The following is a 576,716-nucleotide window of genomic DNA, read 5'->3' as shown; positions in this document are numbered from 1 at the left end:
TGTCTTTGTGTTCACATTGTTAAGTTTCAATTGAAAAACGCAGTAATTTTAAGCCAAACCATTGTGTTTTTTCCTAAACCTAAGTAAGTGGTTTTGTTGCCTAAACCTAAGCGTTTATGTTTGAATTCACAACGTTGATCACATGTTTACTGTGACTGTAGTGAAGCATAGTGTCATAGTTTGACGCGTTGCGCTGACAAAGTGTGAACACAGCATTAGATGAGAAGATGGATACTACTGTCATATCTGTGTGTAAATATAAGGCTACAGATAAGCAGCCACTTAGCTTACTGTAGCTTAGTGCAAACTGGAAACCGTAACTTCCGGAAGACAACCACAACAAGCCGTCAGGAATAGTCCAGCACATAAACCCCATAAAACTGCAACTACTTATTTTACACTTCTGTTTTTGTAGAATTTAAACAAACGAATTAACCAACATGTAAATCAGTGAGCTTTACAGGTGCTGGTAGGTGGATTTTGCTTCCTTTGGACCAGCTTGGTCTCCTAAAAATGACGTTCCCGTACAACAAAACTGTACGGTGAATTAGTTTTCAAGGGAAACGTATGTACGTATTACGTTTGTTTCTGACGTATTACAAATCCGTTTGTAATGATGTTTGCAAAGAACTAGGGAGGAGGTCGGGGTTGAGGACAGGTTTGTTGCATGGAGAGTGTTTATTTTCAGAATAATGGGCATTTGCTTTTAAGATAACCGGCCGTCAGACAAATGGGCTTTCGGTCCAATGGGACATTTTTCGGACGGTCGGGCTGTCCCCAATAGGGAGCCAAATCCCGCCCCTTCCGATGGACCCCACGGGACCTTATTTCTTAAAAAAACATGTACGGTAGTCAACAGCGAAAGACAAATATTTTTTTTTACCCTGTTTGAAATGCACCATGAATCACACATACAATGTTTGTCAATTTAAAACATAATTTTGCAAGTCAAGAAAGTCTCAGTTTTTCATAGTATCATTTAGTTTTGCGTGAAACAGCTCAGCGAACTACCTCTATTGTCTCACACAATAAACGTCACCAATTTACCACAAACTTAGCGACCCCTGGTCTTTTTATCAGCCGGGAAGAGAAAGAACGATCGGACCCGTTGCTCATGTGAGGACATCTCAGTACGAAACACACAGGCATCGTAGCCTCGGAGAGAAGATACGTCACTTGCACAAATTTTGGGTCTATAGTCTTTCTAATTACGTATGATACTTCAACAGTTTCACAACAAACTGCGACTTTCTTGACTTGCAAAATTATGTTTTAAATTGACAAACATCATATGTGTCATTCATGGCGCAAATCAAATGGGATCAAGAACATTTAATTGTCTCATGTGTTGACTTCGTATTTTTCCCGAAATAAGGTCCCATAGTCCAACGGAAGGGGAGGGACTTTTCCCCTCATGGCTGGTCTCTCTGCCCCCCCATGATATCTCCCGAGTCTACCTGGATTACCTTCACCTCACCCGTCATGCGTTGTCCTGATTACTCACCAGCTGCTCCTAATTGCTCCGGCCTATTTAAAGCAGAATCTCCTGACACCTCTTGTCAGTTTGTCAAGTCCTACTGTCGCTGTTACTGCTCTGTTTCTGATAACCAGTCTGCAGCCTCACCTCTACTGGCAGCTGCCTGCTGTTGCCCCGGTATTCAGCCAGCTCCCTCCCGTCCCCAGTCAAGGGTCATCTGTTCCCCTCAGCTCTCATCAGCAGATAACCAGCACCTCCAATCTCTTTAGTCCACCCTCCACTGCTGCCTGCCCATCTTCCAATTTTCCAGCATGCTTATCTGCCTTAAAGCCTGCATGTGTAGGACTTGGAACATTTGGTGACTCTTATTGGTACAGTAGTATCAAAAAACATTGTGGTACACAGCAATACAATCCTTCTTATCTGACCTAGAGACCTTGAGAATGAATTGGCAACAGATATACTGCAACTATTTTAACCAGAATTATTTGTTTTTTATTACAAATAAAGAGCCGTAACGCAAGCAATTCTACACATTGGGGCTTTAAAGGAGACGTATCATGAAAAACTCACATTTCCAGTGCTTGTGCACATACAGTACATTTGTGTATCTGGAGTGCCTCCCAACCGACAAACTGTGAAATAAGACAACCCAGTCAGTTTTTTGTGGGATGCCTAGATCAGAAAACGTGATTCAACAAGCCATTCAGATTTCCTCTTTTATATGTTACAAGCAGGCTCATTACAATCATAGACTCTATGGATGTTTAGCCAAGTTTCACGGACATCACAGTTCCCGATATCCCGTTGGAAACTGATGTGGGCACGGAGGACTTCCAGCGGCAGCCAATCATCCAACGCCCGCACATTGGCCAGCAGGATGCCCGGCGTACAATTAACAGCACGGGAAGCCATATTATTTGTCCAATATGTGCATGAAAATACCTCCAAAACATCACAAACATGGCAGAGAGGTTAAATTCAGTGACTCAAATTAGCCAAATTAGCTGAGGTGACATCTAGCAGACAACTAATGGCACCCACCTGTCACTCATAGCAGCCATGCACTTAATTATGCCTAACTTTAAGCCTTAATATAATTTAAATGGGAGAGTTATATAAAAATTCACCCCCCGTACAGTTGTCGTGAACCGGAATATTAGCTATAGAGACCCAACTTGTTTTTTGTACCAGGCTGTAAACATATTTAACATGGGGGTCTATGGGGATTGACTCTCTTTTGGAGCCGGCCTCAAGTGGCCATTTGAAGAACTGCAGTTTTTGGCACTTCCACGTTGGCTTCATTTTTCATCCTCGGAGGTTGCCGCTTGATTAGAATATATCACCCACAGCTTGAAAACTACCTTTTGTAAAGGTGCACCATATTTTCCTTGCAAGCCAATCAGAGCAGACTGGGCTTTTTCGGGATGGGGTCTTAAAGAGACAGGCGCCAAAACGGAGCATTTCAGACAGAGGGTGAATACAGGTATATTCAGACAGACAGTATGAGAAAAATAATGTTTTTTTAATAAATAAAGCATGTGAACATGTTCTAGTAGAAACCTAAAATACAAGTATGAACCTAAAAACGACCATGATACGTGCCCTTTAAAGTAATTACCAGTAGTTACACTAATCACATCAGCAGCCTCTGTCTCTTACTTGTATTTGGGTCTGCCAATTTAAAATAATGTCAGTATTATATTTTGGTCTGATTGGGTCTGCAAATGACAGAAGTGTGGTCCTAACATAACTAGAGATGGCAGAGACAAATGGCTATTGGCTCAAACTTTTATTCTGAAGAGAATGAAAGCTGGGTCATTTGCAATCAGGTGTGCTGTAACAGATTTTCTACACATTAAATAAGGTGTCGTGCTGCGTAGAACTAAATTGAGTGGCAGACTTATTTTTCCAATTTGATTACTGAATAAACTGAATAATTCAGTCTACTTATCCTAACTTATTAAAAATGTAAAAATGCTGCTATTTAAAAGGCATAAATTATACATTTTGGGTGCAACAGCATGTATGCATATAGATATGTGCTGCATATATATGATAAAAGTGTACAGCAATAATAAATAAGTAAAAATGTAGTAAGATAACAGTGGTTAAAGTAACCGTTATGAAGGAATAAATCCTTTTAAAGTGTTACATTATTATTGCAGGAGGCCATTATCACATTAAATGCACTTTTGAATGAGGTTTTGCTGGAGAAAATGATCCTGCGGTGACGACCAGATTTCCAAGCACTTTTAGAAATGCATGGACTCAGCTGAAAGTGTGTTGTATTTTATTTTTTATGTGGCCGGGTGGTCGATTACACTCGTGTTGCTAAAAGTAGGTTCGACAAAGGTCTAGAGGGGTCTTTAGAGGGATCATGTCCTCCTCACTAGAGTACGTGGATCTTGTAAAAGAAAAAGTGAGTGCAAGAACATGTTCCTGCCACCTTTTAGCATGCTGGAGTGGTCTGTGTTACGCCGAGCCGAGCCTAAGAAAGCGGAGGAGGAAAATCATGTAGAAAAATGGCTCAATAAATATTGAACTGTCTCCATTCTTATTACTGTAGATCAGCAGGAGGGGGAGAATAAGCTTGATGAGCACTTTTCAACTCCCTTTATGAGCTCTATGAGTGTATGTCAACATTATAACCCTTCGTGCTCGCTCATCAAGTATTTGTGAAAGAATTTCATCAGATGAGCCTCTCACTTAATCCCCATAAGAGGGATAGATATGACAGATGTTGCTCCTTTTAAAACAGTTGGTTAAGAAGAATGATAGGGTGATTTATTAAAAACTCATTTAATACACCGATTCACTTTATTCAAATTGAGGATTTTGTTCGAAGATTTGTTATGTTTTTTAGGGTGGTGACGTCAAGGAAAATAGGTTGGAATCCACTGATCTTCATGTATGACGCAGAATAAATTGCAGTTTGTCAGCAGGGGAAATTACATCCAATTTATTTAACAAAGTCCTCAAACGCCCTCCTTGGATTCACCAGGAGCCACGCAGTACTTGGACATGCAAATGGAGTGTGACCCCCATAAAAGGAAGACAAGAAATCAGGATGTTCATGCCAGCTGGATATGTTTCCTTCATAAATAAAGCAAGAGCTAAACCCGGACCCTGTAGCGCGAACTACCTGAGCTCTTCTCTTTTTTTTACCAGACTTACAAAGCCACTGCCACGGCAAATCAATCAGTCCTTGGAAGGGAACAGAGGACGCCACTGTGCATGAACCGAGGGCAATCAGATATAACCCAGATGGGCACAATGAAATACAAGCTGCAGCATTGTCTCCCATGGAGTCCCCCACCTTTACTGTGGGAGGAGGCGCACACCCAGCGACACGGGGGCACAAGTCACGCCACTTTGTATGGTTGATAATATGACACGCCGAACCCCTCTGCAACCCCAGCCAAACAGCTAGCAGTTCCATTATCCAGCTGAGCTTGAACATTTTAGTTTGATTTATAGTTTCAAGGACACTCGAAAAAATCCATCGCACCCTTAATACAGTTGTTTTCTAGATAAAAGACACCGGGTCTTATTTCCTCATGTAAAATGACATTTATATATATATATACATTTTACAGTATAATACAAACATTTAATTATTTTATTTTATGGGAGTGGTAGAGATCATGTCCTCAAGAGCTACACTGTGCCTTTCAGCTACACTTTTAATTAAATTACTTAAGGGGCGTCTATGAGAAAATGAGCCTACTTCTCACTTGATTTATTACCTCAGTAAACATTGTAAACATGAGGTTATGGTCTCAATTGCTAGTTTCAAGTCTTCTTCAATACAGCATGATGTTCATTTAGTAAATGATGGTCCCTTTTAGAGTCAAATGGACCATAAAGCAGGGTATGCTTTAAGGCGTGGCTACCTTGTGATTGGCAGGTCGCTACCACGGCGTTGTCCAGTCTGGGAGTTGTCTGAACTTTAACCCAAAATGCCGAACTCGAGGCTTCAAAACGGCAGTCCACAAACCAATGGGTGACGTCACGGCGACCACGTCCACTTCTTATATACAGGGTCATACCTGGTGGAGCGGGAGAAGCTGATCTGTTGGAGCATGAAGGACAGAGAGCAGTTGAATGGAGACTTGGTCCAAAAAGGCCTTTATGATCCCAACAGCCATTTCTCTGAGCTGCTGGGAGGGCTTGTTTAAGCAGTCGCTTGGGAGGAGGCACCCAGAAGCCCTGCAGGACTTCGGGAACCACCTCCATCACCACCTCCCAAGGGCCAAGCATCTGGGCGCCTCCTGCTGCTACCATCAGGCTCCTGGCTTATTTATGAGCCCCATTAATGATCTGTCGACGTTAAAAACAATTAAGAAGGGTTGGCCTCTAGTGAGTTGAGCAACCTCTTGAATCCCAGTATCTCTCATCTTCATGCTGGTGTTCACCTCCCACACTAGCAGGAGAAGACGCTCGGCATCAGCATCATCAAAGTCCTGGAGTTGAAACTCCCAGAGCTGCACTCTCACAGTGTGTTTGCTCTGCTCCACCAGCATGTCTGTCATCTCCTCAGCAGTCAGATGGGATCCTGTCTTTCTGCTGAAGCCTCATAAATTCTGCCGCCAGTACAATCTAAGCCTCATAAGAGCTGCACCGACCGATCATATACAGTATGTGCCGAACAACAACAGCCCTGATGGGTCTGTAGATGCCTCTGCTCCCTTCAGTGAACTTTTTTTTGCTGTATATATCAATGCACAACAAGCTAAAGTGCCAAAGCGATCACAATGTTGAGTACTTGAGTGTTTCCTTTTTTGGCTGGCCCTCTGTGGTCCAGCCATACAAACCCAAAAGTCTGTCACTGAGTGACTGAGTGAGTGACTAAGTTACATGATTGGCTGAGTGTTGGCGTCTCCTCATACAGAGAAAATATCTACAATACACCTCGATAGTAACAGAAACAAATCGAGAAATAAAGGAAATTGAAAAATAATAAATAGGATTGAAAAATCAAAATATAAAAATAATTAAAAATCAAAATAGCAACTCAGATATTACTGTAGTGGGTTTCTCTAAATGTCAAGAAAGGGGTACCAGTGCCACATGTAAAATTTGCTCTCTGTTCCCTGGTAGTATAACAGATTTTCTCTATTGATACAAGACTTAAGTAAGATAGCTCGTCGAGCTAGTAGTAAAAAAGTAAAAGCCAACTATTTCAGTTTTGCTTTCGGCAAGTCCAACTCGAGAGCAATGCCAAAAGTGGCAGCCAAAGGATTTGGCTCGATTTGGTGGTGAAGGAAAATCGTAGTTTGAAAGACTGATGTCCAAAACTTAAAAAAAGGACATGACCAGTACATGTGAAGGATCTCCTTGATCTTTCTAAGCCTAGCCATGACTCCTATAACTTTGAATACTGCAGCCAAAGATTTCCATCTTTCTTGACAAACCCAAAACTGATTGATTCTCACTTATACCCTGATCACATGTGACATCAGATTACAGAAGAAAGCTTCTCCCTTCCCTGCCAGCTTTTTCCTAATACCAGACATACTGAACCAAATGAAGATTATTCATATCAGTCAGTAATTAGAAACAGCACCGTGTGTTTTATTCTGACTAAACTGATGACGCAGCACTAAATGCACCCTTGTAGATTAACATTTTATGCTCTGGATAAAGTGAATTCACAAGAGACCTTCTGCTGTCTTTGAAGTAGTCTGGCTACTGGCTCAGACTTTGAAATAAATAAATAGATAACACTGGGGGGAAAAACTGTTAAAGATATTCCCTCAGAATCAATTCCTGGTTTACAGTCAGAACTGCAGCTTTAAAGCCTGTTTAGTCAGTTCGGAGACATGTGACATGAGAAACTTGCCCATTAAATTCTCCTTTAGTAGAAAAACACTAGAGGGGAAGTTTAATCTCTGGATATAGCCACAAGTTTTTAAGGCTGTGAAACTAACCCGAAGGTTTAAATGTCAAAAGTATCTTCATTTTTTGTCAAGCTTATGGAAAAAGCTTGTCTGTCCATTTGCTTAAGTGTAGGCTGTGAGTGTAATAACTTGGGGGCATGTCAAGCGTAGCTGCAAACTCAGTGGGTAGAAAAAAGGTGGCAGTAACACGTCTGATTCTGATCTAAATTTATGTAACTTTTGAGACAGAAGAAGTTATTGATCACATTTAGGATCTTTAGTATTCAAGTGTTCTGCCCGGACGCCGGCAGTATCCTGCCATTGCAATATCCGTAGGGGTTGTTGACAAACATGAAAGCGAGCAGCGTGTGTCTATTTTCCAGAGGAAACTCAATTCCTGTCCTGCAGTGATACAGATGAGAAAGGGCATCAAAGCATGTGTGGTATGCAAAATAACTGCCAGTGCTATATTTCACTTAGGTAGCATGGTTAATCAGGAGAGCCAAACAGATACTGACTGAGCTTCAGAACATAGCCGCTGATACCACGAATTGAATACAAATTGCACGTGCCTTGCAACCGCTATCAGCCCCGTTTCAAGGTCCGATTCAAAGAGGATATTGCGCTGATGGTATTGCAGCGTAAACATAAAGTTTTGCAGCCCTTAATTTGCAGAGGGACAGGCAAGAAATAATGTGTTTGTTTGTATAATAACCTTTTTTTTATTCATTTGTTTTTCATGACGCAACTTGTGTCGTTGCATCCCAAAATAAATGAGTTTTGAGGCTGCAATCACTGCCGCCATGATCACTGGAAAGTCTGTGGGTGTGACACAACACGCTTCAGTGACCACCAATTCTCTGAAGACACTAATAATTTCACTGTAACTGCTTGTGACTATTAGCACTGATCTTTGTGATTTGGACTGTTTTTACAATGAGGCTCATTTGCATAGAAAGGAACCAATTTTGCAACAAATGTGTGCATATTACCTCATTTAAATATGTTAATAGACCAGGAGCACCAATACGCTAGTTAGGGGCGCATTTCGCCCATTGTGGGTACTTTAAGAATTATACTGTTTCTTTGTGCAGTTTTAGCGGCCGAAAAAGCAGCACAATCCTTTTGTGAATTTGCCCCTAAGTCGTGCTAAGCTGTGCAACGTATTCTCATACAACGGTTTGTATGATATCTTAAGAAAAGTTATTCCTCATTTGTCATGCATTTTCCTACGAATGTCCAGCAACATGTCACGCGAGTGTCAATTTCCGCGCGTTACATGCATACAGTCTTTTCAAAATAAACGTACGTCTTCACAGGAAACAACTTCGTTAAGCAACAGAACTACTTAGTTATATTTAGGAAAGGATCTTCTTGGTTGGTTTAAGGCATCAAAACTACTTATGTTTAGGAAAAGATCGACTTGGTTAGGTTTAGGCAAAAAAACTTTAGGTTTAGGAAAAGATCGGTTTGGTTGGTTTTAGGTAACAGAACTACTTAGTTAGGTTTAAGAAATGATCAACTTGGTTACGTTTAGGCAGCAAAATTACTTAGGTTTAGGAAAAGACCGTGGTTTGGGTTAAAATAACTGCGGAAGTGGCATAACTTAAGTACGGAAGTTACGAGACGAATAAATCAATGTTGACTTCTTGAAGTATGAACACCTGTGCGAAAGTCTCATCTCACATCTCATTGCATTGATTTTGTTCAATTAAAAAAACCTTCATGCTCGCATTTTGAGCGCTGTTCTTGCTGCTGCTGGATACAGTGCATCAACATGCACATTGCATCCATTGAGACATTGCTTATCAGAGGAATGGCCACAAATAGATTTCACTTGATAGCATGTTGGTGCTCTTAATGGGCACTGGGGAATGGCCACATAGAAAATTCTGTGTGATGTTAGAGTGACCTTGCTTTATCCTCCATGTATGGCTTGCATTTGGGATATCAGCAAGGCCACATGGTGGGATGCTCCTAGAAAATAGAGAAGCTGGAGCAGCTTCCAGTTGGTTATCATCAATACTCGCTCAGATTGCGGGAAGAGTCGACCAAGATAAAATCCCATTATATTTGTATGTAAATTACAGTAGGACCTTTAAAGGTAGCCTATATAATCACTGGGAGTTTCAAGTTCAGAGCTTGTATAATAAATGTAAACCACTCTACATAACGGCATTAACTCTCAGTGAATTTGCTCACATGTGGTACTCTAATCAGATCTGGTTTAATATTGGCGTGCCTCGAGAGCCAAGCTTTAAATTGGATGTTTGCACAGATGTTCAGATCCTAAATACCAAGAGTCAACATACATGCTGTCATTAATTCTGAATAAATATTTTCATGTGAGCGGTCTGACTGCAACGCCTTTTAGATGTAATGGTTCTGCCATACAGATCACCATAGCAATAAGTGGATGGTATGAGGATATAACATCCAACAAGAGGTGTAAAGTACACATACTCAGTGCCGGCTTAAGCTCTTTTGGTGCCCTAGGCGAAAGTTGGATTTAGAGCCCCCCCTATGGCCACACCACTCTAGGGTTAGGGTTAGGGTTAGGGTTCAACCCCCCCAGAATGATGGGGGGCCATCAGACAACACAATGGTTTTAAGACAAAAATTAAGATTTTTATTTTCATTAATAACTGTATTTATTATAATATAAATAAACAATTGGTCCCTGATATTGTTGGCTTAAAAGTCTTTAGTCAGTTTCACTACAGCAAGAGTTACAGGGGTGAAAAGTTAATTTCTTTATTTCTGTATTTATTTGTTCATTTGTTGCTTCAGTGCAGAAAAAGAGGAAGGACGCCCACCGGCATTAGGCGACTGCCTATATGGCCTATGCCTTAAGCCGGCCCTGCACATACTCGAGCAACATACTGTACCTAAGTATGGGAAGACTAAGAAGCTAGGGAAGACTGACTGACTCGCAAATAAAGAGTCATGGTAGTCAAGACGTGAATTTATAAAAGCATGCAAGTCCGACACCCTGTCACGCAACAAAACCACTTAGTTAGGTTTAGGAAAATACTACATGGTTGGGCTTAAAATTAGCCTATACGTTTGTAAATTGAAAATGAAACTGAACATTGTGAACACGGGACACGAACGAACAGCTGATTGTAAAGTGGAACTAAACGCACGGGATAAGCACAGCGGTCTCCTGGATGAAAGCCTCGTGTTTGTTGGACCTATCCACCTCCCCTCCACGCCCGCCCTTAGTGTGTCTATTGGCTCTTTAAACTACGTCACCACACTCCCGGCGCACTTTCTCGGAGCATTTACAATTGCCGCAGATGGGTTTACATTACATTTAATGGAACGCTTGTGTCATTCCGGCATTAAAAGGCGACAAAGTGTCGGTATTTGACGCCATGGGAATGAGAACGGGCTGGTAAGACGGTCTCCAGATCTCCAAAAGAAAGAGTTTTATTTTCTCTATCGACCTAATATGGAAAAAGCTGCTGCTAATAACAGAATGTATTTTTGTCACATTTTAACGCATGAGTCAAAAATGACACCCATATTACTGGCATATGGAAAATAGAAGCCCAAGAGAATTTGCTATAGACCCCTAGAGTAATTTCCAAGTGACAGGGAAGCTTAGCAGCAGTGACAATGAAGTTTGGTGCTCTTATTCCAGGATATTATTTATATAATTTATATAGGCCATGATTTTTGACTCTTCGCTGCTAAAACTCCTACGCTGGCTTTATGCCTAATGAACGGCTCCGAGGTTATTTAATAAGGTGGTTTAAACTCATCTGCCTGAGTACAAAAGGTGTTAGGAAAAAAAATTAAAAGACAATTGAAGAGCATTTAGAGGTAAAGCTCACAGCGTGGCCCCCAGTACAACATCTCTATTTAGGCTGAAGTCCCTTTTCTGTGTCAGGTGTTGAAATGCCCTTGTCACATTTAGTGGCAGATCTCAGGACACTTAACATTCCTCCCCACCCCCTCGGCAGATGCAGCGTTTTTAATGACATTGTCTGCTTCCTGTCAAGTCAGCTGGGGGCTGATATGGGGAAAGTCACCTGTGGAAGGACGATGGGAAAGGAAATGTCTTGAAGGGCGGCGCAGGAACTCTGCTGCGTTTAGTGGTGCCACACTTACTGTGCAGGGGAATCGGAGCTGACACGGCACTGCACTGCACAGACACTTAACCAAAAACACTTTTCCGCCGGTGTGTGTTCTGCCGTGTGTTAGCTCAGAGTTCTTTTAACTGGACTCGTAGGAATTACTCCATCGCATGATTGAATGGTTTATGAAAAACGTCCAAAGGGAAATATAAAAATCTTTTCATCTTAGATATAAAATGGGAAAATGTTCAGATAGGAAGGTACTTAACAAGAAAATTGGAAAGAAAGACAGAGAGGGCTGCGGTTGGACAGCACGTGTGTGCGGATGGATGCTTGCACACGGCGCCTACTTCAAAATTCAGGTGTGCTTTGCTTGCTTAAACTCTGGTCAGCCTAATCTTCAATTCAAATGAATCTGCTCCCCTCAGGCACTTGTCTCACCCCTTTCTGTCATTTCTTTTTCTCTTTAATTTCCTCTTGCTGGTCATTTTTCACAGAGAATTTTCTACAAGGCTATGAATATGCCTGCCAAGGTAGGGCAGCTGAAATCTGGGCAGCAGAGATGACAAGATGAGAGAGGAGCTGGTGGAGAGAAATCCCCTATATAAAAGAGCTGACACGTCCGCCTCTATTTAGGGTTCTCTGCAGGTGAACGTATGGTTTCCCGCGAGTCAGTGACCGCATGTGGGTGCTAATGATTAAAGGCGGCACTGAGGGTAGTGCCTCTTGGTGGTAAAATGGTAGAACTGTGCTCTTAGATAAAGCTGTCGAGAAAATTGAAGATGACGTGACGTGTTCATTATTCATCATCGTGGAGCCATTGCCCTGCTTGTTAATTTGACACAACTAAACAGAGCTTTAGGTGCTGAAATGATGGCCCCATTTTAACATTCTTCAGGACTGTTTCACTTTGATAACATTTACAAAACGCAGCCATCTTTCACATTCTTGCAGGATTTTTTTATTCCTTTGGTCTCGTCCTTAGCAAGTAAAACAACTCCTCAGTTTAAAAAAAGGTCAGGTGACCTATTTGGCCAATCATTAATATTCTACAGTTACATTGACTGTATGTTGTACATAGTGGGCTGAAAAGTGAAGCCAATGCCTTAAACTTGCATTCTTTCTAATAGCCAGCAGGGGGCGACTCCTTTGGTTGCAAAATTGTATAGAAGTCTATGAGAAAATGACCCTACTTCTCACTTGATTTATTACCTCAGTAAACATTGTAAACATGAGTTTATGGTCTCAATTGTTAGTTTCAAGTCTTCTTCAATACAGCATGATGTTCATTTAGTAAATTATGATCCTAATTTAGAGTCAAATAGACCATAAAGCAGGGTATGCTTTAGGGCGTGGCTATCTTGTGATTGACCGGTCGTTACAACAGCGTTGTCCGGTCTGGGAGTTGTCCGTGTTTTCGTTTTACAACTTTAACCCTTTCAAAGTGTGTTTTCAGTTCATGGAAGTTAATTGTAACATTTTGGTCGCCTAAAATGTCTTATTATCACTTCTGGTTGCAAAAAAACAAGATGGCGAACTCGAGGCTTCAAAACGGCAGTCCACAAACCAATGGGTGACGTCACGGTGACTATGTCCACTTCTTATTCATTTTTTTACAGTCTATGGTCGTACACAGTAAATTTGCCGTGCACTTAAAGGTCTACGATTCCTACACTGTTTCCCCATTATGAATGTGAACACCCTCAAACATCCTTAAACCTGAAATGATGATTGGGGACAGCAGAAACGAGCTGTAAACCCAACCCTCATATCACCTTTTAAGGTGATGTTGTGATCTTTTTAGCTACACATGCAGCAGACGTGGAGGAACATTAGCATTCACTTGGAGTCGTGTTTGTGTCCCTGGGGAATGCAAGTCCAATATTCACTCTTTTTTTAGCACTGTTTTGCTCTGCACTGACTCCTGAGGGAAATATCTGGCTCTTTAGCTGCTAAATGCGCCACTATGTTCACCAGCTAGTCTGTACTTTTGTCTGTCTGTCGTTTGGTATCGAGCAGGTTAGCATGCAGTGGGTTTTTTGGGCATTTTTCACTGCCTGCTGTGGCTGAAAATGATGCTAATGAGAGTGGTGAGAGTGAACCAAAACAATAAGTTTCAGGCTGGAAAACATTGATCTGAAAGACGTTGAAATGCTGTGTAGAGCTGAAGGGAACTGCAGGGTCGGATGATGATTCTCTGTGGGTTCATCACTATGGGCGACCTCTTTCACATACAATATTCAAGTATTGATTTATGCTCCTTTTAAAGCTTAAATAGCCTGAGTGTGAAAATTAGCTCCTTAATCTCATAGTCATTGCCCTATTTCAAGTGGAATGTGCTTGTCTCCAGCAAAAAACAATGTATAATGTGTCACTGCCCTCTTATAATGGGGTTTCCATCTCAAAAATAGGTAAGTAGGTCAAAGGCAAAGCAATCCACTGAAAGATGACAGACGAGGAAGACATTACAATTGATTTTGTCCATGGTGAGGAAAAGACCAAACCAGTAAATCAAGTTGACTTAATTTTAGATATATCTCTTGGCTGGTAGAAATTTGTTCTGTGTCAGACTTGATGGCCTAAATGCATAAAACACAACAAGATAATAAGATTGTTTCCGATGCATTATTATTTTTGTTATTATTTAGTAACGCCACTTCTGTACTTATTTCAATCCAAACATTGACTTGTTTCTCACGTACCTTCCGTATTTAAATAACGCCACTTCTGTACTTATTTCAATCCAATCGTTGACTTGTTTCTCACGTAACTTCCGTACTTGAGTAACGCCACTTCTGTCCTTATTTCAATCCAATCTTTGATTTGTTTCTCACGTAACTTCCGTACTTGAGCAACGCCATTTCTGTAATTATTTTAATCCAAACCACAATCTTTTCCTAAACCTAACCAAGTAGTTTTGTTTCCTAAACACCACAGGGGTTTGCACAGATGCACTGATCGCTCCTGTTCCTGGACATTTGTAGGAAAACACACGAAAAATAACAAAATAACTATAATTATTTTTAGAAGAATCTTAAAAAGCCGCTGTTTGTTTTGTGTGCTGATAATTACACTGAGTTGTTCTTACACTTAAATGACCGTTAAGTCTTAAAAGTCGATTAGCATAGTGTGATGAAACGTTTGAAACCCCTTTGACTTTGTGTTGTTGACTTTTTGTTGTTGTTGCATTTCATTTGTCATTGAATGAGATCAGTAAACCTGACTGTCAGGTTAGTATCTCTATATTACATTTCAAACAAAAACTTTTGAATTAATATCCAGGACATCCTTTGTTGTATCACCACAAGTCACATTTCTTCCTGCTGCTGTGGAAACCTATAATGTCCTCTGGAACAGGGACCACAGGGGATCTTATTACTGAGCTCGAAAAAAGCAATCATTACAAACTATTTTCAGTATTTAAGACAAGCAATAAGATTCTTACGATCCTCCACGGCTTCAACTCGGTAATTATGATGGAAATCCGCCTCCTTTCTTTCTCTCTCTGCTGGTTTGAATGAGGCTCCCAATACAGGACAAGAAATATTAACAAATTTGCAAGATGAAATCAAGTCCATCAATCTCAACAAATGTATCCACAACAGAATTGCTCTCAGCAACTCAGCGGCATTAATCTTTGTGATGATCTTTTCCATCCTGACAAGCTTCAGCGTCAACAAATAAGAATTTAAATTTGACGCTGAAGGAATGGAAAAAGTCCCTCTGATGAAGAATATGCCATTGGCGACGTGAGGTGGGGGTAAGACTCCGCCAGAAGGAGTGTTAATGATGAAAATACCTTACCTGACTCAGGATTTAATACTGCTTTTTACTGGATCATCAGAGATATCTCTGGCACGCTGTTTAGTTCGGCTGGCGCGATTTAAAAGCATGCTCTGTGTGAGAATGTAAAACTCTCAAGTGCTGTTCTGCCAAGTAACGACTCCTTAACCAGTCTGTTCACCTTTTCAGTGTTTCAAAGTGTTTCGCTTGTTCTGCAAAATGTGTCAGGCATTTCTCATAAAGGGGGATGTGTGTGTTGTTGCAGAGTATAATTAGACATTTAACTCACAGGAGACTTTTAAAGCTTTCTCCATATAACCCGCTTAGAGCAACCCAGGAAGATGATTGTGCACAGAACGATTGAAGAGCGTCAAAATGTACCAAAACTGAACTATAGCAATTTAGCAGGAGATTACATATTACTACTTTGGAGCTGTGATGGTGCTCCCCGACAACTCCTCTTTCTACTCATCGTCCAATCAGGTGTGTAATCAATGAAATCTCTGTAAATATTTGGTTTCGGGATTAAGCTGGAGGAAAATGTTTGAGCTTGAATACTTGGAATATCCACTGATGTCAAGAAGTTGATGAGTACACAGAGACAGAAACAACACAACACAGGTGCATAAAGTTTCATAATTATTTAAGGAATTGAGCAAACAAAAAACATTTGTGGGTTCCAGCTTTTCAAATGTGAGCATTTGCTGCTTTTCTCTATTTTATATCAACAGTAAATTGAATAACTTTGGGTTTTAGAGTCAAACAAATCAAAATCAAAGCCATTATCTTTGGCTCTGCGAGCTTGTAATAGGTATTTTTCACTCTTTTGTGACTTTTTACAGACAAATAAATTGCTGTAATTGATTAATAAGCTTAGCTGCAGGCCTGTGGTTTAATACAAATTACATAGCAAATATACAAGTAATAAACATATCTGGCTTGTTTTGGTTCACATCATTCTAATGCATTAATTATACAGTATACAACATAAGATTTTTTCGTCAGCAATAAAACCAGAAAGTTGTGTACTTATTTTCATTATGTTCAAATCAGGGCTGTCAATCGATTCAAATATTTAATCGCAATTAATGGCATGATTGTCTGTAATGAATCATTATTAAAGTGTTCTACGGTTTGTAATTTCTTTATAGCAGACCGTTGCTATGTATAACAGACCGTTGCTATGGACACAGCTCTGATGATGTCATGTTCACTACCTGTAGTCTAGGAGTTCCTTTTGTTTCCTATGTTTCCCTGTCCTTGTGTCTCTTGTGTGTTTTCCCCTGGTTTGTCTAGTTTGTCAGTGTGTCGGGAGGTGTGGCCTTCCTCCTCCTCCTCCTCCTCTGGGCGGGCTCGGCTGGAGCAGCTGCCACCAATCATCACACCTGCAGTATATATACCCCGGTTTTCCTGCTACTCTTCGCCAGATCGTTCCGTCGCCCTCAGTGGTATTGAACTTAATCAGGCTCCCGAGTATTTTTGCTCTTGTTTTTGGATGTTGCTCTCGTTTTGGAATTGTTTGGACTTACCTCGTGTTTTTCTTGCTCTGTGCTCAGGTCTGTCACCTGCCAGCTGTGGCTGCTCCCCACCTGCCTGCTCACTCCTGCACTCTGCTCATGGATTAATTTGGAACCTTTTTGGAATAAATATTCTTTTGTTCACTCTTTAAAAATCCTCGTTGTGTGCTGCTTTTGGGTCCACGTTTTTGCAAACTAAATTATAACAGATGATAGACTCTAAAGGGCCATTTTTGTGTCAAATTATTGATTTCTTAAGTAAGTAGCCGTGTAATAAGCAGGATAATGTATATTACATATTGGACTTTTTTAGGATTTGTTCTTTATTTGTGCAATAAAAACTCTGAAGCTCCGAGACAATATGTCCCAAAGCCGCCCAAATTTAATGGATGAGTTTAAATTCACAGCCACCACTCTGCCTCAGAAAGATTAAACATCCAGATGGAAGGGCTATAACGAGATTTTTTTTGTTTCAGGCAGTAACACCTGAACAACACAATTTTAATGCTCAAAGCTCAAGCTACACATACCTGCTTGTATGGACCTTACCTCACACCTAATTGTCCTCTTTTGTGCCAATCTCAGGCTGACTAACCTTTTTCTAAATTCGTATTTCTTGCTTGACCTCACACGTTCATGTAACCATTTTGGTGAGGCATGTAAATTAAGTTGATGAAGTTGAAGAAAGATGGAGTATAACATGTTTTTGCTATCCCTTTCATGCATAATCAGAGAGGCTGTCAGTCTATACTGAAGCACTTTAGCTGCAGGGCTGAAAAACTAGTTATGTGCGATATATTACAAAAGCAGCATTAAGCAGCTGCCCTCCCAGTTTCATCAATGAATGAGCAATAAGTTGCAGAGAAATCACATTCAATCGACTTTATAACCCATGTTTGATTCAGTATTCATATTTGGTCTTTAAGCCTTATAGCCTAAAGAAATCCCAGCACATATTCATGTTGATGTAGTCAAGGCTCTCTGCATCTGCATAGTCTTGGCAGCTGCCCAATTAGTAATGGTAAGTTAGCGCACACACACCGCCTCAAATGAAACTACAATTCAAAGACATCACAAATTCAGCTGGTCATAGAGAGGTAAACATAAAACTTACTACAAACTTTTTTCCACGAAAGTGTGTCTGTAGGAGCCATTTATGTTTATGTCAATTTATTTTGACTAGATATATTGGAGTATTATTTTGGCCACTGGGTGGCGGTCATTAGATGCACGGTGTTATATATGAAGGGTCATAGGTGACAGGAAGAGCACAGTTCTCACCAGACCACACCAGAGGAACGGAGCAACACGCTACAACCTACAGAATTGGAAAACCTGGTACGTTCATTATCTCTTTGTTCAAACAACAACCCAAACAGCAAATAAAGACCGGAAATCTGTTGTATTGGGTCTGCAAGATCATTCCTACTTACCTGTGTATAATGACAACTGGAGAAAAAGGACGTTGGAAAAAAAATATAAAAAGCAATTATTGTGTCGATGAAACATCAGGTAATTTACTTCCTGCCCCTCAGATGTAGTAAATATTACAGTGGTTACAACGAATCCAGTTTCTTTATTTGGTGTAACCTGCATATAATGCTTTAGTTTCAGAACTGGCAGCTGGTAAAGTTAAATTTTAGTTTATGATGATTTTAATGTCATCAAACACCTTAGTATCACTTCTAATGTTAGTCTTAGCTAACAAAAAATACCAACAGGTTTTCATACCAATGTGTCACATACTGACGCTTTGTCAGACCCCTCGGTGTCAATTTTTCGCTCGCAGTAAACACGTGCTTAATATTGTGAATTCAACAAAAACACTTGCTTAGTAATAGGCAACAAAAACACTTAGTTAGCTTTAGGAAAAAACAACATGGTTGGGTTTAAAACTATACGTTTGTACAGTAAAAATGGGACGTTGTGAACACGGCCTCCTGAATGAAAGCCCTGTGTTTGTTGGACCCATCCACCTCAACCCCCCGCTCTCACAGTGTCTCTTTCGCTCTTTAAACTACGTCACCACAGCACTTTCCCTGAGCGTTTACTGTTGCTGTGGATGGGTTTACATTGTAGTTAATGGAAAGCCCGGTGCTTCGCATACCGGCGCTAAAGAGTGCCTTGTGCGGCGGTATCGAACGCCGACGTCTGTGACAAAGCGTCGGTATTTGACGCCCCAGGAATGAGAAGGGGCTGAAAATACATAGGAATGTATTACGATAAGTAAACAATAGATTTGATGATGTAGTCAAACGTTTATGAAAAATACATCCCCATGAACAATTGATGCTTACTTTCAGGTGCATACTTGTATTTTGGGTTTCTACTAGAACATGTTTACATGCTTTAATGTCCAAAAAACACTTTATTTTTTTCATACCAGCTGTGCTGCAGCACCAATTTTGGTCATCTGGCGCACTCTGTTGTGATTGGTCAACCGAACCAAACTCTTCGGACTCCGCTCCAGCTCTGCTCTAACTAGCTTTGTTTGAGGGCGTGCCAAACTAGCCGCTAGGCAAAGTGTGTTACTTGGTGACATCACCACGTTACGGAAGAAAAGGCAGGACTTCAATCAAGGGGTTTTATGGCTGTTCAGGAGCAGTGTTTCTTTGGAGGAGGGTAACTCCCTTTTTAAATGCACAAAAAACTACATAACACACTAAAGGAAAGGGAAAAAGCACAAAAGCATAATAGATCCCCTTTAACATTAAGTTGACCAGCATGATGCACTAAACATTTCTTTGTTTGTTTTTGTGCCTTTTGTGATGATTTGTTCTTCCATTTAATGAGTTGTTTTGAGCACAGTCCAGCCTCCGAGAGAATCAAAGTGCAACAACCGCATTCGCATTTCAGGTGTTGGTAATTGGGTGCAATGTTGCATAGTGGGTTTGTGCCTTTCTCAGTACATGCAACCGAGGAGTTAAGTTTCTTCTCTGTCATTAGGATTATGGTCAAATGGGATGACCAATGTTTTTTGCTGCACTGTGTGGCAGAAGAAAAGGGCTTTAGTGATTGTGAAAAGGAGGCAAAGACTCACCAGACATGAAATTCTGATATAGATGATGTTCATTCTTTACACTTAGGATGTCGGCTGCCTAAGCTCTCTCCTGACTATGGCAAGAATCTTACAATAATCTTTCATCCTCTTAAGACAGGAAGAACTTTGCCTCAGTGAGCTCCAGATAGATCACAATTCATAGGACGTCAGATTATCCACCACAACTTTGAAACGGAGAAAAACCGGAAGATTTTGAAGCAAGTCGTTAAAAAAGAAGGAAAAGGGAAATGAAGACGCTACAGGGGTCCTTAGTTCACCTTTCATATGATGTAAGGTGGCTCACATCAGACAAAGAGCAAAAGAAAGCATTGAATAAAATGTGGAAGTGATGGAAAACCGTATGAGTATAATCTCTGTGGCAAAATGCTTTTCCTTAACATTTGATCTCTGGTCCTTTGTCATATTCCAAGGTATTTAACTCCAATTTGTGTCAGTGAAGAGTGTGATTGTTTCTGCAAGGCTACAGCAGTGAGGGCATATTTCTCAGTAGTAAGGGCAAGCCAATTGTGCCAATGTAAACCCCTCTTTTCTGAATGCTGACAGGACTGTTGATCACAGATGCCATTCACTTGATTCTAGTGTTTTGCGTTTGCTGCTCATTAGGTGCTCTGGAGAACTAGAGGAGAAGTAGAAATCAAAGAGTAACCAAGTCCTGATGAATCTATGGGTATTTTGATCCAGAATACACATCAGAATTTTTTTTGTCCTACTTTACTCAGGTAGGCTACCATTGACGATGCCATAAATCAGTGGTTCACAATATTTTTTGTCTGATATACCCCAACAAGAGTGAACTATGTGTTATTTAACACTATTAATTGTCAGGGCTGTCAAAGTTAATGGAATAATAATGCGTAATTTCTTTAATGCAACTTGTGATTTTTAGGTTGTACCTAAAACGTTACAAAGCTACTACAAAGCTTTAAAGCTAGAGTGAAGATACTGGCATCATATGAAACTAGAAAACCTAAGGAATCCATTAGTACCAACCATGTCATACTAGCTTGTCACGAAGGAGGATAAATAACGCTCCAAACTTACGTTAAACTTTGGCGAGGAAAAACTGGCATGGCAATTTTCAAAGGGGTCCCTTGACCTCTGACCTCAAGATATGTGAATGAATATAGGTTCTATGGGTACCCACGAGTCTCCCCTTTACAGACATGCCCACTTTATGATAATCACATGCAGTTTTGGGGCAAGTCATAGTCATATCAGCACACTGACAGACTGAAAGCTGTTGTCACCTGTTGGGCTTGAGTTTGCCATGTTATGATTTGAGTATATCTTTTGATGATAAATGCAGTACCTGTGAGGGTTTCTGGACAATATTTGTCATTGTTTTGTGTTGTTAAATGATTTTTTAGCATTTATCCATTACTTTTAGATAACATTTTTCATCATTTACCCAATATTTTAGCTTTTAGCTATTTCAGCTGTTTTTTGTTTTTTTACTTTTAGCCATTTTTTATCTGTTAATCCCTTAGGGCCCACTTTTAGCTATCTACTACTTCAGTCAGCCTTTTATCAGATCTGTGACCAAAAAAATATTGACCATCAACTTTTATCTACTCCCCAAATTTGAACAATATCTGCTGCTAATACAACATTCTAAATGATACTCTGCTGTTGGGCCAACTATTATGTGTTTTACTCTTGTGGACTCTATTATCTATCTAATAGGGAAGTAAAGTTTATATCTGTCACTGATGCACCGACGTTCACGCATTTTCACATACTTCAAGGTCAGGCTCCTTATCTTCAGCCTTTCAGATGTGAGTTTGGTTCGCTGCGTATCTACATGCATGGTGAGGACAAAAGAAAGCTACTGAAAGCATTTCAAATTAACATGAATGTCCATACATGTTCATATCTCATAAATACAATTCTGTTCATCACCTGAGTGCATTCAAATAAATTGCATGCCAGTAATTCAAGACGAATCACCACATACCAATAAGGCAATACCTACAATTCCCTGATGAATAACCGAAGCATGTTTCAAGGCTGTTCAAGTAAATTTTCACAGTGGTGTTCATTAATATAAAACAGTATGGTATGCTTTGAAAAATGTATATTTTCATGCTTTGTTCATGCTTTTAATGCTTTTGCTCATTAATATAAAACAGTATGGTATTCTTTGATCAATGATGCACCAGTAATGTTAAGAATGTGTTCTGTAAGGTCATAACATGCTTAATCATTGATTATTATAGAAAAGCAAGGCAAAAGTTATTAGTGAATACGATTTGATGTTTTCCTAATAGGCAAAAATTCCAAAGCAAAAAAAATTGTTGTATAAAATGTGTCATTCATGTTTTCCAAAATATTGTACTTAAATTTAGGAACATCCCTGTTTGATGACTCGTGTCCCAACACGGACTTGTTGATATTCAGAGCATATTGCGCATGCTTCTAGTGCATGTTAATGCATGTGAGCGTGCGCCACTGGCTAGCTCACAACCGCTGCCGCCGCCGCTCTGCACTGCGCTCTGCACTGCGCTCTGCACTGCGCTCTGCACTGCGCTCTTACTGCGCTCTGCACTGTGCTTTGCACTGCACTCTTACAGCAGTTATGGTTACATGTCCACAGCCTCCGTCCTTTCCACGCTTCCCATTCTTTGTCTATGTAAACAGCCGTGCAATGCAGCGTGGAGGTGCGATTCGAGAGATGGGGCGTCCTCAATGCTCCTCATTTGCATTATAAAGTTGAGGTCTGGGCTACTTAATGCAAATCACACATCTGACGCGACTTGTCGCCTCTGGAAACTCCCAAAAAACGTTTAAACTAACCCTTGTCGATCCAAAATAAAGACCGTTTCAGCAACGGCATGGCTTATTTCTCGCATAAAATGTTTTCTGAAACACATTTCGGTGAACTATTTCTGTGTGAGAGCTGGGAACAGCAGCCCACGAGGGAAAGTATTCGTCCAATCAGGTACCGAGTGTCTAGTGGAAGCTCATCAAGCGTCTAATCCCGGGAAGCGAGGTGATCCCCGCGCTATAAAAATGCCCCTGTGGACATATACAGTATCATTACAGCTGATAACACCGTCCCGACTGACGTGTTGTCGCCAAAGATATCTTGAACACTGGTTAATCAAATTTGGACTTGAATATTTGAGTCTTAGTTGAGACTTGTTGGTAATTCAGACTTGGACTTGCCTCGACTACAGCAGGACACACACACACACACACACACACTCACACACAGAGACATAATATAACTTACTTTAATTCATTCTCCCGCTGTCGAAAATGTAATAAACTCTCAAGCAGTGTGTGCTTGGTTTTTTCTGTGGCAGAAAGCAGAGCAGTTCATTAGCCTTATCTCTGTTAAATTTGCCCACCATGGAACAGCGTGGGGAAATCAACCCTGGAATCCATCGAAGTTGGTCTTGGCAGGATTTGGTTGTTCATTAATTACATTTTGTAATGAGTATTTTTTTGTTGTACATGATTATTACACTGGTGGGATAATGGTTGTTTATTTCATGGCATCACAAAAATACCCATCCTAATGTCATCGGGAGGAACATTTAATCAAGCTTTCAGGAATTTGAAAATACGTTTTCTTTCTCCTTGAAACATATAGGCCCGGGGAATATCTATTAGGCCCTTAATTGATTGCAAACTCACGGTCTGAGTCACATCTCAATCTCTCCAGTTTTCTCTCGCCCTGCTCTCTTCCACTCTGGCTCGTTGGTGTGTACAGTGGGTCATAACATGCATGGCTGTGGCTGGTTTTCTGGAGGGTGAAGAGCAATAATTTAATCATTAGACCAAGAAGGTTTGAAATAAGACCAGTGAGTTCACAAGTGCACATACAGAACGAGGAGGTGTGGACGCAAGTGTTTTCCATGGAGGATAAACAAATGTCATACAGGTATTCAAGAGGGTAAAAAAAATAACAGATATTTAATAGCGCTGATATAATGGTGTGTATTCGTGTCAGTGGCTGAAAAAGGCCTTAGAATATCTATATAGTGTGAAAACTGTTTCCATCCTAGTTGCATTTTTCTAGATGTTGCCCATTGAGCAATTTTGTGATGTGCCGGTGAAAAGTCATTCATGGGAGAGAGAGTGACGATGGGAAGGGAAAGATGTGAGAGCAGAAGCGATGAAAGGGAGAGAAAGAAAGAAAAGGGGGACAGCGTGTGAAGTGATGGGAGAAAGTGAGATGAAGGAGAGAAAGCTGGACTGAGATAAGAGATGAAGAGGGAGAAAAGGGAGAGAAAGTGATAAGAATTATTTATTATATTAGTCACAAGTCTCCGTCACACCCAACTCCAGTCCACACATATACTGTGTGTCCACTAAAACTCTGAGACAGGACGCCTGTAAGCCTTTTCCCCTCCAAACTGACAAATAACAACGAAGAAACGTTTCACTTTTATAAGCATATTGTTTGAGTATTTAAGTTTTCTATTGCATTTGCAGTAGATCTTATGTTTAGTAAGGCCAGAAGATGCACTAGACATAGACTTGATTTGCTTGACACATATTGAAAACATCATCTAGGGGCGCATTGGTAGCCTAGTGGTTAGAGTGCATGCCATATGATCGTAACGTCCTGGGTTCGATTCTCGCTTTGGGACCTTTGTTGCATGTCATACTTCATAGAATCAGAATCTATAGGTCACCAAGTAGGTTTCACGTATAAGGAATTTGCTTTGGTGTATTGGTGCATAACGTAAGGGAAAATTTAATTAAAAATAAAAGTAAGAACAACAATCAAGAAACATAAATAAAGAGTAAAAGAACATTACAATAATAAAAAAAAAAAAAAATACTATAAAAAATAAGTATAATATATCTGAATTACAATGAAAGCTGTATGGAATGAAAATATGAAAAATTACTGTACAAAATCTGTACAATATACCTGAATTAAAAAGCTGTATAGAATGAAAATGACAATTAAAATATGAAAAAGATACTATAAAACGTGTACAATATATCTTAATTTAAATGAAATCTATATAGAAGAAAAATTACAGTGAAAATATGAAAAAATACTATAAAATATGTACAATATATCTGAATTGAAATGAAAGAGCTGTGCAGTTTTTAGAAGTGTCTCTCTCTCTTCCCCATTCCTACACTGTCCTCTGTCAAATAAAGGCAAAAATGTCCAAAAACAAAATCGTAAAAAAGAAAAAGGAAACCTCATCCATTGATTACAAATTTTTAAAATGTTTGAGATCCCTGTGTTTAAATGTGCTCCTCAGTCCAGATGTTCCTTGAGCCAATGCCACTATCATCATTGTAGTCTTTTTTAATTCTTATTAATGACCCTAAAATAATGATACCAGTACCTTACAGACTGTAAAAAATGAAATAAATGAATAAAACATGTTGTAATCCAAAGTTCAACCAATTAGACATGGCAGATGGAGAATTGTGTAAAACAAACAAAAAGCAGACATTATAATATTATGATATTTATTTGTCAGGGTGTTTATGCTTGGCTTCAGATCTGACTTAATGAGGTTATGTGTTGCAGCTGCAGATTAGGCTGCAGCTGAGCTAATTGTCATTTTTACGCTATATACTTTGACAGTATTCAATTTTACATTCAGGTTTATTGAAACATGTTGCAAATAACAAAACCAGTGAGAAGAACACAACGTCCCAAACAGAAATCTCTCATATGACATAATGAAAACTGTGTGTGTGGAATCTCACTTTACTGATAGAAAGAAGCTGTTCAAGAAAATAGGTTTTCAGGATTTTAAAGGTTTGCAGCTACAGATAAAATAGTGTCAAACTTACCATCTAGGCGTCTCTCATGAAGTGATAATCAGCCAGTGTGTCAGGTGCCTGGGCAAGCTAGGAAACAAACAAATATTTTAAATAATTAATAAACGAAAGATTGAGAGATGTTGAGGATGCGCAGTCATGCAGACGGGACAAGTCAGCGACGTAATGGAATTGTGCAGCTGCAAAATTTAACAAGTTCTTTTCATTTTCAGCCTGGGGAGGCCGACTGATCTGGAGGTGGATCTCAGTGGCAAAATTAACTTTTGTCATCGTCTTTCCACAATTGTGTCGATGTCACAGTCAATAGAGTCGGTGAAAGCTTTATTTCCAGAACACCGGCCCGGTGCCTGCCATCTCATTCTTTTATGCGTTTGAGCGTAAAAAAACATGATTCCGTTTTTTGTTCACACACACCCGTGCTTGTTGCGTTGTCGGTGTGTGTTTGTGGTGAGCGTTAGCTGATGTGCCCTTTCAAAGTGTTTGTAAACACCAAGAAATTGTAATGAATCGTGATGAAATATGAAAGGATCGTGAATCTCACTTTGTTTTAGGATGTTTTGCTGCTGTAATTGCTGTAGTGCTGCTGCAGGTCTGCCCATGCTGAAATCTCTGTTTAAAGCAGCAGTGGGTAGAAATGAAGCAAAAAACGGTCACTATATCCTGACAGTAGTGCATGAGACCGGTAATCTGACAAAAAAAAGCATGTGCCTCTGTGTCCTCCAGTGTCCTCAGATGCTCCTAATGACATCTGCAATATTTCACAGACCGGAGGAAAACAACCAATCAGAGCCGAGCTGGAGCTTGCCGTCTCTGAGCAGCTGTCAATCACTCGCTAACGCCGATCAAACGGTCAAACTAGGCAGCAGAAATAGGCATTACAGAAACAGAATATTGATTCATATTTGATCAGCGCTGCCTAGTTTGACCGTTTGATTGTAGTTTGCGAGTGATTGAAGGAAAAGCCAATAGGAACGCTCTCCCTCTGAAATGACCTGTGATAGGCCAAAGTCTACAGGGCTAGATCTTTTTAAATCCTGAAAACAGAGCCATGAGGAGGTGCAGGGTCTAGTTATCTCTCAGAACACTTGAATTATAATATGCTTAAAGGTGATTATGTAATTTTTGCCAAATGATGCCAAAAATATTCTGCCGACTGAAGGTTTAATACTTCCAAGTTGTTGGTCTGTTTATTTTGCTTACTTAACTTAATCCTTTTCAGGGCCATGGGGGGCATCAACCTATCCTAGAGGCTGGGAGACATCGTGCACAGACTATCTGTTTAGACTGACACTCACGTTAATACCTACAAACACCTATCCCAGCTGACCTCTATATATTTGTGAATGTAGGAGGAAAATATAGCACAGGAACACGGGAACATGCAAAACACCACTGTTTACCCTCTCCAGCCCAATTTCATTAAAGCTGCATCTGATCTGATCTAATCAAGGTGATTTGGATTACACATTATGGCTCTCTACAGGGCACAAACATCTCTTGTACCAATACATTGTGTGTTACAGTGCAGTGCTGGTGTAAGCCATAATAGAAGTGTGCCTCTCACAGGTCATTCAGTGATCCAGCTCCAGGCGATAAGAGCAGGGCCAGTCCTGTAATGCGTGGCAGCATGAGGTCTGCTGCAGAGCGGTCGAGCTGTTTGTGCTCTGCTGATGATGCGGACATGGCTCACCGGGAGACTGATCCATGAGCCCGGCTCCTCCCTGAGAGTCTGGCAGCTCTGTGAATCACCAAATGGTGAAAAAGGAAGAAACATCTTCAACGGTTGTACCGTCCGGTTAAATTATACAGGTTTTCAAGCCTAATTTAATTTGGTGACATGTCACTTGTCATGCTGTTATCTGCAGTCTTTAATTAGCGAGCAGGACAAACCCTGGTGGGCAGAGTTTCCCAGCTTTAGTTGGCTCTGGAGCTTTTGTGTTCCATATCAAGGAGTATGTCTCCATCTGTCTGCTTCTCTCCAGGGAGCAGAGGTATAGAAGCCTATAGCTTTGGTGATACAAGAACAAAATGGATCCATGGGATGCCCTTTGACCAGGCAGACCATTACTGGCTCAGCCATGAGGAGGCTTCATACTGATCCTTGTTGTTGTTCCTCAGCTGGGAGTTACTGCTGGATAGACAAGTGAACACAGCCAGCCAGAATAACGATAGTTAAATAATAGTTTGGTATGATTTTTATAAATGAAAATTGTGTTTACCTTCATGAATAGTTAGCTATTGGAGGTTTACAGCTGCAATAGAGTGCTCCAGGGATGACGTATTTTTGTAGGCCAACCAGGAAGTTATAGCATCGACCCGGTTCCCTCGACAAAAATCCATTGGGATTTTTCAATTGCGCTTTGGAATAAGCTTTGCGGCAAACGCACGTTTATGATACTTACATGTTTTGTTCATCTTCACAAATGAACAGCACTTTTATGAGTTTTGAAGTGTCAATGCAATCGCCAGAAGTAAAAAGCTAACGTTAGGCTGTAAACGAACTACACCACGATCGCATGAGCGCGAGTATACACAACAACGAGGCTGTAAAGGCAGACGAGCTTGCGTGATGACATTTAGCAGTCTCATTTAGACGCCTTTTTTAAAGACACATTAAGACTTCAAAAGTGGAGTAATTATTACGAGTGCAGTATTTATTGATGTATATGTCGTAGAACAAAACGTTAAAATCTCTTCAGCTCGTGTTAACCACAGACATTTGTGGCAGCTGCCAATTCTCTGGTGCTTGCTGTTGTTTCCCTTTTCCCTGGTGTTTTTTTGGTTGAGTTGCTGAGTGATTAGAGGGTTATTCAGTTCACCTGTTGCGCAGGTTGTGGGGACTGGCTCTTAAATGATAGTTGAGAGCAGCTTGGTGCATTCCCCTCTTGGCCAATCAGGGTGTAACGACGCCCTTTCTGTAGGGCTTAAAAGAGGAGGGAAACTGCACACCCAGTGTCATTCTGATCTCTCCTTCACTCAATGCAACATGTGTTATCAGCTTGACCAGAAACTCTGGTCTGTTTTGGGTCCTTTTGGGATTCTGTGATCTTTGTGTTTTGTTTGTTGAGAGTGTTGACTCTCCTAGTTGGGGAAACAAGTTAAGTGCCAACCAATTGGGTTACCTGCACTGGGACGTTTAGGTACTATTTGTGCAACGATCTGGCTTGCCTTACAATAGCCTAATGCCTGCAGGCTGTATTTTTGTATTCTATTCATTTGTTGATTTTCAATGAAACCCTTTATACCCATTTCTTTTAGTGTATTTTATTTGGGAAAACTTTAAAGGAGGGTAAAAGGAAAAACACAAACCAATATTTCAGTTTCCTTAATTGTTTGTTAATATAGAGGCATTTGTTCATTATTATTATTAAGAAGGCATTTTATTTTATATTATTATGTGGATGGGAACAGTTTTTCAGTCTTCTGACTGAACAACTAAAGTCTGGGGAACTCAGTACCGCTACACGTTATTTCAGGCATCTAACTAAAAACCCATTGACTTCCAGACGAGGGAACCGGAAGTGCTAAAATGCTAACTCATTTTCAGGTTTTAGGACTCATTCCTGTAGCACTCTATTATGGGACATACTAACACGTTGGACATCAATAAAATCAGAGGAAGTACAAAGCAGCTTAACATTATATTCTCTGCAGCCTGTAGATTTTGCCATTCAGCTAAACAAAATTGTATTGACCAGACATTTTTGTGAAAAAAAATTCCCATAAATATACTGTGGAAACTTCCAATTTATTGCAATTATGCCAATTAAATTTTTCAGTTTTGAAAAGTATTGTGTGTATTTACAGCATTGACCTCTAGGATACAATTTAAAAAAATGAAATAATTGAAAGTGAATTTGAGCAACGTAAAGCCAACGTTCACTTTTAATATGAATCACAGACAGTTATGAATATGCTAATACCACTGACAGGAACACTCTATTGACTGCAAGCACTTTTCATCTGAGGCATATCAAATAAAGTCTGCCTCTTTGTCAGTTTCACAGATTGAAAGGAGCGTGTTCCTCTGCTTTTTGAGGCTCGAAGAACTTAAAAGCAGGTTTCCAACACAGGGTTACCTTGGTACAATGGATTGGTGCTTACAGCAAAAGCCTGAAAGAGGACTAGAGAATATCTAATGCAGCCAGTGAGTATGTATGAATAATATGTAAATAAATTTGTAGTTTTCACCTTTGTCAGATCAAATCAAATCCATAATATGGAAAGACTGGCATATTTTGCCCTCTAATGAAAGCGAGGATGATTTCAACACCAAACCCTTTCTTTGCATACAAATAAAACCGTAAATGTTTATTTTAGATTCATTAGATTTGCAAAGATCCTCCACAGTCCTTGAAATTCAAATGATATTTTCAGCATAAAGCAATAGAAGTATTGTCGCATTTGGTTGGAAATGCATTACTTGTGCCAATAGTGGAGTTATTTATATGCTTAAATGCCCCTGTGGCTGAATGTAGTGTTAGTGTGGAAAAAACAAGGCGACAACTACACATTTTGATCCCAGAACAGAAAGTGCAATAAAGCAGAAAAGTCACACTTCACCTGTAGTGAAAGATTTTCTGGAAAAGAAACACAGTTTCCAGGTGGAAAGTAAATTCCCTAAAGTAAAGTGCCAATCTGGGTTGACTGCTTTTCAAACGAGAAGTATTTTTGGATCAGTTAAATCATTTTCCACTCTAATAAAAATGACTTTTTTATTGTGATTTGTGTGCATGTATCGGTTTGGTACCATATGTTAAAGGAATTAAACAGAGACAGTTAAGAGATACTATTGATTTATTTGAGAAGTTTTCTTGGCTTCTGCTCTAAACTTACATGAAATGTAAGACTCAATAATAATGTGGGTGTGAAACATACATATGTGGATATTCAATTATGGGGAAAAGTGTAAAGAAATACTGTGAAAACCTTTTACAAATATGAGTGACAAGTCTGATTGTTTAATGTTGTAATAATTATTGTGCACTGGCTTTGACTCATTGCTTCCCCTTACCCGAATGAAGTTTATTCAAGTGTGCTAGTATACTTCCTTTGAACTTAAAATAAAACAATACAGTCTACTTAACTCATGCTGCTGTTGGTATATGGAAAGTCTATAACCTAACTGAGTTGAGGTGCTACTTCACCTTTAAACACTTCACTCTGTGCCACTTAAAACTGTAGTGTAAACATGTCATCTGGCATGCTATTAGAGGATGACATATTATATACAAGAATCTGCAAAGTAGAGCACCTGACCTCCTAAACACACAACATGTAATCACTATGCTGTGATAAAACATTAACATCAAGGTCATGCTGTCTCTGCATTACTCTGAAATACACTTTGCATTGAAGCTGTTTCCTGGCAGCGCAGTTTCTATAGAACTAGTATTTCAATAGGATGTGTCACTCTGTAAAGGTTGCATAGTGCAGAAATGCAGACACTAGTGATGTGTTGGTCGCGAACGAGCCGGTTCATTGAGCCGGCTCTTTTAAGTGAACGATAAGAGCCGGCTCCAGTCCGAGAGACATTTTTTTTTTTTGTCTTTACTTAATGCAAGGCAGAATGATAGGACGATCTTCTCCGCGCCACGGGTATTCCATGCACTGAGTGTGACTGAATGATGTGTTAATGACAATCAGGTGATGACAGACAAGGATCATACCATCAAGTAGGGAGGGACGGGGGTGCACGGCGTGCTGACGGTCTACAGGTACAGAGCAGGAGGGAGAGGAAGAGAGAAAGAGAGAAAGAGAGAGAGGAGTGCAGTGCGCGAATAGCAGACAAGATGAGTGACAGTCGGAAACGAAGCAGCATGTCAAATTACGACGTATGTGGCAGCTGCCAATTCTCTGGTGCTTGCTGTTGTTTCCCTTTTCCCTGGTGTTTTTTTGGTTGAGTTGCTGAGTGATTAGAGGGTTATTCAGTTCACCTGTTGCGCAGGGTGTGGGGACTGGCTCTTAAATGATAGTTGAGAGCAGCTTGGTGCATTCCCCTCTTGGCCAATCAGGGTGTAACGACGCCCTTTCTGTAGGGCTTAAAAGAGGAGGGAAACTGCACCCCCAGTGTCATTCTGATCTCTCCTTCACTCAATGTAACATGTGTTATCAGCTTTACCAGAAACTCTGGTCTGTTTCGGGCCCTTTTGGGATTCTGTGATCTTTGTGTTTTGTTTGTTGAGAGTGTTGACACTCCTAGTTGGGGAAACAAGTTAAGTGCCAACCAATTGGGTTACCTGCACTGGGACGTTTAGGTACTATTTGTGCAACAGCTGGCTTGCCTTACAATAGCCTAACGCCTGCAGGCTGTATTTTTGTATTCTATTCATTTGTTGATTTTCAATGAAACCATTTATACCCATTTCTTTTAGTGTATTTTATTTGGGAAAACTTTAAAGGAGGGTAAAAGGAAAAACACAAACCAATATTTCAGTTTCCTTAATTGTTTGTTAATATAGAGGCATTTGTTCATTATTGAAGAGGCATTTGTTCATTATTATTATTAAGAAGGCATTTTATTTTATATTATTATGTGGATGGGAACTGTTTTTCAGTCTTCTGACTGAACAACTAAAGTCTGGGGAACTCAGTACCGCCACACGTATAATTAAATTGAATAATTTAAGTGATAAATGTGCACACATACTAATCATAGGTCAAAACTGCGCTAAATTTGGCTGAATTATAAAAGGCAGAAGTGGTAAAATGAAGAGCCGTTTGGGAGCGGAAAGAGCCGGCTCTTCTTGGTGAGCTGAGCCAAATGATCTGGCTCACTAAAAAGAGCCGGAATTCCCATCACTAGACAGATACCCGACAAACCAGTTTGAGTGGGCAATCCAGCTCTCCTTCGTGTGTTTGCTTCATTCAGTACACCGGTGCAGTCCGGTGTAACAGATTTTTCAGTCGTTGAAGACCAGAAAAAGCCGACTTCCTTTACTGATTTGATTGTAAAAGCTATAGCACGTAAAGATAAATAGCATCGAATGATAGCACAACATAACGTAACGCAAACATCATAAATCGCTTTATTTTCCACACTAACACCGCCCAACGTGTTATATATTTTCGACACTCCGGATTGTGAAAACAAACGCCCCTTAGCACATCCGGGATATTACGTCAAACGCGCTGTAATTCAAACTTCAGGAAACGAAAGCGTTTGGTTAGAAAACGGTCTTGTTGTCACAAACAGACTTCAGTTTCAGCGGATTATCTTCAGTTCTCTTTATTTGTAAGTGTACAATACTTTGTGTTTATCTCTGTCGGTAATCTCTGTGTTCATTGTTTTGTTGAAAAATAGAAAGCGAGCAATTACAACGACGTAACGTTAGTTTAAAGACAGGTGCTAGCATAGAAGATTCGCTATACTACTACAATGGATACAACTGAAGTTGAAGTTTTAAACTGCTGACCCCATATTACATAATTCACAACTTATACTCAGTTTTTTTTATTGTTTATTTATTATTATTATTTTTAATTTACTTATTTTTCTGGGGTTTTTTTTTAGTCCTTTCCTTTTTTTTAATTCTTTTGTTAATTCATTTATTAATATTATTTTTAATTTACTTATTTTTCTGGGTTTTTTTTTTGGTCCTTTCCTTTTTTTTATTTATTTATTATTATTTTTAATTTACTTATTTTTCTGTTTTTTTTTTGGTCCTTTCCTTTTTTTATTTATTTATTATTATTTTTAATTTACTTATTTTTCTGTTTTTTTTTGGTCCTTTCCTTTTTTTTATTTATTTATTATTATTTTTAATTTACTTATTTTTCTGTTTTTTTTTGGTCCTTTCCTTTTTTTTATTTATTTATTATTATTTTTAATTTACTTATTTTTCTGTTTTTTTTTGGTCCTTTCCTTTTTTTATTTATTTATTATTATTTTTAATTTACTTATTTTTCTGTTTTTTTTTGGTCCTTTCCTTTTTTTTATTTATTTATTATTATTTTTAATTTACTTATTTTTCTGTTTTTTTTTGGTCCTTTCCTTTTTTTATTTATTTATTATTATTTTTAATTTATTTATTTTTCTGGGTTTTTTTTGGTCCTTTCCTTTTTTTATTCTTTTTTTTGTTTGGTATATGTTTAATTTATGTTGCTATCGGATTTAATTCATTTATATGTATAAATGTAATTGTTTATGAAATTGTTTCTGCTTATTTAATGGTGCAGTAATATTGTTATAACAAATATAATTTGTTTATACAATTATTTATTGGATTTTGTACAGAATACCAATAAAAAGACTTTGAGCAAAACTGACACTCAATGACTTAGAGAAATTAGGATAAATGACAGTGAAATACGCGATTAAATGAATGTAAATAGCGTTAAATGTTAAAAGTTAGTTTATTGGAAAGATTGACATTATGTAGGGACAAATATGTTTATTTTTTGATTAATTTACACCAGTAATCTGTGAAAGCTAATGCATAATTTCCTATTAATGTTGATAATATTTAAATAAATGTATTTATCTTTTATTTTTTTTAAATATTTAATATTTTTTTATAAATATTTTTATTTATAATTAAATATTTTTTAAATTGTAAAATAAATAATTAATAGTAAAGCTTATTGCACAATTTCCTGTTAATGTTGATAATATTTAAATAAATTAAAATACTTTTTATTTTTAAAAATATTTAATAATTTCTATAAATATTTTTATTTATAATTAAATATTGTTTTAAATTGGAAAATAAATAATTAATAGTAAAGCCTATTGCACAATTTCCTATTAATGTTGATAATATTTAAAAAATATATATATATATTTTTTATTTTTAAAAATATTTAATAATTTCTATAAATATTTTTATTTATAATTAAATATTTTTTTAATAAATTGTAAAATAAATAATATGTCTGTATGCCAGCATTTTTATAGGATGTTTCATAAGGTTTTAATGTTCTGAACTTTACATTCAGTTTTTTTACTGTCCAAATGATTTCAAGTCAATATAACTCAATACATCTGTTGAATTTTACATTTAAAAAAAAGAAACCTCAGTGAAATATCTTATTTTCCCTTTTAGAAGTAGAGGTTCCTTTCTCAACACCCAACACCCAACAAAGCAGTCATGACATCTAAAGGTGCCAAAGAGACCATCGTCACCAGGTTGGGTTTCAAATCCAGCAGCTCTGCCTCCAAGGCTGAGGCAGAGCTGGAGAAAGTCAGAAAGGAGAACGCTCACCTCAAGAAGAAGATTGATGAACTGGCCAAACGACACATCAAACCACCCGACTCAGACAAAACCAAGCTGCTGGAGGTAAAAGTATATTTTGAGGGTGTATTTCATGATACCTTCCCTGCATGTCTGTCTGTCTTTTGCCTGTTTTTTTTGTATTTTAATGTGTATATCTTCTGTTGATTATTTCAGAGGATCCTTTCCCTTGAGACGCTGCGAGAGAGAAACAATCAGCAGTTGCTCGTTAAAGAGCAGGAGCTTGAAACAGTGAGACAGCAGCTGTCAGCTAGAGGAGGAGAGGTATGTACACATGACACATCTCTGCAGAAATACAAAAATCAGTAGACCTTCTACTCTAGATGTCTACTGTAGATGTCCCTCCGTCAACATGGACACACAGAAAGACAGACAGATTTGGACATGATGAGGCAGCAGTTTTCTGCCCAGGTTGAGGAGCTGTGTCTTTTTGAGAGGATTCCTTCAACTTGTGAAGATTTGTTGCACTTTTGGCGTTGTATTGGTGGCATATGTATTGCTGGCAGCAGACAACTGTCAGGAAGGGGGGAAAAAATCATACTAGGATCCCACTGAGCTGCCATAAAAAACAGTTGGGGGGGAAATAGCTTCTATCCCATTTTTGACAGCAGCAGCTCAGCTGAGGGACGTTTAGACAGCCAGCAAAAAAACTGCATACTAACACATGGTGTGTATGCTGTTCATTTGATATTTATAAACCAACTATCTTTCACTGTTGTGGGGGCGTGTTTGTGACACTGCTGGAGAAATTGACGCCGTCAATTCGAGCTTGTTGCTTAAGGGAACTATTGCGGGGGGGATCTGTTAGTTTCAAGTGTATAATCACCTGAAACTAAGAATCGCTGTGTTTTCGTTAGCTTAGAATGAGCCCTTCATAGAGCGGGTCCTCTTCATGTCCTCTTCATGCCATGTTGCTCAGCAATGTTACTACAGTAGGCCAGAACGGACAAACCAAACACTGGCTCTACGAGAGCCTTTTGCGTTTTTAGTAGGGCTGTCAATCGATTAAAATAGTTAATCGCAATTTAATCACACATTTTTTACACATTGTATGTATATATTTATTATTGAAAATCAATTAACAACACAAAACAATGACACATATTGTCCAGAAACCCTCACAGGTACTGCACTTAGCATAAAAAATATACTCAAATCATAACATGGCAAACTCAAGCCCAACAGGCAACAACAGCTGTCAGTGTGCTGACTTGACTATGACTTGCCCCAAACTGCATGTGATTATCATAAAGTGGGCATGTCTGTAAAGGGGAGACTCGTGGGTACCCATAGAACCCATTTTCATTCACATATCTTGAGGTCAGAGGTCAAGGGACCCCTTTGAAAATGGTCGTGCCAGTTTATCCTTGCCAAAATTTTGTGTTACCTGAAGGCCACCGTAGTTCTCAAACACACTATGGTTACGTGAGCTGCAGAGTGTAAAACCGTGGTACCGCCAGCCGTCGTCTGACTTAGTTTTTTTTTTTTTTTTTTAGGCTAGCCACAATGCCATCAGGCTAAAACTTGGAAATGGCTTGCTGGTAAATGCAATATCAGCCATTTGTTTTCCCAGACATCGTGTGAATGTGTAATGTGATTTAATCACACTTGCCTCTCTAAAACTGCTCCGTGAGCACTGCCAGCAGACTACCAGCCATGTGATGTCATTTGTGTGAGGCAGATAATTGCTTAGAGAAGAGCAAATATCCCCAGCAAACTGCCTCTGCGTAAACAAAGGTTAAAAAAAAATCCAGGTTGTTGTGGAGGCTAGTCAAGGTGTTGTTTATTCAAACTGATGTGTATTTCAGGTGGTAGCATCACTGCAGGCCCAGCTGGAGCAGCGGAGGAAGGAGGCCGAGCAGAGAGACACGTTGTTCCAGAACTTGACGCAGGAGACAGGAAACCTGAAAAACCAGCTGGCCACCGTCTCTGCCCGGTGCCAGTCCCTGGAAACACAGGCGCTGGTAGGTTGACAAATTTATTACCCCCTATACCTGTCTGGATGTTCTCATTAGTTAGAAAAGCTGGCACCGCCATTAAATTTGTCTCCTCTTCCACATAACCAGTTATCTTACTAGGAATGTGCACCCCTTGGCTTTTAAAATGTGTCTGACTAACGACTTTTGCTGGCACAGGTCATGAAAAGTGTTAACGGTATCATGACGTCGATGATTAAAGTGCTTATTCAGTATCTTTATTTATTGATGACTAGCCCTAGGATATTATAAATCAGAGGTTTTTCAAAGGGGGAGGCAGACCTCCCCTGGGGTGCGCCAAACGGTTTCAGGCGAGGCTCAGAGAATGGTAGTGAAAAAAATATTACAGTAGTTTTCAAGAGAAGATCACATAGAATAGCCTGAATGTGTGTGATTTGGTTAAAGAGCGAGTTCAGAGATACAGTAGCTTTGGGGAATCTTAGGGTTTTTCCCACTTTCCCAGAGTCAGAAACTGATAAATGCCTTAGGACAGACCTTTTTTATATATTTGGTGTAGTCTAAAGTGATGTCAAACAGCATTATTAGACTATCTTGGCTCAATTGCTGAGTGTCTATGGGATAAAATAACATAATCATGATCCCATAGGCATCCAGGAATTGAGTGAAATGAAGCAAGTAAACTGAGGAGGGGTGAGGGGTTGGCTTTTTCCAAGCTTGTCTGAGGGGAGGCCCCTTAAAATGTTAAGAAATAATTGTATTTCAGGCCGTTGGTGACAAAAATACGGTATGAAGAAATTGGAAAAAAAAACGTATTCTATCTGAGATTTCTTTTTTATTTCTTTTTTTGCTTATCTATAGTGCTGATGCAGTAGACATATTTTGTTGAATTATAATTTTTTGGCGATTCAAATTCCATTTGTCATGAGTCTGACTAACAGAAATTCCTTTAAAGGAACAAGTAAATGTAGACCTTGATCAAAATTGGTGTGACATTTATTATTTATTTGCCTCTGATCAGGTTTTTGAATGATCATGGCATCTGTTTTCATCAGTAGCTAGTGCACCTAAGAGATATGTCATGTTAATTTCAACAGATTTATTGTACGTTTCAACAGAAACAGTTTTTTCAGTGACTACTGCATGAAAGGAGGTGTTTTGAAATGCAGATGCAGTTATTTCTGTGTCCACTAGGTGACACTGTGTGACCTCTGATTGTTTCCCTCAGCTGCTTGACATTATCTTCTCTCTGGAGAATTTGATGTAATGAGAACTGAGGGTGCAAGTAATACATGACTAAAGTAAATACACGTTATTCCTTGGTCCTCTTTCTTCAGCAATCACTACCTGTACAATAACACATCACTTGCGAAAGATAAAAGTGACACTTTGTCTATAGGGTTGTATAATTAATATACCCGTGGTTGGCTCTCCTTCCATATCAAAAAGCAGCACCGATTCCCGGTGAGCCCTTTGATGCTTTGAGCACAGCAGGCCCTCACTACACTCTCACAGAGCGGTCGACAGGATTTTTCTCAGCTTCTGGAGAGGTGATTCAGGAATTCAAATGACTGAAGACTCCTAGATCACAAACCTCTGGGCTTTTGAGGCTCAATTCAAATTAATTCAAACTTAATTTCAAGAAGTAAAAAAATCCAACAAATTTTCTTTGATTTTCACTCAGTTTTTCCAGGAGTTATCCCCCCAGTATAATGTTTTTATTGTTTATTAGGGCTGTCATGATATCAGATTTTCACTACACGATTATCGTGGCTAAAATAATTCATGATAACCAGATCTATAGAAAATTTAAACAAAAAAATAATAGTGCTATCAGTCAAATTTATCTTTAACTTTGTATAATGTACATTATGTCTCTTTTTTGGCAAATTAAATACACTCAAAATATGAGTGTGGGGAGGTGGAGAGAGAGTCTGTAACCATAACTGTATTAATGAAATTATTTAAAAAGCACTGGATTCTTTACACAGTATTATCATGTGTGTATTATTAACATGAAATCAATATTTCATTATTATATATCGCGATTTTCGTCAACACCGGTATATCGCGACACCCTTAGTCTCTATCTTAATCAAACAAAATCAATTAAAAGCTCTTGTTATAACCATCTTTCCAGATCATTCAAAATCAGTTAATTAATTCTGTTCTTGAAGTTAACACCAAAAACTGCTAAGGCCTGTTCATCATTTATGTTTCCAAATAATCAAAATGATGTTAAGAAAAAAATGTAGTCCCTGTGGAAGAAAAGAAAAGGAGAATTTTTTACAAGAAAGATACAGATGCAGTTTTTTAAAGTTCCCTTGTTTTCATTCCACATAAAGGTCACCTGAACGCTGGAAATACTGTCTTTGAATCTAAATGTTCTCAGATTGTTTGTTTGCATAACTCCTGCTTTGGTTTTCAAGTCACTACTTATAGACTCAAGGCTGGAAAGCATCAAAATGCAGAGTATTTATACAAAATGGCTAGGAATACTTGTGGACACACTATAGTCCCTTTTGATATCGTCGTCTTTCACGTCCTTATCTCTATGTCTTTTTCGGTAATTCCAGCCAGGAACTTTCCTAGCCCTTGACTTAGCTCCTTTTCGCATTACTAGAAAATAATCTGACCGACCTGACCCAACCTTCCCCTCGTTCTTGGATTCACAAAAGCTATTAGGAGGGCTTAGCTCATGGGACGCGCGTTTAAATCCATCTGGAAAAAGTTGACGAGCTCATGATGCTTGTCTGGAGGTGTGAGAGCAGCTCATAGAGATGATCGTTGCGATGCCTACCGTTGTGAAGGGTTTGAGCTTGAGCTTAGGTGTTATGGTGGGATCAGACATGTAGACCTCAGGGGTCAGTGTGGCAGAATTATGACTCTTCTAGGAATGGATGTCGAGGAGTTGACTCTAGTGTTGGTGGCCAAGTCTCTGAAAAAGTAGTGTATGGATTGATCACTTGCTCCAGTGGGTTTTTTTTGTTTTTCCTTGTGTTATTAAAAATTAAGAAGATGAATCATTTAAACCAGCAATCCTACGGGTGATTTTCAGCCTGTGGCGAACCTACTGTTTTTAGTGTCTGTTGAGCACAGACAACTGATGGAAATCAATACACATGATAACAACATGAAATACATCAAAAGGAGGGGCTCCAGCATTTTCTTTTGGAATAACTTCATTTGTCTTAGATTGATGTCCAACATGTCCCAAATTGTGTTGTGATATTGGATCCAATCTGTTTGATTTAGAAACCAGTGTAACCCGAGTTTATTTTGTGACAGCTAAAACAGATATCAGCGTTGAAGCCATGTCTATATCAGACAAAAATGTGTTTTTCTCTCTCTACAGAACGGACATGTACCTCCTGCAGACTTGGCATTATTGCAAGATCAACTGAGAGACGTGAGTCCAGCAGTCAATGATTTACTATGTGTGTTTGTACGTGCCTGTTTGCAATGCTTTCTCACTATTGAAAAATGCTTTTGTACCATAGCATTGTGACTGAAATATCTCGCCCATCTGCCATATATTTGAAGTATTTCATCCCATCACTCGGTTCAGCGCCGGGGGAATGAAACGATTCTCTGATTCTCATCATTCAACGTCTAGGACCCGCTTTTATTTCAATATCAATAGACGCCATCAACAGAGGACACGCTGGGTATTACGTTTTTTGGATAGAACAAAACATTTTGATTATTTTTTTGCCACGTTTTGATGGAAAACCTCTTGTCACAAAACCACAAATTCCCATCTCTGTCATCTACAAAAAAAAACAGGAGAGTCCTTGAATTGAACCGTTCTAGTGTGTTCAAATACACAGAAAATAGTATGTCAGAGTTGTGCATCTGTCTTCACCAGGCTCTTGAGAAGAACCAGCAGTGGATGACGTACGACCAGCAGAGAGAGGCCTACGTGCAGTCGGTCCTCGCCCGCACGCTGGAGCTGGAGCAGCAGCTGACCCAGGCAAAACAGCAGCAAACCAAACAAGAGGCCACTTCAGATGGTGAGGAATGTGGGGAGGAATTGAAATGACTACTTCTCACTTCCTCAGCTTATTTAAAAAAGTGATTAAAGTGAACTTAACAAACAGTTAATTTTATGCTTTGATACAAACAGTATGGGACGTTAAAAGGGAAAATTATGCAGTTTGATTCAGATATTAGTTTTTTAGCCACAACATTAAACAGGCTTTGTGGGATAAGGAGATGAGAAAAGAAATCAAATCCTACACACTGCACCTTTAATACCAAGAATTTTACATGTTGATTGCAATAAGTATCTTTGGCTAGCTTCTTAGTTTGCTTACGGAAACTTCTTATCTCAGCTCCTGCCAACTCAGCAGGTCCAGAAAAGGACGCCCAGCTGAAGAGCCACTATGACCAGCTGCTGCTGGGGGTACAGAAAGACCTGGAGAGGCAAAAAGATGAAGTTACCAGAGGCCAACAGGAGCTCAATGTGCAGAGGGAACAGGTAAACGCTGTAGGATTTCATTTGATTACTATTTACTCATTTCATTTCCAGGTCCAAGGATATCTATTTCTGTCTAATTATGAATTATTGTATTCTATTTTTTTGTGTGCTGCTCACATTCCTGAGAAACTATGCATCTAACATCTATCAAATTATGTACAAATTGATTGACATTCACTCCCTTCAAAGGTTTGGGTGAATCTGCATGCAACTACACTAACCCCATTGAATTTCTACATTCCCTGCATTCAGGCATCTTCATAATTAATTTGTAGAACTCTATTGGAGAAATGAATAGACAAACACAAGTATACACCTTTCTGAAATTTGTGTTTTCTTTACGGCTCTGCAGACCTTGAAAGCTCATGCCGAGCTGCAGTCTCAGAAGGAGCAGGTCACCTGGCTCCAGGAGGAGATGTCGGCGCTGCAGAGGAGGTACGAGGACAAGAGCAGCGATCTGTCGTCCTTCCTGAGGAAGTACGAAGAGAAGAGCAAAGAGTCGGAGGACGCGAAGATGCAGCTGCACGCAGAGCGACACGGCAACAGGTAAAGCAAGTCTGATCTTGTTGTAGAAATCAGCATCTGACTGGCGCAAAGAAACTGCATGATTTAGGAAAAAGCCGAACTGCAGATTAATTTGGAAATGTTCCTTAAAATACCACTCCTTGGCGCCTGGGTTAGCTCAGTTGGTAGAGCGGGCGTCCATGTATTAAGGCTTGGTCCTGACCGCGGCGGCCCGGGTTCGAATCCGGCCTGTGGCCCTTTCCGCATCCACTCTCTCTCTCCCCCCTTTCAAGACTCTATCCACTGTCCTGTCATAAAAATGGAAAATGCCCCCAAAAAAATAACTTTAAAAAAAAAAAAAAAAATACCACTCCTTTTATAAATCTTGCATCCAGACATGCAGTGAGTGAGGAGCGAAAGGTGTCGTCTGAGCGGTCAGACAGGATGCGAATGGAACTGGAGAATATGGACATCAGATTGGAGGAGGAGAGGAAGAGATCAGCTGAACTTCTACAGCAGGTAACACTCACATTCAATATGAGAATATTTAAATAAAATCAGTTTTATTTGAATGGAAAAAGGATTTAAATGTAACATTGAATTTTATTTGGCTTTCACAGGTGAATATGCTGCAGAAGTCTCTTCTGAGCCAAAACGAAGAACAGAGGAGAATCGCAGCACTGGAGCAACAGGTAACACTGTAGATGTGTCTCTCACAGTTCAAACAAGCAGAAATCTGTATCAGATGATGTAGCACGTAGAGTTGTAACTATATTTGAGTGACTATCATTTCCTAGTAGTGAAATCCATACTGATCCCACTGGTGCAACTCTAGTACAATAAGTTCTTGGCTCTCTCCTCCTCAGATCCAACTCTCTGCCAAGGACTTTGAGGATGAAAAGATTGATCGTCAGAGCATGCAGCACCAGTTACATAAGGTGCTGAAGGAGCTCCGCAAGGCCCGGGATCAGATTGCTAAACTGGAGACTGCTGTAAGTGTTAATGGTTGTCATAACCACATGTTCATTGTTAGATTTTTTTCAGAAATACAACTTCAGTCTGTGAAGTTGTTCAGTAAAAAAAAAAATAGAAAAGCATTTTAATTGCAAATGAAATATAAAATGCTTAGAGTATTATTATGCCCATATGAAAGTTGATTATACTTTTTATACATCACTTGGCACTAAAGCTTCTGCTAAATGAATGTAATGTTTTGTGTTTCAGAAACAGCCAAACGCCCGTTTTTCAGAGCCCAGCTCCTACAACAACTTTGAGCGTCTTACCATCAACGACCCTCCTGGTCTGACATCTCCCTCTAAAGTCACCAGCCTCCTGGATGAGAGTTTCCTGGAGTGCCCAAAGTGTCGGGCCTCCTACCCCACCAGCCGCCACCGGGAGCTCCTGGCACATATTGACTACTGCTTAGCCTGAGCTAGAAGAGAGTTTAGATCAGTGGTTCCCAGCCTGGGCGTCAGGACCCCGTCCTTCACCGTGTTATTTTTTTTTCCCCAAGAGTGTTCCGCCTAGTCCCACCCTACTCTCCTGGGATTGGCCAGTAATACTGTGCTGTGTTTGGCCTCACTGTTCGGCTCATTTTGAACATTGGAAAAGTTTGCCTTCAGGGCTTTCTGCCAGAAAGAGTTTATTTTAACCCAAACCATGGTCTTTTCCTAAACGTTACCAAGTGGATTTGTTGCCTAAACCTAATGAGATGTCTGCCAGAGGCAAACTTCTCCCGTGTGGGCTCAATTTCTGTAACCAGTATTGCATCCATCCATTATCTGTAACCTCTTATTCTATTCGGAGTTGCGGGGGTGCTGGAGCCGATACCAGCTGACATTGGGCGCTTCATCCACACACTCTTGTCTGTCTTTGTAATACAGTATACACTCTTGTCACAGTGTAGGAAAGCATGCTCCAATTGCCAGAAAATACGCCAATCACAGCACAGTAGGGCGGGACTAGGCGGAACACAAGGGGGCAGCAAGATAGCAAAGCTACTATGCATACAACAAAATCAATTTTTTTTTTTTTTTGGCTAACCTGGTCATATAGACTTGCCGTCTGTGACAGTGGGTATCAAGTACATATTGCGTCTTTTAAAAGGTCACAAGCCCAAAAGGTTTGGAACCACTAGACTAGATCATAAGATCCATTCAGGAAGCTTAAACTGCAGCATTTAAACATGTCATAAAACTGATTCCACCAACACAGCACTCCTGTGAGCAACAAAGGTGAGTAAAATATATTTTAAAACTCATCTGGAAGGCTGCTTACATGGCTGCCAAGCTATTCTTTGTTTTAATTTCCAAAAGTTGATCAAACTGCAAAGTGGCTGAGACCTCATGCATAAAATACTGCTCCTGCTGCCATAATGATCACTGGATACAACTTAATTCATTGATAAATTCAATAATAGAACATAGACGCGTTCCAAGCATGATAGTGTGTGCAGTTTATTTCATCACTGCAGTAAGCTTTTTGACAGATATTCAAATGTCTCCGAGTGAGTTGAGATCCAAACAGCTGGAATACTTTAGTTATTAGTAAATATACCAGTCAAATTTGAACTTTTTAATATATAAATGGGAATCAAGGGACATTCTTAAAATGCTGTATATTTCATCACCTTAAAACTATTTAAAAGTCTTTCATTTTAAACGAGTATGACCATTTTAAAACATGTACTCCAGTTTTTGCCAGTAAAATATTATCAGGCCAAAAATTGATCTGATCATATTCCTTCCATATGTTTATTTCTGGGGTCATCCTGCTTCATTTTTTTAAATGTCTTTTTTGTTTTTTGTTCTTGTGAAGCTCTTAGTGAATTTTATTTTTGTGTGTATTTGATGAAATTATTTATTGTTGGGTTGTTGTTGTTTTTATTATGTGAGCTACTGACTCATGAAAGCTTTTATTTTCCTCCAGTAAATGTAAGCAATTATAATTATGTATTACTGTATTCTGTGTTTATGATGGTCTTTTTTTGTATCATCATGGGATGTACCTTCATTGTATTGTATAAAAGTTTACAAACCTGCCTAATACAGTATGTTCCATTGATAAACCAGCTGTAAACACACCGTTCCTCCACTCCTAGTTTCAGTAATCAATAATATATTTTTACCTTTTTAATACAGTTTCTGCAGCAATAATGTAATATTGAAGGCATATTTGCATTGTTTCGAACAAAGAGAAATTACCCCGAAGCAGCAATGGTCATTTGCCATTTTGACAGTATTGAAGTGAAGGACAAAATAATAGGGGAAATATGATAATTATGGACAATTAAGTCCCATTATAAAGTGTTGTGGTGTTTCTCTGTCTAGTGTGTTGCAGACAGTTGGACAAACCTCTCTGAACCATGTGATTCTGCCTAAACGTAACCAGAACATGAACCTACTGCATCCGGGGGGTTAAACGGTTGTCCTTGTATTCTTCCCTGTCCGAGTGAAGCTCACTTCCACCTTCGCTCTTCAAGCCTGCAGCCCAGTGAGGCTGGAATGAGATTGCAGGAGTTAATTCCTTGTACTAAACTATTTAAGGCCGGGGATTAGTAAAGGTCCTCTCAGGAGGTGAAAGGGGGTTAAGTTGCCTTTATTCCTGCCATCTTGGCAATGTGACTCCATAGACTTCAGACAGACAGACAGACACTGCTACACTGTCATCTTTTAGATCATTATTTTGTTTTTATATCGCATTGTTTTGGCCAAATTTTCTCCATTTTGCTGTTGTTGTTTTTACAAGTCATTGTTTTATTCTTATCATGTGCTCCAAAGTTGTTCTGCCATGCACTGCACTGTACAAAAGTGTGCAATAAAGATGCAAATCTCCTTCCAACGCAACAGTCCTTTGTGTCACATCAGAATGCATTTCAGGGTCAATAGTGTTATGAACTTTTGCTCAATTACTGAATACAATAAAAGTGAAATCACTTTGATATTTAGGGCCGCAACTAACGATTATTTTCTCGATTAATCGATGAGTTGTTTGGTCTAGAAAATGTCGATCAGTGTTTCCCAAAGCCCAAGATGACGTCCTCAAATGTCTTATTTTGTCCACAACTCGAAGATATTCAGTTTACTGTCATAGAGTAAAGAAACCAGAAAATATTCACATTTAAAAAGCTGGAATCAGAAAATTTTGACTTTTTCTTTTCTTAAAAAATTAATCAAAATAGTTAGCGATCAATTTAATAGTTGACAACTAATCGATTACACCATTTAGACATTATCGCCAACGTTCTATGATCGTAGACATTACCACTTTATTACCTACACCCGAGAGTGGGGGGGACAAAAAGGTCTCGTTGTCCCCGCCTATGCCAACAACATGAATTCATTATTTGCGATCCCATAATGCAGATAAATATTTCAAGGCAATCAAAAATTGAACGAGCCAACATAGTATGAATGTTTTATTTGAAAAATTGGATCAAGAAGTATACATCATACAACCAAATAACAACCAAACTGCTATGCCTATATAGCACGCAACTTAACATGGATGTATTAAGGTTAATTAACAAACTTTTGTGCTACAAGATACTGTACGTCCTTCAGTGTAAAAGCAAAGTCAGTGACTTGTGAACCTGGTTTTGTGGTAAACATGGTGTTAATGCTCCAGAGCTGCAGCAACACTGAGAACTAGGAGATTTTCCCAACTGAGTATTTGTCACATTGGCCTGAAAAGCTCCAAAAGTTGTCAGTCAGTGACCGGATATGTCTAGTTTTCTCAGTGAGCAACTTCCACTGGTTTCCAAGAGGAAGGTTGTTTCACACTACTGCTACTAACTCATGACAGATGGTGAGGACTATAATGTTAAGAGGCCCAGAATCTCCTTTACTAATGGGGACATTTTGGGAAAGTGACAACAAACCAGCATTATCTTTCCTTTCTATTTACAGCATTAGTCATGTGAATGTGACGGAGTATAGTTTGCCATTTTTTGTTTATTTTTAAAGAAGTACGGGCTACTTTCTCTGTGAGGATAGAAAAGGACGGCAAAGAGCACTCTGGTGGGATTCAGTCCAGGACGAGTAGAGGAAGAGAGAGGGGGTGCTTCAAAAAACAAAGTGTCAACAGATCAGCTGCTGACGCAGAAACCTGCAGTGGAAAGAAGACACAAATATTTTGCTTAGTACAAAATACCAAATGAAAACACAAAACATGCAAAAAACAGTATTTTCATGTCTAAAAAAAATATTCAAACAGCTGTAATAATATTGGTGATATGACGGCTTTTTGAATATTTGCATCTCATCATAAACAAATGAGGACTCACCAGTGTGTGGGACGCGTCTGTATTTGCCCAGCAGGCAGATTTCTTGCTTCTTCTGGGTTACAATGTGCTGATCCTCCGCCCTCAGACCTTCCGGATAACGAGAGAATATGAAGGAGTAGCTGTCCAGGCATGTGCCGTCTTCGTCTACCATTCTGCAGGAGTAGTGGATGGCGTAGTTGACATAGTCGGTGTCAATAACCCAGTGTTCATCGTCTGATAGCAGAGAAGGGAGGGAGACGGAGTTGAGATGTTTACCAAACCATCCTTTTGCAATTTGGGGAACCATTTTTTAAGTACATGTAAAGCCAATAAAAACTCATGAGGTAATTTGATGTTTTGTATATGGCAACTTTTTTGTTCACAAGTGTTTTTAGCTAACTCGCACATTATCCCATCGCCATCAACTGGTGTTGTTTGAAACTCCAGACTTTGTGCTTAGAAAATATGTGATTATCTCTTTTCCACATTGATTATTTTTAAGTGGGCTTGAGCACTCTGTCAACCATTTATACAAACACGCAGTGCTGGGAGACGTAAAAGAGTCCCTTGACAGCGTAATCAAGTCAACAGCTGATGCAATTATATAGATGGGAGTTGTAGATGCAGAAATTGTACTTAAAAACACAACAGTTTGGGTCAGCGCTGGGATCATGGTACATGTCAAAGTTACACTCTGTGACTTTTGGACCCCTTCCTAGTAAGCATTTGATTTGATTTATTCTCCGGGGGGTCAGGGTCACCGAGATCCATGTGCTGCAGTTAATGATTAAATTAAATCAACAGTTGATGATCTGAAGGTCAACAATCCCTTTTGCAGTGTAATATCAGTGACACCCTGCTGACAATGCCAAATGCTTATGCTAATATGGTGCCTAGTCATACATCAATCATTAGTTGCCTTGAATTTGTTGTTCCAGAAATCCAAGTCAGAAATTCAAGTTAGTCTGTCCCACAACTTACTTCCAGTCTGCAGGTAAGCGGCAGCTCCCCAGTACCTCATCCTGAACTTGGCAGGGTCAGCAGTTTCCTCAAAGGTAGCCAACATGTCGGCGCACATTTCCCAATTGCTAGAGGTCAAAAAGAGAGGAGGACGTTACGAAAGATGGGGAGACGAAATGGAGGAGATAAAGAGGAGAGCGTAGAACCTGTAGGGAGTTGCACAAATTCACAATGAGAGAACAGAACTCACTTGAGGATGATAACTCTGCCCTTAGCTGTTGCCGTCATTTTGCTGTCCTCTTCGATAGTAAACTTGGCCACGACGTTGTCAATTAAGAACAAACCTTCTGGGTCCTTCTTTGCTACGGCGTACCATACCCCGGCATACTATGAGAAAGGAAATCCAAGTGTGAGTCCACTTCGCTCCTCAGTGTTTTTCAATTAACAGTAAAAGAACAAAGATATTCAGTTTAATTAGTCCTTTAAACAGAACTAATATTCCTATGTATCTAACCAAAAAAACTCTGAAGATGATACTACAAAAGCAGATGTATATATGATCAAAGAACTAAACCTCCGACTCACCTTTGTCTTGTCAAAGTTCTGCATGACCTGGATGTTGGCCACCTGGCAGTCCTGCGCCCAGGCCAAAGCCAGGAGACAGAGGGCCACAACGTACCGCAGCATTCTACCTCAGAGGAAAGGAAAAGAAGGACATTCATCAGCCACATTGCCAGTTCATTAAAGTCCTCGAGTAAAGTGGAGTGCAATAAAATGCCACAAAATGTTTGCCTATGTGCTACAAACAAAAATCGGAATAATATAAAAAACAAACTTTTACAAATCATTCATTTAAAGTCTTTAGTTCAAAATGTAAAAGCGAAAAAAAACAAAGTCCATTGTCAATGCATACCTGAAAACAAAGTGGGAGAGCTCACAGAGATTCCTCTGGTTCTCTGTCATATAGTCGTGGCCTTATATACAGCTGGCTAGTCTTGCATAATGACTTGTGGAGATCTGAACCTCCCCTGCTCTCCCCACTAGCTAGCTTGCCTTCCATTGGACAAACATTTTTACGTAACTGCAGCCCCCAGTCCTATTGATTTGTGTGTTCTGCACATTCGGCCCACCACCCCTTCTGTAGCCCCTCAAAAAAAATGTGTTCTCCTGTCAGGACTGAGGCTTTCTTATTTATGAAAGTCTTATGAAAGCAGCCGCTAGCAAAGCCAAGAGGACCATCTGGAACAAGCTGCAGACACGTGTAGATACAAACATTGGTCACACTCCATAAACATAGGCGTAAAACGACTATATAACGTCGTAAATCTAAATGTGTTTGCATGCATGAACTTACTGTACCCCTTTTTTTGTGTGGAAAAAAACTGGATTGCAGTAAATGAATGTTTCGACCCTTTCTTATTTACCAATACAACGTGTCAGTAGGCGTGCACGCTTCCCGGCACATCCAAATGAGCGCGTCAGCTGTTGACTTGATTATGCTATCTTTTAGGACTGTGTTTGTATAAATGGTACAATCAATGTGAAAGAGAGATAATCACATATTTTCTAAGTTCAAAGTCTGAAGTTTCAAACACCAGTCATTGACAATGGGATAATGTGTGAGTTAGCTAAAAATGCATGTTTTTGTGTACTTTTGTACATGTGTCTACAAAAGACGAGTCCAAGAGAGATAATGATGTAATCTCATTTAAACAAGAACCTCTTCATTTCATGCTGTTTTCCCAAGAACAGGGTCAAACAGCTTGTGCCATTTTTCTGACCTATCTTATTGTGCTGTTCCAGGTTTGTGCAGTTAAAGAGTACATCATTCAAAGTACAAGCAAGTTAAGAGAAACACGGTCAACACAGGTCTGTATTTCATCTGACTTAAATCTACTGTGGCAGCAGACTTTTATAAATTGATGCTGTTATTTTGCACTGAGGCTCATGTAACCAGTCCTCTGAGGGCTCGGTTGAATAAAAAGAGCACACAGCACAGCCAAACATCTGCAGCTTGCATAACCAAAGCCCCAGCCAGCAGAAAACAGCACAATCACTCATTTTCAGCAGAAATAATAGCAGCTGGAATTTGGCCAGAGGCAACATTTCATAATCGTGGAGATTGGCCAAGAAACTCTGTACGTTACACTACCAAGCTGGTCCATGCATTTCACATTTTGTGCGGTATAGAGGTAAATGTCATGCTTAAAGCAGGAGTCAGTTTCTTGTTTTGATGGAGTCTGAAACTTAAGTAACTCAAAATTAGGGATTAGGCAAACGACCTCATTGCTACGCTGCTTGTGCTGCCACTGCTAGGGAAGTAGTGTTTTTAGCGGAGTGTTTTGTCCACCTATCAAAATATGATTTAGCAATTGAAATAGATCCTTTACAAGTAAAAAGTTGCATTAATAAGCAATAAAACAAAGTTCAATGCACTTAAGTGTTTTGGTGATACGGCCTTGTGTGTTCTGGTATGACCAGTATCCGGCGGTGTCTAATGTTAGCTAATTTTAGCAAACTTTAGAAACATTATATTTTGCGTCTGACATTACTGAGTTAGTTGGCTGACTGTTTTCTACATGTGGTCCCATTCCACTTGCTCTCAGTCAGGTCACCTATTGGTGTCTTTAAGGATTTGGCGGCATCTAGTAGTGTGGTTGCAGATTGCAACCGACCGAGTTTCCCTCCGCACCTTTCCAAGACTACGGTAACATGAGCTGCCAAGTGCAAAACCGTGGTAACGATGTTTGTGTCGCTCAGAGGCCATCCTTATCATAATAACACAACTTAAGGAGCAACGGAAGTTAGACGGCGGCTCATGTTACCGCAGTTTCACAAGCGTGTCGGAGAACTAAGATGGCCTTCAGGTAACGTAAAAACATGAAAGGGTCTCTCTAGAGCCAATGTTTAATTTGTCCGTTCTGGGCTACTGTAGAAACATGGCAGACTCCATGAAGAGGACCCGCTCCTTATGTTGATATGAAGGGCTTGTTCTAAGCTAACGAAAACACAATGATTCTTAGTTTCAGGTGATTAAACACTAATGAAAACATAGTTATGAATATTATATTCTATTTCTGCTAATAGATCCCTCGAAATGTTACATACTGTTCCTTTAAAGCAACTGGCTTAACTGAATATTGGCAAATGTAAAGAAATCCAATGTGCCGTCATTCTGTAATTGCTACCTGTGGCCACAGTGGCCATTTTTCTACCTTTCACTTGATCCGGATCTGTTTGTTATTGTGTCCAAGTCCCGCTCAAGGAGAAGTCTAGTTGTGAAATCTGAATATCCGTATACTCTGGCTCAAATAAATACAGGCGGCCATCGAATTCAAAGACCTCCACATTGTCAAAGTCATCTAAATATTCAGCTATGACAGTGAAAATCTTTTCTATAACATGAAACTATGCTTTCTGTACTCAAACACTCACTTCTCCTTGAGCGAGACTCTTTCCATGATGGCAGATAGTTAATAACAATCAGTGCCTGTCATGGCAAAAACAAGCACTTTTAGTGGGTGTAAATGACGCTGCCAGCTTGCCCCAATAGCAACATATTGCAGCCTGAGAGCAGCTGCCATCTGCAGCGTTCTCCCTCAATCATGGACCAATTCCAGAAATGATTGTCCCTATTAGTCAGTTAGACACAAAAACATGGGAAAATACAGGTTGAAAAAATACCAAAGTTCAGAAATATGACATTATTCATCTTATTCATCATTACATTTGTCTCACCTGCCTCTCTCACACACTACTCTGCCAACCGGTATCTCCTACTGATAAATGGGCTGCTCTGATTTGTTTCCACAATGCCTCACATCCACACACCCACACAGACACACACCTTTTGTAGTTCTCCCTTGATGAGCTTTCCCTTAATCCCCACAGGCAAAAAATAGTGGGGATCTCCTTGTCTTGCCAGCCTGCCAGCAGCTAACCAGACAGTGCAGTTAATAATAGCCAGCCATCTTTGTTTAGGGCCTTGTTCCCAGACGTCCAAGTCCCACTAATTGGCCAATTTCCAGTTCTAGGACTGATACCTCCAAGATGATGGAGCTTAAATTAGAGCACACAGGTCCATGTAGCCTGCTCACGCATTTACCATTACCACTATTTAGGTACTTCCTCCTCTGTAGCAACAACAACAAGGATAGAACAGTGGTAATACCCAATGCAGGGTTGGCTTGCGCTAGGAGGTTAGGCCATCCAAGGCAAGGAAACCTGATATAATATCTCCTGCTTGCTCAAAATCTGTTGGGACTACACATTAAATATTATACTGGAACTAAAGCGGCCCTGTTTTAGTCGATCAGTCGACTAACTTGTCGTTTTGGTCCTATTCGACTAAGATTCCATCATCATTTATCCATTTTTTCCCTCATCTGGAAGTCAATGTTTTTTTTAAATGGGTTTAAGTTAGATGCCTGAAATAAGGTCGCTGGTTAACACAAGCTGAAGAGATTTAAATGTTTTGTTCTACAACATCAAATACATCAATAAATACCCCACTCGTGAATTTTGAAGCTTTTACGTGTCTTAAAAAAGGCGGTTGCGAACAAGTGGCTAAATGAGACTACTAAACGTCATCACGCCGACTCGTCTGCCTTTACAGCCTCGTTACGTATACTCACGTTCATGCGACCGTGGTGTAGTTTGTTTAAAGACTAACGTTAGCTTTTTATTTCTGGCGATTGCACGCACGCTTCAAAAATCATAAAGTGGTGTTCATTTGTGAAAATTTTCTTGCTGAACAAAACGTGTAAGTATCTCTAACGTATGTTTGCCACAGAGCTTATTTTCTGCAATAATCCAAAACCCAATGGAACAATCTCATTGGCTTTTTGTCGAGGTAACCAGGGCGATGCTAACTTCCTGGTTGGCCTACAATACGTCATCCCTGGGGTACTCTATATAAAAGTAAACTCTGGAAAAAAAGCTTGGAACTCTGTGTTTGGTCAATTATTTCTCTGTTGTTACAATGCTAATGGTCATTGTATTTTACATCGTTGGAAAGCCTGTTTATTTACCTTCACAATGATGTCCAACTTGTAAGGATCATGCATTTGTGGGATGAGCAGCACAGCTGATTATGTGGGTAGCGCCCAAGAAAAATTTGCCAAAAGGCAACGTGTGACCAGGTTGGTGACCAGCATGAGGAGGAGGTGCCAGGCGGTTGTGGCTGCGTATGGATCTTCCACCGCTACTGAAGCTCCTGCCGGTGTATTAAATGAATAAAGTGTAAAATAGCCAATATGTCTTGTTTGTTCCTTGTTACTGATAGAGAGTTCAATCATCCAATCCACCAAACAACTCACAACAAGTGTCAATTCCAACAGGAGAATACACTGTTTACCATTGACGGAGCATTTTGGCAAATTTTTCTTGGGCGCTACCCACATAATCAGCTGTGCTGCTCATCCCACAAATGCATGATCCTTACAAGTTGGACATCATTGTGAAGGTAAATAAACAGGCTTTCCAACGATGTAAAATACAATGCCAAGTAGCATTGCAACAACAGAGATATAATCGACCAAACGCAGATTTCCAAACTTTTTTTTCCGAGTTCATTTGGTCAAAAATATTGTGATATTTGATATTTTCTCCATATCGCCCAGCCCTAGTATGTAGTTTCATGTCTGGGGATCTGTGAAAACCACCTGAACCAATGAGGTGTTGTTGCCACATGTTTCTTCAGTGTTGTTTCCTCTCGTTTGGGGGGGATTTGAGGACCCCAGACAGCTGTTAGTCTTTGGTCTTTACCTCTCCAGGTGCAGTCAACCTGGTGTTTCACCATAGAGCATAGGCTCACTCTCTCCCGTGTTGCCCGATATAAAATGATCAGCGTTGGGATTTGCGGGTTAAGGACGCTTAGAGCAGGGGTTTTAATGTCATGACGTCACATTAATTAGCGGCCACTCTGATCCTTTCAAGCCTCTAAGCCGCACTCTGTCTTCCTCTGTCTGTCGGCAGACACGGGGATGAGTTAGTGGACCGCGAAGGAGAATGCTGCTGATGCACACAGCCCTGTAGGCCACAGCAAAAGCTCCCCTCTCCAGTTTTAACACATCCCTGCAGGTGATGCTTTTGTGAAAAAAAGAGGACGGGAACACAACACTTCTCAAGTTCAACATGGCAGACAAGGACAGCGTGGAGAAATACCTGGAGAACAACCCGCAGTTCGCCAAAGAGTACTTTGATAAGAAGCTGCGCGCCGAAGCCCTGACTGCCGCCTTTTCTGCGACCGTCGACATCAAAGACACCGCTTCCTTCAAGGATGTTAACTCCGTGCAAGAGGCCGCCATCATCTTCGAGCTGGTCGTGGAGCTGCAGAAGCAGGGGAGCATGGAGGAGTCCATTCACAAAGTGTTGCAAAGAGTCGCCCTGATCTTACAGGCCGACAGGGTCGGGTTTTACTTGAACCGGGCACGAAACGGAATACCTGAGCTCGCCAGCTGCCTCTTCGACGTGACTCCGACGTCCAAATACGAGGCCAACATGGTCCATCCGCAGGGAGAGATTGTGTTTCCTCTCGACATGGGCATCGTGGGTTACACCGCGAATTTCAAAAAGCCACAAAATATTCCTGATGTCTCAAAGGTGAGAAGTCGTGACTGCCATGTTATTAGTGAAATTTGCCTCTATAGCCTTGGTGGGTCTTTAAATTATTATTATTTGTATTTAATATTTTTTGACAGGACAACAGACAAAATAGATGTTATCACACCTCATAACATAACATTATAGAAAACAACTTTTTTCTTATAGTAATCTTGAATTTGTTGGAGTGTAGCCTACACAGATCATTGTCCCTACATTTAAATTACCACCACACTTGTTTCTATTCGATCTGAAAAAATGGACATAATGTATCATTTTGGTCCACCTATATTTATTTATAGCTATAACATACACATGATCAGGTCCTTGCTTCTCTAATAAATTGCTTCAAATATTGATATTGAACTATATTAGTGGTGCACATTTCAGATTTTCAATCAAAAACAGTGATAAAACGCATGGAGGGAAAGGGTTTTATTTAGCATTGTATGATTTCCTGTATTTATATGACTTATTTTATTATAAGTAATTTTTTTTGCATGCAACAAGATTTAGAAAAGCTCAGCAGATATCAGAATAATGTTTTCAGATTATTGCCATGTGTCTATGCCTATATCAGCCCTTTTAGGCAACAGTTGTATTATCAGAATAGTCCGAATATTGTGATATACTGACCCATCTTGTCCATTGACAAATGCGAATGCAGCATCTTCTGCTGTAGAATATTGAACACTGAATAAAAAAAAAAAAATCATAGTTTATTTATTTAAAAGTAAGATCAGAGAGCATGCTGCCCTCTATTTGAACAAAAGTCAATGTTAGATACATTCAGGAGCATATGAAAGCAACATTGAACAGCATAGAATGAAATGAACAGTGTAATTGTCTATGTGTTTTTGTACGTTAGTGTTTTAAATCCACCCGATATGAAGTCCTTCTTGTTTTCTCCCCAATACAGAATCCAAAGTTTTGTGACTTTGTGGACAAACAGACTGGATACAAGACTAAATGCATGCTCACCTTCCCTCTGATGGCTGACAAAGAGTGCCTTGGAGTCGTCATGGCACTAAACAAAATAGGAGCTGACTCGTTCACTGCAGAGGATGAGAAGGTGAGAATACACACTTAAACATGTACATTCACCTCTTATCTAACCAAGTGAGCTGGAACAGGCTTTTTTCAAACTCTTTCATTCATAAATTGAGCTTGAATTTGACCATTATAGTATCATCATTAGGTCGTCTTTGTTTTAAGAAGTAGCAGTTAAATACACCCTATTTTGCAGGAATGCCTGCCTGCGCTCTGTCATTAACATTTGCAACTAAATAAAGATTATTGCTGTAATTACATCTCACCAGTAGGTCGTAAAACACTCCAATTATGTCAGTGTGAGCCAATCAGACCTGACTGTCTTGATTTGGCTGCTTTTTGAACATTCGACTTGAATAATGATTTAACTGGGAATATGTTGTCTCTGTAGCCGGTATATCAAAGAACATTCACTGCTGTGTCTTATTATTCAGAAGCAGTAAACTCACAAAGAGGCACAATTCCTTAAAGAATCAACTGGGTCAGATGGAAATGATGTTTTTTTAAAGAGGAACTGAAAAAAGAGAGTGAGGAGATCTAAGAAGAGGACTAAGATGCATTATAATATCTGATATCTCTGTATTCTTTGTGTGCAGGTTTATACTTTCTCTTTATATTTCATCTCTGTTGGGGAAAAAATCATGCATCTCCAAAATATAAAGTCCAATATTTAAGAAAAAGCCTCTCATGTTTATTTGATCAGTCATCAAAGGGTTGTTAATCAAAAGTGTAATGGACCTAAGAAATGTATTTTTACGTAAATCCATGTACAAAATATGTGTTTTTTTGTGTAAAGATTAGCCAAACGTGGACTTGAAGAACTTCATGAAGTTTGACTCGTCCTGTTAAAGTCGATTTTTACTGATCTGTCAAATCGATGCACACCATACACACCCATATTCCTATTCAGTTCACTTTATATAACTTTGCAGGGGGAAATGTAACCCAATGGAACCGTTCTTAAAACAAAAAGTTCAGTCTTAAATCTGCTGTTGATGAAACCTCTAATCTCATTTGGTCCTTAGCTCTTCCACAAGTACATGAACTTTGCCCAAGTCATCGCCCTGCAGCATTTCACCGCCTACATGTTCAACGTGGAGTCCAGAAGGAGTCAGGTAAACTGAACCTCCCCTCATTAAGCACTGATGGTATTTCTAATGCACTGAACAGAGCTAATACTATATGCCATAGCTAAACATTTAATCACTTGCTGTTCTTAAAGGTGCTGCTCTGGTCGGCCAGTAAAGTGTTTGAGGAGTTGACAGACATCGAGAGACAGTTCCACAAAGCGCTCTACACTGTAAGGACCTATATACAATGCGAACGATACTCAGTGGGCCTGTTGGACATGACCAAAGAGAAGGTTGGTCTTGCAGAATAGATTCAGTTTTACACATAGGATTGAATAGATGGCATTCATAAATAACTTCTTTTTTTTTTCTGCAGGAATTCTATGACGAATGGCCGGTAAAACTGGGAGATGTGGAACCCTACAAAGGACCAAAAACGCCAGACGGCAGGGTAACAAAGTTGTTTTTCTCCGTGTTGATTCTGTTTCTGTGATGTGTAATACTTTCAATCCGACTCGTTTCAACTTTTCTATTGTAGTTTGAAGCTGAATCAATTCATTCCTAACAGGCTTTTTTCTTTTTATGCAGGAAGTCATTTTTTACAAGATCATCGACTACCTCCTGGAAGCCAAAGAAGAAATCAAAGTCATACCGTGAGCATACAATACATTTCAAAATACAGCATAAAAACCAATAACAAATTCAGTGACTTAGGATCCTAAAAATTGAAGAGCATTGTTCATCTTTTTAAATGTGTTATTTCAAAATAAAAATCCTAACTCAGTTTTAGTAAGAATCCGACTTCACACTCAAATTAAAGGGGACCTATTTTGCTTTTGTGCTTTTCCCCTTTAGTGTGTTATATAGTTTTTTGTGCATTTAAAAGGTCTGCAAAATTACAAAGTCCATGCCAAAGGGAGTTACTCTCCCCCCACAGAAACACTGCTCCTGAAACGCCTCGCTTGAAGTTCCGCCTTTTCTTCTGTATCATGATGATGTCACCAAGTAACACATTTGCATAACGGCTAGTTTGGCACGCCCTCAAACAAAGCTAGTTAGAGCCGAGCTGGAGCGGAGTTTGAAGAGTTTGGTTGACCAATCACAATAGAGTGGGCCAGCTGACCAGTCAGAGCAGACTGTGGGTGAAGGTGTGGGGGGGGGATTGGCCAGGAGCACAAACAGAGCGTTTCAGACAGAGGGTGAAAGGAGGTGCTGCAGCACAGCCAGTATGAGAAAAATAAAGCGGTTTTTTTAAAGCATGTAAACATGTTCTAGTAGAAACCCCAAATACTGGTATGCACCTGAAAATAAGCATAATAGGTCCTCTTTAACAACATTTAAGCCCAAATTTAAATGTAATGCGAAGATACATGAAGCATTCATGCTTGTTCACAGACAATTCTGAGTGTTATGGTTGGTATGGCTTCTGTAGAAGGCATCATAATGCATATTAAGAGTCAACACTGTTGCTTCTCAGTGAATAACTTGCTCACACAACTCTCTCTTTTTCAGTGGTCCGCCTGTAGATCACTGGGCTCTAGTTAGCGGCTTACCGACCTACGTTGCAGAGAATGGCTTTGTAAGTCTCTCACCGTTATTGCAAAAAACATGAAAACATATCAACATCTACCGTAGTAACATAAGAATGTAGTGAAACAAAGGGCGCAGGAATACATTTAGTACAATAGGCAAAAGACACTTATCGGTTGGAAGACTGTACATAATGTGACTTGGAGCAGCTATGTGTCAATTTATGGCACTAAATAGCAGTTTTTAGTAGAAATTGTACTGTTGTAAAAAGTTGAACATATTGCCACTATCGTACTAAAATAGCATAAAATCAATTAAACATGACTTATAATGATTAAACATAGACAAATATTATTATTTAGATAAAGGTTGTTGCAAAGATGAATTAGAAACAGAAGATATGTGTGATATTGACAAAGTCAATGGAGTCTCATCATAGCAAAGTGCCAGACTTTAACATTTTTACTGTGTCCGCCTGCAGATTTGCAACATGATGAATGTGGCTGCAGACGATTTCTTCAAATTCCAGGTGAGGAGACTTTTACTGTCCATCCACATAAAGGACACACAACACAATACACACCAGTATCAGTTTGAAGGCCCTTCCTGTACAATATGCAGATTTGTATATCATCCTGTTGCGATGCCCCTTTTCAGGAAGAATGGAAACTGATTGAATGTTTTTTCTTTCAGAAAGAGGCTGTGGACGACACAGGTTTTGTCATCAAGAACGTTTTGTCGCTGCCCATTGTCAACAAGAAGGAAGAAATTGTCGGCATCGCCACTTTCTTCAACAGGAAAGACGGCAAGCCATTTGATGAATACGATGAGCAGATCACTGAGGTCAGCACCGTGCATCCTCTCTCTCTTTTTATTATATGCAGTAACTTCATAATGCTTGTAGCTATGGAGTTTGCTCCACCCACGTGTCAATTGAAGAAACGTATCTAGAAATATTTGCCTCTCTCTCACTCCTACTCCCTCTCGTTGTTTGTGCCAGGCCCTGACACAGTTCTTGGGTTGGTCGGTTCTGGTTTGCGACACCTACGACAAGCTGAACCGCATGGAGTACAGGAAAGACATCGCCCAGGAGATGCTCTTGTGCCAGACGATGGCAACCAAAGACGAGCAGCAGTCCATACTGGTCAGTATGAGCTTGAATTTCCTGCACATTCTCTCTCTCTCTCTCTCCAGAAGCCTACCTTTGACCTCTCAGCATTTGATCAAGAGAGGCTTCTCGAGCCAGGGATTAAACGTAGTCAAAGGTTAATGTGCCATGAATAGAAGTCCTCCAATAGGAGCCATTTAGAGGATTAACAAAAGGTCTGGCGGAGTTACTGCTTGGAGCACTCGTCTGAAGTGTTTGAAAACATGATTACTTTCTGCTTTTCTTCGAATTCAAGCTGTAAATTTGTGTGGGTGATGGCAGCATGTTCATGGGCTCAATGGAAATGCCATTAGAATATAATTGTTTTCTCTTTTCTAACCAGAACACCAATGAGAAGCTTGGCGGAGAGCCTGAAGACTGCGACCAGAAAGAGATGTACAAACTGTTGGTATGTGTTGTCGAAACCCTCATCACAAAAAAAAACCTTCAATGAAATGAAACAGTGTGACACATCCGATTATGACACTCATTTATCAAACCATAAATGTATGAATAAGATTATGAATTTGCATATTCATTCACTTAATTCATTTAATATCAGCTTTGTTTAGGAATCTTGGGAATGGATTTTAGAAAGAGCTTCATTTCTTTTCAGTCAAAATCCAATTAAATTTCATTGGAAAATGTACCTTGACATTGTCATCATCTGTACCTTTTGAGTATTGAATGACTCACGGATGTCCTCTGAGTGAATCGCATTGTGTTCTTGTTCAGAGAGCGACCTGCCCGACAGCCGACAACGTCAACGGAGAAAATCTGTACCTCTTCTCCTTCAGCGACTTCCCCGTTACCGAGCACGGACTCATCAAGGCCGGCATTCGCATGTTCTTTGAGCTCGGAGTTGTTGAAAAGTTTAAAGTTCCCGCAGAGGTGAGTCATGTAGTCATAAACACTTACTTTTGATTTGTCTGCTGCCCTTAACAGGATGCTCTTAATGGTTTCTGGTGGTGCATACAGTCCTTAGGCTCATTGTTTTCTTTTGTACCCCCACTAGGAGTCTGTGATTTTAATAGTATTTATTTAAAAAACACATTAAAAAAAGTGAGAATTTGATTAAATTAGATGAGATTAAAGAACTTTTAGATGCAAACATGTAGTCCATGTGAATCATTTGGGGTCTATTTTGCTGGGAAGAGAGAATTAATGTGATGTAACTACAAATCAGAGTGATGTTCGAGTCGTGGCTCGTCTGAAAGCTCCTCTAAAAGTGATCAAACTTTCCATCTTTCTTTTCTCTCACCTCGTTCTCTGAATCACACCCACCCTCTGTCCCTCCGTCCCTCTCAGACGCTGACCAAGTGGATGTACACGGTGAGGAAGGGTTACCGTAGCATCACCTACCACAACTGGAGGCACGGCTTCAACGTGGGCCACACCATGTTCTGCCTGCTGCAGGTACAGTAACGCCTGCACAACATCTGCTGCATCTTACAGTAAACTCTAAACACTCCAAAGCTTACAGGAGTATCCTCGCAGTTGTTGTACTTTCAAGTCTTCGCTTCCTCCGCTGTTTCTTGTAAGACAGCAGGTGATGCTAATAACTTTCGCTGCTCAATATTTAACACAATACATGTGGGGGCAGTTTAACAGGCCGCTAGGTTTTACAAGAATGTGGGAACCACCTATATAGGCTCATAACGTGTTTTATTTCATCATAAATCTAATTTGAGATGTGCACCAATGCAGGTAAAACATAGTCCACATTTAGTACTTTATATGACATGAGAGCATCACAGAGAATATTTTACAGTTTCTAGATTTAAATCGATGATTTGTCTGTTCATCCTTACAGACAGGGAGGCTGAGGAAGTACTACTCTGATCTAGATGCCTTCGCCATGGTGGCTGCCGCTTTCTGCCACGATATCGACCACAGAGGAACCAACAACCTCTACCAGACAAAGCAAGTCAAAATATATATATTTGTTCTGTTATGGGTGGCTTTGGAAGCATGTGTGTAACCTGCGTCCTTTGTCTTTTTCCTTTTTTATTAGGAGTGGATCTCCTCTGGCTAAACTTCACGGCTCTTCCATCATGGAGAGGCACCACTTGGAGTACAGCAAGACGCTGATGGCTGAGGATGTACGACAACATGACTGGACAATAAATTAAGGAAATATCAAACTTCAAATGTAATGTAAATTTTGACCGTTCTTCATCGTCTTTCTCGCAGAGCCTGAACATCTTCTGCAACCTCCAGAAGCAGCAGTTTAAGAACGTGCAGCACTTGTTTGACGTCTGCATCATCGCCACCGATCTGGCCCTTTACTTCAAGTAGGTTCTCTGAAATACTCCGGCTGCTCCCATCATGCCACAGCCTGATGTTGCTCAAATGTTTAGCTGGCCGCCGATCAATGTTTGTCTGTCTACCCGCCGATCAATGTTTTGTCTGTCTACCCGCGTGTAGTTCTTTTTGACTGTCTCAGTAGGTTTTTAAGGAATCAATTTGTTTATTTGTTTTGCTCAGTTGGTCTGACTGACTGTCCGCTATTTCCTCACGCAGAAAGAGAACCATGTTCCAAAACATTGTGAACGCCACAGAGCCGATGCCAGATGAAAAGGAGGCCATCGCCTTTATTTCCAACAACCCCACCAGGAAGGAAATCGTGATGTATGTACCTGATTCGGATAATACAGCTAGTTACTTTGAAATGTATTTGTGAGAACATTTCTGAAACAGCATCATCATCAGGTTGTCATCTTGTCCTCCCTCCCTGACTGACTGTGTCTCTCACCTCCAGGGCCATGATGATGACAGGTTGCGACTTGTCAGCTATCACCAAACCCTGGGAGGTACAGAGCAAGGTGGGTGGCCTTCACAGCCTCCACATGGGCTGATTGAAACATATATATAGGGACGTTTTTAATGTCACTTTGCATTATGTTATCCTGCCTGTCCTCAGTCAGGTCTGATCAGGTTATTCACCTTGAAATATGTCTGGTTCTAGCTCAATAATTTCAGATTTATTACATACAAAAAAAATATATAGTGCTGCGGTTATTTTCCTTTTGAATAGGAAAGTATAAAGCCGTTGTCATGGCTTTATGCTTTCCTATTCAAAAGGAAAATAAAAGCAAACTGGGTTCAAGAGGCCACAGTGTTTGCTGTTCCTTTCAGATCAAATTCTACAAGCTTTTGTCCATTAAATTGATTGAAAATAACCCTCACAAGATAAAAGAATGTCCTGAGAGTGAACATTTTTTGCTACTCATTCGCAATCATTTCCTCCCCGTGCTTGTCTTTTATTACCCCGCATCATTCTTTGTTCCTCTTTGTCTGTTTCCTCTCCAGGTGGCTCTGATGGTCGCTGCTGAATTCTGGGAGCAGGGAGATTTGGAGAGATCTGTTTTGGACCAACAACCAATTGTAAGGGTCATACCCCTCTTGTGCCTCCTCTTCTTGTCTTCTCTTCCTTTCACATTTTTTTTTTTTTTTAGGTTTCTCAGGATTGTTTTTTTGTTATCTGAAACTCTCCTCTCTATGTCTCTCTCAGCCCATGATGGACAGAAACTGCGCCGAGCAACTACCCAAGATGCAGTGTGGTTTCATCGACTTCGTGTGCTCATTTGTGTACAAGGTAATGACCAGCTTTTACACTGTTTTAACAGCAGAAAAATGAGGAGTATTATAAACAATGAAGGGGAGGATGGATCTCGAGGCGTGAGAAAAGACAGATGTGGATTTTGTAAGAAGGGAGTCCGTCTGTGTTGCAATGATTCATCTGTAACAGCTGGAATTTAAACACAACCGCAGTCTGAGAGGGGTGAAACGATTTAATCCAGCTTCTATTTGATTTTGATTTCCAGCAAAGCACCATAAAAAAAAACACATTCTGCCCATGAGTTGTTTTGATTCACTTCAGTTGAATCGATTTGGATACTTTCAAAGAGTATGAGCTCTATAAATGTACAACTGTACAAGTAACTAAGCTGAGTCATTAACCTCCTTACCCCGAAGCACTAGTTTAAAGTGTGACTTCTATTTTTAAGGCAACAGCATTTATTTTCAAGCTCACCTCCGACTGTGCAATAACTACTAATCTGTAAATCCTGCTGTGTGTTGATAAGACTGTGTCAGAAAGGTGTAGATACAACTCTGTGGTAATGGAGCACTTTGTAGATGGGAACATAAAACAGCATGTCCACTGGATCTATCATGCAGTCGAATAAAACAGAACACCAATACAAAGCTACCACTGAGTTAAATCATTATTAGCTTTACAGAGCTGTTGTTGTAGCTTCAACCACCTTAGTTTGGATAACAGGATGTAAAGAGATGAACTAGTTGAACCCAACTGGACCCAAGAGGAATGTCAGCGAGCTGTTTGTCAGTTTGTCAGGATGGTATTTGGACAAGAACATACACATCCATATAAATGAACATACATCAGTCGTCCCTGCGGACTTCTGGTCTAAGAGGCGTATCGTGTATTTGCAACACTAACATTTTCCCTCCTGTAAGTTATTCTCCCTCTTTGAACAACATATACTTAACATCCAGTGTGTTTTCTTTCATTCATCAGGAGTTCTCCAGGTTCCATAAAGAGATCACGCCCATGTTTGACGGTCTGAACAACAACAGGGCGCAATGGTTCAAGCAGGCCGAGGTGTACAACGCAAAGATGAAGGCCATTGAGGATGAGAAGAAGAAAGCGGAGGATGAAGAAGCCAAGAAAGGTATAAACAAAAACAAAAAAAACAACTAAGGGCGCTTTCACAAGCCAACATTTAGTCCGTTTTAATCGACCTCTGGTGCGGTTCATTTGGGGCAATTGTGAACGCAGTAATCGTACTCTGGTGCGGACCAAAACAACAGGTCCGAGACTGCTTGCGAGAGGTGGTCCGTTTCCAAAAGAACCAAAACCAAGCGGCAACCTCCGGTGCTGAGAAATGAAACCAATGCGGAAGTGCCAAAAACCGCAGTTCATCAAGTGGCCTCTTGAGGCTGGCTCCAAAAGGGAGTTAATCCTCATAGAACCGCATGTTAAAATGCCCAACTCACCGTTCATGACAACTGTATGGGGAGTGAATTTTTATATAACTCACCCATTTAAATAATATTAATGCTTAAAATTAAATAGAAAACGAACCTAAAGTATCAATTCACTCTGATTTGGACCAGCCAAACGGACTATGGCTAAGCGCCCTAAATCTGTGTATATTGATGGCGTGATAGAAGATCAAGAGAATCATCCTGTATCAACACATCTTTTTTTTTTATTTCTTTGTGTTTTATCTAGCTGGTGGAGACGGGAAGTCAAAGACCTGCACCATCTGCTAAGTTCCTCCGGTGTTTGGATCTGGACTGACGTGGTCTGGTTAGGACTAATCCAGCCTATTGTGGTCTGACAGCTAGTCTAGTTGGAGCTCGACTTGGCCAGCTCGGTCTGGTCTGATCTACACCAGCGTAGTTCTCTCTGGTTAGGTGCTGTCCACTCTAGTGCAGTCCGGTCCAGCCCTGTTTGGTCTGGTCTGGCTCAGTCTAGCCTACTTTAGTCTAGCGTAGTCCAGTCTGCCGTCGGCCTAACTGTTCTCCGAGGAGCGAAGAGTCAGCGACATCAACCAAGAAGCAATGTTGGGACTCTGACTGCGAGAGAGAAGCCTGTTTGACTCGGAAGATGTGATGCATTTGAAACTTTCTCCTTCCTCTGCTTCGTGCAACACACAGACATGAACTTTTGGAAAAATATCTACATGGACTAACCGATATATATCCCTTTTAAACATAGCAATAATAGAAACATTCCTGACATGTATGGTTTGAAAACCATGGTTGGATGAGCTCAGAAGCTGTAAGCAAGTCAAACTCTTCAGTATAAATAGCTCAGCTAGGGGACGGCATGTGCCGCATGTGGTGTGTATGCATGCCAAAGCAATAGTTTTTCACACAGTGTTCCTATTGGCAGCCAGTTACCACACAGTATAGTAGTACTGGAGGTTGCACAATGCACTTAGCTGCTGCTGTTTTGGCAGCGGCAGGCCATGAGTGGAGGGCGGGTGGGCAGGCAGGGTCGATAACTTTACACTCACTGGGATCAGAGGAACGGGGTTAAAATTCAGTTGTTGGTTAACAGTTAGAGTAGCGCGAGTTGTGGAATTAATTCCTCGAGGAATCTGCAATGTGAAGGATCTCTTAATGCTGAAGCTCAGATACAGGAAGCGACGACGTGCAATCGACAAGGGCTGATGTTCTCTTACCTCAAAGTCGCTGACGAGTTGTGTGAGAGGGTGTATTTATTTGAATATGCAATTTATCTATATACATAATATATTTTTTTTTTGTCTGACAATTTTGTACTTGAACTGTTGGAGAGTTTGAGACGAGCTTTGAGAGAGGGCGTTCTGAATGTGTGAACAAATGCACGCTTAAATCACATTCTAGAACATGTATTTGTGCAACTGTATTGTCAGCTTTGACAAAACACCTGTAAAGCTGTTTATCCTTTATGTCCAACAACCTGGAAGAAAACAAACAAAAAAATGTTTTTTTTTAATTGTCACATCAGTGTTTAGAGCAAAATTATAATTCCATATTTGGGTGTGGGTATCCCCAGAGGCCCCGTGATACAATATTAGCACGACACTTAAGTCACGATACGATCTTATTGCAATTTTAAACATTTTTGATAGTATTGCGATAAGATATATTACAATTTATTACCTTTTTTCAAATGCAAATTATGCAGTTTGTCAATATATCTGTTTTATCTAATAAGATACAGTTTCAACTCTGTTCATCTCAGAGTCTTCATTCAGATATCTTGCGGTGTGAAATGACCATGCCAGTTCTCCTCGACAAAATGTTGCATATATTGGAGCTTTATTTAGTGTTCTTCCTGACAAGCCAACATTACACGGGTGGTATCAATCACCCGCTGCAACCTCTAAAAGGCCGAATAGAATCCGGATGTGATGAGGTTAATAGTTTATATAAAAAAATATCGATACTTGACATCCGTGTATTGATTAAATGTTGCCACACAAAATATCGCAATACTCTGCTGTATCGATTACTTTTCCTTATCGATTCAAAAAAAGATAACTTCTTTTAAACGTGCATGATTTCACATGTATATAGCTAATTACATAGAAATTGTAAATTGTGTAAACTTAAGAATAACTGAATTGTAAAACTGATTTGAAGGATGTACAGTAAAAGCAACCAGCCAGTCAAACAGGATACAGTAGATATCTGCCTCTCCCTGTAAGAAGATTGGATGGGATTTGATTTGATTGCCAGCCAGCGTTTGGGATCCACACAGCTTTAGACTTTAAATACCCTTCTTACAGAGGAGGAGGTAAAGCAGGCTACCAAAGCCTTGTATGTATGTGTTGGACTACTTGGTGTTTAAAGTGTGGCAGATGCAGCTATAGCATCATCGATTGTACGGTGGCACAGGCCAAAGTCCTCCGTTTTCTGATGCAACAGCGTGACGAATCGCGCAATAACTGCTGTTTGATGTCTAGTCAGCGTGAATCTCCATGTGAACCTGAATTGAACTTGATCTGAATTGACAGTGCACCTTCTGAAACACTTTTAGCAACGTCCCTCCCGTGGCGAAGGCAAGCTGCGGCTCTCAACTTCCTGTTACACAACATCTTCTCCTCTAATCAACGGGGCATCAATCAAAGGCACTTAATCCAATCAGAATGGCTCTGGGACAACCTTTTCTGCTGCTTGAGGCGAGGCGAGGAGCCGTCGTGGTCACTGGAGCCCGAACTGTGCAAAAAACATTTAGCGATACATTATTTAGCCATGAATTTACCTCATTGTTCCTGCTGCACACATCCGTCTCCAGTGATAAAAATGGCCCCTCGCTTCTCCTTTCAAGGATCCTTTTGTGAGATACCAAATAAATGCACTGTATGCTTTCTACTTAACCCATCAACTGTCTTTCAGACATTAGAAATTTGACGTACGAGATGACCTCTACTGTATGTATGTGTCATGAGATGTAATATGTGTAAGCAAATAAAAGGAATTTATGGAAGTGTAAGAACAGAGAGAATCCCTTTTTCTCAACATTATCTCACGTTCACACTTATCGAAGGTTAGACAGAGGCGGAGAGTGAACTTAAGAAACCCGGGGCTAAGCTGCGACAGCGCTCGTTCTTAGTCATATATATCGTGCGGGGATCTTAGAGGCTCCAAAGCTGGATGAGCCTCTGGGTAAAAGAGGATCAGTGGATTGGTTCTGATCCCCCCCTCGATACAGCGTTGTCTGGCGTTCTGAGTTACATCCTGTGTTGTGCCGTCTGCAGGTTCTGCATGCAGAAAACTGGACGTTGTGTGGTCTTAATGTCATAATTTTAATAAGTATGCAATAATTTAGAAGACTTTGCCCTTTGAAAGGAGTAAAAAAAAGACATATAGTCTCTTCACAGGGCCCCGCCTCAAAATTTGAATGCTAAATTTAAAGTGGGTTAACTTATTTACATACCTACATATTCATAGATTCTGGATTTTTCAATGAAGGAGAAAGAGTAGATGTCATTTTAATAATTTTAAACTAGCTAATTATGCTTTTTTTTTTGCAAAACCATTTTTTTGTCTTAAAACATGTCAGGAATGGGAGCTTTAAATAATAAAAAAAAATGTTATTTGGGATTTATAAATTCCTCCCAGGACATACGGGCCATAAATGTGAAGGCAACAATTTTTTAACCAAGAAAAACAGATGTCGACAACACAATTGATCAACTGTAAATGCATCCAGGTGTACAAGTAGAGCCAGGGGCCAAATTACATCCCACCGCCACTCAAAAACAACCGTCTGTCTGTACTCAATGTACCATTTACTACACTTACTTACCCACCTGTTAGCTCAACACTGCCATGAATCACTTCTCCTGAGAAAGTAATTGTCTTTATTTAAGCCAAGGTCTCTAATCTCCCAGCAACCTTACGCAGTTTCTTTCTCTGCGAGTTGAAGTCGAGGCGGCGCTTCAATCTGCTGCCCTTGGCCACAGGGACATCTTGAGCTAATCCTTGTAACAGCAGAGTGCTTCACTACTATTTCACTACAGTTTTTACCCACACAGGAAAGAGTACTACTCTAGAAAATGTACCAAATATAGTGCAGATTCAAATAGTGGGAGATAACGTAAAGTTTAGGTAGTTCTGATATTAAAACAAGACTTAAGCCATGTGTATACGCCCCTCCATCTGTGTTGGAGGCGGTCCTGGCCGACCACATGGGAGGGTTGTCAGCTTGATTGAGATCACCTGGGCCTCAGGCTATAAAAGCTGGCCCATGCGTTCACTCTGTTTCTCCCTTCCTACATCTGACACACACACACACTGTGTTACTTTATTTTGCTTTGCCCCTCCATGCACTGCTTTCATGGCTGATCCACTCCATTGTTCATTTGTGTCAACTTTAGTTTGAAGCATAAGCTTGCATGGACTCCCTTCCTTGGCACATTCCCTGAGCCAGGTTGTGACAAACTGCTCCGTGAGGCTGTGGTTAGACACAGCGGCGCTTTGAGCTAAATCCTAACGTCAGCATGCCAACAATGACATTGCTAACAAGCTCATGTAAAACAGGCATCAGCATGAGGGTATCTAAAATTTGTAGGACTGTCCAAGACCAAAGAAATTCTTAGTCGACACACTCGTACGATTTTGTCGACGAATCGATTAGTTGATTTAATCGACAGATTTGTAAAACTCCTCCATAAAGAATCACACAAAAGCACCACTTTAAATGCGGTGTTTATTTTCCGCCGTGATAGCGGAGGTAGGTTTGAAACGGAGATGGTGACAGACACGTATATCAAAGACTACAACACGTGCAGGATAAACATCATGTTTTATTTCTGCAGCAGCACTGAAATACATAATCAAATGAAACCTACGTGCACACAAGACTCCAAAAACAGAACATGCTTAATGTCATGCGGCGCGCAGAAGGAAGTGTAGTCGCAGCGGGGTTCCCGCCGATACCAGCCGAGTCAAAGAAACATGTCTTCAAAGTACTCGTCAAACTCCTCCTCCCTAGATAGATACAACAAACAAAAATCAGAGGATTGTTGGTTGCTTTCATGCACACGGTGCTGACACCCACTGTTAAATGCTTGTATGGGTGGCCTTTGACTAACTGGAAGTGTTGGCGCTATGCTTTTTTATTTCATTTACATTTTATAATAATTTACAAACTAGTTGGCTTAACTGAAATGTAACAAAAGAGTATGTATGAATGTGATGCTATTATATCTTTCTGAGAGCAATTTGAATGCCAGGAGTAGCGTGACAGTAGCAGGATAAAAGTTCAGCTTCTTTCCTGACAGTTCAGAGCAGCTTTGTGCGGGGTATCTAAGTGGTCTACCTGCTGTGCTATATAGAGATCAGTAACCTATGTCGGCTAAGTGGTAAAGACTTGTCTGCGGTTTTACAGCAGCTTACTAGGTGAGATTTAATATGTACATTCGCTGGTAACCTCACCTTGACTTTTCCTCCACTGCAGGAGCGGGTCCTCGCCAGTGGTCGCCTTCTGATTGGCCCTCCGGCTCATCCCCGGCTTCAGAGTCTAGTAGACGAGATTCAGAGAACTGTCAGTTACACTTTGAGGAAGGGAAAACCAGGTCGAGCAATTGCCCTTGTTCATTAGGGTCGTCCTCACACGGCAGGAATTCATCTGACCGGCTCAGTTTTTGCTTTGATGACGATGGTTATTTGAATCCCCTTTGTCAGATATGTGTCTGACCATTCAGCTAATGTTTAGGTAGCAAATTAAACCTTTTAATCAAATATGAAAACTAGGAGTTGTAGATTAAAGAGGACCTATTATGCTTTGTGCTTTTTCCTTTTCCTTTAGTGTGTTATATAGTTTTTTGTGAATATAAAAAGTCTGCAAAGTTACGAAGCCTAAAGTCCAGGCCAAAGCAGAAACACTGCTCCTCAAACTGCCTGAAACGCCTAACTTGTAGTCCCACCTTTTCTTTTGTAACGTGGTGATGTCACCAAGTAACACATTTGCATAATGCCTGCCTAACGGCTAGTTTGACCCGCCCTCAAACAAAGCTAGTTAGAGGGGAGCTGGAGCGGAGTCCGAAGAGTTTGGTTCGGTTGACCAATCACTATAGGCCCACTCGGCCAGCTGACCAATCAGAGCAGACTGGGCTTTACGGGGAGGGCGGGGCAGGAGGGCGGGGCAGGAGGGCGGGGCAGGAGCTCAAACAGAGCATTACAGACAAGCCCCCAGAAAGAACGCCGTGTTGTGAAGCAAATTTTTGTAGTGGCCAAACGGTGGTACTTCAACTTCCGTGTCCATCGCGTGATGCCATTTGGCCCAAAAAGACTTTTTCCCATAGACTTACATTGGGAAAGAGACGTCCGTAACTTGGCAGTTAAAATCAACTTCCCAGTACGAACACTTGAATAGCCCTTATTTAAATCATTAGGTCCTAGAAGTTGTAAGATACACTAGCAGCCAAATCCAGAGTTATTTTTCTTCCTCCGTTTATGTGAATGAGCCCTAGACCGAGGCTGGACCGCGGGCTGGTAGGCGGGGTTAAAGGAAACGCTAGTGCGCCTGCTCTATGGGCCCAATGGATGCGGAAGATCGCCGAATGACACGGGTACTTTATGACTCGGTAGTCGAGCCATTTTGCAGCCGGAATGAGAAAAATAAAGCGTTTTTTGAACATTAGAGCATGTAAACATGTTCTAGTAGAAACCAAAAATACAAGTATGCACCTGAAAATAAGCATAACAGGTCCTCTTTAAAAACCAGATCATATTGTGCGAAACAAAAACGATAGGTTAGCTTCGTCAGCTCCCCCTAGATGTGACCCTAATATAAAGTTCCCCTCATTTTCCAGGATAAAGTGCTACAATAATCCTTAAAGTCCCTAACCCTCCCTGAATGCATCACTCACAAATTATATGATATTCCAGGATTCCTACATTTAATCAAGTTCAGCCATAAACAACTGCTTCAAATATGTGCGACTGAGACAAAGAAAGAAAGAAAGAAAGAAAGAAATAGTGTTTGTGTGAATGAATTGCAAAACATGTTGAACTCAATGACATAACCCTGGACAGTTTGTTTTTGTGTACACCACCACCACCCGCCCACCCATCCATCCATCCAGATCCTGGAATAAACAGAACAGGGACACGGGGGCAAAGACATACTTCATCTACCGCTGCTCACAGTGAAGGGCGAAATGACAAGTAAAAAGCAAAAACAAAAAAAAAAAAAGTCCAGAGGAATGGGGAGGAAAAAAAGCAGACCTGCTGTCTGTCTATTACTATAGGCTACAGGGCTTTTCAGAAAGGGTTGTTTTCACTCCGGTTTGAAGGAGTGTCCCGGCCAAGAGGCATGGGGGAGTAGATCAGAAACTGTCCAATGTGTGTGTTTTTAAAAATGGAGGAGGTACTTGTATGTGTGTGTGTGTGTGAGGGAGTTATGAACGCTACCTTTGTCCGAGTCCTGCGACTCCCCTGAGCTGCTGGAAGAGGCGGAGCCGTCTGTAGAGAAACAGAGAGGGTTACAAAATAATGTTTTTCTCAAAAGGGAGTTGTTACAAAATAATAACGTCAAACACAAGAGAAATATGATATCATTTCCGAGAACAAAACATGGGCCACTCCCACAAGGCTTGTTCCCATCTGATGAGATTGCTGCTGTAATTAATGGGACTGTTTATTTGGCTGGAAGAGGAGAGGAGAGGAGAGGAGTCTTACCTCTGTGTCTCCTGTGTTTGTGCTTCTTGGAGTGTGAAGACGATCTCTTCCTCTTCTTCTTCTTCTTTTTCTTCTTCTGTGGCGGCTCCTGGTTCTCCTGCGATACCTTTTTAGTCTTCGCTTTTACCTCTTTCCTCCTACAAACAGAATCACGCTTTTGAACAAACCCGTATTCAGAATATAAAGCAGCCAATTATTGCACTGTTTGTAAGGCAACCTGAAAACCTTCAGGACCAAAAGCACTTTCAGAAGTAGCATGAATGAATCTTGAAGCGTGAAACAGACAAAGGCTTTCCCTCACATTTTGTTACAAAGTCTGCTGGAACACTCAAAGGGACTTTTTTTGAATGCTAACTAACTGGTGAAAAGCCTTTGCATTCACATATCTAATGCCAGACTTTTGCAGATTAAAGTTCTTCAGATTTCCATCCATAACCACCTCGAGTTACATTATCACATTCAGATGTGTCGAGATTCCACTTTAAATAATGTGATATATAATCATGACGCTGGTAAGAAGGTAAGGAAAGGAGAAATACAGTACATCGTAGTTTGAATCCTAAAACCCTGCATGCTACAAAATAATGTTCGCTGACTGTCTGTGGCGACCTGCCCTACTTCTAGCAGACCAGTGCACACTCTCAACAATATTTAATCACTCATCACAGACAAAAAAATCGACATTTTTAATGTAAATAATGTCTCAAAGGTGAGAAGTACTTACTTGTGGTGGTAATTGAGTTTGAAAGAGCATTCGGGACATAGTCCTAGAATAGAAACAACATGGCATAGTCAATACAAACTCAAATATGATAATGGTTGCGGAAATGTTTCATTGTTTTTAATGTCATTATTATTATTATAACAACAATTATAAGGGTGTTGTGAGATTGATTAGTGCACATTGTATACCTCGTATTCTTCCTCTACTATTAAGTTGAATTTGGAAAGAAAAACAAGAGCGTGATTAGGTCAAAATTGAACAAGAGAAATAATTTTGTCGTGTTTTTATTTTATTTTTTTCAAACTTTGTTTATTGAGTTTTGCATGATCATTCAATTGCACCAGAGCATTTATAAAAAATATATTTACTCCCCTTATAAAGTGACAATTGACATATTTCTAAACACCAAAACAACTTCCGCGACTAAAAACTAAATTAACTAAATTACTAAATTAACGCAGCCATAAAGAAATAAAACAAGAACCCCTTAGAACTTTATAACTAACTTTATGAATTGAATGAAAAGGCCCATCTTTTTAATGTTACTGTAAGCGTTAGACATGAGTTTTACTTTTAATAAATGTTGCTACCAAATGTAAATACTGCATGTGTGTAAAATGAGAAAATGGTTTTACCAGATATGTACTGTATATGACAGTATCGTCTGCATACGTATGGAAACCTCCCCCATGATGCATGTAATATATAAAGACAAGAGGACCCAGGATAGAACCCTGTGGAACTCCTGTTTTACTTTGTCAGAAAGATGATTTCAAACTTTATAATTTATAATAACGCACTAAGATTTGAAACTTTGTAGAATTTAAATGCTTGTGTGTTTCGGGAGATGTATTCATTAACTTAGTGCAACATCATCCCTATCATTACATTTCTCCAATGTGCCTCACCAAGTTCGCCAGATCATGTTTCATTACTGTCACAACATTTGGGACTGTCAAAACATTGGACTTAGATTTATGACAAATTGGAAATTAGTTGACGAAGAAAAAAAAAATATGCCTGTATGTGACCTGTCGCACCAGCTTGTTAAAAGAGCCTGTCATTTCCTGCTTGACTGAGTTTACGATGACTGGTGGGCCCTCCAATTAGGGTAATTATTCTAACAGGATTTTCTGGAGTATGATACCTGAAGGAGGATTATTATGAGCCGGGTCTTAGACTGGAAACCCTCACTAGGCTACAGCGCGCGCACACACACACACACACACACATACGCACACACCTTTAAGAAATAATGACCAGAGAAAATGAAAAGATAAAGTGTGTTTTAGCTTACTGAGTTTGACCAATGCATTTTTCTTCTCGCCGTGTTCCACGTAGGCAAAATTCACCTCCCAGCTTTTTAGGCCTTCCTGCGTCTCACAGCGTTTGTTTCCACACTGGAACTGACCTGGAAGACCAGAAAGCACATGTGCAGTATACATACATACATGTAATTCAATGACATTCAGGTGATATTCTAGCAATCTATCTCTTATCTACAGCAATTTACAGTGTACACAAGCAAATACATTTCTTATTTGTTCATAATGGTGTACAAATATTATTGTGTGTAAATTAGGGTTGTCAAAGTTAATGCAGTCATAACGCGTTAACGCAAATTTGTTTTAACGCAACTAATGTCTTTAACACATTAACGCAGCTTGCGATTTTTAGGTTGTAGTGAGCTCAGTTTTAAAGCTAGAGTGAAGATACTGGCATCATATGAAACTAGAAAATCTAAGTAATGGTACCAACCATGTCATACTGGCTTGTCGCGAAGGAGGCTAACTAATGCTCCAAACTCACGCTAAATTTTGGCGAGGAAAAACTGTCATGGCCATTTTCAAAGGGGTCCCTTGACCTCTGACCTCAGGATACCCGGATGAAAATGGGTTCTCTGGGTACCCACGAGTCTCCCCTTTACAGACATGCCCACTTTATGATAATCACATGCAGTTTGGGGCAAGTCATAGTCAAGTCAGCACACTGACACACTGACAGCTGTTGTTGCCTGTTGGGATTTCCAACAATGAATATATACATACATTTGCATAAAGTAAGCATATTTGCCCACTTCCATGTTGATAAATGCATTAAATACTTGACAAATCTCCCTTTATGGTACATGTTGAACGGATAAAAATCTAATTAATTTGCGATTAATCGCAATTGACAGCCCTAACGTAAATAATTATTATGTATGATATAGAAAGAAAGAATTAAAAAGCACAACAGAATTGATGTAGAACTTAAGTAGAACAGAATGGTATAGCGAAAAAGGCAAATGTTTTATTCTAGGCTTGCGAGATGCACACTATAAATCTCCAAAGGCTTCAGATCCTGTCAGGAAGCCTTCAAACCCCGCTGCTCTCCTTCGCCCTCCTCCGTCTATCTCTACACCCCTTCCTCCTTATTCCCCCTGCTCCTTCTCTTCTCCCTTTCTTCGGCTCACCTCATCCCCTCAGGCCTCCCTCCAGCCACTGCACAGCCTGCCTATTATCCCTAGAGGAGCTTAAGGTGGCATTGATCTGGTCTCTGGGGTTCCCTCAGAGTAACAGAGGGAGCAAGTGCGTCAGAGCAGTCCATTCTTGGCACCGGGGCGAGAAATGCTCCTTACTTTGTGAATGGACAGGTTCCCTTCCCTCACCTGCCTAAAATCGAGAGCCTGTAAACATCCAGGTGAGGTGACGCTGTCCGTCATGGCTTTAGGCCACTTACGCCGTAGGGGCAGACTTTCTCCTCACATACGGTATTAGATTAGGGATCTATGACGTCAGCTAAAAAAAGACACTGCTGGCTCAAGTCCTGCTGGGTTGTGATGACGTTTGTTTGGTTTGTTTGGTTTGTTTGGCAGGGCCTGACATTATATTCCATTAAGGGAAAAGTAAAAGAAAAAATGTGAGTTTATAGTTGAAATTAAGTAGGGAGAGTCAATATTCCAGTGCAGCTCTGAAGCAGAATATTGAGCTGTATTTCTATTTATTTTTCAATTCAATTCATTTCAATTTATTTTTATATACGTCAAATCATAACAGAAGTTATCTCGAGATGATTTTCATATAGAGCGGGTCTAGGTGGCCATCTGCCTCGACCGGCCTTTTCTGGACTAAAAGACACCATATGGCTTATTTTGTAACATTAACCCACAATTTTTTGATGATATATTAAGTTTTTATGATTTGCAAAGCGTTAATTCTCTAACTTAAAAAGTATCTATACTGAAATCAACTGCATTAAAACAATTAACACTTTTGGGCATCATCAAATTGAATGTCTCTACCAAATTTCCTGTCAATGCATCCGAAAGTTTTAGAGATATTTCATTAAAAACCACAAAAATGTCACAACATGGTGTAGCTACAGACAAAGTCCACAGGGACCATGACCGCCTGTACTAAATTTCATGCCAATCCATCCAATAGTTGTTGAGATATTTCAATCTGAACCAAAGAGGTTGACTGATCACCTGACCAACATTGCCAAACACGTCACATAAGAAGCAGCTATATGTACTTATATGTTCATAGACCTACATTTAAAATGTCTTCTAACTTTATGAATGGAAGCTGCAAATGCCAACGTCTCCCTTTAAATACCTTGATGATTAGTTGGTGGGTGTGACTTGGGAACGGGCCCATCTTTCTCTAATCTGTGCCAACATGACGCCATGAGCAGTGTGCCGGACAGCCAAGAGAGTCTCGTCTTTACCGTCATTAGTGACGTCTAACACAATCGCATAGGACTTCTCCCATGACGTCCTTTCTCTAATCTGTGCCGCTGTGACGCCGTGAGCAGTGTCTCGGAGATCCGAGAGAGTCTCGTCTTCACCGTCATTAGTGACGTCAAACGCAATCGCATAGAACTTCTCCCCTGACGTCCTTTCTCTAATCTGTGCCGACGTGACGCCATGAGCAGTGTCCCGGAGATCCAAGAGAGTCTCGTCTTCACCATCATTAGTGACGTCAAACACAATGGCATAGGACTTCTCCCATGATGTCCGAATCTCTCCATCACGCACACCAAAAAATCAATTATACACTTCCGCTATATTTACATGCATTGGCTTTTATCTGTAAAGAAAGGAGGTAAAAGCCTGCGCATGTACATAAAACAGAGCACTCTTGAACGAGGCACTGTCTCCCCTCGCTGCTGCAGAGAAGCAGCTCAGTGTCGAATATATAAAAGAATTTGATATATTCGAAGGTTAAGGTGGAGAGAGTGAATGTGTCTGACCCTCCAGCTACTCTAAACCACAACCCTGAAAGAGTGGAGTCGATAGAAATGTGTTTCTAGGCAACTTCTTTGTCGAAATAACTGTCGAAAAACTGAATATAATCAAGGTCAGGAAACTATGCCTCGCTTATTTCTGATAGTTTTCAGCCCCCTGGTCCCACGTTTTCCCACATGAAAGCTAATAAGCTTTTACTGGTGCTGTTCTCAGAAGGCAGAAAAATAATGCCACACAGTGAATGTAGCTGCAAAACATTACGCAAAAGCTCTCTGTTGGAGACTGTGTTTTGTTGACAAGTATTGGGAATCCTGACACATCAGATGAGCCTCACGTGCTCCGTGAAAAGCGCTGGCACCGGGTTGGCTGAGTAAACTCATTAAGAAAAGTAAACTACTGTCCTCCTACGTCAAAAGTCACTAATGCCACCAGATGGCTGCATGATTAACATTCACTGGATGAAGTCAGAGGGCAGTGACCACCTGAGCTTCATTTTTTATTCACTCTTGAGTAACGATTAAAAGTTCACAGAGAACACGTTATTATGAAACTAGGCTTGTTTTTTTGTTTTTTTAGAAAATATAATTTATTACACGGCTTTGTTGAATACTCGATTCTGATTGGTCAATCATGGCATTCTACGGTCTGTTGTTTCTTTATAGCAGACCGTTGCTATGTATAACAGACCGTTGCTATGGGCACAGTTCTGATGTCGGACTCTGGCGGACTGTTTTTGTGTCAAATTATTGATTTCTTAAGTATGTAGCGGTGTCATAAGCAGGATAATGTACAGCTAGCTGGTCATTGTTGTGAAATAAACCCCTTCAAGGCGATGTAAGACCCCTCCGCTTCGTGTCGGGGTTTATTGCTCAACAATGACCAGCTCGCTGTACATTATCGCTAATGTACATGCTAATCAAAGTTCATGGGGTATTCTGACTAAGCTATTGCTATTAGACCAAACATGTCAAGTTGAGTGTAAACACTGCGGATATATTTCTGTTACATGAAACCAGTTGACCTAGGGGAAAAAAACGTATTTAAAGGAATGGTTTGACATTTTAGGGAAATGCGCTTATTCGCTTTCTTGCCGAGATTAAGATGAGAAGATCAATACCACTTTCATGTCGCTTCGTTAAGTATGAAGCTACATCTCATTTACATAACACTCGGCAAGAAAGCAAATAAGCGTACTTCCCAAAATGTCAAAGTAAGGCTATGCTAAAAAGGTAGATTTTAGAGTCTAGATTGATCAGTGCTATCAATACTTTATTTGGTTGGCCCAAACACATCAATTTGCCCCCAACCAAAACGACTGTTTGTGTCCTTAAAGTACCGACGTGATCGAAAAGTCTGTCCGAAATGCTGCATTCATGTGCAATAGTTATTGAGCTTGTGAAGTCGGTGCTGTTTTGCAGTCAACTCTTGATACTCACCACCCCACCTACACCCCCCACCCCTCCTCGGGGTCGACCACCTTTAATAAATTCTCAGCCTGTGGGAAACACTGAACAATCCACACTCATTGCCCTCAGGCAGATCTTTCAAATATGGGGAAAGTAACTGGCATCCAAAAGACGGATTCTTTTTTCCAACCACACCACAGTCCCACCTCTGACTCTGGATCACATTTAGCCCTTTTATGTCTCTCTTTCCCATTGGCAAGCAGTTCAATACTCTTTTCTATTTTGCAACTTGTATTTACTCCAACAGCATCCTGTTAACTAAGTAGACTTAAAGCACATGACATACTACTAAGATTGTGTGTCCAAAGACCTGCATTCCACCAGTCTCTCCCTTCTATAGACTATTGAGAAATACTCATATTTCTTCATTTTATGTGCAACACACACAGATGAACACATTGAAACAATGAAAACAGAGACACTGGAGGTCTCTATTGTTGGACTGGGCAACTCTGAAAGCTTTGTTGGCTATGGGCTAATGAGCTATCACTTCTGTACACTCGGTTACTTCTCCGAGGATGATTTATTTTGTTTGGCACAACGGAGCCCACAGCAACCTTACAAAACACAAATCCTGTCTACATTGGGACCCAGGCCATGCTAAAGCGATTGTAAAGCAATTTAGAGGATCTCACCTTTTAAAATGAGCAATTTATTTAAAACAAATGAACCTGACAGAAAATAAAATGACATCTAAGGTCAGCAAGTCAGTAACTTATGAAAACTATAATGTCAAAGTGAAGGCTTAAAGTTGCCTCATAAAGGCGGCAGAGTTGTTTCAAACCTGATTCCTGTACTCTCGGTGAGCGTGTGCTGGCAAGCGAGTTAAAAACATTTTTTAAATACAGGGCACTTACATAAGCCATTTACTTTGACAGGAGGCCCACCAAAAATGAATCTGGCCTCAACTACCTTTGACCTCTGATCCCCTCTTGACAGCAAGGCTAAAGCCCAGAAGGGAAAAACATAACATGGAATGAAACGTGCGTTACACCCCACATGTATATCTGCTCCAGCGTAAAAAGACACATTTGAATATTTAATGTGCTCTATTCAATGATGGATTTCTCTTATTACAAAAAAATATGCCTCACTTATTTACATTTTATTGGAAGATATTATATATGATATTTGGCTGCATCATAGCCGTATGTGCTGATGTGAAATGTTAGCAGTGCATAAAAGGCCTTTACACACTGGTGACGTGAAGAATAAACGACACAAAAATGCAAAATCCGAATGTGAATATTATATGCCATGGGCTTTTATTATGAAAGGGAAGAACAGAAGGGGCGGATTTGGCCTCTGCTGCCTTTGTCAAGGTTTAAAGGAGTAATAAAGTTTGCCGTCTTGGTTCCGACTACGGAGCCTCCGTGTTGTTGTTTCATAAATATAGGCGCGACTCAACCCGATCAGCACAACGTGATTGTTTGATGCCTTTATTTGCGGTGCGAATGCTCAGAAAATCAACCTCATTCTGGAAAAAAGATTGTGTCACTTTTTCGCCGCGTTATATTTGTGTTCTGTGTGAAAGTACTCCCGACAAAATACAGTTAGAAAAAAATATATTGACGCGCAAATTAATCACACGACAAAAAACGCCGCCGGTGTGTAACGGCCTTAAAAAGAAACTACATGGACTTTGGTTACATGACTTAAAGGTACCATGTGAGTTTTTGACCACTAGTAGCGCTATAGAGCAATGTTTTTGTTTAGGAAGGGGTCCGCGATTTGTCGTTGATTTACAGTATTCAAAAAAATCAGCTCTGCAAAAAGTTCTGTGTTGAAGAAAATACCCTTAACGTGTCCCTCAAGAATACACACAATGTGTTCAGGTAACTTTTGTTTGTTTACACAAAAAGCTCCACTAGGCACCTTTAAGGTCTGTCTATAGGAGCTCTTTAAAGCTCAAAGACTTCCTTCTGGACCAGACACGGAAAGGGGAGGAGGATGAACATGAAGTAAAAGTACATCTCATTCTTCAAGGATACCTTAAGATACAGGGAAACTTAGGCCTCCGGGGAGAGGATAACATCTGATCCCGCTCTCATGTACTTGATTCAAGGACATAATCTTTTTCCATCTCTTTCTCCTTCATGTTTTAAAGCAAAAAAAAAACTCTAAAAGAAGAACGAAGGAAACCTTTTCGCTACCGCACATTCCTTCATCCCATATCACACCGCGGCCGTGAAAAGAAAGGTCAGCGCTCTTCGTAATCCACCTGATTGGGTGAAGAGTAGACAGCATTACCTAATACCAGCATGACCTGAAGTGCACAGATGGCAGGAAATGATAAGTGGATGATTTCTGAAAAAAGGTGTGCATGGCAGAGCGGAAGTGCAGTGCCCCTTTGTAAGGAGATGCAGGATCAGTTTAATCAGGGTAAAAAAAAAAATCAGTATTTAATTTATCTGTAAGTAGAAATGGAATCTGGCCATCTGGCAAGAACTCAACCTGAACCTGGGCTAACAACATTTAATCCTAGCTTTCTTGGTGATGATTCATGTGCAGGATTTTGCATTCAAGAGTGTTTGAATGTTGCTCTTCATCAGCCTTCTTATCAAATCATGCTCAAGTCACATTGAGTCCATGATAAACACTGCTTCCACCTTTAACTAGTAACAATAACACTTGTATGAAGCACTGAGTATTTGATGTAAAGTTTATCAGCCTATTTTATTTGTATTTTGGGATTTATCCATTAATGTGTATTTTATTTAATATAATTTATTTAATTTTAATCATTTTTTTTATCTTATTTTCTTTTTTTACTTTTATTTATTTATTTTTTTTATCCTTTTTGTGTCGGCAAATGGGTGAGAAAAATACCAAAATATGGAGGGACAATTATTTACATTTGTGCTTTTATAAAAACAAACATGCAACATTAACACTTTTAACTTTCACTTAGCACAAGCTTTTTCTCCCCGTCTGAATGAGGACATAGGGTCCACTTTACAGGATTAGATTAGTATTGATTTCACTGGAGAGTTCAGTGTCCCGTGCTCTAAATAGTGCTTAAGAAGTATTTCTGTGGGAATCATTAATGTAAACAAATCACAGACGTGACAGTTAAACTGAAGTGCCTCTGACCTGATCTAATCCCACTTCCTGTAGAGTATTGCTACAGGGGGTGAACTGTCAGAGACCAGGATTACACAGTCTTAATCTGGAACAATATATTGGCTTAGTCAGCTTTCTCAGAAATACAGTGTATGTTTGTGAGGCTGCACTGATGTTAACATAAGCAAATTATTCAAATGCAAAATGTGCGAGTGCGTCTCAAAAGCATATCAATGAGTTGCCAGGCACCCAGTTGCTGATATTGTCCCTCCAGGTAAGCCTATAAATATCTGTCACTGTCACAGGAAGGAGCGGCAGACAGAGAGGTGTTGTACTAATCCCGAACAATTAATCATCAAAGCGCTGCCAAACTGTCAAAGTAGGCTCTGTCACAAGTGCAGAAGTAGAGTGAGGTTTCTCGTTCAGTGTGAGGCATAAACAGCAAAGTAACATTATTAAATATAGGGGAACATTTGTGTGAATTAACAGATCAATCGATAACTGAACGGTGATAGTCCCCCGAACAAAACAAAAAAAACACTCAGGTGAAATATCAAATATTTAAAATGATGTTTTGAGGCCATTCTGACAAGCCAATAAATCAAAGTAAAGTGAAACAAGTATATATTTCTGCATGTGGAGAGACTTGTGTTAGGAAGTATCCACTGTATGTTATGTACTGCTGTGTAAATCTCTGTCGCCATCTAGTGGAGGAGCTTGTGAACCGTTTTTGTGTGGCATGTCAGTAGGAGAAACCTTAGATGTGTCTCAAATTCACACTTATTCTATACAGAATGTACTGCATACTAATCATCATAGTATACTGTTTTAGCAGCACCTCTCCATCACATTTGTTGTTGTTCATGTAATATCTACTTGTCCCTTTTTTTCATGTGTAAATAAACCAAATCTAATCTAAAAATCGATCACAATACAAAAAAAGCATACTAGACTGCTTTAACAGTAAATACTTCTCTAGTATGAATACACCACACACTAGAAACCTGCTTAAAATGAGTATGTAGTATGGATTTGGGACACGCCGCTTTTCCAAGTAAATGGTCGTGTCTACAAGGTAACTCTCGAATTGCGAAAACTTGCAAATATCTCTTGCAAGACTCGCTGACACCCGACGATCTATCCTAACCTTAACCATTCAAGGTCAACGCCTAACCTTAACCATCTCGCGAGAGTTTTGCAATTTGTGTTTAACCTTCTAGACGCAACCCAAGTAAAGGTGACTCTTTAGTTAACAATAATGTTTCTCTAATTAAGAAGATAAAGCAGTATACACAAATATATATATATATATATATATTTAAAAAAAAAAACTCCATACCTTGGCCAGAAACGACTTCATTCTCAGTCCGCCAACGAAATCCAAACTGTTGGGCACAAATTAAAAAAGATAGACACACAGCATAAATTTTAATTTTTCTCTTAAATTACTATTATTTCCTTTAACAGTCATTAGCATTCAATAGCATTTTTTGAGAGGAAAAATTAAGTCTGTCGAGTCTGATCATAAAGCTACAGAAATTAGAATTGAATCGGCCAAATGTAAAATCTCTTTAGATGATGTGCACAGCTATATCTTCATGTAAATATTGTTTATAATTACTTCTGTCATGTTGTCTTGTGAAAGGATACTGTGTGCATACATATTTACACCTTACTGTAAATGTAATTAGCTATTTATGTATACAAGCATCAATGAACAGATGATGCAGTCATTAGTGTTCTTGCTGGTGCCTTTACATAGCTCTCATAGCTGTGAGGTGTAAATAGCTGTGTGGTGTAAATAAGGCACAACTCATTTACACCGATACGACTGATCAAAACTTGACTGAACTAGTGGGAATGAGGCAACTCACCGCTGCATATGTAATCATTAACCAATATGAATAATTTGTGAAGGAATCTGGATTGATGTAACAAGTTGTGAGTCAACTGGACTGATGTCAGTTTTAATTAGTGCCTCAACTTTTTTTTTTAATTGATCTATTATTTTATTTATTTATATATTTATTATTATTATTATTGTAGTAGTAGTAGTATGTATTTTTAAATATTATTATTATTTGCTCAGGCTTCCCTCTCTCTTCAGTCGCTTCTCTATCAGTTAAATAAAATGTATGCACTCATACATGTGTGTGCCTTACATAACCACAATTACAAACAACAACAGTTTGCATATTTATAATAATTATAATATTGTTACATCTATTTTTTTTGGTTTGTTTGTTTTTTTGCATTTTTTGGTGTTTTCTTTGTTTGTTAGTTATCCTTTGTTTTATCCGTCATCCATATTCACGTTTCCATCTATTCCTATGTGTTGTAAGTCACTACCCTTGTTTTGTGTACTGCCCTTTGCACTAATAATAATAATAACAAACTATAGTGCCTCTAATAATTATAGGTCAATTGGGGTGTTATGTATTATATAAGTGAGTCATCTGTCAGAGAACATCACAACAGTCACACTTAAATATATTTGAGCCCAGCGTCATTAAACCAAACAGTGCAGCTACGGAGCCATAAGCACACGGCCCCCGCGGGTTTAACATATCATCAGTTTTAAAGCCTGGCCTCGGACCAGAATGGCCCAGTGGACACTAGAGTCGGAGCACGGTGCCAAAACACATCACAACCCCTAACATTTATCTAAAATGGATCAGTGGTGGTGGAGATTCGTGTCTGAGTTATGAAATGTTAACCTTTGCTCAGGGCACCACCACTGGGACAATTACTGTGATTTTGGAGCACACAGTGAGAAAATGGATCATCTTGCTCGGTCCTGGCAGCGGTGTCTGGGATGGCCGAGGTGTCATTGTATTATTTTCTTTCTCTACTTTCTGCGGGTGTAGTAACTTGTGTTTTACTTTCTCTCAGCTGCTGCAACAGCCAGATCTTACCTGGAGGGATTAATTAACCAAACTTCCTTTTTAAAACAGGTGCAAAAACATGACAGATTTTCCCATTACTCAACAACGCTGTGTATGTTAATTAACAGCAGCCTCTTAATGAAGCACGTAACATACGTACGTGATCATTTGGGTTCTGTCAACATAACAACACAGCAGCACAGATGTACAAAACACTACAATATCCTTTACTTTCTTGTCTGAAACTGGCTTCTTATTTCAGCATTTTACTGATTCGACAACTTCAAAATGTTGAGCTGCTGCATTCACAATAGTCACTAATCGTCAGACGACATGAGCCGTGTGCTGTCGAATTGTTTGACATTAACTAAACGCCTACTGCTGCTGTATTTCCGTTTCGACTGGGTAGTAAATCTATCAATAAGTCCTTTCATCCCACCTTGTTTTCCTTGTATCTGCTCAGGTCAGCTATGCAGTACTCTTTAAACAGCTTGTCGTAATACTTCTTGGCAAGTTCTTTTTCCCTGGAACAGAATACATCATAATAAAAAAAAATATACACTGCATATTAAAGCATCCTGTATGAGTAGTTGACTACGGATGATCACCATGTCATGTCGTCCTCGTCCTCGTCCGTCCAGAGGAAGCGATGATTTTCACGCAGCACATCCTGATCGGTTTTGTCTTTGGATCTGAGGGGAAAGAAAAGATTCAATGAGAAGGCAGATAGGGAGAAAATCACTGCTGGCATAAACTGTAATTAAAAATGTTGTTGGATGAAAACAATGCGTAATCAATGGTCTGTTATGGTTAACATATTCTCATTAGTTTTCGCCTAGAGGGACGGCAGATGAGTGATCGTCAAGCGTGACTGTGAGACACAATACTTACGCAGAGCGTTTGAAGTCGGCCATCTGTCCGCCATAGTAAAGTATGTAGTCACCGACAAACTTCTTGTGTCGCTCAAACTGGAGACATCTGCTTAAGGTCAGTCTCTCTATGAATGTTACATTTTGCTCACTGTGAACTGCAAAAAAGATCTGTGAAATTTCCCTCACTGCTTACTTTTAAATGAAGGCAGCTAAGCACTTGACCAACATAAAATTGATTGAATTATATGATTTTTTTTAACACATGTATAAGGCATAATGTCTGTAGTTTTATCAATCCGTGTTGTCATTTCACACTGAAATCATTTTAAAAAATACACTGAATTATAAATAATAAAAGGATACAGCATTCAATGATATCAGGTGGGCTCTTCTGTTCCTGGCTTCCTCTCTGAAAAACAGAATGAGAATAGTTATCTAAAAGATAAACAAAGATTAGATAATGTTGATGCCATATTTTATTAATTTTTATCAAAGCATGGTTTTAAAAAAATAATGTGCGACACTGTATGTCAGGAGTGTAAATAACTGTATTATGTGTATCTGTATTTTTTTATATTGCAGCCTTATGCTAAAAGTGTTTAAATCATTTTCCCCCATATCAAAATAAAAATAGGATTTAATTTTTTTTTTGCAAATTTATTAAAAAGAAAAAACTGAAAAAAAGTATTCAGACCCTTTGCTATGACATTTGAAATTTATCTCGGGTGCGTCCCATTTCTCATGATAAATGTTTCTAGACCTTTATTGGAGGGAGTCCACCTGTGGTGAATTCACTTGATTGGTCATGATTTGGAAAGGCACACCCCTGTCTATATGAGGTCTCACAGCTGATAATGCACATCAGAACAAAAACCAAGCCCATGAGGTGGAAGGCTCAACCAGGACTCTTTCTAGAGCTGGCCAAACTGAGCAATCCGGGGGAGAGGGGCCTTGGTTTAAAGACGTGACCAAGAACCTGATGATCACTCTGTCCACTGACTGTCTCCAGCTGACTTAACCGAGCTTGAGAGGATCTTCAGAGAAGCCTGGCTGAAAATCCCCAAATCCAGATGTGCAAAGTTTGTTGCATCATAGCCAAGAAGACTCGAGGCTGTATCGCTGCCAAAGGTGCTTCAACAAAGTGCTGACTTAAGAGTCTGAATACTTGTGTCAATGAGATATTTCTTAATAAATGCAGAATATCTAAAATCCTGTGTTTGCTTTTTCATTGATTATTGGTATAATGTGAGTATAGTGAAGGGGTCTGAATGCATTGTTTTTCACTACAGTTGTACAGCAGCACCTGTCCACTTCGTTGGAGTGTAAACTCCGGTGAGCCTTCTGGGAGTAGCGACCTTTCTTGAATGGCTTCTGTAAGATCTCCTCCTCACGTTTCCTGACAAAAGGTACAAATATATACAGAAAGCTTGTGTTAATGGATGAGACTGTCCTAATATCCATATCAGTATAAATGTAAGCCACTTAATAATAATAATAAATAATCTTTATTTGTATAGAACCTTTCCAAACATAGTTACAAAGTGCTTTATATAAGTTAAAATAGTGCAAACATCAACATAAAAGCAATACAGAATAAAAACATAGGCCAAAATAAAAATGTTGAACATAAGAGTTTTGTACAAAAAGTCAACAATAATGAAATTTAAAACAAGGGATTGCTATAAAAAACTTAAGATGCATGTAAAAAAAAAGGTAGAATAAGCACTCTTGTGTTTATTCAAAATACAGTATATTAGACTTTGAATAAGCTATATAACTAGTTAAACCCAGTTTGTGGCAGCTGCCAATTCTCTGGTGCTTGCTGTTGTTTCCCTTTTCCCTGGTGTTTTTTTTGGTTGAGTTGCTGAGTGATTAGAGGGTTATTCAGTTCATCTGTTGCGCAGGGTGTGGGGACTGGCTCTTAAATGATAGTTGAGAGCAGCTTGGTGCATTCCCCTCTTGGCCAATCAGGGTGTAACGACGCCCTTTCTGTAGGGCTTAAAAGAGGAGGGAAACTGCACACCCAGTGTCATTCTGATCTCTCCTTCACTCAATGCAACATGTGTTATCAGCTTTACCAGAAACTCTGGTCTGTTTTGGGTCCTTTTGGGATTCTGTGATCTTTGTGTTTTGTTTGTTGAGAGTGTTGACTCTCCTAGTTGGGGAAACAAGTTAAGTGCCAACCAATTGGGTTACCTGCACTGGGACGTTTAGGTACTATTTGTGCAACGATCTGGCTTGCCTTACAATAGCCTAACGCCTGCAGGCTGTATTTTTGTATTCTATTGATTTGTTGATTTTCAATGAAACCCTTTATACCCATTTCTTTTAGTGTATTTTATTTGGGAAAACTTTAAAGGAGGGTAAAAGGAAAAACACAAACCAATATTTCAGTTTCCTTAATTGTTTGTTAATATAGAGGCATTTGTTCATTATTGAAGAGGTATTTGTTCATTATTATTATTAAGAAGGCATTTTATTTTATATTATTATGTGGATGGGAACTGTTTTTCAGTTCTGACTGAACAACTAAAGTCTGGGGAACTCAGTACCGCCACAAGTTTATTATTTGATCAGAACAGAGGAAAAAAAACATGAATTTACTTTCAACAATTTGAAAACATAATATAGAGCCTATAAATCTGCAGTTTTTAATGTTACCTTTTAAGGCCTCTCTCTGAGGACTCTCCCTGCCCATCATCATCATCATCACCACCACTGAAGTCGGAGTCATAGCCGCCACTGCCGTGCACCTGAGGAAACACAGGAACTCATGTGAGCCAAACCAAACCCCGTACAGTATTATCTTACTTTTAGACACCACAGAGCAGCAAAAACATCTGTATTGTGCCATGTTGTACTTGATGCTTTATAGTCCTGCCTCAGTAAAGTCATTTGAGACCGGCTTCATCATGAGAGGTAAAGTATATTCATTTCGTTTGGCATTAGCTGAAGTGTGGTACAGTGTTGCTTTATGCTTAAAGTGTAGCTGTGACCAGCAAAGCCTTCAGGAATCACATCAATTAGCAGTAACTCTGTCTGTAACTGGCTCATTTAGCTTTAGTCTAATGTTTCCTGCTAACTGGCTGGTAAACACACGAAACTATGAGTGTTATTTCAAACTGGTTTGCATTAAAAACAATTCGGCTTTAACAGATATGTTACCTTCACAAGGCTTTCCATGGTTTTCCTCACTTTACTCTGCAGCTGCTGCTATTGTTTACAAAATGAAAAAGCACGTCGCCACGTGATGACGTCGCACAGCGTCATCGCGGCGTGATGGCGTCATCGCGGCGTGATGACGTCGAGTGTAACTTTCATGAATTATTCTTAGAGAGAGAATGTGCTGAGGAAAGGGATGAAAATAAGTCTCTCTGTGTGCTTTGACATACATATTAATACAGGAGTCGTCGGGGACACTTTGAGATTTCAAAATAAGAGGCTGAAAAGGGAAGTGTTTTGATCTTTAGGCTAAAAAAAATGAAGTCTTAAAGGTCCCATATTGTAAAAAGTGACATTTTAAGATAAGATAAGATAAGGTAAGATGAACCTTTATTAATCCCTGGAGGGAAATTCAGGTGTCAAAGCAGCAACATCAGCAAACGGAGTGAAACACAGGAGAGGTAAAGGTATACCAAAATTATAAAAACAATAAATAGAGATATAAAAGATACAGAGTGAATGGGTGAACATAGTGTGTGCAGTCCGTCAATAAATAAATGTAGTATGTGCAATAAATAAATGTAATATGTACATGTGTGCAGTCTATAAAGTGGTGTATAGGATGTATAGTGTAAGTAAGTGTAAAGTGCGCCAGTGGTTAGAGTCCAAGATGGTTGCAGATAGTGCATGTTTAAAGGTAGATAGTGCATGTTTAAAGGCAGATAGTGCATGTTAAAAGGTAGATGTTTAAACTTCTTAAAGTCCTAATAGTTCTCATATGGGGGTCAGCCTTGGTTGTGGAGCCTGATGGCTACCAGCATGAAGGACTTTCACTTTCAGGATTTTCATGGCTTTTATATTATAAAGCAGGTTTAAGTTCTATATAAATACTGTGAAAGTATCAAAACGCTCAATCCACAGAGAAATACACACAGCCCCGTATTCAGACACGGAGCTTTTGAAACAAGCCGGCAGGATCTCTGTCCGTTTGCGATGTCACAAATCTACAATATTTAGATTTTACAGTTTTAAACGTAAACATACTAAATGGGTCCCAGTTTATTTTCCCGTTGCAGTGTATGTGAATGACTTCAGCTGACAGGAAGTAAACATGGACCCAAGCTGTTGCCTAGCAACGCAATTCCGTTGCAATTCCATTGAAATGTACTAAAAACGGAGCGTTTCAGACAGAGGGTAAATACAGGTATATTCAAGCAGACAGTATGAGGAAAATAAAGGTTTTTGTAAACTTTAAAGCATGTAAACATGTTCTAGTAGAAACACAAAATACAAGTATGAACCTGAAAATGAGTGTGATATGTCCCCTTTAAGACTTCTTTTTTTGCATTCAGTCCAATGAATAACCTATTGTAAAAAAACAAAACAGGAAGAGTACAACATTAATCATTGACTGTCCTTTTGGGAACAAATGGCCCAATTAGACTGATTAATCTGGCAATCCATATAGATCATATCGTTCATTTCCGCTGAGGGACAAAACAGAGAGGATGCATGTAGGCGTTTGAACTGCAGATGGAACATAAAGAGGCTTTTATGCTGTTTGAATATTTCTGTATGCCATAATTGAGTACTAGGGTTATTATGGGTGACAAAGGGTGAAAGTTCGCCTCAGTCTGGGAATAGAAGTCCAGTGTTTCATGACTCCTCCACAACCCACTGAAGTCAACAAAGGACTCAATGTGGGACTGAAGAAAGAGACAAATGCTATAAAGAGTATGCATAACTCTCATAATTTGTTTAAAAAATATTTATAATAACCTTATTTGTATAACACCTTTCATACGAGAAATGCAGCTCAAAGTGCTCAACTATAAAGATATTACATGCACTGAGTGCTTCACATGATTTTGAGCATAAAAACATATTCAAAACATTATGATGGAAAATAAAACCAGGGGGAAAAACACATTATAAAAGATAACATTAGTGACCTAAACTCTGCTAAACAGCAAACTGTGGGTTCCTCACTCTGCAATTTATGAAATCCAGTGCTGTGTTATCATGTGTATATTAGCCTATTCCGTAACATAGGCTACAGCATTATCATAAATTCATTAAAGCAGCAGTAGGCGAGATTGGAGCAAATATTATTAAAAAAAGGTTATTTTTATAAAACGGTCACTATATCCTGACAGTAGTGCATGAGACAGTTAATCTGAAAACAATCATGTGCCTCTGTGTCCTCCGGTGTCCTCCGGTGTCTTCCGGTGTCCTCCTGTGCTCCCAATGACTGGAGGAAAACAACCAATCAGAGCCGAGCTGGAGCCTTGCCGTCTCTGAGCAACTGTCAATCACTCGCAAACTCCGATCAAACGGTCAAACTAGGCAGCGCTGATCAAATATAAATCAATATTCTGTTACTGTAATGCCTATTTCTCGCCTCAAATGTTTTCAGAAACATATTGTAGTGTACTATTTAGCTGGAAAATGAGAAAGTTTGTGACCCGGCAGCCGTGTTGAGATTAGTCGAGGAAATACCAAGCACCGCCCACCAGCTGGAGCACAGCCAATAGGAACGCTCAATAGGAGCGCCCTCTCCGTGAAATGACCTGTGATTGGCCAAAGTCTCCCGTCACGGGCTAGATTTTTTAAAAGCCTGAAAACAGAGCCATGAGGAGGTGCAGAAGTCTAGTTTTCTCTCAGAACACATGAATCACAATATGCTGAAAGGTATTATGGATTTTTTGCCCAATGATGCCAAAAACATTCTGCCTACTGCCTCTCCAGGGAGGGGGGGGGGACAAAGGAGGACGGTCTGCAGGACAGATAATAATGCACTTTCATAGACTAAGCTACTGGAGTTACCCTGCACTATACTCATTTTTAACAGTCTCTTCTGCACTACATTCACTTTTTTTAATAGTCGTGTATCACAGCTGTTACCCTGCACTATATTCAGTTTTAACAGTTTTCTTCATCTCCTTGTATTTTTATATCTGGTATATTTTTTTTGTACTTTGTACTTTGCACTACTAACTTTTTACTACCTTTTTACTAACATGTTTTTGCACAATGGAACTGTGATGCTGGAAACTTGAATTTCCCTCGGGATCAATAAAGTTACTATCTATCTATCTATCTATCTATCTATTTTTAACTGGGTTTTATAGGAGTAAAAAAAAAAAAAGAATATTTTATGCCATGTCATAATTTGTTATCACAGAATGAATGTGTTTATTTTTAAGCATATCTTCTTTTCACAGTTAATGTCATCATTATGCCAAAGCAAGAAGAGAAGAAAAGATGCAGCTTGTGAATGAGAGAGAGAGAGAGAGGCAGGTGCATTTGCACAGAGGCCTCATGAATAGCTGCTTTCCCATTAACGATGCACGGCTCTGAAGCGCGCATAAATAATAGCTGGCTGTGCTGATAAAAAAGCGCACCTTGGGGCCTCCCCCTCCTCTCTCTCTCTCTCTCTCTCTCTCTCTCTCCTCCATCTCTCTCTTTCTTTCTCTCTCACGGGAATTTACTTGTTTGTCCCTTTCATGGCGGCAGCATTGAATCTACAAGACAACTTATTTGTAAGCACCAGACTAATAAGAACCACATTTTTGTGATTTTGTGTTTTAGATTTTTCATGAGAAAAAAAAAAAAAATCTGTATTTTTTTTTTTTGTTTCCATGTCTGTCCTGCATTTGTAATCCTGCTCCTTGCTGCTTGCAGAACGAATCCGCTGCTGGACCGGTGCCTTCCTATTGAGACGCAGGAAGCATAGACACCAGCCTGCATCTCTGAGCGCACAACAAAACAAACACCAGCAGCTTCTTTCACCCAAAAACAAACACAGGAACATCTTTTTAAAGACTTTTTTTAAATCCGAGGGGTTACAAATCGTGCAGGATTTTTTTTTTCCTGAGAAGTTGCATGTTGCAGGAGTAGTATTATACTCGAAGGAGGAATGGGATACCCGGGTGCAGGATGGAGAGGCTGCTGGACGCTCCTGTTTTGGGTCGCTGCTGCTGTCAGCTTGTTGTCGGTCCCAGCAGAGGGACGGAGACTGAGACAGCCCAGATGTCCCACCGGATGCACCTGCACCAAAGACAATGCCCTGTGTGAGAATGTCCGATCCGTGCCTCACACCTTCCCATCCGACGTCGTGTCACTGTGAGTCCTGCTGCTCCTGTACCTGAATATAGACTCTTGATTTTTTTTTTTTTATTGTTGTTCATCTTGTGAATTGTCAGGAAAAGCTTATAAAGGCTGCCTGTCTCTGCCTTTCAGTGTATACCTCATCTTTATTATACTTTCATTAGATCAATTCATAATGTGTTCTCTCCATCATTCAGATCTTTTGTTAAGTCTGGATTTAATGAAATCACTGGAGGAAGCTTTGTCCACACGCCTGCCCTGCAACTGCTGTGAGTATCTATCTATCTATCTATCTATCTATCTATCTATCTATCTATCTATCTATCTATCTATCTATCTATAGAGATATATAGCTCTATATATCTCTATATCTATCTATCTATCTATCTATATATATATCTATATCTATATATAGATATATATATAGCTCTATATATCTCTATAGCTCTCTATCTATCTATCTATCTATATATATATAGATATATATATCTATATATATATAGCTCTATATATCTCTATAGCTCTCTCTATCTCTCTCTATCTATCTATCTATCTTTATCAATTTATCTATCTAGCTCTCTATCTCTATAACTCTATCTATCTATCTATCTCTATATATCTATCTCTATCTCTCTATATCTCTCTATATCTATCTCTCTATATATCTACATATATATATATATCTATATCTATCTATCTCTCTGTCTATCTATCTCTCTATATCTATCTCTATCTCTCTATATCTATCTCTCTATTTCTCTCTATATCTATCTCTCTACATCTCTCTATATATATCTCTCTCTCTATATATCTATATCTATCTATCTATCTCTATGTATCTATCTATCTATATCCCTATATCTATTTCTCTATATCTCTCTTTATCTGTCTTTATCTATATATCTATATATAGACATATATATATATATATATATGTATATCTATCTATCTCTCTATATCTATATCTCTCTCTATCTATACATATATATCTATCTCTTTCTCCATTTTCAGTGTTTTACAGAATCAAACAATGAGGAGTCCCAGAGGACATGCATAGACTGTCTGATATGCAGATTTAAAGGGGGATTCTCTGTAATGGTGTCAGGATTATGCAATAGACCACATGGCTACAGCCACTAACAGCCCGGGCTGGTGGAGAGAGAGGAGCTATAGAGAGCCAGAGATAAATAATGAACATGCTCTTTTTTCTCCCCCCAAAGATAGCACTTACAAAAAACAGTAAAATCATAATTACACACATAACTGTGGAGTTTCTTTGACATATGACATCTATTATTATCCATCTTGGTATAGGACTAGAGTCAATTGGGCAATTTGTTATTGCAAATCCACAAAAGAACAGCAAGGTCAGGCTTAACTCTGCTCCCTAATCACGCTTGTTTCAGTTTATTGCACGCTGTCACTGAGCATCGCTTTCGTCTCAGTCTTGGCATCACTTCTTCCATATGCTCAGATGGCACTTAATCAGTCTGGATGTGCATGAAGGCTTGTGACCAACAGAAGGAGGGTAAATTTAACTGGGGGAAATGAATGAGTGGCATCGTCCCCTCTGTCATTATTTCCTGCCAAGGTGACCTGGAGTAGGTTAACCTCCATTAGAGAACCTCTTAATCAATGGGACTTCTCTATGGCCAACATTGTGGGTGTAAAATATCACTGGTTTGCTGAGCTTGCAGTGAGGAATACACACAAAGAGCTTCACTACAAATTAGGTTTCCAGCATTTTGAAATCTTGGAATTATAAGGTTTTGACTTATGGTCGATCTCTTCCACTGGATTTACAGTGTTTTGAAGAAAAACCCTATAAAACGATTTAATGAGGTGCACAATATATTCACGTTGGACACTAATCTTACATTACTGGTTTAAAGGGTGACTCAGAAAACATGTGGGAGGAGGCCTCCATTCCTCTCTTTCATTAATGTCATGAAAAACATGTAGGAGTGATCTGCCATCTTTTAGTCATTTCATTCATTACTGTGGGCACGAATGCTGAGTCTGTTGTCCATTACAGTAACGCTCTCCGTCCCTCGGGTTTGAACTTAGAGTTACCAATGTTGGTAATAGGCAATAACAAATCATAACTTTTATCCAATATGATTAAATGAGTTGAAAGATAAACTGCCAGGTTTTGTTATATAGTGCCAAACAGCATACCGACATATTAAAGGTACAGTGTGTAGGATTTAGTGGCATCTAGCGGTGTGGTTGCAGATTGCAACCAACTGGGTACCCCTCCGCTCACTCCGGTAGCGCAAGATCAAAAAGTGGCTGATGGCGTGCCACTGTGGTTCAGCGGCAGAAGCTGGTCTCTTGAGTGGTATGCCGCTACTGTTCCACCAGCATATACCGTTTCCTAAAGGCAGGCGCCGCTTGAAAGTGGTAGGCCACTGTCAGACTGTCATACCAGTACCAGCTCCTAATATTTTTTTCTGTCTTTATTAACAACATGTCACCGTAAATATAAGTAAATAAAGTAATATGATACTTGGTGATGTACCCTGAAGCTAATAATAGAGGTAGCCTAAATATTACATGCCAAAAATAATACAATCATTATTTGGTTAGTTGGCTCTAAATTTCTGTTATCGATTAGTCAGACTGGCTACAGTGGCTAGGAGGCTAGCTCTAACCCTGGGGTACATCGGCAAGTATCAAATTACTTTATTTACATATATTTAAGGCGCCATGTTGTTAATTAAGACAGAAAAGATATCAGGAGCCGGTTATTGTTATGACAGTCTGACAGTGGCCTGCCGTTAGGAAACAGTATATGCCGGTGGAACAGGAGCGGCATACCACTCCCAGAGACCGGCTTATGCTGCTGTACCATAGCGGCACGCCATCAGCCACTTTCCGATCTTGGCTGCGGTAACATGAGTCACCGTGTGCAAAACCGTGGTAATGCCGTTTACCTCACCCAGAGGCCATCCTTACCATAATAACACTACTTTAGGAGCAACAGAAGTCAGATGGTGGCTGGTGGTAACACGGTTTTGCACTCTGCGGCTCACGTCACCGCAGTTTCACAAACGTGCCGGAGAAATACTGTGGCCTTCAGGTAACGTAAGATGCAAAAGGCTCTCTCTAGAGCCAGTGTTTGGTTTGTCCGTTCTGGGCTACTGTAGAAACATGGCGGAGCAACATGGCAGACTCCGTGAAGAGGACCCGCTGCCTTATGTAGATATGAAGGACTCATTCTAAGCTAAGGATAACATAACGATTCTTAGTTTCAGGTGATTATACACTAATGAATATTGGGTTATGAATATTATATTACATTTCTGCTAATAGATACCCCGAAATGTTACACACGGTCCCTTTAAGATTTCCCCCCAGCTGACTGTTGATGTTTTCAAGTTCAACCCAGTTCACCTTTGAGTTACGAAACATGGAAAATGTAGGGATTTAGGAGCGCTGTGGGAACCATATCAAAACTATTCTCACTGTTTTATTGTTTTTCTTCACAGATTGTTCACAGCGAATTCATTGGACCTAATTGATGAGGATGCATTCCTGGGTTTACCACATCTCGAATATCTGTAAGTATTCATCTTTCATTTATAAATGTTTGATATAGACATTTGTGTGGAGAAGGGTCGTAAAACACACAAACTGTTCCCAGTTGCATACTTTCTGTTTTGTACTAATAGGAGTTGTCTGGCGTACACCAGTTACCATCAATCAAACATACTTCCAATTTCGAATTTGAAACCTTTACTGTAACCAGCAAAACACGTTTTTCTAAAGATTCATTGAGTGAGTGTAGCATTCTGGTACAACAGTGTCCGTCAACACCGCACTCAAAAATGGAGCAATATTGGCATGCATGCACGCTGGCATTTTAAAGCCCCCACACAGGTGTTTTTACTTATGTTGCCTGGTTGGAGGACGATCATTTACATCTTTATGATTCTTATTATTCCAAAAACGTTTGCTGACCTCAGCCTAATTGAAAACATCTGTTTGGTTGTGTAGGGCCTTTAAAGTATAACTTATTCTGACATTTTTCTTGGTACTGGATACCTGGTTTGTATACAGTGTAATATGTAATTAGGACAGAGCTCAGGATTTCTACACATCCCTGCTGAGGGTGGAGAAGACAAGCAGAAAGTTGAAGGATTTTAGTTTTTTTGTGTCACAAAATATTTTGTATTTGTTTGGAATTAGTCATAGTGTTAATCCTGATCTATCAAAATGCTGATGAAATACTTCTTATTCACAGATTTATTGAAAACAACAAAATCGCATCGATATCCCCATACGCTTTCCGGGGCCTGAAAGCGCTGATACATCTGTAAGTATTTATATTCTGTGGTGGCCATGTTTCTTTCTTCTTTCCTTCCTTCTTTATTCCTGTCCCAGGAAACTTGCCGCACTGTTCCTTCTTACTTCCTCTCCAGTTTTTTTTATTATTCATTACTTTATCTTTACTCCTAATCATTAACAAACTGCACAGCCACTTTCACGTTCTCTGTTTAAGTCATTTCTCTGTGGGAGAGGTAAGGGGATATTAGTATTCATGGTATTCTAGCATAAACTGTGCAGCAATTTCCTGTTTCTCTCTCTCTCTCTGTATCACTTTGTCATTGTCTGAAATGCAAAGGTAGGCAGAAGTGTTGCTGCCAGTGGTGATGTCCAGCTGGATCAGGTTGCTGAAGGGCAGATCTGGATGTCACAATGCCTTAGTAGACCAGCAGAGTTGTTCTTCACACATTTATGGCAAAAGAAAAAGATGAATGATTTTGTGACTTTAAAGCTGGAGTAGGTAAAATTGGAGCAAATATGATAAAAAAAAAGTTATTTTTATAAAACAAAATCCTGACAGTAGTGCATGAGACAGGTAATCTGAAAAAAATCATATGTCTCTGTGCCCTCCGGTGCTCCTAATGGCATTTATAAGATTTCACAGACCGGAGGAAAACAGCCAATCAAAGCCAAGCTGGAGCCCTGCCGTCTCTGAGCAGCTGTCAATCACTCGCAAACTCCGATCAGACGGTCAAACTAGACAGCGCTTATCAGATATTAATTAATATTCTGTTATGCCTATTTCTCGCCTAAATGTTTTCAGAAGCATCTTGTAGTGTACTGTTTAGCTGTAAAATCAGAAAGTTTGTGACCCGGCAGCCATGTTGAGATCAGTTGAGGAAATACCAAGCACAAGCAACGCAAACTTTCTAATTTCACAGCTAAACGGTACACTACAAGATGTTTCTGAAAACATTTGAGTTGAGAAATAGTAAGTGTAAACACTGTTCTATAGTACTGAACTGTGAAGCTTGCCAAAACTAAAGATAGTTGAGAACATGAGTGACCTGCAGGTCAAGAGGTCAAGACTTTCACATGGGAAATTCCTGGGGCCCTTTTTTAGATACATTCCAGACACTGTAAATACTTGATTACCAAGTGCAGCTTGACTACATCACACAGTATTCAATCATCCATCGCAAGTCATTGGCGTGACAGTTAGCTTTCCATACGGCGTGCTGGCAGTGACTGGGGAGGGATTGTTTTATTGTTTATATACATCCTTTGTTTTGACTTGTTTATTTGTTGGCATTGGTGCCAGCTGCTAATAATGTATACGCATACCTGTCATTCTTTTTTGGTTACCGAATAGCGCTGTACTTTTGCTAAATACTGCAAAAAAAAACTATAAAAAGATCTTGATTTAAAAAAGAGGTCAAGACTAAATATAACTGTACTGTAACTTTACACCGAGTCTCTGAAAGGTCGTCCCTAACACATTGGGAGTTTATGCAGTGCAGCCAAGTACTTTCATACTTGTGTTCCTCATCATTTATGCCTTGATGTATGGATGGAAGGGTGACTTTTAAGTCAATACTGATTTCCCACAATTTATGCTTTTACAGAAAGCATAACTTCACACGTTGATACTCAAGCAAACACATCCACAGACCTGACAAGGCTCTGCATTCATTATGCCTTGAGCACTAATCGATATTATTGACGGTGACTTGTCTGTTGGAAGCTGTAATAATCCACATCAGAGGAAATGTTGCCTCACATTAATAAGGGTTTAGTCAACACAAGAGGAAATGTTAGAGAGAGAGTAGAGACCACATTCAGACCAAGAAGTGCTGCACTATTTGAAACTTACAATTGTCATTCTGAACTAATGATACAATTTAGTGTTGTCAAAAATATTGAAGTATCGTTACATATCGATACTTCAATATTTGAAACAGTTTTAATACTTATTTTCTGCAGTATCGATACACGGGTATCAGCTGCACTTTCTGCTCTCTCTTCTCTCCGACAGCGAGTTGACACACACACACACACCGCTATTTATCTTTTAAAAAAAAATCCAAAATGTTATGCCCTCAATGTTGTGTCGATTTTCCCCCGTGGTATTGAAAACAATATAGATTTTCAAGGTATTGTATTGAAGTTAGAAATTTCAGTATCATGACAACACTAATACAATTTCTTTTGCAACTCTTGAAAAGCTGGTTTACCAAGATTTGTAATGCCCTTATAGTTAAGTGTAGTGTTAAAGGCATAGTTTGACATTTTGGGAAAAACCCTTATTTGCTTTCTTGCCAAGATTTAGATGAGAAAGTCAGTATCGCTGTCAAATCTGTCACTACCGTCACCGTGGTTTCCAGGCAAACAGCTGTGACACCAGGAAGTCACTGCACGCCCCGAAATGGTCGTGTCAAGAAGGTAACCCGCAAATTGCAAAAACTCTCACGAGACTCGCTGTCCGACGACCTATCCTAACCAGAACCATTCGAGGTCACTGCCTAACCATTTTGCAAGAGTTTCCCAATTTGCGTGTTACCTTCTAGACACGACCCCAAGAAATACTCTAGCACGTATCTGTGTAAAACCACAACTTGTCATTTTCACAATTTATTTGTACAACTTAAACAAAAGAGAAGATCTGTAAGAACTAAGATCATGACTCAGAAAGTTGCATGCAACCACATGATGATAAAGTGCTCCTTCCCTGTTTCATACCTTCTTTTAGAGGAAAGTAAACAAAGAATGATGGATAAATGCATTATTAGAGGGCATTTTAAATGTGTCACATTTAGAGTTAATACATTATTAAAGGGGCTCAGGCTGGAATCCTGTCCACTCTGCTCTATCCCCATCTGTTTGGAGAGTGCATTCCTGCACAAATTCAAAGTAAAATGGCCTCCCTCTCAAACTCTCAAATAAATAATGCAGTGTTCATGAATTACGCTGACATTTCATTTCATTCACATCTCTTTCTGGTTTGGAGTTCAGTCTCTCGCTCACAAATGAAACGCCTCTATAGGACCAGGTTTAACTGGCTGGCAAAAATATCATCCACACCTTGGGGGAAGGATATTTCCCTCTATTTGACAGCTCTTACATATCAAACAATGTCCCATAAATACAGGGCATTCTGACTTGTGCATCCCTTACATTTGGTTGCCTGTAATTGTGTTTGAATTAGTTTATTCTACTCTTGTCCATCCGTCTAACAGAAAGGATGAAAAGCCTAGGACACAGTGTAATAAGTCAATGTCTATTACCTGTAGAGACCGGAGGCAATCTACCTCTAACTCAATCACTGTGTGTATTATATTTTTCTCTTTGTTGATTAGGAGTCTGGCTTACAACAACCTTGAGACTCTGCCAAAAGATGTCTTCAAGGGCATGGATGCTTTAACCAAAGTGTGAGTTCAGTCTCTCTTTCACTCAGGGTGCTTTTATTGAGACACAGACATTTAGTAATCAGTTAAAGGGTAGAATGTGAGATTTCCATGTTTTGTTTTGTTCAGGTTTAGGTTTTATATAAACAGCCAATTTGTACGAAAAGACGTATGAATTTTGGCGTGGCATTTGTATGCCATGTAGACTGTACTACCGAGCGGCTTATCAAACATAAGTGAGGGGTTTTGTTGCCTCAACCTAACTGTGGACGTTGCCGTAGTTTTGTTGCGAGGCATACAAATGACACACGAAAAGCGGCGTACAAATGACACGTGGAATGTCCGTGGAGTGTTGCTATTTATGCCCCTTCCTGTGAGTATCAAAACGCTCAATCCACAGATAAATACACACAGCCTGTATTCAGACACTGTGCCTTTAAACGATCCGTCAGCACTTCCGTAACATTGTGATGTCACAACTATACAGTCACAGGTAGAAGTGCCGTTAAACTTAGTTTAGTTGACACACACCCAGTCAGTCCCCGGCTGGAGTGATGATGTGAAGACGGCGACAGCGCAGATGCGGAAGAGCGCAAAACGCTGACCAATCAGAGCGGACTGGGCTTTCTTGGGAGGGCTTCTTAAAGAGACAGGCACTAAAATGGAGCGTTTCAGACAGAGGGTGAATATACGTATATTTAGACAGACAATATGAGAAAAATAATGTTTTTCGAACATTGAAGCACGTAAACATGTTCTAGTAGAAACCCAAAATGCAAGTATGCACCTGAAAATGAGCATGATATGTCCCCTTTAATTAATCTATTTTCTGATTCATTGATTTATTCTACAACAGAAAATTCTGTGGATATATGTGTGAAAGGTTAAAGTTAATATATGAGTTGATTTGTAATAGATAATATCGATTCTTGATATTTATTCTGAAATAGTCAAGTAGGATAGTGGACCAATAGAGCTCAAATGCTTTTGGTAGACGTGGTAAAGGATTTTTCTTCCTTTGTCTTCTTCTCTCTTTTCTCAAACCGTGGGATTAAATACAGCAATATTGTGAGGTCATAGTGCTAAAAAGGAAAGGAGAAGAATTCCTACACTAAACAGAGGATGTAAAAGTAAAAAAAAAGGGGGCACAGTGAGGAGGAAAAGAAGTAATAAAAGACTGTAGAAGAAGCTATTCCCTGCTGCAAATGGAAAAAAGGTAAAGATCTGAAGGAGAGGAGGAAAGCTTGTGTTAGGATGCCAGCATGTCAGAGTAAACGGTAAACAAGTCAATTACAGAGAAAAGAATTGGATCCTCGCTTTTGTCACACGGACACAATAAGCTTGAATAATGCAGGCTACAGTGTTTGTGTGTGTGTGTGGATTCAATGCACACATCCAAGGTCAACAGCAATTCAGACTGAGAGCGGGCGACGAGCAGAGACTACTCAGGAGGAGATAAGACACTTGTTGTTGTGGCTTTCCTGGCTGGAAGCCAAAGTGCAACCAAGGAGGGGACGGGAGAATAGTAAGCTGAACAGGAATTGGAAATATAACAGCTTAAAATACATGTTTCAACAGTAATGTCTTAACAAATCTGTCCCATGTGGTTCGTCCTTACGTGTAGGGATCTACGTGGCAACAACCTGATATGCGACTGTAAACTCAAATGGTTGGTGGAGTGGATGCACCACACTAATGCCACCCTGGACCAGATCTACTGTAGCGGTCCACCCTCTCACCAGGGGAAGAAGATCAACGACCTGCTGCCACACTCTTTCGACTGCATCACAGCAGGTGTCATCTTCCTGTCATTAGCTTTCTGTCACCAGTTAACCCTTTTCCCTCTTGTTTCCTTCCTGTGCTCATCAATAATATCAGTGCTGAGATCAAGCTGACATGTTATTGCTGCTACGTGTTCATGGGAGAATGTATCAATTAGAATTAATTATTCAAAGATAAAGGACAGAGTTCATTGTCATGTCATGCTTTTCAGAGTTTGCCTCCTATCAGTCGCTGAAGTTTGAATCCATTTCGGTGGGGGCCTTCACCTTTGGCGAAGATCAGTATGTTGTGTTTGCTCAACCGTTTGCTGGGACTTGCAGCTTCCTGGAATGGGATCACGTTGAGATGACCTTCAGAACTTACGACACCATCGAAAGTGAGTCAATAAACAAGCGAAGAGCAGCATCGGTGTTATGAGGGAAACCTGTGGAAATGTGTTATTGTTAATGGGGTCATTATAATCGAGTATTAAAGAGGACCTATTATGCTTATTTTCAGGTGCATACTTGGATTTGGGGTTTCTACTAGAACATGTTTACACGCTTTAATTTTCAAAATATTGCTTTATTTTTCTCATACTGGCTCTTTTCACCTTCTATCTGAAACACTCTGTTTGAAAAGCCCAGTCTGCTCTGATTGGTCAGCTGGCCCACTCTGTTGTGATTGGTCAAGCGAACCAAACTCTTCTGACTCTGCTCCAGCTCCGCTCTAACTAGCGTTGTTTGATGGCGTGCCAAACTAGCCGCTAGGCAGGTATTATGCAAATGTGTTACTTGGTGACATCCCCACGTTACGAAAGAAAAGGCAGGACTTCAATCAAGGTGTTTCAGGCAGTTCAAGAGCAGTGTTTCTGTGGGGGAGAGTAACTCCCTTTGGCATGGACTTTGGGCTTTGTAACTTTGCAGACCTTTTACATGCACAAAAAACTATAGAACACACTACAGGAAAGGGAAAAAGAACAAAACATATAGCAGTGGGTCCTCTTTAATGGTTATCTGTCCAGTATATTAATAATATTGTTATTCATCTTCTCTTTTCTTGTTCAGGCACCTCCACCGTGGTCTGCAAGCACATGGTGATTGACAACCATCTCTTTGTAATTGTGGCCCAGCTGTTCGGGGGCTCGCACATTTACAAGCGTGACACCTCCGCCAACAAGTTCATCAAGATCCAGGACATTGACATCCTGAAGATTCGCAAACCTAACGACATCGAGACATTCATGATCGACGGGGAGTCTTTCTTTGTCATCGCTGACAGCTCTAAGGTTGGCTACTTTTTGCTTTTCCATTATTCAATTTTATATATATAGTATATAATAGATCATATTGTGCAGGTGTTCTTGTTATTGTGTCCAGCCCCTGTATGCGTAGTGCTCCTCTAAGCTACTCTTCCCGCCATGTCAACCATTCTTTCCCCCCTGGTGTCCTTCTCTGCAGCATGTCGGCATTGCCAAATGTTCGCATATGCTCTCACATATGTTTGGGGACTCTCAGGCGCACACAGACACACACTCATTTGTGGCCCAATACTCATACTAAGCACAAATCCATTTGTTTCAGTACGTTTTGAATGACATGAAACGCGTTCCTCTCGCAGGCCGGCTCAACAACGGTGTACAAATGGAACGGCAACGGCTTCTACTCCCACCAGTCGCTCCACCCGTGGTTCCGGGATACAGACGTCGAATATTTGGAGATCTCCAACAAACCCCACCTGATCTTGTCCAGCAGCTCCCAGAGGCCCGTTGTCTACCAGTGGAACAGGAGCCAGAAAAAATTTGAACGCAGGACCGACATCCCAGAGATGGAGGACGTCTTCTCTGTCAAACACTTCCGGGTCAAAGGTGAGAGCTGGAGCTTGAGTAGCAGTGTATGAACACAAACTCAAGATTTTATTTTTGCACTGGCTAAAAAGACACAAGTGTGCACACTGCAAGCTATATTGTAACCACATAGTAGCACAGTATCAGCTGTTTTAAATGCGATTTTTTTTTAGATTCCGATTTCATGCTAAAATACGAAATTCAGAGAATATCTATTGCCTCCCCAAGTGCGCCGGGCTTTGAAGCAAGACTTTTTCTCATAGACTTACGTTGGAAAGAAACGTCTGTAAATCAGCAGATCATTTTTTTAAGGTAAATCAGCTTCCCAGTATGAACACTTGAATAGCCCTTATTTAAATCATTAGGTCCTTAAAGTTGTAAAAGGCACTAATAGCTGAATCCAGAGTTATTTCCCTTCTACCATTCACGTGAATGAGACCCAGAACGTGGTCTGGACCGAGGGCTGGGAGGCGGAGTTAAAGGAAACGCTACTGCGCCTGCTCTATGGGCCCAATGGATGCGTAAGGTCGCCGGAAGATCCGGGTACTTTATCACTCGGCAGCTGAGTAACTTTCATAGGAATGAACGGGAGCCTCCCTATAACGCTGTATCCAGTTCTCTTTATACATCCATGTTCACAACGACTCTTCAGAAACCTACTGGTGACGTCACGGAGACCATGTCCATATTTTATACAGTCTATGTGCTCAATACGGAACTCAGAGTATATCTATTGCCTCCACACGGCTCTCGACCGCCGTATGAATGCAGAGCGGCGGCAATTAGATACCCAGTGTGGCACAACAGAGAGACTCACATGCACTAAAATGCACGAGAAAACTCAGATTACAACAAACACAGAGGGAGGGTGACTTCTTTCTCTGCTCAGGATGCCATTACTCCTCTATATCTTTACATTGCGTATCGTTGTTTGCTGCTATATTAATGCTCCGTATCCCATATATAGAAACTTTAAGATAGTCTGGGGTCTGTCATATGATTAACTGATGTGGTTAATTAAATAAAACCATTTATGTCTCACACACTTATCTGTAATTTATGACACTTTAGGTCCTCATTGCTCATAGGCATTCATTTTTAAAGGTGGTAAGAGGCAATGTAAATGTCCACTGCCATAAAACCTGCTCATAAATCATTACTGCATAACATTCTCTGTATTTTGTCTTTCTAAAGGGACAGCTCATCTATTAAGGACTCTTTGCTATAGATAACAAGCTATGAATTCTTTTGGAATTACATAAACTGTGTTTGTTTAGTAGCTAGATTTAGTAGCCTAGTGTGTAAACTAAACAGTCCCTTGAATCTTTTCAAAGGTGATCTGTTTATATGCCTGACAAGATTCATCGGGGACTCCAAGGTGATGCGCTGGGATGGTGCCATGTTCAAGGAGGTCCAGACATTTCCTTCCCGCGGCTCCATGGTGTTCCAGCCCGTCTCCATCGGCAACTGGCAGTATGCCATCTTAGGCAGCGATTATTCACTGACGCAGGTCTACCAATGGGACACCGAGAGGGGCCAGTTTGTCCCATCCCAGGAGCTGAATATCCAGGCGCCTCGGGCATTTTCTCTGGTTGCCATTGACGACCGGGTGTTCCTGCTTGCATCCAGCTTCAAGGGGAAAACGCAGATCTATGAGCACCTCATGATCGATTTGAGTAATTAAATTGGGACAAATTAGCTACCGTTCAAATGCTCTCTTCTTGTGTTGAACTTGTCAGTCCCATTAGAATCCACCAGCAATTCCCATCTACATGTAAGTTTAAACAAAAGGAAGTTTCAAGCTCAAACAATCTAAAGAGATATCTCAAATCCAGTTCAGGACCTTTAGGTTGAGTTGAAATTCTTGCATTTGTTTTGATCATTGCGTTTATTTTAAAGGCGCTATTGATAACATTCAGCCACTAGATGTCGTATTCTCCCTCCCCCGTTCCATTGCATTCACTTCACAACAAGTCATTGCCAGACACTTACTGTCAATCTTGGACGGAGCGCCGCGTCGCTCGCTCTGTGTGTTTGAGAGAGAGGAGGGAAGAGAAGGTGGAAGGTAGGCTAATGTTTCTGTATGTTTAAGAATTCAAATGTTAACGTTATGAATACTTCGTTATATTTTCTTTTTGATTACCGTCAGATGTCGATACCGTTGACTTCTTTCTCCGAAGCATCGTCTGTTTTAGACTACCTGTCTGAATGAACGCCATTGCTACCAAGGATGTATAAAGAGCTGATTTCTTTACTGTTCCGCCGCAAAAAAGATTCCAACATTCCAATAATTGCGAATCCCCATTTTCCCTCGGTCATGTGCGTCCCACGTGTCACGGCCCCACAGTTTGAGAACCACTGTACTATTGGCTCACAAGCCTTGTTAGAACCTTGTCCACAAAGACAAACAAAACATTCCTTTTGGACCCGCCAACATTTCTAAAGTGATTAAAGTGATTTCTAGGAAAGCCGTACTTTTATTTGGCACCTTTCTAAAAGCTCTGTGGACGTATTGTTTTTTTTTTTTTTTAATATTCATCTACATAAAAATGTTATCAATAAGACCTTAAAGAGATCTAACATAATTTCCATTTCATCGACAATATATTCCACACAGTCCCTGATGCCTGATGTTTGGCAACCTGCTGCAACTACTTCATTTTTATGAACTCCTTGTATTCTCATCTTGATTCCTCACTATTTGGAAATGCCTTATACTCCATTTGAAAAAACATAATTCCACTCCGAGTGCGAACTGACTATCTTTCAGGAATAACAAGCTATGAAATCACTGCTTTTGTCTTTTATTCAACCCTGCAGGTGCAGTTATTAGACATACAGTATAGTATGTCTCAACTCCATACATTTTTTTTATTTCTATTTGTAGGAATTTGATAGGAAAGATGTAGAAGTTTGGTAGTGCTAAAGACGACCATGCAAAACTTTGGACACAACAACTTTTTCTTAATTTAAGTCTTCTTTAATTTAACCAAGCATTTCAGGAAAATTGTCATTACAAGAGATTATTCACAATGAAACGTAAGCTACTGAAATATGTGGACATTGTAAACAGGCAATGGATCATATGACTCACATGTGACAAAGCCTGGGTTGTTGGACACCTTGTAGAAGATGGACAATCTCACAAATGTGAACCCACGTTTAATGATAATGTAACAGCAGCAACACTGTAGATAGCAATGTCAGGGGTAGTTTCTTACTATAATAAGACCTGAGCTTGAAAATGATGCAAGCTTCCGACCAAATGCGGGTCAAATTTGGACTTCTTGTTAAGGATTATATGCATTCTTCCAGCCCAATTTGGCAGCTAGTCAACCTATCAGTCTTTTGGAATTACTTAAAGAAGTGACCCTGATATATGAAATCCACTAACCACTGTGAGAAACTGACCTTCTCTGTCCTGTCTACCACACGCATGACGCAGACACTCATGGTGTTGACTCCTGATGAATGACTCGCTAGAAGCGTCCCACTGTGTCGCCCGGCCCTCCCTCTTTCACTGCACTCTTGCCCCTTTTCTCCCTCATTGACAAAACCATTGTTGTCTTTACTCTGCAACTAAAAAAAGCCACAACCACTGTGCAGCACCTGGTACCTGTGCTTTCACACAAGCTCCTCTTATTCTTACACAAAAGGAAACTGAATTCTGATAACAACTAACACTGATTTGCCAAATATAATGTTTACGTTTTTACAACACTGTGTAAAGTAATTTATATGATGTTGCTTTTGTATGTAGAGGGGACCACACTTTTATTTTTCATAGATATAGAATTTAGTGTAGATAAACGCTGTGTAACATTTTGCAAAACTGTGTAGGCTTACTTGTGTCAGTCTAATGATCTAGTTATTATCTAGTCTAGGTAAGGATATAGGATATTAGCTGTTCCTTTGTCATCCTGCTCATTGTATTTATGTACAGTGGTAATAAAATACACTAAAATGTTAAATCAGAGTTTTTTTTATTGTTGTTGATGAGTCGTCAGTATAAATATGTTCTATTTCTCACAAAGTAAATCTGGATCTGGACACTAGTTTGATGGATATTCCCTTGAGTGCACAGTAATAATAATAATAAAAAAAAAGATTTAAGAATAAAAGAATAATAAAAATAGAATTAAAAGAATTTCAAATTAAAATTTGAGAAATGATTTGAGATGATTAAGATTCTCGACAAAACTATGAGTTTTTGCAAATGAACCTTTTTAATATTTACAGTTGTCAGCCAGTGTGTTGAGGGCACCCCACTGTGGTGGTAAATAAAAAGGGTTTAGCTGTGGCCTTGTAATGAATCCATTGTGGGTCCAAAATCCAGCTGTATGAACAAAAACATCAGTTACTTTCAGCAGATACATTGATGCCCCAGACCAACTCCAGTTGACATATACATAAAAGCTTTGGAAAAAAAAAATGCTATATGTCTTTTTTTTTTTTCATTTCAATAACATCAATATTACAAATCAAGAATGGGACGACAACAATTCTGAAAACGTAATCATTGCATATAACATATTTAACAGATAAATGTAACAGTAAGTAAACTATATAATAATAATAATAATAATAATAATAATAAAATAAAATAAAATAAAATAATAAAATAAAATAATAAATAATAAAATAACAGGGGGCTCACAGAGAACAATGAGAAAAGCGAGAAAAGCATTCACTTATTAAAAGGATAATTTAGCAAAGCACATCTTGGGCAGCATGTTATAAAACAAAAGGTGATCTTAAAAGTTTTATGGCCTTTATGTTGTTTTTTTTTGTTTTTTTTTTTACAAATTTCAATGATTTGACAAAGTATGATTTCATTAATAAACACAATATAATAAGGTTTTCTGTTTTCCCCCTTACACATATGGATATGATGCTTTCCCATTAGAATGACTGTATTAAATTCAGAAGAAATGTGAAAGTTAAGATTTTCATGTCATAACTATGACTCATATTTATGATTTAGTCTATCAAATGTCTTAAAATTTCATTATTTTGACTTAATAACTGCCCAAAGCAATAACTCTCTACAACATCTCACCTCTGTCTGACAGAGAACTCTCAGCTTTATAGTTTCTGTCACAACTCCATTCTGTTTGAGTCCTGCACTGTAAACAACTGCTGTTAATTTACAGCAGGATTTCAACAGTATTAACCTGTTATTGCTAAAAGCAGTGCTTTACTGTTAATACAAAAGAAAACCTGTTTAAATATGCTCATAGTTTTAACTGAACTGTAATGCATTCTTAAAAAACAGCACTTTACTGCTGATCAACTGTCTAAAGTAACAGTTTCATGCAGTATTTTTTTAATTCTGGGATCTGATCTGCACATGTGAGGCTTGTACATTGTACATGATTGTAAAATCAGTGAATTAGCTCTGTTCTTCACTCACATGTTGTTCTGGTTTGCATTCTGTGCTTCTAGCCAGCTAAAGACATACATTTTGGGAAAAGTGTCAACAAGTGTATTATAGCCTTTTTCCTAACAAGTGCCTTTAATTGTATTTAGTGTGACTATTCCTATGTCTGTAACCTGCTAAGTCGATTCATCTAGGAAAAAAATAATGTTTATTAAAATGAATGAAAAAATACAACCTAAATAGTGCATTAAAACAAATCAGTAAGATAATGTAAAAGAAAGGTGAAAAACAGCTATATAATGTATCTTTAAACAGTAAATTAACTGTAAAATACTGTGAAATTAATAAAAAAAAAAACAGTTCAAACTGTATTTTTCATTAACAGTACAAAGCTGTAAATTTCAGCGACAGTATAATAATGTTAATTTTACAGTAACACAAAGGCAACCCTGCTGCCAGTTCTTTACTGTTATTCTACTGGGAAATTCTTAACAGTGTGTAATAATAATCTTGCAACATGTGGAATCTGCACATCTGGAGACATCTTTAATACTTATAGCATGTGAATGTTTTTCATAAAGAATACATGTAATCTGGTTGGTTCAGACCTCCACTGCCTCCCTCTGCTATATGGGCGTAAACGTTGTTGGGTAATGTTTTAGTTGTCAAAGCAGCAGAGCAGTTCTTCTGCCCCCCTGTGGATAAAGTAACCACCGCATGGCGAGCTTGGTATCCTGCCACCAAGGTTAGTCATTAACCTTGTCTTCTCAGTCACTCAGGGCACCACCAGGAGAAAGCGGGCAGCAGCAGCAGCATACTCTCTCTGTCCGTCCGAGGCATGCTGCCGCTCGGCTGTAACATCTCACCACCATGGGCGACTGGAACCACCGTGTGCAGGAGCAGCGCGCTTTGTCCACGGAGGACGACGGCGTCACCACCGTAGTGTTTCGCCAAGTGGACAGCCGTGACGACGACGATGATGATGATGATGATGAGCGGACAGAAGCGAGGATTTACCTGCAGAACCACCACGAGGAGGAGGGTGATGCTGAGGAAGCGAGAGGAAGCGAGGAGGAGAAGAAAACAACGTTGTGTCCGCCGGCGTTTTGCGTCAGGAGAAGAAGCGTCGCAGAAGGAGACGCGCTTGAAGGTAGAAGAGCGCACTTTACTTTTTTTTTCTTTTCCAGTTTAACTGCATCTAAACTGTCTCCATCCTTCTAACATCACATGTTAATGAAAGTTTACAGGAATATGCAGTGATAAGAGAGCCTTCCTGGCTGTGTAGCCTCACGTTATACAACCGTGTCCACGTCATATCAGTGATAACAGTGCGTAAATCACGTGGAGGCTATTAGCCTATTAGGCAGGGATATAGCACAGTTAAAGTCACCTCACACATTTTTACAAACTTCTTTTTCTGGCAAAAGTTTCATAATTTGTCACAGTACAAGTGGGCACAAATGATGTGAGCTATGTATAAGAAATAATCTTTAATGAATGTAAATCAATTTTATAAGAAATCATTTTTAATGAATTAAAAATAAAAATCAGTTTTATTATTTCAGAATAAAACAGTCATATTTCATGGGGGTCCATATCTCTTAATTTCTGGCACAAATTACGTAATTTCATAATTTGTCACAGTACAAGTTGGCACCAATAATGTGAGTTATGTGTAAGAAATCATTTCTAATGAATCTGTTTTATTATTTCAGAATAAAACAGTAGTATTGTAGGGTGGTCCATATATCTTAATATCTGGCACAAATTACATAAATTAATTTACAAAAATTCATTTAAATTACATAAATTCAGTTTTATTATTTCAGAATAAAACAGTAGTATTGTAGGGTGGTCCATATATCTTAATATCTGGCACAAATTACATAAATTAATTTACAAAAATTCATTTAAATTACATAAATTCAGTTTTATTATTTCAGAATAAAACAGTAGTATTTTAGGGGGGGTCCATATCTCTTAATTTCTGGCACAAATTATGTAATTTCATAATTTGTCACGGTACAAGTTGGCACCAATGATGTGAGCTATGTGTAAGAAATCATTTCTAATGAATCTGTTTTATTATTTCAGAATAAAACAGTAGTATTGTAGGGTGGTCCATATATCTTAATATCTTGCACAAATTACATAAATTCATTTGCAAAAATTCATTTAAATTACATTAATTCAGTTTTATTATTTCAGAATAAAACAGTAGTATTTTAGGGGGGGGTCCATATATCTTAATATCTGGCACAAATTACATAATTTCATAATTGTGGGCACCAATGATGTGAGCTATGTATAAGAAATCAATTTTATTATTTCACATAAAACAGTAATATTTTATGGGGGTCCACATCTCTTAATTTACGCCTAATAATAACTATAATATGATGCCCATGAAATTAAAGTGCTGTAAACCAGCTTGCATCAGCCTTAAAGAGGAAGGATGACTGTGCACTTTTACAACACCAGTAAGTTCAATAAGTAAGTGCCCAACAATAAAAGAAGTGTGAGAGTAACAAGGGTTTTCCCATCTTTGTAACTTTGTATGAGGAAGAATATTAAACATAAGAAAACTTTAAGAAAACGTTAAAATTCCATTTAAAAGACAATGAAAACAAAAACAGAAAGCGAGAACAATCAAAATTAGAAAGAAATTGCATTTTTAAAAAGCAAAAGCAAGCAAAGAAATAGTTACAGATTAATAACAAGTTTTGTGTCTAATTTGTTGGAATGCCACTGCAAACAATAATGTTTTAAGCCCTAATTTAAATAAGCTGACAGTTTTCAGGTATTCGAAAGTTTACAAGGAAGTGAGAAATGCACCCACTGCCTCTGGACATCAGTTCCACTTTTGTACCTGGTGAAAAGGACAGTTAAAGTCACCTCACACTTTTTTATAAAAACGTTTTATTAACATTTTTTCTGGCACAAATTACATAATTTTATAATTTGTTACGCCACAAGTGGGCACCAATGATGTGAGCTATGTATAGGAAATTGTTTTTAATTAATGTAAATCTATTTTTATTATTTCACAATAAAACAGTCATATTTTATGGGGGTCCATATATCTTAACCTACGCCTAGTAATAACTATAATATGATGCCCATAAAGGTAAAGTGCTGTAACCCAGCTTAGCATTTGCATCAGCCTTAAAGAGGAAGGATGACTGTGCACTTTTACAAACATCAGCAAGTTCAACAAGTGCCCGTCAATAAAAGAGGTGTGAGAGTAATAAGGGTTGTCCTATCTGAGTAACTTTGTATGAGGAAAAAACGTGGCTTTATTTTGTAAGGCAAGGCAATTTTATTTATAGAGCACCATTCAGACACAAGGCAATTCAAAGTGCTTTACAGGGGCGAGAGAAATACAGAGAAATGCATTAAATATATTAAACATAAGACTGTATGAACACATTGAAATGGTATTTAAAAGACAATGAAAACAAAAACAGAAAGCGAGAACAAGCAAATAAGTAAAAAAATGAGAGAGTAAATGCCTTTTTAAGGGAAGACACCCAAGTGAATAGGGTAAAAAATTTAACCAATAGATATCATCATGATACGTCCCAAATTGATTTCTTACATTAAGACAATTCTTTTTTGTTATACAAGTTTTCTGAAATGTAATGTTTAAATATGCAAATGAGACATTATCTAATGCTAACTTTTAGCAAATTTAGGAGAAATCTAAAAAACGCAAACAGACAAAGTAGTAAAGTAAACAGCTAAATGTGTATTTTGGATGTTTTCTTCGCAGTAGTCTGAAAGAAGACGATGAAGATGTTATGGAACCAAAAAAGCCCAAAAGTCTTTTTGCCTGGTGTGTTTCCCATTAAAAAGCAATAAAGCAAACAAATAGTTGCAGATTAAGAATTTGTGTCTAATTTATTGGAAAGCCACAGCAATTATGTTTTAAGCCCTGATTTAAATAAGCTGTTTAAACAGTTTTCAGATATTCAAAAGTTTAAAAGGAAGTGAGAAATGCACTCAGTGTCCCTTGACATCAGTTTCTCTTTGTGTACATTTTGTACCTGGTGAAAAATAACACACATGTCATGTGAAGAAGAAAGATTAACACTAGTACTAGAGAATAAATGTGTACATCTCCTTGATTTAAAATGTTATTACTTTGTATAAGTATTCTCACACTAAAAGATAATTATTATTTTACACAGTAATTCATTATTGCTTACAGACTGTCAGTAAAATAATAACGTGCTGACATGATCATATAATGTATTACAAAATTATTTTGTCCAAGTCGATGATTCAAAGCTGATTTAATAAACAAATCAATGTTAACGCAGTAATGTAACGCTCTAATAATGATCCTGTCTGTGTCTATTGTCTACTAGGCATTATAATGGAACCCAGAATAAAAAAAACAGGATGTCTTTGGCTCAGTGCAAGGGTTAGGAAATCAAATATTGTACATGACAAATGAAAGTAGACCACACATTGTGGACAAATACAAAGAAAGATGACTGAGTGACCTCAGGTTGGAATTTAATCTCCACAGGCATATCAGTGTATTTTGTTCCACAGGCAGGACTTGCAAACACTACACTGCTTTCTTTTGTTGTTTTTTTCAAACTGAATTTTGTACCCAGGCCACATGGAGTTCAATAACATACTTTCTACTTCACTTTAGACGAAATGTGGAACAGTGATACCCCTCATACCTATCTGCCCCTCCCACCCTAACTCCCTGTGTTTCTCTCCTTCTTTTCTCTTCTTCTCAGATTCAGAGAAACCACAGAGATGTCCAGGTCTTGGTTTGTTCTATGCTTTCCTGTCAACAGTTTTCTTCTCCATCATTGCCCTCTTGGTGAAAACCATCCAGGGTGTCCACGCCATAGAGATCAGCGCCATACGCTGCTTCTTCCAGATGCTCTTCACTATGCCGTTACTCATCTACCATAAGTAAGCATGATGGAGAAACTCAGATATTTAGATTTCCACAGTTAGACAGTAAAACGCCAGGTTTACACATGCATTTACTCCCAAACAGTCTGTATTTAAAACCAACAATTTATATGTTGTGATTAGATTAAGTGCAAAAGCTCAGCAGCGAAGCAGGGCGTATCCCTGCCAGTAATTTATCTTCCTACATTTGTGTTCATGCCTTGTCGCCCACCTCCTAGACTAATACCCTGGCTTAACATACAATCACTGCTCAAACAAGTTTATGTTGTCAAAATGTTGTGAGAGACATGTATTATTATTATATTCCCCTCAGCCCTGCTGATGGAAACATATACCATGTAAATCCAGTGTTGGGAAGATTTTGAATATTGGCTTCCCACATGACGTTATTATGCTTTTAATATCCTCATAAATGTTCTTATAAATTACGAAAATGTCTTTATTTGAATGTACTGATCAATAATAGCACACTGTAACATTTTCACCCAGCAATACTGTTAAAATATACAATGAATTTCACATCTGATCATCAGTTCTTAATTGCAACAGAATTAAATGCATTCAAGCTACTATGAGGAACTTTTATTTTGCATTGATTTTGGCGGCCCCTGTGGACAAAAGCTGTAGTGTTTCTGAGTACCAGAGTCCCTTTAGAAAACCTCTCATTTTACAGCAGCAGCAGGGTCTGACAGTCTGCCCCGCTTAGTCCTGGTTCTGGTTCTCCTGTGACTCCCTTTCCTCCAGCAAGCCCAGCAATACAGCCTCCCAGTGGGGACCGGCGAAGCAGCGAGGCGAAGCTCTGCTCCTGGTCAGAGGATGACCCGATGGCATTAAGAATAACTATATAGAAATAGCCCTATATTCTCACTGATGGTCTTGTTTGCTTAAGTAGGCATCAGTATTAAATTGAGACTGTTTCAGAACCAATTAAAAGTTCCTCACAGTAACTTTAAATAAACCATTAGAACTGAAATACTATGCAATTATATAATTTAAAGTTGTAATAGAGACATGTGCATGTTTTAAACATCTTGTCCAGTATTTCCCCAAGGTTTCTTTGCACCAGAGACATAATCTTAGTAGAGTAAATATCTTTTTTTTTTTTTTTTTTAAATAATGTTTAAAGCAAGCCAGGTGAAACTATTGTCATGATGTATACAATAACATCCCTTCCACCAAACAAAATACAAAAAAACACAAGTAATCGAACTAACTACGGAAAGATAATATAGCATCTAGCAATCATTCATTTTTATTCCACTAGCTTTATGAGTCGCGATCATCTTTGCATGGATGGATAGAAAACCACTTCACTTTAGAATCACCTTGTGACCCCAAGAATCAAAAATAAACTTATCTCCCAAAGACTGCCGCCAGTATTTCTACTCATTCATTTACCTCTTCATCCATCCATCCATCCATCCATCCATACGTCCTCTTTGTTTTTCCATTATTCACAATCAACTCTCCTCCTCTCAATTCAGCCCAATCCGTTCATCTGTCCATCCATCACTGTCATCTCCACATTACTTACCCATCTATCTATCCAGCCGTCCAGTCATTTGTCATCTCTCCGCTCACTTTGCTGCTCAATTTGTCTCCATCCGTCCCCGTCTGAAACTCTCTTTATTACTTCCTCTGTCAGTCGGTCTAATCATCCATCCATCCAGTCATTCATTCATCCGTCATCCTCGTATCTCTGCTCCTCCAGGACAGGTTTCCTTGGTCCCAGAGACAAACGTGTATTCCTGGTGCTTCGGGGTTTCATCGGCTCCAACGCCATGATCATGCTCTACTATGCTGTTCAGCAGATGCCGCTAGCGGACGCCACAGTCATCATGTTCAGGTGGGAACTTAATTGATTGTGGATTAGAGGAGATTATACTAATACAAATGGATTTTATCCTCCCTGAATTGTACGCCTGTCACCTTTTTCGCTAATCTCATTTTCCTTTTTTCCTCTTAATCATCTCTCCCTCCCGTATTTATCAGTAATTCATTAAACATCTGGGATACCTCATCTCTTAACTTCCCTCTTTATTATATTTATTTATCTGTACCCATATATTTCTTACTTTTTTCCTCACCTCTATCACTCTCCCTCTCTTACTAATTTCCTCTTTCTTTCAGTAATCCAGTCTTTACCTCAATCCTGGCCTGGATCTTCCTGAAGGAGAGATGTACAATCTGGGACTGTGTCTTCACTGTTTTTACCATCGCTGGAGTCCTCCTCATCGCCCGACCACCATTCCTCTTTGGCGATCATCAACGTGGCATTGAGGGCAACTACACCAACCACATCAAGGGGACTATCGCTGCCTTTGGAGGTGATTTAATAAGCACAGTACTTATATAACAGTAAAGTTTGTTTGACCATAATAAGTAGGTCAAATTGTTCTAAATCGGAAGTATGATGCATGAATTTTGTTCAGACCCCTGGTACGTCTGTCAGTCAGGATTACCATGGCAACCAGGGGAATTCAATGCAGTAGTGGAGCTACGTCTCCTGGCACATCAGGGTTAGCTGGGAGATACAGTCTTTCCAATTAGTCATGGTTCTACTCTGGGAAGGTCTCTCCCTCTCTTCCAGTCTTGGTGCTCAAATAGTTCCTCTCCATGTGTTGGTTTAGGGTTCTTTCAGATTTATAAGCACCTAAATGCACCAAAAAGTGACATTCGCCACTCTGCCAAGAAACCTAGTTTTAGCTGTTTGGATTTGCGGTTTGAATTTTTCCAACTAGCAGGAATGGCTAGTTTAGCGACAGACATGCCCACTTGATGACAAATCACATGCAGTTTGGGTCAAGTCAGCACACTGACACACTGACAGCTGTTGTTGCCTGTTGGGCTGCAGTTTGTCATGTTATGATTTGAGCATATTTTTAATGCTAAATGCAGTACCTGTGAGGGTTTTACACAATATTCGTCATTGTTTTGTGTTGTTAATTGATTTTCAATTATAAATATATACATACATTTGTATAAAGCAAGCATATTTGCCCACTCTCATGTTAATAAGAGTATTAAATACTTGACAAATCTCCCTTTAAGGTACATTTTGAACACATAAAAATGTGTGATTAATTTCGATTAAATATTGTAATCGATTGACAGCCCTATTATGTAGCCATGAAGCAGTAGATTTGAAAACATATTGTATTTGACCTTTAAGCCTCGTATGTCTTTTTAATTGGTTTATCATTATTCTTCTGATAGCTGTATTCATTCAGTCTCTTATTTTTCTATTTAATCATAGGAGCCATTGGGGCTGCTTTTACATTTGTTGTCCTTCGTAAGATGGGGAAAAGCGTCCATTACTACCTCTCCGTCTGGTACTACGCTGTCATCGGTTTCATCGAGTGCATCATCACTGTAACCATCCTCGGGGAGTGGAAAATCCCGTACTGTGGCCGCGACCGCTGGATGCTGATGCTGATCGCCGTCCTGGGTATCGCCGGCCAGACCTTCCTCACAAAGGCCCTGCAGATTGAGAAGGCCGCACCCGTGGCCCTGGTGAGGACTATTGACGTGGTGCTGGCGTTCATCTTTCAATTTATTTTCCTCAACCGTGCGCCGACCTTGTGGAGCCTCGGCGGGGCGCTGTGCGTGGTGGTGAGCACTAGCGGGGTAGCACTTCGGAAGTGGTACACCAGCTCTCGCAAGTGCTGAGAAGGAGAAGCAACGTAGAATACTTTGGTATTACTATTTCTTCTTTTTTTTTTTCACTATCATACGTTCTTGATTTATTCTGTATTTTACTTGTTACTTACAGTACATGCAAACCTTTAAGGAGGTTTAAGCTCTATGGAGATTCACAATAGAAATATAGAAGGATTAATCTAGTAGAGGTCAGTTATGAGTTCATGATTAAATTCAAATTTGAATTGTGCTATACGTGTTAAATACAGGAATGAAAAATTGCTGCTGCCCCGAAACCATATCCTGCTCCTTGGAGCCTGAGCAGCGAACTAACTGCATATTCAACACAGATTTAATCTATTTTCTCCAAAGTCCAATTTCACCATAATGAAGCCGTTTTATGAAGGATATCCTCAGTCCCATTTTCCATTTGCTCTAGCCAAAGAGAGAGGTGTACTGCATCGCGACCACCCATACTGTGTTACATAACTTGGCAACAATAGTATACTGCAAAAAAAAGTATATAACATATGCCATTTTATTCTGGTATGCACTATCGAATCAGTATCTGCAAAAAATACTTAACATATTTGTGGTGCTGACAATACAATCAGAAAAAGGAAATGTAATGCAAACCAAATGAGCAGTATTAGCACTTAAATACTCATTTCTGTTTAGCAAACCTAACGTGTTGGTTAGAAAGACATTGCAGATATTTGAGTCAACAAAAAAATATAAAATATAAAAATAAAATCCCCTAAATTGGATACAAATTGTTACTTGAAAACAGCTGTACGATTCACTCAGGGATCTCTTGCCTAACTGCTCCTAATGCCTATATGAATCCAATCCATGAAGAATTTATTCCTTTGTGATTTTATTTTTCTTCTGTCTCTTCTAATATAGTACAAGATAATAAGCTAATATTCATTATCATCCAATCCATAGTTGATAAGTTCTTAATATCTTTGAAGTGCCTTAAGTCGGGAGCTTTAACCTCCAGCTTCCCTTAGTGGAGCTGCTCAGTAACCAGCAACTTGAACTGGGCGGCTCTCAGGTGTGATTGCGCATAATTATGAATATGAAGTAGGGTGCTTCTGAAAAAAAAGTCAACCCAATAAGTAATGATTTTTAAAATCAAAGATACAGCATTTTCAATGGGGCACCTAAAGCATGACCGTTATCCCCAAAATGATTTCTTACTTATCTCAGGAGAACTAGCACTTAATGTCCTCCTTAAGCATCTGATAAAGTCTAAAAATATAGTTTCCACGATGCTCAGAAGAGGGGTGTTGTTGTTTGCACTTTGTCTCTGCTAGAGGGTAGAAAAAGTGTCAGTAACCTGCCACTATAATCCAACAAAGAAGCGAGCATACAAGGATTGCTTCTAGATAACGACGTCCTCTTCCTAGAGAGGAAAGATGAGAGATGAAACTACATTAAAACAGCGTAGGTTGTTCAGTACGAACATGCCCTGCATCAGTCAGTCGAATAGTAGCAAAACAGTTACCAAACTTGAAAGCTGATGTTGAGGTTTTACACTTGAGTATACTTGTTTTTGTGATGAGCATCAGTGACTCATAACAGCCGTCTGTGATTCTTGTGCCAAGAAGAGGATGTCTGTAGTCACCTCATGATCATCATCCTGTATCTGGCTGAGAAATAAGACTTAAAAATAGTCTTAAAATACATTTCAATGAGAGATTTCAAAGCAAAAAAGATATTGTGCTAAAAGCATTATTGTGTTTTGTCCTAAAAGGTCAGCACTGTCCTCAGCTGCATAGTTAATCAAAGGTGATCTTTATGTGTTTTGTAGGAAGCCCCAGAAATCCTGTTATTTCAAGGGATGTGGGTTTCCAGCACAGCAGCCTGTGCATTTAGCGAAGAGTTTCCCACTGTCATGACTGATGAAGTCTCGGTGCAACTGCAGTCCTCTGTTGCGGGAATGTTTAATTGGGTGAAATACGGCTAGACAAGGACAGCAATTAGTGCTGCTAGACTGCTATTTAATATCCTGCAGTTTCTTCCTCGCTATTTTTTCACACACTGCTGTTTCTGTTCTCGTGGGTTGAGAACTGTGTCGGCACAGCTGCACATCACCAGACTTAACTCTTTCTCCTTTTATCTGGTAAATCACTAATAGACTGAACTCTGAGTTTGCACATTATTATTTTTTTTGTTAAATCTGTGACACTTCCTGTGACAGTGATGTATGTTTGTACATTCTTTTCTTTAAACGGGACCTGTTATGCTTTTGTGCTTTTTCTCTTTCCTTTAGTGTGTTACATAGCTTTTTCGTGAATTTAAAAGGTCTGCAAAGTTACAAAGCCCAAAGTCCACGCCAAAGCAGAAACACTGTTCCTGAACTGCCTGAAACGCCTAGCTTGAAGTCCCGCCTTTTCTTCCGTAACATGGTGATGTCACCAAGTAACACATTTTGCCTAGCGGGTAGTTTGGCACGCAATCAAACAAAACTAGTTAGAGCGGAGTCCGAGGAGTTTGTTTCGGTTGACCAATTGTAACAGAGTGGGCCAGTTGACCAATCAGAGCAGGCTGAGCTTTTTGAGAGGGCGGGGCAGGAGCTTAAACAGAGCATTTCAGACAGACGGTGAAAAGAGATGCTGCAGAACATCCGGTATGAGAAAGACAAAGCTTTTTTTGAACATTAAAGCATGTAAACATGTTCTAGTAAGAAACCCAGATACAAGTATGCCCCTGAAAATAAGCATAATAGGTCCCCTTTAAGAAGCAAAACAAGGATTCCAGGAGGAATATTTAGATTTACAGTGAACCTTTCTATGCTGGAGAAAGCACTCTCCTATGAGTGCTTATTTGATTTTTATGTCCATGTAATTTGCTGTGGTTATTATGATTAGGACTGATGTGGTATTTTATTACCAATACCAGTTATAATAAAACTATATATCAGTTCCTAAAATTCTTATCCTACCCATTAGTTTTAAAGAGTCTAATATAGTTAAATGATTCATTTGGGTTCATTGTACGACAAGCCCTGGGAAAGTAACATCAGCCAAAGTTTGAAATAGAATAAAATCCCATGTGATCCCAGTATCATACTTTAGTGTGGAGGAATATATTTAAAAGCACTGTGACATTGTTTTTTAATCATTGTTCGTAGTACAGTAGGCTGTTATGGTCACTTCAGATGTTCTAATTTTCCGTTATTCTTGTTTGATTTGCTTTGACGTAGATTTTTACCTCAGATTGCTAGTTTAGTTGATTTGAATGCTGGTAGCGTAAACACAATGTGTTGTATTTCCATAAAACGGTTAGGTAAACATTTGTTTCAGGACCTATAAGCCTTACAAAGAAGAAGCTGTTTTTAGGGATTTTAAACTATGCTTTAATAGTATTTATTTTACTATTTCTGTAATATATTACATCAACATATTCTGTAAGATGTATATATTTCTGCATAGTGATTGATTATATTTAGTATACTATGATTTAGTAATAAATTCTATATGAATATTATAACTCGTATTGTCTGTGGTCTTGATTTGTCTTCTGAGGAAAGGTTATTTTTCTGCTTCTTTTTCACAACTCACTTGAGAAATCGTGCTTCATTATGTCTTTCTAACATGACTGAAACTTGTGGAGCAGACCCAAACTGTGTAGAGGCATTGTCTGCACTCAAAGCCCATGGTGTCACCATGGTGTCACCATGGTGTTACCATGGTGTCACCATAGGTGACAATGGTGCAAACTACTGAGTCAGGTAGAGTGCTCAGATCAGAATAGTACCTGGCTGAGTGGATTGTAGTCATTGTGTGTACGTGTGCATGCAGCTTGTTTGTCTCTTTGAGCATTACACCTTTGTTTATTCCCCACCCTTTGTTTGTACACAGTTGTGTGAGGCATTGTGTATTCATGCAGAGCGGCTGTGTTTCAACATACAACCCATATCTTGCTAAAAAAAAAAGGATTATACCTTCCGCAGAGGGCTAACTGCATACAGACCTTCCTCTGGATCTGTGTGTGAAGAAGCCGAACTAGAACAGAGTAGCTCATTGTTGTAGGGGAGAATTAGGACTATCGTGATTCTAAAGATGTCATGTATAAAAATGAAAACTACATTTTTTATCTTCAGCTTTAGTACTATTTTTTTATGTTCTCAAATTCAACACGCAATCACCATCAATTTCTATAAAGCGCAGTCACCTGTATACAATATACCGTATAGATAAAAGTCATACTATACAGATAAAATACAACAAAGATTATAGTAGGACGTATTTTGTTGATTCTATGTAACCTACAGTAGCCCAAAAAATTGTATTTGGGACCCTATGATCAATACTATTATTATCAGTATTATTATTATTATTGCATCAGATGCAACAGTAGTATAACAGTAGCTTCCTGCACATGTAATGAACCTTTACTGACAGCAGAGGGCAGGAGCCACAAAAACAAGGATGTGCTCTTGAACGCTACTTCACCTGAAACTCTATGTTTAGTTTTGCCTATTCGAATGCTTTTTATTAATGTTTCACAGTCATGAACTGAATAAACAAGATTTGTTTGTCCAGTTTTCCCAGTTGAATTATTAACAACCACATAGATTAAAAAATAAAATAAAAGATAAGCTTTTATTAGAATAAAACAGCAAAATAAGAGAAACAAACATTAAAGCATGTAAGGTTAAACATTTTTGGGGAAATTTGCAGTTTGTGTTAAGAAGTTTTCTTTGGGAGTTTTCTTTTTTTAGTTATACTATCAGATTAGGTCAAAGGTGTGTGTAACTAATACGATTCTGTGTTATCACTATATCTACAGTACCTTATTTGTCAAGCAATGGCTTGTCAAATACTCTCTCTCACACACATACATGCAATCTGTTTATTTCTCTCCCTTCTTTGTACACTTTCTTTTTTTCCTATTGATTATTTCAAAGCTTTTTTTGCAAGTTATGAAGTCACATGAGATGTTAATGGCGTGGTTAAAATAAAGATATGCTGGGGACATTGAAAAAAAGAAAATTAACCTTCGCCCTCCTTTTTTATCAGGGAGGTGGGGATTCCCAAAGGTTTGCTCGCTCCTGGGTGGAGGAGAGTTGGAGGAATGGAAGGGTTGCACATTCCTGACAGATGGCATAAGACTTCCCATCAGTGGGGAGCGGGAGGGAATTGGAAAATAGTCCCTCATTTTCCAAGTTGAAATAAATGCAGTTATAGGCTGTGAAGTGGAAAAGGGCATCTCTCTTTCAGCACGTGCTTTTGCTGTCTCGGGGGCGGGACGACTGCAACCTAGTAGCCTACTTTCTATAATAATAATAATAATAATAATAATAATAAAAGCAATCGTGAAATGGATTTGCCTTTGCCAACCAAATTGAATGAAATTATTATGATATTTATTCAAAAATCCTATTCATCTGCCAATAGAACCTGTCCCAGATAGAAACGTGATTTGGCTGAGGTGAGGCAGATCATGGGCCAGGCCCGGTCCGAGCACGGCAACTGATTGTGGATGACCCAAGGGGTCACTGATGTGGGGGCCAACCTATGAATTGCTATAAAACTATAAAAAACATTTTTTTGGATCATAGGAAACGATGTATAGGACAAGCTGCATGAAGGGGGTGACTGGCTATATGGTGTGAAATAGTTGCCAGACATTCCAATGTGGTGACACACAGACACTGGACCACAAAGTAACCCAGAGACGCAGTTATTGTCCTCCTGTCCACAGCTCAGTTGGCTACTGGGAGAGAAGAAGATGCTGCATTCATGTGCTGTTGGATATTTTACCATTAGTTTTAACATGTTGTTAAACACTCATGAGAAGAGCACGATTACATACATAGGTTTTGCATTTACCACATAAAACAAAACACTGAATTAACTGTGACTTTCAAACCAATATTATGCCAAGTTCCCATCCAATGCAGTGCACACAGCAGATTATAAACAGAAACTGCACTATATGCTCAGAACCAATTCTCCTATGCTAGAATAATACTATCTGGTCCTAGAGGGTCAGTTAATTTGTGGTAATTAAATAAAAAACATAATTTAAGAATATGCACCAAATGAACTTAATTTAGACTGAAAATTATTATAACTCATTGTCACTAATTAAGATCTTAAAGGAACAGTGTGTAGGATTTGGCAGCATCTAGCGGTGTGGTTGCATAATGCAACCAACTGAGTACCCCTCTGCTCACTTCTCCCTTTTCAAGCACAAATACTTGACAAGACTAAACGAGGCAGATAAAACATTTAACAGGTAAACACAGTTATAAAGCAAATAAAACAGGTAAAGTAGATGTAATAAATAAATATAAACAGAAGTGTCACACTAGAGGTATAAAATATAAAATAGATGTAATGTAAACAAAGGTAGTTGCACTTGAGGTGTATATTGCATCAAGGATATATTGCACAGCCAAATGTATTTCATTTATGCCTAATTTTGATTTTGAATTTTGGAGTTCAGTATTTCCGAGGAGAACCTGAAGGCAACAGAGAAGAGAGCGGTTTCCTACCGCAGCACGAGCTGCCGCAATCAACTGTCTATCCGAGAGAGAGCTGTGATACAAACCAGTCAGTCCACGAGAAGTTTAGCAGAACATGTGTTCAACTAGTCCCGTGTGCTGAGTCTAGATGGATGCTAACTGGATCTGACAACACTGCTCGGTAAGTTTGCAACGCCGCATCCTCAAACTGTCACGTTTTAGACACCTTTTTGCACGAGTTGCACGAGTTTTTGGTTTGTTTGTGGAGTTGCTCACAGTGGCAGTGGTTTCCAAAGGTGTGTTCAGGCACCCCGAAGCTAATCAAAAAATCAAGCAAATGGTAGAATAATGCTTTTGCATTGACTTTAGAGTACTAGAAAGGAATGTATAATGAAATGTTTGTAGCTTTGTTAGCTTGACTCACCTCCTCTGAAACTCCCTGCAGAAACACACCTTAGCAAATGAGGTTCCACGCGTTTCTTCGTTTTTTTTGGGGGTTAAAAATGCTTTCAAACTATTATCTGCAGGTGTTTTTCTGTGCTTGCTTCGAGGTGCATTGCTATGCATGCCAGCTTTGTCATGCATATTTGTTTTTTTTGTGTGTTTATTGACATTGAATATTAGCCAAAATAAGTGAAATGTGATTTTTTTTTTGTTGTTGCCTAAACTAGCAAGCACTTTCATTCACTTTTAAGTTGTGCATGCCACTGGCATTGTTGTTAGTTTGACAGGTGAGGCTGTTATTTACTTAGTCCCCCTAAACATCCCTTGGGCACTGTGACCTTTAACCCTTTGGTCTCTTGGTGTTAAAAATGCTTTAAAACTATTGTTTTTCTGTGCTTGCTTCAAAGTGCATTGCTATGCATGACAGTTTTGTCATACATATTTGTTTGTTTGTGTTTATTGACGTTGCATAATAGCCAAAATAAGGGAAATGTGATTTTTTTTTTTTTTGGCCTAAACTAGCTAGCACTTTATTTTCACTTTAAAGGTCCCATATTGTAAAAAAGTGAGATTGTCATGTCTGTTATAGTATAAAGAAGGTATAAGTGCCATATAAATACTGTGAAAGTATTGAAACGTTCAATATACGGAGAAATACACACACAGCTCGTATTCAGAAATGTGCGTTTTTGAAACAAGCCGTCAGGATTTCTGTCCATTTGTGATGTCACAAATATACAATATTTAGACCATTACACGGTTTTAAATGTAAACATTCTAAATGTGTCCCAGTTTATTTTCTGTTGCAGTGTATGTGAATAACATCAACAGACAGGAAGTAAACATGGACCCAAACTGTTGCCTAGCAACGTAATTCCGTTGCAATTCCGTTGATATGAGCTAAAACGGAGCGTTTCAGACAGAGGGTGAATACAGGTATATTCAGGCCGACATTATGAGGAAAATAAAGTTTTTTTTTTTAACATTACAGCAAGTAAACATGTTCTAGTAGAAACACAAAATACAAAAGCATAATATGTCCCCTTTAAAGTTGTGCATGCCACTGGCATTGTTTGTTAGTTTGACAGGTGAAGTTGTTATTTACTTAGTCCCCCTAAACATCCCTTGGGCACTGTGACCTTTAACCCTTTGGTATGTGATGTTGCTTTAAACTACACATGGAAATGAAAGGGAAATACAGCTCAGATGAATCAGATCCAGATCAGAATCACTAACAGGAGGGCAGGAATTGTTTTTGCTTGCGTCCGTGGTTCAGAGACACATGGGCAACTTATGGAACAAATAGTCCATTTGACAGTTGGCACACACTAATAGGACACAAGGCTTGTTTACAGTTGCAAAGTGAGAGGCCACAAGGAGAAAAGACACTCAAGATACATCTTACAACCATGTTATTTAATGGATATTAACCGTCTACTGTGGTTGACAAAATTACAGTATTTTTACAGACTGGCAGACAGACATTTATTCAACTTCCAGTCATCATGTGTCCTCAAAAATCAGGGCATATTATGAGGCAACAGTTGAAGATAAGGTGTGGTGATGTCCTGAGATAGAAATCTGGAGCAGACGGGGATGGGAGACAGGTTGGACAAGTCTGTTCTCTGCATTAGTGCATCCTCGCTTCCAGAAACCCCAGTTGGTGATTCCCATTTGTTCAGCTGTGGAGCAGCTCCAGACTTTTTCTTGATGACATCACAGTTTTTCCAGTGTCTAGAAGGGTGTTAATTGTGGCCATAATTGACCTTTGACCTTAAAACATTCAGCAGTTGTGGAATACATTCTTTTTGCTTCATGCTTCTCAAGCCTCTGCTGCACGTTGATTTTCTTCTTCTTTTTTTTTTAAATTAAAGGTGCCTTGTGGAGATTTTTGTAAACAAACCAAGTTATGTTGATAGCTTTCTCACCATAATGCATCGATCCTTGAGGCCTTGTTGAATGCATTTCAACGTCAAATGTTTTGAATATTTTTTAATCCTGCATTGTTTACATCCATGTTTACTAGCACTCTTCTTCTTCTCTGCCTTTTGCTGGCGCATTGCTTATTTGCTTTTATACCTCCACCAACTGTCAATCAGCGGAATAGCGTGAAACCAGTGGCGGGAATGTGGATTGCGTTGTCCGTGTGTTTGCGCATGCATGTGCTTGCTCGTCCTTGTGTGCAACACAAAGAAAACGGTCTGAAAAGTGAAACCAATGCTGAAGTCCCTTAAACTTGCATTCTTTCTTATAGCCAGCAGGGGGCGACTCCTCTGGTTGCAAAAAGACATCTGATTGTATAGAAGTCTGAGAAAATGACCCTACTTCTCACTTGATTTATTACCTCAGTAAACATTGTAATCATGAGTTTATGGTCTAAATCGCTAGTTTCAAGTCTTCACTGAACAAAACAAAATAACTGTAAGCTAGATAACATGTAACAGAGTCTTCTGGCTTCAGTGTGGCAACCAGATTTCCCTTTGCTGGAACTAGTCTCTGATATGAACTTATTTTGACTCGGTCTTGTCCAGGCAACAGCTTGAAATTGATAAACTAAGTGTCTGAAAAGAATGAATACTTCATTGAAATTTTGGTTGTAGTCAGGCCAAGGCATATGTTCTGTTATTGCCATATGCTTACATAATGTTTAGAGTATCCCCCCCCCACAAGTTTAATGAAATTGTTGAAATATAAACTAGCTGATTGCACAGAGCAGTTCATTTGATTTCAATGAACAGCAACAAGTATGTGGTTTGTATTATGAAAAACTGATGGCCAAAGGTCACAGTGGAGGTTTGGCGCCAGTGTGTTATGAACATGGCTCAGCATCATTTCTGTTGGCGTGGTTTATTATGCCTTAACACTCTTTCTGTTGTTATAAACACATATTCACAAACACTGGCCCTCATTTAATTCTTCAGTTCAGCAGTCCTCCCCCCTTTTTTGAGTCATCTTTTTTTTATCTCTTTGTTAACAAGCCGAGCACACACACACACACATCATGCATATTACCATTCACATCCACCGTGAAGATACAGTCACCCCTTCTTGAGTCAGCCCTCTAATGTTCGCACAAACAGATACTCACACACACATAGAGCCCCCCCCCTTCTCTCTTTCTGTGCACTTTCCACTGGCGTCTCTCTCTGCCCTGCCCTCTAATCAAAGCCATATGTTCTCCAGGTCCCTCGCATGAAAACTCTGTTCTGTTTGCAGCGCTGTTCCCAGCGTAACCAGTCTCTCACTTTGTTACTGGCAGAGAGAGACTGTGTCGAATTGGTTGATATATCATCTTCTTTTTTTCACACTCTCTTTGTTTTATTCTGGTGCTATCAGTATTGTAAGGCGATAAAAGTTGGTAATGGAAAGGTGGATAGTTTGCTCCTTCGCGTAGTTGTTTCAGTATTTCTGAGCTCTCACGGTGGCTTGGTTGATAAAATCTTCATAAGTAGCCTTGATCTTTCCTGACACGTAACAGTGTTGAAGATTTTCAGGGTGTGTAGGTTCACACCGCCTCTTCAGATGACATGCTTTATTATTAAAAAAACATGCGGGCCAAAAATGGGGTTGCTCAAACTTATTAATCTAAAGCTGTTTTCTCATACGAGTTCCCTTTCACACATGTAGCACACAACAGGAGATTGTCCGTGTCAGACGCGTTTCTCACCTACTGGAAATACTCTGTTTGGTTTAGGAGAGGAGTTGCGCTTGGGTAGAGCGTGCAGGATTGCAGTACATGACGCAAAAAACACCCCGGCCACGTAGCCGGTTCGCAATTTGGTCATAAATAACCGTTGCTGTTCCTAGAATTTGTGTGCCGATTTCTGCATTGGCCCTTACTGACAGTGAGGAAATTTCCCCAACGGTTAATAAACTTGTGACAACACCGGTGTTACCGATTGCACCGGACATCTTTTAAAGAAAAGACAGCGCCTAACATATGTAGAGCGCTTACTTTTGATCTTTACCGTTGGATGGCTGTGTCTGGCCTCTCCGGTTCCAGCTTTCGCTGCGAGGCTGTAGGTTTCCACCTGGAGCTGCTGCGCTGTGCACACCGGCTGTGACCGCTCCGTCCTCCGCACAGCGATTGCCTCATTAACGTTATGGTCCCCTTATAGCATTGGGTTTAAATCGTAAGAATTTCCAAACAGGCGCTTTTGCTTTTTTCGCTTTTACACCAAATCCTCCACCATTGTCTTGTCTGTCAACTCCCTCTCATCGAGTGTGTTTGAAATCGTATTCCTGCTACTCTGAGTCCGTTTAATGTCCGGTCTAACTGATTCGGACATTTGTGTTCTCACATAACAGCTCCTCGCTCCGGGTAATGTCTAGATGTCAGGGTTGCAGTGCATGTGTGCAAGGGGCTTAAGAAACCTTGCCAGTTTGGCCCCATTAAGTGACCATGACTAATACAAACATAACCAGCACTCTTGTTATGTGGAGACCCACCAGAAACTGGCATGTGACTCATTTTGGGTCCCAACCCAAAAATTTAATAATACCTCCCTCTAAATGAAGGACGGTATTATTAAAATGCGTACTTCAAATTCTCCTAATAAGAGGGAAGCCATCCTGTTTATCTGGTTATGGATGCAGTACCAGATTCAACTAGGTTTTCTTCACTGAAATGTCCAGACCAGCAGATGGAAAGCGGTTTTCCATCAGTTCTCACCCACTTGAGCTGTGATTCTCTGCCCATAGCTGGCTGGGTTTCGACTCACTGGGTTTGGGCCAGTTCAAGCTCTTTGAATTTGCTCAAACTTCAATAAGGTCGGGATTCAAGGCACTATTCAGATGTTCCCGTTGCAAATATTGGTAATTAACAGATGTATATAGAATATAATAAAAAAATGTTTACCTTATCTTCTGATATTTTAAGTTTGTTGTTGTTAAAAAAAGAGGTTGATGTTGATGGAATTAGATGTTGATTTAGATTATTTTTATTAAAAATCAGGTGTTTGCGGTGTAGCGACTCATTAAATGCTGCGGTGGTTGAGGTTTGGGTCGGGTTGACACAGAAACCAGGCACATTTATGATTAGAATAAAAACTTTGTCCAGTTTTTTTCTCAGCCAAATCAAAACCCTGTTAGCTATACCCACAGCCATTTTGACAATAATGCAAAAAATCCAAATTAAAACAGAACTTACATGCAGTATGTTGCAATCAGAAAGATTCAAATTACTTTAGTTTTTATTAGTGGATTTTCCACTTCTATCCTAAAGCACTTAAAGATTTTTCATATTTCCCAGCTGCACTGATCTCTCCCTTTTTATCTAGGTCTTTGCACTGCATGGTAACATTCGTCAGCTTCTTTTCAACTGGGACCAGTTTAAGGAATGTGATTCTATTGTAGTCATATGATGCGTCTTTTCTTCTCTGGCCCCCTGTGTTAAAGAGAGGGGGGGGTCTTTTGCATGAACGATTTAAAGGGAACTGTGCAGGATTTTAGGGCTGCAACTAACAAAGATGACGTCTTTAAATATCTCCTTTTGTCCAAAACGCAAAGATATTCAGTTTACTGTCATAGAGGAGTAAAGAAAACAGAAAATATTCACATTTGAGAAGCTGGAATCAGAGAATATTGATTTTTTTTTTTTTTTAAATGACTCAAACCGATTATCAAAATTTTAACCGATTAATTTAATAGTTAACAACTAATTAATTAATCGATTAATTGTTGCAGCTCTACAGGATTTTCATTTACTGGATCTTAGAGATTACACTATACATGTTTTGATTTCCAATACAGCTCCACAACACTGAGTATCTACCTTACGTTATACAGTCTAATTCACATTCTTACAAAGCTCTTAATAAGCCATCAATGTGCACTGTGGTTTGTATTCCTGCCCCCTCTTAGTCAATAAGTCGACTAATTGGTTGTTTTGGTCTTAGTGGATTAAGATTTCTTTAGTCGATATGTAGTTTTTATGCTTTGTTTCATGCTGAATGACTTATTTCCAAGAAATGTAGTAGCACATCTCTGGTAAACACAAGATTTAAAGTGGTGTTTTTGTGTGATTCTTTGTGGGGAAACTCAGTTTTACAGCTCTGTCGATTAAATCAAGTAATTGAATAATCGACACAATCGTTTGAGTGTTAGTCGACTGAGAATTTCTTTGATCAAGCACAGCCCTTGTGGTTTGGATACCTGATGCATTGATTGTCAAAAATTCTTCTTTACTAGTTATTGTTGTTTTTACCAGCTCACTGTATTATAAAGTTTAGTTTAGTATTGTCATAATGTCCCTGGGAATACTTGTCAATAATTAGTATTTGAAGGGAGATTATTTTTTTCTAATAGCCAATTTAGTGTTTTTGTCAAGATTAAGACTGATAGCTATACTATGTTATCAGTGCATCCCTAGTTGCATTACATTCTCTAACATGTGTAATATTCATTCTACGGGATTGTTTTTTTCTTTCTTAGATTAGTCTTTTCTTCACAGTACTAGTAGTCACCTTTTGGCATCCCCAGAGCACTCATGACTGAAAAGATAATCTAATTGCAAGCTGTGTTTTCAGTGCGTGACTGTTCCTTTGCAGTTGGGTGACACCAGTTGGAGCGTCACTCTATTGTACTCACATGGCATGCCTTTTTTTTTTCCGTGGCCCCAATACAACAGAAAAGGGGATTCCTTCTCTCGCTGACCTGCTTATTATGCTGGTGGAATGCTAAAGATCCAGTGCTGAATCCTAGCGTGAAGTATTTAGTGGAGTATTTTGGAGGCTCAGGAGGATAAGTGGCATTTCAGCCCTGTTTGAATCCAGCTCTCCTTTTAAACTTTTTCGATTTTCCATGTCATTTACTCTCTCTCTTACTTTCCTCATCCACAGATGTAGTAGTATCAAAGTAAGCTTAAAAGTAATCTCAAATATGAAGCATAAAGTTTGTAATTCATGGGACTGATTTCCACCTCACTGATTGGGCTTTACTTTGCTGCACTGCATGGGAAGTTGGACCTAATCACATACCAGGCAGGCCATGAGTCATCGTTTGGATGAGTTGTGAAATAATCCCCCATGAATGAACATTAGAAAAAGGCTTTTATGTGAACACGGAGGCCTCCCGTTGAGGGGATAAACAATGATTTAGGACGTGGGGTTCAAAAAATGTTCCGGTCCTAAAACAAATTGTTACTCATTTTGATTGACTACCCATGAGACAAAAGGTTATTACACAAGGGACATTAGTGTTTAAATCCATAATTTTAGTAAGTGGTTGAATGTCTCAACTTCTAAAAAAAAACTGTGGCATACTTTAGAGCTGTGCCAAATTTGGATTCAAATTCACCGATCAGTTATGATGACCACGTTGAGCTTTGATCTACCACTTGCTTATCAAGTGCTTATGGGTAATAGTTTCCTACTTCCATACATTGAAATACAGTTATATAGTAAATGGAGTATCAACAACTATATAAGACAATACGGAGGGCTGTACCGAATAGTTCGAAGCTTCATTCATTTGATTTGATTTGATTTTTGTTGTTTTTAGCTAGTTGGCTAATCTTCCGAGAGTCCATATTAAAAACGTTTTATCATTTTTGATGACACATCTCACATAGCCTACATAGCTACATACACACCCACACAGTCATAATGTCAACATTCGAATGCTGGGCTGCTTTTTTTTTTGCATGTCTGTTCATTGCGCCAAAAGTCCGAATTTATTGAAAAAAAGAATGATGTAATCATTTCCAAAATTCACAACATGTTTTTATCTAACGAGATATTCTGCTTCAGTCCATATTTGTTGGAGTTTAGCCTTTCAAAAACAACATTTTCACTGCCGGGGTTTCAGCCTCTCTGTAAGCCCGTGCATAAGGCGCCATCGCCAAGAGAAACATGTAGTAAAAGTCGGCATTAAGCGCAAAAGCAACGGATTCCCTTATTTAGTAGCATCATCTTAACAGTTAGGCAATAACAACAAAATGCAACAGCAAGACCACCAAAAAACTGTACACTCGGTGCAAATAGAATTAAGGCTGCTAGCGCCACTTAATCACTGTACAAATGTTTTAAAACACATTTGTTATATTTTTGGTTATTCGGACAGTCACTGATAATTTCACTTCATGGCCGTGAGATGCCCTTAAAATTGACTAAAACTCACCAGTAAGACTTGAGACTTCACTGATGTGTTCCTGTGGATGTCAAACTGACTGCCCCACATTGAAATACTGTAACATGCCCTCAATGTGAAAGCAAAATTAGTATTACATGGTGTTAGCTCCAAAACAAATTATTCTGTACATCATTTTACAATTGATGGATGGCACTTTGGAAATACCCTTTTGGAGATGAATGAGGGAACAACTGCCACACACCCACAAACACAAAGAAAAGTATAATACAGTTTTGTTGTTAAGCATCTGATTCTGATTAGATCCCGTTTCTTCAGGACTGTCAGAGGTGCTGAGATCATCCCCTTTTGCACTCGTCAACATCTGTTACACTTTACTGCAGCACGGAATATGTTGGTAGTACCCAGCAGCTCTCTTTTAAAGCGAGATGAGCAGACAACTGTCTGTCCTCGTTTTCATCAGGTTTTTCCAGCGGTGCAGCTGAGATCACAGTTTTCCTTGGCTTCGGTTAAAGTATACACAGTGGTAATTTTGGCAGCTATTTTAGATTTAGTCTTAAAACGGAAATGCTTATTAGTTTTATTTACCTTTTAGTCATTTTTATCCTTCATAGTTTTAGTCTAGTTTTAGTCGGCGACAGCTCAAAACGTTTTAGTCACCGAAAAGTCATTAGATTTTAGTCAAAATGTTTTCTTTCTTAATTTTGTTAGCTATTTTTTCCTGTTTCCTGTTTAGTCATCAGATTATATTGAACATTTCTGTCATTTTAGTCAAACTGTTTCACATAAAATTGTATCTTATCATAATCTGATGAAAAACAATGTTTGAATGATTAAGAATGCAGCTTTGCAGTTAGTTTGAGTCCTCCTGACTGCGCTCATTAGTGATGTGCGGTTCAGTCGCGACCACCGGTCCGTTATGAGAGCCAACCCGTAAATATATGTGTTAATCAACGACCCGAACCTGACCCGACCCGCAAACCGCTAACTTAATGCATTATAGTAGCACAACTGTCAGGAGTGAGGTGTGAGACAAGAAGGACAGATATGGACTCAGTGCTGCTGCCGTGTTTGAGACGTAGAGAGGGAAAGAGAAGGTGACACAAATAAAGACAGATTTTGGTTAGGTTTTTGTTTTCAAACTACATTTTTTTCTCGTTTCCTTTCGTCAACGATATTGCATGTTTGATATCGTCACTGTTAGTGTTTAATGACCTCGGTGCTGTCTTGTCATTGTTTCGTCTTGGTCATGGAAAAAAAGGTCATTGACACTGGTATACAAGCTTTTTAAAGAAGTACACAAGCCCATGTTTGGCCATTTGTTTTTTAAAGAAAGTCCCACAAGTATTTTTTTTATATTTCTATTACAAAACAAATAAGCACATTTCTATCTAACTATTGCTATCACATCACGCATTAAAACAGCATACCAGCATAGATCTACAGTATCTCATTTTGGACAGTAACCATTCATAAATATTTCATGAAATGAAATAGTTGTGTGTAACTGCAGTCCTTTGTTTTGTGTCATAGCTGTCAGTCAGATGACTATCAAGGTGACAACAGCTATATAAACAAACTTCAGAAACGCATTCTGATTGGGTGCTGAACCTGCAGACTGACTGGAAGGCCCGTCCCTCATGTCAGTCTTTGTCTCTCTCTGTCTCTCACACTCCCTCTCCGTCTCATTCAGCTGACAGCAAGATAGAGAGCGGGAATCCTGACTCACCTGGGAAACCGAAAGCATTAGATCTACATTAGACTTTTTACAAGGCTTGTTGTCTACATTTATGTAAGTATTGCCATCAAATTATACCTGACTAATTATATATATATATAAACCTAATTATAGCACTTAGATTTGTATACCATTTTAGATGTTGTCTAGGAAAAGAAGCCTGGTATTATGAGTGCCATGTGCTGGACAATATTGTGTATATAATACAACAAGTGAAGTAGAAGTGATTGGTTTTCTTGGTCAATGCACTTGTCACTCTGCGTGACCTGGTTTCCCCATTTGTGTGTGTGTGTGTGTCTGTCTGCGTTTTTAGCCCAAGGCTGAGATTTAGCCAAAGAGAGCGATTTGCTTTCCCGTCCAGGGTCACAGTTCAGCTGATAACAAGAGCTACTTTGAACTGTGTTTTAGTGTGTGTGTGCGTGGTTGTTTTTTTTTGGTTCACTAACTTACTGCAGAGATTTCATTATTGGTGTGTGTTTGTAAATTTCACCGTTTGAGATAATCACATAGCAGGTGGTGCTGAGAAGTCTTTATTATTGCCATTTAATTTGCTATTTCTGCTATTTATAAGAATTAAATATGCATGAGGATGGAGACTAAATGAGAAGCTGTAGCACATCTATATTAAACCTTACTTGAAGTCCACATGCTTCCATTGGAAATAATCACAGTGTGGAAATGCTATCCTGTTGCTAATTTCAGTGTGTTGTGAAATTAGCTTGATGACAAGCACAGCTGTTTTATCATGCCCCCAGGCAGCATGACTTCAGGATTTAAAGCGACAGTACGCGACTTCTTGCCTTGAGTAGCTTAAAGTGTTGTGGTAGCCTCGCCCTCCTGACCCATAATTGGGACAGGTTCACGCCACAACATGTGTCGCGTGTCAGTTTCATGTCCTCGAATGACATCAGCCTTAACGCGACAGCTAAAATCTGTACAGCCACAACATTAGCCGAAGCGGCAGACGATGAACACATATGGTTTCCCAAAGAGAACATTGTTGTTTACCACGTTTTTTAATTGTGTCTGTACATTTAATTTTACTGCACTTTCGTTTCTCATTGCTCCTCCGATTTGTAGTACTTGCTGTGACTTGCCTGTGCTACTTTTGCCAACCTCTCTTTTATAACTACGCCCAAGGTCAATGGCAGGTTGGTGCCCATAACAAATCATACATACCAAACTTGATTTGTGATTTCAGGCAATTGGGATTACAGGCACGTACACACATGTACACATTCCCCAATCTCATCAGAGACTCCGATTCCCTCACCACATTCCAGTCCCGCCTCAAAACACATCTTTTCTCATCTGCTTACCCGTAGCCCCCCTCCTTCCCCCTACCCATCAGTCCATGTGTATGTATGTGATTGTTCCTGTGTATGTCGCTTTTTGTCGTTCGTCTCCTGTCTGTCTGTCTCACACCATTTTCCCCCCGACTATGTTAAAGCGTCTTTGAGATTAATATAAAGCGCTATATAAATCCAATATATTATTATTATTATTACATTTATTTACTACTTTAAATATAAAAGAAATATGATTGAAAGAAATTAGGATTTGAAGCCAAAGGGTTAGTGTTTCTTATCTGGCAGGAATGACAACACATGTAGTGGCTAAAAGTATTCTTAATCCAACTTGTGATATATCCGGTTTGACCGGTTTGTTGACTGTGACACATTCAGATGAGCTTCTTCCTGTTGTGGATCAAGGTGGGCTCTCACCATAGTGAAGAACAGAGTACTCAAAAAAATGTTTTATGACATGATTGCTGATAACTTGCTGATAAAGATAAGGGCTTCGGGAAAACCCCCTTGATTTTATTCTAGCTCAGCTGCGGTGTAGATTTTTCCCTCAAACATTCCATCAGCATACCGGTGCGTCAGAAGTCTTGAGGTGTCTCCTTTTTATCAGCTGTGTATCTCCAGGCGAGTTTCAGTTGCAGTCTGTGGTAGGGATTTCCCGATATCAGAAATCTAGTGGTCGATACCAATACCAGTGAATTTTCCACGATTCTCGATACCCAATTCGATACCACGGTAAAAAAAAAAAAAAAAGGAACATTATGAGACTTTATTCCTCAGGTATAGCTCAAAGATCTGTAAGAAAACAGCAGCGGCTGTACACGCTCACACACACTCTCTCTATATGTATATCCTCAGATTGCAAGCAGTTCTTTAAATTCACTGACATGGTGACAGACCATTAAATACTTATTTAAAATGCTAATATTATATTTTGATGACAATAAAAAAAGCACCACTTTTCAGATATTTAGCAATAAACAACAAAAGATAGAAATTCAGTTCAGTCTTTTCCCTCACGAGTGAATCCTCTTCTCAAACAAATCAATAAAGGATCTCTGATCAGTTTTTTCAGTTCAGCAATTTCAACACGAGTGAATCCTCTTCTCAAACAAATTAATAAAGGATCTCTGAAAAAGGAAACTTCAGAGAGTTACTTGCCAAACGGAAAATCGACCCGCATTTGGCGCTTGTTCATTTCGGACCCTGATTACAGGCATCGTACCGTAAAAGAGTACCATCACGTTTTTTTTAAATTTTGGCATCGACTTGGTACCGAAGTATCGGTTCTCGTGACATCCCTAGTCTGTGGTATATTGTGCAAATGACACATTGAAATCCATTATTTACCTTGGAACTTGTAGTTAGTTAAATCCGGTTTCTCAACCTTGGATGCTTTGTCATCAGGTGTCACTTTATTTTGGCTGGCTTCATGGCTTCGTTCGCCAGCAACGGAAGACGCATGATGCATTTTGATCTTCCGTCAATGTTCTCAATAAAACCAAACTCAATATAACTGTTGTCATATCTTCTCAGTTTAGCTAGTTTGGCCTTAGCGTCACTTGACGATGTGGACTGACACAAATATTTCTCCATGCTCACCAGCTGGCTAGCTGGCTAATAAGCTAAGCAGCAGCAGGAATGGTTTGTTGCATCCTGGGTGAAGTGACAGATTCATGACAGGTTGAGGTGATGTCGCAATCATATGTGACATCAAGTTTCTATTAGCTCCAAATCTAACGTGGGTGGTAGTATTGGGACACATTGGTGCAATGTTCGCCATCTGTAGATATGTACTTTTTAATGATACAGCACAATTTTATAATTTATACCAAATTATTTCGCGGACCACCTGGCAGAGTGCCACGGACCCCCTGAGGGTCCCCAGACCCCACTTTGAGAACCACTGTGATAAATTATTTGGGCTAATATACTGCATGTTTGTGTCTTTTCAATGTTTGGGTTTTGTTTTGTTATCAATCATATTTAATTTAATAAGATGGACATTATTGATACCAGGCAGGGAAAATTAGTTATTTTTAAAATATCTTTCTCATATAAAACAGATTATTGGGTTAATACAGGTAAATGTTATGAACATCCCATGATCACCAGTCTTCCCTGACTTCCCAAATCTGTTATATGAAAGGCCACAAATCCTGTTTTGGACAGTTTCCACCAGCCTTATTTTGCTCTGCTCATGTGCTGATTGTGATCTGTGATATTAATTCAGATTTTTACATTGGCATCCTACTTTCCATCAAGTACTTTTGCATGTCTTTCATGCAAAATGAAGTATTTTTTTATTCGCTCTATAATAATGATTATTAAAGCCCATTTTAATAAAAAAATACTAACTGTAACCACCTTCTCTGGCCTATTCCAATTTAATTTTTACTAGGCGTTTATTAGTTTCTGGGAAATTCTGAATCTTGGCATGTCTCTTATTTCTTATTACAGGAGGGGCTCACTCTTTTAAAACTGTCTCAGTGAAACAATAATGATGCCTAGTGTTCAATGCAGGTCTGTTTTGTTTGTAAAACCTGCCTCTAGTGTAGCGTCGGATGCAGTTGATTCAAAATGCCATTGTAGATTTGTGGAGAAATGTTCTGGCAATAAGAAAAATGAGCATAAATCAAGCAGTGGCATCTCTAAATGTCCCATTATCAACCTTTTTTGAGCCATCAAATCAGTGTCTTCAAAAGGCTACAGCTGAGCTGCATAGTACAGGTCATGTGAAGGTTAGATGTCACTGTGAGCTCATGAAAGGAGCACTTGTTGTCTGTCTCATCTGTTTGGCTTAAGTCCTGTCTGTGTGAAAGTAGCACAGAGCCTTGAAGAGGCTGCAGACATCCGACACAGACACCTTGATAATACAGACATGCTGAAACTTGTTGGTACCCCTCAATACAAAAAGAAACGAAGAATGCACAATTTTCTCTGAAATAACTTGAAACGGACAAAAGTAATTGGCATCCACCATGGTTTATTCCATATTTAATAGAAGAAATCCGACTTTGCTTTTGATTTTTTTATTCAACAAATGAAATTGGCATGGACAAAAAAACGATGGGACCCCTAACCTAACAGTTTGTGGCACAACATTTAATCAAACGTTTTCCGTAGCTCACAATAAGACTTCTGCATCTGTTAACAGGTAGTTTGGCCCACCCCTTCTGAGCAAACTGCTCCAGCTGTTTTCGGTTTGATGCGTGGGTGCCTTCTCCAGACTGCAAGTTTCATAAATGTTTGATAGGATTCAGATCAAGACTCATAACTTCAGAATAGTCCAATGTTATTATCCTTTTGTTGGCGAACTCATATCCTGCGACTGAGACAGAACTTTCTGACACTGGGCAGTACGTTTTGCTCCAGAATGCCTTGATAGTCTTGAGATTTCATTGTGCCCTGCACAGATTCAAGGCACCCTGTGCCAGGCACAGCAAAGCAGCATAAAAAACATAACCAAGCCTCCTCCATGTTTCACTGTAGGTATGATTGTGCTCTGTTCTTTGAAAGCTTCATGTTTTCGTCTATGAACATAGCTGATGTGTCTTGCCAAAAAGCTCCAGTTTTGACTCATCTATCCAAAGGAAATTCTCCCAGAAGGATTGTGGCTTGTCAATATGCATTTTAGCAAATTCCTTTTTATGTTTTTCTTTCAAAAGTGGAGTCCTCCTGGGTCTTCTTCCATGAAGCCCACATGGTGCTATCAGAAACTGACGTACCATGACCTCAGCTTGTATCTCTTTGGCAGTTATCCTTTGTTCTTTTTCTATCATTCATACCATGTTCAATCTGGGGTTGATTTTCCTCTTGCAGCCTTGCCCAGGAAGGTTGGCTACAGTTCCATGGACCTTAAACTTCTTAATAATATTTGCAAGTAACTGTTGTCACAGGAACAACAAGCTGCTTGGAGATGGTCTTGTGCTGCTTGTCTATTATTTTCTTTCTGATCTCCTCAGACGACTCTCTCCTTTGCCTCCTCTTGTACATGTTCAGTGTGGTGCACTAGGGATGTCATGGCGATGACATTTTCCCACCGCTTAATAAACTTCAGACTACACCGGTGTTACCCATTACAATGGACATTTTACAAGAAAAGATGACGCTCATTATGTGTAGAGCGCTTACTTTGATCTTTAACGTCGGATGGCTGTGTGTTTGGCATCTCCGGTTCAGCTTTCCCTGCGGGGCTGCGAGTTTCTACCTGCCACCCCTCGCGCCACGCACACCGGCTGTGACATTGGGTTTAAATCTGATAGTCTTGTCTGTCAACTCTCTCTTGTCCCGTGTGTGTGAAATCTGACTTCTGCCGTATGGAGCAGACACTTTCATTTTCACTTTGTAGCGTCCATCGTCCGACTATGTATTGATAACACGGCGCTGATACCAAAACAGCACAGTGATTACTTTTCATCATATAAATAGGCTGAATGACTGATGATAAGGTTACATCTGATACTAATTAATCACTGTAATCCAATTATTTATTATCTTTTCTAAAGGGTACCAATAAATGTGTCCAGGCATGCAAGTATACCATTATTTCAGTAACCTGTAACGACATAAGAATGCCTTGACTGCCTGATTTACCAAGGATCAATGAGTTGAGCCCTTCCCTCCCCATTTGTATTTGTCTTTCTCTCCCACACATACACTAACAGTGTAGCTGATCCTCCCTCTCTGGGTCGGTCCCACATTCCTACTGTGGCCCACGCATTTTGGCAGAGAATTAAGGGCTGTGGTCGCTTTAATTATGAGGTTTCGGCCGGGCACTAGTTTTGGGGCTTTATACATCGCTGGCCACCGTTGGTCGGTACAAGAACCACACTATTAGTATGCATGTTGTGGGTTTGGTGTGTCTGTTATGGATGTAATTCATGCAAGCAGGTTGCATAACTAGTCTCTGCCCAGTTCTGATTCATTCACCTACCAGTGGGCTGGATTGGTCTAGACAGAATACTTTTTTTTTTTTTTTTTCTGAGATATTGGATAAGAGACATCATTTCCTATTTATTGTAGAGCTGTGTGTGATGAAAGCCAGCCACTGAAAGCGAACTGTTCAATTTCATAAGTTGGCTTTTGCTCTTTTCCAACTGGCATTCTACTGAGTTTGCATAAGTGGCTTCTTTTTTAACAGTATGTGCTTTCATTAAAACACAAGAGTCTTGTATTTCAAGACTGCTGGACAATATCAAAAAAATAAAAAACAGCTGTTTGTGATAATTGTAGTCAAATACCTTGATAACATGAACCAGTGTTTGTGGTTGTGGAGGAGGGAAGTATGGGGAAGTATCAACGCTTGATTGATAAAAGTGTATTTACTAGCGGCGCCAGCGTCTCCCCCCTTTCAATACTGTCTTTGTCACTATCCAATAAAGGCATAAAAAAGCTAAAAGAAAAAAAGGTTTATTTACTAGCATTGCAAACTCAAAGCATGTTGTAACACTTAACACTAATAACAGTGAAATGAGTCACGATTGCACACACTGTCTGGAATCCAGTAAGATTTGTTCCCACCTGGATTTTTGTTTTAATCTTTCATATTTTAATCTAAGGTTTTTCAAGTATTTTTGGATGATGGGAAACAAGGGGGGGAGAGAGAGATGTGGAATGACATGCAACAAAAGAATGTGTATCTTGCCATTTTGGATGATGATGTTTGCACAGGCGGTGGCTCCTAGTGGTCAAACAACCCTCTTTTGCCTTTTGACGGATGCAAACAAATGCAGAAAATCTAACCTGTTCCGAGACTTTAATGACAGACTAAAGTTTCGGAGCCAGTGTGTAAACGGGATTGATATGTGAGGTCATATTTATTTTTAAAAATGCAACAATTTTGGATAAAACATACAGACTTGATATGCAAAGGCCTTAAGCTTCGGATGCTTAAGTTCATGATCAGCGCCTTAACCCCTAAGCCACCAGGGTCCTCCTATTCTGAAGTTATTTAACATTGACATCACATCATGGAGAGCTGGCATTGAAACTGTCTTTTAAAGATACTAATTGCATTGCACCAATCCAACCCAGTCTAATCATCTAGAAAATGTAAGTTCAGGATGATGTTAGATAACTGTGGGATGTCTAGATAGGGATTTTTAGACCACATGGCAGGTTGTTAAAGTACTTTGGTGACGATATGACTTCCCATAGAGTTAATCCATAACTATTTCTCCAAGACACAACATTACTGAAGAATTCAATTAAACCTCTGAGAGGTGATAACTTAGTTATTTAACTATACCAACCACATAACACATCCTACTCCTCATACATCTTCTCAGGCAATGGAGATAAAATGTACTGTTTATAGTTTTATTCTTATTGCCCCAGAAAGTTGGTAGTTGTTACGGGTGTCAAAATGAGTGTTGTTCCTTCCCGCATTTTTCCCTTCCCCGCTGAAATTCAGTATTTGTTGTTTCAGTCGTTTCGGTCACAATGGCTCACTCTCTGTGCGGTGATTTTGTTGAATAGTTATAGATAAGATGTGTTGAAAGAAGAGAGATATTTTGAATCTTTTAAAGTCAGTTAAATGTGTTTCTCATGTTTGTTTTAGTTTTTTTTTCCACATCTCTTTTTTTCACTTAGTCTTGAACTTTCTAGCTCTCTCACTTAATACTGTTTGAATATGTTTGGTAAGTAAATAATGATTGGTGCGTCTGTGTTCTCTCTGTTTCTCTGCCAGGGCCTGCAAGTGGATAACTATGCCACAGATACATGTCAGGACCAATCGGGGCACACACATGGCCTTGTAAGCTGCGACTGTGAACCGTACTATCAAGGAAATTCCTCAGTCCTCCAGGGTGACCTCCGTGGGTTCTCTATCTGGCGGTTTGTACAGCTGCACAAGCTTCTGTTTCTACAACACACAGAGCTCACTCTGTATGGACATGTTGTCTTAGTCACTCAAGAGGTCACTGGAAGCTGAAGGTATTATTCGCCCCAGCAGCAGCAGCAGCACAGGCCTATGACCATGATGGCACACTGAAATAGAAAAAGAAGCTTTGGACTGTTGAGTAGCATGACCTGAAGCAGATCTCTCTCATCATCAAAGTAAGTATTTTGAACTTAACTAAAATACCGAAGGTTTGATATCGATGATGATGTTTTGTAGCTCAATCAGTCACTCATCCAGTTAATCAATCACAAGGTGAAGCTGCAAGAGAGAGATGTGCTTGAATGCCCCCTAGTTTCATTCAGGGAAAACTCACCATCATTAGTCATCTTCTAGACCATCTGAGTTATAAACATGACAGTGCTGTCACCTTGCACAATATATGGGTTTGGAAGTCTGCAAATTTCATTTCCTCTGCAAATTTCATTTCCTCTTGCTGCTCTATGGAGCCACTAATTGAGATGGAAGACGCCGCTTCTCAAATGTCAGGGATTAAGAGAGTCTTAGAGAAATGTATTTGACTGATACATGCACCAATTTTAGATAAAAAAAGATAAAAAAACAAATTTGGAAGTTTTTCTAAATGCTGTTAGGTTAGATTTCTCCTGCTTAAAGGGGACCTTTTATGCCTTTGTGCTTTTTTTCCTTTCCTTTAGTGAGTTATATAGTTTAGGGGGGGAGTAGAAACCCCAAATACCAGTATAATAGGTCCTCTTTAACTGCCATCAACAGCAACGTGTTCCTTATTTTCAGGGCTGCAGCTACACAAAGGATAAAGCAGGACGCTCCAGGGAGACGCGATGGCTACTGAAGAAAATCAGACACAGGTCGGGGCTGTAGTCGTGGCTCAGCGGGCTTCGCCTCCATCCGCCGGGAGCCGACCCAACAGAGAAGCCAGACCCGCAAATGACAGCCAGGAAGCGTGGCGATACTCTGACCAATTGTGGCACTCGAAACAGCGGAGCAGCCCTTCCCTCCTCTTCTATAGGAAGCTGTCGTGTGACAGTGGGAAAGGGACAATTTTGGACGAGGAATACGAGTGTTTGGATTACAGATCAAAACTCTCAAGTGCCGCAGAGAAACTTTATCCGGAGCTGTCGGCTGGCAGGAGAATTGAAGGAATAACTAACACCGTTACTGCGATACCTGGGAGAGGTTCAGAGGGATCTCCGTGCCAGCTGGACAACCCTGGAGAGGGTGTGGATGCAGGCCGAAACAGAACTGGCAGCACCCGCTGCTCCTGCACCCTGTCTAGCCTTTACATGAGTCCAAACATGTATTGTTGCCACAGCCCTGGATTCAGCCCGAGCCCCAAATCCAGCCCCCTTCAAACTCCCAGTCCCTGCCCAAGTCCCTCTCTAGCCAACCAGCGACACCTCCGTCGCAGCAGCCTGCCTGTGTCTGGGCTTGCTTTCCACAAGGTAATAAAGAAGGAAGTTGATAGTCTTGGTATCTGCAAATTATATAAATTTAGCTGCTACACCAAAGATGTGTTAGGTGTTCTCTGTTGCTTGTTTTTAGCGCAAGATGAGAAAAATAAACATCACAATGTTTAGACTGTAAATGAAATGCCTCGATAGTTCGAGGCACTGCTGTAAAGAAACATCATTAAGACTATTTTAATTTGTCCTGTTTTCTGCATCTAGACATCACGCTGCCGCTCGTCTGGGTACAGTCCATCCAGTGAGCCGAGCTCTTTGGCGTCATCTCCCAGTAGTTCCCCCGTTACCAACCACCGCCAGCATCACCAGAACGGAAGCGTCCACCGGCACCGTCTCAACATCTACTCGAGTTTAGAGGGGCTCAACAGAAAGCCCAGGGTTAACAAATGCTCCCTGGAGAAAGTGTTTCTGAGACGAGCATCTCTCGAAACCGTGAGGAGAACCCTGAGGAACGACGAGAGGTTATCATCAGGAGCGACCAGGAACAGCAGCAGCGATGAGGGGGATGGAGAGGGTCTCCTGGATAACGCCGAGTTTATGAGGAACCGTAAAGAGCGCTCCACTGTCCTGGTGAGGCGCTTCTTCAAGAACAATCAAAAGGTATTTACATGCAAAATTCCTTTTCTGTTGGTGTTATATAGAATTTGTTTCTTGAACCAATGTGTTCAGTTGATATGTTGAACATTTTTATTTTATGTTTATTTGTTTCATTGATTTATTACAGTAAATATATTACATTTTGGTCCTTTTAATATGGCGTTATACAGAAAAATACACCAATGTTCCATTCTACGGTTGACAAAATGATCAATGTGGAAACCCGAATCGGAGACGCAGCATGATATATTGAATCTAACATTCACAAAGAAGATGAACTTGCATGCATATATAAAACATCTCCATAATCAATTGCTGATAAAAGTGTTGCTTGAAAGAAAAACAGCATTATTTCCCAATAGCGATGGCTTTATATTTCTGTGAGGCATTGGAGCGTTGACTTTTCAGGATGTTTGGGATCGGGCCTTTGTTGGCGACTCTATAATTTGTTAATTTATAGTTTGCTAAACAAAACAACGAGACATGCTGAAATACCTTTCTTTTTCCTTTCCGTAAGATGACCAAGTCGGTGTGTACTGGAACCAGAGCGATTGTGAAGACGCTGCCGTCAGGACACATCTCAGATGAGGTCTGGGAAGTGGTTGATAATCACATGATGTGGCAACCCAGCAAGGAGGATATGTGGCCGATCGCGATGCGCGGTATGGAAGAAGAAGTCAGAGTCTGCAGGGAGATGCTACGTTTTGTTGGAGTTAAGCTACAGCGGGTAAGAGATTGAATACGCAGACTCACAGATTTCATATCAATTTTACAATACAAATGCGTAATAGAAGCATTCTGAACTTAAAGGAGTAAAATGAGCTTGTTGAAAACGTCGATTTCAGGACAGCAATGCAGCGAACTTCTCAAGTCTAGTTTATTTTTCACACCCAGGCTGTAACTGTTAACACGTTCCCAATGAAAAAGTCTGCAGTGTTAATCAACATGTTTTCCATAATCCTCCTAAGCCAAGGGGTTATTAATATAGGTTGCCTTTTTTTTAAGAGGTTAGGAAATATGTTGTTGCAGTGGTATTCTATCTTTATGGTTTCATGACCTTACATCACTGACGTTTCGCCTCGAGCCGTAACGTGCTTATTCTTTAAGTGCTTTTAAAATGATGTGGATTTTCCAAACTTGATAAGGCATTGGGTTTAATGTGTGGTTTTGCTTTTCCAGCTCTCTTTTCTTCGCTGTAAGAAAAAAAGTGCAAAACTGCCGCTGTGGCACAAGAGTATTTATGACTTGATTGATTCTTGCTTCAATGGATGAAAATTGTTCTTGGCGTTTGTTTCTTCTGTTTGGGTTGAAATGTTTTGCCTGTTATGGCTGGAAGATGAATAATTTATTAAAGGAATATGTTAATAGACCAACACACACACACATCCCAAAGACACATTCACACAAGGCTCTTTGTTCGGGGGTAGGCCCCCGCTGCGGAAAAATGATTTATTCTCTGTTAGTTCTGCTCGCCGTATTACTGACAGACTGAATGACTGAGCCTTCTGTGTGTGCGTGCGTGTTTGTGCGTGTCTGTGTAAATGGACTGAGCAGAGTTGGCATCTGCATTAAAGTTATAGCCATGGAAATTGCCGGAGAGGAAGGTAAATGAGCAAGACAGAGTGAGAAGAGATGGAGGATGGAGTGGGGGAAAAGAGACGGGAGTGAGACAGAGAGGAGACCCAGGACATTTGCTGTGTTATTATCGAGTTTCCAAGCTAGAGAGTGTTTTTTTTTACAAACATGAAAAATCTCACAGGAGCTGTTCGGCTCGAGCAAACCTTGGCTGCCACAATTCAGAAAATATACAGCTCCCTTTCAATAGAAGGCATTTTTTGTCTGTCGTAAGTCATGCTTTTTCCAGTCTGAGAGGTGCAAACATGAGAATCTGTGAAGGCTGGGATTCAGCAGCATCACACAGGATACTCTCCTGTTGTTATCTTCTCACTCCACTTCCTGTAAAAACTCAAAACACATGGAGACAGAAATGCCTTGAAGACGCATACAACCATGGGGTTACACAAGATCAAGTTTATTATATTGTAATGCCAAGTATATAATTGTATTTCTATAAAAACTGGCATGGCCATTTACAAAGGGGTCTCTTGACCTCTGACCTCAAGATACGTGAATGAAAACTCTGAGATGAACAGATTGAAAACTGTATCTTATTAGATAAAACAGACAAATTGCATAATTTGCAGTTGAAAAAAGAATAAATCGTAATATATCTTATCACAATACTCAGCATATCGCAAAATGTTTGCAATAAGATCGTAGCGTGATTTAAGTATCGTGATGAGTTTGTCTACGTGGGCACTTGACTGTGCATGTTACGTTTTTATGATGGGATTCTGACGCGTTATTTACATGTCTGTGCAATGCATGGATATGTATTCATGTTTTTTTATGTGTTCATGCATAGCCACAACAGAGCCAAGTACCGTCTAAAGTTTATCATGTGTGGAAGGGGAGGCGTGTACACTCCGGGCATTCAAACACACACTCATGTGCATGCGGCAGTGTGGTTTCTGACTTTGCCAAAGTGTTTTTATGAGTCCTTTGTGGTCGTAGAAATACGGGCTGAGTTAAGTCCAGGCAGAGCTGCTTTAATAATGAGCCTATTGAAAACGGGGGGAGTTGCCAGCACTTCCCTTGTCAAAACACCATCTGAGCTGCTCCTGTAAGGGGTCACCAGAGAAACTCTGAGAACGCTGAGCAGCAGTGAATAAGTAAGAGTTGTAGCAGGGCTGTCATCAGGATCATAAAAAAGTAGGAATAAAGTAGGAATGCATCCCATTACAAACAAATGGGAGTCATAAACGTGCAGTCGCAAAGAAACTTTCTATAGCTTTCTGTTTTATTAGATGGCATACGGCAGATACAGATGTAACAATGGAACTGAGTCAAAAACAACATTGTAAATTTATTGCATAGTTGCGAAAAACAAAACACTGTTTCTGTGTGTCTTTACTCCCCTCTGTCTTTTACACAACCACACTTTATGGTACACAGGACCCCTGTATGTGGCATGTATGCGCCTGACTCTGCAGTAATCACGTTGAGGAGTTTTCTCGAGGTATCCTGTGGACCTGTGTGTTTATTGCTACAACTAATGAAGCGAGCCAAAGAACACAGGATTATATGAAGGAGGGATTGGAGCAGGGCAGCACGGAGAGAGAGGGGGAGAGGGAAGGGTAACACACTAGCTGAGAAAGAGCGAGAAAATGAGATTTTAACAGTGGAAAAAGAAGAAAATGTACCATGGAAGAAAAGTGAGAAACTAGGTGGGGGGGAATCAGGCAGGGACTATTTGAGAGAGAATAGGGAGAGTGAGAGAGTGGAAACAAAAAGGAGGTTTAGACCAAGACAAAGCCATGAAACGTATGTTTTATATAGGTTTTTAGTTCATAATGGAAAATGAACATGATGGAAAATATTGTGAATGGGAGGGGGGGGGGGGGAACGACTTTTGCATTCTCTCACAAGAGTTTAGCAGTAAAAAATGCAAAAATATATTGGCAGTGTTCTTATTGAACTTTGTTAAAACTGTCATACCGCTAAATGTCAGGGAATTGTAACATAAAATAAGGAAGTGTTTCATTACTTTGTGCAGGTTTAACACACACACCTGGCATAGGGATCAAACAGTCTTCTTAAGCCAGAAGCATTTTATTGTTTGCCTTTTGTGGAGTTTACCAATTAGAGCCCTGCTGAGTCCTTTCATTTAACTCCAAGTGGTGTCAGGCTAAGTGCTAAGTGACCATGTTGCACACAAACACACACGGGCAGGCAAAGACATGGACTACACCCTTTTGACCATAGCAATTTGGGCTGATAGACAGATGCTGTAAATATATCGTCTTCCCATTACTGAGGATGCAAGCAGCCTTCGGGGACAGGAACACGTTCTTCTTTCTAGGGACGATCTGTGCTTTCCTGTTTCCCCTCAGCGTGTCTTCTCATAACTGGGCTTAAAGCCAGAATATTGACCGTTCACATCCAGGAATATCTGTACTGGAAATGTGAATCAAAAATATCTCTTACTGAAATTCTCCTTGGAGTTGCAGTTGACTTCTTCCCATAGATTTTGATATAGACAGACTTTTGTCCTGGAGATGTTGGACACAGTTGTTCATCGTTTGCACTGTATATCCAATAGAGTTTCATGCCCATTTGTGCTTTGGAGGCGCTCCGGTCAGTCACCCGAAATACTTTGAACTCATCTCACTTTCAAAACGTTATAAATTTGACCACATTTAATTTTCCAACATTCAGTTTTCAAGTTTGCATGACCACATGTTCATTATCACTTTATCTCCTTTGCAAACTGCATGTTTCTGGTAATTCGTGATGCATATTGCTGCATTTTACACATGAATTGACTCACTTAAATACTTTGTTGCATGCTACCTTTTACCTACATATCTGTAAAATTCCATTGAAATAGGGCTTTAAGATTGGCTGTTAATCACATGGGAGGTCATCTGTTATCACGTCATGCCGTTACTTTTCATGACTTCTTGTCTCCATTTAAAAGCACAGATCACCAAAAATAGTGTCTGCTAGGTTTGATTAAAAAAAACAACAGTCCTGACTGTATACATAATTTCCTGTCTGGGTGGATTGATAGAGGGAGAGACAGAGACAGGAGACACACACACTTGCCATTGTTGCTCACCCAATCTCCCATGTGGTTGCCTTGCTGTTGGTGATAATAACAGCCACATACACACACATATCTCTATTCCTCTTTCTTTTTTCCTTTCAGTTTGAACAAATATAGATTGCTTTTCATCTTTTAAGTAGCAAAGAGCACTCTGTTTATTGAAGAGCTTGGTGTGTTAAATGTTGTTGATACTAAAAGTGAAATCTCAGAGTGCCTCTTGAGTCCGTGGTTGCAGTTGATTAAAGGGGAGTACCGGCTACCCAAATATCAAAGTAAGCTAAATTTCTGCCTTTCTCCGTAGCCAAAGACACAATTTGATTTAGTCCCAAACCCAGTCTGTGGTTATTCCTCCATATACGAATGAACTGAGAATAAAGAATTAAATCAAATTTGACAATCATTTATATTGTGGCTTATGTCAGTATGACTTGCAGAGTTGTAATGCTCATTGACTACGTTTACATACTCACCAATATCCCACTATTATTCAGAATATGACAATATTCTGAATTTGATACAGGTCATGTAAACAGCATACTCTGTTTAGATATTCTGAATTAGACCTTTTCAGATTAGGACGTGGGATATACCGATACTATTTGGGTTTTAGGAGCATTCTTTGGACGTGTATACAGCACATTCAGAATATGCATCTCAATATGGGCTTTTGCGGCAGTTAGCGACACAAGGCCTTGACCTCTGTGCGTTGTACACAAACCAACTGGCCGACAGTTTGCAGAGATGCATGCCCAAAAGAAAAGCCCACATTTGTAGTCGGAAAGAGAAACACGCCTACTTCTAAACATTATGAAAGACTTGGATATCAACAGGTTTTTGGATATGCACAAATATTGCAACGGTTAAATGAATCAAACAGGGAGGCTATGTTTGCACGGTCAAGCAAGTCCGCCACCGGTTACGTTAATCGGCGTAATCACGGCTGCATGTAAACAGGAATATCAGTGGAATATTCATTTTCATTAGCCATGTAAACAGCTTAGTAGGAGTATTGTATTTTTCGTAATACGGGCAAAAAACAATATTTTGTGCATGTAACGTAGTCACTGATGATGTCCAGCTTTGGGACAAGCTTATTTCTGTTCACCAAATATTAACTTGGCTCTCCCAAACAATAAGATACAGCCTTTGACATATGGGAATTGTTGTAAACTAATTTTTGTTTGCACCGTTGAAAGCTATATTTTACCTCAAGCCGTTTGCCAGTTAAATATCCACGCCTGTAAAATGGGTCGATATGTTTGAAGACCAGTTCTTTATGAGCTCAGGTAATAACTTTAGCAAACAGGTTACCAATTACTGCTCATTTCAAAGCAAACGTTTTAAGATAAAATGTCCGGCAAATATCCGGTTCTAAGACATCCATTTCATGCAATGTTGTCATGAGGCAACATTGCATTGATTGGCTTTCCAGTTCATTGCTTCAGTAAATAGACTGGTTCGCTTCTTTTTTGAGGTCATCAGACAGTCGGCGTCAAGTGTATATTTGCATGGCATAAAAACACATACTGTACTGTATGCACATCAAAGTCCTTTTCCTTCTTGTTACGACTCTATTGAATGGATCTGAGAGTCACTGGCCTACAATGTGAGATGGTAATTAGTGCGCACACACACACACACACAGTGTTGAACAGTGCCCTGCTGATTAGGTCAGGGCAACTAAAAAGGTCGAAGTGAATGAAATTATAATCACAATTTGAGCTATTGGAAATTAACAAATGGCTTCATACCCAAGTCCCTGTAAACCTGGGAACACAGAGAATTTTTTAAATGTAGGATTATGAGAGAACCCGCACACATAATGAGTGTTTTCTTGCCTCTTTCAGTTGTTAAAGCACACACACCACATATTTTGACAAACTGCCCCAACCGAACTCTGAGAGGCTTTCAACCAGCTGCTTGCTGTGTGAACACACTGTAATGCACTCAGGAAAAACAGTTTGGATGTCAAAGGTAAAAGGAAAAAAACATCTAGATGAAGCCGGGCTGTGAAAATTGGCTGAGCATGGCGTGTCAGGTGAACTGGAGTTGAGCAACATTGCAGCTTGCCAGTCTGGTGCAGGACACCTGCAATTATTTTTCGGTGTGTAATCAGAAAGGCGTGTATTTTTTTTTTTTTTTAATTAAGCAACTTTAAATTGGATCGTTGTTGTAGTACAGAATGTACCAGAGTAAAAGTACAGCTCTTATTTACTGCTGAACATGTTGATCATATTGAAAATATTTCATCCAAACTGTCCATCTGAGAGGCTCTCGCCAGATCGGTTTGAAGATTGAATCATTACAGGCCAACACACTACAAGATAAGTTGGAATCTTTATTGTAGAGCTGCCTCGTCTTAGTTGACTAATCGGTTGTTTTAGTCGACTAACATTTCTTTAGCTGATTAGTCAAATGACTTTTTTCCGATAGACTCATGAGCACATCTCTGGTAAGCACAAGATTTAAAGTGGTGTTTTTGTGTGATTCTTTGTGGAGAAACTGAGTTTCACAGATCTGTCGATTAAATCAACTAATCGGTTAGTCACAAAATCTTGTCGGTCGACTAAGAATTTCTTTGGTAGTTCTTGTTTGTTATTGGAGAGTGGCCCTCTGAGTGTTGGCTATGATTCCCCTCCAGTTAGTGGTTTGTACAACGAAAAGTAATAAGCTCAGCTAACCGGTTCATTGTCCTCCGATATGGTAAAATACCAAGATGTATTAAAGAACTCAAATTTTGTAGCATCTCCTCTCCGATTTTATTCAGTTTCTTTTATCAAAGAGCACAAACATTTGGCTAAAAAGCTATTATGATATCTAACTAGTACAATAAAAAACAACAGAATAAATCATTTTTTTAAAGAAACAATTAGCTACCTAAAATGAATCAGTAAGGGATAATGAATGGACAGTTTCAGTTCTGAATTATAATCATATTAACCCCCAACCAGACACTCACAAGCTTACCCTCCATGTATGTCACACTCATTTAACCTGGCGTCTATCACTCTTATGTTCTCTCTGTGTGTGTTGTGCCACTACAAAGGAATGTGCCGAGCCGGCCACTTTCTCTCCCAGCTGGGTGTTGCGGCTTAGCCTGAGATTAGTGTGCGTGTGTGTGTGTATGTGTGATACACACTTTTAAGTCAGATGTCCGCTCGCACAGAAAATGGGTATAGGACAGTGAATATCTAGCATAAGGAGTACTGTTAATGTACAGTGACAGTATCTTGAATGATGTGGCCTCTCCTCTCCAACACTGTTCATACGTTTGCTTGAATCTGCTGCACAGGAGCACACCATGTGGCGTCTGCTACTTGTTTTTGTTGAAACACATTCCATCCGTTTGCTTTTTGTGGGGTGACAGAAGGGTGTCAAAACTGCATGTGGGTGCGTTTTCACTTCATGGAGTTAAAATATGTGTGTGTGTGTTTGTTGGCTCAGGCCTCTCGCATCTCTGTGTGGTATATTGTGGGAAAGTTGCGCTGCTCCAGAAGCCGGAAAGAGTGTCCCTACAGAGATCCAGAGCCAAGGTTGTTAAACTATAGGTCAGGACCCGACGCACAAACAAACAGAGGAGAATTTTGACCCTGTGAGTTGAATGTCTGTGAAATAGAAACACTCCTGATCAATGTTACATAGCCTATATATGTCACTTTCTGGGTGATAACCTGGGAAATCATTATTATTACAACATGAACTTGGACCACATACAATATTGAGAAATGTAAACAAGCACACACACTTGAACATCCTGTCATGGGGACTATCTGACCTCTCCCAGTGTCATCACCGTCATATGACACAGCACATCTGCTACATGGCTGCTACATGTGTCATCCTTTGTTTCTGTGCTCCTTCCAGTGATGTAATCACATTTTTAGTATTAAAGATAACCCTTTAACACCGCTAACACCCACAGGGTTTGATTTAGTAAAGAGCATTTTGGAAGGAAATGGACCAACAATATTCCCCCCAAAAACGGATTAAATGAGAGCCCGAAGCAGTTGTGGGTCATGCTTTTATTGTTGCACTCAAAGAATAACACAATTGATACAAAAATAGCCTGTCACCTCCCTTTCCTAACGCTTTGACTCATAATTTAAGAGGTCGTCTAGAGGGGATTTAGCCAGATTTAAGTCCTTTATCTTACAGGATGTGGTACAGTAATAGATTTAATTGCATTTTCTGTTTTTTTTTTGGTGGATCATTAAATTACATCACCAAATACAAAGTCAAAGGAGCAGGGTATCGGACAAACTTATTACGAAAGTAGTGTTAAGTACAGTGGCCTTAGCTGAAAAGGCTCATCCGAGTAGTTTTGAATAACAAGTTTCAAGATATCTTTCAACCTTGCTGACCAGCATCTGGCCTCCTGACTGTTGTTGAGCAGGACACTGAATCTCCATCAACATCAACTAAGAATTAAATCAACAGTGTGCATTTACTCCTTAAACTTTGATCTGTATTGATTAGTATGACTTTAAAGATACTTTCCATTTACTTGTTCTGCCTTCCCTTTTTGATATAAAAAAGTATAATAGGTAAAAGTGAGAGAGCTGATGAAGTATGAAAAGTCATCCTTTGGTGCCATCTAGTGGATAATAGAATATCTCACGCTGCAGATGAACTTGGATTGCTAAATATTTTTGGTATGTGAACACATATGACTGCTGAAGCCTGAGTCATGATTTATGTTTCAGACATTCTTGGCATAGGAACTGTACTTCCCGTTGCTCTTTGATCTGGATGCTTGTGGTGTGTGTGTGTGTGTGTGTGTGTGTGTGTGTGTGTGTGTGTGTGTGTGTACTCTATTGTCATACTGTATGTAGGACTAGTCGTCTTTGTGATCCTTGTGTTATTGAAGCGGAAACAATTTGTCAAGTAATCCGTAATACGATAATAAAGAGTAGCTGTCTTCTCAAATGTATTGATTTCAAAATTTTACGTTATCATAAATTTAATATTTTTGGGATATTGTCGGACTTAACATGCAAATTAAAGTTGTCACCTAAGGCTCTTAGAAATGTTCCTATTTTCCAACATCTAAAGGATTGGTAAATTAATTGAATTAGTGTTCACGAGATTAATTGATTGCTACAATTAATGGTTATTTTCATTATAAATTAATCTGCTGATTATTTTCTCAATTAGTTGATTAACCATCTGGTCCATAAAAATAGTGAATAATGTCCATAAAACCTTCCTTAAGCCCAAGATTACATCTTAATGTTGTTTCTTTTGACCGACTAACAGTCCAAAAACCCAAAGATAATACATTTATCAACAGATAAGACAAAGAAAAAAAGCAAATCCTCACATATTTGACACCTTTACTTAAAAAATTACAGTTAAGAAATTATCAAAATATTTGCTAGGAATTATTTTCTGTTGATCTACTAAATGATGAATGGAACAATCATTCAGGCTCTATAATTGATGATTAAATGAATAATTAGCTGTGGCTGTAGTTATTTTCCTCACTTTTATCAGCTTTTGTTTGTAAAAATGCATACATTATTCCTTTTTTGGGAAATAAAAGCTTTAATCTAAATTCTATTTTTTTCCAACTAATAGAGGTGATGCTTCTTTTTTTTTTCTTTTTAACACTCATCAGTGCTTATATGCATATCCACCAGAGGGCAGCACACGTTTTGAAATAAACAGTGCATGTGCTGTTTTCACAAATTATCCTTACAAATATTGTGTTGCGGTATATAAGATCTGGGTTATATATAAGATCTGCGTTATAATAAGCCACTCGGAGGTGGTAAAGATAGAGATACTAGGCTGGTGTCTATGTTCAGTTCACCACATCTTACTGTATCATTGTCTTAATTCATATTGATCGGGGGACTTTGTGCCTTCTAAAGGCAATTAATGTAGTAAGTGTAGTATAATGCATGAATCTGACCTCTCATTACTGACTCAGGAGGCCAGTCTCATTAGCGGAGTATTGATCAAAGGAATGCAAAGCGAAGACGGAGGGCAGGCCAGCTGTTTGCTTTGTTCTGAACACCACTTTGATGTCAACTGGGCATGAAACTGATTCATTTTTCGCACCTGATTAGGCAGATTCAATAGGACTTAATGTATTCATTTAGACCTGGTGACTGTTGTGATTATGTGTGCGTTTATGTGTCAGGTTACGCTGCTATTACATAAAAATTACCTTTCAGTTTCTTCCTGTGAAGCTGTGTTATAGGATAAGTTGTGGTTTTTACCCACTCTATACTAGCGAGGCGATTCATAGTTGTTAAGGAAATTGTTTGTGACAGTGTCTGATGTGTCAACAGAGAGTGTGTTGATACATATAATACAAATAACATAGTTTGTTGCCGTAAACCGCAAGTGCTTGGGGCTACCATTGAGCGAGCTGGCTTAAACAGAAAAGCTGCAACACTGGTCTTTAATTGGAGGTTGGCATAGAAACGCTCACCGGAGCAAAGCTAATAACAAGGATCAAGTGGACCTACCTCAGTCTTTATTGGTTTAATGGCCCACAACGTCACCTGGCCCCATGAAAAGCCAAGCTGGAACGTGCGGCTTGTTTAGCCGTTATGACACCTTAAAGGCGATTTGGGCTCAGTGGGACTTAATTAGGCCTCCTGTTTTACTTCACTATTGCCATATTCTAGTGTTTTAGCCAGCAAATAACATACAGTAACAACATAATATCACATAGATACGTAGATGATATTAATACGAACGATCCTCATTGCAACATGCAGCATATGAATATTGCAATAGACGTAAATGTTGATACAAGTTGTGACAAAGTTCTCCACAGTTTGACAAAACAACCCCAAAACAAGGACCACTTACTAGCTTTTTCTGAAGCTTTCAGCCGCATCACGTGTGTTTCATCGGTCGGTGGAGTTTGCTCAGTTGTTATGGCGATGGATTTGTTGACACAAGTAGCCGTTGTGCTCTCATCTAGAGCATGAAAGTTCATATTCGACCTTGGAAATAGTAGTTTGACACAACAATTGCAACTCATGGTCCACTTAAGAGCTGCAACTCACGATTATTGTCATTGTCGATTAATCTGCAGATTATTTTCTTGATTAATTGGTCTATAAAATGTCAGAAAATGGTGAAAAATGTTGATCAGTGTTTTCCAAAGCCCAAGATGACATCCTCAAATGTCTTGTTTTGACCACAACTCAAAGATATTCAGTTTACTGTCATAGAGGAGTAAAGAAACCAGAAAATCACATTTTAAAAGCTAGAATCAGAGAATATTGACTTTTTTTCTTTCAAAAAATTACTCAAACTTATTAAATATATTTTCAAGATTGTTGCCGATTAATTTAATAGTTGACAACTAATCGATTAACCGATTAATTGTTGCAGCTCTAGGCTACCTACTCGCATTTTACTGAGCTTTCAACTATATCGCACGTTTTTCCATCTGTAATTTTCATTTATGTGTCACTGAGCAAAGAAGGGATACTTAAAGGAACAGTGTGTAACAATTAGGGAGATCTATTGGCAGAAATGTAATATCATATTAATAACTATGTTTTGTTTAGTGTGTAATCACCAGATAATAAGAATCATTGTGTTTTCGTTACCTTGGAATGAGCTGTTTATATCTACGTAGGGAGTGGGTCCTCATGTTTCTACAGTAGCCCAGAACGGACAAACCAAACTCTGTTAACTTTTCCTGCTTGGGCCGAAGTCGATAACGTTACTCGCTCCCGTCGCCGCCGCCGCTCTCCCTCTCTTGCTTCACCACTCGCTCCCCACGTACATGCACACTCTACGCACTGCATCAGTTCCAAATGGCTCCAGAGAGGGCCTTTCGCATTCTTGTGTCGGCCACCGTAATTCTCAACACGCTTGGCACACGGGAGAGGCTTCAGTCGGGTTGCAATCTCATCACGTCACCCGCTAGATACCCCCCAGATCCTACACAATGCACCTTTAATATCACATGACATTTGGTTGTACTTTGTAAGTAGGGAAAAACTTTGTATGGAAACATTTAGTGCAATGCATATTCACTTGGCGAATAACATAACCGACATTATCTCACGTGATCACCCTGCTCGGCTCAAAAAGACACGTTCATAAAAATGTCGGAGATGGTATTTTTATTAGAGAATCCAATATTTTCTTCTTAAATACTTTTTGGTAGGCTGTATACTGCACAGTTTAATTAGGTCACTGGGGGGGAAGGTTTTGTACTTTGCACCATTTCCTGACTCCAGGAAGCAAAAGTTACCTTGTTGTGTTACTAAAAATTAACAGAGCAACTATCTCTTGATATAAACAATGCTTTGCCTTTTAGCAAAACTACCCTTTCCTTACTTCGATTGACGTAACACACCTAGAATCGACTGTCTTTAGTGGACATTTGGATGAGGTGACTGAAAAAAGGTGGCATCAATGGTCGATTCCCAGGTTCTGTGTAATAATCAAAACACAGCAGCCTTATTTGAGTTTTGTCATACACTGTTTACACATTAAACAGGCGAAATCTTGCGTGGCGGTGTCTCCTCCGTCTTTGTGTGTTTAGAGTGTGCTCGCTGATAAAATCTCCCTTGTTGCTACCGGAGTTTGATGGGCCAGTTGCCTCATAGCCTAATATGGGGGTACCCTCAGCGTTAGGCAGAGATCTCTGAGTCTCTGTCTTTTCCCCTCACTCTTGTCTCTCCCTCTCCTGTCTCTTTCCTTTCCATCTGTCCCTCTCTCTCTCTCTCTCTCTCTCTCTCTCCTCCTCAGGCGGGCTCTACTGATGTAGAGATCTCTCTCTCACTCCTTCTCTTCCTCTTGCTCTCTCTCTCTCTCTCTCTCTCTCTCTCATGCTCCTTCGCTCAAGCCTCCTCTCTCACTTTTATAACGCAGACTAAGAGGGATTGGAGCTTGGTGGTTTTTCTTCCTTTCTCGTCAGTATATCAGCCACTTTCTGTGCTACAGTAAGTAAACTGTTTACTACGAGTCCTTCCTGCTGTACTTGGACTGAGGAAACATCTTTTCATTCATTGCGTTTTGTGGCTGTAAAGGAACTACACTTTAAGATTGACATTTTTTAGCCTGATCAAGTGTTAACAGCAACAGCATTTTGAGTTCATTTCGCTGAATGTGTTGTTCAAAGATATGTATGAACTTATCTGCTACAGGATAACTTGAGAAAATGTGCATGAACATGGAAAAAGCAAACCTCAGTTGTGCAGATTTGGGGTCTCGTTGTGTAGAGAGGAAATACAGTTTGCACGATTTGAAAATGTACTTGAAGAAGATGGATCGAGGTGAAGTCATGGAGTAGTTGAGACGTTTAGAACAGCAGTCAGTTAAAAGATTGTCAAGTGTTAAACTTTAAGATTAGCAGCATAATTATGTAATATAACATAAAACAGTATAAGGTAGTACAGTTAGTAGTAACTAATGCCATCTTTTGTAAATCTCCAAGCAAAAAATATTGATGCTCTATTCGTCTGCATGTGGAACCAGGATTATTTTGTATGTCTAGAAACCATTCTTCAGGCTTATCTCAAACTGTCTGATCAGGACTGTGTTGCCGTTATGTATGAAGGAGAGCGTAGCGGCTCGCTGTATTATGACATCATGAGAACTGTAAGTGGGGGGAGTGGTGGTGTGGAGGGGTCCCACTGGGTGCTCTGGGTAATGGGTTCCAGGTTGTTTTGGCCCTCAAGATGACCCCAATTTGTTTTTCTCTCCCAGACTCTCTCTCTCCAACTCCTCTGTCATATTTCTTCTCCTGCTATACTTCCTCTGCTCTCCGCTGGCTTTTCCATTCGGTTTCTTTCTCCTTCTGAAACTTCCCTTTCCCTCTTAAATCATATTTTGGATTCTACCAACCAGTAAAAGCCTCAACTCTTTTCTCGTTCTTTTAACCACAAGTAAAGTCGTTAGTATCTCAGCTTGACTGCATATACTGCATAATACTATACGCAATAACTGCATGAATACCTACAGTCTTCTTAAATAGCTGTCTTATGGGACGCTCTACATGTTGCCTTTCTGCTGCAGTTTATAATGGTTAGATATTCCTGCATGAACTGGATAACTGGATGTAGATCTGCCACTAAGTGGGTGATTGTAACAGAATTATATTTGTTTGACATGAGTTTGACTCTGTAATAAAGCCTAAGGGCGCTTTCACAAGCCAACATTTAGTTCATTTTAATCAAACTCTGATGCGGTTCGTTTGGGGCAGTTGTGAACGCAGTAATCGTACTCTGGTGCGGACCAAAACAACCGGTCCGAGACTGCTTGCTAGAGGTGATCTCGGACCGTTTCTAAGCGAACCAAAATGTAGGCTGCCTCTGTGGGCATTTGTTGAGATGGACACGGGTAAACGACAGGTTAACATGAGTGGGAGAAGACTGTCCTGGACTTCTGCAGAAGTCTGGTGTTTGCTTGACGTCTGGGCCGATGAAAACATACAGAATATGCTAAATAAAGACCACAGAAATGGTAACATTTATAAAGTAATTTGAGATAAACTGGAGGAGAAGGGATTTTTTTGTGCACAGTAGATCACTGCCGATTCAAAGTGGAAAAACTTTGACAGCAATATATCAAAGTCAGTGATTCCCTCCATAGAAGTGTCAGCTCTCGAGACGAAAAAGATGAATTTGCTCCTTCGTACGCGCCCCTCAGCAAATTATTATTTTTTTTATTTGGTCCGCTTTAATTTATGCACTGTGAAACCGAACCAGACTAAATAGAAAACTAACCAAAAGTATGAATTTCACTCTGATTCTGACCAGCCAAATGGACTATGGCTTGTGAAAGCTCCATTAGAAACCAATACAACACTTGCATTGATTTACTTAATCAAGCTCTGTTTATTGTCCTCGTTTCCCATAAATTGCTGCGGTGCAGCTGGTGAGCAACATGCTATCATAACTAAAACTATGAACAGACCAAGGCTGAATAACGACAGACGTTTCCTTCATTAGGAATCACCTACTGTGACTCCTTTTGTTGTAACAACGATAATATAATATATAATATTAATATCTAATCCCCTTTAAGCGTCTTCCACAAAGCACACAGTAACATTATCTGCTGAAATGGTGACCTGGCATTTCACAAGTGTGACTAAGCACAACTTGTCATTCCCTCTCTACTCTCTAGTCCCTCTGGTCTAATTCGATTAGTTAGTCCTTTCCTGTAAATGTGTCTTTTTCCTCCTTGTTCTCCTCTGATTTTTCCCTGCTGGCTCTAAAAGGGGTCGATGACCAGCGAAGGCAGCCACCGACTGATAATCTGTGTGTTTGTTTTCTTGTTTTCATCTTTGCAGTGCTGCTTATCTTAGTTAAAGCAGTGCGCAGTATGTTGTTGTTGTGTTGTTCAAGGCTAACATCTGCATTCGAGTTTTCTAATAAATCACATGCAGTTTGCTGAGTGTTCCCCTCTGCTCTCGACTTCTCTGTGACACACACACATAAAGTACACACAATAAAGCCCTAAGCCTGTTAAAGGTGTGAAGCGGTGCCCAGCTCTTGGATCTTTGTTGGAACGGCTCCTTGTGAAATTCAACAGGGGATTATGATTCAAGTCACCCTTGGCCTCCCTCTCCGTGTTCTCTGCTGTGTTTTTCTCCTCTTCATCTCCTTTTTTGTCTTTTCCTGCTGCACTGTCCTTTCTCAAAACCCTCCTCTCCCTCATCTTTTACTTTTCACCTCCTCTTCCACTCCATCTTTTTTTGCTCTCTCTTCTTCATTCTGCTCCGTTGAACTCGTCTTCCTGTTTTGACAAACCTTCCGCAAACCATGTCGACCTCTTTTATAATTGTTTTTTTTTTTCTTTCTATCATTCTAACCTTTTCTACTTCTGTCGTTCATCCTCATTAATTCTCTTTCCCTCTTGTTCCCTTCATCTTCCTCGCCATCTCCACCCCATTTTAGCAAAGTAGTTTGAATAAATAAAGAAAAAAAGTGCCTAATCCTAGGGAGTAGCTGGTTTAAATGTATGGTTCTGGACAGGCCACCATGTTATTGATACAACTGTGCATGTCCTCCTGTCTAGACCCAGTTATTCAAATGCTGTATGGAAGTCTGATTCTATAACTAGGGCTTGGGGCAGCAGGTCATAAGTGGTATTATGAGCTAAAATGAATAATTCAAATCTAATTAAAGCTTTGGAATAAAGCTGTCAATGTCTGTTAAATAAGTTTATTACAGGGCTTTGTTGAATACTCGATTCTGATTGGTTAATCACAGCGTCTTACGGCCTGTTATTTCTTTAAAGCAGACCGTTGCTATGGGGTTTGATGTCGGACTCTGGCGGATCCCTTTTGTGTCAAATTATTGATTTCTTAAGTAAGTAGCCATGTAACAAGCGGGATAGCGTGTCATTGTTGTGAAATAAACTTCAGGGCGATGCAAGTTCCCTCTGCATTGCCCTGTCAGGTTTTATTTCCCAACAATGACCGGCTCGCTGTACATTATCCCTTACATATGTACCCTTTGAGATCTCCTCTTTTTAATAATCTAGAATTTATATTATCTTTCTTTTAAATGCTTTTTCCTATTTGTATTAATTTAGTCCACTTTTTTCATGTAACTGCCAAAGCAAATGTCAGCGAATAGTTCAGTCTCCAGCTATTGGGAATCCCAGAGAAAAGCCTTTCCTAAAAACTTTTGGGGGTTCCCAAACGCCCACACACGTTTACAACATTTGCAGTGCAGTATTGCATGAGTCTAACTCCTAGAAATGTTAGCACAACCCACCCACTGAGCCACAGAGGACCTGATCTAAGATGTGACTCACACAAGAGGGGTTTTCTCTCCAGGCTTACTCTGTCTAATAACAAACGCCAATGCTTTTTGTGTTATAACCAAAGGCATCTTATTGTTATCTTTTGTCACATAAGTTGATGCATCAATTTTTGGTTTGATACCATTTGTTACACAGATTTGGTGCTAAATTTAACCATTTTTTTTACCACTCGAGAATTGATAAAAATGATCAATAATCCCTCCAAAATACCACATCAAGACACCAAGACCTCGAGGAACACCATAGAAAAAGCCATGCTGTGATTTGGTATCAAAAACTTTTGACATTTGGCATTTCGGCAAGAATTGCATCTTTCGGCGATTGGATGGCGAGCACTTCTGTTCTGCGCTGTGATTATCCTAGAGGTCACAAAAGGTCATTTTATACAGTGAGGTCACGTTTAAAAAAAAAATGGTCTTACTACAATGAAATGGCTACTATGGGGACTAACATCATCACACATGAATACAATTGGGCTCATTGGATCCACAAGAGTCAGCTTTCCAGTAATACCCGATTTATGCAATTCCAAGATGGTTTAGGGACTCCGATAGGCAGAAACCATTTTTAGAATAGGCGAAAATAACACATTTACTGCATAGTTTTTGCCCAAAACTGCATGGTATTATCATAACATGGACATGTCTGTAAAGGGGAGACTCATGGGTACCAATAGAACCCATTTTCATTCACATATCTTGAGGTCAGAGGTCAAGGGACCCCTTTGAAAATGGCCATGCCGGTCTTTCCTTGCCAAAATTTAGCCCAACTCTGAAACATTATTTAGCCTCCTTTCTGACAAGCTAACATGCCATGGTTGGTACCAATAGATGTCTTAGGTTGTCTAGTTTCATTTGATACCAGTATCTCCTGTAAGTCTGCTAGAGCCTCTTAAAGACAGTAATGTCTGGTCTCAGTGGGTTGACAATACTGAAACTCCCATAAAGACAATGTTTCGTAACCTTTGGACCAAGCCAAGGCATTGAGTATGAGCTCATGCATGAATAGGAGGTTTGATTATAGTGTATGGTTAACGTCCATCTCTAAATGCGCTGTAAGTGCGTGAATGTTAGTGTGAATGCATTGCTGCCCAAACCTTGCTAATTTTCTCATTGACTTGATTTTGTAATCTCTCATTAATAACTTAGGTTTCAGTTGGATTATGATTTACTTAATGTGTTTTCATAAGGGAGAGTTGTTCAAGTGTCTGTATGTATTTCATCCCATACTCAGACATAGGGCTCCTCTAGTCTAAGCAACACTGACTCAAGTGCATGGACCACCTACACACACATATAATATAGTCACATAAACTCAGATAGAACTTTGTATGCTCAAAAAGCACATAAATACACAGAGCATACAGCAAATACATATGTATACACACAGCCTGTACGTGTACACTCATAAAAAAACACACATGTATACATATGTAATCTTTATCTACGTACACATAACTACACTCAAATGAGCCCAGCGCCCAGTCAGCAGTGAGACAGTCCAGACTCAGGCTGCAGGAAAGCAAACATTACCTTGTGGAGACAGAAAACGGCAGAAAAGGTCAGAGCAGAGCAGGACAGTGCAGAGAGGTTGTCTGTTTCTTGGTGATGCAAACCAGGATTAGGAGTCGCTTGGGATAAAGAGGGTGATGCGCCGTCTGTGCACATAAAACGTTTCACATGTTCAAACCCGAGAGGTGGGGATGTCTGCTTGGCATGTTTGGGTGTGCTTGGTTTACGGCTTTTGATTTGGTTGTCCAGGATGGGTGGGGTTAGGGTGTCTGGGTGCTGAGATACCAGAGCTGCTGAACATACCTGGCTCCTCACCGACTTTTCAAATAGACACAGGAGCAGTCCATTTAAAACGCTCTCGTCGCTTTGGGTGGGCATCGTGCACATTTTCTTCATTTCTCTCAGGCAGTTTCGTCGGCTCCATTTTCACTGCATTAAAGCAAACAGTCCATGAAGGATTTTTAGGAATACGGGGCTTTTTCTCAGGCCTAAACCTTTCAGTGATCTACAGTACTGCAAGAATGAAGGAGTGGAGAGATTCAGCTGAGTTTTATTGAGTTCATATTGCTCCGCCAAAATCATTTCTCGCCAGGCAGAAACATTGAGCTGTCGAGTTGCAACATTAAAATCGCTGAATTGAATTCTTTCAAGAGTCAGTTTCTGTTTTTTTAAGTCTGAATCTTTATATCTAAAAGTATAAACTGTACACTTTATTGGTAATAACATCTATGTTGTCCCCTTTTCTCCCTTATGTTCCATGTTTCTCAGAGTAAATGGTGGCCTTATTTTGGTCATGATGTGACCTTAAATCTTTGGCTGCTAATCTTTACTATTAAGAAAGTGTAAGTTGAGACATTTAAATTGGATGAAATGAGGAAATTAAGCCATATCCTGCAGTTTTTTCATCCTGTTCAGAACCCTCTTATTATATGCTCGCTTGCATCAATCTTAAAGAGGATTTATTATGCTATTTGTTTTTTTTTTTTTTTGTGAATGTAAAAGGTCTGCAAAGTTACAAAGCCCAAAGTCCACACCAAAGGGAGTTGCTCTCCCCCACAGAAACACTGCTCCTGAACTGCCTGAAGCACCTTGCTTGAAGTCCTGCCTTTTCGTCCGTAACGCGGTGATGTCACCAAGTAACATATTTGCATAATACTTTGCCTAGTGGCTAGTTTAGTACGGCCTCAAACAAAGCTAGCTAGAGCGGAGCTCAGGAGCTCAAACAGAGCGTTTCAGGGGAAAAGAGGTGCTGCAGCACAGCCGGTATGAGAAAAATAAAGCGTTTTTGCATATTAAAGCATGTAAATATGTTCTAGTAGAAACCCAAAATACAAGAATGCGCCTGAAAATTAGCATAATAGGTCCTCTTTAAGGTGATTTTAGTTTCATATCATGTATATAAGGTACATTTCTACAAGTTTTGTTTTCAAGTAAAACCACTTGAATCCTGTCCCTTCTTGCAAAGGGAATTCACCCAAGTTTTATAAATGAACTCTTTAAGACCCAAAATAGCCAAAATACACTGACAAACGTCAACTTGCTCAGTGGAGGAAGGGTTAAGGCTGACGTCTCTCCCAGTGACCTCAGCTCTGAGTCCACAGACCAGAATAACAGAGTTCTTTTAACGCTGACCCCTCTCTGACCTTGGCTGACCTCGACCCTCCACGATGCTGCTAAAAGTAGAATTCAGTCAGAACCATGTATTTTTATTCCTTGAATGTCAGCTTCGTGGGAGAGTATGTGGGGGGTGGCAGCGGGGTACTAACGCAATGATTTCTCTAATCCCATGCGAGTACTTCGGTGCGTTCAATTGCATGATATCATTACCAGATAAAGGTTTGTGGCCTGGTGTGTGTTTTTTTGTGAATGCATGACAACAGTGGGAGGGAAAACGTACCGTACAGACACACACTACAATACGGCGTTTCACAGACAGCTGGGCTACATTCATACATTGTATTGGGGGATCTGTGCTTTGGAGTACTGGGCAGAGTAATTGAAGAGGAGTGTGTGTGTGAATGAGAGACGGTGTCAGTGTGGGAGTATGTGAGTGTGTGTGTGGCGGGCCAGGGACATCAAAGCTAAGAGGTCGAGGTGTCGGTGGTTGGATTTCAGAGAGACGGCTTCGGCCTCTCCAGTGTGCTGCATGCTCATACATACAGTATGCGTCTGGTATGATATACATAATGGCACGGGCATGAGTCAGAGTGTGTTTGCATGTCTGGATGTTAGCATGTGGACATATGTGTGGTGCATTCCTGCTCAAAGTTCAGTAGATCTGCGTGGTGCACCACAGTGCCCCCTGTTAATCCCTTCCCAGAATGGCTGTTGCCAGGCAGAGAAATTATCCAACAGGCACTGATGGGACTTCATGACAAACTCATTCATAACCGGAGTTTACGTGCACTGATTGTCAGTAATATGAAAGTTATAGCTTGTTTGTATATTGGCGTCTTTCATAATTATTCCATATTTTATTAATTGATGAATATACTTTGAATCCAGTCCTCACAGGTTTGACCCCCGTCCTTGAGAAAGTCCAACTCTCTGAACTCTTCAGGTGGCGGCAAGCCTCAAAATAGGATCCAACCACACTGGACAGTTAGATTGTTGATGCCATTTTACAGTGGCTAAACTGACTGAACAAAAAGCTGTCTGTTAAATTGAAAGGTAGAATTATAAATAGTAAGAAAAATCTGTTTAGAGTTTTGTTTCAGTTTTACTAACTGTTATGAAAGAACATTAATATCAAATAATACCAAAACATATTTTAATTAAATAATAAAATAAAATAAAATAAAATAAAATAAATAAATATTTGTTTTTATTTTACAGACACAATTCTGACTGAAAGGGAAAAATAAATCCCTTTTGCATGTACACTTTACTCCTCAATCTTTTTTCAGGCAAGGACCCCTTACAAGTTTGAGAATTTACCGAGGACCCCCTCATGTATGTCCCTTCGAATAATTTGACGCAGCCTAGTTTTTACACACCTGTACTCTTATGTGAAAGAACAACACAAGAGAAATGTATTAGAAAGATATTAGACATGTATTAAACATATTTGCAGATTCTAAAAGTTATAAATTTGTTAGATCAAGATGTTATCTATGAACTATTATACCGACCCATTCGTCAGAAAACATTTAGGTATTGTACTTTGAATGTCAGCGTTTCTGAACCAAAAAAAAGTTTCATAAATACATTTCACATCAGCCTCGTATCACACTTGCAGAAACGCACAATGCCACGTGGTTAATGTTGTGAAACAATGGATTAGGTTTAGGTTTTTTAGTTAAAAAACATCATGGTTTTGTGTTAAAATAATAACCTACCAACAATACGTAACAACTCTAACAATATAACTACCAACGGCCTTTAGCGGACTTTTTTACATAACTTTACGTAACAAGCGTTCATGTAACATCGTTACCTAAAACATCGTAACATAAAACATCATCACATAAAACAATGTTATGTAAAACATTAAGTCAAACAACATCAGGTAAAAAACACTTAGCGAAAAAGTCACGTAAAAAATTCACGTAAACATTTTTTCACATAACACGTCACGTAAACAACATCACGTAAACAACATCACGTAAACAACATCACGTAAACAACGTCACGTAAACAACATCACGTAAACAACGTCACGTAAACAACGTCACGTAAACAACGTCACGTAAACAACGTCACGTAAACAACGTCACGTGAACGTCATGTAAAACAATGTTACGTAAACGACGTCACGTAAACGACGTCACGTAAACAACGTTGCTCAAACAACGTCACGTCCAACGTCACGTCAAACAACGTCACGTCAAACAACGTCACGTAAAACAACGTCACGTAAAACAACGTCACGTAAAACAACGTCACGTAAAGTCCGCGTTTACTTTTGGTTTCACACGGGACACAAACATGTGCGCTTCATTACAAATGCAAATTTCTATGCAGCACTGTAACAAAATGATTATTGCTGCATTAGCAAAACAGACTTTGACCGTTTACTGGTATAGAATTGTGAAACAAGAGTTATATTGTTGAAATTACCTTAACTTACTGTAAGTGGAGCTCAATCAGTGCAGCTGCCTCTAGCATTTACAAGTTACCTTCACTGAGCTTAAGCCATTAGCATTTCCTGTACACACACACAGTGTAACATGAGAAACAGAGCTGTATTAGTGGCAGTTGACTCATACTGTATAGCTATAGTTCTGCTTACTGACTAAATGGCGACGTCAGTGTTACTGTAACTCACCCGGAAGAAGGACAAGATGGATTTATTGCTATTGGATGACCTGTACTTAAGTAATTGAGCTGAAATGTAATTACCTCCCCCATGCCTGATGCAACTGTGGCTACATTACACAAAAGAGTGCTTTCTGTCCTTCTTCCTGCCCGCCTACATTACAGTGATATTTTTTTTTATACTGAGATTAAAAAGCATTAGTGAAAATGGACAATTTGGTTGATTTATTAAATTATTTACCTTTTAATGGACCAGTTAATAGCTTGCTCACTCCCCCACTCACTCCTTCACACCTGCACTCACTCACTCACTCATTCATTCACTGGTTCCTTTCATTTTAATTCAGTTATTTATGGATTCACTTGTCTTGGGACGTCTGTGAAACTTGAAAATCAGAAGATCGAAGAGAAATTTTTCTCCCTTACATAAACACTTTGAAACATTTCCACTCTTTGGGATGTGTAGATACTTTTGACCATGATTTGTTGGTGTGCATGTCCATACACTCTACTACTACTACTACTGCGTTTTTGTGATTTTTGAAGGAAAGTCGGTTTGTGTTTGCGAAGATGAGTTTGTTTGTTTGTTTGTGTGTCGTTTGTGAAGACAGCTGCTTTGTGTCCATCAAGCACCACATTCCCTGCAATGTCCTTTTTGAAGTCAGGCTCTCTTACAAACGTATACACACTCATACAACTAGCTTTTTCTGCTTCATTATTCACATGTTTCAGACTCTGTGTCTGTGTGTTAAAGTAGAAATCAAAATCTTGAATGTAACCCGCACAAAACTTCAACTGCAGTGTAATTATCTTTTTGGCTATGTTGAACCTTTATTTAGACAGTGGTCATCTCTAGTTGCCTTAATAAAGCGTTTAACTGCCATAACTGCCGTCATAAGCAGGACAGCTTGCAGAGAGACAGACTCAATAAAAATATTGTATTGTTTGGCACAGTAGAGTAGTGGTTTTTAGAGACACAAATATAAAAAGTCCATATTAGCTGTTGTTTAGTGCTGTTTGCAGCCACTTGGTAATTTTGATATTTCTGTCGCTTTGATACTCAGTACTAAAATATTCAAGCGATGTAAAATAGCATAGAAACTAATCTACCCGTAAACCCTTTTGGGGGTTTTATTTGTTTATTAGTTACGGGAAAACAGCCTCAATTAAGTGATTTTACATTTTTAAATGTAGGGTAAATAACAGAGGCATGAGTGCTATGTATGACCCAGGCCAAGTCGTTTGCTTTTTACATGTGGAAAAATACACTGTTAATATAGTAGACTTCATGTAAGTTCAGCGGAGATGCTGATAGAAAAAAAATGAGGCTTTTTACCAGAAATGTGAGTCAGTGAATGTTCTGGATAAGGAAAGAAAACACTGGTGTAAACGTGTTTAATGACGGTTTCTTTTATTTCATAATGTTGCTGAAACAACAGCTTGTAATAAGCTTGTTGCAGGAATGCAGGTCAATACAGTAGGTCTCACATAATTGGCTTGTTACCAAAAGAGAAAAGGAGTGTGCGTGTCTCACCCTTTCTCTCCGTCTCCCTCTCGCTGGCTCTCTCACTCTCTAAACGTGCAGGCCGGTCGGTCTCCTTTCCCTCGGGATGGCCCAGATCTGACAACAGCTAGGCCTACACCCCATGCAGGAAACCCATCCCACTGAGACAAGTAGCGGGATGTGTTTTATGTGTGTTTGCGTGTGTGTGTGTGTGTGTTGTGCCATGCCGCTGCGAGTACTTAATACAAACAGGACATATTTTAAAAGAGCACAGATTCACTTAATTCTGAGAATTTACACATTAATCCTGGAGGAGGTGATGGCCTTCATCTACCTCCTCCTACCATTATTATGAAGCAGTGCTGATTGACGATTACACCCAAGCTGTATTTTCTCATTAAACTTGTATTCCATTCATCCCCCCACTTTGTCACCAGCATCGATTTTTGTTCAATTTTGTAATATCCACCCCTGCTGAAGGCATTAGCGCCCACTCAGAGTGCCACAAAATGTTGCCGTAATGGCTTTTCTTTGAAATCTGTGCCAGAAGAGCTCTACTGCAGGTTCACTCAAGGACAAAGTGCAAGTCAACCGCTTTGGATAAGTGTTTCCTTTTATGTCGGATGGATTTTGTTCCAAGAAGAGTGTGAACTAAAGTGAGGAGGAGGCTTTTCTTTAAGGTCAAAACGTTCGCTTGGTTCAAACTCCTCCGTAACATCTCTTCTTTTCTCTCTTGCCTCCCATCTTCTTCCTCTACATCTCCCCGTTATTCTGCCTCTCTATATACCTACCTACGTACACTATGTCTGTCTCACTCTGATGCCTTCTGTCTGGATCTCTTTCCCACCTTTCTTCCTATCTATTATGTGCCTCAGCGGTATTTCTCTCTATTAATTCCTTCTTTTCACGCTTTGATTTCTGTTCCGCCGAGAGGAAATTGCTTCCTGTAATGACCACAGCCGAGAAGCTGATGACAATGACCTCTGATTCAAACGTTACATAACAGCCTGGAAGTGTGAAAAAAACAGCACCGGATGAGGTGAATGTTTGCCGGGAAAGCTCTTTCATCTCAGTTATTCTGTTGATGCATACTTTAAGGATGATAAAGCAGAATCGGCTTCACCACTTGGAACCCTTTATTTATATAAATAACCTTAATTTTAAGTGAGTAAGTGACCCATTTGTCAACGGCTGTCTCAACAGGTTAACAACTATGTGCAGGACAGAGAGGAACTCAGCCTGATTCATCCCGCCAAAAAGCTCCTGCTGTCTGGATGCGTGTGTCTCAGGGAGTCTCGCTGGCCATCACACACCGTCGGCGCCGGCCCAGCCAGACCGGACCTGAACCGCTGCCTCAATCCCTGGTGTTGTCATCCTTCCCATCCACTTAGGTTTGTAGCCACTGTTTGTTATTAACAGTTAAACATTTAGATCGGGGTTTTTCAAAGACAAAGCTTTCGAAAAAAAGGCACCCCTTCACCCCCTCTTTATTTACTTGCTTAGTTTCATTCAATTCCTGGATGCCTATTGGATCATGATTATGTTATTTGATTCCATACACACTCAACAATTGAGCCAAGAAGGTACACTAATATTGCTGTTTGACATAACTTCACCAAACTACACCAAATACATAAAAAAGGTCTGTTAGTTTCTGACTCTGTGGGACAAAACAAACAAATTCCCCCCAAATACTGTATCTCTTTAACCAAATCACACACATTTAGACTGTTCTATGTGATTTTGTTTGATAACTAATGTAGTTTTGTTTCACTTCAATTCACTCCAGCCTTTGATTTAGATGATTAAGTAAAGGAAGCTGATTAACAGTAACTTAAAAGTGGAAACAATGATGCTGAAACTTACAGCAGCTGTAACATGTGTTGGTTACATAAAGACACTAAAGAAATGCCCTATATGCAGCGAGGATTATAGACTGAACATCTTTATTTTATGACACTTCATTGACCAATTAATTGAGAAAATAGCCAGCAGATAATTGACAATAATAATGATAAAAAAAGTTATTTGCAGCCTTACTCAAGGCTTTGAATCTATGTAATTAATTAATCAGATGGCTGAAGTTATTGCATTGTTAATTTGGGCTAGACTGCATTAATCGTGAAGATTAAGATTTGTTTTCTTTACTTAACATACGTATGGTAAAGCATGCTCATGTCAAACTGCATATGTCAACAGTAAAAAAAATGCACACCCCAAAAGTCAATGTAAAGCTTTGTCAAGCATATGAGCATATGTCAACAGTTTACATTGACTTTTGGGATGTGCATTTGTTACTGTTGACATATGCTCATGTCAAACTGCATATGTCAACAGTAACACAATGCACACCCCACAAATCAATATAAAGCTTTCATATTGCATATACTGTAGATGCTAGGCCTGATGCTAGTTGTAGATACTAACAAGTGAACAGACAGTTGGCTGCAACACTAGGCATGACATTACACAATTCAGATTAGAATCACAGGCAAATTTAAACTGTGTTTTCACTTGTTATTTTTATTTCCAGGTTTTATCGCGCTTGTGGTCAGAGGACGTCGGTGTGTTCCCTGCTGACCGGAGCCCTGCTAGAGGCCACAGCAGCTCTCGGCGCCCGCTCCGCTCTGCCCTGCCCTCTGCTCCCGGCCCCCAACAGCCACGCCGTGCTGAAAGGTGGGTGTTATACTACTATACAGTAGTGTGGGTGTGTATGTATAGAAAACGGTTTGTTTATTTGTATGTTTGAGTGTGCAAACCCCATTTTTTTTTAGCCTACAGATTTATTGTCTCTTATGTAAAATTTGTCGTCATACAACAATCATACATCACCAAATTCCAGTATGAAAATCAGCATACTAGATATGTTCATCTGCATTTGATGACAAGTGAAGCAGAGCTGCTGTATCTGTTTGATTTTTGAGAAGAAAAGGTTCCCACTATTCCCCCGTGGTCTACGGCTCCACTCTTCCCTCTTCCTCTCTGCTCTTTTCCCACATGGTTCCTCATCCACAGCGGGTTTTTGGGTCGGCAGAAGCACGTCTGTAGTTGATCCCAGTGGTTGCCCTTTCCTTCTTACTTTCCTCTTTATTCCCTTTGCTGTCCTTCCGCAACCCCCCCCCCCCCCCCCCCCCTCCCCTCTCTCTTTCTCCAATCCATTCTCCAATTTAAACACACACGCACACACAATGCTGAAGTGGTGCAAGACACTCACAGGAAGAAGGAGAAAAAGCCTCCCGACATCACAGGGTCCACTCAACACTGATGCACACATGCACACACACACACCAGGTTATGTCTTAACATTTGAAAAGAGGTTATATGCACTTCAAATGTGCTTGCGCTGCTCCTCTTCAGAGCTCAGAAGTGGTATTTTTAATTTATTCGGGTGTTTTTTTTACATAACAAACACACACACATACTATATGCCTTCTTTTCATTGTACTTAAACTACGTTGCAGCTGCTATCTCTGTCCCTGAAATACATTAAGAAAGACATTAAAGGGCGAAGAAAATGTACAAATTCTCATCATGCACGTAGCATGTCACCTCTTTGTCTCTCCCTTTTTGTCTCTTACTCTCGACATGACTTCATCTTCCAACCAGCCGGGTTGTCGGTCAGTTGCTCAGCTGGTAACTGTCTGTCCACCTTCCCCTAAAATGATGTTACGTATGACATAAATGTAAGCCGATCCTGACATTAATTTCCACTGGCTTCGGTCCAGGGGACAGGCTGTCTCTGGCGAGATCAAGGAGACGCACGCACACACGCATACGCACACACAAAATCATGCTTTTTTTTTTGTATTTGTTTCTCTGTGACTTGTTTTAATATTAATCATATTAATAACAAAACTTTATTTTTTTGTCAGACGAGCTTTCGGAGGGAAAAAACATTCACGCACACACACACTTGCAGCAAATATCTTCAACATGACAGCGCGTTCTGTTCTAATGGGTGTTGCAGGAAACAGAATAGAGCCAGACACGCGCACACATAGCAGCTTAGAAGTCTTGGCAGGACTAGGATTTCATAGGCACACACACACACATATACACACACGCACACACACAGGCATGAGAGACTCCATGTCTAACTTTCTCTGTCTCTCTAACCCCTGCACCAAAGCTACCCAGATATTGCGTATCAGCATTACCTTAGAAAAGACTTCAGCCACGTCGTTGCGTTTTTAAAATGTTATCTGTTTCTGATCTGCCTTTTCACCTACATGGAAACCACCTGTGTGGCTGTGCCATTTCAAGAGATAGAAAACAGTTTCTGTCTCCAGAGATCAGAATGTCCCTGTAACAAAGACATATACTGTAGTTTTGCTGTTTTTAAAAGTTTTGATTCAGTTGCCGAGTGTCTTTTTGTTTAGCAAGAAACATCTTTTCCAACTGACTCCAAAACTGACATTTTAAGATGAGGCATAGTTCAAAAAGGCACTGTTTGTGAGGTGAAGGTAATTATCAATGTCATAAAAGACATTTCATTATCGTGAAGCGTTGGGAAGGTCTGACTTAAGTTTCGAATTTCGATAGTGCTTCTTGCTTTCTTGCCATTTATGGTGTTGTTCCTCTCTTCAGTTGTTTCAACATAACAACCTCTCTCTTATACTCTCATGCGTTAGTAAAAAAAAAAGCTTTTTCTCAATCTAACTTGTGTAATTCAGTTTAAAATCAACATGTTTTTTTTTTATTTAGTAGAACATAAAAACCCCTAAAACTTTGCAGCAAGTGTAAATTGTAAATGGACTCTGCTTGTATAAGGCTTTTCTACCTTAACAGACAAAGTGCTTGTGTCTGTTTTATTGCGCAAACAACCTTGGAACCAGCATGTTCCTTGTAGCTATTGAATAGAGAGATCTATTATGCATTTTCAGGTCAGTCTTTTCAGTTTTTACCAGCGTGTGCTAGCTTTTCATACCAAATTTAGGTATGAAATTGTTACACAAAACTGTTTGAAATAGACATGGGGCTTTAGAAACATAGTGTGCCACCGCTGTCCTCTGGAAATCGAAGGAGTGTTTTTTTTTATCCACTCTGGTGAGGGTCACCTCTATAGAAAAGCTGTTATGTTCTCTCTCTCCATACATTTCCTCGCCTTATTTCTTTTCGCCTTCATCCTCTTCCTGAAGGGAAAATGCACATGTATTGTACACGCAAGAAAAGAAGAATGAAACCTACTTTTTTCCTGTATCGTGGTGGTAATTGCATATCTCAAGGTAAAAGATGTTTATGCCAGCAGTGATTTGACAAAGCAGGTGTTACGTTTGACAAATGCTGGATATTCTTTACAGTACATCTTTTATATTTCTACAGTAGCCCAGGGCAGACAAACTGAACACTGTCTCTAGAGAGAGACTTTCATGTTTTTACGTCACCTGAAGGCCACCGTAGTTCTCTGACATGCTTGTGAAACTGCGGCAACGTGAGCCGCAGAGTGTAAAGCCGTGGTACCGCCAGCAGCCGCCTGACTTCCATTGATTTTAAAGTAGTGTTATTATGTTAAGGATGGCCTCTGAGCGAGGCGAATGGCGTTACCATGGTTTCGGACTCGGCAGCTCATGTTACCACAGTCTTGGAAAGGGAGATGTGATTGGAGGGATATTCAGTTGGTACTTAGGTGTCATTTTTCATTTTCAGTGATTGTCCACTGCGTATTTTCAATGGAGTCGTTCAAAATCCTATCCTGTCCTAACAAGGTGTTGATTCTAGATTCAGTATAGTGGCAGTGGTAGCAAAACTGGGGCTGGAAGTACAACTTAACAAACTAGTGGCTCAAGGATTACCAGGATAATCGCATGGCCAACCTTGGTGTATTCTTAGAGTTTTTAATGTGAGTGGTGAGAGGTTGAATGTTTTTCTAGACCTGATGATCTGAAAGTATTTCGCTGTTTCTTCTGATGTATGCGAATGACTTATGTCTTTCTGCAGCATAGCGGCAGTCATTTGGTTTTAGCAGCAGGTCAGGAGGAACGTTTTGGAGATGAGTTGGCACAATGTCTGGGTCAGTGACAGGCTTTTGTTGTGAGGGTAAACTATTGACACCTGTAAAGACAAATACTGGTGTTGGAAATAAATGTTAACGGGGTAAGACCATAAGGTCAAGGTTGTGTGTGTGTGTGTGTGTGTGTGTGTGTGTGTGTGTGTGTGTGTGTGTGTGTGCTGCTTAAACACAGAGATACTGAAAAATAGAGAGGACATAAATCACTGCTGAATATGTCAGTAATTAGAAGCAGTTGTTTTTCTTTCGTGAAGCTTGTCATTGTAAAATGTTTGAAGTTTGATGCCCGCCCAGTCGATGTCAGCTTAAATACTGCTGATGTTTGAGGCTTTGGCAGGAGTAGTTTTCACTAAAGTGCAATATGTGTGAAAATGCATAGATTTTGAATATGTCACTTTGGGCTCTGCGAGGTTATGATGGCAATTTTTTCATTATTTTCTGACAATTCATAGACCAAATGATTAATTGATAATGACAGTAATTGTTAGTTGCAGCCCTGGAAGAAACCAAAACATCATATTCATTAATTCATTCATTAATTAGGTTATCTATCATATTCTTGTTTAGAGCCACAATGATTAATCGATATAGTTGTCAATTATTAAATTAATCTCCAACTATTTTGCTAATCAATTAATTGGTTTGAGTAATTTTTAAGAAGAAAAAAAAAAGTAAAAATGAATCTTAACTGTGTATATTTTCTGGTTTATTTACTCCTATATGACAGTAAACTGAATATCTTTGAGTTGTGGACAAAACAAGACTTGAGGACGTCATCTTGGGCTTTGGGAAACACAAATCAACAGTTTTCAGCATTTTCTGACATTTTATAGAGCAAACAACTAATCGATTAATTGAGAAAATAACCAACAGATTAATAAACAATGAAAATAATCGTTAGTTGCAGCCATAAAATCACATCAATAAAATCACAAGACACAAACAGTCCATTTATCAAAAAAAAAAAAAATTGCAGTTATAAGCAGGAAATCAATATTGAAGACACCATAAAGCCACTAACAACACCAACAAAGCAATTACAACGTGGTAAAATTAAACAAAAAACAGCTATGGCTGTACAGCTGTCATATAGCTGTGCCTTCATCTCCCGTTGCCTCCTTTACTGTCAAAGTATACACAGTTGTAGTTATTTAAGCACAAAGAACAACTCTACTAAAGACCACTGGGATTTAGCAATACTCATGTGAACTGTAAATGGGAGTGTTGACCTCGTTTCCTTTATAGCACAATTTACTGTACTGCTGGAAAGGAAGTAGGCAGCTCAGTAATAGGCTGCCATCCTTCCAGCTCAATATTGGTGTTTCTTTCTTCATTTCTTCCTCCTCCTTTCTTTTTCTCTCTTCCTCTCAGTCTACATTGTACATTGTGTGGCTGCCAGCATTGAAAGCAGATGTGGTGGGGAATCAAACTGGAGGGAAGTCTCAAGGATTTTAAGAGCACATATTGTTTACATGGCCATAATTGCTAAAAATACGTGGTTAGACTGGATGGTGACATTTCTTTCTTTTTTTTCACTTTTGAATTATCAAAACTTTTTCAGTATATAATGTACAAATATACCATGTTTGTGCATTAGCTTTGGCGGAATCAAAGATAATACTTTGACCAAAATAACAGTCGAACAACCTTGATAGCGGAGCTGGAGCAGAGAGTTTGGTTCAGTTAACCAATCACAACAGAGTGGGCCAGCTGACCAATCAGAGCAGACTGGACTTTTTGGGGCTTTTTCTTTAGTGAAATGTCAGAATTTCGTGCCCATCGCAGTTTCCCAGAGCCCAAAATGACGAGTCAAGTTGCTTGTCTTGTCGGACTCAACGGTCTAAAACCCAAAGACGTTTAAAGTATAATGATATAAAATAGAGATAAGCAACAAATTATCACATTTGAGATGCTGTGACCCAAGAAGATATGGCATTTTTGCTTAATAAATGGCTTAAATAATTATCAAAATGGGCAATTATATTTGTCTCGGTAAAATTAATCAACTAATTTTTCACGCACTTATAGAAATTTTTATTGTCATTCTGTTCAACAGCTTTGGTCCAAGTTTACTGCCTGTCAGCTCCTGCATTAACAAACATTGCAACAGGAAATACAAAAGGGCTCATTTACATATTTATGTTAAGTTTTAAAAGGTCTATACAGTAGCTGAATAAAGACTAAAAGACAGTAAAGACTCATTGAGAAGTATCCTGTAAACACCTCAGGAACAATCAGCACTTTTCCGCTAAATGATTCTGTGTATAATAAGACCGAGATAAGATCTGTTCTATCGTCTGTCCATATGAGTGTGTGAATTATGACAGTGTGTGTTCGTGCAGTGGGATGGTCTGGCTGGTCTAACTCTAGCGCATGGCTGTGAACTATGTATGGTGTCAGTGAAGAGTGGGCGGGAAAGAGAGAGAGAGAGAGAGAGAAAGGAATAGTGAATCTAGTCAGGAGAGAGAGCAAGGACTGGTTGCTGATAAGGAAACGGAGAGAAGCCAGGTGAGAGGAGAGAAGCAATAGACAAAGATACAGCGTGAGTTGGAAAATTGAGTAAGGGAGAGAGAGAGCTAGAGCAGACAGCCAGAGAGAGAGAGAGCAGCTGCAGGAGAGACGGGACCGACGGCTCAAATGTGGACAAGAGTACTTCGGTCGCCCCGACACTGAGCTGTCAGTGTGGAAGCAGAGCGGCCAGCTGCATCTAGCAACCATGAAGCACTCTAACAGAACGGACTACAAGCTGATCAGTGAGTAGGGGAAATGTGAGTTATTACAGTAGGGCTGCTGCCGGTGTCTTCACACAGCCGAGAGACATTGTGACATTGACTGAGCAGCACACATATGAAATACGTTCGTCTATATGTGTGTATTTACATGTAGTGTCTTTATGGATATGTTAATTGGAGATAAAGGTATGTTTTTCTAGTGTGGTCAGCACTTAGTTGTTATGCATATGAGAAATCAAAGGGGACTTAATTCATTAAAAAAAGAGCACTTGAACCATTTGTTTACATGGTAATCAGGGAATCTGATTATCATGGCAAGTAATTAGCTCAGCTGGGTGTTTAAGAAATACATTAAGTGAGATTCAAATTTGGTGTTTGGTTATATAATGGTTATTGGTGGTGATAGATGTTGATAGTTTCTTGCTTAACTCCTAAAGTTTCATTGTGAGTCATTTTTAAAAACTGGAGAATCCAGCTCTGTGGAAAGTGTAGTTGGTGCATGGTGTTACCTTCTCTGTTTTTGCTGTGTAATTGTTGCCAAATGCAGACTCACAGTTTCAGTGTGTGTGTTTTGCAGGACTTCTGGTCTTTTGTGCTTGAATTGTACCTTAAAGTGCCATTTGTATCCTCTTTAAATTCTGTGTTTTCATGTTTTTTAATATAGGTTTTACCATATCAAATGTCAATAGCCAGTTTTCCATGCAAATGTATCGCAAATTTTAGCCGAATTTTAAGAAAATCTGCAATAGTAAATGCAGATTAATGCTTTTTTTCCATCTACTAGCGTGATTATTATGACTTGGTTCATCGAGATGAGCAGTAGGTGGCACCAATTCTTCAGTCGGAAAAAAACGTTATACCCTTGCAGAAGAAGAGGACGCAACAAGATGACGTAAGCGCGCCAGTCGAACCTCAAACGGTGAAAAACAACGGAGAAAACTCGATATAAATATGACATTTTTGTTTGTCTCATGTATTGAGATGAGAAAGGTAACATAAGATCTGTGCGACGCGATAAGGAGACTGTTTTAATCTGACTTTATTTTATGTCTCTTCAGTGGATGTTGAAGTCACGTTTCATGTACGTCATCATTTATTCGCTAAATCTGTTTCTCTTTGTCGCATTTTGCTTTTATCAATACGCCAACTTTTCCACCTCAGCCAAACTTAAAAACGTTTTTGCGATATTTCAAGATTTGTTAGAATTTTCTACGTTTCCATTCAGGTTTTTTTATGTGCAAATTGAGAATGTGCATGTTCTGTTACGTCCAATCTATTTTTTTTTTCAGTGGGAAAGGTTTTAATTTTGTTTTGCTTTCTGTTACATAGTGTGACTCAAGTTCTTTTTAAGTAAGGGTCAACTGGACCGGCATGTTCTTTTGTGATTTGTGTGGTTTCTTTTGTATTTTGAATTTCAAGATTTTTGAACTCGTAAATTCAAAACGCATTTCCCACTGACTCACTGCGATCGCCTGTATCTAGTATATACTGCAGAGGACAGTAACATTGCAATTTAATTTAAAACTTTGACATTGTATTTAAATATGTGATGGATGATGCTGCAGTTTGGAAAACGCGTGCTGGGCCAGGGAAGTATTGTGCACTGTGCCCCCTTCATACCAGAAACCTGACGGAGTGACAGTCAGGAATTTCAGGGTCTCTGGGCCATTTCACATTGAGTTGACCCTAAGAATGAATTCCACACGTGGCTAATATGGATATGTTTTGTCTCTGAGGATACAGTAATGCACCTCGCAGTTAAAAACAAAGGCACCAGAATGGGCCGTGTGTTGCATCTGACTTCTATCAAGTCACTGTGAAGTTACACAGAGACACTGAACTCATTTGGTACATGTCAAACTTTCTTTTTTGCCAAGCTGTTTGCCAGTGCAGATTCACAGTATAGTTTGACCTGATACCTCTCATATGAAGAGAATAGTGTAGAGCTGTAAAGATTAATCAATTAATTGATTAGTTGTCAACCAATAAATTAATCGCCAACTATTTTGATAATCGATTAATCAGTTTGAGTATTTTTTTTAAGAAAACAAAAGTCCAAATTCTCTGATTACAGCTTCTAAAATGTGAATGTTTTCTGGTTTCTTTACTCCTCTATGACAGTAAACTGAATATCTTTGAGTTGTGGACAAAACAACACATTTGAGGACGTCATCTTGAGCTTTGAGAAACACTGATCGACAGCTTTCACCATTTTATACACTAAATAACTAATCAATCAATTGAGAAAAATAATCAACAGATTAATCAACAATGAAAATAATTGTTAGTTGCAGCCCTAGAATGGTGCAAAGCAAACATTTTGTATGACATGCTTCTTTTAAAGTCTCTAAATCTTCTAATTTACTTTCACTTGACTCAATTATATGACTCATTCAATGCTCTAATTTGACCTTTGATTTCATAACAAGGAGCCTTTTGCTTAATCTTTCTGAACTTCTTATCTATATCATGTTTTTTGTCGTACTCCTGTGCACTAATGAAGAAAAGGTCAGAAGAACCCAGATGTTATATTTATGTCTGCACGTGGTTCTGTGTGCACATCTGATCCAAGAGGGAAACTCCCTGTGATGTGAACCGTGTGTTGTCATCAGTCAGACAGATCAATGTTTATTGCTTCTGCTGCTTCTGCTGCTGCTGTGTGTCTTGTGTATTTGGCTGCGTCTGTGTGTTACGAGTACACTATTGTTTTTTGTATGTTTATGTTTGCTGCTGTGCATGTGTTGGATGTTTGCTACTACTTGTTGATTTTTATTTACACAAGTGTGTGTGTATGAGGTTACTCGTTCATGTGTGTGCGTGCCAGTAAGGACTACTGTAGATGGTACCAGATGTTATTTACTGTTTACTGCATGTTATTTATGCAACGGAATCAAATCAAGGAACTATTGTTTTCAATTATATAATAATCTATTATATTTAAATAGAGGTTTTAAAGAGACATTTTCTTACGTGTATTTTCTAAACAATTTCTGACAGATTTAGAAACAAATCAAAATATATTGTGTTCCAGAGATATGGTGATGCAACACTACAGTAGGTCAGGTATTCAGATGTTAATATTGTGGTGTAGGACAATTTAATATCCCACCCGAAACTGGAAAACAAAATAAGATTGTTGATGTTTTGAATAGAAATTGTTTTGCATGTATGATGATATTTATAGGTTCAAAAGGCTAATTTAACAGTCCTCCGAGTCATGTTGTTTGTGCTGCACCTGTTAGAGTGCCCTACATACTCCAGCGGGGAAGTTGTCATCAGCTCTAAACACGGTTGTGGGAACAGTGTGTGCGAGAGTGAGTGAACTTGGCCGGGAAAGAAAGACGGCAGGGTCTATGTTCAAGGTTCCCTCTCCTTTGGTTGGTATACATACCTTGTGATTTACTTAATGAACAAAACAAAACCTCAATCAGTGTAATATTTGACCTTTCATATTGATTTTCCAGTCAAACAGTATTGGCCATGAGTCAGTTATTGGTTGACTTAGTACCGATCCGATACCAGTGTTTCGTTAATAAGCTGTATGCCTCACTGTGTGGAAGTGACTGGGATCATTATTTTATGTGTAAGGCAACATCAGGCTTGACTCAAACATCGCTTTCCTAACTTTGTAAAACAAAATGTAACAAATAAATACATAAATATAAATTTACTGAATTGTTATTAATTATTAAAATAATAAAGTGCACACCAGCAACTTGGTAAAAAATCTTCAAAATTAAAGTGTCACTTTTTAATGCAGCAACAAATTGGTCAAAACTTAAATAGGAATTCATATATAATGCATATAGTATATAAACATAGAGTTGATTTGAATAGATTGTCTCACATGCAGTACTCTAACTAGGGCTGACCCGAATGCTTCGGAGCTTCGACCGTTGCCATGGTAATCGACCTCCAAATCAGTATCCGAATGCTTCGTTTTTTTGCTTTTTTTTTTAATGAATATGTAATAATAATGTATAAATCCTAAAATAGCCCATGAAATAAGGAATAATTCTACAACATTATTCATTATTCATATTCAACATTAATTATTCTAAGTTATTCTCAGACAGATATCGCTGTTTGTTATGTGTAGAAGTGCGTGTGTACAGTAGTAATGCAGCGACACAGCCCCAGGACAGCCCTAACTCTAATCCTCTAAACATCCCCTGATCACATCCCTAGTTGAGAACGAAATTTGATCAGACATCACACATGAAACACTAAAATTCACACCCACCCCCACACACACACACACACACCTGTATTTCCTGGATCTCTTAATGGCTTGCTATTTGTTAAAACAGAAATGTCATGAAAATGGTAAGAAAGGATGTTCAGCCAATCTACTCCATCCGCCACTGCATTTAGAGAAGGATCCATTACACACACACACATGCAAGCGCGCACACACACAGGGCATTTGTATTCAGCAGGCATTACACAGATGAGTAAACCCATGCATAAAAATCACAGGGAGATCACGGTCAATTAGTCCGGGTTCATGTTCTCTCGGTCTCACAGCAGAAGTGCTGCATGTTCAATATTACTCATCAGTGTTTCTCAAACTAGTGTTTAGGATGTGTAACGGGTCAGAGGCCGTTTTCTCACGGCTCCACAGCAGATTATATTAGATGCACTTATCACACTGGAATCCAAGATCTCGCTCCATCCAGTCTTCAGTGTTTGTTCATCACAGTTATCTATTGTCGGTACTAATATTGCACAGTTTGTGTCTAGCTTTGCAGGCACAAGTTATGTGAATAAGACATGATAAAGCACGTTGAAAAACAAATCTAATACATTTTTTTATCTATTGATTCTAATTTGGAAGACATCGCTCTGACAAAAAAATGTTTTTGAGAATCGTCAACATGTTATAGTTTTCTGTTTTCTGTATCAACGCACATTTGCTTTTAATAAATTCTGCAGGATCTCTTAAGACCTTTTTTGTCCTTGCCTTGTCTGGCAGCTTTTTGTTTGCCGGTGTGTTTCCCAGTCTAAAGGATGAATAAATGAATGATCGCCATGAAATTCATATCACTAATTTGAGGGTGTCTCCATTTCCACTTCAAAAGGTTAGCGTGTGAAAACAGCTCTGGGGCCTGAGATGAGGAGATATTGCTCATATCCTTGAGAGCTGGAAGATTTGATAGTTTTAAAGTGTACTAAAATGTAACAATTTAACACAAGTGTATTTTATGGAAAGCCAAGGAGCAAAGACAACCCTTCATTATATTTTTATGGGATTTTTCATACCTGTTCCATGCAATAGAAAGAGAGGAGCTGACTATGTGGTATGATAAATACCACATTTTTCTTCATTTTTAGTTGCAGCTGTTTCTACATAATCTCTAGCGCTCGTGTGAAATGGCCCATATATTCAGAGTAGTCTCAGGCTCTCTGAAACACTTTTCCCTTTTTTTCAGTAGTCAAATAATTTTTTTAATGCAAACATTTCAATGAAAAATGTGGTCCCGGTTCTGAACTCTGCAAAACGAACCATCGTTCATAACCTGTAGTTTGTCTCTGTGTTGGACATTTAAAGGATTCAGTGGATTGCGCTGTCTCTCTAACTGTGACAGATAGATCACACCTGCTTGTATAGTGTAAACTACAAAATTCCCACTTATTCTACTAATCCCTTACTTCCTCTCTATCTCATCTCCGTCCTCTTCTCCCGTCTCTCTTCTTTAATCTCTCTCTGTTCCTCTATCTTCATTTTCACTGATCTTTTCTCTGTTCAAACAACCTCCAGTTTTTCAAAGTTTATTTTACGTCTTTTAATCTTTACTTTCTTCTTCTTTCCCTTCCTTTTTTCTCATTTCTTTGCTCTCTCTTATCCTCAGTCTGTCTATGTTCTTACACACACACACACGTACTGAGGCCGGATCCACAAATCAAACTGTGTAAATAAGCAAGTTTTGCTCCCGCAGAGCAGTCACTGCTGTTGCCATAGCTACCTGTTGCACATCTCAAGGGTTACCAAGGACAACCTTTAAGTGTGTGTCCACATATGTGTATGCATGCACAGACACATTTTGTACGTTTGTGGTTGCGGGAGGGGAGTGGGTAGGTTTCTGCGTGTATGTATGTATGACAGTGACCAGGTGGGATCTGTCTAAATCCTGGTGTTCAATCTATTTAATGTACATCACCTTGCCTTCATGGAAAAGTACTATAAATATTCTATTACTCATTTGTTTTACACACTAAACTGCTAAACTGACTTCAATCAATCAATCTTTGCAGCTCTTGTGTAAAGGTGCAGTGTCGTGGCTTGGGTTTGACCAGTCAGTAACATTCAGTATTGGAAACCTCACCTCGACTCAGAAGAGGGGGCTTTTTTGGGTTGTAGAAAACATTTCCCAGTAACTAGAATAAGTTCTGCACATTTCTGCGATCAAAACGCAGGGAGTCCCTCAAACGATTCCTGGAAAAGCTCCCGCGGTGGAAAAAGGCTTGTTAGTTTATGTGGCATTCATCCCGACAATGTACAGTATGTGTACCTGGCAGCTCCAGCACCAGTGCAGAAACTGTCCATTAGTCCTTTGTTAGCGGAGATGAGGACAGGTTTGTGTGTAAACAGACAGACTAATGGACCCAACTGAAATCCAAACACAGGAACTGGCAGGTGATCAATGCTGTTTACTTCTGGAGGGGTCGGTGGAAGTGTGCAGGCTTCTCTCGGCTGGTCCAGGGTTGGAGGGCATGTGGTATGCAGGGACTGATGGAGCAGAAGACTTGAGGCATTCAGGTTAATCCTGAAAGAGAGATGCACATTTCAATGAGGCTTAAAACTTTTTATGGTGAAAGGGAAACATCAGAATGTCTCATTTTTAATCCCTTTCTGTTCTTCTTCCATTTCTCATATGAGCAACAGCAGCCTCTGCTTTCCTTGTGCTCTTGATTCTCGTGAAAGCAACTCATTCTCTCCTCTTTCCGTCCATTAACACTTCTCTCTCGTCCTCCTTCTCTTCATCTCTCTCACTCTGATTTTATGATGATACATATGGCATGTGAAAAAGAAGGATCAGTAATGTAAAAGTCTCTTTTTCTGTCTGTTTGTATCCATCCATCCAGAGCGTCAGTTGGCCAACAATATGATCAGCAGCGGCTCTCTTCCTCCCAGCGTCAGTGGGATCAGTAAGGAGCTGGCGGAGGTGCGCCACCTTGTCCAGTTCCCCGAGGAGATCGCCTGCATCCTCACCGAGCAAGAGCAGCAGCTTTACCAACGGGTGGGAGGACACAAACACATATCTGGGACAAAAACAATATTTTTATTATGAGCATCACAAGAGGAAAAGTAGAGTTTATTTCTGAGCTGGCAGTAATAGTAATTCCCTCAACTTGTTCTTTCCTGCAGGTCTTTCCCTTGGACTACCTCTGTTTCCTCTCTCGAGACCTGGGCAGCCCCGAGTGTCAAACCAAACGCCACCCAAACCTCAAGGCCTCGCTGTCCGTGCCCGCCATGCCTACCCAGAGTGCTCAGCGAAGCAACGCTGTGGAGGACCTGGTGGCGCGGTTCAATGAGGTGAGGAGTCTGGTTTTATGAAAAACCTATTTATTGACTTTCTCTCTCTCACACACATACAATCGATTATCAAAGTAGTTGCAGATTCATTTTCTGGCGATCGACTAATTGTTTCAACTCTACTTCAAACTTAACATCCACATGTTTTACACTTTTTTTGGTGTGACCTTTAAGGCTTTTTAAAGGCTGCGATTCATCATAGCAACCTTGTCAGCCTTTTATCTCACCAGCTCAGTTTTTACTACAGGATTTAAGTCTGGATGAAGTCACTTGATGCTAATCAGCGAAACTATGTTAATGGTGCAACTCCTGAATGACTTGAACAACATTTTAAACAAGACCTTATAGAGATGTTATTCATGTTGAAAGACTTAACTATTTGGAAAATATTGATAGAAAACAGTGCTCGAGTGCCCCTCGGTGACCTCCCCTTAATGACGTCATCGGAGACAGTGAAAATGCGTGCATTGCGATATGACATGAATGTGAAAGGTTGAAAAGCATAGCGGAGCAGTAATTGTGTTTTCCTTCAGCTGGATCTGCGTTGCGGTATTTGCCGTGCGAGTCATACCAACTTATCAGCTCATGATTGATGCACACACACACACACACACACACACACACACACTCACACTCGCGGTGGTGTAAGTTGGCTGGCGTTACTCTCCCCTGTCTTGTGTCTTTTATGGTGAGTGACTTCGAGAATAAACAATCACAACTTTGTACTGCTGAGACAGAGAAAGCGAGAGAGGGCGAGATTGATTGGAAACGATGATGTCATCTTTAAGTTGCATGCCTCTCACATCAGCTGGTTTTCATTTAAGTCAGCAAGAGAAGAGAGACACGCACAAAAAATCGAATGTGCACTGTAGCCATATATGGGCACAATGGAACACGAGTCAAATGACAACAGTGAAGACACGATGAAGCTGCTTCAAATCGCGGTGCTCCATGAAGAAGATGAGATACAGTCTGAGTATTCTATCTGAGCTTTGTCCGCGTTTGAATCAGCTTTCCTCAGTGTTTTCTTCTTCATAAGGCACTTTCTACTTTTACTCTTTACCAACTCAAACAAACCATTGTTGGCCCCGTTAAGAATCGAGCTGAAACGATTAGTTGATTAATCAAACAATGAATCACCAACTATTTTGATCAGTTAATTTAAGCATTTTTAAGCAAAATTCGTTACTTATATTTTCAATTTTTTTTAGTCTTCTGTGTTTGTAAGCTGAAAATCATTGTTTTTTGCCTGTTGGTTCAACAAAACAAGACATTTAAGATGTCACTTTGGGCTCAGGAACTTTATTAATATCAAACAATTTGATTAATTGAGAAAATAATCGCTGGATTAATTGGTTATGGAAATAGTTAAGTTGCAGCTCTAGTTACCGTAACTTATTCTTTACTGGGTTTTGGTCTCAAATAGAATATTTTCAAGTATTTAAAATAGGGCTGTCAATCAATTCAAATATTTAATCGCAATTTATTGTACAGTTAATCGCGATTAATCGCAAATTCTTCGCAATCTGTTCAAAATGTACCTTAAAGGGAGATTTTTCAAGTATTTAATACTCTTATCAACATGGGAGTGGTCAAATATGCTTGCTTTATGCAAATGTATATATGTATGTATTATTGGAAATCATTTAACAACACAAAACAATGACAAATATTGTCCAGAAACCCTCACAGGTACTGCATTTAGCATAAGAAAATATGCTCAAATCATAACATGGCAAACTCAAGCTCAACAGGCAACAACAGCTGTCAGTGTGTCAGTGTGTTGACTTGACTATGACTTGCCCCAAACTGCATGTGATTATCATAAAGTGGGCATGTCTGTAAAGGGGAGACTCGTGGGTACCCATAGAACCCATTTTCATTCACATATCTTGAGGTCAGAGGTCAAGGGACCAATTTGAAAATGGCCATGCCAGTTTTTCCTCGCCAAAATTTAGCGTAAATGTGAAGCGGTATTTATCCTCCTTTGCGACAAGCTAGGATGACATGGTTGGTACCAATGGATTCCTTAGGTTTTTTGTAGTTTCATTTGATGCCTCTGCACTCTAGCTTTAAAACTGAGCCTGCTACAACCAAAAAATCGCAAGTTGCGTTTATGCGTTTAAGAAATTAGTGCCGTTAAAACAAATTTGCGTTATTGTGTTATTATCGCATTAACTTTGACAGCCCTAATTCACACAAAAGTACATAATTTCAGACGCAGCAATTCTCTACATGGGACCGGTCTGGATCCACAGTTTTTGAGATGTTACATTATTAGCTTCAGGGTCTGATTTCTTTCCTCACACTTGACAGAGAACATTTTGTAAGTTTAAATCAAATTTTCCCAAGTATCTAATGGTTTCGATTCTGTTCATTTTCAAGGATTTCAAGGATTTAAAAAGGATCGCACGGCAAGAGAATATTTGGACTTTGGAGGCAGGGAAGGCTGAGAAGTTTGGGCCCCTCTGTGTCTGTCCGGAGTGTTTAGTTTTGACGGGACGAGTATGTGTTCGTGCGTTGACTTTGTCATAGTTCTTTGTCAACCTTGGTTGTGTAATTCATGTATCAAGGAGAAAGTGACCCTCATAGTTCAACTAATAACACGGGCACAAATGGAGACAGACAGACGGCCAGACAGATAGACACATACACAAACATCAAAGGGGGGATCAGTTTGTACCTAGCTCCGGTTCTGTGTGTAGTATGTGTGTGTGTGTTAGACATTGTCAAACTGCTATTGATAACACCTATGCTATGTATGTAAGGGAGGCTGCTGTTTGAGGAAACATTTGCACGACTTTAGTTTGTTTTACCGTACTCCCGTCTGCTCTTGTTTGCTCTTTTCTGCTCTTCCTTTGCCACGCTCTCTCTCTCTATATAAATATATCTTCATATCCTGTCTATTATCTGTCATATACAACACCGAGTACACACTTTTGCTATCTGGAATATCAGAAGAGATGCCAACTCTGTAAAACGCCTCGATCTGTTGCGGTTCAAAAAGCCACTTTGCACACACGGTCAGAGTGTTTCAGATGGCGACTGTAATTCAACCCAGACGCTGACAAGGGCTCCGCTCTATGTTATAACGCTAGAAGTGACTGATTGCAGATTTTCACGCAAGGCGTGCACATCCTGGCACGCACGGAGCAGGGGAGTAACAGATAAGAGGCTGTAGGGCAGCAGGGTTGTTTTGTCAGAAAGCCGTATACAGTAGATTCTAGCACAACTGAAGCATAAGAGAGCAAGAAGCTGCATCCTTGCCAGCTCCAGGAGTGACTTTCTGTACAGGGAATTTGAACATCTGCAATTCCAGGACATAATGGTTAAACTCCATATGCTGAGGAAAATAATGAGAACAACTAACTAAATACATTTTTGTGGTGAGGTTTGTTTTCTCAACCGGTCAAGGTTAAGAATAAATTTGAATCTCAATTACATTTAGTTCCACTCAACTGCATAAATACATTTTAGAGGATTTGTCAGGGTGGAAATCACCAGAGGCCCCACGATACGAACATTTTGCGATATGCTGAGTATTGAGACAAGATATATTGCAATTTATTACCTATTTTCAACTGCAAATTATGCATTTTGTCAACATGTATTTCATCTAATAAGATACCGTTTTCACAGATACCGTTTTTCCCGACAAGCTAACCTGACATGCCATTGAGTATTGGTTGATATCAATGGATTCCTTAGGTTTTCTAGTTTCATATGACACCAGTATCTTCACTCTAGCTTTAAAACTGAGCCTGCTACTTCCTCTGACAGACAGAATAGCGTCCGGACCCCCGGGGTTGTTAAGAGGTAAATAATTGACATAATAAAAGGTCGATACTTGACGTCCGTGTATCGATACACGTGCAACTTTAACTTAAGTTTTATCTTTTCATGCTTCTCAGTTTGAGCAAATAAAGAGGTGCAGCTTAGAGGAGACACTTAACTCTCTGAGATGGATTATATTTTCACAGTAACCTTTCCCAACCCCTCAGCCCTCCTCATGCCCTGCTTCTATCACACAGGAGGAATGCATAAACTTGGTGTGCTTTCGCTCATATTGGATAGGGAGAAAAATGTGAGACTTAACAAATCATAACACTATTAACCCACAAGTGAGTTTGAAATTATGACCCTCAGCTTTTTTAAAAGTGGAGCATTTGATCAAAGACTGTAGAGGTATGTGTATGTAGAAGCTCATATCTCAGATGTCTGTATATACTGTGTGTGTGTTTATATACTGTATGTGCCTGAGGTTGATATGTGAGTATGCACGGTCTCATACCTAGTGTATGTTAGTGGTTCCGTGTTCTGTACATAGGCAGGGGGGTTTGGTTGCATGTGTTGCGTATGATTTCTGTGCTTGCTTGTGAATGAATCCACTTAGAGGTCAGAGGTGACAAAAAAAACATCACATTTCACCATCATGAGTGTTTCATCACAACCTCAAACTCTACATGTGAAACTGAGTACTGTTTTTTGGAGTGTGTATGTGTGTGTGTTTGTGGCTTTATTTAGTCCCTGTGAAGTCAGACTGTGGTGGGCTTTACAGATTCTTACATAACCCAGTAATAGATCTCTGGGCCAGGGGGATGTTTTTACCGCCTGCAAGGGGGTTAGGGAGTTTCAGTGTGTGTGTGTGTGTGTGTGTGTGTGTGTGTGTGTGTGTGTGTGTGTGTGTGTGAGAATACATTCATGAGGCTTTAACGCACAGAGACACTAGTGAGCAAGAGGCAGCCAGATTGAAATCGGATCTTTTCCTGTATTGTGTGTGTGTGTGTGTGTTAGAGAATTTGAAAGGAAGCTGACCCTGATACATATCTGCTTCTTCCATCTCTGTGTTTTTGCGCGTGCTGGAGGGCAGTCAGCGAAGAGACAGAGGGCAGCCGATACATATCTGATCTGTGTGTGTGTGTGTGTGTGTGTGGCCAGCTGACATGGTGCTGTGCATACATTACTTTAGCAACAGCTTGCCATATCAGACTTTGAGCACAAGTGAGACCACACACAATAAAGAGTTTCTGTAGCCGCCTCGTAATAACACACTAACACACTTACAAGTCATCCATGAAGCACATGAAGCACAGAAATGTCCACTATTATATACTGTATGTTTAAATAGATATAAACATTTTCACGCAGCTATGTGCACCATAGACAGATATATTATCGCGAGGTGGGGCTCATGTTTTCTGTAAAAATATGTATTAATATTAAATATGGGTATAAATTGAATTCTGATAAACGGATAATCCAGAAACATTTTATGGCCGTTTGTTAGTCATGTTAGTTTCATGAAGAGTGTCTTTACTGTGCTGAGTTATTGGGTGATAAAGCTGGCGGCTCACGTTATCGCAGTCTTGGAAAGGGAGGAGTGAGCGGAGGAGTACTCAGTTGGTTGCAATCTGCACAGTAGATTTCGCCAAATCCTACACACTGTACCGTTAATTGTGATAGTGAATATTAGTAATATTATATGTAAACCTGTTTATCAACAGGTGAGTTCGTGGGTGACGTGGTTGATCCTGACAGCAGGGTCCATGGAAGAGAAGAGAGAAGTTTTCTCCTACCTGGTCCACGTCGCTAAATGCTGTTGGAACATGGGAAACTACAACGGCGTCATGGAGTTCCTGGCTGGACTCAGGTGTTAAAGCACGCACAGACGCTCACTCAAATATGCTCACATACTGTACTTACAGATTAAATTTGTGTATCTGCTCACACTCGCACAAAATCTCACGTTTCACCAACTGACTTGTCTTTGTGCTCCAGGTCCCGCAAGGTGCTGAAGATGTGGCAGTTCATGGACCAGTCGGACATCGAGGCCATGAGGAGCCTAAAGGACGCCATGGCTCAGCACGAGTCTTCTTCTGAGTACAAGAAGGTTGTGACCAGAGCTCTCAATATCCCAGGATGCAAGGTGGGTTGCTGTTTATTCAGGAATGTAATGGGCTTATTTGTCATGTGTCACTATAATATTTCACATTTATTTTTTTAGTCATAAGCCATAATGGGATGTGTGTTTCTCTGTCCTGTCCCTACACCAAAGGTGGTGCCATTCTGTGGGGTTTTTCTGAAGGAGCTGAGTGATGCGTTAGACGGGACAGCAAGCATCATCAGCCTCAAACCACCTCTAGCTAACCCAGAGGACTCAATAGAGGTACAATAAACACTCATAAGCATACACACATCTCATATAACTGACTCAAGCAAGTAAGAATTAATTCGTCTGTCGTCCTCTCTTCAGTTTGTATCCGACTACAGCGGCCAGCACAACTTCACGTCGCGGTCAGGTCCAGACGGACTACACGTGCCAGAGAAAGAAGCTACCGTCAGCAACATCCTCCAGATTATCAGGTACGCTACAGCCTTGAAAATGTGTTTTTTTAAAATGTAAAGACTATGAAGTGACACAGCAAGAGTCTCTCTGCTTCACTTCCCACCGCTTGTACCACTTTCTTCTTTTTGCTTTTTGCTTTGATCTCAAATTTTCATGCACTTGACTCTCCTCTTTCTGCTCCTAAGATCTTGTAATCGTAGTTTGGAGGCAGAGGATCCTGATGAGGCGTCCACCAGTCCCTCCTCTACTGGCCCATCCCCCGCGTCCAGAAACAACTCCTTCAGGGACCGCTGCCGCAATCAGTCAGTACCCTTTTTCCCCCCTATTTTTTTGCGTGACACATACACCTTTCTACATTTCCTTCGGTGTATGGCATCAGGTACCACACAGCAACTCTGGAGCTCATAAAAAACAAGTGTCTTGCTTAAGGATACCTTAGAAGGGTGAATGTTTTCTCCAACAGGGTCTTCCAGCTGAAGAACGATCTGTGGGATGTGTTGCACTGTTCCACTGCAGTTGTTATCACTTTTTGTTTACTGGTGTTTAACTGTATTTCTTTATTCTGGCTCCTTGTTTTAATGCAAAACAGTTTTGTGTGTGTGTTGTATAGAGTTTTAAGGCTTTCAGCTTGTATATCATTATAATATACACCTTATTATTTTATGTTAAGGCTACATGTCTTTGGCGAATCGCTCCTTTAAGGCAGATTGGAGAGATTCTATTGTTTCGCACTGTGACCTTTCCTGCCAAAGGTCTGTTTCCAAAACTGAGTTCTTTATTTTCCTGTTTCGTTCATAGGCAATGACTCATAGGCAAACTTTGCCGATGAGTCACTGAGACGAAGTATATAATGAGTCATTGTCTGTAAACAACCATCAAATAAATGAAATTAAATAGAAACAGATAGTTAAGCATAAAAGAGGGCAGGCTTAAAATGTAGTGCGATACGGAGCTGAAGCGGACTGTGGCTCCACACAAACACCTCCCTTCTCGCTAAACATTGCAGATTGATTGACTGATGGATGGATGTCATGATATTTCTTGAAATTGGTTGGTACTAGCTTACATAAGCACACGTCATATTTTACAGGAAGAAAAGGTGATTTGGATTTTGATGAAATTTATTTTTTGTAATTTGTTTTGCATATATTGTGAAATAATAGCACAGTATGAAGGGTTAAAAAGGCATTTTTCATCTCAACTTTAAACATATAAATTGTACGGTATTACTTTGAAACAAAAGGAAATGTGTGTAACATAAGTGGAGGATGAATTTGAGCATTATAATATGGTAATTACCAATTTTGACTCCCAAGAATTTTCATGTGATTTTGAAGATATTACTCTGATACAGTAGTGGCTTATAATATTGTGAAAACATCAGCCTATATTACCTCATTATTATTAAGTTATTACCCCATTAATGTCACAATATTATATTTTTTTTAATCCAAATATTGCACTGATATAACCATTGTTACCAAAATATTACTATACTATTACTAAATAGTTTTGCCTCATTGCTATCTTTAAATGAGTTTCCCCATTATTACCCAGTTTCATAAATTTCAGTCTATTATTACCAAGATATACCCATTGTTAATACAAAGATATTACCTGGTTATTACTTTGGTAATTACATGGTTTTACTTAATTATTACCTCTTTTATTATGAAATGAGAATTGAAAACACTAATTCCTGTGCTTCATCACTAGTTGGTTCATTTCTGAAAAGGCTTTTGTGGACATGCAACCACTGTAGTTTCTCTGGGAATAAATAACACAACTGCTATACTGATTTTCAAAAGACTAAAAGTAATTTTTTTTAGTGGTTGTACGCCGATTTAAAGAAAATATCATGGGATTAATCAAACAACCTGATGCAGATACAGTGATTTCCTTAGATAGGAATATGTGGTCTGTGCAGCACATTCATTCCAAATTGTCTTTCATAAACACCGGCACAAGATAATGGGTTTGTGAAGGAACACATTTGCAGATTGTTATTGAGATGAGGTGATGTTCACATAAACTCCTGTGTCACAGTGATAAAAGATAGCAGGTTAGTTTCCTGTCAGGACAGGAAAGGAACAGAGCTCTGGTACGTTTCAGCTCACTGGTGGCAGGTTGCTAAGCTGGAATTTGGACACTAACATACAATGTTGTTAGAAAAACTCATTTCAAGCCCGGCCTTGTGGTGTTTGTGTTAAAGAAAACCTGGATTATCTTCTCTGTTTCTGGACAGTTTTCTCTGACTCTGAGTTATTATTCCACGTTGGAGCTCAGGATAACAAGACTTAATAATTTTGGCGAGGGGTGTAGTGTTCATTTTTTCTGTACTGGAGCGGGATGCAGATAAATATTATCGTTCTTACTCAAAGAGGTTTAGGAATTCCTTTCCTGTGTTGCTGATTTTTCCTACTGGCATCCTCTTTTTTTGCTATTTGTCTTTCCACTTGAGAAAGAAACTTCTCTGTCTGCTCTTTATTCATCTCACACTTCCTCTCTTTCCTTCTCCTTTTTCTAGTTCCCATTCATTTAGGACACTGTCCGAATCAAACCATGTCTTGTAAGTGGTTATATCAGAAGTTTTGATTATTATCACCTAACATCAACGTGGTTTATGTTGCAGTTTGAGTAGAAGCTTGTCTAGTATTCAAGGAATGCGCAATGATAAATGCATGATGCTTTTTTTTTTTGCTTGTTCATCCGATGCACTACAGTACAGAGTACAGTTTTGTGTCTTACTGTAGATGCAGGTCATCTCTTACTTTTGACTTTAATAACTGCTTTACCTCATTTTCTGCAGTAGTTGAAATTAAATATAGAAAATGATTTACAGATTTCTGTGGAAATCTGTAAACTAAAACTTTGAAATTAACATATTAAATTCAGTTTTGTTTAAACTGTTCTCCTGATCCCACACTGAATCTCTGCTCTTGGAACTTCTTCCCATCTTCAGGTTCATGGTGGGGGATTTGTCGGATTCAGACGGAGACTTGTCGTCAGAGCCGGTGGTGAAAGAGGTGGAGTTTCAGGGGACTGAGGAGACGCACAGAGCTTTCAGCCATGGCACTGAGCTCATTCCCTGGTAAGAAACACACACACACACACACACACACACACTGACATATGTAGATAGCTCAACAGACACTTAACAAAATCTTTTGTATTTTCTTTTTCCAGGTACGTGTTGTCGCTACAACCAGACGTTCACCAGTTTCTGCTGCAGGGCGCTACAGTCATCCACTACGACCAGGACAGCCACCTCACCGCTCGCTGTCTGCTGCGATTACAACCTGACAACACAACACTCACCTGGGGTAAAATATGACAGAGAGTGACATTAAAAACATCAGTATAATTTAAAAGACATGGGTAGTTTTTTGACATTGATTCATGTAATCGATTTTTTGAAAACAGTGTTAAGAAAATGTAAACAAATCTGCTTATAGAACTTTTCAGTTCGACTTACAACCTTGTGGTCTAGGGTTTGTAATATTCAGACTGTTGTTTATATATATATATATATATTTTCCCAGTGAGACAGTTTACCATTGTTCTTTCTAAATGATTATTTACATTTGTTCAGGTTGAATTAACTGCTTTGTCACCAGTACAGTTTAAGATAAGTGTGTTTTATATCTCAGGTTGAAAAGCCCCCATTTCCTCCATTATTACTCTTTAAACAAATGGAAAACAGGCATCTGTGATTTAAAAAAAAAAAAATCACATTTCCTGTGTCATTATTATGTTTTAAACACCATTTAAATGTGTTTATTCACGGTTGGTAAGCGCCATGTCTTTTGTAACACATCAAATTCAAACCGGTTGTAAACGTTGCACAAATTGCTCAATTTCCTACGTCTTTACTACATTTCAAACATGTCGTAAATGTGTTGATTTACGGCAGGTAAGCCTCAGAGCGGAGGGGCTTCCCCACCAGAGCAACCGCTGGGATTAGGACAGACTGTAGTGGCGGGACTAGCAGAGGGCCTTTTGGACCTGGGAGTGGTGAAGGTTTGTTGAATAAAAAAAGTTTTAAATTGCGAAAATCTTTAGCATTTTAATTTTGTATAGAAATTTTAATTGTATTTTGTTTAAAACTAGTACAAAATTATGTCTTTAGCTTTAAGTTTACATTTGATATCATTATTTCAAATATTTTCTACTCAAAATTCTCAAAGAATATTGATTTATCTTGTAGGATTAGTAATCAGTTTTGAGTCTGAATAGCATTTGACAGTCACGAGTTAGATTGCACTCATAATATTCATATCCTGTGTTTATTTTTAATGTACAGGCAGTGTTCCTGGGTCATCAGGGAGTCGACGTTCATGCTGTATGTTTGCAAAACAAGCTGAGCCAGATGACAGTGGAGGAGAACGGTCTCACCCTCCTCTACGGTCTCAGTACCACCGACAACAGGTTAGTGCCGCGTTACCACCAGTGCCCTACTTTGAAATCTACTTCTTCAACACTAGTTCATTGCTACACTGGTACGTTGGTAAAAACACCTTGCTGTTTACTACTCTAATCTCCTAGACTCCTGCACTTTGTGGCCCCCAACAACACGGCACAGATGCTCCATAAAGGCCTATCGGAGCTGGTGAATGCAACCAGGAAATTAAAGAAGTTTCCTGACCAAAGGTTGCAGTGGCTGAGGAAGCAGTATGTCAGCTTATATCAGGTAAACTCTCAACTGGATGATGCTTCCTTTGACAATACTTTTCTTGTACACATGCCATTTTTCCCCATCTATGTTTTAATTAAAAATGCTTGGATTTAAGGTGGTATTATTGTTTTTCTTCATTGTGCTTTAAATCTGAAAGACCAAACACTTAACACGTCCCTTAAACATTTTTAAAAGAGCCTGAAAACTTGTTGATAAAAGGACGTTTTCGTCCTTCCTGTCCATGTAATCCTCTGTGTCTTGTGTGTTCGTTTTCTGTTAGGAGGACGGCAGGTACGAAGGCCCTACCCTCGCTCATGCCATTGAGCTGTTTGGTGGGCGGAGGTGGAACATGGGTACAGGCGGAGTGGAGAAATCTGCCGCTCAGAAAAACAGCCCTCTGAGCATCAATGATAAGACCAAGAAGAAGAAGAAGGTCCTTGTCAGGGTCAGTACATTAAAAGAGACTCATAACTTCAGTGTTTTGCAGGTGCCCTTGTGATCTTTTAGGATACTTTAGGGCCAATCTGCTCCACTGTTGTCTTTACATTATACACCATTATACCACTGGTTTGACATGTTAAGAGCCTTTACAGAACTTCCTGTTTTCTCTAATAAAACAACTGTTCAGGACTCTACACATACAGTATGGCAAGACTCTGGTCCATTTCACAGTTCAGTCTTGATCTAAAATATACTCTCGTACATAGGCCTGTCTTGATAATTACATCATCAACTTATCATGTGATATATGGACACGATCATTTTTGCTGACCTCAATATTGCCTGTTGTGTTTAAATGCATGTTCGTTTACATAAGATTGTCACCAACATTTTAGCCAACATGACGCCAGAATAAACAGCAGAGTTTTCCCTACCAGTGTAAGACCTGGGCGCAGTGCCTAACCGTTTTTTTACTGGGACAATATATCATCCAACTAAAGTAGTTATCGTAACAGGCCTACTTGTACACTTGCTACAACTAATGACTAACACAGATATCGTTTCTGAGACTGAATAGTTCCTCGGTTTTAACATATGGTTGTTTACACACCAAACACAGGGAGACAGTGGGGATTGCACGGATGACGAGATGGTTTCCAGGAAAACACGGAGCTGTAAGGAGGGACTGTATCGAAACGGGCCGGAGTCTGACAGCATCGACCAAGAAGATCCAGGTGACATTTTACGGAGCTATTAAGAATAAAAAAATATGTAGATGTATGCCAAGCACTTTCTATGGTACTGTATTGTCTGTATGATTTTTATTTACCCTCAGTCCTCTTTGCCTCCACAGAGGACAGCTTCCCTGGACCGTTCTCCCTCTCATCCAGTAAAAGCCCTGGATTGCTAGCCTCTTCCTCCTCCTCATCCTCCTCCTCCAGCATGGCGGGGTCCAACCATTCCCGCCCGCAATCCTCTCCGATCCTCTCAGGAACTGCCAAGTCACAACCAGGGTATGTGTGCATACTGTATACGATGACCAGTTGTAAGGTGTGCACGTCTGACATCTAAAACTACAGTTTTCCTTGAGGTTAAGATATATTTCCTTTTCTCTGTGGGTCGTAGGGCGTGGAGCAGCAGGTCGTGGCACGGTCGAGGTAAAGGCTGTTTCAAAGGCTTCCAGAATCTCATGATTTCCGACAGCACGATGAGCTTCATCGAGTTTGTCGAGCTCTTCAAGTCATTCAGGTATAAACCAAATATTAGTCGACTACATCCTGTTTTTGTTTTACATTGTTGGCGCACTGTACTGTAGTAACTGTCCCTAAAGCAGAGATTCAAACACATTTTACTGGTTAAATGTAACCATCCGTCATTCAGCAATGGCCTGAATGCATTGCTGTATGTACAGTATATTGTACATGTTCTGTTCTGACATCTCACTCCCCCCTTGTTATACAACTGTTGTGTTCTTATCAATAGCAGCGAAAGACAGTTATGATAAAAGAAATTCAACAAATGCTTCTCAAGGTTATCATCCCCAGTGCATTTTCCAAGGATTCTTGTCTGTAAAATATTTAGCTTCTAATATTTTCCCTGTCAAATGAAAGGAAACAATGTTTTGCCTTGATAAGCGATGGATTATTCTCATACCAGTCCTCCTACATTTCATAGATTGTAGTGTATCCTCTCGTCTGCCTTGCTTCCTTTTTGAATTCCCCACTTGCTCAGCTAAAGCCATGCAGAGAAAAAATGGAAGTACAGTACTTCAGCAGATCAGCCTCTCAAAAATCCTGCTTATTTTCCAAAGATGGTTCCTGAAATGCATTATATTTAGTCCTCCAACCACTGTCGCTCCGGTGGCTGATTGACAACCTTTAAATTCTTGCATCCATTCGTTATCAAGAGCATTGAGAAGAACTCATACACGGTACAGCAAAATAAAACTAAAATATACAAATGCCACTTGCCTTGACAGGTCTCAGCTCTTCCTAAAATAAACTGCTTGCCAGTCTAAGGTGGCTGAAATGAGACTAAAATCGAACGTGTGATGTTTCCTCCACAGCATTCGAAGCAGGAAGGACCTGAAGGAGCTGTTTGACATCTTCGCTGTCCCCTGCAGTCGCTCAAGTCCAGAGTCTGCTCCTCTCTACACCAACCTCAGCATAGACGACAAAGACACGGGGCTCCAGCCAGACCTCGGTAAAACAACAAACATATATGTTCTTAGTAGACAAAAACATGTGCACAAGCACCACCTCTTTTTTTTACCTCGCCTAATCTTTTCTTCTTTTTCCCAGACTTATTAACCCGCAACGGTTCTGATCTCGGCCTGTTTATCCGGACGAGGCAGCAGATGTCTGACAACCAGAGGCAGATCTCAGACGCCATCGCGGCAGCCAGCATCGTGACCAACGGGACGGGGGTGGAAAACGCATCACTGGGCGTCTTGGGATTGACTATCCCTCAGCTCAACGACTTCCTAGTGAACTGTCAGAGAGAGCACCTGAGCTACGATGAGATTCTCAGCATTATACAGGTAGAGTCTGGAAGGAATGGATGAAGCAATGCAAGGACAGCACTTAAACAAATCTATTTAACATGAACTGGAGGGAGTGTTGGAGCCAGTATGGGTGTTATTTGGGTTTCTTTTTGAGAGACTAGTTTACATGTTGTGGGTTTTAGTATGCCACGCCACAAGGGGGCAGTTAACATGTTGGTGAAGGGTCACGCCACACAATCAAGCAGTAAGTAGACACAGGTAGGCCGGCTCAGTGTGTTTGGCTGGTTATGAAATGGTTCTTCCAACAAAAACTAACACAAGTTAGCAACACAAAACAATAAGCTAGATTCTAATGCACAAGTACTAACACAGCTAAAGAAACTACACTCTGCAATCAGCAAGACGGAAGAAGCAAGCGACCGAGGATAAACTAAAGGTGTCACAACAGGGAGAGATGGTGGAGATGGAGGCCATATACTGTAGTTAGGGATAGAGCGAAGGATGAGAACTTGAACCTGATGTAGATTTGTGAATATGATCAGATGAGTGGAGAGAATTAGGATGAAAGAAACCTCAGACACAAGGAAGGAAAAGGGAACTGTTGATCAATAATGGTATATAATTGTTTTATTCTTTCCTCTTTGCAGAAATTTGAGCCTTCATCAAGCATGAGGCAGATGGGTTGGATGTCTTTTGAAGGCTTTGCAAGGTATGTATGAAAAAATATTCATAATACATTGCATGCATTCATGTCAGCACTGAAACACAATACAAGAAATGTATTGCATAGTATGTATATAATATATTTTTAGGCTGTATCGTGATATAGAATATATATATATATATATATATATATAATTTCTCTAAAATAACTGTTTGATTTAACTCTTTGATGCTTATGCTTTCTAGCAATCTAATCTGAACACTCTGAGCTGGTGTACTGTCATTTTGAAGTCATATTGGTCTTGGAAATTTATTCTTATTAAGTTTGACTAATTATTCACACAATTGAAAATATTTTTTTTCCTCCAAATTATAGTTTGCTGTTGGTATTTTATTTAATTATTTTATTTATTATTACGATTTATTCATTTTTGTTTTTATTTATTTATTATTGACAGACTGACTTATTAAATTTATATTAAATTGCATTCACCGGAAGATCGCTTTTATTTTGAAGTCAGTTCTTACACGCTCTTACCGTAATGCCTAGTTCAAACATGTACCACTAAACAACGTGGGGGCTAGTTTGAGTCTTTTTCGAAGTGGAGGCTGGCATCTTCCATCACCTTTTCTGACCTCAACACATACAAACTCCCTTTGGCACTCTCTTTCACTCTCTCCAGGCTCTTCCCCTGTTCCCTGCTTCCCTCCCTCATTCATTGAGTATATTCGATATATCGCCATGCCTGTGTATCATAAAACAGTGGGAGTTACAGTTTTAAGTTGACAACATTTAGCTAAACATCTAAGTGATTGCTTGCTAATTGTGTTCAGTGCAGTAGCATCCTGTATTGTTATGTAACCATCCCTCTCTCCACACCAGGTTCCTGATGGATAAGGAGAACTTTGCTTCTCGTAATGAGGAATCCCAGATGAACCCGGAGGAGCTGCAGTACCCTCTGTCCTACTACTACATTGAGTCTTCTCATAACACCTATCTGACTGGACACCAGCTCAAAGGAGAGTCCTCTGTTGAGCTTTACAGTCAGGTAAGTTTGAAGTTGGTTTTTTTTCTGGACCCATAACTCCTATTTTGCATGTTCCTGTCTGATCATTGAATGTCATTTTTCACCAGGTGCTGCTGCAAGGCTGTAGGAGCGTCGAGTTGGACTGCTGGGACGGAGATGATGGCATGCCAGTTATTTATCATGGACACACGCTCACCACGAAAATACCCTTCAAGGTAAGAAATACATATGAATTATTAAATTCAGAAAAGAGATTGAAAGAAACAATCAATCACTGGCTCTGGTTGCTTTCCGCTCCTCGGCAAAAGTTTTTTTTAAACATTTTATTAGTTCATGTTGACAGAAAAGAACAAGTATACAGTTATAGTTTTAAAATAATTAATCTTAAATTGATTCATGGTATATTGTGACTGTACATATCACCCAGGGTGCAAATAATATACAAACATGCAAATCTATATATGCTTTAGCAATTGGCATGTATACACAAGCAGGTACAGACGTACATCAGACGTACACAAGACCAAAATCCATATACTTATATACATGAATGCACGCATACTTAAACCTGCAGCCACGTATGCACACACTCACACATCTGAATGTCAACAAACAAAACCAAACAAATGTGGTTCTTAAGAACTCATTAACTCACCTCAGTTCACTCTCGAGGGAAATATCAATACTATATATTTTTATTTTTTGAGCTAATCTCATGAGTATTGGTTTCCATTGAGTTTCTTTGTCTCATATTTGACTTGGGGGTGCATTTTCTAAGAATGAAATCTCTCCCATGATCCTCCAGGATGTGGTGGAAGCAGTTAACCGGTCTGCATTCGTCAATTCGGACATGCCCGTCATCCTGTCCATAGAGAACCACTGTTCCCTTCCACAGCAACGCAAGATGGCTGAAATCTTCAAGGTAGCCTTTCTTTCTTTAGTCGTGTGTGTTTTCCATGTGTGGTTAGTTTGTTTCTGATGTGGTATTTTCTGATTCTGATTAGTAACCGAGTCATTTGTGTGTATAAAGAATGTCACCAATCAGATCAATTTCGATGGAGTCAAATTACTAGTGGTGCAATGGTCCAACAAGCCCATGGTTCGGTTTGTATTGCGTTTTTGGGGTTTGGGTTCGTAATATTCCTGTATTGTATAAAGCCATAACACTAATTTTACACATGAACAAGGCAGGCTACTTTATGGTCAAGTAGGCATACCAGATAATTGCCTCTTCTGTGTCTCTGGCACTTCATCAAATAATTAGCAGACCTATATTTAATAGTGTTGCGATGGTTCAACAAGCCCACGGTTCAGTTTGTACAGTCATTGAACGGTTAATTTTTTTTACGGTTCTGTTTTGCATCCCTACAAACTACACATCCCTTAGCACTACCTTTTACATTATTTTAAAGTGGCCTCTAATTCTCTAAAGTTTTATTTGAACTCATGCACACATGCTCAATTTTCAGCAGTACCATGCTTTATATTTAGAGAATGACATGCACCTAAAGTAGTCTTAGTTTTTGGTTCAACTACACTCCTCCAGGTGGGAATGTTTTCCTCAGTAACACCACTTTTTGAGCAAACAACTCCACTCATTCATTTTCCGTGCACAGATTTTCTCAGCTGCTGTGGGCATTCGACCTGGCGGACTTCCAGGCAGAGGCTTGCTTTCCTAGTCTTCAGGCTACAACTGTCCATTTCTTTTTCTTTTTTTATGTTGTATACTCGAGGCCACACATATCTGGGGCATCGTGGTTTCATCTAACAAAACTTCCCAGCGTCCTATCCTCCCTGGAGATAGACTTCTGAGTGGCTTGATTAAAAAAAAAAAAAAAAAAAGGTCTTTCATGTAGAGACAGCTTACGTCACTCTGGGCTTGTTTATTTGCAATGTTGTTTTATGTTGATAAAAGCACTTTTTCCTTTCCTCTCCTGCTCTCCCTTCCGTTACATTCTGGTCTGTACCTCACATTATTGGACACCATTTATTGACTGTCTATCACATTTTGAATATTTCTCCATCCAGACGGTGTGCGGGGATCGCCTCGTGACGCGCTTCCTCTTCGAGGGCGACTTCAGCGACGACCCTCACCTGCCGTCGCCATGGCAGCTGCGTGGGAGGATCCTCCTCAAGAACAAGAAGCTCAAAGCGCACCAGGCGTCGGTGGACTTACTCAAACAGAAGGTCGAGAAGAAAGATAGAAAGAAAGACATCCTGTGCACATATATATAAACATAATTACATACATTATTTAGATTTAGCAGGTAGTATTAGTACATTCAATATTTAGCACCGTTGATTAGAGTGCTGTCACATAAATAATAGATGCTAATGTGCACCTCATCACACCATTTTACCTAGAATGCACACATAATGTGCTTTAGTATATACACACTATGGACTCTCTGCAGATAAGAGATTGTATATATCTACAGGTAATGGGTAGATAAAGATCATATGTCCGATACGGGTATATTTTTGTAAATATTAGATATTTTCGCACACTATTTTTTACATGCACTTATTCTCACTTTGCAGTGCTTTCTTCTTCTTTTTTTGTTATTTATTTCATATTTGACCTCTTTTCCAGGCTCACCAGCTGGCCCACATGCAGGCCCAGGCTAGCAACGGGTCACCGGGGGTTACTTCGCCTGGCAACCACACCAATGAGGAAGAGGAGGAGGAAGAAGACGAGTATGACTACGACTATGAGTCTCTATCAGATGGTAAGGAGAACTGCAATGGCGTTTATGATCTCTGGAAACACACTTATAAAACTAACAACAAAAACAAAGATTTCCATGGATTCTGAGGCTAAAATATCTCATAAATTATATTCTTATGTTGTAACTCTTGAATCAGTTCTCTGTTCACACTTTTATTCCGTCTCTCTTTCTTTTAACACTCAAGTCTCTCTTTACGTTGGTACTCTATTCTCACTCCCTTCCTGTCCTATTTTTTCTTGCCTGTTTTCCACTTAGCTGATGTCCTCACAGCCTCTACTGCCTCGTATGGCCTGGAAGGTAAATGCACAGCTCTGATGCGCCTCTCTATGTACCCGTGTTTCCATCTAGTTTTGTTTTGCCGTGGTAGCTGTTCGCTGATTCATTTTGTTCTTGAGAAAGTTACAACATCTTAGTAGAAATCCTACAGTATCTTAAAATTACTTCAGGATATTGACCCTGCAAGTGAGTTTTAAGGGGAAATGATGGTTGTCTACCACTGCAGAATAACAACAGAGGAAACACTGGTATATAGACATGCACTGGCGATCTGCATTGTTGCTATAGACTGATTCCTGTGTGTGCCGGCGTACTGTAACAGCTGCTAGCTTTCTGCTTTTTGTGGACATCCGGTTACGTTTTGCTGCACCGTAGCCATCTATCGTGCATGGTGAGCAGCAGTTCAAATTTTAACCATCACATACTGTATTGGACGATATGGCCAAAATCTATCAAGATATAAGTCATTTCATAACTCGATAATGATTTATATCACGATACAGCATGTTTAAATTCAATAAATAAATAGTCTATATGAAATAACCACATTGGAAAGCCTATTTTTGTATACTATTGTGTGAATTAAATACTTTAAGTATACTTAAATACTAAATTAAATTAAAATATATATATATATATATATATATACAGGCCTAGAAATAATACAGAATTATTATATTTTTTTATATCTTTTTGATGATATATATCGTCATATTTCCTAGTCCTATCTGGAACCCAGTAAAAACTTAAAATAATTCCACCCTATGCATTTGAAAAAAAAAAATCCCCAAAATATTCTGAAAGTTATAATTAATGTCCTAACACTGCGGGCTTGAACTGATGACCTGTTACAAGACGTCCTCCCTCATTTTTCAATGATAATAAAATAGGGACAACCACATGTGCTCTTCAGCACAGACGTGAAGAATCACAATAGGGTGCCATCCAAGCATATTTATCACTACTAAATCGCTAACAATGGATGGTCCACGACATCAGAGGTGTTTGTTATGATTTTATCACCATTATGTCACTGCAATAATGCAACAATCAGCTTTAACTACAGCAGTTTTTCTTGTGACTTACTTTTATTCTAAATCAAATTCTGTCACTATGAACACTGTGTTCAGAGTAACCTGGATGTTAATGTTAATAGTAATTGTGATGTGAGTTTGTGTTTGTGTTTTGCCTGCTTGTTTTTTACAGTATGTTTTTAACATTCTGCTTTAAGACGCAAGCTACAGTAGATATGCCACAACCTTAAGGAAATATGTAGGAAACTCTGCAGTATGGAGTTAGAGCAGGACGGGACCACACTGTCTACTTCTGTTGACTGTCCTTGAAAGACATGGTATTATGAATGACATCAAAATTAGATGCGTGTATAGAAAAAAACAAAACATTTTATTCATTTCAGTCAGCATGATTTCTCTTTCTCCCACAAACACATCACCTCCCTTCTTCCTCCTCCCCTCCATACTGTATTTGTCTGTGACCTCGCCATCGGCTGGGCAGGCTCATCAGGGAAAAAAAACAAAGCCATCTGGTTTCTCAGGCCCTACGCTGGCCCCGCACTGAACAACAGACCAGGGGAAACTACCCTGTCCCGGTCGCAGTCCCAGCACTGCTCCCTCCATAATCCCTGCCCTCTGCTTGTCCCTGTCGGAAGAACTTACCGGTCAAAGACCTTTCAGAACCATTTTCTCTAATCTAAACCTCATAGAGTGATTCTGTTTTGATACTTCCTTTTTTTCCCCCCTCAGTGAAATCTTAACCATTAACCAGATATCCTGACAAAATAAACTCCACTCCACCCTCGACTGTCTCCATTTGACCCCTACGTGCTTCTACTTAACATCAGCTGGCCCAGTAAATACAAACACTTGAGCAGAAAACCGCCAAGTTGCCACCATCTCTTGTTTAACGGTAGCTCCCCTCCAGTCTCTGGCTACTGTCAACTCCGCTGCCAAACCAGTTTCAAAAGGACGAGATTCCAAACGTCAGGAATTAAACAAGTTTCTCGTGATAAAAAGCTTCTGCATTTTCAAGCTGATATGTTTGTTTTTTTTCTTGGCTGCGATGAATGTGTAGGAGGATCGGGAGCAAAGGGAAGAACTCCCTGCTGTTGCTCCTGTTTACAGTTGATAGACGTCGCTTTGAATATCAGCGAGGGGAGGTCTTCGTGGGCTGTTGTTGCTAAGGAGCCTCCTCATGGGCTCTGCAAGTAGTCAGGGATATTGATGCTGCTTTTCCCCCTTTATAATTATTCTATAATTGTCCCTAATATCTGAATGAAATGCAGAACCACTCTAGATTATTACAATTAATTGTATGTGGATACACACCAACAAACACACGTAACATGTTTGTGATCATCACGTCACTATCCTGTTCATTAGACTGTGTAAGTTACCAGAACCATCCTACAGGTCAGAATATAGCAAAAAAAAAAAAAAAAAAGTATAGAGTTAAATTAGATGTATTTCTCAAGCACATTAAAACGGAAAGTTTAAAACATAAACTTAAAAACAATTCATTTCAAACTAAGCGGTAAACACCATGGTTGAGTGCTGAAGTACCTTTCAAGCTTAAGAAAAACCCCAACCCAAATCAGCATTTGTTTTTACAAGAAGTAACATTCCCAGATGCTAAATTTACTTCTTCTGATATATGTCTTACTGGTGATTTAACATACAGTATATCAACTGGGACACCAACTCCCAACGCACAATTTTTGCTTGGAGAATAAATTTTAAATCCAGACTGGAATCTGTTTTTCAGGCCAGTTTTTGCCTCAACTATCCTGGATCACATGTTTTCTGTTGCTAATGGTAATATACATAAAAAAAATTGGAGATGATTCATTAAGAAATATGTCCTTAAAGGGACGCCTCTTTGGGGGCGTGCTTGCTTGATTGGCAGGTATCTCAACTTGTCACACTCAACCATGATGGTTGTATTTCTGCCAGTTTTCACAACAACACTACTAAGTATTTTTTTGGTAGTTTGTATATCGTTCAAAATCATGCAAATTTAATCTGCGCTGCATATTCATCCGTTTGTTTTTGACACTTGATTCACCCACAAAACGCTTCCTGAAAATGTGTGCTGCGTGTCCGCTCCATTCTCTGCCTACGCACAGTACTCCTGTACACCTTTCAGTGTTAACACCTGGGAGCTAATAGAATTCACTATATTTCCTGAATAGATAACATCCTGGATGACAAGCCAGATGGGAAGAGCTCAGCAGACAAAGAAGAGCAACCCGTTGATGAAATACCGAAGAGGATGAAGAAGTCTGATAGCACCACGCAGAGCAAAGGAAAGGTAGGGAGCTACAGTATCAAATATTTACAGCTACTATGTGCCAGAGAGTATTTTGGATTCAAACAAATGCTTATAAGCATGGAGGTTAAGTATGTACTCCTACTCTCTTCTGCCAGTGTATCTATGAAATTCAGCCTCTGCTCCAATAAGTATGTCACTGTCTCTTCCAGTATAATGTTAACCGCGTTTTTCCTGTGTCTACCGGCACCTACAGGTGTTCGACATGGAGCTGGGCGAGGAGTTTTACCTTCCTCAGAACAAGAAGGAGAGTCGACAGATCGCCCAGGAGCTGTCCGACCTCATCATCTACTGCCAGGCTGTGAAATTCCCAGGTAGAGAATATTTCATCTCTCATTGTCACACACACACACACAGCTCTTTTCGTTTCATTTTAACATACATTTCTGAGGGTTTCTCTTTTCTTATTCTTCTCTCCTACACGGATTCAAAGTGATTTATCCTCGGTCAAAACCCTTTCTTCCACCGTCTCCTCTTTTACTTTTGACATGCTATCGTTTTCTATAACTCCTTTTTTTTTCCCGCCTTGTCCCGGTCTATTCCACTCCCATGTTATATTTAAGAGGTCAAACCCTTTCCCTGTAATTTTGAATATTTTTTCATTGGAAGACATTTAATATCACAGTGTTACACTCCATTCCTCTCCCACACTGGACACCCACAGAGATGACGAATCCCCTTCTCCCCATGGGAAAGATGCGGTTACTTCATTGCGTTGTCAGTCCCAGAGCAGCACAACAAACAACAGAGCTGTTATATACGTTACATTAAGGAAATGCTTTCGGGATGTCCTGGTGGCGGTGTATAGCTAGTATCCCAGGTTCAAATTTGAGCAAGGGCTTTTGTCACACGTCCTCTTTCTTCCAGTTTTAACTGCTTTTTCCTTTTAAATACATGAAAATGCTCTCTCTCCAGCAGTTCAAGATGTTTGACTTTGCTTTCCCTCATAAAACGTCTCCTATTTTCTCTTTATTGGGATCTATCTTCATTCCATTCTACCATTTATCTCAATTTCTCAAATATTTCTTTTTCTCCCTTAAATATCAACCCTCTTATCTCGTCTTTTCCTCCCTCAAGTGTCCTCTTCTCTGCTTGTCTCCTCTTTTCTTTCCATGACATTTGCCCGTATAAACGTGCCCGTGTTTCCACTGGTATTTTATTTGTTTACTGTTTCCAGGGATCTGAGATCTGAGAAAGAGAAAACAGTCCGCTGTCTGAACTGGTTGCAGACGGACATGCTGCTCATAAAAACTTGTCTATAAACACTTAAATCATCTTTAAATAATACTCAAAATTCCGAAAAAGTACACGTCACATTTCTCATCTCAAATATTTTTTTCGGAAAGGAGACAGAGATTTGACACCAAATAGGAAATAGCTCAACTTAAAAGTACTATTTGTAACAATTCACATGTATTAATCGCTTTGCATTGCCACTGTGTGAACAGATTGTAATGTAACTTAAAAACTGAGACTGTCCCAGATTTTCTCGGTTGCCTTTAACAGCCTGTGGACTGATTTCTATGTAAAGGACTCGGGACGGTTTTGCTTTGTAATGTTAGCTGATGAAGTACTTTCCAAATGGCAAGCTAGTTAGTATCATGGAGAGTGGACATTAACGGTGATATATGATTGTAATGTAACGTCATGTCACTGTTTTGGCCGATGCCCAGGATGATTACTCGTGCCTATGGAGTGCGAGCGCGAGCAACAGGATGCTGACTGCAGTTCTCTTAAAGGACTTTCTAAAAGTTGCATATAGTCCCTTCAACAGTATATTCATTAATGTAATGACATTAGTCTTCGTATCATAACAAAGTAAGCGAAGAAGACTGTTAGCATCTATCTGCTTCTATACTACATTATCCATGTTATCCCACAGATTTCAGGCCAAATCTTCTTTACAAAACACAAATAATCATTTTTTTAAAGAGCAAAAACATATTTTTTCTATCTGCTCTGCAAATAATACACAACTTAAAACCAGCACTATTAGCTCTAATCCTCTGCGCTCATTAAAACAAACGCACTTGGAGTGACGCCTGGGAGGGAGAAGACCGACTTCCTCATTATGACAGAAAGTGACGGCATTTGGAGAAAATGATTTCTGGATGTTTAGAAGCAAATTGAGAGGTACTGATGTCATGCGTCTGGTGTCTGCAGCCTGTCTGTGTTGCATTATTGACCACTTTTCCTCTGTCTGCCTATTGTGTGTGTGTGTGTGTGTGGGAACACAGGCCTGTCCACGCTGTCTCCAGCCGGCTCTGGCAGGGGGAAGGACCGAGGAAAGAGCAGGAAGTCCATATTTGGCACAGCTCCAGCTCGCTCCAGCACAACAGGAGAGGTCACGACCCAGAGCCGCACCCCTGGGAAAGGTACGCAGGGCCTAGTGATGGTAACTGTTAGTATGAGTGTGTTTGTGGAAAAGGAAGATCTTTCAATATATGTATTTTTAGCTCTGTTTTAGAGATATTTTGAAAATGAGTGCAAGTAAATGTGGAGAACTTGATTGGACAAGCAGTGAACAGTCGCCACGGTGCAAAGCAGGCTTACAAAATATGCCATAATAGGTTAGAGGTGATAAATGAGGGTAATTTCTTGTAAAACACCACACCAGACAGCCACAGTTTTAAGAGTATTTTGTTATGGCTGTATGTGAAAGAATGCAAGCCTGTAGATGGTTTTAATAGATTCAGTTCTTGCTGTTGTGTTTCATGTTGTGATGAACTGAATACTGACTTAGTTTCTTCCTAAGGTTGCCAGGACATTTATTTGTTTCCCTACTAATATCAAGGAAATAAGAGTTGGGAAAGTTTGAAAACTTGCGGGTGAAAAAGTCAATGTTAAATCTCCTGAAAACTCGATCAAAATTCTTACGCTACAGCCTTAAGGCTCAAAACTGCTGAATGAGCAAATAGTTTTTCAGGGCCTTTTTAAACATCTCTCTCTCTCTCTCTCTCTCTCTGTTCTCCCTCTAGGCGGCGCTGAGCGTCTGAGCTGGGAGGAGCATCAGCAGACGTCTCCCGTCCTCAACCCCCCCACCTCTCTCAGCGCCATCATCCGCACCCCCAAGTGCTACCACATCTCCTCCGTCAACGAGAACGCCGCCAAGCGCCTGTGCCGGTGCAGGCGGTACTACCAGAAGTTGATCCACCACACCGTGTGCCAGCTGCTCAGGACGTATCCGGCAGCCACCAGGATCGACTCGACCAACCCCAACCCTCTGCTCTTCTGGCTGCACGGCATCCAGCTGGTGGCGCTCAACTATCAGACTGATGGTGAGGAGAGACGCTGTTTTCTCTTTGTATTGCAGATGAACTTAAAACGGCAAGCAAACATTACTCACTAAGTCTTTTATTATACATACATATTTATATCACTTAGTCCCAAATAGAAGTTAGTGGAAGATAAAGGAGAGTATATTAGATTATCTTTCTCCTTTGTAATGTAATAGAAAACAACTCCAAGGCCTCTTCTGCATGACAATTTTAGCTTTTTACAACTTTGCAAACGCTGATAGGATTTAATTCTAGATGAGCCAACAGCCCACTTTCCATAGAGAAAAAAAACAAGACATTTCAGATTAACTTTGAGGAGTCTGTTTGTATGATAGCAACGGATAAAATTATCTCTTATCATGCTCTTTTAAGGGATTGTTGATACCAAAGTGTTCCACCGCTCATTTTTCTCTCCTTTTCTTTTCCTCTCTATATCTTCTTCCTGCCTGTCATTCTCTTATTCCTTTTCCTTTCATTCTATCTTACTCTGTCTTCATTTATTTTTCTGCGTGTTTATTTGTCTCTTCCTCTCCATTTCCAGAAGTTGTCTGCAGTCTGTGTTCGCTGTCTGAACTCTGACAGATGAAGTTATTTTCCTCTAAAAGGCATATTACATTAAAAAAAATCTCTCATCCTCCTCTATCTTGTCCTCTTTTGATCCTTGTCTCACTCCCTTCCTTTTCGTCTCACTCCTCCCGTCATGTTTTTCTCTATCTCTGTTTCTCAAATCATGTTTCCCCTCATTTGGAATCAAAGTTTGTAAACTTTGATTCCAAATGAGGGGAAACATGATCACCCGGTTGTGTGTAAGAAGACACTTGCATGCACTCGGACATACACGTTTTGTTTATAGGAAACTCTTTCAGAGTGAAATTGCTGCAGTTACAACAATACCCAAACCGGATAATCTTTGTCTTTAATATCTCTTTTGCTAATTCCCTCAAGGTGGAGTTGAGATTTTTGGATTATAGCCTATGAATAATATCTTTCTTTCCTTCCTCAGACTTGCCCATGCAGTTGAACACAGCTCTGTTTGAGGCCAACGGCGGCTGTGGCTACGTCCTGAAGCCGGCGGTGCTGTGGGACCGTAGCTGTCCGCTCTATCAGCAGTTCTGTCCGATGGAGAGGGATGTGGAGAAAATGAGCCCCGGAGTCTATTCCCTCACGGTGAGCTGAGATGATATATAGAGCACAATGGAAGATCAATCAGGAAGACTACTTTATCTTTGATAGTTTGTGCTCTGCACTTTCATCCTCACTCCTTCAGCTTCCTGCCTACTCGTATACGTTCCTACTTAACTGTTTTATAGCGTCAGTTTCGATTTCAGAAGTGCTGCATATTAATTTTTGAAGCATTTTTTTAAACATAGCTTTTTATGTTTGCAAAGTGTTTCACTTGCAAATACCTCTTGCTGCCCTTATAATACATATTTTCTCATTTATGAAAAAATTTCAATGCCTTTTTTTTTAAAGTGTCCCAAATATTTGATATTAATTTGGACCCTGACATGCAGTTTCTTTTTTCGGCCTGTTTTCTATCCTTCATTGGCATACCTGCAATGCCTGCACTGATATTAGAACAGGACACTCAAACAAACACTCCTAAGTACTCATATTAGGTCCATTAAGGTGTGTTTGGACAGCTTTATGTGAAGTGATGTGTATGTGCTTTCATTATTTGACAGTCATGAAGGCCACCCAGTTAATTCCATATAACAGTGAATAAGAACAGGACCTCATAAAAGCTCTGCATAGCAATATGTCCACACACTGTGTCTGAAAATCCCCCTCTCCGTCTCCACTGACTGTATTCATTGTTCGGTCCGTGCTTTTCGTCGCATTGTGTCACTCACTGCACATTGTTTGTGGAAATGTACGTTATCGCACAAAAATCTGGTTTCAAAGTTCTGTATTTATCTACATGTAGATTTTTTTTGCACTGAAAAGACAAGAAGTTAGTCTCAGAAGCAGACATAGAAGTGAAACTGGGAAGAAATACTTGAAAGTTTATTTCATTTCATGACATTATCGTTGGCATAAAAGTGAACGGTATAATTAACGGTGTGCAATTTGTTGACATGAAGTCAGTCAGTAACAGCTTGAGTTAATGTTTGGAAGGACGACAACAAAATCATGTTGATAATGGTACTGCCTCTAATTGAACAGTTTATCCACTGACATTCATGATCATCTGTGAGGTTCAGAGTATCTGCTCTCATACTCTCAGAGGCATCATGAACAACCAGCAGTATAAACAACAGGGATGATCTCACACTCATAAAACTTGTGTGTGTGAGACGGCGAGAGAGACTTGAGGTGAAATAGAGTCTTAGTTGGCAGGTCAGAGTGACTTCACTGAGTGTTGTTTGGCTTCTCCGGCCTGCTTTGGTTTTCATCAAAAGAACTGGAAATAGGTTTGATACAATGACAGTGCAAAGTGTAAAAAGAATCTTAACTTAATGGTGTCTATAGTTACTCATCACACCTCTTCTGTCTCCTCTCAGATCGTCTCCGGTCAGAACATCTGTCCCGGTAACAGCGCCGGCAGCCCCTGCATCGAGGTGGACGTTCTGGGCATGCACATCGACAGCTGCCACTTCCGCACCAAACCCATCCACCGCAACACCCTCAACCCCATGTGGAGCGAGCACTTCCAGTTCAGCGTGCACTTTGAAGACATGTGCTTCCTGCGCTTCGCCGTGGTGGAGAACAACAGTTCCCAGACTACCGCTCAGAGGACTCTGCCTCTGAAGGCCCTCAAGCCAGGTAGGAGTCTCAGACAACAACTGATGTAACTGTGAGAAAGGATGGATCCAAGCCGTCTGCAAGAGCACCTGTAAATATTAAAGGGATAGTTTGGATGTTTTGAAGTGGGGTTGTATGAAGTACTTATCCATAGTCTGTGTATTATCTACAGTAGATGACGGTCGGCACGTCCTCAGTCTCATTCAATTCAGAAAAACATCAGAAAATGTCTATATATGTTCTATCTAACTATCTCTATTATAGATCATTCATATAAGGCTTTCATAGATAATAGAAATTGAACATAACTGAGGCCTGCGTTATAACCTGAAGGTTATTTCCTGAGTACTTTTATCGGACCATTCAGTATTATCTTTTTCAGTGAAGACAAAATATATATTCTTGTTGTGTGTTTCAGGTTACAGACATGTCCAGTTGAGGACACAACACAATGAACCTCTCGAAGTGTCAAGCTTGTTTATCTACAGCCGCAGAATAGAGGAAGGTCCCACAGGGGGCGCTACTCCCTCATCACTGGTAAGATTTATCAGCTCTTCAAGTTCTGAGATTGCAGGGGTTGGGGTTACATTCAATACTGTTTCTCCACTGTGCTTTGAAGCTGTAGTCTGTAACCTTTAGTAAATATGATATAATGATATTTTTATTATCCTGCCAATAGTGCATGAGACAGAATCTGTGAAAAAATCTTGTGCTCATAATGATATCATAGCGGCAAAGGAAAACAGCCAATCAGCCGAGGAGTCTGTAACTCAGCTGTCAATCACTGCTTACAAAATTGGCGAACTCAATCAAACTGTCAAACTAGGCAGCGCTGATCAAATATGAGTAAAGATTCTGTTGCTGTAATGCCTATTTCTCACCTCAAATGTTTTCAGAAACATATTTTAGTGTACTGTTAAGCTGTAAAATGATTTGAATTTCTCAGTTTGCAGGGAAATAGTACACTAAAATGTTTCTGAAAACATTTGAGAGCAATAGGCATTACAGTGACAGAATCTTTACTCATATTTGATCAGCGCTGCCTAGTTTGACTGGAGTTCATGAGCTTTGCGACCAGTGATTGGCTGCTGCGTTAGAGACTCCTCGACTCTGATTGGTTGTTTTCCTTTGGCGCTGTGAAAGGAGCACTAGTAGGACAGAGAAACATGATTTTTTTTCACATAATCCGTCTCATGCACTACTGTCAGGAAATAGTAACAGTTTTATAAAATTAACTTTTTATCACATTTGGTCAAAGTTATCGACTGCAGCTTTGAAGACATATGTTTCATAATACCTCTCCTCCTGCTCCCCACACAGCTGTTCAGTTCAGAGGAGAAACGTGCGTCGCAGCAGCACAGGGTGACGGTGTACGGAGCTCCTGGTCCTGAGCTCTTCACTGTGTTCTGTGTTACAGAACAGACGACCGCCAAACAGCTGCTGGATACGGTTAGTACTTTAGCAATTAAGATTCATGGATATTGTGATTGCAGCCTGAGCAGAGGACAGTCCCCAGACTCTTGGGAGATTTTTTAATTTGTCATATTGTGTCATACCTACCTGCACAGGTTGTAGCATCTGCAGGAAACCCGTCAGAGTACTTCCTGTGCGAGGAGAAGGTTCCTCTGTTGAAGGAGCGCAGCGAGGTGAAGCGCTGTGCTCAGCATCGTTCTCTAGCGCCCGAGGAGGAGGTGGTCAGACTGGTCTCCAGCTGGAACGCTGAGGAGGGATACGTGGGCAGGATCTGCCTCAAGACGAGAGAAGAGGTACACACTGAGATCAGTTTAAATGTTTCTAAAGCTTGTCTCTGAGTGGATATTATCAGTAAAAAAAAGAGGGATTATTTGGGTTTATTGGTATTAACTGAGTTTAATGTTTCAATTTATCTGTTGAATGATTTAAAGCACTTTAATCTCAATGTGTTTATGGTAATATTACCTGTTTACCCTATGACTCGTTACATTTTTCATCAAAGTACCACAAAAAGCACTTATCTGTGTGACCCATCATGTAGACTCTGGCTCCCTCTTGTGGTCGTCTCATATAAGTACACAAATGCACTCTGCTGTAGGAGGGACAGTAGCTTAATTAAAAGTAGTTAAATTTAGTTTAAACATTTTCTTGCATCAGACTCTGGTGCTGGTTGAAATCTTTGATTCTGCCACATTTTCACTTTTACTGTGTGTTTGATTTTTTCAGAACTTAAATGAGAAGAACTCAGTGCTGGAGGGAGAGGAGGAGGTGGCTTTGGGAGGTAGAGAAGGAGGAACAGAGGACGATATGTTCTTCGTCCAGGTCCATGAAGTTTCACCAGAGCAGCCTCACACTGTGATTAAGGCCCCGCGCTACAGCACTGCTCAGGACATCATACAGCAGGTGAGGAGGTTTGAAAGTTTGCAAGACATGTATACCAACCTTAACAACCCTGTCGCCTACAAAATGATGTTCCCATACAACTAAACTGCATTCTCAATTATGTTTAGAGGGACACGTACGTTCTCCTGGATTACTGTCGCAGTTTTAAACACATGGTTATTGTTGTAAATTGAGAATGCAGTTTAGTTGTATGGAAACAACATTTTTATAAGACAGGGCTGACCTCAAAGTGGCTTAATTTGTTTCTCATACACTTTCTGTCTGTCTGTCCCAGACTTTGTCAAAGGCGAAGTATTCCTACAGTATCCTATGTAATCCCAATCCATGTGACTACGTCCTGATGGAGGAAGTGACCAGGGACGCCGGCTCTAAGAAGTCCTCTGCTGCCAAACCCCTACAGCGGGTTTTGCTGGATCACGAGTGTGTCTACCAAGCTCAGAGCCGCTGGCGGGGAGCGGGAAAGTTCATACTTAAACTCAAAGAGCAGGTAGCTTCAAACATGGTGACCAATTTCCAATGCTAGAGACTTTTTATTTCCTATGTTTTTATTTTATATTTACATGCATTACATCACTCCTTTGAGCATGTTTCGCCTTTGTATTTTAACACCTGTATAGTATGTGCTTTTAACCAGATGCTGCTTCCCTTGTTTGTAACTGTTTTTGTGATTTACTGTTCAGTGTTATGTTTTATCTGTCTATCTTATTCTAATATTTATATATGTTGTATGTTAGTATTTATTTTAATTTACGTTAGAGGTATTTTATGCTGACATGTTTGTTAGTAAGAATGTTTAAATGAGCTGCCTCATTGAATAAAGGTGAAACGATCTTTTAAGTTTAGCGTTTAGTTTCTTTCTTTTTAAATAATTAAAGCTGCAGTGGGTAGAAATGGAGCAAATATGATTTAAAAAAAAAAAGTGAATGAAAAAAATCATGTGCTCCTAATAGCATCTGCAAGAGTTCACAGGCCTGTTTAGCTATAAAATGAGAATGTTTGTGACCCGGTACCAAGCACCGCCCACCAGCCAGAGCACACTTCAAGATGTTTCTGAAAACATTTGAGGAGAGAAATAGACATTACAGTAACAGAATATTAATTCATATTTTATCAGCGCTGCCTAGTTTGACCGTTTGATCGGAGTTTGCGAGTGATTGACAGCTGCTTCCGCTGAATGAACAGCAAATAGGAACGCTCTCTCTGAAATTACCTATGATTGGCCAGAGTCTCCCATCACAGGGTTTTATTAAAGCCTGAAAACAGAGCCATGAGGAGGTGCAGAAGTCTAGTTATCTCTCAAGGCACTTGAATTACAATATGCTGAAAGGTTATTATGGAATTTTTGCCCAATGATGCCAAAAACATTCTGCCTACTGCCACTTTAAGACAAAATACATCAACAAAGGAAGCAAGGGAGTGCACAAAGGATGACAAAAGTATTAAATCTATGCTAGAAGAAAAACTAAATGCACATTTCTGTATGGTTTTTCCGTACTTCAGTAACGCCAATCTATTTCTGCTTCCAGGTGGGGCGGGAAGACAAAAAGAAAGTAATTTCCTTTGCCAGCGAGCTCAAGAAGCTGACCAGTCGCAGCCGCAGCATGACGACTGGCGGCGGAGTGGACGGTCCCGCCCAGAGTAAGGATGATAGAGCTGCATGCTGTGTGGCTCTGACAGAGCTCCAGGAGTGAGGCTCACACTCTGCCTGCTGTTTGTGCATGGAAAGGCAACAGAGGTACCGTATGTTGTCTCTAACACCTAACATCACACCAGGTGCCACTGTGTTTGTTTAACATTAATTAATTAATACAATTTAAAATACATACATTTAAAGTACATTGTGTGTTGCATTTCTCAATACAAATTGGGCTATCAGGCTATAGAACTGATTTGGATTGGGACATGTTTGAGATGTAAGTACAATGTGGAAAACTAGAGTAGAATTGGGATGGGATTTTATTGAAGTGTTGGTAATGCATGAAACGCTCACTTTTCTTCTCACAACTAGAAAAAAAAATGGTCAAAGTTTTTTTTTTTTCCATTTCGGTGTCTGTTAGGTTCATGTAATGTAACATATGGTATTTAGGTATCTTCTGATCCTTATAAACTTAACTGAAAACGCTTATTTAAACCTGCAGTAGGCAGAATGTTTTTGGCATCAGTGGGCAAAAAAGTTCATAATAACCTTTCAGCATATTGTAATTCAAGTGTTCTGAGAGATAACTAGACTTCTGCACCTCCTCATGGCTCTGTTTTCAGGTTTCAAAAAAGCCCGTGACGGGAGACTTTGGCCAATCACAGGTCATTTCAGAGAGAGAGCATTCCTATTGGCTGTTCATTCAACAGGCAACTGTCAATCACTCAAACTCTGATCAAACTAGGCAACGCTGATTAAGTATGAATCAATATTCTGTTACTGTAATGCCTATTTCTCACCTCAAATGTTTTCAGAAACATCTCGTAGTGTACTGTTTAGCTGTAAAATGAGAAAGTGTACTCAGGCTGGTGGGCGGTGCCTGGTATTTCCTCAACTGATCTCAACATGGCTGCCAGGTCAAAAACGTTGTCATTTTACAGTTAAATAGTTTCTGAAAACATTTTATGAGAGAAATAGGCTTTACAGTAACAAAATATTAACAGCTTTAACCCTTATTTTAGAAATAATACAAGTTTATTCTGGTAATATAAAAAACTTTTTTCTCAAAATCAAGATCTAAAAGAGCAAAAATCATCTGTGAGAAAGTAGATGAATCTGGTGCAGAATTATTTAAAGAGATAGTTCGGGTGTTTTGAAGTGGGGTTGTATGAGGTCCTTATCCATACCAGGTGTATTACTTACAGTAGATGACGGTCGGCACGCCCCCAGCTTGGAGAAACGGACAGCGGCGATGGTGGAGCGAGCTATAGAGTGAATGAAGAGAGGGAGCATCGTTAGTGGGAACAAAGCAGCAAATCAGAGAAATAAAACATTATTTTCTGATTGTTTCACGGCGGTTACGTTCTAAAACACAAATTAACCACCCACAACCCTGCGGGAAAGTGGTTGCGGTTTTTGCAGACCCCCGAACACAGAAAAAAAAGACGAAAAGAGAAAGTACAGGCAGAGGTGTGTGTGTAGGGAGCTAACAAATACTCCTTATTAGCGTGCAATCCAGTATGACTTGTGTTTGTAGCAATGTTTGCGATGTACTTCCGAGTCTGTTATCATGAATTGTTAACATTATTATGTCCACGTCGCACTTAATTTCCAGCAACATTTCATCCGTTGAATTTATCAGATGGTCTCACTTTGCAGTGTGGCAGCAATTCATTATGGTTGTGATGTTACTTTAGTGCCGCAGTGTGTCTTTAAAGCCATCATCTGTGATCCTCTGCAGGGTATCTGTCTGCAGCTGCAGGCCTGAAGGCGTGGGTGGCAGAGGGCAGGGTGGGGGCAGGGAGGTTCCTACAGGCCTCCTCCTCCTTCAGAGGGGAACTCCAGCCTGTCCTTCTGCCCACCTCCTCTCTGACCCCCCCAGCCTGGAAGCTTCACCTCCTCAGGAACTGGAAGATCCTCAAATGAAGTCTGGAGAGAGAGTCTTGGGTTGACTACTTCTAAACTTGGAGGATTCTCCTTTCCAGAAGAAGGCGAGGTGTTTCAGCGAGGGTCCGATGTGCTCCTCTCTACGTCCTGAAGGGGTCTGATCCGGCCTCGTGTTAGTTGAGCGAATGGAGGACAGGATTCAAGCCCCGTTAGCGGGTTAGATGACAGATGTTCAGCCCCTTTGCTTGGTCGGACGATTGACAGGAGTTTCACCCAGTCAGAAGTCCCGTCCAGTGTCACTTTAGACCAGTGATGTTGGGGCAGGTACTTCTGGCTCTTCTTGGTTTATTGGTTGTAGGGTGGCTCCAGAGAGAGTCTGGAGTACCAGAGGCAGCTTATTGATGTCATCGGGTATGTGATAAAAAGGTGTACTTCCCTGAGTCACATTCAAAGGATGAAGAGGTATTGGTGGCACTTTTTATCTCCCAAAATTACACCAGAAGATAAGAAGGAGGGCTGCAAAACTTTATTGAGTTTAGTGAACCACAATTCTTCTAAGAGTTAATTAAGTGTCCTAGCACATGCTACAGTTCGCTATTGGATGACTCTTATCATGTATTTGATTTTAAGTAAGTTTATAAACTATTTCCACCTTTCTGGTATCGCACAGAGCAGACGGAGGGAGATCAGCTTGTAAAAATGGAAGGAGAGATGTAGGAGAGTCCGAGGCCTGATGAGGTGAAACAGTATTCTTCTCTTTCTCAGGTATGGGCTCTTGTTTTTCTGAGGGCATTGTGAAGGAGGCTGACAAGCAGGCTTGTTTAGTTCTTTTCTTACTGTTCCAAGTTTCACAGTACTGTAAGGGCACATTTTGGGCATCGTTCATAGGACGAGGCAACAAAACGTGAGACAGATATTCAGATATTCTGGCAATTTCTTGGACAGTGTTGTCGCTGTCCTAAAGGTGACGATAGCTGTCCAATATTAACTTGTGCAGGGGCAAATGTGAAACAACTTCTCATCGCTGTGTTGATAAAGTTGCCCTTCTATGTTACCTTAAGATGTAACACTGCATTTAACTTTTGGTAATTTGTAGCTGTATCTCTGAGGACGATCTGTGGCTGGTTTCACAAAGTATTTTAGTTCTGTCATCATTGTCCACTAATAATTATGTTGATATATTATCAACAGGCATCTTAACCTGCAAAAAAATTAATACATTTTTAAAAAAAAATATTTATTGAGGAATCTTACTTGGGGCAGGGTTTGAAATGTTACCAAACGTTTTCAATAGCTTACCTTGAGAAATTTAAACATCTAAATCATCTAACACCAGTGGCAGTACAAGACCTTCAACAAAATAAAATTGTGATTTGAATCCACAATTATCTGATAAAATGAGTAATTAAAGTTAGTTTCTCGACAGTTTTAGTAGTAGTGATAATACCCAGTCCTAATGCTAATAGTGATAACACGCTATTTTGGCTTAATTGAGAAAAGTAAAGACTTTGACCTCAATGTGATGAAGGGCGTCATGAAAAAATAATTAAAACTTAGAATATTTCCTCCTTTCCTCCTTTATTTGAATGGAACAATGATGATTTTAGCACTAAGATCCTTTGGAGAAGCCATAGTCTTCTTCAAACAGCGTTTTGCACATTTTGTTTTTTCTTTTGCTGTCATCTTCAGTGTTTTTCTGTTACTGTCTGATAAATGACAGACTTGATTGTTATGAGATGAAATGGTCGGAAAAAAAAAGGTTTTTATTATGATTATCATATTTATTACGTTTAATATCGGCCCTGATGCGAATTCAGTTAGGAGATAAGCACAAGATAAATGTTTGTTTTTATAACTTTGTCAAACTTAAATGAGCATGTAGTCTGAGCCCAAACAAAAAAATATTCTTACAACAGAATGAATTGCATTTCACTTAAGTTTATTGGTTTAGATTTACAGTCTTTTTTTGTAAAGCAGTATCTTTATAGATGACTAGTATTATTGTCAATAATGATTGTAGGCTTTTCTTTATTTCTGCTTAGTGCTCATTTCAATTTCCTTTCAGAATTTACTTAAACTTGATTGATTTGGGGCCACTTTTCCCCTTTTTTCTGTTTTGATGTGTAACCTGTCCATATTTTGTTTGTTTCTTTTAAATTGTGATAATGTTTAGATTATTTTTCCTCTTTAGAAGATACGTTTTTTTTTATTTGGTACTATACCAATGACTACCCTCTAGTCATTAATGGTGAAGTCAAGATAAGAAAAGACCTTACCTAACATTATAGAGACAAAATGACAACTTTTCTATATTAAATCTAAAGAAAATCCGTTTTGTGAGTTGTTAAACTAAAAACAATTTGAGGTTAATCATGAAGTAAATTTGCCCATTGTTAACCCACATTCCACCACAAGACTTTGAGAGAAGCTTTCTAAAACCTGCAAATGGTGAACACTTCTTCTTAACGTGCAAATATAGACACCAAGTATAATGTTATTTTTTAAAGTTTGCCGTTTATTTTATAGGCCACAAAAATGGTTTGCGTGTCCTTTTACTTTCATTTGTCTTTAAGTAAAACTTTGCTCAGTGCCAAGTAATGATGTTTGAATTTTAGTGCAATAGTGAAGTTCTGTCACTTCTACCCTTTAGGTTTTTGTTTTACTCCTGGATTTTAGCTTATTTTTAACTCCTGACATTGCCTTGTTTAAATTTCCCATTGACACAAAGTTTATCTTTTGTCGGTATCCACAAGGTTAATTGTAATTAAGATAGACTAGATTGTGATCCAAGAAACCACAACTCTAAAAACTGGTGATTACTTACAACTACCAAGTGATATCAGCTGATAGAACTACGTGAAATCCACACTGACTTTAAACAGAAAGGGACATTTTCTGTTAAATTGTAAATCGATAATCAGTTAGGCAGAGCTGTGTTCCTTGTTTTCCTTCTTTCTAACCTGTAGACCTCATTTCTGAATGTAACATTTCTTAACGTGTTGAACCTGAGACAAATGTGTGTTTGGATGTTATTTATTTCAATGTGAAGCCCTGGTTGGCAATTATCTGTTTTCTGTATAGTTTCCTGTAAGTAGTTTTATGTGTTTTCTTTTATTTATTTCAATATGTGAGAGGATAAACTCTCCAGTGCCCTAACTTTACTCAAACTTATTTAGAGACATATTTTACTTTATGTGTAAAATATTCAGTATAGTATTCATACTGTATGTCTGGCATGTTATTCTGCAGTACCAAGCAGCGTCTTTTAATGCCTTTTTATTTTATGAGTTTTTAGAAATATGGACAAAAGCTGACAGATTGAAACTTTGTCCAATTTTTTTTTTTTTTTTTTTTAAGACTTTGCTGTATTCGTTATATCCGCTGAATATGACATATGTGTTTGCTGACTGTGGGCTGTTTCATCTTTAGCACTCTGTTGCTTCCATAAGATGTGCAGTATACCCTTTAACATCCACTATCCATGTTATGATGTGGCTGTCAAGTGAACATTTGTCTATTTACTTGAATTTTTAAATAGATGAGAATTGGTGGATTTGTAATATACCAGGATCACAATAAATATAAAAAAAACTTAATATTGCATAAAGCGTGTGTTTGTCTGAGATCAACTCGTGTGTATTGGCTCCAGTAATGCTTTATATTGAGGTCCTTAATAGATGCTTGTTAACATTATTATGTGTTATTAAAACTATATTAGTGTGAATTTCAGTATCATAAATATATTTATTGTTAGATTATACTGTAAGACATTTATAAGCACTTCTAAGAAACTTCTTTACAGATTATAGACTACTTAACGTTAATGAAAATTTTATGTTTCCTATAATTGTTTATAATAATAATCACTTTTTAATGGTAATGACTTTTTAGACCTACTATATGACTAATATGACTTTTTATCAATTTTTTCGGCATACAATAGTCTTTTTTATGATTTTTTTCCGACAACTACGCTATGACGTTTTATGACTTCTTTCGACAACTATCCTATGACTTTTTATTAGTGTGTAAGAAAATATAGAAAAAATCAAATATTGCGATGTTGTGTTTTGTGATACTGTATTGATTTTAATTAATAGTTTACATGCAAAGATTAACCCCGTCAATATTTTGTTTCATTTGCAAAGAGATGCACCCTCTCAAAGTAGCGCTATGATTTTACAGGGACTGTAATAAATACAAATACAGATCCAACTGTTCATTCTTTACTGAGATTTTATGCATATGGTGGTCTGTTCTTTATACTATGACAATTTTCCTAAAATTAGATGGAGAAAAAAAAAAAAAAAATCGCAATATATTGAATCGTAGCCCCTGTACCATGATAAGTATCATCGCCAGATTCTTGTACACAGCTAACAATACAAAGTTATAATTTTTATTACTAATTTTGACATAGTATACTATGAATTTTTTAATTTTTCGATATACTATGACTTTTGACATACTGTATCAATTTCTTTTTTTCAACATACTAAACCATGACTTTTTATCGAAATACTATACTATTATTTTTTCGACATACTATACTATGACTTTTATATGGTCGACATATTATATTGTGACTTTTGTTATTTTTCGACATACTATGAATTTTCGATTTTTCGACATACTATGCTATGACTTTTTTTCATAAAATGTTTTGACATGCTATACCAAGATTTTTTTTTAATGAAATTTTTCAACCTACTTTACCAGGCCTTTTTTTCATGAAATTTTACGACATGCTATACTATGACTTTTTTTCATGAAATTTTACGACATGCTATACTAATGACTTTTTTTCATGACATTTTTATCAACATCCTATGCTAAGAGTTTTTTCATGAAATTTATCGACATACTATACTAAAGACTTTTTTTCATGACATTTTTTAATGATATTTTCGACATGCTATACTATGACTTTTTTTCATGACATTTTTCTACATGCTATACCAAGATTTTGTTTTTTTCATGACATTTTTCAACATACTTTACCAAGCCTTTTTTTTCATGAAATTTTACGACATACTATACTATGACATTTTTCGACATACTATACTATGACTTTGTCTTGGTAGCAGTGTTCCTTTAAATCTATTTTTGACAGTTTTCTCGCAAATAGGGTTAGGTTATGATCCCTTAAGCCAGTGATTATTTTTTTATGGTTTGTTAGTCATCAGATCAATTTGTGTACTGGAGCGTTTTGAATGATTATTATTATTAATATTTTTTTTTTTCTCTTAGATTTATCCTCCCAGTTCACATTTTGACATAGTATACTATGAATTTTTTAATTTTTCGATATACTATGACTTTTGACATACTGTATCAATTTCTTTTTTTCAACATACTAAACCATGACTTTTTATCGAAATACTATACTATTATTTTTTCGACATACTATACTATGACTTTTATATGGTCGACATATTATATTGTGACTTTTGTTATTTTTCGACATACTATGAATTTTCGATTTTTCAACATACTATGCTATGACTTTTTTTCATAAAATGTTTTGACATGCTATACCAAGATTTTTTTTTTTAATGAAATTTTTTAACCTACTTTACCAGGCCTTTTTTTCAGGAAATTTTACGACATACTATACTATGACATTTTTTAATGACATTTTACGACATGCTATACTATGACTTTTTTTCATGACATTTTACGACATGCTATACTATGACATTTTTTAATGACATTTTACGACATGCTATACTATGACTTTTTTTCATGACATTTTTATCGACATCCTATGCTAAGAGTTTTTTCATGAAATTTATCGACATACTATACTTTGACATTTTTTAATGATATTTTCGACATGCTATACTATGACTTTTTTTCATGACATTTTTCGACATACTATACTATGACATTTTTCGACATACTATACTATGACATTTTTCGACATACTATACTATGACTTTGTCTTGGTAGCAGTGTTCCTTTAAATCTATTTTTGACAGTTTTCTCGCAAATAGGGTTAGGTTATGATCCCTTAAGCCAGTGATTATTTTTTTATGGTTTGTTAGTCATCAGATCAATTTGTGTACTGGAGCGTTTTGAATGATTATTATTATTAATATTTTTTTTTTTCTCTTAGATTTATCCTCCCAGTTCACATTAAAATCACCCATTAGAATTACTTTTTGGTTGAGATTGCACTCTTTTCAAGACTTTTGTGTGTCATCTGCAGAAGGAGCCCTTTAAACACCTACCATGTTAAATTACATTTGTTGGATCATTTTATCCCGATATATTCTAAGGATATTCAATAACTTCATCGCACTATAGAGAGACAGTGAAAAGTTACAAAGATATCACACCCGCTGTTTACAAATAAAAAAAAAATCATGCTCACTCACCACCAACAGCACCGAAGAAGGAGTCCCAGGGGACACACTCGACCACAAAGTAGCACCGAAGTTCTGCGGTATATCCAGGAGCTTCTGGTCCAGGATTTAGCTTCACATCTCCTGAGAGCAGGGGCAACATGAATAGGAAACGTGTTATCCTCCAAAAATGGGGAATATATTGCAAAATGGTGATGGAAATTTCACTGTAAGAGCGTCAACTTTCCCAGAGCCCAGTGTAGCCCCAAGGAGAAGCACAGTGCTCCAGCTGATTTCCATCCGCACTGATTAGCCTCCACGGGCCAGACAGACACGCGCGAGCAGGCAGCAACACTGCAGTGAGAAACAGCAGTATAAGCATCATGAAACACGGTGCACATCTTGTTGCTGTTGGAAAACTGCTTAACATTTCTCTGACAAACATGGTCTGTGATACGATAAAGGACCTCATTCATGTAAACAGCAGGGGTTAGGGAACATACACATACATGCAGCAGTAATATTAATCCAAAAACATCATATATAATAGTAAAACACTGACAGGAAGCATTCTTCTGCAAAATGAGTACTTACTTTTGACACTTTAAGTAAAAGGCCTACTTTTACTTATGCTTTTGAATGCAGAGTTTTTCACAGTGTGGTACTAGTAAGCTACATAAAGCTTGAGTAGACAAACCAGTAAATAACCCAGTCCAGTGTTGCCAACTGTTTTCCAATGAAAGTAGCTAGCAGCACTATAGCTCCAACAGTCCGTAAATCTAGAGAGAAGGTCGCAAAGTTTCCATCAACTTCAGGCCTCCCTCCAAAGCCACTCCCTACAGGCAGGTAGAGAGACAGACAGGCCGTGTGACGTCACCACAGGTGAGATCTTTTTCCCCTTTTTTTATCAGAGCATTTGATTTTTTTGATTGCTGTCGAGATGAAATGAAAATTTCAGAAAATATAACAAAAAATATATCTAAAAACATTCTTTAAAGCTTTAGTAGGCAAAATGTTTTTGGTATCATTATTGGGCAAAAAATTCCATAATAACTTTTCAGCATATTGTAATTCAAGTGTCCTGATAGATACTTCTGCACCTCTTCATGCCCCTGTTTTCAGGCTTTCAGGCCAATAACAGGTCATTTCAGAGAGAGAGCGTTCCTATTGGCTGTGCTCCAACTTGTGGGCGGTGCTTGGTGTTTCCTCAACTTGATCTCAACATAGCTGCCAGGTCACAAACTTTCTTAATTTACAGCTAAACAGTACACTACAAGATGTTTCTGAAAACATTTGAGGAGAGAAATAGGCATTAGAGTAACAGATTATTGATTCATATTTGATTAGCGCTGCGTAGTTTGACCGCTTGATTGGATTTCGCGAGTGATTGACAGCTGCCTCTGTTGAATCTCTCTGAAATTACCTGTGATTGGTCAAAGTCTCCCATCACGGGCTAGATTTTTCTAAAGCCTGAAAAACAGAGCCATGAGGAGGTTCTCTCAGAACACTTTAATTACAATATGCTGAAAGGTTATTATGGATTTTTTTCCCAATGATGCCAAAGTAAGTGATTTAAGTACAGTACTTGTGTAAATGTACTTAATTACATTCTACCACTAAAAAGCTTCTCATTTTCTTTATGTGGTGCATGAATGGCACTGCTAAAAAAAAAAGAAGTAAGGAAACTTTGTGTGTAACTGCTTCTGTACATTTGTTCTAAATGCAGCCCGGCAGCAAACTTCATATCCAATTAACTCACACAAAACATTTAGGATGAAGTACAGATAGTAAATCAGCTTTGCTTTTTGGGCGAATTGCCCCTTTCAACATAATTTCAGCCACTAATCAAATCTTTTGCTCCTGTGTCACAGATTAATGAGCCAAGTTCATTCTGCCTTCTCCTCCAATAAAGCACAGTGCAGTCAGGAATCACTGACATAATCAGCTCATTTAGTTGAATCAATAGCAGCGGCTCAGGCGTGCCCTTCCTTCCAGAAACTGTTTAAAATATTGCTCTCCGGCACAGTCCGCTAATTCCGGGTAATAAGGAGCACTCGGTTTCAAATATCACCACTGGTGTGGCACCCTCTGTTGAGTTCCTTAATGCAAAATTATGCAGTCATCAAATTAAACGTGAGAGTTTTAAAACCTGGTCATTCTGCAGCTTAATGGTCCAGCTTCTTTCAGACTTCAAATAAGATAATTCACCGTAATGTGGTTCACAATTAAAAAAGTTCTCCCACCTTTATCTTTGCTGAAGGAGAAAGATCCATGTGCTCTGATCCAGTGGGATGAGGGGAACTAAAATACAGTAAACTCTTCAGAATCTCACAGCCTGTAATCAAGTTAAAGATTTTATATATTTCTCTTTCGTGACTAATGTGTGCATTTAATATGTAATATTATGTGCGCACATGGGCTTGTATATCAATCAGTTAAAATCGAAATCATCACTCAGCATTGACACGACCTTTTCAACCAAATGTATTTGAAAATACCATTTTAGATTGACAAATCCCAGCCCGTTCTCGTGTGTTACCAACGCTTAAGGCACCCTTTGGCGTCGGTCTGAGACGTACCGAGCTTTCCATTAACTACACCGTAAACCCATCCGCGTCACGATTAAACGCTCAGGGAAAGTGCGTTGGCAGTGTGGTTGTACATAGTAACATAGTAGTTTTAATCCTAACTTAACTATAATGGTTTTATTGCCTGAAACTAAGCACGTGTTTTTGTTTACTTCACAACATAAAGCACATTTTTACTGCGACCAAAAAGTGACGTCGAGGGCATGTTAAGCATGTGTTTACTGTGACTGAAAAAAGCGGTTGGACAAAGCGTCAGTATATGACGAGTTGGGATAAGAATGCGTTTCAAAGCCTCAAGATTGGGATATTCCAAATTTTAAATGTGACACTTTTCAAGTTTCAAATAAACCAAGAGTTCGATGAGAACATTGATACCACTCTGACTCTGTCTGATAGCAGCATCAATCTTCTCCTGACTCTTAGCGAGAAAGCATAAAGAGCGTATATCAACAATGTCAAAACTATTGCTTTAGAAAAACCCATTAAAAAACAGTTCAAAGAATAGAGTGAAGCTCTGAAGCGTTTCCAAGAACAAAGTGAAATCTGCAAATCTGAATCAGAAAAGCACTGACCTCTCTGCTGTCTTGTTTGTTCTACAGATAGAGGAGACATCAACACAGCACAGTTAGCCAAAACTCCACGTTTCAATGGATGAAATAGTCTTTTATTTGGATAAAGTTTGCCAAGCAACTTGACAAGGATAAAAAGGCAAGTTTGAACAATACAAGACTTCATGTGTCAATGCAAAGTGTCAGGCAAATTCAAGATAAGTCGCACCAGTAGACGTAGTACTGAATGAAACAAGTGCGGTTCCATACAAAGACACCAGTCGCTTAAAGGGCCATAAAAAGTTCATAGACTTTTTCCTCAAGTTTTCCCTCATTATCTTTTAGCAAAGTAGAAATATAACAAGTCCTCTCATTCTAGGTCCAGTTTTTCCAAAGGGGCTGCAGCTCTTAGATCAGTCGGGCTTAAGGGATGCTCTGATTGCAATATTGAGCAGTTACGAAACAGACGTTTTAAAGGTGGAGTCAGCGATTCTACAATACACTTTTTTTTTGTCAAATTCAGTGAATAGCTCCTCATGGTCCGCTAGCTGTCCATTCTGTCTGTGCTGAAAAAAAGATCTGCTGTTAATACACAGCCCTGGCTCTGTAAATGAGCAAACAAACACAGTGGATCGGACTATTCCTGCCAATTCCAGCCAAGGGGCTTTGTGCTCGTGCACAGTACCCGTATGTGCCGGTCTGATGTATAAAGAGAAAGGCAGTGGGAGCGAGAGCGATGGTAAATCTCGAGGAGGGGGTATTTGTTTGGATGTTGAGTTCAAGTATCAACAATGTTTCTCCAGAATTGCTGACTCCACCTTTAATGAGTAAACTGGCAAATAGTCAATTAGATGCCCAGCTACATGTCGTTTTTTTAATGTATTTTTATCATCTGTCTCTGAATTTAAACAAAAATAAATTACATTATTTAGCTGATATGTGAGGAATCTTACATCTTATTGAAATTCAGTTTGAACACCAGAATATTCTGATTCACCTTTTAGCTGAGCACCAATCTGTTAATTAGGTGTCTTTTAATTGGATTGGAGCATCCCCATTAGTTCCACAACTAATGAACAGAAATGATGTCTGAATGCTGTAATGATCTTGGCAATAAGGAGCGAGCACAGTGGAGTCACGATCAGAGTTTAGTCATGGGTATGTGAAGGCTGTTCCACGGGCCCATCCATAATTCCTCCTCATCCGACTGCGTTCTGTCACTCGGGCACTCCAACGGCTCCCCCATAACGAGGCCGTCGTCGTCTTCATCATTACTGACGTCTACCTTCGACTCTCTCTCGCCTTCTTTCAACTGGTCTCTCTCCGCTGTGCACTGAGGCGGCTCCACGCCGCCCTGAGCCGCTTTGAGCAGGTTTGATTTAGACGGCAAACTGTCAGGCGCCGTGTTGCTTGTGCTGGTCGAACCCAAAGAAACTCTGGATTGCAGAGTGTTAAACATATTCAGCGTTTTATTGTTGTCAGTGTTAGAGAAAGAGGAAGTGGCCGTCGCAGAGGCGGCTATTCCCGAACTTTGGAAAGTGCGCAGCGTGTGGCACCCGCCGCCGTCTGCTGCTGTTCTGGGGTTGTTCAGGGGTACTCTTTCCTCCAGCGTGGCAGCCATTTTTTCGAGTTTTTTAAAGTGCTTGGCCAGCCGGGAGCTGAAGACGGGTGAGGTGAGTTTGAGGTTGTTGTTCGTGGTGGTGGTGTGCGTGTGTGTGGGACCTGTGGCGTTTACTGTACGTCGGGTGCGGATGATGGAGCCATTCTGAGCCACGTAGATACTGCCGTTAACGTTAGCGTGGCTGTTGAGGGTGGTGGGTAAGCGGCTGCGTTGGGTCTCCGGCATGCTGTCCTCACCAGTGGAGCTGGTCTCATATTCCCGGTCCAACACCAACTTGATCCGACGTTTTTTATTGCCGGGCTGGAAAAAACACAAAAATAATGTCATTAAACTTCTGCCACTGAGTCTGAGGGAATTAATTTGTGCTCTTTAATAAAGACTCACTATCTATTCTTATTGAGCCCCGTTCACACAGAGAAACACAAGGTGCACTGATGATACCAGGCAAAAATGTTGCTGTGGCACAGTCTCATCATATTGTACATATTATAAACCTTTTTTCACCTTGTGTTCTAAGACAAAAAAACAATTACAGCCACATCACTGTTCTATCCTGTCACACATTTTCCACTGAAATAAATGTAATCAAAAGAGGCCTATTATGCTTTTGTGCTCCCTTTCCTTTAGTGTGTCATATAATTTTTTTTGCATGTAAAAGGTCTGCAAAGTTATAAAGCCCAAAATCCACGCCAAAGGGAGTTACTCTCCCCCACAGAAACACTGCTCCTGAACTGCCTGAAACGCCTTGATTGAAGTCCCGCCTTTTCTTCCGTAACATGGTGATGTCACCAAGTAACACATTTGCATAATACCTGCCTAACGGCTAGTTTGGCACACACTCAAACTAAATTAGTTAGAGCAGAGCTGGAGCGGAGTCTAAAGAGTTTGGTTCGGTCGACCAATCACAACAGTGGGCCAGCTGACCAATCACAGCAGACTGGGCTTTTTTAAGGGGCAAAAGCTCAAACAGAGTGTTTCAGACAGTGGGTGAAAAGAGGAGCTGCAGCACAGCAGGTATGAGAAAAATAAAGCATATTTTGAACATTAAAGCATTTAAACATGTTCTAGTAGAAACCCGAAATACAAGTATGCACCTGAAAATAAATATAATAGGTCCTCTTTAAAAGCTTCTCCTAAGTGACGCATCTTTGAGCTTCCTAGAATTTTTTTTCAGTGTAATTAAAATTGTTTTCAAGCCCCCATCTTTTTCATTTATGTAACATTAGGTAGCGAGCGAGGTGTTTCAGGCAGTTCTGGAGCAGTGTTTCTATGGGGGAAAGTAACTCCCTTTGGTGTGGACTGTGGGCATTATAACTTTGCAGACCTTTTGCATGCACAAAAAACTATATAACACACTAAAGGAAAGGGAAAAAGCACAATAGGTCCTCTTTAAAAAAGGCTTTAAAACATGTGAACCACACTGGACAGTGACATCAGGGCACTGACAACAACCGTAGTACATTTCTACTGCAGCAAGGTGAGAAGTTGAACCACTAGAGGTCAGGAGAGACAACATCTTCAATTCATGTTCACTTCTGTAAGCCCAAATGTAATCTGTGACAATTTTACCTTTAAGATGTTTGTCCTGTTAAATCAAGAAATACAAAATAAAAAGTAGCACTTTCACCCCCACTGCAAACACACTGCAAAGCAAAGACAGGTCAGTGCAGCAGTGTTCACTCCAGATGTTTCATTTGGTAGGAGAGTGATTTATTGATTTAAAAAAAGGGAGAAAGCATTGGGGAAATGCTTTTAAAAATAAAATGTATCCACATTTGATGTAACTCTTTATAACACAAAACCCTATATGACAGTAGAATCTCCTCTATGATAGGTCAGAGCAAACACTGCTGTACACACACACTTTGGAAGAAGATAAGGGCTGCTGTGAAAATAACTATATGACCCTCAAGTATTTCCATTTAACCCTGATAGTATAGAGGAAGAATATGTTCACCATTACAAAGAAAGCATCTTTTCCCCTGCAGATAACAGGTACCGGAGGAAAACCGACTGATACAGGGGGAATGATGTACACAGAAAAAGAAATGACTAATGTAGGCAGCTTGAGCGAACCTTAAATGCAACAAAGAGAGGTCAGTGAATAACTGTCTTTGAGCTGCTGCAGAGAAGTAAGCAGCTGGAAGTGGAGCTTTCACAAAAGGAAAAATGAGACAAGTCAGCTCAGGAGAAAATCTACGGAAGTAAACCAGTCCACCACTTCTTGTGTCAGAGTAGGAGAGCTGTTATAAAGGAAGGAGAGACGGACAAAGAAGAGGAGAGAGGAGGATAGGCTGATTGGAAAAAGGGGATTCAAGATACAGGCAAAATGAAAAGGCAAAGGCCCACATGAAGAGATACTTTGAGGGGGCAGCAGAGGACATGAAGGTAATTTAAACTCCTGTGAATGTAGATCACACCAAACAAGGAAAAAAGAGAGAGATTACAGTAATAAATTCCACCCAGGTAATGACTGCACACCCAATCCAGGCATTTTCACCGAGATCTTACTTAGTTGCAAAGAATTTAATCTTGTGGGGGTTGCTAAGGCCTCATCTGCATTTCAATCGGCCGATTAATTTTTTCAAAATCCACCTCTTCTTCATCCTCGTCTCTCTCCCCACCATGGCCGCTGCTTTTCTCCTCCTCCTCTGTGTCCTCAATGATGGGCGACAAGACATCTGAGGTGTCCATCACGCCCGAGCTGATGCCTGATTGGTTGGTGGCTCGCCTGCTCGACGAAGACTTTCGTGATCCTACGCTTTTCATCCCTTCCTCCTCCTCCTCCTCCTCTCCTGATTCTTCATCTTCCTCGCTCTCTTCCTCGATTGTTTCATGAGAAGAACTGGAGTGTCTAGAACTCTGGGGCCTAGAACCTGAATATCTCGAACTTTTAGAGTCACTGCTGCTGTTTCTATCCGTCTCTTTGCCGTTTGTGGAGCGGCTGCTTCTTTCTCGCCGTCTGCTTGTGCTTCCTCTCTTTAAGTTGGCACTACTTCTTCTACTCTTACTACTAATACTGTTGCTACTTCTGCTCGACTCTTTCCGTTCATCCTCGCTCTCCAACTCCTTCTCAGACTCTGACCCCTCCTCATCTGTCTCTCCGTCTGTGTCGGGAGTTCCCTCGTCCCTTTCTGTCTCTGTATCAGATTCGGTCTTGTCGTGCTCGACTGTAACAGATGACGTGGGGCTACTGGCGTCGGAGGGACTACATTCTGATGGAGACTCTTTGCCGCCACTTCCTGTTTCCGAATCACTGTCGCGAAATCGCTTTTCTCTCTTCTTCCACCACACCTCGGAGGAATTTTTCTCATCTCCTATCTCCCTCTCCCACCTCCTCCTCTCCTCCCCCATGGCTCTCTCAGACACCGATGCAGAAACGCTCATATCTCCTAAGGAGCCATACATCTCCCTACTGTTATCCTCTCCTCTGTCCCAGCTTTTTCCGTCGCTCCACCGTTCATCTCCCACCCTGGCGGGTCCCTGGAGCCTTCTGGTGAGGGAGATAAGACTGAGGGCCTCGCTCAGCTTTTGTTTCACTGGCGGCGGTTTGCTGGCTTCGACGGATGTTTGGAAATAACTCCCATCGATGACCACGCCGCCGTCCAGGCTGGCAAAGTGGCCAGGGAGCTCTCCCCGATGCCCTTCGACAGCATTTCTCATCCCATTGTTTGTCATGCCAACTCTGTTGCTTCTTCCCTGTGTTTCCATTTCTCTTCTTTCCCTCCCTCTTTCTGTTGCTTCATCTCTTCCTCCAACTCTGTTCTCTCCTTTCCCTGCGTCTCCTCTCTCAAATCCCCTTCCCACTCTTTCCATCTTTCTTTCCTCCAGTCTCTCTCTACCTCCTTCCCCCTCTTCCATCGGCCTGACTCTGGCTTTTTTCCAGGGCAGGTGGATGGCCGGAGGTTGTCCAGATGTTTTACTACCAGCGGACAGCAGTGTGCCCGCTGTCATCACGGCCTTCAACCTGGCGGCCATGCTTGAGCCCTTAGGCTTTGTGCTCGTGGCTGTACCACCTTCTGACGGTTGGTGTTTGTCGCCCTCAGTCCTCGGGGCTGCTGGGGTCTTTCCTGACGGCCCATGAGAAGGTTTAGGATGGGGCTGGAGGTTGGCAAGGTGTGGGGCTAATCTACCTCCTTGAAACACTCTCCTCACCTGTTGTCATGAAGATATTAGTCCAAAACCAAATAAAAACAAATTAGTAAAGGAACAACATTTAAACTGCAAAAAACATCTTCTCAACCTAATATTCAAGAAAGTCTGTGTGTGTTGTAATCCGAGCTTCTTTGCGCTTTGTTGACATTGCCAGGCTGGTGCTTTTAGTGTATGTTCGTGCATATGAGCGTGCCCCACTGGCTCGCAAACTTGTGATGTCATAGGTTTTAAAGTCTGGAGCTGCTCCATAGAAAATGAACTGGAGACTGCTACCCAAATGAGCTTTATTCTATTGTAGTGTTCTCAGTTGTGAAGCAGAAAATGTTCCCATATACTCAGATCATTCCCCTGGGTGCTCTCAGTGTCATCTAGAACAGTTCTCCTAATTCATTGTCTATTGAGCGGATCCACAGTCTATACCCTATGACATCACAAATTGGAGTTTTACCGCTCTAGTTTTTGGATTTGGGAGAGAGGTGTTCATGTTAACTAATATTTTTGGACTGTCTTAGACATTAGGAATAACATGTATTAATACTGAAAATGGGCGTAGTTCCCCTTTAACACTTTTTGCCTGAACTATACGATTCAGCGCTTTCACCGCATTTCTGTTTTGTCTCTATTAGAATATTATGCAAAATCAATAAATGTCAACAATTTCTCTTCTTCTTTACACACCATGGATGCTGGCACTAGCCTGTGTTAGTGAGTATCTAAGGGTTTGTGTTCTGTTTCTGCAGTATTCTCTGTCTTTACCTCTCCGTCAGACTCCTGTGGGCTGTAATAGTAGCTGCCGTCGTCATCAACGACCACTTCTCCATATTCATCATAGAGCGCGGAGGGTGAGATCAGTTTCCTGCGACTGCCGTACTGAGGAAGGTCATACCTGGACAGAGAGAGGGAGAGAGCATTACAGATAAGCAACAAGAAGCTGTGCAAAGCAGAAATGGCAAATTCTCAATTTCACTGCTATATAATTTAAGGGTTATTTTTCTGATTGCTTGCTATGTGTAATAATAATAAATAAAAGGAAGCTGTGGTTTTGTACAAGAGCTTCAGCAACCAGAAGTGAAGACAGCAGAGAGAGCTGCGTTTAAATAACAAAACTGTTGCACTAATGCTTATCCACAGCCACTTAAAGCAATAACACACAGGGCAACGCTGCGGTTTCACTCCAATGATAAGCAGTGTCTAATGACTTGCCTAAACAAAGCTGACTTAATCACAAAAGGAGCATTTTGTTGCCAGGAGACATTTTGTTAGCGGAAAACACTGGAATCAATTTTTCCTCCCTTTTGTCCTCCCACTTTGCCTGTTGCCGGGAGCGCTGGCTGGCTCCACCGGCCAAAAAACTGTGTTGTGCATCACCACTTGGGCTCCGTGCCCTGCGGCAAGCAACTCGGAGAGCTAGCGGGTCAAAAAACACATCTTTTCAAATGCTATCCTGGAAACAATACGTCCCCGTGTGATTAAAGTAACAAATCTGCTGGAAGTCCTTTGGCTTGGTTCTGTACCAGAGTTGTACAGAAAAGTTGCCCCGTGTAATCACTCTGCTCAACCGGTGGGAAAAGTTGCCCTCCTATTACATTAAGTAGCCAAGTAATAAACAAATGGACGAGAGCAAGTGGATGACTGATGTGTGTGGATGAGGAAAAGGGTGGAGGTGTGTTTGGGAAATTAGAGGCGAGGGAAAGGAAGGGTCAAAACAGAAAGACCATGTCATAAATGTTGCACTTATAATCCTTACAGTATGGCCTCTGCAAGCTAATGTAATGAGTCTTAACCTTCCATTAAAACCTACTTATGGGATTTCACAGTCATTAACCCGCAAACTGAAGTGCATACACAATCAAATTAGTTAAAGTCTGGAGTAACTCTTTGCTTAGAGTGGTCTTTTTTCCCTTCTTCCCTTTAGTCTTTCCTCCCTTTCTTTTCTATTCTCACTCCTAACCCTCTCCATGTCTCCACTAGGGGACACTCATGAACTGAGAATCACTTCGTGCAGTTCAAAGTTGCCAGAATCACCGGCGTTACAGCCAAGACCTGATGGTGTGTTTTTGTAGATGTGTGTATGTGTGTGTCTTGTGTGCGGAGAAAAAATGGGCCAAATTGGATCACTGGCTCGTTTCAGAAGGGTCTCCAAATAATGAATTATTGTTTAATGATCAATCCCACGATGTGTGATCACATCCACACAGTGAGGGGTCTCCACATGACAAAGAGTACTAGTCCTGTATGCTTTAATAGTCACTGGATGACAAAACAAACCCACTTTTTGATGCCCAAATGAAATGTGTTTTGCTCAGTTTCATAATTGCCGGCTTGAATTAATCTACGGCTTTGTTTCAAAGTGAAACAAATAAAAGAAAGTTACTCAGAGGAAATTAACATATTTTTTTCAAAGGACCATAGCTTTTGCTGACAAGATTAGGCATTTTGAGTTTGTTATTTTCAAAACAGTTTTTCTTTTTAATTAAATCTAAATTGGGGGAGTCTATCTTTACTAATTGTGGTAAATACTAAAAAAGCCTGTAAAAACAATTGACCAATTATATTGTTTTCTGTGGCTCTGCAGTGAGCTTTGAAAAAAGATATTCAAGTGATGTCACTTGAGTAATCTCAGCATGGTCTTCGACACCACACATTTTTAACAGAAAGCATGCGTTACACACTGTCAGTGAGGGGATTGAAAGATTTACCAGACAGAGGGGCTCTAAAGAAAAACGCTTTATGGGAAGTGTGAGACCGAATGTTTGTGGAGCTTGACACAAACTAGGGACTAATGCCGAATTCACACCAGAGCAGCAGTGAAGTGCAGCCTGTGGTGAGCTGCCATGTAATGTCTATGTAAAGCTGTGGTGGCTGCTCCTGAGCTCAACGCACTGTGGCCATTTGATTCTGCATTCGAAGTGCAGCCAAACTAAAAGTTGGGAAAAGTTTCACTATTAGCGGCAAAGTGCGGCCAGATCAGTAAACAGATCCTGTGACTCCTGTGACATGTTGACTTATGTTACAACGAATTTCTTCCTGCCTTAAACACAAAATTCGCTATAAGAGACAACACTGAATTCATTACATGGGCGCAATGGATAGCGCTAGTCCCAAATGGGGCTAATGAATGAATGACATGAGCTAGAAGCTATCGTTTATCTGCCTAGAGCACAATCACTACTGTTTAATCTTTCATACATCCTTTATTTTGCAACCCGTCCCTGATTCCAAGCTGTTTTGCTATCACCTGTGACAATCTATCTTTAAATGCTGCATCTCTGTGCTCTTTTATGTCTTTATCGTAAAGTGCTTTGTGCTGGGAGGACGAAGTGAATGTTAATCAGATGATATAGGGATGATGATGTTTGCACGGACGGTGGCTCTGAGTAGTCAAACAACCCTCTTTTGCCTTGCAGAAAATCGCACCTATTCCGAAAACTGAAATGACGGACGAAAGATTCGGAGTTGGTGTGATTGACACAACGTGAGGTTGTATCTATTTTTAAACGTGCAACAATTATGGACAAAAAATACGGACTTGCTGTGCAAAGGCCTTAAGCTGCTCTCGACCTCTGCTGCTCATGAAATATGAAGCTGGAACCATGAGACTATTAGCTTATTTCTTGGCCAGGAACTGTCAAAAAATAGTCCAGGACATAACCCCTAGTAAAACCACAACATTATATTCTTTGTTTTTTGTGCGAATTAAAGAAATGAGATATAACATTTTAATTAGAGAGCTTTAGAGATGCTGGTAGACGGATTTTGTTACTTTTGGACCGAGTCAGATTAGCCATTTCCCCCAGTTTCCAGTCATATGCTAAGCTGACTAGCTGCTGCCTTTGGCTTCATATTTAGTGTACAGAAACATAAATGTGGTATCAAACTTCTTATCTAACTCTGCAAGACACCTAAAATGTTGAACCATGTTTTTAATATTGTTTGCAATTAATGTCATCATGCACCCTGCCTAAAACTAGCTGCTCTTTTTGTTCTCACCTTTGTCCTGCTTCTGATTATAAAATGAAAACTGCATCTTCATTGAGCCGATAATGCCAGATTTCACTCTCCTCATCCTATTTTTTTTTTATGTGGGTGCCCTAACTCAGCACCTTCCAGCTTTTTGACAGTCACACTGCTCATCACCCACGCCAATAACGAATTTGGAAAAGCGAGATTTAATCCCCTATTGCTCCGTGACGTGTACGGTTGGGTATTTTACTCTTGACTAGAGGGCAACATGAATCTGGCTTGTTTTGTTGTTTTTGTTTTGTTTGTTTGTTCGTTTTCAGACGCGCATCAAAACATCAGACCTGTGCAAGAAATGGTTCAAGTTATTTCCAGCATCTGTATCAATCCAATCAGAATCGCGCCAATGGCAGATGGCTACATTCCCACATGCAGAGAAAATCCCATTTTGATCTCATCTTTTGAAGGCGGATGAAAGAAAAGGTCAAAGGGTTACGAAACATCCTTCCAAATGGATTAGTGTAGCTGTGGAAAGTAAACACTGGAACAGCTGTTGCCAGAACTTGGGCATGAAAACTTTGTCCGTGTCCTGGGAGGCGGGTTGAGCAGTTGTTAGCGCAGTCTTTTGAGAAAAAAAAAAAAGTCCTGCACCTTTCATTTACAAACTGCGACAAATAAAGTGATTAGATCTGAGTCCCACCGGGTCACAAAGTCTGATTTCCTGCTCTTGTGTATGTACAGAGTCAGACATGAGTTTGTGGATGTTGCTCTAAGCCAACAGCATCTGGCCCATTGTCTGCTTCCACGGCTGGCTGCCTGATTAGCTGCTACAGTATTGCAACGCTAGGCAGAGAGAATTAGCTCTGTGTGTGTGTGTGTGTGTGTGCGCGTGTGTGCATGTGTGGGAAAGAAAGAATGAGCGAGAGAGCATTTCTGAGTGAGTGAATGAACGTGTCTGCCATGAGAGAATTTATGTGTGTGTGTGTGTGTGTGTCTGCTACTGTGTATTTAGGTGAGTGTGGGTGGGTGTATAAAATCAAGTTCCCGCGAGTCTGCAGCTAAAATTATAAGAATTACACAATGCATCACAGATGGCAGGCTGGGTTTTCAGAAACACACGCACACACACACGCACATACACACACACACACACACACACACACACTTGGCAGGGATGCAATAAGTCCTCGGAGATCTTGTTCATGAACGCTTTGATCCAATGTATCTCTGTGCGCTTCAATATATTGCCATTTCTATACAGTACTTCCTGCTTTTTCAACAACAGGCACAACACACACACACACATCTACAGTACATGCACACCCCTACACACTTTGAACAAAAATCACTGTCAGATCTTCCCTCCCTTTCCCTCTTTTGACTTCCTGTGGTTCAAAAACATATTAACCACACGTGAGTGCGAGTAGGCTGGCACGAGGCAGGTCATCGGTGTCAAGATTTCACTGTGTGACTGACGCGGTCGGCTCGATATCATAGCAGCTGCCGCTGAGGTTGACAGAAGGGTCGGCTGGATGAAGTGCATGCAGAGAACTCCAGACTTGTGTAGGAGGAAATGTTTTTCATCGACGTTGAGGTCAGAGGTCAGAGATGAAACATAGTGGAGTGTATTCACTGCCCTCAGTGTGTTTTCTTTGCCCTCGGTATCTTTTCATTATTTCTTTTTAAAGATTATTCTTTCGGCATTTTCACCTTTATTTGACAGAGTAGAAATGGGGGCGAGAAGGAGGGTCGTGACGTGCAACAAAGGTCCCAAGGCCAGAATCGAAGGTTGCGGTTATATGGCAGACGCTAACCACTCAGCTACCAAGGCGCTCTGCTCAGTATCTTTTCTAGTGTGTGTCACTGCCGGTAAATACAGCATTCACTACACTGCAAGGTAAACGAATAAAACGCTGCAAAACATCACTTTTCATCCACTACTACATTGCTGTTTATACAGCTGTGACTGATTACTGTTTGGGGTCGATAAAATCCAATTGAGCTATTTTTGACAAAATGATAATTATATTGGGAATATGATTTTTAAGGCTGGGCAATATGGTGGAAATCTGTATCATGATATCAATAAGGATATATTCTGAAATAGATGTATGCCAGTATCATGATATGGCAAACATATATGTATGCAAAATCACCAATGTAATAAACTGTGTTCCATCATTATTCATTACGTGACACCAAAAAATGTGTCTTCAACAGCGGGGTTCAGTGTGAAGTGCTAGACCCAAAGTCCAATAAGTATAAAAATGTGAAAGGGTAGCACATCACAGAAAATCGAGGAGGACGAAATACTAAAATTTCACTCGTCAAAACGCTCCGAAGAAGGCTCATTGCCGAAATGCGTAAGCCTACGTCTGTTGTGATGTGAGCCAAGTGAAATGCTAGTAGTTTGTCCTCCTTGATATCACATTTTTATACCCAAAACATGGAATTTTTTACATCTACATTTTCATGACAACTGGGTAACTTCATCTTCTGAGGAAAAGCATGTGATACAATAGAAAGCTCCAGAACAGCTACTAAGTGGGCCTTGTGGTGAGGTTGTTTTTGTCAACTACCATATATTTGTTTTTCTCAGATTAGCTTAATTCTATGAGTTAATTTGAGTTTAGAAAAATTCTAGAAACTTGAAAAAAAATCAAGTATAAGAGTAACTTGAATTTCCACCAACTAGTCAAGTTGCAGTTCATGTCCGTGTCTGTCCAAAATGTCATCACTTTATCATTTTCATCCTAGACATTTGAAATTCCCTACGGACTTTCCTGAGATATTGCTTTCAGGAGAATGGGACAAACGTAAGGTCACAGAAACCTTTGACGACCAAATTCTAATCAGTTCGTCCTCGAGTCCAAAGTGGAAATTTGTGCCAAATTTGAAAAAATTCGTTCATGGTGTTCCGGAGATATCACGAAAATGGGGTGGATGTGAGGTCACAGCGACCTTAGACCACCAAAATCTAATCAATTCATCCGTGAGTCCAAATGGACGTTTGTGCCAAATTGGAAGAAATTCCCTTCAGGCGTTCCTGAGATATGGACAACCCGAAAACATAACGCCTCCGGCATAAAAAATAGCAACTGAGAAACCATCCAAAAGTACAGTATGTTAAGATTATTGACAAACAAACATGCACATACACAAAAAATGATATGCAGGATGTGCATACAAACCCGTGCTCATAGTTGTAATAATCTTGAGTGTAATAGTCCTGACCGGGGTCGATGCCAGATTCCATTGATAACTCCTGTTAGATTGACAGACCATCATTAGAAGCTTTCCACACATACACACGGAGATACCCACACAAATCTATCTCCACACACACACTCATATACTGTATACATACTTATTTTCAAACACATCCCTCATGTGAAATACTTTTTCCAACTCTAATTACGCTGATTGCACTTCCACAGACCCACACACACTCAGGCAGAAACACAGCAAAGAAGTATTCAGAGAAGAGAGACAGAGTACCTCTGGTCTGAGCAGAGAAGGTCGGAGAAGTTGTTGCGTCTGCCAGAGGGAAAGAAAAGCGGTGAAAGACAAGACAAATGGAAGAAGTTTAGGAGCTGTGCCCCGAAATGGTATACATCTATTTTGGAAACGTAAAATCAATACTTCGTTCAATATCGCCAGAATGCAGAGGATCCCGTCTGTGTATTTGTTTTCATTCGGTGTGGTCAATCAGTTTTGTGGGAGTCGGTATTACTGTTGTTATAGTGGATATCACTTTGGAAGTCAATTTCAGCTCCAAATTAAATATTTACAACTTTGAAAATGTATATGGCAATGAAAGCTGGCAATCAAATGCAGTCAGTTGTGTGCAGATGGATTACTTTTTAAACAAAGGCGCTTGTATTACCATCATTGTTGTGGTGCATACTGAAGAATAATCTGGTCACATTTCCCAGCATGTCTATATATATACAGTTTTGGAATAAAGATCATTAAAGATTAACAGTATTCTGCATCTCCAAAGACCACATTTTAAAAGGATTGGTTGACTTTCTATATCAGCGTCTTTGTGTTTTTACATTTTAATATGCGCCATCAATGGATTGCAGACATGGGAGACAGTCAATGACGTAGATACAAAAAAAAATTGTAAATAAAAAGCACTGATTACATGCTGCTCCGTTTGATTACATCAAACAGAAAAGAATAGAAAGAGGAAAAAAACACACAATGAAGGACACGACTGGACGTCAGAGGAAAAGAAGAAAAAGTAAATAATACACATGCAACTACGTAGCGTGCATGCAGAGAAAGACGCGTACCTCATGTTGTCCATATCCGCGCCTGGAAGATCAAAGAGAGAAACAGAGAGAGCAACATTACCATGAAAAACCTGTCATTAAACATAATCCTCCCGATGTGCTTTTAATACACGTCAGCACTTTCCTTACTGCGGAGGAAATTGAGGTTGTTTAAATCAAGACCCAAATGGAAGTGGCTGCTGGAAATATATTACATTTTGCATAATTTAACCTAGTTTCCAAGAAGAAAGCAAGAAGATGATGAAGATGTGTATGAGCATATGTATGGGATTGTGTGTATTTTTAGATTAATGGAGAGATAGGGAGGGTTATATAAGGGAGAAAGAGACTAAAGGACAAAACAGAAAATAGAAACGCTGACAAACTACAGTAAACGATTCCTGCACTGTCATTTAGGCGACTATTTCATTTGATGTTTACTCTGGTAAATTCGATCTTCATAAATATATCTCATTTACAACCCAAATGAGCTCATCCTATTGTTGAGAGAACCGTAAATGGTGGGATGTCAATATTAGCCACCGCAATAATAAATCCATATTTCAGTTACTGTGTAATTTACAGACTAGTTTATTAAAAGTTGGGATGTTTTATTCATGAGTGCAGGGCTATTTATTATCAGGAAAGCAACATGCATGTATTATGTAAAATCTGTGTACTTAAACACACTGTTTAGCATAAATCTGGCACGGTGCTGATGCATACTCTCAACCTAAACGAACGGATAGATGTCAGTTCAAATTTAAGAGCACTTTGCAATCAACAGAACCCTGAATAATGTGGTAAATAGTTGAGCAGCTGATCAGCATGGACATTTTTTCCTACCAAGCTTTCATTTGTTCAAGGTACTCCCTGCCGACTCCAATCAAACCTTTGTGCTGCGTTTAGCTCAGTTTTTCTGCATTGTCTATCTGTACTTTTATTGTATGCCTGTATTTTATTTTAATGTTCAGGACCTTAGGAAGACTAGAGGTATATCCATCAAACTAAACTAAACTAATCTAAAGTAAACTAAACTAGACTAAACTTAAATTAAACTAAACAAAATGGAACTAATCGAAACAAAACTAATCTGAACTAAACCACTCTAAACTAAACTAATCTTAACTAAACTAAACTAAACTAAACTGAACTGAACTGAATTGAACTAAACTTAACTAAACTAAACTTAAATTAAACGAAACGAAATGGAACTAATCCAAACAAAACTAATCTGAACTAAACCACTCTAAACTAAACTAATCTAAACTAAACTAAACTAAACTGAACTGAACTGAACTGAATTGAACTAAACTGAACTAAACTAAACTAAACTAAACTAAACTAAACTAAACTTAAATTAAACAAAACAAAATGGAACTAATCCAAACAAAACTAAACTAAACTGAATTAAACTAAACCATTCTAAACTAAACTAATCCAAACTAAACTAAACTAAACTAAACTTAAATTAAAATAAACTAAATGGAACTAATCGAAACAAAACTAAACTAAACTGAACTAAACCACTCTAAACTAAACTAAACCAATCTATATTAAACTAATATAAACTAAACAAAATGAAACAAAATGAAACTAATCTAAATTAAACTAAACCCCTCTAAACTAAACTAAACAAAACAAATCTAAACTAAACTAAACTAAACTAAACCAATCTAATCTAATCTAAACTAAACTAAACTAAACTAAACTAAACCAATCTAAACTGAACTAAACTAAACTTTTGTGCTGTATTTGTTGTAAAAGGCAGGGGTCTTATAATTGCTCTCTCCTGGTTAACCGTTCTTTTAGGTTTAGAAACAGACATTTTGGTGTCAGGTTGAGAGAACATGGAGCCAATATTTCTGCTCCGATTTTGAAGCACTGAAAATGACACATGCGGGGGGGAGCTTGAAATTGTCTTGGCCTGATCCGGCCACCGGGTGGGTAATCCGAGACCCCTGTTAGTAATAATCAAAACTGATGATGATCCTAAAAGAATATCATTATTATGGTTTTCACTTGACCGTTTACTGTAGGTGTCCAATGGAGGGAGGATGGCTTTCACAGGCAGAGATGTGGTAATGTAATCATAATCGGAGCATCTCCAAAATTAACATGTTAGTCATTTTGACGGACTGCATGCTCCCACATTAAAAAAGGATTCCATTCTTTCTAAATATTCGTTCCTCCTGTCAGACAGGAGCCTTCGCATGGCCTGGTTTTTCTCAACCATGAATGCACCCAGAGAGACTTTTACTTGTGTTCTCTTCAGCTCAAGTCCGGCCCATAATTACTCTCGGCTTAGTTTGACATCAAGTGAAGACAGAAAATCAAACAAGTCTGAAGAGGATGCTCTCAAGTACTTATCAGAGGGGTATAGTCATGTCAGTAGGAGGCTGTAGCATATACATGTATACACAAACTTATGGCTATGTGTAGCCTGTTATTATGATATATTTACTGTCACATTATATTTACATGTCTGGCTACATGATGCATGGAAAGGTTTGGTAAGACAACAAATGACAAGTTGGTGTTTTACTGGCTAACCAGTGGCAATCAGCTAGCTACCACGGGCTAGCTGTTTCTCCCATTGCTTCCACTCTTAATGCTAAGCTAAGCTAATTATCTGCTGGCTCTTAGGGTGTTTTCACATCAGGGACACGGGCCTTAATCCGAGTACACTTGACCCCAAAGTCCAGTTCGTTTGATTAGTGTGAACGCTCTGTATCATACTCGGGCGCGGTTTGTCGATCCGTACTCGAGTCCACTTGAAAAGGAGGTCTTGAGTACGGATCATGTGTACTCGAGTACGGTTTGCATCGGGTGTGAAAGCCGATTGTACCGAAACACGGAAGTAGACTGCTATTTAACGCGAGTAACGTTAGCAGTCAGCGAGTAGTTGTGAAAGGGACAGACTTTTGTCAACGCCGCCGGTCTCCTCTGAAATGAACTGTACGGCCATGGGTGATAAAGCAGGAAGGCAGGAGAGAGGTTCGGGCGATGTTAGTTATTTTATTTAGCTAATTTAATGGTCTGTCTCCGAAGAACGAGAGCCGTTCAGTGGGCAGAGAGAGAGAGACAGCGGCGGAGTGTAGAGCAAGAATAAACTGAAATAAGAGTTTATTTTGACCAAACTAGAGTTGGTGATTGTTGGAAAGACTAACGACGACGGTTTGGGTTAATTTTCTTTTGTTTCTGTCGAGTTTGAATGAAGTGTTTTACGATGCTATGCCACTAGAACAGCTGATCTCGTTCACGGCAATCGTACTCAGGCACGGTAAGGATCAATCGTACCTAATATGAAAAGGCCATTATAGTTTCATATTTGCTGCACAGACAAGAGTTTCATCAAACTACACAATAAGTTTTCTTCCCAATATGCCGAACTATTCCTTCAAGATCATATCCTTCATTTCACCACACTAGTGCAATGCCCGTTCGGACCGATTGCTTGTGCCTCGGTAGCCTCCCGGTATTGCTGCTTGCAGCGTTATCGGGGGCTTGTACCCCATCACGCACGGCCGTCGAAGCGGCCCGATCGCTTATTGGCCCCAAGGAAATGCTGTTTGCAGCATTGTTGAGAACCTCTCGGCGCTCGTTGCCTCCAGGGAAGTAAATAAGAGTTCGGTTGTAAACGACATGATCGTCTGCATAGCCCTAAAGCCCTGCCCCCGCTGCTGCACAGAGCGCCATTCGCTTGTTTATTCAAAGTATATTAATATTGAGTGTGTCATTTGGGTCCAAATTGCACCAAATTCGACAAAACACTCCATGAGCTCCCTAGCAATACACCAGCCAAATGTGGAGTAGATCGGATGAACGTTTTTTTCGGATATACGAAGGACATACGGAAAGAGAGAGATCCCTCGCTTTGTAGTTCGATAGACTGGGTCCACGCAGCAGCCACGTTGATGACAGTATGAACAAACAAGCTTGATGGTATTTACAGTTCTGTGAAATTAAGACTTTCTGTTCTGAGAAAACCTACCTCAAACAAAGACTCTCAAGATAAGGAGAGAAACAAGAACTGAGAGAGACAGTGACATAGAGTAAGACTCTGAAACAATGAGGGATAAACAATGCTGGGATTTCAAAAAAAAAAAAAAAGGAGGAAAAAAAAAGAAAAATACAAAGAAATAAATACAGAAAAACAACCCAAAATCTCTCTGCCCATGCGTCTTAACTATGTTGCCAGCAGGATGTATTGTCATGTGAAACCAAGGTAATGAGCTGGCAAAATGAAGATGTATCACAGAACAACAAATGGTGACTTTTAGAGGACACATCAGATTCTCCTCTCTGTTATTAGAGTGCAATCACACACAGGCACGTACACGCACACACACACACACACACACACACACACACACGCACGCACACACACACACACACACACACACACACACACGCGCACACACACACACACACACACACACACACACACACACACACACACACACACACACACACACACAAATTGTTAAACCACTTGAGCATTTCATTAGATAAATTCAGATGGGAACATAATTGTGCCTCTTAAACACACACAGACACACACTTCCAAGGAGAAATTGTAGCCTTTCATTCAGTGTCAATGAATGAGTGTGCTTCAGAAAGACACTATTATCCGGTTAAATAAAAAATGTGTGTGTTGACGGACATATTGTTGGATGGATCGAAAAGGCTGAATGAATGGAGGGATGAATGGATTAATATAAAAAAAAGGCTGCTTCTTGGGTGAACTACAGGTTAGGATGAAATAGCCCTTTTCACCATCACCGTGTGTGTGTGTGTAAATGTGTGTATACTCTCCAGATTATAGCTGCCAGCAGTATGTGCCTAGCTTCGTGTATTGTGTGATCTGTGTTTGTGTATGTGTCAGTGTGTGAAGATAAGTCTATCGCTGCGTCCTTGTTGCTCTGACAGACACATTATTAGGTCCTCCCGAGACAAAAACACACAGACAGCTATCTGATCTCCGTCACAAACACACACACACATCCGACATGATTGACTCTCGCTCTTTGTGTCCTCCCCACCTTGTCTCGTAGTGAGAAACAGAAAGACAGCGGAGAAATATTCTTAGCTCTTAAAGAACAGACTCAGACTACAACACCCAATAACACTCCCTTCTCCTCTCTTCTCTTTCTACATTTCGTCTCCCACAGAGCTACTGTAGCTCCTTCGCCCTTTACACTTGTCACTCCTCCACTCATTTGTTACTTCCTTTTTCTCCTACCTGTTTCACTTTCTCTGCCTATTTCTCAGCCTTTCCCTCTCATTTTTTGTACATGCTCTCATTGTGGTTGCATGTTATGTGGAAAATAATTTCAAAAATAACCGGGTCTCTTCACATTTCCAGAATAAACCTGTTTGAAGGAGGGTAAACCTTTGTATTGTAAATGTGGTGGGAGACCAGGACGGTTGCAGATAAATAGCCGTGATCCAGCTTCCAACAGCTTTATATCCATACAGCACTTATGAGCTATAATCATTTGGCATTTCTAAGGCTATACTGAGCAGATTTACACCACATCACAACAAAACTCCAACTTTTATTACATTTTTATAGAACTTTAGAGATGAGCTATTGCGGTCATATTTTGAGTTTTGGCCACCTACTGCACTCCACAAAGTGAGATCGTGGAACACGGCTATATTGCTCTATCAAAGTCCAACAGGGCAAGAAACACGGAGGTCAGACAGGTTGTAAACGAGACTAAAGGCTGCGGTCGAATAGTCTTTTTTTGCTTAGGAAGGTTCCTAACTGAGTGAAATGACCCTTACCCTAAATGCTAAGGAAAGGTGCTTCAATGCTTCCTTTCTTGTATCTCCTTCAGCATAGGGTACAGTGGACCATCCTTGCCATATGTAAACTAATGCTGTCAATCGATTAAATTAATTTAATTGTGATTAATTGCATGATTGTCAATGATTGGTCACAATTAACCACAAATTAATTACACATTTTTTATCTGTTCAAAATGTACCTTAAAGGGAGATTTGTCAAGTATTTAATACTCTTATCAACATGGGAGTGGGCAAATATGCTTGCTTCATGCAAATGTATGTATATATTTATTATTGGAAATCAATTAACAACACAAAACCAGACACCCTCACAGGTACTGCATTTAGCATAAAACATATGCTCAAATCATAACATGGCAAAGCCAGCCCCTTGGACACCCTACATGCGGCGCCCCTCTGATCCGACATCTTTGGCGGAGATGGCCTCGATTTTGTTGAATCCTCGATTCTGATTGGTCAATCACGGCGTTCTACGGTCTGTTATTTCTTTATAGCAGACCGTTGTTATGTATAAAAGACCGTTGCTATGGGCGCAGTTCTGATGTCAGACTCTGGCGGTCCGCTTTTGTGTCAAATCATTGATTTCTCAAGTAAGTAGCTGTGTAATAAGTGGGATAATGTACAGCTAGTGGTTCATTGTTGGGAAATAAACCCTGACACCGATGCAGGACCGCGATGCTGCATTGCTCTATCGGGGTTTATTTCACAACAATGACTTGCTCGCTGCACATTATCCCTAACTTATTGTGGCACCAAAGGGTACAATGAAAAATTGTGCAATCAACGTAGAAAGTTAGTCTGGAGCCCTGACTATCCTTTAAGGTTTAGAAAGTTGTTCAAGTGCATTTGAATAGGTCACACACACATGTTGCTAGACACACGTGTTGAAATATAATTGTCTTTGCTGCATCTCATAGCTATTTGCTGCTTCAATGACCACATTTCCCATGATAATCTTCGCTGTACCGATGATCAAACCTGTGAGTACAATTACACGACAGCCGCTCTCTCACTATGTCTTGTATCTGTGTTTTTCAATTCAGTTTCAATTAAATGCAGTCGGCTTTGCTGAAAGTTGTAAACAAAACATATTCCTAAAGATGTCAAGGGATGTCTGTTCTCTAGCAAAAAGACACAACAAGAGTGAAAGCAGAATCCGTCTGCGAGACACACCGAGTGTGTGTGAGTGTGTGCAACGGCGTGCAGCACACCGAGGTAATCTGAAAGCTAATCTTGACACAAAACATTTCCAACCCAGTCAGCTGAAACAGTAGCACTGCCTGCTGCAACCTGTTTAATGCAGCTGAGTGTTTGTGTAAGTGTACATGTTCACACTGCTGTTTATGCCCAATGCTCTTGTGTATATAGACGGGTTGCTTTTATACAAACATTACTGGGTGCGTACGCATTCAGGGGGCAAAACGGCTTTGGCAGCCGTTGTAATTAACATTGATTTCACATTGTGTGTACTTTCTCGTTGACTATACTAGACCCTTGCAGAGTCCGACCACCAGATACCATTATCATATGACTTATTAGTAGCCAAGGAGATTTGTTTATTATTATCATCTGTTATGAAATGGGTAATGTTGGATCAAACATAAGTGTGATTTGATTTGGGGGATCTGTGTCTGTTTGGTTGACACTCCGGTCGGCGTTCAAGTGCCACCAGACACTCTTTCCTTAGCGATTCTTTAGCAGGTATAACGTTGATATAAAACTGGAAACTTGGATTTTGGTCTTGTTATTAGTACAACCAGTCACACAGCAGCTCTTTGTATGTCGGGCAGGTAGCCTTCAGTCGGAAACGTAATGCCAAAAGTCAATAGAGTGCTACAGGAATAAGTCCTAAAACCCGGAAATGAGTTAGCATTTTAACACTTCCGGTTCCCTCATCTGGAAGTCAATGGGTTTTTTGAATGGGTTTTTAGGTAGATGCCTGAGATAGGATCTGCGGTTAACACAAGCTGAAGAAATTTTAACGTTTTGTTCTAAGACATAAAATACATCAATAAATACTTATGAATTTTGAAGCCTTAATGTGTCTTAAAAAAGGCGGTTGCTAACAAGTGGCTAAATGAGACTACAAAACGTCACCACGCCGACTCGTCTGCCTTTACGGCCTCATAGTGTATACTCGTGTTCATGCGACCGTGGTGTAGTTAGTTTATAGCCTAACGTTAGCTTTTTACTACCAGCGATTGCATTCACACTTCAAAAATCCTAAAAGTGGTGTTCATTCGTGAAGATTATCTTGCTGAACAAAACATGTTAAGTATCATAAATGTGTGTTTGCCACAGAGCTTATTTTCTGCAATAATACAAATTCCAATGCAAAAATCCCATTGCTTTTTTGACGAGGGAACCAGGGCGATGCTAACTTCCTGGTCGGCCTACGAAAATACGTCATCCCTGGAGCACTCTATACAGTATTGCCGATATGTCTGATTCAAATTTAAACCAACGTTAGCTTCCACGGCCGCTTGTTGTTGTGACCGTTGTAACGTTTTCCCCCTCCGTCGTCGCGTAACGTTACAGCCTGTTGTCGATCAGCTAAATTTGTATCGATCTGTGGAGCATGACAGCTCTCCATGACCACCCGCTGCTTTGCCAGCACTGTGTGACTAGAACGCTTTTGCCCATCGAGTCTGGATCCATAATTTCCTTCTGTTTTTTAGCAACGCTACGTGATCCCCTCGGAATTATAAACATTTTCAATCCCTCTTTCCAGCGGTTGGTGCAGTTTACAGCACAACAACTCCTTGTCATCTCTACTTTACAGCTTGGCTCTGCTAGACATGCCGTGCTTTCTGCCCTCTAACTGCGCGCGCATCTCTGTGATGACGTTGTACAGAAACCCGTCTATATGTGTGTGTGACTGTCTGTTAATGCTTAACGTATATGGATTGAGCCTTTTAAAAATTCACAGCTAAACAACGCAAGGTTTATAGCTTGATCCAATTTTACTGAACAATTGCAAACGCTCTTTGTGTGTGTATGTGTGTGCGTGTGTGTGTGTGTGTGTGTGTGTGTGTGTGTGTGTGTGCGTGCCCTAACAACAGCTGTGTAGATTCCACTGGAGACGGTATAAATCCTCTCATAATGTCATCACTTGGTAACCACAGATACGAGCATCAGGGTTTGTTTTATTTGGCTGTACATCATGATTTGATGCAATTGCCCAGATATGATCATTAGTGTCATGCTGGTTTCGCGAGACAGATGTGATTCTGTCACTTCATGATGACAATATGCGTCTGGAGACAACTTGTTGAAACTGTTTCAGCTGATGGCTGTGAAAGCTATATACACAGGCTTTGATTCCACACTTGCAAGTACATTTTAGACATTTTTTCAGGTAATGTCAGCGCTTCAAAGGCTGCCATTTCTTTCCATACCTGATTAACTGTACCGCAGAGGTCAAATTAGAGAGGGATATGTCATTCCTATTGCTCCATAACAGCTACAGGTATTTCATAAAAGGAAAGGAAAAGATCTGACGTATCGTATAAGCACTTACAGATGACATTACAGTAAGAATCAACCAGTCTGACTGCCGCAAAAAATACACTTTCAAACAGGAAAGTGACAGGTCTGTGTGTGCATTCGTGATAAGATTTGGTCTGAGAAGGCAGAAATCTACATCAAAACATGTAGAAAAGTTCCACAGTCGCACCTGATCTGAAATATTACTATTTCTCACTTTATGAGACTTTTGTGTGATGTATGATGTTGGCAAACATTTCGTATGGCTACACATGTTTTTCCAAAGACATCTGACACATGAGGCTCAACAATGCCTTATGGTAAACCCACCTAAATGGAAACAAACAGCTGGAGATGGGAAGCTTCTGCATGGAACACCAATGTTACTTTAGTGTACTGTTTTGTATTTTGTTTTTGTAGAAAACTAGAATTCATTAACCCGACCCTGTCAGAACCATCTGAGAAGGCGTCATTGGAAACTGTTTGGAAAAGGGCAGGCACTTTCAAAAAACTTGGCAGGCGATTGGATGAACCATCTGTAAATCAAACGAATGCATCGCCTTCAGTGCTGTTCTTTGCTCTTCTTTCAATGAAGAAATACTCTTCTGTTCTGATTTAACTGATGCTATTGCAGCATCTGCGCTAACCTCTTGAGGAAGTTGTGTCGTCTCACCGGGTCTCAGGTCTCACTCACAACACCTAAAACACGCCCGTAGCTGCAGTAGCTCCACACAAGACTCTGATTGGTCCGTTGCCTGGCGAGCCGTACACAAACGCATTATTTGAAGCCTGACGAGAAGTATTGTCGTGTGACATTTTTGATCCTGTGATTCTCGCATGATCTCATGACATTGCGAGAATCCAGTTGCCATGCAAGGTTAAGAATTACCGCCTCGCGGTTGAATGCCTCCAACCACCAGTCAAGTTGCAGTTTTTCATCCATGTCTGTCCAAAATGTGATCATTTCTTCATTTTATCCTATTAGACATTTCTGTGAAATTGTCATAATTAGCATATTCATTCTTGAGTTATGGCCAAAAAATGTTTTTGTTAGGTCACAGTGTCCTTTGAACACCAAATTCCAATCAGTTAATCCTTGACTCCAAGAAGACGTTTGTGTCGTTTCCCTCTAGGCGTTCCTGAGATATCGTGTTCACACGAATGGTACGAATGGACGGACCCGAAAACACACCACATAATGCATAAAAAACATTTGTTTTGCTCTGAACCTCCTTGGATGAGTGGAAACATCTTTAAATGTAACTCCGGTGGTTAGATTCATTTTGACCTGATGAGGCTTTGTGACCTTCATTAAACACAGTATCTCATATCTGAGGTGAGTGGAACATAGTATTTCCTCATTAATATGCTACAGATGTAGGAGGCTGTGTACATAACTACCTCTGCATACTTTTCTGGCACAATTTCATCAAGAGAAAAACAACTGCACAGACGCCAGCATTGTCAGTCAGTGGATGCTCCACTTTGCACATGCCTAAAGCACTGCTGCTTCACTTCTACTTCTCCCTGAGGACAAATGTAAATGATCGGGGTTTCCATCATGGTTACTGTACCACTAGTGCTACTAGACTAGCTACCAGTATACGTTAATATGAGGGTCAATTTCTAAATGGTTACCAGTACTGAGGCAGTTTTCAAAGCGATTTCAATTTTTGTTAAATAAAAATTGATAGTCTTCAGCAGCACCACATATTTTATTGAGAAAAATGTCTCATGTTGACAGCCTTTTGTATTTTTCATATTAATTATTTCCCAAAGCACAATGATTTTAATTAAGTAAATCTTGGGTAAAAGAAGCAACACAACCCTATAGAAAAAAATCATAAAAATGTAGCACATATTGTGAATAAAAATATCACTCTATAGCAATGTTTTAGACATTTTTTTCTATCTATGCACCTACCTAAAACATGAATATAAACTACCAACTAAATGAGTATGTGACAGAAAGAAAGTGGAACAGACACAAAAAGACAAAAGATAGCAGCCACTTAAAGAATTTTTTCACCGTGCCTGTGTTTGCAATTTGAAGTTTGTTTTTAACACATTGATGTCCTTAAAGGTGGAGTCAGCGATTCTGGAGAAAGATTGTTGATATTTGAGCTCAACACACACACAAATACCGGATATACTGTCCCTCTCGCACCCACTACCTTTCTCTTTATACTTTATACATGGCTTTCCCCTGTTCTCGAAGGAATAGTGTTGTGTGGCTCGGTCCAAGCCACTTTGTTTGTTTCCCATTTACAGAGCCAGGGCTGTGTATGAACACCGGATTGTTTTTCAGCGCACACAGAGAACGGACAGCTAGCGGACCGAGAGAGGAGGTATTCACTGAATTTGACAAAAAGTGTATTGGATTAGAATCATTGACTTCACCTTTAAGTATTGACATGAAAAGATCAACCCAGTCTCTTACAAATTGTGTTTATATAAAACTAATTTGCAACAGCAAATATATTTTGAAGGAAGTGTAACGATGGCAGGATGACATTTCTTATCAACGTACTGAGGAAATGTTAATTAGTGTATCTACCAACATAAGTCACAAGAGTGAACAGAGTATCAGTAAAATGTTTACCGACAACTTGTTTAATTTGTTTTCTGCCAAAACATCCAGTCTTGCATTACGATATTTGCTCGTAGTGACTACTGAATTATTAAACTGTTTCCTGGTTTTAGGCTCGGTTGGTTTAAGGTTAGAGAAAGATCATGGTTCAAAACAGAAAAAGTCCACAGTGACTTGAATCTTGAAACAAAATGTGATTATCAACATTTAACCAAAACCAAGATCTCTCTCCAAACTCAACCAGAATGCTTTTGTTGCCTAAACTTACTCTTACAACACTACCTTTATTTGACAGTATGATGCAGTACTATACTTCAAATCTAAAATCATGTATTTGTTAGTGACAAAAACAGAATAATATAATATTCTATAAAAATATAACATTGTGAAGGGAGCCATTCTGCATTATTAGTACTTTTACTTTTGATACTTTGAGTACATTTTGCTGATCATACTTAAATAACATTTTGAAAGTGGGACTTTTACGTGCAATGGAGCATTTTTAGACTGTTGTATTTCTACTTTCACTTAAGTAAAATATCTGAATACTTCTTCCACCACTGTGTAGCACAATGCAATTGGAAATAACAATTTAGTAATATATAAACGTGCATTCTAGGAGATAGTGTTGAGAAAGATACACGGATGTGCATTGAGTTGAATTAAACAAAGATGGAAAGATGTTTGCAGACAGGAACAGATAGGAACATGCAGATAGATTATGTACTTGTACACATAATCTGTGATATTACAGTGTTACAGCACTAGGTAACTACCCAAGAGTGAATATTGATGAAATGCAGAGTAAAACCAGGGTGTGACACTGATCATGTCACTGGTTGTAGCCATGTAACAGCGATTACTATCCACGCTAAAAAAATACAAAGAATTCAGGTCCAGCAAAGTTGGCAGGTTTAACATTATTCTCTTCTCCTCTGTTTCATTTCCCTTTTCACAGCCACTACATCTAGAATCAACTAGTTAAGACGTCCAGAGGGTGTGTGTGTTAAAGCCACCCCAAAAAGTGTAATTAGCTTCTCACAACAACAAGTGGGGCCCATCAACAATAATGTGTCTTTGATTGATTATAATTTGCAGTTGACAACAATGTCAATTACTTGGCGTGGATGTAAAGTGGTAATGAAAGCAGTCAAACTGAAAGTTAACCAGGAGACATGTTGCCACTTTTAATCACTTGATTTCACAGCTACCATCTGCAGCCATTTAAGCCAAAAAAAACAAGTCCTAGAAATGTTGTTTGTGGGGAAACTAAAATAATGGCAGTGGCAGATAATGAGTTAGCCCTCCAAAAACAGCTACTACTCGAGTTCCTCCTCGTAGTTCAGGCTCACTGAAACGGGGACACAAATTTAAAAATGGACTTGACCTGATTATCGTTTCCCCCTCGTCCTTCACTACTCCTTTAGTCAAAGAGAAACAGTAGAATACAGTAACTGGGAGTGGAAGCCCTTTCTAGCTATTACATGACAGAATAGAGTGCTTCAGGAATGAGTCCTAAAACCCAGAGATGAGGTAGCAATTTAGCACTTCTGGTTCCCTCGTCTGGAAGTCAATGGGTTTTAAGTTAGAAGCCTGAAATAAGGTCTGTGGTTAACACAAGCTTTAGAGATTTTAACGTTTTGTTCTGCAACATAAAATCAGTAAATACCCCATTTGTGAATTTTGAAGCCTTTATGTTTATTAAAAAAGTCGGTTGCTAACAAATGGCTAAATGACACTACTAAATGTCATCACACCGACTCGTCCGCCTTTACAGCCTCGCTAATGCGACCGTGGTGTGTTGCTGAACAAAACGTGTAAGTATCATAAACGTGTGTTTGCCACAGAGTTTATTTTCTGCAATAATCCAAAAGCCAATGGATCAATCCCATTGGCTTTTTGTTGAGGGAACCAGGGCGATGTTAACTTCCTGGTTGGCCTACAAAAATACGTCTTCCCTGAACCACTCTATACATTAGGGCTATGCAGGATGTGACCTTTCTTGCTGTTTCAACTCCCCCCTTCTCTTTTCTTGTTCACAACAAGTACCATCACATCAACATTTTTCTTCTACCCATAAAATTTATATTAGGCCAAGTTCTTTTTCTTTCCTTATGTGGAAAACAGGAAGTCATGTTGGAAGAGCACAGTCGCAGCGCGGTAAAGAATCACCAATCATCACAGCATCCACTGAGCTATTTCGAGCATCAGTCCCCTGACAGCTCCGCGGCAACTACGCAACAATGTTAAGAAATCCCCCTCTGTGTGCTTTCCATATCATAAAGGCATCGGCTAGAGCATTGTAGACTGAGAGGGGAATCGTTTCTCGAGTTCTTCCACGATGGAGTTCATTTTTGGGTTGGGTTGAATCTTTGGAAGTGGAGGTGGAGGTGGAGGTGGAGGTGGAGGTGGAGGATCCTCTCCTCCTCCGCCCACTTCTTCTCTACCTCCGTCTCCTCCCTCCCCTCCTCCTCCTCCTCCTCCTGCTGCTACGGTTAGTAACGCATCCAAGCAGTCAAGAGAATCAAGAGAATCAATGGAGGCTCGGCTCTTCATGACCTTTTTGAGTGGGGCCTGTTTCTGATCTATCTGGCTGAACATGTTGGCCACCGACTTCTCGATGTCCGCAATGTTTTGGAATTTCTTTAAGATTCCTTTCAGCTCTTTTCGGGGAAAGTCGGGCTCCACAGCGAGGGGTGGCGGCGGCGGCGGCCGGAGGGACACGGGCCGCAGGGCTGGTATCTCCGAGAGTGCAGGTAGGACAAAGGGGGATGGACGCAAGAGCGAGGGCGTGAAAGGGGGAGGGAGAGGTGGAGGTGGGGGAGGTGGAGGAGGAGGAGGAGGTGGAGGCGGAGGCGGGGGAGGTGGAGGAGGAGTCTGCTTTTCTATTTGGTTGGCGTGAGATGAAGCAGGAGGGAGAGGAGGAGGGGAGGAAGGGCGGTGCGGAGAAGGAGATGATGGAGGAAGAGGAGCAGACGTGGGAGGTGGAGGTGGAGGTGGTGGGGATGGAGGAGTTGGAGGCGGTGGTGGAGGAGTTGATGGAGGATCAGGGATAACCTCTAAATGGACCTCAAGTCTTTCTTCCCCACTCTGATTTCCTGTTAAATTTGGCCCGAAGCGCCGCAGCACAGGAGGTGTCGGCTTGTGACTCGGCGGAGGAGTCCCTCCATCACTTTGGGTGATGATGATACACGGGGGACCCTCTTTGACGACCTGAGCGGTTGTAGTATTGTGGGTGGGGTCGTGCTTGTGATGCTGAGGAGACTCCGGGAAAATAGCAAGTATGATATCAGACGACAAAGATCCTCGTGACTCTCTGTTTTGCCTTTGCCTCATTTCCTGGAGCGCCTGTTGCTCAAACTGTCTGGCTTGTTCTTTGACTGTCAACTTGGGTTCCAGACTTGGGCTTCCCATTAAGTCTGAATCCAGCCCACGGTCAAATCCTGAATCCAGACCGGCATCTTTGCTCTCCTTGAATTCGGCCTTTAGAAGCTCTAGCTCCCACTGAACGGGATCCATAACCACTTGGCGTCTCAAAGCGTCATACATGTCTCTCCGATGTAACCTTGAAGGGAGAGTCCAGCTGTGTCCACCCCCAGATCCCCATCCACTGTCGCTGCCACTGTACGCGCCGAATCCCACATCTCCTCCAGAGGAGCTGATCCTCAGCCAGGCGTTTCGAAGACCTTTCCTGGAAGGGGAGAAATTCCCAAGAAGGTCTCTTCTCCTCTGGCTTCTTCCAAGAGTCGCTGGGCTACTCAAAGTCCCATCCTCGTGGTAGATAGGGTTTTTGATAGTCAGGGGGTTTTCATCAGAGAGAAAAGTGATGTTGGACTCAGACTTGGGCAGCTTGTTGAGCACCCTTCCGTTAGCAACGCACTGACGATGAGCAGCGATCGCTCGCTCGGCAAAATCTGAGATCAGGCGTTGGCGATCGCCTTCATCCAAACTCCCACCACTCCCACCAACACCACTGTGGTTTGACCGACTGGTACATGCATGGAAGAACATCGAGAAGAAAAAGATGGAATGAAGGGAGAGATAATAAAGGATTACAGATATAACATGAGGGAGAGGAGGGTAACGTGAACTGGAAAGATTATAATATAAATCGAAGCTAAATTAAACGGAAGAGGGAGATAGGGACTGAGTGAAATTTAAATGAAGGAGCAGTAATGCACAGAATGGTTAAATAAAATGTTTTATAAAGAGATAGAGACAACAGAAGGATACATAAATAATGGTAGAGAAGAGGATAAAACAATAAAACGTCTGCTAGAGCTGTTTGATAAATGAAATGAAAAGAGACTTCACATTAAGAGATAAATGAGGACAGGGATGAGAGGAAATGGAAAAAGGGATCTTAAAAGAGGTAACGGCATTTTTCTTTCTGTGCTGTTTTTACCAGAGGGGCAAGAGATGGAGCACTAAAAAATAGTCTTGAAACACAAAGGAAAAGAATGCAAATAGATTTTTATGTACGCTACAAAAGACGCTACTGCATCACGACTATAAACAATGCCAGATCTGTTGGGGCAAGGGTAGACAACGGCGTGTCATGGAGTTCTGAGAGTTTGCAGATTTCCTTCCGACAAAAGACTGATTATATCCTCTCTGGTTGAAGGTGCACTAATCTGTGAAATCTCTGGTGTTTTGTAGTTTATGACTGAAACTCTTGCAGACTCTTGGTACTTCATGACACATAGCGGGGCTACTTCTATGCTGAGTCAACTTTACTTAAGCTCTAATTCATCACTGATCAGCCACAATCAACCTTCAATCAACACAACGTTGCTCTCTGATCTACCGAGGGATACAACTTACCCTGCGCATATACAACAAGAGTCACCACTGACAAGCACAGACACAAACACAAAACTGAGGCAAGCAAACTGTCACAGCGTAGTGTCAAACTAGTCACAGATGTGAAGCAATTTTCAGCATCCTACTCACTTTTGTCTGCCAGTCATGGATAAAAGGTGGAAGGATGAGAACAAGAGAAGATGGACAGATGGATGCATCAGTCGACATGAGGAACAGGAAAAGCAGAGTGATGAAATGACAACACAGAATGATGTTAAAAATGTTCAAAGTTGTGAAAGAAAAGAGTAGAAAAGATTCATACAGTATGCCTTATAGAATGAAAACTATATACTTTTGGCCACAACGGGTAAAGACATCGTACATTAACACTCTGATATCAGTTGTTGAGAGAAGAGAGAGTATTTCTCATTAATTTCTTAGTGCCACTGTGGTTATCATTATGCTATAAGATTAAAAAACATTGGTAAAAACCATTAGATATTAAAGATACTACACTGAGTGTAGAAGTTAAAGCAAATCTGTAAAATCTGTAATTACAGAAACGTAATTGCAGAATGCAGTCCTTCCTGAACTGCAGCTTGTGCTGGTTTACAGGGCTGGGCAGGCACAAAAGACTGACTAAAATGCACACTTGAACGCACATTGTAGCAGGGCTCGATCAAGTTTTAATTCGGTATTGTTTACGATCGAGTGTGGTCGCATATACGCAGCGATTAGTTACTTTGACGCGGTCTGAATCTGCAGTGGGGGAGACGGACTCGTCGTACAGTCCGTTTTTGTTTCGTTACGCTAATCGACACATTTGAGTGATGCCGTCGTAAATGAAATGTTTGCGGTGCATCCACAGATATACGCAACTTCAGTTGAAGAATGTCGGCACGTAGTTTGACACAAACATTTTCAGTTGAACTTAACTAACCTGGCTAACCAGGCTAAACTGACTGGCATGCTACAGCTGATAAACAATAACTGGCGCGATGCCAAACTTTACGGGTAAAACTCGATATTTGGGGATAACTTCAGTAAATGTTGCTATGAACATATTAAATAGGAAGGCATATTATACGGTATACATCTAGTTATTGCTAGATGTGTATAATTGCTACACAGCACAAGTGACAAATGACAATAACATGTGCTGTGTTGCTATATAACATGACTTTCACTTTCACTTTTAAAAAGCATGCTTCATTTAATGTGCTGCTAATAATACGTTAAAGAACACTTAATTTCTCATAGGTAATTGAAAACAGACATTAAAACCCAAGCCTGTCAAGAGAACAGCCAAAGGTAATTAAAAGAAAAATAATGCCTCCAAAAATCCGTCTACTGAGCAGTTTGATAATGGACTTTAATTATGAATGTGCAAACTTTTGCACTTTTCCAGGTTTTATACTCTTTAGGGATTATTTTGTCTCTACAAGATAGAGAACACACACACACGCACACACACACGCACACCAACACACAGAAAAGACCCTCCCCACCACAATTAAACATGCTCTGCAGCTTATCAATAGAATTAATTATCGCCCAAGGTGGTCTTTATAAATTACGGGCTGCATTTATTTCAATTATCTCATATCCAAGTTCATTTCCGCACACATTTTTCAAAGGATCATTTGGGTTGGTTAGTCTCACACACACACACACACACGCGCACACGCACACACACACACACACACACACGGACACACACGGAAATCCCTTGTTGTCATTTGGAGATAGTTGCTCCCATCTTGCATATGAATTGCTCTCATGTTAATAGGAGTGGGGAGGCATATCAAGGACAGACAGGGAACCGGTGATGCATGTAATGCTGATAAGAGTTCCTCTCAACTTCTTCTTAACGCTCCAGTAAGGAATTATAAATGAACTCTCTGTGCATTGCCTCGAGTGAACGAGTGAGTGTGTGGTTCAGATAAATAAAAAAAAGTTAATACGGCGTCTGTACATACAGTCACTATTGGACTCTTGTTTAACCAAACTAACACATGTCAAACCAGCAGAAATTGGCAAGAGGATAAATTAAAGTAAATTTGCGAGAAGATGAAGAACAAAAATGGGGGAGCTGCAGTAAGTGGTGAAGAGAATACAACTAAATAAAAAAAGGAACTTTTTGAGGCAGCATAGAGTAGAGTCAGCACTTTCAGAAGTTGAGATTTGGGACAGAATTAACCCCGTAAAACTCTGGCGTGTCCGGCCGCTATTCTGTCTTTCAGAGGTTATTACGGGCTGAGTTTTAAAGCTAGAGTGAAGACACTGATATCATATGAAACTAGAAACCTGAAGGAATCCACTGGTACCAAACATGTCATGCTTGTCTGGAAGATCATTAAATAACGCTACAAAGTTACGCTAAATTTTGGAAAAACTGGCGTGGCGATTTTCAAAGGGGTCCCTTGATCTCTGAACTCAAGATATGTGAATGAAAATGGTTTCTATGGGTACCCAGGAGTCTCCCCACGAGTTTACTTTATGATAATCACATGCAGTTTGTGGCAAAAACAGCTTTTTGAATAAAGTATACATGTGGTATTTTTGCCTATTCTAAAATGGTGTATTTGAGTCTTTCTGCATACTTGACCTCATAGTATATAATGACCTGTTGTGACCTCTAGGATAATCACAGCCTCATGGAACTTTACATTCACAAACTACAAACCTAGGGCATTCAGAGAATGGATGGTTTTCTTAGGTATGTTGGCAATAAGGGGGTTTCTGAGCAGTTTCCAGAACAGAAGTGTTCACTATTTAATCACTGAAAAATGCAAAATTCTTGCAGAAATCTTCAAGTGTCAAGAGTTTTTGAAACCAAATCACAGCATGGCTTTTTCTACGGTGTTCCTCAAGGTCTTGGTGTGTTAATGTTGTATTTTGGAGGGATTATTGATCATCAACAATTTGACACACAGGGCTGAGCTGCATTTCAAATTAATCTTCAGGTTTCCAGCTTTCAGATGATGTACACCACTTCTATGTGACATCTACTGTTGACTTTTTATCTAACTCTAAACATCCCCTGTCCCCCACCCCTACTCCTCTAAAAAAAGAAGGCGAAATGGAAAGGGGTTAATAAAAAGTAAAAGTAATTTCATCATAATCACAAAGCTTATTTATATTGCCTCAATTTGCTGGCCATGGTCCACGGCCTTATGATCGGGAACAGTAGAATTTCAAAACAAACACTTACACATACTTACAAAGCAAATATTCAATAAACTCGAATACTCATTCTGAGAGGATACATTTGGAGGACTTTTATATTTCCTGTTTTATTCAAAGCCAGCAATCGATGAACTTTTTGAAGTGAACTTGAGAGGCTGCACTCAAAGTCAATGTGCTTCTGTGAGCAGATTGTCGACCTTCACTTTATCTTTTCTATAGCGAGGACATTGACATTACAACAAGGAAACTGACAAGGAAAGAGCTGCATGCCGCTGAACTTTGCGACGATAAAATGGCAGGGTTTATCTACGACTGTTGAGGCGTTCAAAAAAATCAGATCTTTATTTGGTGCTAGTTTGATGTAGGGTTAAAAGGCTCTGCATAATGTCGTCTCTACATAATGTCGGTTTCTTTAGCCACTGCAAAATGTGAAATGAAGGAAAGAACATGTCCCCAGACCACAATAAAAGCCACATTCACAACAGTCTAAAGCTGTTCTAAGAGACATTTTAACTCGGCCGATAACTCCTTGCGAGGGCTCCAAGCTTAGGAGTGATTTGGGAAAGTTCAACAAAGCAACTCAAGTGGGATCAATCAACAAGTTTTATTTTCACGGAGCGGGTGTGTTTGAGTTGCCGTCACTGGTCAATGAAGAAAAACCTCAGCATGCTTCAATCAGACTTCAAAGACACTTCATGTATAATTCACTTAAAATTTTCAATATATAGTTTGAGCAATCTACATCTAGATGTTCAAGAAGAGCCTTCACAGGCTGAAACTAACTGCCATTTTGAGTGAGCACAGTCGTCTTATCATTTATCAGTTTGACATGAAACTGGCTCAAAACTTTCACCAATTAGTTTAATTGCTGGCTTTTTCTGGCAGGCCTTTAAATATGGTTGTTGAACAAGTCTGTCCATGATGTAGATGTGTGCCAATCAGTGACCCAGAGAACACCAACAGTTCACTTTCCCCATTAAAGCTGTTTTGTTTCCTCGCAAGGTGAACACGTTCACAAGTAATGAAATAAATTCAATCACTACTGTATATAAGGATATATGAAGGACGTTTGATTTGGCTGTGCAACTTTTCACAGATGCATTTTGTTTTCGCACTACAAACATCTTCATGTTGTGATCACTTATTACTAGGGGTGTAAATCACAAGTTTCAAAATTTCAAAATAAAGGCGTTTATATAAAGATGACAATAAATATCAATGTTTTCACTTTGCATAGATGATATTGGATCGTTAATCATTGAATCGATATATAGCTCCAGATCGATGTATCATTACCTCCCTATGCATTACTTATATGGATTTATGTTGTTGGTATTTTCATTTCCTTATTGATCTCAGTATTCATTAATGATAATATTTTGTGATATGTGGTATCTGTAGAAATTCCTACTGTTTGTATTTGGATGTTGGCAAAACTACCAAGTATCATTTGAACTGCATTTCCCCAAGTGTGTTACACGACATAGCACAGACGTCATACTGTAGATATCAAAAGGTTGTTTTTTTCATTAAGTATTCAAACTGCATTAGACCTGAGAGTGTTGTTTATGTCTTCCTGCTCCTCTTGCACCTCAACATTTGGTTGTGAGTGTGGTCAATGGTCCCAATTTATACAATATCTGTGACATTTTATGACAATAATTACCTCTACTTTAGTGTGAAGAAGCTGTCATGATATCCCAAATTGCTCCATGTCTTGAAACTGAACCACAACTGAAATGTCTTCTTAGTTCATGTTATCTTCCCTATTGTTAATGCTCATTTTCCCTTTTATTTCCAGTAACCTAGTGTTATTTTTCAGCATTATCTTCTCAATTTTAGTCCATGAAAGACATGAAATTGGGAAAATAGGAATGTGAATAATAGCTCTGGTCTGTAGGGAATCAAAGTATATTTGCAGAAGTATTTCCCATAGTGATAGTTAAAATGTAGGGAGGTGTAATATTGTGGGAATGTCTGGATGTGTTAATACCACAAAATGAAAAGGCACACTGCTAAAATCTGAAGTTTACCAGCCATAGAAATGTGAGCTAATACAACATGCTTTGGCTCTTTTGCCACTTTCACACTTCACTTACATGGCGTTGTCACCCAGCTCTTCATACAGGTTGTTGGCGGTTCCTCCCCCTGGTTTGCCCGTTGGCATTGCCATCTGGATACGGGCTGTTTTGGCACACTCTGCCTGGCGCCTGGACCCAGCGGAGAGGAAACACAGAGTTAGTTTATCTAAAGTTAGAGTAAAATCCCGACCTTAGGAGGTAATGATATGGACATAATCAGGGTAAGGGGGTTACAACTCTGGTTCATCCATCCCTATCTCTGTCCTCATGTCAACTACTCATTTATTTGTGTATGTTTTAACATTTGGCAGTATTAACAATGTGTGTATTTTCACATTATACAATATAGGTACATTGTACCACAGTATAGTGTAGTAAAATGTATGTCTCTCTCTCTCTGTGTGTGTGTGTGTGTAGTCGGTGTGTCCACCGTTTTGATCCAGACTGAAATATCTGAACAACTATTGGATGAATTACAATGAAATGTTGTACAACCATTGATGCTTCCCAGAGGATGGAGCTTACTGACTTTGGTGATTCCCTGACATTTTCTCTAGCACCACAATGAGGTTGACATTTTTGTTTTTCAGTGAAATGCCTCAACAGGTGCTGGATGGATCAACATGACATTTTGTACACATTCCTGCCCCGCTCAGGATGAACTGATGAAGTTTTCCTCTAGGGCCGTCGTCAGGTCAAATGATTTCAGTTTATCCCATAATTTGGTTTGTTACCTAAGAAACTAATGACATTCCCATCAGTTGTACTTTGTGTTTATTGCTAATTGGCAAATGTTAGCATGCTGAAACGCTAAAATAAGACTGTAAACATGGTAAACATTATACCTGCTAAACACAAGCATGTTACATTGTCATTGTGAGCATGTTTCTCGCATTGTACAACCTCACAGAGCTATTAGCATTGCTGTAGACTCTTAGGCCTTTACACACCGGGGGTGTGCCAAATAAACGCCACGAAAAATGCAAAATACCCGCCTTTGAATATCATATGTCTAGGGCTTTTATTGTGAAAGGATAGAACAGAAGGATGATGTCTGGTCTGTGCTGCCTTTGTCAGTGTTCACATTCTGCATGAAAGTATTCATGACAAAATAAACAGTTTGAAAAATAAATTGACGTGCAAATTAATCGCATCAAAAAAACACCTCTGGTGTGTAAAGGCCTTTAAGTCAGTGGTATCCTGAGTATTTGTGTCTTGACTTGGAACACTGTATATATAAAAGTATGAGTCATGGTCATTTGTTTAATATGCCTCCCTACATGACAGACTTTGTACCACACACAGTATGCAGAACAGTGTTGATTGTGGCCAAAAGTAGAAATTACAACATAATGGCACACTGAATTTCCCTAGTTGCTTTCTTTATCTTTATAAAGGACCTGACAGTGCTGGTGGAATTGGACAACAGGCTGGAAACAACAAACATATAATTCCTGGTACAACATGTTCACTTCCTGTTTTATTCATGTATGTCCCGAAGCGTTCAAATGTTGTGTTGATGATCTGTGACATGCGTAACCAACTGGCATTGCTATCCTTGTCCAGTCAACATGATCGTGACCTGGACTCATGACCACAGACATATTAGGCTTGTCGCAGTAGTCGGTGTTCGGGCACACATTGATTACATTGCTTAACTACTGCCCCCACCAATGTTTTGCTTTTTTCATAGAAATAAACCCACTTAGTTCATTTTCACGTATCAGCGCCGTGTTATTGACACTTATCAAGACCACAAACACTACAAACTCAAAGTGAAAGTGTCTGCTCAGTACAGCAGGAGTCATATTTCACACACACGGGATGGGCCTATTTGCCTATTTGGCAATATTTTGGATTTATACCCAATGCTATTAGGTGGAGGACAGAGCGGTCACAGCCGATGTGCATGACGCAGTGGCACTTGGTGGAAGCCTGCGGCCCCGCAGCGAAAACTCGACCGGAGAGGCCAGACACACAGCCATCCAACGTTAAAGATCAAAGTAAGCGCTCTACATACATTGAGTGTCATCTTTTCTTGTGAAATGTCAGGTGTAATCTGTAACACCGGTTTAATTCAACTCAATTCAATTTATTTTTATATAGCGTCAAATCATAACAGAAGTTATCTCGAGACGCTTTTCATACAGAGCAGGTCTAGACCGTACTCTATACCGGTGTTGTCACAAGTTTATTAAGCGGTGGGAAATTTCCCTCACTGTGACATCCTTAAGACATAATCTAATAAAAGCATCAGTCTTTGACATTTACTGATTTCATGTTTTTTTAGGATTCATTTGTTTGATTGTCTGCTGTCCTTTCTGTCCCATCGCCCTTCCCGATCTCATCCATTTCATTGAACAATGAAAGTCAACACATTAATCACAATGAGATGTGTTTTAAGACAGCCGTGACGTTAATATTTGAGCACGGGGAATAAGAAAGCAGTACTTACTCCTTGAATCTGGTGGCGATAGATGCAGCAGATGAGAGAAAGAGAAAGAGAGAGAAAGATTAGTTGTTATTAGAACCATAAATCACACAGTACCTCTTGTTAGCCAGGTTTACTTATTGTAATTTACAACTCAGTTGGACAATTGATCTTCATTACAGTCATTTAGCAACAGAGACTACTGATTATTACGCTGATGATTGCTACTCTGTTTTTCTTCATTCAAATCTCCTCTCCTCCTCAGTCTGTTGTTATTTGTCTCTCTTTCCCAGCAGGATGAGAAGCGCTCTCCAAAATGCAGTGATCCAGTTTATGTGTGTGTGTGTGTGTGTGCGCTTGTTTATGTCTGTTTGGGAGACGGTTAAAATTAATAGACTTTCACGGTGGTTAGCTAAACAAACTATTAGAATTGGCACAGTGGGACAGGCTGCCATGCTGAATCATCTGGGGAGGTGACTGGCCCAGGTGATAAAATGATAAATAGCGCCAGAGGACGTCCTGCGGGAGCGACTGTCAGCTTTGTCTATTTTTCTGACTGTCTCTTAAAATAAATTCATACGTTTTGTAAATGACTTGTTATCTTTGTTAGCATTCCTATTTAAAGTCCAATCCTCCGACATGTTTTGAAGACCTAAATGTATACATTATAAGCGCCAAAATGACCCAGAAATATGTTGGAATGCGATGGATTTAATAGCTGCCTATGGGGTTCACACTATGATCCACCTAACAAGGCATGCAGGAGAAGTGAACATGGACATGGAGCGTAAAAAAAAAGAAAAGGAGAAGGTTGGGTATTGACGGGCGGCTGATATTTGGTAAAGTCCGACACATTTGTTAGTCTGTCTCTCAATACATCTCAACCTCCCTAACCTTCCAGTGGCAAGAAGCTGAAAGCTCATTCCTTGTGAGGACAGGAAATCTTTAGAAAGTCATATCCTGAAACAGTTGTTGTTTTTAGTAAATGTTACTCAAACAGGAGTAACTACTGCATTTGTTGGACATTATTTTCAGCTGAGGATCAACACACATTTGGTAAACGAGTGAGTATTTATGACACCACAAAGAATATGTATGTAGGATTGATTTAAAATGCACTACAGTGTCCGTGTTCATTCATCAGTGCAAAGGTGTGGCTAAAGTACGGGTTTTTACTAGATTTTGTACAACAATGGACGTCTATGGCGCAGAGGAAAGATAGGTTGCGTTTGAAATTCCATACGAACATGCTATTTAGTACGCTAAAAGAGTATGTGAGATATTTTAGTATGTCCGAAACCTTAGTATGAAACCAATAGTGTGTGAATTGCATACTATTTCCGGTGAAATATTACAGTATGCAACACTGGGCACTATGGCGGCATAAATATCCCACAATATGATGCGGTAGGGACGTCAACATTCATAACGGACGTTGACGGACAGCTCTGTAACATGAATAACGCTTCAATTTAACTGTAAGTATAAGATTTCACTTTGATAGGCGTGATATATATTTTAAATTAATTTAGACTTTGATTCTCACAAACTCTCGTTTTTGGTCACCTGAGGTTGGCGCGGGCTACCATGGTTACGCATCTCCAACAGACAAGGAGGCTCTGAGGAAGTGACGACGTAAATTACTGCTCAGTGCGTCCGAAAAGATGCATACTACTGTTTATTCACACAAAAGTATGTGGAACGATAGCACACATATTGAGTATGTAGTGCATAGTGTGCGATTTTGAACGAAGCTCTAGACCTTTTCATTGCCATTCTGTTGCTAGGGCAACAGCTTTGGTCCAAGTTTACTTCCTGTCAGCTTCTGCATTAACAGGAAATATAAAGCGCCCTATTTCGAATTTAATGTTGTCAAGTTTGAAAAGGTTTATATCAGACTTTGGATACAAAAGCAATAATTGTTAGTGGGATCAGCTCACTGTTGGTTTTGGTCTTTTCATGAGAAGTATTGGATATTTCATAACACAAGCCAATCAGAGGAACAGTAAGCTCCTACAGCCTCATTGAGTCCACGTTGTCCCAGATTAAAGAGCCACTTTTATTCCAAAACTGTAAGAAATACTACACATAATTCCTACTTACTGTTTGTAGGTGAAGATGATGATCAGTATGGCGGGGACACAGCAGATAATGATAATAACTGCCAGAGCCAACAGCGCCCCCTCTGTGATGCCTACAATATTCGCAGCTTTCTTCACGCTGGTCACCACTTCAGGGGTTCGGATCTCCAGGATCCGTCCGCCGGGAGGGAGGAAGGGCTGGAACTCTTTATTGATGTCCAAGAGTTTACCATCAAGAAACCTTGGTGTGAGAAACACAATGACGTAACTGACACCATGTATATTTGGCAAAAAAAAACTTTAATACTAAGACTGACAAAACTTAGCAAGAACTTTTTTTTCTTGATTGGCTAAGCTGTTTTCAACAAAAATACAGGGAAACTTGTGTGAATGGCAGCACTCCAAGAAATTAATTGAGGCCAGTTAAATTAGGAAATACTTAATTGCGATGTAATTTAGGTTAGGTCCTGTCGCATTTTATGATATACAGATTTTGGAGAGCTGCCATTTCATGGATCCGTTGGCAAAGTTCTTACTTGTAGAGCTCCTGTCTAGCTACAGCTCTATTCGTCAGCGGGTCGATGGCATAAATCATGAGGTCCGACTTGGTGTAGTCTTCCTGCTCCATTCCATCGCCATGGCGATTGGGCCCGATGGTTTCCACGACAACTTTTGCTCCCGGGATCTGCTCCTGGACGTGGCGTTCCAAAATTCTGAGGATTAAAGAATAATGCATTTTGATTGACGGGATCACACTCGTTCAGGATACCGACATGGCCGACACACAATAACGTAAATATGCAAAAATACACCTCTGTGGACACACACACACCAAAGAGACAAACAAAACAACACACATGTTTTTTCATCATGTCAGCTAGGCAGACTTGTGCTGTGAAATATTGATTTCTGTCCCCGCTGAAACACCTGCTCACAGGAGGAACTGTCCTACAGGTGTGTGCATGTGTGTGTGTGTGAGAGAGAGAGAGTGAGGTAGAAAAACACAAGGGTAAGTGTTTTAAAACATCATTATCAAGTTATGTGTTCGTGAGGCACAAGAAAGCAGCAACCTGACTGAGCTGTGTACATGGCAGAACTATCATATCAAGTAATGAATAATGCAGTTTGTGTTTCGTATTAGCACGCTGCCTTTCTTCAAATGAATAAAAATACATTTGGCAGACTGTGGAGCGAGATACTATTACTTGATTTAAGCAAATTCCTGAAAGCTGCATTGGAGCAAAGTCAGAGTATCTCCCATTTAAGCCGCCACTGCGGTGTTGATAAGGTCATTTTTTTCAGGGCTCGAGCCCCAAATGTTCTGAGCGTAGCAACAAGGAATATCTTAAATAGTGTGTGTTGGCTTCAAGAGACAGAGGACAGGGGAGGACTACAAAGGAGACTGGTGGAAAATTTCAAAAATCACCATTGTGGAGATTTATCCTAATAAACATTCCTCCAAAAATATGTCCTCATATTCACACACACAGATCTGGATGACTTTAAACCTCAATACGGACAAAAATACGTGCACAATATAAAGATAAACTACATCTGTAACCACAGCTTGGTCTGTTTTTTACTGCATTAACAGGGTGCATTGTGGTCTAGCTGTGGTGCCTGCTACAGTCCCAGTGCGGGTTCTAGTTCAACAAAGCACTCGGAGCTTCATTCTTACTAGGACACTTCATTATGGTAAAAACACTATTTTTAAACACACAAGTTTTTATGCTCTTTATCAAGTCTTGTTGATTTCCCCATGGTAGCAATTACAGCTTCACTCCTTCCTATGGAGACACACCATAACTGAATCAATATAGAGGAGCCACTGAATTTTAATACACCCACTCTAATACAAAACTGTGACTTTTGAACTATTACTGACTTTTCAGACTTTCAGTGACAGCGTACATATGGACATATTTCAACTCTATATATCAGTATTCTATGAAGTTACTTATTCAGATGTATTATAATATATGAAGAGACTTTTTTCTTCCAAGATGAGTGGGCAACTGTCCATCAAAGTCTAAGGCTTTATGTAAGCAGGGTCTCAGTGGTTCAACAGAGAAGCTGTCCATCAACATCTATTTGCAGAGTTGACATCACTTGTTGAACTGAAATGTTGTCAACATTTCTAAGTTTGATTCTCATCACTCAGTGATTCACACAGTACAGCAAGCTTGATGCTATGGATGATTTCCCTAGTATATTATATAAAAAACAGTATAATATACATTACTTGAGCAGCTTGTCTTTGTTTTTCTCCACGTAAGTTGGGGGGACATTTGACACGACCACCTGCATGTCCAGCTGGTTCACGACTGACACCTACACAACAGAAGGCAAAGGAGAAAAAATAAATAAATAATAAACCTTATTTTCTATAGAACTTTTCTTAATGTTACAAAGTGCTTCACAACAAGGAACAAATACAATAAAAAAATAATAATAAAATACAATATAGATAAATAAATTGCAATGAAATAAAATCCACACATAAACTAATTTCTGCATTGAGCTGAAAACAGCATGTTCAGCCATAAATTATTTCACTAAACCTTATCAAATGGAACCTCCGCCAGTGAAATAAAAGTTTGAATTGGGAAAAACAAAATGTTTCCAATCCAACAATGCTTCAAGCTTGGGACAATTTGTTTTCACATTTGTATCTGCTTTAAGGACATTCTGGGAGCCACATGAATCTCATTGCAATTAAATGAAATCATGTCGTTACCAACGATAAGGAGGTAATGTTCTCAGTTTGGTTTGTTTGTCTATTTGTCAGCAGGATTACGGAAAAATTACGGGCCCGATTTTCATGGAACTTGGTTGAAGGGTGTAGCATGGGCCAAGGAAGAACCATTAAAGAGGACCTATTATGCTTTTGTGCTTTTTCCCTTTCCTTTAGTGTTTTATATAGTTTTTTTGTGCATGTAAAAGGTCTGCAAAGTTACAAAGCCCAAAGTCCACACCAAAGGGAGTTACTCTCCCCCGCAGAAACGCTGCTCCTGAACTGCCTGAAACATCTCGCTTGAAGTCCTGCCATTTCTTCCCTAACGTGGTGATGTCACCAAGTAGCACATTTGCATAATACCTGCCTAGCGGCTAGTTTGGAACGCCCTCAAACAAAGCTAGTTAGAACGGAGCTGGAGCGGAGTCCAAAGAGTTTTGTTCTGCTGACCAATCACAACAGAGTGGGCCAGCTGACCAGTCAGAGCAGACTGAGCTTTTCGGGAGGGCGGGGCCGGAGCTCAAACGGAGCGTTTCAGACAGAGAGTGAAAAGAGGTGCTGCAGCAAAGCTAGTATGAGATAAATAAAGCATCTTTTGATCATTAAAGCGTGTAAACATGTTCTAGTAGAAACCCAAAATACAAGTATGACTCTGAAAAAAAGCATAATAGGTCCAGTTTAAATTTGGATGGGATCAGAATCACTGGGTGGATACACAAATTATTTTTCACTTTCGTTAACATTGCGAGATGGTGGAGGTCTGCGCTCTCCGAGTGCCCTTGATTTTAAAAATGTATATTAAATTCTATTAAATTGATAAAATTGATTTATAAGTTATTATAAACCTGCCATCAATGTCAAAAATATAAATATACACACCACTATATCCGCCTTGCTGCTGTGTCCTTGACCATAGTTGTCCGTAGCGACCACCTCAAACTTAAAATACGACCGCCTCATGTTGCGGTACATGATCGCCGTCTTCACCACGCCGCTGTATGGTTCGATGATGAAGCCGTCTTTTCTATCTTTGGTGTCTTTACCAGCCGGAGGGGGAATGATAAGCCGGTACATCATAGAGCTGTAGTTACCAGTGTCTTTATCCAGGGCCTGTAACATGAGATAAATAAGAATCACTACACAGTGTCATTATTCTAATCATCATCACGACACCAACACGATATCATTATAATCCCAATCACTGTTATAATGATCATCATCATCATCGACAAAAACACTGGGATCAAGTCATTGTTGTAATCATCAGAATAATCAATTCTATTCTATGTTGTGGGATGATTATTATAACGAATGAGCCCTCCGCCTCTTCATCGTTTGATTCCAGGTGTTTGAGCAGCTGATTAATATGCAGCGCTGCCATGTATATTGATTAGTCTTGTGTTTGTCACTCACAAAAAAGGCCATATATTATCGTTGCTTTTTCTAGATTTGTTTTCTCATGCGTGGGGAAACATGCTGTTTGTTGGTGTTGTTTGATGCAGTACTCTGAATCAGCAGTAGGGGGGTAAAGTGGTGCCTTTGAGCTGTATGCAGGTCTATTCATACGTTCTGTCATTCTGGCTAACTATCAAGTCTCGCCTTCATTCACACTCACACACACGAACGTTTAAACCTCACATTCACGTCCAGACACACACACACACACACACACACACTAAGACAGACATTGATTTATTGCCGGGTCTTTACAAGAAGAGCCGGGAGTATAGACTACAGATTCAGCTCTGAGTCACCCGCCACATCAAAGGTAACGCTATGATAGCAAGAAACAACATTTTTATTCCCTTATGGCCAAGGAATAAGGACACGGAAGCAGGAGAAATAAAGGAAATAAGGAGGCATACATATAGAAAGATGAGGGAATAAGGGAGGACTGAGGGAAGAGTAGATGTATAGATCTATTTTTTGTGTTCTTACTTGCAGAGGTGGGTGAACGGCACAGTTAGGATATCTTTTCAGCAATACATCAGTAATATTAACCACCTGTTTAAACTGCAATAGCACAGGTGTGGAGTACAGACCTGATTATTTTCTATTGCACCTAGAAAGAGTATAGCTGTGTCCAAAATCCACATGCATACAAATTAGGGAAAAAGTGACACAATTCATATTTCTTGATGGTGGTGAAACAGCTCCAGGAAATAAATAAGGATTGGACAGTAATGTATGTTGATTTCTTGTGTGCCAACTCCAAAAACAGTATATTATATAGAAAGTATAAGTAGGATGTAGTATGGAATTGGGACATCGTTTTTTACCATGATGTGCATTAAGTTACAGTATCCTCAAAAATAAATACATTGACAAAGTACTTACACAAAGTTAGCAAGTGCTGTAAACATTCTGGTGCTTTTAAAACCTTTCCCATCTTGTATTTTGCCCATTTTTATCAATTTCGGTTTCAGCAACTTATACAATCATAGGCGTATGAATGCCACGATAATGCACAAGGCATTTAGCGCACAATAAGAACGCCTTTCTTGATTTAGGCGTGTCATTTGTACGCCCCATAGTCTGTACTGACTGCAATGTAAACGCATCCGTGTAAATATGCTACGCTCAGAGCATGTGACGTAGAATAAAAAAGACCGCTTATGGTGGGAGGTTGGGGAGGTGGACACGGATCCAACAACACGGGACTTTCAACCAGGAGACTGGTGGTCAAGACGTTCTATTTTGTGAGTTACATTGGGGACGTTTGTGACGTGTTTTCCACACTTATGCTACGTTGTTTCTGTACGTGTTTTACTTAGTTTACGTATTCATTTTAAGCCCAACCATGACTTTTCTCCTAAACCTAACTAAGTGGTTTTGTTGCCTAAACCTAACTGCGGACGTTACCGTAGTTTTGTTGCGTGGTGTTCAAATGACACAGGAAAAGCATATAATGCATCCTCATGACACGTGGAATGTCGTTGTAATGTTGTGCTATATATACGCCTTCCTGTGAGACCGGGTTGTATAGTCACATTTAATCACAAGTTTGTCTATTCTTTTTCAGCTGTATCTATATGGTTTATAGATAATTTCACAAAAATCCTTTATAAATCCAATATTGATTGTGACTCACTCAAGTCCATTCACACATTTGAGTTTCTCTTAAGGGGTCATCTAGAAAACACACGGTTTTCATGGGCTCACACATAAACTTTTTCAATGTTGAGCCAGTGTGTACATGAGAAATCCTGAATCCATATTGTTGAAGGTTTTAACTGTTGCAGCCCAAAAATAATATCTTAGATTTGGGAGTTTGAGTTGCAATGTTTTTCGTCTTATTCTTGTTTGCCTTCCTTGCCATATCAATTTTGCAATGAGCCTGTCCAATTTAACACATGTATATTACGGAATTTAAATGGGTAACATTTGAATTGGAAAGCGAAGCCTCTGCAGCACATTCATGAGTACACTCTCGAGTATTTCTCCCATTTCGAAAGGAAATCAACAAAGTGGAAGCCAAAATTAAAGCAACCACTCTGAGTCTGCTGCACACCTGAGACTCATTTAAAAGTATTTTTACAAGATGACTGAATCACTCTGTAAGTTCGGCAACGTTCAGACCGACAACAACCTTGTGTGAAAAAAATAGAGCCTCCTCATTAATGTCAATAAGAAACACTGTGAGGAACCAAGGCAGAGGCTCTGGCGAAAAATGTGGAAAAGGGAAAAAAGTTGGGTCACCTTTTGCTGAAACGCAATATCATCTGGCTGGTTAGTTGGAAATTTCCACGATAGGGGTGTAAGAAAATATTGAAAATTTAGAATATTGCAATATTATGATTTGTGATACTGTATTGATTCTCAAAAACACTCTATAGATTTTTAATTAATAGTTTACATGCAAAGATTAACTCAGTCAATAGAGATGCGCCCCCTCAGTGTATTTGCGCTCTCAAAGTCGTGCTATGATGCTGGATGTTACAGAGACTGTGATAAATGCAGATCCCACTGTGCTGATTGCATAACAAAGACACATGCAGCTTTTGCATGCAGTATAAATGTGTTATGTTTGCCTATTCTAAAATGGTGAATTTGAATATTTCTGCATACTAGGGTCCCTAAACAGTCTTGGAATTACATAAATTGGGTATCACTGTAAAGCTGAGAGCTGAGTTAGGGCGGCTGTGGCTCAGAGGGTAGAGCAGATTGTCCACCAGATTGTCCACCAATCGGAAGGTCGGTGGTTCGATCCCTGGCTGCTCCGGGTCACATGTCGATGTGTCCTTGAGCAAGACACTTAACCCCAAATTGCTCCCGAAGGCATAGCCATCGGTGTGTGAATGAGTATTTAGATTAGATCCTGATTGGCAAAGTTGGCACCTTAGCAGCCTCTGCCATCAGCGTGTGAATGTGTGTGTGAATGGGTGAATACTGACATGTAGTGTAGAGCGCTTTGAGTGGTCAGAAGACTAGAAAAGCGCTATATAAATGCAAGTCCATTTAGTCCATAGTAGCCATTTCATTGCAGTGAGACCATTAGAAACTTTACTTCACTGTATAAAATTACCTGTTGTGACCTCTAGGATAATCACAGCCTCATGAAACTTTATGGCTAGAGACCTAGAGCATTCAGAGAATGGAATGGCTTTCCTCGGTATGTTGATAATAAGGGGGTTACTGAGCAGTTTCCAGAACAGAGGTGCTCGTCATCCAATCACCGAAAAATGCAATTCTTGCAGAACGTTTTTGAAACCAAATCACAGCATGGCTTTTTCTATGTTGTTCCTCAAGGTCTTGGTGTGTTAATGTGGTATTTTGGACGGATTATTGATCATTTTAATCTATTCTCAATAGGAAGAAAAAGGTTAAATTTAGCACCAAATCCGTGTGACAAATGATATCAACCCAAAAATAGCTGCAACAATTGATGAAACATGATAGAGCAAGGGAATGGCCATCACAAACGTATATCATCATGTTCTACAATCTCGATTACATTCGATCATATTTTAAACGTATGACTAAAAGGGAAGGTTGTAATTAGTAATTAAAAGGGGAAGGGGAAAGGCTGACAAAATGTGACAAATAGTTATTGAAGAACAAAATAATCTTTGGAGGTGCAGAGTAGGTTTGCCAATGTGAGACTCATCTGCAATCCAATCAATATTTGTGTTCTGGCATCCTCTGAGGGACAAAAAAGACTGAACTCCCGCACGTATACTCTGAAGTCACGACAGCCCTGTGTGAAGCAATACACACAGATAACAAATATACACACTCACAAAAAAACTCATTAAGACAACGTGCGTGCTTCAGACAGATGTGATGGAATTAGTTTTACTTGAGTGAAAGCACTGAGATTGAAAATGCACATTTCCCTAACCTCTTGTCTCACTCACTCTTTCATCTGAATGTTAGCGAACGTGCCGCGAGCATCCCTGTCCGTCTTCATAGACACTCCATCTATTCATCCACCCCATGAATCATGCAGGTCTACCTTCTTCTGCCCAGTCGCTTTGCTCGCAGCAGGATGCCAGTTATCTTTATCTAACCATCAATCCTCCCCTCTTCCTTCCTATCTCCACATCTATTCCCTCTCCCTGTGGTGATCGAACCTACGAGCAGGCTATTAGTTTTTCTTGTCAGTCTGTTCAAGTATTTAAAGAGGTCAGACGACTGTAGAGCAGGTTACTGTAAACCAGCTCCAGCCTTGACACTGAAAATCCATATGCAAAACCACCACCCCTCAGGTGTTTGCAGCAGAGGAATAATAATGTGATGTACCAGATGTATGAGTGAGAAAAGCACATTTTCTACACTTTTGAAGTTATGACTCTTTGTTGCATGCTCCCCCTTATTCTCTCATCTTCTCTGTCGCTCTCACTGTGTATGATCTAATGAAGCAGGTATATCTAAGAATGATCTTAAAAACTCTAATAAAATATTAAAGCACATACTTTTCTGCCAGAGACCCTGCCCGAGTCTCTTGTGGCACCCAGGCTCATTAAAACATATTGCTACTTCTCAGAGCTCTGTGACCCATTTTGGGTCCTTAAAGGCATTTTAATAATACGCGCGTCGCTTGAGTTGTTTACAGTGATATGAAATTCTCCCGTGTTAGGTAGAAAAGAAAGGGAAACAAAGAGATGTATCAATTCACAGAGACAGAGAGGTAGATGTCGAGGGAGACAGACGGAGAATAATCTTACCGGTTAATCTTGTTACTTACCGGACTGAATATTATTTTCATTTTAAGTAAACAACACAAATACAAGCACACGGATCCACGCAGGCACTGTAAGCACCATCATACTGAGCTAAACTGAATTAAAGCTGGAAGCTGTCAAGACTACTTTTGTGTCCAAGTCATAATATTTTGAGTTTAACGGGAAAATTAGGGATATTATTCTAAGCAGGAACTGGTAACAGAAGAAGGGACAAGTAAAAATAATTTAAAATACAAAGCAATCCATGCAACAATATTAAAAACTGAAGTGTAAAAAGTTGTAATACAGTCAGCCAACTCACATTAGGGTTGTCAAAACTGGCCAAAACTTACGTTTAAATATAGAGCTTTTGTCAGACGCCCCGTTTCTATTTATTCCTGTTGCTTGCTTTGAAAGCACCACAATGGTCAAGAAACGGTTAATTCGTAAAATTTAAATGAGGAGCACAGCTGATAGGTACGTGGTTTGTTCACATGACGTAACGCTTGCTGTTAGGACACGATGCGATTGAGTTCTCCGCCGTCATTACGGTTGTTGTTGAATTATTCCTTGTTAAGCTTGACCTAACGTTACGTTTCATTTCCAATCAATGAAAGTGACCTTGTGTGACCCCCGTCATGCGGTGCATTCAATGCAGCTGAGCAGGCCCACGCGAGAACGCTTGATGGCGTGAAACATCAACCTCTTCACAGCAGGGAGTGGATGGTAGGCGTGGAAGTGGGGCTTTTGAAATACTAAATGAATAACAGTGGTGACGACTGCAGCCTCAGCAGGTGAGCGGTGAGGCAGCAGGCACGCAGCAGGGAGCAAATCACTGGCGGCTTAAGTACACCGCCATTATTAAAAGACTTTGTTGCAGTGAGAGGAGTGTGCTATGTGGGTAAAGCGGTGACTCAAGTTGGGCTGCCTGAACTTGCGCGTACTATAGGCTTCACTTCATTAATTACATTATATTGTCACGTGTTCCTATACTTTATCTACCCCCCTGCCGCTTGGATGTATATGTATGTGTGTGTATGTCTGTACCTGTATTTGCAAGACGGAGGTGAATGTTTTAGCATCTTCCGCAACCCCTCCGATGTAAAGAGGTCTGGTGAAAACCGGCGGGTGGTCGTTCTCATCCTGGATGTCGATCATCACCTTAGCTGTGTTGGCTAGGACACACACAGAGACACAATTTAATGATACACTTTTGCCTTTGGCATGGCTACAACAAGATAAAGGGTTCTTCTGTAAAGCACATTCAGTATTTGAGATAAAAAGCAAACAATGAAATGCAAGAAATTAATCAACAAGGACAAACACAACCAACCACCAGATTCAGGTCTGCAGTTCTGAACCTGTAAGTCCAACCTGTAACGCATATCGGCAAGAAAAGCAACAGCGGCCGTTCAGACCTGCAAATGTAAACATTCCATTTCCCAGCAGGCAAAGCCATATCTTATGCATTGCCTGCCTCTGTCACAAGAATTACAATTGCAGCAGCTATAACTATCTTACCTTGTAGGCGATAATATCGACATGTCTACACTATTTGTCTAAATTGCTACTGCTGTTGCTTTGCTTTTCTAGAGGTTGTAGAGGTTGGCGAGTGTAAAACTGCTCTGACAATGATTGAGCAGCACCTCTCCTAGTGGAATATCCGCAGCCACAGTTACAACCCATTTCCATGAAGTGATCAGCAGCATTTTGAGAAAACAAAGATGAGAAGGGGAACGGAAAATACTGAAAGCCTGGTTTCCTCAAGCATTTCTCTACAACATTAAATAGCAATGACTAAACAAGCTACAAAGTTCTGAAAAAGCATCCTTAGGTATTATTTATTAATAGGGGGGGAGTATTTGAGTAACGACTGGAGGACTGTTAGCTTCCAGAGCTGGTAGAAGACACATTCTGAATATGTGCTGTGAGAAATATAAGGCTGAATGTCGAGGAATGCTGCAGTCGAGGTGACCCTGCTCTGAAACATCTGGTCTGATTTTTGAGATATATTCACTGGTAATGACCATTGACAACATTGTAGTCAACATCATGGGCTTTCCAAGTCAAAAGACTCAAGTTGTAACTGTAAAGGCCCAGACACACCAACACAACATCAAAAAAGTAGTGTCGCCTCACGTCACCTTTGTCTTGGCCGACAAGTTGCATTTGAACACACCGCAAAGACTACAGCTGACGGCCGGTTAGCATGTACTTTCTGCGCCTGCGTGTGATGACATAACTCTCTACACCAGCAGGTCGCGGTAGTCTGTATTTGTCTTTCAAAAAGGGAAACCGGAAGACCGAGGTCTGCGGATATATAAGCCGTTGTTATGATACATACATGAAACAAAGCAGCGTTTGTCGACCATTTTCACACCACTCTCACTCACCACTAAGCTTCATTCCAGATGGCCATGTCGCTGTGAACATATCTGTGTATTGGAATGATCAGATGAGATGAAGATGAAAAATGACTGTGTCATTCAAAACTGTGTTTTTCCTCTTGAATTTACTCGTTTCCTCACTTCCGTTTCTCTTCTCGTGCACTGATTCGTTTAAGCTGAACCGCCAAACAGAGGGATTTCTCTCACCGACTGGTGTCGCCGCCGATTCAACATGCTGAATCGGCCCAAAACCTCCAACACGGACAGACTAGAGCCGACGATGCGGGACACACCGCAAAAACTAGGCCGACGGACGCTCACCGACGACCCCAAACTGTCCGACGCCAGACCGTCGGCTTGGTGTGTCAGGGCCTTAAGAGGTATTTTGAATTACACACATGCACACTGCATGGGGAAATCTATTTTTCAATGACAGAAAATAGATTAAACGTAACAGTAATTCACCCGAGCTACACATTCAGTACAGGACAAAACATTGTGCCAATGAGCCCTAGTCATTCATATTCAGTTGTTGCAACATGGAATGACTCACTTTCACTCTTATCTGGCCAAAACAGGGAGTTGTGAATCACACCCAAGTACAACTGCAACACAATACATCAACCAAACTGTGTTGTAAAAGTGAGAATCATGAGTCAGAAGGAAAGAACAATTCCCAGGATTGTGAACTGCTCAAATCTTACTCCAAGAAAAAAACAAAACTTTGGCCTGTAAAAAAGAAAAACGCAGACAAAACAAGCAGATGTAAAACATTAATCTGCTTAACTACAACAGCCATTGTACCAAAATGTCTATTTACAATTCCAACCATCACTCGAGTTTAAAAAACCCATTTAACACATTGTTAGAATCTTATTGATTTGTCGCCTGATTGAAATGCGTACCAAAAATCATCAAAGGAGATTTGCTAATGACTACAATGATTTGTAGTTTTAATCCCTGCAGAGTGGTTAAATTCAAATAGCTGGATGAAATGACAAAAGCGAGTGGTAAACACCTATAATTAAAGCAGAAAGGGGAAACCTGGGGAGCCGAGCATCAATTAAGAACAATGCAGTTTTTAAAAGGAAGAAAGAGAGAAATACTAGCAGATGCAGATGGTTAGAAAAAGGCAGAGAGAAGAGACAGGAAATACAAAAGAGGAGAAAGAGTGAGAGACTAATTGAAGCTATTTTCACTTTGCTTATAATTTCAATCAAAACCATAAAAACGGTCGGTGTTTCCTCCCACATGCAACTAGAGGAAGTTTAACTTTTTAAATGAGGACAGAAATGGAAGAAAGTTAAGACAGCATGAAGAAAGAGAAAAGTACAAAAATAAATAATAAGAAAGACTGATATAATCTAGATTACTGCAGGTTCAGCACAATTTAACACTGACATGACCTGCTCAGATCACTCTGTGCCGATGTAACCGGGGAACAGCTTTACAGATAAAATCGACAATCTTCCGAGCTGCCCATCAGCTCTATTTGGTCACTTTGATCAGTGCAAACATGTTTGATATGTGAGAGATAAAGTCTGGACAGTTACATTATTGCACATCAGCAAGAGCTGTGAGACACAAATGTAGAAGGCAGAGGAAAAGTGCAAAAACAGCAGCAGTGAAGACAACAAGCTGGTGTAGCCTACAGGTTTGATAGACACCTGAGAGAGAGGAAAAGGCTGCTTGAAAGGTAACAACAGCAGCCGAGGCACAATATAGCTTGTCTTCCAAGACATTAACTGTATAGACAAGGTGAAGAGTTGAGGAGAACTTGTACGGGGGAAAAAGTACAGAGAGCTCCAGAGAGAATAAAGAGAGGGAGATAAATGTATGTGCAACAGAGAAAGCTAAAGCCTGTGGCAAGTATATATCTTAACAATGTCACGTAGTGCACTGTTTTTAATCCTTTAGTGTGCGCGTGTATAATTAGAGAGAAGAAAAATGTCGGAAATCTGCGGTGATGCAATCCCATGTCAAAAGTTAGTCCTGAAATCTTTGCGGAGGAGAGTTCATAAACACAACCAGAGCACTTACTCTTAGAGGGAACCCGGAGGTTCGAGGACACCACTCTCATGGAGTCGGCTTCTACCTTCAGAACGTAGGTGGAAGTGGCCTCGTAGTCCAGGGGCTTGGCTGTGGAAATCACTCCTGTAGTTTCATTTAATGCGAACACGCCTGGAGAGACGAGAGAGATAAAGACAGACAGCAAGAGCGGGACGAAAGAAAGAGAGAGCAAAATGAAGGAGAGAAAGGTCAAGACAGAGGGATTTTTTATTTTTACTTTCTCGTATAGAGCAGTTGGATGGTGAGCAGGAAGTTTTATAGTGTATTAGGGCTACACAATATTGGGAAAAACTGACAATGCTGTATTTTTTTCTGCAGCATGTATTGCGATATAAAGAAATACAAGATTTGTCACCCTCAGGGGCGGAAGAAAATTCTGTACATTTTAAAGTTAACTGTATCAATCTGTTGCAATTTGAGAGTAGAATTAAGTGACTAGATCTATGAAGAATTTTGTGCTCTTGTAAATTATTTAATCATAAACACGGTTGTTTGGATGTGAATGGTGATGACGCAGCAAAAAAGTCACACCCACTGAGAATGGTAAATGAGACGGGATCCATGTTTCAAGACAGGTCGGGTGGGTCGACGCAGACCCGTGACGCACTGAGGAGTCGCGCCGCGAGCAGGAGGAGCTTGATGGACTGCCAGTAGGCATAAGGCACTCGGCACCTGATTGGACGAATGCTTTCCCTCGTGGGCTGCTGCTCCCAGCTTTTAAACCGGAACCAACATTGCGGCTCGTTTGGAAACTTTCTTCTCTTATATCACGAAAATAATTCACCGAAATGTGTTTCTGAAAAAAAGTTTTGTGGGAGAAATAAGCCATGCAGTTGCTGAATCTGTCTTTATTTTAGATCGACAACGGTTAGTTTAAAAGTTTCTCAGGAGTTTCCTAGAGGCAGCAAGTCATGCCGGACCCTGATTTGCATAAAGTAGCCTAGACCTCAACTTTATGCAAATGAGGAGCGGCCAATGTGACGCCCCGTCTCTCGAATCGCACCGCCATGCTACCAGTATGCATTGAACGGCTGCTTGCATAGACAATAAATGGGAAGTGTGGAAAGGACGGAGGCTGTGGACATGTAACATAAGTCTACGGCCCCGGGAAGTGCGAGGTCTGAGTGAGGGGGGCTGTTAAGCTCACGACCAGAGCCACGAGCCAGCTTCACCCCGTGCCTATCCAAGGCGACTAGAGCTGGTCGCGGTGCTGCACCACGGAGGAAATGCAGGGAGAGGGTCCCACAAGGGAATCCTCCCACGCCAAGCAGCCGACCCTGACCCGCCGAGTTGAATCCCCCAGGCAGACTGCATGGACAACACCCGTTGAGAAGTGTAAAAATATTTTCAGTTCATTATGAAACTGCGGCGGGCCTACCTAGACTGTAGGTGGCCTAATCAATGGAAACAGTGAAGTTTTCCTTTTGTATCAAGCGGGAAAAAAAAGTTGTAGCATGACGTGTTTGAGTTAGTTTGCCGACATCGCACGTCCTGCGATGTGACCAGGTCTTGTTTTCCCAGGCTAAATGCAAGTCAAGGGAGGCCTTACTCCAGTCCAGATGGTGGTTATAACGCACCTAAAGCTGTTGAGTTATGGCTAAAAAAAAACAAAAAAAAGAATAATTTAACTTAGCCATAATATCCGTTACATTCATGCTATCCATAAACTTTTACAAGCACATGCAGGACTCGCATCCGTACATAACTTAATGGTGAACCAGCCACTTTATTGGCGGTCACACCCAGTGAATCCAGCCAACTCCACAACAGGCCCCACTCCAAGTAAACTCACCTCCCTTGTTGCCTCCGATGATGGAGTAGATGATAGTTTGATTGACAGCAGCCGCCATGATGGTTCCCACCGGGATCCCAACAGCAGCCTCCTCGCTCACTGGTGGAAACCTGGGAACGGATCAGTCAATCAATATCCACTGATAAGAAAATGAATTATGTATATGAAGACTGTTGCTCTCAAGGGTCGACTGCAAATTGGCAAGTTATATATAACTGAGAGTTACATAAGTCAAACACATCCACATTTTTTACTTTACCTTGACTTTAAGTGTACTTAAACAGCGTTCACACTCAAAGAGCTACTTAGAGGGTACAGCAATCAGGTAAGAAGGTGTTCTTGTGTTTAGAGAGTTGGCTGCTGAACAACCTTTTTAATGCAGGTAATGAACACATTCACATTATTTTTCCAATGCATTTCAATTTCTGACAACATAGATCATCCAACTGTGAACTGTAGGATGCTGAATGCTACTCCATCAAAGCAAACTACCGCACACTAATAACGCAAGTTGGACACAAAAATAAAAGGCAGAGAGTAGTTCATTCAAGTTTCCCTCAACATACTGGCGTAAAGTGAGTCTAGTGGCTGCCTGAAAAGTACAAAATCATTTCATAAATAAAAGGTTTGCTTTGGGAAGAAACGGCTGGTAATAATTAGGGGCTGCAGCAACTGTCAATCTATCGATTGTTAAATGCCAGAAAGTAGTGAGGAATGACCCGTCATCATTCCCCCTGAGCCCACGGTGAAGTCTTCAAATAGCATTTGATATTCAGATATAAAATAATCAGTTTATTGTTGTTTGAAACAGAGAAAAAGCAGAAAAATGTTGACATTTGAGAAGATGGAACCAGAGAATGTCTGACATTTCTGCTTTGACAGAAAAATTTAAAGATTAGTTGATTAGAAAAAAATAGATACTGATTCATTTTCTGTTGATCAACTAGCGGATTAATCAACTAATTGTTTTAAACTCTTAGTGGTAATATAAACCATACGTGACTTAAAGTTACTGTGAGGAACAATTTAATACCGACGCCTCTGTATGACCTATAGAGACCTATCAGCAAGAAGATTGGCTATTTATATTTAGTTATTCGTGATGCTTGTCATCGGTGCGACGGGGGTTGAATTCCACACAAAATCACACGAAATCATGCAGGTTCACCAGCAACTCCTTCAGTTTAGACTCTGCGAGGGGCAGACTGTCAGACCCTTGCTGCAGTAAAATGGGAAGTTTTCTAAAAGGGACTCTGGTGCCAAAATCGGCCAAATTATGACCGCCAAAATCAACACAAAATTAAAGTTCCTCACAGTAGCTTTAAGTTAATCTACTAAAACATACACCCCACTGCATGGTCCTTCAAGGTGTTTTATGGTGTATATTGTGTTTGGATAAAACTTGATCCAGTATCAGTAAATAGTGTGTCTGACAGGCTTTATTAGTTGCCTGAGCCAGGCAGTGAAATTACACCATCAACAGCTTTCAAAGAGAACCATGCAGGCATGGTCTTGTTTTTGTCCACCTGCCTCTCGTTGCATGTGGTGGGCATTTTTCCCTGCTTACAACCCTGACAGATTTTTTCTCAGAACCTGGCAACCCTCAAATTTCCAGCAGATTTCGCTCCATTAAATAAACCCAGTCCAGTCATTAGACCAACCGTCACAGCTGGCTAAACATTATAACATGGGCTACCAACTGGCTAAGCTATCAAGTAATCACAACATGATAAATGGGACTGTTGGGGGAGCGAGCGAGAGAGAGAGAGAGAGAGAGAGAGAGAGAGAGAGAGAGAGAGAGAGAGAGATTGTGTAGATGTTAACTTCCTGAAGTAAATCCTCTTTAAAAAAAAAAATACAGGCCCCTTCTCACAGCAGACACTTTGACTGCAGGAAAAGCACAGGTGTTATTTATAACATTAACGGCTGCTCTGTTCTACGTGTCGCAGTCAGCCGTGACAGTGAAGCATATACACAATACCCGCACCCTGAAGCTGAAGCTGCTAAATAGCCATCATTAATTTCATCACCTGTGCTTTTGCTAACTGTGGCAAGTCAAAATGTGCAACTTAGTGTACGTGGTGATTTATTCACACACACTAAGGAGATTGATTGGAAGTTATTTTCAAATTTGTATTAACAGTATTATTAATAGGCTGATATTTAGGCCATATATCAGGATTTATTGGGAGAAACCATGTAAAATCAGACATTCAGGACCCCAATATAGCCTGAATGGAGTGATCCTTTGTTTCTTAACATACACATTTTTCCACCATTGCAGTCGAATCACACTCCTTAGATCGAATCGTTGAATAGTCGACTATTCAGAGTCACCCCTAGTTTCTACAGTCATTTACACTGTTCACTCAAAACAGAAAATGAGAAACAAATTTGGTCTTGTTTTGTAGCAATCACTGATAAACATAAAATGATTGTATTCCTCTCCTCTTGCTGAAGTATTTTGCTCTTTCTACCCCTCTTACATCTTATTTCCCTTTCTCTCCCCCTACTTCTTCCCCACTACAATTTAAGTTTCCCACTTACACCCACTACATTCATATCCACCTACATTTCTCCTCCTGCATCCACATCTCCTCCTTTCCTCCATCTTTCCCCTCACCTCCTCCCCTCCTCCTCCTCTTTCCCTCAGGCTGCTGCTTCCAGCCAACATCCCAGCAGACCTCGGCAACAATCGTTATCCATTCCTCCATCCCTCCCTCTCCACAATGGCTGTTTGACAGGGGTGAAGGAGCACAATTGAGAGGATGCCCCCACACACACACACACACACACACACACAAGCTGATACACCAGACTACTTGCACACATACAATTCAATGATACCAACGCACACAACTACTTGTGGACGGATTAAAACGCATTTACGGGCATAAAGATGTACGCAAGGCTCCATTCACATGTATAGTGCATGGCATAGTACAGATAAACACACACACACACACACACACCTCATCAAGCCCTGATCCTCCCTCCTGCGCTCTCTAATCATTGCTGTCCTAACTACAGCAAGCTGGGCTGATACTGATAACAGAAACACACAGTCACGCACAAACGTGTACTGCTCTACTTATGGGGACATTGTTTTGACTTTCATTCACTCCCTGGAGGCTTACTCTAATGTAATGTAATAATTCTAACAAGAGCCCTGAAACCGACTCTGTGGTCTTAACCCTGAAATGAAAGATTTACCTTGTGGCGATTGGAATTTTTCAAGACAAAGTGAAAAGATTTTTGTCTACACAAAGTGATGGATAGAAAAGCACACAAGCACACACACCTGAAACACATAATCAGACCGAATGTAGGCTATAGGGCATAAACCTTAACAGAGCTGCGAGAGTGTTGAGCGTTTCGGCGGTGTGAAGGGATAGACAGAATTATGAGGATAGTGATGGATGTTGGCAATGATACCCTCCCCGCTGTGGGTCTTTCTCTTACAGCCACCGCCATTCGTTTATCCCGCTTTTTAGCCCGTCTCTTTCATATATGTATGATACATCCTCTTCCCTTCTCGTCGTTATTCTTTCCCTTCCTCGCACTGCTCCTTTTCATTTCTCTCACTCGCTACTGAGATTCTGGTTTCTTTTAATCTCATTCTTTTTATATTTGTCTTTGTCCACACCGAACTACAATATCCTCTGAGCCGAGCGGTGCTTTGGTTCTGTCGGGCTCTGGCGATGCTGTTTTTGACAGTCACGTTTGATCTACTGTATGACATACTGTACTCGGCGTGGGAGGCCATGCCTGGAAGACGGCGAGGCAAACTCAAGTAGGTCAACTCTTGTTAGCCAACATTAGCAGTCTTTGTTTTTATCGTTATGTAAGCTGGACATATGCTGCATATTTGTATTAACCTTGGAGACAGCATTTACTCACACCACATGTTTTAATCACCAAAATGTGCAACTTCTATGTTCACACTTAATAGTTTGTCATAATATAACAAACTGAACATAAACATGAAAGCCTGGGTGTTTTTTTCTTCCAATGATATTCAACAGATTGCTTTTGTTACTAAATTTAGTGACTGCAATTCTACTTGTAACGGAAAGCAAGAAAAAAACAAGAATTACCGCCACGCGGTTGTACGCCTCCGCCAACCAGTCACAGTTTACATCCGTGTCTGTCCAAAATGTCTTCACTTCATACATTTTTACCCTGTTAGACCTTTCTGTGAAATTGTCTCAATTGGAATATCAATTATTGAGTTATGGCCAAAAACGTGTTTTGTGACGTCACAGTGACCTTTCACCACCAAAATCTATTCACTTCATCCTTGAGTCCAAGTGGACGTTTGTGCCAAATTTGAAGAAATTCGATAAAGGCATTCTCGTGATATTGCATTCACAAAAATGGTTTTGGACGGATGGATGGACAACCTGAAAACATAACGCCATACCGCCACGGCTGTCGCTGGCGTGGAGGCATGAAAACGAATATATAGATCTCCAGATAGCTGGGAAGATGTGTACAATGTGGTCTGTCTCAGCACAGTCTCAGTAAAGACTGCAATTAGCCAAAACATGTGACATATTTTTATGTTTATGTTAAGTTTTATCTGCTAGCTAATGGTATGATTAGCCAACAATAACTCGTCAAACCACTTTATCAGGAAAATTGGACCTTGTTGGGTTGTCATTTAGAACAAGAAGCTGAAAGTTATGGAGGTTCCCTACTGTAGCCGTTTATGGACTTTTCTCTGGTAAATTATTCTAATGGTGTATATACTGTATCATCTCAAGACTGTTTCTCTTCTCTCCTCTCAACTTCTTTGATGTCGTCTAAAGGTAGGACCTTTAAAGTCTAGTATAGAAAGTGATATCCAATGAGACCGCTGTGCTCTTTGGCTTGGAATAAGTGACCGCTACATGAACACCAACACACTGTTCTTTCCTACTGTGGCCACATCTTGCACCGTATCTCCATGCTCCCCTCCCTTCCCAGACGGTTACTAATTGACTGTAGGGATTTTCATTAGGAGGGGTCTTAACTTCCTGCAGTTATAACCTTTACGGGCTGGCTGGAGTTCTGTAAGTTACTTCCTCTCCTGCTGTGGCCATTTTTCAGTGCTGAAAGACTTCAATTTTTCAGTTCACATGTCCCTACAATTTCAAAAGCTTGTAGAGACATGCTGGTTGAAAATCCAAACAGTTTTCTGATAAGGCAGGTATTGCAATTTCACAACATCAGACTCTTGAATGTTTTTTCAAACTGTTGCTGTTGATCTGTTGAGAACATAGCTGTGGTGAAATGTTGTGGTGGTGGTGCGCCAAAATTGGTGATTTTATTACAGATGCCAGGCCGTGTAACTACTCTGTTTATTATTTCTGCACAGCACTGTCTGAATAATCAAAATTCATTTTCTGTACCTTCTGGCACTCTCCTTCTCTCTCTAATCCCACGTTTCTCTCTCTCCTGCCTCTCTCCATTCTGCTGTATTGGCTCACATACGACCTCTCCATTTGTGTCACTCCTTCTCTCTGTCAATCACTCTCTCTGAGAGATACAGGGAGCTGTATAGACCAAACTGATTCTCTCTTTTCTGTGTAGTGTCGGCAAGTGTCTCAGTGTTTTTCTTCCTCTTTTCACAGCCCCTCTTCTCACCTTTTTTGCTTTACAGTCTTGTCGTAATTGTCAACTGACAGTCAAATGGGTTAGTATCTCTCAAACAGTCTGAACTTGAGTTTAGCACTGTTGAAGTACTAATACATAAAACATATGTGAAACAGAGCAGGGAGAGAAAAACGGACCAGCAATATATACAAGTGCTTTTGAGAAGAGAGGCTCAGGGGGGAATGCAAAGAAACATGCAGCAAGAGCAAAATATGTTTGTGTAGATTTGAGTGTTTGAGTTCAAATCAGAGAGAAATGGTGATGTTGACAGACGAGCAGAGTCTGTGTGCAAATATGCTGTGACAAGAAAAAATGCATCCAACATCACTTTCTGTGATAATCACATATCTGTGTGTCTGTAGACTGATAACCATCTTCCCCTCACAGTCACAACCAAGCACACCGTCACAGACGTGCGGTGAAATTATATCTAAAACTGTCATTTAAAAAGTCCAACGAATAACAAAAAGTCTGGCTTTTACATTTTTGTTGAATTCATCATATTGGATGAAGTAATGGACATTGAGGTCGACACCTTTATCCAACTGAATATAAATGAGAATTATTAACTGCGAGAACATATCATTTGAAAATCCTTCAGCTACAACGAGCAGCAATGACTTCTGAGTCCCATATTTTCATGTTTCCCATGATGCTGTCACTACGGTGGTGTGCACCAAACCAGGTGTGGGTGGAAACACATGACGCACCAATTAATTGGTGAAACGTAACATGCTGTAAATAGAAAAATTGGGAAAATTACAGTCATTTCATGATAAATATATGTGAGGGTGTTTTCTGATCTGATGCCTCTGTCTTCAGGACACCAGAGTTTGACGTTGACTATGTTTACATGCTTACTATAGCTCCACTATTATTCTGAATATAACAATATTCAGAATTTTATATGGACAAATTAAGCCTTATTCCGACTGTAGCATTTTTTTGGTTAAGACATGTGGGACATGCTGACATTATTCAGGTTTTAGGAGCATTGTTTGGACATATGCATCCAGCATATTCAGGATATGCCTCTCAATTGGGGGTTTTACCGCAGTTTGCGACCAAAGACCATAATGTAATCACTCGGTGCTCCTCACCGTCAATGTATTTTTTTTACAGAAAGTGTAGCTTAGTGTTACCTAAAAGATTTTTAATGTCATGGCTGAATATTTATCTGATTTCAACAATGCAGATGCAACGCCAGATTTCAGAATGAGACTTCTTCTGAGCAAGACTTGGTTAGACCACAGACTGTATATAAGAAGTGGGCGTTATCACCGTGACGTCACTCATTGGTTTGTGTCCTGCCGTATTGAACCCTCAAGTTTGGCATTTTGGCCGTCGCCTTCTTGTTTTTTTGCAACCAGAAGTGACACAAGAGGGTGGAGCTAAGTACAACCGAACACTGAATAAGACATTTTTAGACTGACAAAAGGTTAAAATGAACTTTCGTGAACTGAAAACACACCATGAAAGGGTTAAAGTTGTAACCATATGCATACCCTGCTTTATGGTCTATTTGACTCTAAATGGGACCATAATTTACTAAATGAACATCATGCTGAACATCATGATGTCTCGAAGAAGACTTGAAACTAGCGATTGAGACCTTAAATTCATGTTTACAATGTTTACTGAGGTAATAAATCAAGTGAGAAGTAGGCTCATTTTCTCATAAACTTCTATACAATCAGACTTCTTTTTGCAGCCAGAGCAGTCGCCCCCTGCTGGCTATTAGAAATAATGCATGTTTAAGGCACTTCCGCATTAATTGGCTTCACTTTTAACACCTGGAGGTTGCCCACTGTTTGTTACACACAGCCTCTTGCCTGTTTAAATTGTTGAAATTTAAGTAATTGAAAGGGCATAGCTGTAGGACGTACACCATGGGGGCGTTTTTTTTTTTTCATTTTTAGGAGTATTGAATGTCTGTATCATGTAACTGTGAATATTAGTGGAATATTAATTTTCGAGTCAAGTAGGAACAGTGAAAGCAAGGTCTCAGCCGTACAGCAGAGAGCAGAAAGGTTAAACATGTAAAGTACATGTGTGTTCTTACTATAATATTCCTTACTGAATAAGAATATTTATCCACAAAGCTAGTGGAGTATTTAGAGTGTCAGTCTGCCTGTCTGTGCATCTTCTTGTCCATCTGTGTCTCATCACTCTCTCTATTCTAGTCTTCACCTGCTTGTCTGCTTGTTTGCTTCAATCTACTTCAATATGTCAGCCTGTCAGCTCATCTGCCACTTTAAAGACGTTTCCGCCTGTATGTTGATCCGTCTGTTTGCGCATGTGTCATCAACTTCACTTGTTTTCTCTCCCATCAGACTTTTACTGTAGTTTCTCCCGTGTCCTCTCTTTTTACTTTCTCTATCTCAAACTCACACTCCACATCTCTGAACTTCTTCTCTCCACTATCCTCTCCAAACATCTTCCTCTATCTGTCCTGCTTTTTCCCTTTTCACCCCCTCACTCTCTCTCTCTTCCATACCTCGCCCCTCTCTCTCTCTCTCGCTGTCTCCCAGCTGCAAGCACTTTTATAAATAACAACGCCATGGTTGTTTGCCATTCGTTGTCACAGTCGTAACATTGCCAGGAGCACTCTATGTGCACTTGCCTGTTTGTGTGCATCAACAAAACAAGGTAACCTTCAACTGAATCGGTTAGACATATACCGAATTTATGGAGCCACACATCGGACGTGCTTGTTTTTGACATACATTGGGGGAGGACGCGTTTATCTCGTAGTTAAAGTGTTTAAGGGCCTCGGGGACTCCATTCATTTTGGCAGAGAAGACGTTTAATTTGATAGAAGATAGTTTACAGCGGATGAAACCGGCTGTTGACTTTATAAACAGACAGCAAGACGGGAAGGAAGTAACAAAAGGGGCAGAGATGAAAAGAGGATTAAAATATCTGAAACCAGGTCCAAAGGAGGATACTTGTCTGGAAAATTACACATACAATTGGAATCAATCAAAACACCACTAAAGTGCTAAGCAGCTTAGAACATCCAAAAAGAAAAAAAAATACACACTGCACATATCTGAGAGTACGATCAATTTAGATCACCGTTCCTAAAGCTGTAAATGATTTTCTGTCATAAACGCAACTCAAGGTTTCTTTTTGTTGTTGTTGTATTGCCCATTATCACATACTGTACAGTCTCTCAATGGACTTCACAGGCTCACAAGAATAACAGTTCCAGAACTGGCTACCTTACGATATATGGAGAGACATGGTACAATCCTCGGGAAGGGAAAATTCAATTTTTTTTTATTTTTCTCTAAATACTGAGAGACAGAAAGGGAGTAACAAAAAGGAGCAGAAGTGAGAAGAGGACTAAATATTTGAACTTAAGTCCAAAAAGAGAATACTTGTAACCAAAACAATACTTAAAGGAACAGTGTGTAACATTTCGGGGGATCTATAAGCAGAAATGGAATATACTATTCATATCAATGTTTTCTTTAGTGTATAATCACCTGAAACTAAGAATCATTGTTTTTTCATTAGCTTATACTGAGCCCTTCATATCTACATAGGGAGCGGGTCCTCTTCACGGAGTATGCATGTTGCTCTGCCATGTTAGCCCAGAACGGACAAACCAAACACTGACTCTAGAGAGAGACTTTTGTGTTTTTACGTTACCTGAATGTCACCTTAGTTCTCTGACATGCTTGTGAAACTGCGGTAACGTGAGCCACAGAGTGCAAAACTGTGGTACCGCCAGCTGCCGCCGTGTGACTTCTGTCTCCTAAAGTAGCGTTATTATGGTAAAGATGGCCTCTGAGTGACGACCACGGTTTTTCACTTGCAGGCTCACGTGACCACAGTCTTGGAAAGGGAGGAGTGAGCGGAGGAGTACTCAGTTGGTTGCAATCTGCAACCACACCGCTAGGTGCCGCAAAAGTACAAAGCAGCTCAAAGCCTGTAAAAGGAAATCCCCGGCTAATCTCTTAAAACACAACACAAAATGAACCACTGTCTGCCATGAATCTTTACATGTAATTAAAAATCAATACACTTTTTTTGAGAATGATACAGTATCACAAAACATAATATCGCTATATTCAAGTGTATTGATATTTTCTTACAACCCCTGTAGTGTGAAGTGCTTTGAGTGGTCGGATGGCTATAAAAACGCTATAAAATGCAAGTTCATTTAACAAGCCTATATCTTCTTATCAAAGCTGAATCCAAACTAATTCTCTTTGTTATTTCAGTTACCCTCATGGCAGACAAATGGGATTGTTGTCTTCCAAAGGTTTGTAGTTGTCCAGCTGGCCGATGGTGATAAAAAACTGTGACCTCCTGCCTGTGATTCTTGAACAGAGCGTGTACTGTATCAGTGCAGAGAACCTGATAGATGGGGGCCGATTTATCGAAATCTCTCGCCGTGGCGCAGCGTGCTTTATCTCTATCTTTTTGTAATGACGCAAGACAAAGCAACATATTGCCATCTTTGATCACACAATTTCTTGATTAAAAACAAAGCTTTGATGTTTAGAAGTGTTTTGGCTCTTAACTCGCTCACCACTCTCTAATTAGATTCATTAACAAAGTAACAGGCTACGAGGCATTTTGACAGCGTGGGGGGGAAACCGACGCCTGCAATCACAGATACACAATCGCACACACACACACGCTCACATGCATACACAAGCGAGGGAAGTGGTGGGAGGACTTTCAATGATCTTTGAAAAGGCAATATTTTCTTTCTGTTCACTTAACCTCATGCTGATAATTGCCACTGGGTGCTGATAACTATTCATGCGTATGCGATACCGACTGCATACTAATTCTGCAGGTGCACGGATGCTCCTACAGTGACAGAGAGAGAAAGGGGAGGGGGAAATCTCGCTCTTTGCACGGTTGCTACAATGATTTAACTAACTTCCTCCTTGGCTTGTTAACGGTTTTACTAGATGAGAAACCCACCGAGTGAAAATGCACAAACAGCATGTTACAGCGCCACAGCTCAAGTCCCAATACACTTTGAGTGTGAGTGTAAAAGTGCATCTGTATGTGTGTCTGTATCTCAACGTATTCAACTTTAATGCATACCGAACACACAAACATGAGGAAATGAATTTTTCATAACTCAAAAATGTTAATACAACCCTTCATGCATAACATTTTCTGTTCAGTATGCGATATAGATTTGTATATTATTAAATAAGACAATCAAAGTTAATTAAAAAATCGTCTGTGATTTGAAAGTAATGGCAAGGCAAGTTGGAAAACTGCGTTATGTACTGTATTGGGAATCTGCAATTTTGTGGACTTTTTCTCCGTGTACTGTCTGTATGTATATAAGGACAGTTTAGTTTTGGCTCCGTATACTGCAGCCCGTTGGAATTGAAATGAATCATTGACTATAGAAGGTTAAAGTGCTGACTTTGAGCTGTCGTCATTGGATGAACAGTGTAGGATATTGTCGACCTTTTTATACATACCCCTGAGGGTAAAAATAGGGTCTACGAGTCCTACACTGCTCACCCTATATGGATGTGAACAACCCCAAAAAAAACACACTAGAAGCTGAAAGTCAGCGTTTTAAAATCAGCTGTTTCATTTGAAATGCAGTTTGCTGGAGTCAGACTGAGCGAACACAGTCATAGTCACGTAATACACAGTTCTAAAATATATACTGATGCATTCAGATTTCACTATTATTACAAATTACAGTAAATCGATTGATTAGGGCACACTTGGCAAGCCCAAACTGTACTCCTGGTCTACTGTTAGTATCAGGGCTGTCAAAGTTAACGCGATAATAACGTGTTAACGCAAATTCGTTTAAGGCCACAAATTTCTTTGACGCAACGTGCGATTTTTAGGTTGTAGCAGGCTCAGTTTTAAAGCTATAGAGTGAAGATACTGGTTTCATATGAAACTAAAAAGCCTAAGGATTCCATTAGTACCAAGCTTGTGAAGGAGGCTGAATAATGCTCCAAACTTATGCGAGGAAAAACTGTCATGGTCATCTTCAAAGGGGTCCCTTGACCTCTGACCTCAAGATATGTGAATGTAAATGGGTTCTAGGGGTACCCACTTTATGATAATCCCATGCAGTTTGGGGCAAGTCATAGTGAAGTCAGCACACTGACACACTGACAGCTGTTGTTGCCTGTTGGGCTTGATTTTGCCATGTTATGATTTGAGCATATTTTTTATGCCAAATGCAGTACCTGTGAGGGTTTCTGGACAATATTTGTCATTTTTTTGTGTTGTTAATTGATTTCCAGTAATACATATATACATATATTTGCATAAAGTAAGCATATTAGCCCACTCCCATGTTAATAAGAGTATTAAATACTTGACAAATCTCCCTTTAAGGTACATTTTGAACAGATAAAAAATGTACGATTTGCGATTAATCACAATTAACTATGTACGATCGTGCAATTGATCGCGATTAAATGTTTTAATTGATTGACAGGTCTAGTTAGTATGTAAAAAAAGCTATGAGTTTGATTTGACAACCTCTCACAAGATTATTCGGTCGGTCTTGCCATCAGGAGTAAGGAAAGTTTCCCCTATGGGAACAGACGGTTCAGTGGGGCTTCCATCAACAAATGTTACTGAATGTCCAAGTTGTTTTGAAGTGTTACGGTTGAATGGCCACCCTCCTCTACTGAGGCCTGAACTGCATGTATAAGTTCACATCTCAGGGGTTCATGTTTTTCTCTCTGACAATGTCAGTTTGCTACTTTCTATCTCTGAGACACTGAGATAACACTGACGTGATTTTATTGTGCATATATTGTCATTAGGTTATCCCAAATCCACCCATCCATCCCTTATTCTTTTTAATCTATTCTCTTCTTTTGCTTATCGTGCTCAGGGTCGCATATCAAAAAAGTAAAAACTGAAGGCTGAATCTATTTAAATGCAGTCTGTTGAAGCAGATTAAACTACAAGTAATCATTTTATTACATTTTAAATGTAATTGTGTCAGCCTTCAGTCGTCTCCACTGTATGTGTAGTCTAAATAAATGTGTGAAAAAAGTGATTTTAAATATTGTTAAAATAAAATACACAAACCAACAGATAAATGTAAAATAATATGGTAAGTAGCTGCATGCATTTCTGTTTGTGTCTTTTTTCCATTATATTATTTATTTATTATTTATTTATTTCCATTAAGGGACGCCAAAGCCGGAGAATTTCAAAGTTTAAGCATGTGCAGATAACTCATTTTGGATTTAAAAAGACAATTGAAATTTGTATAATTTAATGTAGTGAGGAACAGCAAATGTACACTGTCTGCCTGTCTTTTAACATATCCTTTGTTTCCATTGTTCTTCTTCATTATAGGAATTATTATTTCTAATTCAGCCTTGCCCATGGTTGTACAAAATCACTAAGCAGCATTAGTAAGCTCCTAAAACCACAGTATAGCTTTTATTCAATAAAGCCGGGATAATTAAGTCAAAGCTGGTACACTGTACTCTGTGTGCACACAACATGAAATTAGAAGAACAAAAACCACTATCTCTCATACACACACGCACACACACACTATAATACAGGCACAAAAATGTAAAATATGAGCCACACATGCGCCCAGAGAGACGTGCAAAACACACATATTAAAGACAAATACCCACAGAAATGGACAACCACGGTGCACAAACATTAAAATGTATTGATTAAAGGGAATCTGCTGATTTTCAGCCAGCTTTGTATCACTACAATGCGGGTAGTATATGCAAATGAGCAACGTCCAACCTCCCTCCACGCTGCCATCACCCGCCGGCAAAAGTCCGTCGGATGACGCAAAACGCGTCATTTCGCCTCGACAGCAAATCAGCGGGGAGCTGCGGGCGCCGGCTACACGGAGGGAAGCCAAACATTGTTCATTTGCACATTCCACCCACATTGCAACGATACAAAGCCGGTCAAAAAAATTGACAAAGATTCCCTTTGACAAATACAATAAAATACAAATACACACAGATTGTAAAAAAGTGCACACTCACATAAACAGACAGGCGCGCACGCTCTTATAGCTAGAAGCTATGTTACATATTCATAAACGCAGTATTATATGGCTGGTTGACATATCTCTCTCTTGCCTCTAACCCTTTTCCTAAAAATAGAGAGGAGCTTTACTGTGCTCCGTGTGAAAGACAGACCTTGACATCTTGAAATTGTGTCTGTAAGAGTGGGGGAAATATGTCTGTATTGACACTGAAGTCGCAATTACTCCCAAACAAGCTCATTAGCTCAGAGCTCACGCTCCTCAGGTGTTTGAATAAAGAAAGCTGAGAGCAGCAGAAATGTAAATAGAGATACATTTTCCCTCTATGAGATCAGAGTCAAAGCCGGGAGATTCTTGCATGACGCGCGACAGATGGCAAGTCAGATGGCATGTCAGCTATGTGAAAGTGAGTTGCATCACAGTAAATGCCTAAACACACACTCTGCACATAAAACCGTGGAAGGCTTTGACGGGTGATGAAGTCAGACAAGGGGGGAGAGACGGGAAGAAATATAACACACAAAAAAAAGGAAACTAAATCTGCGAGAGGAGAATAAAAGAATGACACAAAACTAATGCTATTCCTCTGACAAACAAATACACAGAAACAAAAAAGCTCACTTTGTTTTTGAAACATATGGAAAAAACAATGTTTAAAAGCACCCTCTCCTGCAATTTTCATCTGAGTCTGATGTCTTTGATATTGCGTCTGACAGACGACATAACAAGCAAATGGAAGTAGGCCGATTCATTCCCTCCAACGTCATTGTTGGGGACAAATACAGAGAGGCTGATAAAAAAAAACAGGATGGCAAGAAGGAAATTAGAAGCTACTGTAATGTGGAAAAAAAACCATAAAGATAGAGAATGGCAGTAACAGGACAGAGAGGAATGAGCAGAAAAAGTAAAATGCTTATATATTTAATGAAAGATAAGACTGACAGATCAAGATATAGAACAGAGCTAATAGCTGTAGATTATAGGCCAATTTCACATCTGACCTCACGCACAACCGCCGTCTAACCCGCCAATCAGGGAGCAGAAAAACCTGAGGTGACCCCAAGACCTCATAAAAGCAGCGCCGACTGGGAGAGTTGTAATGATGACTTGAGAGTAAGAGTGTGTATGTGTCCGCACAGGAGGTAAGAGTATCATTTATTAATGCTGGTTGAGAGTGTGAGTGTGAGAACACAGGGTTTATTGGTATTTCAAAACACACACTGAATGAAAGTGTGTGTTGTCTTTTATAAAAATATGATATAAATCCTTCACTTTTATTGTTGTTTTACAGCTACAACTTTTTTGTTGCTTTGTTTTGGATTTAAAAAAAAACAATATTAGACACTATTTCTTTATGAGCATTTTTAGCATCAGGCATTTAATGTATTCTTGTAAACAGCTCTCTATATGCTTTCACACTGCCGGGGGCACGGTTGGCTATTTTTTTGTGAAATTCAAACACACAAAAAAGGAACTGAAAGGAAATTACATGCCCACAAACCACTGATCTTTGCTTTAATCCATCAGAGAAAAAGTTAATAATAACAGATTCTGTTCTTTGCATGTTAAACCTTCTTCTCCATACATTAATTAAATCTATATTAATGCCATTCATTACTTTGCGAGATGAAAAACAAATCCTCTGTCTTAGTCGGAGGAGAAACTGGGTTCAATCCAAGATTTCAGATGCATTTTTGTTTTCTTCTGTTAAGTGTGTTAAATTGAGACGAATGTTCCTCTTTCCTTAGGATTACTTCAACTAAACTCTTGCAACAACTAAATGGCTGCATTCCCACATTTAGATGGTGAGTATAAACTTTGACGGAGCGTCTTATTATTGTTTTATTGGTAATTTACAGCTTCTACAGACGTTCAGGCAGCCAGACTTCTTGCTTTGGTCACTGAAGCTATTTCAAAACCTTTGCATTTAGTAGGTTTCATCAACAACAAGACGAACAACAAGTCGAGTATCTACACACTTTTTTAAAAAGGGAAAACACTCTATATCTATGATGCTCTAACAGAAAGCAGAAATATGCTTGCTCCTCAGTATATTAAACAAAGCTGTAACTAAGCTTCATGGCAAGATCTCTTCCTTCCATGTGAAATTGGCCACATGTAACCGCTAACATTGGTGCATGAACAGCAAATATACATGCAGATGTTGTAAATCTAAATGAGATCAGTCATGTTCTAAAGCATGTTTAAATTACGATAAAATGTGAATTTGGCAATTAAACTATGAATTATGTGAACAATGAGCATCTCTCTCCCTAACAGAGTTGGCAATAACTCTGTATTAAAGTCATAATTATTAAGGTTTTTATCATATAAAACCCAATTTCTATACTACTTATGGCTGCCAATTATTTTCCTATAGGTATTAAACTTATTTTCATTATTAGCTGCCACTCTATATTAGTTTGCATTGTCAGTGGAGGAGTCTGCCATTCCTGCACTGGATTCAAATGACATGCACATGCACTCACAGTGAAAGACACAATGCACATACTGGAAAAAATGCACATGTGCAAATTGTATGCAATTTCTATGCATGTGTATATGTCATGTACTGATGTAGTCTGTAAGAGCGGAACTGTCGGTCCGGGCATTTTGAAGCGTAAACGAATTTGTATAGCTAAGCAATGTAAAGAAGTGTATGAAGAAGACATTGAATGTTTAGATACACAAGTTGCTGGTATTCATCTTTTGTATTTCTGACAGAGTAGCTGCTCAAACTGCATTCCCTGCGGCCAGGGATCGATAAATGTGGTATTTCAAACAGGCCTCTGGTATTGAATTACTATGATGGTCTTAATGTTATCACCAGTAACAGCTGGTTTTGCCACATCAATCAGAACTGAAATTCTAAAGCTATTTTCACACTACGAGTGACAAAAGCAAGAAGCGTGGCCGGCTACATTGTCGCCGAGTCGCCGTTGAAGTGTTGCTTAAGCGCTCGTTGACGTAGTTATGTCATTAAATAGCACTGGGACTGGCTAACAGCATTTTTTTTAGAAGGAACGAAACAAGGTACAGTATATGATTGGTTGACACTTCATCGCATCATTAGAGCGCTGAAACGAGTTGAGACCAGCTCAACTTTGATTTGTAGCGCATCACACCCGTCGCGCAACAACAAAGTGTCAGCCGTTAATTTTTTGCTTCACGTCACTGGCTTCCATTGAAAATGACTTGTAGCCTGTTACTGTGCAGAGTGAGCGCAGCATAAGGATTACAGTTTCAAACTAGAACTACAACCTTGCGGTTGTATGCCTTCGCCAACCAGTCAAGTTGCAGTTTACATCCATGTCTGGCCCAAATGTCATCATTTCATCCTGTCACGTGACGCGACCTTGACCTTTGACCCCCAAACTCTAATCCTTTCATCCTTGAGTCCAAGTGGACATATGTGCCAAATTTGAAGAAATTCCCTCCAGGTGTTCATGAGAAAGGGACGAACAGACGTACACACCGGGCGGATGGACAACCCGAAAGCAAAAAATAGCAAGTACTGTGTGTGTGTGTGTGTGTGTGTGTGTGCGTACCTGTATTCTTCCTGAGCGAACACGGGAATGACAGATGGCTGAAGGACTGTGATCTCCACTAGAGTTGTGTTCTCCTTTACTGGCACACCATCATCATAGGCCACCACCACCAGCTGTCAATCAAACACACAAACAAACACACACATAGATAGATAAAGACAGAGTCTCAACATACAGTATATACCCACATGTTTGCTTGCAATATGGCAGTCTATAGTGCTGCCACTATTGCTCTCGGTTTACACTCGCTGACTTTGCAAAAATATCAGTTCACACCATTTTACAGTCTCCTGACAGCGCAGACAGCCAAATAAATTGATGCAGCTAATGCATGACAGGCTCATAATAAACACAAATAAATGTCTACATTTCTGTTGCCCGCATTCTAAAAGCACATTATTTGCATGGGAATTGGAGAACAGGAGGAGTGTGGATCCCACCGGTGTGCTTATTTTTTCCTACTTAGCCTCTCGTCTTCATTTAATTGGGGGGTAACCACTGTTAACCGGACCCAAAGGATTCCTAATGAGGGCTAAACTTAAATATCAAGACAGTGAAATATTGTCTTTCCTCCATCTTATTTAGCCTGGAAATTGTTACTGATATTGCATTGCCCTTCATTATATTCATACACTAACTCACGCTCTACTAAATGCACAGGTAACTCTTTAACTGCTGGAAACTTTGCTGGAACATGTGGTAGTTAAAGGGTTAAATGACTTTTTTTCAACTGCACTGAAGATTTGAATGGGTTGCCTTTTAGTTACAAACCTGTTTCTAGCCTTGCACACTGGGTTACTGCATGCCGAGCCACTCCAAAAATGTTTTATGAAAACATCTAAAGCTGTGGCGCCATTATAATGTGATTCAAAACGGACATTTGCTAAATATCAATGTGATTGTCTAACTGTGTGTCCTTGTAAAATATGATACCTTAGACCGTTTATCTCAGTCGTAATCCCAAAATTGTACACAGAGTTGGACTGATTCATTTTGTTTGAGTTATTGGGAGCAAACGAGGTAGAATTAGTCCCCAGAGTGACATCTTCAGAGGACGCTGAATCCTTGTTGTGTTAATTAAAGCCCAATGAAAAGATGAAATTAGAATAGCCCAAAGCCCCATTGAGGAGCGCAGCTGGGAAAAGGCAATTTTGAAACTAATAAGCTACTGCGGCATAGTTTGTACAGTGGATGGGGATTTATACGAGTGCTCTGTACAAAGACACCTTTATGCTTTACAAATGATACAAGTAAGCAGGTACAATCTGAGAGTGATGATTAAATTAATTTTTAATGACTCAGTTCACGTGATGCCGTCCCAATCCTCCACCCACTAAATACAAAAAGAAAAAAAAAACTAAGGCAAAACAGATAAATCTTCTCTAGTAATGATGTCTCCAGTGGACTAGAGTCCCGGTGCCAGTGTTTACAGTTTGAATAGATCAATTGGATTGATTGGGAATTGCATTAAGTGATGCTGCATACTGTATTTACATTGCAGACTCAGTGCAGCATGGTTATACTGTATTTAATACATTGAATGCATTACGGTTTGATGGAAGTTAATATCTTTGTAGTAGGAGAATCTTTTATTGCCGTTTCACTCCATTGCACATGTGCATGTTTTATAACGTCTGTAATTCAAGTGTAAAATAAAAAATAACATTTTGTTGTGTTTCTGGTGCAATAAGCATCCAGTAAAGTACATAAATGCAACTGAGGGGTTACCGACCTTTTCTGTGTCTTTAATATAAAGCGATGTCTACTTACGTCACAGGGTGCATGTTAGGGTTGCACCATATATTGTTTCAGCATTGACATTGCGACGTCGGCAAATTTACCCCAAACTCGTCATGCTACAACTTTTTTGCTGCTTGATACAAAATAAAACTCCCATGGTTCTCATTTCCCATGACTTATGCAGTGTTTCCCATTAATAACTACAGTCTAGGGAGGCCCCGCCACAGTTTTATAATGAACCTTATATATTTTTACACTTCTCAACGGGAGGGGAGAAAGTCTGCTTGGGGGGATTCAACTCGGCAGGTCAGAGACGGCCACTCTCGGTGTGGGAGGATTCTCTCCCTGGGGCTTTCTGGACCTCACTGGGTGCATTTCCTCCATCTGTGCCGCAACCTGCTCTAGTAGGTCAGTTTGTAAAGGCGTGGAGGTGAAGGTGGCTCGCGGCTCCAGCCCTGAGGTCTACAGAACCACTCACTCTCGCTTCCCGGGGCCGTGGACTAAATGCTCCCCTGCAGGGAGGGACGAGCCCCTCCGCCGCGACTGTCAACCGGGGCAGACAGTGCGTCAGAGGTCTGCGGCGATGTCGACAACCCACTCCACTCGTCTTGAAATATGGACCCCGTCTAGTTAACCATTCTTTGTTGGTGTGCTTTTTTTGCTGTGACATCACCATTCATATCTATACAACCAATGTGTTTATGATTAAATTGTTTACTAGAGCACACAATTGTTTATCTAGCCTCTTAATTTTGCTTTTTAAATTGCATTTAACTATAAAATGTAGCCTATAAAATTTAAGGTGAATATTCCAATATTTGTTAGTATCACATTATTTAATATATATATCATATTATAACCACTGGCGCACTTTACACTTACTTTACACTATACATCCTATATGCACATATGTACATATTACATTTATTTATTCCACATACTACATTTATTTATTGACGGACTGCACACACTATGTTCACCCATTCACTCTGTATCTTTTATATCTCTATTATTGTTTTTATAATTTTTGTATACCTTTACCTCTCCTGTGTTTCACTCTATTTGCTGATGTTGCTGCTTTGACACCTGAATTTCCCTCCAGGAATTAATAAAGGTTGATCTTATCTTATCTTATTATATCTCGCAGAAAGAAAGTAATGTTGTAATGTCAGTTTTTTTCCTTTATCATACAGCTCTAGCGCATGTCTACCAGTTGTCAGCAGTTCAATGAAAGAGTGATTTTCCCCCCTCAGACTGTATAATTTGGCTAAGAAAGCAAAGATTAGAAAAGTCACCAAAATTCTTACAAGCCCTTAGATTCATCCTGTGAGCCCTTGTGGGTGTCCTGACCGCTGGCTCACTATATAGTGTACATTATGGGTTACTGGTGAGCTGTAAGTTTAACTGTGTGTGTGTGTGTGTGTGTGTGTGTGTGTGCATACTTACACTGAACTTGAGGTTGGGCTCCTCGTTGAGGTTCACTCTGGTTACGACATGCCCCGTCTGTTCCTCTACATCAAATATACTGGCGGAGTAAGGATACGCCTCCTGGTTCACTTTATAGCGCACTAGACCTGCCGGGGTACCCTGTGAAGAGAACAAGTACACTTAGGATGACAGATTTAGATGAATGTGGCATTAGGATGAAATATAGTGTTCACGCTTCCTGGAAAGCTGCCACTCTTACAGACGTTTTGCAATGCAGCAAATTAAAAGCACAGTGTGGTAATGCCTGGTGTAATAACTGTTGCAGTGTTTAATATCCAAAGCAATTAGTTTGGGCCTGAATGTCAACGAGTACACGTGAAACAGTTAAGGCGCGCATCACCATTTGGGATATATGAGGTCTAAGTTTAGGCACTCTAATGATCATGAATTGACCTCTCAAGTGTTGCTGATAATGAGTGGTTGATTAATTTGACTCAAAATGTCAGGAAATACATAGAATTACATTATTTTATATAATACAGTATTAGTATATCAACAGCTAACAGTTCCCTGGAGTTGTATATCATCTAACATTTTAACAGTGTATTTGAGGACAACATGGACTGGCCACTTTCTGCCATTAAAATTGTACTGTTTGCTTAAATTTCCATATCTGTATTTTGATTCTCCCTTTTTTTCTCCACATATTTATCTTGATTAAAGGGATAGTTTGGATGTTTTGAAGTGGGGTTGTATGAGTTACTTCTCCATAGTCAGTGCATTACCTACAGTAGATGACGGTCGGCACGCCCCCAGTTTGGAGAAACAGACAGGAGTTACCGCACGGAGGCAAATCAATGTACTAGTGTGGACGGGGCCGGCAGCAAAACATATTTTAGCCGCCTAAAAGAAAGGCCCAACTTTAAAATGTAATATCAGTTTAAGTGTACGCTATATTTTGAATATTTCCACCGGTTTACCTCGCCGTCAGACAGCCCTTTCTGACAGGAAACTGAAGCCGACATCTATGATCTCGTCAAAACCACCAGACTCCATATCAAATTAACCAAACAGTTGCAACAACTCCACGTTGTCAGTAAATAGAAAGGTATCCAAGGTAAATAGAAAGGCTTCTAAAAGGTCACATTTCCTTTAAAAAGACGTTTACTGCAACACCACTAAAAGATTCAGTGTTGCAGTGTCAGTATATTACAACAATCTCAAGAAACTGCATTCAAAACAAAGTCCAAACACAATATATATATTTGTTTTATCTTTATAATTTACAAGGTAAAACGCCAGGATTGTTCTGTTTAGCTGTCATTCCTTCTGATATGAGCTATATTTTGTAGAAGCACTGCAGCTGTGAGCAGCAGGCGTCTGCTCCAATGAAAGCTTTCATTAAAAAACAACTCATTGTGAGTCAGCAAAGCTTCCCTGTGGCAAATTCTTATCAAGATTTGTACTTTAGAGGTAAATTGTGGGTCTGAAGGGTATAGGTGACATTGACATCCGAATATTACATACATATATCCAAGGCTGTTAAGGTGCTATTTAGTACCTTGTTTGAGCGCTGGGAGCCTTTAAAGCACACAGCCTTGACAGTAGAATGCTACTTTTTGACCCAAGAGAGTCCACCTTTATGCTTAGACCTCAAGTCTGAATCAATTCAGCTGATGTAGGAAGACAGCGAGCACATTAGTCAAAGGATCATGGGGCTTTTAAAGAGGATATGGGGTAACATTACCTGTGTAGAAGATTTGATACGGAGATGGGGGAGTGAAAAATAAGGTCCTGGCTTCTTGAGAAGTAATGCAAAATAAAGATACTTCTTCTGTCTTGTCTTTTTTTTTATATATAAATATGTATGTGGTGATTTACTGCACTGTAAAATTGCAAATTACCAGCTGGTTGTTTCCTGTTTGCGATAAAGATGAGAGCTATTTTTCACACAGCCACTGCATTTAAGATCTGCATCTAAACAAGAGCCTGAGTGACTCAGCAAATCCAACACAAGCTATATTCACACAGCACTTAGACCCCGCTATGAGCACTTTACAACCTTTTAAACCCGGAGTTAACTGCACCAGACTATCTAATGGCTCACAATGGAACTGTAAACTGAGCTAACCCTCATTTTACAGCAAGCAGATTAAACCGGCCTATATTACAAAGATGTTTGGAGCTAAAAGCCCAACTGGGGTATCGCTAAGTGCTACACTGGGGTTAAAAAAACGGCTCCACTGGAGAAAGAAGTGCAAACACATTCAAAACACTCACACACTGGAGACAAGCATCATTATCTTGCATCATTCCCGTACACAATTTGAGGAACAGACTGTGAAAAACAGTTTGATTGAATAGCAGCAGCTGGAAATGCTCACCGCGGGGTCAGAGTCATTGGCCATCACTGTGGTTACGATGGTTCCCTTGACGGCGTTAGGGGCAACCAGGCCTCGGTACACTGACTGGCTGAATACCGGAGAAAAGTCATTCATGTCCTGGAGAGAAATAAACACACACACACAGTATGGCATTAGGATTGTAAACATACAGTACACCAAGCTGTTTTTGTTTTCTAGTAAGTGCTTGAATGAAAGTTAACACATTTTTAATACTAATGATGATGTGCAAACTGACTTTGTAGGCATTTTGCTTTCACACCCATTGTTAAATTTAACTTAATTCTCATTTTCACTTTCTCTCTGCAGTCCCCCAAAATGATTCACTAAAGCAGATTCACTTTTCATAGGTTCAGGAACATCTGGCCCCCAAGAGGAAGTAGAAGCAACAGCTGTTTAGAGTAACAACATCTAATCCAGGTAACATAACCCTTGAGCCCATAACCTAATGCAAATGTTAAAGGGATAGTTCAGGTGTTTTGAAGTGGGGTTATATGAGGTACTTCTCCATAGTCAGTGTATTACCTACAGTAGATGACGGTCGGCATGCCCCAAGTTTGGAGAAGCAGACAAAAGTTACCGCTCAGACAGAAGCAAAGCAATGTACTGCTGTGGACGGGGCTGGAAGCAAAATGTACTTTAGCCACCTAAAAGAAAGGGCCACCGATAAAAAAATCAATATCAGCTTAAGTGTACGCTATATTTAGAATATGTTCACCGCTTTACCTTGTCGTCAGACAGCCCTGAAGCCGTTTTATCCATCTATGCTCTCGCCAAAGCCACCAGACTCTATTGAAAAAAACTGTAATTTTACTTACCAAAATCCCCACAATACCACAAATAAAGTAAGTGATCGAAGCAGCGGTAGACCAGTAATTCCTGTGTTCTGCGAGGCAAAATAGAGTCTGGTTGCTTTGGCGAGAGCATAGATAATGGCTTCAGTTCCCCATTGGAAACATAGACTGTATAGCTGTCTCACGACAAGGTAAAGCGGCGAAAATATTCTACACTTAAACTGATATCGATGTTTTTATGAGAGCCTCTTTTGGGTGTCTAAAAATATGTTTTGCTGCCGGCCCCATCCACAGCAGGACATTGCTTTGGTTCCATTTGGTAACTGCTGCCTGTTTCTCCAAACTGGAGATGTGCCGACCGTCATCTATTGTAGGTAATACACTGACTATGGATAAGTACCTCATACAAGCCCACTTCAAAACACCCAAACTATCCCTTTCACATATGAGTCCTTTTAAAGTTTTGTTCTATTTTGGCTTGGATTTTTTTTTAAATATGCACTTATCTGTGAGTAGAAGAAAACCCGTGGGTCTTTTTTGTTGTCGTTTTCTTTTTTTTTTTAAATCACAGCAGGTGTCAGCTGTGCTAGAAAGCAGCAGCGAGTTTTGAAAGTGAGGACACCGCAGAAGGATAGTGTTTTTGATTTTCCCTCAGGCATTGTACAGTATGGTATGATGGATTTAAAAAACTTGTTCCACAGTTGTCAAATTGAGACACACAAGAAAAACAACAAGTAAACAAAGATAGTGTGAAAGGGACAGACATTGTGCAGCTATATTCGTTATTGCCGTAACTCTAAAGTTTTGGATAGCAGAGCTTTCGAACAAGAGATGAATGTACCATAGCTTTTGCACAAATGTAAATGCAAAAAAGTTAATGTGGTAATGTATGCAAAAACACCCGTGTTGCTCCTGAATGTCAGTATAAACACCCACCCACTCACACTCACCATGATTCTGACAGTAACAGAGGCTAGTCCAGGAGGCATGGTTCCCTCTGTGTCCCTGGCCTCTACTGTGAATGTGTATGCGGGTACGGATCCATTGAGAGCCTCGTAGTCCAGCACTTTAAGAACCGACAGCTCTCCTGTCACCGGATCAATGTGGAATAGCCGAGCGATCCCCCGGTCCGAGCCTTCAGTTCTGATTTGATATGTGAGGTTGGAGCCGAGGTCAGTGTCTATCGCCTGCAGAGAAACAGAGAGTCAGGGAACGGGAAAGAAAGTAATACCATCACCTTGTGAATTTATGGCAAGTTGAATTTTTTATATTAGCCAGAAGGGCGAGCATCCAAATGTGTTGGAGACAGGAACAGACTGTCGTGTTTTCATTAGGTCTGCGTTGGGGTGGTATGTCTGAAACGCCTGTGGTAGTGACTTTTACAGTCCATCTGGTGGCCCGTATCTTACTTTTCCTTCTGTAAGTATTTTACTGTGCAGCTAGAGGGAAAAGTTGTTGTTTTTTCTTATTTTTTTACATTCCTCTACAACGCAGTGAGTCTTCAAGTGTCGAATTTAAATTCTGACTTTAAATAATAACTCATGTGTGATTATGATGAGTCTTACTGACTGCACTCAGTAACAGAATTAGGGCTGCAACTACAGATTATTTTCATTGTTGATTAATCTGTCGATTATTTTCTCGATTAATCGATTAGCTGTTTGGTCTATGAAAATTGTGAAAAATGTCAATCAGTGTTTCCCAAAGCCCAAGATGATGTCCTCAAATGTCTTGTTTTGTCTACAAGTCAAAGATATTCCGATTAATTGATTATCAAAATAGTTGGCGATTAATTTAATAGTTGACAACTGATTGATTAATCGTTGCAGCTCTAACTTAAAGGGGTGAGGATCCCCTTGAATTTTTTTTTTTTTTTTTAAATTTGGCCAACATTCGTAGTGAGTAGGACATTTTTCAGCTGGAAAATAAACTTGATAGTACTCAGTGGTGGTTTTGTTAAAAACATTTTTGGCATCTCTGCACTACATTTTTTTCTTGATGGCTGATAGAGACATCAAGCCAAAACCAGCCACTATATCGGCCTGAAAGATTTATTGGTTGCAAAAAAAAATACCATAGACTGTATATATATAGATGGACGACGTTTCTCCACTTCCTCCCACTGTACAACATTGAAGACAAACTATCCCAGATATGGGAGCTGTCATCTTGAGATTTCTACGTCATTTGGAGCCAGAGTCTAGGAAGCAGTGATCGGGGGGCTGGAGTCCTGGTATTGAGGTCCCAATCATAAGCCGAGCACGGCCACAAGCTTATTAGTGTGAGCCACATAGCTGCTGCGTTAGCTCTCGATACAATTCCCGAGCCTCCGGTTGCTCGACTAATTTACTCAGAGCAGCTATCAATCATGACGTCTCACTTCCTTTGTATAGCATCAAATAACTAATTAAAACCAAACTTATCAGAAAAATAAACACCTGCACATAAATCGGCATGATAAGAACTACCTAAAATGACAGAAACCATCTTTGGGAAAAACTTAACGTGCACTTTGTCTTTTTAGTTTAGCCCATGTCCCATCCCCTAACATGGAGTGGGCAGGATTTATAACCTATACTGCAGCCAGCCACCAGGTGTCGATCAAGATGTTTCGGCTTCAGTTTTTGGGGAGCTGTCATGTCGTGCATCTTTATATACAGTCTATGATTTACACACTGGAACCTCGCAATTTAAAATATATTGCATCAATAATTTTTACAGAAACTACTCAACTTCTGAAATGATTACAAAATAAGCTACTACATCAGTTGCAAACGGACCGACCTATCAATGCACTCACTCACCTTTAACTGTAATATGACTGTATTTTTGGGGCTGTTCTCTGGTAGGCTGACGTTGTAACTCTGCTGGGTGAATATCGGGCTGTTGTCGTCTACATCCAGAACGGTGACGGACAGCGTTAATCTGGATCGCCGGGGGTCCACCGCACCATCCCAGGCTTCGACGATCAGAAAGTAGTGACCTTTCACCTTGAAGACGGCAGAGAATCACGGTCAAACATAAACACTACAGCTACAAAAAACATATCCATACTGTCATCTTTGCTACCGTTTCCTGCTTTCCTCTGTTGTACAAACATATCTGTCACTTCTGCTGACCTCTCTGTCCAGCGGCATCGTAGTTCTGATGGCTCCGGTGGCATTGATGGAAAACAGCTTCTGGTGGTTGACGAGGCGATAATGAACCTGACCGTTTGCCCCCAGATCTGGATCTGTAGCCTGAATACAGACACACAGAAAATGACACACGCAATAAGAAAGGAGGATTAAAAGGTTTAAATCATCCGTTTTGAAATGCCTGCAAATCGTCAGACTGCCTTTGAAGCGAATCAGTCTTGTTAATTAAAAGCGAACTTCCGCTGAAATCAAGCTAAATGTGCGCGTGTGAATGAAGCGTGCGTATGTCTGTGAATGTATACGAGCGCTAAAACACTTAACCTCTTTCAATCTTGTTAACATTTACAAAGCTTTTCCTCTGGAACAAAGAGAAATATATTTGCAAGTGGGTTAGTGAATGGTTGTGTGAGAGAGGGAGAGAAATGACTCAGAGGGGAATTATCAATGTAATTTCCCGCCTTACAGTTTTACTTAGCGAGCTTTCGTCAAATTGGTATGCATCCGAAATATTAGCACTGACCTTTTGACCTTGTACTTCTAACCCAACTACACTTTATACACTGTTTCTTATTTAAACTTCAAAGAGAGGTCATAATTGCATGGAAAAAATTAAGATTTTATTGTAATTTTCTTGCCTTCTCTCTTCCCTCCCTACTTCCTTCCTTTCTTACTTCATGTAATTGCTCTCATCTTTAAGTTTCACACAAAGATTCAAATTCAATATAGCTTTGACAAGGTGACAAAAACAGACCTTAGTGATCTACTCTCTCTCTCTCTGTCTCACATTTTCCCTTGCAACAGCTCTCATTTTTCCCTCATTGCGACTTGTCCAGAGCAATTAAACTTATTCTCCACAAGCAGAAACTGTTAAAAACTTTTTCCAGAGTTAATGAGACAGTGGTTTCAATTTTCACTTGGTTAAAAAGAAGTAGCACTTATTTCTTCTGTTGCACTTCTTTCACCTGACTAAAATACGGTGTTGAGAAGGTGACAAATTGCTAGCCGCTGTTCCTTTCACCCTGTCTGAGTGTTCATCCTGTCAAATCAGCATTCTGACGGCGTTAAAACAGATGAGACCAGAGCAGAACAGAGGCAATATTAACACAGTGTGTGTTTGTGTGTGCGGGGGCTGAGGTTTGCTTACATTGCTCTCTGACTCTACAATAAAAGTCCCAAAAAGAAAAATATAAAAAGTGTAAAAAATGATTGCTTCACACCTGTTTTTATAGCTAGCGGGTAAGAAAACCGTGTGTTTAATATCATCAGTCAGAGCTTGAGCAGTCAGGACTAAATTAGTCAGGAGGAGGATTATTTTGAAGTTGATTAAATGTTAAAAACGTGGACTGTGTTCTGATTATCCTTTTTGCTATTTGCATACATTATGTTTCGGTGTTAATTTTGTCAGCAAAAAATCATGACGATAAATCGTCTTTGACTAAAGATATAGCCATGACAATGATGTGACATTAACGAGAATGTATTTGATGTCAAGCTAACACTATTATGAAAAGCAACAACACTGTGGAATAAGCAGCTGGCAGCTCTGCCTGACTGTACTTAAGCACAGCGGTGCTTTGAGCAGCAGTGCTTTGAGCAGCAGTGCGCTAACATACTCACAATAACAATGCTGATTTCCAGCAGGTATAATGTTTACAATGTTATCCAACTTAGTTAAGCTTGTTAGCGTCCTAACATTTGTCAATTAGCACTAAACACAAAGTACAGATGAGGATAAAGGGAATTAGTTCTGCAAGTCATTAACAAAAGTATTGGAAAAACGTACATTTTGACCTGATGATGGCACCAGATAAAAAGTTAAGGGATCACAAAAAGTTATTAGGATTCATCCTCTGGGGATTGTGACTCTTTGTTCAAAATTTCATGGCAATCCATCCAATATGTGTGAAGATATTTCACTCTGCTCCAGTAGAGTATAAATTGTAACTTTAGAAGCAGTGTCAAAATTGTCAGTTTAATATGTTTATCTAACCCCCATTACTCAATCCATATTTATATTCCATTTTATTTTGCTGCGCTGTGTCACTTCTTTGCTGTTGCTGTGACCCATTTTTCCTCGTTTCCTCGATTTTGGATCATTAAACTTTCATCTCATCTCACAGAGTGACTATTAGGATTAATAGACATTAGGGTTGTTTCGTGCCAGTGTTATGCAGACTGCAAGAGAGAAGAAGAAGAGGAAGAAGAAGTCGTCGTGGTGTGATTTGCATTCAGTGATTCATCGATATCTGGGTGTAAATCTGTATTATAAATTTAATGGAGCGTCCAGCTTTTTGGATGATTATCTTGGGTTGTTTGGAGAAGGGGGAGAGAAAGAATGAAACATGGATACTGAGAGACAAAGGAAGAGGGAAAGAAGAAGAAGAAGAAGAGAGAGAAAGTGAGAGATAAATTTGGTGGTTAACTGTGTAAGTTTTGTAGAAGTAAAACAGCAGAAGTGGTTGAAATGTGTTTGTTCTTATTTCTAACATTCATGCAAAGTATTATTGTAACTGAATGATGTGAAAGCAAAAGTTAGACATTTTTGGGTAATGCACTTCATCACTTTCTGACGGAGAGTTAGATAAGATCAGTGTTGGGAAGGATACTTTAGAAATGTAATAGTTTTGAGATTACTAATCAAAAAGTAATCAAATGTAATAAGTTACATTGCATTGATGAGGTAATTAGAATAATTACATAACTTATTACATTTAATTACTTTTTGATTATTTTTCTAATAATGTTTTAAACTGATAATAAAGCTGAAAAGTCCTAAAAACATAAACATAAACCAGGCAGTGTAAACCTCACAGCTTTCTCAACACTGATTATTGTCAAACTTGTATTAAAATATCTTCAATATAACTTGAATTAAGACAGAGAAACAGAATGAATGTTATATTCTACAGTATAAGCTTTTTACCATTGATTCACCTAAAAAAAAAAGATCTGCTGAGTTATGGACGTCACTTTTTCAATGTAAGTCAATGGGAAAAAGTATTTTTGGGCCCAAAGGCATCACGTGTCGAACACGGATGTTATTGTAATTCCACTGTTTGACCACTACGAAAATTTGCTTCAAAGCTCGGCGCTCTTTGGGGGGCTCCTGGGGACTTGGTCTCAACAGGTAACAACACCAGTAACTGGTGCCAAGTCACATAAATCTCGTAATTAAACTTGGAGGTTGACATGAATGCTTTTTATAAGTCGTAAACTCATAATAACAATGACTGCGATGTGACATAAATGTGGCATAAAACTCACTAATTAAAAAGTTTTATCCGCAATGAGTAATCCTGGCAACCAAACTCCAGGAAGTTATAAGTCAGGGCCAAGAAACAGTCAGGCACATAATGATCTGTTTGCATGATCCTGTTTAAATCGATCTAAAATAAAAACAATAATAGCTAAAGCATTCTTTTTTTTGCAGCAGCAGCAGCAGCAGAAAGCTCAGGCTTCTGTCTATCGTGTCATCACATTGTACACTTGTGATGATGTCATTAACTTTTGCACTAACTCTACTCATACAGATGAGCATATCTCAACAACTAAAAAAATGTGCATAGTTCGAATAACTTATGGAGTGTTAAGAAATATTTTGTGCATGTTTCTACATTTAGAAAACTTTTTGGATCAATATGTTTTGTTTATTTAATAACATTTTATGATTTTTTTATTTATTTCTAAAACAATTTCCATACTTTCATCAATTATTATAGTTTATTAACTGACATAACCTTGTAGCGTAGGTTGTACAGATCACAATAAGCCATAACTACCAATGTAGGAACTGGCGAACAGTTTCTATTGCAGAGTTGAAAGGGTTAAGTGACACATTTTCAAGCTGTCATTGACAGTGAATAAATAATTTTGAGTATTCAGGCCCCTTCACATGTGCTTTCACGTGTATTTCAAAAGGCAAAAATAACTTAATAGCACACCCAAATAAATGTGTGTCAATCTCACATAATTTTCTGGAAATTGAGTTTTGGCATTAAAGATTTAGCCCTGTGATGTCAGCCAACGGAAATGATTGAGAAAACTGTGGAAAAAAAAGATAAATGGACAGCAATTTCCTCCTGCCTATGTAAATTATGAAAAGGGCAGCTGTTTGATATTTGACAGGGAAACATTATTGTCCATAAAACCTCCCTTCAAACTGCCAACAGTACAGTTGTCACAGCGTTGCAACTGAGACACTAGATTAAATCCTTCAGATAATATGCTGGATTAATCGTCTTGATGTCAAACATATTAATGTCTGCAGTTCCTGGAGTTGGGTGCTGTGCATGTGTGTGACTTTCTCTCCATCGTTCCTCTTCTATTCTCTCTTTTTCTTCTTGTGTCGTGTCCCTCCCTCACAGCTCTCTCAGTATAATTACAGACAGTTAAAAGCCAGAGACACAATATGTCTCGGCTGCCTTACATCTGCTGCTTTTCAACACACACTGACAAAAAAAGAAAGCAGTTAAAAGCCTGAAATCTACGCTCTATCTCTACAATCGCTGGCTCTGCCTGTCGTGTTCTGGTGCTCATACCTCTTTTCTTCCAATTTCCCCTTTTTTTCGTTTCTCTTTTCATCACTTTCTCACCTCCACCTCTAATTTCATTCCTAGATACAGTGATAGAAGTACCTGCAACTGAAACTAAATTACTGAGTTTTTTTTCTTTTAAATCTGTTTCGGAGCACATTTTATTTGTGGCACCATATAGTCAGGTATTCTAACAGTGTGGGAGTCCTTTCTCTGTAAGTTGTGCATACAGACAAGCCATCACTCGAGTAGTTGTACTGCTACATTGTGTGTGAATCTTGTGTGTGAGGTTGCATCTGTATTCGAGTCTCTGTTATTTCTTCTTTTCAACTATATTTCCCATCAGGTCAATTTTGTACTCCTCCTGAACTTAATTTCAACAGTTTGGTGTAGCGTCACATAAAGTACTGCACGTTCTATGAATATCAACATTTGATTTGATTAGATTAAGGTTCCCTATTAGCTGGTGCCATAGCAACCGGCTAATCTTCCTGGAGTTCACATTAAGCATATAACGTCCACCTAAAAAGTGCCGTACAAAAGTAAAACAAAATTATTTCTAATCTATTGTCATAAACTACCAAAATGGCCTGTGTTGAACCTTAAATATTATGAATATAATACGCGTTTTCAGTCCAAAAAAAACACAGGAGTTTTGTCCCTTTACTTCTATACTATTTGCCTGCTCCCTATATAGATATGAAGGACCTACTCTAAGCTAACGAAAACGCAATGATTCTTAGTTTCAAGGGATTTTACAATAATATTTATATTATATTCCATTTCTGCTGATAGATCCCCTGAAATGTAACACACTGTTCCTTTAAGAAAGAACATATTTCTGATTTTTTCTTGTAAATGAATGGATAATGTTGTCATTTCAAGGCATCTAAAGAGTGAACAATCAAATAATACAAGGAAAAAACCTACTCTTTGGTTAAACTGGTCAATAAGAAATATATGTGACTATTGTTGACGGGTTGCAAGAAGACATCTCTTCATTTTAAGCTGTTACAAGGCAAAAAGATTTAAAAAGAAATAAAGAGCAGCTACTGTAAATGTTGATATGTTAATATAAAGACAAGAAAAACATCCTGTTGTCTTTTTTTTAATCAATGCTTCCTAGCATTATTGGTGGCTTTCTAGGATGAACTAAATCAGAATGTTTGTTTGTCTGTTTTTAGTGAAATACTGTTGTGGTAAATTAAAACATTGTTCGCCACAGTATTATTATGAAGAGACTATAAAAGGTATGAAGAGATCGATATGGTCTATTTTCTAAAGTTTTTTTTCCTCCTTCAAAAATCTTCAATCAATTTTAAATCATTTACAAAGAAAACAAAAATAAAACTAGTCTTAACACCAAGCCATTTTTGTGCAGCGTATTATCACTCGCAGTACATGTCGAGAGTAAACAACCGTTCTGTAGGGACAGGCAATCACGCCATGAAGGACCAACAGTGCGCAATTTCTTTATTCCAGCTAACCACTGCAGCAGGCGTTTTCCCTGATTCATTCCCCTCTCTGTGGCAAATCAGTGAAATCATCTGCTGTTGTGCTGGACTAGTGGAAAAAGCTTGAACCACATTTTAAACTGATGAATAGGCACTTAGGGAGGCAGCTAGCTTGATATGAAATATTAGATTTTGAAGCCAAATTGGGTCCCATTGCAGCTGCTTTGATGCAGCCTTGTCCAACGTTTCTCCAGGTTTGACATTGTCAACAGCACAGAGAATAATTACAATTCAAGCACATTTTGGACAGGAGGAGTTTTTGCTTCTATATTGTCTGCCACTATATCATGCAAATGAAGCGTTCACCTTTCTTTATTATTTTTGACCCACTATAATCCTTTCTTTGACGGTCATATGACCTCTCTCTGAATTCACTTCACAGCCTTTTCTTTTTCTAATGCATTTTTCACCTCTTTAAAACAGAAACCATGTCTCAAACTCATGAAAGTCAGATTAAGAATGCAGCTCCCTTTCTCTCTCTCTCACCCCTAATACCTCTCCCCGGTGTCTTTCTCCCATTTCTCTCTGCCACCCATGCATATCTCACTTCCTCCCCTCTTTCCACCTCCTCTCTCTACCGTACCAGCATCAGCAAACCAAGGTCAGGTCCATTCATTCTTCCGGAAATCTGTTTAATACCTACAGGTAGGGACCCTGGTTTGGAATGAGGCCCAGAGTCGTGCCTCGCGCAGCCTGCTGAGGGATCACAACGTCTGTTTTGGTTTGGAAAATATCCAAGGGTCCTTGGAAGAGAGGATGTTCAGGATTGGAATACTATCAAGTGCCCTCTCTAAAGATTAGGGTGAGTTTGTGGATGTTGAATTTGGAGCATGTCCAACGGTCGGAGCAAGAGTTAAAATTAAGAACGGTTGAAATGAAATGCCCTCTTTCAGGATAAGGTTGGAGTTTGGAATAGTGCCCAATTATCCAAATAAGAAAAGGTATCAAGCTTTTAACTTTGGAACCTGTTAAAGGTAAGACTTGCTCACAAATCCTAGACATCGGTGTACAAGGGCCATATATTTATGTCAGGAGTAGTCCTAGTGTTCAACCAAAGAAGCATGATTAACATTTAGAACCTGGCATAGTGTCAGACTGATCAAAGACCCCCTGACACTGGTGTATAAAGGCTATGAATTAAGCTTGGAGAATATCCAAGCAAGCGTGCAACCGCGGGAGCATCTTTAAAGATCAGAGCCTATCAACGCGTCAGATTTACCCATGACCCCTGTCTGGGGAATACATAAGTCAGTTATTAGGTCTGGAACGAGTCCAGGTGTCTTTGGGGTAAGTGGAGAGGAGGGTGCTGATGCAAGTGAAAACTCATCCCTCAGTGCTGAGGAGAGATCCTGTTACTTACAATATAGTAATATCGTAGCAGACTGAGATTTATTTATTCATTGCAATATACAGTTTCATTCATAGTTGCCCTTGATTTACTGCTATTCCGGTTGAATAGTGAGAATTGAGTGCCGAATAAACGACACAAAAATGCAAAAATACTCGCCTGCAAATATTATATGCCTTAAGCTCTTATTGTGAAAAGTAAGCACAGAAGGTAACACAACGTGATTGGTTATTCGCGGAGGGAAAGCTCAGAAAAATCAGTATGTTGCTTGTTCGCTGCGTAAAATTCCCATTCTGTGTGAAAGTATTCATGACAAAAACAAAAGTTTTCCAAACTAAATTACTTCCAAACTTTTGGCATTACGTTTTCGACCGGGGGCTAACGTAAGCGTGTTGGTGATTGCTAAATATCTATTTAATGGAGAGCCATCAGGGGTCTACTGTTCACCTTCCCGACATTTACCAAACTAACGTTAGTTGTCGCAGGGACGGGGAGACGTCAGGATTCACGTTTAATTAATCAGACTGCAATGTAACATAACGGTTATATTGTCTCACATGAATGATGCATATTAGGTAAATAATAAACTGTTTGTTAGAGCTTAAGCAGTGCAGGGAATTGCTCGGAAAGCGGCAAATTAAGATCATTTTCTTGGTGATGTCGACATCCGAAAGAGCTGCTGTGTGACTGGTTGTACTAATCAAAGTCTCTAGTTTTATATCATAACAGTTGAGGAACTGTGAAGGACCAAGTGGCTGCTGGCAGCCATCAAGAGAGCTCATGTAACTTAGTCAAATCACAGTTACGTCTGATCTACCCATTTCATAACAAGTGATGATAATAAACAAATGTCATTCTAATAAGTCATAATTATGATATCTAATGGTCTGCGGGGGTCTTGTATGACCAAATAGACACCGTCCTCACACACCATTCTCTCAAATCCTTGTATCCCGTCCAACCTACAAATATGCACACACATGCGCACGCTGTACTCCGAGCATAATAACATACAGGTGTAATTACAAAGCTACCAAGGTTTACAGAGTTCTATTAGTGATCACTGGTCCCCGTTGTAAAAGATTATAAGAGCAGAATTTAATTAGCGCCTCGGTGAATCTTTGAGCGCTGCACGCGTGTCTGTATGTGTGGTAAAAGACTGTGAAGGAGGAAGACAAAGAAATGTAGATGAATCCTATATAATCTCTTTAAAGTCTCAAGGTCCTTGTGTCAGGATCGCTTAAAGTGAGACATGATGATCTGCGCCACAATAACAATCACGCACCACAAGATGAATAACAGAGACAAGTGTAATCTGTCTACATGCTCTCTCCAATGTGTCGGGCCTTTTAATTGCAGATGCGCAGTCTGGAATTATTGATGCAATGAGATAAATTGTAATCTAAATTTTAAATTTTTTTTTTGTTCATGACCAATCATTATAACAAAGGATTAGAGCAAGAAAAAAAAGCGTAAACAAAGCAAACAAAGAAACACGTGAATCTGTGGATAATGAACACATAAGTATACAAACACACGCTCTCAAATAAACATGAAGTTATATCTTGCAATCAAAATGTATTTAAGGACATGTAGTGAGAAGTGAGTTGAGGGAATAGGAGAGAGGAGAGTGAGTGTGTGCGTGTTTGCTGCTTATCTGTGCATGTGCATCTTCCTACCTTGACCTGTCCGACGTAGGCGTGATCCCGCTCCTCGATGACAGTGAGATTCGCTGGCAGTGAAGAATCGAACAGCGGGTCATTGTCATTAACATCTGTCACCACGATGTTCACCGTCGCTGTGGAGATCTACGCACACACACACACACACACACACACACAAATCTGTGTTACTATTCTGGTCTGTTCAGACAACATCTGAAGCTGAATTGTGTATTCCATTTAACATGATTAACTGCTGTAGCGCCGGAGAGTTCTTTATGTGATGGATTATCAGAGTACACAGGATGAATCCATCTTCCAATTTCACAGAGGTTTTATTTTACCAACTTAGTGTCTTTGTCCCTCGTACTAACAGCTCCCTTATGTAACAAACTAAAGAGCCCATTTTGCTTGCTAATTGGCTGCACTCTGGTCCTCGCTGTCCCATCTCTTTGTGCTTCTAACAACTGTTCACCTTTTCTTGCCGTGTTAAAAGGGGATTTGTGTTAAGATATGCATAATTAAGAAAGACGTGAAAATTACTTAAAGGGACTGTTTGTAACTTTTTAAGCGTATAAATGTAGCGGGTCGGCACACATGCGCGTTCGCATTTGCGCGCTCGCGTGTGGCCGGAGCCTCGTCTCCACTGCCTGCTTACCTTCACTAAGACAAAGCACGCGCTCTCGCGTACTCGCTCCACACTGCAGAAGAGTTAGTTTAGCTCTGAGAATATCTAGTGAATGCACAGGGGACGTTTGTGCAGAAATAAATGCTGCAGCTCCTCCAGACCAACAGAGGTTTTCCGTGTCTTGGGAAGTGACGGGGCTCCTCCACGTGTTACGTTGTCGTCTCGTTACCGACCGGGTACCGGTGTATCTACGGCTGCCGGCTGCGGTCGGGAGGCGATAACGTAACTCGTTGAGGAGCCCCGCTGCCTGAGCCTGCGCTGAGGCAGGAGAAGCAAACACAGTATCAGCAGTGATTCATGGAGAGACCTTCGTCTGGTCAGCTAACATTACTGCTAAGCAGCTGAAATATAGAGTGATATTGTGGTTTTAGCTGACGTGTGTCGCCTCACTGTTTTGAGCGATGCTGGTTCATGTCTATTTAGAGCGAGCAACCGAGTGATTACATTACAGCTCGTTTAGCGTCAGCCGTCTGCAGCGTTCTTGTTCAATACAATAAAGTTGTTGTCCTCATTATTCACTTAGACACAAAAACATTGAAAAAATAGAGTCTAGGTTGTAACATACTGAAGTTACCCTTTTACTAGCTCAGGGTCAAAGAAAGACCTCATATGGCAGTCCTTTTGGAACAGACAGCTCAGCTGGTATAATTTGGTAATTTTTTTTGCAACCAAAAGTCGGATGGATAAACAGGAATCTGTTAAAAGTCTGTGCCAACAAACTTATCTGATCACCTGAGGCATTAAAGCATGTTTGTGGTTGTTTGGAGTCATTAAAAATCTATTTGTTTTTACAGCAAATGTCATCAATTCACACTGTTTCGCAACCAACAGCAACAGCATAACACATTTCAGAGAGTAAGGGCAGACAACCAGGAAAGAGAGAGAAGCTGGTGAGAGGTCACCAATTTCTTAATTTGAATTTCATGAGAGCAGACGAGAGAGAGAGAGAGAGAGAGAGAGAGAGAGAGAGAGAGAGAGAGAGAGAGAGAGAGAGAGAGAGAGAGAGACAGAGACAGAGAGAGAAAGAGAGAGACTGATTGAAGATTTGACTTTTAAAGAAGCGAACTGGGAGGAGGTGGAAAATGAGGGAGAGCTAACCGATTCACGACAATGAGATGAAAAGAGGAAAAAGCAGCGTGTGTGGCTGTGTGTGGGAGAGTGACAATCACAGAGGCGACAACAGGCTATTGAGGTTGGCAGGGCACACGGCGATGCAAGTAATTTGAGGTTAAGAGCTCACAGTTGACAAAACTGTTTATCCGAATGCCAATATATGTAAAGTAGAATGAGCTCTGATATAATGAAAAGGAAGGCTGTGAGCAGCGCTGGCAAACACACACACACACACACACACATACACAGACCGACATAAAGAGAGAGAAGGAGAAGCTCCATTTTGCATTGGGAAACTCTATACACATCATTTTTCAATAACCGCACATCTCAGAGTTTATTATCTTGCTGTTATCGCGGCCACCTGCCAAAGTTTTACACCCACCCAAATATGGAGACACCACATCCTTAAAAGCACAATGAGAGGGATTTCCTTAAAAACATGTATAGACTACAAAAATAATCCATCTGAATCATCACTGACTCACTAGCGGCGTCTGTATCTGCAGATCCCCTGCCCTCTGCCTGGATTTTATCTTTCCTTTTCATTTTGCTGTGTTCGGGACGTTTCTGGGCATCGACCTCTATAAAAACGTTGTGACCAGGTGCCAGATCTAAAGCACTCATTCAAGAGGAAGCTGCGAAAATGGCGGACACAGCTGCGGAAAAAACGCAAATAGCAAGGCTACAAGTACAGTACAATCGAACACTGAATAAGACATTTTAGGCGACCAAAAAGGTTGTAATTAACTTTTATGAACTGAAAACATACTGTGAAAGGGTTAAAGTTTTAAGACGAAAACACAGACTGGAAAATGCCGTGGTAGCAACCTGTCAATCGCAAGGTAGCCACGCCCTAAATCACCTGCTTTATGGTCTATTTGACTCTAAATGGGACCATAATTTACTAAATGAACATCATGCTGTATTGAAGAAGACTTGAAACTAGAGATTGAGACCATAAACTCATGTTTACAATGTTTACTGAGGTAATAAATCAAGTGAGAAGTAGGGTCATTTCCTCATAGACTTCTATACAATTTGACTTCTTTTTGCAACCAGAGGAGTCGCCCCCTGCTGGCTGTTAGAAACAATGCAAGTTTAAGGCACTTCCGCATTGGCTTCACTTGGTTGCCCACTGGTTTACAAACTGCAACCGACAAACCCTCCTCATTGTGCCTTTAAGGTGTCAGATGTCTACTTGACTATGCATTGTGAGGGATTATTTTCCAAATTACCAATATGACTAAAAGATGAGAAATTAATCAATCAATAATTACATGTTTATGTGACTTTCCATAGTAATAGCTGACTGTGGTTTTAAGTTTGGTTTTAGCATCCTGTGGTAAAATGGTGAGTGGTAAAAGTTTGAAAAGTCAGTGCTGGGCAGATTCATCCCCTTCCGAGTAAAATGTGATTTTGGCTTCGTTGGAGTCTCACTTTCTGCAGGGTAACTAATCCCTGCCTGTCTCGACGATTGCTCAGCAACCACTTGTGATAGATGGGAAACCACTGATGTCTGCCAGCTTAAAAACTTTGCCACTTTGCCACAAACGCGGGGCATGTTTTTCCCCTTTAACACCAAACTGCTATGCTTGCTCTGTGTTGTTGCAATTTAAAATATACGCCTGTCAATAATTTTCTCATTGTCTTCAAATCCTGTGAAAATTAATCCAGAATTAATCCTACTAAAAAAGTATTACTTGTTGCCATAGAACTCCATTGTCCAAAAATTACAACAAACACATAAGCATTAGTTGAGGGAGAACACTGACGCTGTTTCATTCATGCTTCACATTCACTGGCTCATTCTCTAGCTGTTTGGCTGCCAGCTGATTAGTAACATTCAATCATATTCCTGCAGGTGTGCAGGGCAGCCATTACAACCTGCATACATGACAATGCTGTTTGTTGCCACAGCTCCCTCTACTTCCCCAACCTCCTGAGACTAGTCTAGCGAGTTTCTCAAATCAGATCTTAAAGACAGACTGCACTATAATTTGCAAGTGATGAGATCGGATTTGTGTGTTCAGACAGCACCAACATATCTGCATGGGTTGCTGTGGCAACGGCGTGGCTACACTGTCAAGTAACGCTGTCAAGTCGTGGTGCAGAACTCCTCCGACGCACCAGACAAACTCAGTGACGGAGTTGCAATAATCGCATTTCATGTGATTTTTTTGCTGTCCAGAGTGTCTAAAATCAACCTGGATATCATCTGGATATGCCAAAAAACGGATTTGGGTTTACAGTCTGAACAAGGCCATAGGGATGTTAGAAACTATTGTCAGAAGAATTAACACATTGTTGGTTTTTGGTCTTTTCATGGGATTTATTCACATTAAGAAAAAAAAAGAAAAAAACACTTATTCTTTAAAGGTACAGTGTGTCAGATTTGGCGACATTTAGTTGTGTGGTTGCAGATTGCAACCGACTGAGTACCCCTCTGCTCACTCCTCCCTTTCAAAGACCGCGATAACATAAGTGCAAAACCGTGGTCGGAAGTCAGACGGCGGCTGGTGGTACCACGGTTTTGCACCCCGCAGCTCACGTTACTGCAGTTTCACAAGTGTGTCGGAGAACTACGGTGGCCTTCAGGTAACGTAAAAATGCTAAAGGCTCTCTCTGCCAGTGTTTGAATTGTCCATTCTGGGCTACTGTAGCAACATGGCGGACTCCGTGAAGAGGGCCCGCTCCCTATGTAGAAGTGCTCATTCTAAGCTAACGAAAACACAACGATTCTTATTTTCAGGTGATTATACACTAAAGAAAACATAGTTATGAATATTATTTTCCATTTATTCCAATAGATCCCGCCGAAATATTACACACTGTTCCTTTAAACTACTGAATAAACTTTTACCTTCATTAATGTATAGCTACAGCAGCGCTAATCCACACAGTATTTAATGGTGGAAACATGAGCTTGATTCACATACCCATGCCACGATACACAGTATTATACAGTCCATCTGACAACAGCACATTGTCCTGCACCAAAGTTTAAGTTTCATCTGACAATGCACAGTGTCCTTACAGTGGAGCTGGTTTACTGCACCAGCTTGTAGGGCCCTCAATCCGTGGCAGTATGATGGATTCACTGGCCAAATAGCCAATTAGGCACTTTGTAGTCTGACACTCTCACAACGGGACATTTAATAATAGGGGACACAGACGTGTGTGTGTGTGTGCACGCATATGAAGACAACCCAAGGCCTTTCGAGTGATGCTGATTAATGGGTCCGTATGAGGCGACTATACCCCAATCTTCCCTTCTCCTTTTTTCTATTTCTTTCTTTCCTCGTCTTCCCTTCTGTCTCTCTGTGTAGCTCGTACCATTCCTCTCTCATACACCTCTCTCTTTTTTTTTTCTCTCCGCTCGTTCGAAATATAATGGAGTGTCAAGCAGAAAAATGTCCAAACTACTTTTAGCCATTTTCTGACTTAAAGACCTTTGGGGCACAAAGATAATACACTAATTGTCAAGTTCCAAAGAGCAATTGACTAAGTACATGTGTGCATGTCTGTGAGTGTGTATGTGTCAGGACTCCTTTATAGCACTGTGTATGAACACACAGCACAATTGTTAAGGTAATAAGGGCCCCCTGAACACCTCTCACATCACTGCTCCTTCCTCACGCTCTCTAAATTCCTCCCACTTGTTCTCTCCCTTCATATTGTGTGCGAGGGTGTGTGTGAGAGAAGGTCAGGGTATTCAAATCAGCATTTTCTCTCCTCTGAGGGACCTTAAACTTTACCTTTGGCTTTAATTGACATGTGTGGGAGGCATGTCAGCGAGGAGGAGGAGGAGGAGAGGAGACAAACTTCCTTTAATGCAAAACTAATAGATGGATGATGAGGGGTAGAAGAGAAGCTAGAAAGGGAAATTGTTAAAAGCCAGGGGAGTGGAGAAGGAGGAAAGAAGGGGAAGGCAGGGACACGCCATCCATTTGACTTTCATGTGAGAGCAAGTGAAGATTTGACTTTTAAAAAAGGAAGAGACGAGAAGAACACAAACAGAGAGGGATAGAGAGAGCGACTCTGGTGACCTGTGATCAATTAGGTAAGTGAGAAAGTGAGGAAGGGCACACGCTCCATCTTTTGCAAAGTAGCTCTCGCAGCGGCGTGATTAAGAATTGTTTTAGACATTTTGTAGTTGCGTGTTTATTCAGACTCCGTCCACACTAAGCCAAGGGTTTATGTGTGAAAACAACATGCTTTCACAGGAGCGTTTTCAGATCGTTCAAGTGCTCCATCTGCATTGAAACGCAAAAAGCTGTTGAAGGTCTGAGGACTAAAATATCATAAATAAAGTGAGTTCAAGTGGTCACCAGACTTTTAGGTTATTCCACAGGTGGCAAATAAGAAAAACTGCTGATCACACTCAACATCTGGTAAGGAGTTGAGCAGAAATAGCTTGGTTACTCTGTCGAGTCCTCAGCTGGATACATTTCTTGTATTCCGAACCTTAAAGGGATAGTTTTGACTTGCATAGTCAGTGTGTTTCCTACAGTACATAGCAGAGCAGAACATATTTTTAGCCATCTAAATGCCATCATCTATGCTCTCCTTCACAGCCACAAGACTCCATTGACAAACACAGTAATTTTACCTCGCAAAACACGGTAATTGCTTGTCTGCCGCTGCCTTGATCGGTTAGTTTGATTATGTTGTGTGACTTTGGGCAACTTCAAAGTCACACAATCAGCGCTAAAGAAAACTATAGGGAAAACCGCTGGATAAGTATGGCCAAAATGGAGAGAAAAGATGCATTTTCCATTTATGGACGTAGTCTCCGTTGTCTTCTCTGAGACACAATGTGATCTAATAACAATGGCATGCTAGTATGTATAAAAAAGAAAATGATAAAAGATAAAAATAAAAAGTTTATGTCAGTGGATAACTACTGTATTTAGTCCTACTTGGTATGTCTATGATTGAACACATTTTCATGCAAGTCTTTTCCATCACATCTGTTAAAGTTGTATAAGCTTAGATGAGCCTTTCTTTTTCCCAGGTAGTAATTTGATAGATTCTTTTCCCTCCCATCCATTTTCTAAACTGTTTATTCTGCTCAGGGTTGCAGATCCAGAGCATATATTATTTTTCACATCTATTCATTTAAGAATCCAAATTGGTTTAAAATTCATTGTTACAAATGGATTTGGGCTTTTATTTTGACGGAGGTGGTTGTTATGATTATTATTATTACTGAATGAGACAGGTTTTTTTTTCCAACAATTGCTTCTGATATGCCTCTTTTCACATAATGCCACAGCTGTTGTTTGTGGCATTTTTTCTGTGAAGGATTTAGTTTCCCTCCTGGCAGCCACTCAGTTTAATTCCACTGGGGATGTGAAACAAGTCAAGTAAAGACAACTACTTAATATCTGCACGCTACAGCTCAGTTTCTTACCCCATCTGGGCGTCCGTCTGAGGCTGTGACCACCAGAGTATAATAATCCAGAGACTCCCTGTCCAGAGCCTTGTCCAGCACCAAATACCCTGAACTGGAGAAACAACACAAATGGATTAGAACAGAAAAATAAAAAACACAGGACCAAGAGGAGCAACACTGCGGTGTAAGTTTGAATGTCGTTGATTGCTAACCATGCTGATCATTCTCATGCTGATACTTCCAGCCATTAGTTTCTATGCTAACTCTGGGAAAAATTTGAATACGTGTCTTGTTTTCTTGAAATGTTTATTCCTCTTTATAGACACGACTTTGGAGAAAACTTTACAGACAATTGCACGCACTGATAACCGCTGCATAAAAGCCTTAACACCCAGACGTGCATTTCTACTGTGATTATGGGTAATTTGCATGGTACAGATGACGCCTTATACCTATCCTCTCACCCACAATGACATTAAGGAATGCCCTCTCGGGTGCTGTTGCTATAATGGCTCAGACAGTGAGGTGTCATAAAAAAAAACACTTTTCTTTCTTAGGTAACAGTCGTTCACCAGAAGAAAGAGTTTATAAGCAAAATACTTAAAAACTACAGTAAGATCTGAATATGAGTACCGATTGATTGCACACTAAATAGAGACTTCATTATATTTATTGGTCAATGGTGATTTAAAAAAAGTCTCACAACTTCAATATATAGGGTTTAATGGTAGATCATATGTAACACTGACATGCACTTAAAGCTGCAGTCGGTAACTTTGAGCAAATATGACAAATAGTTATTTTTATAAAAACGGTCACTATATCCTGACAGTAGTGCATGAGACAGATAATCTGTGAAAAAATATCATGTTCCTCTGCCTCCTCCTAGCGCTCCTAATGGCATTGCAAGATTTCAAAGTGCCCGAAGGAAAACAACCAATCAGAGCTGAGGAGTCGCTAACTTGGCAGTCAATCGATGTCAAACTAGGCAGCGCTGATCAAATATGAATTTCAAAATCTGCTCCGGCTGGAGGGCGGGGCTTGATTTTGACTCAACTGTATTCAACATGGCGGCCGGGTCACAAATGTTCTCATTTTAGAGCTAAACAGTACACTACAAGATGTTTCTGAAAACATTTGAGGCGAGAAATAGTCATTACAGTAACAGGATATTGATTCATATTTGATCAGCGCTAACTAGTTTGACCGTTTGATCGGAGTTCACGAGTTTCGCAAGCAGTCATTGACAGCTGCGGTAGCGACTCCTCAGCTCTGGTTGGTTGTTTTCCTTCGGGAGCGTGGAAATCTTGCAAATGCCATTGGGAAAGCTAGGAGGAGGCAGAGGAACATGATTTTTTTCAGATTACCTGCCTCATGCACTACAGTCAGGATATAGTTTATTTAATAAAATAACTTTTTATTATATTTGCTCAAAGTTACCGACTACAGCTTCAAAGATTTGCAGTGTAATCACACGAATGATTAAGCAAAAAAAACAAAACAAGCAGAAAGATCAAAAAACAGTAATCAGCACATGAATTTTTTTTTTTTTATATCAAGTATGGTTCATATCATCTCAGCCTCAAGCTACTCATTGACTACAATCCAGCAATCAGAAATGTCCAAACAGAAGCGAAGAGATAAAAGTCAGATTTAAGGGCAAATGATTAACGCATAAGTAAAAGTCTACTCGAGAAGATCAACAGCTTCAGTGTGGCCTGTCTGAGACTTCTGACCAATCAAATCCAGCAGAAACCTTTGAAGTTGGCCTTGATTGACTACACTTTTCTATTTCACTCTAAGTGAAGATTTACATAATGATTGAAGTGTTTTAATTGAAGCTAGTTTCATGAATTAGAAATCTAAAATGCACATATTCTCCAAATATTGACAGTGTGTGTGTGTGTGTGTGTGTGTGTGTGTGTGTGTGTGTGTGTAGATGTTAAATGGTCTACAGAGGGAAAGATGTGAAGCTGTGTTATTTTATTTTTTTTCAAACAAACTAAAAAAACATTTCATGTATATTTATGGATGATTCATGAAAAGCACATACTTGGGCATGCACACACACACATACACACACACACACACACACACTCATACCAAGTCTTATTTTCTCATTTACACCACACACTGACACATTTTCTTCACACGCCTGCTGCTCTCAAAAGCAAACATCTGCTACAACATGTGTGGAGGCCCTACAGTAAATCCCATTGTTCAGGATGAACCCAGGATAATTCAAATTTATTCATAAACGAATGGTGATAAACCTCCTCAAAGCTCATCATTTGCATCCCGCACTGATGCTGGCCCTTTTTTTATTTCTGTGTCTGAATCTTCTGGCCATTACTGTGTGTTCCGTTGATGGCAGCCACATGGCAAAATGGGCCAATACCAAACTCGTCCGGGTGCTCTCCCGATGCGCTTCTAGAAGAATATTTAACTGAGCCAAATTTTGCACAAAGGCAATGAAAAATCACTCCATCCTGTGCCAATGTGAGCTGCACGGCATGTTGCATTTGTGCGGTGGAAAAAGAACAACTTGGCTTGTCCTCGTGGTTCCATAATGCACAAAGCACAGCTGAGGCACAGATCAAATTTGGCACATATTGGAAGATTTCACAATGTCGGACCGAACCCGTCAGATACTCCCAGAAAGCAGAAATTAAAGCTCTTCATTTCATTTTAATCTTTGCTGTTATGAATTACTGTGCGGGGGACCCCCTTCACTTAGTCCTTTCCATTCTAAATCCTCATTCGTCCATCAATCTTGTTCATCGTTTCCTTCCGGGCTCTTTCTAACATTTGTCCATCTTTTGCTCCGTCCCTGCCCTTCTCTCTCATCTCTTATTCTCTTTCTCTCCCTCTTTCCTTCCGCATCTCTCGCAGACTTTCAACATACTCTCCTTTGTTTCTCTCTGGCCTCCTCCCTCTAGAAATGTAGATAGGATCTCTCCCCAGAAATAAGAAATGCATTTTTAATGAGCAATAAATGAATAAATACAACAAAAGCCCTCAGAGTCAGTTATGTGTGTACGTGGTGAGAGTGTGCTTGTGGGAGAGTGTATGGCTGTGTTTATGTGAAGCCCTCGGCGGAGCCCGAGCCCTGAATGATTGAATTTTGATGCTTTCAACCACACACACACACGCACACACGCACGCACACACGCACACACACACACACACTGTAGCTACATAATTGTATATTGCCATGGTTGCACAGTATGCCCATACTTAAAAAAAGCATATACTCAAATAAGAAAAAAAGACTGCGTTAGCTTCTGAAAATATTAACTTCAACAAGCTCCAAAGTTTTGATCAAACAAGATGAAACAAGATTTGTGTGTGTGTGTGTGTGTGTGTGTGTGTGTGTGTGTGTGTGTCTGTGCTTACTTCTGCTGTAGAGCAAAATGTCCATGGGCGTCTCCGCTTTGGATTTCGTAGGTGATGGGGTCCCTCTCCCGATCCACTGCCTTGAGAAGTAAACAATGACAGACAGACATATTCATACACATATACTCTTATTTCCATCAGAAGATTCCACCCTTACATGCTGTATACAGCAGTGATTTCCAACCAGGTTGGAGTTGCAGTTGCCTGGGAGAATGTGGAAAGATTAGGGAGTAGCTCAATTCATTTGAAAAATAACAAATATATCCAGATATTGAGTCAGCTGTAACCGCCGTAGGGTTGCCCCCTCTTAGTCGATTAGATTGATGGAATATGCTCCTGTAGAAGCCATGAAGTCTGTATGATATCAGCCTTCTTTTGAGAAAAACATGTTTTATTTGCGATGTCATGGAGAAGTACTACACTACCCACAATCCTAAGTATAACAGCAACATCTCTGATTGGCGGAGCTCGCTGTTATAATGGAAATATGCAACGCACCCGTGAACGGCTAGTGAGGGTTTGTGCTCGTACGTGCTTGCTCCGTGGTTTGCTCCCCAGATTTCAAACAGGACCAACGTGGGGTTTTGTTTGGAAACTTTCTCTTATGTTACGAAAATAGTTCACCGAAATGTCTTTCTGAAAACATTTGAGGCGAGAAATAAGCCATGCAGTTGCTGAATGTGTCTTCATTTTAGTTTGACAACGGTTAGTTTAAGCGTTTTTTGGGGAATTTCCAGAGGCGACGAGTCACCATTCGCAATGGTTTGTGGGATAGTTCCTTTAAATGAATATGTACACGGTTTTGTACCTTTGACTTTTTTTCCATTTTCCAACTTTTTCGCTCCAAATCAAATGTTTTATGGTCACGATTCATCTCTGGTCGGCTTGGTTCCACGCTTAAAACTCTTTGTATAAAGATTTTCTGAAAGGTCAATGGAGTGAATGAATGGGAAATTCACTTCCGGAAACAAAGCCGTTCAAAAAGTGTGCCGTCACTGTAAAGCTCTATATTGTGTGTGTGCGTGTGTGTGTGTGTGTGTGTGTTTGTACCTGCAGATTAAGCAGCGTAGCTCCAGTCCTCATAGCTTCGCTGATCTCCAGGTTGTATTGTTTACGGGGGAAACGCGGAGGACTCTGGTTGTTTGGGGGCAAAACTTCGATATAGGCCGTAGTAATGGATGACCTAAAGAAAGAGAGAGAGAGAGCAGAGTATGTGTTAAGGCGGATAGGACACACGGAGAAATTACAAAGACAGATAGAAGAAACAAGACTGTAAGGGAGAAGCAGAAGAGGAAGAGTCGCAGAGAAATATTGGAGAGGGATGAGAGGAGAAGAGGAGGAAGAAGAGAAGAGCTGGAGGGCAGCACAAGAGGATAGCGGGTATAAAAGCAGTGTCAGGGAGGGTGAATGGTCTATTATTTAAGTTAAGAGTGACTGCCCAGTGTTTGTTTCTTTGCACTTCATGCTGTGTTTAACTAATCGATAAGAGCGTGAAGAGTGGCAAAGAGACTGTCCAGCGCTCTGCTGCTGGGCTTTTACAAACCTCTTTTTGCAGGGCTTAACGTTGCTATTGTGCATTTTGACAAACTCATCCTGCTGTTTCAATGACTCATTCATGTAGAGAGGCTGGCGCTGTTTTACCAAAAGAATCTTTCTATTCATTCATTTTAATAACAGTGTGTCTGTATAGAGTGACACTTTCTTGTTAGTATTATTCCTTCAGAATCTCCTTAAAGATGAGCGCTGCACTAGAAAACACATAACCCTTTAATATCATATTAGAATTAATCATATTAAGGGGTTTGTACATGTGTCCAGAACTGCATTTAAGAATGAATGGAGTGATTATGCAGATGGTTTTTAAGTACAAGGCTAACTTAGCCAACTGTGGATGAGGAGTGTATTCAGAAATTCAATGTGTCAAGAGGGAATTACAGAAATAAAGCTTTCATTAAAAGAAGTCGTAATTGGTTTTAAAAGTGAAGAAAAAAATGAATTACATGGAGTTTCTAATTTACAAGGCCGTGACACCAAGATAAAATATATTCAGAGTACTTTCTGACAGTAGATTGTTTCACTTTGTAAAATGAAGACTTAATTACACAGTGTTTACTTCCCCTCTGATAAATGGCTCTGGCTGTTCAATATGCTGTATTCACGGACATTTTTTAATCAACATAACACTTATTTCAAAAGAAGCATGTCATCGTATTGACCTACAAAAATGACAGAGCTGTTTATTTCCGGAGCTACAAACAGCTTGTGTCCGTGTGTCAGTGTTTCTTTCAGAAGTTATTCTATTACCTGGCTCAAAGTTGACATGTTTAGAGAGCTACAGTTGGAAAATTGACTGCCTTACATAATTGAGATAACAACGTACTAACCGCAAATTAAACTAAGTAACAGACTTGACATCTGCTACACCAATTATTTCAGATAATTCAGTCGTGTATTTTGATCCCGGACACCAACTTCCCCCAAAGGAACAAGATTCAAGAGAGCTCGATAATGACTTCAAAATAAAACGCTCCACTGGCAGGGAACGATAGCAACAGGATACTTTATTTAGGTTATATATTACGCCACTCCAAATTTGCATTAATAAAAGGAAAGAGAACATAAAAATAATTTAATTAATTGAGATGTACCCTCAGCCCTATTAAGATTCATCTCATATCTAAAGGACAATATCTTGCACCTTTTCCACAGAGGTCAAGAGAAAAACGTATAATTTGTTATATTTAATATTCAAATTATTATATCAAAACCCCCTTAACATACACTTGCCACCTTTTTACCCCTTAAGTAGCTTTAAAGTGAGAAATATTATCATATTCAACACGGCAACAGTGTGGAATATATCAGCTTGTTCAAACTTTTTATTGGAGCTATATTTTGAAATTGAGTCAAATATTCAAGGCATAGTGTTTTTAAAAGGCATAAACAGGCATCACATGGGAATATTCTAGATTTATTGAATGCTGGTATGCATTTCCCAAAACTTATTTAGCCATATTTAGTTGCTTAGAGGATTTTGGGATCGCCGCTTGAATTTAAAATAAAGGTTTAAGTTTGAGACAGTGTTTGGCTGCACAGCATGACTTTATATTGGCTGGCCCACCAGCAGCGGGGCAGTGGAGTTTACGGTTTCAGATTTATTGAATTGTTTTCCTTCTGCCTTATCAAAGAAAGAAGCCTGTTGCTGGCTCACATAAAAAAAAATAAAAAACACTGGTTCACCGAACATCGCCGGGATGAAAAAATTACACTTCTTAAGAAACTGGTTGGAAAAAGCTCAATTACTCCGATTTCTTCCCAGTTTTGCCACCACATGACATGAGTGATGTTTGGTTTTACTCACCCTGAATTCCAGGGTAAGAAACGGCAGGGATTTAGTTTGTGTTCCTGCTTGGCGAGAGCGCTGAGTTTCAGCAGAGAGAGATTAACTCCACTCAAACTGGATCATCGACTGAAAAAAGCCAAAGAATCTCGGCTCTAAACAATAGCCCGCAAAATCTGTTTACGTTCACAACAATAAATAAATAAATAGATAAAGGCTGGAAAAATGCAAGCCGCCAGAGAGAGAAAGAGAGTGAAAGCCAGTTGTTTTATTAAAACAATTCAGATGGCATTATTGATGAAAAACGATCGAGGGACTGGAGATTTTTCAGTTGTGGTTTCTATTGTATCCGGGGCCTATTTTTCCATCATAAAACACTTCTTTTTAAAATCTTCTTTCTTATTTAATATGCATAATCCATTTACTAGTCATGGTTACGTAGGACTTTTCCTACTTGTACAGTACACACACACAAACCCACACACATGTACATGTAAACACTAACTTGCACATCAAATGCACAATGAATTAACTGACTTTTTTGGCAAGCAGCAGCCTCATGTTTCTGCTGTTAAGAAAACCATAACTGTAATGGTCTCTCTGAATAGTACTAGAAGTGGCTATTACTACAAATGCTATTGATCTGCTGTGATACACTATGCATTACATTTGGTCAAGTACATGTAAAGAGTTATTTGGGGCTACAACTTTAGCACTTGGTGTTGACTTGGGTCTTCCGTGCCAAGCTTGTGATTTACTTGTGACCAGTGTTGGGCAATAATGTCTTACTTAGTAACAACTTTTTAGTGTAAGAGTAGAATTTGAAATTCACAGTTCACAATTCACATTCTAAATCCAGTTTGTCAGCTGTCTTAACAGGATTTCGATGGAGGATTTGGTGGCTCTGCGTTCAGTGGACAGACTGGTGTGGTGCGTGTTTAACTTGTCACACGACTGGAAGTGTTGGGACGCAATCACTCACTACCAAACGAGGAGAGGTGTGTAACTGCGAAGTTGTGTTATTTACATTTTTTTTGTTTTGTTCTTAGTTGGCTTGCTAACGTTAGCCACTGGGATGTCGACCATCATGAATCACCTGTTTTTGTTTCGGGTTGGACGTGTGGGACTTCTGAAATGCGTGATACGCTGTTTATGGTCATAAAAATAATAATCCTCAGTAGTACTGTACCTCCAAACTGTAGGCTGGCTGCTTGTTGAACCATTAAAGCCGTGTTTCCGCCAAGCAGTCCAGTTCAGTTCGTTACATATTAGAACGGTTATTTGCGTGTTTCTATTAGCAAAAGTTGTGGATGATTTCTGGTACTTTTCTTAGTACCACCTCGGTACTCAGCTGAGCCAATACTAGAAGATGGATTTAAAACACTGCAAACCACTGATTGGTCAGAGAGAATCGTCATATTGGGACACCTGGCACAAACCCGCAATTTCTTTATTCACTCGACCCTGTTTTTTTTTTTTAAATGTCAGCCTGTCAAACCACACCGTACAATTGACGAAGTGCAGATGTTCCTCTGTTTGGTTGAAGATGATGTCACGGCAGTTTCATGCGGGATGGCTTCTGGTGATCATCGGAGAATCCCGCCTACACTGAAGGGATACTATCCACAGTGGAAAACTAATAGAGAAAAGGACCTGGTACCAAAAAGTGGGGTAATGTCGAGTCGAGCAGAGCGCTAATTTTCATTTCAACATTTCCTATTTCAACACTGGATGTAGAGGACTTGGAGTTTAAAGGCGCCTTTGACAGACCTGGTCCAAGTAACAAAAGTAAATTCGGTGATATGAGTACTATGTATTGAGTAACTGTTTGCATTTCTCAAATAACTTACCCAACACTGCTTGCGACTTGCAAAAACCACCACCATATTTTACTATATGCCTCTTAAGGTACAGTGCAAAATGACTTCTTTATCTTGATCTCTATCGAGCTATTTATCTAACATTGTATCCTATCTCATCTCTTCTCTCTGGTGGTGCCCTCTTTTCTCTCTTACCCTACCGTTTTGATGAAAGTGTAAATGAGACCCCCGAGCATGAGCTGTTTTCAGTATTCTGGGGTGCATCTATCTAGGCCATGCAGAAGCACTTCTAATCTGAATGAAACATGTATCTCAAGGGTTCTTCAACAGTCCCAGCTCCCAAACATTGAGATGTAATACTCAAAAGCTGAGCTCCAAAGTCATTAAAAAATGCTGTCACTCATGTCTTGTTGGTGCCCGCCAGGAAGAGGACACACGGCTCTATTTTTTGGGTCCTGACCCATAGTTTTAACAAATCAGGTAGCAGAGATGGATATTGATTTGTTATGTGGGTTATGTTTTCAGCTGAGATAAACAGGGGGTCTGGGGAAATTTGGGGACAATCTGTGAGCCAATCACTGGAACCACCTCAATCTGCAGGGGTTCACATTCTGTATTGATTTGGCACCGAGATAGCTGGAGCCATGTATGAGACGGGAGACAATTTTAGTTTTTATGACTGATAAACATTGTTGGAGAGAGCAATGTATTGCAATTGGGACAACTAAAAACATAATATTTCATCATTTTAATACAGACATAGTGTAAGTAAGCCATGATAATAAGTTTCGTTCTGCATGTAAAGATAGAGTAGGTAATGTAGTCTAGTAGTTTAACCTTTAACCATTACATCCCGACAGCAATCAATAGATCAAATGCTCTGACAAAAAAAGGAACAAATCTGGTATCTGTGGCTGTTGCAGGACTGTAATAAACCCGTCCAATCATTTCATTCGGCCTGAATGTAATAATTGGAAGGGCTACCTGCCTGCCTCTCATTGCGCATCACTGGAGTCTTATACAAGCAGCTAGTTGACAGCTGTGAGTACTAACAATAGCCATGTTTGTTGGTTATGTCCATTATGAGGTGTTACATTCATAATAATAGTTTTGAGGGAGTGGCTTTGGAGGGATGCCTGAAGGGACGGACTATCAGTGTTGCAAACTTTCTTGCTAGATTTAGTGACCTTTGGAGCTAATGCTGCTAGCTACTTTCATTGGAAAAGAGTCGACAACACTGAGTTTTTTCGTTCGATAATTTCAAAATGGAGCGTACTCTTGCTGGTTTGTCCAATGTTGCCGACCCCAGCTTTAATGTAATCTGTTTTATGAAACTGGATTGATTTATTAGACGCGGTAGATTGATTCAGATTGGGTAAATATGAGGACAGCCCACAAGTCCAATTTAATTTGTGTCGTTTCATAAAGCTTTGACGTTTGAGTGACCGAGATGCTGAGAGGTGTCAGAGAATTCAATTATTAGTTTTCATTAGAGATGTCCCGACGTTTATCCAAGGTTACATTAACTGGCTACATTAGCATAGCATAACATGAATCTCCGACCGAACTGTCAGTGGTTGTTTTGCATTGTGGGTAACATAGGCACCAGGTTTTGATAAAGGAATAAGAATGCGTGGCATAAAAATGGAGAGAACAATATCTCTGATTCTGCAGCATCATTTCGTTTATGAAACTGTCCTCTGGGGACAGATGTAGGAGTTCATTGCTTAATTGGTGGAGCACTCTTTTAATCAGTCTGCCTTTGTCAGCACTAGTTCTTTCAGGTCAGCTTGGCACTGCAGGTCTCTAAGAAATTTACATTTAGGCACGAACACTGGAGTGACCAACACATCTAAGAGCAGTGAGGGGTTTAGTGTTTAAAAAATACTCCCAGGGGATGTAACTGCTGATGGACACACTGTCATATGCAAAAAACCTTCATACTGCTTTCCCATATTCTAACATTTAACCAGGTGTCTAGTGAATTGATTACATTTTCATCAGGAGACTGATGAAAAGGAATCTGCACCGTCGGCCGCTGACAGCTCAAATTAAACATCTGACTATTCAGTGACTTCCTGAATATTCCCCATTGACCTGCTCATCCTATATGAACCTATAAAACTGAATGTCTTTCACAGGAGCCTACCTAGCGATCGACCGTCGCCTCTGTCTTTTCCCTCAAACAAAAAAATCTCTATTAAATGTTCCCGTGTGTCCGTAACTAAGTGTTGCTTTGTTCTGCGCTTCTTGTTTGAAGAGCAAAGACTCGGCTCGTTTGTTCTCTCCGCAAGGACACTGCAGTCTTAATTTATCCTTTTGTTTGTGATATTCCAAAGTGCAAAAACCCAAAGAAGTACACCCAAGTGTGCTTTGAGTATCAGCAAACAACAGGCCGCTGCTCGTGCTGGCGTGGTAGCTCAGTTTGTATGTTTTTTGTATTAATTGATGCCAATTTCTCAGGGTTTTTTTTATAGAGTTTTCCTCATGGTGTTTCTTTATTAGTTGATATACAAGGAGACAAAGAAACTGGGAGGATTTTCTGCAACCTGCAAAAGCAAATAACCCTGTTCTCGGATGTTTCTTGAGTCAAGTTTGAGGCATGGCGAAGTGAAAAACACTAAAGGACTCAAACTGTCTCCCACTGCAGCTGCTACATCAATCTGTGGAGCGATGTAGATTGACCATGTTCCAGTGGCTGAACGGTTCGATGGCTGGATTCGCTTCTCTTCTGAGATATTACGTGGTAATTGCTAAAACTAAAATTTCACGATTTAACAGCTCTCTGCCCGACTTTAGCTAATCAATACGCTCAGCGTTGGAAAATATTGGTAGCAGAGTGCATTTTCCATGAAATAACCCAAGTTGGGGAGTTTGTGAGTTGTTGAACGTTATGGCTCCTTATTGATTTAATCCAAGAAGGAGAGATGAGGGGCAGGAGTCAGGAAACAGGAGGCAAGGGAGAACAAAAAAATCTAAAAATGTCACGCTATCAAGTCAGTCCTTATCCTTTAGAATGTGACAGACCCAGAGTGCATCGCATTTTGTTTCTTTTACCGTCTGTGCCATTTATTCTAGATGCCACGTCTGTCTGAATGTGCCCAAATTGTCCCTTCTCTGAAATGCAGACTATAATTTTCGGTCTGATTCTCAAGAAGAGGGTAACTAGTAGTGAGGCACCAATCATTATCTTTCATTCTGTGTTACTGTTCTTCTCTTTTCTTCTTTGCTTCTAACACTTGCACAATCAATTTTCCTCTTTTAGACTCCTTTCTTGCCATTTTCCAATATAAAATTATAATGCATGATGTGTTTCTAAAAATGAAACGGCTCACCTGAAAAAGGGATGAACGGATGGGAGAGAATGGAGGGAAAAGTTGGGAGAGTGCTGTGAAGTGTTCTGACAATGAGTGTGAAAGCTCGGGAAATCTGATGACCTTTCAAGCCCTCGGCTCCAGACAGACGGAGTAAAAGAGTGATGAGGCAGACTGAAGAGAAACTCTTACCTTCTCTGAGGTACAAGCCCATTGTCCATGGCTTCTACAGTCAAAGCGTAGCTCCGCCCAACCTTGAGTTCCACACTTGGTGCCACAGTAATGATCCCACTGCTGTGAAAACAGTTCATTCAGTATTACATGATCATTCAAACTGCTAAAATGAAGGTGATTTGTGTACTTCACACAACGTCTACACAGAACTGTGAAGCGAAAGCAACGTGTTAGCAGAGCAGCAGCAGCTACGGTCCTCCGCCAGTGTAGGTCATCTGCGTTTTGGCAGAAACTGTGCTCATAAAACGGAAGAAAATGGACTTGAAACGTAAAACTATAAGCTCCTGGTTGGGGTTTAGGGTTGGATAATTAGACAAATATATTGTCAGTACATTGCTGGTTGGTTTATTGGGGCAATTTTTGTCATTTTATTTTGCTTTTATCAATGGTCTGCCATCAAAGAACGAGTGAAAGCCGCTGCTCAGTGGGAAGCTGGCACAGTGCTAAAACAAAGTGCACAGCAGAGAAAAACAGCGTGTAGACACGGCATATTTTCACATCTAACTCAATGAATTAAGGGGTTTACTTCAACCAAATCAGAGTTGGTGATTGTTGAAACAGCGGAAAGACTAAACAAGATGGTTTTGGTGAGTTTTATTTAGTTTCTCTCTAGTTTGAATGAAGTATGTTTTACGATGAGTTGACAAGGCAATTAGGCGAGTCTTAGTGCGGTGAAAGAAAGAAACTTGAATTCAAAAGTCATACAGTTGTATTTTTCTGTTTAATGAGGAAAATAGGTGTAAGAATACTTCCTTTCTTGACATTTTGTGAGTTTAATTTGTTCATTTATTAGACTAAAAAAGCAAACTCGTCGCCAGAACACATCTCCCAGCTGACACTACACACACACCTGTGTGAATATATCGGCAATTGCCAGTTATTGGGCTGATTTAACGTACAATTTTGACATATCATCCAACCCTATTGCTGTTCCATGCATATAGGGAGAGTTAAACGTGAGCCGTTACCCAGCCTGTGTAGGCAGCTGCACTGATTGATATAGAAGTTTCTTTATTCAGTCAGAGGGGCATAAAAAAGTTGACTAAAATGCATCTGAAACTCCTCCTGTGTAGACAAGCCTTTAGAGGTGCTGGTAGGTGTTTCTTTCTTACCTTTGAGAGAGCCATAATATTACAATGCAAATGATATGTTTACCTGTTGCCAATAAGAAAATGTCCATGGCCACCAGCTAAGATCCGGTAGGTGATCTGACCGTTGGGACCTGCATCAGAGTCGACCGCTGCCAGCTGGGAAGAGATACAAATATGAAGTGTGATCCTTTAATAAAGTACGTTGCAAATACTACACACCACACATAAGAACTGTTATTAATGCATAGTGTAGTGTGTGTTTGACAGTGAGTACCTGTAACACAGTTTCTCCAGCTATCATATCAGTAAACAGGTTGACATTATAGGAGACATTAGCAAAAGTCGGAGTGTTGTCGTTGGCATCCAACACTGTTATCGTCACGGTAACCGGAATGCTCTGCTGTACGCCGTCTGATGCTAAAAGCTGGAGAGACACAAGAAAGAAAAGGAAAAAAAGAACAATGTATACTGTATTTTTCTTGACAAGAGCAAAGAAATAAAGTGTTTCTTCAGCAGAGCTACAAAAAGCTACCTTTAGAGAATCCTGAGGCGGGCGGACTGTGTACTCAATATGTCCCTTTGACATCTTGATAGTGTCTGTTTGTTTCCTGCTTTCTTTCGAGGTTGAGTTGTTCTGTGCTTTTCTCAATCTAAATCCCTGTTTTGGGTTTATTTATATGTGTTTGTGGGTGCAACTGAAACCTTTTGGAACTACTCAGTCCCGGCTGTCTCTCCCCTACATTTAATTTCACTTTCACAATTTCCTCTCAATGATTGCTCTTCCCAGGGACGGAGCGGAGGAGTTTGCTTCTGGGGATCCAGAACCGAATCTTTTAGGATTTTAAAATACCTTCAATTGTGTGTCATTTCCCCTCAGTCTCTCTGAGTGGACCGGCAAATCAATGGCGCAAAAGTTCTATTACTGGGGAAATATTTCCATCTAAGTCCGACCTAACACCAGGTTTTTTTTTTTCTATGCTACTACTACTACTTTTGCTATTCCCTAAAGACATCTAATTTAGTAAATGTTCTTCTGTTGGCCTACTATTGAAGACCACAGTTAAAGCAGCAGTGGGTAGAAATGGAGTAAATATATGAAGTTATTTTTATAAAACGGTCACTATATCCTGACAGCAGTGCATGACACAAGTTTCTGAATAAAAATCATATGCCTCTGTGTCTGCAAGATTTCACAGACCGGAGGAAACCAACCAATCAGAGCCGAGCTGGAGCCTGCTGTCTCTGAGCAGCTGTCAATCACTCCCAAACTCCGATCAAACGGTCAAACTAGGCAGCGCTGATCAAATATGAAACAATATTCAGTTACTGTAATGCCTATTTCTCGTCTCAAATGTTTTCAGAAACATCTTGTAGTGTATGGTTTAGTTGTAAAATGAGAAAGTCTGTGACCCTGTAGCCATGTTGACATCCGTTACACCAAGCACCGACCACCAGAGGAACGCTCAATAGGAACGCTCTCTCTCTTAAATTAATAGATTTTTTAAAGCCTGAAAACAGAGCCATGAGGCGGTGCAGAAGTGTAGTTATCTCTCAGAACACTTGAATTACAATATGCTGAAAGGTTATTATGGAATTTTTGCCCAATGATTACAAAAACATTCTGCCTACTGCAGGTTTAATTTGCAATTAGAGCAGCCTAGATTATTATGGCATGGATTACAACATTCATTTTGTGAACTCTACTCCAGCATAGTGTAACAAAAATAGCTTTCAAGATTAGTAATGCTGTTTACGCCAAATTCCGCCTACCTATGTTATGTAACTTTAAAAAAATAGTAACATAAGACACATTTTTTAGGTGGCAGGAGTGAAAATGAATCATCCTCAACATGTGTTGTGTTATGGTTTCAGAATGATGAAGACAGTTGAGAACAATCAGATACCGAATAAGATATAGGCTCTACAGGATGATTTTTTTCCCCCTTGGTAACTATTGTGTTTTTCCTAAATGACGGACAGATTTGTAAGTAATCTATTATCTAAAATGGCTTGAAAAATAGTGCATATAGGTGCTGTAAATGGAAAAAAAATGTGGATTCCTGGGCTTAGCCCAGAATGTTTACTGGCTGTTCTCCACAGCCCTTAATACATATAAAGTCTACTTAAAAAAAAGACACAAAAAGAGCCAACATTTGTGTCCAATTAATCAAATGTACATTAAATTAAATATAGTTTCTTCAAAGTAATTTCTTTAAGGAATAATTCAACATTTTGGGAAATACAATGGTTCACTTTCTGGCTGAGAGTCTTCAAGTTAACCACCTGCATGCTCTAGCTTATCATTTAGCATACAGACACAAGAGCACTAGCAATTTTCTCATCTGCGCCATAAAGGCAAACTTATTCATCATTATTATTTGCTACCTTTCAATTTCAAACAGTTGTAATTTCAGCTTTTTAGATGCACACAAAAAAAAAACATCCACTGTGCAATTTTGCAATTTCTGAAATGTTGCAAAGAGTGAGTAGTGATGAGATGAAACTCAAACACTCAAAGATAGACAGGCTGTCTGAGATTGCAGAGCTGCCAAATCAGCTTAAGAATGAAATGAAAAATGAAATCAAATTCTGTGCGTCTGTATTATAGTTGTGTCATGATCTCGGTCTCCTCTGTCCTTCATTCTGCACGCAAACATTTTAACGTTCATGCTCTTGTGTGTAAAAAAAACAAATGAAATGTGTCCATTTAAATTGTGCATTCATGATGCATATCAAAGTGCATATCAACAGAAGCGACAGAAGCTTCTTCCCTGATAGCAATCTTCTCCGCAAACTCATCTGCCAAGAAGCTGATTGACTCCTTTAAAATGAAAATCATCCTCCAAGTCTCACAGCTCTCTCTCTCTCTCTCTCTCTCTCTCTCTCTCTCTCCTCCTCGAGTTTAATTTCTCCTGCAAGGCTTTCATGATGATTACTGTACACCTCTGCCTTTCAATCAATACACCCGGCCTTCTGCTTTTCCCATCTTTAACTTCCAAATAGCTGCATGTACACACAAGGGCGCATAAACTCGTACAATATGCTGCAGCACCACTACACACATGCATGCATGCCAGCATGAACTTGACAGATAACAGACTGCTATATGAAGAAACAATGCTGTACATCATATGGGGAAAGTACAAGTAGCAAACCCACAGTGTAGAAATATTCTGTTACAAGCAAATGTCTCGCATTCAAAATACAGTACAAAAGTATTGGCATCAAAGTATACTTAAAAGTACTAAAAGAACTCATGAAGCAGAATTTCCCATTTCAGAATAACGTATATTATATTATTGGATTACAATTATGGCTGCAACTAACTATTATTGTCATTGTTGATTAAGCTGTTGATTATTTTTTTGATTAATTGATTAGGTGTTTGGTCAAAAATGTTGATCAGTGTTTCCCAAAGCCCAAGATGACGTCATCAAATGTCTTGTTTTGTCCACAACTCAAAGATATTCAGTTTATTGTCATAGAGGAGTAAAGAAACCAGAAAATATTCACATTTAAGAAGCTGGAATCAGAATCAAAAATTGCTCAAACCGACTAATCAATTATTAGAATAGTTGCAATTAATTTAATAGTTGACAATTATTCGATTAATTGTTGCAGCTCTAATTATAATGAGTGATGTATTAATGTGTTCATCATTTTAATGTTGCAGCTGGTAAAGGTAGAGCTAAATTTAATTACTTTATATGATGCCAGGTAGCTTGTGACTTCCTCCTTTTGGGACCAATAAAATGTTACCTCATCTTAACCTATAACAATACATCATTGTCATTTATTTGTTGATTATATTTTGTATTCTTAACCTTAATCTGCAACGTAACTAGGAACTTAAGTTATACAGGGCTGTCAATCGATTAAAATATTTAATCATGATTAATCGCAAATTAATCTCACATTTATTATCTGTTCAAAATGTACCTTAAAAGGGAGATTTGTCAAGTATTTAACACTGTTATCAACATGGGAGTGGGCAAATATGCTGCTTTATGCAAATGTATGCATATATTTATTATTGGAAATCAATTAACAACACAAATCAATGATAAATATTATCCAGAAGCCGTCACAGATATTGCATTCAGCATACAAAATATGCTAAAATCAGAACATGGCAAACTGCAGCCCAACAGGCAACAACAGCTGTCAGTGTGTCAGTGTGCTGACTTGACTATGACTTGCCCCAAACTGCATGTGATTATCATAAAGTGGGCATGTCTGTAAAGGGGAGACTCGTGTGTACCCAGAGAACCCATTTTCATTCACAAATCTTGAAGTCAGAGGTCAAGGGACCCCTTTGAAAATGGCCATGCCAGTTTTTCCTCACAAAATTTAGCATAAGTTTGGTTGTAATCACTGCAGATACTCTGTGTTTGGCATCGGGCAGCCTCTCTGTGCCCTACCAAGAAAGAAGCTGCTGAATTAGATTGCACTGAAATAAGGAGAGCAGGAGTATGACAGATTGAGAGGGAGAAGAACAGCAAAAGAAAGGAGGGGGAAAAAGGGCAAAGTAGACCAGAAGAACACGACCATAAAGAGCATAAGAGAGGCTGACAGAAACAGGGGAACTAATGGAAAGAGGTAAACACAGAGGGACAGCAACCACTATAATAAGCCTTGTTTTCTACATCTATTTCTGCACTGAGCGATGGAAGTACTGGCCTGTGTGCTTTCATTCACGAAAGCCCTGCTAGTCATGCTAAACAAGTTTATAGAAGCAGTGTGTAAAATTAAATCCAGATTTAAACATGAAAGGGGCATAAGTGTAATGCACATATCTTCTCATCTTTGTCTCTTTTCTTCTATTTCTTTCTCTGTAACCTCCTGCTCTCTTAATACTAAGTCTGTTTTCTCTCTTTCGCCTGCGCCTTTCTCTCCCCCCTCACCTTTTCTCGCTTCTCACCGGTAAAATGGGTAAATGAGGCTTAAAATATGACTGACTTCATGGAGCTACAGGTGCACAAGCCTACACCTTCCTCTTCTCTTCCCTCTCCTCCTCTTCTTTTCATCCTCAGGGCTCATATTCTTCATTTTGCCTCCTGTTTGCACCTCCTCACTAGATAAAAGTCTTTTTTTTCAAGACTTTCCACTATGGTTTTATCAAGGTTCTCTGATTTGAGGTGAGTTATTCAAATGCATTCAGACGCTTCTCTCTCTCTTTCTCACACACACACATTCACATTGTATGTAATGCACACAAATGCAAAGGCTGTAGAGTACCGTGAATGCGTAGGAGTCCTGCGTCTCTCTGTCAAGTGGCTTCACCAGGGTGAGATATCGTCTGATTCCAGTAGCAGACACAGAGAAAACATTAGAATAGCTGTCCAATGAGAAGTTGAGCTGAGGGTCCCTGGTCTGTTGGAGAGAAAGAAAGATGTTTAGGGGAACAGAGAATTACAGTCATTACATATTATTCAAACTTTTTTGAACCCAGGGAAAGTACTGTTGAATGTCTGCTGTACTGCTAGCGGAGCACACATACTGCTGTTGCACATTTACACCTGAGAGCGGCCCAGCACAACCACAGCGATCAAACGGTGGATGCTTTCACAAGCCAACAATTAGTCCGATTTAATCAAACTCTGGTGCGGTTCATTTGGGGGCAGTTGTGAAAGCGTTAATCGAACTCTGGTTAGGAACCAAAACAACCGGTCCGAGACCGCTTGCGAGAGGTGGTCTCAGACCGTTTACAAGCAAAGCAAAACGCAGGCTGCCGGCGCAGGTATTTGTTGAGATGGACACAGGCAAAAGACAGGTTAACATGAGTGGGAGAGGACCGATTTGGACTTCTGCAGAAGTCTGATGTTTGCTTGACATCTGGACCGAAGAGAACATACAGAATGTGATAAAATAAAGTAAATAAAGTCCACAAAAATAGGGACGTTTTATAAAGTAATTCGAGATAAACTGGAGGAGAGGGGATTCGTGTGCGCAGTAGATCAATGCCGAGTCAAAGTGACAATACTTTGGCTGCAATATATCAAAGTCTGTGATTCCCTCCATAGAAGTGGCAGCTCTTGAGACAAAAAAAGATAAATTTGCTCTTTCGTACACGCCCCTCAGCAAATGTATTCTATTATTCGGTCCACTTTGATTTGTGCACTGTGAAACCAAACCAGACTAAATAAAAAATGAACCAAAAGTATTAAATTCACTCTGATTTTGGACTAGCCAGACGGACTATGGCTTGTGAAAACGCCCTTAATTGGTTCAACTAAAGGAACATTTGGAAGAGATTGGATGTGACACACATTTTAAGAAGGTAATAATTATATCTGTCTCTCTCTCTGACACATTAGCATATTTTACAAATTAAAGGAAAACCAGAATTAATACATGGAGAAACATAAATGAAAATGTTTCCGTATGCAAAACAGCTGAGAGCAAAGAAGTGCTTCGACAGGAGAAGGTGAATGAAAAACATCTCCAAGGTTTTCTTGACATAAAAATTCTTCTAAGATGGCGTTGTGTGTGTGTGTGTGTGTGTGTGTGTGTGTGTGTGTTATACTCAATGATGGAGAGGCAATCCTCAAGTCCTCCTCTGATATCACCCACACAGTCACCTCCTCTGTACGTGTATGCTGTATATGTATGCGTGTGTGTGTGTGTGTGTGTGAGCTCTCATTCCAGATAAGGCTGGCTCAGCAGGGTAGGGGGGCTGATAATATTGTCGATGTAGCCAGTGTGGATATTGAGTCATAAATAAACACACACACACACACTCACTCACAGTCGTATGCACCCACATAAATAAAGGTGATGGACGGCACATAAAAGCAATTAGGACTAATCATCATTGTCGGTATTTAATGCTGGAGGAAAGACCAGGGTTGGCAATATTTAAAATAACTCAACGTATATCAATCGCCACATGCACGGTCTTGGGAACACGCAGAAACACACACATTATCCCCACTAAGCTCATTCCCTGCTGTGGGGGTCTTTTAGCAAAGCAATGAACCAAAGCTTGTTTTTGTCAAAACGCCTATGCTACGTCTTAAACAAACTAAGCTCTCGGGAATGCATCGGTGATAACAATGCTGCGGCGCTGTAAATTCTTACATTATCACTGAGAGGCAATTTAAGAGGGAAATGGTTTTACTACCCAGATTCAGAGGGAAATTAGATAAGGCACTTCACTGACTGCAAGCAAGGCACAAAGTAGAGATTCAGTAGAAGAAGACGAAGAAGAAGGGCTGAAATGGACACCTCAATGGCTTGGATGCTTGATTTCTCTACAGTACCTCCTGTTTCAACGCTGTCACCATGCTGCTGGTTTTGTTTACATGGTGATTTAATTGTGTCTTGGAGACAGAGGATTGGCTTGTTTACTTCTGTTTACACACCTGCAGTTTATATTACGACAGGAAAGTTCCAAAGTGCCAAAATATAATGATATACCAGCAGCACAGTATAAAATTAACAGACGACCGTTGGCTAAACCCCTCCCCCAAACAGCAATTGTCCAATCATAGCTTAGCAATCGTAACAAGGCACGGCAGGCCTGTGGCTACATGTTAAAGCGATGGGCATGGTGCTGTAGTAAGACAGTTACTCCACACCCAAAGAGTTCTGAGGGTTGTGTCTTCATTTATTTATTTCGCTTTCCAAAATCAAAAGCAAAAAGAGCAAAAGCAGAAGTATATTAGTCTGCTCTAACATGAGTTGCAAATGTTAGAATGTTCGGCAACACGTTCTCATTCCAACTCGTCACATACTGACGCTTTGTCAGGACCCCTTGGCGTCACTTTACGGTCGCAGTAAACACGTGGTTAACATTGTGAATTAAAATAAAAACATTGGTTAGGTTTAGGCAACAAAACCTCTTAGTTAGGCTTAGGAAAAAACATCATGGTTGGGCTTAAAATTACTACGTTTGTAAAGTGAAAGTGAAACTTAACACACAGGACACGAACAACGGTCTCCTGGATGAAAGCCTTGTGTTTGTTGGACCTGTCCACCTCCACTTCCTCCGGCCATATGTGTGTTTTTCCGCTCTTTAAACTACGTCATCACACTCACCGACCACTTTATCTGAGCGCTTAATTTTAACGTGGATGGGATTACATTGTAGTTACTTGAAATCCCGGTGCGTCTCATACAGACGCTAAAGGGTGCCTTTGTCACTGTAAACTGCATATGTGCTGTGTGTGATATATGAGAGCTCGACAGGCGTATCAACAGTGACTAGGGGGCTTAGCCAACGGCCAACTTCCATCTGGAAAATTGTTACATGGCACGTCTCAAATACAAACTAATGTAAGTTATTAACAAGTTGCCATGAAACACTGGGAAATAGCCATTGGAGTTTTAGATTAAATCAATTAACATCAACCAGTTGAAGCTTCAGAGAACTCAGGAAAAGGAGGTGAAAGTAGAATGAAAGGACCTCAGCTGATACCTACAGGCTTCTCATTGGCTGTCAGCTACAAAGGAAGTAGATGCGACAAATCATAAACAGAGGCATGTGGCTACAGCAAAATATAGACATAAAAATGAACAAAAATCTATAGAAGGTTTTCAGGAACATTAAAATGTATACATTGTTTTGCACAAAGGTGTTTTGCTTCATGTATATTAGTATATTAAAGCCATAGAATTCTGCAATGTTCTCTGTATTTACAACAGCATTAATCTGACTATTAACTGTGATAATTTGATTAGTCAGAACACAATTATTAATCTGCTAATGATGTGTTTAGTCAGTGACAGCTCTGTATGCTTTCATCCTCACCTCCTCCACATCGTTATCCAGAGCTACGATGGCCAGCGGTGCAGACAGGCTTGCGGTGGTCGCTATGGTGGTTCCCACCGGTGATGCCTCACTGACGTAGCCATGGTAACTGGCCTCTGGGAAGTAGGGTGCCTGGTTGTTTTCATCCAGAACTTCGATTAGGAGGTTGGCAAAAGCTGGCAAGGGGTGGCCGTTGTCCTGCTCCGCCTAAAGGGGAGAGCGAAGATAATTGTTCATTTTGGCTGCAATGCTTCACCTCCTGTACTCCGCCGGCCACTACTCCTACTGCTGAAGTGCTATTTAATGACACTGCTTCACATAATAAATTATTAATAAGATAGAAGAATGTTTTTCCTCAAGAGACCAAAGTTTATCAGAGAAACACATCCAATCCAGGGTTTCTCTTTGCTTTTCTTACTGTTTGTGAATTAGGCAGATGGGATAAACAAAAGAATTGCATGCAGCGCAGCTTAAATACAAAGTTTGCCTTTATCTCAAAGCACTCATGCCGCCCCATTTGGACTGGATTTATTTCTCTCGGGGAGGTGGGGTGATTTTAACATTACCCTCGCTGGTCAGTGATTTTAATCCTGTCTAGAGCACGTACTTTATGTACGTGTACGTTTCACCCCCACCACAGTGATAATTACAGCCGCAGTTATTTTCTTTTAACTCGCTGGTCCTCTTGTAATTTGAAGGAACAGTGTGTAGGATCTGGCGGTATCTAGCGGTGAGGTTGCAGATTGCAACCAACTGAAGCCTCTCCCGTGTGCCAAGCGTGTAGAAAAACTACGGTGGCCGATGCTAAAACGTGAATGGCCCTCTCTAGAGCCACGTGGGAAATGAGTGGTGAAGAAAGAGAGAGAGAGCGGCGGCGGCGGCGACGGCAGTAATGTTATCGATGCTGGCCCAAGATGGAAAAGTTGACAAAGTTTGGTAAAGGGACCAGCTCCCTATGTATAAACGGCTCATTCCAAGGTAACAAAAACACAATAGATCCCCGTAATTGTTACACACTGGTCCTTTAAATCCCAGACAGAGCGACGTCCTTGTATTTTAAAGTGGATCTCTGAGTTTTTTTCCACATTAGGAGCTGCTTATCCTTCTACTTTATTTTTTTTTATAATCAACTTAGTGTGAAGTTTGACTTTTAAGCCTTCATGACAGCAAAACCCAATAAAAGTTCACCAAATGGGCTGTTATAATATAATGTCGGCACTGGTATTCTCGTACGAGCCCCTTTTTTTGCCTATATTTGTTTACATTTTAGCAAATTTGCACCATTAAAAGTATGCTGAGTTACCTATTAGCAGTTCTTGTTTGCAGTGTACCCATGTGTGACGATGTATCAGGTAACTATCACTGGATTACTTTGATACTAAAGAAAAGTTCTGAAGTGTCTCTTTTTCAATGATTTCTAAGCATATTAATGGACGTTTATTTGCGATGGACATCTGAGATAATGATATATGCGGTAAGCGTGACTCACACTGAATTATATCCATGTGTGCTTCATGTCTACGCCTTAAGATTAGACTGAGTTATGAATCAAATTCACCTCACACACTATCTTTGTCTCACATCTCCCCTTCAACTCTCCCACGCCCCCATGGGGAGTCTTTTGGCTTTCTCTTTCTCTATTACAGACCAGATCCTGTTATTTCCCGATGGTTAAAACGCCGTCCAGAGCGCTGAGCTAAATTATCGAGGAGCACAGTTGATATTTTATTCCCCACCTCCCCCTGTAGTGTTAATCCTTTGCGAATGTGGCTTACGGACGAATTCAGCTATTTAAAGTTGATTGAAATCTAATACACATGACTATACCAGGGTTTGATTGCCTGTATACCTGTGTGTGTTCTTCTGTTTGTTTACTGCTGGATTGCCTGTGTGTTTTTCTGTTTGTATATCTGTACTCTCCTATGCGTCTTCTCGTCTGTTTGCATCTTATTTCTGTTTGTCGTTGTCATCTATATCTCCTTCTTGTTGCCGTTTTGCTCCCTCATATCTCCTCCTCCTCCTCCCTTAATTCATTAGTTCATGTGGGATCAAACAGCTTTACCATCCCAAAAGTACCCCGAATGCAGTGTAATTTTATTAACACGATATCTGTACACTCAATATACATACACACCTTTAACTACAGCAAAAACATCCTATAGAGGAAAATTTGCATTTCCAATTTCAGCAGAGCAGAACCTGATGTATGCTCGGTGGTGTAATTCTATTACCGGCCTAATTGAGACAAAAAACACCTTCACACAGCACGGGATGGCTCTAATGCTTCACAATTACCGCCACTTAATATGTTCAAGGTAGACTACTTTTAATTGACAGAAACCAGGAAGCACCAAGTAAATGAATTGAGGAGGAACAGCTGGTCTTTATTTAAGCTTACAGATCTGCTAATCAACAGATTGATGGATGCTTGGGGGTTAAATGGAGTTAAAAAAACACACTACACATTGAGAGGGGGAGGTTTTCCATAAGAAACATGCTGGGAGAAAATCAAGTTAAACCCGCCCCATTTCCAGTGTTTCTCACCTTGATAACCAGATCAAATCTGCGGTAGAGCTCTCTATCGATGGGCTTTAGTAGCAGGAGCTCCGCTGATGTTCCGTTCAAGCTGAAATATTCTACGTAGGACTCTGGTTTGCCTGAGAGAGAGTAGAAAATAAGACACAAACAGTAAGGACTGAGGAATAACAAAATATACAAAAATAGGGTAGTGTGTGTACGAGAGAGGGGGAGACGTTAGTAATTGGTTTAAGAATCAATATATGTTTGCTTGGTGGGTGTCTAGGGGGAGTATAAAAGAAGAAGGAGAGGAGGAGAGCGAGATGGCTAATGCTCCCGGTTTTCTCATTTCTGCTCTCCACAGGTGGCGGTGCACAAACAAACATACATATATGGTGCTTTAGAATGCTGCATTGCTCAGTGGGGAAATCAAGTTCTGGTGAGAGGAGCAGCACATGTGCACAAGGCAGCATAATCCCCTTGATGTTTGTGGTTACGGATGTTTGTGAGAGAGCCTTTCTTCCTCTTAAGGCACATCCTTGTGTCCATGAATCAAGCAACTTTGCCATAGTCTGTTCTTTGAATCATTTTGTTGTCTAGAGCAATTTCCAATCACTGTTCATATATTGTCTGAAGAAGGCCATTAAAGCTAAAACCATAAAGCCAACATTGAAGCTTTCCCATCTGACCCTCAACTGCTATTAATTCATGTTTTAATTCTGTCGATAAAGTCACTCTGAATTACAGAGTTATCTTTATCGCTGTAAGTAAATGGTCCGTTAAAGGACCAGTGTGTAACATTTAGGGGGAGAAATGGAATATAATATTAATAACTATGTTTTCTTTAGTGTGTAATCACCTGATAATAAGAATCGTTGTATTTCCGTTACCTTAGAATGAGCCCTTCATATCTACAGAGGGAGTGGGTCCCCACTCCATGGAGTCCTCCATGTTTGTACAGTAGCCCAGAATGGACACACTGTTAACTTTTCCTGCTTGGGCCGGAGTCGATAACGTTACTCGCTACCGTCGCTGCCACTCTCTCTCTCGTGCTTCACCACTCACTTCCCAAGTACACACACGCTCTAAGCACTCTACTCTTACAACAACTGGCTCCAGAGAGGGCCATTCGCGTGTTCGCGTCGGCCTCCGTAGCGATACTACACGCTCGGCACACGGGAGAAGTTGTAAACTGCATCCTCACCGCTCGATACCGCCAGATGCTACACACTGTTCCCTTAAATAATGTTTTCTTTTTGTGTGATCATTCTGGGTTAACTCAAGAGGACAACTTTTGGGATTCTGCACTTTTTTTTATCTTCAAACATTCAAATTCTAAACTGTATGTTTCCGGCCAGATAGTCGGCTACATGGATAAAATCATCAATTATGACATATTGAATTTTATATTGCAATAGTGTACAATTTTTGGTTGAAATTAAATGTTTTTGGTTAGTTTGTTTTCAGCTAATAGAACAAATTAAACAATTAACAAATGAAAGTACGTCATCACATTTTTGCACGTCATACAAATGCGTATTGATTTGCAACACTGCAGCCTATAATGGTCTAAATCTGTGGATGGTACACAAATTTGTATTGTCTCACTGTATATATTTCCATACAATACTTGTATCAACCAATCTAACCCCACCAAAATGTAAACCTACCAATGAGGATGGAGTACAGGATCCCTGGCCTGTCAGAGGGAGGTTGTATGTTTCTGTCTTGGTCCACGGCTTGAATGGACGGAGTCACATTGACGGGATTCACCTTATTCTGGAAACAGAACCAAGGAGGCCATCGCAGTTCATTACTTACAAATATCACATAACAGATAGATAAGAATGAAAAACATCGGAACTCAAAAACAGCATACGTTCACTGAGAACTTGTGCTACAGTGGCACAACGTTGCATTAAGGGTGAAAGAAAATACAGAAAATATCGAGTATCGTTTTCCCCAACAGTGCCAGCTTTAATTAAAAACAGCTGCAGTATAGCTTAAAGCAACAGCAAAAAAATGGGAGAGGATATTAAAAAATATATTTCTTGGCGGTCTGTCCTACTCAGTTGTGTTCTAAGGTATAAAGAAAAGCTTTACCGAAGCTATTTATTTATGTCACAACGAGCTCTGAGCAAGCCGGCAAAGCAAGAGAGAGTTGAACAGGAGGTATAGGACAATCAATTGTTGGCAAAAACACACTGGGGTATACATTAAATCACATATAGAGCATGCAAGCACATAAAAATTCATCACATTCAGTAAAATGAAATCAGAATAACAATTAGGACCTATTTCTATTGTGCAGATGTATTGTGCTGCTCCACACAAATACTGTATGAGTCTGCAGCTGTGGATCCCTATCTGTATGCGAGTGTTTGCCCGGCTATAATGTTGACTTATAATAGTGTAATATGCTGAGGTGTGGGTAATACGAAGACCCCCGATGGGAGAAACATTAGATGTCTATAGGATAAAATCTACAATCCCTAAAGCTATAAAATGTCAAGCCAAGCACGCCAGCAAGAGTGAACATATTCCCAAATGTGCTAGAACGCACCAGCACACACCTACATAAACACACATATATGCACTGTGCATAATAGCGCGCTCATACACCTGCCGTGATACAATACTTTACCACCGCACCTGTCATGCAGCACTTAAAATCTACTAGCCATCACGGAGCTATATCTCCTTGGCTGTCACCGAGAGAGAGGAGAGGAGGGGGACACAGGCGGAGAAGAAGTTATGGCGAGTAATGAAGTGGAGTAAAAGAGGGTGTAAATATATGGAAGGGAGATGAATCTGCCAAGAGTTGAGGGTAAACAGGGAGCAGAGAGAGATGTAAATGCAGCAAAGAAAAAAGCGAGAAAGAAAGCCAGGTCATTGAGAACACTGAGGTACTGATACCTACAATTTGTTTTTAACAATCATCTTACACACCACTCCACAACGGTTACAAAAAACAACCCACTGACAACAATGTAGAAGTGTAAAAGCGTCAGAAGTGACAGTGAGCAGTGAAGGAAAGATCCTGTGTTAAATGTAAGGTGTAAGGAGTTCAACTCTTCAAAATAAGACGACATGAATATTAGACAGTCCCACCCAGTGTGTCACCCACCCTAACAATTACAGTAAGGGCGCTGATGTTGTGCTGGATACTGTAAATAATTAATATCATTGATCATATCTGTGTTTTTGGAACAACACTGACAGCCTTTTCAAGATGACTCAGCAGCAGTTCTTCTTTTCCTTTAAGATGTGGAATGTTTCAAGTACTAGTATGCAACAAGCTTCAATACATTTACTTTAATCTTGTCCTCAAAAAAGGCAAATTCGATTCCTGAAAGCCCACTCCACAGTTTGACCTCCCTCCTTTAGATCTTCACTTCAGAATGCTAAAGGAATAACACAGATGAGTCTCCTTTACACTTGTCCTTTTATCACACACGTATTGTACATGCTGACTCGCTAGTAGGGCTGGACCCGAATATTCTAATGTTCAGATATTCGTTAATTGGGTAGGTATTTGGTCGGTTTTTCGATTTTGGGATTTGGATAGTAGTTTCTTTTTGTTATTGTTGTTATTTTAACCCCTCGGGATTACAAAGGAATAATAGGGGGGGGGGGGGGGGGGGGGGGGGGGGTTGGAAGGACCCGCAAATGTGTATTTGAGATACGTCTACACTCGCACACACCAACCAATTAGACTGTTATAAGGCCATTAAATGTGTGTTATCAGTGGTTATAAAGCTCATAAATGTGGGTCAGTAGGGCCCCTACTACACACCATAGTAGGTTTTGTCATCTATGCACATGGTAGATCAGCAAAAAAAGAATAAGAAAAGACAACAGCAACCTCTAGCGGACCGTAGTAATTATGACAGGAGCAATGGGGTACAGGTCAGGGGCGATGGATGAGACACAAAACACAGGGCTTTCCCCAGGAGACCGGGGTTTACATCCCGTATGAAACCAACAAGTTGTAGTTGTCTTTGTGTTCACAAGCGTTAAGTTTCACTTTCACTTTTGTAACGTAGTTATTATAAGCCAAAACATAATGTTTTTCTAAAACTTAACTAAGTGGTTTTGTTGCCTAAACCTAAAAAAGTTCTAGTTCTGTTGCCTAAAACTAAAAAAGTTCCAGTTTTTTTGCCTAAAAATAAAAAAGTTCTAGTTTTGTTACGTAAACCTAAAGAATCAGTTTTGTTTGTATTCAAAATGTAACCGTTCATGCAGCTTTAAAACGTGTTGGTTTTAAGTTTCGCTTTCACATTTACAACATAGTAGGTGTAGTATGTCCCTACTGACCCACATCTATGGTGCTAATAGCAACTGATAACACACAATGAATGGCCTGATAACAGTTGAATCGGGTGCACACACGGAGGGACGAGGAGAGGGGACGCTAAGTGGAGACAGAGCGATGATGGTGGTGATCTCTCTGGTCCCGGCGTTCCCTCCAGTGACCGGGGGAAGCACTGACAACGCGCCGCAGGTTGATGTAAGGTCTTGATCCGCCGATGTTCCCTTTTTATTGAACACTGCCTCTTTCATGTGCAAATGCTGACTTGGGAAAACGGGGGTTACTAGAGCGAGTACGTGAACTGCGTGAGAGAAGTTATCCACAATTACCAACCACAGGTTTAAAAACCAGATAAGTCAAAAAGAGAGCCTGATAAAACTGAACTCACTTCATGATGCATGCCCAAAATGTCAACGACCCCCCTCCCCCTGCAACTAACAAGCTGGCTATGTCAAATTATTCTTTACTCCGTGGGCTTTGAAGGCTTCAGAAACATGCAGGCAGGCAGAATCTGGCGAGCAAACACTGCAGAATCAGCAGGCAGAAAATCAGCAACAGGTATCAAGCAGACATGAATGGCTCAGACACTACAACAACAACAAGGCAGCACCACCTGGCAAATGTGTGTGGAGGAACTGCCTTTCATATATATACTGGGGAACTAATGAGCAAACGAGCAGCAGCTGTGCAGGCAGGTGGCTGATCACGAGAGCAGCGAGGAAATCAATAGAGGGAAAACCCCCGAGGGCGTCTGGTGGTCAGGTGAGGCTTTGTGTCTGTCACCATTCATCTATACGGAAGCGCACGGCAAGACGCTGTTCGTGGTGCAACGGAGACACAGCAGTCCCTTATCACATAAAAAAATAACACATTTCCTCAATGCAGTGCACCGCAGTCCTGCAAAGTTGTAGTCCGTGTTGAAAGCAGCTACAAAGTAAAGCATATGGTGCTGTAGTCTTTGTTCGTCTTTATGTAACTTGTAGCCAATCACTTGCTGTCGTCCGTCTGACGTAATGACAAACTAAATGATTGGTCAGGCCTTGGGAGAGTTGTTTACTGTAGTGTTCAATAATCGATTTCTCCCTCTCGGCTATAAATTTCTGAGTTGCAGAGGCAGCAGCGTTTTTTGAAGTGCATGTGTGAACATGGCCTGACAGCCAACTCCTCGGCATAAATGACCAGCATCTTGGTGTGTGTATGTATGTATGTGTGTGTGAGAGAGAGAGGGAGAAAGACACAGCGAGAGAATAGTTATGTTGGCTCTAAGGCTCTGAGGTTGTCATATCTTATCAGTCTGATTAGGACTCAAACTATTATAGTGCCTTGACTCTCCTCTTCATTCAATCCTCTCCTCACTTCACCTCGCCGTCTTTTCTATACCCCAGCAACAGCAGCTATTTGCTGTCCTTTCCACCTCTCTCATCTCCAAATGATCTATCTATCTATCTATCTATCTATCTATCTATGTCCCCTGGCTTCTTCTTTTCCCTTCATCAACAGTTTGAGGTGAGCAAATGTGAACCCTGAGCGTTAACTACATTCACCATATTGGGGTTCATTCAAGCAGAAGAGTACTCACAGCAGATGGCTTCAAAGTCTAGGATTTCAACTAGAAGTGCTCAGAACGACAGGAACCGGTGCAGCACTTTTTACGTTCTCTCTAGGACGTAATCGATGACGTTGAAAATGCGTCAAAATCATTATTTAAATAGATGCATGTTTTCTTTTTTTTTTTTTTTTTAAATCCTATGTCCTTGGAACTGCTTAATATACACTCATAAAGCCATAAGTTGTCTGCTGGCTACCTTTGAAATTCCATTGAATAAGTGTTTGAAGGGAGCGAGCAGTAGCCTACATGCAGACGAACGCCACCCTTCCCCTTCAGTCTTCCTCTATGTCGCAGTGCACGGATCTCCCCCCCCCCCCCTAAATAAAAAAAAACAAGGGTAGCATATGTTGTCACTCTATTAAAACTTCACAGATTTCAGGGGTAGCGTAGTTTGTTGTTTTGTGCTGAATTATACAATGACATTGCCTACAGTTTGTCAAAATAAAATGAACTTAAAGGGCCAATAAGTATTTACTGTAATAAATCATAAAACGACCATGATGTGTCATCAAAGATTAAGGAAACAAGCTAAATTTAAATACTGGCTTCTCCGACAGCAATTCTATAGCCAGTATGTTCTACTTTGACATTTCCATCAGTTGCAATCAGTCACATTAGCGTACGGGCCACGGCTCCAATGTTTTGACTTTTGACTGATGTTGCCCATGTTAAACGCTAGCTGTCAGTTCTACATATCATTCCTTTAAATTAAATGGTTAAATTGATTAATTACATTTTTTTTTTTAGATTAATCGACTAAAATAGTCGATAGATTAATAATCAATAGAAAATTAGTCATTAGTGGAAGCTCTAACTCTCTCCTCATTGGGATCAATTGAAAAAAAAAAGACACTGGCACTCTCTACATGGACACTCAGCCTTTATCAATCAAGCAGGGCCCCTGAGAGACGGCTGCTTTGGAAAGATAAGAGGTGCATTCAGGCGGACCTAATGGGAGAGATCATGCTGTTGGCATAAACATGCATTTATTCAAATGACCCAAGTTTAGTTCAAGAATATGATTGTCTAAGAAAAAAGCTTTAGCAGTGGTATGTTCCCTTGGACTATCTGAACGTGGTTCTCTTTTTCATCTGTTGAGCTATGGTGGATATTACTGCTCATGCTAGCTCTTTGGTCTTTGACTTTTCATACCAATTATCCAACTGCTGCTACCTCCTCTGGAACTGAAATGTGCGCAGACCAACTAACACAGCCTCCTTATTCATTCCAAAAGGCCACTGCATTGGCAGTAGAGGTGTCATAGAGGGCTACGGAGGGGATGCAGGTTCACTTGGTATTCTGTTGGTCAGTCACATAAGTGCAAGTGCGCATTCCAGGTTGTATACTGTGTACGGGGCAGCATTGTTCTAATAGTAAAACCTTGCCATCATTGAGAGGAAGAAGACAATTATTGCTGCTGTGCTACGTTTCAAGCTCTGTGAAAATCCTTCATCACAACAGTTTAAACCTCATTTCATGGTCTTGTCTGTTGTTATTTTCTGTTTTACTACAGTAATAGACCTTTACATAGCGGATATTTAGACTTGTCATAGCAGGAGATGCACAGGTGCACCTAATAACATTAACGATGGCTCTGTTAACGATGGCCAATTAAAGGAACAGTGTGTAATATTTCAGGGGCACTATTAGCAGAAATTAAATATAAATTCATGACTATGTTTTCATTAGTGAACCTGAAACTAAGAATTGTTGAGTTTTCGTTAGCTTAGAATGAGCCCTTCATCTCTACATAGGGAGCGGGTCCTCTTCATGAAGTCCACCATATTGCTCTGCCATGTTTCTACAGTGGGCCAGAACGGACAAACCAAACACTGGCTCTAGAGAGAGACTTTACGTTTTTTAAGTTACCTGTAGGCCGCTGTAGTTCTCCAACAGACTTGTGAAACTGCGGTAACGTGAGCCGCAGAGTGTAAAACCGTGGTACCGCCGGCCGCCATCTGACTTCCGTTGCGCTTAAAGTAGTGTTATTATGGTACGGATGGCTTCTGAGCGAGGCAAATGGCGTTACCACTTGGCGGCTCACATTACTGCAGTCTTGGAAATAGAAAAGTGAGCACAGGGGTATTCAGTTGGTTGCAATCTGCAACCACACCAACCTACACACTGTACCTTTAAGCCATGCCAATGAGCCGGCATGTACAATGCAAGGGCCCAGGAACTGGCAAAACTGTATGGCAGCCTATGCAGCCATCATTAATTATTTCAAACACACATTTCCTGCTACGGCATGTCAAAATGTCTTTGTTCCCTAATTATGAGCTTTAATCTGACATCTGCAAAGGTCCCAATTCCTGTAGTGAACACGGATCAAAGTCCCATTCAAAGAGTGAAAATCACCATTAGAAAGGAGAAGATTCAGTTTTTCTGAATGATACCGTTTTTTCTTTAATGCTGTGATGTTGTAAGATCATAAATACTGGAATCAGTGAAGCATCTGGAGTCAGCAGGAGCTGTGTATTGGGAGCAAATTGACAAGTGAGAAACAATCTTTGTGTTTGATACGACGTGTTTTATGCATCGCTTCAGATTTTTAAAAACCCCTCAAGTGTTTTTTCCCCAGCATAACTTTTCCTGTGTCTGACTTTACCTCTCTCTTCCTCCCTGTTTGATTCCCCCCCTCCACATCACCACCCCCCTCTTCCTCTACCTCTCCACCATAAACCCTGTCCTTGTCTGCGTACACTTGCTCCTTCTCAAAAACCACGAGGTGTAAACTTGATTTACTCCTGTTGTTCCTCGCCGTGTCTCTCCTGGCTTGGAGAAAAATTGTGCGTGTGTCTGTAAGTGTGTATGTGTGAATGGGGAGAGATAAGAGGAGGTTTGAAGGCAGAGAAAGAGCTCCCTCAGTGTGTCTGGTGTAAAGTGAGCGTATGGGTATGTGTGTGTGTGTGTGTGTGTGTGTGTAACACAGATCTATATAAACAAAGAGATGAAGTAGACAATGTCCATCTAGGCATGACTGCTCTACTGGCTTGACACTGCCATGTGTGTGTGTGTGTGTGTGTGTAGGTGGATCAGGGGTGTTAAGGCATGAATGCACTGCTAGCTTGTCACCATCAAGGGTGTGTGTGCGTGTGTGCTTGCGTGTGGTAAGGGATGAATGCTCTGCTGACTTGTCAGAGTTGAGGATTTTGCCTGCAGCAACTTTGTCTAATTCACAAAGTGGTATTGTAAGTCGCTCTGGATAACAGCATCAGCTAAATGCCTGCGATACAAATGCAAAAAATTATATATACAGCTGTGTAAGCATAAATGCACACCACGGTGCTGCAAACTTATTTTTAAATAACACTTGTTAATACACAAGAGATTTACAGTAGAATCTGTCAGAAATAACAGGCCAACTTCGAGTTTTTGTGCAAACAGTCTCTTAGGGTCGTTGAATAAAGTAGCTTTCCTTCTAATTAAGCTGCCCAAAGTACTTTTATGATCCTTTTTAATATGGAAATTATAGTTATATTATCATACATTATACATTTTTTTCAGGAAGACAGTAACACCTAATTGAATCTCAAAAGTAAAGAACAAGAAATCATCTGCAACACAACTCTTTTCCTAAGATAAACATGGTTATATCATCTGTATGGACAATGCAATAATATCTATTTTCAGTTCATAACTAGAGGCCACACTATGTGACAGCTAACAACTTTTTATCATTAAACATTCAGTGTGTTTGTTTCCCATGTTGCTAATTGCTATGGAAATCTGCTAGAGTTTATGCAAGAGTTCACAAACAGAACAGGAGTGCATATCTTGTGAGCCCACACAAATTAATTTATGCTTTGTTCTCATTACGTAAGTAGTTTGTGGAGACAGAAATTGCAAATGTCAAGTTGAATAAGTAAATGTTTCATATTTTTACTTTTAGGGGGTCAATCAAATCGTTTTTTGCACCGAGCGCTGCACGTTTAGCGTTTCTTTGCTTTAAAAAAATGTCAACTTTGGTTAAACGCTGCGCTCGTCACTGTCACTTTTTACCCAGACGTTAACCCAAATACCACAAAGACCAACTGTCACATGCACACAATGGAGGATAAATTAATACTGCTGGTCTCTCAGTATCTGTGTCTGTACCAGATGACATCACCGGACCACCACAATATCAAAATGAAAAATAATGCTGGAATTTTGTTTGCCACGGGTCTGTCAGGTGAGCAGCAGTCAGCTAGAATCTTTAGTATTTCGGTGCCTCTTAAAAGAGCTTTTTGTGATAGTACTGATGGGGGTGGTCCTGATCTTGATGGTACTGATGTAAGTCGTGAAAGTGGTCTGGATGGTGATGGGAGTTGGAGAGGCATTAGATGACAGAGTGCTGTCATGCAACTTCGCCCACTAGAGAGAAGAAGTAATACCTCTGTCTAACTTTTAGTGCTTCCCTAGTATAGAGGTGTTGTTGCTGCCTACTCGCTGGATGGCAAGCTGCAGCATCGATGTCGGCGGGGCACACCTTCCTTCCTCTTCATCATCAGCTGCCTCCAAACTGTGGAAGATGCAAGTGGCCTTCACCACTATATCTGACCTTTGGAGAAGCACTCTGGAGACTCACTCTACCACACTGGGCAGCAAGGGTCCTAAAATGTGCACTCAACCATCCTCCTGGCACAGGAAAGACAGTAATTGAACACACTCTTTTCCTGTTAATATGCGGAGGGCCTTTCCACAGTCAGAGGCACAGAGGGTCCCACCATCGCTGCTTTTCCCGTATGCCCCCACATCCACCATCTTTGCCACCACCATAGCGCGCATCAACTACTGCTAAGCCGACAATGGAGAAGCTCCCTTTATAATTGTTATTGTAACATCGACCCTGTTGATGATGGGGCCTGTACTGCGACATGCTTCCCATTGATTGTTCCCAGGCAGCTGGGAAAGTCCAATAGCCTATGGAAGTCTCCTCTTCCACTGGTGTTGTTGTGTCTCTCCTTGATATGGAGGGTCCAATTTTTCGGAGTAACACGGGTCCAGCCTCTCTCTCTATTTTTACTTTTGCGATATTATATTGATATGATATTCCGTATCATAGCAACCAGATGCAACCAAAACGTCTTGGCTGAAAAAAAGCTGTGCCTCCAAGGTGCTCTAGAATTACCGCCTTGTGGTTGTATGGCTCCGTAAACCAGTGAAGTTGCAGTTTACATCCATGTCTGTCCAAAATGTCATCACTTCATCATTTTATCCTATTATACATTTGTGTGAAGTTGTCATAATTAGCATATGAATTTTTGATGTATGGCCAAAAACGTGTTTTGTCAGGTCACAGTGACCTTGAACTTTAACCACCAAAATCTAATCAGTTCATCCTCGAGTCCAAGTGGACAGTTGTGCCATATTTGAAGAAATTCGCTCAAGGATCTCCTGAGATATTGTGTTCACGAGAATGGGAGAGACGTGAGGTCACAGTGACCTTTGACTACCAAAATCCAATCAGTTAATCTTTGAGTCCAAGTGGACGTTTGTGGAAAATTTGAAGACCCTAACTGCAGGTGTGACACAGACACATTATACCATGTTTGAAAGTTCGGAGGTTTGAAAAAGCACACAATATTAATATAAGAGTTACCATAATAAGTTGGCTAATTTCCAATGTTAAGTTCCTAAACCACTAAAAAAATGTATTTCATTGGATTTCAAGGGTCTGACAAATTATTTGACGAGTAATGTGCAACATAACTAAAGTCAGCAGATACACAGGAGCAACATCAGTTCTTCATAGTCTTGGAATTTGTTAAACTAGTGCAGTGCCCGTTCAAAACGTGGCTTCTATTTTAGTCAAATATGCATATGTATAGGCAGAGGCGTACAAAATTGTGAGGATGAGTCCCAAGAGATCAGCTCTCACTATCACACAGACACAAATAGAAACACGTCCTCTGCACCATACACACACATATAAGGCAGTATATAATATAGGTACCGAGCAGGCACACACTTACCGGCTCTGTCAGCTCCAGCACATTAGCCCTATACGTGATGGGACTACAGTCACGGGTGTTTCCTACGAGCATACATGGTAGAAACATGGGGCCCAGGTCATCACCATCCAGTACATCCACAGTTAGAGTGGTGGTGGCCGTACGGCGCTCACTGGGATAGGGGGCTCGGTCCTAGACAGAGAGAGAGAGAGAGAGAGAGAGAGGTTTCATTTTATTTTTGGATGATACTGTACTTTCTTCTTTAGATATTTGCATATCTTTATCTTCATGTCTAGAATAGAAAATGACCACAACGTAGTCCTGCTGAATATTTTGAGAAAATCGAATCAACCAAGCTGCAGGGAGCTCTCGATGCCTTCAAATGCTGGTGTCTACTTGACTTACCATCTTCATGTCAATTTATACCTCATCAAGGGCAGATAAACAGACTTCTAATGTGTTTATAACCGCCTCAGCACAGCACAGGGCATGTTTATTCCACCAATGTATGTCATGTATTTCATTAAAAATGTTTTATGAAAGCTAGCAAACTAAGTACACAAATTTTACACAAGTTCCTTGATCATAATAAATGATTGATTAAACATTACAGATTTATGGAAATACATTTAATAAAAACCTTGCAGCAAAACCAAGTGTAGTATAAAGTTTGCAAATTACATAACATAACATTGCAGTGTTCCTATTCCGATCTGTTGCTGTTCAATGAAGAAAATTGAAAGAATTAAACATAGCAAATATTGTTCAACACCTTCCAGGCTTTAATAACGAACAATAATTAGATAAGAGACACGAAGGGAAGATCTAGTACCTAACAAGTGGTGTGCGATCTGTTTTGCAGCAACATTCAAGTAGATTAGGCATTTGAGCAATAGATTAAATAAAAAACACAACTAAAGTATTTGAATTATTCATACAAAAACCCACTCCTGTTTGTGGCTATTCAATCACTGTCCAGAAACACTTTAAAGAATTAAATACAGCAAATAACTCATCTCAACTCTGGATTCATTAAAAGGGTATAAATTACATTAGACTAAACATGCAGATAAACCAAATTCGAAAACATTTCTCTTGCCCTCAATGGCAAATATGCAGTCAAGTCATTAAAAAGATTTGCGTAATATCCAACAGTCTACCAGTCTTAATGGTGTAATTGAACAAAATAAACATACAGATACATGATAATGGGTAAGTCATGCAGTTAATTGTAGCTAAACACCTGCTCAGGTGTTACAGACGCACATATACTGTAGTCCGCCCAGGGAATCTTCACACATTTTATTTCCACCCGTAAATATGGTTTTAACACCCAAAGAAAGTGTCTGATTTTTGTTTTGACACTGTTGGTAGCATGTATAAAATACAGCTTTGGTCAGCGGTGCTCTCCCTAGCCCCATCTGTGGCCTCGTCTTCAAATATATTTTCTGAATCTCACAGGTGTTTACTGTCTGCCGGGGGTGAGAACATCTTTGCCCGGGGCAAAACCAACTATTGGAAACAGTCTTTCAGCAACAGCACTACAAATATGGCCCCACTGTTCCCCTCTTCACTGTGCCGTAGATGTTAACTACAGGCTGAAACGTTATGCTACGTCCACAAGCACCGCCTGTGGAAACACGGGATTTAAACCTCGGTTTCGCCCCGGGCAAAGATGCCCTCATCCCGGACAGACTGTAGACACCTGTGAGATCACAAAATTACCTTTGAAGATACAAGCCGCTGCCGGTTAACAGGTAAAGCATGTTTCCCCCTATAGGATTTGCGCTGAGAGGTCGCATGGCAATTAATAACATTAACATACGGAGTGCCAAGGGAGCCGCAAACAGCCTGGTTGTGTAGCAAAGTTTTGCTTCAGTTTAGCTAGCTATCCTGGATTGGGATGCAACCGTGGTGTAGTTCGTTTATAACCTAACGTTAGCTTTTTGCTTCTGGCAATTTCATTCACACTTCATAAATCATTAAAGTGTTATTTGGTGAAGATTATCTTGCTGAACAAAACGTGTAAGTATTATAAACGTTTGTTTGCTACAGAGCTTATTTTCTGCAATAATCCAAAGGGAAAAATCCCGTTTGGCTTTTTGTCGAGGGAACCAGGGCGATGCTAACTTCCTGGTTTGTCTACAAAAATACATCACTCCTGGAACACTCTATAATCCTCTTCCTGTACGATAGAGAGCGGAGAAAGAGGGGCGTTCATTTGGTCATGTTCGACTGTTATGGTACATGTCCACAGCCTCCGTCCTTTCCACGCTTCCCATTTATTGTCTTTGTAGTAAGCAGCCGTGCAATGCATTCTGGTAGCGTGGTGGCGCGATTCGAGAGACGGGGCGTCACGTTGGCTGCCCCTCATTTGCATAAAGTTGAGGTCTTGGCTACGTTATGCAAATCACAGGCATCCCACCCAACTTGCCGACCTCTGGAAACTCCAGAGAAACTTTTAAACTAAGCATTGTCAATCCAAAAAAATGACAGATTCAGCAACTGCATGGCTTTTTTCTCTCGCATAAAATGTTTTCAGAAACACATTTCGCTGAAATATTTTTGTGATTTAAGAGAAGAAAGTTTCCAAACGAGCAGCCATGTTGGTTCCAGTTTGAAATCTGGGAGCAGCAGCCCACGACGGAAAGCGTTCGTCCATTCAGGTGCTTAGTGTCTATTGGCAGCCCATCAAGCGTCCAATGTTGGGAAGCGAGGCGATTCCTCACGATAAAAAAACGCCCCTGTGGACACGTACCATTACAGATGGTCACAGTCAGCAAACCCATAAGAGGCCTACACATCCCACTGGCGAAATGTGGTACTACAACAAAACTACAAGGCATTTCTTTATATAGTACTTTATAGAGTTTAAAATATTTATAATAAGTCAAATGACCAATAACCGAGTTTTGATTTAATTACTGACATTCACAGTACAATTATTTGTATTAGAAAAAGAAGTAGGCCTATTCAAACAAAAAAAATTCAGCCAGCTCTTAAATGTTGTCTGAAAGAACGGTACACCCGGTGCCATCTTTTATTCAGAGATGAAAATTAACTGAATCCTAGTAATTCAGCGGCAATGTTTGGATAGTGTTAAGGTCTCAAGCCTTTGAAAAAACCCACACCAAAATGTATGACCTCGATGCATACAAAATAAAAAATGGATGTGCTTGCACACTATTAAGTTTTTGTCCAGAAGAAGACCTTCAGGAGACCTTAAGATGAAATGGCTGCATTTCAGTAAAATATCAATACAATTTGAAAATGCTGAGTCCTTGTCAGACACCAAAAGAAAAACTATTCACAGAGTTGTATTTCTGCTTAGGCGTTAAAGTGCAATCACTCTTTTGTGTACACATTTCTAATTTCAGTGCTAATGTCTACTTGTTGCTCTGCTGTTGGTGAAGTATCTGCCATCCAATTACAAACAAAGGAAGCTGCTCAGCAAATTCACAGGAAACACTTAATTGGCCTATTCATCTGAATGGTCAATATAACTGCTGTGTTTTCAGTTTTTATTTCAAGATAATTAAGATTTACACAAACATGCTTTTTTTTATTATTTCTATTTTGTAAAGCTCACAGAACAAAACAGCCAAATCAGGGAATCTACAGGAAACTCTCTGCAACTGAATAATTAATGCAACCATCCCATGTCCTCCCTTTTCTTAGGAAAATATATGTCTATATATAAAACAACATAGCTTTCTGCCATTAAACTCTTTATTTGTGTTCCACTAACTTTGCCCTTCGCCAGGATATAATCTCTTCAAAACATGGTGCTGTACTCGCACCCTTTTTTTGTAACATCCATGTTTTCGTGCGGCTTCTTTCATAACAAGGACAGCAGTTAATTTCAAGCAACGATTGACACCATAAAGAATCTAATTACATACTGCATGCATTTCAAAATAACTGGGGGAATGTAAACTAGACAGTGACAGCAAAGAACAGCCTCCACAGTAACTGCAATTAACACCGGTATTGTATTTTTATACTGCACTCTGCAGGCTTTAATTGTTTCATGTTCTCTGTCAGGGTAGAAAAACAACAAATGTATCACTTTTTTCCAGAGTAGTACAATTGTTTAAACATATTATTTTGCATATTATGACTTAAGTGAATAGTTTGACATGAAATACACACCCTCACTATCTTGCTGAGAATTAAAGAAGAAGATTGATGCCACTATCGTAGCTGTGCGTTAGATGTGAAGCTACAGTCAGTACACGGTTAGCTTAGTGGTTACGACATGTGAAGTCGTGTACACAATATGTTTGGCGTTCAAGTGGTTAAGTCGTGAGAAAACCGCTGCTAAGCAACGGCAATATTAACGCTACTGTCGGCGTCTAGAAGCCAGAGAGGCTAACAATTTAGCTAACAAGCGGGTAACATAGTGCTGGAAATGTAATGGCATAATGACAGAGGAAAAAGATGAGGCGGTTGGGAATATCAACATTTTCCTCAGACCTATTATAAAATTATAAAGAACAACAATATACGACTTAAATTAAAAAATATGAACTTATTATATACTGAAAAATGAACTGCCAAGGCCTCCGCCATTTCTGACAACACCAACAAACACGTCAAAACTCGTAAACTTGGAGCTTTCAGAAACTTTCCACTTACGAGGTCGTGAATACCACAAGAGAGGGGGTATTCACATGGACTCATCTCGTGAACACGGGTAAACACAACCTCATTTGAAGGCACCAATAATTCCAGCACATAAACCCTGTAAAACCTTAACTTGTCATTTTTTATTCTTCAGTTTTTGTACGGATTAAGCATACCAGATGCATTGTGTTAATTTGTGAGCTGTAGAGCTGACAGTACGTCGATTTCCTTGCCTTCGGACAGAAGCAGGTTAGTCTGCTGTTTCAAGCTAAGCTGGTTGTAGCTTCATATTGTACAGACATACAGTAAGAGTGGAATCAATTTTCTCATCCAACTCTCGGCAAGAAAGTGAATATATTTCCCAAAATGTTGATGTGTTCTTTTCATTGCCAATAATATGAACATGTATTTATAGCTGTGAAATGTAGGAGAGTAATTAAAAGATGTAATCACTCTGTTGTTTACATGAATTATTTAGCTATGGTTAGTTAGTTACCATGGCTTCATTTTGCCCTCACGTAACAGTTAAGATGAAAAGGTCAGGCTTATTCAAAGTGTTTGTTCCCTTGGTAGCACATGGTCTCTAAGTCTTTGCTCAGAATTTATATTCAGCAAATTCACAGCCACTCAAAACACCTAATATTGTATTCAGATGAACAGTGACTACGCCAGGCTTTCAAGCAGTCAGAAACACATTAATCTTTCAGTGTACTGTTGACTTTTAATTATGCTTTCAGGGTAAATGGGCCTTGAGACTTGCCACACTTTGTCGAGAACTAAAGGTTTTTTTGTAAGCAAGGTTTTCCTTGTCACTACAAAAACTCTAATGGCGCAATCAGCAACTTAAACAATTTTCTGTCTCAGTTTAGATCCTTCAAACTTCTACCACCGTTCCTCATGAGTCTGTTTTGCATATTGAGTGAAATTAACTACATCATAGACCACTTTTATAAATAAAACATACAGAGTGCAGTGAAATAAAAGGAGGGAAACAATTACATTAACAAAGACATTAGTGATAATTAAGGATGCGCTTATAGTTCCCTTAAGGCTGACTCAACGGAGCAGAAATAGTCCAAGGCTGCGTGTAACAGTAATGTTACCATGATAATAAAAATTTACATAAAAATAACAACACTCCAGGCTGCAGACTAGACTCCCACTCAATCAGGAGAGAGTTTATTTTGTTCAGACATCCTTTCTAACTGGTCTCAGATGAAAGCTTTACCTTTCAATAATTTCCACTTTTTATATTATATGACAAAATATTATATCATACTTAGAATAGAATTGGTCCTTTATAGCTGCACAGAGAAGCGGAGGCAAATATGAAAAACAAAAATCACTTACATTTGCCTGTATGATGACCAGGTAGCGTGTTATCTCCTCATAGTTGAGTCTTTCTCTGAGAACTACGGAGCCAAACAGTGTCAGGGGGATGTCAAAGGTTCTGTTTGTTGTCTGAAACACACGCAGATACAAACATAGTGAGTCAATTACAGGATCAACAGTTCATTTTTCACTTTTTTAGAGTTTAAACAAGGTAAGACACGTAATAATAGTGGGAGGATTACTGTTATTTAAATTAGAGCAGTAAAAATGTATTAGTACTGTAGAAGTGAATGTATATCAGCCTGCCAAGAATATGATTTCAATATTATTCAGACAATCACGTACCCTCTTGCCTCTTGTGAGCAGGCAAGCTCAACAACTGCTACCAGTTGCTAGAGCAACAATAAAGCCAACATTTATCTGAATCCATCAACTAGTGGCTGCTGCTGACACAGTAATTAAACTTATGTAGCTTTTAAGCCTTACGGCTGGGCTAGACCGCCCGCATGAGCGACGCGGAACCTCTTGTTTTTTATTCTGAAACATTTGCAGGACAGTGTTGTAGAAAATGCAGTGACTTGCACAGCTCCATGAATGAATAAAGTATGGGGTTTTAATTGTCGCTTATTACTATTATCTACAAATGAGCACACCTTTTTCAGTATAAAATAAATATCAATGACATTTAAAATGAAATGAAATGGCCATTATGAAAGGGAAATTATATGTAGAAAGAAAAGACTGGGAGCAGCAGCAGTGCTGCAGCCGAAACGCTACCATTGTGGACACCACACGAGTGAGAAACACAGCAGTTCAGCGAGGCAGCCGCCACGAGCTGCTGACGTGCCCAGTCTGGCTCGGGCGTTAGCTCAACAAGGCTGCTAATGCTACCTAGCTAGGTCCGCTTGTGAGCTTATTACTCAGCATCAAAGACCCCCCTTCACACCTGGCATTAAAATGTGTCTCGTATGCAGACTGTATCCAGATATGATTTAACCTGATTAAGTCTACACCTGGCATTAAAATGTGTCTCGTATGCAGACTGTATCCAGATATGATTTAACCTGATTAAGTCTACACCTGGTATTAATATGTGTCTCTAATGTCCACATTGTGACCCGATCGCTCCGTCTGAAAGGGCTGAGAGGAAGCCTCCGGAGGCTGCACTGTGCCACACTGCCGATGAGCATCACATCAGCCTCAAAACGCCGCTGTTTAGGGGGAGAGGGCCCGCAAACGTGACTTTGAGGTATGTTGACACTTGCACACACAGAGGGATGAGGAGAGGAGACGCTGAGCGCAGACAGAGCGGTAGCGTTGATCTTTTTGATCATGGCGGTCCAGTGACCGGAGGAGCACTGGGAGCTGATAAATACTTATTTATTTATTTAATAGCATATTGAAAGCTATTGAGCTCCATATTATCCTACCAATAAAGATTCTTGGGAAAATGGAGTGAGTGAGAGATTATAGAAAGAGTGTTATATCCGCTCTCATGAAGCAAGTAAATGATACAATCTTTAGCAATAATTCATCTTTGAACATTACATGCCTACAGTAGCCCATCTGTTCCTGAGGTCAGTTATAACTTATCCAAAAAATGTCTTCCAACTAAACTCTGAGGTAGGAAAATGTGGCATACTATACAACAGCATTTGGCCATTGAAACTTCCAAACCAAACTGAAGGAATATTCGGCCGAAATGCTGCTATGATGTCAATTTAAAACAATAAAATAAGTGAATATGTAAATATACAGGCATCTTAGTGAATTTTGGTTGATATTTGCTCTATTGTTGCTCTCAGTTATGCTACATTTTAAAGGAACAGTTAACCCCAAAATGATCATGTGTATATTAATTATCACCCAGTGATACGTTGAATTCTTGAAGACAGTTTTGTTTTTCTCACGTGCCTCCACCGCTATATCTTTTACAAACTCTCACACAACTCAAACAGTATAATCTAAGTCTCATTTATTCATCGTATGCTCAGTACCACCCAAACACATGCATCTTAGCTAAAACCTCACTATTTAAAAACGCTTCCGCATAAATAGTACTTGCACGGAGGAGTAGCTCGCCTGCGCAAGCGTGACACTTAATGCGGAAGGGTTTTAAATAGTACAATTACACTGCATGGGTTGTGTGAGAGTTTGTAAACAGATGTTTTGATATAGTTTTGCTGTCGTTAAAATGATATAAATTGATATACAAATGGTAATTTTGGGGGGTGAAGTATTCCTTTAAAAAAAACAAAAACACATTCTGATTTATTGCCATAGCCGTGGTGCTAAACCAATAGCCTGCATAATGAGTTAAAACCTGGCCACTTCACACTTTAAAGAGATCAGCAGGCAGATAGATAACCTACCGGGTCTTTGGGGTTGTACTGGATGGTGTACTCTATCTGTCCGTTGGGACCGTCATCAATGTCTTTTGCCCCATTGTTCCCCGAGAAACCAGAGAAGATAGTGGTTCCTACCGGCGTCAGCTGGAAAACACAACACAGAGAGAGAATTTCAGCATCTTTTTCTACAAGCTCACACTACATGATGTCAAACACTTAAACACTTTCATACTCTGCACCACTGACATCAAACAGCTTCTATCCTGAACTGTCGTGTCTCGTCTTCCTGACATCTACTGCCTGCATGTGGCAGAGATAAGGGAGGGGCACATTAAAAAACTCTTCACATGTGTCTGGCCATGAGGGATCTTGATACCCCACTGTCTCTACAAAACAAACAGAAAATGACTTGCAGTTTTATGTTTATTGTGCTCAAATGGGGCTTGAGAAGGAAGATCAGCTTGTAAATGTTTGTGTGCTTTAATTTTGCTCTGGAGATAAAATGAAACACAGGCAGCATGGTTTGTCCAACTGTCTGCAGTCTGTTTGCTACACCTCATTGCCCCATCGAATAGAAGATTTTAGATAAAAGCGGGACATATGGGTGATAGAAAATCATACATGTTATGTTAAGAGTGCTTGTCTCACAAGACAAAAAGACAGTGTGGGTGTCTTTATATTCATTTTGGTCTTTGATTTAAATAAAATAAAATAATAATAAAAACAGAAACAGATTGGATCTAAATACTCACCGTTATAAAATAATGAGTCAATGGCAAAACAGATTGCAGCAATGACCACAAAGGTGTAGGGACATAGCTTATTACGCCTACCCTTTTCTCGAAATAAAATTAACAAAATTAATGAACTAACTACAAACAATTCAATCCAATATGCCACAAAATGTTAGCGAGCTCCCTGATTCATTCTCACTTTGAGTATGGTATACATAGTTTAGCTATAAATTGTATGAATATAAATGAGTTTCCCTAAGTAAGAGTGTGTTATGTGATTCTCAGTCACACTGTGGTAGCAGTTTAGCTAACTAATGTTACAGTCAGTTACTGTAACATTAGCTATTTTGCATATGATCTTGCGTTACGTTTTGGATGTCAGCACAGCGGCAGAACATAATGCTCCATTATTAGATCATTTAAAAGATGTCATGGTAGCTCTTTTTAGATAACCAATGTTACACCAGCTGCAGACAGCTAGCATTTCCCAAATTATGGTTTTGTAGCCAACCCATGCTCATTTCAGGTAAAAACAAACTAAATGTGTAAATGAAAAATATTTTTGGATTTCTTTGCAAAACTGGTAGATATATCACATTAAAAAATGTAAACGAATGTGTTACTTTTAAGTTTTGCTTTCACTTCTGCAACATAGTAGGTGTAGCAGGCCCCTACTGTCCCATATCTATGAGGCTTATAACAATTGATTACGCACATTTAATGAGCTGATAACAGTTGAATCGGGGGTGCAGCTCTATTGGAAAGTAGTTCAAATGTACATACAAACTGTAAATAAACAATGCCGTTTGTCAAAGTATTTTGGATTTTGGCTTTCATTTGTGCTTTAAATTTCACTTTCATTATCACTGCACATGTGCAACAAGATAGCTCACTTTCTAGTAGAGGAGACAGAAGCTAGATGTTCAGAAAGGCATTCGATTAGATTTTCTGAACCCGAAAGTTGAACTCATGCCACAGCACATGAAAGAGAGAACTTTGCCAGCCATAAATTGCCATGCTGTATACTTTTTTTTTTAGCCGTGCGCCTTGGGATCTGTGATTATGTGTCAAAACAGAAGTCTAATCTCCAGACAGCACGAGAAACATTTGAGATTAAGTTTAATTAAGCTGCCGCACCAATGATTTGTTACATCATTTCCCTCAACAGGGTTATCTCTGCCTCCCACTGATCCAACAATGGTCTTCAGAACGACTCGCGCTGTCACTTTGCCACTTGCGGATACGGCTCTAATGAAACAACTCCAGACTCCGGCACCAGTGCCAACTCATGAAATCAGCCACGAGGATCACCTTGTACCCGAAAACTTTCACGGTGAACTCATAAACTATGTCCTAGACGTTCTTATAAATAACCATACTGCCTCTCTGTGTGTCTTAATCTGTCACTTTCCTCACTTTCTTGCACCCAATAATCGTTAGTTATAGACAAGTAGAAGCAGGTTTAATGATGAAGCTGCATGTAACTCCTGAGTCACCCTCGCAGTGTTAAATTTACTGCATTAGGTGGTTGGAGTTCTGGGGGCAAACTAAAGTGAATTAGACATAGCTGTCTGCCTAATGAGCAGACTTGCACTCAAATCTTAATTATTGCCCATATCAGAATAAATGAATTCACCTTTTTTAAATTATTACCGCCAAACTGACCACATTTACCTTGGGCTGGCACGGGAATCATATTTTAAAGTTCTTTACGACGCGTCTCCTAAATTGTATGGCGGCCGTTGAAGTGAGCGGAGGGAATTATTTTAAGAGGAGTAATGAGAAAGTGGAGTGCTGTGAGAGGTGGCGGGGTGGTGGAGGAGGAGGAGGAGGAGGAGGAGGAAGGGTGGGAGGAAAGACAACCCGAAATATATAGAGTGTGGCACAGGAAAGGTGGGGAGGTTGAGAAAAGGTGACATAATGAAGAGCTGGGAGTGGTGAAGGGGGGAAGCTGCAAAAACAGAGAGAGAGAGAGGCCAAGAGAGAGAGAGAGAGAGAGAGAAAGAGAGGTTGAGAAGACAGATTGAGTTGGACAGGCTGTGGAGGACTGTATAATGAGATATTCTACTGGGTCCGCCTAGGTCTATGCTGGCAGCAGGCTACATGTATCCTTGTCCAGTTTTCAGTTTGAACCTCCACTAGTTAAATTCTGCTCCCCCAGTCTCTGGAGGACACACTAACTGTGGGATTGGCATCTTAAGGACTATTCTGCAACCCTCAGAATAACACATTTAGATCCGTCCCCTCGGCTGCCCAAAAACTCTGCTTTTTGCCTGCTTACGTGCTGCCCTTTAACTGTACTCTGACAGCAAAATGCCATGTACAATACTATTTTTTTATTCAAAATACACACAGTATCTACATACACCAGGTCAATGCTGGCCTTGTTAGCACTACACCTGACCCCCAGAGCAGCATGGGAAAAGCTTGGTGCATTACAACTGACCCTACTTTACTGTACTCATGCTGGACTGGACTGTATCCCCCCCACCCTCCCTCCTGTGGTCTCTAGTCTCAGACCTGTGAGTCCTCTACCTGCCATCATGATAGACAGCAGCACTGCAGTATATGTGCAATAAATGGCTCTTGATTTAAGTGAAAGACCGTGAGGTATTTCCACCGCACTTAGCTTTATGGATTTATTTTTACTTCACTACATCTCTGTGAGAGAAAGAGGTTAGGTGTGTTTATATGTGTGAAACATTTACTGCGTACGAGTGTGTGAGTGTGTGTGTGTGTTTTACCTCACTGACGGCGACATAGTATCTCGGCTGTTGGAAATGCGGCGAGTTGTCGTTGCGGTCTCGAACAACGATGCGGACTTCGTGTAAGATCACTGAGCCTACCAGCACGTTGTAGCACTGAACCTGAACCACAATGGACTGAATATACGAGGGGGGCTGGAAAAAAAAGGAAAAACAGGGGGATAGATATATCGTTAAAACTGCAATGGTACAATAGCGATAAATAATTAACCAGAAAATAAAAAATAAGTAAAACTATTGCACAGAAGACCGCCAGCCTCTTGTATTGTACTTTTTGTGCCAAATCAGACTTTCAAAAACATCCGCTGGATTACTTTACAGAGTGAAACAGCAGGAGGCTGCTTGTTTCCAGTTGAGCTGGAGATAAAAAACTTTCTGAGTTTCTCACAATAGCAAATGCTGGAAAAAGTGAGACAGCCGTGAAAATTTGCTTCCGCCACATTTATCCCGTGTAGTCAAGTGAAAAAGACAAACTAAACTAAGAAACAAGCATCTGTCTTCATTTGCTGAAACAACATTAACACTACTACAGAACGGAGTGTGAGGCTGTGTGACACACCAGATTCATTAAGATTTCAGTCTATCTGACAATTAAGAGCCAAACCAGGAAGAGCAAAATGGTTAAGTAGATAAGACACTGTAAAAAAATAACTTTTCAGAAGGCAATACTACAATAAAAATAGTTCAGTGGCCTTACATCTCTATCCAGAACCCGTCCGGTGCTGTTGAGGTAAAGGGCTTTTTTGGAAGGGTCGAGGATCACCCAGTAGTCGTGGTTGTCCCTTAGCGACAGAGAGATGGTTTTATTAGGATCCTGGGCCTTGCCATTTATCTGCATGTTCTCCACCAATAATGTTCCTGGGGATACAATGACAACACTTGTATTAACCCATCAGCTAGAGAGAGAGAGAGAGAGAGAGACAGACTCTAGGGCTGTCAAAGTTAACATGATAATAACGCGTTAGCGCAAATTTGTTTTAATGCTACTAATTATTTTAACGTATTAACGCAACTTGGGATTTTTAGGTTGTAGTGGGCTCACTTGCTTGTCGCAAAGGAGCCTAAGTAACGCTCCAAACTTACGCTAAAATCTGGCGAGAAAAAACGGGTATGGCCATTTTCAAAAGGGATCCCTTGACCTCTGACCTCAAGATATGTGAATGAAAATGGGTTCTATGGGTACCCACGAGTCTCCCCTTTACAGACATACCCACTTATGATAATCACATGCAGTTTGGGGCAAGTCATAGTCAAGTCAGCACACTGACAGCTGTTGTTGCCTGTTGGGCTGCAGTTTGCCATGTTATGATTTGAGCATATGTTTTATGCTAAATGCAGTACCTGTGAGGGTTTCTGGACAATATTGTCATTGTTTTGTGTTGGTAATTGATTTCCAGTAATAAATATATACATACATTGGCGTAAAGCAAGCATATTTGTCCACTCCCATGTTGATAAGAGTATTAAATACTTGACAAATCTCCCTTTAAGGTACATTTTGAACAGATAAAGAATGTGCGATTAATTTGTGATTAATCCCGACTAAATATGGACAATCATGCGATTAATCGCGATTAAATATTTGAATCAATTGACAGCCTTACATGATTCCAATAAATTCTGCAGAGAACTAGTCCTAGATCAAACTGTATTAGTGAAAGAAAAGGACACTATACAAAAAGAACCACTCCGCTTTTCTTCATGTCCTCAATTAATTACAGTATAGGCCTGGAAATTACATGTAGGTTGTAGCCAAGGTCAAGGGCAATGAGATGACGCACGCAAACAGAAAGAGAGGTAGAGTAAAAAGCATGTTGAATTTAAATTAAATTAAGGCTGACCAGATATGGGGGCTATTCTGTTAGCCTTCTTTATAGCGGTATCTGGAATACTTAAAGCCAAATGGAACACAAAAATACAATTTCCAAGGAAGAGACATTTTAAAAAGTAAACATTTTAATAAGACAGATAGCACAGATGGAACAAAACTTGATTCATTTAACACAGCTGTGGGCAGTGAAGCGATTTGGGAATGAGAGGAATATTGAAAGACACACACAGAGAGAGAGAGAGAGAGTCAAAGAAATACAGACGGGGAGACGAAACATGATTTGAATGGAAACTTTCCCTCCGCATGTTATCTCTCAATCAATGCAAAGCCAGGAAACATTGTAGCAGCGAAGAGCAAGAGGTCAGAGAAGGTGAGCTTCACAAGAAGACAGAAAAGGCAGATGGAAAATCAGATAGACATCTGTGTTTAACAGAAACACCCTGACTTTATTGGTGATTGACAGCATCAATGAAAACTGAACGCCGTTGCCAAACTTTTCAAATTGATCGCATTAGTATCTCGATATTAAAACTTCCCCACAGGTCAAAGATGTGTGATTAAATAGTCCGCTGTATTTCACAGAGATTTTAAGTTTTAAGTATTTATACTTCACACGCTCATTCATGCGTTTAATCAGTTTCATAAACTAATGTGCGGTTGCCAAGTCCAGCCGTTACCTGTCCACGGTCATTTTTGTAAGTTTGATGGAAAATATTATAACAGAAGACGTGCATAAAAAAACAAAAACAGTTTAACCACTTGACTCCTCTGTACGGCTCCAAATCATAAGAGACCCATTACCGGGGCTCTACACACTGCATTATTAATCCCAAAAACGTTTGCGTGTGTGAGCATAAAATTATTCTTCAGCACATTATTAGACGTTGCAGGTTTTCAGCCTATTTCGGTGTGCATATGTGTGTGTGTTTATATGTACAACATTAGATTAAGTGGAGCAAAAATTAATAAAGAATTTCACTTGGCATGTGCCCTTTAGCGGACGATAGCACACATACTGTAGATCAGTACACTTGTGTGTGTGTGTGTGTGTGTGTGTGTGTGTGTGTGTGTGTGTGTGTGACAAAGGTAGAGCAATAAATTGAGAGAGCTAAAGACAGAGATTTAGACAGAGAGAGAGAAAAGTTGAGGAAGAAAGCGGGATTGTGTTTGCTTTCTTGTTTGTGTGTGTGTGTGTGTGTGTACGTATGTGTGCATGTTACTTTCCCTCCATGTGCACTCTCACACACACACACACACACACACACACACACACACACACACACACACACACACACACCCTGAACGATCTCATATCTGATCTGCCAGACATGAAATTGGGTCATGGCCTTCTGTGCTGCTATGGAAACCGTGTCAAATGCCTCGCTGTGATTCGCTGATGTTAAATAAACGGGGGAAATTTAATGAAATTGGTTTCTTTATATGAGAAATGGGATAGAAAATGGAATTCATTAGGGGAGTTTCATTCCTCTCCATCTTTTGGCTATCTATCTCTCTTGTGGTTTTTCTGCTTCTGTCTGCAAAACGAATAAAAAAAACCCTAAAAAAACACAAGTACGTAGAAGGCAAAGAAGAAAGAGACAGATAGTGGCTAATTCCATACAGCATCTAATAGAAATGGTGCTCTTTTCACAGTGACCTCACTTCACAGGATGTGTGACTGAATACTGCACTCAGCAGCACCTGATTAAATTGACCCATGTGTTAGAGCACACAGGCAGAACAGCATGCGAGCTGCGAGTGTGTGTGTGTGCAGCAACACAGAGGGCAAAGAGAAGGAACTGTCCAAGAAAAGAGAAGCACAAAGAGCAATTAGAGAGCAAGAGGAACGAGGAAGATAGCAGAGGTAAGTGAGGCGAGAAAGATTGGGTTGAATGAGAGGCCGAGAGAAATAAAGAGTAAAGAGAATATTGGGAGGAAATAGTAAGACAATGAGCATTGTGGCGGCGCATTAATAGAATTTTTACAGGACATTAGCTTAACTGAATGTGGCGACAGGTACCATCCACGGACTGAAAAGGAATCACCACATCCACCTGCTACCTCAGCTGTAGTAAAGCCCCAGGTGTGTTTACCAGGAAAAGGGCAGGCATTTGTACTTGTTGCTTTTGACAGCCGTAATTCAGTCTTCACAGCCAGATTTTCTGTTTATATATGTGTCGTTAGAATATGATGGTGACATTAATGTATGTTTTTTTTGTATTTCAACAGTGTACTTAAAGGTCCTATTAATAACATAAATAACATTTATACCACTATATGTTGCATTCTCCCTCCCCTGATCCATTGCATTCACTTCACAACAAGTGGTTGCCAGTTCAGTGCACAACCTGCATATTCTCATAATCTCCCGATTCAATATTATCACGATGTTTGGCGATTCGATATGTATTGCGATTTTTAAGTATTGCGATTCAATATTACATTTTATTGCGATTTTTGTTAACTTTTTTAACACTAAACCATGAGAAAAAGTTGAATCAGTTGTAGCATAATACGATACGTGTTTACCACTTTGGATTTAACATGTGAGGGTTCAGGTCGTATTTAAGCAGACCCTCTGTTGTTTTCTGCTTTGCCGTTTCGGCTGGCTGCGGCTGGCTGCGGCTTGTTTTGGTGACGGATACGGAACGGATATGACGTCACATTACAAATATATCGGCTCTGGCATTCAAAATCTTTATTTCAAAGTCATAAAAAAAATCACGATACATAGGTGAATCGATTTTTTTATTCGTTTTTCCCCACATTAACTGGCAACTTGATCGCTGATGACACAATGATACCATGTGATACCAACGTCCTTATGCTATTGGCTCACAAGCCTCGTTAGAAGTCAATTATCTTCCACAGACATAAACAAAACAATAATTTTGGACCCGTCAATTTTTTTTCAAATTATTAATCCACATCTTTGTATTTTTTTAGGGAAAAGCCATACTTTTATTCAGCATATTTCTAAAAAGCTCTGTGGGTGCATTATTTTATAACAACAAAAATGTTATGAATATAACCTTTAACCCTCATATGGACTGAAGATTGAGAAACAACTTCAGTGGAGAACCCCTTTAGCTGATATATGTTGCTGCTAGAAATATCAGCTGGGATGTTTTTCTATCCATGTACGGAATAATTACTATTTTATTTGGCTTCAGGACCCCTACAGCATTATCAGTACAGTAATCAAGCTAGATTAGCAAAGCTGAGTGTATTTACCGCGGTGCATTAATAATGTTAGCGCAGTAAGCGAAGATGATTGTACATTATTACATGCAATTTTGTATGCCGATGAAGCATGTATTATCTGATTAATGAAATGCCTTATTGTGTATATATCATGCTGTTGTGAAGACCCCTGCTGAAGTGGAGATAGTGATGTCTCTTTGTGGTTCTGTGGATGTCTATATACGGTCCCATTCCCACACCTATCCACTCATAATCACCCTTTTACTTGATATTATTAAAATCAATCCCCTCATTTTAATATTATCTTCTTTTATGACATTTCCCTGAGGAAAAAAAATCCCTAACTTGTATCTTGTTACTCTCCCTCCCTCCATCCCTCCCTCCCTCCGCCTCTTTCTCTTTCCTCGAGTCTCTCTCTTTCTCTCTATTGCCCACACCAACCCAAGATAATCACCCTAAAGCGAGATTCTCTATTAAATCTGCGACACTATTTCACAGCCACAGAGCAATACACGGCATTATGCATACAAACCATTCCGATACTAAATTATTCTTCGACGGCCCCGTTAGGAAGATTACTGCACCAACAGGCACGACGCACACACTTGTATGTACAGTGTGTGCACAATGAACACGTCGCCACAAAGAGAGACGCAATGTACACATTGTTGTTAGGCAATAAGATGCAGAGACACACACATACGTATGTGTCTATATGAACACATATACAGTAGCCATGTGTGAGCACACATTGTAGCTGCCAGAGGTTTTAACATAATTCCACTGCAAAAGATTCAATTAAATACATAATACCATTTTACAACCAAATCTATAGAAAAGTGTGTTATTGCCACACTTGCACAATCAGACAACATTATAGCTTCCTCAACCAATCTGCGAGGCTGGACTCCCATTATGATATCTGGGATTGAAAAACAAACTTTTGCAAACTATTTTGCAGTTGAAAATCTGAACCGGGTGTGTGTCTATTTTTCTGTGTGTTTGATTAACTCACTTCAATCTCTCTAAACAATATTGTCTTACTGTATGGCTGCTGAAATCCAAATGTGTAAAAAGAGGAGGTGAAAATGTTGATATGCTCATCTGAGCAGTTGTATTAAGTGTGCTCACAGCAATAAGCGGACTTCTAATAAGCGTAGGTTGTACATGCCCCCACATCATTTGAATCTATTTTTTTTTTTACACTTAATATTCTCCTATAAATATGCTTCAAAATGAAATAACTTATATTAGATATGACAGCTGTTTTTATTGAAGATGCACTTATAATATTTTCATAAAATTCATTAAATATGAGGCCCCTATCAACAAAAACTAAAGGTCAATGTTAGTGTATTAATAATACACAGCAGTTCTATTAGACTACAGAGTCTTCCATTTAGAAAGCATAATATGACAAATATAATAATAATGTATTAATTTCTAGATTTCTATAAAAATGTCAAATGTCGATAAATAGCATTCAACCTTCACAAAATGTGCTTTTCTTTATTTATTTCAAAGAACCTTTGTGTCTCCCCCATTTCTGAAACCAAACTTACGCCCTTGAGTCGATGTTAAATGAGCTTTAAAAGTTTTAAACTGCTTCAGAGTGAAGGAGAGGTGAAACATTACATATAATATACACTGTATATCAGAGGTGGGACCAAGTCATTGTTTTGCAAGTCACAAGTCTTTGTTCCCGAGTAAATGTCCAAGTCAAGACTGACAAGTACCAAGTCAAGTTCCAAGTCCTAAACTTTGAGTTTTGAGTCCTAAACAAGTCATAATGTGCTCGTCACCAAATGTAATCAGTAACAAAACGTTAGTTCTTCATGGTTTTCTCCTGCAACTTGATTGGCTGCTGTCGGATTGATTCAAACAAATATAATCAAATGCAAGACCCGAAAGTATTCACCAAAAACAAAGGGTCTAATTTTCAGGGATTCAGCAATAAACAACAAAAGATAGAAATTCAGTTTGTTCAGTTCAGTTTAGTTTTTTCCCCCACGAGTAAAATCCTCTTTCCAAACAAACCAATAAAGGATCTCTCAAAAAGTAACTTCCGGTACCGACCAGTTGAACTACTTTGTGCACACACTTTTTGAATAACATACTTTTAAATCTTTGGGCTTGGGGGGAAAGTATTAAGTATTTTAAAATCAAAAGGCTCAAATCCAAGTGTAATCACGAGTCACTTGTCTTTTTTTTATTTGACTCGAGTCCAAGTCATGTGACTCCAGTCCACACCTCTGATACACTGTATATATAAGCCATCAAAAAACACTGAAACCCCCCTCCAAAAATGCAAGCCTACACGTGATTACGAGTCCCAGGCTGAAGTGTACACAGGAAACAGGAGAAATAAGAGGAGGGCTAGCTTCATAGGATGCACTAAGACATTAACACGACACAGACATGGCAGCTGGCTAGATGGAAGGCGCGGCTCTCCTCTCTGTCTGGTGTTGCTATGCTAATCTCTTCTCATGTCAGTTAGGATTACAGCGATCAAGTCTCACAATTTAAATGAAATGCAGACATGGCAAACATTATGACAGGTTTCTGAACAGTAATCTATTGGCTGGAGATAAGAGGGTGATGTAACAACACAGACCAACATGTCTGTCTACATTTCACCTTAGTGAAAGATTTAGTGGCTTTCCTCGAGACCAACAGAAGCCTTAATTTACCTGTGACCAAACAAATTACACTCATCAATTACTGTAAAATGTTCATTTACACACACACAAGTCTGCACTAAAACGCACTCCTGCAGCGAGTAGGCTCTGGGATTGTGTGTTTGCTTACACTCCTCTGTACGGTCGAAATGGTAGATCCATCAAACCAGGAGCCACTAATTAGCTAAGAGGCTCTCAAACAGTTTGAGCTAACACTGGAGACAAAAATACACTGAATATATTTCCTTTGGTGTTCAGATAAAAGGTCTCTGAAAACTCTGGCAGCCTTATTTTTGTTTAGAGAAGAGAAGAGAAGAGAAGAGAAGAGAAGAGAAGAGAAAACAGCTATTTGTCTCAAATATTCAAATTAGGTGTTCCAGTCAAACAAATGCCCACACGTTTTTGTTTGTTTAATTCATTGTTGAGGTATGATCAGGCCCAAAAATCGAGCCAATCCTACATGAACCTGCATAGATTCTCTCCAAGCCCAACTCGATCCCGAACCACAGCAGCAGTTTTGGGCCTGAGTCTGATTAAAAACCTGCATATCCACTGTAAAAAAAAAAAAGAATTACATGTCTGTACCAGACCATTGTGGTGAAGAGGGAGCTGAGCCAGAAGGCAAAGCTCGATCTACCTTCTGGCTCACGTATGGTCACGAGCTTTGGGTAATGACCGAAAGAATGAGATTGCGGATACAAGCCGCTGAAATGAGCTTCCTTCATAGGGTGGCTGTGCTCTGCCTTAGAGATAGGGTTAGGAGCTCAGACATCCGGAGGTTGCTCGGAGTAGAACCGCCGCTCCTTCGCGTCAAAAGGAGCCAGCTGAGGTGGTTCGGGCATCTGATCAGGATGCCTCCTGGACGCCTCCCTTTGGAGGTTTTCCGGGCACGCCCGACTGGTAAGAAGTCCGAGGGTAGCCCCAGAACACGCTGGAGAGATTATATATCTCGTCTGGCCTGGGAACGCCTCGGTGTCCCCCAGGAAGAGCTAGAAAACGTTGCTGGGTGGGGAGAGGGACGTCTGGAATACCCTGCTAGGCCTGCTGCTCCCGTGACGCGGCCCCAGATGAGCGGAGGATAATGATGGATGGAAGCTAAAGTCAACTAAAGTCTTTTCAGCGAGGGAACAGACATTTGTGGCATGATCTCCGACATGCACCTCCTCCTACGGAATGTTCAGCACAGCCCAAAAACTGTCATATCCCAGCCTATAAGTTCTGCATTAAAAAACAGACTAACAAAAAACAAACAAACAAGAAATTGGCAGAAAACCAACTTGATTCAACCCCAAGGGGATTTCGAGCAATAATAGCCCAGCGGGTCAGGTCACGCCCACAGTCTGAATATAAGAAGTGGACGTAGTCCCCTTGACGTCACCCATTGGTTTGTGGTGTGCCGTTTTGAAGCCTTGAGTGTGGCATTTTGGCTGTTGCCATCTTGGTTTTGGTCGTCACCATCTTGTTTTTTTTGCAACCAGAAGTGAAACCGGAGGAGCTAAGCATAACTGAACGCTGAATAAGAGATTTTTAAGCAACCAAAATGTTATAATTAACTTTCATGGACTGGAAACACGCTGTGAAAAACACGGACAACTCCCAGACTGGACAACGCCGTGGTACCGATCTGTCAATCACAAGGTAGCCACGCCTAGAGCATCCCCTGCTTTATGGTCTATTTGACTCTAAGTGGGACCATAATTTACTAAATGAACATCATGCTGTATTGAAGAATACTTGAAACTATCGATTGAGACCATAAACTCATGTTTACAATGTTTACTGAGGTAATAAATCAAGTGAGAAGTAGGCTCATTTTCTCATAGAATTCTATACAATCAGACTTGTTTTCGCAACTAGAGGAATCGCCCCCTGCTGGCTGTTAGAAAGGATGCAACTTGAGGCACTTCCGCATTGGCTTCACTTTGCAGAAGCGTAGGCTGCTATCGTGTTAGGGCAAAGAATCAAAGCTCTACGTGTAAAAACAAGAATTTGTGGATTTATTGGGTATTGTGTATGGGACTATTTCTTGGTTGGGTGCAGTGACTTCCTGCCAAGCAACCAGTAGAGACTCCAGGTAGGGATTAAACACAAAAAATACAACATGCTAATTGAGTATTAGAGGTGCTGGTATAGGCAGATTTGGTTATCTTCGGACCGAGCCAGGCTAGGTCTTTCCCTCTGTTTCCAGTCTTTCGGATAAGCTAAGCTAAGCTAACCGGCTGCAGGCTGGTGCTTCACATTTAAAATTCTGCAACACAAACATGCACACATAGAAAGCTGCTCGTATCTCGTTGTTGTTTATGCTCATACACAGCTCAAATTGAATAACCTAACGTCTTATCTTCTGGGACAGGGATCCAACCATGACACAGTTTGACACAGACCTAATGAATATTAATGAGTGCAGGTTACATGCCACGCCAATCAGCATGTGCAGAAAGGGTCAAAGTCATCTAATGGTGTTTGTTTAACACACATTTAAAGGTGATGATTTGTCTTAAATTCCAAAGAAAATGTTCACTTGTCATATCTAGAGTTATAGAGCTGTATTTAAATCCACTTTCCAGCATAACATGAAGTCAGTAAAGCAGCTGAATACTTTACCGTTGGGGCTTTCTTCGTCTATGGCAACGATGGTAGCAGGAGGACCCGACCGAGACAGTTTACATTCTGTGAAGGTAAAAAAAGAAAAAAGGGAACATTTAGAGTTAACATCGGTAACTTGTAGGACTTCGCTTCTTTATATCCATTATAGAAACATATACATATGATTCACGGATGATTCACTTGAAAATGTTTTAAAATGATTTGTAAGTTTTGTCCTTCAAAAAAAATAAGTGGTTGCTGCAATCACTCCGTCAGAGAGAGACACTCTTTGAAATGGAATTGGACTCTGCAGAGCACAGTGCTTATATATATCAGAGTGAGTGTGGTTATGAGTTGCAACAGCAGGGGACTAAAAAGGACTGAACATAGGTGAGGAGTGGAGAAAAAGGATTGAGGTGTACAGGGGTTAGCAGAAGGGAGTGAAATAAGAGGGGAGTCTGCACAGAAGAAAATGATGATGGACAAGGAGTCACTTGTTCTTAGAGATACAGACAAAGACATAAAAAAAAGTATATAAAGAAAAATACTGTAAGGAAAACAGCAATAATATAATAAAGGATAAGTGTGGTAGATATAGTTTATTAGCTTCATTCTTCTCTCTACAGTGAAAGGAAATGAAAAAGAGCAGAGGAATCATATAATTGGAATGAATGTAGTAGAAAAAGGGATGAGGTAGGTAAGGGAGGCGAGACTTGACAGTACCCATTTTTCCATCGGTAGCGACAGACGTAACCCCCCCTACAGCAATCTTTGCAGGGTTAGCGGGGGTTAATAAGCCAGCACAGTGACTGAACACACAGTTAACAGAGGATGAAAGAGGAGATAGTTCTTACCCTCGTATTGCCAGTCTGCAGTTTGAGACATCCCACCAGGAAGGAGAAAAAGAAGAGGAGGAGGAAGGTAGCAGCCAAAAAAAGGAGGATAGGAAGAAGGAAAAAAGCAGAGGAGAAACATCATGAAAGATATCCTTCAAGAGCAAAGCCACAAAACAACCAAAAAAAGAGAATAAGCGGGAGTGAAGTTTTCAAAAACATGCGTAAAATAAAGTAGAAGTTGTGAGGTGTGCGTGTTGGCATGTACATTATACAAATGTTGCTTATCTCTATGAGCTTTTCCACCTCCATTCATAGCCACTACGCACTCTTACTGTATTACTATTAACCCAAGCTGAAGGCTTTAAATGGTCCCATTCAGAGCGGGAGAAACAGCAACCAACATTCGAGGATTCTCCTTTATCCAGCTGTGAATGCAGAAAATACAAGAACTCATTCAGCAGACAGGGCAACATTATTGTTCAGTTCCTCGAGGATGGCTGGGGAGAGAAATCCCACAGGGAGGCTGGAAGACGGATATCTGCTCACCTAGAAAATAGACTTCATGGAACAATGATCACACTTTCTCTCACTCTGTCTCTCTTTCCCCTCCACGATTAAACATTAACAACTGTGTGACATTATAGATTATCTCAGGATTCATTGGTATTGTGTCTTGTTTCTTGATATGTGGAGACGGCATTCCCCAAATATAGATTAAACGGCCCTAGGGATCCGAATTGGTTTATTTTATTCGCTGAAAATGATTGGTTTCCTAATTTGTCATGCTGAGAAAGAGGCAAAAGAGGTTTTCTTAGCTAACAGGCATGCTGATTTAAAACTGACCCTCAAACCAAGCTATGTGCTGTAGCTTGCACACTTCACACTACACTATTGTGTTGAATGTATTGTAAGTTTTATAGCCTAACTGTATGATATATCTCGTGGCAAATATGCTAAAATATAAACTACGTTCACATAATTTCTGTTAGGTTTACCTTCAACGACAATGTTTCATTTCCATTCCAGGGAGTGTGACTTACTGTGTCTTACTACTGCAAATAGACTATATATATAAAGATGGACAACATGACAGCTCTCCAATACAGTGCTACAGGAATGAGTCCTAAAACCCGGAGATGAGTTAGCATTTTAGCACTTTCGGTTCGCTCGTCTCAAAGTCAATGGCTTTTTTTTAAATGGGTTTTTAGTTAGATGCCTGAAATAAGGTCTGTGGTTAATAGATTTTAATGTTTTGTTCTACAAGATAATATACGTCAGTAAATATCCCACTCCCGCGCCGACTCATCCGCCATTACAACCTCGTTGTGTAAGCTTGCACTCATGCGACCGTGGTGTAGGTTGTTCATAGCCTAAGTGTTAGCTTTTTACTTCTGGCGATTGCATGTACACTTGAAACATCATAAAAGTGGTGTTCGTTTGTGAAGATTATCTTGCTGATCAAAACGTGTATGTATCATAAACGTTTATTTGCCACAGAGTTTATTTTCTGCAATAATCCAAAATCAAGTGGAAAAAATCCCATTGACTTTTTGTCAATGGAACCAGGGCAATGCTAACTTCCTGGTTGCCCTACAAAAACATGTCATCCCTGCAGCATTCTGTAAAGACGGACGACATGACATCTCCCCAGCAGTGAAGCCAAAACAATTCCATCCACTCCGGGTGGCTGGCTGCACTATAGGGCATAAATCCCGCCCCCTCGATGTTAGCGGTTAGGACATGGGTCAAATTAAAGAGTCCAATAATTTTTTCCCAAAGATGGTTTCTGTCATTTTAGGTAGGTCTTAGCACGCTGATGTATGTTCAAGTGCTCATTTTTCAAAATCTCAAGATGCACGTCGTCCATCTATATATACAGTCTATGATACTGCACCAAAGTCGTAGTGAGGACGTTTGAGTGGATGATTGGGTGTACACAGCACAGGACTTGCTACACCAAAGACTGAGGTTTGTGTTATGTCTCCCACATGTTGTTAGGTTTGGATTAATACATTTATTCCACTTTCTTTTTGAAGGTGTGATGAGAGGGACATATCAAACTAAGTAAAAAAAACAACGAAAAAAACAACAGGGCACAGTGATTTCCTGGAGTCGCGTTGACCCAAGGAGGTTGCCAGGCAACGAGCTGCTTAGAAGTGCTGGGCTGATGGATACACTGTTGTTTGTCAAGAAATAGTTACCACATGTAACTCCCTCTAAAACCACAAATTGACATGTTTACATTACTGTTGCTGTACAAATGAGCCAAGCTAGCTGTTTCCCACTGCTTCCAGTCTTTATGCTAAGCTAAGCTCCATATTTAATGAACAGTTATGAGAGTGGTGTTGATCTGCTCATCTAATGGTACATGTCCGCAGGGGCGTTTCTTTTACCGTGATGGATCGTCTCGCTTCCCAGCATTGGACGCTTGATGGGCTGCCACTAGACACAAGGCATGGGGCACCTGATTGGACGAACGCTTTCTAATACAAAGAAATTTACTGTGAATGTCAGTAATTAAATCAAAACTCGATTATTGGTCATTTGACATATTATAAATATTTACTATATAAAGAAATGCCTTGTAGTTTTGTTGTAGTACCACATTTTGCCGGTGGGATGTGTAGGCCTCTTTTGGGTTGGCTGGGTTTTCTGACTGTGACCATCTGTAATGGTAAATGTCCACAGGGGCGTTTTTTATCGTGAGGGATAGCTTCGCTTCCCAGCATTGGACGCTTGATGGGCTGCCACTAGACACTAGGCACCTGATTGGACGAACGCTTTCCCTCGTGGGCTGCTGCTCCCAGCTTTCAAACCAGAAGCAACATGGCGGCTCGTTTGGAAACTTTCTTCTCTTATATTATGAAAATAGTTCACCGAAATGTGTTTCTGAAACCATTTTATGCGAGAAATAAGCCACGCAGTTGCTGAATCTGTCTTTAATTTGGATTAACAACACTTAATTTAAAAGTTTCTCAAGAGTTTGCAGAGGCGGCGAGTCCTTTCGGACTAACGTGATTTGCATAAAATAGCCTAGACTTCAACTTTATGCAAATGAGGAGTGGCCAACGTGACGCCCCGTCTCTTGAATTGCGCCACCACGCTACCAGAATGCATCGCACGGCTGCTTACATAGACTATGAATGGGAAGCATGAAAAGGACAGAGGCTGTGGACATGTACCATTACTCTCGGAAAGAACACATATAAGCACATTTCCCAAATTATTTTAATATCTCCCTCAAACCAAGTGATTTGCATTGTCTAAACATAACTGTAAATATGATAATAATGCTTTATTTGCCTGGATTGGATAATGTAAGGGGAAAAAAATTAATTATGTGAACTTGTTGCACATACATCCCAGCATTATTTTCTCTACAAAACACATTAGTTGCATGAGAATGGTAGTTTTTCAGAGACTGGGTTGTGCCAGCTCTTTCTTTTTAAGACTCAATGGGCGCGAGGTTCATGCTGTACCTTTAGTGCCACCTCTCTATGCAGGTGTCCCGACCAATGTGAACCCTCCTTAGCTTTCCAACCGCATACTGTACACACAGCCTGATTGCTTGTGCCTTTGTCCACCATCCAAGGTCTCTGTGGTGGCGAGAATCTTACCCCGGCACCCTTTTGAAGCTTTTCTATGGGTGCATCTCGGCTTAGCAATCCAGAAAGATGCATGAGCCATGGAACAATAGTCACTAGTTACATTACACTCTACCAGCTGGCTTGTGTGTGTGTGTGGGGGTGAACAGCAGATGACAGATGTGTATCCCCTGCTTGACTGCCTTTTTATCCTTCAGTGTAAGCTGATGCCCCTCATTTATTACTAACCAGCCATTTGTTCTCTATGGGGCATCTCTGTCTCTTTTTCTCCCCTCCTCTGTCTCATCTCATCTGCCTCTCTCTCTCTCTCTCTACCTGTCAGGCTGCTTCCCCCCTCAAATAATAAAAAATAAATGGGATGAAACAGTAAACAGTCTGGGCCGTAAACTTAAAGTGACAGATGAACACGATGAGATTTCAAATTGCAACGAGCTGAATCTTTTGAAAATCTGCGTACCCGGAACAGATAGGTAATGCTCATTTAAAGTCTGTCTACGATCAATTTGAAGAAACCGACGCCACTTCTTTCAAGTTAAATCTTGATTAAAACAAATGCCTCCGTGTCTTCGCACAGAGGCGTTGCCACATATTGTTAGCGGAATTTAAATTTAATGTGTTACAGTGATTTCCTTTCTCTGTTAAGCTATCTCAAGGTTGACAGTCTAACCGGAAAATTGCACTATAGGGAGGGAAATTCAGGATGAAGAGCCAATGGCATAGAAATGCAAATGCTCCGCTCTCCTTTCACATAGGTCACCAGCATATTTCCTCACAAGAGTGCACTTGTTTGTATGAGATATCAAATGAAAGGGCCCCTATAGCACAGTTCTCTTGTATGCCGGTACTTATCCTCCGTTAAGTGTCCACTCATGCTCCCCCCTCCAAAGTTTACTCGTGCATTTCTTCCCTCGTTGTGTACTCGTCTTCCCGTAAGCACTCACTTATCTCCAATAAGCGCACACTTGCTGCTTCTCCTCTCTCTCAAACTTTCTGGAAAAAAAAAAATAATCACCAAAATGACTTTGTGCATGAGCAAGTGAATAAATCCATTTATGCCAGGTTTCTGTCAAGCTGATGAAAAGCTCCACGGAGAGCCGTGCGCGGGGGAACGGGGAGGTTGAGCGTTCAAGGTGTGGACCACATAAAAAGAGAAAGACTTTGAAATACACCTCTCTCCGTTCAGACAATATCACAGGCAGTCAATGGGAAAAAGCTCGCTCATTTTCAGATTTATCATCCACACCCAATGCCGCGTCCTCTAAACCTGGAGTGTTTCAATCAATATCTTCCTTATTTACTATTCAAATTTTGTCCCATCTTAATTTGGCAGGAGGGAATAAGCAGGTACGGGTTGCACAATGGGGGCAGGAATGAAAAGCCCCTATTAAGAACAAAGTCGACTAACAAAGAAGAGAGAAATGACTGCAGATGAAAACCACACCAATCACCCGGGTGTCAAAACAGCTATTGTTGTTCAGTACACACACAGACACACAAAGCTTAGCAACTGTCTCCATGATACACACACAAACACACACGCTGCTTAGGAACCTTTTCTGCACATTCACGCCACTTGACACAGTTTACACAACCAAGCTCGTATGTCGGTCTGAACTCGCACCCTCACACATGCTAGAGTTACCATCAAATATACATGCAAAGACGTTGACTCAACGGGGCACCTGGACAACGCTGTTTGTGTGTTTGTGTGTTTGTGGGTGTTGATCCATTGGTTATGTAGAATGAATGAGTCACGAGGCAGAGAAAAGCTGCCAGAATAGAGGTGTCAATATCAGCTTTAAAGAGCACCTATTATGCTTTTTCCCCTTTCCTTTAGTGTTGCTTCTGTAGTATAAATTGTATATGCTTTCATGTTGTCTACTATTATGCATTTTATTTAGGGATGTCAAAGTTAACGTAATTTAACGCAATAACGCAAATTTGTTTTAATACCACTCATTTCTTTAACTGGGGATTTTTAGGTTGTAACAGAAGGAATCCATTGATACCAACAATGTCTTACTAGCTTGTTGAGAGGAGGCTAAATAACGCTCCAAACTTCTGCTAAATTTTGGCGAGGAAAAACTGTCATGGTCATTTTCAAAGGGGTCCCTTGACCTCTGACCTCAAGATATGTGAATGAAAATGGGTTCTATGGGTACCCACGAGTCTCCCCTTTACAGACATGCCCACTTTATGATAATCACATGCAGTTTGGGGCAAGTCATAGTCAAGTCAGCACACTGACACACTGACAGCTGTTGTTGCCTGTTGGGCTGCAGTTTGCCATGTTATGATTTGAGCATATTTTTTATGCTAAATGCAGTACCTGTGAGGATTTCTGGACAATATTTGTCATTGTTTTGTGTTGTTAATTGATTTCTAATAATAAATATATACATATATTTGCATAAAGCAAGCATATTTGTCCACTCCCATGTTGATAAGAATATTAAATACTTAAGAAATCTCCCTTTAAGGTACATTTTGAACAGATGAAAAATGAGAAAAATGAGAAAAATGAGATTTTAATCGATTGACAGCCCTAATTTCTTTATTAACTTTGGACACACTTTGGAACTGTTATTTTCAAAAGAGCTATATAAATAAAGTTTATTATTATTATAATTATTATACACTTTTTTGTGCACGTAAAAAGGTCTGAAAAGTTACAAAGGCCAAAGTCCACGCCAAAGGGAGTTAGTTAAACAGGACAGCCGGTAAAAGAAAGCGTTTTTTGAACATTAAAGCAGTTAAACATATTCTAGTATAAACCCAAAATGCAAGTACAGTATACACTCTGTATGACAGTGATATTGATCTTCTCATCTAACTCTGCAAGAAATGGAGGAAATGTAAATTAAAAAATGTCAAACTATAGTAGCACATGTTAAGCACGGCAATGGAACATATTGGTGAAATAAAGGCCTGGGGAAGTAAGATCACATTTGGAGAGAAAATCAGAATACTAATAGCAGCTATAATCCAACGAGAAATTAGCAGCATGTCTGCAGAGGTTAACTCCATGGCACAGAATCAGGCGACATGGACCGGCAGAAAGTATTGGCAAGCCGAGGATGCTTTCTTCCCAAATGACAGTGAAGAATACCACAGGCACTGGAGCCATCGCACTGGCCTGCTTCCACTGAAATAATTGACTCGTTTCATGTGGTGATGTTTCGGATTGGGCCTGTGAAAGATGCACTGTGGGGCCCATTTCACAGGAGGGTAAAAGAAGCAGGCGGTCTTCTAAAGATTATAATGGTCTGTATTCTTGTTTCTTATCCAGCGGGGAATGGATGAATGATGCTGGTATTGTAGTCCAGTAAAACAAACAACCTTAAAAGACATAGCTCGACACATTGGGAAATTATTCGCTCTCTTGCTGAGTGTTGAGAAGATCGATAACGCTCGTGTCTGTGAGATAAATATGAAGCTACAGCCAGCAGCCAGTTTGCTTAACTTAGCATAAACACTGGAAACAGGGGAAAAGAACAATCCCTGTCCAAGGTAAGAAAATCCTCCTATCAACACCTCTAAAGTAGGGGTGGGGAAAAAAAATCAATTTACCTATTTATCCTGATTTTTTTATGATTTTGAAATCAAATTTTTAATGCCAGAATCAATATATTTGCTTCATTTGAGTCTATGCTGAGGTAGAAGTAGTTGTAGTCTGAGTAACGTGACGTCATATCCCAATGGAGATGACCATGGATGTATAGAGAGAACGGAGCTGACTGGAGAGCTAGCGATGGACTTGGCGAAGTTAGCGGAAATATACACGTGGGACCACGTCTGGTTTTCAAAATAAGGTGTTAACAAAGGAAACTGAATATACAAAATAAATATATGGAAATAAGATTGATGGATTATATTCACTAGTAGTTTAAAACATTACATGTCCCTTATAAATTAAAAGAAAATACCACTAATTTGTGAGGGAAATGTAATAAAAACAAATGCCTGACAATGACTTATATGTTTGACTTCAGGACATCTCAGACTACATACATGCTGAAAATCAAACATTTTTACTGCATCAATTTAGATAGTTTCCAAAGCAAAAGTCCCTAGAAGTGTATGTTTCAACTTTTTCCCATGGTCTAGTGTTAAAAAAGCAATAAATCACAATTCTTGTAGAATCGCAATACTTTAAAATCGCAATACGTATTGAATCGGGAGATACGTGTATCGTCCCAGCCCTACTCTAAAGCTCAGTGATTAAAACATTAATAAGTGGCTGCTAAGTTTGTAAGTTCAGGCTCAACACTTTCTTTCAAAATAGTTTCTAAAGCTTTTTGATCTCATTTTTCACTGTGCCATATTGTGAAAATGTGCTCATTTGGGTTGAAGTTGTACTTGACTGCATCTTGCTTGTTACCATCTGTTAAGTAGCCGCTTGGCTACCTTGCCCGGAGTCTAGACTGTGAATGGGAAAACCCAGTGACGGTGAACTCCAAAATATGCTGGAATAATATGTGGAAATATGAAAAAAAAAAAAGGGAAGTTATATCAAGAGACGGCTGCGTTGATCAGATTTCTAAAAAAGTCTTAAAAGGAGAGAGGAGTTTAAAAAAGCTGCTTCCACTGTTGATTGATGGCCACAGAATTTGGATGCGGCACACTCAAAAAAAAAAATGGCAAAATAAACATTTTATGATGAAACTGTCCACTCTGGTGAGCGAGACTGAAGTGAAATTGATAATATAACGAGACGGAAGAGTCTGCCGTTCAATATGCCGTTGCAGCAAGTGAGAAGTCATTAAAAAAAAGCTTTTAGAATAAAACAATACAGCAAAATCTGTGTCCTTTACATAGGCACACAATAAAATGAATGAGGATTAATGACAGTGACCTAATATCGTGAACAATATGTGTCGTATAGTATGCGTGGGCGTGTAGCCGTTAATAGGGCTCCACAAGGTTTGTAAGTTAATTACAAATTGGGCCTTTTTTGATATAACTTAATTACTATGCAAAAAGCCCCTTTGAGATAATTTACTTGTTAAATGCACATTATTAAAACAAATGTTAAAACAAGAAGCTGAGCTAGTAATTTCTTTTATTCACTTGAACCCGATGCCCTGTTCCGTGACACGGCCCACAATGCATTTCAGCCCACGATCTTAAAAAGTTTTGCTACAGAAATTGACTTCTAAAAATATACTGCGCAATCTTTCAAACAAGAGAAATGTGTGTAGTAAAAGGCCTGAAATACAGGTGCAGACAGACGGGGTGTTTTTTCCTCTAAAAGTTCTCGTGTGTCATGTCCTTTTTAAGCTTCCATCAGCAGGTACACCAATCTGCACCTCTCCCTGGGGTCCGATTCCTCTCCGTCTTCCCTCCGCTACCCAACCAGCCCGCCGTTCATCCATCACCCATTCATCTATCCATCCATCCTTCTCTCTCTCTCTTTCTCTCTCTCTCTCTCTTTCCCCTCCGATCCATTCATCCATGGAGGACAGCGGAGGAACAGAGGAGGACAGAATTGGAGAGGTGAGAGAGGAGACAATTCAAGGGGACGGAGCAGGAAAAAAAGATGGTGGAGGAGGAGGGATTGAAAGAAGAGAGAAGGAGGAGGAGAGGGTGGGTGGAGAGGAGTAAAAGGAGAAGAGGACTGTAGAAGAGAGACAGTGTGACCTTGTTTTAGATTGATGCATCTCTGGAGAAAACGGATTGTAGACCCGGCTCGCACACACTCAAAGACACACATGCACACACAGTGTCAGGCTCAGTGCTGTAGGGATCACCACTTTGTCACTGTGCTGCTGGCTTATCCATTATCCTGACTCCCCCCGCCACCACCCTCCCTCTCTCTCTCTGTCTCTGTCTCAGTATGTCAGGTCTGCTCCCGGCCGGTGAGGGGTTGAACACAGCTGACAGCGGTAGTGGTGGTAATCAGACGGTAGTTGTTCTGAGGACACATGGTGGAAATACATAAACACCCCTCCAGTAACCCCCAAATGGTAGCCAGCATCTGTAGGATCCACAGTGTTGTGGTGTCTGTAGGTATCGCCTGGGTTTTGACACTGCTGTAGAAGACGAAAGGATGGAAGAAAATGATTTGGGGTAATACGTTTATTCGCTTTCTTTCTGAAAAAGAGATGAGAAGATCATGTCTGTGCTTTAAAGGTACCCTGCTGAGTTTTTAGACTACAGGTAGCTGTTTTAAAGACAAAGTGAAAGTCCTAAAAATCTGCTTCGCAAAGGGAAATCTTGACCCCGACGACAGTTTGCTACCATCTGTTAAGTAGCCGCTTGGCTACCTCGCCTGGAGACTAAACTGTGAATGGGAAAAATCCAGTGACGGTGAACTCCCAAATATGCTGGAATAATGTGCACATGTGAAAAAAAAAGGAAGTTATCTCATGAGACGTCTGCGTTGATCAGATTTCGGGAAAAATATCAGTCTTAAAAGGAGAGAGGAGGTTTTGAAAAAGCGGCTTCCACTGCTGATTGATGGACACAGATTCTGGATGTGGCACACTCAAAAGAAATGGCAAAGTAAACATTTTATGATGAAACTGTCCACTCTGGTGAGCGAGACTGAAGTGAAATTGATAATATAACAAGTCAGGAGATGGAAGAGTCTGCCATTCAATATGCCGTTGCATCGAGTGAGATTTTTTTTTAAAGCTTTTAGACTAAAACAATGCAGCGAAATCTGCGGAAAATGTGTTTTGAGTGTTCTTTTCATATGCACACAATAAAATGAACGAGGATTAATGGCGTCACAGTGACCTAATATCGTGAACAATATGTGCTGTACAGTATGAGTGGGCGTGTAGCCATTAATAGTGCTCCACGGGGTTTGTAAGTTAATTACAAATTAGGCCTTTTTGATGCATTATAACTTAATTACTATGCAAAGAGCCCCTTTGAGATAATTTACTTATTAAAAGCACATTATTAAAACCCTGTTAATGACATGTTAGACAGATTTTTACCTCATTGACAGTTTGCAAGAAAACTCAACAGGTGACCTTTAAGTGCAGAGCAAGAGTCAGGATGTACTTTGGCTAGCTTAATATGGAGAACGGAGGCAGAGGGAACAGACAGCCTACTAACCCCCTCTAAAGCTCACTAATGTCTCCTTTGTTGAACCCATCATACTCCTTGACGAGCAACAGCAAGGCGATGTGACTGGGTGCAGCTTACCAAAGTCTCAATTAGGTTGCCAGGTTTGTACAGTCTGCACAGACAACCAATACCAATACTGAATGGCAACCTGTGCTAGCTGGAAATGCTGCACAGAGTTTGCTGGGTGAGTGGATAAACTGTTTAAGAAATGGTTCCAATTAAGGCTGTAAAAGTTAACGCGATAATAACGCGCTAACGCAAATTTGCTTGAACGCCACTAATTTCTTTAACGCATTAACTCAATGGATCTTTCGGAGGTTGTAGCAGTCTCAGTTTTAAAGCTGGAGTGAAAAACGCTCAAAACTTGCACTAAATTTTGGCGAGGAAAAACTGGCAATGCCATTTTCAAAGGGGTACCTTGACCTCTGACCTCAAGATATGTGAATGAAAATGGGTTCTATGGGTACCCACGAGTCTCCCCTTTACAGACATGCCCACTTTATGATAATCCCACGCAGTTTTGGGAAAGTCATAGTCAAGTCAGCACACTGACACACTGATAGCTGTTGTTGCGTGTTGGGCTTGACTTTGCCATTTTATGATTTGAACATATTTTTTATGCTAAATGCAGTACCTGTGAGGGTTTCTGGATGATATTTGTCATTGTTTTGTGTTGTTAATTGATTTTCGAGTATTAAATACTTGACAAATCACCCTTTTTGGTACATTTTGAACAGATAAAAAATGATTAATTTGCTATTAATCACGATTAACTACGGACAATCATGCGGTTAATCGCGATTAAATATTTGAATCGATTGATAGCCCTAGTCCCTTGTCATTTTCTGTTTACATACAGGTTAAACAAGCAAGAAACATCAAGTAAATAAGACAGTTTAAGAGACTTGTCACAATGTTGAACTATTCCTTTAAAAGTATTATTTTTCTACAATTTTTTTAGTTTTTCTTCTGTTCCGTTTTCTTTGATGTTTCCCTTTTCCTCGTTTTTTATTTGACGTTTTATCTGAACTTTTACTGAATACTAATACTGTCACGTGACCTATAGCCTACAAGATCCCACTACAGACTGAGGTTACATACCGTATGCTGTATGTGTAGTGTGTGTCAAGGATAGAGCCTCTGGTACAAATCATTGATTTAACGCAATAAATAAGCTGCAGCCTTTTGAAAGTAATATACAGCGATGGAGAGAAGGAAAGAGGGGCAATGAGAGTGAAGCAGGGTAAGGGAAGGCAGCACAGAGAGAAAAAAAAAAAACAGCAATAAATGTGAGAGGGGAAAAGTTCCCGGAGCAAAGAAATACCAATCTAGAGAAATACCAGTCTGCTTCAGACATAGGGGTACAACAGGGAGATGACAGGGGAGGATGAGAGGAGATGGTAGACAGAAAAAAAAAAAGGCAGTGAGAGGGACAAAGACAGAGAAAGAAGAGGAGGGAGGACAGATGGGAGAGACGTTCACTTCGGATGAAGCGTCTAACAACAAAGGAAGCAGTAATAAATATTAAAATCACCTTGAAAACTCCAACTCCACCCATATCCACACGCTGACACCCAAACGCATGCTGACACACGCACAAAATATACCATAAATCTGCAGTACCAGCCCACCACACTGGCACAATTGACATTAGCGCTGTAGCATATTTGTCATGAGCACATATACTGTCATCCTCCATCATACAGGCGCCAAAGGGGGTGGACACAATATCACAAACATCTGCACAATGTACACGAATGAAATTCAATACCTCATAGACACACAGGTGTTGGACATCACAGACTTCATGTTATCTCCTGCATGTTACTGCGTCGGACTGCATTCGATTGCGCATGTATTATTCTGGTTTTTATATGGGGGTTGAAAAAGATGGAAGTTGAAAAGGTTGTTGGTTTGGCTGCAAAACTTATCGTAGCCAGAAGAACAGCCAACAACAAAATTGTGAAATCACTTCAAAGTACAATTAATTGCCTGGATAATAGCTAGTGGTATATGAAACTATAATTGAAGCATTCTGGAGCTTTGATTTTCACTATTTGAACTGCAGAAATAGAGCTGTGGGCCATGATTCAGAGGTCTGGAGGGAAATATCATTTGGTGTAGTGCCATGTGGCAGTTGATGGACAATTAATGCATACAGTCTAGGCTCAATGACAATGTGGCCGCAATACCTTTGGCCCATCTGCTTGGTTTCCCCCATTCCCATGGAGGGCTCACCATGTTAAGGGCCAGCTAGTGTGGAGTGGAAGTGGACAATGCTTACAATAAGTACTGACTTAACCAGAGGTGTGAGAGCTGGATAATGGAGGAAACATCATATCAATTCAAATTCTGACTTGCTGTATGATAAACAATACTTTGGTTATGCACATAAACCTTTCCTACACTTTTATAACTGCCTTTTCAGGGTGAGATTTAAATCACTGAATGTGCAGTAGCCTATAATAAAGTTAGATATTAGTAAGTATATATATTTTCATCACATCAATTACAGGTGCTTACAAAAGGCTTGTGAGAAGAGGACTGGAATATTTCTCAAAAATGAGGTAGGAAAGGTATTCAAGATGCTGATGGTGTTAAACAATAGGAAATATACAGTGGGCTTCATCAACAGCTGAATGAGCTTGATGTCCATCAGTTTCTATAGTGACGGATGTTTCCTGCTCATTTCAGTTGGTGGAGAAAGTGCCCCACAGTTTACCTGTGTATTTATAACCTCCCTCTTAATGCAGAGAGCCCTACACAGCTGTGAGTGTGAGTTCATTCAGAGTGACACTCCGTAGCAAAGGGCTAGTGAGTAGGAACTGGTTTGGGAGAAAGTCACAGTCACGCTAGGAACTGTCATTTGCATAGAGTCAGAGTCTTTTTGTTGTGCATCTTGCAGAACGCCGGCTGACCTGAGAAAGTCACGGAGAGAGAGGAGCTATCTGGTAATATCTGGTTGATATTCTGGCTTTGTACCCCTCTCTCTTTTTGGCGAGTGCACTTGTCATTTAACATACTTGCAGCGGTGTTATCACACACACACACAAAACCAGCACACAGTTTCACTGTCATGCAGGAACTCTCGTAGACAATCGCACAGGTGCAGCACGAACACAGGGATACACGCACATCATCACACGTCCACTCAAGCGTAACTCTTTTCATGCCGTCTGTTGAGTCTTGTTCATATTCGCAGATAAGTCACATTCAATTAAAACAACCAGTGAAGCACCGCCTACACACCGCAGGCTTCAAATGAATTCATAATCAGAGTCGAGTCAAGTGCAGGAATCCGCCAGAGCAGAGGATTTTTTTTTGCATTTTGCTACTTTCAGCGCAAAAAATATTGAGATTACAATCCAACAACAGTAGCTGGTGTAAGCTATTTTTGTTCTCCAAGTCAAGCTGGTTTCAGCAATGAGCATTAAAAACGTTATGATCTTAATTAGATAGAAGTTATGACAGTTTTTTTTGGGGTAGGGAAAACAAACAGGAGAAAAAGGGTTCGGAGCTGTTAAACTTTCAGCCACTTTTGACACATTGTGCGGTCTCTCACCCTCATTAAAAATAGACTGGTACTCTTGTCACTCGGGAAACCAAAAAAGTGAGTAAATATAGTCTGTTACTGTACCTCGGGACCCGGGCTAATTAAAACATGCCAGAACTCTTCTGACACGGGGGTCCAAACAGTTAAAATCAACCCCTCATCCTGGGACTCGAGCTCATTAAAAACACACGCATGTCATGAGGGGACCCAAACAGAGTTACGTATTGTCTGTCAACCCAGAAAAACACAGGCTCATTAAAACATACTATTATTTTTATATAGGCTACATATCCACCAGAATAAGACCTGCAAACTTGTTTCTGAGACCCTGTTTAGGAAACACAGTTTTACAGGTGTAATTGAATGCAGGTGGACATGTGCGATGATGAGGAGAAAAGAGGAGAGACGGATGGGTCGAGGGAGGTCTTGATTCCTACACAGTCTCCCCCCTTCTACCTCTTGCACAGAAGCAAAATGCACTCTCATACATCCACCTTTGGCTGCAGAACCCTGTCAGCTAAATGCCAACCAGATAAATCGCAAGGGCTAAGAGTTAAATGGAATATTAATATTCTGACAAATCGAGCAGAAAGTCAAGAGAGTATTATGCTGAGCTCTCCCATCGGTGATGACTTCATTTCTGTCTTACCTTGCTTCAGTTTGTTCCCAGCTCAGGGTAATATATGAACGTGGGTGTTTTTTCAACATTAAATTATCCCTAGCACGTTTTTTCCCCCCATTAACTGTTTATATTATCAAATGAATTGCAGGTTCTTCTCATATTTTGAAGTGAGAGAATAAACACTGTGACACTCCAGGGCATTAAAGCTGATGATTACAACATAGTTGACAAAACGTAATATCCAACTTAACCTTTTCATTACACCCCATCCCATGTATGTATGGTATATAGGCTAGTTACATTCAAAACATCATGTCATATCATCAGTTGGGCTGAAAACAGGACGTAGGATTTTTGGACGTGACAAATAAACAACACGAAAATGTGAAATACTTGCCTGCAGATATTTTATGCCATGGGCTTTTATTTTGAAAGGTAAGAACAAACGGAGTGGATCTGCTCTGCACTGCCTTTGTCAAAGTTGAATGGAGTAATAAAGTTTGCCATCCTGGTTCGGACAACGGAGCCGCCATGTTGTTGTTTCATAAATACAGGCGCAACTCATCCCGTTCCGCACAACGCGATTGGTTGATGTCTTCATTTATGGTGCGAAAGCTCAGAAAAAACGACCTTGTTCAGAAAAAAGTATGCCGCTTTTTCGCTGTGTAATATTCACGTTCATGACAAAAACAACAGTTCAAAACAATATAAATTGACTTGTGTAGTAATCGCACAAAAACCACAGTGTGTAAAGGCCTTTAAGCCTATAAGGTCATAAGCTATCTCACAAAATGAACATCAGCATGCTAACATGCTCACAATGATAACGCTAACATAATATGCTCACATCTACTAATAACAATAAATAAAGTACGATGGGAATGTCATTAGTTTTGCAGGTATTTGGTCATATATCAAAGTACTGGACAAAATTAAAAGTTTGACCTGATGATAGTGCGGGGTGAAAACTTAGAGGTGCTAAATGTGATTTTCAATTATCACACCAATTAAAGGTGCTAAATGCGAGATTGGGAAAATTTGTATTGCCTCCACCCGGCTGTCAACATGGCGACAGCTGAGCCCGGCGACTCGCAGCTAATGGTGCTAACGACCCTAACAGTGAAAACAAAGGCAACAGTGCTGACAGAACCAACAGCACATGCACTAAAAGGCATGCACGGCCAGTCCGGCAATGTCAACAAAGCGCGGAGAAGCTTGCATTACACACAGAGGGAGAGTGACTTAATTCTCTGCTCAGGTAGACATTACTCCTCTATATCTTTACATAGCAAATAGTTGTTTCGATGCTATATTAATGCTCTGATATTGTATAAAGCACCTTTAATGGTTTACCAACGTTATCAGAATTCCTCTTGACTGGGATATGAATGTCTGTACCAAATCTCATATTAATCCATCTAATAGTTGTTGAGACATTAAGTGTTATAAGTGTGGCCCAGGCAGGAAATATGAATGCTATACGGATGAGATGTATTAAGAACAGGAAAAGACTGTAGTAAATGATATGATGAGAGGTACAACTGAATATGCTACTTTACATCCTTTGGCAAACTGTGTTGTGGCTGTCTAAACAAAGCGCTATTCATCTTCAATCACCAAAGGATCAATAATGAATCAGGAAAATCTTGTGGCACACAGCACACTCGCTGAGATGTGCGCACTCCCCAAGATAAGCCTGAAGTCAGAGAAGCCACGCACACTATCCTGATATTAAATCCCTGCTGAGCGGTCTCTCAATTATGAAACGGAGTGAAAAGAGATGAAGACAAAGACAGAACGAGTGAGTGAAAAAGAGATGGATAAGAAGAGGCTACCTTTACCGTCCGTATCTTGGCCGAGACAGGTTGATAGCAGCAGCAGATAGAGGACTCCTGTTCCCATTATGCTCGGCCATTTGACCCGGCCCCACGACAGTGGCCCCATTAAGTGCGTCCTAACCATCTTCACCACCATGCTTCACCAAGCATCCAGCTGCGGAGAGGGGAGGAGAGCACATAAACACAGGTCAGCCACAATCACTCACCTCATTTTGAGCTGTGCATTGAAAGCAGTCATTTCCAGGTACTTCCTTTTCAGGCGGCGCCACCTGCGCTTTCAGCGAACAGCGAGCTGGACGCATACATTAACATGTTCAAAAGATGACATCTGCCACTGAAAAGAAACAGCGGCAGTAATACAGAGTTTGATGTAGCAGAACTGCATGCTCCCCGCCCATCCTTACAGAAGTAAGCTTTGAATGAAAATACGATTCCTATATCGACGGTGCACTCCATTACATCCCCCAAGGTGAGTTGCCCCTTCCAATCTAAAGCTCACACATGCATTAAATATTCATATTGTGGCTGCACTTCATGTCACCAATCTGAAAATCTTTGATCAATCTTTGCGCTCGTGCATCAAAGTAAGTGATCGTTATACAGGGATTGCCGCCACAATGGGAAAATATAGAAACCTGTGGATGATGATAGAGAAGGAAATATTTTGTGCGATGTAAAATGCCAGCGGTGGCAACAACATCTTAGATCTCGCAGCGGAAGATTTGACACAGTTGATAATACATTAGACGTTTTTGAAGGGTGCTATACAGAGGAGAGAGTGTGTGTCTGTGTGTGCTTAGGGTTGAGAGTAATTACATTTCATAGGGAGAGCATGTACAGCTGTAGGGAAAATAGGTTTCTTTGAAGTTCTCAGTCAAAGACACATTTGGGTGCTCTCTGAGTCTGTATGTGTACGTGTCTATAAATTGGTCTTTGATTGCTTTGTGGGTAATGCGGCTCAAACCCATCGAGCATCAATACAACCCACTTATCTCACTCGCGCAAACATTTAAAGTGAGAGATTGACCTGCAAGAGAAAACATCTTTCAGCTCCTCAACACAGACTCTCAAAGGATAGCGTTCGTCTAGGTTGGGTGTTTGTGTGCGTGCGGTAGATTGCACTTTTCTCCATCCACCATCTTCCTAGCCAGTCTGGGATTTAATTACACCAAATTTCTTTAACCTGGATCTTACCAACCACCTAAATGGTCAACGGTGTGCACTGTGTATACACAATTAGTATAAAGTATTACAGTGTACTGATCCAGGAGCATTACTATGAGGAACTGACCGTTAGCTAAATTGTGTCCCTGAACAGCAATGGTCCATTCATAGTTTAGCAACCGTAGCTAATCTTCACTAATAAGAGCAATACTCTCTACCTCAGACTAGACAGACTAAACACAAGAACAAAAAATCTAAGTAAAGGATTAAACTGCGAGTTTATTTGCTTTAAAATAAGCTGCAAATACCTACCGATAGTACTAACTTAGCATTTTTTCCAAAGGCAGGGAGCTAAGGTGCTAGTAAATCACAATTTGGAGTAGCAATAGTGGCTCTATCCTTTATTTGGTTTGGGGAAGTTTACACTCAAGCCAAACTTGCGTTAAATAGTGTTACATTTACTAAACTTATAGCTTCTCAAATAAATTTGTGTTTTAAAATAGGAAGCATAACAGTGAAGCACAAAGTTAACTACCGTGTTTGCTTGTTTAACTTGTTCGATAGAGCAGCCAAAGCATCCACGTGTTACATTAGAATTAGGGCTGTGAAAGTTAACCTGGTAATAAAGCGTTAACGCAATCGATATTTCGGAGGTGGTCGCGGGATCAGTTTTAAAGTTGAGAGTGAAGATACTGGTATTACATGAAACTAGAAATGCTAAGAAATCCATTGTGGTTGGTACCAATAGATTCCTTAGGATTTCTCATTTCATACAATACCAGTATCTTATATGATACTAACTTAGTAGTCATACAGTTGTTACACTTGTCACGAAGGAGGTTAAATACTAAACACTAAATGCAAACTTGCGCTAAATTTTGGCGAAGAAAAACGGTCATGGCCATTTTCAAAAGGGTCCCTTGACCTCTGACCTCAAGATATGTGAATGTAAATGGGTTCTATGGGTACCCACGAGTCTCCCCTTGACAGACATGCCCACTTTATGATAATCACATGCAGTTTGGGGCAAGTCATAGTCAAGTCAGCACACTGACACACTGACAGCTGTTGTTGCCTGTTGGGCTGCAGTTTGCCATGTTATGATTTGAGTATATTTTTATGCTAAATGCAGTACTTGTGAGGGTTTCTGGACAATATGTGTCATTATTTTATATTATTAATTTATTTCCAATAACAAATATATACATACATTTGCATAACGCAATCATGTTTGCCCACTCCCATGTATAATACTTTTTTTTTTTATCAGGATTTTAGCAAACTAACTGTCAGAGTTTCAATATTTGTTATTTCAGCTGATAAAACCCACTGGCCAGAAAAAGAGTAATCTGTTTTTGTTCAATTTTGTGTGAAATTCAGGAAGATTGTTTCAAATATTAGTAAATCTGCCATCGCTAGACTATCATTTTAAACTGTATAAATGCAAATGAACAGAAAGCTTGACAGGCGTAGCAACAGTAGGCAAACTAGGGCGTAGGAAACGGCCAGTTACAAGCATCCAAATATGTTATTTTGTCTTTAAAGTTAGTTGAACCATACCCTGTTCCTATAGATTCTCCTCCCGTTCATAGCATGATTCATCCGATACACCTAAATCAGTCAAGATGGTATGGTATGTAAACACAGTTTGTTTCAGTCTTCATGGTAATAACACTGAGAATATTCGTTATTCTACTGAAAGAGATTATCCTGAATGGGACCTTATCTGAGACTAAACTCAACGGCTCGTATTCAGTAACAACAACATTAACTGCTCCCCGTCACGCAAAATCCGCCGCCTGTTTAATTAGAGCTGATTTATGAAGTTCCCGTGGCAGCGATTACTGTGACAGAGTCAGATTACTATCGCCCTCTGAATGGAGCTGGAGTTGGCTGACAACGAAAATGTAATTGTAATATTGTACCAAACCCCAGAGGTGAAATCCAGCAGTCACGGGGGCTCCGGGGCAGCTTCATTTCAGGGACACACTTTAGACTCGCAATGCCACGGTGCTGCTCTTAAGCGACCTTAATTGAGTTTAAACTCCGGTTCTTCAGTCCATGCATAATGGCGGGCAAGTGGACTGTGATCAAGATTTAGCAGAGTGTCAGAGAAAGCCCTACAGAGGGAACTGATAACGCCTCCGACATTGTAGAGAGATATTCTGTCTCAACAGAGAAGCAGATGGTATTTTCTTTTTTTCTGTGGCACTGATTTTTATGAATCGCCAGGGATACTGCATGTTTATGAATTCAAAACCTCTCTGAGTCCCAAATGCTAGCACTGTTGATGAGATTTATAAATAATTCTAGTAGTTTTTTAATAAGGCTGAGTCTCCAGGCCAGTAATCTCTGCATGGAACCCCTGGTAGTCATATTGTGATATTGGCGAGAAGCTGATGGACACATGAGGCTGAGCTTGCATCAGGGGGATTTGTGCTGGCTTGCATTTGAAATTACATTAGAAGTGCAAAAACAGTGTTACATTCTGTTATTAAACTGTATTATGTGAGTAGCAACGTTGCAACGCCAGGATTTGTCAAAATGATGGATGACTTTTGGGCTAATTTTTTAATTAATCCAACCCCGGGAGTTACATTATGACTCATGGCTGAGTGTATGCAAACAAAATATCAATGTAGTTGCTAAAGTGATACTAGGGATGCACCGATATCAATACCGGATCAGATATCGGGCCGATACGGACTCAAATAGCTGGATCGGATATCAGTGACAATGGGGCCGATCTATTCAATTCAATTCTATGTTTATATACTATACAGTATATTATTATATACATACATTATATAATGGAATTCGGATTCCTGATGCAAAAAGTTCACTTGAATTGTAATTGTTGTTAATTTTGAAGCCAAGTTGCTGTTGTACGATTCATTATTTAATTTATAAATAATAAGAATTAAAATAATAAAAATGTATATCTGTGTATTTATTTGTTACCTTTTGTTTTACAAAGTTATGAAAGCATTGTTTAAGTCAAGTTTAAATGATGTTGCCTTACACATAAAAGGATGATGCCAGTCACTTCCACACAGTGAAGCATTCAGCTTATTAATTAATTATTATTAACACTGGTATCGGATCGGTACTCGGTATCGGACAATATTCAAAGCCCAAGGATCTGTATCACGAAATCCTCTAAATTGGATATCTCCCATGTTGATCTATACCTCGTTAACTTGGTAACCTTTCCAATTTTCATCATGAATTTCATATCAGTTCTGCATTTTGATAGACCATCATGAAAAATACTTCCAGTTTCAGTTGAAAAAGGTGAAAAATAAAACCTTGTTTACTGTTGCAGAACATTGCTACAAGGTTAAGGCCTAACCTCTCTTGATGAAATATGCTTTTAATTGCTGCACAAACAAAATCCATTTGACACCTAGTGACCCAAAAACACTCTCGTGACTCAAACTTTTCTTTCTTTTTTTTTTACCTGAACTTGACAAAACAATGCCAGCAAATCCAAAATAGACTCGTTTGATACAACAACCTATTCTCAAAGGAGCCCAGTTACATATTCTCACAAGCTAACACAAAGCCAGATTGATTTCTGACAGCGGTGACTAAGAAAAGAGCTGGTGCGGCCCTTCTCACAATTTACAAACACCCAGTCTGGACTCTACAGCTAATAAGACATGAGAAATGCATGAGAATGCACAGATTGGAGTTTGCTGCTGCTCTTCTTCCTCTTTTTTTATTATATTTTCATGAGCTACATAAACAATGTGACCCCAGATAACCCTTTTTTTCCTAATTAAATCTGCACCAACCACAGACGAGGAGATGGAGATAAAGAGAAGTGAGATTATTATATCGTTATATTAGAATTTGAGAGAGAATTGAGGGGTTTAAAATAAGGCTGCAACTCATTATAAGGTGATATCCTGATAATGTCGATAAGGTGTCCCAAATATTGTGTATATTCAGGCTGAGGGGAGTAAACTTTATGTTTATTGGCAGAAATGTAATGTTTGAGTAAAGTTTGGACCTCATTAGTGAAGTCTGCTGCCGGCAACATCGACATTGAAACTTCAACTGAGGGCATTAGATAAAATGTATGAAACTATTGGTTTATTGGTGTTTCACTATAACACTGTTTTGCGGAGTCAAGCCAAACTTGTATCTCCCACATTTATCTCCAGAGAGAGGAAATTGTGATTTTTTACAAAAGTGGTAAAATTGTATGTTAGCACAGAATGAGTATTATTGTGTTTATGATATGTATCGTTAGTCTTTTGGAGAACCAAAACCTATGGGGGTGGTAAATGGAACACTCAAAGCACTTTACAACACAAGCCTGCATTCGCCCACTCATTCACACACACACACACACATTCATACACTGGTGGCAGAGGTTACCATACAAGGCTAACATACGCCTGTTCCTCAGGAGCATGGTAAACATTCACATGCACACTTACAGCAATTTTGGGTTCAGTATCTTGGACAAAGATGACCGCACTACCTTCAGAGGTATGTTATAATAGGACTCTCTTGTAAAACATAATTTGAATACTGATGAGACTTTCCAGGTAAGATAAAGGTTAGAAAAAATGCTGCACTGGTGCACCACATTGTAAGCAGTGGAATCTGTACAGTCGTAGTTTGTTTGACATGAGTTGAACCTGCTAGCATTTGCTAATTCAAGGACATTGAATCTTTTGTGGGAATTAAAAACACAGATTTCTTTGTACCTGTCATACTAGAAATAGTTACTGGAAGTATTTTTGCATTATAATTCCATTTTACTTTAACAATTAGCCACCCTTGAAGCACTAATGTCAGTGCTACAGCTTTAACCCTGCTTAACTATACACCAGAAGTGGAGTAAATATATAAGTTGTCTTTTTTTTTTTTTTTTAAATACGTTGTTTAATAAAGAGGGAATGTGATCTTTTTGCAGGGGCTGCCAGTGCAACGTGATGTGCAAGTGGTGCAAGTTGATGCAATAGTAGATTAAAGGTAACAGACAGCTGTAGTACATTAAAATATTAAAGCTGCAGTGGGTAGAAATGGAGCAAATATGATTAAAAAAGTTATTATTATAAAATGGTCACTATATCCTGACAGTAGTGCATGAGACAGGTAATCTGAAAAAAATCGGTGCTCCTATTAGCATCTGCAAGATTTCACAGACCGGAGGAAAACAACCAATCAGAGCCAAGCTGGAGCCTTGCCGTCTCTGAGCAGCTGTCAATCACTCGCGAACTCCGATCAAATGCTCAAACTAGGCGGCGCTGATCAAATATGAATCAATATTCTGTTACTGTAATGCCTATTTCTCGCCTCAAATGTTTTTCAGAAACATTTTGTAGTGTACTGTTTAGCTGTAAAATGAAAAAGTTTGTGACCTGGAAGCCATGTTGAGACCAGCTGAGGAAATACCAAGCACCACCCACCAGCTGGAGCACAGCCAATAGGATCGCTCTCTCTCTGATATGACCTGTGATTGGCCAAAGTCTCCAGTTACATGATTTATAGATTTATTAAAGCTGCATGAAAACAGAGCCAAGAGGAGGTTCAGAAGTCTAGTTTTCTCTCAGAACACTTGAATAACAATATGCTGAAAGATTACTATGGAATATTTGCCCAATGATGCTAAAAACATTCTGCCTACCGCAGGTTTAAGGATCAAAACAAACATCATTACGACCAAAATAACTACAGATAACGCAGTCATCAACCAACCACCATACCTTCTTAAGCATATTGTTATGAAAATCAAACAATTTTGAAAAAAAAGATCCATAATATTAATGCAGTATTTCTTCTTCATGATCCCCAGTTGTTATAATTTTTTTAGCTGGGCCCAATTAGAAAGAAGGTTTCTGACCGTAATTGTGAGACTGTGTGCTGGGCAGAGTCGCCGGCTTATGTTTAATTCCCTGGCAAAGTTCACAAAGCACTGTGGCACACAATAGTAGGCCATGCTGTAAGCGTCAGTAACCAGGATGAAGTGTATTAGGGCTGAAGGCGCTTCTCCTCTGATAGAACTTCAAAAAGTTTTATTCCTCCAGAGAGGAGAGAAAATACACCCGACAAAGAGAGAGCGAGACGCTCGCGCAAAGGAAATGGGGAGGAGAGAATAAGAGAAACATGGAGATGCAGTGGAAACAGAGAAAGGGAGAGAGAGAAAAGTGAACAAGAGGAGAGATGGGGCATGAAGGTAAAAAAAAAAAGAGAGAACAAGAGATTACTTTGGAAAAGAGGAAGAGAAACCAGAGACTGAGACTTTGTCCCAGACAATACCAGACAGACAAAGAGAGAAAAGGAACGAGACAGAGATTGTGACCTGCACTTTAAAGGCCACTGGTTTCATTGAACATCAACAACCTCTCATTGATGTATAGGGATCGCAGGGTAGGGGAGAAAATGAGAAGAGGGCATACTGTAGCTAGGATGAGGATAGGATGGAGAGTAAGATAAGGCGGAAACAATAGCAATCTGTGGGAGGGAACAAGATTGAAAAAAGAAAAGAGAAGGGCACTAGAGAGAAAACAAATAAATGAAAAGAGAAACTTTGCAAAAAGAAAAAGGAACAAAACTTTGACCTTAAAACAGAGGAGATATTGATAGAAAATATGTGTCTGTGTGTGTTAAAAATAGTGAAATAAAGAAGCTAAATAACACAATGGAGTGTTAACCCAAAACAATGAGAGAGAGTGAGAGATGTTGACATGCTGTTCACTTCCTCGCTGTTTGTGATCAGCCTCCTGTCATTGCATGTGACTGATAAGACCTTGTTACTGTAACTCTAACCAACTGTGTATGCATGTGTGCAGGAAAAGACAACAAATGAAAATATTCCCCTTGTACTGTCATAGCCGACATCTGTCTATTTCTTTTTCTGTCAGTCTGTCTGTGTGCCTGTTTGTGTTGTGTTTGTGCCAGTGTTGTCTGTCTGTCTGTCAGCTTGTTTGTCAATGTCTGTCTGCTTTGCAGAAAGGCATCTTTCACAGCTCCTCTTCTGCTGCCAAAACAAGACTAGAAATTTATTCTTCTTTTCTTTTTTTTTTTTCATTTCAGGCAGATGGCTGCCAGCCTTATGCAGACCGTCTTGCGAGTGTGTGGTTTATTGCCTTGCTCGAGGGTGTTTTGCCAGGACACAGAGCGAGTGAACTGTGACTCTCTGGTTACAGGGTGGTCGGTAATGAAGCCGTGCTGCCGTACAGCACAAACACTGAGGCAAAAAAAAAACGCAAAGTCAGAGCAAAATTTCCATATGTTGATAAGCGGGGCCAGAGGGGGAATGTGGAATGACCCCCCACCAGAGTGAGAACGTATTGGTAGTTGACTTGTTAGTATCATGGATGGATAATAAATAAATGACCACAAAGAAATGCAAAAGAGCCACAAAGACATATTTTAATGGCCACTAAGAAACGCAAAACAACCACAAAGAGACACAAAATGACCACAAGGAGACACAAAACAACCACAGAGACACAAAACAACTACAAAGAGACACAAAATGACCACAAAAAGAGACAAAATGACCACAAGGAGACACAAAACAACCACAGAGACACAAAACAACTACAAAGAGACACAAAATGACCACAAAAAGGGACAAAATGACCACAAGGAGACACAAAATAACCACAAAGAGACACAAAACAACCAAAAAGAGACACAAAATGACCACAAAGAGATGTATAACAACCACAAAAAGGCATAAAATAACCACAAAGAGACACAAAATTACCACAAAGAGACACAAAACAACCAAAAAGAGACACAAAATGACCACAAAGAGATGTATAACAACCACAAACAGGCATAAAATAACCACAAGGAGACACAAAATGACCACAAGGAGACGCAGAACAACCACAGAGACACAAAACAACTACAAAGAGACACAAAATGACCACAAAGAGACACAAAACACCCACAAAAAGAGACAAAATGACAACAAGGACACACAAAACACCCACAAAGAGAGACAACATGACCACAAAGAGATGCAAAACACCCACAAAGAGACACAAAATGACCACAAAGAGATGCAAAACACCCACAAAGAGAAACAAAATGACTACAAAGAGATGCATAACAAACACAAGGAGACACCAAATTACCACAAAGTGACATAAAATTATCAATATACAATTATTAAACATTTTTACTCTATTATTTAAGTAATGTGCCCCCCCCCCTTCTATGCTCCAGTTCCATTCAAAGGTTTTCTAAACCGCCCCTGCTTATTTTTAAATTCTCTTAGACTCTCACTGTTTCTTTTTTGTGTAAATGACAAAACAAGATGCGTAGGCTTTGAAACACACAGGATAAGGCAGTGGGCGCCAGCAATTTGCCAAGTACAAGTAGACAAGTGTCAAGCTAAACATCTTAAATCAGTTTTGTGAGCCTTAATGCGATAAACAGCTTTCATGACACTGTCAAAATGAAGTAGATGATGCATGTAGGTTAGAGCAAACAGTATTTGCAAACACTCATACCACTGCACATCTGCATCGGGACTAATTCAATTATGTGCAGTTCAATTTTCTGTGTGAACGGGTATTAAACCGGTTTGAACAGGTTTGCAACACGCTGATTACGGACTAAATCTAGCCCAGTTGGCAGTATCAGAGAGCATCATCACATGCACACACTCACACACACACACACACACACACACACACACACACACACACACATATAGTCGCGTTGACCAGGCTGTCCAATAAGCTAATGGTGGGGCACTTTGCTCGCCTTGTTCTGCCAATCTCACAGAGACAGTCAGCACCTGTGAGTGTGAGGCGGCAGCCTCTCACACAGGCGCAGAACGTACGTGCCAACTGGCTGTCGGCTGTAGTCTTTGCGTTGTGTTCCAGTGCAACTTGTCAGCCGAGACAAAGGCGACGTGAGGCGACGCAACAGGGAGCCTTCGCCGCCGCTAGTTCTCTGATGTCAGGTTGGTGTGTCCCCAGCTTTACAGAATATTAAAACCAGACCAGCTCACCACAAATGATGTGATAAACATATGTTGTGTACATATTTTTTGTTATAAGGTTTGCAGTTGTGCAAGCTGACCGAGCTGCGTTCAAGTGCCCCTGGTAAGAAAGATCCTTCTTCCAAGAATGGAAGGTGTAAATGCAGTCAAATTAACCTTGTTTGGCCTTATGCGTTCATAACATCGAATGACAACCAACAGCCACCCAAAGTAGAAAAGCATAAGAAAAAATAACATCAACAACACCTCAAAAATAATCTGAATATAAAAATGCAATAAAGTGTTTCCGTTATTGGCCAGAGTAAAGAGGACTAAATGTTGGTGTGACAGCAAGGTGTCTTCATGCCCCCTTTAATATCATAGCATCTTGTCTTTCATTAAAAAGTCCTACTTCTCCTATTATTATTATATCTCCTCATTAAGTTTGTTTTCTTCTACATTGTCGGGTCGTTCAATTGCACTCGAGTTGTAATTTGAATATTTTTCAACAGCTCTTGAAAGCAGCATTAAAGCTGGAAAAACAATAGTGGCAACATTACGCCGCTACACCGTCGTGACAACAAAACTGACACTTGTTGCAATTACCTTACCTGAAGTGCTTCACCAAATAAATGAAGCAATCTGTGGGGATTTGCCCGCATCTGCCTGAAAGGACTTTTATTTTCCGAACGTAATCAGTCTGTTATTGCTGAGTGCACGGAAGGCACAATAAAACTAAATTTGGCTGCGGAAATAGGTGCATCGATCAGCTGTGCCACCCCAGAAGCAAAAAGAAGGATATGAGAAATATGGGGGCAAGTTTTGTTTTGAACACACACAAGAATTGGCAAAACCAAAGAGCAAGCAGCGAGAGAGATGGGGATAATGGAGAAAGAATGAGAAATTGAAACAAACTGTGAAAAGAAAGAGAAGCAGACTGATGACAAAATAAAAAAAGAGAGGGAGCACATTACCTATCTGCTATTCTGTTATGCAAAAGCACTAAAAAGCGTTGCGGTGTAAAGTTTTATTTGCACATTTTTCAAAAGTGCCACAACAATATTGTTTTGTTTAATAGTCATGCTAATAAATAATTTAAATAAAAATTCAGCAAGAGTGAAAGGGATTTAAATTAACAGAGAGACACAGAGAGGAGCGGGGGGGTAGAAGGCAGTCGGGTCAGTTGAGGACAATTTAGCAGCATTTCCACTGTATTCGTTCCACTTGGAGGAATTGGCTTCTCATCCACCGAGTCTGCTTTGTCAAATCCTGGAAGGTCTAGTCTCATTTAAGGCCTTTAAATCACATAATCCCTTTCAGCTGAATTCTGTTACTGTTAGAAATACGTTGTAGGGGAAAGCTGGAGCTTCCGCTCCGATTTGATTGGACGGCATATGTGTGGAAACTTGCACCATAATTGAACTCAAGGTTTACATGGTATCAAAATGAAAATCTTATGGAAATCAGGGCTTCTTTAGAGAGTGTGAGAAAATAATGTGAAGGTACTTGAATAAAATACTTGAAGAGTACAAGAATATGCCCAACCTTGTGGGAAGTGAGGTTATTTTAGTTTTGACTTTTCGATTTCATTTTAGTTTAGTTCGTTTTCAGAGTGTTTAGTTTAAGTTTTACAATAGTTAGAAGTTTGTTTTTCTTAGGGTCAAGTACAAAGTCTCAGAAGTATGTAGCTACTAAGGCTGTCACAGTTAACGCGTCAACGCGTCAACGCGTCAACGCAAATACGTTTTAACGCCACTAATATCTTTAACACATTAATGCAATCAATCTTTCGGAGGCTTTAAAGCTAGAGTGAAAGTGCTGATATCATATTTAATTATTAAACCTATGGAGGTTGAATAATTCCAAACCTGCGCTAAATTTTGGCGAGGGAAAACTGTCATGGCTATTTTCAAAGGGGTGAAAATGGATTTTATGAGTACCCACGAGTCTCCCGTTTACTGACATGCCCACTTTTTTGCAGAAGGGAGAAAACGGAGTGTAGATCCGGCATCTTTTCACATCAAACTCGGTGAAATAAGAGTTTATTTCGACCAAACCGGAGTTTGTGATTGTTGTAAAGACTAACGACGACGGTTTTGAGTTATATTTTGTCTCTGTCAAGTTTGAATGAAGTGTTTTATGATGCTCTGCCGCTAGAACAGCTGATCTCAACATAAACAAATACACGTGGATGATAACGTTGGTTTACTCAATCGTACCTAATATGCAAACGCCCCTATAGTTTCCGTTTTAGTTTGCTATAATAACCCTGGTGGGAAGTGAGAGTGTTGAGGGTGCAGCACTCGGGCTACGTTGCTTTAACACAGGGCTGTTCTTAGTCTGAATCCCGATTTACACACTCCCCTCTGACACTGAAGGCTTGGGTTAGCATCCATTTCTCATGCCAGCAATCCGCATTGGCCTTTTTAAAAATGTAATACTGAAGGAGAAAGCATGCATATACTAGTTAGGTGCTGGCTCACAGACATCTGTGAAAGGAAAGCGCCACGCTCATAATACTTTTATTTCAAAATCTATATTTTCCTCCTTTTACAACATCTTTAGGTAACATTAACCATACTTTCATCACACTGATGCCCTACTGTATTATAGAACAACTCAACAGGAGTCTTGGATTTATTTGTGTGTGAGGAGAGAGAATGAGTTTAACATGAATCAGCTGTTTTTAACAAATATGAAGTCATAAATGTATAAGGATAGCTTTCCTATATACACCTATTTGACGTCAATTTACACACAACACACATGCATGAACATATTCCATTTCACTCACTTTGTAGGTAATGGAGCAGGAGCACAGTTAAGCTTTGAGGATCTTTTCCCGTCCTCCATTAAGCCCCGATGACTCATTTCCTGTTCTCTTCCTGAGCAGATCTCTCTGCCAGCAGGTGACGCAACATTAGGAAGATATTTGATACAGGACACAATGGAGCGCACACTCTACGCACGGGTGTGTGTGAGGGCATGCTCGCTCATATGTGTATTCACATGTTGCCACTCACATGCGAGGGAGTGAATAATGAGGCGTGCCCCGCGGTTAACATGGTGTAAGTAGGTGTTAACTATGACAGATTGTGCTGCCACTAGTGACCACGGTTGAGCAGTCAGATAGCCTTCACCCCTCCGCTCCGTGATTATTTCACAGTCCCATAATTGTACGGACGGCAATAAATCTCACATCTCATTTCATGCGGTTGATTTCACCTCTAATGTCGTGGCAGCACCAATTTTCAATTTGCCTGATACTCTTTTCTGGAAAACGTCCAGCTAACAATGAGTGAGCTCGTAGCTGTCAGCTGTCACCGCTATGTGCTCTAGCAGGACACACACACATGGACGTGCACTCGCTGTTGTGTTGGTAAGTGGTAAGAAATGAGTTCCAAAATGAGAAATGTCTAGAAAGGTGACACATACTGTACAGCCTATTTGCAGGTGCTGTTACCCCTGTTACCCCCGGTGACCCTTACATTTCAAAGTATACTGAGATATGTTTCCTCAACCGATAAAGTTTTTACTCGTGTTTCCACAAGAGGTGAAAATATAACAAGCGTCACAATGTGTTGGCAATAATACAGGTGCACATCTGACTCCAAATCTTAAGGGTAGTATGTTTGCAGGGTCAGGAAATCTGTGCAAAATCGAAATTTTAAGCAATAGCAATGTCTTTTTTTCCCAAAAACTACTAAATTGTGTTCTTTGATTGAGTTTCCATGAAGGCTCAATTTTACTCTTTTTTTTTTTAGTTGTTCCGATACCGATACCAGTATCTGAAATGCGTCGATACTGCCCAAAATTTGGGATTGGGTATCTGCAAATACACCAGTCTATCCAACAATCCGATACTATTATTTATTAACACAGGAAAAAAATCAACTCGTTTAACCGGAAATCAATTGTTCTTCACCGCTCCAAAACAGTAGCCTTCACTGTGCTGTCGCCCTGGATGTATCATAACTACTACTACTGTTTTAGAGCAGCGAAGAAAAACTGATTGTAGGTAGTTTGTCAAGTGACGATAGCAAACAACAACAGTGCGTAGCTAGTGGCGAGTGTAACTGTAACGGCAAAGAGTATAGAAGCAAAAAGACGAAACTGGTGGTTTTTTTACAACAACTGCAGCCGCCATTTTGGACTGAAAATATTTATAATATTTTATTGTTCAACACAGGCCATTTTGGTAGAATATGACAATATAATAGAAATAATTTTGTTTTGCTTTTGTACGGCACTTTGAAGGTGGACGTTTTACTGCCATCCGTTACTTGTTTTCAGCCCAAAATGTCGGAAGCGTGGCTTTGCTGCTGGGTGATGATGTTGCATCTCATTTCAACGATGAGATAAATTCAACAAAGATAGCCCAAAAGCATCGAAGACATTATATTTATCACACTGGTATCAGATTGGTACTCAGTATTGGTCGATACTGCAAGTTCAGGTATTGGAATCAGTATCAGGAGGGAAAAAATGGTATTAGAACATCTCTACTCTTTTTTGGACCAAGTATTACTATAGCTATGAAATGTGTGTACAATTGTGTGTAGTACAAACTGTCAAACACAAAAAAAATATGTAAAAAGCAAATGTCATGACATAGTATTGATATTTCATATTTTGAATAAATTAGTTATAGTTTCTGCTGTGAGATTCAAGTCTGAAAAGTAAGAGTAATGTTTGGCATCTCGAAACTGCCGAACCAACTATTTATATTGTAGCAGGTGTTATAGATTTAATATGATTTAAGCATGATTCTGCCCCTGTGCGTCATATTTGTTTTGCCTAAAATGTATTCAAAACTGATTTTGGTGAAGAGTTTAGGAGAAAATTGACATTCCCAGAGCAGCCACCGTATTTTCTGGCTTAAAAATTGGGAGGAAACCCAAAGACATCCAGCAAGTGGTGCGTTTGTCCAATCAGGTGTAAGAATTGTTCATATTGATGTCTGAGGGAAGGGAAATAGTGTCAGTCATTTATTGTGGGAGTTACTTGGAATGACATCTGTGCCGAGCAAATGTCTAGTGAGCCCTGACAGACCAAGATGATGGAAAAATGTGGGCAGCAGTTTTGACACTAGGAAAAAATCTCTATCTAAAAAAATCTATTGAGGGGGCCAATTTCACTTGCGTTTAGGTGTTTATTTCAAATTTCAAACATACTTAATTTTATGTAGAGATTGAACCTTGCAATTTAGTATTGCACACAAGACAGTTTTAAAAAACAATGCTAAAATGTGTGCAGCAGAGGCCGAGTTATCCTGAATCTTAGTTCCTAGTTCCAGAAACATTGGATCCTACAATTCCCATAATGCAACTTCGTCCGAAATCGCATATTATGCACTACATACTCAATATGTGTGCTATCGTTCAACATACTTTTGTGTGAATAAACAGTAGCACGTATCTTTTCGGACACTCTGGGCAGTAATTTACTTCGTCACTTCCTGACAGCCTCCCTGCCGGTTGGAGACGGGTAACCATGGTAACCTGTGCCAACCTAACATGACCAAAACGACGTTTTTTGAGAATCAAAGTCTGAATTAATTTAAAATATATATGACGACTAGCAAAGTGAAATATTACAGTTAAATTGAAGCGTTATTGATGTTACAGAGCTGTCCGTCAACATCCATTATTTGCCACTGAGTGAAGCTTATACAAAGCCACCATAGACATTATACAGTTTTTGCAGGCTTTGTACCCTCTGTAACTATTAAATTGACTTTGACATGTGCAGCACCCCTTAAACTATTATGCATTTTCTTTCAATTTCCAACCATCCACACCATTTAAGTAATGGACACATTTATCCGATTCCTGCGAGCACCTGACCAGGAATCCAACACTACCATTAGCAGCTACTACCAGAGCACTCTTCATTCTCTGTGAATTAACTCCATAAAAACGTCAGACTTAGAAAATCTGCTTCTGCCAGCCTAGTGAACTAATTCTTATCCTCACCATGCAGGCCCGACATACTGCCCTGGAACAGGCGGCAGGGCTTGCACGCAGCTCAGAGTTGCCAACACCACTTAAATGTTGTCGTCTGACTTTTGGCTGCAACTCTGCTGATCCAATGATCTGCAGGGCACCGGTCGGCACGCACAGGGCCGGTGGATACAGTTCACCTTTAACCTTAATCCCTACCCACTAGGTGCAGACCACACAGGTATACATTTTCTGTCATATCTCACAGGTGCTTTATTCTGTCATTCCAATTTTTAATGACTTTGTCGATTAAATTTGTTCCAATGACTTCATATCATTGTTTTTTTGTTTGTTTTAATTAGCGATTTTTAAAAAATACCAATATATTGGGGTCCAAAGGGGCACCAGTTAAAAGCACCTAATTCTGCCTTTACAGTTTAATTAGATGGAACCATTTATTGAGTTCATGTTTGCCATGGGTCCTAATTTAAAGTATCAAGCACTAAATAACGTATATTGCCAAGAATTGAAAGTCAATTGTTCGTTCCATTGCAACATCAGCGCCCAGCAGCAAAGCTACGCTTCCGCATTTATCATACTTTGGGACACAAACACCGGTCTCCCGTTTGAAAATCTTGTGTTTGTTTCGCAAAATATGCAAATTAACTTTCCTAAAATAATATCTGTTATTCTGATTTTTTTCTGATGACATTAATTACATTACTAATAATGTTTTGTAAAGAAACAAGTTAACATTTTGCCATGACGGTTGTTTCTTACAGTAGTTTGGTTGTCCTTGTATGTTGAATATGTTGGTAGGTAGGTGGATGATTAAAGACTTGAGTCACGATTTGATAAACCAATAAAGGAGTGAATAAATGAATCAACAAATGCACAAATTAATGACCTTCTTCATAGAGTTCATGGGCATTCTAAGGAAAAGCAGCACAGAAACTCTTGCCCTCTTCAAAACACTTCAAACCTGACAGCTTTGTTAAATATTAATGACAGTGGGGAGACCGAAGAATGGAAAGAGAGAGAACATACTGGGAGAATAATTGATGAAGGAGTGAAAATAATTGGTCGTAAAGTTGTCTTTCTTTGAGTAGTAGTGGTTTTATGTTCTGAGGAAGGGAGCAAGAGAACATACTGAGGGGAGAAGACTGAGTGCAAGAAAGACAGAAAGAAGAACGAGAAAATGGAGAGGAGGGAATATGACGAAGAAGTGACATTAACAAGAGATATGGTTGTGATTTCAATTTCCTTTTTAGCCTCTGTCCAGTCGGCATGTTAATCCTTACAAATCCCACACTTGTCACCGACATACAGCATATCAACTGGAAATATGTTTTCTACATCAAAGTTAAGTTCTTACTGCCTTAAAAAAAATGTGCTATGTCCTTATCTCATAAACCACTATGAAAACAAAGCCAACATTGTCCTACTTTGACATGACACAGCTGACAAAGCTGTTCAGACAACGGTCTACTGATTCTAATCAAATCTTGCTGCTTGTCTAGGATTCAGCTTGATGTGTAGTCGTGCTATATTGTTTGTGCAAGAAAATTGTGAATTCGTCCCAGTTAGAGAGACTCATTTCATATGTAAAACTAATACAAATCCTTAAAAAGTATCTTCAATCTGGGATGTGAGAAACACCTGCCAATGTTGGTGTTAAATGAAAAGACTAAAAGTCTATAGCCTAAAGCTAGTGGCTCTGTCAGGCTTTACATAGTGGTGCTTTGAGCTTTTGAGCTAAACGCTAACAGCTAACAGGCTGATGTTAAGCAGGTATATCATGTTTACCATGTTAACATCTCAGTTCAGTGAGAAGTTGATTTACCTAAAAAAAAAAATTGTCCGCTGATTTACAGACGTCTCTTTCCTAATGTAAGTCTATGGGAAAAAGTATTTTTGGGCCCAATGGCATAAAGTGACAGACACGGAAGTTGTCGTAACGCCGTTTGGCCACTACGGAAATTTGCTTCACAGCTTGGCGCTCTTCCTTGGGGCTTGTTAGCTCTGCTGCTGGGCACTGATGTTGCAATGGAGAGCCGCTGGCTCAGCTGTCGCCATGTCGACAGCCACGCAAATGCAATAAAAATGCACCCAATCTTGCATTTAGCACCTTTAATGCTACTTCGCAAATGTTAGCTAAATCAACTTTTCAGGACGATCACTTGAATAGCCCTTATTTAATTCATTAGGTCCTAAAAGTTGTAAAATTAACAGAGTTATTTCCCTTCCTCCGTTCATGTGAATGAGCCCCAGACCGAGGCCGGACCGCGGGCTGGGAGGCGGAGTTAAAGGAAACGCTGCTGCGCCTGCTCTATGGGCCCAATGGATGCAGAAGATTGCCGGAAGTTCCGGGTACTTTATCACTCTGCAGTCGAGCCATTTTGTCTTCATGCGCCACTGAGCAACTCTCATAGGAATGAACGAGAGCCTGCCTACAACGTTGTACCCAGTTCTCTTTATACATCCATGAGAGCTACGCTTCCGCCATTTTGGACTGAAAGCGATTACCAGACGCCAGTTAAATGTCCACGTACAAAATGCTGTAGAAAAGTAAATTATTTATATTCTATTGTCATATTTAAAGTCGCTACCGAAATGGCCTGTGTTGAACACTAAAAAATATTATAAATATGCATACTATTGTTAATATTTACTTACTTTTGTATGTATTAAACTTTTTTGCTCAGTCGCTTCCAAGAGGAGCATAAAGTGAGCGATGGACATAAATGGAAGTTAGAAAAATCCAGCAGACAGATTTTTTGAGAGCAATCTCAAACTTTTTCATGCCAAGGACTTCCAAAATCGATGTCCAATAGACCACAGACCATGGATGTATAAGAGGTTGTGCCCTGTGCTTTTGCCCTGCGTGGTAGTAAATAGCCTACAACTACATTCAATTCTGTTTGTGTCATGCTACTATCAATACTGGTGTATCATAAGATAATAAAAGTGATGAATACTAGACACATACAGCTAGCAGGAAGCTGGCAGAACCGGTTGTTTCATATGAGTGGGCAGTCCCGTGGGTCTGATGCACGTTCATTATGCCGAGGAAAAAAACTCTGGATTCAGCTATTAGTGAATTTTACAACTTTTAGGACACAATGACTTAAATGAGGGCCATTTAAGTATTCATACTGGGAAGTCGGTTTACCTAAAAAAAAAATGATCCTCTGATTTACAGACCTCTCTTTTTACATCCGTGGTCACAACCACTCATTGGTGTTTTCAGTCCAAAATGGCAGGAGCGCTACCACAGTGCCATCAACGGCTGTTGTCAAAAAAGCACAAGAGTTTCCTCACTTTGCCTCTATACTCTTTGCATGCGTGGCCATAGCAAAGCAGAGCAATATATCTTAACATAGCAAATAGTTTGCTGCTATATTAATGCTTTGGATATCGTATAGAGCACCTTTAAACCCTATAGTCTATCTACAAAATGTCAAACCATCAAATAGTTGTTGAGTTATGCTAGTGTAGCTAAAAAACTATACAATCTAGGAACTGCACAGCTTCAGAAGTCGTTTCACGTCTAAGTTTTTGGAAACGCGGTCTGGTTTTTAAAAGAAGGAGGTGAACATTCAAGTCACAATAACTGACATCTGAAGTGGACTTAAACACTTTTCCCTTAAGGTAGGGATAAGTCTCATCAGTGGGCTCTAAGCCTTATCTTTCCCCCCTAAAGGTTGTTCAGTGACCCAAGAAAATCCTCAACCTTCATACGTGCAGGAAATCCACACTATTACACCCTGAGCTCCTACAAATGCCAGGACGGTCTCCTCTCAGGTTTCAGTATGGTGTCGGTGGATCACTCATGTTTGGGACTTGTTTTTGTTCCAAACATGTTACTTTTAGCACAGTACTTGTTGTGATTGACCTATATTCATAATACATGTATAATACAGTAGTTCTGTGCCGCCACATCAAACAAAGTACTAGTTTAAACCTGAAATCTCTAAACCACGTGCTGGTTTACAGCCTCCAAAATTCAGATTATGAGTGCTAGAACTTAACGCGATCTCGCAACCACATTATCACCTCCCGCAAGTTATACATACAATCACAAAGAGACCCTCTGATGAGTCATTCTTATTATGGAGTGTGGCATTGCTTTGTTTAAAATAGCCTCTCCTATCAACTTTTATCCTCATGTGTTACCTCACATTATCTATTTAAAAGTTGTACCTCTCAGCTATTAATAATAAATGAGTTAAGCTAATTTTATTTTAGCCCCAAAAAAAAAAAAAAGAGCTGCTGAGTTTATATAACACCACCCGGTTTAAGTGAATGCACAACATCTTCATTTTAACATTGTACTAAACTGTGATTTTAAAATTAAATACTTTACAAACCTACATTTTATGAAACAATAATATGATGGAGCCAACATGTGTCGCCATAATGTATGTGTGTGTTTATTAATGTATTCATGTTTGTTTTCTTTTACATCCATTAAACCCTGTTTTAAATCCATAACCTCTCATATCTGTTTGTTAAGTATAAGGCTACAGCCAGCAGTTGGTTAGCTTAACACAAAATCTACACTTGTAAAATGCCAAATTGACGTTTTAGCACTTTGTTTTTTGTACAGATGAAAGTAATTACATATGATGTGAATTATTGAACTTTAAAAGTGTTGGTAACCATCGGACCAATGGCCAAGGTGCAGGTCTGAAAAGTGAAGCCAATGCGGAAGTGCCTTAAACTTGCGTTCTTTCTAATAACCAGCAGAGGGCGACTCCTCTGGTTGCACAAAGAAATTTGATTGTATTGAAAGTCTATGAGAGAATGAGCCTACTTCTCACTTGATTTATTACCTTAGTAAACATTGGAAACATGAGTTTATGGTCTCGATCACTAGTTTCAAGTCTTCTTCAAAACGGCATGATGTTCATTTAGTAAATTATGGTCCCATTTAGAGTCAAATAGACCATAAAGCAAGGTATGCTTTAGGGTGTGGCCACCTTGTGATTGACAGGTTGATACCACGGCGTTTTCCGGTCTAGATGTTGTCCGTGTTTTCGTATTTAACCCTTTCACAGTGTGTTTTTCACTTCTTGAAAGTTAATTGTAACATTTTGGTCGCCTAAAAATGTCTTATTCACTGTTTGGTTGTACTTATTTCCACCTTCTAGTGTCACATCTGGTTGCAAAAAAACAAGATGACGACTGCCAAAACGCCAAACTCGAGGCTTCAAAACGGCAGTCCACAAGCTAATGGGTGTCGTCACGGTGACTACGTCCACTTCTTACATACAGTCTATGTGTTCGACAGGTCCGGGCTGTTTTTCCACCAGTGTTTATTCTAGGCTGAGCTAGGCCAAATATGAAAGTTGTATCTATCTTCTCATCTAACTCTCCACCCGAAAGCCAATAAGTGCATTTCCTACAGTGTCAAACTATGTATTTAACTGTTTAAAACATATACTACCACTCGGTCTACAACAAAGGGGAAAAGCCAGCGAGTTTAAAAGCCACTAGGCAGGAAGAAAGTCCGGCATGTTGCAGAGCTGGCTAGAGTTGTACAATCTTTCCCAAAAGTAGCAGAGGAAGTTAGTAAATCTATGAGCGTGAAACTATTTCAAGCCTCCAGTGATCCAGTTTTAACTTTTCTGGAACAAGATTTTGTTGCTGAGAAATATTTAGCCAACTAGACTGCTCAGTCTGAAGGGAAGAGTGAGTGAAAGAAGAGAGAGAGAGAGAGAGAGAGGGAGAGAGAGGGATGGTGGAATCAGTTATGCCAAGAGCTGTGCGTTGACCCTGATTAAATGCCTCTCCTAACTCACTGGGACCACTGATAAGACCAATGCACTCTGGGCGGTGTGCGTGTTATGTGTGAGTATGTTCAAGAGCCAGAGCAGGAGATAAGGTGTGTCTACACATGTGCATGTGCATGGAGAGTGTGTGTGTGTGTGTGTGTGTGTGTGCGTCCCAACACCAATTCTCCTGTGTAAACATGCTGACCTGGCACAACACCAGTAGACACTTTGAAGTTGGCAATAGCCACTGTAATCTCCCTCCCTCTCTCGCTGTCTCTCACACACACATATAGCCCCACACACACTGAGCCAGAGGCGAGACTTAACACTGGCAACCTTCTGTGGCTTAGCATGTGGCCGCTAACACACACACACTCCTGCAGCACACACACACACACACACAAATACTCTCCCATTGTCACAAACAATTGCATCCTCCGTCTCTCGAGATAAAACAATAAATTCTGTCACACACAATAGCACAAAAACACTGACACTAACATAACTCTTTATTTTTTTTTTTGTTTACGCCACCTATAATGGAAATTTCTGCTGACAGTTACGTGTGAGTGTGTGTGTTTTGCTAAAAGTGCCTTCCACTCTGGAGTGTGTAACACTGCAGCCTCAGAGGATCTCCAGCTCTTAAATCAGACACAATGACTTCTTGGTTACAATCATCACTCCAAAATGCACCAAATTCTCTGTGATAGTTTAGACTTCACATACAGTTTATGTGAACGTTTGCACAAATAATGAGAACTTAATATAGCCTTAATAGTTAGACATCAACAAGTGACGCTTTGCTTTGCAACAGGACAGTTGAAGCAGCACACTGGAAGGCGATGCACACTTGATTAATTAAAAGGATTTTCTTGCTACCGTATGCATAACGATAAGGAAAGAAGTATTGCTTATGCCCACAGACAATCTTTAAAGGGTTTTTAAAAATATAGTTCTTGTGAAAACTGCATGTTACCTAGAAGATCTGCGAGACTGTTCTGTTGTCCTGAAAAGAGACGCTGCTGTTGAATACTTTAAAGCTGCATTAATTCATTTTTTCTTCACTTAGGGGCAGAAATATCCAACAAGCTTAAAACAATCCCACATATTTCATATATTCTGGCCTTTTAAAGAGCTGATGGCTAATGTGTTGGCAGATCCAGCAGACACAGCAACATTGGCTTTTAATTTTTGAGTTGTGCTTCTGGTGATCTGTCAAATTTTTAGTCTAATCTTTACTCTTCTTTTAGCTTTGATTTGAGCAGTTGAGAGAAAGACCAAGTCTCTTTAGCTGCCGAATGCTTCACTACGTTCACCAGCTAGTCGATAACTTTGTCTGGTGCTGGGCAGGTAGGATGCAGTGAGTTTTTGTAGATGCTAAATACGAGATTGGGAGCATTTCTATTTCCTCCGCACGGCTCTCAACATGGCAACAGCTGAGCCAGCGACTTCATTCTCTGCTCAGGTAGACATTACTCTTCTATATCGTTACATAGCAAATAGCTGTTTGCTGCAATATTAATGCTCTGAATGTCGTATAGAGCACCTTTAAAGCTTTTTCACTGAATATAGCTGTCTGCAGTGGCTAGAAATGAGGTCAATGAAAGCAGTGAAACTGAACCAAACTGTTAAGGTGCAGTCCAAAAAAACAAAACAATCATTTGACGTCAAGACGTCAAGAGGAGTAGTAACAGAGTAGATACTTATCTGATGGTTTGTCACAAATAGCGACACTATTATTCATATCAAAATATTCATTAGAGCAATTTTAAATGTCACTTTTTCGAATATTTGAGCACCAATAATAACGTTACATTCACCTCCATTGCATTGGAGTGGCAGCAGAAATCTCCGAAGTACATCTTAAAACTAAATACAGTACAAGCCAAACTATCAGCATTACTGAATGCCACTAGAAGTAAGAGAGTAAATATATTATTTTTCAATTGAGCTGAACTCACAATTTAACATAACCAGGTACTTGGTTATGTTCGGTCTTTTTGTTTTGTGTTACTATTTACTGGAACATAAATCTCTATAAACAGATTCTGCAGTCACATGTAGAATCTGCAGGCAACGGAACAAGGTTTTGGCATCGGAAGCCTTCTGGTTTAGTAATAGTATTGACCAATCGCGTTCGAGCAGGCTTTGGTTGAATGCAGGTAAACAGTCCGTGTGGAGAGCGGAAGAGCCGGAACGCATTGGCCAAATTGCAATCTCCTGTGTAGTATTGGTTTAAAATTAGCTTGTAAACTGGCTTCTTGTGAAAGAATCCAGTCGGACATGTTGTCTCTCAACTCCAACTTCAGTCTCGCATCTTAGGTTGCTAATTGGACTGTAAACAATGATCAGCAAGTCTTGGCCCGGATATCCGCTGGCTACACCGGATCCCCAGAAATACAGCCCCTTGCCCGCAGAGGCTTATCCGTCGTCAGACCGATGGGTTCCAAGAAACATAACAATAAATGTATTCTTATATTCCCGTTACCTCACTGTGCTGTTCATCTGACAGTTAACACAACCCCGTTACAATAAAACTGTCTTTTGCTTCTGACATACACAGAAATGAAAGCCATTATTCATGCACCCTGTAACACCCCATTATCACTTGGTCTATTGTAAGATAACCACTGCAGCTGTGTCTGAGTCTGCCTGAGGTGGCTGCAACATGGGTGAAAGCCTGCTACTTCATTACCTCATTGCCCATTGGTTATGTCCCACTTTCGCATTCCCAGCCACACTAAAGAGATTGCCACTGCACCAACTGTTGTTGGCCATGTATCATTACCTCAATATGTTAAATTATGAGTAAGCATCCACAGTGGAGATGGTGAATCTCTATGGCAAACACAGCGCCATGTTGTAATATGTCTAAGGCTCATTGACTAAGTCTTTCTTATTTGGGTCCAGGACTGAAGCGGTTTAGGAGCCCCTGATCAGATAGAAAGCTACTTAGGGTATTAAACTGGGGCAGGGGCTTCTCAGAACTTTTCCCGCACAGGATTAAAATTGAGTTCATTTAATCTCACCCTGGGACTCAGGCACACTAGTAAACTTATCCTTGTACATGGGCCCACCACAAACAACTAAAAACTAATTTTTGACCTAGTTTTAGGTACTTCAGGGCAATGGAAATATTGCAGTTAGGGATGGGTATTGTTGCGATTATAACAGTAACACTACTCTTACTGATACTGCTTATCGATCCGGTACTTTAATGGTACTCTTAACGGTTCTTTTTGTTGTTTTTTTAAGAGAGAAAATTGAGCAAATAATAATAACAGAATTAATATTTATTTATTTTGTCATATATACTGTATATAAAATAACATTCGAATAGCAACTGCAACAGCATTGTTTTTTTGAACAAATCACTGATAATGTGATCATTAAAATGTAAAATAAATAAAATAAACAATTATTGATAGTATATGAAACGGTCACGTTTTGAAAAAATCACTATTATACTGTAAACTATAATGTGATGATGGTGGATGGGGCAACGAGTGATGAACTAAGAGCTAGTTTCTCCACCTGTATCCATTGCACTTTAGCTAGATGTTTTGATAGATTGCTCGTGTTTATGCCCTTATAAGCAAAAGACTTGGCAACGAGCATTGTCTGCATCAACTTGGCTGAAGTATAACCACAACTTTTGACCGTTTTGTTCTCTCCGCCATTTGACAGGCTGAGAGAGAGAGATCTAATCTGGATTGGAAAACGCATCATTGGCGAATGTTTTAATCTTTTCACAAATTAGAAACAGTTTGTGAGATCAAAGGTGCAAGAAAACATTTATGTAGCAAAAATAAATAAGAAATTAATTTTCTTCAATACCTGATAGCAGAACCGTTAACATTGGTCTTGACAAAAATGGCTCGTTTGGTATGCGTTATTAATTGGAAAGTTAGCGTGTTGTTGAGTTAATGTTGTTTATTTTCTTTTGTAAGCGTACTAACAAAAAAAAAATGAAATTGTTTTTACAATCTTTATTCTTCACGTTCGCTTTCTTTTTCATTTTGTTCTTATTTTGCCTGTTGGAATTATATAAAGTGGTTACTCACTGTGAACAATTCAATAACATTTGTAATGCCATTCACAAATACCAAACTGAATAGAAATTTGGTCACAAAGAATACAAAAACTAAGTTAGGCAGCTCTTGCTAATTTGCCTCTTTATTTCTCCTGCCTGGTTCGCCAGATATGCAGATTCCAGGCAGTGTTTTGGCCAGGAGACAGATAATCTTGTTAGGAACAATCAGCTCGGTTGTATTATGAATGTAAACTCAATCCCTCATGCAGAAGCATTCAAAACAGCACCTGGCAACGCAACCAACAAACTCTGACAAAATCTCAAGGAGGATCAACATTCCTGCAATGAAGTTGGAACACAACAGACAAAGTCATTCAAAACTTCACCCAGCGTGAACGGAACGCCTCGGAATGAAGCAAATAAACTAAAGTAAACTCTTCAGCATCACAGATGGTGTAATTCATCTCTGTGTTTATTGCTGTGAAGACATAAAACAATCACAGAGAAGACTGGCATCCAATATGTATTCAATAATGTTGGGCCAATTGACATAATTTATTATCACCTTTGAAGTTATGGTTACTTGCTAGCAAACAGAACTTATTTAAACATCCAGCAGTTATGGCGCAACATTATCATTCATTTGGAGTCGGGTTTGTGTCCACCTGATCAATATTCACTCTCTTTTAGCTCTGTTTTTGGTCTCCACCAACTCCTTTATGCTCCGCTATCTTAACCAGCTAGTTGCCAACTTGAGCAGACAGTGTACGGTGGGTTTTCAGAGCTTTTTCGCTATAAACAGTTGCTTGCTGTGCTCCGTAAAGCAGAGGGGAGCTGCAGATTCAGGTGATAATTCTCTTTAGGTTCACCACTAGTGCCCCTTGCATTGTTTTCACATTGTCATTTAAAACATTGGTATAGTAAAAAATATAGATCATAGCTGCTTCAACTATTTTTAGGCCACAAAAAAAGTCAATTAATAAATAAATACAGATGCAATGTAAGGGTGCTGGGCGGTACATCTGCGAAAACCCTAATAAGAAGAATAAGATCAGACTGAGAACATATGCTTTTGATATACTCCGAGAATTGGCCAATACCTGGGAGGATTACACCGTCCACTCCTACCCTTTAGATAGAAACGGAAGAACTCAGCCATAGCCTGCAATCTGTCAGGAATAAGAATAGTTAGCCATGCTCACATGACTGTGGCTAATTCGATATGACATCTTTCTAATAGGTAGTCTGGCCACTGGGAGGAACGGACCAAATGAAGCTCTATAGCGCAAGTTCAGTCAGGAAGACTATACCTTTTGTAGGCCTCTACTCTAATTCTCACATATCCTGCCATTCACTCCTCTCACCCACACTCACTCATGATTTCCTTGCTGTCGTTGTTTGGGGCTGTCAATTGTGATATCAGCTGTTCTTATCAGCTGGTCACATCTATCCAACAGCACAGCGACACACCTATCATCTTGCCGCTATCTCTTTTTAAATACGATTTTCTCTCTCTGCCTTTAGTTCGTTCGTGCTGCAGATTCATCCGTTTCATCAGCTTCATCAGCTTCATCATTTTATCAGCCTCATCAGCCACCACCACCAACACCACCAGTGTCTGGACTCCATGGGGGAATTTATCTTGCCGCTGATCAGGGCAGACAGCCCTCGATTAAGAATCTCCCCGTATAGAGTCTAAGCACCAAAGTCTTTCTGTAAAGACTTTATAATCACATATCATCTGTTATAATAAACATTATGTTATGTTTTCCTCATTCAGTTCTCTCTCTTGATTGAAATACAGAGAGGACAGGATATCACAGGGGGAGTAAATACATGTAAATAAAGCTATAATGAGGGATTTAAATCTTTATAGAGGGATCTGTAAAAATTAAAGAGGAGGCCCTCTGGACGTGACCTTCATTAATTTGCTAGCATTGCTGATAAAGGATAGGATAAAAACTAGGGCTGTCAATCGCTTAAAATATCTAATTGCAATTAATCGCATGATTGTCTATAGTTAATTGTGAATAATCGCAAATTAATCGCACATTTTTATCTGTTCAAAATGTACCTTAAAAGGAGATTTATCAAGTATTTAATACTCTTATCAACATGGGAGTGGTCAAATATGCTTGCTTTATGAAAATGGTTGTATATATTTATTACTGGAAATCAATTAACAACACAAAACAGTGACAAATATTGTCCAGAAACCCTCACAGGTACTGCATTTAGCATAAAAAAATGTGCTCAAATCATAACATGGCAAACTGCAGCCCACCAGGCAACAACAGCTGTCAGTGTGTCAGTGGCCGTGCCGGTTTTTCCTCGCCAAAATTTAGCGCAAGTTCGGAGCGTTATTTAACCTCCTTCCAGACAAGCTACTATGACATGGTTGGTACCAATTGATTCCTTAGGTTTCCTAGTTTAATATGATTGCTAACTTCACTCTAGCTTTAAAACTCAATCCGCTACAACCTCCAAAAGATCGATTACGTTACTGTGTTCAAGAAATTAGGTAAAAACAAATTTACGTTATTATCACATTCAATTGGACAGCTCTAGATAACACAAAACAATTCAGAACAATAATGTTTGGAAATAAAGTATAACAACAACACCAAATGATTAAGTCTTGCTCATATCTAAGTGAATATTGCGGTCATGATCAAAGAATCAGTCGTATTTTAACTACGCATCATGTCAAAATCATCCAGCAAAAGCTCATCATAGACACAGGGCTTAAACTAAATTATATCTGTTACATTGTGATAACTTAGAATGATAAATAAAATTGCAGGCACACCTTCCCATCTTAAAAAAACAAACAGAACAAAACGGTTTGCCAAATTTGACATCTTAAATTGTCAAACTCCAGATCATTATCATGTACACAGACAAAGGCCATGCAAGAAGATCAATGAGGCTTTTACTGAATCATTGGGGATGTTTTAGTTCTTTTCAACTCTTCACCAAAACTATGGTTGAGGTGTTAATTCCACACAACTGCCAGGGGTGGAAATATATATCTGAATGTGTTCCAGTGTCAGTGGAGCTGCCTCAGGTGATTTGCAGGTAATGAAATCTGAGTAGGGCTCTAACAGCCATGTCAAGCTCCGTGGCTAGTCAGTAAGCTCTGGCCCTGTTTGGCCCCAGTGAGAAAAACAACACCGCTCCAACCTCACTACTGATAGAAGAAGAAACTTCAGGATACACAGCCTATATTTATAATAATGTACGACTGCATTGCATTATTTAAACAGAGATGCTAATATCAAATTATCTTATTTAAACAATGAAATCATCTGACCGCAATGATTTTAGCAAGTAACACATTCCTGTTGGCTCGTATCTGATGGTGGTAGCTATGTGAAATGTGATACTGAACACATTAATATTCTTGTATCTAATACGTTTTCCATTGCATCTTAATATGAAATACATCTTGGTTTTATATGACATGTTTGTATTGATTATCTAACAGCTAGACTCAAATTCTTAACATTTTAATGCATTTTTAACAGCTTGGGTTGGCCTCATGGTCATTATACTGTAAAAAAAAAAAAACAGCAAAAAACGGTTAAATGTGAATCCACAAGGAGGCATCTTAAATGCATCCTTACAGTATTAAACATATTGTATTAATTTCAAAATAAAAGCCAATAGAAGCATTTAGGAGTAGTGTGACTAAAGTAGTGGTTCCTAATTGTGAACCTTGGGAACCCAGAGAAGCGGCGTTTACCCAGCATCCCATGTGGATAACACTCAATAAGTGGAAGACTGATGATGGAGGGATTTGACACACACACACACACACACAAAAAAATGGCTTGTAGGTTATTTCGAAACTACACACTTTACATCCCAGGGATTTTCAAAGGAGATATGATTTGTTCTGTAATCAATGCTATTATATTACCATACTGTATCAAAGAGTTGAATGGAATTAGCTGAATATAGAGTCAAGGAAGCACTTTACATTGAAAGTGAGAACCAAGGGAACCTTTCAGTCAGTGCAAGACTGATTGTGAAACATGATGCCAAAGGTCTCGGCAAAAAAAGATGTGCTTTGCTCATTTAATTGGCATTTTTGGTTATTTTATCCAGGCATTTGTAGAGTCAGTAAAAAGAGTCAAATATGATCACTAACTACCATAAAGGAGTGTACATATCAGAGTGTTCTGACAAAAAAGAGTTACAAATTAGTAGTGCTGGGACGATACACCTTACTCCCGATCACACGATACTTGGGTGCAGATTCGATATGTATTGCGATTTTTGAGTATTGCGATTCGATATTATGATTTATTGCAATTTTTGTTAACTTTTTTAACACTAGACCATGGGGAAAAAGTTGAATCATACACTTTTAGGGACTTTTAATTTGAAAAATATCTAAATTAATACATTAAAATGTTTGATTTTCAGTATGTATGTAGTCAGAGATGTCCGGAAGTCAAATATATCAGTCATTGCCAGGCATATATATATTTTTTCCAGCAACCCAAAAATCAAAGAATAAAGACATATCCTTCACAAATTAGTGGTATTTTCTTTTTAATGTATAAGGGACATGTAATGTTTTACACTTCTGGTTAATATAATCCAATCAATCTTATTTCATTATATGTATTTTGTATATACAGTTCCCTTTGTTAACACCTTATTTCGAAAAACCGGACGTAGTCACACGTGTAGACTTCCTCTAACTTCGCAAAGTCCATCGTTAGCTCTCCCGTCAGCTCCGTTCTCTTTATACATCCATGGTCAGCTCCATTTGACTGTATTTAACATAAATGTCAGTATATGGTTGCTCTACAGTTGTAGCGTCGGCTAGTTTGATTGTGAGTGTTTATCACTTTAGATTTAAATATTTGAGGGTTCAAGTCGTATCCACGCACACCCTCGTTGCGGCCAATTGCGGTTTGTTTTGGATGACGGATACGGAACAGATATGACGTCACGTTACTCAGACTACAACAATAAAAGCGGTGACTTCCTTCTACCTCCGTATAGACTCAAATGAAGCAAATATATTGATTTTGGCATTAAAAAAGTAAATGTCAAAATACAAAAAAAAAAAACTTTTTTTCCCTCCTCTACTAATTACCTTAAAATATTTTAGAAAACAAAGTGTTTTTTCAAGATCTTGTAAAGAAGCAGGGTAAGAAAGGTTTTTTTTTTTTAATGGAGGGATCCTATATGCACATTTGTTCTTCACTAATAATTAACAAACCGAATACATGAAGACATCACTTCACAGGCAATCTCCCATTCAAAAGGCAAGGACTTAGCGGCAGTTATTTAAATCGAAGTCCTGGTGCTTCTGTCATCCAGCGTGACTAACAGGATTTGACATGGTGACGAGCGGACGGGTCCCAGGTTCACCAAACACATTCTGTCTGTCTGACCCCTCTTCACACACACGCACACGCACACGCACACGCACACGCACACGCACACGCACACACACACACACACACACACACAGGTAGAAAGGCACATAGTACTCCAATGGGTATTGGACACTCAAATGCAGCCTCACTCTGCTTCATTATTATACCACACAGACACACAGCAGCAATATGTAGAGTCACTGCTGGTTATTTATAGCACTAAATAGCTCTACCTGTGTGTCCAAGCCACTTCCACACATGACTGAGCAAAGCTTCACATTATATAAGGGGCTCATATGTTGACACCCAGAGCGGGATATAAAGTTCACAATAGAGGTATTGTCGAAAAAGAGCAACAGGAACATTTTTTACCTGTTACACCTGCTTTACATCACCCCCCTCCCCCACTGCCACCTCGTCACCTTTGACTTTCTCCCCTCACTATCTGCTCTCTCTGGAGGAGGTGACAGCTTGCCCCTAATTTAAAGTAATCGGATGACTCTCTCTCTCTTTATAATCCAAGTCACACAGGCTGCTGTGAGATAGCCTGCTTTGGATGGGACCACTGAGACAGACCACATATATATATATATACTGTATTACTTAAGCAGCTCATAAGTCTACTTGTTGAAAGCATACACTCTTGGATGAGATCAATTACAGAAATGACTTATTTCATAAAGGATTTGAACCACTACGACCACCAAGAAATGCAGTTGAATCACCTTAATTATAACATGAAAAAAATAATCAAATATTAGCTGTATATAGGGTATATATACACTGTGGTGGAGCCAGGATGGTTTATCATTATGATGACTGTCCATCACTGATAAACAATAGCTGGAGGAGGAGATGTGAGATAGCAGCGTGTTGCATATAAATGTGCTGAGTTGTCTTGGCTAAAGCAGCACCAATAATCCTCCAGTCAGTGTGTTCCAGCACCATGGACAGCGACATCTCTCCCATTAAAACACAACTGTTCAAACTACTGTATAGTCCATACTGTAATGCAGGAAAGTTTCTATGTATATATACTATTATATGATATACTATTCTGGAAAAGAGTGAAGGAATAATACAACCTAGGAGAAGATAAAAAGAAATTCAATGTCTTTAGGTCAGTGAACTCAACACAGAGTAAGATGTGTTCAGTTCAACATTGATGCCACTTACCGCGTTATCCTCGTTGAAGCCATCTGTTTTAACATAGAAATGTACTTTTCCACACACTGTTGCCGTCTCTGGGCCGCGGTGAGACACAGCCCGAGGAAAAGAAAATCCAGGAAATAACATCCACACAACTCATCCACCCGACTTTTCTTTTTTTTTTAGAGAGAGAGGGGGTAAAAAAAAATACCCCTGTCTGTCCGCGCCTTTTACGCACAACAACAAAAAAGGATTAATGACGTTTTGTGCAGTGAAAAATAGTCTCCTTTCTCCTCTCTAGTCTTCTTTTTGTTGAAGTCTCCTGTGTGGGGACTTGCAAGGTACAACTACGAGCTGTGTAGGAGAGAGAGGCAGGGTAACAGTATATCTCCTCTAGTATTCCCCTCTCGCGTTCTCAACCAGAGAGAGAAAGAGGGAGGGAGGGAGGAGGAGACAGAGAGACCTAACGACATGAGATACAGAGAGAGAGAGAGAGAGAGAGAGAGAGGCGATGCGGAGTCAGACAGGGAGGTTTTGTCTGAAGGTAGTCGGTGCATTTACTGCAGGAGCAGCGAGCAGCAGCAGTGATCGGCGCACCGACTGTAATCTAATTACGTCCACGGCAAAAGGCGCACGGATTACCGGCTGGTTGCTCTGCTCCGCTCTGCTCTCCTCTCTGCTCTCCTCTCTGCTCCGGTCTCTGAGAGGGATGATGTACAGAAGGGAGCGCTGTCTCATCAAATGTTAACTCGTCCGGTATATCCACTCCCACCGAAAAAGTTAGTATAGGCTATACCATCATCAAAGACAAAAGGATCTTTCCCCCCTCAAATGAGGGGACAGTGTCATCTTTTTCTTTTTGTTTGCTGAAAAGCTGCATCCAAAAAGCAAAAAATGTCAGTTATGCATTGGTATTGTTGCTACAGGTGCACCATATAGTATAAAAAAAGGGTGCAGTATGTTGCATGATGAGGCGAGACACTGCTGGTGGCCACTGTGAAAGAGATGTCAGTAAAGGAAAAGACAGGATGATGAGGTGAATGTTTGAGACATTGCAATTAAAGCCTCAGTAGGCAGAATGCTTTTGGCATCATTGGGCAAAAATTCCATAATAACCTTTCAGCATATTGTAATTCAACAGATTATTAATTAGGTTAGATTCAGGTTATTAATACAAAATACAATTAACTAATAAATGGTGATGTACATGTATAGATTAAACTACCCAGCGGTATGTAAAGTTATTAAAATGACCTCCACATTTACCAGCTGCAACATTAAAGTGATGAACATTTTAAAGTGACAGTAGGCAGAATGTTTTTAGCATCATTGGGCGAAAAATTCCATAATAACCTTTCAGCATATTGTAATTCAAGTGTTCTGGGAGATAACTAGACTTCTGCACCTCCTCTATTTTCATGCAGCTTTAATAAATCTAGCCGTGTGACGGGAGACTTTGGCCAATCACAGGTCATTTCAGAGAGAGAGAGAGAGAGAAAGCCTTCCTATTGGCTGTGCTCCGGCTGGTGGGCGGTGCTTGGTATTTCCTCAGCTGATCCCAACACGGCTGCCGGGTCACAAACTTTCTCATTTTAGCGCTAAACAGTTCACTACGAGATGTTTCTGAAAACATTTGAGGCGAGAAATAGGCATTACAGTAACAGAATATTGATTCATATTTGATCAGCGCTGCCTAATTTGAGCGTTTGATCGGAGTTCGCGAGTGATTGACAGCTGCTCAGAGAAGGCAGCTGGACGGCAGACTCCAGCAGTGAAATCTTGCAGATGCCTTTCGGAGCACCGGAGGACACCGGAGGACACCGAAGGACGCAGAGGCACATGCTGCTTCATGCACTACTGTCAGGATAGAGTGACCGTTTTATGAAAATAACTTTTTTTAATCATATTTGCTCCAATTCTACCCACTGCTGCTTTAAGGGAAACTTAAGAATGCATAATTTATGTTCTAAGTGCTTGTTAACGTTTATAGAAGACCAATAGAAAGCATCCTGACAGGAAACAAACTGGCATGATGTACAACTGCTCACAATTTAAATCCCCAATTCACCCACACAGAAAGAACTCCACACAGAAAACCAGGAGGGAAACAACATACTACATCTATTGCTAAAGCTCTTGACTAATCATTCTAACTAAAAGTAACATAACTCCTTAACTCATAATTCCCTAAATGGTATCCAACACAAAATAGGTTGTTTCTACATATAATTGTAAAGTTGTAATGAGTCCATTGGCACAGGGGGAGATGCAGAACACACGCTGGCTAAAGAGGCGTCACAGCCAGCGCCGTTTAAAATAATTACTTTGAATGTGTAGATTTGAGGAACAAAACTGAACTCCTGCAAAGACTCTGTTAAAAAAGTTGATTATACGTCTTCAGTGTGGATTAATGAGTCTCTAAAATCTCTGTAGAAAACTTTTGTATAATCCCGTTCTGGAGCTCTTGCCATCTTTATATTATAAAGATTTTTCTCAGCCTGCTGATCTGTTCACTGTTTGTTTTGAAAGGAGATTACTTTCTAGGCAATTGCAAAGGGTTATTTATTTTGTGAGCTATTGTACTTCCCCAAACTATATATTGACACTTAAAATATATCAACATTGCAGTAGAAATAAGCTACGAGAACAGTAAACATTGACTTAATTTAATTTGTGTCTACTCGGTTAGCCCATCTGGGCAGAGAAGAACAGCGAACTGAAGGAAAAGTTGAGTAAACCTTAACCCAATTTGCTTTGAGTCAAGTCATCCACCTTTACTTCCATGTGTATTCGGTTATATTGCTAATACAATCAACAAGTTGAAGTAGATGTATCGCCAGTCGTGAAAAGGCTGAGCGCCAAACTGTTTTGGTGTAAAGAGGACACATTTTGGATCCCAGAGGTTATTTCAAAGTACTAAAAATGTTGTTTTTGAAAGGCTAAATGCTAACAATTATGGGTAAAGTAGAATATTTCATTACATAAAAATATGTTGTGAATTTTTCGAAAATATGACATCTATCTTTTTTCAATAAATTTGGACTTTTGGACTTTATAATGCTCTGGAGATATTGGAAATGTTTGGATTAGAGATGGCTCAATACCATATTTTAATGTCTGATACCGCAACCTTGAGTATCTGCCGATACCATTACCAATTCAATACCGTATTTTTCCCTCTCTTAAACAACTAAGTTAAATAAATGTAACAACTTTAGTGACTTTTCAGATTCAGGTTATTAATACAAAATATAATGAACTAATAAATGGTGATGTATTATTATAGATTAAACGACCCGGCAGTATATAAAGTTATTAAAACGACCTCCACATTTACCAGCTGCAACATTTAAGCGATGAACACTTTAATCATGCATCAATATCTACAAAGTAGCAAAAAAATATCTTTTTAAATAGTTTTCTAGACAGACTTTTGTATGAATTATCCAGTAAGTGTGCTATTATGATTTTAGTTATACATGTGCAACTCTAATATTGACAACCTCAGAGCAGACAAATCCTAGCAGACCCCCTGTGATCTTTGACACCCCCCTAATGGGGACCCGGACCCCAGGTTGGGAAACACTGCTTTATAGAGGTATACTGAGTACACTATAGTAATAACACAATGTTGTTGCCATTCCTCTCCTTTAACTAAGATGTTTCACCTGCAAATCGGCAAAACTGTCTTCTCATTATACCATGACAAATTCCCAGTATTAAAAAGTGATGCACAATCCCAGAGTGCTCGGCAGCAGTCACGGAGCAGACTACTGTGGCTGTAATAATGCAGTTCAACCACAATTTGTTGTCATTCAGGGCTTTATCTTCTGCTAATAAGATATGGGGATAGGAAGAGTGATAGCTGTAAGATGGCCATCTGCTCAGTGATATTACAGCGCATTTAGTAATTACTTTATTTTGTAATTTGATGGCAAAGTTCAGATAAAATGGATTAAGCTGTCCAGTTTATGCTCCTGTATGACTACCTGTCAATCCATCTGCTCTGTGGGATTAAAGTATAGTTGCTGTATGTGGCGCCCAATGCAGCAATAACTGTAACAGCTACATCTACTGTACATCGATTTCTAAATGAACCGTCCCTGTTGGTTATAAATTGATCTGGTCAACCGTAACAGTTACAGACTAACTCTAATTTCAAATCTGATTACACAATCAAAGGATTGAAATTACTACCAGTAAAAGGGGTTTGCAGGCAGAGGGCCAGGCCAATTATAGCCCCTATACCACTGTGATCTTACTTGTGTGTCCATCTGCTCTGCTCTGCTCCGTGGGATTACACCAAATCCTATTGAGCTCAGGGAATGGCAGCCAAGATCGGTAGGCCTGAACTAATCATGACAAACCACAAGTACAAGAGAGGTTTGTCTTTTCCAACAAAGCACAAGATGGATAAAAAGGAATTATCATTCACCGCTTGCTAATCTGAGTTGGTACAATTAGGCGTAGGTGGCGTACTGAATATCTGACATTATGGATATAAAAAGTGGTGCAGCGCAGAGCACAAAGCCTTAGAGTCTGCTGGTTCAAGGTACCGTAACATCACAGAGGATACAGTTGATTTCATAATATTATTGATCCATAAAGGTTCTTTCCACTTGCTTGACTCCAGAGGAATTAGAGACACTGCAGTGCAGAAGTCAGTTACAAAAGCAAGTAAAAGTTGTCATTTTTATAAAAAACTGCCTGTTGTTTTCATCCACGTATATATATATACCGAGGTCACCCTCTCTCTCTCTCCTTCCCTTAGACCAAAAGCTCTAACACTAAATGTGATTCTATATATTTGCATAGCAAATGGTTGTTTGCTGCTTTAGTAATGCAGTAATAGAGAACCTTTAAAGTTTTTTTATCTTGCAAAACTGAAAAATACCGTTTGAAAACACTTATGATAAAGCAACAATCTTATTTTTTGCTTGTCAAAGTTTGTTTGTGAGAGCGAAATGGGGCTCATTGTTGCCACTTGTGGCTGTTGGTGGTGTTTTTTCCGCTTGCCGGCCTCAGGGGGTAGTAGTGAGCCCATTATGGCTTGATGCACCATAATGAGGAAAAGAAGATACTGCTCTACAAAACTTACTTGGACAAGCAACATAACGGTGAGATTTATGGTTTGCAAGAGAATAGACTTTAAGGATGAGGATTAACTGGTTGGTTTTGCAAATGTATGTCTAGTTAACCGACCCCGATGTCAGAGAACTAGCAGCGATGAAGGCAACTTGTTTGTTTTGTTGTTCGAAAAAACCAGGCCGACAGATGCTCAACGACGGCCCCAAACTGTCCGACGGCCGACCACAGGCTTTTTAAAGTGCAGACGCCTCCCTGAGCTTTTCTATGGGACCTTTCAAGACTGTCTCCCACGCAGTGAATGAGACGGTCCCTAATGAGGCTAGTGGTATATCTGTTTCAATAACAACTTCTTCCATTATTGCTAAAGCAATAGGCTGATCTTTAGTCATTAAGGAAACTTAAGACTGCAAAATTTCTGTTCCAAGTTATTTTTAATATTTATGCAGGAGCAACAGAAAGCATCTAGACAGGAACTGTCATGGGATGTGCGCGGCACAGGACCGGAAGGCTCTGCAACAGGTGAATAAAAAACTTCCCAAAACATTATTGGTACCCATCTACTAAGCATCAGGGATATCGGTGAGATGAGGCGCCTGCGCAGAGCCCAAAGGATACTAAAAGACAACACCCACCCCAAGTCATGGCCTGTTCATCCTGCTGCCGTCTGGTAAGCAATACAGATATATCCGCTGCCACCTTAACTACAGAGCAGCTTCTTTCCTCAGGCTGTGAGACTCCTCGACTCAACGACTTCCTCTGCACAACACCATAATTATTTGACTCTTTTCATTAACCTCAGCTCTACATACAGGATCTGGATTGCACACTGTTCTATACATTTAACTGCATCTGAGAAATATACAACTATTCTATTATGCTGGGCTTCTTATACACATTACCATACTATTACCTTTGTACTACCCTCACTCCCACTAAAGTTTTTTGCACTATAACTTGTGATTACACTGATATTGCACATATTGCACACATTTTTGTGTGTGTATGTATTTATATACATTAAGGTTGTCAAAGTTAATGCAGTAATAACGCGTAATTCGTTTTAACGCCACTAATTTCTTTAATGCATTATATATAATTGATCTCAAGCTAAGAGTGAAGATACTGCTATCATATGAAATTACAAAACCTAAGGAATCCATTGTTGTGCCAACCATGTCATACTAGCTTGTAGCAAATGAGGCTAAATAACGATCCAAACATGCGCTAAATTTTGGCATGGCCATTTTCAAAGGGGTCCCTTGACCTCTGAACTCAAGATATGTGAATGAAAATTGGTTCTATGGGTACCCACGAGTCTCCTCTTTACAGACATGCCCAATTTATGATAATCACATGCAGTTTGGGGCAAGTCGTAGTCAAGTCAGCACGCTGACACACTGACAGCTGTTGAGTTTGACATGTTATGATTTGAGCATATTTTTTATGCTAAATGCAGCACCTGTGAGGGTTTCTGGGCAATATTTGTCATTGTTTTGTGTAGTTAATTGATTTCCAATAATAAATATATACATACATTTGCATAAAGCAAGCATATTTGCTCAATCCCAGTATTAAATAATGCGCGTATCGGAATAAACAGCCTACTTCAAATAGGCTCTTTGTGCCGATACGTGTGGGTTAAAATCCATCTCATAATGTGTCAGCATTGCATATGTTTTTTTGTATTTCAAAATGAAATAGCAATTTAATAAAAGGCTTTTTAACGTTTTCCTCGAAGAGTGTCTAGGACCTTCATTCTTTTGTGAAGTTTTGTGTTCCCTGCCAAAGAGCACCTTAATTACACTAGTTTGATATTCCGAGCACTCCAGACCTTTTCTCTTTTTAGAAGAGTATTAAATGCTTGACAAATCTCCCTTTAAGGTACATATTTGAACATATAAAAATCGATTAATTTGACAGCCATAGCGTGTATATATATGTATATACATAAGAGCATGCATTGTCCTATTTCCAATCACTGAATATCGGTCGGTTCTTTTTCTTGTAAGAATCTGTGAGAAACAGAATTGTAATGAGCGCAGGCATCAGCATAGATTTTATAATCTGTATTCTGTTTGATAACAGAAACAGTAAAGGATTCATTCATCAATGAAATCAAACCAAATGTTAAGAATGAGAGCAGCAGACGCGCTGAGACAATACAGACAGAAAGCGCGATTTAGACAGAAAAATGGAAAAAAGTGGAACATGAAAGAAAACATTATATTTATTCTGCTTGCCGTCGTTAAATCCATCTAGTGCTGGAGCCCAGTGCATTCGGTCGAGCAGATGTTAATAGCTTAACAGGGCTAGGCAGTAAGTGTTTAATTAGGTCTGGGAGAAATGATTTATTCAACACATCTGGGCACATGAAACAACACTCTCCGGACTCTGTCCTTTATGACTCTCGAGCAGGATTCCCTCCTCAACCTGGAAATATAACTGCCTGGTGCAGCTTGGCGCTTTCAGTCTCGACAAGCAGAATCCCTTATAAATGCCGTCTGTGTCCTGCAGTGATGTCATATCTCCTGAAGGGAGAGCGGAGAACAACTGCACCCAGTGGGAGGAGAGGCACGGCAGGGGGTGTGTCAGTGACGATCAAGCGGTGCAGTACAGTTTTAGTGTCGAGGATTACTGGGATTTGTGCATGTCGCCTGCCTGCTCAGACCACATCAAAGCAACACGGCGCCTAGGTGCAGTTCTGCTCCGTCCTTTTTATGGATGATAGCTCTGACTTTGATATTTCCCTCAGGCAGGAGTAAGGAAGACACATTTTTCCTCTCACAATATGCATGTGTGGCTGTGGTGGAGAGTGACCACTTAACCACAATGATGCAGGACTGTGGACTGTCACGGTGCTTTATACACATCAAAGATAGACTGGAGGATGCAACTTGCCTGATATCATTGAACTGGGAAAAAGGGTTCCTCTTGGACAGGGAAATCTCATGTTTAATTTAATTTAAAGTGCCATGTATTTGTTTGTAGCTATTTTTGCACCTCCAGCACAAGGACATCTTTTGGCAGATGTGTTCTGGTCTCTCCTTTCCACTATAAAATTGTCAGACTGTCACACTGCCATGGCGCACACTGTATGTTTTGGAAGGAAAGGAAAACAGGTAACTTGCCTGGCTGTGGCTTGTGCCAGCTGCTACACACCGACTGATAATTTGTTTCTAACCACAGCAATGCAGTTGCACTGTGACATCTGGCCAGAAAATGTCCACCAGTCAGTCACCAGGACCTGTGTGCTGTTTTTTTTTTGGCCATCATTGTGTTAAAGAAATAAAGTATTATTAATCATGAATAACATCGTTAACTCGACTGTTGACAAATACACTACTGGCTGCATATTTGTGGTGCATTATATTTGCACCTTGCCACTATCCACCTTCAGGATAATAATATCATTTTTCCACTTGGTTAAGCCGGTCTGCACACTCTCTACTCAATCTGGTGAGTCATTTTCATCATGCACGACTGTGATTGGCACAGCTGTTTATTAAAAGTTATGAGATGAGGAATGTGACTGAGATAATGATTAATTACTACACCCTTCCAATTTCTATTGCACTCCAGTAACACACTATCATACCTGCTATGAATGACAAATCTGCAAAGGTAGGTGACAGGATGTAAAAATACAGATTTTGATTTAAGTTTCAGGTATTTCATTCTGCTTTTTGGCTCAACTGCTTAACAGCTATATTTGCAATGTAGTAACAACATAAAATAACAACAGACAGCTTTATTGCTATTTCATCTAGCTCATTTTCATGGATATCAGTATAATCAGTGTAATTACAAATAAGTGGTATTGTTTTACAAAAGTAATAAACCACCTTATATCTACAGAATATCTAATATTTAATCGCGATTAATCGCATGATTTTCCATGATTAATCGTGATTAATCATAAATTAATCGCACATTTTTATCCGTTCAAAACGTACTACTCACTTGCAACGCATACATTACATTACGCTACTTTTATACCACCATAATATGTAAACATGTGGATACATGACGGTGCTGTAGGTAGACAGTAAACTCACTATCGATAATGCTTCATTGTGAACAACAAATCCGTGTTGAAATCGGCAGGAAGAGAGCTAGTTAAAGCGAGGGGCAATTGATTTACATTATGATGCGTTCAGGCTCTATTCAGTAAAAATGAGGGGGAAGGAAAATTCTAACCTTATCATGATGTGTTCAAATGTAATCTTGTAAAATGTAGTTTTTGGCAAGAAACTTGAATAAATCCAGTTGTTTGAAGGAGATGTTTTCATAGCAATATAAAATAGATAATAGATTGTTTTTTACTGTATGTTTTTACCAATATTTTCATGCGCAACAGTCTAAAAAGTCATGGAAAATGACTTTTTATACTCGTGCTACAATTTCCTGCTGTGTGCTATAAAACTTTCGACCTCTGTAGCACCAGAGCTATGTGCAAAAAAAATTAAGCCCTGGTTACACGTCACACCAGCATGAGTGAGTCTGTGACTTTCCACAAGTCTGTTCATACGTAAGTAGCCCGCTACGTTTTTTGCGACGGCAATGGTACACATAAAAATAGGTGCCTCTCTGAACATCCTGCCACGTTAATTTTAATTGGGATGTCCGTTCTACTCCTATTTTATTTCCTATGGCCCAAACAATGCATATTTAATAACACTACCGTAGATGTTAGCCCTCAGACTAACTGTTTAAGTGTGAGGAAAGGCTGTGTTGTCCTTTGGGACACTTTTCAGCCTATATCGCAGGGCTATAAATACTATATTCATTTGGGTCTTTATCCTAGATAAAAATAAAAGGGAGCACATTCTTTATTAAGCTAACAATAACTTTACCCAAGAGCTGGCTCTCTTCTCCTCTGGAGGAAAGTTAGCCCAAACAATACAGATTTAACAGCACTACTGTAGACGACAGCCCTCAGGCTCAGATTGACTTTATAAGTGTGAGCATGAAGCGGCATTGACCTGGGACGTCATTACGAGCCTGTATATTGCAGGGCTATAAATACTGTATACAGTGTGAAATAAAATGAAATACATGTGGAGCAAATATCATTTCAGGTTTAAAACAGCAGGATTACAGCTGTAATTATATGTCTACTCATTAGGAACCTAAAAAAAGGTTCACATTACTGCTAAATAACAATATACAACTTAAAGTATTATTTTTAGCATCATTGCGCATAATTCCATAATAACCTTTCAGCATATTGTAATTCAAGTGTTCTGAGAGATAACTAGACTCCTGCACCTCCTCATGGCTGTTTTCAGGCTTTAGAAAATCTAGCCAGTGACGGGAGACTTTGGCCAATCCCAGGTCATTTCAGAGAGAGCGCGTTCCTATTGGCTGTTCATTAAACTGATCCGTTGCATTTCAGAATTACCTGTCTCATGCACTACTGTCAAGATATAGTGACCGTTTCATATAAATACGTTTTTTAATCATTTAACCCTTACTCGGATACCATGACCTGGATGACTTAGAACCTTCACAAAACCTTTTTTTTAATCATACTCGCTCCAATTCTACCCACTGCTGCTTTAATGCATTGCAGTTCACTACCGCCTTCAACATGTGGGATAGAAAAGCACAGTTGACATATCAACAATGAAAGTGACATCCAGGTACAGTAGCTAACCAGCAGTTAAAATCCATAAAGTACATGTGAGTGTTTCCTCAAGCGCGGAGGCATCCTGCTGAGAGCAGCTGCCATCCTGACCAAAAGATATTCATTGATATTGGCTTCACTGCACAATTGGAAATACATGGTCTAAACGCAGTTTAAAAGAACCACGTTAGCACAGGTTTCAAAGGAAACTGAGGTCTGAATACCGTCATAGAGAAGCACTTTGAACAATTATCAAAGCATTGGTTTCAGCGTCCAGCCTATCAGTTGCATGGTCTAAATGCTGATTCAGGGGCATTTTCATCCCACCAATTAAAGGTTTTGCAGGGGGGAAACACTGATACACGATTCTGCACCACATAGAGCCTGGAGGACAGCCAGTTAAATCAGCCTCAGGGCTGATTTATGGTCCACATTTCTTCTCTAACAAGACCAGACAGTAATAGCAACAGACCCAAAGCTGTTTACAATGTAAACTGAACATTTCACATTCATATTAGTGGTGTTATTTGTGTCTATGTATGTGTGTGTGCATGCTTGTATTGGCATTCATGCGTGTGTCTGTAATTGGGTTCTGATTGCCAAACCTATCCCCTATTCACATTACATATACAGTGTACAGTACATACACACACACATACAGAGCTGTTATAGTTCAGATTCAGTTCATGTGACCTATAATTGTACTCTTGTTGCTACATAATTAGAACCCCCAAAGGGCACACAGATAAGCAAAACATAGAAGTTGTGTAGTCGGAAAAAAGGGGCTGAGGGAATAAGTAAATCAAAAGGCATGAATAGTTGGCTACCATTAAAGGAACTATCTATGATCCCGCTGTATTCTGGTGCTGTTATAGACTTGTTTACATCAGTAATATTTGTAAACTAAGAAGGGCAAATATCCTCATATTTTATGACCAGTTGAAAAACACAATTGTAGCAGGCTCAGTTTCTCAGAAAACTTAAGGAATCCATTGGTACCAACCACGTCATACTAGTTTGTCACAAAGGAGGTTAAATAACGCTCCAAACTTACGTACAATGACCATTTTTAAAGGGGTCCCTTGACCTCTGACCTCAAAATATGTGAATGAAAATGGATTCTATGGGTACTAACGAGTCTCCACTTTACAGACATGCCCACTTTATGATTACCGCATGCAGTTTAGGGCTTGAGTTTGCCATGTTAAGATTTGATCATATTTTGTTATGCTAAATGCAGTACCTGTGAGGGTTTCTGTACAATATATGTCATTGTTTTGTTAATTTATTTCCAGTAATAAATATAAACATTTGCATGAAGCAAGCATATTTGCCCACTCCAATGTAGATAAAAGTATTAAATACCTGATAAATCGCCCTTTAAGGTACATTTTGAACAGATAAAAAATGTGTGATTCATTTACGATTAATCATGGACAATCATGTGATTAATCAGGATTAAATATTGTAATCGATTGACAGCCCTATTTCTAACTATAAGTTAAATATGTATGAGAATAAATCCACACTTTATATGGTCAACGAATGGTACCAGGATATCAGTAATATCATCATTATGTTGTTCAGTCAATTTATCCACGATAACTCCAAAAGAAGTAGCCAGGCAAAAAATATTTAATTTCACCAAGCTTTACTGGCATCATTTAATTAATCAATTCCACGAGACTTTAGGGAAAGAAAATATTTCATTCCAAGGTACAGTAGTCTCGGCAGTTGGTTAAAAATCGATTAATCAAATGAAGGACTTAATGAGTTGGCGACAGTCACCCGAGACTCCACGGTGTTTTGCCACGGTTGCCGCAGGGACGCCAAATATTTGCCAAGCGTCGCTCCGCAGGTGTCACAACACTGAAATCCAACGTCTTCAACTGAGGCAGGGCAAAAATCACACAACTTCTAAACACACACACGCACACGCACAAACGCACACGCACACGCACACACACACACACACACAAACACACTGAATTAAATCCAGGCTCCATGGACATTTTGTGCGCCACCATATAATAAACTAAAAATGTAATGCTGAATAAAGAAGATATCTTTCAGTCTATGTAAAGTAGACCTTGTCTGTACTTACCTGTTTTTTCTCATAAATGATAGTGTGGAATGAGATGAAAATGAAATCAAGAAAATGAATGCATGAAGAATCTAACCAATAAAGGATGACCTTCTTTCTCTGTGTGTGTGCGTGTTGTTATGCAGATGGGAACATTGATATAAACTGTAATATGTGCTTGATCTCCACTTAAGAACCTATTAAAATGCCATTTAATTGCCTGCTAAGCATCTGTTAAGTAAGTAAGTAATTACATTTACTCAAGTGGTTAAGCACAGTTTTACTGTTTAGCTGTAAAATGAAAGTTCGCTCCGGCTGGTGGGCGGTGCTTGGTATTTCCTCAACTGATCTCAACAAGGCTGCCGGGTCACAAACTTTCTCATTTTACAGCTAAACAGTACACTACAAGATGTTTCTGAAAACATTTGAGGCGAAAAATAGGCATTACAGTAACAGAACATTAATTAATATTTGATCATCGCTGCTTAGTTTGATCATTTGATCGGAGTTTGCGAGTGATTGACAGCTGCTCAGAGACGGCCGACTACAGCTCTGCTCTATTGCTCTGATTGGTTGTTTTCCTCCGGTCTGTGAAACCTTGCAGATGCCATCAGGAGCCCCGGAGGACACAGAGGCACATCATTTTTTGTCAGATTAACTGTCTCATGCACTACTGACAGGATATAGTATAAAAATATCTTTTGCAAATTCTTCCAATTCTACCCACTGCAGCTTTAAACCAGTTGTTTCAATTGTGAACCTTTACAAAAAAGCGGTATCTGGTTGAGACTCCTTGTCACGTTTCAGATGCGTATGAGTTGTTCCACAACCTCTCAGATGGTTTCAGATAAATAACAGCTTGAGGCACAAAGAAGTTAAACTCTCCAATATTTCACCATGAGACAGATATTGTTTTTTCTTCTTTCCCTCCCCATTAATCATCTCATGACCGCCTAGATTTATCTTATTTGGGAACCAAATGGACTACCTAAATGTAAAGTCTTTAAAAGTAGCTCCACCTTGACTAACTACAACAGCTTTTGGTCTTTCTGGTTCGGTTCTGCTCAATCAGATTCAGCTCTTTTTATGAGCCAAAAAACAATGGCCACAAATAAAAGCAAAACATCAGCCAAGCAGAACGTGCATGTGTGTGTGTGTGTGTGTGTGTGTGTGTGTGTGTGTGTGTGTGTTGGTGAGTTTGGGAGAAAAACTGTATAAACTGAAAGAAATTGAAGTCTCCACCTGTAGTTTTTCTGTTTTTCTATGTCATTTCCATGTAGCGTGATGGTGCGTAGATGCTGCAGGGACCTCAGCTTGTCAACATCCGACAGCATCCAGATGCCGTTGCCATGAAGGTACAACACACGCAGTTCATGCAGCTCGCACAAAACCTGGAAAACAAACACCTGTATGAGCCAATTTAAGAGAGTGAAGCCATTCAGGCATAACACTGGTAGAAGGTTATAGATAATCTGCAAAAAAAAAAGAAATTAGAGCATCCTTGGAAGTGAAATGTAAATACTAATACAATAAGTATAGTGTAAAGAGGTGTAATATAGTATAAACATTGATAAACTAAATTTTAAACGTTGGGGAGGACAATGGCTGACAATAAATGAGTGATATTTGTGAGTGATCACGGGTCAAAAAGCTAAGAAATACAGGAAGCAAACATAAAAGCCATGAGAAAATAAAAAAAAAGTCTCACCGGGTCTATGCAGCTGATTTCGTTAAACGACAGGTCCAGCCAGCCGAGCATCGACGGTTGAGCCAGGAGGGTGTTAACAATGTACTGGAGGCCACCGAGGTTAAAGATGCTGTTGTTATTGAGACGCAAACAGCGGCTCAGGTACTTCTCCTCCGAGTTCATTTTTAAAGGCCGCCGGCCAATTCGGGGTTTCTTTGCCAGCGCACCTACACCAAAAATAAAGCAATCACAGTGAATATGAATTAGTGACAATGTTTTTCTTGAATATTTCTATTCATATTTATGCTGCTAAATCTGTTTATTCAAGGTGATGCAATGCAGTCAGGATGTGTTCTTTACACTTTATGGTTTGGAGTACATTTTATGTCAAGTAATTTAACACTCTAGTCTATTTTTGCTGCCTATTCATTACAAAATTGTGTATTTGACAGCACGTGGACAAGACAGTAAATATAAGGTATAAAACTTTCATCACGGTAACGCTACTTGACATGAAGAACACTCCGCTAAAGGATTTCATTAACTAGAAACGCAGATGGGCTAAAAATAACACCTTTCTATGGTGCGTTAATGCTATGATAAATGTTAGCATACTTAACAGTTATTACCGCAAGGCTCAGTGCCCAGGAGAACTGCAGGTATATATAAAAAAATAAAAAATTATATATGACCTATTATGGTCACCTCTCGTAAAGTTAAGAAGCTCAGACAAACTGCCAAACATTGGAGGAATATGATACTACCTGTAAGAAAGGTGATGTCATGAAATGACAGATCCACTGGTGGGCCATCCATGTTTTTAGTCTGAGGGTCTTCACACGTCTCCAGCAACAGCAAAATGTTCAGATGAAACTACAGAACTTCCATAAACCTTTTTAAAGTATAAAATATAAACATACGGGTCTAAATAAACTTAAAAAACAACAAAAAAACTGTTTCCTAGCAACTACAAACTGTTTTGAACAACTGGAATTTGGCTAGTCTCACTCACACATGATCATTATTTTTCAAGTAATTTCATAGAATGATTTGTTCTACGGAAACCTATTTTACTTTAAAGATAATTAAAATGAATAACTAATAGGGCTGTCGATAAATTCAAATATTTTATTGCAATAAATTGCATGATTTTAAATAGTTAATCATGATTAATCGCAAATTAATCGCACATTTTGTGTCTGTTCAAAATGTACCTTAAAGGGAGATTTGTCATGTATTTAATACTCTTATCGTGGTATATTTCTGTTGTGATCTTTATACTATGACAGTTTTTGCAAAAATTAGATTTTTTTAAAATCGCAATATATCGCCTTGCTTACAGTATCGCAATATATTTCAATATGTTCAATCGTTACCCCTGTATCATGATACATATCATATCGCCAGATTCTTGCCAATACCCAGCCCTAGGTGCTGCTAGGCTGAGTTTTTGGACAGACCCGTGTCCAGTCTTTATGTGAAGCTAATCAACCCACCTGCTGGCTGTAGCTTCATATTTACCTCGTAGATATGAAAGGAGAAAATCAATCTTCTCGATCTAGCATTTGGCAAGAAAGCAAATCATTTTCCAAAATGTGTACACTGTTCCTTTAAATCCTAGCAGTTTATAAGGTTTGTGCTAAAAAAAAAAATGTACAGTACAGACAATCCTACAGAAATGCTTGGTGCAATGCACCATAATACATTTTGGCTTGTTTATTCATCTGTTTCAAACTTCATTAAGCCCAAGTAAGATAATTATAAAAGTGCTCCAATACTTTACCTTTTGCTATCCACTGTGAATTAGTTTTCACAGTAAAAATTCCCCAAAGTCAGAAAGCCATTTAAAATAAAAAATAAAAACATTAGAATGAGCATGAAACAGTAACTGCAACCTGTGAAGAATAAAGCAATAACATTTGGTAAGTTGATCATTAAATTCAGTCAGGTCTGTCGGGAGCAGTGGTTAGGACGAATTAATGCACACTGTGAATGGTTCAGAAACAGAACTGAAAAGGTTGTGTCACCTTAACACATATTTGGGCAAGAAATAGCGGCTCATTGAGTCGCCTGTCGCCTAAAGCAAGAAAATCCTAAACTCAAACCCACTGACAACCTCGGGCCTTTCTGCATGTTCTCCTGTGGGATTCCTCTGAGTGCTTCGGTTTCCTCAAAACAATCCAAACACATGGAGGTCAACTGAACCAGTGAGTCTATATCATCCATGGAGCTAAGTCCGAATGTGTCTATATGTTGTATACTTTGTGAGTGCACTTAACCTTGTGCACCTTCACCTTCTTTGGCTATGATCCAGTGGCCCAGAACTGGACAAGCTGATTGAAGATAAATAAAAGAGCTCAGAAAAATATGAGTTTGAGAGGGCAAATGGAGGACGAGTTTAAAAAGAGGATGCTGACAGAGGGAAGAGGTGATGATGGGAAATTACATCCATCAGATTTTGTTTTTCCTCACCTTGTCGCTCAATCAAGATGCAGGTGTGTTTGTGTATGTGTGTCTTTGTGTAGCTTCACTAATAGCACAATAGCATCTCATTGATGGAGTAAAGGCAGTCCTTCAATGAGATGTAGAAAAAAAACAGACAGGCGTACGCACGATGAGACAAAGTCAAGGACGCAGACGGAGGCAGACTGGCTGGAATCAGGGTGTTTGTGACCAGATTTTTTGGGGTGTCAGACTGTCTGAAGTGAGTGTGAGAAGGTTTTATTGTGTGTATTTATGAAGTACTTGTTTAAGCTTTCTTACAGCTGATTTTTTATTTAAAAGACCTATTGTTTATTATGGGTGGGGAAAAAATTCAATATTTTGGGGGCAATATTGTATCGATACACGGCCGTCAAGTATCTATCTTTTATAATATAAACTATTAACCTCTTAACAATCCGGCCGCTATTCTGTCTGTCAGATGTTGTAGCGGGCTCAGTCTTCAAGCAAGTAGTTAGCTTGTCGGGAGGAATGATGAATAAGGTTCCAAAGTTACAAACTGCATAATTTGCAGTTGAAAATAATAAATCGCAAAATATCACAATTAGGGCTGTCAATCGATTAAAATATTGAATCATGATTAATCGCATGATTGTCCATAGTTAATCTTAGTTATCTGTTCAAATTGCACCTAAAAGGGAGAATTGTCAAGTATTTAATACTCCTATCAACATGGGAGTGGGCAAATATGCTGCTTTATGCAAATGTATGTATATATTTATTATTGGAAATCAATTAACAACACAAAACAATGAGAAATATTGTCCAAAAAAACCCTCACAGGTACTGCATTTATCATAAAAAATATGCTCCAATCATAACATGGCAAACTTTTGAAAATGACCATGACCATGTTTTAGCTTTTTCAGTTTGAAGCGTTATTTAACCTCCTTCACGACAAGCTGATATGACATGGTTAACATGGTGGTACTAATGGATTCCTTGGGTTTTGTAGTTTCATATGATTCCAGTATCTTCACTCTAGCTTTAAAACTGAGCCAGCTACGACTTAAAAATCGGAAATTGCATAAATGCATTAAAGAAATGAGTGTCATTAAAACAAATTTGCGTTAACGCGTTATTATCGCGTTAACTTTGACAGCCCTAATCGCAATATATCTTATCACAATACTCAGCATATCTCAAAATCGCTAGTATCGTGACTTAAGTATCGTGATAACATCGTATCGTGGGGCCTCTGGTGATTCCCACCCCTAGTGTTCATGAATCTAGAACTGTGTATTAACATCGGGTAACTCAGGAGAGGATGTTGTCACTGGTATATGTGTGTCTTTCTCTTGGCTGAATTCACAGACGAGGAAACGGGGTCATTTTAGTTGAATAAAATATCAAACAGGAGTCCCAGTATCCCTCAAAATGCAGGCTTATGTCCAGACCAGATGGAAAGATCTGGACTCAACTGAATGAGTAGCACTTTTTCCTCCCTCTGCAACTGCCATCTACTTGCCCTTGAGTGACACGGTTAGCCCCCCATTTATTACATCAGCAAACAGTATGAGACTGAAGCACCTCAGAGGTGTGAACGTGTAGTTTTTAAACTGGGATCACATAGTGTTATAAAGTACTGAATATGCATAATGATACAGTGACACTAGAAGATGTACTGTAGGCTACAAAATAATCAGCATATAAAACCAGGGGGGAAAAACACTGCTACCGGGAGAAGATGAACACCCACAGGCAAAATGTGCAGTCAGAAGCAGGTTGGAACAGCACGCACAGCTGTTGTGTTCACTGTTGCTGGTTGACGTGTACACCACCATGAAGCAGGTGGAGTTCAGTGAACATCTAGCGTGTTTTTGGAGTCGGTTTAAGGGAGAAAATTGGCTTTCTTTTCAGATTTTGGAGGCATTTGATACAAATTATACAAATATTGATGGGGACAAATTTCCATTTTTCATGTATTGAGGATTCTGTGAGACATTCACTCTGATATCCTCAAGAGTTAGTCACATAACACAGACACAATATAATGAAAAATATTCTAAGTTAAGACACTGGTGGTCTCAAAAGCTAATATGAAAAGGTCAAAGCAATATGAGAAGTTGTCAGAAAAGCTGCGATTCTTATAAAATATTTCCCTGAAATGGTCTTTTTGGTAATTCTATCATTGCAACTCATCTGCTTCAATTCTTATTGACTAAAAAAAACATTAATGTAATCCGTGCCCATTATCAATGTTGTGTTTGTGTTAGAAGAACAGGATCAGTTGAGTTGGGGAAGCCTTCGGTAATGTCATTAATACATTAATTTCTTGAGCATTTGCAATAATAGGTGGTCTTTTGCAGGCAAGGAGGCTCAAGAAAAGCACTTGAGGCTGCACTGTGGCATGTAATCTGCAACAACACAACCACAGCTGCGTCACACCAACTCTCATGGTGTAGGTGCATTTGTTTGCAGCCACAAAATAACCAAAGGCACAAGCACAAGTCGAAAAAAGGATTCGCAAGCAACAACAAAAAGAAGGCATCATGGCTGCATTTGCATTTCCATATAAACACAAAAACACAGACCAATGTCTGTTACGACTGCAAACATTTCCAGTAGATTTCACGCTCTTTTAAGTTTCTTGGTCTCCACATTTAAGACAAAGTATATTTCCCCATGTTAAAATTTAATAATATCAATTGTGTATGTTGGCCTGAGGCTTTCCTACTCACTTCAAACAATAAGGAGCATAGGACTAAACAACGCAATGTCTTCAGGTGATATTCTAACTGTAAATGTTTAATAAAACCAAGATAGGGATGCACCGATTGCAAAATTCTGGGCCGATAGCCGATACCGATGTTTATTGATTTGCTGTTATTTATTCCCCTTCTGTGCCAGGGAAACTAAGACATCAATATTATGATTTTCTTTTTATGATTTTTTTTTTTAATTTGTCATTATTTTGTGTTGTTAATTGATTTCCAATAATATATATACATTCATTGGCATAAAGCAAGCATATTTGCCGACTCCCATGTTGATAAGAGTATTAAATAAAATACAAATACAATACAATACAATGCTCCCTTTACAGTACATTTTGAACGGATAAAAAATATGTTATTAATTTGTGATTAATCGCGTATAACTATGGACAATCATGTGATTAATCGCGATTAAATATTTGAATCGGTTGACAGCCCTAATACTGATGCTTTGTCAGACCCCTCAGCGTCACTTTTCAGTCGCAGAAAACATATAATGTTGTGAGTTAAATAAAAACACTTTCTTAGGATTAGGCAACAAAACCACTTAGTTAGGTTTAGGGGGAAAAAAATAAGGTTGTTGGACACAAACAAACAGCTGATAGTAAAGTGAACGTAACGCACGTAACACATACAGCGGTCTCCTGGATGAAAACCTTGTGTTTGTTGGACCCATCCACCTCAGTGTGTGTCTCTTTCGCTCTTTAAATACCGTCACCACAGCAATTTCCCTGTGCGTTTACCGTCGCACTAAAGGGCGCCTTGTGTGGCAGTATCGAACGCCGCCACGTCGCTATTTGACACTCTGGAACGAGAAACGGGCTGGTTTGGGAAGTAGCGAGCTGTGACTGCATCTGTTATCTGTAGATCCCCAGGCACGCCTAGTTAGCAGCTGAGCTTGTTGCAGGTTAAATATCCTTGATCCTATCGATCCCCTCCCCGATATGTTCCTGCCCGCGAGACTCAGTTACAGTCATGCTACTGTGGCACAATGCAAAAACAAATCAATAGTGCTTTCTCTGCTCACCTGCGCTTATGGTTTAAGGCCATTTCTTAAGCAAAAGTGCCATGCCATAGTTACTGTAACACCACACGAGAATTCAACAGGCGTCATCATCGCTCATGCCCTCTAGGAAACTCCGTTTTGCCCAAGGTGACAAGGAAATTCGCACATAAATGAATCACAAAAAGGTGATTAAGTGTGTACTGTATAAAGACATTAATACATTCATACACACACCAAAAACCAGACCACAGCCACAACCCATATTTTGTGTTGCCCAAAGGGACATGGAGGCGATCTTTTAGGCTATTACACCTACACAAGCTCCTAAACTTCTCTACCAGAGCTCTCAAGTCTTCTCCCTCATTTTGCCTTTTTGCCTTCACTCTCTTGAAAAGTACTTATCTTTTCCATTTTACTGCCTCTCTCTTGCTCTGTCTATTTCTCACCAATCACTCCTCTTTGTCCTCTAATATAGGTATGTGGCCCCATCTGTCAGGGCTTCTACCTGAGTGGCTCCAGTGATGACAAACCATGACAGCACTTAAAATTCGGGCTCTTTTCTTTTTCCAGTTTCTGTTTTTCCCACTCATTCTCTCTCTGTATAAAACCCACTTCTCTTTTGCTCTTCATGCATACCCTCCCCCACCCCCCCTCCGCCTCGTTCCGCCACTATCTCTCTTCCCCTGAACCTCTTCTCCTTTCTGTATTCCATAAGAGGTCATGCTATTAGCCCGCTGGTCACTCAGCCTGCTCATAGCGTGGACACACATGGCTGCTTTCCTTGTATTAAAACTACACTGACAGTCAATCAGCTGCCCTCGAAGCAAGTCACTCCCTCAGATTCTTGGTTGTTTAGTCAGTCAGCCAGCCAGTCAATCAGTCAGTTAGCTGCTCTGTCAGATGGTCATTCGACCAGTCACACAAAGTATCAGTCATGTCAGTCAGTATGAGAGACAGCGCGAATCGAGCGGCGTTTCGGTCCATTAGTAAGGCAGTTAGACAGCTGATGCTGTACAGTGATGCTACTAATTAGTTACTCGCTCAGGTGTACAGTCGCTGTATGGTTGGAGACAAAAGCACACAATGTGAATGAGAAAAGTGTGATTCTGTTTTATACAGCATTGGAATTGGAATTGGTGTTTCACAACGAGACTGACATTTTGAGATGAACACTCCATTTATAAGGTATAAAAACTATTTCATACAATTTGAGAATAAATTTAATACGAACAGCAACAAAAATTTAGCAGTAACTTTTTTTTTTTTTTTTTTATATTTGTACCAAACGCCCTTTTCCGACTTTATATACATGTACAGTATGCAGTATATGCATATGCATGAAAAGAGGCATGCGCATGCCGCAGTACTTGTGGGTCATAACTCTGTCCTTGAGAACTGTAGGTCCTCCATCCTCACTTACTAAAGTATGCGGAGCAAGGCCATTTTTCTAAGGGGTCCCTTGACCTCTGACCTCAAGATATGTGAATGAAACCTCTGAGATGATCAGAGTCAATTTGGTAGATAAAACAGATGTTGACAAACTGCATAATTTGCAGTTGAAAAAAGCTAATATATCGCAATATATCTTATCGCAACATTGCAAAATGTTTAAAATTGCAATAAGATCCTATCGTGACTTAAGTGTTGTGATTATATCATACGGTGGGGTTTCTGGTGATTCCCACCCTTAATGACTTGATAGTAAACTTGGGCGTTAACATGCGTTAATTTGCATTTTCTTTTGCTGATTTGAGGAAAATTTGCTCGACATTTGGATAGAAACCTGACTATAGACAACAGACCAACTTAACATACATCTAGACCTACTCCCATTATAGAGTATACAGAAAAAGGACGCAATATGATGTCATATTTTTCCCACTGTTAAACCTGCTTATTCTTTTTCCACTATTCATTCTCACCCAGACAGTCACACAGCTTTTATTTATTTAAATATTCTTTTAAGCATGGGCTTCAAACCCAAAAGGTACATGGTTAAAATATGATGTTATAAATGTTACTTTGTGATATGTTTTTTTGTGGGCAGCTAAACTCATGAACCTATAAAGCTGTGTGAGCAGTGCGTGACGGCTACCTCGCTAAAACTACTGCGTGTCTCAAGCGTGTGGTGTCCACACTGGCAGCATTTCTGCTGCTGCACTGCTACTGCCAGAGTGATATATTTGACTTTAGGACATCTCTGACTACATACATGCTGAAAATCAAACATTCTTACTCTATTAATTTAGATATTTTCCAAATTAAAAGTCCCTAGAAGTGTATGATTCAACTTTTTCCTATGGTCTAGTGTTAAAAGAGCTAACAAAAATCACAATAAATCACAATATCGAATCGCAATACTTGTAGAATCGCAATACTTAAAAATCGCAATACATATCGAATCGGTACACAAGTATTGTGATAGTTTTGAATCGGGAGATAAGTGAATCGTCCGAGCCCTAACAGATACACATATTAGCTTTGCGTTACACCTATTGTTGACTCAAAAAGAGCACTGGACGCTGAGCATTTTCTCCAAAGAGCCTCTAAAAAGATAGAAAAACTGAAAAGCTGCTCAACATTGTTCATAACAAAGCTCAGTCTCATCGTCCAGTCTTTTCTTCAAACCTTTATTCAGCCAAAGACCACTGGGAACACTTTTTTTTTTCAACGTAAATACCACCTATTTCACCCTCATTCAATTACACAAAGTGACTCCGGGGAGTTGCTCGATACAGCTACAGTGCAGCTCAGCTGGAGCAGGTGAGGTTAAGTGCTTTTGTCAAGGGCACCACCAGGGAGGTGTGTTGGAGAGGAGGGAACGTGTTACTCAAACACTACCTCTCGCTCAAAGATGGGGAGGGGCAGTCCAGTCACAAGCCAACATCTTCACCCTTAGATCACTAGAACTTAACAGCCAAAGAAATTTCACAGATTTGTTTCAAAAACTCTTTTTTAGGATTAAAATATATACCTAAAAAATCCCGGTGCAGGTGCACAGGCACATTACACTGATCCTGTTTGGTGCTTCTTTTGATGTTTTAAGTACGGTTGGTAAATCAGTAAAGTTCAGTTAATAAATTCACACCTTGCCAAGCAAGATCAGAGGGTGCTATATTTAAAAATGAAATGTCCTTTTTAATTTGAAACATGGATTTCCAGGAACCAGATAATTAGCCAAGCTGTTAATCATCGTCCTCGAGGCAGCGACGACATTACTTTTTATTTAAGGATTGAAAAATTACCAGGGGACTCATTTTTGATCTTTCTGCATTTGACAACGCAGTTCCGACATACAGTGAGTGTCGTTTCATTTCCTGTGTCTGTAGACGAGGCAGCTAAAACTACTTACATTTATAAAAAAAAAAAAAAGTTAGGATCAGTGTTAGGGTAATAATTTTAACCGGAAACTGTTTTAACAAAAAAAAATCTCCAAAAACTAAAACTTCAGAAGATTAAGTTGTAAAGTGAACCCGTGGTCACTGGAGGTGAAAATAACTACTGACTACAAACTCACCCATCACATGATTTATATGTCAGACACCTCCAGTAACTGTCTTGATACAAATCCTTATATCGTTTATAAATGGTCATTATTATTATTATACACATGGTGCCATATTTACATTTGGCATGCTCTTTTTAGCCCCCACTTTGAATCCAGACTGAAATATCCCAACAAATATTGCATGGATTGCCATGAAATCTGGATCACACGTTCATGTTGCCCAGAGGATTATTCATAATGACTCTGGGGATCCCTTGGCTTTACCTCTAGTGCCATCAGCAGGGTTTTGGCTTTTATCTCAACAACAGTAGGATGGATTGCCATGAAATGAGAATTTGAAATATCTCAATGGAGTGGCTCAAAATTTGGTACAGACATTGATGGAATGATGTTTATACCCTGATAATAAATACGTTTTCAAAAATGAATAATAACTCCATATGTACTTTTAAATCTTCTATGCATCTTTTATAAGCTTATGTAACTTTATGACACTAAGACTGCATTTCACCCCTATGGAGAATGTATGAAGAGACTCGAAGGTCGTCTCTGTCTACCTGGAGTGAGGCCAGGAAGATGTAAACATGTCCATATAGAGAGTCCATTGTATAAGAACTGAGACTGCCGAACGTCTATGAACTACGAAATAATAGAAGCACTGGTTTATGTTTACTATATTTAGAAAGGGGGTGAAGGTGGTGTCTAAATATAAGCGGAAAAAGTCTTTTCATATTACCGATAAAAACAACGAGATGCTGGAGCAACGCGACGGAGCTAGCGTCCTCGTGGCCAGCCAGCGACAGCGACAGAATGGAGGATTCTATCCTCTGAGAAATCCGTGATTTCAGGCAAGACAGCAAAAAACATGCTTGAAGACATTAAAGGAGAACTTGCAAAAACTAATTCAAGGTTAGATGAAGCTGAAGCGAGGATTCTAGGGAGCGAAAAGAGGTACCTAAAAGAGCAGCTGCAGGCAAAGCTAACGGATCAAGAGAGGTGCTCAAGGAGGGAAAACGTGCGGACATATGGAGTACCTGAAGGAGCTGAAGGCGGACATAACTAGCAATCATGACTTGAAGTTGACTATAAGGTCTGTGTTCTTGTTTCTCTGTGCAGAACTCTTTCCATCGTGGTTCTGACCAATGCATTGTAATGAATATGCCTTGAAATATGATTGGTTTGCCCTCACCTGATCGGCCATCAAGAACTTTCAGACATTCACAGTCCTCAGACGTTGAATCCTAATTTGGCAATCCTTCCCTCTAGCATCATGAGGTCAGCATGTGATTTTGAATGAGAAATATTGGATGGATTGCCATAAAATCTGGTACAGATATTCATGTTTCCTTCAGGATTAATTACTTTCGTGATCCTTTGACTTTTCATCTCGCCCCATCATCAGGTCAAAATGTAATTTTATCCAGTACCTGACATTCCCATCACCCTCAGCTGTAACGTTGTTTTTTTGGGCTAATTAGCAATAGTCAGCACGCTAACACGCCACACTAACCTTTCACTTGAAGCACCGCTGTGTCTAAGTTCAGCCTCACAGACAAGTCTGTAGACTTTTAGTCTTGTTTTAAAGCTCACAAGGCACACAGCTCATTCTTAAATAACCTCATCCTCCGATATGCTGCTGTATTTTTCTTGTAGCAGCAGGCAGGGCTTTTTTTATGCCTTGTCAGACTGTTTTGATATTAGACACAAATCTAACATGTATATTGTAGAACAGAATTAGGGATTCAAACACTGAAATCCATTATTTAATAAGGATTATTTTAAGATACAGAAATCTTGTTTGCAATGTCAATGTGTTTTCTGCCATGTGTGAGCATCGTAAGCTCCAAGGGCTTAACTACTGAATATATACAGCTTGAGGTTTGGTTTTATTAGAGAATTACTTTATAAAACAGAACTAAAGGCAATATGTTCAAATATTTGCACTGGAATCTCCACTTTAGATTCGACGGTCTGAAAGCTTCTCACGTTTCATCACACATATAAGTTATATGAGAAATCAAAATCTCCATATGTGAGATTCCCCTGAATACACTTGACTCATACGCTTCTCTCAAAAGACTTTCCAATAAGAATCCAATAAAACTGGAGGTTTTACAAGCTTTTCTCTTGGATTTACTTTAAGCAACAAACAAAACATCTAAGTACGTACAGTATGCCGACATTTAAAATCATTATTATGGAGAGTGAACAGACTGACTCGCAAACTGAAACAGCTCCAACATGAAAAAGAAAATGAATAGAAGTTCATCATGAACTTCAAAAGAGTGTATCCCCCAAGAGTACAGCCAAACGTTCTGCAGCTGTTTAAAATTAAAAGAGACAGACCTGCAATTTCATCTCCAAAATTAGATCTTAATTACAAAAATAAGACAAATGCAAAAATCTAAGTTCCCAGGAGTAAAAGTAAAACACTGTTTATGGCGGCACGCTAGCGCAAATTAGGATAAAAGTGTTAATCGAGTGAAGTTCTGTTTAACTACCTCGAGCATCTGCGAAGGAGGTGAAAAAAATCATGCACTCCCTAGAGTTGAAAAAAAAACCTGACTGGAAGGTTCAAGGATCTAGGACAAAACATTGAAACAAGAAACACATGAATGTGTCATCATCACATCTGAAATAAAATCTTTTAAGGATGGAATGCAGAAAAGAAAGCACAAATATGTACCCAGGAGTGAAATATAAAAAAGAAAGGGTTGCAGAAAAAAAGAGGGGATAACTGAGGGCACGACTTTGTATTAGGGCTGTCAATCGATTAAAATATTTAATCGTGATTAATCACATGAATGTCCATGATTAAATGCCATTAATTGCAAATTAATCTCACATTTTGTATCTGTTCAAAATGTACCTTAAAGGGAGATTTGTCAAGTATTTAATATTCTTACTGTATCAACAAGGGAGTGGGCAAATATGCTTGCTTTATGAAAATGTATGTATATATTTATTATTGAAAATCAATTAACAACACAAAACTATGACAAATATTGTCCAGAAATCCTCACAGGTACTGCATTTAGCATAAAAAATATGCTCAAATCATAACACGGCAAACTGCAGCCCAACAGGCAACGACAGCTGTCAGTGTGTCAGTGTTCTGACTTGACTATGACTTGCCCCAATCTGCATGTGATTATCATAAAGTGGGCATGTCTGTAAAGTGGAGACTCGTCATTTACATATCTTGAGGTTTAGAGGTCAAATGGCCGTGACAGTTTTTCCTCGCCAAAATTTAGTGCAAGTTTGGAGCGTTATTTAACCTTCTTCGCTAGGAGCTAGTATGTCATGGTTATCATCAATTTAAAACTGATTCTGGTACGACCTCCAGAAGATCAATCGCATTAATGCATTAAAGAAATTAGTGGCCTTCAAATAAATTTGCGTTAACGAGTTATTAACTTTGACAGCCCGTCTTTGTATTAAAAGTCTGCATACTGACTCAATAAGTAAAGTCTATTAAGGAGTGGCCTGCCCATTCTATTACACTGTACTCCATTTCAGTGCCAGTGTCTTTAACATTCAAAAATCTAATTTAAACATCACATTTTGACATTTTGAAAAGCAGGAACCAATTTCAAGCTGCTACAGAAGATCCAGAATTCATGCAGAGTTCAAACGAGACGGCAATCAAGTTAGAAATGGAATAAGTTCCCATAATAGATATGATGAGGTGAAATTTACACGGAAATACATATTCGATATAAAAACAACCTCCCATCTCGTGACATTATCGCCTCACTTCAAAGCCTCGAGAAAATATGAATCAATTTTGATTGACTTTGTTGAAGGTCATGTGATTAAGAAGGTAATGGGGAGATACCTATCTTTATGGCCTGTCAAATGAACACTTGACATCAGCGAATTACACACGCACATTCGTTTAAATATGTGCTTTAACCCGTTTGACTGTATTAGTGTGTGTGTGTGTGTGTGTACAGAAAAACCATAATTCATTATTATCTACCACACACAGACAGTGACCTCTTAGCTGTAGAGAAATAAGTGATGGAGAGAGAATGTGCGTCTACATGCGTGGAGAAAGAAATGATGAATGAGTGCGTGTGTAAATGTGTTTTTTTCCCCCTTTCAGCTAGAATGAGGTTAAATATATTCTGAGGACAGACAGTAGCTGTTTCACACCACATGAAAAACAGTCAGTGTGTGTGTAATCTGCATTTGTGTGAAGATAAGAGTGACTAATGTCTGTCTCTGGTGCAGCAGCAGAGGGTGTTAGTAAAGGGTTTAATTAGCTGTCACACAACAGTCAATAGAGGGGAAACACAATACTTAACACACCCACTACTGTGTGTGTGTGTGTGTGTAGGAGAGAGAAAGAATGTGTGTTTCACGTATGTCAAACATATTTTGTATGAGTAAGTGTATGTATGTTTCTTTGCCCTTGCATGTAGATACGCCAGTGCTTTTGTGGTTATCTCAGTATCCATGTGTGTGTGTGTGTGTGTGTGTGAGTGACTGTCTTTAAGAGTATGTGTGTGCGGTTGTTTATAGGGAGCATCTGAGAAGACGAGTGAGTTCAGAAAAGAGAACATTTGCCCAGTGGCCCATTTGGTAAGTGGTGAATTACAGAGTAAAGATAGATATATAGTTAACCCGAAAGATTTTTCTAAATGGTCCCAAACTATGAAATTGCTTTAAATGTCATCTTACAGTAAGGTCGGCATAAGTCTTCAGCCTCAAACTTGAAATGACCAAAAGAGTTCTGCCTTAAGATGTTTGACTGGGCACTGGTCCAAATGTGATCAATAACATTTTAAAATCAATCATACACTGCAAGCGGTTTAGCCACTGAGGTTGAGCTAAAACGGGAGTAATATGCTGTGTCCTCTTAGCTCTCATCAGGAGTCTGACTGCAGCATTTTGGGCCGACTGTGCTTGACCGGGCATGGAAGGATTTAAGGTACTGAAGTCTCTACTGTAAACACTGATACAGACAATTAAAAGACAGGTTTGAGAATTGCTAATGTTGATGATTTGCATTTACACTGGGGCTGTCAATCGATTCAAATATATAATTGTGATTAATCGCACACTTTTTATCTAATCTACTTTAAAGGGAGATTTGTCAAGTATTTAATACATTTATCAACATGGGAGTGGACAAATATGCTTGCTTTATGCAAATGTATTTATATATTTATTATTAGAAATCAATTAATAACACAAAACAATGATAAATATTGTCCAGAAACCCTCACAGGTACTGCATTTGGCATAAAAAAATATGCTCAAATCATAACATGGCAAACTCAAGCCCAACAGGCAACAACAGCTGTCAGTGTGTCAGTGTGCTGACTTGATTATGACTTGCCCCAAAAACTGCATGTGATTATCATAAAGTGGGCATGTCTGTAAAGTGGAAACTTGTGGGTACCCATAGAACCCATTTTCACCCCTTTGAAAATGGCCATGACAGTTTTTCCTCACCATAATTTAGCGCCAGTTGGGAGCATTATTTAGCCTCCTTTGCGACAATCTAGTATGACATGGTGGGTACCAATGGATTCCTTAGATTTTATAGTTTCATATGATACCAGTATCGTCACCTTAGCTTTAAAAGCTAGAGCCCGCTACAACCTCTAAAAGATCGATTGCATTAATTCGTCAAAGAAATTAATGGCGTTGAAGCAAATTTGCGTTAACGCATTATTATCACGTTAACTTTGACAGCCCTAATTTACACACATACACATACATTTCTACCATTGAGACCATCAACTAATTATATTGTTTAGATGATATAAACAGAGACAAAATAAAAACATTTAATGACCTTTGAAATAATTTTTTCTTTGGTTGTATTTAACACTGATTAATGAGAAATAATTATTATTATTCACTTCACTTCACTTCATGGTCATAAGGAAGCAAACAGTTGGTGGTTGCAGTCTGTGCGTGGTACAGGAATGAGTGCAAAGTATCTCTGTTTTAACATGCGTTTGATCTGAGATGTGATTTGTCCCTAACTTATGTGTGGGTCTGATTAAATGACGAGTTTGTCTTCTCCCTTGACAATGGCTGTAATGGTTTGTTTTGCTTTGTATTCTCATGAAGCTTTGTTCAGACTACTAAGCAACAATCAACACAATTATTAGCTTGAAAACTTCCTGTTCCCGGTGGTGTTGTGCACCAAGGCTTTGGGCCATGCTAATTTTCGTCTTTTCACTGAGCTTTAATTAAGACAACAAGGATTTAGCGTCCTCCAGTGACATCACCCAGGAGACTAATTCTACCTCATTTGCTCCCCATAACTCTAAAGCAAAATAAAGACGTTCCAAGACTGTTCGGTTTGGGGATTATTGATTATATTTTCAGCGTAGTGGGACATTAAAACCCATATGCCAAATTATGTTGTATTTTTATGGGACATGAATGGTGTGAAAACCGTGCAACTCAAAGCACTTCCAGCTCTTCAGGAAGTAAACATAACTATATTTCCAGACTGACAGTTGTGCTTTTTTTTTTTTATTATTATGTAAAAGGTGTTGAATACATTTTGTAAGCCCTTGGGTCATGAAAGATTCCACGCGACGGCAGCAACACAGCTCGCAGCCCTGCCTTTGATCATAGCCTACACGACTTCAAAGGCACAAAAGAAGAATTTAATTCAACATTTAATGGAACATTTTTAGGAGGAGTATACAAGTCCTACCTGAATTCACCTCACATTATATTTCTCGCAGAAGCAAGATAGAAAAAAGCATGTTTAAGTTTCATAGAAGCAAATTATTTTGCTAATCACTGTGGAGCTCTATTATTAAATCTCTATTTGCATGCCTGCTTCCAGACCTCTGAATCACTCCCCACATCTTTTCAGCAATTCAAAAAGGTCTGGCATTGTGCTCCGAGGTTGAAAACAACCAAGTCAGAGCGTTGTACGTGGGATCAAAATGGGGATGTCATGTTCTTGTGCCAAACCCAGAAAAATAAATACATCCATGAAGTTATGGTACGTATGCCATATACGTAGGTTGTCTATACAGAAATTAAATCAGCATATTTCTACATTCTACATGACAAATGCTGTGTCGAGCAACCACTGCTGCAGCTTCTGTTTTGACTAAAGATGTTGTCGATGGAACAAATACATCAGGCACTGTCATTGGTGAGGGAAAAATTTGCATCTCACTCGCCCAGAAACAGAAAAGGGCTTACATAAACACGATGTTAGACACAATGATGAAGCGAAAATAAAATGGCAATTCAGTCTGATTATCGGGCTGTTTATAAGCTTCGTTTAGGTCAAACCCTGCAAGATAAAAAGATTGTGTACCACGGTTAAACTGTTGCATTAATCACCATTACATGCGGAGTCCCCCAGGGTTCAATTCTAGGGCCTCTATTATTTAACCTCTTCCTTTGGTACAAATCCTGCAAGACAGTAACAACTGTGGTGCTTTGATAATAATAAAAAGTGCTTCAACTAGTTCATAAATCACTTAATGGGTGGAAGATAAAAAAAATATTTCTGACGTGTTTGGAGAATATAAATCCAGCAGTCGCCAATTGGTGCCTTAAATCAGAAACACGTTACAAAATTTAAACTTTAAACATGTTATGGAAGTTGCTTCTATCTGTGTGCAGCGTAGTAGCTAACTGGAGATGCACTTCAAAATCAAAATTAAAAACATACTCTCCTGCACCTTTGATTTATTATTTTCTGCACTTCGACTCGCTTTTTCAATTTTTTTACTGCTCTGTCAATTTTTTATTACTTTGTCTTTTTACTGTATCATATTACATTTTCGGATCTGTATTAATCGATTTCATTTTCCTTTTCGTGACATTTTTATTAAATGCTGTGAATTGTCTTTGTAATTTAAAGGTGCTACACTAATAAAATTCTCTTTTAATTTGGATTCGAGCACCAGATTTATACTGAATTCTTTGTCAGACAGAATGATCAAACTGCAATGCGTCTTTTCCTTTTTGCAGGAAAGAGCGATACTGTTCTACTACGGCCGGGAAGGGAAAGCATTTTAATGTGGATTATGTGGAAATTGATATTACCTATAATTGAGAATGTTTGTAGATATAGAAAAAAGTTGGATTTGAGAAAAAAATTATGACCGATAATTCCACCTAAGACAGTGGCAAGCACACAGTCTTTGCTGGGTTCATCAATTTTGGCCGAAAATCAGTTGCAGGCCTATTTTTCATCTTCTACTCAAGATCAGTTGAGATATATTACTCATTTAATGTAAGTCCGGTTTATTTAGCCGACAGATGTTGTTAGACGGGAGAGACATCGTTGTTTGTCTTTGTCTTAAAACAAAAGCACAGAGACAATCTGAACCAAGTCTCCATTTGTTCCAGCTTCGATTTTAAACACTGATACCTGCAAGTAAAGGCGATACATCTTTGCTCTCTGTACGTGTGTGTTGAGAACAAAAGAAAAAAATCGATGGCAGCAAGGGAGGAAAACTATGTAGAAGCATGTGAGGGGCTGTGGATGAGAACGGGAGCACATAATAGTGTCAAAGTAAATGTGAGAAAGACTCAATAAGGATAGTTGTTAAAGAGCTTGTGTGCCTGTGTGTGTACAGTAGCAGCGTCAGCAGTGAAACCGCATTAGCAAAGGCAGGGGAAATGTCAGCCCATCCGTCAACATGACATCTGCAATCTCTCCTCCTCTCTGTCCGTCTCTATCTGCTTCTCTCTCATTCACTTGGTTACACTATTCAGGACTCAAAAGCTCTGCCTACCCTCTCTTACACTTGTTCCCTCACACATTCTCGCCCTCAGCTTCTATCCACCACTCCGAATCTCTCGCTTCTCTATCTCTCTACTTATCTCCCTCACATTTCCTCTTGGTTATTCTCTCTCTATATCTTTTCCACCCTCTCGGGTTTAATACAGACATCCATCTCCGTTGTGTATCCCAAAACATGTTTTTTTGGTTTCATTTTTTGCAGTGTGTGTGTTTGTGTTTTTTTTGTTTTTACATAAAAACACAATGAGATGCTCAGAACGTGGCTGCCCTTTAAAAAGAGCCCTGTACCAAGCTGCTTTTTCTGGCTGAGCAGAGCGCTTTCAAAAGTTGAAAACATCTGACCTTTTTCAGAAAAGCACATATGACACCAACTGCTGTTTTTATCAGCTGGACAATCATAAAAAAAAACACAAGAGGATGGAGGATGGCACATTCCCATAACAAAAACAAAGACAGAGAGAATCTTTAAAGTACAGGTAGCTGTTGTTAAGAGATGTTCCAATACAATTTTTTCCTACCCGATACCGATTCCGATACCTGAACTTGCGGTATCGGCCGAGACTGAATACCAATCAGATACCAACGTGATGAATATAATATCTACACTCTACTATAATATTTTCTGCTGTAGTTTGTGCTTTTATAAGATTGCTGGTGTTGAAATTGCCACCCCTCGAAATGGAAGCCTTACATACTTTACATATCGCAGTCTTACTTGATTTTCCTCTGGGAAATATGGCTTCTTCGCTGCTCGCAGCGGCAAAGAAGAATTGATTTCCATTTAAACAAGATGATTTTTTTTGGGGGTTGATACATTTTGGTATCGGATCGGTTTATAGACTGGCGTACTCACCGATACCGGTTACCGAATTTTGGGCAGTATCGGACACATTTCCAATAGTGGTATCGGTATCAGAACAACTCTACCTGTTGTAGAGGAACTATATGACGTACTGTATCCAGCTGATTCATATGTACATGCTCTTCTCAAACAGTTATATAAAAAAGGAAGATATATAGATACATATTTAACCTCCTTCGCAACAAGCTAGTATGACATGGTTGGTACTAATAAATTCCTTTCTAGTTTCATATGATACCAGTATATTTACTCTAGCTTTAAAACTGAGCCCGCTAAAATCTCTGAAAGATTGATTGTGTTAATGCGTAAAACAAATTAGTGGCGTTAAAACAAATTTGCGTTAACGTGTTATTAGCGTGTTAAGTTGAAAGCACTAATATTTTTTTAATATTTTTTTCTAGCCTTTGAACCCTGTTGGGCTCTGTACATTGCTCATACTGTAGACCTCAGATTTTTAACTCTCAAGTACACTAACGCCTACACTATATGCTCGCTTATATAGGAAACAGCTCAATACTTTTACACACAGAAAATTGGTTTTCCCATCCATTGAAGTATTATATTTATCCTCCACCTCCACTTTCCTCTTATGTCAGTTCATATAAGCTCATACAGTAGGCTGCCTTTTGAAAGGCCAGCGGCAAACAGGGTCAAAAGGTCAAATTGATTGAACCTTGTATGGAGTGTCTCGACCGCACGCCCGAGTGGTGCACACATCACAGAGAGGAGCACTCCAGCTCACGGCGCGTTACCGCTTTCCTTACAACCGACGATGAGGGGATTTTATTGCTTTGTGTGCGTGGGTGGCCCTGGTTGAAGTAACTCCTGCAAGGATGATGCCGGGGAGTGAGTGAAGGATTGGACGTCTGCAACAGGACTCACTCACAGTGTGCCCTGCTTAACGTTTTTATAAATAAATGTAAGCTAAATCATAGAAATCAGAAAAAAGTGATCTGCCATATTGATGTGTAAATTAGTATGTTGACTTGTGAAGGGTTTAATTGAGTGAAAACATATATACTCACTGTCGTCTCTGTGCAAAATGTCCTTGTTTTATTTAAATAAGGGCTGGCATATGCTTGTATTCATTTGCAACCCAAAATGGTAAAATTGTATCCTCCTCTATCCTGTAGATCTCCGACAAGAAAAGACCAATTTTCACAATCGCTGTTTCCGCCATGCACAAAAGCAGACATGGTGAAAGACAAAAAAATATGCAAGGACATGCTCTCTGTGTCTCTCTCACACACACACGCACACACAGACTGAGACACAACCCCGCAGACTCAAACCGCAATTGGTTTCAGTGAGTTGTCACATTCTGGCCGAAAGTCAATTTTACACTTACTTAGCCCCATAATAAGAAGTCATGTTGACAACTCCACAATACATCTCTCCTTTCAGAGGATGGTAGAGAAAGAAAATCAAGGAATAAGGAAGAAGGCGACTGGGGGTTGGAGGGTTACAATAAGCAGCATGAGAGAAAATTAATGTCAAAAAGAACAAAGAGAAAGAAATCACTATATATCCATATGTATGCCTTCAGTGTGATGAGACAGGGCAAGTTTTTAAAAATGTTTCATCACTCAAGATCCTGAAAGAAACTGCATACTAATGAGTGAAAAATATGTGTATAATGCATATTTTAGTATGTTTTATATTCTATATATTTATGATGGGTTCATACTAGGGCTGTCAATCGATTTAAATATTTAACCTCGATTAATCGCATGATTGTCCATGAGTAATCTCACATTTATTATCCGTTCAAAATGTGCCTTAAAGGGAAATTTGTCAATTATTTAATACTCTATCAATTTAGCAAGCTATCAAGTGGGTAACATAATGCAGGAAATGCATAATGACAGAGGAAAAAGATATGGAAATATCAACATTTTTTTCAGTCCTATTATAAAATTACGAAGAAAGACAATATACAACTTAAATTACAATATATCAAATTATTAAAAATGAACTTCCATGGCCTTCGCTGTTTCTGACAACGTCAACAAACACGTCACAGCTTGTGAATTCTGAGCATTCAGAAACTTTCTACTTACGAGGTCGTGAATTCCACAAGAAGGGAGCGTTCACATGGACTCTTCTAGTGAACACGGTAAACACGACCCCATTTGAAGGCACAATAAATCAACCAGGACTGGAATCTTAAGGATTAAAACGTCCAACTACTGAGTTGACTAATCAAGGTCTGCAATTCCACACATGCAGAATGAGGAATTTTAGAGGTTACCCAGAATCTTTTTTGCTCCCAAAGCATAAATAGAGTTTCAGCCTGATTTTAACTGTATCAATTCACTCTAACCAACTGCCTGAAACAAAGACACTTTGTTCTGCTGTTGTGTATTATAGTGGGCATACATTCAATATTGCGTCTGCACATTTGTCTCTAGCAAGCAGAAACACTCTGACAGGAACGTTAGCGCTCATAGCTGCTACGGTGTTGTGCTCCTTTTTCTTGTCAACAAGGGAAACACACTTCTTTAGCTGACTTAGCTGGGAAAATTCAACTCAGTGTGTGTGAGAGCGAGAGAGAGAGAGATTGCAAGGAATACCGTTGAAACAAGTTGGAACTTGCGGAAACAAATGTTTATGTTGATTGTTTGTTTCCAACAAATTCAGCTTACATGCAGGTTTGACCTGACATCACATCAGTGACGGCAAACTGTTCCTTTAAACAAACTTGAAAAAAGTTAACTACCGAGTCAGAACTTTCACTTTCACTTTCTTGTTAGGGTTCGGTACATCCATGTTTGTTTACGTTTGATCTTCCTTTTTTTAGCCGAACATCAAAGGAGTGCGTGACATCAAACAACCAATCCATGATGCTACCACTTGTCATTATCATCTGTCAATCATCTCCTGAAATAATAAGTTGCACTTTGGCCCAACAGCATCAGACGTGATAACTTCATCTCCCAATGCATTATTCATGCGTCTGTATTCCTTGGTTGTTTCAGAGAGCGCAATACGAAATGCTAAAACGGTGACCTTCATTCCGCAGCAGTAATTTCACAACAAGCAATCATTTACACAGGTCTTGGTCTGTTTGTCTCACAGACACACTAACAAAAAGAGCCCAGTTTGTGATAACTGTCATCCTCTTTCCCGTTGTGTTGGTTAGTCTGGATACTTGCGTGTCCATGTCTTTCCGTATAAACAGATAATGCCAACACACTGAGATATAAAGCTTCTTTTACTCTGCCACTCTCTGTGAACAACAAAATTGAGGATTGGGACTCCTAATGTGCATTTGATGTGGTCTTATTGATAGAAAATAAACAAAGACAAAGACGATTTTCAACCGCAGAGAGACTACAAAGCTGTCCTTCACAGAGAGGAGGGAAATGCTTTGATTATCTCTTCTGTTTCTATGTCCAACTAATGGTTCAATCGTATGATTCATGTGTTTACTGTCAGCAGGACGTTAAACACCCTCCTATAGAGTGCTCCAAGGATGAAGGATTTTTGCAGGCCAACCAGGAAGTTAGTATCGCCATGGTTTCCTCAACAAAAAGCCAATGGGATTTTTTCATTTTCCAGTTTTGTTCAGCAAGATAAGTTTCACAAATGAACACCACTTGAATGATTTTTGAAGTGTGAATGCAATCGGCAGAAGTAAAAAGCTAACGTTAGGCTGTAAAGGAACTACGCCACGGTCCCATGAGCATGAGTATACACAAGTAACCAGTCGGCGTGATGACATTTAGTAGTCTCATTTAGCCACTTGTTAGTAACTGCCTTTTTGAAGACACATCAAGGCTTCAAAAGTCACAAGTGGGGTATTTATTGATGTATTTTTTGTCGTAGAACAAAACGTGAAAATCTCTTAAGCTTGTATTAACCAATTATTATAGTTATTTCAGGCATCTAACTAAAAACCCATTCAAAAAACCCATTGACTTCCAGACGAGGGAACCGGACATGCTAAAATACTAACTCATTTCCAGGTTTTAGGACTCGTTCCTGTAGCACTCTATTACTTTAGTGAATATTTGACTTGTTGCAAAATGACCTAATTCTAAGTTATTGCAGTGGTTTCCAGTGAATTTTTGGAGAAGTAATCCTGTTAGTTCTGAAACAAGTGCAGTAAATGAGCCCTGAAGACATATTGCCTCTAACAAAGTTGTTATATAATATTTAACCCTAATTAAAGTTTAACTAAAGTCCCAGTGGCCTAGGAGCATATGCACATGTTGGGCTGGATACATACATACAGCGTACATACACACCCGCAAACACATCTCTGATCTTTGTGAAACGTAGCCTAAAGGGAAGCTGCAAACCAACAAGCGAACGTCCACTAATAATGATCAAGAAAATAAATAACACTCTTCTTCAAAAGGTGCTTCTTCAGACCTTTGAGTGTTTGACAACCGCGTCCAAGAAGCCTTCATACAATCAAAGTCTTTTTTTTTGTTAACGTTGCCTTTCAACCTCCTCTTCAAAAAACAATATTTTCTATCCAAAAGATAAAGCTTTGGAAGCCAGATAAGGAGGATGTGACAAATGGTTTTCCAGGACACTTGGCAGAAAGAAAACAAAACCTCATTTGGTTCTGGGTTTACAATATCATTTGCTCATTTGTTTGATACGAGATGATAGGAGATTGTTTTTCTTCTAAGTAAAAGTGTTCTGGCTTAGTGTGGACCACCACAGACGTGTGTGCTGCTGGTCAGCTGACCTGTATATAGAGGTTCTCTTTAGATCAGGATCATTACCCACACCAGAGTTTTGTAATCAGTCCTATTTGTTGGTCTGTTTGTTTGTTAGTTAGCAGAATATCTCAGAAACTTTAAAAGTGAGCCAGGTTTTGGCGCAGATAGCAACACAAGGTGGCAGACTGTGAGTCAGAAAGTAACAAGACATTTTGAAGAAGTCACCTTGGACTCTGGGAAACTGGGATGAACATTTTTTACCATTTTTCTGACATTTTATACACCAAATGATTAATGAGTCAATCTAAAAAATAAGTGGCAGATTATTCGATATGAAAATAATCATTAGTTGAAGCACTAAAAAGTTAGTTTCCTCCCATAAAAAAATAAATATGTGTGTATTGTGCTTTTAGTATGTTAGAGACTTATAGACGATAGATCTATGCGTACCAATCCTTACTTTAAAAAACACTGGTTTAATGTAATAACAGCATTTACAATAAGTGAAGGTCGAATGCTTTGAGGATAACCTCAAGGATAGTAATACTAGATTATATAGCAATATACTTTTTTGCACCCATCTCTTATCCAGGAGAGACTTAAAATGACTGCACAGGTGTATATTCAGCATCCTGCTCAAGGACATTTTGACAAGACACACGTCTGTTGATGTGCACACTGTCTGCCTGGGAGATTGAATCTGTAACCTTACAGTAATGGGATGGTCTCACTAACCACTAATCTGCTCTGCCACCTGAGAAAAAGGAGACGGAGAGATGGATAGACGGAGAAATACGAGAGTGCGGATTCAAAGAAAGGAGGAGATGAGTAGAGGAAATAGACAGACGGACGGGGAGGGGGAAAGGATCATAATGGAGCAACGGCAGAGACAGAGATGGTAGAGAGACAAACAAAGTGTGAGTGATGGTGAAGAGGCATTAAATGAATACCGAAGGAGGAAGGAAAAGCCGGGGAGTGATGGGGATGACACGGAGCGAGCTAAGAGAGGAAGACCCATATTAAGAAGAGAGGAATGGGAAGGAAAGCGAGCTGGATAAAGATAAATGGATATAAAAAAGACAGAGGTCACATTCACAACAGAGTCTCAATCTGGTCCCCTCTGTCTGTAAGTCTATTCTAAATACTCATCAGCCATTGGTCAGGCGGAAGGAAGTGGCGAGCACTGAACCCTGTAACCCTTCATTTCCTCAATGACAAATTCGGGTGTCCTTCGATTTCACTTCCTCTCTGTCTCACTTACTGCCGGCGCTGTCACATATTCTCATTAGTCACCGTGGCAGCTGAGATGTGTGTGTGTGTAGGTGTGTGTGTGAGTGTGTGTGTGTGTTTGGGGTTGAGTCAGAGAAGTATAAACAGAGAGGGAGGCTGGGAAAGTGTGAGTGAGACAGAGAGAGGTATTATACATGAGTAAAATGATGCATGAGGACATGGATGAGTGCGTAGGGCGTAATGTGGAGTTTGTTTGTGTGTTTTGTATGATAGATGATGTGTGTACCATATGTGTATATCTGAGTCTGTCACTTCATGTACAGTATGTCTATTCGTTCATGTTTGTATGTATGTTTGTGAGTTTTTGTTTATATTATATAAGCCTTTATATGCTTTGATTTTAGGGGGAAAAAAACAACTGTGAGGCTGTACTGAGCTAAAGGGCTAACGTCAGCATGCAAACTTGCTCAAAATGACAATTTTTACAAAGTATGGTTTGTATGATATCTTATGAAAACGTTTTCCTACGAATGTCCAGCAACACATGATGTCAATTCCGCTCTTCAAATGCGTACAGTCTTCCGTCATCACAGGAAACAACTTGGTCAGGTTTAGGCAACAAAACGATTTAGTTAAGTTTAGGAAAAGATCGTGGTTTGGGTTTAAATAACTACAGAAGTTACGTCATTTAAATACGAAAGTTACGTAACAAATACATCCACGTTGACTTCTGGTTTCACACAGGGTGTTTTTTGACCCACCCATCGACCCCGACTTCCTCACTACGCGAAGTTCGACGTTCTTAATACTTCCTGGGTCATGATTATGTGGATTACATACAAATTGATTTTGTGGGATATATATATACTAATTATAGTACGTTACTTTCGAAGGTATAGCTACAAATAGTGTATGAGAACAGCCTGCAATTTTAACATGCTGCTGTTAAGCGGGTTTAATTGTTTACTATGTTCACCGTCTTAGTTTAGCATACAGTAGAATCTAAAGCCATGCTAGCGGCTCTGTGGATGTAGGCAGGATGTAACAGTGCTTTGAGCTAAATGCTAATGCCAGCAAGTAAAGCATTTCAGAGATTGTTGTGTGGTAGTATTGTATTCTGTATATTGTATGTACAGGAAAAAAATGTCTAAGTTTAGTGTGTTAGCATGCTAACATTAGCTTCTTAGTGCTACGTACAAAGTACAACTGAGGCTGATGGGAATGTTGGTAGTTAGTAATAAAGTTATTTTGATAATCAATTAATCGGTTTTCAAACAAAAATACCAACCTTTCACCAGTGCCAGCTCCTCCAATGTGACAATTTTCTCAGTCATACATGATAGTAAACTAAATATCTTTGGTATTTAGACTGTTGATTGGACAAAACAAGACATTTGAAGACATCCCTTTAGTCTCTTTGAAATTACTATGGACATTTTTCTCTATTTTGACATTTTATAAACAGTGTACAGTCTGCTGCCTAGTCTTTCTAGTCACCGTGCCCTCCATTTTTTTTGTCAGTTCCTCCTTTACTCCTCATTTATGACAAAAAAATACTTTAAAGATGCTAAATTCCAAATTCAGAGCCTATGGATTGCCTCCACGTGGCTCTCAACATGGCAGCGGCTGAGCCGGCGGGTAGCAGCTAACGGTGGTGAACAGCACAAATAGTGCAAACAACGACAACAGTGCTGACAGATCTAACAGTGTTTACCTGAGGGGGAAACCAGAGGGTGGGCGCTATGCTTCTGCGAAGACGCCGTGGGTCTGGATGGCGTTATCAGCGACATGTGAGCGGTGGCGAGTGGGGCACCCTCACATGTACGTGCGAATGAACCATCTATGTAAATAAAGCACAGAGAAACTCGGATTACAACAAATACAGAGGGAGTGTGACTTCATGTTTTATAAGCTATCTTATAGCATATATATATATAAGTGCCATCAACATAAAGAAAAACAACGATCATCCAGACTTCCACTCTGATTAAAATCCTTAATTTGAAATATGTAAACAATCATATATTGTGTTTCGAGGGAAAACGGGTATTATGGAGTTTCATATTGACTTCCAAAACTAGCAGGTTTTCCCCTGATTCCTCTGAAGCATCACAGCATTGACAGCTTACACAGCGACTCGACTGAGTTCAAACACTCGCATCTGTGCAGATTATGGTACTCCACATCGGAAATCGTGACTGTAAGCAGCTGCCAATCCGGTTGGAGAAGAGACTCATCTACCTCAACAAAGCCACAATACTGTCCATCAGGAGAAGGGAATCTGGGGACAGACTGGAGTGAGCAGGCAGGGAAAGGGAAAAGCCAGGCGACATCATTTCCCCACCGTTTCACCGAGAAGGATGAGCTTACATTTTATGTAAAGTTTATTTCTCTTCATAATAGTTTAAACGTGTCAAATAATTCTCCACACTGTCAGGAATGGTCTCGGGTGGAGAAAGATATTTTTAATTCAATTTCTGTTCTTTTTTTTGGTCTTAAAACAGACACATTTAAAGATATTAACTTTGAAAAATCACCCTCTTGGAAACTACCATGTGTAATTTGTCTGTGATTGTAGAATGTAAAAACCAGGGTCCAGTTTTAAACTTGCAGTATTTGGAGCTTATGGTGAAAGAGGCTTATGTTGCCCTTATAACTGATATAACTCTTGTATTTTTCTTCCAATACATCAATACTGAGAGTAAGACAACTGTGTATGTCTAGAATGAACCAAAAAAACAAAGTTTTTAGTAGAATTTTGATTATTATTATAGCTCCTGAAGACAAATCATGCTTTCAATCATGAAGATAATCTCATAATTGTGCATTTATATTGCAGACAATGATTTTTATTTTTTCAATTTTGCCTGTACTTAATATGTAAGAACTGTTTTTGGTATTCTGAATGGATGATTATAATTCATTAAGCAATATATTTTATGTAGAAATCCTAAATATATTCAGTATTATGGTTATTATAGGCAGGCAATTACAATCGGTCACTTCCTGTTTTGCCGTTTTTCAAGACCGCTAATTTTGGGTTATAGATGTGGTTTGCTGGATTTGACTTGCGATATTATGAAACAAAATTTTGCTTCTCCTTGTCGTTAACATGTTGTTTACTTTACCCCCGTTTGGCATGGAAATCAGCTGCTCAGCGGTCAAATGTTAAGGTAATATTAATAACTTTGTTGTAACGTTAACGCTACTAAACGTTAACTTCGACAAACAACATTGACAACACGGTCTCAGTGTCGTCAATGGTACCTGCGACCTTGGTGGTAACGTTAAAATAATTATGTGAAATAAAAGGAAAAAAGGACATGTATCTCCATCTGCATATTATTTTAAGCTTCTTTGTAGTATAAAATACAAATGCTTTCATTCAGGCATTTAGAAATTCTGGTCAAAAAGCAGGTTCACACCTTTTAATTGCGTACATAGCCAGGAAAGTTGAGTCCTTGGCCCCAAGCACTCTATCTCCTGATGGGCACCACAGCAAGCATTTTAACACACACTGTGCATACAAGATCAACAAGTCTGAATTAATATAGCAGTTATTTTAGTTTCATAAAAAAACTGGACTAAAGTGGTGGACAGCACCTTCCTGACTGTTCGCTGTACAATGAGAACATCACACTATTTCCACTCCATAGGTCATTTTAGCATGCTTGTATAAAAGGAGGACAGTCTCCATAAGATCCTGGGGGAAAAAAACTAAAACTCTCAGCTGGATCCCATCCTTAAAATGGGCTGAAAAGTTAAAGAGCCCCTTATGACAAAGAACCGTTTTTTACTCTCTGACACACACTCACACTATTTCTCCTCCATTTCTGTGATAATGTGACAGCTGAGGTCGGCGATAAAGGGGAAGCAGAGGGGAGATAACTTTGAGAGGACAGCAGAGAGAGACTGTAGAGTACATGGGCATGTGTGTGGGAGAAAGAGCAGTACTACTGTATGTGTGTTCTATGTGAGCGTCAGATTAATGTTCTACTGTAAGAAACCTCATTGTTGTAGTTCACTGCAGTGGTAAGGTCAGTCAAGTCATTAGCTAACCAGGGCACATCCCTTCGGTTAGGTTAGGTATCCCAGCTGTGTATTTTAGGTGGAAGCTAAACACTAGAATAACCTAATTTTTCTCGCATCAGATAAAGATTTTGGTGTGTTGCCTTATTAGTAATAGCGACAGGAAATATGACATCTGGCCAGATTAGGACTGGGAATACCACATCACCACATTACATCACATTGTGTATGTTTAAAAATCTGTAACAAAACAAGTGTATTGCTACATTTGCATTTCAAGGTTTTCGTTATTGCGAAGGCGGGATATTAATAGATCTTTAAGAGAGAAACCTTAGAGAGACTTTCATGCGTACTTGCCCACCCTTCAGATTTTCCCGGGAGACTTTTTCATTGCGCTCTCTCGTTTTCCTCCCAGGGTGACAATTCTCCCGTATTTCTCCCAATTCATGACAAATGTTCACCCCTTTTTTCCCTTTTCGTTATCTTAACCCGTTTCTGGCACTGTACAGCGTGTATAAAACCTACTGTTTCCACTCGGACAGCAATACAGCTAGGGATATTTTGAAAAAATATCTAATTGTGGTTATTATTTTTTCATTTTTTTTTTTTTTTTTATATGTTTATTGGTTTTTCTTATTTTCACAAACACAATAAGAATAAAAAAAAAACAACAACAACAAAACAAACACTGGTAAAGCTCAGATAAAAAAAAAATAAAAAAATGTATATAGGAGGTCAAAGGAAATAGTCCATAGTGCGATTGTGGTTATTTTGACTATTACAATTGCAATATGATTTGCGATATTAGAAGGAACAGTAATTTGTACCTCAATATTCTCATTTTCATTGAAAAAAAATATTAAAGTTATTATGTTGTGATTTTTGCGGAGATCTGTGCCAAACAAAGATGTTTTCTTGAGTCTGTAGAATATTATATGTAGGTCAGGTTATCTCTGCAGCAGCACAATATTTCATTTAAAATGGTATTTTGAGACATATTTTGCCTTCAACAAATATAGTTCCTCCTGCGATTTGAACTTTGCAATAGGCCACATTGCGATGTTGATAGAATTTTGATTAATTATGCAACCCTAAATACAGCTACACCAAATGTTCTTTCCAGGCGGAAGAAAGCTGCTCACAACCTCGCGACACAACATAGTTTGACTTGTGCTCGCACATCACAGAGCCCAAAGTCGATGCAGGGAAAAGCTGTCGTTTGTGTGGTGCAAGCCATTGGAAATAAATTAGTTTATGCCAGAGATTCACTCAAGTTCATGCCAGAGGGGCGAATTCTTCTATATTCTTTCCTGACAGCAAGTATTTAACATAAAAATGCTGTTACAGTTTACTTATTATTTGGATATTTTCATTCTTTAAAAATCACCAGAACGCGGGTAACGAATGTCTCTGAAACAGAGACAACAGGGACGACCTCCAGACCGCCCCCTTTAGTTTTGAAATCCTCAATATTTTGGGTGGTCTCAAGGTTGGCATGTATGCTTTCAGGTAATGTGTTTTATTACGTGATCAGACAGCAAAGCAATGAACAGCTGTTTTTATTTCCTTACTTTATAAGAGAGTCAGGAGTGGTGGGGCACATTTACCACCTCCACTAAACAATGTCCTGATGGAAACCGTGCATTAAACCCTCACTAATAAGGGTTTTTCAGTAAAACTTTCATAAAGTTAGATAGAATCAGGCACTTATCTAAGCCCCCAACAATGTCTTTTTAATGACGTTTCACCCATTAAACTTCAAAGACGCCTTGAAAAAGAGTTTTTACTGACTTGTACGGTTTTTGTAAGAACCTAAATTCCCTCTTCTGTCTTTTGAGTGCGTCCCACAGCTCCCCTTTCTCATCTTTCCTCCCTCTCTACCTGTCTCTTGCCTTGTCAGTCACCTTTTATCTCACTGCCTGTGTCAATCTACTCCATCTCTGTTCTCACATCCTGGTCCACTCGTCGTCCTCTTCTCGTCTCCTTTCTCACTCTCAGCCATCCTGCACTTTTATCTCCGTCCCCACTCTTGTCTTGCCCTCTACCTTTTATACGTGATCCTACCTCTCCGTGTCTTAGTTTAGGTGATGAGTTCAATAAACCAGTAGACATGGGGGGGTGTTTTTCCAAGTTCACAAACCCTGATCCAGCGTTTTAGCAAGCTGCATGGTTTTAATTCCTTTTGAGTAAGTGTCTCTTCCTGTTCCAGCTCTCTGCCTCTCTACTTCTGTGCTTCATGGTGTAAAGAAGTGCAACTTAGGTCCATTACATACTCCATGCAAGAAAGAACTGTAACGTTTAAATGCATCAGAGTACAGAGAGCGTAAGAGAAAAAGAAAATGGCAAGAAGGAAAAAAGAGAGGTGGTGGGGATTACAAGGCAGAGTCAGAGAGAGAAGGACAAAGGGAGGAGGGACGGACACCTGAGGGAAGGAGAGGAAGAGATGGAGCAACTTAGAAAGACAGACAAATCATTATATTCATACCCTGGCCGTGAGGTATAGACGGTAAACGGAGGTAGTGAAGGTGAAATTGTAACTGAGGGTGATACAAAATTCAATTATCTCTCTTAGTTCAGTTCATTATCTTGGCTCAGGTGATCTAACGTTCCCATTATGTTGTCGTTGGAAAACGGTGCCACTCTGTTGGCTTCATCTCTTTCTCTTGTGTCTTTTTTTTTGTGTTTGTGGTTCTCGCCTGACAGATTATTGGACATCAAAAGAAAAAAGACAAGAGTTTGGTCAAAACGCCAGCTATCTGCACCTGCTGATGAAGATCAAGTAATATGATGATGATGATGATGAAAGCTCCATATCGGCTAATAAATAGACTTTTTGATGAGATTTTGAACATATTTGCGAAGACCTTAAAGCGCCCCGAAAAAGTTGAAAATTTATAAACATCGGCTTGAACACCTGCTGAGAAAGATCGTTTGATATTATCCAGAGCTCCAAAACAGCTACTAAATGAATCTTGTGGCAAGTTTTCTCCAATTCCAAACATAATATGTGTGTCTTATGTGTATTAACAGTCTTTCCTGTTTCTATTGAGCTGACTGCAGCTTTCTCAATCACACATCTGTTTGTCTTTTCAGGATTTAGGAATGCTAATATCGACCCGTCAGTTGCCTGTACCGCACCAGGGCTTATTAGCAAAATGCGAACATGCTTTTCATTATCCAGGCAAAACCAAAATGAACCCCTGTTCCTCTTTCAGCTCTCTGCTTCTCATTCAATCTGGAAGTCTTAACTGTTAACCACTGGGCAGCTCCACTGGGGCAGCTGGAGTGCTTTGCTCTAGTGGAGCTCAATTGTTCTTGTTGAAGAAAGTCCATGTCCTCTCCAGCTCTTAGTTTTTAAGTGGTGACTTTATGATGACTGAGGCCTAAAAAGGAACCCACTATTAGGGCAGCACGATATATCGTTTCAGCATTGACATTGTGATGTGTGCATGCACTATAGTGACATCGTAGGACGTGCGAGGTCAGCAAATTAACTCAAACATGTAGGCTGCTATTTTTTTTGCTGCTTGATACAAAAGGAAAACTCCTACAGTTCTTATTTTCCATGACCCCAGTGTTTCCCATTAATTAGGCTACCTACAGTCGAGGAAGGCCCGCCGCAATTTCAAAATGAACCGTAAGTATTTTTACACTTCAACGGATGTGGGGATTCAGGGACGGCCGCTCGGTGTTGGAGGATCCCCTCGTGGGACATCTCCCTGACGCTGGTTTGGCCTAAACGGGCGCATTTCCTCCACAGCAGTGCGCCGCAACCGGCTCGAGGTCGGCTTGAAAAGGCCAGGGGTGAGACTGGTTCGCGGCTGTGGTCGTGAGTGTTACATCACCCCTCGCTCCGGGCCTCACCGCGTCCCGGAGCCGTGGACTTGCACGCTGTGCCCTCTCTCCCTGCGGGTAGGGACGGGGCTCAACCGGGGCGGACTGTCTGCGGCAATGTCAGTAACTCACCTGACCCCGACCTGAAACACGGATCCTGTCTCGATTGATTGTGGGTGTGACTTTTTTGCCGTGTTACCATTCACTTTACTGCACCGTTGTGACGAAAAGAGAGCTGAGCCGGAAGGCAAAGCTCTCGATCTACCGGTCAATCTTCGTTCCTACTCTCACCTATGGTCATGAGGGTTGGGTCATGACCGAAAGAACGAGATCGCGGGTAGGAGCGGCCGAAATGGGTTTGCTCAGGAGGGTGGCTGGTGTCTCCCTTAGAGAAAGGGTGAGAAGCTCAGTCATCCGTGAGGGACTCGGAGTAGAGCCGCTGCTCCTTTGCGTCGAAAGGAGCCAGCTGAGGTGGTTCGGGCATCTAGTAAGGATGCCCCCTGGACGCCTCCCTTGGGAGGTGTTCCAGGCACGACCAGCTGGGAGGAGACCACGAGGAAGACCCAGGATTAGGTGGAGAGATTATATCTCCACACTTGCCTGGGAACACCTCGGGATCCCCCAGTCAGAGCTGGTTAATGTGGCCCGGGAAAGGGAAGTTTGGGGTCTCCTGCTGGAGCTGTTGCCCCCGCGACACGACCCCGGATAAGCGGTTGAAGATGGATGGATGGATGGACCATTCATATCTATACAACCAATGTGTTGAATAAATTGTTTACTAGAGCACAACGTTCTTCATAGATCTAGCCTCCTAATTTTGCTCTCAAAATTCACCATATTGACACATTTAACTCTCTAGCATTTAAAATATACAGCATTTTCTCCATATCACAATATATATACTGCAGGAAAAAAAAAAAAAGTCCTATATGGTGCCTACCCCCTATCTCTATGGACAAAAAAACAGGGATATAATTAATTATATAGAGTGCAGCAGGCTCAAAGACTTGAAAACCACCAGACCCCAGGATTGCTTGAGGACACTTCAGCACGGCGAATAACTTCTATTAACTGAGCTTGAACCCAAGCCTTCCAGTTAAAGATCAATCTCTTTCCCTTACTAGGCCACACCACTGCCACAACGCGGAAATCCTTTTTTTACGAGTATAATTTCATAAAATAACACCTCCATTACTTCGGTTGTCTCCCTCTATAATGAAGTTATTGTTGTATGAGTGAGAGAGGCCCAGTCCAACTACGCTGCAAGGTCAGTGCTTATTGATTTACCATTCATCTGTTGTTGAGGTCATTACCGGCATGGTAGCTGTGATGATAATCTTGATTATGGATGGATAGTTCCGAGTGGTGTTATGAAGGTAGGGAGAACAGGGAGAGGGAGGAAAAGGAAAGTGTGAATGTGAGGAGTGGAGAAACAATGAGAGGAGGCAGATAAGGAGAAAAGAGAAAAAAACATGAATGAATGCATGAGTTAATTTAAGAAATTCTCAAGCCAATATTTTCCTTTGACATTCGGCAAAGTCATGGGAGGAAATTGAAAGAAGCCAAAGGAATGACTAATAAAGAAAAAAAAGAGAAAACACAGCAAAAAGGAAAGGAGGAAAAGGTTGTTTTTTTTAATGTTGAACTTTGTTAAAAGAAATATTCTTTCACACATACATGAATATTAGACTTGATGGTTTGAGACACACAGAGAAACAATGCCTCATATTCTCCCTTTGATAAAATATCTATTTCCATCTCTGGTCATTTCCATTTCTGACCAAGTTTGTTCACCAAACACCATAATTGAAAACTAATTAATTGATATGGGGGAAAAAAAACAAAACTAATGAAATATTTCTGCTGTCTGAATTGTCTCTATCCAGCGCTGAAGTTCTCCAGGGTCTCCTCTCTCTATCAGCGCCGGATGCTTTTCAATTAGTACCTCTATTAAAATGCCTCCGAGCAATTAATGAGCTTGTTAGATTTAGTAATCATATAATCAGCGCATGGATAAGATATCAGACTTTGAATTTCAACTAGGACACATCTGACAAACAAATCAACAGCTGAGGTCATTGGAGTAAGGTGTCGACGTGGAAGACTGAGCATCCCGGGGAGCTTATGAAAGCAGGACGGTTAGTTTAATGAGTTGGTTGAAAACATTATTTCATTCTAACATAACCTTGATTGACTAGCTTACATACTTAGAGGTTAGATTTATGCTTTATTATTTCTATTTTAAACAGTATGTTCAATTGTAACATTACAAGAGAACTGGCTTTCAGGACGAGAACTAACCAAAATGTTGTCTTGGATATCAAGTTTGTCCGGGTGTAAATTGGGGTTAGTGATACACAGTTGATGTATTATCATGAAATTGGGCTTTTTTTCTCCTCTGCCTTGGAAGAAACATCTTATTTCTCTGAGTAATAAGCTACTCAGCTGGACATGCTAACATTTCCAGCTTAAAACAGATAAACCTCAGACTGTATATAAAGATGGACAACATGACAGCTCCCTAAAAGTGAAGCCAAAATATCTTGATCTCCCCCTGGTGGCTGGCTGCAGTATAGGTCATAAAGCCCGCCCCCTCCATGTTAGCAGATGGGACATGGGCCAAATTAAAAAGTCAAAGTCAAATACATTTTTCCCAAACACGATTTTCATTTTAGGAAGTTCTTATCTCGCTGATTTATGTTCAAGTGTTAATTTCTTTGATAAGTTTGGTTTTAATTAGTTATTTGATGTTAAAAGGGGGTGTGGCGTCATGATTGACAGCTGTGATTCCCTCTTGCTAGCATGATGCGGCAGTGCTTGGCTTGCGATTGGTTTGGGCCGCATGGGCGGGACCTCGATGCTGCGGCTCCATCGCCCGATCACTACTGCGCAGACTCTGGCTCCAAATGCCATCAACAATAGTGCAAGATGGCAGCGCCAGTATCCGGGATGTTTTGACTTCACTTCTGTACAGTGGGAGGAAGTGGAGACGCGTCATCCATCTATATATATATATATACAGTCTATGAGATAAACTCACCGTTTAATCCATTCCTTACACTTTTGCTCTTGTATTTGTTTTTGAAAAGGTTACACTACAGAGCTTTTTAATTAATTAATCAATCAATTGTGTCACTTTTACATTAAATTTGATTTAGGTGTAACTGCCAGCGATCATGGCTTTGCAGGTATTGCATGTTGCCACAGGTTCGTCGACACAGGGATGTAATTACATGTAATTACATGTGATTACAGTCTGGATGGCATGTAAACAAGGTTTAACTATAGCCCCACACACACACACTACTTCAGAAAACCAATGTTTGACAGGCCTGTCGTGACTCGTTAGTCATCAATGGAGTGGACAATTGCTGTTTGGAGGAGGGGGTCAGCAAACGGTCAATTAGGGTGGGTATTGAATGAGTGAATGAACCATTCTAGCAGAATTTTAATCAATCTACACTGTCAACTTCATTCTTTTGCAGATGTTTGAGGGACGGGAAAAAAAACAAATGTTTTCGAATGGGGTCAGACGGATTTGAGTGGGCCGCTTAAATAAATTCTATATGGAAGTAATTACACAGATAGAGCCGGGTCCATATGTTTCACAATGCTCATTAAAAAAGTGCTGACTGCCATTATCACTCAGCTCTACTGAGTGTGTAATAGTTGGAGACAGAGTTATTTAGAGTGGAAAAAGTCACAACAGAGAAAGAAAAGGCAACCAGAGAAATGTCCTTTGCGAGAAAATAATTCCAACATCTTTGAATCCCCATCTCCGTCCCGCTCGCCCTGCTATGAGGACGCATCAACAACAACAAAACATCAATGATAGAACATCATGAAATATTAAAAACAAATTGAATATCTAACTTTTATCCATTACTTAATTACCCCCGAGAGGTTGGTACATACATATGCTCAAACTGAAAGCATGCTGCGTTGTATACGACACGTTTATCGAGCATCAATATGGAGCATGAGGCAAAAACAGTTCTCCCCAAGGCAAGAGGGGAAGTGAATGATGTTCAGCAATTCAGAAATGATGCTCTCCTCTTTGGTTAAGTTAGTGCGAGTGTGTTTGTGAGTGAAAGAGAGACAGTGAGAAAGAGTAAGTGTGTTTGTGATGATGGGATGAAGATGGCCACAGTGGAAGGTGTGTGTTTGCGTTTTTTTATTTGTTATGCCTTTAGAGACTTCGGAAAGCAATAAGAAATATTTAAAACTTGAATTTTGCAAATAGAAGCAGAAAGGAAGCGGCAGGAGGCGAGTAATAACTGTGCAGCACAGTTGGAAAGAGCAAAAGGATCTAACAACCTAGTGTCCGTGCAGCACGATATGGCTTGATCAGGGTACACGCAGAAAAACGCAGATACACAAATGCAAACTCAGCTGCACACCTCAAATCTAAGGCTAAAAATCCCTAAGCAGGGTATTTTGTACAGTTGTCTCGTCTACTGTATACGGACCCAGAGAGCCAGGGGACCATATCTCAAAAAGTACCTGATTCTGCATTTATTCTGTATTAAAAACAACACCCAGCATGTTGTGAGCTTTTTCACAGCTGTATAGAATAGAAGAAGTAATTGTCAGTGACACACACACAACACTGCTCAGTGATGCAGCCCCAACAAATATCAGGCCAAGATCATGTTGAGTGAGTGGTTCACTCTACAGTGAGAGCAGATTATGAGTGCTAATCGTTTACAATGCAATCTGGTATAAAAATGGAATTACGCTATCTTGGTATTTACTGCATAAACAAAGAGATCTAATCCATCAAAGAAGTCTCAAATCCTCGTCTTAATGTCGTTATCTCAAGACTGAGTTTGTTATTGATGTGAGATTTATGATACAATTCAGCTGTTACTGGATATGACATAAAGAATTGTGCAACATTGTGTCACGTTGTATTTTTAAGTCACACAATTTAAGATGTGTTTTTTTAAAAATGGCACTGTTGTTTATGTGCTAATAAACAATGTTGCACTGTTGTTTCTGTACTAATAAACAATGTTGCACTGTTGTTTCTGTACTAATAAACAATGTAGCACTGTTGTTTATGTACTAATAAACAATGTTGCACTGTTGTTTATGTACAAATAAACAACGTTGCACTGTTGTTTATGTACTAATAAATAACATTGCACTGTTGTTTATGTATTAATAAACAATATTGCACTGTTGTTTCTGTCCTAATAAACAATGTTGCCCTGTTTATGAACAAATAAACAATGTTGCACTGCTGTTTATGTACTAAATTGCACCGTTGTTTCTGTGTACTGCAAATTACATTGTTTAATAACTAGTTTATACGATAATATTGCACAACATAAACAGAATAAAGGCCACAGTCGGCCAACAAATAAACTGCACATTGTACTTTACTTTATACTCTGAACAGTTTGTTTATTGTCACTGTACTTCTAATGCAACAGTGTCCTAAACTTATAGGGAACAAATGAGAGAGGCAGGAATAAAAGAGGATTTGGCTCAACCTTCTATTTTTATGATGTTGAACCGTTTTGCAATCTGACTTTTTGAAATGTGGATTACTTAAAAGCTTCAATCCATAACTTATATTGGTTAAAAATGTGTCATCCGCATGGTTTCTCCATTTTTATAAATCAACTTCTTGTCTTTTCACCCTATTTATTTGAGTAAACAAGTATTGTGTTTGGATAATGTTGGTGTTTAGAGTAGTGGTATCAAATATCGATATTTTTCAAGGTATTGTATCAAAGTCAGAAATTTCAGTATCGTGACAACACTATCGCTAACCTTGTTCAACAACAAGACTAAGAGTCTACAGCCATTCTAACTGCTCTGTGAAGCTGTATTTAGGCACAACAGTACATTGAGCCAAATGCTAATATAAGTATGCAATACTTGCTCACAAAGATATTGCCTTTGTCATTCCTCAAGCTATGCTGCTAGTGTGGCTAAAAATAACGTTGCATGACATAACTTTACAAAAGTTGTAGCCCTATTACTAAATCATACTGTAGTTTATTAATAAGCCATATTTTGTACATCATACGGATGGAAAAGCATGATGCTAAAGGCTCTGCCATTGCTGTTGTAGTTCAAGCAATTGAGTTACCTCTCTCTTGTGACAATACATGGAAACATACATATTTAATCTTTAAAAAGCTTCAGCTTTAGTCGACACAGTTGTAGTGATCCCAGCTAATCTCAAGAATGCGCAGATCTACAATCTGTCCAGAACCTCCTCTGCATTTCATTTAATTTCTTAGTATAACTCCTCACTCTGAACTAACACATTGCACATTAGAGAGCCACATACGGAAAGTGTTTGGGGTGTACAAGTGCCATGCAGAGTTTGTTGTGGTTGTCATTGACAAACGTCTGCTTGCATGACTCAAGCTGTCAGTCGGGGGTGCACAAGGTAAGCCTCTCCCATCTGTTGCCATACTAGCAGGTGGCCCGGATAATGATGTGGCGTAGCAAGGCTCAGACAGGGCACCAGTCAACAGAGACAGGCTGTGGGATTACGTCAGATATTCCTTTGTGGACTATGAAAATGAAAGTGAGAGGACAATATGTGCTTCTCGATGAATGACCTTGCCTTGGTCGATGCGGTGTTCAAGCTACTTGACCTCAAGCAAGCCACTCATCCTAGCGATGCTGCCCTAAGACTGACCCTGAGCTCTGATGTCTCTGTAGAGGTGGATAAGACCACTTGACTTATCGTGTCTTGTGCCGTATAAACCAGTGCATTATTACACTGCACTAATCCGACACAAATTATTCCATATGCGAAAGTAATTAACATTTCAACACCATCAACATCAAATCATCTGTTTCAAGCATTAACAGACTGTAACAAAACTCTAATTTGTGTGTACATGGACCTGGCTTTTTACCGTAAGATCTTCCCTGATCACTTCCAACTTTTGCACAACATAAACAAGCCAACTGGCAACAATCAAGGAGGTTGCTATGTTGTTAAAAAAGAACTCTGTATAAAGAGCAACAGCAACAAACTATTAAGTTACTTTTAAAAGCTTTCCATCAACGTTGCTGCCAATTTTTTCAGTGTCTGCTGCTAATCTTACCTGACCCTGATAAAAAAGCCCCCCGCAATTCATGCTCTTAATGGCATCTTGTTTATATATAACACGCACATGAATTTCTTGTTAAGACAGACTTCGATTCAGTCGCTGCCAGCAATAAAAGGCTTCACTTTATTTTTCTAACCAATTTTCTATCAAAGCTGGTCAAAAGCTGACTGTTTATGAGCACAAAGACAGCAAAGACATGTATTATAGACCATAAGCAGTAAGATAATGATGATTAAAGTATAAAAAATGGCAGCACCATCAGAACCACTGTCTCTTCATACACCTCCAGGCAGATGGATTCAGCACCTTGGACAGCGACACAGACACCAAAACAGCTTAACTGAGGTGCTGAACAAAGACATTCAGCATGAACAAACTCCAAGATAGTTCAAGAAAATGAAGGGATTCTTTCATGACGTGAGAAGTGACACACAAAGAAAGAAACTAAATGTTTTATTTACCTAATTCATGTGCACTCATTTCATTTCAGCTCAGTGTGAGAGTCTTTGCTGCATTTTGTTGCTCATTTACTGTCGCGCTAGTTTTTCTCCTCTCCTTTGATATCTGTGTTTCACCTCACCGAGAGCGGGGCTTTGCGCACACACACACACACAAACACACACACACACACACACACACAAAGACTCATTGGCACTTTTGGCTTTTGTGTCAAACCATGCTGTGTTGAATTAAGTTTTTATTGGCAGTTTTAGCGCACCGAATTGTGCCGAGTTGCGCCCCTTCTCCAGAGTCGGGCCAAAGAACGCCAGACCTGCCTATAAACGGGTTGCGGTGACGTCTAGCGTGTATTGCGAGCAAGACTCGACTCATGAAAGACGTTTTTAAAAGTCTAAAAGTCTCTGTGCTGCAACAGTAATCGATTAGTTGTCAACTATCAAATTAAATCGCTAACTGTTTTGATAATCGATTAATCGGTTTGGGTATTTAAAAAAAAAATGACAGTAAACTGAATATCTTCGAGTTGTGTGAAAAACAAGACATTTGACGACGTCATCTTGGGCTTTTGGGAACCACTGATCAACTTTCTTCACCATTTTGGGACATGTTATAGACCAAACAACTAATCGAGAAAATAAGTAATCGACACGTTAATCAACAATGAAAATAATTGTTAGTTGGAGTCCTATTCAGCTCTCAGTCATTGTGTAGCTTCTAACCAAATCTCGAAGTTGAGTTTCTCTTCTGCGTCCCTGTTTGTGCTTTCAAATATCTCCTCTATTTTTCGGTTTCATGTTCAGCTGACTTTATTTGTGGGACTTTTACTGGGACGAATTTATAGGAAATTAAATGAGTTTATCACCAAATTAGTTTTTCTAGCAGCTATTCTTCAATAAAAACAAATCTACTAATAATGACAAAATTCTCCTGCTTCTTAAACTAAATAAAACATTTAAAAAAAGCCTCTGGATCAGCTGGAAAATGCACCGTCACAAAGCTGAAAACAGGGCATGTTTTTCTGAGCTCAAGAAAAGTTGACTTTTTAGAGAGACATGGTTCTCACAGTGCTGCTACCAACATATGATGATCATGTAGAATATGATGCATTGCCGTAGATTAAACTACCCAACTGTATATGAAGTAAACATTAGCACAACCTTAAAAATCTACAGCAGTAAAATGCAACACACACATTAATGCGGCATATTAATCCAAAAGCATCATATTGGCAACATTTTACTGCATAATGAGTACATTTGCTGATAATACTTTACTTTAGTACCACTGTGGGACACACACACACACACACACGCACCATGTCTTTGCCACTTGATGCTCTTAGAGGATATCCTATAAGGATTGAGTTTGACATGTCTCAGACCCTGTGTTCCCCTCTTCAACACTCGCCACACGTGTGCACTCATACACACACACACACACACACACACACACACACAGAGTTTATCCCATGGGGATTATGACATGGAAAGTCCTGACATGACACACAGACAGCAGCATGCATGGGGACACAAAAACACACTCAAACACACACATCCTATAGGGATTAGGATATTGACGACCTCAGACTTGACATTATATGTGACTCTGTGTTACCAGGGTACCACTGACTCCCTGGTGAACACCACACACACACACACACACAAACACACACACAGTGAAACTGGCCCTCTCTGTCAAATCCTATTAAAGCAGAAGAAATGGTTGTAGGTTCTAATCCCCCCCGCTCAAACCTGAGCTGCACTGCATGACAGACACACAGATAAACTGGCAGCAGGCAGAGAGAGAGACAGACAGATCCAGCAGACAGACAAAAATACAGATGGATAAATGTTGAGTTGCACACTCTGTGGTATACTGCTTTTGAACAAAATGTTTTTAAGTAAAAAACTAAAGCATCACTTCCAAAAAGGAAACCGTGTGTTTCCTGCTGACAGCATCAATTTGAACACTACTTACTCCGGAAACCTGCTCCTAGTTATCAAAGCCATTTCCTCAAAAAGGAAAAAAGGAAGCAATTTCTAGAAACAAAAGCAATGCTGCCTTGTTGCCAGTGATGGATGATGGTTACATATTGACAATGGTGTCTGTTACTGGAGAAGAATATAGGTTGTATTTACAGAGTAACTGCTTTTGCTGAGCCGGAGACTTTTATGGGCACACCAAAATTTGTAATAAAACTGAAAATGTGTTTTTGTTTATCCCCTCCTTTGTTGGGTTTAGTTTAGTTTTCTTACCGGAAAAATTAACTGCTCATCAATTCTTGTTCTGAAGTAGATGAGAACACATTTTACCAAAGTGCACTTTTAAGCCAATTGAGTTTAAGAATCAGATCACGCCACAAAAGCCTTTAACGTAATACAAGATTTCCTCTCCGAGGCTCTAAACTTGAGTTAAATGGGTTAATTAGGGATAATTCTCATCAGAATCTTGATTTGACCAAATTAAAACCCAATTAGGCAGACTTAAACAGATCTGGAAGATAAGAAAGATAATCTTTCATCAGCGCTTCCTCCCCCCTTTTAATTTTCCTCGAAGGCACTGTAGCACACATTAGAGGGCTTCATAGAGAGACTCTTCTCTTAGGATAGAGAGATGGATGGAGGGCTAAATTATTAAATGGATGTATGTATTAATGATTGAGGGATGTGTTTGTGGACAGCAAAAGCCTGCTCAGTGATAAATATGCTGTGTGCTTCTCCCCTATAGCTAGTATAGAAGTGATTAAGATAGTTCGGTGTAATAATAAAAATGGTCCTGGTTGATTTATTACTGTGTAGAGGGTTAAAGTCACATAGTGATTCTAAAATGTATTAAGGTAAAACTTGTATGTAAATAGTGTAATATTAGGTTACATATATAGGTTATAAACATACAGTCCTGATCATATCTTTAGCTACATTACAGATTGTGTTAGAAAAAGACCCATTAAATGCCGGATAATTGAGCTACTAGTACAATGTATACATAGCTGTGTCTGTCTTTATTTACATATGTGTATTGAGACATGTGGATGTGTATGTCTTTATATGCACATGTGAATATACTGTATATATGTATACTTTTGTGATTATTGGTGGGTTTTAATTGTAACAACAAACCAAGTCCCTTCGTTTTCATATATTTGATTTACCACCTTTTCTACATTAATTTTACTTATTTACTACTATTTATTATTATTATTGTTATTATTATTATTATTATTATTATTGTTATTATTATAATTATTATTATTACAGTTTGAAGTATTATTTATCTATTCGTTCGATTATTTGTTGTTATCTTCTCCATTTTGTTTACTTTTTTGATTCCAAATCACAGCATGGCTTTTTCTGTGGTGTTCCTCAAGGTCTTGGTGTCTTTATGTGGCATTTTGGAGTGATTATTGATCATTTTTATTAATTCTCTAGTGGAAAAAATGGTTAAATTTAGCACCAAATCTTTGGAACAAATGGTATCAACCCAAAAATTGCTGCAACAATTTATGAGACATTGGCATGTCCATCACAAACTTATATCATCATATGCCCTTATACACTTTCACAATTTATTTTAATTAATTAACACATTTTTATTTCTTATCAATGACTAGAACACCTTGACACACAGTGCTGAGCTGCATCTCAAATGAATCTTCAGGTTCCCAGATGATGTAAACCACTTCTATGTGACTATGTACCGTTGACTTCTTATCTACCCCTGAACATCCCCGTCCCCCACCACTACCGCTCTAAAAAAAAAGAGGACGGAATGGAAAGAGGTTTACCACAACAGTGTTGGCATCTAGTGAGTGTGTATATGTGTGCACATAGTCCCACCATGCCAGCTGTCCCTTTCACACAGACGTCAGCTCGGCTCTGGGACTACCTCCGCTGTCAGCTCAGCTGTGGAACAACTCTGCCCCCCAAGTCTGTACCTTTCATACAGAACAGCCAGGCGGAATAATGGCGCAGAAGTCCCGCCTTGGATAGGCTGTGTGAAAGGAGCTATTGTAAACTGCATATGTGCCGTGCTGGTATGGGAAGATTGACGGACGTATACTGTGGTAATAAACCGCCGGCGCCTAAACTCCAACACTTTTAGTTGCCTCCATCCTAAAGCAGTGATGCTTGATTGATGGCTGGAGTGAAGGAGTGCCCACTGGCCATATACAAGATATCAATCAGTGGTGTGGGACTGGTATGTTTCACAGAGGGACGGTGAGTGATGATTCGACCCCCTGAACTACTTAAAATCATTCATCTGTCAGATGGGAAAGAGAGGGAGGAAAGCAAAAGGGCAAGGGATAGAAGATGAAGACCAAGACAGGAAGAAGAGAAGCAGCTTGTTACAAAAAGTCCACATTAAAACTGCTCCTCTGATGGAAAAGAATAGCAAGCTCACACTATTGATATGTGGACCGTAAGGCGGATCGGAATCAATGGAAGTTACCCTAATTGATTGATTGCTGGAGTGAAGGGGTCAGTCAGGCAGATCAGTTGTTAGTGTGAGGCCAGTTTGTCATCATCAGGGCATGATAAGCGATGTTGTGACCTGTGAAACGCTCATTATTCATCTGTCAGAGAGATTGTCAGATGACGTGAAAGATGAAGTCAGACAGTAGACAGACATTACAAAAGCAGATTTTTGCCAATGTGGCGCCCAAAAACTGGTAACCATCCACTTTGGTACTAATAGATTTAATCAATTATTTAACAGAGAGACAGGCAAGTGGGTAAACAGACGAGACGGACAAAGTGACACTATTTCTTTCCACCGTTTTCACTCTCTTTCGATATTTCCTTCTCCACCGGCTCCCGCTCTCCCTCTTCGTGGCTGAGGGCTATGATTATAGTCAGTGATGGGGTTCAGGAGGGCTTTGTCTTGTGCAGTCTGTATAATATGCTTCTTATGAGATATTACTAGTAAATAATTCATACACTCAAGTCACACAAACAGGCACACAAGCACATTTAGGCATTAGTATGCACACACCGTCCTGTAGTTACACGCACACACTCGCGCGCATGCATATATATCCAGATACGCTGAACCAACGGCGGGGCACAAACTAGTTTTCCAGTTAAAGGGATAATTCAGCCATTTTTTCAAAGCAATTATGCATGGAACAGCCTACTGGCAAAACTGCAATCTAAGCTTTATATTTTGTGGTTTTAGCCATTTCACTGTCTTAAGGTATTTTGCATTTTACTGCGTCATGCCTCGGAGTGAAGGAAAGTGCAGAAACCTGTAAAACCATGCAGGAAAGTGATGTTTATATATGGGTCTTTAAACATGTGCATATGGAAATGAGAGTCCAAGGTACATTTATATCATATTAACTGCATGGGGCATTTGCATACACAGGCAATTTCATTTTTGTGAGTTTATGCACAAAACAAATGTGACAAAATGAATATCCAGGGGCAGAAAAAAAAAAAAAAAAAAAAGACTAAAGAGTCCATTTAACCCTGTGAGAGCCATGAAGACAATGGTATCATGTGAAACTACACAACTTCAGGCATCCATTGGTACCAACCATAGTTTGTCAGGGGCTAAATAACACTACAAAGTTAGGCTAAAGTATGGTGAGGAAAAACTGGCATGGCCATTTTCAAAGGGGTCCCTTGACCTCTGACCTTAAGATATCTGAATGGTCCAATGGGTTTTGAATGCAGCATAAATGTGTTATTTTCACCTATTCTAAAAATGGTGTATTCATTGTGAATATTTCTGCGTACTGGGGTCCCTAAACAGTTTTGGAATTACAAAAATTGGGTATCACTATAAAGCTGAGACTCTTGTGGATCCAATGAGCCCAACTGTATTAATGTATGATGATGTTAGTCCCCATAGTAGCCATTTCATATAGTGAGACCATTTTTTGAAACTTGACCTCACTGTATGAAATGACCTGTGGTGACCTCTAGTATAATCACAGCCTCATGAGACTTTACAGCCACAAACTACAAACCTAGGAAATTCAGAGGATGGATGGTTTTCCTAGGTAGATTGACAATAAGGGGGTTTCTGAGCAGTTTCCAGAACAGAAGTGCTCGCCATCCAATCGCCGAAAAATTCAATTGTTGTGGAAATCTCCAAATGTCAAAGGTTTTCGATACCAAATCACAGCATGGCTTTTTTTATGGTGTTCCTGAAGGTCTTGGTGTCTTAATGTGGTATTTTGGAGACAATAATTAATCGTTTTTATCAATTTTATTAATCTAACAACAAATGGTATCAACCCTAAAATTGCTGCAACAACTGATGAGACACAATTGAGCATGGGAATGACCATCATATACGCCCATCATCATTTTTTAAGCATTTATACACTACACTCTCAAAATTTGAATAGGTGCCTTACTAAAACACAACGTCTATTACAGATTATTCAAATTATTTTTCAGGTTCCCAGCTTTCAGATGATGTACACCACTTCTATGTGACATACACTGTTGACCTGCTATCTGACCTGCCCCCAAAAAAGACAAAATGGGTCTATGTGGGTCTCTAAGGGTTAACTTATATTTGACTTTCTTCTTTGATACGAGTTACTGAATGTGCTTATTTGATATCTACGCTGTTTAATTCTAATGAGAGGAGATTTTTTGACACACTGCAGGGGTTCATGGCCTTACCAGTTCTCAGACTGGATGGTAATTAAAGGATTTTTTTCACAGGATCTTACAGTAAGTGTGATTCATTTAAATTCAGAGGAGGAAACCTTTCACTTCAAGCGCCAGCAGGTCATCACCTGAGCATAGGTGGCATTTTAAAAAAGAAGAGACAAGGGACATTAATTCCCTTCTTTTTCTCTCCGGCCCCTCTGTCTCTGACTGTCACTTTTCTTGCGAATAGAAAGGAAGAGATCCTTTTGTTTGTTTCAGAGTTTATTTATTACTTCGTTGCTTTATCACTGCACACAGAAACTGGACAAATAAGAATGTGGATGATGCGTGACAAAGGCCATAAGCTGAATCAGACCAACAACATCATCATGATTGTGTAGCTGCCGATGCCATCATCTGTGACTTTAAATCTGCACAAAAATTGAATTTTTCTGTCAGGCTCAGCGACAGACGCTGGGGGTATAGAAGTGACAAAAAGTAAAATGATGTTATTTTCTTTTAGTGCTGGTTTTCTCTCATGCAAATTTGTGAAGAAGAAGAAGAAGATCACCTGTTAATTACCCGCTGAATTGTGGCTAAAATCAGAATTGCCCCAGTAATCCAGTAAATTAGCTACTGTATATGATATGCCCCGGTTATTCCAGTCGCTCCAGTTACACAAATTCATAAAAAAAAAAAGACAAATCTTTGATAATTTGTTTGTTGTGGAAAGATTGAATGGTAGGTTACACATACAACCCGATGTATTACTTCCTGACTTGCTTGCCTGTGACAGCAATTTGATTTGTTATTGAACAAATTGTTGAGCACGACATATTTCAATTTTTTTTGTCTCTGACAGTTTGCTTCAGGCAACACATTTGGTGTTGTCGTAAATTCTCCTGAGCATTCGTTTGGCATATCAGCCACGAGACCCACTTTTATTAGAACGTGTTTCAAGTTGTGAACGCTGCTATCAAGGACACATCCTACCTGTCACGGCTGTGGGCGCGTGCAGATCACCGATACCTAATCTGCACACGTGACCCAGGGATATTTCAGTAGTAAGGAGTCTAAAGAAAGAATATACCTACTTTTTGGGAACCTGGTCAACGAACATGATATATGAGTTCACTATCAGAGATATCAAAATTCTCAGTGTGGCCTGGAGAGATAATACGATCCTGTAATGCTGTTTAACACAGGAAGGCAAAGGTAATGACAAAGTAGCAAAGTAAGAGTTATTTCACACCTAAGCAGTTTGGTTATTTTTAAAACAAACAATGGTGCGTTTGCCTGTTTTTTGGTTGTTATTATTGTCCATGATTAATCACGATTAATCACAAATAAATCACACATTTTGTATCTGTTCAAAACGTCCCTTAAAGGGCGATTTTGTAGTATTTAATAGTCATATCAACATGAGAGTGGGCAAATATGCTTGCTTTATGCAAATGTATGTATATATTTATTATTGGAAATCCATTAACAACACAATGACAAATATTGTCCAGAAACCCTCACAGTTACTGCATGTAGTATATAAAATAAGCTCAAATCATAACATGGCAAACTGCAGCCCAACAGGCAACAACATCTGTCAGTGTGTCAGTGTGCTGACTTGACTATGACTTTTCCCAAAACTGCCTGTGATTATCATAAAGTGGGCATGTCTGTAAAGGGGAGACTCGTGGGTACCCAAAGAACCCATTTACATTCACATATCTTGAGGTCAGAGGTCAAGGGACCCCTTTGGAAATGGCCATGCCAGTTTTTCCTCGCTAAATTTAGCGTAACTTTAGAGCGTTATACAGCTTCCTTCGTGACAAGCTAGTAGGAAATGGTTGGTACCAATGGATTCCTTAGGTTTGTCTAGTTTCATATCATGCCAGTTCACTCTAGCTTTAAAACTGAGCCAGCTACAACCTCCTAAACATTGATTTCATTAATGCGTTAAAGAAATTAGCGGTGTTAAAACAATTTTTCCTTAACGCTTTATTATCGCGTTAACTTTGACAGTCCTATATATATACAGTATATGTGTGTGTGTGTGTGTGTGTGTGTGTGTGTGTGTGTGTGTGTGTGTTCTGGTTTCATTTACGGGTACGCTGCTTCTCTCCTCTGCTCTTGGCTTTTAGGTCCTTCACACACACAGACCCACACACAGTCATGTCGAAGAGGCCCTCTCATACAACTAACATAGTTCAAACTACACAACTTTATCCCTGATTTTCCACTCGCCAACCATTTGTGGAGCTGCCAGACAAAAGCCCAAGATGAGAGGCAAATTGGCGTTGGCTGGGGTTCAAAGATGTGACCCAAGAAGCTCGCCGATGCATCACCTAGCAGGCTAAATGTGTGACCTGTCGGGGAGCTGCAGCCGATGAGGGCGCAAGACACGAATTGAGGGGAAACCTGGATGAGGGGTCACCTGTTAGTCTCCCAAAAAGTTGAGGAATTCGACACTAACAGCTACGTTTAGAGCACTGCATTTTACAAAAAGACAAAAAGGTTTGTTTTATAGCTGTATTGAAGCATTTTCATTGAGAGAAAAATGTGCAATGTTGTGTTGTATCAAATCATTGATATTCATTACAATTTGAATATATTCTTATTAATTGTTGAAATTTTTTTCATCCACCACATTATTACACACTTTTTCTGATGGCAAAATGTGTTTAAATCCTAAAACACAGAATTCAGTCAAATTAAAATTGAAAACACAGAAATTGAAAAAAAAAAATTGGAAAAAATAATAATAACAGATTTCATAGGGGCCCCAATTATTATTATTATTATTATTATTATTATTATTATTATTATTATTATATTTATGAAATATTAATGTGTATGCAGCACTATATTGTTGATGGTTGAGGTGTTGCTATTTCCTCTTAATATTTTATATAGGGCTGCAATGATAATCATTTCTATTATGGATTAATCTGCTGATTATTTTCTGGATGCCTGTTGGGCTTGAGTTTGTTATAATTTGATCATATTTTGTTATGCCAGATGCAGTACCTGTGAGGGTTTTATCATTATTTAGTGTTGTTTATTGATTTCCAATAATACATATATACATAAATCTGCATAAAGCAAGCATATTCGTCCACTCCCATGTTGAAAAGAGTATTAAATACTTGGAAAAATCTCCCTTTAAGGTTCATTTTGAACAGATAAAAAAATGTGTGATTAATTTGCGATTAATCCTGGACAATCATGCAATTAATCGAGATTTAATATTTTAATCAAGCCCTACTTTATATGTAAAATCTTAATGTGTTAAGTAACTAGCAACTATAACTGTCCAATAATTGTAGTGGATTAAAAAATAGAATATTTCCCCGTAAAGCATAAAGAGTTAAGACATGAAGTATCTGACATTTTAAGCACGGTACTTGAGTAAATGTGGTGACACTCCACCACCGGACATGATATATGAGGATCCGGTTACAGTTTAGACTAATAAAGCTCAGGGTTATTAACTTTTAGTTCTTCGTGAGCTCTTTGTGAACATCAAAGACGATAAATTAACTCATAAGGTTGATTAATGTGCTGCATGACTTGCTGTCAGTCACTTGAATCTAATTTCCTCATGTGGCGTTGATGGTGCAGGATGACAGCTGCCACAACTTCACAATCAGTGAGTTACCTCAGTCACTTCATATGACTTCACGTTTACAGCTCTTGGTTAATTAAAGTATTTAAATTCTCACTACAGTACTGTATGTTGACTTTCAAGCTCCAGGAGTCATAGAAAGAGATCTGATCTAGATGAAGACAAGGATAAAGACACAGGAAGAACTGATCCAGGTGAGCGCTGTTTGATACAGTATAAAGAAAGCAGCCTCATCTTATAATATTTGCTCATATTTTCCTTCTTTATGCCATCTCTCTGAATGCTATTTTACATTAATGTGCTGTCCTCCCAGGGACACGGTAACTCACATTGCTTTACCAAGCCCTGAGGACATTTTTCAATTATTAACTGCAGACTCGGGCACACACAGAGCGCCACACACAGTCACCTGCACATCCACACACATGCTTTCACAGTCACACAGAGAGTGAGAAAGAGGCAGAGGTGTTGAGAAAGTCTATAAAGTGACACTACTTGATCTAGAAATGAAATTATGGGAAAGGAAAGGGACATTTTTGATGATGAGTGTAAGTAAATAAATGTGAAAAATGTACTGAGGTGTAATGAGAGGTACGACGGCGGGTGAAAAAAATGTGTGGTGACCTGTAGCCTGTGTGAAACGCAGTATGTGTTATGGTGCATAGCGAAACTGAATGTGTGTGATCTATCTTTTATTCTATCCATCTTTATTTTCTCTCTATTTTATTTTTCCAAAGTTGTGGAAAAAGTTTATTTCTCAAGTAGTTAATGACAGCACAACCTAGAAAAGTCATCTGTTTGTTAACAACTGACTAAAATAACTAATAACCTTTATTTTAATGTCATTTCATGACTATATTTCCAACATGTAAACAATTCTACAGGATCTCTTGGACAGTTCTTTTGACAAAAACGCTTAAAAAGTAAAATCCTTTACACACATTACAGTGTGAAGGTGTGTTCAAACGCATAGCAGCGCGATTAGATACAAGGTCAATGCAAAGACGCGATTAGATGCAAATTCGCTCCGGATGATGCGAATAGACGCAAATCGAAATGTTTCAACTTGAGCGAAAGATTTGCATGACGCTGTGCCATGAAAGCATATCAGCGTTCAGATTCTCCTGACGTCACAGAGAATCAGAAATGGAGGACACACTTATTGTCGCCGTCTGTGGGCACCCAGAGTTCTACGACTCAAAGTCAGTATTTCGTAGTTGGTGTGAAATCCTGGAACCGATCAAACTGGGTCCTGGTTAGCCTCAAGTATCGCTAGAAGTGTGAATCATCCAGACGCAGTTCCTGGAGAAGGCAGTGAAATTCGCCGAGCTGTGTGCGCCTCCGGATGTTATAAACCCAGACACGACCGACAGCGTTTCTGGGACTTCCAGGTAGAAGGCAGCAATAGTGTTTATTTCGGTCATAGTTGATGGCAGAAATAAACGTTGCTAAGGCATGTGGTATCTATAGAAGTAAGGTCCTCTTCCTTTCCGTACGAAGCACTCCCATTGGCTGTTAAGGGAGAAATTTGCGTGTTGCGAAATACTCCAAGAAACACTATTCGCGTGAGGAACGTCACATTTGGTCTGAAAACATCTTTACAGGTCAGTTTCAAGTAGTGTGCAACTGCAGTAAAGGTGGATTGATTAATTCCCAGATTTATCTATATAAAATGTCCAAAAATTATGAAAAATCACAATGTCCCAAAGCTCAAGTTGACATATTTACATTGATACCCAGTAGGATATTCATATACGACTAAGAAAACCAGGAAATATTCACATATGAGAAGCTGGAATTAGATATTTCTTTGGCATTTTTCTCAAAATGTTATCTTATCTATCTATCTATCTATCTATCTATCTATACTACATGGCCAAAAGTATTTGGACAACCAAACAGTAAACCAGCATGGATTGCTGAACATCTTTTTCAAAAATGAAGGGCATTGATATGCTGCTGGAACCTGGCTGCAGGGATTTATTCCCATTCAGCCACAAGAGCATTAACAGGGTCGGTCACGGATGTCGGGCGATAAGGCCCCAGCTCTCAGACGGCGTTCCAATTCATCCCAAAGGTGTTGGACTCCAAAGGGGGTCAGCGCTCTGTACATCTATCTAAATAATCCGGGTAAATAGATAAACAGAAACCCCGGCCAAACAGGCTTATGTGAGCCCTGCTAGCCCCAGTTGTTCAAGGCACCATCTGCATGCACTCAGGGAGGTCAGCGGAAAAACAAAACAAACACACCCTCCAGACACAATTAAAAACAGTCCCTTTCTGAGGGGAAACTTTTAATATAGACAGACAGACCCACGAACCCTCCTGTGGTTCTCGCTTTCCCTCTCAATCAGCCACACACACAAACTGGATGCCAACTGTGTCGCCACTGGTGTAAACAAACAGCGAGCAAGTAATACGTGATAAGCTGTGACCAGTTTGCTGCTAAATTTAGTCACATGGGATTAGACCCCTGGATATCTGGAAGGCGGTGATGTACCAGGAGGAAAAAAAAAATGGAGAAACTATATTTATCAAACTGAAGTTGTAATGCTTAATAATAAGTAATCCATCTTTATTCATAGGGTTTTTTTTTCATAGCACTTTTTACCATCAGTTTTTAACATCATAATGTGTGTAGAAAATCATAAATGAGCTTTTAAATTCACCATTTTCAGGAATTCTGTTCCATTAGAAGGTCACTCACATACTCATAGAAATAGTTACATCCAGGTAACAATTTTTTTCCAGAAAATTAGGCTCACAAAACAAGTGCACCACTGATCCATCTTTCTCACCTTGTCAACTTCACTTTGGTACAGTCCGTCTTGCATGAATCGCAGATGACAGTGACAGACTCAGTTCTATTTAATGCAGAACACAGTCCGCCTAACTAATAAATGAAAAACGGAGAAGCTGCAGAATTAATCCTGCACTGAAAATAGATCATTAAATAAATAAATAATGTGCCCAGAGGCAAATGTGACCAAATGTCAAAAATTGATTCACTTATTTTGTAGCAGTCAACGTGACACGAGGGCCGCCGCAAGTGTCGGTTCTGCTGTAATCAGTGTGCGGCAGCATATTGATGCCGCTTGCTATTCCAGCTATAATGATGCTTTCAAGTGCTGTTGGAAATATTCTACCTACATGCCAAGTACATATGAATGATGCAATCAGAGGGGTTAATATGAAACTGAAAGGCAATCTTTCAAAAAGAATTTGAACGATGGTTCCCATAAACCCAGTTGCTTCCATTTGAAAACGTGATTCTCCCTCTTTACTTTTGTTTAAAAGGGTTTCTTCTTATATAATAAAGAGAAAAATATTCACATTTTAGCACAAAAAAGTCATGTACATCAAGTTATACGTAGTTTCTGTGCAGTTGTCTTACATAAGAGATAGACACTTATAAATTAGTGAGTACATTCAGCTTTCATTTAGAAACACCTGAACAGAATTGCTGCGCTAACGGAAAAAAATATATATTTCTTTCATTTTTTTTCATAAAATACAAAGCCTGAAAAGAGTGTGTTTTTATTTAAATCTGTTCAAATTATACAATTGTTTTTTATAAATTGGGTAAAAACAATAGCTTTAACAATGATTTGCTCTGCTGTTATGCACACAAAATAACTCCAGGGTTATAAATGACACTTCAAAATCCAAACTTTTGTTAAAATTATACAGAAACTAAACCTTACGTGCCTCAAGTATCTTCTTAGCATAGAAATGATGTTAGCCTGGGTCAAAAAACAGAGACAGACGGGACAAAAATTGCAGTTTTAGTGATACATTTCTTTACCGTGATGCTGGAAAGATAAATCCAGGATTATAAATGACACTTTAGAATATTATTTTCTTATCATTTAACTCCAGTATCTGACAAAAAGTAGTCCTTCAGTTTACAGGGGAAGAACAACACAGTGTGTTATATCATCAAGCCATTAGTATAATCCAAAATTCACAAAGTAGACACTTCAAGAGCTTTAGTCTTCTTGCTGATGGTCTCGTTCACTTAGAGTAATTATTCTAATAACTCAAAATGAATGTGGTAATGGAAAGTTATTGATTTCTAAATGCTTCACAAAGCACCTGTGAGCTCCTGTAGGTAATGGATGGGTGGCAGGAGGCACAGTGAGTAGTTTAGTGGTAGTAGAGGACAGAGAGAGAGAGAACAAATCCCTGTGGTTTTCACAGCATGGGGGCTCCGAGTTCCTCAACCAACACAAACTGCCTTTCATATGACGGAGAACACGCAGGTGCAGCTGTATGATTGTGTGTGTGTGTGTGTGTGTGTGTGTTTGTGCCTGTATGTGAAGGTCATACTCTGATTAGTTATTGATCTGAACCAACTGTATGCTCTAATGTTTCCTCATAATTATATAGCCAGAGACAGACTCTCTGAATGTGTGTGTGCGTGTGTCCGAGGACGTTTATAAAATAACAATGTCTTGGACTGCCTTTATTTTTCACTCATAATTATCATCTAGACGGAGCGTATAATGATCTATGATAGAGACAGAGGAGAGGAGAGATGGAAATTGGAGGTGTGCATGTCGGAGAGAGAGAAAATAACAGAGCTCTTTGCACCTGGCCTCTTACACCTCTCTTAACACAACATAATGATTTTTGAAAGCGAAGACGGATGCTAAGTAGTCAGATTCACCTCCTTACCTTGCAGTGGTAACCCAAATGTCAGATACATTCTTAATCAACATTTCATATTCTCTGCAAGTAGCTACAGGTTGTGAACATTAATTAGGCTGCCACTTGGAAACTGTAATCTTTCTGCGGGGTGATTAGAGATCTTTCAGTTTTGGTTATTTAGAACTTTGGTTAAATAGAAACGAAAAAAGTTTTCGGCAAACTAAAAGGCCTTGAATTGCATTTAACATTTTCCATCTGCTTTTTTTTTGGTGCATCTGTGCTGAACCTAACATTGATTTGTCCGTCCCCGTTTGACTGTTCTTGGCATTTCCAAAAAGCTTTTCTCATCACTCTACAGAAAGGATAAATTATGAACAAATTGACAGGTATGCTTTTGTTAGTCACTGCCAAAAGAAAGTGTCAAGCCACAGAGGAGAAAAAAAAGAAAAAGAAAACCGGTCTCTCAGAAAGTTCATCAAATCAAGAGCGTAAACTATTTTTCAAATAATAATGACAAGCCAGCAAAACCTCAAGTCAATTTCAAACATGCCAAATATCTAAAAATATGAGGTTTAGCCAAAGATCACACTTTTACATATCTAAAAATAAACTAATGCACTCCTGCAAGAGAGACAGGTGTCACAATATGAAGCTTTTGTTACCAAAGTACTTGAAAATTGTCTCGAATTAAAATTAAAAGATCACATTCACACAAACAAAACAGCACTATGTTGGATATAAAGTGGATTACTTAGTATTAAAGATAACACATCAGATTAGTAGCAAGCAAGTGAACAAAAAAAAGAGGAAAGGATTTGTTTCTGTGTTGTGAATTCTGCCGACATATTAAAAATACATCGATGAATGCATGCATCGAAATTAGGCTGTAAACGGTTGATAATTAGCATTCAAAAGAAAGAATTCAAGCACACAAAACCTCAAACCCAGTTCATAAAACAGCCTCTATTTAACAGTTTGTTAGTCTCAGAACCTCAGGGCTCAACAATAAGGACTGCCCTCTTGCCCAGGGCAAGTAAAAAATACCACATCGGGCAAGTAAATCTAGCAACTCACTTGGAATATTGGGCTAGTGTAAAAAAAGAATTAAAGGCTGCAGTCAAAAAGTCAAAAAATGATGTCCTAATGTCTTTTCCTAACCACTTTTCCTTGATCTCGATGGAAGCCGTCATGAGGTCAAGGAAAAATGTGAGGGAGAATTCAGAAGAAAAAGACAACCGTGGTGTTAAGAGAATCTGACTGCGCTTACACGAGACTCCGTAATTATGATGCGATGGCGGCGGATGTTATTGGCGCTGGGTCTGCCGTTGTGAAACTACAATGTTCCAAAGATGGACTACAAAAGGCGGCTTTACACCCCGTGCGTTGTTAAATAGCTCTATCAGTGACAGGCTGCTTCACCTGCGGTGTGTGGAAGAGAGATACGGAACGTCCTTCTGCTGCTGTAACACTTTACATCAACAGATAATAAAGGATTATCTAACCTGACGTGGACAACCGGTGAAAAATATCACTTCATTACCAAGGTTGGAATTGAAATATAAAAAAAAGGAATATATGATCAATATTGAGTTAATTGTTCGAGTTATGGAGAAGAGTTAGGACCATGTGTAGGCTGTACGTCTTCCTACTCCTTTTCAGACATGTAATATTTATTTTGATTATTTGTTAATTGACAGTTTGCTATGATGTTATCTGTTAATTTTATGTGTTATTCTTGTTTTGTTTTCTACTTAGGTATCTGTTACATGTTCAAAATAATTAAAAATAAAGTGATGGTTGTCACTGTCCGCTCATATTTATCAACATGAATCCCATTAGTATATGAGCGTATGAAAATAACATGCAAGATAAGCATATTATTTGCTTTCATGAACGGCCGAATGATACGTCGCTTTAAATGTTGCGGCCGCAAGGATTTGTGGGACGGCATTCTCTCTTTTCCTTTGGTAAAGGATGGTTCGGTGTATCCTATGCTAAAGGAGATAAGAAAGGAAGCATTGAAGCACCTTTCCTTAGCATTTAGAGAATTCAAACAGCTCTTCTCATGGCTGCCACTTAGAAACTTCCGGGTTTATTTCACTTAGTTAGGAACCTTCCTAAGCAAAAAAGACTTTTCGACCGCAGCCAAACAATGGACAAATGATGGAATTAGCTAAGTGAGCAGTGGCGGCTTTTCTGCAGTAACCCCCCCAACAATGTATTGCACAGATTGCTACAAGCGGATAAAACATGACAACAATTACCTTTAGTCTTTGTTGTTATTTGATAACTACTAATAAATAAAACTATCTGTATAGGGGCAAGTACAAACTGACTTTGGGCAAGTAGATTTCTGACCCACCTACCCGACTGGGTAAAAGAAAAACAACATTAACTTTGAACCCTGGAGGCTGAACCAAAAAAATAGTCCCGGGTCAGCTGTCACTAACTGAACTAATGTCATCAACACACCAAATTTCCAAACAGTAGTTTAAATATATTATTAAGCAGCTCAATACTTAATAGTCCAAACCGAGAAGGAAAAACAGCAGAACAGGCAACTCAACATGTATTCACCCGCTACAGTACATGCACAAACTAAAAAAACACATAGCCAGATGCTTTGTAATTATTGATAAATTAACATTATTAACTTTGACGTCAGTAAAGAACATTGAATCAAATTGAACTAAACTGAATCGCAGTGAGAAAGAAGCAGTGAGTCTGTCTTTTATAAACCTGACTGTACTTGGCCAGTTTATAAAAATAACAAATTCTAAATGAGTCTGCAAACATAACAACTGCCAATAACATCCTGGAGCCAGGTAATCTCCGGTTTGTGTGCGTGCGTGTGTGTGTGTATGTGTGTGTGTGTGTGTGTGTGTGTGTGTGTGTGTGTGTGTGTGTGTGTGTTCTCATTTCCTGCAGTAGCAGGTGCGCAAGAGCCTGTGGGTGCATACAAGAGCGCACTTCCAATCAGCCTGTATTAGGTGTATCTGTACGTGTGTGTGTGTGTGTGTGTGTGTGTGTGTGTGTGTGTGTGTGTGTGTGTGTGTGTGCATGCGTACCAGCCTAATTATGAGTGTGTTTGCGATGCTAGATGAAAGAGCTGAATTATATACTCATACTTGATACTTGACAGACATGCACTAGAGATTACCTGGCAAAAGGATGCCTTTGGCGGAGGCTTAGTTTGCTTTAAGCCTCATTTAGAATCTGTTGTTTGTGCAATTGAGAAATGTGAAGAGAGAAATCTGAATAGCAAACTCCAAATAGCTTCTGGACTGTTTAACCAGGACTGGCACCAAGACGTGTTTGGGTAAAATCAATGCAATTTAGGGCCCCTTTTTTTTGGGGGCACATGAAGAATGAACTGTGTAGATTTAAATGGTTGAAATGAACTGAAGATACTGTATTTAGAGGACGCATGCTGTTAACTTAGACCGTAAGCAGATATAAATAAATCAATCATATTCACACATGGTGTGCTGCCAGTTTCTACTGTCTCTTCATATATTAAGACTACAGTTAGAAACATTTCATGCATCATTTGAGGGGTTTTCATTTCTAACAGTTGAACATGGTACAGTAAGTGATCAGATCCCAGATCACAATTTGTGTAATTGAGCAGTAATTAAAACAACAAACATTAGTCCTCTAATGGAGGGAACAGAGCTGCTGGAAACTTTTTACTCTGATGCAGGTGCAGAAATTAACCTGCCAAAGTACTACTAACACAATCTTGTTTTTGTGCCTAAACCTAACCAAGCCTTAGGGCCCAGACACACCAACCGACCCAAGGCCGCCCATTGAGTCGCCTCACGTCGCCTTTGTCCTGGCACTCGAACACACCGCAAAGACGACAGCCGACGGCCAGTTAGCACTTACGTTCTGCGCCTGCCTGAGATGAAATAACTGTCCCTACCAGCAAGCGGCGGTAGTCTGTATTCATTATTCAAAAAGGGAAACCAGAAGACCGAGGACTGCGATTATACAACCCATTTAGCTTCATTCCAGATGGACATGTCGTCGTGAAAATATCCGTATATTGGAATGATCAGATGAGATGAAGATGAAAAATGAGAAGACCTTCTGTGTTTGTCTTCTTGACTTTACTCTATTGCTTCCTTCCCTCACTTCCATTTATCTTCTCGTGCATTTCCGCCATTTAAACATGCTAAATTGGCCGAAAAAAACTCTTACACGGGCAGACTAGAGCCGACGATGCGGGACACACCGAAAAAACTAAGCCACCAGATGCTTACCAACGGCCCAAAACTGTCCTACGGCCAACCGTCAGCTTGGTGTGTCGCGGCCTTTAAAACTGCAGTTGGTAACTTAAACAAAAATTACTTTTTGTCACATTTGCTCAAACTGTCACTCTATCCTGACAGTAGTACATTAGACAGATAATCTGTGAAAAAATCATGTTCCTCTGGCTCCTCCTAGTGCTCCTAATGGAATTTGCGAGATTCCACCACGCCCGAAGGAAAACAACCATACAGAGTCGACGACTCTCTAGTCGTGAACTGCGATCAAACTGTCAAACTAGGCAGCGCTGATCAAAGATGAATCAAGGTTCTGTTACTGTAATGCCTATTTCTCGCCTCAAATGTTTTCAGAAACATTTTTTAGTGTTCTCTTTACAGCCACAGTACAGGTGTTTTCAACACGGCAGCCAGGTTGCTTATTTGAGGGACTTGTTGGACTAAAGCTGTCAAGGGACGCTTGTTGCTTTATAAGTTGGTTTAAATCCAGACTTTTTACAGATATTTTTTACACTTTTTGATGTATACAGCTTGAGAAAAATGAAGCCATGGTAAGAAAGGACAGAAATCAGACTAAAACTTAAATCTAGATTTGCAATGTCGCAGCATAGAAATGTTTTTTTAGATCCCATGATTATGGCTGCTTTCCATTTGGCTAACGAAACAAGAAAAAGGAGCGAGTGTAATTAGCAGAAAGGAAAGCCCCCTGTGTCTGCTGGCTTCTGGTCTTGATTCCCTCTCTTTTTACAGAGTGCTTAAAAATTTCATGGAATTAACGTTCTTGCCTAAATGCATGGCCCTTCATGCCCATGATCCACCTACACTCACTTGTGTCTCCTGATTCGCCCTCTTCCCAGGACTGTGTGGGCTTCAGCCTCAGCAGAGGTCTAATCAACCTGCATAATTGAGTGTGGGAAGAATCTTTAAACTATTACAGAAACTATTGCATTGAAGCACACATTTGACCCCAATTTCTGTTCATTATGACTTCGCTGGATTAAAGTTCAACACATTTTTACTTAGTTTTCTCTAACATAAAAACTGACTAAAATAAACATTCAATCTTCCTATGCCTTTCTGTCTCTCTGGCTCCCACTGTTTGTCGGTCACTGACCCTTTGTACTCAGCAAGACATTTGTATGCAGACATAAGCCAGTGTTTGCTGATATAAACAAACATGCTCTGTGTTGGCCAATAATGTTTTAGTACCCTGATGAAGGAACATGGAGTTCAAAAGGGTGTACGTCTGGCCAGAACTGTTCACATCAATTACTCTTTTGCACAAATGTGGCTTGTTTCAACATGGCATCACATGGCCTTTTGAAAAAATTAAGGATTTTATTTTTTTTTACCAATACTGACATTTCAAAGATGTCCTGTTCTTTCTCTAAAAGACAGAAAGAAAAGATAATTCTCCTCATGAGTGCAGGTTTGCAGTTAAACCTTGGTGATAACAGCAGATTGCTGCAGGCCTGTTCAATTCACTGAGCCTGAAAAACCAAAAAACAACAATCTAAATCTGCTCCCTGGGTCTTTGGTTTGGAAGAAGAGAAGAAACACAAGCAAGGGAGCAAAAAAAGGGAAGGAAAAACAGACAGATGGACGGTTGGATGGACAGACGGATTGACGGACGGACGGATTGATGGATTGATGGGTGGATGAGCAGATTATGTTGCAATAAAACTTGGCAATAAACTAAAGACTGCTGCAGGACTGTTCAATCCACTGATCCTGAAAACCAGAAAAACAACAATCTGTTTTTATCCTCCAGCCATGCCAGCAGTCCTATCTCCTCTTTTTTTCTGACTAGACTATCTCTACCTTTTCTCTTATTTCTCTTGCTCTATCCGTCTTTACCACTCCATTCTCCTTTTTTTCCATGTCTCACCTCTTTTCCCTCCTTTCCACAACCTTTTTTTCCTCTCTCGTTCCGGTCCGTTGGGAAATCAAAGAACTTGAATAACTTTCATATCACCACGGGAACAAAAACTCATATGGTCGTCATGGGAACACACTCATCCCGACACCACAGGAACCGTTTCACTCAGTAACCAGGGGAAACGGGACGATTTCATGTTCTCCGGTCCCCTTTGATTGGCTTGCCGAGAGGAAATGACAATTAAATATCGCTGTGAGCGAAGCAAACTTGTTGAAGTCGAGCAACTTCTGAGAAAGAGAATAAAAGACGCAGAGAGAGAAGGAGGTTACAGTTTGTAATAAAAAAAAAAAAGATGTGCTCATATAAAACCAACAGACCTGTGGATTGGCGGGCTGACAGAGAGACTACAGCTGGCAGCAGGTAGGTAACATGAGGAGACTCTAATGCAAAGACAAAATGAAAGACACGCAGAAAGTATCTGTACAAAAAAAACAAAAAACGTGTTTCACATACAGTAGGATTTTGGATTTAAAACACTTGCACTCCATATGTGGATTGAAATAGTTATATTCAGGCATTGGTAATCATTCCTCCTCTCTATACTGGCCTTATTAGTAGTTTCAGCTGAACTTTGGACGAAGACTGTTCATTTTGTCGTCAGTGTTTTCTCCCCGTCTTCTGATTCAGTCAAGAAGATGCACAATTAAACATGCAGTCAGCTGTTTAGACTGTATAATATAACTCTCTCACATTACATATGATATGTGAATGTTGTATAAAGGACAGACTTACAGTAAAGAAATCCTAAATCTATAATTTAAGATATTTGGGGAATCAAATATATTCTTCTATTTGTGTAATTTCTTCCAGTAAATGTGTTTATAAAATGATTATTCTTCATGCTTAATGATTTTAATTGTTGAGCAGAACATATTTGATGTGTCCTGTTATATTACTTATTAAGTATTTTCCTTGGGCATGGTATAAAAACAGTTTAAATATATTGATGTTGTTTCCTCTTTTAGTCTGTAACCTCATTATCTTCTGATGTGTTTAATAATACCACTTTAGGAATAGTCAAAAACTGGATTAAATACAGTTTATATGTACTTCACAAAGATTGACGAACGTCTGCTAGACTGCTGCCGCGGCGCCACGGCTCTGCGAGTGTGTCTTCATATACACAAGAAGCCGCTCATTAAACATCCATCAAGTCGTCCCTGTGATTCATTAATGTGCCTCTCTCCCTCTTCCTTTCCCTCCGTCTCATTATGTGTTGAATCACCTTAAGACACAAATATGTGCACCCACGTGCACATGCCCTCATCCCCCGTCTTTCTCTGGGTGTGAATGTGTGTGTAATTATCGGCGTGATAATTAACAGTTGCCATTAAATGGGTGCTGAAAAAAAGTCTGGAGTCAGAGAGAGAGATGCTGACCTCGCCACGAACCCACAAACACACAAAAACACACAGATAAATCGCACACGAGGACACATGCGCACTTCCTGTGTACCAAAAGCACACATACATTACTGTACATGTCTGGCTGCACACACAATTACTTTGATTAATAGACATAATTTCTGCTTCAGTGGCTCCAACACCACGTCACTGAGGTGTGTTTGAGTGTTCTTGGGTGTGTGTTTGCGTGTGTGTTATACAGAAATGCAGGCAAGAGAGAAACACAGACATGGGAGTAGATGTTATAATTTACTTATGTGACCTCATGATGAAAAAAACAGATGTGCAATGTCGTAAATAATTACTGACAGAAAGTTAACTAATTCAACATTTAGATTAAAGGTTCTATATTCAATATCCAAACAAATATTTGCTATGTAAAGATAGCAAGATAAGTCGCTCTTCCTCTGTGTGTTGTTTGCCAAGCTTCTCTGTGCTTTGTTGACATAGGCGTGCGTTCCTTTTAGTGCATCTTCATGCATGTGAGCGTTCCTCACTGGTAGCTCACGGCTACCACTCTGCGCTGCGCTTATATGGCGGTTACAGCCGATAACGCCTTCCTGACCCGCGGCGCCGTTGCGGAAACATAGCGCCCACCCTCCAGTTCCCCCCCACCAGGTTAACACTGTTAGCGCTGTTAGCACCAGCTGCGAGCCACCTGCTCAGCCGTTGCCATGTTGAGAGCCGTGGTGAGGCAATAGAAATGATCCCTATCTTGCATTTAGCACCTTTAAAAAGGAACAGTGTGTAACATTTTAGGGGGATCTATTAGCAGAAATGGAATATAATGTTCATAACTATGTTTTCATTAGTGTATAATCACCTGAAACTATGAATTGTTTAGTGTTCATCTGCTTAGAATGAGCCCTTCATGTCTACAGAGGGAACGGGACTCACAGAGTCCGCCATGTTTCTACAGTAGCCCAGAACTGAAAAACCAAACACTGGCTTTAGAGAGAGCCTTTCACGTTTTTACGTTACCTGAAGGCCACCGCAGGTCTCCAACGAGCTTGTGAGCCACCGTCTGACTTCCGTTGCTCCTAAAGTAGTGTTATAATGGTAAGAATGGCCTCTGAGCGAGGCGAACGGCGTTACCACGGTTTTGCAAATCGACGGCTCACGTTACTGCAGTCTTGAAAGCGAGGAGTGAGCGGAGGAGTACTCAGTTGGTTGCAACCTGCAACCACACCCCACTAGATGCCGCCATATCCTACACACTGCACCTTTAACATGTTTCTCATTGTTGATGATGATGACAGTGTGTAAAAAATACTTTCTTTCCCCATTTCCCTTCAGAACCCAAATGAGAAAACCAAAACCTACCTGGACTTTTCATCATCCCACATTTAAGTAAAGTGTAAGATTTAAGGTGGTATTCCTCTCAACATCTATCTTTAGTGTGTCAAACAACTACATATGCATGCAGGTGTACCGGGGTCAAGGTCTACTGACTCTGGTCTACCAGGGGGCCGAGGACATCATTGAAAAGGGCTGAAACTGTAGGCTTTGGCAGGTTTAGACGCCCTCCTGCACACCAAGGACCAAGTAGTCAGTTCCTGGGTCAATATATTTTCACTCACTCACTCATTTTGTGCGTCATTTATGAGTGTTAAAGTGTCTCCTCAATTCCTCCTTCACAATACTAAATACATTTCTCAATATTTATATATTTATATGACAGACAAAAAGCTAACAAGATCCACAGATCCTGCAGCATCAGCCTTAACAGATTGCTTTGTGTCACATAGCTGCCCCCTCTTATAAACTCTTGACGCTCCACAGCAAGCAAATGTCTGTAGCCTACTTAGCAAAATAACAAAATGGCTAAATGCCACACCGCTGATCATTACTTCTCGGTTATGTACATATTAGTTGCCATTATTGTGTCCCTTCCAGTAAGTGGTGCACGGAGTCGTAATTTAGAATACATTACTTCGTGATTACCTTACCATTACTTGTGTCCCCTAAAGGAAAGAACAGCAATCGTTCTAGAGATTTTTAATGAGAATGCACCATTAGTTCATGACAGACCAAAACTAATCCTCCAATAAACTGTTGATATGTTTATAGCATTAATTAAAGAGACATTAGACCTTTCTCGTGGAGGTAAAGTATGAAGACATATGTGAAAATAACGAGCACTGCATACATTTTGGATTGTAGGTCTAAGTTTGAGTAACTATAGCAAGATAAAGATCGATATTACATTTTCATTTCTTTGGTGTTTGTGTGGATTACGAGTGTTTCTGTGTTGTTGATGAGGTGAATGTTAATTCTCTCTGACAGCCATTACAACAGTCCCACAGAGAAACACATGCACTGGTGCCGCGGACCTCACAGGTGACTCATTATTTAACAGATGGCATTGAGAAACCACAAAAATAAACACACACACACACACACACACAAACGGGATAACCCCAGCCTCCCAAACATACACACACTTCCAAAACCCCAAATCTCCCTGTTGTCCTTGGCTGCCCTGTGAAATGAATTAAACATCATCTGCAGACACAGACACATAAACACAAACACACTCCTTAACAGTATATCCCTTTTTCATGTGCAAATGCACAAATGCACAAAATTTAAGACATATTTAGTAGTGACAAGTAACTTAGATTTTAGCTCAACTTTTTTGTCCGACTTCTAGGCCATGTCACAGATTGACGCACTCAGACACACAGATACACCCAAACTATAGCCCGACCAATACTGGATTATTGATACCAGCCTATAATAGTAGTGACAAAGATATATACTAAGTGCAATATTTCATAGTGTAAAAAAACAATGTAATAGGGATACTGATTCTAAATGACCTCAAATCTACAGTAGTTTGGCATTTCTGCAATTACTTGTTACTTACAACAGTATACCTGCAAGCAGCTAATATCTGCAGATATATCGGCCTGGTCCATTTATCGGGCTAGCCCGAACTCACACATGCGCTGCACACCCTCACTAGGGGGTCGCCAATGCGTCACGGGGGGTTGTGAGGCCTTCTTGATTTTAAGGGGTGTAAGACAATTTTTTTTTTTAAATATACAGTTGACCTATATGTCAGAATTTATAATAAATAATCTTAAAAATATAGTTAAAACAATCAAAGAGCTAATAGAACAATGGTCAAGCGTCAGGTAGAAGAAAACACTGAATTTGTCAAGAAAGAAGCTTAATAAGTGTGCATGATAGTTAAAAAAAAAAACATAAAACAGAGATTTGTATTATAAGTTCCTAAAAATAACAGGAAAACTCAACTCGGATGCAATATTCACAGGAAATAGTCTGCTCAAAATTCGTCAAAAATACTTTTTTAACACAAACGTCCTGCAGTTATTGCATTCACTATTTGGGTCAATTGTACAGTTTATCAGCTGTTCTGTACTGTTATTGTTATACATTGAATATAATATGAAATATCCATAAAATATGTCAAGGGTCGTCAGTTTACTCAATGATAGAAAAGGGGTCCCTGAAGGAAAAATATTGGGAACAACTGGATTAATATGTGGAAGTTACCATTCAAAGACTTTTAATAATATGTAAATTATCTATTGATCAGACTGATCAGAAATTGAAACGTTGAGTTTCTATCAAGGCTTGTTATATTTGATAGTAAAAGTGAACATGTGAGTCTGTCAGTGGGATAACCAGCTGTCTGAACGCTAATCTAATAGCTTCCAAACAGATGCTGAGGCTTTCCACCTGCTATCTAACAATCTTGCTTAAAGAGGGAAAATAAAACAGAACTACTTTTACAGTTAAGTGTTTGTTTTACTGGAGGTGATTAATTTGGGTTAGTCATTACACCGCCTCCTGGAGCAAGAACAGCTTTTTGGCAGCGAACCAGAGACGACAGAGGAGCGGGCGACTATTTGTTGCTATATGTATTTGTTGTTTGCTATTTGTATCGCAGCGTTTGGTATTTGTATTTCTGTGTATGTTTCTTTATGAGACTGTGTGTTTATGTGTGTGTGTGTGTGTGTGTGTGCGGGTTGTTAATCCTAATGTGTCTCCTCTGGCTGCATGTGTTTGCCTGCTGTACGGCGTCATGCTGCGAACACACATGCTATCACAAAAGCACATCCCTCTCAACAAGCACAAATACCCATGAAACAAAACTGCGGGGGTACCACACACACACACACACACACACACACACACACACACACACACACACACACACACACACATACATACACACATATGAACCACCACTGAGAGCCAAAGTGCACATGCTGCTATTAGTTGTTTACAAAATATGCAAAACATGGAAACACAAATATCGTTTGTCTGGTTGGTCAAAAACACAGTTGGATCAGCATTTTGTTAAGAGTTTGCCAGCGGATTACATAAGAAAACTTTAATACCCACAATGGAGCAATTTGTTGTGCATGATGAACAGGAAAAAAATTAATTACAGTGGTTGTCAGTCACTCCAGCTGTCTACGTATAATTTATCCATTAGAGCTGTATTTTATGTCTGGTCCTGCTACTTTACTTTTACATTTCTGAGTGCTGCAGCATCTGGGGTTTTATGTGTGTGTGTGTGTGAGTGTGTGTGAGTGTGTGTACTGCATATGCAATGTGATATTTTCTCCATCGCTGTAGGGAATTTTCTTGTTTCCCCCAGGACGGGTGGAAGGTCGTGGTCAGCTTCAGAGAGGTGTGGATTCAATATGTTGCTGCAGCCGGGTTTAAATCCAGGTGCGGTTGCAGATGTTTAACAAGAGTGGTATTAAACATGCTGTGTACGTCATTTTGATAGTATTAAATCATTGCACATTGATTGTGAGCCATTAGTGTAATTAATGTAAACAGTAAGAGTACTGAGACCATCTCCGGGATTCTTGGCAGCTTTAAAAAGCCTCTCTCTATACTTATACATTTGACACTGTGCATTTTCTAGTAAAGGACTGCTTCACCTGAAAACAAATCTATATTGTCCACACATTACTGGCAGCCTTCTATTTCTTTTTATAAAAATCAACATGTAGACGCCTGAAAGTTACTTAAAGGGATAGTTTCGAATTTTTTGAAGTGGGGTTGTATGTGGTACTTATCCATAGTCAATCAACTTCCCAGGACGAACACTTAAATATATAGCTCTGATTTAAATCTCTAGGTCCTTAAAGCTGCAAAATGCACTAATAGCCGAATCCAGAGGTATAATGAACAACCGTCCGTGAGCGAGCCAAGACGGAGCGGCTGGGAGGCGGGGTTAAAGGAAACGATAGTGCGCTTGCTCTATGGGCCCACTGGATGCAGAAGATCCGGGTAATTTTATACCAAGGAAGTCAAACTTTGTTTACTTTATGCGCCACTGAGCAACTACGCCTCCAGCGCCGTATACAGTTTTCTTTCCATGCTGTGGATGGGGGCAGCAGCAGAACGTATTTTAGCCACCTAAAAGGCCCACTTCACAAAAATTCAGATAGCCCTTTCCAACGGGGAACTGAAGCTGTTATCTGTGCTTTCTTCAAAGCCACCAGACTCCTTTGACAAAAACAGTAATTTTACCTCGCTGAACACAGGAGTTGCTGGTCTACCACTGCCTCGATTGGAGCTGAGCCAACCGGCCGGTGGCTGTAGCTTCATATTTACTGTGAAGGCATGGGAGTAGATTTCAAAATTCATCTAAATCTCAGTAAGAAAACAAATAAGTGTATTTCCCAAAATGTTGAACAATTTAAAGCTTTAAAACTTCAAAACAGCTGTTGGTGCGGATCCATGTTAGGTGCAGTCAATACCTACTGATTGGTTGTGTTTAGATCAAAGACAAAAGTTGTTTTCATATAAATGTGCACAGCACACATACAAAGTGTACACTACCACCACTGCCCATGGTAGAAGGCCACATATGCGTCAAGTACAGAACAAATCGAGACTTTCAAGATAGCCTCATGTGTGTTCATTGCTTTTTTCAAGGTAATAACATCTCGGTGTGAGTAAAGCATTCAGACTGAGTGGCTAGTTGTCTATTCATCACCATGGCTGATTGCCAATAGGCTCTTTTGGACTTCTGTCTTATTGATTTTTAGCCATTTTGTGACCACAGTAACACTAAAGGAGATTGATGTGTAACACCAAATAGTAAGAGGGTGCTGTTCTTGGAGTGCAAATGGAGCTAAAGCTTTCACAGTTTCTCTCAATGACAGATGGTGGAACGAGTGAGAGGCCAAAGTAAAAATAATTTGCTTCCAACGAGTGTATTTATCCTCAGCAAAGCAAAGGGAGAACAGCTTAGACTTAAAAGGAAGAAGCAGGTTTTATGGGAAATGAGGTTTATATTTTTTAGGAAAATTAATATCAAAATTATTTAAATGATGAGTTTTTCGCAAATTCATTTTAACGCCACTAATTTCTTTAATGCATTAACACAATCAATCTTCCGGAGGAAGTAGCTGGCTCAGTTTTAAAGCTAGCTGAAGATACTGGCATCGTATGAAACTAGAAAAACCCAAGGAATCCATTGGTACCAACCATGTCATACTAGCTTTTCGTGAAGGAGGTTAAATAATGCTCCAAACTTGCGCTAAATTTTGGCGAGGGGAAATCATGGCCATTTTCAAAAGGGGTCCCTTGACCTCAGACCTCAAGATATGTGAATGAAAATGGGTTCTATGGGTACCCACGAGAATCCCCTTTACAGAAATGCCCACTTTATGATAATCACATGCAGTTTGGGGCAAGTCATAGTCAAGTCAGCACACTGACACACTGACAGCTGTTGTTGAGTTTACCATGTTATGATTTGAGCATATTATTTATGCTAAATGCAGTACCTGTGAGGGTTTCTGGACAATACTTGTCATTGTATTGTGTTGTTAATTGATTTCCAATAATAGATATATGCATACATTTGCATACAGTACGCATATTTGCCCTCTCCTATGTTGATAAGAGTATTAAATACTTGACAAATCTCCCTTTAAGGTACATTAATCGCAATTAATCATGGACAATCATGCGATTAATCACGATTCAATATTTTAATCAATTGACAGCTTTACTTTAAAAACAATAATCTTTAAATAGCTACAAAGAAGTTAACTGTTATCGTACAGAATATTACCCAATATTCATGCAGCACATGTGGTGTGTTTTTCTTTTTTACGGTGACACCGACCTTACAATCGTCCTACAGGGGAAAACAGCTTAGAACTGAGGAGAGCATCATGTAATTCACCTGGAAAAGCTTGCTCCCTTGTGGATCTCTGTTCTATTTTCCTCTTTATACTTTTCATGATACTTCGTCCTTTTGAACACACCAGTGCTGATGTGAAACAAACTTTCTTTAATCTGCCTTTTCCCTCATTTGTAAACAAACCTGTGAACCTGGTGAACTTTTCCTCCTTTCTTGTGACACATTTATTTATTTATTTTTGTCTTAATTCTTTTGATCGGTGGCTTTGTATTTAGGTTTGAATTAAATCATTTCTGTTTTTGCCTCTCAGGACTTTGTTTTGACAACTGTTTTTCAGCAGCAAACTGTTTTTTTGTTTTGTTTTTTATTTCTCCTATTGAAGTTGTCGAGCAAAAGAGCAGAGTAAATTTCTCATTCTCGAAGAATGTGACAGAGACAGCCATAGAAAGTGACTGACACATATTTTAAAACTTTTATTAATGTTGATAGGGCTGCTGCTTTGGCTTCTTCACAGCCGACAATTTATTTTCTTATTACAAATAAGTAATGAAGTATATTTGATGCCAATGGTGACAAAAACAATCAATAATACTTATTTACTGGAGGATCTATCTCAATCAAGGATCTGATTGGCGAAAGCATTGGAAAAGCTGTTGTACTGGATTGCATTAGATTGTGATAGGTATCTTTGACACCTTCAGATTTCTAATAAAATTGAGTGCAATTATTCACATCAAATGTGCCCTGATCATAATGTAAAAAGAAAAATTGGCTAAAATGAATATTTAAACTCAAGCTAATAACAGGCTAAGAAAAATAAAGAGAGAGTTGAAGTTTCGTGCCTGAGTGTGAAAGGGTTAAAAAGGATTTAGGCTACAGCCACAAAAATGCTTCTTTGTTTTAAAACAAAGCATAACTAATTCTACGTTTATGCCTGGCTTCCACGCTACTCTGGCGTTTTCGAGTCCCCTAAAACGGAGACGTTTGAAAACGCTGCCGAGACCCCGTTTTAGTTTTAAAACTTGCGTTTTAGTCTGGATGGACAGAAACGGAGAGCTTTGAAACGCAGACTACCACGTTCGCTTCTTGATTGTGTCTTATCAGTTATGCATGTCCTTCCCTGATTCGTCACGCCCCGTCATGTGAACCTTTTCCAGATGAAAACAAACATCAGCCTCGACCACAGTGGTTCATTTCAACATGAATAACAAGTTACAAGCGTTACTGACCTTGTTTGTCTTTGATATCAACGGTTGTGCATTTAAATTCTGCATTTTATAATGTTATTACTGCCTACATGCACAGGAGGCAAGCTATTATTGAAGTGCTTTGCATCAATTCCTATGTCCAGCGCTGCTTCCTGTTTTCACTGGTAAGCGCATGCCCAGTGTATGTGAAGGGTCATGGGATATGCGTTTTCAGGCGTGGTAGATTAATTCTAAAACGGCCCAAAAACGCTTGTCTGGATGGAGACCAAAACGTATTAGTATGGATGTAGCCTGAAATATAAGGAATATTAATACAGTACATGATTTGTAAAACATGTACTTAATAATAATACATGAATAGTAACATCTTGAGTCATTATTTCACTTATAATGTATTTAAATGTATTTTATTATGACATTCAAATAATGTATTAAAAAAAAAGGAATCTATCATCTTTCTGCTAATGCAACAGTCAGTTCATTCTCAATAAAAGCCGAGCTAATGTCCCTCAGGCCAGCCTGTAGATCTCTTATATCCTCCACAAAGAAGCTCCCACATCCATTCACTGTTTAATTAGACAAGAGGAGAATAAAGAGGATCAAGCTCCGTCCGAATTTTACTTCACGGTGCCTCGGTGCTCCGCTGCCGAACCTTGTAAGTGTTGTTTGAAACTGTCACGTTTTTGATAGAAACCAAACCTCGCCAAGTTATAGTACTATTAGTATAGTTCATGACCTATAGGTATATGGGTCAAGTGAGCAAAAAAAAATAAAATAAAATAAGCTGTTGATCTTAATTCCTCTGCAGATACAAGGATTTAACCTGACAGCAGCTACTCCGATCTTCTCGGTTCCATTTTAATTCGAGGAGACAAAGATGATCCCTGAGTTAATATGGTTTAGGAAAAACCAGCACTTGAGAGGATTAGGAAGACAGAGAGCGGAGGGAAAGAGTAATAACAAGAGAGGAGAGGAGACGGCGAGGAGAGTGAGACGGGCAGAGAGACAGATGGAGAGTGAGGGGAAGAAGTGGAGGAGAAACCCGGAAGAGCGGATTGAGAAGGAAATGATTATACGAAGACAGACGGATCGCTCTGAGCTCTCTAATCTTGTCTTCCCAAAGGTACCTGACATTTCACTGCATCATAAGCTTGTGCTGCCGCCCAAACAGGCTGAGTATTAGGAGGGAGACTACAGGATCAAATCAATAAGATACAGGAGAGAGGGACACAGAGATGGAGGGATAGAGTGACAGAAAGAAAGAGAGAGGTGGAGATAACGTGAAATGCAACCAGAGAGAATGTGTGGAGGAGATGAGATTGTAAATTAGTGGAAAATGATGACGAAGAAGACAATATGAAACCCAGACTGCGTGTTCATGAAAATGATTGAAGGGGTGAAAAGCGTACAAGCTCCTTCCTGAATCATTTACTGAGAAATCTGACAAAACCTTTGTATGTTTGTTTTTTTCGGATTTACACATTTACATTTCACAAGTTTCTGGATGTATTTTTGGAAATAGTGAGTCACATACTGTATGTCAGGTGATATTATATTCACAGGTGTAACAGTGTTGGATTGAAACCTTTCAGCTATTGTTTGAATATCAACTTTCATTACCAGAGCTGGTTTTAAAGCTATTTTAAAAAGAACGTTTTCCACCTGTCTGTGTGAATAAAACAGCGCAGGACTCGAGCAGATGACCTCATCCTTGACTAATCGTATTACTTTCTTTTATGACAAGGCAAAAGTGAGCATGGCTCACATACCCCAGCACACTGCTTGACTCCTACTAAAGTAGGTCCAAAGGTTTTGCCATTTTGGAAGTAATGAAACGAGTTCTACTCCCGAAACGAAATTGAAGTAAAAAAATCAGTGTTTGGCAAAAATGACAATAATTTTGGGCACCCTGAACTTCTAACCCACAAAAGGCACAACTAGACCACACTGTCAACCATCATACCAAATTTGAAGTTCCTAAGTTAAATAGCTTCCGAGTTTGCTGCGGAAACAAAAGTGTGACACGCGAACGGACGGAGGGACGGAGGGACGGAGGGACGGACGGACAGAAGGACGGAGAGAAGGACGGACGGAAGGACGGACGGAAGGACGGATGGACAGAAGGACGGAGAGGAGGACGGAGAGAAGGACGGACACGCGGAGCGCTATATACCCACGACTAAGTTTTTGCGGCGGTATAAAAAAATGATTTTGTATGCAAAGGTTGTAAGATTCAACTTCGGTTTTCACTTTCATGGTCTGCAAATATTCTGACAAAATAAGTGTAATATGTGTCTGAGTGACCAAATGAAATAAATGTATGAATGCACAGATATATCTTAAACTATCTTACCATTCCTTTATCTCTTTTATTGTCTGTCTGTCTTATTTCCTCAGTTACAGGTACTCCATGTTCCATTTCGACATCAATCAATATGTCTGTCCTTCCTTCAAAAGGACTTCGGTGCTTAAGCTTTCAGCAAGTCTTATCAATCAGCACCATCACTTCTGTGACAAGAAACATCAGGGGTTTTTTTGTAGGATATATCATCTTTATTTTTTTGTGGTCTTATTAACATTGGTTTGCTTTGGAGCCATTATGGTACGTTGATTAATTGATTCGGCAACTATTCAAATGTATTAAATGTTTTAGTCATATTTCAAGCAAGAATAAAAGCGTTCTATCTTCTCAAAAGGTGAACATTTTCTGTTTTTTGGTCTTATATTATAGCAAATAATATATAAAATATCTAAATAATATTTGGGGATTTTGTTTTAACGCCACTAATTTCTTTAACGAATTAACGCAACTGATCTTTCAGAGGTTGAAGTGCGCTCAGTTTTAAAGCTACAGTGAAGATACTGGCATCGCATGAAACTAAAACACATAAAGAATCCATTGGTTCCAACCATGTCATACTAGATTGTCACAAAGGAGATTATATAACGCTCCAAACTTGTGCCTAATTTTAGTAAGGAAAACCTGGCATGGCCATTTTCATACAACTATGCAATTAATCGCAATTAAATATCTTAATCGATTGACAGCCCTAATTGGAATATGTTTCACTAATTTTCTAATATTTAATAGACAATGGGTGGATCGATGAATTGGTAAAAGATTCGGCAGATAGATAATAAAACTATTTGTTAATTGCAGCCCAAGTTTGCTCATGTGTGTCTTTCCCTCTTTGTCAAACCTTGGGTCTGGTGTGAGGAATCACTTTGAATTTTTTTTGTACAAAACATTTGACAATGTTTAAAGAATTAAACCAACATGAACAAGACTGAGACTTACAACAAATGAACTAAAACAATGTTTACGAAAACTTCTTTGTACTCATGGCTACTTTTAATAGTATAAATGAATAGACAGACCAAACTCAATTTCATGCATGGTTTGCGGTCGTTTTTTCTTCTTGATCATCTGTTAAATCCATATGTGTCACATTGTTTAAAAAATGAACTTAAAAAACATTTCTTGTTTCTAAAAGGCAGACATGACAGTGTTCTTTAAGAATTGATTCTCATTTGGTCTGCTTGTCATTTCGGTAACAAAAGTGATTAACCTTTTGACCCGTAGCAAACAAATGTCTAAAAAGTATGTGTTCTTCTTTATGTAACTTGTGCTCTTCTGGATTCAAGATTTGGAAAGAAGTTATGATGTGATAGAGGAGGTGGCAGCGGGCTAAGCAAAGTTGTCAAGACGGTGATGCCCAGCAAAGAAAACTCTTTTTTGCTCACTCCGCAGTGCTCGTGACCATAGATGAGTGTTTGACTAATGTATCAAGAGGTTCATCTTCAGGATCTACTCTTTCTACACCATGACAGTCTGGTGCAAAGCCTGCATCACTGCCTTTACTTTCATTTTGTTTTGGAATAGAGTACCATAGTCTTAGACTTGGAGGTGCTGACCCTCATCCCAGAAGCTTCACACTCAGCTGCAAACCCCCCCTCCCCCAACTGTGCACTTCAGGTCACGGTCCAGTGAAGCAAGTAAAAGTACCTCATCAGCAAAAAGCTTTGATGCGGTCCTTCGGCCCCCTAAATTGGACTCCACTCTTCAGCTACAGCTAGAGACTATCAATCACAAAGGGATTTGTTTACTATGTGTATCGATTTGGAGATCGCTGTCTTCTAACCCCAGAGGGGCTCAAAAGACACTGAGTCCAATGCTATTGTAACTAATTACACATATCTTTACCTCATTTATGTTTGTTTTAAAGAACATCTACTGTACACACACAGAATATTTTCTTATGATACTCTATTTTGAGTGTGTGATTGACATTTGTCAGTCCTTTTGAGCCCTGAATATTACACCTAGGTTTCATCATTGCTTCCATTTCCTGTTGAACTGTGTGTTTTGTACGAGTGTGTATCTGTGTGCCTGTATGGGGGGAAAGCGAAAGTGTTTTTTTTTTTTTTAAAGAATAAAGTACATCCGTGTTCCCACGTGTGTGACCAGAATGATAATGAAGGTTGAGGTTTTGTCCTCAACAAGAGGAAGCCTGGGAGATGTCAAAAGTCCTGATGTCATGATGATGACACACTGTTTTCAGAAAATAATATAAAAAAAAAAAAAAATTGAATCTCTTTGAACCCAGACATGACAATATTCTCTTGAATCACCGAGTATCCCCAAGGACTACAGTTGACATCAAATCCCATAACCTAGACCTGCTGCATCTGGAAACTTTTCTTTCACTTTCTTTTGCCACTTGAGGCAACAGAACAAGGTGATAATATGACATATAGCATCACCTTATATAAGACAAGCTTGATGAAGCAAACACACATTTGCCTACTTACTAGGGCTGTCAATCGATTAAAATATTGAATCGCGATAAATCGCATGATTGTCCAGGATTAATTGCAATTAATTACACATTTTTTTATCTGTTCGAAATGTACCTTAAAGGGAGATTTGTCAAGTATTTAATATTCTTATCAACATGGGAGTGGGGAAATATATTTGCTTTATGCTAATGTATGTATATATTTATTACTAGAAAACAACACAAAACAATGACAAATGTCAAATCATAATATGGCAAACTCAAGCCCAACAGGTAACAACAGCTATCAGTGTGTTGACTTGACTATGACTTGACCAAAACTGCATGTGATTATCATAACGTGGGCATGTCTGTAAAGGGGAGACTCGTGGGTACCCATAGAACCTATTTTCATTCACATATCTTGAGGTAAGGATGCTATGGTTGGTACCAATGGATTCCTTAGGTTTTTGTAATTTCATATGATGATCTCCACTCTAGCTTTAAAACTGAGCCCGTTACAACCTTAAAAATATAAAATAGCGGCTGGGCCCAACGGAGGCCCGTCGGATTTTTAAGAGGTTAATTAAAAATCGCAAGTTGTGTTAATGCGTTAAAGAAATTTGTGAAATTAAAACGACTTTGCGTTAACACAATATTATTGCGTTAACTTTGACAGCCCTACTACTTACACATCCTGCAGACATAGAGCAACATTAGCATTCATTTGCAGTTGTGTTTATGAGTCCAATATGTTGCTTTTAGCTCTGTTTTGGTCTCCACCAACTCCTCAGAAAAATATCTGTCTCTTTAGCTTCTAAATATTCCACAATGCTCGTATCAATTTCATTTTATTTTACTAACATGTCGATAATGTATTAATATACTTATTTACGATTGTATTTTTAGAAATGTATCGACTCAACATATTCATCTTATTCATCATTGGGTTTCTTTTATCTCTCACTGTAACTTATATTTAAGCCAGCCATGTTGCAGCCATGATTGAGGTGTGTTCAGCACCCAATTCTGAACCCATCTCAATCAGTGATGTCAAGACAGGTGTTTCCCTTCTGGCACCATAAAACATTTTGCTACCAGAAAATTGTTACTGTTCTCAAGAAGGGACAGGTGATCCATCACAAATCACAGACAAACGTGCACGCTTTTCTCTCCACCCCACTTTTGAACATCTTTCAAAGCTGTCAGAAGAGATGGGGCGAAAATCACCAGCATCCAGCCACACTCAAACCTGGTTGGGCAGCCCAGACAGATGGAAGTGATATTGAAATTCAAAGCACTGGATCCTCCTCCCTCACTGTAAATATTGTGTCACAGTCTGCAAACATCCATAAATGTGTCAATATAATTTCTGAGAAAAATTAATGGACTCCACCACCAACAGTGTCTCATTAGGGTTGTGTGAAATGAGCTTGAACTCCGAGACACATTGTGTTATGTTTCCCCACCTCCGACTGGATTATGTGCGACACTAGACAATTTGATTTCCCCATGTTTGTCATATTGATTGTACAGTCTAGTGATTAACGGTGAAGTTCAGGCAAGTATAGTAAATCAACTTTATTTAAAAAGAATAGTTCAACATTTTTGAAAAATGCTTATTTGTTTTCTTGCCAAGAGTTAGATGAGAAGATCATATATAAATATGAGGCTACTGGGAGCAGTTTGGCTAAGCCGAAATACTGTAAATGGTTAGCTTAGCTCTTTCAGGAAAGAATTTAAGAAAATAGTTCCAAGAAATAGTCCTGTGAAACTGGCTGCTGGCGAATTTCCCCAAATGCTGAACTCTTATTTTTAGGCCAACCAGAAATTTAGCCCTAGCATTCAGTAATCATATGAAAGGGGCAGAGGGATGGTCTCTAGTTTGTATTTAGTTTCAATGTAGTTTCTACTTAAGTCAATAAAAATCCCCAAGCTATACTTCCTGGTACCCGAGTGCACCAGATTGATGCAGTTGATTAATGTTCATTTGACTCTAAATGCCTGGTGAGCACAGTCTGTAATTCTTTTATGCTTATGCACAGCCATCCCTGCTCTGTGGAGCATAACGTAGAATAATTCCCCTTAGCAGTTTGCATTACAACAAGACTAAGAGCCTACAGCCATGCCAGCACCTCTGAGGCTGCACTTCAGCGCAGCAGTGCTTTAGCAGAAACGCTAATGTCAGCATGGCAACATGCTCACAATGACAATGTTAAAGGTGCTAAATTTGATATCCAGAGCATTAATGTAGCAGCAAACAACTATTTGTGAAGATGAAGAGGAGTAAATGTCTACCTGAGCAGAGAAGGAAGTCGCTCTCCCTCTGTGTGTGTTGTTATCCGAGCTTCTCCGTGCTTTGTTGACATAGCCGGGCCGGCTTCACTTTCTTTCAGTGCGTGTTCGTGCATGTGAGCGTGCCCTATTGGCTAGCTCACGGCTGCCACTCTGCACTAATCTCATACGGCGGTTGAGCTGATAACGGCATCGTCATGGAAGCGTAGCACCCACGAGTAAACACTGTTATCGCTGGCAGCACTTTCGCCGTTGTTTGCACTGTTTAGTATGTTTAGCGCTGTTAGCACCGTTCGCTGCAAGCCGCGGTCCCGTTGAAATGCGCCGTTGCCATGTTGAGAGCCGTTGAAAAGCAATAGAAATGCTCCCAAACCCTTATTTAGCACGTTTAACAAGGTGACTTTTAGCAGGTATAATGGTTACCACCATGGTTAATTTAATGTGTTAGAATGCTAACATTAATAAGCAATTAACCTGAAGAACAGCTGAGGATGATGGGAATCTTATTAGGTTTGCAGGATTTTGGTTCATTATCCAGAGTATTGGACAAATAAAAATTTTGAGCTGCTAGAGTAAAAGTTAAGGGGTGTCTTAAGTTATTACAATTCACCGTGAGGAGAACATTAATGTTTGCACCAAATCTCATTATATTCTAACCAACATTTGTTGAGATATTTCACTCTCAACTAAAAATGTCAATCTGCCACTGGCGCAAGAGGAAGAGTCAGGGGATCATCAAAGTCATTAAAATTCATCCTTTAGGCACCAATAAGAGTCGTACAAAACTTCCATCCAATAGTTGTTGAGTTGTTTCAGTCTAGACCAAACTGGTGGGCCGACTAACTGACGGGCATTGGCATCTGCGGAGCCATGCCGCAAGCGTGGCTAAAACATCGTTACACATATCTCTCAAATGAATAAACAGTGTTCAAGTATTCAAAGGGTTTTTTCTACATGCAAGGCTGTGTCTGCTCAAATTTGAATAACTGACAGCGACCTGCAACTCCCCGTGTAATCACTACACTGCCTCGGACTGTATCTACCGGAGGCCCGAAGAACCTCCTGGATAAACCTATTCAGCACTCGCAGAGGGGTCAGTCCGGTCTATCGGCCAAGCTGGCACATCGCACTGAGGAAATCCAGGGTTACAGAGGCCCACATCCCATTCCTCTTAATCCAGCCACATGCCAGGCCAGATGTGAGTAGTGTCGAGGGAGTCTGGTGATAAAAAAACTGGCTTCTGTGGCATCCTCTACTGTCCCTCCAGCAGATTTCTGCTGCTTGGTCTGCGCTGCCCGAAGCTGGAAAGATGCCACCTGACTCTCCAAGTCAATCAAGCTGTGACCACCCTCCTGGCCGGGACAGACGTCCACCAACTTCTTCTGAATCCCTGCCAGGAACGCTGCAAGGGGCATTAAGCATGATGTCACAAGCAGACAGCTGCCAAGTTGTTTATTATCAGCACCCTGCCCCTGTATGAGAGATGTGATAGCAGGTGCTTACACTTCGACAGCCTCGCTTCAATTGCTTGAGACACACTTGCACTTGTACTGGCACGAGACCCATTACTCAAAAAAACATTTCCTGTCAGTGTCACCCGAGGCCTGCTGGGAGCTGTAGAGAAGAAACCACACGCACCAGGCCACACCGCAGAGTCTCACCACGGTCAATCCTGCCCTGAAAAAGTCTCCCTTTTAAATCCAGAAGCTGCCCTGCTGTGACAATGTACCACTGATGCCTTAACCAAAGTGTCCAGGATACCTGCTGCAAGGACAGCCTGTAAAATATCATCCTCACAGAAGACTAAGTGAATCCTGCAAGTTCAATTTTCACCAGATATTAGTCTGGAAAAGAGTCACTGAAAATCAATTGAGTCTGGCAGCTGGAGGTAGAACTCAGTGAACTTTGAGAAACGATGTAGATGATGATGGCAGGAACCAGTATTTGACTTCATTTTGACCATATTTCATTTATAGGACTGACGAATTAAAGAAAAAAATACTTATTACAATCTTGGTCTTCCCCTTGTTTTGGCCGTTGGTAATCCGTTGGTACCAACCATGTCGTACTAGCTTATCGAGGAAAAACTGGCATGGCCATTTTCAAAGGGGTCCCTTGACCTCTGACCTCAAGATATGTGAATGAAAATGGGTTCTATGGGTACCCTCGAGTCTCCCCTTTACAGACATATCCACTTTATGATAATCACATGCAGTTTGGGGCAACAGATAGCAAGAGATAATAAATATGCAATTCATTTGTGATTAATCATGTGTGTACATTTATACACATTTATTTATATATACTGTATATTTGTTTTATCAACTTGTTCTACCATTTTACCACTTCTATTATTATTGATATGTTCTGTGATGTTCTGTTTTAGCAGTTACCATATTTGTTTTACTCTATCTGCTTTTATAGTCTAATGTTCTGTTTTAACAGTTACCATATCTTTTACTTTATTTATCTGCTTTTATTGTCTTGTGAAGCACTTTGTAAAATCTGTTTTGAGAAGTGCTGTATAAATAAATTTATTATTATTATTATTAATCGCGATTAAATATCTAAATTGATTGACAAATAGTTTATAATAAAACTATATTTATTATGTAGAATGGAAAAAAATAACTACAATTTGAAACATTGGTCGTCAAGAAAGTAGAATTCAGGACAGTTGCGGGACACTGAGGATAAAAGTTCATTTGGAGCCCTGACCTGAACATAATATTGTACTCATCAATGGCATTGTAGAGACAGCGACATTGAAATACAAGCCACAGATGGATTTTAAACTGCAGTCTTAACCCGGCAATTAAAAGCAGGTCTAAACAAAGGTGAACATTAAAAGTTATTGCGCCAGTAACTCATTACGACTGTCAACTCGATTGGAGTGCAAATTAACTCTGCAACACTAAAGAAGCTCATAAAAGAGTCACTTCGGGTTCAGGCGGCTGAACTCTAGAAGTGACTCTTCTGTGCTAAAAACGTCAGTCAGGATGTCCAACATTGAAGCGCAGCAGACATACTGTAAGACCTGGCAGTGGGCTGAGAATCAGGCATACTGTACAGAGAGTGAGCAAGAAAGATGATAGGGGAGAGAATGTGAGGGAAAGAAATACACGGTAAGGAACAAATAAGATTAAAAAAATAGGTGGCAGATAAAAGATAAATTGACAGAAACACCAAAGGAAGAGCAGTGAGAATGAAAGAAGAACGTGAGAAAAGATATGAGCTGAACAAAGTAAAGAGTGGAGGATGAGTGGTTACTTTGTAGTCTGAGTGTTAGCTAAACGTAATGGAAAAGCATGGGACTGAATGGCCGTTATAAGTCAGTTTTAAACAACTTAAGCTATAACATGACCTTCACTGCAGGATTTTTTCACTTACTGCAAAGAGCATACCAGAGGAATCCTAATGAACGCCGAAGATCTTTGTTTATTCTCGTTCTGCAGACCTATAAGACAACATCGTGACAAATCTGCGCAACGGTGCACATAGGGAATTATAGCACACAGCATCAACTGTGAATATAAGTGTGAAATGACAAAATGAGGGTGATAAAGTGTGACAAAAAAAAAAACTGTGTGAATGAGTCTGTGCATATTTATTCCTGTATGTGCCTGCTTGTGGTATTAACTGAAGAAGGAATCAGGTACAGAGAGTCTCTGTGACTGTAAATGTAAGAAAACAACCTTATATGCATTGGTTAGAGTACAAATGCAAAGTTAGTGTGCGCATGTACACAAATACAGTAGGCTCGTGTGTGTGTGTGTGTGTGTGTGTGTGTGTGTGTGTGTGTGTGTGTGTGTGTGTGTGTGTGTGTGTGTGTGTGGTTACTTAATATATTCGCTTCTCACTTTTCATTTAGATTTAAGACACTGCTGAATCCCACAGAACTTTTCAGCTTGAATAATTCACTATACTTTATCCTAAGCAAACCCATACTGTCCATAGAGAATATTTATGAGAGAACTAATTTGCAGTACGGTGTGTGTGTGTATGTGTGTGTGCGTGTGTGTCCATGTGTGATGGAGGTACAGAATTAATGCGTAAAGAAGCAGCTCCATCTATTGAAACTGAAGGCCTTCATGTGTGTCTCCACTATTACACAGTACATTCATGTGTGCACATATGAGTATCAACACGCAATTGTCTGTGGATAAAAGTGTGTCCGTAAGCAATGCATGAGCACCTATTTCCGTTTCATATTTCTCACAGCCAATTAGACACACTCACTGTCCTACTGTACAGCATTAAAATCAAAGGGAAACTTTAAAAGCAGAAATCCGTCTGTAGCTTATCATTACCAAGCTCACATTGTGGCAGAAACATCAAAGGAAATCCCTTTGGCTCGGATAACTACAGACAGTGCATCTCTTATAGCCAATAACTCACGGTGGAACATGGATGAGGGTTAGTGAAGCGACTGAAGGACCAGGTCAGTGTTTGGAAGCACTGAATTGTAAATATGAAACATCTGGAACTACATCTACAAAATGATGGATATGAAGTATGTTTAGTTCTATTAATAAAAATGATGCGTGGCACTAGAATATAGTAGGAATGGGAAAAAAAATCAATTCACCTATGTATCGCGATTTCTTTACGATTTTGAAATTGATTATTGATTATCCTTCAACCAAAACAAACAGCAGTCAGCCGCAGTGAGCCGAAACAAGAAAGTAAACACTGTGGTAAACACTACACATTTCTATAAATAATACCTGACAATGACTGATATATTTGGCTTAAGGACATCTCTATGTGTATGATTTAACTTTTACCCATGATCAAGTGTTAAAAAGGTTAACAAAAATCGCAAAAAATCGTAATACTGAATCATAATTCATGTAGAATCGCAATACTTAAAAATTGCAATACATATCGAATCGGCACCTAAGTATCATGATAGTATGGAATCGGGAGATAGGTGTATCGTCCCAGCCCTAGAATATAGTGTTACGACTTGTTATACGCGAGATGTCGCGTTAACTGAATATTTTCTGTCGGAAAAACCTATGTGTCACAGAGCGGTGCCGGCGCAGCTGCTCCACTGGTGCAGAAGGAGCGCATGCTGCGGGATTTCCTACCGTATAAAATTAGTTTTAAATAAATTAACCATCACAGTGGATTAAGAACAAAAAGATTCAGTTCGACCCTGGTCGTCCTCTTACATCAACCATACTCGCCACAGAAGAAGAGAAGGAGCTCTGTGCTCATTGGTTCAAGCTCCTGCTGTTTACACAAGTCTCTATGCTGGCTGGGAGTCTGGCGGCCAGAAAGTTTCCTCTCTGTCCTGCATGCAGTGATAGCATCAAAGATCACGAGTCAAAGATCCCTGTTATACCTCACTGAGACACAACGGGAGACTTAAAGAGTTGGGCCAAAGAGGAGAGAAAAAGAGAAAATAGATAAAAGAAGAGCGGCGGCAGACAACCAAGGGGGCGAACAGTGGTGTGGCCTTTTGCTGAAGATACTTGCTGAAGTACCTTGTTTTCACTTGGACAGATAAATAACTAAATTAAGCATTAATTAACTAAATAACCAAATTGACTATATCATTAATCATGATACCAAGGTGTCAGTACAGTCCAGAAGTAGCGTCATATGTCTCATTGTTGAAGGTGAGAACCGGAGAACGTAGTGGAGTATTTAGAAGCTATTTTTCTCAGGGATTGGTGAAGAATATAGCCCAACCAATACTGGATTATTGACACCCAGATTTATGTCAATATTTGGGGTTTAAAAAATAGTAATGGAGCAACATAAAACCATAAAAACAAAATAGAGTTTGCTGATTTAGTTTAAATTAGGGCTGTCAGGCGATTAAAATATTGAATCAAGTTTAATCGCAAATTAATCACACATTTTGTATCTGTTCAAAATGCACCTTAAAAGGGAGATTTGTCAAGTATTTGATACTCTTATCAACATGGGAGTGGGCAAATATGCTTGCTTTATGCAAATATGTATATATTTATTATTGGAAATCAATTAACAACACAAAACAATGACAAATATTATATATTATTTAATTTGCATTAATGCATTTTTATCATATTAACTTTGACAGCCCTAGTTTAAATAAATATATTAGTGGCTTATCGCCACATAAGCAGTTCTATTTTTCATGGCTTTTATACCGTCAAAGGTTTCTGTGCTCTAGCTGGACTCAAGACCTTTTGCCTTAAAAGTTAGCAGAAGTAAGTTTTTACAAGAGTTATTCTAAAAGTGACAGATAAGGATGCTAAAACCTTGATGATCCGGCTCCTGCATTTTGAACAAGCTTGAGATTAGAGAAAGCTGGAACAATTACACTGAAACATTTTCAGAAAAACTCATGCGGCATTCACAAAAATCTACATGACAGGTGGAAGACTTCTAGTGAGATGCTGTAACCTCTGGAAATTGAAATGGCTTCAAAACAGCTTCTTACAAAATATCAGCAGAGACAAACCTGTCAGAGGGTAAGATCTGGAGTCTTAAGTTTATGGTTGGTAAGAATACTAAAATTTCTCCACACTTTTCTGGATAGGCGCCAATACTATGATTAGAAGAAGAGCTAACAAGTTATGCTTTCCAAAGTCTAACAGTGAAAAGGAAGCTATCACAGCTTTTTTGCAGTTCCTGCATATTAAACCACTTGACTATAACGTGCTTTATCCCACTGTGGGACCTCTATTCCACATTTTCTCTGTACACCTAGGGGGGTTTCATTTTGGCATGGAAATCATCATTTAATTATTTTAATTAGGATTAAGAATCTAGTTTAAGACGCAGGATTAACAGCCAAAGAGCTGTCCAAATGATCAGCACACATCAGGTGTTGGAAATTGACAACAAGCCCTCTGATGATTCCTTGACCTTTGAAGATGCAGCCATGATAAGTGCACAAGCTGACAGTGATTTGCTATAGTTCAGTATAACAAGAGAATAAAAGAAGAAACAGCAACAGCTCTTTCACAAAGTAAAGTAATATTTATATCTCTGGAGAGGCACCAAAAGGCTCCTACTGTTAATTAAACGTGTGGTTGAGTCAGTCAGATGTTATCAAAGGAGATGGGGAGTGTATTACAGATCTCTGGTATGCAATCTACGCTGTTTCCTATTTGAGTCTCTTCTCTCTGTTTCTACTTATTTCGTTTCTTTTCCAAACCTTCCGACTGACAGTTTGTAAATACAACGGGAGAGAAAATTCTCCCACCTCTCTCTCTCACTTCTCTCTGCCCAACCCTGTGACAGATGAGAAATTGAACAATTGATATTTGTGACAGGAACTCAATTAAATCCTGTGGCCACTGTCAGAAAAGCTACACGAGAGGAACGGGGAGTGCGTGTTTGTGCACATAAGTCAATGAGATGTGATCATATATACTCGCATTTTATTGCGTTTGTTGAGTTGTTTGTATGAGTTGTACAATAACATATGCAGAGTAAAAAAAAAATAAAAGTACAAAATACAAAACAATTTCAAAAACAGAGCAGCTTTTATAATGTAATCATTAAGACACATATGTGGGACTTGTGTCCAGTCACATGATATCTTTATAATGATTTTCTTATCTGTCTGACCACACACAATTTCTTTATCTGCTGATGGCGATTCTTATGACTGGGGGAGTCTAATAAAATTAACTTTTCCTATGAGCTGTCGGTTACATCCATATTTCATTGTGGCAGAGAGAAAGAGTGAGAGAAACTTAAAGAAAGAAAAGAAACACAGACTGTGCAAAAATGCAAAGAGGGAGGCAGGGCTGAGACGACAGAGAGAGGGACAGTAAACGAAAGAAAGCGAGACAGAGACAAGCTGCCCCTGTGGCACTATGTGATAAGGATATAATGTAGATTGAAATGCTTCATGCTGGTTGAAATCAGCATAAAATGCTGCAGCAATTTTCTTTTTAAACTCGCGTCATGGCTTAACTGTCAAATTATACGCGGACTCCACTTTGAGTGTGATCTGAATGCAAATCAGGTTTCTAATCTGAACTTGTGTGGAAACATCTGAACTACAGTACAAGTGTATTAAGTTCTGGATGGGTGTCAACATCTCAATAAAACAATAGGGTCAAAATCTACATAAATCCAAATTTAAATGCAAATGGTTATGTTTGTTTCATAAATTATTATACACAAATGCAAACAAAGAAGAACTTAAGTGTCTGGGATGAGGCAAAACTGAAGAAAAGAATAAATTACTAAAAATGTATAATCAAAAAGTATAATCACAATGCTTAAATGCTGATGCCAAACAAGTATAATGTTTACCATGTTCAGCATCTTAGTATGTTAGCATGTTAACTTTTGCTAATTAGCACTAAACACAAATTAGAGTTGAGGCTGATGGGGATGTCATTTTCACGTATTTAGTCATAAAGTAGCCAGTTTTAGACAAATTTAAAATATTGGCCAGATGATGGACAAAGAACGTATATTGCTCAGCAGCAAACCTACGCTTCCGCCATTTTGGACTGAAAAAGACTACCCGAAGTCAGTAAACCATCCGTCTAAAAAGTGCTGTACAAAAGTAAAAAAAAATTATTTCTAGTCTTTTGTCATATTCTACCGAATCGGCCTGAGTTGAACAACAAAATATTATAAATATATTAAGCGTTTTCAGTCCAAAATGGCGGCAGTGACGCTTTGCTTCTATCCTCTTTGTGATGGCGCTAGATGGAATCCAAATCACCAAAGTCACGAAAGTTATTACAGTTTATCCTGAGAGGACATGCGTTAGAGACAGTTTTTGTTTTGTGTAAATAGTTAAAACAGTATTGCCACCTATAATGGTGACGTCTGTAGGCCATAGAACAATTATAGAACTACAATTTCCACAGTGCTCCAGCCAATTCATAGAGTCAGGTGTGGGCAATTTGAGCCTGAAGACGCAGACGAGAGAGAGTTGTCAACCTTTTAACGTTTACCGTATAACGTAAACCATCGTTTTATTCGAGTTTTGCCTCTTTTGATTTGATTTGGTTTTGATTGTTGTGAAGGCCTATTTTCTTTGTTTGTAATGTGTGTTGGAACAACCTTAATTTATTTTTGATTAACTGCACCAGAGACTCAACATTAAGCCAGCCTGACAAGCCAAACAAGTCACCACAACCTTGAGTAAAGCAAGCCAAATAACTAGAAAGATAACGCGTTGGAAATGTCTATATCTACAAGTCGACTAAAGTGGCTTTTAGAAAGCAAGTAGCAGGAAGCCGCAACAACATGAATGAATGAACAAAATGTAAAGGCAATCCGTCCAATAGTTGTTGAGAGTGTTGCTGTAAACTGATTATTTTTCTCTTTTTCTCCCTCCCCTTCTCCGTTCACAGTAAATACACCATGTTGGTTTTGCAGGGTGGCTAAGCCACAGCATTTCCCAAATTAGGGTCTTAGAGGAGCTTTGAGAAGGCCCCCAGCAAAATGATAAATAATTAATTTTCATTATTTTTTCATACACTACACTCTGGTGTAGAGATTTGCACATTGACAGAATATATAACTGTGATTATTTTACTCATGCTGATTCGCCCGCTCAACTTTGATTCAAACAGTTACAGGCTTTTGAATAAAACACAGACTTTGAATTAGTAGTAGATGTTTGAGAATACCTCAAAAGTAAAAGCTCATGTGTTGCTAAATAACTGAAGTATAAAATATGACAATGTAATGTCAATGAGTAGGGGTTTCACGATTCTCCAAATCCACAATTCAATTTGACTTTTGATTTTAAAATGCCATAGTTAGACTAAGGAGTCTTGATTCGTAAAGATCAACAGATCATTGGTTTTATGTCCTGACAACTGTCATTTATACTTTCAAATTCTTCTTAAATAAGAGAACTGAACTCCTTTTTTATTTATAAAAGTGTTTTAAAAACTAGACTACAACAGTCTACAATATAAAAAGCTGCAACTTTTCAATATCAGTATCTGTGTGACCCACCTCAGGACATAATCATTACAAAAACAAAACAGAAATCTTTCTGCAGTGCATTACAAGTGTGCTGTAATCTACAAAAATACGGTTTTGTTGTCGTTTACTGACGCTGTACTATATTGGTTTATAGTCTCAGTAGGCGGAGAAAAATAAATGATCGCCGATTCTGCCTTTGTTTTCGATGATCGAGATCGGAAGCTAATTTCGATCGATTTCCGATTTTGAATCTAAATCATGACAACCCCTATCAATGAGTCATGTTTTAATCCAGTAAGGGTTTGTTAGGCAATAATCGGTTTCCAATTGTGCTAAAATGATTGGCTTGAGACAAATGTAATTCTTCTTGGTCTAAACAATTGACTGCTTAATGTTCCAGAAACAATCAATATTAATTAACATAAAATGTGCTCTGATGCAAAATCATGACTTTTAATTCAGCGTGATTTATATCAGATGTAATCCTCTCCCTTTTTCTGTCTTACTCTGATTCTTCTTTTTATTTGCCACTTCTTTACCTGTCAGTTTCTGTCTGTGTAACCATCCATTAAAATATCAAGAAAGTACAGCCTGTAAGGAGAGAACTACGGCGCACGATGTTCATGCTCAATTTGAAAGGATGGCACAAAAAAAATCCCTGAAGATTTGAAGTCTCTACGCAGATGGCGTACTGAAATCTTGAAAACCTATTGGTTACTAGAGATTCATTCACTTGACAGTTGGTTAAGTGAATAATACACAATATTGATATAAAGAGAAAGAAAGAGACGAGATAACATGCGCTACATCTTCAACTGGAAACATGCAAGAAAGGGCAAGATAAGGGTGGAAACAGATGCAAAGGCTGCCACTCACAACCAAAAAAAGAGACAGTAATGACATAAGAAACAGGAGAGATTTTGTAATTACTGAGTACCAGTGCCCCACTGTGCAGTCAAACTATTTCTGGGACCCCAATCTCATAATCCCCTGCCTGCCAACAAAGCATTTTCAAACTCATTTCCTGAGAGCATCACATCGGCTATAAAACCACAAATGGTGCAGTAAATAGCTTAATAACACCCAACAGTTTACTTTTTACGGCTGCCTTTTGTCTCGAGCAGTGGACAGCCGAACTTGACATTCCCTTCCGGGAAACGTTCAGCCAATTAGATCAAAAGGTAGGTAAGTGAGCAGGTACGGCGGTTGGTTTGGTGTGTGAGAGAAGGAGGGTTGCAGCCAATCAACATTCAGATAAACCGTTTGGGTGTAGAATGATGTCTTAACTGATGAACTGGGCTCGGTGATCAGATATAATGTGACAGCGTACGGTGGTATCTATGCTATGCTGAGTGAGACGTGTAAGAGGCAAAATGCATCGTCAAGGAGTTAGTGGGACAACCATTAGGCACGCACTGCTACTGCTGTCTTAATGAAACTATTAAACACCTGGACGAGCTGGCAATCATCTGCTTTATGTTTAAATACCCTGTTTTTTTTTCAGCACTTGGATGTCTGAGCACTAAAATTAAGCTCTTAGTGTTGCCAGGGACACAGCAATGTTGATGGAAACCTGTTGGGCTCTTGACATGCGTGCTTTTAAATGCTTAAAACAGTATGAGTCAGTGTTGCTTTGACGCGTATGTTGTTGTCGGACTCTTCATTCATCTCCACCTGCATCAGACTCTGTAGAGGCTCCATTCAGTATTCACGTATTGCTGCTCTATAAACCAAATGTTTAATGTACCTATTGATTGTCGCGATAAAGATGCTTGAAAACGCTGACTGCACTCACATCAGACTATAATTGGCTTGCAGTTAAACACTCCTATGGATACACACACACACTCAAACTCTGTATTCACACAAGTACAAGACTGGCTTCATCCACTCACACCTGCCAACATTCATAATCACATATGCTTACACATCACTAAGCCACAAACCCACTCATCACACACCGACACACTTAATCTTTTTTACTTTTATAACTTCCATTCTGCTTGATGACTACATTAATGCTCTTCAGGTCAGTTTAACATCCAGGAATCTTTCAATGTTTATTTACTATATATATGCAGATGAAAATTGGATTTTAATTACAGCGCAACATGGTAGATTAATTATGTAATATTTAATAAATATATTTATGTATCATTTAACTCTAAGGGATAATTTGCAGCTCTTTTGCATTTCCTTCCCATTTTTCTTATAACGCTATATTGCAGCAATTATCTCCTAACCTGTATTTATCATCTATTTACCATATCAAATGTGGGTTCTCCATTTAAATATATTCTTTAGTGAAAAACTATTAAGACTTAATACCCATTATGTTTTACAATGTTTCCACATTATAAAACAAAACTCTCATTTTATACCACTGCGCGGAGTTATAAGGGAAGAAGACAACTGTTAGCTAGTAAACATGTACAGTATGTGAATAATTTAAATTTAAAAACTCAGCTTCGCAAATGTTTTATGAGGAACGAGATGCATTTAATACATTTGTTCCACAGGGCACCTTTTAACTGCTAGCATTCATTTCTTGTCTTTTATCCCCCAGTATTGGAAATATGAATTTTTAATTAACCATGTACTGTAATAGAGGAGCACTTGTCATGTTAACAAGCAATTTTGGGAAAGATGAACAATCATTCTATATTATTTTTTTAAAAAGAAGAAAAGAAATTACAATGCATATAATAGTAAGAATGAATGTAAGACGTCAAAGCAGACAGATTTAGTCACTTTTCATGAAAGTTTTACATTAATTCTTAGTACCCGCATGCCACTATTGTTCAGATATGAGTCATTTAATAGCTCTCCCTCTGCACAGCCTGCCTGACTTCGCTTTAAAAAGTTGTCAAATATCAAAGACCTTATACAAAGCCTTACACCTGAACAACCTATGCTGTTCACGCTTTTCAGCTTGATTTTCTAAGACCGTAGGCATGGAGTGACAAGGGCCACATTACAGGATTTCAAAGGCTCAAAAAAAAAAAAAATCCCCTGCATACAACTGCAATTAAGTCACCCACATTTGGAGTGATATGCATACACACATGTGGTGAATGTACACAACCACAAAACCTGCACACAACAATTTTTAAGCTCTGACGGTCCATGTGGATTCCTTTAACTAAAGCAGAATCAAGATTTCATTCAAAATGTATGCAGCCGAGACCAATTATTTCAACATCCTGTCTCTTGTCGCACACTAAACCAGGTGCAAGTCAGGATCGGACAAACTAAACCCGCCACAAATTTGGGAGAAACTTCCACAGAGACCCCTAAAGGGCCACAAAACATTAGCTAGTCAGTGTCTGCAAATTAACATATAACTGCAGCAGGTTATTGTCTTTCTTTCAACCAATAAGAGTTAAGCAATGCATTTGCATATGTCTATGGCTCTATGCATACATGTGCACTACAGCAGAGTACATACATATACATTAGGCTGTTGCTCTGCATCCTTCCTGTGTAGGTCATCTTTAGAGGTAAACAGCAGATCATCTGCAAAGAAGAGAAGCTTTTACACTTGAAAGTTCATTCTTGACCATGGGAGTAGTTTACTTAATAGTTATTTGTCAATAGAGTTGAGTTGGGATTGTTTTGTCGATCTACTTTTCCCAAGGTCAATAATCTATTTATTTTTCAGTCAATGCCTCTATGAGTTTATTCACAGAAAATTATTTGGCACATGCAGCACCGTGGCTGTTACAGTAACTCTCCCGGACGGGTAAACTGAGGACTCTGTTGTCTGTTGTGCTTATACACTTCAGCTGTTGCACCGCTACATGAGACGCACTAATCTTGTCGGTTAACAATCGGTTGACGAGGGTCGGTTATCGGTTAATTTTTTTTTTCAAAATTAGCATCCCTAAAAAGATTAATTAATTATTCAAGAAAATAATCAGCAGTTTCGTCAATAATGAAAATACCAGTCACTAAGCTTGTACAGATGAGGCCCATGTGAAAGGGAAGCTTGGTAAAAAGCTTGACCTTGAGTTGGGATTGTTTAGTCAAAGGAGACATTTTTATTTCCTTGTCAAAGAGTTTGGGACCCAGTGTTTTGTATGTAGATGTTGAAGAATGTGGGGATATTCATAACTACACCCTTATGAAAGCATATTTTTACTACACGTTTATGCAATCATAGATTTTACCATCAATACCGCTTTCAATTACTTTATCCAGTCCTTCCTGCCAAGTCAAAGGCTTTCTGTAAGTCAAGACAAAGCAGAATATTTCTTTATATTGCTATCTCCCTAGCACTCTCTTTCTCTCTCTCTCTCTCTCTCACTCACACACACACACACACACACACACACAATGCTGGGTCAGACTGAATATGTTTAATCATTTATGAGTCTCCAGAACTGCTAATGCACACTGCACACCAATACCCACTTAATAATTAAAGCCTCGTATTGATTGTGGAATTACAATGCTTGTGTTGAGGGACATTAGTCAGTGCTGCTGATGATAATAACACTGCTGATTCCCTCCCTATAAAACTAGCTTTAATTCAGTGGGTGAAGATCGAGGAAGGGGGGAAATGAAAGGATGCAGGGAGGAATTTGAAAGACGGACTGAGAGTCAGAGGGATTGACATGAAGTCTCGAGTAAAACAAAAAAGAAACTAAAGAAAGACGGAGCAAAATAGAAGAGCAGATGGTTTGAACACAGATTCAGCATCCAGTGATATTCCATATTCAAAGGGCTTAAAGTGAATTACAGAAACACAAGCAATCTGTTATTTTGAACCTAAAAGGAGGAGGCTGTTTTGGATACATCAGTTCTAAGATCAAAGTTCAGTGCAGTTTAAGCATATTATTTATTTTTGATCATCAAATGTAATATTACTGTTTTATCACAATTTGAATTGCAATTTTTAAACTATACCAAAAAGAAGATGTATTTCTACTGTCAACTTACCAAAGGAACTAAAACCTACAAATATACATCAACAGTGCAGACTTTTACTGATTGAATACAGTTCTGTTTAGGTTCATTTCTACTTTGTGTTTAAGTTCCAGTATGGAACCTTCTCTTCTTGTTGCTGACAAATTTATATTGGTTTACACAAATCCACAGATCAAAAAAAGACAAATATGTATTCAGTGTGCACATACTGTAGGGTTTGTTACGGTCAAGGATACATGGTCACTGATGGAAAACACTGACTGTGAACATTAAGTGGATCAAACTAGGAATGCACCGATACCGATACAGGACGGGATACCGGGCCGATACTGACTCAAATAGCTGGATCGGATATCGGTGACAATGGGGCCAGCTATTAAATTAAATTCTACGTTTATATACTATATACATTAAATACTTATTTATTATTTCAATGGAATCATATTGTGATGAATATATCAAGATATCATGATACACAATTACGTTGTCTAAATAGATAATAACCACATACTAACTAACATTTCTCAGAAAATTGGATCAAACTCAGTTAAATCAAACTATTGTCTTAATCTGATTACTCTGTATTTGTGTGCATGCATGTAAAACATAGTCAGTGTATAGCCAGAAATATTTATTTTTTATCTATAATTTCACTTGAAACAGTTATGTTCATTTTGCACTAAAGTTCTTAATTAAATGAGAAAATACTAATTAACTACTAGTACTTTTCATTTGTCAAGTATTTAATTCACAAAGGAGTATACAAAAATAGGCTTTAACATGTGGTTATTTCATATGGACTATATATTTATTGAACTACCAGAAAACATACTATATTGTGATATATATATATATATATATCGTTATAGAGATATGAAATGACCTATATTATGACCATGTCGCCCAGCCCTAATTGAAAGTCAACATAAGACCACTGAACTAGAGGAGAAGCTGCAGGTCTACATGTGAACTGCCTGCACTCTTACTTTGCATTACAGATTAAATTAATGAAATGCAGCATTTGAAATGTTGCACAGATACTTAAAAAGAAAACATGTTGGTACGGCTGAAAAGATAAAAGAGAGCCTGACTTCTAGGCTTCACGATGTGCCTGTCTCCATCTGGCATATGTGCCATATAATTTGTGGTTTTCCAGATGATCAAAATGTGAAGAGAAGAGCTGCATAGCTGCGAAAAAAGAGCAGCGTAGTGGCATTTAAGAGTCTAGACTCTAAACTACCAATCTCAAAATGATATGTCTGAGTGTCGTCTGATATGAACTGTAAGAGGCATCCACAGATGGTCCAAGGGTAGAGAAAATAAGCTGCCAAGCTAATGACTCTGAACAAAGTGCAATTTGAAAGAACATGATCTTAGCCGAATGACAATACGCAATATCAGGGCATCATTTTGAAACACTTTATACCATCATACATTTTGACAATCATTATTTTATTTCAATTTCTCTCAAGAAATTTTAATGCAAGATACATCTGCCTTAAGTAGTCATTGTTGCTTATGATGAAAATAAAAAGCACTATTCATCAGGCATCCACAATGACTTTGGAGAACAATGCATGTCATAGCTTTGAAGTAATAAGCATATAAGGGTGCTTTAAAATATGCTGCACTATTTTTATGTCATTTTCCAGATATCGGACACTCTTGGTTCATATTAAAATTTCTGGTGCCAGAAATTGTCTGAAAGTGAAACTGACAAATGGGATCGTGTCATCCTACATCAAAAACGACCACCTTTTTAAAATAACATAACATTTTAAAAGGTACTATATGAAACTTAATGACGTGTTGAGATGGGTCTCCCCTGACTCATCTATGGATCTATGGTCACTACTTTTCCAAATGAGAGTATAACTTTGAAAATCACACTTATTTGTATTACCTTGTTCCCTCAGTGGAACAGACGTGCAGGGATATACACACATACATCACTCAATGCATTCGGAACACATTTACTAAAAGGTTAAAGTCGTTTTCCATTAGTGTGTTTACATTAAGCTCATTTACATTAACAGCAACAACAGATGTATACTATACAGATGTCTGCACCGGCTATGTGCAGGCTCACATCTCAGCTCCGTCTCACGGGCAAAATCGCAACTTGAAGCGTTTATTTAGGCTGCAAGTACATTTTTTTGACAATACATGAATTTGACGTTGATGCCCAATAAAAATACGGAATAGCTTTTGCCACAGAGCAGGGACTGAGCGGTGGCGATGCAGTCAGCTGTGTGTAGTTCTGTTAGCTGATAGCCAAACACAACGTCCAAAACAGTAAAACTTGGCCAACTGTTTTCCTCGTGTTCTCAGATGTATTGTATTGAATGAATATCAAGTTCTACAGATGTCTGTTTGATCTTTTGTATTTGATAAAGTAGGAAAAAGGTTGATTAAATATAAAAAAACTAAAAGAAAACGACTTTATTTCCTTATATTTCACCATTTAAACAGATACACATTGGCATAGTCACAGTACAAGACGGTGTTCAGGCACACATGTTCATGAATACCATCTGGTGATATAAAACTATATTAAAATATCAAACGGCAGGGAAGGACACTAATAATGACCTCATCAGCTTTCCATGTTCCACCTGATTGAGCGCTGAATGCTTTTTTCTTTTGATTTTTTTTTTTGTTTGCTGAAACACTATGGCGCATATCAATTTTGAAAGCACATTGACCGATGGAGCGATTTCATCACTCACTCACCGAGTCAGTGACATACTTTCGCAGTTATAGCGCTGGCTCTCGCTTTTGCTGCAATCCAGCCAAAAACAGACGCCTATATTTTTCCTCTCTGGCAGTTTTGGCAGGGCCTTTCCCAGTTCACTATGCTGATTACAATACAGCGCCACCAAATCAGCGTAATGCCGCAATTGCAGTTACAAATGACAACTGCAACGCTTGTTAGAAAATAGTGTTTTCTATGATGACACTCGTCAGTGTTTTGTCGAGAGCCGGAGGCGAGACAAAGAGAAACACAGCAAATACTTCTTTTGGTTACCATGGCAATTTGTTTTGCAAGCATTTGTCGAGTTTGATTACACCTTGCATTAATGCAAATCCGTATATCCAACCTTCAAATGATGGATGCTGGGTTTTTTTTTACATACTGACATAATTACAGGATTACAATTACACTGACAAGTTCTGTCTGATAGTAGAAATGAGCTGATTTAAACAGAGCACACCTGATCCAATCACATAGACACACAGGGTTTATAAATAAATGACGTGTTTCTATTTGCATCCAGTCTGACTTTTACATTTTTGACATTTTTCCATCTCAGTGCACTTTCTCCGAGGAGACTGGTCAGAGAGAATGTCTGAGTCCAGATGTCTCATCACATACAGCATTGATGTACACGTCGACCCGTTGTGTAATGTGTGTTTGCATGCATATCCTGGTAATGGATGGAGAAAGTCATGAGGAGAGAAAGAAATGGAAAGAGAGCATGCTTGAGTGAATGTGTTTGTACGTCCGTGCACGTCTACGTGTGTGTGCCGCGAGCTCCCTAATGAAAACATGGGCATCACCCCAAAGATGTGCTTTCTCTGAAGTTGACAGCCAGCTCTTACACTGATGCCGCTCCTCTAGAAAGGCTAAATAAAAAACATTCCCTTGGTAACTGTACATCATTTATCATCATCATCACCTTTATTTACCGCCGGTAGGTCGACTCAGAGTGTTTCGAGGGCTTGCAGCCAGAGGTAAGAAGGTTTCAGCGTACTATATCAGTGAGGCAAAACATAAAATTGGACCTAATACCCAACAGTTGTAAATATGTTTGATGATGATATTGTTGTCACATTAACACACAATTGATGAGGTACTATGCACTAATAAATATATCTAATAATGATCTTTTGTTTGATATATACTGTAAATAGAAGCCCATCTGGCTCCAATCCTTTGACTTACTCTCATTTTGGCAAATTCTAACAGCTACTCGCACATTTATAAATTCAAAGTGAGAAATAGCACCATGTGTGACAAAACTATAAACTGGATCTTATTTATAGCTTCAGTTACTGAGCGCCTCACTGAAGTGCACCTTAGCAGTCATTGCATTGGAGATATGCAGCTCCCATCCACTATAGCCTTTAGGTCACAAAAGTGCTTCTTTAATTTGATATAATATGAGCAGCGTCAAACTCATTCACATTCACATTTGTGATCTTAAATTAACCAATCCATGTACCATCTTTCACTATCACTGACAACTTCAAACATCCAACTGTTAACAGCCCTTTTTATCATTCACACACACAATGCTAAGACCTCCTTCTCTTCGCCCATCGTCACTCAAGTATAAGAAGCAATCAGTCAGTGTCACACAGATAACACATGTAAAAATATAAAGAGGACATAATAGAGGTCGACTGGAATAAAAGAAGATCCTGATATTATACAGACAGACATTTGGGTGGCCAGGCGGACTGTGTTTGGGTATGAAAGATAAAAACAGAAACAGACGGACGTATTGCGAGACTGAGTGCAACGTTCAGAGTGTGTGAGCGCATGCATGAGTGTGCGGGTGGCTAGTGGCAACAAAATCAAAACAGAACATATGAAACCAGTCTGTTTGCCTTAAAGTCAAAAGAAGATGAGTTTATAGATTTTCTTCGACCGCGCCATCTGTCTCCAAAATATAAGGAGCACGTGTGCAAGCATGCATGCCCACGCAAACTCAAACCCACACACCAGAACATACATTTGTTGAAAATACTTTGTTTTTCCTGTGGCTCAAGAGAAAAAGTCCTAAATTCATGAAAACAAAAATCATATAGTACAAATTAATTCTTCTGAGTAATTGCTCAGCCGCTGAACTGAACGGTTAAGACTCGCGGACATCTGCTTCAGTGCAACAGACTTTTTTTTGGACACAGACAAACAGAACATCAAAGCAGCCGGTTTCTTTATCAACATCATAGAAAAACCTTCTAAAGTCTGTGTTAGCCCTGTGGCCTAAAGAGGCCATGTCTGTCAGCTGGTCAATCGGGCCACTACTCTGGTCCAGTCTGATAATATCTCAACAAATGTTGGACGGATTGCAATTGAATTAATAATAATAGACACTCACGATACTCAGAGGATAAATCCTCATGACTGCTCGCAATGAGGTTGAAATTTGTGGTTTATAGTGAAATGCCTGGACGCATTTGGATGCATTGCTATGACATTTGGTTCAAGCATTCATATCCCACTCAGGTTGAATTGTAAAAACTTTGGTGATCCCCTGACTTTTCGTCTCGTGTCATCATAAGATCAAAAGTATTATTTTGTCCAATACTTTGGTTTATGACCACCTGACCTGCAAAACTAATGACAATCCCATCAGCCTCAACTGTATTTTGTGTTCAGTGCTAGCAAATTAGCAAATGTTAACATGCTAACACACTAAACTAAGATGGTGAAAAAGGTAAACATTAAACTAAACATCAACATGTTTGCATGCATTGTCATTGTGAGCGTGCTTGCAATGCTAGCGTTGGCATTTAGCTCAAAACACTGCTGTGCTCAAGTATACAGCCTCACAGAGCAGCTAGCATGGCTGTAGACTCGCACGGCCCACACAGGACACGTGAGTAGCGCGTGTGCGTCGCAGAACCTCTTGCTTTTTATTTAGGCGTCGATGTTTACAGGTTAAAGCAGCCACACATCCCGCGTAAGCAGCATGCCACGTGCGGTTCACAGCAAAGATACACAATGAAAATGATCTGCTGACCGTATATTGACATCATATCAGCAACATTACTACAGTTTCAATGTCTATATCTGTAAAATATGTAACTCAACACGTCCTGTTTTCGTTTCAAAATAAAAGCCCTCTAAATTGTAAATAGACTTGTATTTATATAGCACCTTTCCAGACTTCCGACCACACAAAGCGCTTATACACTACATGAGGCTGCCATGTAAGGTGCCAGCCTTGCGTTCTTGCCCATCAGGATCTAATCTAATTACTTATTCACACACCGATGGCCCAGCCGGGGTTAAGTGTCTTGCTCAATGACACTTCGACATTGACTAGAGGAGCCGGGGATCGAACTGCCAACCTTCCAATTGGAGGACGACCTGCTCTACCTCAAAGCCACAGCCACTATTGAAGAATTCCTTCATTTGTTAAAACAAGGCTTTTATTCTGAAATATTTGCAGGACAGTGTTGTGGAAAATACAGTGTCTTGAACGGCTCCATAAATGAATAGTACCGGCTATTAATTGTGGATTATTCTTATTATTATTATTATTATTTACAAATGAGCACACGCTTCTTAACCTTTTTCTGTCTAAAATAAATGAAAACATTTTTTATAGCATTCCTGTAATATCAAAATATTTAAAACAGATTGTTAGTTATGTGTCTTAAGCTGGTTGGATGTGACTAAATAATTAAAGCTTTCATTTTCATATACATGGGGTCACAAGCATAAATCTATCCAACCAATACAGAGTGGCGTTCCAGCACGGTCTGGGTTAACATTCAGAGATTTATTGGATTGAAGACATTTTTGACTCTGTCATTTATCGTCTGAGCCTTTGATCCAGATACGTTCTGTATCTTGAAGGCAAGGACCCAGTTGCAGCCTGCGAAGCGCTGGATCACTGTCATTGCTCTGGCTGCTTAGACAGCAGATAGTCTGTATCTGGGCTCTCGCACCTCTCTGAGGTATTTCAGACGTTCTGACCTTTTGGTGGCCACTTAAAACTTTTAGACAAGGAGCTTATTGACTGTCAGCAATGATTTATGTTAGTAAAGGCAGAGGGGGAGGAGGGAGGAACTGAGGACAGAGAATGGAGAGGAACAAACAAACTGTTGACACCTTGTATCTTTTTTTTATATAATAAAAATTAGGGGTGGGTAAAAAAAAATCGATTCACATATGTATCGCAATTTTTTTTTACAATTGTGAAATTGATTTTTTTAATGCCAGAATCAATATAATTACTTAATTTGAGTCTATGCAGAGGTAAAAGAAAGTTACCACTTTTATTGTTGTAATCTAAGTAGCCCTAGAAGTGTATGATTCAACTTTTTCCCATGGTCTAGTGTTAAAATTAGTTTTTTAAAAATCACAATTAATCTTAATATTGAATCGCAATACTTGTAGAATCGCAATATTTAAAAATCGCAATACATATCGAATCGACACCCAAGAGTATCGTGATAGTATCCAATCGGGAGATAGGAGTATCGTCCCAGCCCTAATACAAATGCTACAGAAAGGAGGCAAGAGACTCTATATAGCAAAATTGCATGTGTTACTTTGCATCAACTTGTGTTATTTGGCTTGCTATGGCGAGGCACGTTTATCTGTATGGCACCTTTCAACAGCAAGCTAATTCAAAGTGTGTTACATACGACAGACAGGCATTAAGAAAAGATATAAAAGAAAAAAGGCAATATAAAAACATAAATGGAAGTTTAAAACAAGGTAAACCAATTAAAGGAGAAGATAAAAATTAAATAAGTAAGTAAGACTAATCAAACCGCAGAATATAAATTACACTGCATCTACAGGGCAAGATATGAATAAATAGTCCTAAGTTAATTGCTGGGGAAATCAGACAAGTTCAGATACATAGTGCATAAAAACTGAATGATGCTTCTTCTTGTTTAGTTTTGACTCCGGGGCAGATCAGAAATTTATTTTGGCCCCAAGCCATTCAGTGCTTTATAAACCAACAGTATTTAATTACCGATAGATACAAAGTAGTCACAGTACTTCAAATGGAATTCAAACAAGTTCAGTACGGTGCCAGAAAGTTCTTAACAAGAGCAGTCTAGGTGCTGCGGTGTGGTCGAAATCCTGACTGGAAAAAAACATCACAACAACTGTTTAGAGCCAAGAAGCTGTCGGAAAAACAGCCTTTTCAGTGACTTCAAATGGGAGGTTTGATACGGGTCTGTAATTGTTCATTAGTGAGTTGTCTCGATCATTCTTTTTTAACAGTGGCTTAATAATTGCAGTTTTCAGGGCCTGTGGGAAATAGCCTGAGAGTAGAGGAGTGTTGACTATTTGTTGAAGATCTGATGCAATGCAGTTAAAATAACAAGCATGTAGGCAGAATATCAAGGCAGCAGGAGGAGGATTTCAAATGATGCACAATTTCTTCCAAGGTTTTATAGCTGCTAGGGTCAAATTGTGTCATGCTAATTGAATTGGTTTTTAAGTGGACGCAGGGACAATACAGACCCTTTACCTGATGAGGAGGAACTGTCTAATTTTCAGATTTTTTTTCTCAATAATGTCAGAGACGGACTGCTGAACTTATGATTTGAGCATATTTTTTATGCTAAATGCAGTACCTGTGAGGGTTTCTGGATAATATTTGTAATCGTTTTTGGTTGTTAATTGATTTCTAATTATAAATACATACATATATTTGCATAAAGCAAGCATATTTGTCCACTCCCATGTTGATAATAGTATTAAATACTTGACAAATCTCCCTTTAAGGTGCATTTTGAACTGATCAATTTGCGATTAATCGTGATTAAATATTTTAATCGATTGACAGTCCTACTTATTACACTTGCAGCTGACAGAGCATGGTGATGGTGAGAGGGATCTGGGGACAATCCAGCCAGACGAAGAGGATAAAAGGCGAGGAGAGCGAAAATGAGACAATACCGGTGAGTACAACATGATAAAAATTGCTGATATCATACTTGATATGATTGTTTTAATAATCGTAGGTGTTCTTTGTTTTGATTTTCATCTCAGACATAAACTTTATAAATGGCTAAACTTGAAGTATATTTTTTCTTCTTTTACTGTAGCTACAAACCTGCAAAAAGCCAAGAGATGACCCCCTTTGAGGAGCTTTTTGCAGAGGATGATGAACTGAAGAGGAAGATGGTCTCTAGTCTAATATTTTTTGTTACATTTTTCCATGATTTATTTAAATAGTTTTGGTTTGTAATTGTTTTTTGTTGATCATACCTTATGGGAAAGTAATATTTATTTTTATAAATGGAAAAAACACCTCCCTGTCACAGTTGACAGTTTATAGTGATTACAGCCTAAATGTGCCAGGAACAGGTAGGCTAATTTTCGTTATTGAAATAGTTTTTTTTTCTCTCCAAATTGTTTTCGATAAGATAAGAACCGGACTCGATAAGCAGAATTGGTATCACTAAAATGTAAATGATGCCCAACACTATTAACATTACATCCAGTTAGTTTGTTAGAGGTGAAGGAGACTAAGGCTTGCTGGCCTTAGGCCTTCACTATACGTCTCATCAGCCCGGGCAGGAGAAGGCTGTTCTCTCTTTTAGTCGTCTTCATTATCAGAAGGGTTGGTGTTACAGAATACAGAATTACAGAAAGTGCTTGGTTGGGGTTGGAGGCAGACGCCGTGGCAGTGACCAGAGGGTGAATCTAGCGCCAGTGTTAACCAGCACCTCCGTTTTATCAGTGTGAACCTTCTGTTCTCCAGCATCACGTTACCACAGAGTGTGTTCTTTTTATCCTTCACTTGAGAAGGCCAACTCAAAAAGAGTCTTTAACACCGATGAATCATGACTGGACAAACATGCTAACAGACAATTAATTATGTACAGAAACTGAAAATGACTTTTGGTCTCTGTTCACATAAACACTATTTCTCTTGCTTTCTGTCTCTCTGTCCGATCCATGTCCAGGTTTCTATGTGATTCAGTAACAAGTTCACCAAAGAGCGACTTTTTTTCTCTACGCCTCAGATGTTGTGTCTGTTGCAACATACTGTGCGTCAGGGCTTTTTCTTAGATGTCTTCTCATAGCTCCAGAATGTAAAAAGACTTCGATTGCAACATCAGAAATTCAGAGGTGACTATTTTTTGGGTTTTATTCATATAATTATGTTCTAATTAAACTTTACATACCGCTTTTCTTTCCAATCTTTTTTAAATATTCTTTCTTTCTCCTCCCTTACTGCTTTCATGGTCTCCTGTCTTCCTCTCATTCCTCTGTCTCTGTCTATGAGAGTCCAGTGTAGGGATGTCCTGAGCCCATACTAAGGATCAGTACCAGGGCTTTACACAGGAAGCATTTCACTGCATATTCAAGTGAAAATTAGTGATAACAAACTCAAATGTCATATGAATGTAGTCGGAATTTGGCATACGTTGTCCCACCTTAAAGGGACTATTTGTAACTTTCAGAATTGCTTGTTAACAGCGACACCTGTGGCCGTTTGGTCGACGAAAGTCAGCATCGCGCTCGCGCTTGCTTGCTCTAAATAGACATGAACGAGCATCGCTCAAAACAGTGAGGCGACACACGTCAGCTAAAACAACAATATCACTCTATATTTCAGCTGCTCGGCAGTAATGTCCGCTGACCAGACGAAGGTCTCTCCATGAATCAATGCTGATCCTAGTGTTGGCTTTTCCTGCTTCAGCCTTCGGTGCCGAGGCTGAAGCAGGAAGAGAAACGTTATCGTCTCCAGACCGCGGCCGCAGGGAGACACCGGCCCCCGGTCAGGGACATAACGTTTCTCTCTGCGGAGCCCCGTCACTTCACAAGACACGGAAAACCTCTGTTGGTCTGGAAGAGCTGCAGCAGTTATTTCTGCACAAACGTCCACTGTCCATCACGAGATATTCTCAGAGCTAAACTAACTCTTCTGCAGTGTGTAGTGTGCTCGCATGAACGTCTAGAGGTGGAGCGAGACAGCGCGTTGTGTAGTGAAGGCAAGCAGGCAGAGGGGCAGAGACACGGGCCACACGCAAGCGCACATATGCGAGCGCGCATGGGATCCCGACCCGGTAGATTTATACGTGTAAAAAGTTACAAACAGTCCCTTTAACAGGTAAAGGAAACTGACAAGTACAGTCTGTAAACCTCACACAGTCCTAAGAAGAGGTCAGGCAACATATAACACAATTTATTCTTTTAAAAAAGCACTATTTCACTTCATGATTTTTTGTCACTACTACTAGCACTACTTCACTTTGTAACTTTTCCTTTCAAATAAAACAGGAAATTGTTACTTCTGTAAATTGTCTATTTATTACCAAAGCATTTATTAATAATACAGTTAAAATGAAAAAAAATATATAAGTGTGTTGTGCTGGTGCTCCTAAAGTTTTCAGTAGGGAGCACCAGTGCTCCCAGTGGAAAAAGTTAGTGTGGATATATTAAAGGTAATGTTTAGAACCAGTGTCTTCCCTCGTGTATCAGCTCACAGCTGCACCATGTCTATCTTTTTGTCTGCTGCTCTCTCCTACTGTTTCTATCTTGTCTGACTTGATATTTTCCACCAATCTCTCAATCTCTTTATTTCTCTCTAACTGTCTATCCTGGTCTCTTTCTCCTCTTTCTTTCCCTCTCTCCATTGAGACGGCTCTCCTCCTTTCCTGTTCCCTCTGTTCTTCATGGTGATTGTTCTACCCTTGTCTGAAACCTTTTCTCAAACTCCCTGCAGGATGGGTGGTGGGTGCACACAAACACACACCGTCGGCACACACATTTCCACCAATGCTTCATATATATATACTATATACAAAAAAAACATCAGCTGACACACACTTTGAGGAAGCGCCTACACGCATACACACACACACACGCCCAGTAGTTGTCCTGACATTTGTAATAAATGGCTTAATGGAATTTCCTCTGCTGGTTAAAAAGGATTGAAATGCCACTGCAGTCATGATCACAAATCAATAAACCATTCGCAAAGCTGCCATTTTAGTTAGGTGTGTGTGTGTGTGTGTGTGTGTGTGTGTGTGAGCAGTTTTTTCAGGCCACAACTACAGAAATTTCATTCTGCCTCTGCAGTTCCATTTCGTTTTTCATTCATTTCATTTTGTTCCCTTTAAATGTCCCTAAACTGTGCCTATATATAAGATAAGATTAACTTTATTGATCTTCAGGAAAGAAACTGCAGCAGCAAGGAAAAAGATTTAAAATTAAATAAACTTAAGTGTCTTCACTGTGATCCTACAGTGGGTTGAAGGGATTTTTTGCTGTTGCTGTGTCCTTTCTGTAAAGCTGGCTATTTAGTAGGGGTGAGAAAAAGAATCGATTGCTTCATTTGAGTCTATGTAGAGGTAGAAGGAAATTACCGATTTTATTGTTGTAGTCTGAGTGACGTGACATCATATCCGTTCGGTATCCGTCATCCAAAACAAACCACAGCTGGCCGCAGCGAGGAAGTAGAAAACGGCGGAAGGTCCGTATGGATACGACTTGAACCCTCACATATTAAATCTAAAGTGGTAAACACTACACATACAGTAAAGTATGGAAACACTTTGGGTTTCACACATTGCAGGAAAAGCAGAGCTAGACATCACGGCTTAAGCTGCATGCTAACTCTGTCATGGATAGGAAACATCGTAATGCGGTAATGTGCGGTCAACCAATCGCATCTCCGTGGTCAAATCGGCCGACGTTACAACGGTAGAGCACCCATATACTGACATTTATGTTAAATGAATTCAAACAGCCACGATAGAGTTGACCATGGATGTATAAAGAGAACGTGAGGGACATGTCTTTGATTTTTGGGTTGCTGGAAAATAATTCATAAATAATGCCTGACAATGACTGATATATTTGACTTCAGGACATCGCTGACTACATACATGCTGAAAATCAAACATTTTTATTCTATTAATTTAGATATTTTTCAAATTAAAAGTCCCTAGAAGCGTATGATTCCACTTTTTCCCATGATCTAGTGTTAAAAAACTTAACAGAAATCACAATAAATCATAAAATCGAATCGCAATACTTGTAGTATTGCAATACTTGGGATATAGCAATACATATCGAATCGGCACCGAAGTATCGTGATGGTATAGAATCGGGAGATAGATGTATCGTCCCAGCCCTACTATTTAGGCTACAGATTTACAAATGTACACACATTGTAGGACAATAGCATTCATAAAGTAAGATATTTATTGACTTCCAAAGAAGCCTGAATGATCTAGCCTATAAAAACACCTTAATGTGCTACTTTAACTACTTTTCCACTACCATCACCTCACCCACGTTTGTTCTTAACAGTATTATTTTAGCAGCACTGTGCCCAGGTGTCATCATCACCTAGAGACAAGATTAAATAACTGTGAATTTGGGGATTCCAGAAAGATCTGTAATGATATGGTAGAAATGTACAGGGGGACAAGGATTAAGGTGTAAATCAGATTCATTTAAGATAAATCCACACTGCCTTACTGCCTTTGCAATGGCTTTCTGGCTTAAATATTTGATCCTCTTAGTTTCTACATACTAAAGCACTTTGTGGACTACGTATTTAATTTTGAATTCTCCTCTGATCATTTGCAACACTCTGGTATTCTCCTCAATTCCCTGCTGGCTGAGTTCAGTGTGTCACTGAACTCCAACATGGCAATGAACACCCTAATTTCCCCAGAGAGAGCTTCGTGTGCCCCAATAATGGCACCTTCTCCTTTTTTGAGGCTTAAGTGAAAGCAGGACTTATTCTGGCACTGAATCACATTTGATGTCCGTGGTTTTGGAAAAGGCATGGGAGGTGATACGTGCAATGCAAGTCCAGGATAGATTTTTTATGCCACCACAGCAGGGAAGTCCAGCAGCTGCTTTTGAAATGTGTTTTTTTTTTTGTCAATACTGCTGCTGCGTCGTCTATTGTTCTAAAACTCGATGGCAACCACAGACAGCGGTAACCAGGACTGCCAGCTGAATATTTTAACTTTAAGCGACGTTTGCTTTTGGCTGGATGTTCTGAACAATGCCTGCTTGTTCATCAGCATTTGAAAATGATCGACAGCCACCATCTTTTCTGAGCTTAAGATTCTCTGAACAATGCCAGCCTTACATTTGGGAAAAAGGGAAAAGGGTCCTGTTCCGACGGCCGATGGGACCTGATGCTGGGGTGTGTGCTCGCGGTACGGCTGCACAATTAATCAAATATTAATCGTGATCAACTGTAATATTGACGTTTAGAAACTTTCCTGAATGTTGTGGCTGCAGTCCAGAGTAGAATAGCAACATAATGAATATTTTTCTGTTACAACAGAGAGCAGACGGGCAAGACGAAAATGCACTGAATTCAGGTGAAGAAGAACCTTATTTTCAGTCTTATTTTTATGCTAAAAACATTTGTTAATTAATAGGAATGCAACCATAGTATAACCTGGAGAGGCCTGAGGGCACAATGGCAGGAGCTTTCATCTGATCTTGACCCTGACAACCTCTCTGGTTGCCAGCAGTCATTTTTGCCAGATGTTTGTGCCATCTGGCCAGGGATTCAAACCCGGCAACATTCGACTACTAGTCCACTTCTCTAACCTCTGGATACCTACTGCCAAAGTTGACCACCTATTATTTCTACCAGCTCACCCTAATATAGCAGTCATTTTGCCAGATGTTTGAGGGATTCAAACCCGGCTACCTTCGACTACTAGTCCACTTCTCTAACCTCTGGATTATACCTACTTACTGCCCAAGTTAACCACCTATTATTTCTGGCAGCCCAGCCTAATATAGCAGTCATTTTGCCAGATGTCTGTGCCATCTGGCCAGGGGCTCAAATCCGGCTGCCTTTGACTACTAGTCCACTTCTCTAACCTCTAGACTACCTACTTACTGCCCAAGTTGACCACCTGTTATTTTTTACCAGCCCACCCTAATATAGCAGGCACCAACTCGAACAATCTGGGGGGAAAAAATTTGCTCTTTGCACCAGAGGGCACAGCAGCATACTGTAACTGCACACACTCCTATACAGTACACAGCAGTACAACATCAAACATTTGTCGATATTAATTTAGATATTTTTCAAATTAAAAGTCCCTAGAAGTGTATGATTCAACTCTTTCCCATGATCTAGTGTTAAAAAAGGTTACAAAAATAACAATTAATCAAAAAATCAAATCGCAATACTTTGAATTGCAATACATATCGAATCGGCCCCCAAGAATCGTGATAATATCGAATCGGGAGATAGGTGTATCGTCCCAGCCTTACTATTTAGGCTACAGATTTACAAATGTGCACGCATTGTAGGACAATAGCATTCATAAAGTAAGATATTTATTGACTTCCAAAGAAGCCTGAATGATCTAGCCTATAAAAACACCTTAATGTGCACAGCAACATACTGTAACTCCTATACAGTACACAGCAGTACAACAGCAGTAAACAACACACATGCACCAAAACACAAGCATTTAAAGATGCTTACTTGAAACATCAGTGTGGCAAATAAAACACAAATCCATTGTTTCTTCTGTAGGCTTATCCAACAAACAGCAGCACACATCTACCTAACATACACCATAGATAGCTACATCCAAACCAAAGACGCTCAATAAACTAGCTTAAATCTCTTACCTTTGAGGTCTTCCATGATGATATTTCACGACAGTATTCAGCCAGTTCTCTCTCAGGTGAATATTGACAGTCTGTCACCATAGTGATGTCAGTCGAGACGTCCAGTTCTTCAACAGGTGATGGAAAGTCCTTCTTCTTTAAACAGTCCATTAAACCGCTGTTACGTCAACAGATGGCGTTACGTTACGTTACGTTACGTCCTCCACAGCCGTTGAAAGTTTAAAGTAGTGATGGGAATTCAGGCTCTTTTTAGTGAGTCAGATCATTTGGCTGAGCTCACCTAGAACCACTTTCTACCTTTTATAATTCAGCCAAATTTAGCGCTGTTTTGACCTATGATTAGTATGTGTACACATATATCACTTAAATTATTCAATATAATTATTACTCATCTTGTCTGCTATTCGCGCATCACACTCCTCTCTCTCTTTCTCTCGTCCTCTCCCTCCTGCTCTGTACCTGTAGACCGTCACCCCCGCCCCTCCCTGCTTGTCTGTCATCACCTGATTGGTCGCACGGACGTCATTAACACAACATTCAGCCACAGTCAGTGCATGGAGTGCCCGTGGCGCGGAGAAGATCGTCCTATCATTCTGCCTTGAATTAATAAAAAAAAAACTTACTTACAAGAGCCGGCTCTTTGAACCGGCTCGTTCGCAATCAACAGTCCACTACTAGCTAGCAGGTTGTCTAGGCAACGCTTTTTTAGGCTAGCTAAGTTAGCAGCTAACGCTAACGTTTGTCTACTTACTGGCTAAAAAGGGAAAAAAACGTTGAGAATGGCGACTGAACTTACTCTCTTTTTCTCTTGCTCTCAGAGTTGTTTCGTGAAAACTTAGCGAAGTTTTACCGTGTTAGCTATAACTAACTAAACTTGAGCACCATTAGCAGCTAGCTAGCTAGTCTCATCCGGACACTTTTACTAGGTGACAGAAATGCATCATGGGTACACCTGCTGACAAACGTTTAACCAAACATAACTATAACAATTCACCAACAAGTGATAAACAAGAACCAAGCACAACAAATACTGTTTTATTTAGTTGTCACATTATCCTACGAAATTATGAGAATTATGAATTATGAATTAATTAAGTCTAGTACTTAAAGGGCCCATATTATAAAAAAGTATTGTTTTTTTTATTATAAAGCAGGTTTAAGTCCTATATAAATACTGTGAAAGTATCAAAACGCTCTATCCACAGGGAAATACACACAGCCCGTATTCAGAAACTCTGCATTTAAAACAAGCTGTCAGGATTTCTTCCCATTTGTGATGTCACAAATATACAATATTTAGACCCTTTACGCAGTTTTAAATGTAAACATTCTAAATGTGTCACAGTGTATCCCTGGTTGCAGTGTATGTGAATGTCATCAGCTGACAGGAAGTAAACATGGACCCAAACTGTTGCAATTCCGTCAAAATGCACCAAAACGGAGCGTTTAAGACAAAGGGTAAATACAGGTATATTCAGGCAGACAGTATGAGGAAAATAAAGTTTTTTTTTAACATTACAGCATGTAAACATGTTCTAGTAGAAACACAAAATACAAGTATGAACCTGAAAATGAGCACGATATGGGACCTTTAAATAAATAGTTACATTCCACCACTTCTGTTATGTGCTGTTATGAAGATGTTTAATTTACTTTTACATGAAACAGAAAAAAAGCCATCTCCACAATATTTAGCATTTTTGCTGGAAAAATTACTGTAACTATTAGTCTGTTATCATTATCAATTACTTTTCTGTCAGTCAGACTAATCTATTCAGCTCCAATATTTATGTTTGTTAAAATGAATGACCATGTGCAGTGGCTCCTGATAGTCAATTTCTTGTTCAAATCAGTACAAAATGGGTAGTCTAGCTATAAGTCAGGCTTATTGATACTAAGAAACTATTTATGTAGTGTCAGAAAGATTTTTTTTTTTCTAAATGTGTTTTTGCTAAACAGGCCTTTGTTCCTACATTATTAAATTGAAATGCTTGTTGCCATTTTTCTTCCAGCCAGTCCTCTCTGGAGCCAGAGACAACTACACCCTCCCACATGTTTTGTAGCCAGGCCTGGTTTTTTCCTGTTCAACTCAGTTTGTTTTTTTAATTTCTTTGGGCCTGTTTCTTGGCATTTAATTAGACCTTTCATCACCATCCCCACACTAGGCTACAAAAAAATAGTAAATCTGACACATGGTGCTTATGGAGCTATCATCTGCGGCGCTGCAATTGCATCATTATACTGCAACTAGTTTTCTTCCCGCTAAAGTGTCTAGATGTTGGTTGAATGTCAAAACTCTCCAAGCAAAATGGCTCGAGTGCACAGGTGGTGTAATAGTGATGGGTTTTGGATTCTCTAGCAGCAACATTTGGCCAAAATTAGGTCCTGGTTTCCTTTGGGTCACTTCAGGGATGTGGGGGGATGTAACGTGTGAATCATATGTACGAAATCCAACAATGATATGGTCAAAAATATACTTTTTTTGACTGGCTCTGTGAGTAAGATCTCAGGAGCAAGAGGACCGAGGAGGAGAGGAAAAGAGAATCAAGCTCTTGAAAGTGGAGAAAGAATCAGCTCTGCCTGACCCCCTTTTCTGCATCAACAACTGCACACACACACATTGAGCGTCTAACACATTTGGAATTCATGACCAAAAGTTTGGGAAAGAGTGATTCACATATTCTACTGACACTTTCCCCACAGCAGTGCACGCTTTAACACACAGCTCACCAAACCTATTTCACCCAGTGGTGGGAAAACCAATCATGTCCAATAACTATTCAAACTCAGCCCTTTGCCAGCACAACAAACGTTGCCCTGCTCATCTCTTATGTGCAGCCATCTGTCGCGGGTCCCAGAGTCACCTCACCACACCGTCATCACCTATTCTCCTCTGCTGAGGGGCGTTTTAGCATAAACTCAATCCATCATCAATGGCTTGCATCATTCGGCTGCGTCGGAGCCAAAGATTTTTCTTCATTCCCTTTTTGGTATCATCTTCACCTCTCTTCACACAAACGATTCCCCTGCCTGGTATACTGAGTGATCTCTTCTCTGCCACAATGCATATAATAGATGTCTAAAGTGCCCAGCCTGGATGCAAAGTGAATTTTCTGCTCACTTTTTGACACTTGCATCTGGTTTCTTATGGCATCCTTTTAGATTCTTAAAGAATCTAAAAGTCATCCTAACTCGTCATATGCTGACGCTTCATCGGACCTCTCGACGTCACTTTTCGGTCACAGTAAACATGTGCTTAATGTTGTGAATTAAACAAAAAACACTTGCGTAGGTTCAGGCAATAAAACCACTTAGTTAGGTTTAGGAAAGAACAACATGGTGTTGCTTAAAACGACTACGTTTGTACAGTGAAAACGATACTGAATGTTGTGAACACGAGACAAGAACGAACAGCTGATTGTAACTTGATGCGCGGGACAGGAACAGCGGTCTCCTGGATGAAAACCCTGTGTTTGTTGGACCCATCCATCTTCCCTCTTGCCCGCCCGGTGTGTCTTTTGTAACCACACTCCCTGCACGGATGGGTTTACATTGTAGTTAATGGAAAGCCTGGTGCATCTCATATACCGACACTTAAGGCTGCCTGTTTCTGCATACTGGGGTCCATAAACAGTCTTGGAATTACATATAATGGGTATCATTGTAAAGCTGAGAATATGTGGATCAAATGAGCCTAACTTTATTCTTGTGTGACGATGTTAGTCTCCATGGTAGCGATTTTATTGTAAGTGCAGACCATTTTTTTAAAACTTGACCTCACTGTATAAAATGACCTGTTGTGACCTTTCTTCAAATTATTTATCTCTCTCCGTTGACTACCGTTCATATTTTTTCCGAAATAAGGTCCCATGGGGTCCACTGGAAGGGCCGTCACTTAGGCTCTCTGTAAGAGGGATGGATTAAGCGGAAATGGGATATGTTTGAGGTGTGGTTTTTGTTCCCAAACCTAGTTATAAAACTTCCTTTAACATGATTTGGATGATTTTAGCTCATTTTATTTGGAAAAAACAAGCAGACACCGGAGAGGAGGGCTTTGAATGAATGCAGACGATAGATGTTTGCTCTGACTCAGTGTACAGTTCATGGTTATTTGACTTGTCATACAGTACATGGGAAAAGCATGATTTTTTTTTCACTCAATAAATGTGTTTAACTCTTGCAGATGCATGTGCTGCCTAAAGCAAACTGCAACTTTCCTTTGACTTTATATACACAAACGCTTTTCCCTGAAATTCATCTTGCATTCACTATGAAGAAACCGTAAGGGCTTAAGAAATCTTTCTGTAACAATTCTTCAGAGTCTGGTCTGCAACTCATGAGTGAAGCGGATTTAATGGGCAAAGTCGATCGGGGATCGCAGCTTTGACCTGGATTCACAATAGTGAGTCTAATTTCACGGCGAGGAGGATGTATGACATTTGGAGAAGAAAAATTCTCGGTTTGAAATCCCTCTACTGTGGTCTCAAGAGGAGATACTCTCACAAATGCACCTAGTGTAAACACATTTCTCTCTAACACTCTCTCTTATACTTGCCCCTCTGTCTGTCACTCATACACAAACCTATTATATGTTTAATAATGTATTTTTGTGTCTGCCAACATATTATATGTCTTCTGTATGTTCCGGTAGATCTTTCTGCATCTATGTGTATGGGTGTATGGCTTACCCAATTGCATCCTGTAGTAGCGATTTTATTGTAAGTGAGACCATATTTTGAAACTTGACTTCACTGTATAAAATGACCTGTGGTGACCTCTAGGATAATCACAGCCTCATACAACTTTACAGTCACAAACTAGAGACCTAGGGTATTCAGAGGATGGATGGCTTTCCTAGGTAGATTCACAATAAGGGGGTGTCTGAGTAGTTTCCATAGTCGGTAACTTTAAACAAATATGATAAAAAGTTATTTTTATAAAACGGTCACTATATCCTGAGAGTAGCCGCAAACTCCAGTCCTCTGTTTAGCTGTAAAATTACCACCATGTTGAAAACAGTTGAGCCAAAACCAAGCCTGTCCACTGGCCGGGTCACAAACTTTCTTTTTTACAGCTAAACAGTTGACTAAAATAAGTAATATGATCGATTGTTTTCCTTTGGCACTGTGAAATCTTGCAAATGCCATTAGGAGCGCCATCAGGAGGCAGAGGAACTTCTTCATATTTGCTTAGTTACCAACTGCAGCTTTGAGGCGACAAATACCAACCGTTAATTCATCCTGCCAGCAAATGTTAAATTAAATTAGAGACTGAAATGCAGAGCAAACGAATGGATTCCTTTCAACAAACTCAACATTTTGTCACTAATAAATTATAGTGGATTTCCTATCTGCCATGTTCCCCTACTCTCTATTTTTATATTTCAATCAGTAATGCACACGCTTTTGATACACATCTGTAATAAAAGTGACTCGGCACCCAGGTTATAGTAGTTTTGAATTTTCAATTAGTTTTTATTTGTAGTTTAGTTTTGACTTTTCAATTTCATTCCAGTTTAGTTTCAGTTCGTTTTCAGAGTGTGTTTGCTAGTTTTAGTTTTGTTCCAGTTTTTTAGAAAGGGTTAGTTTTATTTTTTATATATTTAGTTTTATAAATAGTTTGTTTTTGTTAGGGCCAGCTATAATGTCTCAGAAGTATGTAGCTACATGTACAGACAAAAAATATGGTTAGAGAACTGTGTCAGAATGGCCTAAATGTTTAATCTTTGACCTACTTTAATGAAGCAATTGCAGCATCATCTACCGGATTGTCAAGTCCGTTCAATGTCTGTGGTTCAGAGTCACGAGGGTTGAAGGAAATTACATTTATGTGCTTCAGGGGAAATTGGGAAAAGGCTGGTAGTTTGGCAGTAATGTAAAGTATATTCATTTCTTAGATAATGGCTCCCAACAGGTGGTCCTTCATTGTGCTGCAGAGGACTTTACAGGAAAGCTCCGCAGGGTGATTTCAGTTCAACTAGAGTTGAAACAGTTCAACCTGATTCACAGAATAATGTGATTTTCCTCTTTCCCCTAAAATAATACCCGAAAACCACACTCTCATTGTTACACCAACGGATTCATTCAATCACCTTTATGCCAATTCCTCTGTCTCTGCCAGCCAGTCAACCAAGCGTTGCCAGTCCCTCTGTGCCAGTGTTGGCTCGGCATACAAGATCCCTGCATGTACAATCTCTCTCTGTGCCTGTACCTGTTCACATCCATATGCATACACGTGCACGCCTTTGTGTCCGCATGTGTGACTCATCTGTGTGCACCAGTGTGAGTGTACGCCATCTCATCCTGTTATCCTGAGATGTCCCATCCAGGAGTATGACACTATGCATGCTTTCCCTGGCAATGTCGCTTGATCAGTCAGCCAGTCTGTCAGTCCATCAGTCATTCTGGTCCAGAGGGAAATATCTCAACAACTGGATTGTCATGAAATGTGGCACAGAAATTCATGGCCCCCAAAGTTTGAATCCTAATTACCTTAGTGACATTTCATATTGTGCTTCCAGCAAGTCAGAATTTCCACTTGATCAACACTTCAGTTCATAACAACACACCCAAAACACTAATAACCAAATTCCCTTTAAACCTGCAGTAGGCAGAATATTTTTGGCATCATTAGGAAAAAATATCCATAATAATTTTTCAGCATATTGTAATTCAAGTGTTCTGAGAGAAAACTAGACTTCTGCAGCTCCTCATGGCTCTGTTTTCAGGCTTTAAAAAATCTAGCCTGTGACAGGAGACTTGGACCAATCACAGGTTATTTCAGAGGGAGATAGCGTTCCTATTGGCTGTTCATTCAATGGAGGCAGCTGTCAATCACTCGCGAACTCTGAACGGTCAAACTAGGCAGCGCTGATCAAATAGGAATCGATATTCTGTTGCTGTAATGCCTATTTCTCACCTCAAATGTTTTCAGAAACATCTTGTGGTGTACTGTTTAGCTGTAAAATGAGAAAGTGTGCTCCGGCTGGTGGGCGGTGTTTGGTATTTCCTCAACTGATCTCAACATGGTTGCCGGGTCACAAACTTTGATTATCCTAAAGGTCACAACAGGTCATTTTATACAGTGAGGTGAAATAGCTACTATGGGGACTAATATCATAACACATAAATACAATTGGACTCCACAAGAGTCTCAGTTTTACAGTGATACCCAATTTATGCAATTCGAAGACTGTATTCCTAACCCCAGTAGGCAAAATTTTCAAATACATCATTAATAGAATAGGCAAAAAATAACACATTTATACTACATTCAAAAAATATCATGTTTCTTGCCCCAAACTGCATCATCATAAAGTGTGCATGTTTGTAAAGGGGAGACTCTTGGGCACCCATAGAACCCATTTTCAGCTAAAGTAAAAGCTTTTGTGAAATAAAATAATTGTGGTATGGCAACAACAACAATTATCTATATGAAAATGTTACAATACCCTTGATGTTACATGGTTGTGCAGCACAACAAACTAGAAATGTCTCATGTTTTGTGTTGTTGTTCAGACGTCTTTACTCTGGCCACTCTGTCTCTTCCTCTCTTTATCTCTGTCAACAGGGGTCACAGCTTGAAAGGCCTCTCTTTGTCTTTGTAGATGTCAAAAACTGCTCTACATTATGTATCTGTGTTGTTTCTGCCTCTTTCTCCACTCTCTCTGTTTCTTTAATCCAATGAGGGAAATAGAGCTGATGTCTCCTCACTCTCCGTCCGTCTATCTGTCTTTGTGTTACTCCACACCTTTCACCAACGTCAAAAATAGACCTGTTCCCTCCTGCTCTTTTTTTCTATTTTTTGCCCTCTCCCCCTCTCTCTTCCTCTCCCTCTCTGTCTTTCATAGATGTCAGAGAGACATTTGTGTGCTCTGAATGTGGAGTGGAGGCGATGTTTGGATGTTTTGAAGCAGAACTGTCTGTCTAACCGTCTGAATACAGACTGAGACCTATTGATTTCTGGTTTACGAAAGGGATCAGAAGCTAATCTGTATGGCACGCACACACACACAAACACGCTTTTGTGCAAAAACCACATGCACACACTCACTAACAAATGTTTCCCCCCATTACAGTAAGTACGTGTTCATGCACAAATGAACAATAAAAACAGGCTTTCATGGAGAATCAAGAGTTTTGCATTGAAGGAGAAGCATCTCCACACTCACAGAGTTCACTTTAGGTCATAAAAGTGGTGAAAAGTGTGGAGCGCATCTTTTTTTCTAAAGCTGGACATACATTGTACTCATTTCAGAGTTGGACCAAATTTCAGCTTCATCTGGCGTTGTTTGCCCGGGGGGGACCAAGGACCGATTAACTCCTCCTGACCAGCCGTCGGACAGTCGGATCAATTTCTCACATGTCAGAAATGGTCGGATGTCCACAAGCTCTCGCACAGTTGAAGCAGAGCCACAAGCCAATTCCCCAACGTCAGTGCCTTATTTCCCGTCTTTTTACAGTAATCAGAGCGTAGCTATCAAGATAACAATGTACAATAGATATAGTAAAACGTAGCTAGATTGTCTCCAATTCTCTCTGCAAGATGGACAAGCCATACTGTCCACGTCTTCCTAGCTACCTGCGAGTCCATCTACGCCGTTAAGGAATAGATCGACTCGGATAGGCTTAGGCAACAAACTACTTAGTTAGGTTTAGGAAAGGATCGTGGTTTGGGTTTCATTTCGTGACTATTTCACGACCTGCAGTGTGACTGGGCTGTTCTGCCTTGTTGGCATTGTGTGACCCGTACAGACTTCTGTTAAGCAAACAAACGTTTTTTTTTTAATTTTACACGTATCGTCATGGCTGACGATCGGACTGTACAGTGTGAGCACATAAATCATGAGGTTTGGCTTTACATTGCATTGTGTGAAATCTGACTCCGGCTCCTCTGTGCTGAGACTCAGTATGGAGCAGACACTTTCACTTTCAGTTTATAGCATTCGTTGTCCGACTATGTATTGATTAGGCTACATGGCGCTGATACACCAAAATGAACTAAATGGGTTTTATTTCTATAAAAAAAAGCTAAACAACGGTGGGGCCGGTGGGCACATAATGTAAGCGGTGTATGCCCGACTACTGTGTAACATTGGTAACTCCGACTATCGCAAGTAGGAGCAGGAATTACACAACAACATTTCTCAATGTACAGTGTATGCCCAGCTTTAGAGGTGTCTGTCCGTCTGTTAGAAACACTAATACACAAACACAATTTATGAATTTACATTTAGGGATAACACACAATAAAAATGTGTAAAAACAAGCAATACAGTACTGTTGTCTATGTAAACACACACACATACAAACAAAACCAAGACTATCGTATTAGTTGTCTTATCACTTTCCAAACAAAGTGATTTGGGAAGCTCCCAGACTGAGTCACATGCAGACTGACACTCCCCATAACAATGCCAGCTTCTCTTTTATTAATCCCTCCCTCATCTCCTCCATTTATTTATTCACTTCATCTGTCTATTCGGCCTTCTGTCGTGTTAATTTGCGGTGAAATTCAGATGTAAGAACGGAGAAATCTAAACCAGATCAAACCGTCATCTTAAACAAACTTGTACGTCTGACCCCGAGGTTTTTCCAGAACGTTATGATCATGGTTTGCTTTTAAACTGAAATTGAAGGTTGATGTAATAGAGGATTTTGGCAAGTAATAGATTGATAGGATTACAGTAAACTTTGGAGAGGAGAGGATTGATTGTGGTGATCTGTGGGGTGATTTTCTGAAACAGAAACGCAGAGAACATGGTAATAATAATAGAGTATATGAGGGATGTCTAAGCATTGCATCTTCTGTCATGATGATTTGTGATGAAATTTGGATGAAATAGTGTCCCAAATGGAGCCAAAGGCTGCTGCTGCTGCTGTCAGAGTGAAAATTGTTTTCCTTCAAGCTTCAACTTTTCTGCTTTGGCATTCCTCAAAAACTGGCGCATGCATCCTCAGTTAGGTCACTGGCTGATTTAAATGGGTTACTAAATTATTCCAAAGATATCGGTGTCAGACAAATTTATTTATAACGTGCTTTTCATAAACAGGCTTGTCACAGAGTTCTTTGCAGAGAACAAAGGATTATAAATGCGGGATTGCAGGAGGAGACAAGATAGATAGGACAAGAAATAGAACAAAACACACACAGAGAGGGATGGCAGGATATTGTTGGCAGGTTTTAGTTTGCATAGTGATGCAAAGTGTGTGTGTTTTCGTATTCTTTCCAATTCCATCCCACACAAAGTACATCGCACACAATCAGTGTGGCAAAGTAATGTGAGCCAACAGCCAATAAAAGCTAGTAAATAATTTTGACTGCGGTTGTTAAGCTTCGTCTACTTCTACGGCCATTTTGGCAGGTACCCACACCAGCATATGGAGGTTCACTTAAAGCACAAAATTAGTTTGGCTGCTAGAATAATGGAAGTGACTGATGAATTTTGTAATGCATAAACCACCGTGGATAAAATCCAAAAGAGAATTTGTTTTCTGCCCAGAATATAATCGAGCATATAGTGGTATTAATAGATGCAGCATATACATTCTGGTAGATTAGTCTACACTTTACAGATGAAAAATGTGGCCATAATGAAAAAGTTTAAATGGAGTTTGTTACCATGAAAAGTAAGTGGTGCCTCATACAAACTAATGCAAAAGTAACTCACTATTTATACATATAAAAATACAGGGATATTTTTAGACATTTAGGGAAATATGCTTATTTGCTTTTCCTGTCAAGAGTTACAAAAGAAGATTGATACAGCTAGCTCTCCAAAGGTAACAAAATCTGCATACCAGCACCTCTAAAGCTCACTAATTAAATAACACATCATATCTTGTTTGTTTAAACCGTACACAACAACAAGCTGTGGTTTTACAGGAGGTAATGTGCCACACTATCTCTTCCCGGAGACACCACTGGTTGCCTGGCAACCTGAGCCGCCCGTATAAGTCCACAACCTCCGTCCTTTCCACGTTTCTCATTCATTGTCTATGTAAGCAGCCGTGCAATGCATTCTGGTTTCGTGGTGGCGCAATTTGAGAGACGGGTCGTCACGTCGGCCGCTTCTCATTTGCATAAAGTTGAGGTCTAGGCTACTTTTTGCAAATCACAGGCGCCCGACGTGACTCGCCGCCTTTGGAAACTCCCGAGAAACTTTTAAACTAAGCGTTGTCCATTCAAAAATAAAGACGTATTTAACGGCATGGCTTATTTCTCGCATTTCACATTTCGGTGAATTATTTTCATTATATAAGAGAAGAAAGTTTCCAAACGAGCCGCCGTGTTGGTTCTGGTTTGAAAGCTGGGAGCAGCAGCCCACGAGGGAAAGTATTCGTCCAATCAGGTACTGAGTGTCTAGTGGAAGCCCATCAAGTGTCCAATGCTGGGAAGCGAGGTGATCCCTCGCGATAAAAAACGCCGCTGTGAACACGGACCACGACGGGGTAGCTCAGTGGGTAGAGCAGGTCGTCTTTTAACACAAGGTTGGCACTACAGTAGGTTGGCTCCTACTGTCTGCATGGCCAAGTGTCCCTGAGCGAAGACTGGTATCTTCTCACCAAACTCTCGATAAGAAAGATAATAAGTGTATTTCCCAAAATGGAAAACTATTCTTTTAACTAAATATTAATCTACATACATGAAATTTGACCTCTGCATTTAACCCATCCTCAGCATTAGGAGCAGTGGGCGGCTGTGAAGCGCCCGGGGAGCATCTTGGGGTTCAGTGTCTCGCTCAAGGACACTTGGACAGGCAGACATGAGGGGCCGAGGATCAAACCGCCGACCTTGTGATTAACGGAACAACCCGCTCTGCCCCCTGAGCCACGGCCGCCCCATCAATTATGTTGAAATAAAATGTATTCAAGAGTGACCTTGCAATAAGGAGACAAAAAACAGCTTTGTGTTGATCTGTCGAGCTACTTACTTTTCAGCGCCAGCCCTGAATCAGTGCAGTGAATTGTGCACTACTTGCTTTTATTTAGCCTGCTGAACTGAAATGATTCTTGAGGGTCTGAAACTGGCTGAGTTGATATAAGGATTAACAGGATGTAGCAGCAAATTGTAAATGTGTTTCAAATGAAATGTGTACTTTGAATCACAGCAAAATGTATGTCTAAGTACTGTACTTGTAAGTGATCAAATATTGGAGATGTTGCTGAGCTCAAAGGAGTTTATATACACACTCATTCCTTGTGTCTTTTTTTCTTTCTACTTGGCAGGATGTAGAAAAAGTAAGCCACACTTTAATTTACTGTACAAACACAGTGATGCACTTCTATTGTACTTTGATTTATTGTGGCCTCATTCTTGGCAACGATTTTTTAGAAAACGATACATGCTCGTGTTTTGTAGCTGTCAGAGAGGCAGCGCCAGAGGGTTTGAAGTGACGGGCCACATACCCTGTAAGAAAATATGAACACTGAGCTCACACAACAAGGCTCTGATTCAGTGTTGTGCCACAAGTTCCCCACATGGTATAAGATGAAATCACCTCATGCCAAACGACTGCCCTCCATATGCAGACAGAAAGCCGTCTTTGTGGTACACTGCTCATAGATAATATATTTGTATTATTGTATGAAGAGTTTTCTGACCTCGGTATTATTTGTGAATTGGCACCCTCAGCAGGCAGTCGTCATTCCTGTAAATAATTTGATCATTCTATAGGTGAAACGTTACTTAGATCAAATAGGCATTAAAGCTCTGCCGCATTTCCAATTATAGTTTCTTAATCGGCTTATTTCATGAAAGTCATCACTGCGTGGTGTGTTCATTTGGCCCCTCACTGGATAATCTTTATTATTATTTCATTTTATTTCATATCAAATAATATAATGTGGAATTTACTTGATGCTAAAAATAATGACATTGCTGCCTGGAATACAGGAAGGCACCGCATTGACATGGGGACCCACCAACCTGACATCAGAGAAGTAGCGGCGACGAAGGCCGCCTGTTGCGTCGCCTCACGTCGCCTTTGTTTTGGCCGACAAGTTGCACCTGAACACACCACGAAGAATACAGCCGATGGCCAGTTAGCACGGACGTTCTGCGCCTGCATGAGATGTAATAACTCTCCAAACCAACAGGCGGCGGTAGTCTTTATTTGTCATTCAAGAATAGAAACCAGAAGACCGAGGACTGCGGATATACAAGCCATTGTTATGATATATACATGAAATAAAGCAGCGTTTGCAGCTTTGTTACAGCTGCTTCTAATCAAGATATGTCTGATAAAAAGTTGCAAATGGGGAGCTGTCATATCGTCCGTCTTTATATAAAGTTTATGGTTTATACGTCACTACAACTAAGTTTCCAAAGTCCTGCCAACTTTTTAAGAGCAGTCAAGGATGATGAAGTAATTAACTTTTTCATTTGATTGTTGTGTCTTGTTTGTCCTTGAGAGTTGTCAGGATGTTTTGTACTTCCAGTCGAGGCCAAATGAAATTTAAAAAAAAGGTGCAGAGCAGGCAGGTAAAGTATCTGCCGTTACAGGAATAGATAAAGTAAGCGAATGAGACAGAGAGAGAGGCAGAAAGAAAGGAAAGGTGAGATGGAGGTTATCCATGGCTGTAAATGTAATGGTCATTATTGTAAAGTCAATGTTTCGATCTCCCACAACAGCCATTTTCTCCAAGAGTTATCCTCCGTGTCCTTGAACAAGAACACTGAATCCTGTCCGCTCGCTGTTACTGTCACCGTAATGCCCGCTACACGCCTTAAATGTAAGACGGACAAAGGTGGACAGAAATGACAAGTTGCCAATAACACAGCTGGCCAGCTTCGATATTGAACGCTAGACCTCTTCTACAACAGAATCTGGCACAGAGAGAGAGGATTTAGCTCGGAGCTCAAGGGGAATGCAAATACGGTCCAGTCCACTCATCATGGCCGGCAACACGGTCAAATAATAGCAACAAACAAGGTCCTGCGGTTGCGTGATTTAAGAGGGAGGATGCTCCAATCAGGACAAAAACCAAGCTTTTCATTTTCTGCGTTGTTGGCAACATCAAAGTAGCATCTTGGACTCTTTAATGAAAAGCTGTTGATTAGGACCCAGAGAGCCAGGCTTGCACTAATTCCACCGCAAGCTGGACAGAGACTCATGCTGCCTCCTCCAATTTAACCAGAGAGCTAGAACTCTGAGTTCTGGTTTTTATGGCTTATTTTGAAAAAAGTTTCAACTTTCCAGGAGTTGATCCCACAGGTTGGCTTACTCCATGTTACAACATGATCTCCTTTGATGTCGAAACAACAAAAAAAGAGCAAAAGGGATGTATTATTTATCAATTTAAGCCTGTGTGTTCATGTGAAAATCCCGTTTGTTTGTCTTTGTCCTCACCCTCGGGGGGAGGCAGTTAGCTCAGCCTCGGGCCAGACACCGTTTTTTAAGGTAGACAGCCCATCAAGGTGAGTGACAAGTTTGTGGGAGGAAGTGCGGGATGGATAGCATACTTCCTGCCCTGACAGAAGACTGTTTTACTGTTTCCACAACCTATTCATCAAACAAGAACACTGATATTGGAAGATGCAACCATTACATTAAAGCTGCAGTGGGTATAGAATTGGAGCAAATATGATTCAAAAAAGTTATTTCTATTAAATGAAAACAATGAAAAACAAACCAATCAGAGCCGAGCTGGAGCCTGTCGTCTCTGAGCAGCTGTCAATCACTCGCAAACTCCAATCAAACGGTCAAACTAGTATTCTATACTAATAATATTTTGTTATTATTTCTTGCCTCAAATGTTTTCATCTTGTACATCTTGTAGTGTACTGTTTAGCTGTAAAATGAGAAAGTTTGTGACCCAGCAGCCATGTTGAGATCAGTTGAGGAAATACCAAACACCGCCCACCAGCCGGAGCACACTTTCTCATTATATTACATTACTTACTCATTGTTGTTTAGAACGAACAGTTGCTTCGGGTCGTGTCTAGAAGGTAAATTGGGGAAACTTGCAAAAAGCTCTCGCAAGACTTGCTGGCAAATGGCCTATCCTCTTAACCATTCAAGGTCAATGCCCAACTTTAACTATTCCAGGTCAATGCCTAACCTTAACCATTCAAGGTCAATGCCTAACCTTAACTATTCAAGACCAATGCCTAACCTTAACTATTCAAGATCAATGCCTAATCTCAACTATTCGTGGTCGATGCCTAACCTTGACCATTCATGGTCAATGCTTAACCTCAACCATTCAAGGTCAATGCCTAACCTTGACCATTCATGGTCAATGCCTAACCTCAACCATTCAAGGTCAATGCCTAACCTTAACCATCTGGCAAGACTTTTGTGCATGATCTCATGGCATCGCGAGTATCCAGCTGCCGTCCAAGGTAAGCAAAATGCCCCCTTTCAAAAAACTATTTAAAATTGTCTTGTTATATCCGAATGACATTTATCTATATTTGACATCACCTGAAAGGGTTTGTAAGTTTTATGAGTGGTTGATTGGAGGAGCATGTTATCTTTCAATCTGTCTGAAATCAGCAACAACATTTTACTGAGTGCCATGTGGGAAATAAAGGCGACTTGGTGTAATTGTAAAACTAAATAGACATTTTAATTGATAGACAATAAAACGCCCCGTTCAATACACTCAGCCGTACTTGGTCTGGTATGGCCATTAGCTTTTGGTCGCCAATGTTTAAAAAAAAACTTTTGGTAGACATTGGTGTATAACGGGCATTACTGAGCCAGTTTGTTGGTTTTATTACTCTTCTCTACTTGTGCTATATTACTTCATTGTTTTGCCATTTATCTTTATCCTGTTAAAGAGACAATTAAAGAAATAATTACAGGAAGAAAAAGAGAAACAAAGACATAAAATAAGCAAGAAAAGAGCTTCTGCTGCTTTACGTTTATTGATCATTTTGGCTGAGTACAAAAAGATAAATAAATGTTTAATGGCCTTATCAGTCCTATGCACTGATTAGAAATATCTACCATATATTTGGAGATCGTGACGACTTATTTGACAGTCACGACTGTCGAGAAGAATCGCGTTGAGTTAAATGCATAAGTGAGGGAGAGGATGAGGCAAGGACGGAAACAACAGGCTGAAAGAGAAATCTGAGAGACAGTGAGTCAGAGAAACTGAAAGACAAGAGTCAGCAGAGAGAAAGAGAGATGCAGAGATTGTTGCTCATTCATCCAATCTCGCAAACAACAGAGTTACTGACACCGAGACAGACGAGGGAGACGGGGAAGAAGAAGAGAAAGCGAGGCAAAGCGAGAAGGATCTTGTTCGGCAGAGAGATCACAGCAACACAGATCTATTTACAGATTAGTAATGGTTCTGACTGTGTGTGTGTGTGTGTGTGTGTGTGTGTGTGTGTGTGTGTGTGTGAACTGTTATCCTTATATCCCCTGAGCAGAGAGCAACAAATTGCCACTCTGCAGTTTGTCATTGGTTTGCTGTATTTTTCTTTATTATTGTAGGTGTTTTTGCACCATCTACAGGCCTGGGTAGGAATATATGACATTTTAGGGATTATGTTGCATACATTCATTGCAATTACAGAATAATCTAAATCAAGTAAATCTTCAAAATTATTTTTAATTTTTTACAAGAAATAGATTTAAGATTTAAAAAAAAAGAAGAAGCACCTGAGCCTGAGATATTCTGACTTTTAGTCTCAAGTATAAGTCAAGCACCCAAAACACTTGCATTCCCCTTAATGCATCTCAATAGCATCTTTCATTTGACCTATCGTGCCTGATGAATGCTCATGTCAAACTTCACACGGCCAGTTTGTAACGCATGCTTTCTGCTAAAAATGTGTATAACGTCCAAGCCGAAGCTGAAATAACCTGGAAGACATCATCAGAGTTATCTTTAGAGACTTTGGAAAGCTCCCTCCAGTGAACTATTTTCACAGACCGAATAAGTACTGTTTGTGATGAGTACTTTATTTCTTAAACAGGTGGACTATAGTGGCTCTGCTTCTTTAACTAGAAGGTGCAGTTATTAATAGCGCAATTACATCACTTGTCTTTTTATATGACACCTTGGAAAAATGATATCATCAGTTGAGGCAGTTGAAAGCTCTGACACTTATTATTAATACGTTTAATATGTAAATCTATCACTGCCAAAACAATCACTCAATCAAGATATCTTTTTTTTTTTATATCAAAGTGATTCTTTCTGAATTTTCAGACACATTATTGAAGCAGTGAAGTTGATATTATTGAGGATGCCTGGAGTGCTGAGAGGCTCTTTATGTTCTAAGAGCACCTGTTACCTCTGTGTGAGTGGGTTTAATGGAAAGTGATCATATTATGTCCATGTATATACATTCAGAC

The 576,716-nt window shown here is 39.7% G+C and overlaps 8 protein-coding genes and 2 long non-coding RNA genes across 27 annotated transcripts; 5 read left to right on the top strand and 5 right to left on the bottom strand.

The window, feature by feature from the left end:
• Window positions 1–32,376: 32,376 nt before the first annotated feature.
• pde6c (phosphodiesterase 6C, cGMP-specific, cone, alpha prime) lies at window positions 32,377–67,359 on the top strand. 2 transcript variants are annotated; one of them, XM_037755038.1, is made up of 31 exons: window positions 32,377–32,799; window positions 34,610–34,843; window positions 34,955–35,062; window positions 36,607–36,762; window positions 40,088–40,141; window positions 40,601–40,745; window positions 41,067–41,212; window positions 41,565–41,758; window positions 42,112–42,235; window positions 42,337–42,408; window positions 55,462–55,614; window positions 56,618–56,707; window positions 56,815–56,955; window positions 57,039–57,113; window positions 57,251–57,315; window positions 58,175–58,241; window positions 58,674–58,721; window positions 58,886–59,035; window positions 59,193–59,336; window positions 59,683–59,748; window positions 60,075–60,230; window positions 60,648–60,755; window positions 61,153–61,262; window positions 61,354–61,441; window positions 61,533–61,633; window positions 61,863–61,970; window positions 62,101–62,164; window positions 62,652–62,726; window positions 62,854–62,937; window positions 63,883–64,036; window positions 64,600–67,359. In XM_037755038.1, the coding sequence occupies exons 2-31, from the start codon at window positions 34,655–34,657 to the stop codon at window positions 64,638–64,640; spliced, it is 3,276 nt and encodes a 1,091-aa protein (XP_037610966.1). In that variant the 5' UTR covers window positions 32,377–32,799; window positions 34,610–34,654; the 3' UTR covers window positions 64,641–67,359. The 2 variants fall into 2 exon arrangements, with proteins under 2 accessions (XP_037610966.1, XP_037610965.1); XM_037755037.1 differs by lacking the exons at window positions 32,377–32,799; window positions 34,610–34,843; window positions 34,955–35,062; ... (5 more) ...; window positions 42,112–42,235; window positions 42,337–42,408 and adding an exon at window positions 54,075–54,542.
• rbp4 (retinol binding protein 4, plasma) lies at window positions 46,119–49,003 on the bottom strand. Its single transcript, XM_037755039.1, has 6 exons — window positions 48,853–49,003; window positions 48,525–48,627; window positions 48,190–48,326; window positions 47,961–48,067; window positions 47,001–47,213; window positions 46,119–46,822 (listed from the first exon to the last, which is right to left on the bottom strand). Exons 1-6 carry the CDS (start codon window positions 48,900–48,902, stop codon window positions 46,803–46,805), a joined length of 630 nt encoding a protein of 209 aa, XP_037610967.1. The 5' UTR covers window positions 48,903–49,003; the 3' UTR covers window positions 46,119–46,802.
• A 1,793-nt stretch (window positions 67,360–69,152) lies between the features above and the next one.
• fra10ac1 (FRA10A associated CGG repeat 1) lies at window positions 69,153–88,578 on the bottom strand. The gene is made up of 14 exons (XM_037755036.1): window positions 88,457–88,578; window positions 87,953–88,044; window positions 86,595–86,687; window positions 85,655–85,700; window positions 85,311–85,387; window positions 85,028–85,111; window positions 84,859–84,943; window positions 82,874–82,919; window positions 74,072–74,185; window positions 72,775–72,817; window positions 72,051–72,187; window positions 71,784–71,834; window positions 69,804–69,888; window positions 69,153–69,356 (listed from the first exon to the last, which is right to left on the bottom strand). The coding sequence occupies exons 1-14, from the start codon at window positions 88,472–88,474 to the stop codon at window positions 69,314–69,316; spliced, it is 1,014 nt and encodes a 337-aa protein (XP_037610964.1). The 5' UTR covers window positions 88,475–88,578; the 3' UTR covers window positions 69,153–69,313.
• Window positions 88,579–91,742: 3,164 nt separating this feature from the next.
• On the top strand, window positions 91,743–107,814 carry lgi1b (leucine-rich, glioma inactivated 1b). The gene is made up of 11 exons (XM_037755035.1): window positions 91,743–91,995; window positions 92,138–92,578; window positions 92,761–92,832; window positions 96,055–96,126; window positions 96,810–96,881; window positions 100,189–100,260; window positions 101,861–102,030; window positions 102,230–102,394; window positions 103,065–103,285; window positions 103,618–103,864; window positions 105,178–107,814. Exons 2-11 carry the CDS (start codon window positions 92,373–92,375, stop codon window positions 105,525–105,527), a joined length of 1,647 nt encoding a protein of 548 aa, XP_037610963.1. The 5' UTR covers window positions 91,743–91,995; window positions 92,138–92,372; the 3' UTR covers window positions 105,528–107,814.
• A 2,094-nt stretch (window positions 107,815–109,908) lies between these two features.
• slc35g1 (solute carrier family 35 member G1) lies at window positions 109,909–121,301 on the top strand. The gene is made up of 5 exons (XM_037754324.1): window positions 109,909–110,373; window positions 113,981–114,161; window positions 115,876–116,010; window positions 116,295–116,491; window positions 117,421–121,301. Exons 1-5 carry the CDS (start codon window positions 110,094–110,096, stop codon window positions 117,831–117,833), a joined length of 1,206 nt encoding a protein of 401 aa, XP_037610252.1. The 5' UTR covers window positions 109,909–110,093; the 3' UTR covers window positions 117,834–121,301.
• A 2,984-nt stretch (window positions 121,302–124,285) lies between these two features.
• plce1 (phospholipase C, epsilon 1) lies at window positions 124,286–220,683 on the top strand. 8 transcript variants are annotated; one of them, XM_037754316.1, is made up of 46 exons: window positions 124,286–124,465; window positions 142,550–142,917; window positions 143,513–144,180; window positions 144,406–144,801; window positions 145,316–145,525; window positions 170,702–170,889; window positions 172,032–172,174; window positions 185,324–185,478; window positions 185,607–185,774; window positions 191,279–191,424; window positions 191,553–191,700; window positions 191,830–191,940; window positions 192,028–192,137; window positions 192,306–192,422; window positions 194,648–194,689; window positions 195,083–195,211; window positions 195,307–195,443; window positions 196,034–196,140; window positions 196,424–196,548; window positions 196,666–196,810; window positions 197,076–197,240; window positions 197,856–197,970; window positions 198,090–198,249; window positions 198,362–198,484; window positions 199,302–199,438; window positions 199,537–199,775; window positions 200,387–200,448; window positions 201,286–201,451; window positions 201,538–201,645; window positions 202,236–202,352; window positions 203,459–203,617; window positions 204,024–204,159; window positions 204,415–204,456; window positions 207,644–207,762; window positions 207,977–208,094; window positions 210,018–210,155; window positions 210,759–211,058; window positions 212,062–212,225; window positions 213,563–213,824; window positions 214,222–214,340; window positions 215,124–215,252; window positions 215,372–215,569; window positions 216,003–216,179; window positions 216,454–216,666; window positions 217,706–217,817; window positions 219,557–220,683. In XM_037754316.1, the coding sequence occupies exons 3-46, from the start codon at window positions 143,560–143,562 to the stop codon at window positions 219,739–219,741; spliced, it is 7,161 nt and encodes a 2,386-aa protein (XP_037610244.1). In that variant the 5' UTR covers window positions 124,286–124,465; window positions 142,550–142,917; window positions 143,513–143,559; the 3' UTR covers window positions 219,742–220,683. The 8 variants fall into 8 exon arrangements, with proteins under 8 accessions (XP_037610244.1, XP_037610249.1, XP_037610247.1 ...); XM_037754321.1 differs by having other exon boundaries at window positions 217,706–217,914; window positions 219,557–219,694; XM_037754315.1 differs by lacking the exon at window positions 124,286–124,465 and adding an exon at window positions 134,483–134,608 and having other exon boundaries at window positions 219,557–219,741.
• Window positions 213,763–226,640, bottom strand: LOC119479092. 2 transcript variants are annotated; one of them, XR_005204606.1, is made up of 7 exons: window positions 226,612–226,640; window positions 226,083–226,403; window positions 219,019–219,080; window positions 215,742–215,865; window positions 215,364–215,547; window positions 215,101–215,240; window positions 213,763–213,892 (listed from the first exon to the last, which is right to left on the bottom strand). It is a non-coding gene; the product is annotated as an uncharacterized LOC119479092 (long non-coding RNA). The 2 variants fall into 2 exon arrangements; XR_005204605.1 differs by lacking the exon at window positions 215,742–215,865.
• Window positions 226,641–229,286: 2,646 nt separating this feature from the next.
• Window positions 229,287–560,547, bottom strand: LOC119479369 (protocadherin-15-like). Of its 9 annotated transcripts, none has more exons than XM_037754884.1 (42): window positions 560,196–560,547; window positions 477,599–477,724; window positions 403,722–403,878; window positions 387,045–387,059; window positions 386,209–386,274; window positions 376,589–376,749; window positions 375,871–376,026; window positions 372,417–372,536; window positions 370,063–370,173; window positions 364,108–364,278; window positions 353,900–354,008; window positions 352,257–352,369; window positions 349,713–349,919; window positions 346,199–346,333; window positions 341,235–341,384; window positions 341,025–341,116; window positions 339,828–339,929; window positions 332,212–332,344; window positions 331,162–331,241; window positions 327,784–327,877; window positions 320,585–320,713; window positions 311,494–311,613; window positions 311,179–311,364; window positions 309,325–309,561; window positions 307,563–307,679; window positions 305,197–305,337; window positions 302,011–302,123; window positions 284,827–284,936; window positions 283,005–283,145; window positions 279,625–279,752; window positions 273,293–273,523; window positions 271,922–272,010; window positions 270,216–270,392; window positions 269,702–269,920; window positions 267,623–267,631; window positions 265,186–265,296; window positions 243,223–243,244; window positions 242,420–242,458; window positions 242,113–242,186; window positions 235,718–235,847; window positions 233,318–234,961; window positions 230,969–231,106 (listed from the first exon to the last, which is right to left on the bottom strand). In XM_037754884.1, exons 3-41 carry the CDS (start codon window positions 403,858–403,860, stop codon window positions 233,351–233,353), a joined length of 6,288 nt encoding a protein of 2,095 aa, XP_037610812.1. In that variant the 5' UTR covers window positions 403,861–403,878; window positions 477,599–477,724; window positions 560,196–560,547; the 3' UTR covers window positions 230,969–231,106; window positions 233,318–233,350. The 9 variants fall into 9 exon arrangements, with proteins under 9 accessions (XP_037610817.1, XP_037610820.1, XP_037610812.1 ...); XM_037754883.1 differs by lacking the exon at window positions 560,196–560,547 and adding an exon at window positions 559,400–559,680; XM_037754885.1 differs by lacking the exon at window positions 560,196–560,547 and adding an exon at window positions 559,400–559,680 and having other exon boundaries at window positions 403,728–403,878.
• On the bottom strand, window positions 448,491–451,545 carry LOC119479371 (leucine-rich repeat-containing protein 51-like). Its single transcript, XM_037754893.1, has 4 exons — window positions 451,399–451,545; window positions 450,656–450,861; window positions 450,190–450,338; window positions 448,491–448,781 (listed from the first exon to the last, which is right to left on the bottom strand). The coding sequence occupies exons 1-4, from the start codon at window positions 451,448–451,450 to the stop codon at window positions 448,649–448,651; spliced, it is 540 nt and encodes a 179-aa protein (XP_037610821.1). The 5' UTR covers window positions 451,451–451,545; the 3' UTR covers window positions 448,491–448,648.
• Window positions 551,819–553,602, top strand: LOC119479372. Its single transcript, XR_005204666.1, has 3 exons — window positions 551,819–552,392; window positions 552,624–552,721; window positions 552,865–553,602. It is a non-coding gene; the product is annotated as an uncharacterized LOC119479372 (long non-coding RNA).
• Window positions 560,548–576,716: the final 16,169 nt, after the last annotated feature.

The sequence above is a fragment of the Sebastes umbrosus genome, chromosome 20 (genome assembly GCF_015220745.1).
Source record: "Sebastes umbrosus isolate fSebUmb1 chromosome 20, fSebUmb1.pri, whole genome shotgun sequence".
Taxonomy (NCBI): domain Eukaryota; kingdom Metazoa; phylum Chordata; class Actinopteri; order Perciformes; family Sebastidae; genus Sebastes; species Sebastes umbrosus.
Note: the sequence above shows the minus strand (reverse complement) of the source record. Positions and strands in the feature narration are given on the sequence as shown.

Coding starts and splice junctions, on each gene's coding strand:
- pde6c (XM_037755038.1), top strand. CDS start 34,655: ATGACATCTAAAGGTGCCAAAGAGACCATCGTCACCAGGTTGGGTTTC. Junction 36,763..40,087: donor CCCTGGAAACACAGGCGCTG/GTAGGTTGACAA, acceptor CTCTCTCTACAG/AACGGACATGTACCTCCTGC. Junction 41,759..42,111: donor GCAGAGCGACACGGCAACAG/GTAAAGCAAGTC, acceptor TCTTGCATCCAG/ACATGCAGTGAGTGAGGAGC.
- rbp4 (XM_037755039.1), bottom strand. CDS start 48,902: ATGACAGAGAACCAGAGGAATCTCTGTGAGCTCTCCCACTTTGTTTTC. Junction 48,327..48,524: donor AGAACTTTGACAAGACAAAG/GTGAGTCGGAGG, acceptor CCTTTCTCATAG/TATGCCGGGGTATGGTACGC. Junction 46,823..47,000: donor CAGACGCGTCCCACACACTG/GTGAGTCCTCAT, acceptor TTTCCACTGCAG/GTTTCTGCGTCAGCAGCTGA.
- fra10ac1 (XM_037755036.1), bottom strand. Junction 85,701..86,594: donor CACTCCAACGAAGTGGACAG/GTGCTGCTGTAC, acceptor TCTGTTTTTCAG/AGAGGAAGCCAGGAACAGAA. Junction 85,112..85,310: donor GCCGACTTCAAACGCTCTGC/GTAAGTATTGTG, acceptor CTTTCCCCTCAG/ATCCAAAGACAAAACCGATC.
- lgi1b (XM_037755035.1), top strand. CDS start 92,373: ATGGGATACCCGGGTGCAGGATGGAGAGGCTGCTGGACGCTCCTGTTT. Junction 100,261..101,860: donor ATGGATGCTTTAACCAAAGT/GTGAGTTCAGTC, acceptor CCTTACGTGTAG/GGATCTACGTGGCAACAACC. Junction 103,286..103,617: donor TCATCGCTGACAGCTCTAAG/GTTGGCTACTTT, acceptor TTCCTCTCGCAG/GCCGGCTCAACAACGGTGTA.
- slc35g1 (XM_037754324.1), top strand. CDS start 110,094: ATGGGCGACTGGAACCACCGTGTGCAGGAGCAGCGCGCTTTGTCCACG. Junction 110,374..113,980: donor AGAAGGAGACGCGCTTGAAG/GTAGAAGAGCGC, acceptor TCTTCTTCTCAG/ATTCAGAGAAACCACAGAGA. Junction 116,011..116,294: donor GCCACAGTCATCATGTTCAG/GTGGGAACTTAA, acceptor TCTTTCTTTCAG/TAATCCAGTCTTTACCTCAA.
- plce1 (XM_037754316.1), top strand. CDS start 143,560: ATGGCTACTGAAGAAAATCAGACACAGGTCGGGGCTGTAGTCGTGGCT. Junction 185,479..185,606: donor AGCAGCAGCTTTACCAACGG/GTGGGAGGACAC, acceptor TCTTTCCTGCAG/GTCTTTCCCTTGGACTACCT. Junction 202,353..203,458: donor AGATGGCTGAAATCTTCAAG/GTAGCCTTTCTT, acceptor TTCTCCATCCAG/ACGGTGTGCGGGGATCGCCT.
- LOC119479369 (XM_037754884.1), bottom strand. CDS start 403,860: ATGGTGGTGAAGATGGTTAGGACGCACTTAATGGGGCCACTGTCGTGG. Junction 376,750..386,208: donor AGACGAAGAAAGCCCCAACG/GTAAAGTATTCA, acceptor TTGTATCCCCAG/GAACATTATTGGTGGAGAAC. Junction 364,279..370,062: donor TGGTCATCATACAGGCAAAT/GTAAGTGATTTT, acceptor CTCTCTGTCTAG/GACCGAGCCCCCTATCCCAG.
- LOC119479371 (XM_037754893.1), bottom strand. CDS start 451,450: ATGGATGGCCCACCAGTGGATCTGTCATTTCATGACATCACCTTTCTT. Junction 450,862..451,398: donor TGACATCACCTTTCTTACAG/GTAGTATCATAT, acceptor TTTTTGGTGTAG/GTGCGCTGGCAAAGAAACCC. Junction 450,339..450,655: donor AAATCAGCTGCATAGACCCG/GTGAGACTTTTT, acceptor TTTGTTTTCCAG/GTTTTGTGCGAGCTGCATGA.